This window comes from Mercenaria mercenaria, chromosome 5 (genome assembly GCF_021730395.1).
Source record: "Mercenaria mercenaria strain notata chromosome 5, MADL_Memer_1, whole genome shotgun sequence".
Classification (NCBI taxonomy): domain Eukaryota; kingdom Metazoa; phylum Mollusca; class Bivalvia; order Venerida; family Veneridae; genus Mercenaria; species Mercenaria mercenaria.
This window is the reverse complement of record NC_069365.1, coordinates 5,355,282-5,760,965: the sequence shown is the minus strand read 5'-3', so window position 1 is coordinate 5,760,965 and position 405,684 is coordinate 5,355,282. Positions and strand designations below refer to the sequence as shown.

Here is a 405,684-nt window from a genome sequence, read left to right as displayed (position 1 = left end):
TCAAGGGAGTATAATTTTTTCCTTTCAAAGAAAAGATGATTTTAGCTCCATTTTACAGTTCACAGAGAAAGAATTGTCACAAACACCTACATTTATAAAGTAAAAGAATAAATAAACTAGAATATTTCAAAAACTTGATAGTTATTGCCAAATTCAGAAATACATGAAATATATGAAATTCTGAGATTTCTCAAATGTTTCTTTTTCTTTGATTTTTTTTACAAACAAAACAACAAGTTTTACAATATGTCTGGCCAATGAAATACAAATATTTAAAACCAATGCAGAAATTTGTTGGGTACTTTTATCTGGGGAACACATTTTCTAAAAAAGAAGTTTTAGTGTTTCAGTCAGCGAGGCGCAGAAAGGGAATCAAAATAGTAAAAATAATAATAAACAAATTTAAATGAAAATAATATATAAATTTTAATGATAAACTATGCGATAAAACAGTTATAATATGTAGTGCTCGTGTGTTACCAGGATATATCAGAGCTAGGGGTACATCTCGTTATTTTTCTCTTCACATATCTGTCTCGGCCTACCGGCCTCGACGATATGTGCAGAGAAAAATACCCTCGATGTACCCCTAGCTCTGATATATCCTGGTAACACACTCTCACACATACTATAACTATTACATATTAGAAACTTTAAAATAGAATGAAACCAAAGTATAACTACATGCACATCTTGTTCATTTAAAACATACAAAACAAACAGTAGAAATGGGTATAAAACATGCTTTCCCGGGTTTTGAGTCGGCGGTTTCTAGGCAGTATGTATTTCAAATGTTTGTATGGCAAATGTAGATAATAGCTTGTGTTTGGAATCCTGTAAGGGCCAAGAATGACGGTACAATATGACGTCAGCCATTTTGTACTATGACGCGCGATGCTATATCATAGGACGCGCGACATTTTGCACTAGATCTACCACTAGTATGCGAATACGACGCGACTATATATAGCGGCGGCAGGGTTCGCGTCGTATTTAGGATCACGTATTGTATGGGGCGCCGTTTTACTATTTTCTTTGCATTTTTTGATATCAAGAAATGATTTCTTGATATCAAAAATTCGATTACAAGATATCAAGAATTATTTTTTGATATCAAGAAATGATTTTTGATATCAAGAAATCGAATTTCTGATATCAAGAAATCATTCATCGATTTTTTGATATCAAGAAATGCTGTCTTTTTTTATATCAGGAAATGAATTTTTGATATCAAGAAATCGATTTCTTGATATCAGGAATTCGATTTCTTGATATCAGAAAATCATTCCTGGATATCAAAAAATTAGTTATATTTTTTGATATCAGGAAATCGAATTCTTAATATCAAGACATCATTTCTTGATATCTAGAAATACGGACTATTTTCTGATATCAAGAATTCGATTTCTGGATATCAAAAATCATTTTTTGATATCAAGAATTCTATTTCTTGATATCAAAAATTCGATTTCTTGATATCAAAAAATTGCCAGTATTTCTTGATATAAAAAATTCCCGCCTTTCTGAAAATAGACATGCAATTAGGGATAACCCCGAATTAATTTATTCAGTGCGGGGTATGGAACGCCTAGACTGTCTTGACATAATGATTATCAGTTTGTCATGTGCTTTTTCAAATATATTCGGTACAAATCATAATCTTTCTTGTAGATAAAGCAGTTTGTCATATACATCTACTAGTTTGTCCGGAACATTTCTTAGTTTATGTTGTGCATTCAGTAGTTTGTGCTGTCCATTTAATAGTTCGTTATGCGCTTTTCTCAATATGTTCGGTACAAATCATAATTTGTTATGTAGATAAAACAGTTGGTTATGTACATTTACTAGTTTGTCCGGTACATTTCTTAATTTGTGTTGTGCATTCGCCAGTTTGTGCTGTCCAATTGATTGCATAAAAATATCCGATTTCATGTGAAATTACATAACGTGTACCCTTACAATTTTTGTCTTTACAAGTGGATTCCCATACATACAACAAATAATTATACTACTTATGTTAAATAAATTCTTTTCGGCAATTATCTATTTTCGGAAACTTTTAAAAAGATAATTAATACATATCTGTTTATTAAAACATAACAAACTGCTTTATCTACAAGACAAGTTATGATTTGTACCGAAAATATTGGGAAAGCACATAACGAACTATTGATTGAACAGCACAAACTAGTGAATGCACAACACAAACTAAGAAACTTACCGGACAAACTAGTAAATGTACATAACAAATTGTTTAATCTACAAGACAAATTATATTTTGTACCGAATATATTGGAAAATGAACATGACGAGCTATGGGCGGCGGTTACCGCCAAAATTAGAAAATATACAATCCATTCAAAAACAAGTCAGTCAATGCAATACATTTCAATGTCGTCTAGTTCAAAACTCCATCCCATCCAATATATTTACACTCAATGCATTGTATTTTGAAACCATTTAATACAAAAACTTCATTCCATCCATTTAAACATGGAACGATGCATTGAAAAACTTGTTGCGATGCACCGTAATATGAAATCATCCAACAAAACATGAAACCATGCAGCTAAATGTGAAGCCGTTTAACACAACATGAGTACGCGCAGTGTAAGATGAAATGATTCATTACAACTTGACGCTGTCTTATGCATATTGACACCGCTTTGTGTAATTGAGAGCGGTGTATTAAAACTTGATGTCATGCAGTCCAATGTGAAGACGTTTAACGAAACATGAGTTCGTGCAGTGTAAAGTGAAACGATTCATTAAAGTTTGGCGCCGTCTAATGCATACTGAAACATGTCGTGTGATTTGGAGCGGCGTATCAAAATTTGATGCCATGCAGCCAAATGTGAAACCAGTTTAACGAAACACCAGTACGTGCATTGTAAAAGGTTAATAAGACTATCAGTTCATAGGTTTGACCTTTCATAATTATTGATTCCGGATCAGTTTTACAATACGTTCCTTCTGTTGCCTTAACGTATGTTAGAGTTTCACCTGGCAGCTAGGTATAACATGGGGCTAAGAGTGAGCTAGGTTAGGTGCACTATAAACCGCTTTAAACTCCTTAGTGGTGGTTTTGCCACTAACCGTTCCAAGGCGGTGCCCCACTGTGTTCCTGTATTTGTCCTTGTATGTTTATTTTGTTTGTATATGTGGTGTGGGAGTGTTGTTCGTGTGTGCCTTTGGGGAGGCTGCGTATTTGGAACGTGGTTTTCCCTGTTGGATATTCTTCCTTGTTTTTACATAAAAACATATTGAAATTTATCCTAAAACCGACCTTGTGGTAAAAATCTAACATTTAATTTTAAACATTTCCTGCGATTTATCTGAATATTTAAAGGGACCTTATTTCGTGAAACACCTTTCTTCTCAGTTAAAGCTTTGTAAGAATTATGCTTCGTGAAACAGACTCAGTAAAAGAAAAAATAATGACAAAATTGAGTTAATTTTTATTCCTATGAAATCTATGTTTACATGTTTATGCTTTTAGACAGTATATCAAACTTACATGTACTTCACAATTTTTGTTTGTTTGTTGTTAGCTCACCTGTCACAAAGTGACAAGGTGAGCTTTTGTGATCGCGCAGCGTCCGTCGTGCGTGCGTGCGTCAGTCCGTAAACTTTTGCTTGTGACCACTCTAGAGGTCACATTTTTCAAGGGATCTTTATGAAAGTTTGTCAGAATATTCACCTTGATGATATCTAGGTCAAGTTCGAAACTGGGTCACGTGCCGATAAAAACTAGGTCAGTAGGTCTAAAAATAGAAAAACCTTGTGACCTCTCTAGAGGCCATACTTTTCAATGGATCTTCATGAAAGTTGGTCAGAATGTTCACCTTGATGATATCTAGGTCAAGTTTGAAACTGGGTCAACTGCGTTTAAAAACTAGGTCAGTAGGGCAAATAATAGAAAATCCTTGTGACCTCTCTAGAGGTCATATTTTTTCATGGGATCTTCATGAAAATTAGTCAGATCGTTCATCTTGATGATATCTAGGTCAAGTATGAAACTGGGTTACGTGCCGTCAAAAACTAGGTCAGTAGGTCAAATAAGAGAAAAACCTTGTGACCTCTCTAAAGGCCATATTTTTTCATGGGATCTGTATAAAAATTGGTCTGAATGTTCATCTTGATGATGTCTAGGTCAAGTTCGAAACTGGGTCACGTGCAGTCAAAAACTAGCTCAGTAGGTCTAAAAATAGAAAAACCTTGTGACCTCTCTAGAGGCCATTTATTTCAAAAGATCTTCATGAAAATTGGTCAGAATGTTCACCTTGATGATGTCTAGGTCAAGTTTGAAAGTGGGTCACGTGCCATCAAAAAAAAGGTCAGTAGGTCAAATAATAGAAAAATCTTGTGACCTCTCTAGAGGCCATATTTTTCATGGGATCTGTATGAAAGTTGGTCTGAATGTTCATCTTGATGATATCTAGGTCAAGTTCGAAACAGGGTCATGTACGGTCAAAAACTAGGTCAGTAGGTCCAAAAATAGAAAAATCTTGTGACCTCTCTAGAGGCCATACTTGTGAGTGGATCTCCATAAAAATTGGTCAGAATGTTCATCTTGATGATATCTAGATCAAGTTCGAAAGTGGGTCATGTGTCATCAAAAAGTAGGTCAGTAGGTCAAATAATGAAAAAACGTTGTGACCCCACTAGAGGCCATGTTTTTCATGGGATCTGTATGAAAGTTGGTCTGAATGTTTATCTTGATGATATATAGGTCAAGTTTGAAACTGGGTCAACTGCGATCAAAAACTATGTCAGTAGGTCTTGAAATAGAAAAACCTTGTGACCTCTCTAGAGGCCATACCCTTGAATGGATCTTCATGAAAATTGGTCAGAATGTTCACCTTGATGATATCTAGGTCGAGTTTGAAACTGATTCACGTGCCGTAAAAAACTAGGTCAGTAGGTCAAATAATAGAAAAACCTTGTGACCTCTCTAGAGGCCATACTTTTCATGGGATCTGTATGAAAGTTGGTCTGAATGTTCATCTTGATGATGTCTAGGTCAAGTTTGAAACTGGGTCAACTGCGGTCAAAAACTAGGTCAGTAGGTCTAAAATCAGAAAAATCTTTTGACCTCTCTAGAGGCCATATTTTTCAATGGATCTTCATGAAAATTGATCTGAATGTTCACCTTGATGATATCTAGGTCAGTTTTGAAACTGGGTCACGTGCGGTCAAAAACTAGGCCAGTAGGTATAAAAATAGAAAAATCTTGTGACCTCTCTAGAGGCCATTTTTTTCATGAGATCTTCATGAAAATTAGTGTGAATGTTCACCTTGATGATATCTAGGTAAAGTTCAAAACAGGGTCACGTACCTTCGAAAACTAGCTCAATAGGTCAATAATAGAAAAAACGATGTCATACTCAAAACTAGGTCATGGGTCATATGGGAAGAGGTGAGCGATTCAGGACCATCATGGTCCTCTTGTGTGTTTTTTTTTCGGGGTCGGGATGGGGAGGGGGGTGTTTTTCGTTTAACGCCGTTTTTCAACAGTATTTCAGTTATGTAACGACAGGCAGTTAACCTAACCAGTGTTCTTGGATTCTGTACCAGTACACACCTGTTCTCAGCAGGTAATTGCCAACTTCCCTACATGAATCCAACACCTATTATGTATATTATAGGTCTTTGATGAATCTGAGGACGAATGATGTGAGACACAATGTCTTTTATCAAATCGTCACGGAGAACATAGCCAAGCCCTGGCATCGGACTCGCGACCCCAAGATCCGTACATCTGCGCTCACCCTAATTGAGCTAAGCGAGCAGGTAAGAGGTGGAGAGTGGGAGGGGAGTGGCTCCGGAGAATCGTAAGCCGTTTTTAAACAGTCCTTCATTGAAGTTGGACAGTCAGTTTCCTTGATTTCATACTAGTATTAACTTTATATCCACAAGTATCTGCTACGTTCGCTCGGATCCCAAAACAGGTCGTATGAAATCCAGGAAACTGACTTTCCAACTTAAATGAAATATTGTTTAAAAACGGAAAAGGACCCTGTCCAACCAAAACAACAACAAAAAAAAAAAAAAAAAAGCCTACTTCTGATAAAGCTTCACCTAAGAAGAAAGATGTTTCACGAAAGTAAGGTCCCTTTTAACATTCAGATAAATCGCAGGAACAGTTTAAAATTAAACGTAAGAATAGTACTACAAAGTTGGTTTTAGGACAAATTTCAAGATGTTTTTTTTATAAACTTGACCCATAATCTATAACAGGTCAAACTCGTGATTAAACGGTTTCACATTTGGCTGCATGGCATCAAATTTTGATACGCCGCTCCAAATCACACGACATGGTTTCAGTGTGCATTAGACGGCGCCAAACTTTAATGAATCGTTTCACTTTACACTGCACGAACTAATGTTTCATTAAACGTCTTCACATTGGACTGCATGACATCAAGTTTTAATACACCACTCTCAATCCCATATATACGACGCTATGATTTAGAGACGGAAAATATGGAATCCATTTGGATACAAGTAAATTTATGCAGAAACAAACCATTTTTGCTAAACTTTGCATACAGACCTCCTAACTCTACTCAGACATGGACAGATTTGTATGAGCGCCAGTTCAGTAAAGCAGATCATAATAATTATGAAAGTCATGTACTCGGAGATTTTAACATTAAATATAGTCCTATTAATAAAATAAATAAATTCAGTAAAAAAGGTTGGGAATCATTTATTTCTAAATTTGGACTGACTCAGCTCATTAATACTCCGACAAGGATTGGTAAAAATAGTTCGTCAATCATTGATCACATCTATACCACAAGGAAAGATTTGATTACTGATATAATAGTGCCCGAGTATGCAATCAGCGATCACTACCCAGTGTCGCTTACGAGATCAACTAAAAGTAATCTTTTGAAAAAGAATAGACATGATACAATAATTTATAGATGTTTCAATAAATTTGATATATATTTATTTCAAAAAGATTTGGCAAGCTCACCGCTTGAAACAATTGATACAATTACAGACCCAAATGATGCCTTAGAGTTATTATATCACATATTGAATAACATACTTCTTAAGCATGCACCGATTAAGGAAAAAAGAATTAAGAAAGAAACTCAACCTGACTGATTCACAGATGAAATAAAAGAGGCAATCTATCTAAGAGATTATTTTTACAAAAGTAAAGACCTCGAAAATTACAAGAAAACCAGAAATAGAGTGTCATATTTAAAACGGAAAAGTAAGAAAACATTTTACAATAATGCAGTAAAAAACAACAAAAGCCCAAGTTTCCTATGGAAAAGTCTAAAAGATATATCCAATACGGATAAATCTAATCAGGGAATAATTATTCCAAATACACTTGCAACAGAAAACAATGAAGTAGTAGACGGAGAACTTGATATAATAAATGCCCTAAACGAACATTTTATAAATATTTCAAATATAATTGAAAAAACAAAATTTGTCAGTGACAATTTTTCAAATTTAAAACATTATCTAGATGAAAAATTATCATTTCACAAATTTGAGATTGATTTCATTACTCCTTTGGAAGTAAAAAATATCATATCTAAAATTGATCTTAAAAAAGCTACTGGGATAGACGGAATAAGCCCACAGATTCTACATGACTGCGGAGATTTCATAACTCCAGCCATTACATCTATAATAAATAAAAGCATACACAGTGGTGTTTTTCCCGATAAATTAAAAGATGCTTACGTTATTCCAATTTTTAAAAACGGGAATAAGCAAAATCCAAGTAATTATAGACCTATCTCAATTTTACCTACCATATCTAAGATATTTGAAAGGCATATTGGTTCACAGTTGCAATTGTATTTCAAAAAGACAAATATATTGCACACAAAACAATCGGGTTTTTGTCCTACACATTCATGCCACACTGCTTTAACACTTTTAATTGATACTTGGTTGAAAGATGTTGACAGTGGTAAATATGTAGGGTCCGTATTTCTTGATCTTCGAAAAGCATTCGATCTTGTCGACCATGAAATATTACTGCATAAACTAAAGCTTTATCACTTTACAGATAACTCACTGAAATTATTTGAATCATATCTGTCGAAAACAACTCAGCTAGTTAAAATTAGAAATTTATATTCTAAAAAACTGTTTGTAAAGTCTGGAGTTCCACAAGGCTCGATTTTAGGGCCCTTACTATTTATATTATATATAAATGATATGACACTTATTTCAGACACTATTAATATTGACATGTATGCTAACGATTCCACTGTGCATAAATCCGACACTGACATTTCAGTTATAGAGCAAGAGCTTCAAAGTAATCTTAGCCTCATTAACACATGGTGCAAAATTAATAATATGTCATTACATCCGGAAAAAAACAAATGTATGCTTCTAAGTACAAATTATAAAACGAAACAAGAAAGGAATCTTGAACTGTTTATCAATGGAACGATAATTGAAAATGTAACAAGTCAAAATATTCTTGGAATCTGTATAGATAATAATATAACGTGGCATGCACAAGTTCGCAATGTTGTGAATAAACTTAACGCAAAGGTTGCACTTTTAAAAAGAATTTCGTACTTTTTGACCGATGAAATGAAGATGTTATATTATAATGCATATATTATATCAACCATGGACTATTGCAGTACTGTATGGGGGCTTGCCCGTAAATCAGATACTGATAAAATATATAAAATACAAAAGAGGGCAATTCGTGTAATAACAAAAAATCGTATCGCAGGTAGCTTTTTTAAAACTCTGAATCTGCTCACTTTTGAAAACAGATGCAATTACCACATATGGCTGTACTGGTTTTAAAATGTGACCATAACCTTGTACCAAAATATATGTCTGAATTATTATCTTTTGCTCATAACGATAGATATAATCTTCGTTCCTCGACTCGTAAAGATCTTTCTTTGTTAAAGCCCCGAACAAACTACTTGAAACAAACATTCTCATACAAAGCCACACATTTATGGAATTCCATTCCATCAAACATCAAACTTCAAGATAATCTGTTAACGTTTAAACGAAAAATTAAGGATTATTTATTACAAGAACAACGTTACTAATACTGAGATTTTTATTTATTTATTTATTCATTTTTTTTCTCAAATCTTCATCAATTATCATGCATTTTATGTCGTTTAAGGTAGCTTTTAAACTTTATGATATTGATGGATGAATGAACATGTATGCAAAATGAACTACACTGATTTATTCTCCTGGTAAAATCATTTCAAATCGAGTTTGTTTTTAAAGTGTGTTTGTCGTTAAAATTGTGCTAGTGATACTCTTGTTGTTGTAGATACTGTGTTTTAACATTTATGTAGAAGGCCATATTGGAAATAAATTGTATGTATACTATGTGTTCTTAATATGTCACCTTCTTAAAATAAAGTTATTATTATTATTATTATTATAATTATTATTATTATTACACAAAGCAGTGTCAATATGCATTAAACAGCGTCAAGTTGTAATGAATCATTTCATCTTACACTGCACGTACTCATGTTGCGTTAAACGGGTTCACTTTCATGTTTTGTTGGATGATTTCATATTACGGTGCATTGCAACAAGTTTTTCAATGCATCGTTCCCTGTTTAAATGGATGGAATGAAGTTTTGTATTAAATGGTTTCAAAATACAATGCGTTGAATGTACATATATTGGACGGGATGGAGTTTTAGACTAGACGGTATTGAAATGCTGCACTGACTGACTTGTTTATGGGTGTGTTGTATATTTACTAATTTTGGCGGTAACCGCCGTCCATAATGAGCTATCAGTTGTACAGCACAAACTGGTGAATGCACAACACAAACTAAGAAATGTACCGGACAAACTAGTAAATGTACATAACAACTGTTTTATCTACAAGAAAGATTATAATTTGTATCGAATATATTGGGAAATGCACACGATGAAGTAATAATAGTCTAGGCGTTCCACAGCGGGGATTATACAATTATATATGATCCTGTTCAATCCATCTATATTTAGATCGGGAAGTGCCGAATGTTTTATTTAACAAAATAGGCTTGATTTCTTGATATTAAAAAATTGATTTCTTGATATCAAGAAGTCGATTTTTTGATATCAGAAAATCATTTATTGATATCAAGAATTCGATTTCTTGATATCAAGAAATAACATGATTTTTTATGTCAAAAATTCATTTCCTGATATCAAAAATTCTATTTTTTGATATAAAAAATGGACAGCATTTCTTGATATCAGAAAATGAATTCCTGATATCAAAAATCGAATTTTTGATATCAGAAAATCGATTTCTTGATAGCAGAAAATGAATTCTTGATATCAAGAAATCGATTTTCTGATATCAAAAAATGTGACTGATTTTTTGATATCAAGAAATGATTTTCTGATATCAAGAAATCGAATTTTTGATATCAAGAAATGATTTTTTGATATCAATGCCTATAAAATAGTAAAACGGCGCCTCATAGTATTGTGGTATTTTAATCTATTTATTTACACACCATTGTTATCCGGATAATACGAAATGCTGTGATAATTCCAAAATGCTACAAACTGAAGCAAATGTCAAACTTGGTATGGACATTGTTTTTTTTTAATATTTTCTAGTTACTCATTCTGATTGTTAAAAGTATTATAATTGATTCAACATGGTTTAAAAGCTGTACCATTTGTACTAAACAATTTGCATATGGGACATATTGCTCAGTATGGACAGCCCCAAACAATGTGTACATTTTGCTTTTGAGAATGAGTTTGGCGATTCAAAGCGTTGTCAACCTCATTTAATGGACGTTCGGTAATGAATATTACTTTGTATTATTCAGTTATTATATAAACAATGATATGAACATGTTCAAAAGTTTTTATTTTAGATCAAGTAACCCACATTGACAAATATATAAGCATATGTAGTAGTCGATGGATACTGACCCAAGTGTTCATAGAAGTTTGGAAGATAAAGCCCGAAATGCTATGAAGATAATAGTCAATATTGTAGTTTGAATATTTGCATATACTGTTCTAAAGGTACCGCATGTTGTATATTGAACAAGTATACTCATAAAAGGTGGTAACTAATGACTGTAGCATGCCTAAGGTAATGTTTTATACACATGGTCAGTACCAGATGTTTCTAAAACATTTTATCAAAAGGGTGAATGTCTATATCTTTGTAAAATTCTGTTTTAAAACTCAATTCCTCTGTCAGAAGGTTCTAGAGCTTACACGCCTGTATCTTTTCTGCTAGATTTTGGTAAAGAATTAAACAAGCCAGAACAGGTAAATTTAACACATGAATCTAAATGTGCTGAGATTCCACAGGGGGAGGGAGTACACCCATATTTAGAAATTAAGTAAGCATTTTAAGAGTGTGACAATTATGGCACTTTAACAGGTCAGTTTTGCTGGACTTTGTTGAATACTGCTGTAAGTTCATAACTGATGATAGTTTGATACTGTACTTAATAATTTAGTAGACTTGTTAACTTTTCCATACAAAGTTGTCCCCCTTAGAATGTTTACCCTACCAAAATATCATCTGCAATACAAGACTCGCATACATTTCTATACTGAAATACAAAGAGATGGTCCAAGTGTACAGGAAGATCTACGTTCATTAACTTAATTTTTGTTGAATATCCCCTTCCCTCTTCTTCTGTAAGTTCAATACATTAAGTTGGTGTTATGAATTGTAATTGAGATCATTTTTTTCCTTTGTTCCTTGGGCTATAATAACCATGGTATTTTGACTGCTTTTCAAAATCTGTGATATGTTTTGTGGTGTTGAAAATCCTGGGCATTTTTGAAGACCGTATTATATGTCTCGTAGATCTTCGTAGGTTGAAGATAACCTCCAGCAAAACACCAAAAGTCATTTCTAAAGGAGCCAGACATCTGTATAGGTCAACTACCGGGTACCCCTCCCCCCCCCCCCCCCCCCCCCCCCCCCCCCACAAGTACTGAAACAATCGCCATTATATGGCCATCTCTTTTCGGCATTCTTTATTGGGTCTTTATCCAAAGTCATTATTCGGACTATCTCTGTAATTGTAAGAATTACCTTTCATGGATAGAAAGTGTTAAAATTTCTTTCCCGATAACATGTGAGGCAAAAACTGTTAATCTGCGATGGGTTTCATATGCTCTTTCTGTGCCTGTTACCAGTATAAAAATCATTAAAAGCCAGCTAGGTGCATATCATCATACTGTTACAAACTCATTCACCAAAACATGTCCACACACAAAACTGGTCAATATGTAATGGAATGTAAATGAAGTCAATGGTGGCTACTATCCACTTTCAAAGACAACATATATCCATGGTCATTTTCGGCTATTATCCATTTTTTCACACAAGGAGCAATATAAATGGTTTTGACATAAAAACGGCAAACGTAAACAACTTACACTAAACTGTGTCAGATAGTGAAATGGTAGAGCTGTATATACAGTGAATTACAAGCATAAAAAAACAATTTTAAATATTTCTTATGAATTTTCAAACTAAACTATGTATGTTGTAAACAGTTTAACATATTGTGTATTGTATTCACAAAAATAAAGTAAAATAGTTTGAGTTCCATGGAAACAAATCACCATTCGTTCTTTTTGCGACGTCTCGTGATTAAAATCTCTTATCAAGCCTAAGATACTTACCGAAAAACCTGAAATTTTCAGAATAGTTCATCTTTCATTTTGTAGCATTTTAGAATTATCACAGCATTTCGTATTATCCGGATAACAAGGGTGTTTACAGAACCTATAACATTAAAAGACACCTTATATTTATGCATGTAATTTTGTACTGCCAAGACTATAATAATATTTTGCGAATGACGCAATTTGTGCCGGAAAAAAATGTTTTGTAATAGTTTTATCCGTCCGATTACTAGCACTGACAGCACAGTTACAGTATGCCCCCACCCCACAGTGCTCATGATCTTTATAAACTGCAGAATTTGACAGAAATAAGACATCAAGCGAAATGTTCCTTAAAAAGTAGTTTGCCTCATTGTCTAAAGGAATATCACAGTAGGCCTACTGCATATCTCACGTTCGTTCCGTCTAGAAACATTTTGACATTTTGTCTTCAGAATATAGCCTCAAGAAAAGGAAAGCACTTAAATACATAAATATCAGATAGTAATAATATTATTCCAGATATATGAGACACTTTTATGATAGACACGTTCAAATGGCTTTACAGACAAACGTAGCCAGCCAGGTCTACTTGTACAGACACAGAGCGATTTGATCAGCGGAAGCACCTCACAACATAGAACAGGGAGAAATCTTTTAGACATAGGCATGTCAAGCTAACTTAGAGCCGGCCCACTTAGCTCTATAGGGAGGGCGCAGATCTAAGGATCACGGGCCGTGAGTTCGATCCCTGGGCGAGGCGAATTTTCTCCGTCCGACGATTTAACAAGACATTGTGTCTGAAATCATTCGTCCTTCACCTCTGATTCTTTGACGTGGGGAACTCAGCAGTTACTTGCGGATAATTCTGACCGGGTTTGAACCTGTGTATAAGTAAATATATAATTCATGCTGAGGAGAGGTTGTATAAATCTATAGTCGTAATTATATCATCACTAAATTCATCAGTGTCAATATTTTGTGTAGGATCTCAGACAAATTCTTGATAAAAAAAATCAGTAAAATGATCCATTGGAAGCAAAGAATGCAACCAAGAAGAATAATAGCAGACTCGGTTTGATGGAGTCTGTTCATGAGAGGTAATAAAATGTGCAACACCTCGCCAATAATTCACCACACCTACGTCTTACACTTCTAGCCATTCTGCCTGCTTTACTAACATTGAGCTTTTCAAAGGGAGACCATCTGCTCAGAAGTGTGCCGTTTGCTCTATGCGATTGTTCCCCATGGCAGCAGTGGTATTTGGGACACGGTCTTTGTTCTGTATATCAAATTAACGTAATTAGGCTGCCTCCAAATATCGTTCCCCGGAGAATGTAGCGTCGCATAACGCTCTCACCCTTACAGCGCTCTCCGTGAGCGCTATACGTTGGATGTTGTACCTCCTTACACTCCCAGGGAGCTTAATACGAAAGGGATGTTTGCTCAATAAAGAACGCGGACGCAATGGTTCTGCGGCAACACTGTCTGACTACTAAACTAGGGATCGTAATTTCAGGCCCCCGCTCTTCAAACTAAATTTTCTAACATTGGGATATGAGTCCAATGTACGGGTGCTTTACACCTGACACGCTAAAGAACCAGGGAAGCTTCTGGAATTGGGGATTCTTCTGTATCTTGCACTATCACTAACAGTCTTTTGATGGAGTCGTCGCCCATATGGGATACCGGTGGCGAGTATAAATAAGGTACGTTACAAACCAATTAACATCTGTATAAAGCTCCCCACAACAAAAAATATTTCGATGCTAAGATAATAAACAAAATTATGTAACAAGGAAAACCCAGTCAAATATACTAGCATGATTTTCTTACATAATTCTTTTATAAAGTTCCATCATTAATATGTGACGTAGACATTGAATTAAAACTAGAGCTGCTTTTGAGGAAAGCGCATGTCTTCCACAACTGCCTAATCATCTAGATTGGCATTTCTTCTCCATTATGTATCTGAGTCAACCATGCACCAAGTCCTGTATCACTGGCATCAGTATTTTCAGTAATTCAAGGGTCATAATTCCGAAGTGCCTGGACCGATTTGGCTAGTTATCGAACTTGACCGAGGACTTATTGGCAAACACATTTTGTTCAAGTTTGGTGAGGATCAGATGAGAAATGTTCGACTTAGAGTGCGGGCAAGATCTGTGACAGATGGACACACGCGCGCGCGCGCGCGCACACACACAGGAGTAAATCAATATGTCTCCCGCCGCAGTGGTCTGGGAGACATAATAACGTACTGTGGATAAACCAATCCTTAGAATTCTTTGTTGCATAAACAGTATGTAGAAGTATGAAAAGAATTTAATAGTTTTACAACTTCAGACGCTAAGAAGTATGTAAATGCTGGTAAAGAATAAATATAACTTAGAATCCTAAAACCTCTTATGTGAGGAAAGTACAGGACAATACTGTCATAATTATGCCTGTATGAAATTAAATATTTGTAATGCATGGTATATGTCTTAAAAAGATTATATTACTCGTGCACAAGTTTTATCCTTATCTAATCGGATATGAGTTTTTTAGATTCTTACATGAAACATTCCATGCTTCCATTAAATATACTGCAATAAGAATTAAGTTTTTAAATAAAATGATAGACTGCTTGTTTTAGAAATTTCCTTGTGTAATTCAAAACTGAACTGAACTGAGTTATGTATTCTTGCATACAGTTGGAAATCATGATGATAAGCCAGTGTTCAAACTTGCAAAGCCACATGTCAAATAGTTTTGTACCAATTTTCAAGTCCAAAAAAGGCCATAATTCAGTCAAAATAGTTGACAGAGTTATGTACTCTTGCCTACAAGTAAAGACTGTTATAATGAACAATTCATAAAAGTTTCAAAGCCATATGTCAAACACTTTACACAAAATGTGAACTGGTACGGAAAACTTAACAAAGATTTCTAATTTAAAAAGGGCCATAATTCAACCAAAATCCTTGAAAGTTTCAAAGCTTTATTTCAAAAGACTTTGTCAAAATGTGGACTGGTATGAAAAACCTAACCAAGGTGTGACGCCGACGCCGTGGTGAGTAGGATAGCTCTACTTATTCTTCGAATTGTTGAGCTAAAAATGGGTTGATAATTGAGGAAAGACAACTAAAACATGTTGTGACATAATAAACACGAAATACGCACAGCTGAATATATAAAGTTACGAACAAAATACCATTACGTACAATTTAGTAAGAAGCAGTCTAATGGTCTATATAAAAATGAAAGCAATTCAAATGTTGATAAAAGTGGTAACTTTTTATGAAACTTACTTTGAGTGGGGGGAAATGAACAGTTCACATAAATATTGTGATATGGTGGATTTTGGTACTCGGGGAAAATGGAAAGCTGGAGCCAGCAAAAATGGAAGTGACTGCTGAATTAATTATCAATTTTAGTATACATTACCTGTCCAGAAGGTGAAAGAGCCAACTGACAACAGGCGTCTCCAATGTGGTGTGGACTAGGACTAAGCAGAAATTTCTTACCTAATTTCATCTAAACGATACATTTTTAAGATGTAGGCCTACATGTATTGTCATTAAGTGTCTCAATTTCTGATTCTATATGGGAGTGAATTCCATCAAGTCGCTAAAAAACGATTTAGAATTATAGAATTGTCCTCTTCAAAATCTGTTTTTGAAATGAACAAGCATGTAATCTCTGCTCTTTGGCTCTTTTGCAGATACAGTCAAACCTATATATAAAGACCACCCTTGGGAAAGCCAAAATGTGGTCTTTATTGGGAGGTGGTCTTTATTCACAGGTTAAATTACACTGTAAGTTAAAATGGGGAAACAAAACATGTCTTTAGAGCCATGTGGTCTCTGTTCAGAAGTGGTCTTTAAGACAGGTTTGACCCTAATATTTAGATGCTATGTAGTTTAAGCTCTGGATATCAAATTATTTTTGACAAAACATGGACTTGTACGAAAACTGAAACAATTTCAAGTCCAACAAGAGCTGTCTTCAAGATAGCACGCTTGACTTTTCTCAGTGCTTGACTCTAGAAGATGCTTTTGTAAAAATGCACGTGTCTCCCCCAATGCATAGTCGTATATGCAAGAAGTCAATAGGGGACAAGAGCGAAAGTCAAAGAGACACTGATGGTTGGCTGCAATAGGGACCACCTACTTGGCATGTCCAATCATCCCACTGGGCCTAGTGGTTCTCAAGTTATGAATTGGATACGGTTGTCCATGTTCAGGTCCCTGAGACCTTTAACAGTGATCCCAAATCATTAGGGGTCATCTACTCTGCATATACAATCATCCTATTAAGTTTCAACATTCTGGGTCCAGTGGTTCTCAAGTTATTGATTGGAAGGAGTTTTCTATGTTCAGCCCCCCTGTGACCTTGACCTTTGATAGAGTGACCCCAAAAACAAAAGAGTTCACCTACTCTTTAATTTCTATCTCCCTATAAAGTTTGAAAGTTCTAGGTCAAATGGTTCTCAAGTTATAAACCGGATATGGATTTCCGTTTTCTATCAACTGCGACCTTGACCTTTAATAGAGTGACCCCAAAATCAATAGGGGTCATCTACTCTGCATGTCCGATCATTCTATGAAGGTTCAACATTCTGAGTCAAGTTGTTCTCAAGTTACTGACCAGAAATAGTGTTCCATGTTCAGACCCCTTTGACTTTGACCTTTAACAGGGTGACCCCAAAATCGATAGAGGTCATCCCCTCTGTATGTCTAATCATCCTATGAAGTTTCAACATTCTGGGTCGTGGTTCTCAAGTTACGTACCGGAAATTGTTTTCCATGTTTAGGCCCCTGTGACCTTGACCTTTTATCAAGTGACCTTAAAATCAACGGGGGTCATCTACTCTGCATGTTCAATCATCCTATGAAATTTCAACATTCTGCGTCAATCTCAAGGTCAAAGTTCATTTCGGTATACAAAACTATGCATGTGGTCCAAATTTGAATGCTGTAGCTTGAGAAATGTGAAAGTAGGTCACTAGGTCAAAATCAAATTCAAATTTCATTTCGGAACACAGAACTATGCATGTGGTCCAAATGCGAAGCCTGTACCTTCAAAAATGTGGAAGTAGGTCACTAGGTCAATCTCAAGGTCAAAGTTTATTTCAGTACACAAACCTTTGCATGTGGTCGAAATTTGAAGGCTGTAGCTACAGAAATGTGAAAGTAGGTCACTAGGTCAAAATCAAGGTCAAATTTCATTCCGAAACACAAAACTATGCATGTGATCCAAATTTGAAGCCTGTACCTTCAAAAATGTGAAAGTAGGTCACTAGGCCAATGTCAAGGACAAAGTTTATTTCGGTACACAAACCTATGTATGTGGTCCAAATTTGAAAGTTGTAGCTACAGAAATGTGAAAGTAGGTCATTAGGTCAAATTTCATTTTGGAACACAGAACTATGCATGTGGTCCAAATTTGAAGCCTGTACCTTCAAAAATGTGAAAGTAGGTCACTATGTCAATGTCAAACTCAAATTTTATTTCGGTACACAAACCTATTCATGTTGTCCAAAGGCTGTAGCTACAGAAATGTGAATGTAGGACACTAGGTCAAGACCAAGGTCAAGTCATGTCAAGGTTGAAGCCTGTAGCTTGAGACATGTGAAAGTAGGTCAATCAATAGGGGTCATCTGCTCTGCATGACCAATCACCTTACTAAGTTTCAACATTCTGGGTACAGTGATTCTCAAGTTACTGGCCTAAGTCACTAGGTCAATCTCAAGGTCAAAGTTCATTTCGGTACACAAAACTATGCATGTGATCCAAATTTGAAGCATGTACCTTCAAAAATGTGAAAGTAGGTCACTGTGACCTTGACCTTTGACCTACTGATCTGAAAATCATTAGGGGTTATATGCTGGTTATGATCAACCTCCCTATCAACTTTCATGATCCTAAGCCCAAGCGTTCTCGAGATAACATACGGAAACGGATTGGTCTTCATACCGACAAACTGACCGACCTACCGATCGAAGGGGGGCATAAAAATGTGGCCCCTAGAGTGTAAACAATTTTCGTTTGATTTGACCGGGTGACCTAGTTTTTGACCCCACATGACCCAGATAAAAATTCATACCAGATTTCATAGAGACAAACATTCTGACCAAGTTTCATGCTCATCAGATAAACAAGAGGGTCATGATGGCTCTATATCGCTCAGCTGTATAGAGTTGCTAGCTTGAATAAATAATGTGGCATTGGTCTGCTGATGCGTCAAGTGTGATGTGCTGTGTGTTGTGTGCTTGTCACCTTCCGCTTTCAGCCTCCACCGCTGGCTAGCCTCGTGAACAAGGAGCCGAGTGCGTAAATCTTCACTGCCAGTAAATAGCCTCTCTGCAGACAAGCCCTTTGGCGCCACACGGTAACTGAGCACTTTGCGGTCTCAGGAGAACTACAGGGGACTCGGTGGAGGTCTGCCCCCAGACATGTGGCATGCCAGGCCCACCGGTGTGTGGACACGCCCTGATGCCTATGAACAGACCCCTAGCTATGGGACAAATAGCCCCAGTGTTCCCAGGGCAGGGTATAAACTCGGAACTAAGGGTGAGGTAACCCCGACAGAAACCTAGAAAGTTGAAGACAGAGGTGCTGGGCCATTGACACTCTCTTAACAAACCACAGCACCATGCAATATCGCTATGACTATACAACCATCCGGTATTCAACAATGTGGTGCTGAATCTCTGAGGTCACTCCAGAAGGGTTCAGTGCCGGGCTCTGAGCCTCGACAGAGTCCACCCACAGCTACTGGGGATCCCTCCTTCAATCCACAACATGCAAACAGAAGGAGGAACATACCAAGAAGAAGAACCAATCCGCATCAGCCTTTCAGGTTGATGCATTGGAATGCAGAGGGTGTCTCCAAGAAAGCTGAACTTGAGCATATCCCCATGAGAAATACATCAATGTCTGTTGCATTCAGGAAACTCACCTACAGCCAGAGAAATCCTTCAAAGTCAGAGGATACCAGTGTTTTCGCTGTGACAGAATTGGCAGACCAAGAGGAGGCATCATGACATTGGTCAGGAACAACATCAGCGCTGTCCAGACCAACCCGCATATGGATGACTCCGAGTTCGAAGTTCTGAGCCTCAGAAAGAACGAGTTCAACTTGAAACTTGTGAATATATACTCTCCAAGTGACAAAGCTCTGCCCCTTGACAAAGTTACAACTGGTGAAACCAGGTTCATCATTGTAGGAGACTTTAACAGTCACTCACAAAGCTGGGGATAATTATGACCACCTGGAGAAACGTGGAGAGGAAGTGGAGACCTGGCAAGATGATAACAAGCTAAACCTCATCAACAAGCCAGATGATCCCCCAACTTTTTACTCCAGAAGCTGGCGAACAACATCAACCCCTGATCTTGCTTTATGTACTGATGACATACATGGACATGTCAAGCGAGAAGTCGATGAACTACTAGGAGGTAGCGACCATCGCCCAGTCCAACTTACTATGGACCGTATAACCTCTTCTTCACCTAACATCCCCAGATGGAACTACAAAAAGGCAAGATGGACCTTTTACAAAAGTCTGAGTGATGAGCTCTGTAAAGGCATCAGAGTGGAAGGTAGAGACATCAACCAGGTTTTCAAAGACTTCAACGCCAGTATACTAAAGGCTTCTTATAGCTCCATTCCAAGGGGAGCAAGCAAGGACTATAAGCCCTACTGGAGTGACGAGTTGGAGAATCTACAAGCAAAGTTATCAGAAGCCAGGGAGGAAGCAGAAAACAATCCATCACAAGAAAGTAACCTCTCTCTACAGCGAGCCAATGCCAAATTCCTCAGGAACAAACGGGAAGCACAGAGGAAGAGCTGGAGAAACAAAACAACCTCGCTTAACCTAGAGCGAGATGGCCAAAAGCTGTGGAGATTGACGAGACAGCTGAACGATGAAGATACAGGAAGAGGCTCAGTAACTTTGGAAGAGAATGGTGAACTGTTGACGGGTAAACAAGCGGCAAACACTTTTGCCTCTAACTACAAAGATGTTTCCAACATCCCCATCAACAGGGAACGGCAAAGGGAAGCCCGAAGAGAAAAAAGGTAAAGGCAGACAAGCCAAGTGACACAAGAATGCATGAAGCAGAGTCTTAAACTGCATGAGCTATAGACAGCTCTCAGGCAGTTGAAGACAAAGAAGTCTCCTGGACCAGATGGAGTCACAAATGAAATGCTGACCCATCTGGGCACTGCAGCAATTTGCAAACTCCTGGAAATTTACAACTACAGTTGGCCACAAGGACTGCTTCCACAGATATGGAAAGCCAAAGAAGGCTGCAAGCTATCGCCCAATCAGCCTAACCAGCTGTGTTGGAAAGACCATGGAGAGGATTGTGAATGCACGTCTGAAGTGGTACATGGAGACTAACAACCTATTCGCAATGCAACAAGCTGGCTTCAGACAATTCGGCTCCACTGAGGACCAGACCACTTATCTATCGCAAGAGAAAGAGGACGCCTTCCAAGAGCAGAAAGTCGTTGTTACAGCATGGAATGATCTGCAGAGAGCGTTTGACAAAGTCTGGACTGACTCCTTGTCAATCTGATGAGGAGGTCACATGCTGAGGTGGATTAAGTCATACCTCTACAACAGGAGAGCAAGAGTCAGTTTAGAACATGCCAGCAGTAGGAAGTTCCTGTTGTGTCATTGTGTCCCACAAGGCGGAGTCTTATCTCTTCACTCTTCCTGCTTTTCATCAATGATCTGGTGTCTGAACTACCGAAAGGAGTTAAGGCTTCACTCTCTGCTGACGATTTGATGTTATGGTGTAAGGAAGAACATGCCACTACAGCCACATACAAGATGCAAGAAGCCATCAACAAGCTTTCAGCTTGGGCTGAAGATTGGTGTGTATCGATCAATACAGAGAAATCGTCCACCACACTATTCTCCCTGTCGTCAAAACAAAGGGCGGGTAAAATCAAGATTGGAAATACTTCGCTGATTGAAGCAGATGAGGCAAAATACCTTGGAGTGACCTTTGACAAACGGCTAACCTGGAAGCCCCACATTAGTCAAGCAGAAGCGAAGGCCCGTAGTAAGCTTGCCATGATACGCAAACTTGCAGGAACAACGTGGGGAGCAAATGAGCAAATACTCAGTATGTCAGGGAACAGTGAGACCCCATTTAGAGTATAGCTCAACTGCCTGGTTCACTACTGCAAAAACTAACCAACAGGCTCTAGACAAGGTTCAGAACCAAGCATTGCGGATCATGACAGGTGCTACAAAGTCTAGACCAATCTCCTTCATGGAGAAGCTAACAGGCATACAGCCGTTACAAGACAGGAGACATGCAAAGGTCCTGCTTCAAGCAGAAAAGTTCAGGTCTTTTTAAGACCATCCGATGAAAGCCAAGCTAGATGGCTACACCAAAAATCGGCTCAAACTTAGCAGCAAAGATACTCAACAGAGAGTTCAAAACTGAGCTGAACATACCAACGACTCCCCTAGGTAGTGAATACATTATAAACCCACTAGCAAATGATCTGTCCTCAGTGACTGTGAGACTTGCTGTTCCTCATCTCGACCGCGGGAAGCAAGAGGATGAAGGCATTCGGAAGAGCCTCACACTTGCTACGATCAGACTATCCTCCATAATCATGGACTCATGTTTATACAGACAGATCAGCCACATGCGCCGTCAAAGATGGAGGAGCAGGATTTTTCATTCAATATCCATCTGGCAAGAGAGAAACACTACATGCAGCCACAGGAAAACACTGCAGCAACTACAAGGCAGAGACTGAAGCACTCATGAAGGCTGTCTCATTGGTTGAAGACTCGGCAGAAGAAAGCTCCTCAGACGTCTTTCTCACAGATGCACCGTCTGTCACGGAAGCTCTGATCAACAATAAAGCTCCGCAGCTAGCCAGGAGAATGCAGAGCCTAAGTATAACCTGCAACGTAGCACTTCAGTGGATTCCATCCCATTGTGGACTTGCAAGCAATGAAGAGGCAGACAAACTGGCTAAGCTAGGAGCTCAGTCAGAACAACCAACAAAACCTGCGAGTTACAAGGAGAAAGTCACCATCATCAAGGCACTAACGAGACCAAGGATGGAGGAAGATGCTTTTCATCTCCTTGATCGGTCTGAACAAGTGATGATGGTCAGGCTCCGCTCAGGGCACAACAAGCTCAATGCTCACATGTACAAGAAATACAGACTGGCATCATCGCCAACTTGTCCATGTGGTGACGAAGATCAGACTGTGGAGCATATACTTCAGAGATGTAAAACGCCCGAGTACCATGGCTCAATTTGATGTGATCGTTTCAAACCAGTATCATTAGAAGCTGCTAAGGTGTATTCATTTAGATAAAAAATAAAGGGAGGTAATTTGTTATCAATTCAGTCAATATGTATCTTCACTGATTGTCCAAGTCCATCTGTTGACATGAATGAAATTTCAGATCAGTATCTTCATTAGTTACGGAGATATACCCATTTTAATTTGAAATAAAGGGAGGTAATTTGACATAAAATCAATCCATAGCTATCTACCTTGATTGTCTTAGTTCAACAAATGTCAATAATGAAATTTCAAATAAGTCCTATAAGTACTTACTGATATAAATCCATTTTGATTACAATCAGGGGAGGTAATCAGATATAAACTAGAAAATGCTTTTGTAAAAAAGCGCATGTCTCCTCCAATGCAAAGTCCTATAGGCAAGAAGCCAATAGGGGTCAGGAGCGAAAGTCAAAGAGACACTGATGGTTGGCTGCAATAGGGATCATCTACTTGGCATGTCCAGTTATCCAGCTAAATTTCAACACTCGTGGCCTAGTGGTTCTCAAGTCACTGTTCAGGCTCCTGTGACCGTGACCTTTGATCAAGTGACCTCAAAATAAATAGGGGTCATGTACTCTGCATGTCCAATCATCCTATTAAGTTTGAACATTGTAGGTCAAGTGGTTCTCAAGTTATTTCCAAAAAATGATTTTACATGAACAGGCCACTGTGACCTTGACCTTTAATAGACTGACCCCAAAATCTATAGGGGTCATCTACTCTGCATGTTCAATCATCCTATGAAGTTTCAACTTCTCGGTCAAGTGGTTCTCAAGTTATTGATTGGAACTGGTTATCAATGTTCAGGCCCCTGTGACCTTGACCTTTAATGGAGTGACCCCAAAAACAATAAGGGTCATTTACTCTGCATGAACAATCATCCTATGAAGTTTCAACATTCTGGGTCGAGAGGTTCTCAAGTTATTGATTGGAAAATGGTTTTCCATGTTCAGGCCCCTGTGGCCTTGACCTTTAAACAGAGTGACCCTAAAACCGTTAGGGTTCATCTACTCTGCATGATCAATCATCCTACGAAGTTTCATCATTCTGGTCAAGTGGTTCTCAAGTTACTGACCGGAAAGGTTTTCAATGTGCGGTCCCCTGTGACCTTGACCTATTACAGAGTGACCCCAAAATCGTTAGGGTGTCATCTACTCTTTATGACCAATCATCCTATTAAGTTTCAACATACTGGGTCAAGTGGTTCTCAAGTTACTGACCGGAAATGGTTTTCAATGTTCAGGCCCCTGTGACCTTGACCTTTAATGAGTGACCCCAAAATCGATAGGGGTCATCTACTTTGCATGTACAATCATCCTATGAAGTTTCAACATTCTGGGTCAAGTGGTTCTCTAGTTATTGATCAGAAATGGTTTTCAATGTTCAGGCCCCTGTGACCTTGACCTTTGATGGGGTGATCCCATAATCAATAAGGGTCATCTACTCTTTATGATCAATCATCCTATCAAGTTTCAACATTCTGGGTCAGGTGGTTCTCTAGTTATTGATTGGAAATGGTTTTCAATGTTCAGGCCCCTGTGACCTTGACCTTTGATGGAGTGACCCCAAAATCAATAGGGGTCATCTACTCTTCATGACCAATCATCCTATGAAGTTTCAACATTCTGGGTCAAGTGGTTCTCTAGTTACTGATCGAAAATGGTTTTCAATGTTCAGGCCCCTGTGACCTTGACCTTTGACGGAGTGACCCCAAAATCAATAGGGGTCATCTATTCTTCATGATCAATCATTCTATGAAGTTTCAACATTCTGGGTCAAGTGGTTCTCTAGTTATTGATCGGAAATGGTTTTCAATGTTCAGGCCCCTGTGACCTTGACCTTTGACGGAGTGACCCCAAAATCAATAGGGGTCATCTACTCTTCATGACCAATCATCCTATGAAGTTTCAACATTATGGGTCAAGTGGTTCTCTAGTTATTGATCGGAAATGGTTTTCAATGTTCAGGCCCCTGTGACCTTGACCTTTGACGGAGTGACCCCAAAAACAATAGGGGTCGTCTACTCCAGCAGCCCTACAACCCTATGAAGTTTGAAGGTTCTAGGTCAAATGAGTCTCCAGTTATTGCTCGGAAATGAAGTGTGACGTACGGACGTCCGGACGGACGGACGGACAGGGCAAAAACAATATGTCTCCTGGGGGAGACATAATAACTCTGGAACCTATGATTGGATCTGACAGATTTGTCATGGAATCCAAGATTTATTGTTGTTGAAGATATTTTGGAAGTTTGTATCAAATCAAACCATTAATGAAGTCTTTATATGGCTGCAAAAGCCAAAATAGCAAATTTTGGACCTTTAAGGGGCCATAACTCTGGAACCAATAAGCAGATCTGGCCAGTTCAAAAAAGGAACCAAGATCTTATAGTGATACAAGTTGTGTGCAAGTTTGGTTAAAATCAAATCATAAATAAAGCTGCTATTGTGCAGACAAGGTCAAAATAGCTAAAATAGCTCATTTTGGCCCTTTCAGGGGCCATAGCTCTGGAACCCATAAAGGGATCTGGCCAGTTCAAGAAAGGAACCGAGTTCTTATGGTGACACAAGTTTTGTGTAAGTTTGATTAAATTCAAATCATAAATGAAGCTGCTATTGTGCAGAAAAGGTCAAAATAGCTAATTCTGGCCCTTTCAGGGGGCATAACTCTGGAACCCATAAGTGGATCTGGCCAGTTCAAGAAAGGAACCAAGATCTTATGGTGACCCAAGTTGTGTGCAAGTTTGGTTACAACAGTCATAAATGAAGCTGCTATTGCGCAGACAAGGTCAAAATAGCTAATTCTGGCCCTTTCAGGGGCAATAACTCCGGAACCCATAAGCGGATCTGGCCAGTTTAAGAAAGAAACCGAGATCTTATGGTGATACAAGTTGTGTGCAAGTTTGGTTAAAATAAAATCATAAATGAAACCACTATTGTGCAGACAAGAAATTGTTGACGACGGACGCACACACAGACGACGGGTGATCACAAAAGCTCACGTCACTATGTGACAGGTGAGCTAAAAATTAGTGTGGGTCAAGATTATGCAAATTACTTTTGAAATCTGTAAAAAAAATATTACAGGTGGTCCAAATCCTTTTGCTGTAGCTTAGGAAACAAGAAAGTTGGTCAGTAGGTCATATTGATGGGTCACTGAAAGTCTGTTTAAAGATCGGCATGCAAAACTATATATGTCATCAAAATTTCAAAGCTGTATCTTAAACAAGAGATCACAGAGTGATCTTGGATCAACGTGCAACTAGTCTAAGTGTTTATAGAAATATAAGCAGATAGACTAGTTTCGCATTGAGCCATTTTTGAATGTTCCAAATTTCAAGACTAGCTCAAGGTCAAAGTTAATTTCAGAACACAAAACTGTGCATGTGGTCCAAATTTGAAAGCTGTAGCTTGAGAAGTGTGAAAGTAGGTCACTAGATCAATTTCAATGTCAAAGTTTATTTCTGTACACAAAACTATGAATGCACTTTAAATAAATTTGAAGGCTGTAGCTTAAGAAATGTGAAAATAGGAACTAGGTAAAAATCAATGTCAAATTTCAATTCAGAACACAAAACTATGCATATGGTTCAAAATTAAAGCCTACAGCTTGAGAAATGTGAAAGTAGGTCACTAGGTCAGTCTCAAGATCGAAGTTCATTTCGGTACACAAACTTATGCATGTGGTCCAAATTTGAAGGCTGTAGCTTGAGAAATGTGAAAGTAGGTCACTAGGTCAAAGTATATTTCAGAACACAAAACTATGCATGTGGTCCAAATTTGAAGGCTGTAGCTACAGAAATGTGCACGTAGGTCACTAGGTCAAGATCAAGGTCAAAGTTCATTTCAGTACACAAAACTATGCATGTGGTCCACATTTGAAGACTGTAGCTTGAGCAATGTGAAAGTAGGTCACTAGGTCAAATCAAGCTAAAATTTCATTTCGGAACACAAAACCATATGCATGTGGTCCAAATTTGAAGCCTGTACCTTCAAGAATGTGAAAGTAGGTCACTAGGTCAATGTCAAGGTTAAAGTTTATTTCGGTACACAAACCTATGCATGTGGTCTAAATTTGAAGGTTGTAGCTACAGAAATGTAGAGTAGGTCACTTAATCAATCTCAAGGTCAAGGTTCATTTCGGCACACAAAACTATGCATGTCGTCCAAATTTGAAGGCTGTAGCTTGAGAAACGTGAAAGAAGGTCACTAGATCAATTTCAAGGTCGAAGTTCATTTCTTTTTTTGTTTGTTTTGGATTTAATGTCACACTGACATGATAGGTCATATGGCGACTTTCCAGCTTCCTCACATGAAGAATTCAACGCCCCGAGTGAGGCTCGAACCCACATCGATGAGGGGCAAGTGACTTGAAGTCAGTGACCTTAACCACTCGGCCACGGAGGCCCCCAGTTCATTTCTGTACACTAAACTATGGATGTGCTTCAAACTTGAAGGCTGTAACTTGAGAAATGTGAAAGTAGTTACTAGGTAAAATCAAGGTCAAATTTCAATTCAGAACACAAAACTATGCATATGGTTCAAAATTAAAGCCTACAGCTTAAGAAATGTGAAAGTAGGTAACTAGGTCAATCTCAAGGACAAAGTTCATTTCGGTACCGAAATTATGCACGTGGTCCAAATTTGAAGGCTGTACCTCAAGAACTGTGAAAGTAGGTCACAAGGTCAAATTTCATTTCGGAACACAAAAATATGTACGTGGCCCAAATTTGAAGGATGTACCTTTAAAGGTGGTCAATCACATTTAATGACATTTTTTACTTTTTGTATAATCTGGTAGAGAATTATTTAAGGAACAAAAAGGCCGATTACATAGAGTTAGATTCCTATCTGAAATGTATATTTTATTATTTTTATAAAATTTTGTAATTACTCCCCTTTAATATGAAAGTATATAAAAAGCTGGGTATTTCTTTTTATTTCGATACAATGTCTAGTTTTACATTTGCATTTGATAGACATATCAACTATTGAACAATCTGAACCAAAATGCAAGTTTTAAAGCTGTGTGTAGCTTCTGAATTCATTTATTTCCAATCAACCAAGATAGGCAAAGGGAGGTAATAATAATTTTTCAAACTTGCGTTTCTAATGAATTCCATCTAAATACATAATTTTTAATGCAAATATTTTACAAATATATTACACTATGTCTAATATTTATACATTTCCTTAGGCAAAGTATGTTTATCAAATTTATACTTATGATAAAAATTCTCTATCTTGGATGGGCAACCAGAATAGGAAAATGAAATTTTAAAAATACCTCCAGTGAAAATGTAATTTGTATTAAGTGTTAAGTGAACATAAATGAGTGTAAATGATCAGATGCTAAAGTTCCGAACAAATCCGTTACATGGCCAAATTATCCACCTTTAAAAATGTGAAAATAGGTCACTAGGTCAATGTCAAGGTCAAAGTTCATTTCAGTACACAAACCTATGCATGTAGTCCAAATTTGAAGTCAGTAGCTATAGAAATGTGAAAGTAGGTCAATCTCAAGGTCAAGGTTCATTTCGGAACACAAAACTATGCACATGGTCCAAATTGGAAGGCTGTAGCTCGAGGAATGTGAAAGTAGGTCATTAGGTCAAATTTCATTTCAGAACACATAACTATGCATGTGGTCCAAATTAAATGTGAAGATCAATGTCAACTCATGTCAAGGTTCATCTAGCCACTCAAAACAATACATAAGGTCCAAATTTGAATGTTGTAGGTTAGTTTAAACATATTTTATTGCTTATAATACATGTATTTATATCATTACATCAACATATGGATATTAACAATCGATTGAATTATAGCAATAGGGTCGGACCACAAGTTCCGCCAACATTAGTAAACGGCCCTTCCATCAATGGTGTGCAAAACTGTACATGTCATCCAAATTTCAAGGGTGTATCTTAAAAAACAAGAAAGTAGGTCAGTAGGTCAAGGTTACAGTCAAATGACCCCTTATTACTTGGGGTCATATGGTAATTATAATTAAACAGTCTAGGAAATAACTCATATAAAAACTAGAGGGACTTTTGAGAAAAGCGCATGTCTCCCTCAACTGCCCCTATCAAAAATGTCTAGTTTCTCCGGATAGTCTAGACAAGTGGATCCAATTAGATGGTCTGGACGAGTGGATCCAATCAGTAATTCAAACAAGAGGGCCATGATGGCCCTGTGGCGCTCACCCGAGTACCATTGCTCAAAATGATATGATCGTTTCAAACCAATCTCATTAAATGCTGCTAAGGTGTATTCATTTAGATAAATAATAAAGGAGGTAATTTGTCATAAATTCAGTCAATATGCATCTTCACTGATTGTCCAAGTCCATCTGTTGACATAAATGAAATTTCAGATCAGTATCTTCATTAGTTACGGAGATATACCCATTTTAATTTGAAATAAAGGGAGGTAATTTGATATAAAATCAGTCCATAGTTATCTACCGAGGGGTCTAGCTAGGTCCAACTTTTTGGGAGAAATCACTTCTCCCTCAAGCAGATTTAGGGAGAAGTGGGGAGACTTTAGGGAGAAGTGGGAAGACTTTTCCTACCGCAATGATGTGGAGTGATTCGAAAGGTGGCTGTAATTTTCTTGTTTCTTGATTAAAAGTATTGATGTGACCATTCATTTTCTTAGTTAGATCATTTCCCATACAGTGGTTATTGTTTCGTTTTCAAAATTCTGGAAAAAAATCGTTTTCAAAATTCTAGCCGATTCTGTAAATGTAACCCGCCAAATTTTGTTTATATCTTGTATGAAGTGTTTATTATTAACACCGAGTCATTCACCGAGGAATGTCAGAATCTCACTCGAATGAAACTGAAAGTAAACTGTGTAATCTAGAAATACATATTCAAATAAATTCATCGATGGAAGTCAATTTAAACATTGTTAATACATTACATGTCGTTCTTTTATCATAGATAACAAATAATTGTGTACCAAATTCCAATTAATCGCATGGTTAATCAGTAGTTTCTTAAAAAAAAAAAACACTTTGCTTTTCGCACTCGAACATGTTGACAAAATTAAAAACGAAGTGTCAAAGATGTAAACGCGATGCTAATTGGCTGAACACAATCAACGAGGTGTATCTGATAATTTGATTCGCTTTCACACTTCTCGGGAAAATCTCGCAAGTACCTGAAGTAGGAGGAGCTTAAATTATGCTACCGGCGTGTGTTTGTGTATTCTGCACTCATTATGACACCGTGCAAATTGTCAACAGTCCGGGTAGCACTAATTAGCGAGTGCGGAAATCAAAGAAAATCGGGCGACTTGCATTCCGCTTTGAGGTTAGATTTGAGCGAAGTTTGAAGTTCTAGAGCGCCTATTTCGCTCAAGTCGCCCACTCGCGAGAGCCCTGCTACCCTGATTGTCTCAGTCCAACTAATGACAATAATGAAATTTCAAATAAGTCCTATAAGTACTTACTGATATAAATCCATTTTGATTACAATCAGGGAAGGTAATAAGATATAAAATAACTCTGGAACCTACAATTGGATCTGACAGGTTCGTCATGGAATCCAAGATTTATTGTTGTTGATGATATTTTGGAAGTTTGTATCAAATCAAACCATAAATGAAGTCTCTATATGGCTGCAATGCCAAAATAGCCAATTTTGGACATTTAAGGGGCTATAACTCTTGAACTCATGATGGAATCTGGCCGGTTCAAGAAAGGAACAAAGATCATGTGGTGATACAAGTTGTGTGCAAGTTTGGTTAAAATCAAATCATAAATAAAGCTGCTATTGTGCAGACAAGGTCAAAATAGCTCATTTTGGCCCTTTCAGGGGCCATAACTCTAAACCCCATAATCTGGCCAGTTCAAGAAAGGAACCAAGATCTTATGGTGACACAAGTTTTGTGCAAGTTTGATTAAATTCAAATCATAAACAAGAGCTGTCGGATGACAGTGCGCTCGACTATTCGAAAAATTGATTGAAGAATGGGGTCAAAATATTTCTACAGATATTCAGACAAAAGAAAAAAATACATTAGACAATGTTCCTGTATTTGTGGATTTCGATAAGTCTTGCACTAAATGGCAATGTGTGAACCAATTTCAAAGTCAAAAAAAGGGCCATTATTCTGCCAAAATAGTTGTCAGAGTTATGTACTCTTGCCTACAGATGGAAATCATGATGATAAACAAGTGTTCAAAGTTTAAAAGCCGTATGTCAAATAGTTTTGAAAAAACGTGGACTTGTATGAAATCAGAACCAATTTCCAAGTCCAAAAAGGGCAATAATTCAGCAAAAATATAAGACAGAGTTATGTACTCTTTCCTACAGATAGAGACTATTATACTGAACAAGTGATAAAAGTTTCAAAGCCATACGTCAAACACTCTACACAAAATATGAACTGGTACGAAAAACTTATCCAAGATTTCTAAGTCAAAAGGGGCCATAATTCAGCCAAAATCCTTGATGAAGTTATGTACTCTTGCCTATAACTGGACATGGTGATGGTAAACAGGTGTTGAAAGTTTCAAAGCTTTATCTTCAAAGACTTTGTCAAAATATGAACTGGTACGAAAAACGCAACCCAGATTTCTAAGTCAAAAAGGGCCATAATTCAGCCAAAATCCTTGATGGAGTTATGTGCTCTTGCCTATAACTGGACATGGTGATGGTAAATAAGTGTTGAAAGTTTCAAAGCTTTATCTCAAAATACATTGTCAAAATATGAACTGGTACGAAAAACTTAACCAAGATTTCTAAGTCGAAAGGGGCCATAATTCTGCTGAAATCCTTGACGGAGTTATGCACTCTTGCCTATAACTGGACATGGTGATGGTAAACAAGTGTTGAAAGTTTCAAAGCTTTATCTCAAAAGACTTTGTCAAAATATGAACTGGTACGAAAAACTTAACCATGATTTCTAAGTCAAAAGGGGCCATAATTCAGCCAAAATCCCTGATGGAGTTATGTGTTCTTGCCTATAACTGGCCATGGTGATGGTAAACAAGTGTTGAAAGTTTCAAAGCTTTATCTCAAAAGACTTTGTCAAAATGTGGACTGGTACGAAAAACTTAACCAAGGTGTGACGCCGACGCCGTGGTGAGTAGGATAGCTCTACTTATTCTTCGAAAAGTCGAGCTAATGAAGCTGCTGTTGTGCAGACAAGGTCAAAATAGCTAATTCTGGCCCTTTCAGGGGCCATAACTCTGGAACCCATAAAGGAATCTGGCCAGTTCAAGAAAGGAACCAAGATCTTATGGTGATACAAGTTGTGAGCAAGTTTGGTTAAAATAAAATCATAAATGAAGCTGCTATTGTGCAGACAAGGTCAAAATAGCTAATTATGGCCCTTTCAGGGGCCATAACTCTGGAACCCATAATGGGATCTGGCCAGTTCAAGAAAGGAACCGAGATCTTATGGTGATACAAGTTGTGTGCAAGTTTGGTTAAAATAAGATAAATGAAACCACTATCGTGCAGACAAGAAATTGTTGATGGACGGACGCCGGGTGATCACAAAAGCTCACCTTGTCACTATTTGACAGGTGAGCTAAAAAGGGCCATAATTCAAGTGCCTGGGCGGATCTGGCTAGTTATCAAAATTGGCCGAGGTCTTATGGTCAAACACATTTGGTGAAGTTTGGTGAAGATTGGATGAGAAATGTTCATGAGAAGAAGAGTTTTAAAGATTTTCCTTCCTGTTGCTGTGGCAACCAGAGTTCTGAATGTTTCAATTCTTTGGGCAATTTTGATAGAGGGCCACCCAAGGATCATTTCTGTGAGGTTTAGAGTAAGCCTGCCCAGTGGTTTTGCAGATTTTTGAAATTTACAACATAGCCATATAGGGAAAATAAGCCCCGCCCCATGGCAGCCATGTTTTTTTAACGAAATAGACACATGAAGGACATTGAGCAGAGACAAAAGCTCACCTCGAGCCTTTGGCTCAGGTGAGCTGAAAAGCAAAATAGAGTTGTGGAACCTGTACAATGTAAATCAGTTTACCACAATACATTTGTGAAGGTACAATCCATTCCCAGGAGTGGTTACTGAAACACTAAGTTACATACAATAACTCATCTAAACTGAGACATGAACACAAGTGCACAGGCGAATCCAATAGCTTGTTTTCAGACCATCCGCTGAACTAACAACTTAGCCTGAACCTTTGGTTCGGATGACCTATTAATTAAACAATTTAGCGTCACATGTCTTTACAGCAATCTGCTGCATATCAAGTACTGAAACATTTCTTCTTAAACGTAATGCTTATCAGAAAACATAGCTTGAATTTTATGTTTCTCTACAAATAAACCAATCGCGGGACATGTAAATATAAGAAGGGAAATAATACAGGTCACTGTAAAACTAATTTATTTTACAGAACATTTCAGACATGGACTTCTACTTTACATATACAGATATGTACAGACATTCGCTTTGAGCACTTTCATACAATTAAAACAACATTAACATTTTACAGAGTATCTTATTTTCATACACAAAAATAGTGTCTCCTTTTCACAGTTGGTGGATTAAGTCAGATCAAAATATATAACTTATGACAAAATGCGTAACTAGACATATTTAATAAATAACTTGTATGATAATAAGATGCCGATAAAAGGGTTAAAATATAAACAAATAACATTAAATGAAAATGGGTATTTACAAGATGAACATGGATGAAATAGTGGACGTGTCCATAATCTGTTTTCATTATGCGGGGGGAAAAAGTGGACAAGTAGTTGTTTTAAAAAATCCCTTAGAAAGGAATCATACTGCAATGTTAAGAATGATTTAGAATGGACAAATTTCAGTAAGTCTTCAGCACTAAAATATTATTATGATGGTTTATGGAAGAGTTGAGACAAATATGTTGAAATGAGGCTAATGCAGAATGATGAATATTAAAGCAGTTCTAAATTACCAACATACAGCATCCATCCTTCCATATATATAACAGATAAATGTATACATCAGAGTATATGTATCAATAAGTAATTCTTCAACAAGTTACCTTAATTTGCCATTTAAGCTCTTTTTACAATAAAGTATTTTCAATGCTTTCAGATATTAACTTTTAAACCATTATATCTTCTCAAAAAATACATTCTTTTCTTAACAGAAGTTGACAATTGTCTCAATTGAATTTTACAGGTATCATTTTTCTATCATTTTAACTTGAATTATAAATTCTAAATGAGGCCAGGTATGACTCATTTGTTCATGATTTTACTGAAGTCAACTCTATTCAATCAGTCTACTCGTCATCTTCATCCTCATCTTCCTCTTCCTCCTCATCTTCTTCCTCTTCACTTTCTTCTACCTTCTGTTTCTTCTGTGGTGATCGTCCAGCTGCTTTCTTTGGGCTTCCACCACCACCACCACCAGACCTGTATCTCTCCATCTCCTGCACATAAACAAGTTTCTTTTTTCCAAATAATTCCATACTTAACATTTATCAAAAAGCTGACTGCATAAGTGAAGGTGAGTTACTTTGGACAAATACCTATTAACAGTAAACTTGTATCGGATCCACTGAATACTTAACATGAAGAATTATATGACAAGCTCAAAAAGAATTTAAAAATAAAAGCTGATAGCCTCTGCCGTAAAATACCATGTGACCTAAAAGCCTGTGTGAAAAACATGACTTACTGATCTGCAGTTTTAGTACGAGACACTGTCCAAAACAACCTAGTATACTGCAAACTTCAAATGTGCACCTGAAGCATCAACCAGAAAAAAATATGTGACTAAATGTTTGTAAACACTTACAGCCTCATATCTTTTCTTGTCTTCTGCAGCCAACTTTTCGAACTTGGACCTGTCACTCACAGCCTCCCAACGCTTGCCCAGTTCCTTGGCTACATCTCCCACTGTGTGTCCAGGATGTAACGCACGCACTTTTGGTCTCTCCTCGTTGCAAAATACAAAGAAAGCAGACCTGGAATAAAACAAAATAATGAAGAACAAATTCAGCTACAGTTTCATAATCAACATTACAAAGTTGAAGAAATTTTAAGAACTATATTACATCATTTTGCTTCAATATAAGGTCAAAATATCTTTAACCAAGTGAATTCAAGATGAAATATTTTAACGAGAGGCAAGTGAAAGATATTTCGGTCTTAAACAAATAAACAATTTTTAGCTTGTGCTAATTCTTCCCATTTTACCTGCACAACACCATGCCTAACTTGATTTCACGATGTTAGTTCTGAAAACTTAGTTCTATAATGTTTACACACTTCTTTTCCTATTTTTTAAATTGTGGGTTTTTATTTTTATGTTGTTTGTGATATATATTTTTACTGTTTGATAAGGTCTCATCAAAGTACACAAATTGATATTAAAACATCACAAAATTATAAATATACATGTCATGTACTTTGCCACTCTTTAGTAGAGTTGTAAGACACAATATAATAATGTATATCTTTGTCTTCACTTACGCAAATTTTTCTTATAAGAATTTCAGATCATTTATAATTCATACTATTCTGTGTTTAAGTGTAGTCTTTACCAGTGAAAGACTACACATTACTTTTAGGTAAACCAAGTACTCAGAATCTAATGGCTGTTGCATAACTACAAAAGTGTCAAATGTTATCGGAGTTTCATGGAGGGCTTGGCCCTGTGCTATGCGCTCCAACTCAGTACCCAAAGAACCAGAAGGCTTTCATTATAACAAATACTGCTATACTAACAGTGCTCTTTTAGGAGCATTGGGATCCTTGGCTCTCTTCTTCCCTTTAGCGGGTGGTCCGCCTGCTGGTGGAACATAAGTAGACATTTCCTTTTCATAGCGTGCCTTGTCCTTCTCTGCCATCTCCTCAAAACGCTTCTTCTCTTTTGGTGTCATCTCCTGTAAAATAGTAGCCTAGATTATTACTTTTGGGGTTACTAAGTACTGTACTCAACCATTTTCCAGAAGTATTCTTATGCAATGCAGTTGAAAACATCAGCATTTCTTATTCAACTCCAAGAAGTGTGTTATCTAAGGATAAATTGATTACCTCCAAAATGTATCGAAAGTAGATGGGAAAATTTGAAATGCCATGCATTCATCACACTGTCAAGAGAATATCAACTGGCCTCAATCTGGTATAAAATGACATGCACATTGTGTAAGTGTGAAGGATCTTGTGTGCAGTCTTCTAAAAGATTATATATGACTGAACTTAACTAGTGGTTTACCTGTAAGGAATATGTTGCTGAGTTAAATGTAAAATAGATTTAAAATTCAATTTACCTTCCATTTTGAAGCACATTTCTTAGTGAATTCTGCAAACACAACATTCTCTCCTGGATGTTTCTTCTTGTGTTCTTCACGACAACACTGTACAAAGTATGCATAGGAGGACATACGTCCCTTTGGCTTATCTCCCTTGTTCTTAGGCATGATGAATCAGAAGAATAAGTGTTTAGATGTTCAGAAAGTCTGAAAGAAAAGAACCTTGCTGCTATTAAATCAAAATTAAACTAGAGTTGTCACAGGAGTGACGAATTATACCCCCACAATATGGCCTTGTCACAGATCTAAGCCAATGTCAAAGCTGAACTTACTTGACCTTTGACCTACTGACCTCAAAATCAATAGAGGTCATCTGTTGGTCATGATCAACCTCCCTATGAAGTTTCAAGATCCTCGGCCCAAGTGTTCTCAAGTTATTGTCCGAAAAAGGTTTAAATGTTCCGGGTCACTCTGACCTTTGACCTTTGGAACTCTTAAATCAATACAGGTCATCTACTGGTCATGACCAACCTCCTTATTAAGTTTTGTGATCCTAGTCCCAAGCGTTCTGAAGTTATTGTCCGAAAACAGTTTAAATGTTCCAGGTCTATGTGACCTTGACCTTTGACCTACTGACCTCAAAATAATTAAGGGTCATCTGTTGGTCATAACCAACCTCCCTATCAATTTTCATGATGCTAGGCCCAAGCATTCTCAAGTTATCGCCCCGAAACCGCTTAACTGTTTCATGTTATTCTGACCTTGACCTTTGACCTACTTGCCTTAAAGTCGAACTTGACCTGTATTCAATCATGTTACACCTGTGTACAAAAATTTATGATCCTTGTCCCAAGCGTTCTCAAGTTATCATCTGGATACCATTTGACTGTTCCAAGTCACTGAGACCTTGACCTTTGACCTACTGACCTCAAAGTCGAACTTGACCTGTATTTTATGATATTACACCTGTGAACCAAATTTTATGATCCTAGGCCCAAGCGTTCTCAAGTTACAATCCGGAAACCATTTAACTGTTTCGAGTCACTGTGACCTTTGACCTTCTGACCTCAAAGTCGAACTTGACCTGTATTTTATGATATTACACCTGTGAACCAAATTTTATGATCCTAGGCCCAAGCGTTCTGAAGTTATCATCCGGAAACCATTTAACTGTTCCGAGTCACTGTGACCTTTGACCTACTGACCTCAAAGTCGAACTTGACCTGTATTTTATTATGTTACACCTGTGTACCAAAAATTATTTAAATCGGTCACGCCTTTCATGAGTTATCATCCGGAAACCGTTTTACTGTTCAGGGTCACTGTGACCTTGACCTTTGACCTACTGACCCCAATTTCGAACTTGGCCTGTATTTTCTGATGTTACACCTGTGTACCAAGCCTTTCAACAGTTATCATTCAGAAACCATGAAAACCAACGGACCGACCGACTGCCAAGCTAACTTCTATATACCCCCACCCAAACTTCGTTTTGTGGGGGTATAACTATTGTTGTGCAGAGAGTTTTACCTTAAACAAGAGGGCCATGATGGCCCTATATCGTTCACCTGTTACCTTTGCACTTGAGGACAAGAAGGTCCTCAGAAAAAATATCTAAGTCCAAAGGACAGGAACAACAAAGGGAAGAAATTTAACCAAAAAGAAACAAAAATTCTAACAAGGAATAGATATGTCAAAATACACCTAAAAATTGGAGGTACCATCCATGTTGTACCACAGGAAAGTGGTCTCGATTTTTCCCTACGGCCAATAACAAAAAAGTTACTAAAAATAAGCTATTTATAGTACGTAAAAGGGAAGTAATTAAAAAAAAAAATTGTAAGTGAACAAAAGAAGGATCTGCCAAATAAATCTGTTGACATAAATGAAATTTCAGATCAGTATCTTCATTAGTTATGGAGATATACCTATTTTAATTTGAAATAAAGGGAGGTAATTTGACATAAAATCAGTCCATACTTATCTACCCTGATTGCCTCAGTCCAACTAATAACAATAATGAAATTTCAAATAAGTCCTACAAGAACTTACTGATATAAATCCATTTTGATTACAATCAGGGGAGGTAATCAGATATAAAATAACACTGGAACCTACGATTGGATCTGATTTGTCATGGAATCCAAGATTTATTGTTGTTGAAGATATTTTGGAAGTTTGTATCAAATAAAACCATAAATGAAGTCTCTATATGGCTGCAAAAGCCAAAATAGCCAATTTTGGATCTTTAAGGAGCCATAACTCTGGACCCCATGATGGAATCTGGCCAGTTGAAGAAAGGAAGCAAGATCTTGTGGTGATTCAAGTTGTGTGCAAGTTTGGTTAAAATCAAATCATAAATGAAGCTGCTATTGTGCAGACAAGGTCAAAATAGCTAATTTTGGCCCTTTCAGGGGCCATATCTCTGGAACCTATTAAGGGATCTGGCCGGTTCAAGAAAAGAACCGAGATCTTATGGTGATACAAGTTTTGTGCAAGTTTGATTAAATTCAAATCATAAATGAAGCTGCTATTGTGCAGACAAGGTCAAAATAGCTAATTCTGGCCCTTTCAGGGGCCATCACTCTAGAAGCCATAATGGAATCTCGCTAGTTCAATAAAGGAACCAAGATCTTATGGTGATACAAGTTGTGTGCAAGTTTGGTTAAATAATATCATAAATGAAACCACTATCGTACAGACAAGAAATTGTTGACGCACTGACTGACGACGGACGAAGGGTGATCACAAAAGCTCACCTGGTCACTATGTGACAGGTGAGCTAAAAACAACAATCAAGATTTATTCTTCTATCTCCTCATACAGACCAACTTTAATGTGACTGTGACCATGAGTTATGACAAATTCAGACTTCATTTACTGGAAGCTGGTCACCACACCCAAAAATGGTAATTCAACTTCGTCTTTTTCTAAAATTTTGCAAAATCATGTAAACTCAGGGCTGTGATTGCCCATTTACCAAAAGAAACAAGGAGCTGTGTTCAATAAACGCTTGATGCCCCCTGGTGGCATCCTTGTCATGCAAAGCAACCGAAGTCCAAAACGAGGTCAAGTTCAAGGTCAAACTGAGGTCAGGTGATGTCTGAAGATGAGGAATGGTCACAGGTAACATCTGCATTAGTATCAAGTCATTCTAGTAAGGGGTATTGATGCTAGACGAAACGGTCCCATTTGATTAACCAAGAGATGGCCCATATAAAGCAACCTAAGTCCAAAATGAGGTCAAGGTCAAACTGAGGTCAGGTGATGTCTGAAGATGAGGAATTGTCACAGGTTACATCTGCACTAGTATCAAGTCATCCTAGTTAGGGGTATTGATGCTAGACGAAATGGTCCCATTTGGTTAACCTCGTACGGACGGACAGGACAATCACTATATGCCTCCCGCATCATAAAAAAAGGAAATAAGAGGATACCCTCCCCCCCAACACCTTTCGACAATATTACAGTTTTTGCACTTATCTTGCCAAATCTGACTTTTTTTTCCAAAAAATTTTCTGTTCAAAAAGAGGCAATCAGAATCTCATAAATGTGTAAACTACTGATCATTTATTATACAAAACTGTCACACAGATGGAAACTAAGTTTATAACTTGCTAAGGCACAAGTTGGCCAATTGACATTTAAAAAAAATTCTGTTATTACTTTGCAAATCATTTTGATATGGTTGGGTAGGTTATGATTGTTACCCAACAATCAGTGAGAGTTAAAAATCAATAATCTCTCTATCAAAATATACTTTAATTCTTCTTGGAACTTAAGAAACCTGTAGGCCTAAGTCTACTTCTTTTATAATTAACAGTGGAACAGTCTTTTAACTAAAAGGAAACAAGAGGGCCAAGATGGCCCTAGGTCGCTCACCTAAGAAACACTCCATAACAGTGTAAAACATGTTTGACCTAGTGATTTCATGGAAACAAATATTCTGACCATTTTTCATTAAGATTGGACCAAAAAATTGGTCTCTTGCGATAAAACAAGCATTTTCTTATATATGACCTAGTTTTTGACCCTAGATGACCCATGTTCAAACTCGACCTAGATTTTATCAAGGCAATCATTCTGACCAAAATTCATGAAGATCAACTGAAAAATACAGCCTCTATCACATACAGAAGTTTTTTCTTTGATTTGACCAAGTGACCTAGTTTTTGACCTCAGATGACCCATATTCAAATTCGACCTAGATTTCATTTAGGCAATCAACCTGACCAAATTTCATAAATATCAACTGAAAAAAACAGTCTCTATCTCATACACAAGATTTTTCTTTAATTTGACCTAGTGACCTAGTTTTTGACCTCAGATAACCCATATTCAAAACCGACCTAGTTTTCATCAAGGCAATCACTCTGACCAAATTTCATGAAGATCAATTGAAAAATACATCCTCTATTGCATACACAATGTTTTTCTTCGATTTGACCTAGTGACCTAGTTTTTGACCCCAGATGACCCATTTTCGAAATCAGCCTAGATTTTATCAAGGTAATCATTCTGGCTAAATTTCATGAAGATCAGTTGAAAAATACAGCCTCTATTGCATACACAAGGTTTTTCTTTGATTTGACCTAGTGACCTAGTTTTTGACCCGAGATGACCCATTTCGAACTTGGTCTAAATTTCATCAAGGCAATCATTCTGACCAAAATTCATGAAGATCAATGAAAAATACAGCCTCTATCGCATACACAAGGTTTTTACGTGATATGACCTAGTGACCTAGTTTTTGAACCCAGATGACCCATTTTCGAACTCGGCCTAGATTTTATCAAAATAATCATTCTGACCAAAATTCATGAAGATCAATTGAAAAATACCACCTCTATCGCATACACAAGGTTTTTCTTTGATTTGACCTAGTGACCTAGTTTTTGACCCGAGATGACCCATTTCGAACTCGGCCTAGATTTCATCAAGGCAATCATTCTGACCAAAATTCATGAAGATCAATTGAAAAATACAGCCTCTATCGCATACACAAGGTTTTTCTTTAATTTGACCTAGTGACCTAGTTTTTGATCCGAGATGACCCATTTTCGAACTCGGCCTAGATTTCATCAAGGTTATCATTCTGACCAATATTCATGAAGAAAAATTGAAAAATACAGCCTCTATCGCATACACAAGGTTTTTCTTTGATTTGACCTAGTGACCTAGTTTTTGACCCGAGATGACCCATTTTCGAACTCGGCCTAGATTTCATCAAGGTTATCATTCTGACCAATATTCATGAAGATTAATTGAAAAATACCACCTCTATCGCATACACAAGGTTTTTCTTTGATTTGACCTAGTGACCTAGTTTTTGACCCGAGATGACCCATTTTCGAACTCAGCTTAGATTTCATCAAGGTTATCATTCTGACCAATATTCATGAAGATTAAATGAAAAATACAGCCTCTATCGCATACACAAGGTTTTTCTTTGATTTGACCTAGTGACCTAGTTTTTGACCCGAGATGACCCATTTTCGAACTCGGCCTAGATTTCATCAAGGTTATCATTCTGACCAATATTCATGAAGAAAAATTGAAAAATACAGCCTCTATCGCATACACAAGGTTTTTCTTTGATTTGACCTAGTGACCTAGTTTTTGACCCGAGATGACCCATTTTCGAACTCGGCCTAGATTTCATCAAGGTTATCATTCTGACCAATATTCATGAAGATTAATTGAAAAATACCACCTCTATCGCATACACAAGGTTTTTCTTTGATTTGACCTAGTGACCTAGTTTTTGACCCGAGATGACCCATTTTCGAACTCAGCTTAGATTTCATCAAGGTTATCATTCTGACCAATATTCATGAAGATTAAATGAAAAATACAGCCTCTATCGCATACACAAGGTTTTTCTTTGATTTGACCTAGTGACCTAGTTTTTGACCCGAGATGACCCATTTTCGAACTCGGCCTAGATTTCATCAAGGTTATCATTCTGACCAATATTCATGAAGATTAATTGAAAAATACAGCCTCTATCGCATACACAAGCTAAATGTTGACAGACGCCGGACGACAGACGACAGACGCCGGACGCCGGACATTGAGCGATCAGAAAAACTCACCTGAGCATTGCTCAGGTGAGCTAAAAAGGGACAAATGTTAATTTAATAGTTTTTCTATGTGCAATTTGTAAATTTAAAGACTGAAATTCAGTCAATTTTAATCAGGTCCCAGAAAAATAACAAATCAGCTATATATCTAAATCTACATTGTATGTAACTACCTATAAAACCATTAAAACAATGCAAATTATGTCAAAATCAAATGCAAAATGGCCATAGTCACATCCAATTGGTTTATATGATGAAGGACAACAAATGCAGCAATAGTTTGCGATAAATCATTAAGGAATGTGTCACTTGTGAAAATCATCATTGCCTAGATTCGCTACTATATAAGTGTCCCCCCACAAATCCAATATACAACTCCCATCTTATCTGCTGCTTATCAACTATTATGTAATAGCAACTGATTAGAGGGCAATTAGCTCAGCAGGGACCCCAACTAGACCAAGAAGATGTGTGCAGTGGAGTTGAAATTAATTTTTCTTCAGTAAATGTGGAATTATAATAATTAATATTTTGATATTATGTAGATGATAATAACTATTACTTTAATGTTACAATAATAATGATAATAATAATAATAGAAATAATCATAATAATGTAATTATTATTATTATTATCATTATATTATCATTAGTATATTATTATAATTATTATTATTATTATATTACATATAGGATGATAAAAGATACAGTAATAAAATTGAAAATAATAATGATAATAAAACACAAGTATACTGAAAACTTCCTGAGTTCTTTGTGCTAACAAACAATATTTTTCGATTTGGAAATTGATTTTCATGTATTCATGTAATCAACATTATTTGAATATAAAATTATTGTGTTCCATCTATACTCAATTTTCATTTTCAGTATGTTGCCAAAAAGAACTTTTTTTCATGCTTTGCTTTGTAACTTTGAAATTCACATTCTGTTTTCAATTTAGACAAATGTTATTTACAGTATTCTGCAAGCTTTAGATGCGTGAAAGTCACATTTTTCAGAAATATCACAATTCTCCAGACAGAATGTGAAAAAAGTTTCTGATTATTTTATTATTGTGTTTGATCAACAAATATTTTTCTTTACATAGAAATGCCAAAAAGAAACTGATATAACTTTAAATGTTATCAATTATTCATTAATTTAAAATAAATTACATTGTTTCCCTTTCTCACTAATTGATACACTTGTAAGGTAGACTGACTCTCCAATAAACATTGACCCTTGTTTATTGGAACCATACTGTGATGGTCATTAGCCCCCAACTGTGCTGGTGAAGACAGAAATCCCTTGGCCCACTGCCAAAATCTAGGCCTTTAAGACTAATTTAGCAATGACTTATTGCAGACATTCAAACTGAAACTGCATAGATCTCAGTTTTTGTGATTTAAACATCTGGATGGGATAACAACTGTTTTATATCTGATAGAATCTACTCACATATATTGAATAATTATTATTTTGACAGATGATAAAGTCGACCACCTTTGAATGCTTCGATTTCAATCGGTTATTTATCTAATTGAACACCAAACTAATAGCAATCACTTACAACACCAACTGGTGTAAACAAAAACAAAACTGGTAAATATTCTGTATAAATAAATGACTTACATTTATCTGTTTAAAAAAATATTTATCCAAAATTACTGGGGAAGAGGATGTTTTTTAACATGCTCACTGTCAACACATGAAGGCCTGACATCGGGTCACTTTTCATTACTTGGTCCGGAAATGATTGCATTTTTGGGAAAGTTTCAATATAATATGGAGATAATTTTGTAAATGATAAAGTGGTTGAATTTATCATCTGTCAACGTTCGTACAGTCCCCATTTTACATACCCCTTTCAGGGCCTCACTTCATGAGAGTTTGCTTACTAAATATAAATGATGTCAATTTTTCAGCAAATGTTAAGCTTTATTTTGATACCAACCATTGACAACACTTTCAGAAATAAAAAAGGTTACAAGTAAAAAAACTCATTTTCTGTCCATGTTTATCATCAGTACCAGTATAGCTATATAGCTAATTTTTTACTTTTCTGAGACCTGTTTTATAATTATTACTATTTATTATTTTTGTGAATGTACCACTTTCCCAGCAGTGTAAAAGATCTTCATTTCATTTCTTACATTGAGCTATTTGATTAAAGTGCTTCATTTATAATATCAAAACATGGAAGTTATCTTCATTTTCCAGTGTGACATATTTGATGAAGCACACCCTGATCCCCTAAAATAATCTTGAAATGCATAATTCCCAGTTTTAAGCAACTAAAACTGGTTATGTTAGTTTTATCTTACAAAAAATAAAGAAAAACGGATCTAAAAAGCAGTAATGTTTCTTTATTTACAACATATTTTTTCTAGAAAACTTCCTATACACAATTCTATCTCTGGCCATTTTGAAAAAAAAAAGCTATTTTTTCCTATTTGCTAATTTGCATAATATTTCCTCATGTACAAAAGAACCGCCATTTTTACACTCTATCGACATAATTCAGACAAAGAAAATTCGTTTTCAACCGTTTTATTTCACAACAAACCAGTTTCAAATGATATAAAACTAAACATATACAACCCTGTTTTCCGTGCCACTATATAGCATAGTGTTTATATAGGCTTCTATAGGAAAGCAACAGGGAATAAGACAAATCCGCCATGAAAATTCAGCAAGAAAGAACGACCTCAAAGTTCACTTCAAGATGTCTGATTTACGAGTCATGAATGAAAGTCCCATTAAAAATCATCTCTGCATAATCTTATTGAATAATACATCAATGATTTTCATATTGTAATTTGTTATAGATGAATTTTTTACACATAGCACGTTTCATATGGCGCAAGCCACACTTAAAGTTTTTCAGTATTGGTACATAAGTGGTTTGTATAAAGTGAAACTTTATGCATTCTACATTGAAAACATAGCCCCAAATGCTTTTCACCATATGGCCCGTCTCAAATGATGGATCATAAATCACAAAGATAGTACACAACTTTTTTGAAGCGCTGCATTTTTCGTAAATTTAAATAGGGAAATTAAGAAACTGACATAACGATTGAATGAATGCTTCTTTGCATAAGACCACATCAACATCTACACCCTGTGTTGAAAACAGAACTAAAAATACGCAATTTTCACAAATTCATAAGCACAAATGGCCGCCCGGCTATGCAAAACTATGCAGATACCGGCTTCAGAAAAATGAATATTGCATTATGAAGATCAAATTAATCAAATTAAAAAAGGCATTAGTGAACAAGCATAATCATTTTTCTAATGCGCTGCAACACTTTATTAACAAACAAAATTCCTTTATAGTAGAAAAATTAAATTTACTTACGTTAGTTGACAGCTAAACTTCTACCGCTTTGCAATGAAGGCCCACGCTACGTTACAAGCTGTATTGCAGAATATGAGAAAATAACTTGTTCTGATTGGCCTAGAGTGTCAATTTTACCGATGCGCGATCCAATGAAATTCCAGAACAACAACTGACGTCAATGAATAATAATTAGGAATGCTCACGCAGCGTGCGCTCACATGTGAAATAGTCAATAGAGCGCGAAATGGTAATTACTGAAAATAATATTGCTCAAATGTTTAAAGTAACTGTTGTTCTAAGTACTGAGGCGCAAGTATGAAAGAATAGATCGAACAAAATAACAATTTTTAGGAAGAAATAATATAATTTTGTGATACAAAATATCATTTGAAAAAAAGAAGGCGGGGCAAACACCCATATACGAACTGTTGTAATAACCTTTGACCCTTGTCGCCATTTTGATAAATTTCCGACTAGAAAAGGAAAGTTAAATTGTTTATAAAGCTAAAAATTAGCATTGATTTTAAGTCCGACCTTTATGAGGACAAAGCGGGAACTTGATCTTATGTGTAAGTCTCAATTCTGAAATAGATTTTATTTTAGTTTGATACTTAATTCTGGTTTTATCAAGAAATATTGCAGATTGTTTTGGTTACCTCGCCATTCTTGAAAATGTGGGTGGGGTACGTCCAGTTTCTTCAGATACTTAATTACATTGAGTCTGTCTCATTTTGCTCAAAACAAAATCATTGTAGGAAAGGATAATTTTCACTCTGTTTAATACGCTGTTTTCCTAAAGCATGCTCAGGTTTTCTTCTATTTCCAATTACAGATTAAACTTTTCATTATGAATCCAGTTTATACTTGAAGTAAATTCACTTTGTCTTCCAGATTGTGGTATGAGATGTAACAGAAATGATCTGATTTGATTGTTTTGATATCAGGCCCAACCGCAGAAAACTGACCAAGAGTTTCTATTATTTATCAGGCAACATAGAAGCACAATCAAGCTTTTATATTGACTTATCTGGCTTATATGAATGAATAGAAATTAAAAATTTCATGATTATCTGAAGAAAATATTCGCTGAATTTCTTTGATTTGAAAGTCTTAAATTTCTTCAGCTGTTGTATGCATGTTAGAAACGTCTGCTATTTATCAGAATACAAAATGCACATTTTTGCTCAAGATCGAGGCTTTGTTTCATTCACAGTTCACATGTGAAACAGAAAGTAAAAATCGTAGAATTCTGGCGCAAAAACAGGCAGATTGTAGTTTTCTGATGTTAACTGCTAACATAATGTTATGTTCCAGGACTTTAGAAGTAGTCAATAAAATTGCTCTCAAATTATTAACAAAACTTTAAAGCAATTTCTTTTCATAAATTTAAGCCTAATCAGGCTATAAAAGCTTGATTGGGCTTGTAAGCCTGGCTGGGCAAAGATAGCTTACCCTACCAGAAAAAGAAATAAGGATTTTTTTGAAAATCCATTAAAATGCCAATATTTCATCCATTCGGTTTCAAATCACTTGAATTTTCAGTGTGTCAGTTATGTCCAATACCTGGCTAGAAAATAAGAAAAACTGAGAAAATGAGAAACCTTGTGAATATGAGAAAAGGCAATATATATTTTAGATTTAGACCTTTAATGAATATTTCATCAAGTCACTTTTTTTAAAAGCACAACTTTTGTCCCACAGAATATGGGGAGATGGAATTTTACCATTTTCTGACACAGAATGTGCTACTTATTGTGAATTTCAACTTTCAGTCAAAAGCAGTTCTTTAACTGATCCCAGACAATTTCTTTTTGATATTGTAATCAAATACGAAACTGAAATGGCAGAAATAAGCATGAAACTAAATTCAAAATTATACGAGAAAAGTTACAAACATTTAACAGTATGACTAACTGCTTTGCTAAATTCTCTGATTTTTAGCTCGACTATTCAAAGAATAGTCTAGCTATTCTATTCACCCTGGCGTCGGCGTCGGCGTCAGCGTCACACCTTGGTTAAGTTTTTGCATGCAAGTACATACAGCCATCAATTAAAGGCATATAGCTTTGAAACTTATTTTTCTTTTTCTAGGTCAATTACCAACCTCTCTGGGTCAAGTCCCATAACTCTGACATGTATTTTGAGCAAATTATGCCCCCTTTTGGACTTAGAAAATTTTGGTTAAAGTTTTATATGCAAGTTACTATCTCCAAAACTAATGCAGATATTGATTTGAAACTTCACATGTGTCTTTGGGGTTATAAACTAGTTGATAGCAGCAAGTCCCATAACTCTGACCTTCATTTTGGCCAAATTATGCCCCCTTTTGGACTTAGAAAATTCTGGTTAAAGTTTTGTGTGCAAGTACATACAGCTATTTCTAAAAGGCATATATATTTGAAACTTGTTTTTTCTTTTTCTAGATCAATTACCAACCTCACTGGGTCAAGACCCATAACTCTGACATGTATTTTGAGCAAATTATGCCCCCTTTTAGACTTAGCAAATTCTGGTTAAAGTTTTACATGCAAGTTATTATCTCCAAAACTAATGCAGATATTGATTTGAAACTTCACATGTGTTTTTGGGGTTATAAAACTAGTTGATAGCAGCACATCCCATAACTCTGACCTTCATTTTGGCCAAATTATGCCCCCTTTTGGACTTAGAAAATTCTGGTTAAAGTTTTGTGTTCAAGAGCATACAGCTATTTCTAAAAGGCATATAGATTTGAAACTTGTTTTTTCTTTTTCTAGATCAATTACCAACCTCACTGGGTCAAGACCCATAACTCTGACATGTATTTTGAGCAAATTATGCCCCCTTTTAGACTTAGAAAAGTTTGGTTAAAGTTTTACATGCAAGTTATTATCTCCAAAACTAATGCAGATATTGATTTGAAACTTCACATCATCACATGTGTCTTCGGGGTTATAAAACTAGTTGATAGCAGCAAGTCCCATAACTCTGACCTTCATTTTGGCCAAATTATGCCCCCTTTTGGACTTAGCAAATTCTGGTTAAAGTTTTGCGTGCAAGTACATACAGCTATTACTAAAAGGCATATAGATTTGAAACTTATTTTTTCTTTTTCTAGATCAATAACTAGCCTCACTGGATCAAGTTCCATAACTCTGGCTCGTATTTTGGGCAAATCATATGCCCCCTTTTGGACTTTGAAAATTCTGGTTGAAGTTTTACATGCGAGTTTCTATCTCCAAAGCTAATGCAGATATTGAATTGAAACTTCACATGTGCCTTAGGGGTTATAAAACTAGTTGATAGCAGCAAGTCCCATAACTGATATGCATTTTGGTCAAATTATTCCCCCTTTTGAACTTAAAACTCATTTGATATTTAACCTTTTAAGGTAATATTTTCCTGCCTCTGGGACAATATTTCGAATAGTCGAGCTTGGCTGTCTTACGGACAGCTCTTGTTTAAAATCAGAGTAATGTAAGAAGAAAGACATTCCAATTTAATAAAATAGTTTTATCAAAAACAGAACACATTTATAACAGGTAATAGATTATGAGAGAAAGATTGTAAAGCTCTTTTTTATTGTAAGTGTCAAAACAGGGCATTATAATAGGTGTATCTTGGTATAAAGTACACTAGGCAGTGTTCTGCCGAGGCAGAAATATCGTGGGAATCGCACATAAAAATTTAATATGATTGTTGCAGTTAAATTGGTCTATTTTGTTGTTTGTTTAGGCTTAATGCCACTTTCACTTATGTAACAGCAGGCGGTTACCCTAACCAGTGTTCCTTGATTCTGTACTAGAACATACCAGTCCTGTTTTCTGCAAGTAACTGCCAACTTCCCCACATGAATCGGAGGTGGAGGATCAAACTGGGGACCCCATGATCAATAGATCTTAGCACTCTCAATTGAACTTGGTGGATGGGCTTTAAATTGGTCTACAGGTGTCAGTTGTTGCATTACAAAAATGCTTGGGACAAGTAAGCAGACAGGATGACTGAAACTGAGTACGAATCAGAGCTCCTTCAGCCTCCAAGTAACAAAATTTCGATACACTGTTAACACTTTCCTCACCAGTTTTGATCCATGGCAGAACACTGCTAGGTATACCGAGTTTTTCCGGGGCCGCTTCCAGTATCGTATGAGGATGTGCGGTCATGCAAGTTCGTTGGTTCTGGTACTCATAAGCATATACCTTTAACATATTTATGTTTATTTCATTCATTGGATGCAAGTGCATAATTTCAAGAATGTGATACTGGCCGATACCAGTATATTGAATATATTTGTTAGAACAAAAAATATATATTTAAAGTTCCATGATACACTCAGTGAGTGTAGTGAGTCACTACTTTACAAGAATAGAAGCTGCGTTTGACATTGTAAATGAAATCTATTAAATTAATGTGAAATTTCTTCGAATTTTGCAGTTTTGCTATGAATGGGTTGAGTGCAGAAGAGGAGACAAGAGGTACTGGACATAACCAAATCTGTTGTTTAATAGACGGTGCATACCGCTGTTCAAGACCTGCTGGCAACGCTAGCTACAGTAAACGCATCCAAAAAACAGTTCAGCAGCGTAGATTGCGTCTTATTAGGGACGATAGTGTATGTTTTGATATTCCCTTAATGTTAATTTTGAATACTCTAAGAGTTTAAAAATGTATATTCTGTCAGTTACAAGGGAGATAATCTTGCATGCTAACGGGTCGATGTTAAGGACTGCCTGTTTGCTTGGGGAAGGTTAAAGTCTATTCTAGGCAGACAAAAAAATGTTTTTAGCTAGGCAAATCAAAATTATGTCAGGTCCTTACCGAAATCATCTTATTTCTTGTTGTTAAACATTATACTGTTGTACAAGATTTTATAAACACTTATGATGCCACTTGTTTTGACCTTGTATTCTCATTTCTATGATTTCCATTACCACCTTGTCAGATTTTGATCATTTTATCATTGTGCAACCAGCAACATCTCATTTTGCCAACAGTGGTTTCAGTTGCTTTATTATGCAAACTATATCATAGGCATTAAAGTTGCCTTTTAGCAACAGGAATTAGTGGTTATTGGTTACTGGATCCTGGTTGAATTGCCATATACAAAAGAACCCCTAATAGTTAGGTCAAGACCAGGCTAACCAGCTGATTTGAAAATCATGACAACTGATCAGTTTCAAGATGTTTTAGATCATACAGCATTCTGACTTTCCAGAAATTAAAGGTTATAAATGCTATTATGACATATACTTAGCAATATTCTAACACAGCACATAAAATTGTAAATATCTTTACAACAAGTTAATTTTTGTTAAGAAAAAATGTTGTTTTCAATTTTGTCAGTATTTTAAAGCATAATTTAAGAATACTAATGGTTTCTGTTTTGCATTTTTTTTAAAAATTGTCCAGTGTAATCTCTGTTTATACAAGTTATTATCCATTTACAGGTAAATCACATTTACATTTGTGATCATCACAAGAATATGATACAGAATGCAAGAATGAAGCGTAAAAGAAGAGACAGTGATGATGGTGATGGTTCGCTAGATGCTGATGAGGATATTCCTGAAGTAAGTATTGCTTATAACTTCAGCAACATTGTATCGTATTTCAGTTCAGAAGCTTAATGCAAGTATTGTCTACTCGGGATGTTAATGTTATATGTTCATAAATATATATATCTGTTAAAGCTAAAAAAGACCTCACATTACCGCTAATAAACCCAGGTGCCAGCTCAAGATGAAAAAATGCTCGGAGGGGTGCCTAGAGCCTTCCTCCAGCATCAAAACCTTGAAAGTTGCAATTGGAGTAATTATGTTGGTGTAAGATAAATACAAACAGGGTAAAGAATGGACAGGACAGAGAAGAAAATCTTACGGCAATTCCAGGGAGACTGACACAAATAATTTTATTTGTAATGTTGATAATTGAGTTATTGCCAATTAAGTTGGTTGAATACCTCAGAAATATTGTGATTTCCACACATTATAGTGAATCATCTAAAATACAAAATGTTGTTGATAGTACTACCAACATACAAAACTACATGAAAGATAGGATTTAAAGGCAAACTGTTCCAACATTTATTTGATTAGATCTTGTTGAAGGCAGTGGAAGGATTTCCAAATCAGGTGAAAAATGTGAATCTTGACCATTTCAGTCGAGAACGGTAGCTATAAAATATACTTTGTTTCCAAGGTAATGATAAGCAAAATAGCGTATTTAATGTATTTTTTTAGATGTCTGCTTAAATAGAACGTAGGAAAATGTCTCAGCCCACCCCTTGCTCATTTTATCTGAAGTGGACAAAATTCACCTCTTTCGTATTGTTAAATAAAAAGTTTAAAATTTATATAAAAAAAATCTACATAAGTAGAAAAATAACCGTTCTTAGGTGATAATTGTGAATTTTTGAATGGAATGAATCATAAATGAAAATATGATAAAAAAATAATGTGGGGATTTGTCCCATCTTAGACAAATTGAATGCTTGTCTGCCTAGCTCAATAGGAAGAGTGCAGATCTACGGACAACATGGCTGTGAGTTTGATCCCCAGGTGGGGTATATGTTCTCTGTGACAATTTGATAAAAGACATTGTGTCTCAAATCATTCATCTACCACCTCTGATTAATGCGGGGAAGTTGGCAGTTACTTGAACAGGTTTATACTGGTACATATTTCAAGAACAATGGTTAGGTTAACTGCCTGCCATTACACTTCTGCAATGCTGTTAAAAAACAGTGTTAAACCCAAGACAAACAAAGCACTATAGCCAAGTGAAGGGTGTGGGCATTTTTTTCAGTATTCCTCTAAAATTATATATTGCTACTATTATAGGAACTCTTAAGAAAAAACAATTTTGCCATGAGGAAGTTATCATGCCTTAGAAATGTACATCTGAAACCCAAGAACCTCTCATAGTTGATCTCTTTCAGTGAGTACTTTTCAAATAAATAATTCAGCAGTGTGTTAATGATGTCATGGACATCCCCTGCCCATATTATGGTTTTCAGTAGTGGTCTGATTTTGAAAATTATTTTGGCGTCCTGAATGAACAGATTATGGTTTTGCTGTTACTTCAACTTCCAGCTATGCATCCCTTCCCCCTTATGAGAACACAATATTTTCTGAAGACAGTTCTTGAAACACATGATTTCTTGTTTCAGATTGATTTTTTTCAAATGCCAGTGAACACTCTGCGGCGTTACAAGAGACATTACAAGTTGCCTGCCCGACCTGGCATGAATAAAGCACAGCTGTCTGATGTAAGTGAGAATTTTAGTGTTGTGTTGTTTTTTTTTTCTTCAGAAACATACTTTGAGGAAGAAACTTATTATACACAGGTAGGAAATTTCCAGTTGGTTGTTGGCAGTTGCCATAGTATACTTTTATGTCAAATGTATAATATGATACATGAAGTGCATTTTATGTCTGTGATGTGCATGTCATAATATGTACAAAATACTTATAATGCAAATCTATGCACATCCATTCATGAAATGTCTTAAATATAGAAAACAAGCACATTACAGTCATGTCAGTTTATGTAACTAAAATTTCTCACTGACATCACAGGAAATAGCTCAGAAGTATTCATAGAACATAGAGCCACCATGAACCATGTAGCACTCCAGAACTTAAAAAAGAAAATTGCCTGAACTGCAGTATAGATGGTAAAGTGATGGTGCTCAAATGGAAATGTCATACTTTAGAAGTGACCAAAATGTAACACTGTATATTATGCTGTATGCACTGAACAGGTTTCAAATAAATAAACCTCTGCGATATAGGGTGAATTAACATAAATGTACCGAAACATCAAGAAATTTAGTCTCCTTGTCATGATTATTATTTTATTAAACATTTACAGCAAATTAGGAACTTCCAATGTTTTTCGTTGTAAATGACAACTGGAGATAAGTCAGTTTAATCGAAACCTCCACTTGTGGGTTTTGACTGTTTCATCTGCGCTGGGCCTGTAAGCTTAAAAATTATTTATTCAAAAGAAGGAGCTCTATAATCCTGTAGATGCATTGCTGATCTGTTGTTGCAACAATTGTTCTCTGTCTTACTCTCTCTTGGGTTGTGGGGAAGTTGTAATTGACTAGTGAATAAATGTTTTATTCTTTAGGGCATCCGTAAAATGATTACCATCATTGTAATTCTTCTTACAAAATGGTGAAGAAAAAAAACACAAATCAGCTTTTTCAGCATCATCAGTATGAAAATTGCCAAAATCTGCAAACGTAAAATTGGGGTTGGCCAGAAAAGGTGGACGTTTATTTAGGAGGTTCAGAACAATAGAATACTGTAATTTATGTTTATTTCTTTATGTTTCAGACTGTTGCCAGGCATTTTAAATCCATCCCAGTGGTCGAGAAGGAAGCACTCACCTATTTTATTTATATGGCAAAAAACTTCAAAAGTAGATTTGATCAAAAACATAATATGGATGTATCAAACTGAACAGGTCTCATTGTAAGCAATATTGCATTTTGTTCTGTGATTGGATAAAACGCTATAATCTTGTGAACAATGTTGACACCAAGATGGTAGTACATTAAATGTACTGAAAGAAAACTTGCCACAGAGATGAACATTTCAGTTGAAGGATATTGCATCCAGTTATTCTACAGCGGCAAAAAGAAAAGTATTTTAAATGAATATATTTAATAAGACGGCTTCAAGACCAACCTAAATGATATAAATCAGCTGTGAAACTTGTTACCTGACATTTATTAATGATGACCATATACTGTTCATGTGGTTTATTACCGCCATGTAACTATGAGAATGTGTTGGGGCTTATTTCCCCTATAAATCTACCTCCCGTAAAAGGAGGTAATCCCAATGCAAAAAAGTATGGTTGTTTTCCCAAAGTTGAATTTTAAATTCACAAATGATTATACCTTTTAGGGGTTTTGCTGTTTTAAGATAGTTTTGCTAATTTGTATGTATATTTAGGTAAATTATAATATTGCTGAACAATTACCTAAAAGCAATTCACAAATTCTTTACACAAAAACACATTTATGTAGATTTTGGTAATTTGCAAATTGTCCCAATTAAGACAATTTCTGATAGCATTTTCCCAATTCCATTGGTGTCGGTGGCATTCCCAAATTGATGAAAAAAAAGGCCTGTGTGTATTTGCGTTTTTGTTTCTACTCTTGAAAAACTACAGTGTTCGAATAATTACTCCCTGTGCAGATTTCAATATTTAAGTGACCATTATAATAGGGATATAATTGATTAAAATGTTCATACAGATATATTCATAAAGTAATACGAACAGGTGTATGTATTGTTTCAATAGTATAGAGTACTGTAAAATCTGCTGATCACATATTTCACTAGCACTAGCATTCAAGACTTAATTTGTTAAAATGAAGCAGTTTAGCTTGGAATACCACTGTTCATTGGTTGCATGGCAAAAAGCATGGTGTATTTATATAGTGTGCTATTGAAATAATGGAATCAATCTTTTCAATTTGATAGACATTTACAGGTTTTGCAAAAAATTATTGGATGGAAAATACAGATATTTAGAAAAAAACATTCTTTTGTCTTTCAAATCTGAAGATTTGAAGTAATTATCTTCACTATTTCAAGAGTTACCTTGCTTTTAAGTAAGTCACTGAAGGCATTTAGAGACACAACCTTAAGAATGACATGAAAGCAGTAGGAGGTCGCCATGCATAGCATTTCGTTTTCAAGACATTAAAGCATTAAATTTTGCTTATCACTTACTAAAACGTCATGTGTTTGAATATTTAGGAACAGTTTAAAATGGTTTTACTGGTAAATAACTTAACCATATATTTTTGGTTTCATCATGAGTCACTTATCTACCCACATTCATGATGCATGGGTGCTTTGGAATTTTCATTGCCATGACAACACAAATGACATTTATTTGTAAAGTATGGTCAAATTTGATTTCCCATAGATAACTGTAAAACAATATACTTGTTTCTGGTTTCTGCATTAACATAAATAAATCAATGATTTTTCACTACTTTAAACTACTTATTATGCGATGTTTGTATTATGTCACTAATACAGGTTTTCTCATGGAATGGCCCAAATATTTTCAGTCAATACAGGCCTGGGATTTTTCAGGACTGGTCCTGATAGCAGGCTTTTGGTTGCCAGATTTTCTATATACAACTTTATTAAAAATGGTGATTTCAGGCTTGAGAAAATAGATTTTCAGGCTTTTGATTTCTGACTGAATCCTAATTTTCAAATTTCATAATTCTTAACTCATACATTTGTTTTTCTAAGTCTTCTAAAATGTTGAAAACTAACCCTAAAAGTTAATCAACTGTTAGCTTAATCCCATGTTAAAGTTTCAAACAACTGGGCCCAGGCCTGTCAGTATTCTATCATAACTTGCATTATTTTCTTCCGTAAGAAAAAATATCAAAGACTCACTGATGGCATACCAATTACAGGTGTATATATCTTGTGTGTGGCTCTGCTGCAAAGTTCAATGTCATACTTATCAAACTTTGTATACAATGAAATGCCAAAATCCTTTCTCTTGTATTTTGCAAGTATACAGATTTTAGCAGTATACAGTGCAGTGTATATGTTTTATAGGTAAAGAAACTGACAGAAGTTGTCATTTTGAAGTGCAAGTGAATGTCTTCCTAGCAGTAATAATGTTAAAAGGACTGAAAGAGCTCTGTTGCATACCTGTAGAATAAATTACCAAAGCTTAATTGCTAACATTTCAAACAATGGAGAATGTTAAATGTATTTTTTTTTAAAGAAAAAACTAATTTAGTTTCTGCTTTCAAAACAACTGTATATTTCTGCAGGTGTTTAAAGATTGTTTTTACTAAGGTGTTTGAGAACTTATTTAATGTCTAAAGATCTGCTAACTTATTAATTTCTTTCTGAGTCAGCAGTGTTTCTTGTATGTGTAAATATTGTACATAAATAAAGTAATAAAATGATTGAAAAGAACAATCCTTCTATCTGTCATCTAGTATTGTACATCTTTAATGATATATATGTCCATCAGAATGCACGTGTCTATACGCTGCATATACGAGGGGTGTTCGAAAAATATCTCGAAAAGTTTCATAACATGTATTTATATGGTTATTAGAATGAAAATTCTAAAAGTGATACATTGATATATTTTGTACATAATCCAAATGACAAAATGATACAAATTGCACTCTTGCAAAATCCAGTCACTATGTAACGTTGGGCAGGGCAAACTACTCATGACTGGAATGTGGCATCTGAAAAGCCTGTCTGACACCTCTAAAATTTACATCTTTTCGAAATATTCGCCTTTGCATGATACACATTTCTCCCACCTACAAATCCTCTTGTCAAAGGATGACCTGAAATGCTCCTTTGGAATTTTACGGAGTGTTTCCTGGACAATGGTGGGTAAGTCATCAACATCATCAAACCTACAGCCGCGCAGCTCTGATTTCAAGGATCATTCTTGAAGACGTTGAACTAAACACATATGCTGGTTTTCTTCATTGAATTTTTGCCGCAAGTGTCCATGATCATGGAGAGCGTCTCTGATTTTGTTTTTCCAATTAATACACAAAACTTTATGGAATATCGCTGTTCAAGTGCCATATTGACGGCTTCAGCAAGACGAATGTTCTCTACTTCCATTGTTTATGGAAATGACGTCGGATTTCAGCCCATGACGCTACGCAGGAATTTACAAAAGGGCACCAAAGATGCACGTATATTTTGGGCAGTTTTTTGACGTTGAGAATATGTCCTTATGTGCTCTTTAAATAAAATCTGGAAAGTAGATCCCTTGGAAGCACCAAGAACAAGGCAAACAGTGAAAATTGCAGACTCGTTTTGATTGAGTCTGTTCATGAGCAGTAATGAAAAATGCACTAGCACCAGCTTAAGCAGTATTCAATCTTCAAATCTAAATGAGTTGAAATCAATGATCCCGAAGGACCAGAAAATATAACAACACTGAGATTAAGTCGGGGCAACTTTTTACGGCCGCCCCACAGCACTAAAGACGCATAAACACTGGACATATTTCGCGATTTGCTCCGCTCAATGTCAGCCGACGTTGATATAGTGACAGTAGATTTTGCATAAGTGCAATTTGTATCATATTTTCTTTCGGATTATGTACAAAATATATCAAAGTATCACTTTAAGTTTTGAATTTTTATTCAAATAGCTATATAAGACTTTTCCAGATACTTTTCGAACACCCCACATAAGACTGCCCCATGTGGTTCTGGGATGTTCTGTGTATGAAAAGAATTTGAACCACTGCCTTACCCTTGCATGATCGTAAGAGGCGACTAATAGGGTCTTAACAGTTGGTTTTGCAGTAACTCTGTGATTCCAGCAGGTATGCAAATTTTGATTCCATACCTCATGTTCTTATTATGCCCCCACTTTGAGGGGGGCATATAGATTTGCTCTTGTCCGTCCTTCCGAGAATGTTGTGTCGTGCCTAGCTCCAAAAGTATTTGATGTAGAGTCACATAACTTTACAGGGATGTTGGTCAGCATGTGTAGTTGTGCACCTGGGGTTTTGCTTCCGGATTCATTCAGACCTGTAGGAGTTATGGCACCTGACTTTGTAAAAATTGGTCAGTTTAGTGTTGTGTCGCGCCTAGCTCCAAAAGTATTTGACCTAGAGTCACCAAAGTTTACAGGAATGTTGGTCAGCATGTGTAGTTGTGCACCTGGGGTTTCGCGTCCGGATTCATTCAGTCGTGTAGGAGTTATGGCCCCTGACTTAGTTAAAAATTGGTCATTTTAATGTTGTGTTGCGCGTAGCTCCAAAAGTAGGGGATTCATCCAGTCCTGTAGGAGTAATGGCCCCTGACTTAGTAAAAAATTCGTCATTTTAATGTTGTGTCGCGCATAGCTCCAAAAGTATTTGACCTAGTCACCAAAGTTTACAGGAATGTTGGTCAGCATGTGCAGTTGTGCACCTGGGGTTTCGCGTTCGGATTCATTCAGTGGTGTAGGAGTTATGGCCCCTGACTTAATTAAAAATTGGTCATTTTAATGTTGTGTTGCGCGTAGCTCCAGAAGTATTTGACCTAGAGTCACCAAAGTTTACAGGAATGTTGGTCAGCATGTGCAGTTGTGCACCTGGGGTTTCGCGTCCGGATTCATTCAGTCGTGTAGGAGTTATGGCCCCTGACTTAGTTAAAAATTGGTCATTTTAATATTGTGTTGCGCGTAGCTCCAAAAGTATTTGACCTAGACTCACCAAAGTTTACAGGAATGTTGGTCAGCATGTGCAGTTGTGCACCTGGGGTTTCGCGTCCGGATTAATTCAGTATTGTAGGAGTTATGGCCCGTGACCTAGGAAAAAAATTTCATTTTAATGTTGTAGTGGGAGCATGTACACATTTCTAGTTTCGATGTAAATGAGATGTGGAACCAAAATTTGTAGTCCTGTTTGGCACCATATAACCTATACTGTGTTGGTGCGCCATAAAACCCAAATAAATAAATAAATAAATTATTATTTATTAGACAGCCTATTAAACGTTCACTGGTATTCTGATACAAAATTCTTTATAAAGATATATTCCTTTTAACAAACATTTGCACCAAGAAATAATTTTCAGCCTGTGTTTAAATTTTTCATAATCAGGCTGCATGGGAATAGAGTAATTTGAGAGAAAATGGTCTTGTTGTGCAGTATGTATGAGGTTTTAAGAACCTCCTTAAGCAGGTGTAACCTTTATATATCTCTATGCAAACTGACACTTATTCGAGGAAACCATATTTCATAATGTTGAAGGTAATACAAAATATTTCAACTAGGTTTATCTTATTATATCTAAAAACAGAATACAGTTTATTGTATACATGTTTGTTTACAACTTTGAAGGCTGAAGAGTCACAAAGGGGAAGTAACTGAAAATGGACTTCCTGTGTAAACATGGCACTTGTGCCATTAATTTTCATTCTCCTGTATCATTCCAAGAGTGTGATGTGTGGACTCATTAATGAAACATGTAATGAATATTTCCAACTAAAGCATGTTTTTGGTTACCCTATCACTGATAAATGCCAATCTGACTAAAGTACTTGATCTTCTAAACGAAGATCTGAGAACGACCCATTCACATTCGTCTTCTGTATATTTTGGATTTCCAGTATTGCTATTTTTATTTTATCCAATCAGACGACATGTTCGAATGTCAAAGAGTAAGAAAAATGTGCAGTTATTCCAGGGCTCGAACCCAGGACCCCTCGCTTACAAAGCAAGTGGCCTACCGACTGAGCTAACCGGCTATCTGATACATATGACATAAGAATTGTAAATATCAAAAGTCAAGGCTAGAGGTAGATTTGCAGGATTTTGTAAGTTAGGCTCTGATTGGCTAGCGAAAGGGTCGTCAGAACGAGGCAATGAATAGGTCGTTCTCAGATCCTATGCGTAGCGTAATAGGATATGTACTTTAGTCAGATTGTGATAAATGCTATCCTAACAATCATTGGTATCTATTCAAAAATACAGATGAATGGAGATTTGCAACTCAACAAATGTTAATTTCCACATTTCCTGTTGATGGAGAAAGTCAGAATTATGTTCGGGAAGTAAAGGATGTGCTGTTTTCTGTAGTTTATCCAACATCATTGAAAAACAATCCGAAACTGGCAGCCATTAATGAGGAGGTATTAACAGCTGTGCTGGATTTAGATCCTAGTGTGAAAGATTCTACAAAATTTATGCAGTTTGTGAGTGGGAATATAGTTCTACCTGGTGTAAAACCACTCGCTCACAGGTATACTCATTTTCAGGTCCTCAAATAAACTAAGTCCATTTAGTGTTTCTAATTTCAAACAAGTTGTTTAGTCTACCTTTGACAGGTGTTGTATACATAACAAACAGGTCACCAGTCCAGTGTCAAAATCTAGGACATACATTACCATAAGAGGGATGGAGGATAAATAACTGTTCTGTCAAAATTATTTGTCAAACATACAGATATCATCAGTAACACCAAATTTCTTGACTTTCTATTTAATATCAAGAGGCTCATTTTGTTTAATTAAGATGAAATTAAGTATGATCATCATACAGGAGAGGATTAGAGCTTGTGTTCAATTTACAGAAACTTTGACTTACTCCACTAGTGTGTAGTGTGCTGTCAGGGCGTTTCTATGTCTACACATGAAAAAATTATATCTAATCTTAACATGAAACGAATGGTGACACGGTGTGATATAACTAAGATATTATTGTTTGCCAGAATTGCAAATTATAAATACATTATATGCAGGTATGGTGGTCACCAATTTGGATACTGGGCAGATCAGCTTGGAGATGGACGTGCAGTCATGTTAGGAGAGTATGTGAACCACCTTGGTGAGAGATGGGAACTGCAACTAAAGGGGTCAGGTCTTACTCCATACTCAAGAAGAGGGGATGGAAAGGCAGTGATAAGGTCATCAGTGAGAGAATTCCTGTGTAGCGAAGCTATGCATGCTCTAGGTTTGCCTTTCCTGATCTGTATGTACAAGATATATTGCCTAACAAACCTGTGTAATATACAGAATATCAAGATGTAGTGGTTGTTACAAGCTTCTGTTCCTATAAACATTGCACATCTCTGACAAATTGTAATAAAAGTTTTGTTTGTTTTGGGTTTAACACCATTTTTCAACAGTATTTCAGTTATGTAACGGCGTGCAGTTAACCTTACCAGTGTTCCTGGATTCTGTAGCAGTACAAACCTGTTCCCCGCAAGTATCTGCCAACTTCCCCACATGAAACAGAGGTGGAGGACGAATAATATCAGTCAATGTTGTTTATCAAATTGTCACGAAGAGCATACACCCCACCTGGGGATCGAACACGCGACCCCGGGAACTGCACTCTCCCTATTGAGCTAAGCGGGCGGGCTAAAGCCTTCGAGCTTGTAATAAAAGACTGGTAAATATACTCGAGAATGGGTACAAAAATTTACAAAATTATGAAGAACCCATTCAATATTTGAGGGTAACTTCTACTTTTAAACAGCTTATGCCCAGGCTGCTTTGACAATTGATTGAAAATGGATTTAGCATTGGCCAGGCTTTTGAGCCTTAGCCCTTATGTCAGGAGTCAAAAAACAGCCATAATGGGTACAACTATATACAGGTGCAGGGCCTTGGAGAACTGTCACAGTTAATTGTTCTATTTTTGCTTTACTATTGTTTGCTAATTGACCTTTACAAAGGTATATCATTTTTCTCTTTGTTAATTGACCTTTACAAAATTTATCTTTGTTGTCTTTCATTCAGGTATACCTACAAGCAGAGCTGCAAGTATTGTTGTAAGTGATGACCCGGTTATACGTGATCAGTTTTATAATGGGAACATCAAGAAAGAGCGTGCTGCTGTTGTGCTTCGACTCGCTAAATCATGGTTCAGGATTGGTTCATTGGAAATACTCACTACGGACAAAGAAATTGACTTACTTAAATCTTTGGTGGACTTTATCATTGAAAACTATTTTCCAAGTATTGACTTAAATGATCCTGGCAAATATTTGGCATTTTTCCAAGAAGTGGTACAGCAGACAGCAATCATGATAGCACTGTGGCAAAGTGTCGGGTTTACACATGGGGTTTGCAACACAGACAACTTCAGTATATTATCAATCACCATAGATTATGGTCCTTTTGGATTTTTAGATGGGTATGATCCAAAATTTGTCCCAAATACCTCCGATGATGAAGAGAGATATAGTTATGAAAAGCAGCCAGATGTTGGAAAGTTTAATCTGAATAAACTGTGTCTAGCTATATTACCTTTGTTAAACAAAAGACAGACTAAGGAAGCAAGTATGATACTGAATGGTTATGCATCTATTTATAAAACAAAATTTATGGAACTATTTTTTGATAAGTTAGGATTTGAAAACCATGCAAGTTATGATGAAGATGATGAGCAGTTTATTGCAATACTTCTGAAAGTCATGGAAGACACAAAAGCAGATTTTACAATGACTTTTAGAGAACTTTCAGAAGTTTCACTTGAAACATTATCCAATCAGTTAAAACATCAGAATATTCCGAAAAAGTGGTGGACACTGAATGTTCTACAAAATCATGACTGGTTTAGTAAATGGGTAGAAGTTTATATGAATAAACTATCAGAAGCTGGCATAAGTGACTCTAAAAGACAAGATGTGATGCTCAAAGTAAATCCAAGATATATTCTCAGGAACTGGATAGCACAGACAGCCATAGAGAAAACAGAGCAGAATAATTTTGAGGAAATAAACTTTATTTTGGAAGTTCTAAAGAGGCCCTATACTTATGATGAAAAAGCAGAAGAAAAAGGGTATGCCTCACCACCTCCAAACTGGGCCAGGCAGCTGAAAGTCAGTTGTTCATCTTGATTAACTGAACTGTTTAATTGATGTTTCTTGCCATTATTACTGGTAAACAGTAACAGAAAATGTTTCATTTTCATAAATCATAAAACTATCATTAAAGTGTTCTTTTTATTGTCCAATTTTAACATTACACATGCAAACTTTTATGTCATTTCAGCTTTTTGATGGTATAAGACTCCAGGTGCCCCTCCATACATTATTTCAAGCACAGGCTGGCACCTTGGTGGAATCACAGACATTCAGTAAGCCAACTAGATGGTTTCCTCTCGTGAAAGGCAATGTTTCAAACCCACAGCTATGAGGGCCAAGTGATTCAAGTCAGTGACCTTAACCACTCGACCACAGAAGCCCCCTCCCTCCACCCCTTACACACACACACGCAAGAGAAATATATGTATGTCATTCATCATAGATATCTCGTCTAAGTCACAACATCAGAAATAACACTGAATCCAACAGTAAATCCAAATTCAGTGAGATAGTACTTTGCTTTTGACAAGATATACATACATTTCTTATGATTTTTCTATCTCATTTTTCTATAAACTGATAAGTTTTACCTTTACTATATAACCACAGCAGTATGGAAATATTAAGATGCCAATAAATATTTTAAGAATAACAAAAGCAGTATGTAATACACAATATTATGCCACCTCCCCCTTGGTCAGTCTGAGGTAACTTGGCATGTAGTTTTCAGTCTTGTTTATGCTGTAATCTTTACCTTTAACTAAACAACCCAGAAACATTTGATGTTGCCTACTGACCACAGTGTATCACCCTAGAAATTCGACTTCTGTATGTTTAAGCTCTCCATTTTCAGCCTCCATACCACTGTACCTATGATCTCTGACCTAATGACACTGCGGTCATCTGTTGATCTCAAGGTGTCAACCTTTGCAGTTTGATAACCATATAGGTTAAGTTTCTGCAATCACTGAAACTGTTCTATTAGGCATTATTACCTAGACCTTTGACCCTGGAAAAGAATAAAGGTCATCCACTAAACAAAGGTACCTATCCTATGAATATTGGTGACTGCAGACCCAGAGGTATCCAGTTATTGATTTAAAACAGTTTCACTCGAGGTCAATAGGGTATTCTTTCTACAAGTCACGTCATTGTGATCTTAACCTTTGATGTACTGACTTCCAAAACAATACATGTGGTCTACTGACCACAGTCCTATAAAGCTTTACAGCCACAAACCTATATACTTTATACCATTAGAAAGCAAATGGTCAATCGAAGGACTCGCTAACATAAGCAAACCAATGTTTGTCCTCTTCTCTAAAGAAATGTATAATAAATATCAATAATTACATACTCATTTAAATTCTCTGTCGAGTAATAATGGAACCAGACACATGAAATTTCATAATAATTTCTATATACACTTAGACTAGTTTCGCTCGGAGCCCTTGATATGTGTGTCAGTCTGTTATTTTACGTCAGTTTTGTCAACTGTATTCAGGCTACCGATTACTTACATGTATCTATGTACTAGTTACGTATGTAGTAGAAAGATTATTAGCTTCGCACTGAGAAATGTGCTATACATGTAGTTCTTTTGCAGAATAATCTTTCCACTTTTGCTTCAGCGAGTACATCAGCTTTTTTTTTTGTTCTTGTTTGTCGATAATTCTTACATAGGCCATCTTCCACATAATTAGCCAAAACTGACAACAATCCAGCTTCTGGAAAGGCATAACTGATGATGTGTTTTCCCTTATTTTAATTCAAACATCGAACACAAAGACATCCGAGATTTCAAAAATTTTAATTTCAATCTGTGATTCCATGAGCCTGCATTAGATTTTACATAGTCTATAATAATTCTATGTGTCAAAGACCTCCAAACTTCAGTTTCCATTTTAGCACTTAATAAATATCAATCAGTTAATAAATAGGCTTATTATTGAACAGTTCCCACAAAGGTGAAAGTTCAATATTTCGCTTCCAAAATGGTGTTTATTTCTAACACTAGATATGTGACAATGATTACAAAGTGATGCTGAGTTTCTCGTTGAGTGCAAGCTGTGTTCTGGTGAGATTGGCTAGGTATGTTACCATCAACAAATCCTGCAACACGAAAAAACAAACATGTTTTAATCCAACAAGTGTTCAAATGCTTATTATCAGTTGCAATCAATAAATTAACTTCTGTTCAATCAATAATGATCTAACTGGGTTATATATATAAATACCTAAGTAGGTTTGTTAGTTGGGAAGCCTTGTGTGAAATGTTAAAACCAATAAATGCAATAGTTCACGAGATATTGCTTTGTACACAAAACTTTCAAGGTGTGACAACATCGAGTGAGTAGAATATCTCTCATTGCAGCTAATAAAACTTGACATTTTCATAGAACTTTAAGGTACTTACCTTCATATTAGAGTTAAGCATTTCCTCAAAGTCCTCTGGTTCAATCTGTGGCACTTTCATTACTAAATCCATGAGAAATCTACCAATAACATTGTCTGCAGGTATTCTGTTAGCCTGAAATGTCAGAAACACTATGAACTGTTTTGTTTATCCAGACATTTACTGTATACAACATACTAGAATGCAAACATTCGATAAACATGACGGAAAGATTACAGACCACGTTCTTTCAAGAAGATAAGCTTATATTATTAGATAGTAGGTAATTTCATCTGTACCGGTATATAACATATCACACATAACTTTAAGAGCATTGCTACTATACAGAGATAATGACAGCCTTACCAAAACATCTTCAACATATTCCAGAACCATAGCCAGTTTCTGTTGAAGCATTCCGCATGCACGTTCTACATGTGTGAGATCTTTTACAAGGTTAGCACTTCTTTTTGGGTTGTATTTACCTCCCTGTATTACATCAACTGTCAATTATAAAACACAGCAGAATTAATACATAATATTCTGTCAAAAGTAGTTATAAACTAGAGCTGCTTTTGAGAAAAGCGCATGTTTCCCACCACTGCCTAATCATCTGGATAGTAGTATATGAGTCAACCATGCACCAAGACCACAACTGCCTAATCATCTGACATGATATGGTCTTGGGGCATAAATGACTCCTATACTACTAATGATTAGTAAAATATGAGTCATTTATGTGCCCCTATACTAGAGCGTTTTTCAATAATTCAAGGGCTATAATTCCGCAGTGCCTGGGCCGATTTCTGCCTAATCATCGGAACAGTAGTATATAAGTCAACCATGCACCAAGACCTCATCTGACATGATTAGGTCTTGGGGCATAAATTTGTTTGTTTGTTTTGGGTTTAACGCCGTTTTTCAGTCATGTAATGGCGGGCAGTTAACCAAACCAATGTTCCTGGATTCTGTACCAGTACAAACCTGTTCTTCGCAAGAAACTTCCAACATTCCCACATGAATTATCAGAGGTGGAGGACGAATGATGTCAGACACAATGTCTTTTATCAAATCGTCACGGAGAACATACACCCCGCCCGGGGGTCTAACTCGCGACCCCGCAATCAGTAGACCAATATTCTCCCTACAGAGCTAAGCGGGCTGGACTCCTATACTACTATTATTATCATAAGTAGTATACCAGTCCTTTATGCGCCCCAAGACCTTAGTGTTTGTCAGTATTTCCAGGGCCATAATTCCAAATGCCTAGGCCGATCGTTATCGAACTTGGCAGAGGACATATTGGCAAATACATTTTGTTCAAGTTTGGTGAAGATCGGACGAGAAATGTTCTACTTAGAGAGCGAACAAGATTTGTGACAGACGGACAGACACACAGACAGACAGGAGTAAATCAATATGTCTCCCACCACATAGTGGTGTGGGAGACATAACAACTGTCACTAGACACATTATCTATGAGATTGAAAAAACTACTAAATTAAGTACCATCCTCAACATTCACATGAAAACTTTCCTCGGTCGTTAGAGTGGTTGTAATCTAGGTCTACTTTGTCTGACTATAGCTACCATTGCTGCTGTTGGGATACTGACAGTCTTCGTCATTTCATTTCATAAAACCTTGTCACTTATTAAGCAACTCACACCTAGCACATTTATAACACATATAAATATTTAATGGTGAGGTAATCAATTTACTGTGCTCTACTGAATTATCTGCATTAACAGCTGTTTGTAGCATGGAGGTGAATGCGCAAAAAGATCTGCAACTCCTGGATACATCTCTAATTAGACTTAGCTCTGTTACGTTTTACTACTGCACAAAATTATTTTATCTAGTTTATAGGTTTTTCAAGACTTGATTAGGTTCACAATCATCACTCATGTACACATAAAATGCTTTATAAAAGTAAGAAACAGCAATTGTACTGTATACAGGGCTTCTCAGTGAGAAAATATCAACAAAAATTACCTCCAACTTTTTCTGGTTCATAACTTGTGATTTCCACTTGGACTGGGGCAAACATTGTACCAACAGTTTTCCCAGGAGTTCCTATCTGTGTACTGTAAAATAAAGTTTTATCATGTTCCATATCCATTTGTTTTCAATATTGTAACTGTGAATTCTATATAAGTGGTGGCCCGTAACTAAATATTAATTATTCTATTCTTTTGATTAATATTGTCATGCGATACAAATACACCAGTGTATATCTATGTCTGTCATTCAACAACCAACAAAAAATTGTATAAATTTCTTCCTTTTTGAATGTTTTGATATCTAGGCTATACATTATCCACTTGTCTATATCTATAACACATTGATATTTAAATAAACCATCAACTGCCCTACACAAAACTGTGTTGGATCATTTGTTTTTTGTTGGGTTTTAGGATTACACTATCTATGAGATATGGCAATGAAAGATCCAATATATCCCTCCAGAAATTGTTTTCAGGCATAAGTGGGCACCTTTGTAGATTCAACAGGGTAGCTGGATGGCTTTCTAACGTGAAGAACTCTACGCCCTATGTGCGACTTTCAAATAACATAAGAAAGGAGCATTGCAAATGATTCAAAATCAGCCACCTTAACCACAGAAGCTCAATAGTTCTTATACTAGACAAGTGTAGTAACAAGTATGACCCTTCACCAACTCTCTATTTGATCTCTGACCTCTCACCGGAGTAGTAGTAAACACCAGTACATCAAACTGTCTTGCTGACTGAAAATACACTTTAAGTCTGAAGTAAATCTAACTAATACGCTTGAGATAAAGTGAACTGAATCAAAGATTTAACCAATTTGTGGATGTAAACGCAATGATGACTGAGTAGGATAGGTCTCCATAAATTTTGTTCAGCTGAGCTGTGCTAAAGATGACCTTTCCTGCCTTCTAAATTCATACCTGACAAAAGCTTTAATTCCCATTTTATTTCCTCTAAGAGTTGTATCTACTGTCAAATGCACTGGATTTTTGGCTTCTCTAGAGTAATATTCATGAATTAACAGGGAGTGCTCGGATACATCGGCCCCTGTGGAATACCTGTAAACAAAAATACTGCTTTAAGAACCTTTGATACACAAGTGTATTATCAACAGCAATCAATCTAAAATCTGTATCTAGAATGTTTTAATATATAAATCCTGTATACATAAATCTAAACATTATTTTTCCTAGGGATGAGTACAAAACAATAGTAATGAAAAGTTCATGTTTGCGAAGGCTAACCACTAACTCACTAACTGGAGGTTAGGTCCTCCCATTTAAACCTCTACTTGATGCATGAAAAGTAGCCTGGGCTTAAGACCCTTATAACAGGTGAATATCCTCACCCCAGCCCCTTAATGAAACCCTTACACTAACAGTTTGCCCTGACAGCCAAAAATATTCAACAATACAAACCTTGCCCAGTCTGATCAGTACCCAACTTTAGAGAAGACATTCATTAAATAATGCCATGTAGTATAACTGATAATAGAAACTAATAACAGTAAGCTGAGGGTGTGGCACTTTTCCAATGATACATACCATCCAACTATCACTTCAGAGGGATTCACTTTTTTATGAAGCTCAAACATATTCCTGGCATACTCCAGATCTGCTGCCACCTGAAATGGTTCGTAAATGTTAATATATTAGTATTAAGTAGTTTTAGAACAAAATTAAAATTAAAAACAAGAGGACCATGATGGTCCTGAATCGCTCACCTCTTCCCACATGATCCAGTTTTGAGTATGACGTCGTTTTTTCTATTATTTGACATAGTGACCTAGTTTTTGAACTCATGTGACCCAGTTTTGAACTTGACCTAGATATTATCAAGATAAAAATTCTGACCAATTTTCATGAAGATCCATTGAAAAATATGGTCTCTAGAGAGGTCACAATGTTTTTCTATTATTTGACCTACTGTCCTAGTTTTTTAAGGCACGTGACCCAGTTTCAAACTTGACCTAGATATCATCAAGGTGAACATTCTGACCAATTTTCATGAAGATCCATTCAAGGGTATGGCCTCTAGAGAGGTCACAAGGTTTTTCTATTTCAAGACCTACTGACCTAGTTTTTGATCGCAGTTGACCCAGTTTCAAACTTTATCTAGATATCATCAAGATAAACATTCAGACCAACTTTCATACAGATCCCATGAAAAATATGGCCTCTAGAGAGGTCACAATGTTTTTCTATTATTTGACCTACTGTCCTAGTTTTTGATGGCACGTGACCCACTTTCGAACTTGACCTAGATATCATCAAGATGAACATTCAGACCAACTTTCATACAGATCCCATGGAAAATATGGCCTCTAGAGAGGTCACAAGGTTTTTCTATTATTTGACCTACTGACCTAGTTTTTGATGGCACGTGACCCACTTTTGAACTTGACTTAGATATCATCAAGGTGAACATTCTGACCAATTTTCATGAAGATTTCATGAAATATATGGCCTCTAGAGAGGTCACAAGGTTTTTCTATTTTTAGACCTACTGACCTAGTTTTTGACCACACGTGACCCAGTTTCGAACTTGATCTAGATATCATCAAGATGAACATTCAGACCAACTTTCATACAGATCCCATGAAAATATGGCCTTTAGAGAGGTCACAAGGTTTTTCTATTATTTGACCTACTGACCTAGTTTTTGATGGCACGTGACCCAGTTTCGAACTTGACCTAGATATCATCAAGGTGAACGTTCTGACCAATTTTCATGAAGATCTCATGAAATATATGGCCTCTAGAAAGGTCATAAGGTTTTTCTATTTTTAAACCTACTGACCTAGTTTTTGACCGCACGTGACCCAGTTTTGAACTTGACCTAGATATCATCAAGGTGAACATTCTGACAAATTTTCATGAAGATCTTGTGAAATATATGGCCTCTAGAGAGGTCACAAGGTTTTTCTATTTTTAGACCTCCTGACCTAGTTTTTGATCTCACATGACCCAGTTTCGAACTTGACCTAGATATCATCAAGGTGAACATTCTGACCAATTTTCATGAAGATTTTGTGAAATATATGGCCTCTAGAGAGGTCACAAGGTTTTTCTATTTTTAGATCTACTGACCTAGTTTTTGACCGCACGTGACATAGTTTCGAACTTGACCTAGATATCATCAAGATGAACATTCTGACCAATTTTCATGAAGATCCATTGAAAATTATCGCCTCTAGAGAGGTCACAAGGTTTTTCTATTTTTAGACCTACTGACCTAGTTTTTGACGGCACGTGACCCAGTTTCGAGCTTGACCTAGAATTTACCAAGATGAACATTCTGACCCGTTTTCATAAAGATCCCATGAAAAATGTGACCTCTAGAGATGTCACAAGGAAAAGTTTACGCACGGACGGACAGACGCACGGACGACGGACACTGCGCGATCACAAAAGCTCACCTTGTCACTTTGTGACAGGTGAGCTAACAACAATAGCTGTCAGTTGACAGCGCGCTCGACTATTCTGTGCTTGATAGTGTAATTTAAGCTATGAGTAAAAATTTAACATTACAATAAGCATAGTCTAAGTAGAAAAGGGGCCATAATTCAGTTAAAATGCTTGATAAAGTTGCCTCCTCCTTTTTACAGACTGGGGTCATGATGGTTAACAAGTATGCAAAATATGAAAGCAATATCTCAATGGACTTTGAAAATATTTGGGGTGGTATGCAAACTTTAACATTTATTCTAAGTCAAAAAGGGGCCATAATTCAGTTAAAATGCTTGATAGAGTTGCCTCCTCCTTTTTACAGACTGGGGTCATGATGGTAAACAAGAATGCAAAATATGAAAGCAATATCTCAATGGAATTTGAAAATATTTTGGTTGGTACGCAAACTTTACCATTTATTCTAAGTCGAAAAGGGGCCATAATTCAGTCAAAATACTTGATAGAGTTGCCTCCTCCTTTTTACAGACTGGGGTCATGATGGTAAATAAGTATGCAAAATATGAAAGCAATATCTCAATGGACTTTGAAAATATTTGGGGTGGTACGCAAACTTTAACATTTATTCTAAGTCGAAAAGGGGCCATAATTCAGTCAAAATGCTTGATAGAGTTGCCTCCTCCTTTTTACAGACTGGGGTCATGATGGTAAACAAGTATGCAAAATATGAAAGCAAGATTTCAATCGATTTTGAAAATATTTGGGGTGGTACGCAAACTTTAACATTTATTCTAAGTTGAAAAGGGGCCATAATTCAGTCAAAATGCTTGATAGTGTTGCCTCCTCCTTTTTACAGACTGGGGTCACGATGGTAAACAAGTATGCAAAATATCAAAGCAAAATCTCAATGGAATTTGAAAATAGTGGTACGCAAATTTTAACATTTGTGTGACGCTCACGCTAACACTAACGCCGACGCCGGGGCGAGTAGGATAGCTCCCCTGTTCTTCAAATAGTCGAGCTAAAAATAGCTAGGAAACCTTTCAACAACAGACCTATCAATATATGTGCCATTAATAACTTTTATATGTTTTAACAAATCAATTCTACATACCTCATAACCTGTGAAATGCATGTGTATGCCATACCTATTAAGTGACTTAAGTTGTCTTTTCTTATTCAGTTGTACCCTATTCCCTAATTCATAATTTTCTTGTACAAGTTAACACGGAAAGATTATGCGAAACACATTTTGCACAATCAGCAATGAGATGGCCAACTCCTAGCTTTCAAGTAGTTTCTGAAAGGACTGAAATCAACATATTTAGGACTAACAGCAGGATTTTAGGGCAGATTTACGGACAGGACATAACTGAGCTATAACTGACCTATGTGTTAACCTGAGAAGGAATCAAAAAGGTTATGATACTGTTGAAAGTGTTCTTTTATAACTTCAGGCCCGTGTGATAGTCCCAAATCTGAATGACTGGTCCTGACTTAGACAAACTTTCTTAGCAGTACAAGCAAAATATTTGAGTTAAACTGACTGTAATTTCAGGAAAGAAAACTCTTGTTATATTCTCCCTACACTGCTCTATTTAAATTAAAAACATTTTGGTGGCCTAAAAAGCAGGGTATCAGTACAGAAGAATCCAATGCTACATGTAAATACATTAAAGCTTGTCAATACTGCACTTCTGGAGAATATGATTTTCAAATCTTTTTTATGTACCTCTACCTACAACATAACCCCGTGGTGGTCCTACATCTGATACAAGGAACCTATTCAATAAAGCACTAGTCCATGCTATTAGCAAAATATCCCACTTCTTTTGAAGAAAAAGGACTTTGAAGATTTTACCTTTAAACTAACCTCTAAGGCAGTAATTATATGTAAAAACAAAAAAATGAAGTTAACTTGGCTGCCTGTGACCTTGACCATTGAAACTGGGGTCTTGGTATTGCATTAGACATACTGTCTTGTAAAGGTGAATAATAAAAAAATAAATTTGGATATATATCCATGCATAAAAATGTTACAAATCCATGCATAAAAATGTTACAAACAAAATAACACAAATATTTTGTCTCCAAATGTGACCTTGACCTTGAGCTGGCGGTCTGGATCTTACACGTGATAATGGTGACACTCTGTGCCAAACTAGAAAATGCTTTTGTAAAAAAGCGCATGTCTCCCCCAATGCAAAGTCCTATAGGCAAGAAGTCAATAGGGGTCAGGAGCGAAAGGCAAAGAGACACTGATGGTTGGCTGCAATAGGGATTATCTACTTGGCATGTCCAGTCATCCCGCTAAATTTCAACACTCTTGGCCTAGTGGTTCTCAAGTCACTGTTCAGGCTTCTGTGACCTTGACCTTTGATCAAGTGACCTCAAAATAAATAGGGGTCATCTAATCTGCATGTCCAATCATCCTATTAAGTTTCAACATTGTAGGTCAAGTGGTTCTCAAGTTATTTCCAAAAAATGATTTTACATGTACAGGCCACTGTGACCTTGACCTTTAATAGACTGACCCCAAAATCAAAAGGGGTCATCTACTCTGCATGTTCAATCATCCTATGAAGTTTCAACATTCTGGGTCAAGTGGTTCTCAAGTTATTGATCGGAACTGGTTATCAATGTTCGGGCCCCTGTGACCTTGACCTTTAACGGAGTGACCCCAAAAACAATAAGGGTCATTTACTCTGCATTAACAATCATCCTATGAAGTTTCAACATTCTGGGTTGAGAGGTTTTCAAGTTATTGATTGGAAATGGTTTTCCATGTTCAGGCCCCTGTGGCCTTGACCTTTAACAGAGTGACCCTAAAATCGTTAGGGGTCATCTACTCTGCATGACCAATCATCCTATGAAGTTTCATCATTCTGGGTCAAGTGGTTCTCAAGTTACTGACCAGAAATGGTTTTCAATGTTCAGGCCCCTGTGACCTTGACCTTTCACAGAGTGATCCCAAAATCGTTAGGGGTCATCTACTCTGCATGACCAATCATCCTATTAAGTTTCAACATTCTGGGTCAAGTGGTTCTCAAGTTACTGACCGGAAATGGTTTTCAATGGTCAGGCCCCTGTGACCTTGACCTTTAATGGAGTGACCCCAAAATCGATAGGGGTCATCTACTTTGCATGTACAATCATCCTATGAAGTTTCAACATTCTGGGTCAAGTGGTTCTCTAGTTATTGATTGGAAATGGTTTTCCATGTTCAGGCCCCTGTGACCTTGACCTTTGATGGAGTGACCCCAAAATCAATAGGGGTCATCTACTCTTTATGACCAATCATCCTATGAAGTTTCAACATTCTGGGTCAAGTAGTTCTCTAGCTATCGATCGGAAATGGTTTTCAATGTTCAGGCCCCTGTGACCTTGACCTTTGACAGAGTGACCCCAAAATCAATAGGGGTCATCTACTCTTCATGACAAATCATCCTATGAAGTTTCAACATTCTGGGTCAAGTGGTTCTCTAGTTATTGATCGGAAATGGTTTTCAATGTTCAGGCCCCCGTGACCTTGACCTTTGACGGAGTGACCCCAAAAACAATAGGGGTCGTCTACTCCAGCAGCCCTACAACCCTATGAAGTTTGAAGGTTCTAGGTCAAATGGTTCTCCAGTTATTGCTCGGAAATGAAGTGTGACGTACGGACGGACGGACAGGGCAAAAACAATATGTCTCCTGGGGGAGACATAATTACTTGAATGTCATCCATGCAAAGTAAAGTTACTGACCAGACAAAAAAAGACTTATTATCTTTTACCTCTAAGTGTGACCTTGACCTTTGAGATAGTTGGCCTGAGTCTTGCACACAAGAAAATGTAACATTATGGGGAACATTAAAATTTTTGTTCTAAGTGATTCTGACATCCCTTGATGGATAGTAGTAATGGACTGGACATGGAACAGACCCACTCAACCTCTGATGAAATGTGACTTTGACTTCTATGCCAGGGGTCTTTATGTTGCAAGTCATCCTATTATGAGGAATATTTATGCAAATTAATTTATAAATCCCTTAATAAATGGCAGAGTTATGGACCAGACACAAAACAGACCATGTTAACCTTTGAACTCCAATTTTGAACTTACAAATAGTGGTCTGGATATTACACTGGATACTTTTCTCATTACAGGAAAATTTGTGCCAATTTTTTTTCAAAATCGCTTCATGGATGGTAAGGTTATGGACCAGACACCAAGTGTGAGTACTGACAGACAGTTGGAAGGACGCAGTCCATTTCTGTCCCCCTTTTCTCTTTGAAAAAGGCTGGGCAATAAACATTCGGTGATCAAATTTACTTCTGCAAGTGGGAGTTTTTAAACAGAAACATTCTGTTTAGCTTTCTTTACAATGAAATTAAGGGTCTTTGGAGATATTCAGTTACATAAACTTACCTCATCCTCAGACTCATTGTGTGGCACAGCAAATGCATTTGTAACTTCTACAACACCTTTGTCATGTGTACCTATAACAAAAAAAACAGGCAGGGTATAGAGATGGTACCTACATTTCAACGCTAACAACTAATCAAGTGCAAAACTGAAGCATACATCACTTTTCTCATAACAGCAAGATTTTAACATAGCTCTGCATGGTAAATATGAGGAAATTTTACAGTGACCAGAGCTCCAGATAAGGTTTTGTGCAATTAGTAACGGTACTACCTGATGTTTTGTGCAATTAGTAACGTTACTACCTGATATTTTGTGAAATTAGTAACGGTACTACCTGATAACAGACAAAAATTAGTAACAAGGAAATTTGTTTAGTATCAATACCACTCAACTTACTTTTGAAATAAAATTAGTAAGACTCTTATATACTTGGCTAAAAATGTGTCATATATAGAACCCTGATTTATTTGTTCAGAACATCAACAGAACATCAACATGTATCTGTTTACAAAATAGTTTCCTTATATTATTAATATTACATGTTTATTACTTTCGCCGATGAAAAAACATATGTAAGCAGTGTGTTCTTTTTAATTTCTTTCTCGCACTGTGCGCTGCCATTTTATTTTGACTGGATCGGTAGGTTGGAAAAAAGAAACAAAATAATGCAAGAAAGTGGTAAACCAGTCTATTGCTTTTTGCTATAAATATCAATAAATTAAATATAGTACCAGAAAGATATATTGGGTTACAGACCACCAAATGTGCAACTCAGCACGGACATGCAGTTATGAATATCGCTCAATCTTCCTTTGAAATTCGTAATACTGTTTACATGTCGTACTGATACGACCAGATTTTAAAATAAATTCATATCCGACACCCAACAAATTCATATTTACGAAAATACTGCCCTTATCTGGAGCTCTGTGTGACAGTGGCTAATGAAAGGTGATTTACACTTCCTTTGAACTATAGAATATCTGCATTGCATTAACAGAAGTTTCTGTAACTGCTATTTTGCAAGGTAAATGTGCATCCAAATACCTAGGTCAATATGAAAATTAGTTACACAGGGTTCACGCCATACAAAGTAGAACAACTTCTTTCAGCACAATTTTTGGCATGGTTGTATGGCGGAGACCATCAGGCAGATGATACTCTAGTTTTCCTCTTACATTTTGAGCTCTCAGTTATTTTTAAAAAACTGAATTTTATGAAAATGCTGCGACATGCAATGCCATAAATTCTTGCCTCTGAGAAAAATAACTCTATATTTCCTATGATCGCATCAAATTTGTTGGACTAATATAGTGATATACCAGGAACTTTCCCAACGGATTTCACTGGGGATTGTGACCAGGTAGTGACAGTCAAAAGATACCAGGCTGTTCCGAAACATCCTATTATTTTGGACTTGACCTGGGTATGTTACATCCACATTTGATGTGCACCTGTGGTTAATTATAGGGGATTTAGCCCTGGCACATAGCACAGAAGATGAAAATCCCTGAGACGGTAATGTCCATAATATATAGTTATTTGTCTTTATCTCAATAATAATAGCGAGGCAATTTTTTCGATGTCTTCCGGTTCTGTTTTATGTACAGTCCACAGACTGGTTGTCTTCATGAGTAACAGAGCACCCCAAATCAGTCACAGAAATTTGTAAACCGTGCCAACATGTTTCTTTTATTTCTTTTTCAATTTGAAAATTTATATGCAACTGAAAAATATATTTTAAACAGTAAGGAAGTGTAACTGTAAAGGCCGTCAAGTTTCTGTGCGGAGTGCAAACAAAACAAGAGCTGTCCGTAGACAGCGCGCTCGACTTTTCTCAGTGCTTGACTCTGAATTTGAGCTTTGCCAGTAAAAAAAAAATCCAAGTTAAAAAGGGGCATAACTCTGTTAAAATTCAAATTATAGTTATGAGAATTGTGTCTCCTGGTGTAGACTTTGATAGTAAATAACTATTTTGAGTTTCAAGTCAAAAGCTTTAATAGTAACAGAGATATTTGACTTTATCAAAAACTTTAACTAAAAATTCTAGGTTAAAAAGGGGCATAATTCTGTCAAAATTCAAACCAGAGTTATAGGAATTGTGTCTCCTGGTGTAGATTTTGATAGTAAATAACTATTTTGAGTTTCAAGTCAAAAGCTTTAACCCTTACCCTGCTAAATTTCTATGATGAACTTGTTCATCTTTCAATTTGGACAGTACCATTAACTGTTAAAAGTGGTGCTTATCAAAAAGATACAGACTGAATGGCGAACAGTGCAGATCATGATCAGACTGCACGGATGTGCAGGCTGATCATGATCTACACTGGTCTCAAAAGCAGAATCAATCGTGTCCAGCATGATAAGGGTGAATAATAACAGAGATATTTGACTTTATCAAAAATTTTATCAAAATTTCTAAGTTAAAAAGGGGCATAATTCTGTCAAAATTCAATTCAGTGTTAAGGGGATTGTTTCTCCTGGTGTAGACCTTTGACAGTAAATAAGTATTTTATGTTTCAAGTCAATAGCTTTGATAGTAACAGAGATATTTGACTTTATCAAAAACGTTAACCAAAAATTCTAAGTTAAAAAGGGGCATAATTCTGTCAAAATTCAAATCAGAGTTATGGGGATTGTTTCTACTAGTGTAGACTTTGATAGTAAATAACTATTTTAAGTTTCAAGTCAATAGCTTTGATAGTAACAGAGATATTTGACTTTATCAAAAACTTTAACCAAAAATTCTAAGTTAAAAAGGGGCATAATTCTGTCAAAATTCAAATCAGAGTTATGGGGATTGTTTCTCCTGGTGTAGACTTTGATAGTAAATAACTATTTTAAGTTTCAAGTCAATAGCTTTGATAGTAACAGAGATATTTGACTTTATCAAAAACTTTAACCAAAAATTCTAAGTTAAAAAGGGGCATAATTCTGTCAAAATTCAATCAGAGTTATGGAGATTGTTTCTCCTGGTGTAGACTTTGATAGTAAATAACAATAGTCAAGTCAATAGCTTTGATAGTAACAGAGATATTTGACTTTATCAAAAACTTTAACCAACGGTGACGCCGACGCCGACGCTGGGGCGAGTGCAATAGCTCTACATTTTCTTCGAAAAGTCGAGCTAAAAAGAAAATTCTAAAGCCAGTACAAAAACGCGGCAAATTACGTCACCATGACACCGGCTTCCCATTAAATTTGCAAAGTATGATATTCGCTGTAACAGATGTGATGACACTAAGAGCTTCCTTGGGCGCTTCTTCCTTCTTGTTCTTCTGTGTCCGACCCGAGATAGAATTGCCCTAATGACAAGAAAGAGGCCCAAGAACATAGTTCTCTGGCCAAAATTTCACACCATCTCCTATTCGGTAGGACCACCAGTAATGCGAGAACAATATATGGCAGAATGAGAAGCTATAACTTCAATATCAAAGAAACATCATAGCAATATAAATTTAAGACCAAATAAAACATCATTTGAATTAAAAAATTACACTACTTTTGTAGAAATGTTGGTTTACCCCAGTTGATAATGTAAACAAGCGCCGTAAACAAGGCTGTAAAAGTCCACTTCAGGTTCCCGATAGAGCATTTTACTTGAGCTAAGTGATCCGACTCAACTCAATTCCATCCAGGGAATAAACACCCAAGGACGCCCTAAATGTAAACTTGCTGTTTCAAGTGAATAGGTTCTCGCGAATTTTCACTTTCTTTCCAGTAGTGAGTAGTTTCTTTGTAATAGGCAGGGTTCTGCCGAGGATCAAAAATGGTGGGGACACAAATCATGTCCCCTTGGTATAAAAAATGTGGGAATATTTTCAAAATCTTGGGGACAACAACTTTTGACATTGAAATGTCATTGAAATTAGGCAGTAACATTACTAAAATTGAAGTCTTTATTGTAGTCCAACCAAGAGTGAAAATCATATATCTTTCACATTTCTTGAATGTTTAAGAGATAACTTTCTGGAGCAACCTATCAACCATCCAACCAGATGGGCACAAGAAGAACCAGGAAATATTTTAGATCTGTGTCTAGTTGATAACCTGGATCTTATACGCAACATTGAAATTACCTCTAGATTAGGTAACAGCCATCACTTAAGTATTGAAATGGAGTTAATGCCTGCTATAAATGAACGTACATCTGATTGTCTTAAAAGAAACTACTATAAAGGGGATTACTTAGCTGCTAAGGATAAAATAAGTGATACTGACTGGAGCTGCATGGACCCTATGAACATGGAGGACAGTTGGAAATACTTTTCTGAGAATATAAATAAAATTGTCAGTGAGACGGTTCCTCTATACAAGTCACACAAAAAGAAACCTAAACCTCCCTGGATGGATAATTATTGTCTAAGACTCGTCGAAGACAAATATCGAGCTTGGAAGAAGTACAGCTTCTCTCGAAAGCATGAAGACTACCTAAAATATTGGACTATTAGGAACAGAGTTACACAAAGTGTAAGGTATCATAAAAAACTTTATGAAAGAGGAATTTCTCTAGATGTCAAATCTAATCCAAAGTCATTCTGGAAATTTGTAAAACATAAGACTAATGTAAAATCTGGTGTTAATGATTTGAAAAGCTCTGATGGAGAGTGGATAACTGATGACACTGACAAAGCTGAGGAACTAAACAACTTCTTCATTTCAGTATTTACAAAAGACGAGAGTGTTGAAATGCCAAATTTTTATATAAATATTGACAGCACTATTACTGATATAGTGGTCACTGTAGATAAAGTCAAATCTCTACTGAAAGCTGTAAATGTTTCAAAATCAGAAGGACCAGATAATATGCATCCTAGATTTCTTAAAGAAACAGCAGAAAGTATTGCTCTTCCTGTTACTATACTATTCAACAAATCCATATCAGAAGGATCTGTTCCAAATGAGTGGAAGCTAGCTAATGTTACAAGTATTTTTAAAAGTGGTGATAAGACTCAAGCAAGCAACTATAGACCTATAAGCATAACCAGCATTCTATGCAGACTCTTAGAAGGTATAATAAAGACATCTATAATGTCTCACTGTAATGACAATAACATATTTTAAGACTCTCAGTATGGCTTTAGGAACAGGAGAGGTTGTATACTGCAGCTGCTGAAAGTTTTTGATGACTGGTCTAAATTCATAGATAATGACACTCCCATAGATGTTATTTCCTGGATATAAGAAAAGCCTTTGATTGTGTTCCACATGGTAGACTAATTTTAAAGCTGAAGTCATTGGGTATATCTGGAAAATTTTGTATTAAATTGGATCAGCAACTTCTTGAAAGATAGGAAGCAACGTGTAGTGAAAATGGACATGCATCAGAAGGGTGGCAAAATGCTCGAGATGGTTTCAGGACTCAAACATTGGGCCCTTATATTGTGAATTTGTTTAAATACGGACTTGCAAGAACGTAGGTAATAATACCATACTTTAAAAATATTCTAGTATGATGAAGATCATAAATGGCACTTACACAATCTCCGAGAATTTTTATGAAACACAATTCAAGAAAGATCTATAATTACCATTTTTGAAATGGATCATCAAAAGTGATTAAATGTACTTCAATTACTTTGATCAAATGTAAGGTCATGAAATTTGGAAGAAAACCCCTTTTTATAATCTATGAAATTCAGATCAAATATACGATAAGAAATTTAACAGTTGGGGTTTGACAGTGGAAAGATTTGAAATTCATACAAACTATTTAAAGTTAAAATAATGCCCATTATAAGCCAACGAGTAAATAACGCAGGCAACCCGACATTTTCAGGCATCATTAATCGTTCCCCTTTATTTCACTAGAAATAGAGGAAGCGCCTGAATTACATTCTATACAAATCACATTGTTTATGATATAAATGGACTAGAACAGAATGGTACCTGACTCAAATGGACAAAGATCATCCTTGGCCTGTGATTGAAAATGATTCAGCAAGAAATCACTACAGATTTTAGCTGATTGCACACGACTTCATCTCAGATTTTGAACAATTAGTCTTAAAAGCTTTGTGAAATGTACCACAAATGCTTACAAAAGAAATGAAACCGCATGACATTAAGAAAAGTTTTGCAAAATCATAGAAAATAATGTAAGAACATTCATTGGATTGCAGTGAAAGGTTTGGAATTTCTAGACAATTAAAGTTAATAAAAAGTTGATAAAAACCCAACAGATGTTTGATAAACGTTCGTTTTTTATGATAAAATCTTTATTCGTTACAAATGATATATGGAACCATTTGCCTTGTAACGTTATATAGTATGCCTAATAAATGGATTACAATGTTCAGCGAGATCACAGATTAGAGTTGTACAATCATGTTTATGAAGATTTATAACCAGTAATTAATTTTAATCTACAGAGCAATGAACTCACTGGATTAAAACATTTAATACACAGAAAGTGATAACTATGTATGTTTGGTTTGAGAAAACTCTAACCGAGCAATAAAAAGTGATAAACGAGTTGCAACGGACTCAGAATGTAGTTCGTACAGGATCCAATACAAATTCCATACATATTATACAGTGTAAAATATCATCCTAGAAGTTGGTAGTCACTGTCTTCTGAGGTTCATCCGAATTTTTAATCACCCATTTGTTGTTAAACCTTTCCGAGTACGAATTTTTCAGTTGTGGAGACAAATTAAGATGAGCGAACTTAGTGGCAGATTTAATTAATGGAACCTTATTAAATATCGTGTCGAATTAATACACTCTGCCGAGATAGTGGGTGGAGAATGGTAAACATCTGGTTTGTGTGGTCTATCGGGCTTTTTATGAAGCGACATGCAGTCCCAGGCCATTAATCATTAGACTGAATGTTTTTCTTGTTTACAGATACAGCAACGTAGCTTAAAATTGTTCACTGTTGATCAAAATGACGTTTTTGCGGGAAACTCTTCTATTCGGATATGGAAGAAAATATGAACAATTCATACTCAGTTCCAGTCGTCCCGTACGCACATTCGTCCCCAAAATTTTCGTAACGCGACAACTGACGCTTCTAGACCAATTTTTGTGCAACATTCATTATTTTTATGCGAGATTCTCGCGATATCGCGGCCTTGGCAGAACCCTGAATAGGATATATTAAAGATAAATCCCCATTCTAGACGATGCCTTAATTCTTACTAATACCCATAAGTGGAGCCTAGACAGTATACAGTGCTTTCAGGTATAGCAGATAGCTAACTTATTTTTCGAGTTCTCCAATTCATAGAAATGAAATTTAGAATTTTTTTTGTCTGTATATCGAACAGAAACAGCTATCATTTTCAAAACATTCAGCTTTTAATAGAAATTTATGTGTGTTTTCTCTCCATGCCACTGTTTACATATGCGCCGATTTAGGGTGTACAGGATAGCTTTGGTCATTTTTTCCATTATTAGTTTAAAATCCACATCTAAACAAACTTCCCAATATTTTTTCACTATAAATCAGAATAATAATGTATTACCTTTTCAAAAACATTCAGCTTTTTAAATTTCTATCAAATACTTTTCAATCACTGATGTTTTTTTACATACACACTGATTTAGTCAGTAGAGGATAGCTTCAATTTTCATTTGATGACATATGAAAAATAACACAAAAAGAATGTCTGTTTGCATGCCAGTAAATGAATGATATGAAAATTTATACAATAATTCAAGTTTAAACAAGCAAATTCGATGAATTGGTATCCCCCGCCGAAAGGGTTTGTGGTGAGGAATGGCAAAAAGATATATCCGGCAAAAAGTTAAGGATGTTAATAAGAAGCAAATAATTTCATTAGTCAAAATCAATTTAACAGAAACAAATGTTTAATTAAAGAGTACATAATAAATGTATGATACTTTGATCCTAACTAAAGAATTTATTTTGAATGGAATATGCTTACTGTATTAAGCTTAGCTTTTAAAATTAAATGCAGTTAATTGAAATGTGAGCTTGAAGTTTAACTGGAACGAAATATTGTCTTTGAGTGGTTTGGCACCAGGTGTTGCTGTTTAACAAGTTCATGTACATTTGAACTTAAAAGAACAGATGTCCTTAAGAGAACACAGGTAAGATATCTTGAACATGGCTAAGGACAAGGTTTGTGCAGTCACAACTTAAACATGTTGAAGGTTTGAACATTTAAAAAAAAAAAAAAAAAAAAAAAAAAAAAAGGAATGGAAATATATATTATGTATATATTTATTTTTTTAGGGGGTGGGGGTGCAGGGGAACGTGAGAGGAAACAAAATTTCACATGTTGATTATAAATATTGATTGAAAATTAAAAATGAAAAAAAAAAAAAAAAAAAGGGGTAAAAGGGGGAAGTTGGGGGGGGGGGGGGGGGGGGGGGGGGGGGGGGGGGGGGGCAGAGGATGCATGATCAGTGGTGGGCATGACTGGATGGAGAAGTGAGGGGGGGGGGTGACCAAGGCAAGTGGGTGACCAGGTGTGGGTGCGCAACTTCACATGTTTATAATAAATGTTCACAGAAAAGAATGAAAGAAATTTAATGAAATTCTGCCAAATGGTAAGTTTGTTATGTACAAATATGTGGATTTTTACACAATTAAGGGCAATAACTTTGAAGTTACAAAAGAAATCCGTACAAAATTGTCTGTGCACAACCACATTATAGTGCTCTAAATTCTGTTAAAGTTTCATAGTTCTAGGTCAAATATATCAAAAGTTATGATGCAGAAATTGCCATATCTATAGATCTATAGTACCCTATATAGTTAACACTAGAAACTTCTAAGGGCCATAACTCTGGTGTTACTTGGGCAATCTGTCTGAAACTTGATGGGCCCCATAACCTCATAGTGGTGAACATGTATATGAAGTTTGTTTGAAAAAAAATCTAAAATAAGGAATGATTTCTTTTTTTTTTTTTGTGGGGGGGTTGTCGGGGGGGGGGGGGGGATGTGTGTGATCAAGGTAAGGGGGGTGACCAGGTGTGGGTACACAACTTCACATGTTTACAATAAATGTTCATGGAAAAGAATTTAAGAAATTTAATGAAATTCTACCAAATGGTAAGTTTGTTATGTACAAATATGTGGATTTTTAGACAATTAAGGGCAATAACTCTGAAGTTACAAAAGAAATCCGTACAAAATTGTCTGTGCACAACCACATTATGGTGATCTAAATTCTGTTTAAGTTTCATAGTTCTAGGTCAAATATATCAAAAGTTATGATGCAGAACAGGGCCCTCGTTTGCCGATTTTTGGGGCCGAAATTCGGCCCCAATCCCCCCTCGAAATAGTATGTTTTTTTCCCCCCAAGTGTAGAAAAATTCCCCCTCGAAAGAAAAAAAATCAAGAAAAAAATCAATACCCGACAGTCTTAGGAGCATCTCGTAACTTAATGGGCCTGATAAAGTTTTACTCAGGGGTTCCATTTGACCCGGGAACCCGGGTCCGGGAGATTTTCAAAAGACGCTCAAAGGACCCGGCATGATAATTGCCTGTGCGTCACTCGGGACCCGGAGACATTTTCCTTTGATAATCCTTCCTCTTATCAGTCATTTCCTACAGTAAAACTATGTCCACGACAAACACGTGTATTCAAAATAAACACTCGCTGTCATGCCCTCCTGCCTTTGATCTTCTGCTAAATTCCCGCCCTTTATCCTGTGGACATGCCACGCTGATTTTTTCTTTATCAGCAAGTTACTTCACGGCGAGTGAACATAGGTAATGAGAATCATTGAAGCGTTAACATTAATTGATAAAGCGTTACCCGTATTGAGCCTGCATACTGTCAAAAAAGGCGCCAATTATTATCGTAATTAAGCGACCTGCTGATTACCGAGCATGTGAAAAGTGTCCTGCATGATTTCTTCATGCAAACTTTAAATTTGATCATTGTTTAATGATTGTACCTTAATATCAACGAGAAAATCCACAAGTTTAAATGAATTTGGAAAGTAAAAAAAAGTTTAGAATGTCCGTTCACGATTCTAATTACACCCGATGACATATGCAATTTTTCCAAAATTCACTACAAAAACTTGACTTTCAATGCAATTTTTAATGAAAAGTAGCATCATTATTTGAGGAACTATCTCTGGTTTACCTTAGTGGACCAAGTTAACTGGCAAAAACAACATTTCAGACGACATTCCAAAAGTGTACCAGTATCCGGATAGTACGTTTTTGGATACATTTTTACAGTGTTTTAGCACTTTTCTGTTAAACAAACAAAAATATTGAAGAAAAACCTCATCAAATTAAAATGAATTTTGATAAAAATTTATTTACAATATGAGATTATATGACCTGAAACAGAAATTGTTATTATGCTGTAACATGTTCTTGGTTGTAGTAGCTATTAATAACCTAGTATTACCTTATAAGAAAATATAGTCAATTGTACTGATGTGTTGGGGCAGGACTCTTGTATTCTGAAAAAGGACCCTTCAAAATTTGGACCCAAGGGTCCCGGGACTCTTGGGTTTTCAGGTCTAGTGGAACCCCTGGTTTTACTGATCGTATAATACGCGCGTTTTTCAGTTCCCTGGATGCGTGTATGCAAAGTTACTTCCCTTTGGAAAAAAATGTCGCATAATGCACATCATACCGTAAAAAGATCACGGATGCAACAGGGGCGAAATGCGCAAAAATAGATTTGCTTTTTAAGCAGCATGCTCTCAAAAAAAAAAAAAAATTACTGTCATGGACACTGCTGTTTCATCAGGGCCAGACATGCACAATCAGGTAGATACGATGAAGGGAAGCCCTGCTCCGGCTGCTGCTGAGACAATGTCCGTGGATACTGCTAGTGCTACCGATAATGACAACATGTGAACCTCGATTGGATGTCACATAACTGATTTAATAAAAGAAAATAAAAGTTGCCTGTTTTCAATAGATTATGTTCTGTACAATACTTCAGATATATTCACATTAGTTTGATATCTGTAATACTCAATTGATCTTAATTTAAGGGGTTATGATCAGATGTCATATCTCCAGAATGAATTCCCCCCTCCCTTGAAAACGACGCGAAATTCCCCCCTCCAAGGGCCCCGGCCCCAATCCCCCAAAATTTAGAGAGGGCCCTGCAGAAATTACCATATTTATAGTACCCTATATAGTTAACACTAGAAACTTCTAAGGGCCATAACTCTGGTGTTACTTGGGCAATCTGACTGAAACTTGACGGGCCGCAAGAACTCATAGTGGTGAACATGTATATGAAGTTTTAAATAAATAATCCTAACCATTTCCTAGATATGGCTCCGGACGGACGGACGGATGGAAAGACGGATGGAAGGACGGACAACGCAAAACTATATCCCTCCGACTTTCGTCGGGGGATAATTAGGTATTTCAATAAGCAAATATGGCAGCCGCCGATTGAAAGTAGAAAGTGCCGCTCGCTTGAAAACTTATAAATTCACTCGTGATTTTTTCAGTGGAAAAGACATTTTCTTTAAAACCAAATTCGGGGGTGAAACTTTGCTTTTATCTCGTAACACAGAAAGTTGGAAGTGATTTTCAATTTTCATAAATACAGCAGCAAACAAGAAGAAATTTCTACAGATGATGGATTACCTTGCAAGTATCCTATTTTTGCATAAATAAAATCATTATCAACTGGCATTTACAAGCGATTTGCCCCTAAAACTTCAAATCGAAGAGTGCTCACTGCGCATGCGCACCGGAAGTTATGAAATTCTTTGGGAGAAGCAATAATTCATTTTCTGTTACTATCACCACTAAAGGGGAAGTAACTAAAACACTGCTATTTTAAGGACGGATTACACCAAACCGGAAGTGACTACTCAGTGTTACATGTGAAGTAGTCCAAAATGTAGTTCCATGCTATGGATGAAATCTGGTATAATGAGTGACTTGAGGAGGTGACAGTTAAACTTTTGGCTTATGTTTATTGCTTATTGTATTGAGAATAGATCTCAGGGCTAGACACTAACCATTTTGGGCCACTGGTCCGAAGAGCAGTTTCCACTAAATTTTTAAATGAAACAGTTACTGGTCCTCCAAATATTTCACTGGTCCTTGTTGCTTTTCAATGGCCTCGGACCAGCGGACCAGTGTTAGTGTCGAGCCCTGGATCTAGACCATTTTCATTGTAAATTTCTTGGAATAAGTTTTATTCTTTGCGAAAAATGTCTACCTACGCGTAATTGCTAAACGGCTGTTTTCATGGGGGCATTTTTAGAGGGTGATGTTTCTCAGAACAGATTATTTTTCTTATATACAACATAACATGTCAATATTTTTCTATTTTTGGTAAGAAGACATGTTATACTAAATGACCATAATATTATATGGTTTTCATATCACTGAAATGCTCTAAAGTGCTGAAAATGAGGTCTGAATGTTTTGTTATTAATATGAAATAAATAAGGAATTGAATTGGTAGAATGTAACCTTTAAGGACGGATTACACCAAACCGGAAGTGACTACTCAGTGTTACATGTGAAGTAGTCCAAAATGTAGTTCCATGCTATGGATGAAATCTGGTATAATGAGTGACTTGAGGAGGTGACAGTTAAATTTTTGGCTTATGTTTATTGCTTATTGTATTGAGAATAGATCTAGACCATTTTCATGGTAAATTTCCTGGAATAAGTTTTATTCTTTGCGAAAAATGTCTACCTACGCGTAATTGCTAAGGCCTAAAAAAAAATATGTTTGTTTCCTGTAACATGCTGAAAACAAGAGGGCCATGAAGGCCCTGTATCACTCACCTGACCTATTGACCTAAAGATCAACAAGATTAACATTCTGACCAAGTTTCATTAAGATATGGTCATAAATGTGGCCTCTAAAGTGTTAACTAGCTATTCATTTGATTTGACCCCGTGACCTAGTTTTTGATCCGACATGACCCAGATTCGAACTCGACCTAAAGATCATCAAGATTAACATTCTGACTAAGTTTCATGAAGATACAGTCATAAATGTGGCCTCTAAAGTGTTAACAAGCTTTTCCTTTGATATGACCTAGTGACCTAGTTTTTGACCCCATCTAACCCAGATTTAAACTTGACCTAAAGATCATCAAGATTAACATTCTGACCAAGTTTCATTAAGATATGGTAATAAATGTGGCCTCTACAGTGTTAACTAGCTTTTCCTTTGATTTGACCTGGTGACCTAGTTTTTGACCCGACATGACCCAGATTCAAATTTATCCTAAAGATCATCAAGTTTAACATTCTGACTAAGTTTCGTGAAGATATAATCATAAATATGGCCTCTAGAGTGTTAACAAGCTTTTCCTTTGATTTGACCTGGTGACCTAGTTTTTGACCCCACCTAACCCAGATTTGAACTTGAGCTATAGATCATCAAGATTAACATTTTGACCAAGTTTCATTAAGATAAGGTCATAAATGTGGCCTCTACAGTGTAAACTAGCTTTTCCTTTGATTTGACCTGGTGACCTAGTTTTTTATCCTACATGACCCAGATTCAAATTGGACCTTAAGATCATCAATATTAACATTCTGACCAAGTTTCAAGAAGATACAGTCATAAATGCGGCCTCTACAGTGTTAACAAGCTTTTCCTTTGATTTGACCTGGTGACCTAGTTTTTGACCCCAGATAACCCAATATCGAAAACGTCCAAGATTTTATTAAGGGTAACATTCTGACCAAGTTTCATTAAGATCGGGCCAAAAATGTGACCTCTACAGTGTTAACAAGCTTTTCCTTTGATTTGACCTGGTGACCTAGTTTTTGATCCCAGATGACCCAATATCAAACTCGTCCAAGATTTTATTGAGGGTAACATTCTGACCAAGTTTCATTAAGATTGGGCCAAAATTGTGACCTCTACAGTGTTAACAAGCTTTTCCTTTGATTTGATCCGGTGACCTAGTTTTTGACCCCAGATGACCCAATATCGAACTCATCCAAGATTTTATTGAGGGTAACATTCTGACCAAGTTTCATTAAGATTGGGCCAAAAATGTGACCTCTAGAGTGTTAACAGTCAAATTGTTGACGACTGACAGACGGACGACGACGGACACAGGGAGATCACTAAAGCTCACCTTTGAGCACTTTGTGCTCAGGTGAGCTAAAAATGGGGGTCGGTAGGTAGGAATTTTTTTTTTTTTTTTTTTTTTTAGTAGGTGTCAGAACATTTCAGTGTTTCAGAATGATTACCGATAATTGTTGATGTTTTTTTTTTCACTTTCAACACTGGTCGGGAGGAGGATGATTGTGTCCATATTTTGGGACACTTTTCAAAATAATTATTTTTCGGGATAACAGATTGCTACAGTCTTCCATTTTTAATTATTTTAGAAATAAGTCCTGTTTCTTTGAGTCATATGAAGTTATGACGTCTACAGCATCACAATTTATGAGATAGAATTGGAGGTCCACTAAAGTCTGAGCAGGTCTACTAGATTTTAGCAGTTGGTGAACCTGCTGGCAACTGCTGAAAAAAGTTAAGGTCAAGGCCTGATTAGGCAGTTAATTGGCGATAATAATAAGGTTACTAAACACTGAAATGTTCTGACACCTACTAAAAAAAAAAAATTCCCTACCTACCGACCCCCATTTTTTTCAGCATGTTACAGGAAACAAACATATTTTTTTTTTTAGGCCTAATCAATAGGTGTGATAATCCAATCAAACTCTATCATGTTTATATATGAATATAAAAACGTTTACTGCATTTATTGCCAAAGCACAATTAATGTCCTTTGAATATATGCGGCGTAACAAACACGTGCCTCTGATCATTCCTAATAGAGTTTGATTGGATTATCACACCTATTGATTACATCAGTTAATCAGTATATTTGTAAGCACACACAAGTGACATGTGACAAATAATGTCTAACAAGGTAAGTCAGACAGACAAGCAGATACTTTATTCACCAAGGTAATGAGTATACAAATGAATTATGCTAATATTTTGTTTTATAAAAAGTTTTTTTTTTTTTACAATGTAATATTTTTTCGTAGCAGTCAACAATCTATATAAAAAACTATAAATTGCAGTATACTAAGTGTCAAGGGACTCATAGAATTGTTTCATACTCATTTACATAGTGCAATTACTTGTAATTTTTATTCAAGATTATTCTGATCATTTGATTCATTACACACATATTTATCATAACACATGTATACAGCACTAATAGCAAGTTATTTACTATAATAGGGTAACTATTCTGCGCGGAGTGACGAATGAAATTGTATAGGTCTGTGAATGGGCACATTTAATATGCACGCAAAAACAGAAAAAGGATTTACGTTGCTATTTAGACTGTAGAGTTAAAACAGTAAAAGTAGTGCTGAGATGTCAACATGGATAACTTCTTAGGTAGGCAATGTTCTTTTATAAATACTAGCGTCTACTTTCGGTTGTTGATCGGGTGGTACTTCTTAAAATTAGCTATATTACTTTATAATTTACAAAAGTCAGCTAATTTAGATTCATCGACGGTCTGCATAAATGTCGCAAGAGTGTCATTATCGTGAAATTACAGTTTTTTAAGTAAATATTTCTTACTACTGAAAATCGCACTTAAATAAATATGCTGTTAATATGATAAGCTTATTTAATTAAAGCTACAAATTATGGCGATGTGGTTATTCACGATGCGCAAATTTCTGTGCGCTCAACAATTTTCAGCTTCTTATAAAAACGTTTTGCGCATTTTATTTTCCTTTTGTAATTAATTATTTATTTGAGATATGATTGAATTCTATCATAAACCCTAAAAATACGATTTATTAAAGAAATACCTGTGTACATTTGAGAATTTTAGGACATGGAAATTCCGAATGCACAAATTTCCAGTGCGCATGCCGATTTTCAATCATGTACAAGACGTAACGCACAAAAGTATTTTAATTGCCTTTTGAAAAATAATAATTTATTATACACATGTTTGAATTCAGTCATAAATCACTTCAAAAATACCATTTGTTGAAGAAATACGGGTGTATTTCGGTTATGGCAATTTCCCGCGTGGTCGCCGAATTTCAATCTCTTATAAAATCGTTTTGCGTTAAAGAATTTTATTTATCCTTCTGAAACTTATTATTTATATTATACATGAAAGATTTCTGCAATAAACCCTACAAAAATACCATTTATAAATAAAATAAGGGTGTATTTCGGTAATGGAAATTTCCCGCGCGGTCGCCGAATTTCGATCTCGTATAAAGTCATTTTGCGTGAACGTATTTTATTTTCCTTTCGTCTTTTATTCATTAATGATATATATGATTGAATTATTTCAAAAAACCTTCAAAAATACCTTTAACTTACAAAATACAGGTGCATTCCGGTTATGGAAAATGTATTCCGGTATATCCCGGGTTTTAGGTGGATTCCGGTTTAATGTGTGACCGAAATCGCTTGAGGTTGTTAAAATCATACTTTTAAAATCATACTTTAAATGACGTGTATTTGCTAAAATATTTAATATAGAAAAAAGTAATAATGCTGCCACATTTTCCTTACAGATATGAAATATCATGATATTTTCCCCCCGTTTTTAACAGAACAGTCAGTGATTTTTTTACTTTTTTTGGCAACAGCCCATGCCTTTTCAACTGGGAATTTTTAGCGCGATAAACTTCAAAATTGGGAAAAATTAACAAACCTTAATAAAGAAATCATTTTGAAAAGTTTTATTTTAAGGTAAATTTATTTCATTCAAATATGCACTGAGGTTGAACAGACACGACAGACAGGTTATTTTCTGATGTCACAGGATCTGATGGCTCAGATAGCTTAGGGTCACCATGAGCTTCTGTTGATTTCTGAGGGTCATTTTGTGGCGACTCGGATTTCTTAGACAGATCACTTTGCTTTTCTGACGTTTGATTTGAATTTAATTTCTTTTTAACTTTACCAAAAGATGTTCGAATGTCCGGAGTACCGTTGGCGTGTTTAAGTTTTATTTTCTTATTATAATATTTGGAATTATGCGACGTTTTTTCGATAATTTAGGTAAGTTTCTAACATTTTTTTTCCGACTCATTTTTACGCATGAAAAAGCGTTTAGCGACCGTGATGAAAGTCATACTAAATGCCGTACTATGCCGTGACCCGTTTTATGTAAACAACGCGCTTCGAGTTGGCAACAAAATTCTGCGAATAAACCATAATTAGAGGCAGAATTTTTATGATTATTTGCATCGTTTTAGTTCAACTTTCAAAAGAAATCAACCTCATTGGGAAAAATCATCTCGTTTTGGGGAATTTTTAAGTATTTTTTGGGAATTTTCACCATTTTTGTCAATTGGGAAGATGCCGAATTTCGGAGTCAAATCGGCGCAAAAAAATCACTGACAGTACTCACATATTCTTATATTTTGCAGTAACGGGGATTTCGTGTTTGATATTTTACAACTAGAAGGAATGTCGTTCATAGAAAAGAGCAGTTTGTAAACAACAAAAATCATATTCTGTATTCTGTAAAGCAAATACTTCATGTGTGCGTCAAAATCGCTTACGAAAATAACATTAAATGCGAAAATAAGCAATATGTTGTTTAATTTCCTATTGTTTTCTTTACATTTTCGCCCAAATTAAAGATAATGTTGACACATGTATATAAATATCCGATGTCACAACAATCGCTTAATTGATTGTTAATTGCAATGCACACTGCAGATAAATATACACGTGCTCTATATCAACAAACAATTAATCAAGGTGTGATAATCCAATCAAAAGATCACGTTTTCTGATTATGATTTTAAATATCAATATAATGAAGATGGTGACATCTTTAACTTCTTTGAGTTACATTATAATTATTTCTATTTGGTTGAATCCCATAGAAATGAGGTGCATATATCTTGCACAAAAAAAAAAAAAAAAAAAAAAAAAAAATCAAAATGAAAATAAATAAATAAATAAAGAGGTATTAAAGATGTGACTTTATTGAAGTTATTTTCATAATTAAATTCAGCGAATTCGGACCATCAGGGTTCCCGCTGTCGGTCGCCAATGGCGCCAAATGCGACAAAATGTAAATTCTGGCGCTAATAATCTTCAATTGGCGAATTTCATTGGCGCCTACAAGATAATCGTCGATCTGATCTTCTGATCTTTCTCAATGACGCAATAACGGATTATCCGATATTTAACACTACACGAAGACAAAACACAACGTGTCAATATCAATTTACACCTCGGGGCATAATTTAAAACTTCGCGAGTCAAGAACGATTATCAGTCAATCTGATTTGCCAAATTTAGCCCTGCCTACTTACATGAAAGCAAATGAAATGAAATATTAGCTGCGTGTTTCGTCTAATGCACCACCTTTTTTATGATGTGTTTGTCTAATGCACCACCTTTTTTATGAAGCAAAAAACGCGAGATAAATTTACAGGTTATTTTAATGACAATCCGATTCGCCGAAATAATTGAGACCGAGAAAATGCCGGAAATAATGACACGTCAAAGCGCGATCAAAAGATACACATATTCTCCGATCGTAAATAGATAAATACGCGTTCGTAAATTTCAGTCTCGGTAATATAATTTCAATCGGAGAATTTTTGAGATACAAATGAACTAAAGTTACAAAATAATACAAAACAACACTGTTTTTGATAAATAACCTAAATTAATTTTGAAATAAAAAGTTAAAAGAATAAAGAGATAAATATTCATGTTTTAAAAACATCTATTTAGTGAAAATGACCATTAAAGGGAGATAATTAAAAATGGCAAACTATATAAAGGGATAATTTTATAGATTGAGCAATTACTTTTGTTTAGAAAATGTTCTTGAAAATGATTGAGAAGATTAAAAACTTTTTTTGATTCAATGTGATAATAGGATAAATATTTATGTTTTAAAAACATCTATTTAGTGAAAATGACCCTTAAAGGGAGATAATTAAAAATGGCAAACTATATAAAGGGATAATTTTATAGATTGAGCAATTACTTTTGTTTAGAAAATGTTCTTGAAAATGGTTGAGAAGATTAAAAACTATTTTTGATTTGATGTGATATTAGGATAGACTGGTTCAAGAGCAAATTGCATGGTTACTGTAAAGAATCAAATGAAAAAGAGATTGAAAAAGAAAATGGTATGTCGCCTATCACAGACTATTGGCTCCAACTTGAGAGCCACTGGCGCAAACTTTTCCTGATTGGCGAATTTGTTGGCGCAAAGTGAAATTGATCCAGAGGAAACCCTGGCCCATGATTTAAAAATTTATTTTTTTAATATAGCCGTGTACTAAAATAGTCTTTAAGATGATTTGAAAATATAAATAAACACCAAGTATGAAAATATGTTATAATGGAGGTTATTTTAAGATAGATAATCAGAACGATTTGTTCATAAATTATTTACGTATTAAACGCAGCTGATACATAAATCCCGTTATATTCGTTAATAAAAAAAAAATTATAAATGATGATTATTTCATTATTGTGAGATAAAAATTAGTCATTTTTCAAATGAAGGCAGGTACTAATATAGTCTTTAAGAAATTAAAAAAGAATTTTAGAAAATAAAGAAATTTAGACAAATATGGCTCATTTTCGTAAAAAAATAAATCTTATTTTCGCGAAAATAACCGTATTTTAACATTTTAATTGGTAATTAAGCGTTATTAAATTTTGAAATTGCTCAACTATCTATAGATTAAAGCTTAATTATAACAATGACGGCATTCTTAGATGTTTTCAGGCATATCATTGAATGGGGTCGAAATGTCCAAGGAGTTGGGGTTGAAATGTCTTGGGGTCGAATTGTCTCTTGGGGTTGAAATGTCTTGGGGTCGAAATGTCTTGCTAGCATAAACTCAACTATTTTTTTTATCATATTTAGAAAGATATTGCCTTAAGAAATGAAGTAATATTTTGAAAAATAGGAAATGTATTTTGTATAAAATGTCGTTGAAATAGCTATCTAAATATAAAATTTACCAAGCTATCCTCTATACCCTAAAATCCGCTATACCCTAAAGCACTGTATAACGATAGACAGTGGGGAAGCATAAAAGAGTACAGTGGTAAGGTTAGAAAACAAACGAAAAGTCTTTATAAAATCAGCCGACTCGAGAAATATTGAGTACGAAGTATTTACCGGGTCGCATATTTACAACTATACTAAGAAATCGTTAGGTACTCGTGAATGGGTGTTCAATCAGAATAATAGAATACCTAACAATGTTCCGATCACACGTCTCGCATCTTCATTCCGTCGCTCATATGAATCAACAATTGTAAATAAAACCACCGGATGAATCCGACACACGAGATTGACAGCCATTTTGGAAGTGAAAGGACAAGAGATAATTTATTGGATTAAAATAAAACGTGACTAATTTTCAATTCAGGCAAAAAGAAATTCGGATATACGATTTATTCTCCTAAACAAAGTAAGAAATAAATTTTATATGCTCAGAATATACAGTTTTAATTTTCCGTAATTTCATCTTACCACTTCCGGTTTGGAATTTTCTAAAATTTTGTGTGACATTTTTTCTACAATTTTGCTGTTGTCATCCAACATTTGGACAAATTTGCATGGGGACTTTATCTTGTGCTTGTATTAAAATGCGCTGAAATTCAGAAAAACAGGATTCAAGGGGTAATTTTGCTTTTATTTTAACTAAGCATCAACTTGTAGTACTTTTTCCGGATATGCACACTGTTCAATTTTTATATGTCTCTGCAAAAAGCACCATTGACCATATCAACATTGGCAGTGGCTACGATTACGGTACCGTAATCCTAGCCTCCGGTTCTAGGATTACGGGAGTTCCGTATTCCTAGACAACCCTATGAGGATAGGCTAGGACTACGGAAGTATTTTAAGAGGCATAAAGTATATGTTAGGACACGCATAAATGATGTTGTAAACTTACTTATTTCACTTAATTTTTCATGCCTGCCTTATTATTTCGTGTTTTCTATCCGCCGTTTTGGGTTAGTATAAACTTAATGGCGGCGCGCGGAAATATATTAGAAATATGAGTGTCAAAGTTAGATTTAAAAAAAAATTCTATACTTTGAATTTTATGATTTATAACCATTGTATGTTATTAAAGACCATTTGTGGTGACTTGGTGAAAAAAATGCAGGTATATACGAAACATAGATAATTCTATATTTCCGCCCATCGCCATTAAGATTATACTAACCCAAAACGGCCGATCGATAGCACGAAATATTTAGTGAAATTAAGTGAAATGAGTAAGTTTACAATGTCATTTATGCATGTCCTAACATAAATTTGATGCCTCTTAAATACTTCCGTAATCCAATCCTCATAGGGTTGTCTAGGAATACGGAACTTCCGTAATCCTAGAACCGGAGGCTAGGATTACGGTACCGTAATCGTAGCCACTGCCATCAACATTATAGGATAAATCACGTCTTTTGGTATTTCCGTAAATGGGGTCAGGGGGGCAGGTGAGATTAACCGATATAAAGACCGTTTACAATAATATGAACTTAGGTGCTACCTAGAAGGCAGAGCTCCCTTGAAAAATCACCAGTGCCCCTTGAAAATTAAAGGAGTGCTGATGGAATGACCTGGAATTATGGATCCGTTTTAAAAAGTTTATGTTCTTTAAGATCTATTAAAATTTTTCATGAATTAATGATAATTCCTGATTTCTGAATGAATGTCTTAGAATGCATTAAGATTAAATCTTAAGAGTTACAGTTCTTTTTAGAAAGAAGAATGTGTCCAACTTTAAGGCAAAATACTGCTATGATAGACCTCTGGTATGGGAGAATGAAAATCATTTTCATGTACAAAGCTTGTTTAAAAACCAGAAGACTAGCTTTGTACATGTAAATGATGAGAATTTTACCCAGAGAAAATCACTTTTTTGCCGTAATTCTCGAAAACTTCTGTTTTATTTACTGAACTGCGAAGTTAACATTTTTATGGTTAATCTTTTAGCACAACTGATATAGAATAGGAATGGCAGTTACTAGTAGGAGCCTTTTTGATGTTTATTGATAATTCATAGTCAATAGTTTTTTCCTAGTAATAAACTCTGGTCAGTGATTTTTAAGCTTGTGGATGAAATATATGTTAACAGGGAGAAGAGCATTTTGTGCTTTTCACAGTTCAATGCCTGTAAATTTTGATCCAAAAACCTTTTTTTATAAAAAAGTTTTATCTACTGACTACTGTAGGCTACAGACAGTACTACACTGGAACCTGACATCACTAACAAAACACTTGTTAAATATCATATGAATGACTTTATTTTTTTTTACAATACTTTCAAAACCTATAATAAATAAAATATTAAAAAAATGAAATAAAAAAGAAATTTAAAAAAAGGACAGTTCTGATGAGGATCGAACTCCCGACCTTTGGACTTCAACGCGACCTCGCTAACCACTGCAGCAGTGTGGAAGTATGACGTCATCAACACAAATATAAGTATATACAATAAATTTCAGGTGCGGCGGCGTGACGACAATCGTTTCACATTGAAAATATTGTATTTTACCTTTCTTTCTTTGTAGAAAATGTATTTAGCACTAAATTCTTATTATCAGGCGCTCATTTACATTTTTATTCAACGTTCAAAGCAGTAAGCGAAACGCTTTTCTCAACTGTAAACAGCAAGCGTCTATTGACGTCTTACTGATTAATTACTATGAGCACTGCGTACTGGAAGAAACCCGAACAACACCGATTCCAAAAAATTACCACGAATTTTCAACTCGATAGTAATGTCTGTACACAGTTTTAAATTCATTTTCTTTTTCACACGTCTAACCGTAATGCGACGCTATCGGCGCCGCTTCGCGGCGCCGGTATCTCTGCTATTAGCGATTATTTTTGCCAGAAGATAAGGATTTAGGAAAGATCTTACTTTCTCACAATGAAAATACTATTTTACGACCTCGGCAACAAAATCTTTGCAAAAATAATTGGTTAACCTTGAAAAAGGCGAATAATTTCACACCATCGGTATAGAGCCACGGAAGCGGCAGTGTAGAATAAAAGATAAAATTTCAAAAATTAAGTAAACTTTGAGGATATTTTTGCTACATTTTAATTACTACAATATTTTATAATAATCTTTTTTCTTCATTTTCTTTGTTAAAACCTTGATAAAAGGATAATCTTAAACACTACCGCTGTGCAGCGTAATGGCCGATACCCCCCTCACCGTAAAACTGGGAACGGGCATTTATTGGTGGCAGGGATCGAATTTAGCGGTCGCTAGCTCGCAAAATTCGAGTAAGAACAAAAAATGTGAGTAGAAAATCATGGCACTCGAATATTTTTGCGATCACGTTAGGAAATCGGGGAATTCGCTCAAACTGTCCTTTTCTCTTTTAAAACTCCTTTGGGGCAGTTTATTTACCGATAATCACGTGACTGCTTGTAGACGCTTGTCGCTTTATACAGTAGTAATTATCGGAAATCTAAGTAAGCGCCTAGGCAATATTTGTTTTCATTTTCGGTCAGTAGGCTGAACACCACTAAATCAAGCAGTTCTTTATTTCATATAAAATCCACTTACTTCATAACGGTTTTTTGACATTTTCTAGCATATCAGATTTTCAGAGACTTATATTCCCATAAAGAACTAGATCCCTACTTTAGAAAAACAAAAAGAAAAGTGGGAGTTAACTTTTATATAAGAAAACTACAGTTTGTTAAATACGACCTGCTGAATTTACTTTTCGCTTCTTTCAATTTCTCTTGTCGAGACATTAAATTCTTACGTCGCCATTTTTACCTAGCATGCGATAGGAACATGCCAATTTCAATAGAATGCAAAGTGATACATACTGAAACACGGTAGGGTAAAAGTAAGCACGTTGATGCCGAGAAAATGCACTAGGAAAGGAAAAAATAATTAGTACTATTTATATTTGGACTACTTGTGACTAGGCCTGCGGAGGCTTACATTCTATTTGGTAGTGATCAGCCTGTAATTTGCAAAGTTCTGTGAAATGGAGAGGAAAATAACATGTTTCTTGGTGCAAAAAGGCCCTTGGAGATCTAAAATGCTAGCAAAACTATGGGCAGTGACCTGAGAAAAACTTAAAACTTCAACGTCCAGCCAAAAGTTCAAAGAATCATTGAATACTTTGGTTCGTATCGTACTTTCAAAACCAGAAAGTCCCTGGCCTGTCCGGACTGTGAACTTTTATATGAATCCAAACAATAACAAAACAACTTAATAAATTTAGCACATAAACAGCTTTTAAATAATTGCTAGTGGAACCCATCATTTTGCTAGTGGAAAAATATGGCACTAGCAAAAATTTGCTAAAAAAAAGTTAAATTCGATCCCTGTGGTGGCTAATACCAGAAAACGGGATTTATCCTATAATGTCGATATCGAGAATTGGACTGCTTAAGGTTTGGAACAAAGGGGATGTCAGATTGTTCCATAATACTATAGTCCTGGGAAAAAATGAATATTTGTAATAGTCAGAGATTGCAGAGGTTAAAGCAGCATGCCTCCAGATTTGGCTAAAAAATAATCTTTCTTTCAAATTGAAGTTTGATCATATTATTAATTATTATGAACATTAGAATATGAATTTTTGTTTCTAACATATTTTAAAAGTTCCAAATCAAGAAAAAAGATGATCGTGTCGGGAATCAAACCCCGGACTGCCGCGGCAATAAAGACATTTTCCTGTCGTCGTAACCAATAGCGCTATAGCTGAAGTAGTGAATAATGACTCCAAAATATAGATATTTATAATGAGACAGTTTACCTGGAGTAAAAGCGTGACAAAATATAGGAGATAACACCTACAGCCATCTGTCAGACTCGAGGTTTGTCTGGCATTGCCAGTACTGTGGCCAGGCAAGCTATTCAACCTCATTACTCTAATCGCTTGATTCCTTAAACGACTCCAATCTTTTCTCTCTAGGGATTTTTCTAGACCTCTAAAAAGGGCAGGGTGCTGCTAAAAAGGGGCAGGGTGCATTTTGCGCGTAGCATACCTTTGTCTACGAAAATCATAAGGTAGATTTCCATGGTTTTTGTTGTAATGTCTACATTGTAAGGTACTGCAGAAAGATTTGAAATGAATCTGAATGTCAGGAAAAACATCAATACCTGTTTGTCTATATAACATGCTTATCATTTATAAATGCAGTTTGTTTTATATTTGCATACATTATTTTTTGTCTGGAAAGTTTTCTGGATTAGAAATATACCATAAAGATACTATTGAATAATTTAATAATTCTGGTGCAAATCTGTCATTATACATTCATTATATTACTGAACGTACCGTTGATACTCATGTACATTTTTTTTTTTACCCCGGACACCACCCCCCCACACCCCGAATCGTGGGTGCATATTATACAAAGGTGTAGACAATTTTCCAACTACAAATTTAACAAAATAACTTTGTTTACGATTTTCGCCATTTTGGTAAAGGGAAACTACTCTACGCGCTGACTGTCTACGCTAAATTCTGAGATTGCCGTTACGTTCTGTAAAAGATCGAGCGGTTTATTTTTTTTTAAACAAAATTAATATCATAGAAATTTAATAGTATCTTGATGAAATAAATATAACAAAATCATAGATATTTTGATAGGCAGTGATACTAATTAAAGATCGACTGTTAATCTTCAACCGAGATCAAACTGTGAACAACAAAATTGACACGAGGTGCCACGCTAATTGCCGATAATTACTGGCCATTAATCGGCATTTAATAAGCAGCAGACTTTGTTTTAAGATGTTTTTTCTCCTTTTTAGCTCGACTATTCGAAGAATAAGTAGAGCTATCCTACTCACCACGGCGTCGGTGTTGGCGTCGGCGTCACACCTTGGTTAAGTTTTTCGTACCAGTCCACATTTTGACAAAGTCTTTTGAGATAAAGCTTTGAAACTTTCAACACTTGTTTACCATCACCATGGCCAGTTATAGGCAAGAGTACATAACTCCATCAAGGATTTTGGCTGAATTATGGCCCCTTTCGACTTAGAAATCTTGGTTAAGTTTTTCGTACCAGTTCATATTTTGACAAAGTCTTTTGAGATAAAGCTTTGAAACTTTCAACACTTGTTTACCATCACCATGTCCAGTTATAGGCAAGAGCACATAAGTCCATCAAGGATTTTGGCTGAATTATGGCCCTTTTTGACTTAGAAATCTGGGTTAATATTTCGTACCAGTTCATACTTTGATAAAGTCTTTTGAGATAAAGCTTTGAAACTTTAAACACCTGTTTACCATCACCATATCCAGTTATAGGCAAGAGTACATAACTCCATCAAGGATTTTGGCTGAATTATGGCCCCTTTTGACTTAGAAATCTTGGTTAAGTTTTCCGTACCAGTTCATATTTTTTGTAAAGTGTTTGACATATGGCTTTGAAACTTTTATCACTTGTTAAGTATAATAGTCTCTATCTGTAGGAAAGAGTACATAACTCTGTCATCTATTTTGGCTGAATTATGGCCCTTTCTGGACTTCAAAATTGGTTCTGTTTTCATACAAGTCCACGTTTTGTCAAAACTATTTGACATATGGCTTTTAAACTTTGAACACTTGTTTATCATTATGATTTCCATCTGTAGGCAAGAGTACATAACTATTTTGACTGAATTATGGCCCTTTTTGGACTTTGAAATTGGTTCATACATTGCCATTTAGTGCAAGACTTATCGAAATCAAAGAAATACAGGAACATTGTTTGTCTAATCTATTTATTTCTTTTGTCTGAATATCTGTGGAAATATTTTGACCCCATTCTTCAATCAATTCTTCGAATAGTCGAGTGCGCTGTCATCAGACAGCTCTTGTTTAATCTGTTTTGCTGTCTGCTTTAATTGCTGACCTATCTAATTATTGTTTGTTACGATTCGGTCGGTCGTCGTCGTCTGGCAAATACACAGCACCTGAATATAGTCGGTACGTGTCATAACTTCGTATTGATTGACAATTATCTGGAATGGTATTTTGACAGATGATTGATGGGCAGTTAGTTTAGAAATACTTAATTAATGGTCAAAGGGGCGGTGCTAAAAGGGCAAAGGGGCGCTGAAGAAAGGCAAAAGGGCGGCGATTTCGGGCAGAAGGGCGGCGCTAAAAATGGGCAGGGCGCTGCGCCCTGCTATTCCGCTCTAGAAAAATCCCTACTCTCCTTTGAAATCAAGTGATAGCACAATAAATTCGAGTCACCAATCAGATAGAATATCATAGATCGATGAAGTCACTTCTCAATACCTCAAAATTGTTAGCCCCACCAAAAGCCTCCTCCACCCCTAATACAAAGGTCAAAACCACAACCAAGAAAATGCCAGAACTTAAGAATTTAGTGAAAGACTCACTCTCCTTAACATTAATTGTAAGTCAATAAAAAACAAAATTCAAGACCTACATCAGGTCATCAAATAGGTTATAAAAAATGATAAAAGCTGATAATAAAAGTATTCATGTTTGCAGATCTTTGAAGATGGAAACATCAAAATGGCAGCCAGGCTACCTGCCAAAGACAGGAAAACTAGAGAGGTGTTTGCTTGGATCAGAAGAGATTCAAGTACCTGAGTGCTTCTTAGAACAGGTGAGAAAGCTTTGTGTTATATCAGGTTCCTGAATTCCTAGAACAGGTGAGAAATCTTTTATGTTGTATTAAGTACTTGAACACTTAGCCCCCTTTTATGGGCCACTAGAGCTAAATATAGAAATGCCTTTAAGCAACTTCTCATGAACTGCTTGATGCAGATGAACATTGTAAAAGATAACTGTTATAAAGAGATCTTCCCAAACACCCTCAGCCTGCTCCAATTGTGTGTATTTTTCCACCCAGTTTTAAAGACCTAAGAAGCATATAGTGTTTGAACAGTTTTTAGCTCACCTAAGCCAAAGGCTCATGGTGAGCTTTTGTGACCGCTCAATGTCCGTTGTCAGTCGAGCGTCGTCCGTCCTTCAACATTTTTTAAAAAAGCCTTCTCATAGAAAACCACAAGGCAGAATTACACCAAACTTGACAGAAATGATCCTTGGGTGGCCCCCTTTCAGAATTATTCAAGGAATTGAGTTCCATGCAGAACTCTGGTTGCAATGGCAAATGAAAGGAAAAACTTTAAAAATCTTCTTGTCCAAAACCTCAAGACTTAGAGCCTTGGTATTTGGCATGCGACATCATCATATGGTCCTCTATCAAGATTGTTCAAATTGTGCACCTGGGTTGAAAAGAGGCCACGCCCCGGGGGTCACAAGTTTTACATAGACTAATATATAGGAAAAAACTTTAAAAATCTTCTTGTCTAAAACCGCAAGACCTAGGCCTTTTATATTTTGTAGGTAACATTGAATTGTGGTCCTCTACCAAAATTGTTCAAATTGTACCTCTTGGGTGAAAAGAGGCCCTGCCCCGGGAGTTCTCAAGTTTTACATAGACTATATATAGGAAAAAAATTTAAAAATCTTCTTGCCTGAAACTGCAAGGCCTAGGCTTTTGATATTTGGTATGTTGCCTTTCCTAGTGTTTCTCTACCAAATATGTAATTGTTCATATTGTGTCCCTGTGGTGAAAAGAGACCCTGCCCTGGGGGTACCAAGTTTAACATAGACTTAAATAGGAAAAAAAAGATCTTCTTGTCTGAAAGTTCAAGGTCTACTAGGCGTTTGATATTTAGTATGTAGCATTGCCTAGAGGACCTCTAACAAAAATTTTCAAATTATGCCCCTGGGGTGAAAAGAGGCCCGCTCTGGGGGTCACTTGTTATATGAGTTATACTTCAAAAATTATCAGATCTGATCATACAATGTATTTCCTAGACTGTTGAATTAAAATTACCTGATGACTTCAAGCGATTAGGGATCACTTGATTGTGACCTTGACTTACTGACCTACTTTCTTGTTTTTTAAGATACAGCCTTGAAATTTTGATGATATGTACAGTTTAGCACACTGATCTTAAAACTGACTTTCAGTCACCATGAATGTGACCTACTGACCTACTTTCTTAATATTTTAGCATCAGTTTGACATTTGAAACATGTAGCTCATATTACTCAGGTGAGCGATCAAGGGTCATCATGACCCTCTTGTTTTATCAGTCGTCATATGTTATCAACTAATACTTCCTCTGGAACTTTCAACTCTGGAAATAAATTTTCAAGGTCAGGGAAATTTGAAATTGACAGAGAATTTCTGAGTTTTAGAAAATATCAGGGAAATATCAGGGAATTAATTTTTTCTAGCTGAATGGACTTGCTAAGTTGCTACATGTATATATTTGAAAAAATTAAGGTCTGCGAACAGTATCGGGAAATTCGATTCACAACATCTTTCCATCAGGAAATTTAATAGACGTGTTCTCCTTGCTTTTAATTTTGTATTATGCAAGAAAAAAGTAATTATTTTTTTAAAAATATGCAATAAAATTGTCACAGAAATAGGGAAATGTCAAGGAAAAGTGAATTCAGTGTCTGGTAATTTGTAGGAACCAAAGATATACAGTTCTGTTAAGAAAAGATATAGTCATAATTATATATATATATTTCAGAAGCATATATTCCACAGTGTTATGAGCCAGGAAACATGGAACAAAGTTCTCACAGAATCTCAGAGACAACATCTCATGGTTAGTTAGTAACATTAACCCATATCAGCTGTCTAATTTATATAAAAGTTGAACTACTATCTAAGAGTTCAAATTTCCACTATGATTCTAGTATGGAAGTTTTATGTTTGTTTGGTTTTGTTGGGTTTAATGTCGCACTGGCACAATTATAGGTCATATGGTGTCTTTCCAGTCTTGTTTATTGAAGAAGACCCCAGGTGCCCCTCTGTGCATTATTTCATCATGAGTGGGCACCTGGGTAGAACCATCAACCTTTCATAATCCAGCTGGATAGCTTCCTCACATGAAGAATCCAATGCCCCCAGTGAGGCTTGAACCCACATCAGTGAGGGGCAAGTGATTTGAAGTCGGGGACTTTAACCACTCGGCCACGGAAGCCCCATGGAAGTTTTATGCTTTTCATTTCCTTTAGTTTTTCAGCAATCACAATCCAGTGTCACAAACTGAGTTTTCAGACTAGTCTCCAACAAATGAAGCATTATCAGTTTAACGATTGAGCCGAGAATCAACCAATTAAATGCTGGGATTTTGAGACTGATCTTCAAATATAACACTTACTTTGTAACCCTGTGATGCAGGGTTTTTAGCTCACCTGAGCACGAAGTGCTCAAGGTGAGCTTTTGTGATCGCCCTGTGTCCGTCGTCAGTTGTCAGTCATCCGTACGTCGTCAACAATTTGACTGTTAACACTCTAGAGGTCACAATTTTGGCCTAATCTTAATGAAACTTGGTCAGAATGTTACCCTTATAAAAATCTTGGACAAGTTCGATATTGGTTCATCTGGGGTCAAAAACTAGGTCACCAGGTCAAATCAAAGGAAAAGCTTGTTAACACTCTAGAGGCCACATTTATGATGTATCTTAATGAAACTTCGTCAGAATGTTAACCTTGATGATCTTTAGGTCAAAGTCAGATCTGGGTCAGGTGGGGTCAAAAACTAGGTCCCCAGGTCAGATCAAATGTAAAGCTTGTTAATGCTCTAGAGTCTACATTTATGATGATATCTCTATGAAACTTGGTCAGAATGTTAACCTTGATGATCCTTAGGTCAAGTTCAAATCTGGGTTAGGTGGGATCAGAAACTAGGTCATCAGGTCAAATCAAAGGAAAAGCTAAATAACACTCTAGAGGCCACATTTATGACCGTACCATAATAAAAGAAGAATGTTAATCTTGATGATGTATAGGTCAGATTCAAATCTTGGTCAGGTGGGGTGAAAAACTAGGTCAGTAGGTCAAATCAAAGGAAAAGCTTTTTAACACTCTAGAGGCGACATTTAAGACTGTATCTTTATGAAACTTCGTCATAGTGTTAATCTTGATGATCTTTAGGTCAAGTTAAAGTCTGGGTCATGTGTGGGGTCAAAAACTAGGTCACTAGGTGTACTGGTCAGGAACCCAGGCAATCCTTGCGTGTATCAGTGCTATACACTGGGCACGTTAAAGAACCAGGCTGTCTATTCGAAACCAGCTAGGCTAAGTTAGCCGGATAAGCCTGTATCTGATTTCTGATCTCTCTGTCGTGGGGGCTTTGTCTCACTCTGTCCCTCTGGTCAGATCGCTCTGTGTCTGTACTAGTAGAGGATGAATTATGCGCCCTGTGTGGCTGCATTTGAACTATGTAAAGCGCCTTAGGCGCTATATAAATCTGGTAAAATTTAATGTACAATGCCAGTGAATATACTATGTGTAAAATTAGGCGTTAAATCAAATAAAGCAGTTTCAGTTTCAGTTTCAGTAGGTCAACTCAAAGGAAAAGCTAGTTAACACTCTAGAGGCCACATTTATGACCATATCTTAATGAAAATTGGTCAGAATGTTAACTTTGATGATCTTTAGGTCAAATTCAAATCTGGGTCAGGTGGGGTGAAAAACTAGGTCACTAGGTCAAATCAAAGGAAAAGCTTGTTAACACTCTTGGGGCCACATTTATGACTGTATCTTCATGAAACTTAGTCAGAATGTTAATCTTGATGATATTTAGGTCAAGTTCAAATTGGGGTCATGTGGGGTCTAAAACTAGGTCACCAGGTCAGATCAAAGGAAAAGGTAGTTAACACTTTAGAGGCCACATTTATGACCATATCTTTATGATCTTTAGGTCAATAGGTCAGGTGAGCGATACAGGACCTTCATGGCCCTCATGTTTATATAAGGCTCCTACTTTTCTCCTACTTTTTCATCAAAGGTCACTTGAAAGCCTGTACACTTTAATCTTTTTAATCTTTACCTCTTATTATGTCGTCCCCTCCCCCCCCCCCTCTTGGGGAGACATATTGTTTTTGCCCTGTCCGTATGTCACACTTCATTTCCAATCAATTACTGGAGAACCATTTGACCTAGAACCTTCAAACTTCAAAGGTTGGCAGGACTTATGGAGTAGATGACCCCTATTGTTTTTGGGGTCACTCTGTCAAAGGTCAAGGTCACAGGGGCCTGAACATGGAAAACCCTTTCCGATCAATAACTTGAGAACCACTTGACCCAGAATGTTGAAACTTAATAGGATGATTGGTCATGCAGAATAGATGACCCCTATTGATTTATGGGTCACTGCGTTAAAGGTCAAGGTCACAGGGGCCCGAACAAGGAAAACCATTTCCGGTCAGTAACTTGAGAACCACTTGACCCAGAATGTTGAAACTTCATAGAATGATTGATCATGCAGAGTAGATGACCCCTATTGAATTTGGGGTCACTCTATTAAAGGTCACAGGGGCCTGAACATGAAAAACAATTTCCGATCAAGAACTTGAGAACCACTTGACAAAGAATGTTGAAACTTCATAGGATCATTGGACATGCAGAGTAGATGAACCATATTGATTTTGGGGTCACTCAGTTAAAGTTGAAGGTCACAGGGGTCTGAACATGGAAAACCATTTCCGGTCAGTAACTTGAGAACCACTTGACCCGGAATGTTGAAACTTCATAGGATGATTGGTCATGCAGAGGAGATGACCCCTATTGATTTTTGGGTCACTCCGTTAAAGGTCAAGGTCGCAGCGGATAGAAAATGGAAATCCATTTCCGGTTTATAACTTCAGAACCATTTGCCCTAGAACCTTAAAACTTCATAGGGAGATAGGAATAATAGAGTAGGTGACCCCTATTCTTTTTGGGGGCCACTGCATCAAAGGTCAAGGTCACAGGGGACTGAACATAGAAAACTCTTTCCAATCATTAACTTGAGAACCACTTGTCCCAGAACTTAATAGGATAATTGGACATGAGAGTAGACGACCACAAATGGGGTCACTTGATCAAAGGTCAAGGTCACAGCAGCCTGAACATGGAAAGCCGTATCCAATTCATAACTTGAGAACCACTAGGCCCAGAATGTTGAAACTTAGTGGGATGATTGGACATGCCAAATAGGTGATCCCTATTGCAGCCAACTACATGTATCAGTGTCTCTTTGACTTTCGCTCTTGTCCCAGTTTGACTTCTTGCATATAAGACTACGCAGTGGGGGAGACATGCGCTTTTTTACAAAAGCATCTTCTAGTTAGTTAATATTTTTGACACAGACACAAGCTATTGTGCAATATCTTCATCCACCATTGGAGTTATTAAACACTCCAGTGACAGCTCAAATTTCCTCAGGTGTGCCCAGTTTCACTATCCAGCATCGAAATAGTCGAGCGTGCTGTCTCCTGTGACAGCTCTTGTTATGAATGAGAAGGAACTTATAATAACAGATTGTGAAATCAAAATATAGGAAGACACTACAAGCATTTCACAATGTTGTCATGTTTTCATCTTTGGGCATCTTGAAGTGTTACACTAATTGAAAAGTATTTGTGTTTTCAGACATTTCTACCTAAGTTTCCAGAGAAGGAAAATGAAGAGAGGAGAGATACATTGAGGTAATAGGAGTTATAGTCTAGCAACCTTCCTCCAATTAAAACATAATTTTAGGTGATCTTTGAAAACTTTTAACTTTGCTTACAAAAAAATAATAAAAAAATCATAGACAATGACATAAATTCATTATATGTAAGAAATTTCTTTGCTTTGCCATTGTAGGTAATTACATGTAGGAAATAGTCATCAATGTAATCAGCTCATCTCAGTGGGCTCCATTTAAAATGCTGACTATGTTTTTGGTGATTTAGTTTTGAGCTTAACTATTTGAAGAACAAGATAGGCTTTTGCACTTGTCCCGGGGACAGCATTGGTGTCTGTGTTGTTATACATATTTTATGAAGCTCAGTTAATGTCTTCATCATTACGTAAAATAATCAGTTGAAACTTGCTGTACATGCTCATAGTGGCTTGGTTGAAACTTCACACAGTTGTTTCGTGCAATTAAACAAGATCACAGCTTCAAGACCCATAACTCTTACTTGAATTAGCATGGAGTAGGAATGTGTGTATGTATAAAAAAAAGTACTGTGTAAGATGTAAAATACTACACATTATTACTGTGTAATGCACTATAATAACTGGACGTTTTCTTCAACAAACAGTTGTTACTGGCTCAAAATTGTGATTGCAGCTCTATATACCTAGTAAGTTTATACATTTAGCCGCATGCAATATATTTGAAAATGATTTTCTAAGTTTAAAATGATATCTAAAGCTGAAATATTTATCAGAAGATTGGCATGATATATTTTAAAACATATTTCTAGAAACTGGCAAACCCAGTCCTATAAAAAAAACATAAATTGAACATGTCAAACAACAGTCAGTATGTGGGGTATAGGGATGAGGTATAGTAGTAGTGAACATGTAAAAATGCAAAACTGCCAATAAAATTAAACTTAGCACAAAATTCTTTTTAACTATTTCATCCAGCAAATATCAAAAAACATTAGCTTTCAAAAAATAAATGAAGAAAGATAATCTACTTATTTGGTGTATATTCCTAATCATTCTGGGTTTTAAAATTGTCTTTTTTTTATATTTAGGAAACTTTTCAATGGAGAAAATTTCAAATTTGGAAACCCTCTACAAAAGTTCCAGTACCAGCTGAAAGGTAATGAAAATTCTTGCTCTAGTGTCTCTTGTGTATTCTCTGCATTAAGGTAGTTCTGCATGTTTGATAAACCGGAAGCGATGGCGCAACGTCATTTATTCGGAAAATGTGGAATAAAGCCTGGATTCGACGTATGGAAATGAAAATCATTTTATGAATAAATAGCAACCTATGAGTAGATTTATTACAATGGCACTGTTACTGTCTTTCTAAAGTTAAAATATGATATTAAAACATCTGACACGTTAAAAATTCAAAATAAAGTCTCAAAATTAGCGTGAAAAGTGCGGTTCACTTTATTCATGGTCAAATATCTCAAAATTAAACACACAGACCTGTACATTTTATTTCACCACATTATAGGCCATTTGATTATTTACAGCTGTGAGAAGTTTCATTAATTTCTACATTGTAGAAAAATTCTATTCGCGAAAATGTTTTGAAAGTTACGATTTCCCCATAGACTTCCATTATGAAAAATTGAATGAGGTCTACTTTTTTCAAATCAGTCTAGTAAAAATCAAGCACACGACCCTATCTTTTTATGCCTCCGAAGGGAGGCATATTAGTTTTCAACTGTCCATCCGTTGGTTCGTTAGTCACAAAGTTAACTTTTTGCATGAAGGCACTTTACTTGCAAACCGCTGCACCCAGGACCTTCAAACTTCACTTGCTGATAGTACTTATTGAGTACACGACCCCTACTAACTTTGGAGTCACCATGTCAAAGGTTAAGGTCACAGGGGCCAGTGTTAACTTATGCATGAAGGCACTTTACTCGCGAACTGCTGCACCAAGGACCTTCAAACTTCCCATGCTGATAGTACTTATTGAGTACACGACCCCTACTGACTTTGGGGTCACCAGGTCAAAGGTGAAGGTCACAGGGGCCAACGTTATTTTTTTTTATGAAGGCACTTTACTCGCGAACCACTGCACCCAGGACCTTCAAACTTCACATGCTGATAGTACTTATTGAGTACACGACCCCTACTGACTTTGGGGTCACCAGGTCAAAGGTCAAGGCGCTGCGGGGGCAGCTCTTGTTCATTTGCTGAATTTTCTAGAGATATTCTGAAGTTTTGAAAAATCAGAGTTTAATCAAATTCTACATTGTAGAAAAAAAATGATCTAAACGTGCAGAACAACCTCAACTGCCAACTCTTCTATGCTAAAGATAAACAGTGAAAGAATTACTCAGTCTGTTTATCTGCCAACTCCTTGTCTACTTACTGCTGTCTAGTCTGCTATTTGCTGCTATCACCTTGTATGCTATATGTTTCCAGCTGTTTCATCTATATGCTGCCAATGCATTGTCTACTATTCATTGGCAAGACTGGCAATGCTTTGTCTACTATTTATTGCCAAGGCCTGGCAATGCTTTGTCTACTATTCATTTCCAAGACTGGCAATGCTTTGTCTACTATTCTTTGCCAAGGCCTGGCAATGCTTTGTCTACTATTCATTGCCAAGGCCTGGCAATGCTTTGTCTACTATTCATTGCCAAGGCCTGGCAATGCTTTGTCTACTGTAAATGCAAACATTTTCGCGAGGTCCTTGATATCGTGAAAATTCATCCTTGCAAAAATATTCACCATTAAATATTGATATTACACAAACTTCCTCAACATACTAAATGGAAACGGCCATATTTACAAAAAATCGGATACGTTCTGTTTTTTCTGTAAGTACTTTATAGGATAGTATAATTTTAAGACTAATAGAACAAACCACAACAGAACATAGGAATATTTTGTATTTTTAGCTTGACTATAGTCTAGCTATTCTACCCGCTCCCCACTCCCACCCCGGCATCATCGTCACACCTTGGTTAAAGTTTTGCATGCAAGTACATACAACTATCATTTAAAGGCATATAGCTGTGAAACTTATTTTTTCTTTTTCTAGGTGAATTACCAACCTCACTGAGTCAAGTTCCATAACTCTGACATGTATTTTGAGCAAATTATGCCCCCTTTTGGACTTAGAAAATCCTGGTAAAGGTTTTTTGTGCAAGTACATACAGCTATTACTAAAAGGCATAATATTATAGATTTGAAACTTACATTTTCTTTTTCTAGATCAATTACCAACCTCACTGGGTCAAGTCCCATAACTCTGACATGTATTTTGAGCAAATTATGCTCCCTTTTGGACTTAGAAAATCCTGGTTAAAGTTTTACATGCAAGTTACTATCTCCAAAGCTAATGCAGATATTGAACTGAAACTTCGCATGTGTCTTGGGGTTATAAAACTAGTTGATAGCATCAAGTCCCATAACTCTGACCTTCATTTTAGTCAAATATGCCCCCTTTGGACTTAGAAAATCCTGGTTAAAGTTTTGCATGCAAGTGCATACAGCTATAATTTAAAGGCATATAGATTTGAAACTTATTTTTTCATTTTCTAGATTAATTTCCAACCTCACTGGGTCAAGTCCCATAACTCTGACATGTATTTTTGGCAAATTACTATCTCCAAAACTAATGCAGATATTGAACTGAAACTTCACATGTGTCTTCGGGGTTATAAAACTAGTTGATAGCACCAAGTCCCATAACTCTGACCTTCATTTTGGCCAAATTATGCCCCCTTTGGACTTAGAAAATCCTGGTTAAAGTTTTGCATGCAAGTGCATACAGCTATAATTTAAAGGCATATAGATTTAAAACTTATTTTTTCTTTTTCTAGATCAATTACTAACTTCCCTGGATCAAGTCTCATAACTCTGACATGTATTTTGGGCAAATTATGCCCCCATTTGGACTTAGAAAATTCTGGTTAAAGTTTGCATGCAAGTTACTATCTGCAGGAGAAATGCAGATATTAAGTTGAAACTTCACATGTGCCTTTGGAGTTATAAAACTAGTTGATTGCATGAAGTCCCATTACTCTGACATGAATTTTGGTCAAATTATGTCCCCTTTTGAACTTAAAACTTCTGGTTAAAGTTTAGCAATGCAGGTACTGGATTGAAACTCTTTAGATATTTTAATATTTTGGGTAATATTTTCCTACTTCTGGGACAATATTTCGAATAGTCGAGCATTGGCTGTCTTATGGACAGCTCTTGTTATACTCACATTGGTCTAAAAGTATTATATGTACATATTATACACTACTGAATTATTTTCAATGATTTCGGTTTACTTTGATACAATGCTGCAATTATTAAACGCTTTCACAAACAAACCAGTGTCACTGCTCATCTTATATATTTGCAGTGTGATTAAGAAAACAAACATTGACATTCACGCACCGGGACATAGATTACACATCTAAAGCCATTATTTTACTATCATTATGATATTTGTAACAGGTATAAAACCGTCAAGGTTTACAGGTAATCTATAGTGTTAAAACATCTATACAATTTATAGCAATCGATCGTTACAGTACTAGCATCATAGATCAGTGCACATTTAAAAGTTAAAACATACCTGTCAATAGGTAACCCTTCACGTATGCTTTCTACGTATGGGATGATGATCTTTAGCCTAATACGTTGAACATGGCGATCTTTACAATGTGTAAGTTTTATGGACACCAACATATTAAAAAGCGAAAACAAGCAGGATACCATTTTTACGATTTCGTGAATATAAAACCCCGCGAACATACTCGAAATTTCAATTTCGCGAAATTTAACCCTTGCGAAAATATATGCTTTTACAGTACTATTTGTTGCCAAGGTACGGCATTGCTTTGTCTTCTGTTCATTGCCAAGGCCTGGCAATGCTTTGTCTTCTGTTCATTGCCAAGGCCTGGCAATGCTTTGTCTTCTATTCATTGCCAAGGCCTATTTATTATATGCTGCCAACTCCTTGTTTGCTATATACTGCCAAATAATTATGTCTCCCCCAGGAGACATATTGTTTTTGCCCTGTCCGTCCGTCCGTCCGTACGTCACACTTCATTTCCGAGCAATAACTGGAGAACCATTTGACCTAGAACCTTCAAACTTCATAGGGTTGTAGGGCTGCTGGAGTAGACGACCCCTATTGTTTTTGGGGTCACTCCGTCAAAGGTCAAGGTCACAGGGGCCTGAACATTGAAAACCATTTCCGATCAATAACTAGAGAACCGCTTGACCCAGAATGTTGAAACTTCATAGGATGATTAGCCATGAAGAGTAGATGACCCCTGTTGATTTTGGGGTCACTCCGTCAAAGGTCAAGGTCACAGGGGCCTGAACATTGAAAACCATTTCTGATCAATAACTAGAGAACCACTTGACCCAGAATGTTGAAACTTCATAGGATGATTGTACATGCAAAGTAGATGACCCCTATCGATTTTGGGGTCACTCCATTAAAGGTCAAGGTCACAGGGGCCTGACCATTCAAAACCATTTCCGGTCAGTAACTTGAGAACCACTTGACCCAGAATGTTGAAACTTAATAGGATGATTGATCATGCAGAGTAGATGACCCCTAACGATTTTGGGGTCACTCTATGAAAGGTCAAGGTCACAGGGGCCTGACCATTGAAAACCATTTCCGGTCAGTAACTTGAGAACCACTTGACCCAGAATGATGAAACTTCATAGGATGATTGGTCATGCAGAGTAGATGACCCCTAATGATTTTAGGGTCACTCTGTTAAAGGTCAAGGCCACAGGGGCCTGAACATGGAAAACCATTTCCAATCAATAACTTGAAAACCTCTCGACCCAGAATGTTGAAACTTCATAGGATGATTGTTCATGCAGAGTAAATGACCCCTATTGTTTTTGGGGTCACTCCGTTAAAGGTCAAGGCCACAGGGGCCTGAACATTGATAACCAGTTCCGATCAATAACTTGAGAACCACTTGACCCAGAATGTTGAAACTTCGTAGGATGATTGAACACGCAGAGTAGATGACCCCTATTGATTTTGGGGTCAGTCTATTAAAGGTCAAGGTCACAGTGGCCTGTTCATGTAAAATCATTTTTTGGAAATAACTTGAGAACCACTTGACCTACAATGTTGAAACTTAATAGGATGATTGGACATGCAGAGTAGATGACCCCTATTTATTTTGAGGTCACTTGATCAAAGGTCAAGGTCACAGGAGCCTGAACAGTGACTTGAGAACCACTAGGCCAAGAGTGTTGAAATTTAGCGGGATGACTGGACATGCCAAGTAGATTATCCCTATTGCAGCCAACCATCAGTGTCTCTTTGACTTTCGCTCCTGACCCCTATTGACTTCTTGCCTATAGGACTTTGCACTGGGGGAGACATGCGCTTTTTTACAAAAGCATTTTCTAGTTGTCTCCTGTATGCTGTACCGTTGCTCCTGTTTTGATACAATCTCCATTTTGATATTGATTGTTACTGACATTTAATGGAAAAAAATCAGTTCAGTTCAACAGTGTACTTTTTCCCTTGTTACTTTTTTTGATGTGTGTTTATTTCAGATGGAAGTTTCTCTCCAGATATTGCCAAATACAGCAATATGATCAGACGGATGAAACATCAGGAATACAGAAACAAACAGAAGAGATATTACCACAATTTGCTGAAAGAAATCCTACTTTCTAGACAGGTAAGTGACTCCTTAATATATGGTATGCTGACATGACTCTGTTCCTTTACTTACTTTGTGTTTGCTGTTTTAAAAAGTTATATCTGTACTTGTGGAGGTAAGCAAATTTTATGACACCACTCTTTAGCAAGTTTGGAATTCATGGCTTTTTGTGGAAATTTCTTACATCTATTTTTGAACCTCACAGAAAGTTACCAGATGAGCTCTTAATTTGCCTGACATGTCAAACTGTCAGAGGCAACTTCAGGTAAACCTGCTTGATGTGGTTCATGGGCTGTTTTAAAAAAAATGGCTAGTTTTAGTTTTTTTAGCTCACCTGAGCAATGCTCAGGTGAGTTTTTCTGATCGCTCGATGTCCGGCGTCCGTCGTCCGTCGTCTGTCGTCTGGCGTCTGTCGTCTGTCGTCTGTCGTCCGTCGTCTGTCAACATTTAGCTTGTGTATGCGATAGAGGCTGTATTTTTCAATTAATCTTCATGAATATTGGTCAGAATGATAACCTTGATGAAATCTAGGCTGAGTTCGAAAATGGGTCATCTGGGGTCAAAAACTAGGTCACTAGGTCAAATCAAAGAAAAACCTTGTGAATGCGATAGAGACTGTATTTTTCATTTCTTCTTCATGAATATTGGTCAGAATGATAACTTTGATGAAATCTAGGCCGAGTTCGAAAATGGGTCATCTCGGGTCAAAAACTAGGTCACTAGGTCAAATCAAAGAAAAACCTTGTGTATGCGATAGAGGTGGTATTTTTCAATTAATCTTCATGAATATTGGTCAGAATGATAACCTTGATAAAATCTAAGCCGAGTTCGAAAATGGGTCATCTCGGGTCAAAAACTAGGTCACTAGGTCAAATCAAAGAAAAACCTTGTGTATGCAATAGAGGCTGTATTTTTCAATTCTTCTTCATGAATATTGGTCAGAATGATAACTTTGATGAAATCTAGGCCGAGTTCGAAAATGGGTCATCTCGGGTCAAAAACTAGGTCACTAGGTCAAATCAAAGAAAAACCTTGTGTATGCGATAGAGGCTGTATTTTTCAATTGATCTTCATGAATTTTGGTCAGAATGATTGCCTTGATGAAATCTAGGCCGAGTTCGAAAATGGGTCATCTCGGGTCAAAAACTAGGTCACTAGGTCAAATCAAAGAAAAACCTTGTGTATGCGATAGAGGCAGTATTTTTCAATTGATCTTCATGAATTTTGGTCAGAATGATAACCTTGATGAAATCTAGGCCGAGTTCGAAAATGGGTCATCTGGGTCAAAAACTAGGTCACTAGGTCAAATCACGTAAAAACCTTGTGTATGCGATAGAGGCTGTATTTTTCAATTGATCTTCATGAATTTTGGTCAGAGTGATTGCCTTGATGAAATTTAGACCAAGTTCGAAAATGGGTCATCTGGGGTCAAAAACTAGATCACTAGGTCAAATCAAAGAAAAACCTTGTGTATGCAATAGAGGCTGTATTTTTCAACTGATCTTCATGAAATTTAGCCAGAATGATTACCTTGATAAAATCTAGGCTGATTTCGAAAATGGGTCATCTGGGGTCAAAAACTAGGTCACTAGGTCAAATCGAAGAAAAACATTGTGTATGCAATAGAGGATGTATTTTTCAATTGATCTTCATGAAATTTGGTCAGAGTGATTGCCTTGATGAAAACTAGGTCGGTTTTGAATATGGGTTATCTGAGGTCAAAAACTAGGTCACTAGGTCAAATTAAAGAAAAATCTTGTGTATACGATAGAGACTGTTTTTTTTCAGTTGATATTTATGAAATTTGGTCAGGTTGATTGCCTTAATGAAATCTAGGTCGAATTTGAATATGGATCATCTGAGGTCAAAAACTAGGTCACTTGGTCAAATCAAAGAAAAAACTTCTGTATGTGATAGAGGCTGTATTTTTCATTGATCTTCATGAATTTTGGTCAGAATGATTGCCTTGATAAAATCTAGGTCGAGTTTGAACATGGGTCATCTAGGGTCAAAAACTAGGTCATATCTAAGAAAATGCTTGTTTTATCGCAAGAGACCAATTTTTTGGTCCAATCTTAATGAAAATTGGTCAGAATATTTGTTTCCATGAAATCACTAGGTCAAACATGTTTTACACTGTTATGGAGTGTTTCTTAGGTGAGCGACCTAGGGCCATCTTGGCCCTCTTGTTTAAACAACTATCACATCATGCATTATTAGATGCTGATTTGTTTGTCTAAAAATGCAAACTGGTGTCATAGAGCTGTATGTAAAGTTTGGTCAAGATTGCTTCACAGAAAAAGTTATGTCTGAAAAACATGCCAAAAATGTCAGGAGTGCAACAAAAAAGTGTGACACTTTAAGAAAAGCTTAAAATTCAAAATATTATTTCAATGTCAAAATGTATATGAGAGAGTAAAACATGTATTTTTTATTCAAGTTGAATGTCTTGACTAAAAGATAACATAAATCTATGGATAATATAAGAATGTTTTAAACAAAATACAAGGCTGAAAAGGAATGAGGGTGGTTATGTTAATTTCCATAAAAAAACAGTAAAAATCTATGTAAATGGCTACAAATTTTTGGTTCTAATAGTATTTCATAACCTACACTTACTATTATAGAGTAACACATATAATTGACTTAAAAAAGTAATAATTTAATCATAATATCTCCCAAAACTATTTTTAACACGGTATATCGCAGTGGACCCAAATTTGGTCAGGAGTGAAACATTTGCACTTAATGAGGCACCGTGTTTGAAAATAAAACATACATGTACCCAAATGCAGTTTTCCAAGTAGTGTGTGTAGTGTGGCAATCATAAAAGACAGTCATGAGTGAAGTTTGTGTTTTTGTATGGAGTACGTGGCTCGTATGTATATGTCAGGAGTGAAACATTATTTTCAATTTTGGTGCTATTCTTAAAAGTAGCATATTAAAAAGCAACACTGTTCAGCTGGGCATTTTTAAAAATTCTGGGTGATGGATGGAGGATATCACTACAAACTTGTTAATTTAAGGTAAGTGTTTTACTGCTCTATAAACTGAAATTGATACATTAATATTTTTGCAGTAGAAAATATATCTTATAAATATCTATGTCCACAAAGTAAAACATTTTTATGTATTACTTTTAAGATTTTCCTGTTTATGTTTTATCAAAAGGCATTTACCTATTGCTGAAAATAACAAATTACAGCATATATCTTTTCTTTTTAGCATGCTTTCTTGCATGAGTAAAAATGTTTCACTCCTGACATTAAAATGGTAAAATTGCATACATTCATTTTATAGAGTAAATATGAAGCAGCCAAGATGAGAAAACGTATTGTTAGCCTTCCAGCCATCAGAAAAATCATGAAGAACATAAAGACTGAAACCAATAGAATAACATCCACAGAAAGAGTTTGAAAACTTTTACAAAAGCTGAAAAAGGATGGAAAACTACTTGAAAAGGCGAAACTGAAACAAAAACAGAAACAAGTCAAAAGAGCTGGTCAGAAAAGGAAGAAAATCAAACAAAGTTGTAGATGAAAGAATGAAATCTAAACAGAGAGAATGGATAAAAGAAAAGTAGAAAACAAGCAGTATCATTGTTGAAGGTAATACTAAAAACACTAAGGCTATCACTGAAGCTGATGAATGAATGTACCCTACTCCCCTGCACACAATGACACAGTACATTGCAATTTGATGCACACAAGATTGCATAATTATGTGGAGTGTATGTTTAGTATCAAAAAACAAAGTGCCATAACTCTGCAGAATATTTATCAAACAGAACCTAACATGCACCGTTCACTGAACTAGAGTTTTTACTGATCACTTGCTGAGGTTCCATTAAATTTGTATGCAGGGGTTCTGGATATTAGGAGTGCACAAGATTGCATCTGCAGATTGTATGTATATAGTTTATTAACAAAATACAAAGTCCCATAACTGTGCAGTATTTTTTTCTGAAAGAACCTTATAAGCACCATGCATAACTAGGGTTACTACTGATCACTTGTCTTAAGTTTCATCAAATTGTGTGCATGGGTTCAGGAGATTAGACACGCACAAGAATGCATATGCAGACTATGTATATAGTATAGTAACAAAAAACAAAGTCCCATAACTCTGCATATTTTTTTTTCTGAAAAGAGAATATAACCTGCACCATGTACAACTACAGTTGTTAAATTTCACTTTTGTGAAGTTTGTTTCATCAAATTGTGTCAAGGGGATGAGAAGAGTTGATTTGCACTAGATTGTGTCTATAGGCAGACAAAAGGAAACTAGTATACCCCCTTACAGCTTGAGTTTTTTTGGGGGGTAACAACTGATGAGCACAAGGTTGTTTCTACAGACAGATGGACAGACAGGCAGATGAACAGACTGATAGTCAGACAAACTGAAACCAGTTAACCCACCTTACAGCTTTGATGTTCAGGGGCTTTAATTACGATAGTAGAAACTGACACTTCAAATGATATAAAATAATCAAGTTTATATGTTAAGGTAATAAAATATGACTTATGTAATACTTAGCTCTAATTTCTAAATATAACCTTGCATTTCACGTAATTTTGCAGGTTGAAAAGGTTGATGAACCGGAAATACAGTTGAGGTTCCTCCAGAAGACTCTGAGGCTTTCCGGGAGTTCAAACATAGTCAAACACTGGTGTGTCCTGGCAGTCACTAAATGATACTTAACAAACTCTAACTCAGCCTAACTGTTGCCTTGCAGTGGAATCAAAATGGAGTTCAATATACCAGAGCTTGAATGTTCAGGATGAACTATTCATTCTTAGTGTTTAAGTTGACAAACGTGTCAGGAGTGAAACATTTTGACATTTTTATGTTTTCAGAAGTTATCATGGTTATATTCTATTAATAGCTCATTGTTACTTTGATATGTAACAAATCAGCACTGTGAGGAGTTGTTCTTATAAAACTGTTCGTAAGTTAACTCAAAGTTGAAAATCTGTTGTTGTTTCTTGAATCAAATTCATCGTTGTTGTTCTAAAAATGTAAAAATATCAAAGTTTCAGAATCAAAACTGTTAAAAAGTCGCTTCTTTTCTGCATTGCAATAATAAATTAAGGTGTTATTACACTTGCATTCTGTTTAGATCACAATATTAAGTTAAAGTCAAGTTATGGTAATGTGTATTATGTCAGGAGTGAAACATTTATTGTCAAACTGTTAATCATTCTGTAATATGAAATACTACGTCATGTTTATGTAATACTTGTGTATTTTTTTTTATTCTTTAAATATATGGCAAAGTTGCCTTTTTGTATTAAGAGCACACGTTAATTTAAAAACAACTTTCTTCATTTTAATAGCCATAAAATTGGGCTAATAACGAAAAAATCAATTCATTTAATTTTTGGAGGCATATAGCTAGCTCGGACATTTTTCATTTCTTTAAACCTAAACTAAGAAAGTTAGCATAAAAAGCCACAAAGAATTATACTTTTTGTTTCTGCAGTGACTTTGAAGATGGTATGTTGTTTTCTCTTTTTTGTTGGATCAGTTGAATTAAAGATCAATAAAAAACTTAATATGTGTTGTATTGTTTGCACGCAACCATTTTTGTAGACTGCAATGACGGCTTATTAAAATGAGGTAATAAGAATGCTACTTAGACCCATTTTAATTTTTGATCATTTTTACATGTTTCCTGCCATTTTTTTGTGCCCCCCCATGAGTGGTGGGGGCATATAGATTTGGTCTTGTCCGTGCGTCCGTCCGAAGTTCGTGACACGCCTAGCTCGAAAAGTATTTGATATAGATTCATGAAACCTTGCATGAGTCTTTATCATGATATGAACCTGCGCACCTCCTATTTTTCGTCTGGCTCCGCCCCCTATTTTTAGAGTTATGGCCCCTGAAATAGTCAAAAATGCACATTTATACCTTGTGACACGCCTAGCTCAAAAAGTATTTGATATAGATTCATGAAACCTTGCATGAGTCTTTATCATGATATGAACTTGCGCACCTCCTATTTTTTATCTGGCTCCGCCCCCCATTTTTAGAGTTATGGCCCCTGAAATAGTCAAAAATGCACATTTTCACCTTGTGACATGCCTAGCTCAAAAAGTATTTGATATAGATTCATGAAACCTTGCATGAGTCTTAATCATGATATGAACTTGCGCACCTCCTATTTTTTATCTGGCTCCGCCCCCCCCCCCCCCCATTTTTAGAGTTATGGCCCCTGAAATAGTCAAAAATGCACATTTTCACCTTGTGACATGCCTAGCTCAAAAAGTATTTGATATAGATTCATGAAACCTTGCATGAGTCTCAATCATGATATGAACTTGTGCACCTCCTATTTTTCATTTGGGTCTGTCCCCTATTTTTAGAGTTATGGCCCCTGAAATAGTCAAAAATGTACATTTTCACCTTGTGACGCACCTAGCTCAAAAAGTATTTAATATAAATGGTTGAAAACTTGCATAAGTCATTTTTTGGCTGGTTCCACCCCCTATTTTTGTGCCCCCCCATGAGTGGTGGGGGCATATAGATTTGGTCTTGTCCGTCCGTCCGTCCGTCCATCCGTCCAAAGTTCGTGACACGCCTAGCTCAAAAAGTATTTCATATAAATTCATAAAACCTTGCATGAGTCTTTATCATGATATGAACTTGCGCACCTCCTATTTTTCGTCTGGCTCCTCCCCCTATTTTTAGAGTTATGGCCCCTGAAATAGTCAAAAATGCACATTATCAACTTGTGACACGCCTAGCTCAAAACCTATTTGATATAGATTCATGAAACCTTGCATGTGTATTAATCATGATATGAACTTGCGCACCTCCTATTTTTCATTTTGGTCCGCCCCCTATTTTCAGAGTTAAAGCCCCTGAAATAGTCAAAAATGCACATTTTCACCTTGTGACACGCCTAGCTCAAAAAGTATTTCATATAAATTGATGAAACCTTGCATGAGTCTTTATCATGATATGAACTTGCACACCTCCTATTTTTCATCAGGCTCCGCCCACAATTTTTAGAGTTATGGCCCCTGAAATAGTCAAAAATGCATATTTTCACCTTGTGACACGCCTAGCTCAAAAAGTATTTGATATAGATTCATGAAACCTTGCGTGTATATTAATCATGATATGAACTTGCGCACCTCCTATTTTTCGTTTGGGTCGGCCCCCTATTTTCAGAGTTATGGCCCCTGAAATAGTCAAAAATGCACATTTTCACCTTGTGACACGCCTAGCTCAAAAAGCATTTCATATAAATTGATGAAACCTTGCATGATTCTTTATCATGATATGAACTTGCGCACCTCCTATTTTTCATTTGGCTCCTCCCCCTATTTTTTGAGTTATGGGCCCTGAAATAGTCAAAAATGCACATTTTCACCTTGTGACACGCCTAGCTCAAAAAGTATTTGATATAGATTCATGAAACCTTGCATGTGTTTTAATCATGATAAGAACTTGTGCACCTCCTATTTCTCTTTGGGTCTGCCTCCTATTTTTTGAGTTATGGCCCCTGAAATAGTCAGAATTGCACATTTTCACCTTGTGACACCCCTAGCTAAAAAAGTATTTCATATAAATTGATGAAACCTTGCATGAGTCTATATCAAGATATGAACTTGCGTACCTCCTATTTTTCGTCTGGCTGTGCCCCCTATTTTTAGAGTTATGGCCCTGAAATAGTCAAAAATGCACATTTTCACCTTGTGACGCGCCTAGCTCAAAAAGTATTTAATATAAATGGTTGAAAACTTGCATAAGTCTTTATCATGATATAAACTTGCACACGTCTAATTTTTTGACTGGTTCCACCCCTATTTTTAAAGTTATGGCCCCTGAAATAGTAAAAAAATGCACTTTTTCACCTAATTATGTGCCTAGCTCAAAAAGTATTAGATGTAAATTCAGGAAACCTTGCAGGAGTCTTTATCATGATGTGGCCTTGCACTCTTGGCATTCTTCTTGAGAATCTTACTCTTATTACAGAGTTATGGCCCTTGAAATAGCCAGAATAGTGGATTTTTTGTTTGTGATGCTCATAGCTCAAAAAGTATAGGGCCTAGAATAATGAACCCTTTTCATAAAATGTTTGTTGAGGCTATACCCCATTAAGACTGCAAACATTTGAATTATTGCCCCTTATTTGTGACTAATGTACCGGTGGGGGCACACCCTGTGTCCTACAGACACATTCTAGTTTAAAACAGCCCTCATGTATATCTGGTGTAAGTGCATGTAATTACTTTCTGTTTTCAGAGAGTGTTTGACCAGTTGACAGAACTCCCTCCGGATGAACCAATCAAATTTGAATATGAGCCACCAAAACAACAGAAAGAAAGTCCACTTAAACAGAAAGTACAGAGAAAATATAAAAGGTCAGGTTAAAAGTTTATTTTTCATTTTCAAATTGGCCTACCAATTGAGTTTTAACTGAAGCATAATCATAAACAGTGAAGCACAACTCACTCAGTTATCAATGGCTCAAGCACCAGTTTGTGTGATCTGTGGTCATTTTCCTTATATTTGCTGATCACAAGAAAAACTTGGTTACTGGGGCATCCTGTTCATTCCCTTGTGCCTTCAAGTGATTAGTGTTTTACTATGTTAAATAATTTCTTGAGCTGCCCTTGATCATAAATTGTGAACTCATCTATAATTGTGGGACTTATTAGTTCATCAGCTCACCTGAGCCACCTGAGCACAAAGTACTCATAATGAGCTTGTAGAATCATTGAATGTCCATCATCCATCCACCACAAAGTAAATTCTTATCAAACTTCACAGGATTGTTCCTTAGGTGGGCTCCTTTCAGATTCCTTCAAATCTAGGTCCTTCGTATAGAATTCTGGTTACCGTGGCAACCAAAAGGGAAAAAATCTTCTTAGAAATAGCTGACCCAATTTTGAAATAATTTAGTAGATCTGGCCCCGTGTTAACAAAGCATTTTTCGATCTCAGCTGAGTTTGAGTTTGAAATTTTATTAACAGTTTTACTAAAACTTCAAGACTTAATTCCAATTGAAACCAACCATCAATACTGAAAAGTCATTTGAAAATAGTTATTAACTTAAAATTTAGTTTTAAACATGCTGTTTAGATATAAATGACAAATAAAGTTTCATTATCAAACTCATCTGAGACTGAAAATGTTTTGTGAACCCGGGGCCTGTTCCTTTAGTGACCCTCTATCAAGTCCCTTGATATCATTATGTTTCATAAAATAATATGGCCACCATGGTGGGGCTAGTTTTCCCTTTATGGTTATATGGAAAATTTTGAAAACCCTCGTCATATGAAACTGCAGAACCAATTTCAAAATGATTTCACTGAAATGTTCTTTAGGTGAATTTGTACCATATACAATCAGCTCATATGTTTCAAAATGTTTTTTTTTTTTAAATTATGGCTGCAAGAGGGAAGGGGTGGAGGGAAGGTAAGGTGCTAGTTTTCCCAATGTAGATATATTGAAAACTTTGAAAATCTTCTCTTAAAACCTCTGGTCTGATTTCAAAATAATTTGACACCAATGTTCCTTTGGTGACATTCTATCAAAGTCCTTCAGATGATTTTGTTTTCTTACAGGGGAAACAGCTAGTTTTCACTGCATGGTTCTACAGAAAATTTTAAAAATCTTCTCTTAGACTGCTGGCCCAATTTTAACTGTTGTGATCATTCACCATCCAGCATTCGTCCTGCCTCCGTCCATTCACACTTTTCTTCAAACAACATCTCCCCTGAAACCTTGTGGTTGAAATTGATTAAACTTGACCTGAATGTTCCTTAAGTGGTCTTCTTCCAAAATTCCTCAAACCATTCCACTTGGTTGCATATAGAGGCTGCCAGAGCTAAAAATAAAAAACTCTTCAAACTCTTCTATAGTGCTAGTCCGATTTTGAAATAATCTTACACTAAGTCCTTACTTAACCCTCTTCCAAGATTGTTCAAAATATTCCAGAGACATGGTCACTTTTCCTTATATTTATGTAGTGTAAACTGTAAAAATCTTCTAGTTTGAAACTGCTGGCATGATATTTATCCAATTTTTAGCTCGACTATACAAAGTATATGGAGAATTATCCTACTCACCCCCGCGTCGGCTTCTTTCCGTGTCCCCACCTTGGTTAAAGTTATTTTACACTTTCTCTTTTTTCTTCTTATCTCTGTAGTTACTTGATGGATTTGCTTTAAACTTAAAGTAGTTGTTCCACTTCATCACCAACATCATATGACACAAGATGCATCACTCTTGCACCAATATTTCATAAATTATGCCCCTTTTTTGCTAAGAATAATACTTATTTAATGTTTTGATACACTTTATCTTTATCTCTCTTATTAGTTAATACTTTTGACACAGATTGAAACTATTGTCCAATATCTTCATCGACATTGGAGTCATTAAACACTCCAGTGACAGCTCCAGCTTCCTCAGATATGCCCAGTATCACTATCCAGCATCGAAATAGTCGAGCGTGCTGTCTGTTGTGACAGCTCTTGTTGTGTGACCCTCTGCAAAGATTGTTCAAATTATTCCGATTCATCAAAAACATTGCAGCCAGATTGTGTGGTCACTTTTACATATATGTTTGTAGTAGAAACTTTAAAAATCATATGTAATGAACCTGCTGACCTGATTTTAAATTGATTTAACACAAGTGGTCCTTGAGTGACCCTCTACCTCGCTTGTTAAAATTATTCTGTTTCATAAAAAAAATATGGCCACCAGAGGGCGTGGTCACTTTTTCCTATATGTATTTAGTGGAAATTTTAAAAATATTTTTGTCAGAAACAGCAGGCCTAATTTTAAAATAATTTTACCCAGATGTTTCTTGGGTGACTCTTTATAAAGATAAAAGTTATTCTGTTTTATCCAAAACAGGGTTGCCAGAGGGTGTGGTCTTTTCCCGTGCAAAAAGGGTGTGTCTCTTTAATACCCTCACGTTTATTGAAGATTATTTGCTAGCCAGTAGTCTTGTCTAATATTTCCTCTCATTCTGAAACATTGATATTTTTTCCTTTTTCAGGTATTTAGATGAAGTAAGAAAGGAATGTGGTGCTGATGAGATCTCCTCAGATGAAGATGATGGAAGTAAGTTTACTCTGCAAAGTCATGCACCATGTACATAGAGAAATACAGTGTATCAACATGATTTAATTATATACTAATGTTTTACATGCCTGGGTGAAAGGAGCTCACAGTGAGCTACTGTGATGGCCCTGTATCTGTTAACATTTTACTTTTAATGATGCATCTTTCATCAATTTTCACGCTAACTTCATAGAAATGTTCAAAGTTTTCAAAGCCATTTTTCAGTTGTGCTGGACCAAGGTTAAGATTTTAACTGAGCTTTGGGTTCATGTTCTGGACCATATTTTTTTTTGGTTAGATCCCATTGAAGGGTAATTATGTACCTTGAGTGACTAGAGGACATGCATTGAAACTAAAAATAGTTAACAATACGGCTGGATCAGTATACCAGTACATCGATAAGAATTGAATATTCATGTTTACACTGATATGCCTATCGACTTTCTTCATATATCGATACGGTATATTCAGTGATGCCCCTTTTAACACAAAATAAAATTTGTGCCTTACTTGTTTTTTGTAGAGACTTTGAAATTTTATGAAAAAGAAAATAAAACAATTTGATGTTATATGGTTGTATAATATACTACTGTTTATTAATAGGTCCAGTGGACAGAAGCAAGCAACAGTTATTTAAATCTCTGAATCCAGTTCCCTCTCCTGAACCAGTGACACCTAGTGTTCATTCTACCTATGCTGCCAAACTAGAATATGTAAATGGAGATGTAGGTAAGAATTACGCCTGGATTTCAATTAGAACTAACCCTTAGTCTGCTAAATTTCTTAAATGGACCTGTCCATCAGTCAGTTTTGGCGATACCAATTATTTTTTGAAGGGGTGTTCACTGAAAATTTACTGACTGAATAGCGAAAGTGCAACCATGATCAGCCTACACGGATGTGCAAGCTGATCATGGTCGTAAAGGCAGAATCACTTGCTGCCAGCAGGCTAAAGGTTGAATTATCTCTTGTTTACCAGTAGATGACAGTGTTCTAAAATGATATACTGCATATATTTGTTATCTTTGGTAAACTCATTTGCTACAAATGATTGGTAGAACAGGGCTTTTCTTGAAAAAAGAGCTTTTGTCAAAGTATCAAATGAAAGACAGACCATAATCCTAGGTATGACAGTGCAAGTGAAACCTGGCAGTATAAATAGAAACAACAAAGTATTTTGATAATGATACTATATATTTCAATAATATTATATAAAATTATAAAAAGGTGAATACTGCATTATACAAGAAATGAAAAAAAAAAAAAAAAACATGTATTTACACTTTGAATAATTGCCCCAAAAAGGCTCACTGAACTATATATTTTTGGTTAGGTTAAACTAAGAAATAGAATTTAATGCTTATGTTCAAAATACATAAAAAGATTGAAGAAATAAGATGTAAAGAAATAGTTTCAAAGTCAAGAAAAACAAATTGGTTTGTTTGTTGAATTCAATTCCATGTCATTCCAGGATAGGACTAGATGCATGAACCAACAGGGATAATTTTAATATACAGTTGAAACTAATTTATCAAATTCGTCTATTTGGAAAATCAGTCCGTCTTACAGAAATGTTCAAGTCCCAATAAATGGATTAGATATGTTGTACAGCATCAATGAATGTTTATGTAATGCACAGGAGCATCAGTGTTGTCTGATGACAGTGACATCATTTTCTTCTAAACATGAGTTATTTAAGCATTCTAAGGCTGTAGTTCCTTTTGTCAGTCTTATTTAACCACACTCATTTTGAACTATGAGATCTAATACAGATGTGCATACATTTTCCCATGTTGTTTTCAATATATACTCATCATTTTCAAGTGTCCATAGTATTCTGACATTACTGTTGAAGAGCATTTTCATGGTGGGCATCATCAAGTTTTCATCCACATGTCCTTTCATCATCAGTATGATAGGTTTGTTGAGACGATATGCTTGATCTACTTCATGGTGACAGTCCATGCTAGAGCAGAAACTGTCAGACACCACCATGATGACAGCTGACGCTCTCTCAATACATAGAGCAGTCTCATTGAGCTTCATGTAACCTGGTCGGCCGTACATGTCAACAGTACAGACTAGGTTTCTGTCTAGACCAGTCATTAGTTGCAGATTTTCATTCAAAATATCCAGCAAATAATCTTGTACAAAGTTTATGTCATCACTGTCATAGGATAAAAATGTAACAAATTCATACTGACCTTGACCTTCTTGTAACTTGTTTAATAATGTTTTCCTTTTAGCTATATACCTTGCCCATTTGCGATATTTGTATATTATAGTCGCGGTAACCATAGCAATAAGTGCACTTAGTCCCACTGATGCACATGTAGATATTATAATTGTCTCCTTGTTACAGATGCCCTGTACAAGTTCTAGTGCATGGTGATTGATAGGTTGTGTAGAGCCGTCCTCGGTAATACATCGGAGATTAGCTGTGGGAATATTCACTGATTTGGTACTTGTAAGCCAGTTGATGAACTTCTTTGCTTCACACTTTGAACATGAGATAGGGTTATATTCTAGGTGTATAGTTGCTTTTATATCTTTAAGTTTAGATACCATTGTGTTCATGGGGGCCATGTTTAAATTATTTATAGACATTCCATTTAGAATCTTTATCCTGTTATACTGAAGGTCAAGTACTGCAAGTTTTTCTAGATTTCGCAGGGTAAAGGTAACCTGGTCTAATTCATTATGTGACAGGTCGATAATCTCCAAGTCATGATTCTGAATGAAAATATCTTCTGGTATACTTGTCAGAAAGTTTGTTGATAAGTTAATCATTCTTAGTCGGCGTAGGGAATTAGGTAATTGCTCAAATAACAGATAGTGTTCTTGAAACATTTTATAAAGTTGATTGCTTGAAAGATCCACTTTTTCAAGGTTTGGGAAACATGCAGGTATACTTGGATGTAGGAATTCAAGTCCATTTTGTGCAAGATCAAAACGTTTAATAGTAGGTGCTGCATGGATGTTACACTGTACGTCAACATCTAGATATTTGACATTGTTTTGTCTGAAAGTCACTTCTTGGGTACTCAGTTTAATCGGTCCACTTATATTCAGTGTACTGTTAACTACCCAAAATAAACTAAGGTCTGAAATGAAATCACTAAAATTTAAAATTTTAGGACTAATTATACAGTGCCATTGGTTAGGTAATTTTGATAAAGTCCATGTCATGTTGAAAATTTTTACGGGTGGAAATGAAATAAGTTTTGTATGACTAATATCCAGCAAGTGTGCATGTTCACATTTACAAACATCAATGTTTGGATCTAGACTGAAATCTGATATCTTAGAATAGGATAAATTCACATTTTTTAAGTCAGTCATAGAAATCAGAGCTGTCATATTTATTTCAGAGATTTTTGTTTCACTGAAGTCTAGAGATGTCACATTTTTATCTTCCAATGCTTTTGCAAATTCAGTGTCAATTATCATTGGTGCTTTGTAAAAACTGAGTTTTGACAGCTTCAGATTTTCTAAGCTAGGTAATTTACCTGCACCTTTAAGAGATGGTATCAGATCTTTGAGATAGAGTCGTACACATTGGCTCATGTCTAACAACTTCAGCGTGTCCAGTCCAATAAAGACATCTGGATCAATACGTATTTTTATCTTTATATGTATTTGCAAGTCATGAAGAATTTTTAATCCATGGAAACATTTAGACTTAAAAGTAATTGAGATGTGCAATTCAGATTCACTGGATGTTAACTGGAGTGATTTGATCCTTTCCCAGTTTCCTGTCTCAAAGTGTGAACTGTTCACTTCAAAGCTTTTATGCTGTTTTATAAAATCCACAATACGAACTGAGGAAATTCCATGTGGAACATCTTTGGGAATGTAGTTACATTTCAGTGTTGTTGTGTCCACTCTATCACAGTGTTCATTTAAAGCCATTATAATTATCCAGTTACTCAGTGTTATAAAGGTTTTAGTACAGACGCCATGTTCCTGTTGAAAGTAGGAAGTAAGAAATGAAAGCTGTTTAAATATTTTCATGACACAATCCAAGCTCATGATCTGTCTAGTTTCACATGTTGTAAAGATACTTCCTTCTTGTCTTTTGAGGGATGTTATAGAACTGGAGACCAGACTAATTTTACCTGTACAATGTATGTATAGGTTATAAGTCATGTATTGATCTTGTAATTAAATTAAGTTTTACAGTAACAAAGCCCAGAGAAGTGAAAGCAATAACTTAATTCATTAGAAGGTCAGCATATAATATATGACCTATTTATAGTTTAACATTTACATTTAGCACGTGATTCTGCCTTAGCAACCAGTGCAGACCAAGATCAGCCTGCACCTCTGCCCAAATTAAGTGATGAACTAATCCATTTTAGAAAGCATCATAAAAAGCACTTGTGTTTTTGCCATACATTTCAGCTCACGGAAAATGAAGTGCTCTTGATGAGCTTTCATGATTTTTAGCTCACCTGAGCCAAAGGCGTAGAGCCTTGATATTTTGCATGTGACATCATCTTATGGTCCTCTATCAAGATTGTTCAAATTGTGCCCCTGGGGTGAAAAGAGGCCCCGCCCCAGGGGTCACAAGTTTTACCTAGACTTACAGAGTAAAAAACTTTAAAAATATTCATGTCTAAAACCACATGTCACCTAGACCTTTGATATTTTTTTTTTTTTTTTTTTTCTTTTATTAAAATTATTATTCACATTTACAAAACAACATGTGTACATTTCAACAGTTTCGTTTTACAAATTTACATTGTTTTTCAACATATATCATCCAAAAATATCTAAGTCAGTTCAGGTAGATGTATTAAAAAAAATATATATATATATATATATATATATAATATTAGAATTTCTCTATAAACTTATTTATAAATGTACCTCTTTCTCGTTTATATTTTAAGTACTGTTTAATCATATTCATTTCATACAGAAAGATGTTGACAATGTTTAATTCTTTTGAACGTTGATTACTTAAGAAAAAGGATTTGTATATACAAAAACTTGCTACAGTTAAAATTATATTGAATTCAAAGTAATGGCTGTTGTCAAAGTTGTATCCTAGAACAACACTTTTTAAGTTCTCTATATTTCTATGAATACCAAGTGACTTAATGGCATTCGATACTGTTCCAAAAAGGTCTTATCAAATGACAGTCAACAAAGAAGTGTTCTAAATTGTCTGGTATTTTGCAAAAACTACAATTAGGATTTTCGTTAATTTTCCATTTACACAAGTTTTCACCATTGGCAATAATATTATTAACCAATTTGTATCGAAACTGTCTATATCTATTATCAATAGACATATTCAGTTGTGAGTAAAGTTTGTTCCATGGTATTTTGAGACCAAACTTGCTTTCCCAAAATGAATGCAAATATGGTTTCGAGACTCTTTTCTGCAAAAGTATATTGTATATCGCTTTGTTATTCAAGAATTCTAGTTTTAGTGTTGAAAAAGGAAGAAGTTTTAGATTTACTTTAACGCGGGTGCGTTTTGACTCTTCTGTTTGAATTTTCTTCAACCATAATTTTGATATTGCGTTCTTTAAAGTAGTTATCTCAGATATCCAGTTAGATCGGTTTTTTAATTTGTCTAAAATAGTATTTTCGCTAATTTTGCCATTGTTATCAATGATGTCATTTAAGAAAACTATGTCCGAGTTTATCCAATTTTTAAACAATACAGTTTTATTCTTATATTTAATTAGCTCATTACCCCAAATAATTTCTTGACGTACATCATAAAATGTTTTTGGTAGCTTTTTGTTTATATTTCTGAAAGATATCCAGTTGCTAATAATATTCTTATAAAATTCAGGAATTTTATAAATGTTATTTGGCAGACTTTTTATTGAGTTCAAATTCATATAGAATACTAGAAAATTTTTACCAAAGTTGTCAAAATAATATTTTGGGATTACTTTCCAATTAGCTTTTTCTGATGATAGTAGTGATTTAACCCACTTTATCTGTAACATGACTGTGAAACTTTCTAGATCAATCATGTTAATGCCACCTTCTTCAGTTGAATTAATCAGTATACTTCTTTTGATTTTTTCTCTCTTATTCCCCCATAGGAAGTTAAAAAACAAAGTGTTCAATTTGTTCATTGTAATATTAGGTAAGTATATTGATTGTAGCAAATAAGTAAATTTTGGGAGTAGGATAGATTTTATAACGGTTACTTTACCATAAAACGTTAATTTTCTTTTATTCCATTGGTTGATGAGTTTTTGGCACAATTCTATTTTAGATCCCCAATTTAACTGTTCACATTCATTTTTATCTGTTCCAAAGTATACTCCTAAAGCTTTTACTGTTTTCTTCCATTTAATTTCACCTACAATTTCATTTGAAAGTTTAGATTTGCCTATCCACATTCCTTCAGTTTTATTTATATTTAGTGATAATCCTGAATATTTTCCGAATGTTTTGATGGTAGAAATAGCGTTTTCAATATCTGCCTTGTTTCTTACAAACAAACTAGTGTCATCAGCAAGTTGTGTTAGTTTTAGGTTGAACACTTCATTTTGAACTTTAACAGGAATACCGGAGATGTTAGTATTGTCGCGTATTTTATTTGCTAAGACCTCGGCAACAATGATGAAAAGAAGAGAAGAGATGCTGCAGCCTTGACGAAGGCCCCGTGTAAGCTTCAAGCTCTGAGATAACCAACCATTATTTAATATATATGAAATTATGTTATTGTAAAGCGAGTGTATCCAGTTTATGAACATAGGTTTAAAATGGAATCTCTTTAATGTTTCAAACAAAAATTCATGATTAGTTGTATCAAAAGCTTTGCGAAAATCGAGGAAAAGGATAGCACCATCTATGTCGGTTTCTTCGCAAAAGTCTATAATATCAGATATCTGTCTAATGTTGTTTCCTATAAAACAATTTTTTATGTAACCTTGTTGATCTAAATTTATAATAGAAGGTAAAACTTTTTGTAATCGAAGTGCTAAAACTTTGGTAAGTAGTTTGTAATCGTTATTTAAAAGTGATATAGGGCGGTAGTTTTCTATGTTTGTCGGGTCGCCTTTTTTATATAAAAGCGAAATTATGCCTATTTTTTGAGTTTCTGACAATTCTTTACTTGTATATGTTTCATTTAAACTTTCGACAAGAACGTGTTTTATATTATTCCAAAAAGTGACATAAAATTCAACAGATAACCCATCACATCCGGGACTTTTGTTTCTTTTCATTTCTGAAAGAGCTATTTCACATTCTTCAGGAGTGATTAGACCCTCACATGTATTTGCTTCATTTTCTGTGAGCCTTTTATCAAATCTTACAGTATCGAAATATTCTTCAATATTTTCATACTGGCAATTTTCTGTATACAAATCCCTATAAAATCTTACTTCTTCATTAAGGACATCTTCAAAGTCTGTGATTAATTTACCATTAACATTTAAAGCACATAATAATTTTCGAGATTGTCTAGATTTTTCGAGCGAGTGAAAGTATTTTGTGTTACTTTCTCCTTCGTCAATGACCTGTACTCGGGATCTGACCTTTGCACCGTTAACCTTTATATCATATAATTTATCAATGTCAGTTTCTAGTTCTTTAATTCGTTTTAAAGTAATATTACAGTTATTTTGTTCATATAATATATTTAAGTGTTTTAATTGCTTTTCTAATTCTGATAGGTAATCACGTTGTTGTTTTGCTTTTTTCTTTGAATATGCAATTGATTTCTCTTTAATTTCATATTTTAATATTTCCCAACGTATTCGGCTGTTTATATTTATTAGGCTAGCATCTTTTTCAATATCTTCTATTGTTTTAATTATCATTTTTTGTACCCCCCGACAACAAAGTTGTAAGGGGGGGTATACTGGTTTCAGGTTGTCTGCCTGTCTGTCTGTCTGTCCGTCTGTCCGTAGACGCAATCTTGTGCGCACCATCTCTCCTTATCCCCTTGACAGAATTTAATGAAACTTCACACAAGTGGTCAGTAACAACAGTAGTTGTGCATGAGGCATGTTAGGTTCTTTCAGCGACAAAAATTGCAGAGTTATGGGACTTTGTTTCTTGTTAACATACTATGTACATACAGTCTGCATATGCAATCTTGTGCGTGCCTAATCTACCAAACCCTTGCACACAATTTAATGAAACTTCACACAAGTGATCAGTACCAACAGTAGTTGTGCATGGGGCATGTAAGGTTCTTTTAGAAAAAAAATTTGCAGAGTTATGGGACTTTGTTTTTTCGTTACTATACTATATACATAGACACAATCTTGTGCGCACCATCTCTCCTCATCCCCTTGACACAATTTAATGAAACTTCACACAAGTGATCAGTACCAACAGTAGTTGTGCATGGGGCATGTTAGGTTCTTTTAGAAAAAAAAATTGCAGAGTTATGGGACTTTGTTTTTTTGTTACTATACTATATACATAGACACAATTTTGTGCGCACCATCTCTCCTCATCCCCTTGACACAATTTAATGAAACTTCACACAAGTGATCAGTAACAACAGTAGTAGTGCATGGGGCATGTTAGGTTCTTTCAGAAAAAAAAATTGCAGAGTTATGGTACTTTGTTTTTTTGTTACTATACTATATACATAGACACAATCTTGTGCGCACCATCTCTCCTCATCCTCTTGACACAATTTAATGAAACTTCACACAAGTGATCAGAAACAACAGTAGTTGTGCATGGGGCATGTTAGGTTCTTTCAGCGACAAAAATTGCAGAGTTATGGGACTTTGTTTCTTGTTAACATACTATGTACATACAGTCTGCATATGCAATCTTGTGCGTGCCTAATCTACCAAACCCTTGCACACAATTTAATGAAACAAGTGATCAGTACCAACCCTAGTTGTGCATGGTTCATGTTAGATTCTTTTAGATAAATATTCTGCATAGTTATGGGACTTTGTTTTTTGTTACTATACTGTATACATACAGTCTATATACATAGAGTCCACATAATTATGCAATCTTGTGTGCGTCAAATTGCAATGTACTGTGTCAGTGCATGCGGGGGGTACATTCATCACCTTTAGTGATAGCTCTAGTTTATAATCTATATCATTTAGAAGAGCGTTATTTATTTTCCAGTAACCCGGTCCGCGTTTATTAGGTAGATTAATCTTAAGAGATATAGCTTGATGATCAGTGAATCTTATTTGTGCGGGTCTTATGTCCGTATCTGATACTAAAGTTGAAATGTTATTATCTATAAGCCAAAAGTCAATTCTGCTTTTTTCAAATCCATTTGTGCGTCTCCAGGTAAATTGGTTTTTATTGGGGTTTTTCATTTTCCAAATGTCGCACAAATTATGATTTTTTATACATTTTACAAGATTTTCTGTCGGTTTTATTTTATTCGTGTTACATGATATTCTATCCGACATATTTAATGAGTCATTGAAGTCACCGCCAATGATTTTTAATCCATTACATTCTTGGTCAAGTAATGTGTTAATACTGGCAAAAAATAGGTTTCTATTTCTTTTATTATTTGGTGCATATAAGCAAAGCAACGAAAACATTGTCTCTACTATACGTATGTTTATCAAAATATATCGACCTTCAATATCGGTAGAAGTATCAAATATCTCATGTTCAAGATTAAACGATCTTTTTATTAATATGCTGCAACCTTTACTGTTGCTCGAGCCAAACGAATTGTATATTTTGAAATCTTTGAAGTCGACCGATACGTCATCTAAAATTTCTTGTGTGAAATGCGTTTCAATCAAAAATATTATATCCATTTTTTGCTGTTTAATATATTCTAAAACTCTAAGGCGCTTCTGTGAACCACGCAGACCTTGGGCATTTAAAAACCCAAAATGAATTTTAGACGCTATCATCATAATTCAAAATTATGTGCGTTTTGTACATGGAACCTACAAGTTATAACATATACTGGTAAACAATCGAGGATAAACTTTGATACAGCCGTTTTGAGGTAACTATTGCAAAAAAAACAAAAAAACAAAAGAGTAACACTTATCGAAAATCAAAAATATAAGTGTTGCTACGTTAATATGCATTACCAAAATGTATACTCCTCTCAATGCCAGAATGTGAAAAGTGACTTCCTCTACCGAAGCAACTACATTAATGCAGAGAGTAAGTAAAAATACTGTGCTCAATATAACAATAAAATCTTGAATTTTCAAGTACATGATATCTAGAAAAATGATGTTACATAGTATACATATTGTAATTTCAATATTTGCAAAAATGAAAACATTTAACGCATCATTTAATCATTATTTCGTTAAATGAATGATTAATCTGAAACAAAATATAGTTTCAAATACTTTACACAAAATACCCTATCATTTCATAAATAAAAGCAAACCTGTAGAGCGGCAAAACAAATTCTCGTATTCCACGTGCAACATGATAGATATTGACAATGATTTAAGGCAAGCAATACTTCTCTACAAATGTTTGGTTTTCAATCAACATGTGCAAAATATTCATTATTTACTGAAGTATCTTTAGATCTTTACATATCAACGTTTGTGTATTTATTAGGTTGTGCAAAATGTTTGGTTTCAATCAGTATATACAATATCAATATTAAACTACAAATATATTTTTTTTAGTCTTTACACTTCAACACTTGTGTATTTATTACGTTATACATATAAGTTTTATTGCAATCACTGAAAATCTTTTATTCAAAATGTGCAATAATAATCGTGCAATAATCCATTTACTGCAAGATAATCCATAACGTTTTTGTTTAATGGGTTATTCAGTCTCACATCCATGAAACGTTGCAAAGTATCTGATGTACACCTCATATTAACAAATGAAGACCGAGAAGAGTTACTTCTTCCTATGATGCTTCTTGTTGTCAGTCTGGTCCACTTTATCATGATATTCATCTGGAGGTGTTGGAGGCGAACGTTCATTCACTAGTTTTGGTTTGTCTTTGTTGGGAGTGAAACTGTCTTCCACAGATTTCTGAGTTTCCATGCGAATACTTACACCACGTCCGATGCCTGCACTTGATACTGGTGACGATGGCAAAGATAACGCCCGATAGCCATTTCCTTTATGTGTAGCTCTCGTGTTTGGATGTATCTCATTGGATTCAGCTGTTGCAGAATCAGTTTCTGTGCCCTGTTCTTTTTCAGACTGCTGTGTATCACCGAAAGGACAGTCAAGCATCTTATGCCCAATCTGCGCACATTTTTTACACACCCAGTCATTTGGGCATTGACTAAACACATGGCCGTCTGACAAACACTTAGTACATTGCTTTGGCCTAACACCTTTGTCGCCTTGTTTTGACTGTCCTGAATGGATAACCCGCGCAGAGTAAATCCCAAAATTCATGAATTGAGACAGGGGCTCCTTGAGGGTAGATGATTTGACAGTTAACAACCTATCTCCCGTTTCACAACTCGTTAACTTGTCATTGACACGTAATTTCTCACGAAATAGCGAACGGATTTCAATACCTTTCTCAGTTAATGTACGCCTGATTAATTCATCATCAACTGTCAACGGAATGTTCTTTACTCTTACTCTTGTGACTAACTCACTGTCAAGTCGACCTGGAGCAGTTTTTAAAACACTGACGCGTTTACCCCTAATGAGTACCCCTTGTGTCATAAGCCTGACTTTGTCTCGATATGTGTTACATAAATTGCCATAATCCTCGAATCCTTTGCAGACCCGTGATATGGGAAGCTGGAATTGTATTGCCTATTGCCATGTATAGTTCAGCATGCTCAATCCATTGCTGTGGTTGGCCCTGCTTTCTGGTACCAAAAACCTCGGTCTCTCGCAGGTACAATAAGAAAGTCTCTTGATTCAGACCTTTATCCGAATAATCGGCACTGTCCGAGTTCTCATCAGACATTATTCAGATGAAATTCTGAGTTTTCCACAAATAAAAGCGTACCTCTTATAATATAGTCCGATTTATATACACTATATATTGATCCTTCCACTATAGATTAGTCACTGATAAGTCTATTTTATCAGATTAAACTGTTTTATTTTGCATGTAAAGAAACACCGCTGTGGCAGTATGTCGCTTACACCAAAAAACCTTTGATATTTTGTATGTAGCATTGCCTTGTGGTCTTCTACAAAAAAAATTCAAATTATGCTCCTGGGATGAAAAGAGGCCCCGCCCCGGAGGGTCTCAAGTTTTACATAGACTTATATACATTGTAGGAAAATAAACTTCAAAAATCTTCTTGCCTGAAACTGCAAGGCCTAGGCTTTTGATATTAATATTAAGTATGTTGCCTTTCCTAGTGTTTCTCTACCAAAATTATTCAAATTATATCCCTAGGGTGAAAAGAGGCCCTGCCCTGGGGGGACCAGGTTTAACATAGAATTATATAGGAAAAAAATCGAAGATCTTCTGGTCTGAAAGTTCAAGGCCTAGGCATTTGATATTTGGTGTGTAACATTGCCTGGTGGATCTCTAACAAGTTTTTTTTCAAATTATGCCCCTTGGGTGAAAAGAGCCCCCGCCCCTTGGGTCACTTGTTATAGTTATATAAGAAAAAATACTTCAGAAATTATCAGGTCATATTTCCTAGACTGATTAATTGTAATTACCTGATGACCCAAGTGAATAGGGATCACTTGACTGTGACCTTGACCTACTAACCTACTTTCTTGTTTTTTTTTAAAGATACAGCCTTGAAATTTGGATGACATGTACAGTTTTGCACTACAATCTTAAAACTGTCTTTCAGTGACCATGAATGTGACCTACTGACCTACTTTCTAATATTTTAGCATCAGTTTGTCATTTGAAACATGTGGCTCATATAACTCAAGTGAGCGATTCAGGGTCATCATGACCCTCTTGTTATATATCTTGTCCACAGTTTCTTCAAACAACATCTCCTTCTAAACCACTGTACTAATTTCAACCAAACATCACAGGAATGTTCCTTGGGTGGTCCCCTTCCAGAGTTCTTCAAGTCTAGGCCATCCATGCTGAATTGTGGTTGTCATGGCAACCAAAAGGAAAAACATCAGAAACTTCTTTTCTGAAACCACAGGTCAGATTTAGAAATGAATATGGAGAAAAGTTCTATGCTGACCCTCAACATGATTCCTTCAAATCAATCTTCTCCCTTAAAGTTGTTGACCCATTTCAAAATCACTCCACACAAAGGTTCCTTGGGCAGACCGAGTTGAGCTATCATAGCTGCTATGTGGGCCCTCTTATTATAGTACAGTGCTAAATCGCTTAAAGAGGTAGCTCTAGTTTACTTAAGGTTTGTAATTGTGATGGAATATGGAAGTTTTAAAGCTGATGATGGTTGATGTACAGTGGCAAAGTAAATTACTCCTTTGTTAGCTTGACTTTTCGAAGAAAAAGTAGAGTTGTTGTACTCGCCCTGGCGTCGGAGTCGCCGTTGGTTAAAGTTTTTGATAAAGTCAAATATCTCTGTTACTATCAAAGCTATTGACTTGAAACTTAAAATAGTTATTTACTATCAAAGTCTACACCAGGAGAAACTATCTCCGTAACTCTGATTGAATTTTGACAGAATTATGCCCCTTTTTAACTTAGAATTTTTTGTTAAAATTTTTGATAAAGTCAAATATCTCTGTTACTATCAAAGCTATTGACTTGAAACTCAAAACAATTATTTACTATTAAAGTCTACACCAGGACACATAATTCCCATCACTCTGATTTGAATTTTGACAGAGTTATGTCCCTTTTTAACTTGGATTTTTTTACTGGCAAAGCTCTAATTCAGAGTCAAGCACTGAGAAAAGTCGAGCGCGCTGTCTTACGGACAGCTCTTGTTATTATGTCACAGTGACCCTGAACAGTTAAATGGTTTCTGGATGATAACTCAAGAACGCTTGGGCCTAGGATCATGAAAGTTGATAGGGAGGTTGATCATGACCAGCAGATGACCCCTATTGATTTTGAGGTCAGTATGTCAAAGTTCAAGGTCACAGTGACCTGGAACAGTTAAACAGTTTCCGGAAGATAATTCAAGATTGTTTAGGCCTAGGATCATGAAAGTTGATAGGGAGGTTGGTCATGACCAGCAGATGACCCCCTATTGATTTTGAGGTCAGTAGGTCGAAATTCAAGGTTACAGTGACCAGGAACAGTAAAACGGTTTCTGGGCGATAACTCAAGAACGCTTGGGCCTAGGATCAGGAAAATTAATAGGGAGATTGATCATGACCAGCAGATAACCCCTATTGATTTTGAGGTCATTTGGTCTAAGTTCAAGGGTAGATTGGCCAGGAACAGTTAAAACAGTTTCTGGATGATTACTTGAGAACACTTGGGCCAAGGGTCATGAAAGATGATAGTGAGGTTCATCATGACCAGCAGATGACCCTTATTGATCTCTGTTAATAGACAAATTAAAATTGTACAACTTCAGTGAATCTTCTATAGCATGGTTATCATCATATTTAGAGAACCGTTCCCAAAAAGTTTGTGTAGATGGTCAGCTATTTTCTGCCCAAGTTATTTCTGCTGGTGTACCCCAGGGCTCTGTTCTGGGGCCAGTATTGTTCATACTGTATATCAATGACCTTCCACTACACACAGGTAAATCATCAATTGACATGTTTGCAGATGGTACAACAATATCTACCATGGGTAAATCAATAACGGAAGTACACAATACACTACAGGCTGACATAAACACTATTGAAAATTGGTGCACTGATAACTCAATGCTTCCTAATACATCTAAAACAAAAGCTATGTACATCACTGCCTCATATAACAACAATAAAATAACAAATCACACAACCTGTAATACTATTCAAATGCAGGGTCAAGCACTTTCATACTCATCCACTGAGAAACTTTTAGGAGTGCATGTTGATAAACACCTAAACTGGAAGTATCAGGTTGAACAAACCATGAAAATATGCAATACATATTTATATCTTCTCTTACGAATAAAATCTTTCCTAAACTTACACTCCGGAAAGCTGTGTTTCAATGCCTATATTTTGCCACATCTTGATTATTGCTGCACTATATGGGGAAACTGCAGTGGCAAGCTTCTAGAAACTGTTTTGAAATTCCAAAAACATGCTGCAAGACTTATTCTTGACAAAAAATTTGATGCCCCATCTGCTGAATTATTTACAAAATTGAAATGGATGACTTTTTCTGACCGAATTAAATACAAAAAAGCAATCCTAGTATATAAATCGATTCATGGTCAATGTCCTAATTATCTTACTTCAAAATTTACTCAAAAGCAAACATCCGATCGTGAACTTAGATCTAGAGAAAATGATGAACTAGTAGTACCTATGTCAAAAAAGGAATTTTTTCGCAAATCTTTGCACTATTCTGGAACAGTTATCTGGAATAACATACCTAAATATATACGTTCTTCAGACACCCTGGAGAAATTTAAAAATTCGTACCTTCAGTGGCAATACTCTGACAGTACAATAAGTCATAATTGCAATTAAATGTCAGGAAATACTGTCTCTACCATCTCTCTCCATTTTCATTGTAAATAGTTACTTCAGTTATTAAATGCAGTGTCCTGTATTGTATATAATCTTTCATTCTCATATTATTTTTAGCTCACCTGTCACAAAGTGACAAGGTGAGCTTTTGTGATCGTGCGGTGTCCGTCGTCCGTCCGTCCGTGCGTGCGTCCGTAAACTTTTGCTTGTGACCACTCTAGAGGTCACATTTTTCATGGGATCTTTATGAAAATTGGTCAGAATGTTCATCTTGATGATATCTAGGTCAAGTTCGAAACTGGGTCACGTGCCATCAAAACTAGGTCAGTAGGTTTAAAAATAGAAAAACCTTGTGACCTCTCTAGAGGCCATATATTTCACAAGATCTTCATGAAAATTGGTCAGAATGTTCACCTTGATGATATCTAGGTCAAGTTCGAAACTGGGTCACATGCCATCAAAAACTAGGTCAGTAGGTCTAAAAATAGAAAAACCTTGTGACCTCTCTAGAGGCCATATATTTCACAAGATCTTCATGGAAATTCATCAGAATGTTCACCTTGATGATATCTAGGTCAAGTTCGAAACTGGGTCACGTGCCTTCAAAAACTAGGTCAGTAGGTCTAAAAATAGGAAAACCTTGTGACCTCTCTAGAGGCCATATATTTCACAAGATCTTCATGAAAATTGGTCAGAACGTTCAACTTGATGATATCTAGGTCAAGTTCGAAACTGGGTCACGTGCCGTCAAAAACTAGGTCAGTAGGTCAAATAATAGAAAAACCTTGTGACCTCTCTAAAGGCCATATTTTTCATGGGATCTGTATGAAAGTTGGTCTAAATGTTCATCTTGATGATATCTAGGTCAGGTTTGAAACTGGGTCACATGCGGTCAAAATCTAGGTCAGTAGGTCTAAAAATAGAAAAAAATTGTGACCTCTCTAGAGGCCATATATTTCATGAGATCTTCATGAAATTGGTCAGAATGTTCACCTTGATGATATCTAGGTCAAGTTCGAAAGTGGGTCACGTGCCATCAAAAACTAGGTCAGTAGGTCAAATAATAGAAAAACCTTGTGACCTCTCTAGAGGCCATATTTTTCATGGGATCTGTATGAAAGTTGGTCTGAATGTTTATCTTGATGATATCTAGGTCAAGTTCGAAACTGGGTCACATGCCATCAAAAACTAGGTCAGTAGGTCAAATAATAGAAAAACAATGTGACCTCTCTAAAGGCCATATTTTTCATGGGATCTGTATGAAAATTGGTATGAATGTTCATCTTGATGATATCTAGGTCAAGTTTTAAACAGGGTCATGTGTGGTCAAAAACTAGGTCAGTAGGTCTAAAAATAGAAAAACCTTGTGACCTCTCTAGAGGCCATATTTGTGAATGGATCTCCATAAAAATTGGTCAGAATGTTCACCTTGATGATATCTAGGTCAAGTTTGAAACTGGGTCACGTGCCTTAAAAAACTAGGTCAGTAGGTCAAATAATAAAAAAACCTTATGACCTCTCTAGAGGCCATACTTTTCATGGGATCTGTATGAAAGTTGGTCTGAATGTTCATCATGATGATGTCTAGGTCAGTTTTGAAACTGGGTCAACTGCGGTCAAAAACTAGGTCAGTAGGTCTGAAATTATTAAAATCTTTTGACCTCTCTAGAGGCCATATTTTTCAATGGATCTTCATGAAAATTGATCTGAATGTTCGCCTTGATGATATCTAGGTCAGTTCCGAAACTGGGTCACGTGCAATCAAAAACTAGGCCAGTAGGTATAAAAATAGAAAAACCTTGTGACCTCTCTAGAGGCCATATTTTTCATGAAAATTAGTGAGAATGTTCACCTTGATAATATCTAGGTAAAGTTCAAAACAGGGTCACGTACCTTCGAAAACTAGGTCAATAGGTCAAATAATAGAAAAACCTTGTGACCTCTCTAGAGACCATATTTTTCAATGTCTTCATGAAAATTGGTCAGAATTTTTATCTTGATTATATCTAGGTCAAGTTCAAAACTGGGTCACATGAGCTCAAAAACTAGGTCACTGTGTCAAATAATAGAAAAAACGACGTCATACTCAAAACTGGGTCATGTGGGAAGAGGTGAGCGATTCAGGACCATCATGGTCCTCTTGTTCTGATAACTTATAACTTGTTTTATTTTGTCAGAATTTTATCCATGTTTGTATATAGCCATGTATATGTTGACCATATTGTAAATTGGCTTAGCCAAATATGTTATCCACTATAAATAAAGTCGTTATTATTATTATTATTGATTTTAAGGTCAGTAGGTCAAAGGTCAAGGTTACAGTGACCCGAAACATTTAAACTATTTCCAGACAATAACTTGAGAATGCTTGAACCTAGGATCATGAAACTTGATAGGGAGTTTGGTCATGACCAGTCCTGTAGATGACCCCTATCGATTTTGAGATCTGTAGGCTAAAGGTCAAGGTCACATTGACCCGGAACAGTTAAACCCTTTCCAGACGATACATTGAGAATGCTTGGGCTTAGGATCACTAAACTTGATAAGGAGGTTGATCATTACCAGGAGATGACCCCTGTTGATTTTGAGGTCAAAGGTCAATGTCCCATTGAACCAGAACAGTAGAACTTTTGTTTAAGGTGAGCAAATAATTTCTGTTCCTTGTGCAATAACTGAATGCATCAAGGGGGGCATTATGTGTTCGACGAGCTCTTGTTTGAACAATAGTTATCCAGAAGAGGAATGTATGTTATGTTTTTGCATATAGAGAGATATATTATGTCTAAACCTTTATACTGCTAGATTTCTGGAAGGCTTAAAAAAATTGTTTGTATCTGGTATTGCAACCTACCCTGAATTTTTGGCCTGCCCTAAATGTTTTTATGGCCTTGGAGAATATTTTTTTCCAACTTTTTAACAAAAAAATGCAGAACTTCACTTTTTATGCTTTAAATGGAGTCAGTGGTGTTAGAAATCAACTTACTGATGCTCTAAAGGCATAACCCCCTTATTTGTGATCATTTTTTGACATGAAAATAATTTCCGAAAAGTCTCACAAATCCAACCTACCTACCCTAATTTTATTGAGCATGTTACCAGAAACAAAGATTTTTTTTAGGCCTAATGAACTTGTTCATCTATTAATTTGGACACTGTTAACTGTTTAAAGGGGTGGTTACCAAAAAAATACTGACTGAATAGCTAACAGTGCTGACTGTGATCAGATTGCATGGAGCACATCATGATCTACACAAATTATCAATCCACTCCAGCAAGATCAGGGTTAATAGCTGAACTGAGCACAAAGTGCTAAAGGTCAGCTATTTTGATACTCCTCTGTTGTGCATAATGTTTGTCAACAACAATTTTTCTGTGAACAGAGGTCACAAATATTAATCAGTGATACTGAAACTTGGTCAGATTGTTTCTCTATATAAAATCTGTGATGATGTTGAATCTAGGTGATCTGGTGTTAGAAACACGGTTACTTGGTCAAGTCACAGAAAAACTATTTAAAAGCCCAGGCCACACTATCTGCTCTGTTGTTGATTTTATTTATTTTTCTATCAATATTTTCAGGTGACATTGTACTTGTACAGCTAAACTCACTTTGATGGAAGATCTCTCTTTAGTGTTAAATCAGTTATAAATGAATATAAATATATAGGTACTACTTTATTTTGATAAAAAACAATTAAACACATCAACAATGACTCAAATCACAATTTTCCCAGTCCTGTTCGCTTTACAGTTCATTTATAGCAAACCTCGCTATGGAAATACTGTGTACCTCGGATATAACAAACAGCTTTTTTGTGGCCCCAATGGGTCTTTGTAACCGAGGTTTACTGCACATACTTATACATACTATTTGGCATCGTTCTTTTTTAATTGAAATCTAGCGATAAATATGTGATTAGAGCAAGGTAAGGTGAAGCGAAAAAATTGTGGGGTGGGGAGGGGGAGGGAGTGTGACACTGCCAGTGGGGGTGACCAGACGTGGGTACTCAACTGCACATGTTGATAATAAATGTTCATGAAAATAATGAGAATTTTAATGAAATTCTACCAGTTTTGGTTAGTTTGTTATGTTCAAATATGTGGATTTTTATGCCCCCCCCCCCCCCCCCCTTGAAGAAGGAAGGGTATATTATTTTGCAGATGTCAGTTGGTCTGTATGTAGACCTACCCGTTTCAGGATGATAACTCAAGAATGTTTGGGCCTAGGATCATGGAAGTTGATAGGAGTATGGGGGTTTGTCATGCCCAGCAGATAACCCCTATTGATTTTTTAGGTCAATAGGTTAAAGGTCAAGGTCATAGTGACCAAGAACAGTTAAACAGTTTCCAGATGATAACTCAAGAATGCTTGGGCCAAGGATCATGAAAGTTGATAGGGAGGTTGACCATGATCAGCAGATGACCCCTATTGATTTTGAAAACAGTAGGCTGATGGTCAAGGTCAAAGTGACCATGAACAGTTAAATGGTTTCTGAAAGATAACTTCAGAATGGTTAGGCCTAGGATCACAAGACTAAATAAGCAGGTTGATCATGAACAGCAGGTGATCCCTATCGATTTTGAGGTCAAAAGTCAAGGTCACAGTGACCCAAAACAGTTAAACTGCCCTGAATGGTACCTCAAGAAGCCTTTGGCTTAGGATCACAAAAGTTTACAGGGAGGTTGGTAATGACCAGCAGATGACTCCTATTTATTTTGAGGTAAGTATGTCAAAGGTCAAGGTCACATTGAACCAGAACAGAAGAACTTTGTGTATAGTGACAAATAATTTCTGTCCTTGTGCCTTTTCTGAATGCATCAAGGGGCGTATTTTGTGACAGTCTGCAACTGTTGTTGTGGAAATGAAAAGAGCTAGTCTAACTGTTTATTCTATGTTTGTTTAAGGTTCATGTAAAGTGTTTGAGAGTGCCCCTCGAGTGAATTTTTGTTTCATGTTTTGAGACCTCATAGGCCTTTGTTTTTCATACATTGTATACCAAACTGTTCAGAAAGAGTAGACGTGTCATTCAAGAGAGGTTGTTTTGTTCGGTACAATAATATTTTTCTTATATGACATGTACTTTGCTTGTCCACATTCCGTTTTGTAAAAAATATCAAACTTCTTTTTCAAAAATATTTTGACATTTGGTCTGTACTTATTGTGTGCCTAACATATTTCTCCAGGTACTCCCAGTGTTAAAATTGCTACAATACATCTACATTTCAAAAAGTTGCCAAAATTGCAAAACGAAAGTGAAAGTAGAGCTGTCAAAATGACAAAATACTCCTATATTTCAGAAAATAAGTAAGTTAACTGTATTTCAATCCTAGGAGTACCTAGATATATATGTTACAGACACAAACAAAACGTATTTAAAGAAAAAATACTTTTGAAAAAAAAGTTTGATATTTTCTACAAAATAGAACAGTGACGGTCGAAGTACGTGTAATTTTAGACAAAATACTTATTCTCAAAGAAGCTTACCTTTGTATAATGTATTCCCTACTTCCTCTTAACAATTCAGTGTATTTATAATGAACAGAAATGGTCTTCAAAGAATAAATTTCCAAAATCAAAATTCACCTGAGGGGTGGTCTCCAAACACTTTACATGAACCTTAAGAGTTTGCTTGGAAGCAGTGGTACAGTAGGTCAGAACTACTGGCACGTCCAACCCACCGAAATGAAGGAGGGGGTCATTAAAATTTTCTTTTGTTATTTTCTTTTGTTTTGTTCTTTTTATGCCCCCAGCATCTACTGATGCAGGAGGCATATAGTGATTGTCCTGTCTGTCCGTTCGTCCGTCAGTCCGTACGAGGTTAACCAAATGGGACCGTTTCGTCTAGCATTAATATCCCTTACTAGAATGACTTGATACTAATGCAGATGTAACCTGTGACCATTCCTCATCTTCAGACATCACCTGACCTCAGTTTGACATTGACCTTGACCTCATTTTGGACTTAGGTTGCTTTATATGGGCCATCTCTTGGTTAACCAAATGGGACCGTTTCGTCCAGCAACAATACTCCTTACAAGAATGAACTGATACTAACACAGATGTAAACTATGACCATTACTCATCTTCAAACATCACCTGACCTCAGTTTGACCTTGACCTCGTTTTGGACTTAAGTGAAAAATCTATTGACAAGGGTGCTGGGGGCATCAAGCGTTTATTGAATGCAGCTCCTTGTTTGTTCTCTTTACTGTTAGTTGACTCTCTCTTTGACCCTTTCTTTCATTTAAGTTGCTTGTCAGGATGACACCAGCGTGTTCGTAGAAAGGGAAAGTAATAACAAATTCTGAATAAGTTTGAAAACCAACCAAATTTTTACTTGACTTTTTAAACTAATATTAGAAAAATTCCAAAAATATTGATACAGATGACAAATTAGCTTAATAGAAAAAAAGGAATAAAATTGTTTTAGATTATGCAAAAGGTAAATAATAGTTACTTTAAAACTAATGGATTTAAATGTGTTTTGTGACTCTGTACATGTATGCGATTATGTGCTAAAAGTAACAGCAATCTAAATTTATTACTAATAATTATTAAAGTATTTGTGTACAGAAATGTAAAATAATTGTTTTAATAACAATAGAATTAAAGTCAGGAAAACTTACTAATGTAGAGAAAAGTAACAATGAATTTAGTATGATAATTATTTTAACCTTCACCCTGCTGGCAGCAAGTGATTCTGCCTTTGTGATCAGTGCAGACCAAGTGCAGCCTGATGTTGGTCAGCACAGTTTGCTATTAAGTCAGTAAATTTTCAGTGAACATCACTTTAAATAACAAATGGTATTATCCAAATTGAATGATAGATGAGTCCATTTTAGAAATTAAGCAGGGTAAAGGTTAATATCCTCCAGCAGTGAAGATTACTTATAATGGCATTAAATACACACTGTGCAACAACAGTCTAGTGTTATTTCTAGAGTGGTGCAGCGGGGCGCCCTGCCCTTTTTAACTGCCACCATGCTGTCCTTATAATGTGCCCTCTTGCCTTTGATCTTTTGCTAAATCCCACCCTTTATCCTGTAGACATGCCTCACCAATTTTTTGATCAGCGAATTACCTCACTGTGAGTGCACACAGGTAACCAGAATCAATGAGGTGTTATGATTAATTGATAGCTAGCTAGAGTATTGATTATGTGTACTGTCAAAAAAGCGCCAATTAATAAATTGTCGCTAAGCGGCCAGCTGATTACTGCATGAGCACGTGAAAAGTGCCCTGTAAAATTTCTTTATGCAAACTTTAAGACCAATGTATATAGTATAATAAGTATATATCTTTACAGTCTGATCCTACCTTAATTTCAACTAGAAAATCCACAAATTTTAATGAATTTCAAAAGCAAAAAATAAGTTTAGAATATCCGTTCATGATTCTAATTACACCCGATGTCGTTTGCAAATTTTCCATAATTCCTTCAAAAAAGCTGACTATCAGTGTTATTTTTATGATAAGTATCATCATAATTTGAGGAATTATCTCTGGTTTACCTTAGTGAGTCAAGTAAACTGAGCAAATACCACTTTCACATGACATTCCAAAAGTGTACCAGTATCCAGATAGTACATTTTGGATACATTTTTTTTACAAACTTTTATAGCACTTTTCTGTTAATGAAATATTGATGAAAGACCTAATTAATATTACATGAATTTTGATACATATTAGTTTACAATGTGGCTTGAAACTGACCTTTTTTTTATGTTGTAACATGGTCTTGGCACATCAAGCTTATTATTTACATATAACATACAAAAGCCCTCCCCACTATATCATATTCATATGGATAAGTTGACATCCTTGGTGACAGTTTTTAAGAAAAGGGCTTCCATGAATGATTTGACAAAAAATATAAAGTAATGTAGAACCCTTTGTTAACTCTGTTAATGGTTTTGGGAACATATCTTTTACCACTTTATTCTGTGATTTAAAAGTATGTGCACAATAATCATAGATGTAATGAATACATAACTATAAACATCTAGAAATGTAACTACTGCTGCGGTAACTTTCCAGATCAAATCGGCACTCAGCCCCTTTTTGGCAGCACCCTGCCCTTTTTGAGCTCTAGAAATAACACTACAGTCTGTAGTCAGTAGATGTATATATGACTTCTGCTATATAGTACCAAATCGACACAGACAAAAATTTAAACATTATCAAACATTCATTACAACATATAAATTATTTATAGTGATTTGTACATTTACATATAAACATCCAAGCGTATTAAAATGTAGAGATATGTATTTTATATATATTATACTAGTTTATACAGCACCCTTTTCATGATAAACACGTTCGAAGGAGCTTTGATTAGTGCAAAGGCAGCCTTACAGTGGCGCCAAATTCATCCTCTTCTAGTACAGACACATCTAGATACATCCTCTTCTAGTACAGACACATCTAGATACATCCTCTTCTAGTACAGTTCTAGTACAGACACATCTAGATACATCCTCTTCTAGTACAGACACATCTAGATACATCCTCTTCTAGTACAGACACATCTAGATACATCCTCTTCTAGTACAGACACATCTAGATACATCCTCTTCTAGAATAGACACATCTAGATACATCCTTTTCTAGTACAGACACATCTAGATACATCCTCTTCTAGAACAGACACATCTAGATACATCCTCTTCTAGTACAGACACATCTAGATACATCCTCTTCTAGTACAGACACATCTAGATACATCCTCTTCTAGAACAGACACATCTAGATACATCCCCTTCTAGTACAGACACATCTAGATACATCTTTTGCGATCTGACCATATATACTGTACTAAGAGTAAACAAAGCTAATTTTAAAAGTAAGTACTTCCAAGTCATAATTGGGATACAGTCTTCGGAGATAATGTCTATGAAAGTTAAACTTGCATTTAACATAAAGTCATTAAGGAACAGCTTGCTGAAACGAAATATGTTTTTTTTTCCATTTTACAATATGTAAAATGCAACTTAGCCTTTGCTTCCTAAACAGAAATCAGATATGAAAGTACAAATATTTATAATAAAATGTTAGACTATGAGACAATATTATACCAACCAAAACTATGTTAACCTTATGTTAGAAAATTCCAACTTTACAACATAATCTAATCATGGCTGACAGGGACAGGTCAAATTTTTAAAGGTGTATCTCTATAGTCTCATGTTTTAACTCGGTTTCTTCATCAGCATTTTGAACTTCTTTCTCAGGTGTTATAAGGTCAAGAATTGATGTGCATACATTTTCCCAAGTTGTTTTTAGCACATACTCTCCTTTCTTTATCCCTAAACCCCATAGAATTCTTACATTCTTTTTGAAGAGCATTTTCATCGTGGGCATCATATGTTTTTCATTAACATGTTCCTTCAGCATAAGTATAATTGGCTTATCGAGACTGTATGCCTGATCCAGTTCACTTTGACAGTAACGACTTTCACAGTAGTTGTCAGAAACTACTGCAATCACCACTGCCGATTTCTCTATGCAGTTAATAGTTTCATTCAAAACACTTAAACCTAGACGTAAATATGCATCCCCAGTGCAAACTAGGTTTCTTTTTATATCAGTTGTAGATTTAAGATTATCATTTAGTTGATCATGTACAAACGTTTTTACAAAGTCATCATCTCTGCTACTGTAGGACAAAAATACAGCAAATTCGTACTGATCTTTACCTTTTTGTAACAGCCGCCTAGCGTTTGATCTGTTTGCTTTTAGCATTTTCCTTCTACGAAGTTTGTAAAGTAGACTCAAGGTAACTGAAACAATGATGATAAAAAGTGATGTGCAAACACTTGTAGAAATTATGATGATCTTTCTCTTGCAGATACTCTCTACCATCTGTATTGTATCATGGTCAATGTCCTGTTCAGCACCGTTCTCATTCACACATGTATGTTCTTTGATATCTAGTAGGCGGGTCTTTGTAAGCCAATGAATGAAAGGTTTTGCCTCACATTTGGAACATTGGAGTGGGTTGAATTTCATTGTAACTGTTGCCATGGTTTCATTCTGGTTTGTTGGAATAGGAATGGAGTCCAATTTGGAAAGGGAAATTTCATTAAGTATCTTGAGCTTGTTATGTTGAAGGTTTAGAACTTGTAGCATTGAGAGATGGTTTAGAGTAAATGTTATCTGACTTAACTTATTATATGATAAATCTAATAACTCTAGTTCATGGTTTTTATGAAAGAGGCCACCTGGTATTATTTTCAAGTTATTGTTTGACAGAGTGACCATTTTCAGATGTTGAAGTGAAAGGAATAATTTCTCAAATAAATGACTGTTCTCTTCAACCATTTTAAACATCTGATTGATTGATAGATCTAGTTTCTGAAGATTTGGAAAGCAAGACAGTATACTTGGATGTAAGAACTCCAGTCCATTTTGAGCAACATTTAGTCGTTGTAAAGAAACTCCCTCAAACCCTTTACAATAAACCGTAGCATCGAGTCTTCTAAATTTCGTCTGCTGAACAATAACTTCTTCACTTCTGACTGGGAGATGTCCAGTTATATTTATTGTAATGTTATATGTCCAAAACTCCACATGTTCTCCCATCCAGCCACTTAAATTCACAACTCTTGGTGAAAACAGGGAAATCTTTTCTCCCAACTCTGAAGACTGAAAAACTTGGTTATAAACAGCAAATTTGCCATAATAGTAAATCCAGAATGTTTGAATGTAACTGAAGTCAACAACATCCACGAAGGTTTGATTTTCTAAGTCAGTGCTTGTTGTTGATGAACCTAAGAAATCTCCTGTGATTGAAGCCAGGGATACATTTAACACTTTCAGATGTTTGAAGTCTTCGTACAGTGCAACTATATCCAAATTAGAGATTTTTGAACCACTTAGATCTAGATGAGTTATGTTTTTAGTTTTCAGTGCATTTGTAAATGTTCTGTCTATTGCTGCAGAAGATGAAAGAACGAAATTAATGTTTGCTATTTTCAGTTCTTCCAAAGCAGGTAATTTATCGTTTCCATTTAGACTTGATATCAATGTCTTCAGCCGTAGCCTTACACATCCACTCAGGTCCAGGGATTTCACAGAATCTAGGCCAACAAATGCATTAGGATCCATTTCCACATTGTTAGACAGCATTCTTAACTTCTTGAGACTTTGCAATCCCTTAAAACACTCGCCCTTTAAATCGAGTGGTGCGAAATCATTGCTGATGTTGGCAATAAACTCCAACTGTTCCACCTTGCTCCAGTGGTCAGATTGAAAGAAAGAACTGTTTACTTGTACCTTTTCATTCTTCCCTTTATAATCTAATACCAGAACAGTTAAAATCCCTTCTGGAATGTTTGTGGGAATGAAGTTACATTTCAGTGTTATATTCTCCACAGTTTCACAGTGTTCCTTCAATGCAGCTGCCGCAGGTATACTCACTAACAGAAACCAGATCATGTTCGAAATTAGCATTGTTGTAATTAAACACATTTAAGGCAGTTAGCTGTTTATGTGTTAATGATTACATTAAGTTGTTTGTAGATTTTCATCTTATATATTGATCATGATTTTGATCTTTTGGAGAAGTATCAAAAACAAAATCCCCATGAAAAAAACTTTTAAAATATTACCTGGTAGCTAGGACATGCATAAAAATATGATGTTTATAATATATATATAATTCTTTTTGAAATATTTGTATAAATTATATTATAATGGAATTGATTTAACGAATAACAATCATTATTCAGTTATTTTATGAAATAAATGTAATTGTGCAGGTTACATCTGTGTAGAAATTGATTTAAAATCATAAGAAATAGATTACTTGTGTGAACACAGAGAGGCCACATTAGTTAATAGTATTCAAGAATAGCTGAAAAAAAATGTTTGTCTGCTTGATTTTGGTAAATAGTATATTGTAGGGGCTAAACAGTTTTTTTTTAGCTTGACTTTTCAAAGAAAAAGTAGAGTTCAGGAAAGAGGTTTTAATACATGTTAAGCTTTTAGTTTTTTCCTCAATCCTGTCACATTAGTATATGTTTGTATTAAGTACACCTTTGGAAATAAATATTGTTTAAACCAAAAAACAAAAAGTATTGCACTCACCCTGGCATTGGCATCACTGTTGGTTAAAGTTTTTGCTAATGCCAAATCAAAGCTATTGACTTGAAACTTGAAATAATTATTTACTATCGAAGTCTACACCAGGAGAAACAATCTTCATAACTCTGCTTGAATTTTGACAGAGTTGTGCCCCTTTTTAACTTAAAATTTTTTGGTTAAAGTCTTTGATAAAGACAAATATCTCTGTTACTATCAAAGCTTTTGACTTGAAACTCAAAATAATTATTTACTATCGAAGTCTACACCAGGGGAAACAATCTTCATAACTCTGATTTGAATTTTGACAGAATTATGCCCCTTTTAAACATAGATTTTTTTGGTTTAAGGTTTTAATAAATTCAGATATCTCTTTTTCTATCAAAGCTTTTGATTTGAAACTTAAAATAATAATTATGCCCCCCTTCGAAGAAGGTGGGGTATATTGTTTTGCAGATGTCGGTCGGTCGGTCGGTCGGAATGTAGACCAATCCGTTTCCGGATGATAACTCAAGAACGCTTGGGCCTAGGATCATGAAAGTTGATAGGGAGGTTGGTCATCACAAACAGATGACCCCTATTGATTTTGAGGTCTGTATGTCAAAGGTCAAGGTCACAGTGACCCTGAATAGTAAAACGGTTTCCGGATGATAACTCAAGAACGCTTGGGCCTAGGATCATGATAGTTGATAGGGAGGTTGGTCATGACCAGCAGATGACCGCTATTGATTTTGAGGTCAATATGTTAAAGGTCAAGGTCACAGTGACCCTGAACAGTTAAACGTTTTCCGGATGATAACTCAAGAACGCATAGGCCTAGGGTCACAAAAGTTGATAGGGAGGTTGGTCATGACCAGCAGATGACCCCTATTGATTTTGAGATCAGTATGTCAAAGGTCAAGGTCACATTGACCAGGAACAGTAAAATGGTTTCCGGGCAGTAACTCAAGAACGCTTGGGCCTAGTGTCAGGAAAATTGATAGTTAGGTTTGTCATGATCAGCAGATGACCCCTATTGATTTTGAGGTCATTAGGTCAAAGGTCAAGGTCACATTGGCCAGGAACAGTTAAAACGGTTTCTGATCTTCTTGTCTAAAACCACAGAGCCTAGGGCTTTGATATTTAGTATGAAGCATCATCTAGTGGTCCCCTACCAAGATGATTCAAATTATTGCCCTGGGGTCTAATATGGCCCCAGGGTCACATGGTTTATATAGACTTATATAGGGAAAAACTTTGAAAAACCTCTTGTCCAAAACAACAGGGCCTAGGGCTTTGATATTTTGTATGTGACATCATCTAGTAGGCTTCTACAAAGATTGTTCAAATTATCCCCCTAGGTCAAATATGGCCCTGCCCTGGGGGTCACATGGTTTACATAGACTTATATAGGGAAAAACTTTGAAAATCTTCTTGTTCAAACCAAAAAGACTAGAGCTTTGATATTTGTAATGTAGCATCATCTAGTGATTCTCTACCACGTTTGTTCAAATTATCCCCCTATGGTCAAATATGGCCCCGTTCTGGGGGTCACATGGTTCATATAGACTTATATAGGGAAAAGCTTTTAAAATCTTCTTGTCAATAACCTACAACATTTAAATTTTGACCACATGTATGGTTTTGAGTGGCAAGATGAACCTTGACATGAGTTGACCTTGACCTTGACCTAGTGACCTACTTTCACATTTCTGTAACTACAGCCTTCAAATTTGGACCACATGCATAGTTTTGTGCACCGAAAAAAATTTTGACCTTGGCATCGACCTAGTGACATACTTTCACATTTTTGAAGGTACAGGCTTCAAATTTGGACCACATGCATAGTTTTGTGTTCCAAAATGAAATTTGACCTTGATTTTGACCTAGTGACCTACTTTCACATTTGTCAAGCTACATTCTTCAAATTTGGATCACATGCATAGTTTTGTGTACCAAAAAAAAATTTGACCTTGAAATTGACCTAGTGACCTACTTTTACATTTTTGAAGGTACAGGCTTCAAATTTTGACCGCATGCATAGTTTAATGTACCGAAATGAACTTTGATCTTGAGATTGACCTAGTGACCTACTTTCACATTTCTGATTGTACAGACTTCAGATTTGGACTGCATGCATATTTTTGTGTTCTGAATTGAAATTTGACATAGATTTTTACCTACTACTTACTACTTATTTCTGTCTACCGAAATGAACTTTGACCTTGATATTGATCTAGTGACCTACTTTAACATTTCTCAAGCCACAGCTTTCAAATTTGGACCACATACACATTATTTTGTACCGAAATGAAATTTGACCTTGATTTTGACCTTGAGCTAGTCTTGAAATTTGGAACATTCAAAAATGGCTCAGTGGATGGCACCAAGATCACTTTGTAATCTCTTGTTAGGTTAAAGGTCAAGGTCAGATTAAACCAGAATGGTAGAACTTTTGTTTACAGTGAGCATATAATTTCTGTTCCTTGTGCAATTACTAAATGCATCAAGGGGGGCATTTCGTGTTCGACGAGCTCTTGTTTACTTTCAAAGTCTACACCAGGAGAAAAAGTGTCCCATAACTTTGATTTAGTTAAGCTCCTTTTACTGGTAAAGCTTTAATTCAGAGTCAAGCACTTAGAAAAGTTGAGCGTGACTTTTATGGACAGTTCTTGTATAGGGGTGTAATATTGTTTCAGTTACATATATCAAAGCCTTCCCACTTAGCCCAATAGGGTGAGTCTGATCCTTATGTTTTCAGTCACAATTTGATAAAAGACATTCTGTCTGAAATAGTCTGTCCTCTACCTCTGATTCATGTGAAGAAGTTGGCAGTTACTTATGGAAAACAGGTAGTACATTATCCAGGAATACTGGTCAGACTAACTGCCAGTCGTTACATGGCTGAAATATTGATGAAAAACAACACTAAAGTTTAAACCTGAAACTAACAAATAATTATTTGGGTTCTATCAGGCTACCTTTTAATATTTAACAAATAATAAAATTGTGCATTGTTATTAAGATGAGTAGTTATTTAGCTTCCAATTGAATAGCTGGTTTACAAGGAAGTTTTTTCAACAAGCAACATTAAATGATGTCAATGATAATCAGCAATTGAAATTTTATCTAACGTTACATCATGGGATCATTCAGACATTTTATCTAATGTTAAATCATGCAGACTGTAAGATTTTATCTTAGTAGTTTGTTTGGTAAACATGATCTATTTTTAACTAAACTTTGTACGAAAGATTAACTCAAAGCATGCTGCAACTTTTCATTGGTGCTTCCCCCTTCTCGCCCCCTCCACTCACCAGTCCGATAGATTCAGTTTCTATTTCCTAAGCAATATCAGTAGAGCAACCAAAAAAGAAGTTCAATAAAACGTTCAGTTATCTGTATATCAATAAATCATAAAGTTGCTTTTTGTTATATCTTGACCAGTCTATTTCCAATGAAATGTACCAAAACGAACTTTCAGTCAAAAAAAGTAATCAGTTCATGAGTTAGCTTAATGTTTACTTTTCTGCTTCAGTAGTTGTTGAACTGAAAGGGGAAATTAATTTAATTATAAGACAAATACATGAAATGTTAGCAGTAAACAAGTATGTTAACAATCTCAGTATTGATTAGCCTTTTTTACAGTTTACTTGGTAAAACTCTTTTGTTAAAAATTAGAGAGGTTATACAAATAATAAAGATACAATACGTGAACGTTTTTATGGCCATATTGCAGACATAAGATCAGAAAATCATGTAAAACCAGTCTCCTGCCATTTCACGTTAAACAACCATAGCACAAATGACGTTGACGTCACGATACTATTGACTACACAAAAAAACATCAACATCAGGCTCCGAACGGAAGAAACATTAATAGCGAAATTCAAAACAAAAACTCCAACAGGACTCAGCATTATAAATTAAAATGAGCAACATCAAATTAGAAAAGAAGAAATTACCCGATGACGCATTTACCGAAATCAACAAAACTTTAAGACAATGCAACAGATGCAAAAAATTCATCAAAGGATACCTGGGCAACTTCAGACGACACTACGAAACGCACGAAAAATTTAGAATTAAATATGTATGCATCACTTGTGATAACACGTTCAGCAGGAGGGAACACTTAAAAATACACTCAACAGAACAACATTACACACCATTGACACGTTTCATAACTAAATATGAGGACACTAAACCTAAACCAGCAGTAGAAAAAGTTAAACCATGGACACTGCCATTTGAAGCTACACCAAAATTTAGAACAGTTCCAGGAAGCAAACCTTGGCTGAAGGAAGAATCTACACCCAAAACAACATCAGTTAAAAAAATCCTACACAAAATGAGAAGACCAATGTTACTGTCTCCATTACCAGAATCACCCATCCGATCAACAGACCCCTCACCATTCACCAGCAATACAAGTATAGACACTGTGTGCCAAGATGAAAGAACAACATTACTAGACATTCAAATAAGTGTTTATTCAATATATATGGCATTCTTGAAAAGAACTGTTAATTATCATCTACGATTTCTATAACAATTTTCACTAACACTAAATAACAACTGCTCCCTAAGACAATATTTACAATTCTATTTTTAGACATACATCACGTGACATTTGCTCCCGAATTTTTGTACCTTAGTAGATTTGTTTCTGTTATTTGTTCACCCTGATGAAGACTCGTGAAGAGTCGAAACGTCGGTCATTTTAATAAATCTGTAAATTTTAATCTGTGTTGGTTGTTAGTTCCACTATCTTATCTTACTCTTAGTAAATAATAAAGATATCGATAAAACCAACTAAATCATCGTTTGAGGAGAGGTGTGATTATTGAATATATAATCACGAATTTCACTGTCTTATGTAATGCCCCATGTGGTTCTGGGACGATCTGTTTATGAAAAGAATTGGAACCACTGCCTTACCTTTGCATGATCTTAAGAGGCAACTAATAGGGTCTTAACACTTGGTTTTGCAGTAATTCTGTGATTCCAGTAGGTATGCAAATTTTGATTCCATCATACCTCATGTTTCTATTTCGATGTAAATGAGATGTAGAACCAAAATTTGTAGTCCTGTTTGGCGCCATATAACCTATACTGTGTTGGTGCGAAGTAAAACCCAAATAAATGAATAAATAAATTAAGGATTCAATGGATACCATAGATACCAGTGTATAATGCCCAGATTTTTTACCATCTGCGACCACCCCTGAATCATGGGTGTGCATTATACACAGGTGTAGACAATTTTCCAGCTTCAGAACAAGTTAAACTTTATTTACGTTTTTTTCCCAGGATTTTGGGTGCAAATCGGGGGTGCATATTATACATGGTCATGCATTGTACATGGGTATCTACAAGTTTTTGCCATCTTGAAATTTGAACCATTAAATCATAGAAAGAAAGAGTTATTTTACATGAAAATTGCACAGCTTTTAAAATAAATACATTACTTTAAAAACCGATGGTCAATTTACTGATGGATACTTGATTTCCGGAAAAAGGACCACATTAAGGGGCCACACTTCTGGACAGTTCTGAGTGCCTCTAAAAATTCATCATTTTCAAAGAAATATTATGTATCCTCATTTTGATGCATTGGCAACAATGTCAGAGTGCTGAAATTTCGAATAACTAGATAAAACATTGTTTTTAGAAATTTTGAAAATTGTTTATTTTTATTTTTTTTACAAATGGAATTCTTTTCTAAAGGGGGACAACTTCTTGAGAATATTTGATGTTTGGGACAGTATGGGACAATGTGTATTAGATTTTATAAGCTGTTCAATATTCATGTAAAACAACTCTTTCTTTCAATGACTTGATGATGTTCAAATATTCAAGATGTCAAATATCCATCGAATCCTTAAGCCCTTGGTACATCAGTAAGAACAAATATACATCGGTAAGGACAAATATCTTATATTGCTGGGGTATCTTTCAGTCAAACATAAGAGGAAGTATTACTTGTGCATTTTATTAGAGCCTATTGTTAGCAAAATGCATTTGAATGTTGTTTGTTTTGCTGTAGATATGGGCCTTTGATGTTTTGTGACATGTCCATTGTTAACAATATTTTGATTATCAATGCAGGCGTCATAAGTTTATTCCTAACTGTGAGACATTCATTTTACAATTTATATTAGCTGTTTTTTGATGATTTTGATGATTCATGTTGAATTCATAAAAGGCATTGTATTCATTCCTTTACAATAGGTGTTTCCCTTAGATTTAACTGTCAAGAATCACATAGGGCAGACACAAAACTTCCTTGTTTTCCAATCTTATGTCTTGAACATTTTTACAAATACATAAAAATGTCCATATTTAACAGTTCTAAGATTGTAGTGTCGTATTAAGAACTTAACTGTCTGGAAGTGTGACTCTTTCCTGATTCTGAGGCATAATGTCACTAAAATGACAATTCTTTAGTAGCGTGTACAATGTTTTATTTTCTGTTCAGTTTCCATATAAAGCAGTGATTTCTTTATATGCATATTTTACAGTTCTAAGATTGTAGTGTCGTATTAAGAACTTAACTGTCTGGAAGTGTGACTCTTTCCTGATTCTGAGGCATAATGTCACTAAAATGACAATTCTTTAGTTGCGTGATACAATGTTTTATTTTCTGTTCAGTTTCCGTATAAAGCAGTGATTTCTTTATATGCTTTGGTTTTGTTCATTTAAGATCTGACCTACATTATGATGAAATTGACTTGCAGATTTAAATATTATTATTGAATTGGCGTACAAGGACTGAATGATAAACGTATGTCCATATTGTTTAATATAAATGACTGGATTGACCTGTATAGGATCGCATGATCTGCATATTACCATAATCACATAAATGACTAGATTGATATATTAAAAAAAAAAATTAGATTGACATATATATGACTGCATTGACCTACAAAGGACTGAATGAGCTAAAGATATCCGTATTAACTTAAAAATGACTGGACTGGTCTATAAATGATGTACATATTACTGCATTGACCTACATTGAATTGAATTGACTTCTTTCGGACTGAATGACCTACATATGACCAAAGTGACCTGCTTATGACAGGAATTCTGTTAAATGTTTCTCAAATCTTATCAAAAACTGCTGATATTAAAAGTAGCAGAGTAGCAGTGTTAAAACTCGGTGTTTTCCATTAACTACATATTTTCAGATACGCCAGCTGCTGCATTAAAGAGGCCACGCCCGATATCACCCCCTGAGATAACCGAGGACACCTACAGGGAGATGTTGATCAAACACAGGAGAAGACAACTCTATGATGATTATGATGAAGAGGTAACCTACCTTTTCTTCAGATATTTATGCCCCCCTTTGAAGAAGGAGGGGTAATTGTTTTGCAGATGTCGGTCGGAAGGTTAGTCGGTCGGTCAGTCTGTCGGTAAGTAGACCAATTGATTTCAGGATGATTACTCAAGAACGCTTGAGCGTAGGGTCATGAAACTTGATAGGAAGGTTGGTCATGACCAGCAGATGACCCCTATTGATTTTGAGGTCAGTCAGTCAAAGGTCAAGGTCACAGTGACCTGGAACAGTTGTACAGTTTCCTGGTGATAACTCAAGAACGCTTGGATCATGAAAGTTAATAAGGAGGTTGGTCATGACCAGCAGATGACCCCTATTGATTTTGAGGTCAGTAGGTTAAAGGTCAAGGTCACAATGACATGGAACAGTAAAACGATTTCCGGATGATAACTCAAGAACTCTTGGACCTGGGATAATGAAAGTTGATAGGGAGGTTGGTCAGTAAGTCAAAGGTCAAGGTCAGAATGACCCAGAACAGTGAAACCATTTCAGGACGATAACTTGGGCTTAGGATCACAAAACTTAAAAGGGAGGTTGATCATGACCAGCAGATGACCCCAATTGATTTTGAGGTCAGTAGGTCAAAGTTCAAGGTCACATTGACCCAGAATAGTAGAACTTTTGTGTACATTTACCAAATAATTTCTGTTCCTTTGTGCAATTACTGAATGCATCAAGGGGGGCGCATTTCGTGTTCTACGAGCTCTTGTTTTCTCCTTATTGATGTGAATTAATTCTGTTGTTCAAGTGTACTTGTATGTTAACTTGATACAGGTCTCTTTACTCAGGATCATTTGTAGGGCTTTGATATTAATGTAATAAACTGCAGGACCAAACTTATAGATGTCTGACAATAATTGTGTGTCTTAGCCCCTGGGCCCGCCCGCTTAGCTCAGTAGGGAGAACGTTAAACTACAGATTGCGGGGTCGCGAGTTCGATCCCAGGGCGGGGCGTATGTTCTCTGTGACAATTTGATATCAGACATTGTGTCTGAAATAATTCGTCCTCCACCTCTGTTAATTTATGTGGGGAAGTTAGCAGTTACTTGCGGAGAACAGGTTAGTACTGGTATAGAATCCAGGAACACTGGTTAGGTTAACTGCCCGCCATTACATGACTGAAATACTGTTGAAAAATGGCGTAAAACTCAAAACAAACTAGTTTTGATTCCATACCTCATGTTTTTATTTCGATGTAAATGAGATGTGAAACCAAAATTTGTAGGCCTGTTTGGTGCCATATAATCTATACTGTGTTGGTGCGCCGTAAAACCCAAATAAATAAATAAATAAAATCAAAACAAACAAACAAACAAACTTAGCCCCTGGAAGCATGACCTATATAAACCTATATTAACTTGATTTTGTTGGGTTATTGCACAAACAATATAGTTGGCAGGGAAGTATTAGAAAGTATTCTGAATAAATTGTCAGAGTTTTAAGTTTCCAGCTAAATATTCAGGAAGTTTCATATTGGCAAATGAGTCAGTCACAGTTATTCAAAACTTGATGTCTTTGAATTAAATTGGAAAAATAAATTAAGATACTTTTTAGCTCACCTGTCACATAGTGACAAGGTGAGCTTTTGTGATCACCCTTCGTCCGTCGTCAATCCGTGCGTCCGTGCGTGCGTCCGTCCGTCAACAATTTCTTGTCTGCACGATAGTGGTTTCTTTTATGATTTTATTTTAGCCAAACTTGCACACAACTTGTATCACCATAAGATCTCGGTTCCTTTCTTGAACTGGCCAGATCCCATTATGGGTTCCAGAGTTACGGCCCCTGAAAGGGCCAAAATTAGCTATTTTGACCATGTCTGCACAATAGCAGCTTGATTTATGATTTTATTTTTACCAAACTGGCACACAACTTGTATCACCATAAGATCTTGGTTACTTTCGTGAACTGGCCAGATTCCATTATGGGTTCCAGAGTTATGGCCCCTGAAAGGGCCAGAATTAGCTATTTTGACCTTGTCTGCACAATAGCAACTTCATTTATGATTTTATTTTAACCAAACTTGCACACAACTTGTATCACTATAAGATCTTGGTTCCTTTCTTGAACTGGCGAGATTCCGTTATGGGTTCCAGAGTTATGGCCCCTGAAAGGGCCAGAATTAGCTATTTTGACCTTGTCTGCACAATAGCAGCTTCATTTATGATTTGAATTTAATCAAACTTGCACAAAACTTGTGTCGCCATAAGATCTCAGTTCCTTTGTTGAACTGGCCAGATCCCATAATGGGTTTCAGAGTTACGGCCCCTGAAAGGGCCAAAATTAGCTATTTTGACCTTGTCTGCACAATAGCAGCTTCATTTATGATTTTATTTTAACCAAACTTGCACACAACTTGTACCACCACAAGATCTTGGTTCCTTTATTGAACTAGCCAGATTCCATCATGGGTTCCAGAGTTACGGCCCCCTAAAGGTCCAACATTGGCTATTTTGGCTTTTGCAGCCATATAGAGACTTCATTTATGGTTTTATTTGATACAAACTTCCAAAATATCTTCAACAACAATAAATCTTGGATTCCATGACAAATCAGATCCAATTGTAGGTTCCAGAGTTATTTTATATCTGATTACCTCCCCTGATTGTAATCAAAATGGATTTAGATCAGTAAGTACTTATAGGACTTATTTGAAATTTCATTATTGTCATTAGTTGGACTGAGCCAATCAGGGTAGATAACTATGGACTGATTTTATGTCAAATTACCTCCCTTTATTTCAAATTAAAATGGGTATATCTCCGTAACTAATGAAGATACTGATCTGAAATTTCATTTATGTCAACAGATTTATTTGGCAGATCCTTCTTTTGTTCACTTACAATAATTTTCTTTTTGATTACTTCCCTTTTATGTTACTATAAATAGCTTATTTTTAGTAACTTTTTTATTATTGGCCGTAGGGAAAAACCGAGACCACTTTTCTGTGGTATAACATGGATGGTACCTCCAATTTTTAGGTGTATTTTGACATATCTGTACCTTTTAAGATTTTTTTTTTCTTTTTGGTTAAATTTCTTCCCTTTGTTGTTCCTGTCCTTTGGACTTAGATATTTTTTCTGAGGACCTTGTAGTCCTCAAGTGCAATGATAACAGGTGAGCGATATAGGGCCATCATGGCCCTCTTGTTTAAAATTCAGAGAACACTTTTTATAAGTGCTACTCCAACCTATACACATACACACAGAGTTAGTCGAGCAGTCTTGGCGAATTAGTTTCAAGACTTGTTTATCAATCAGTTAGATGACCAAGGATAGCCTGTCTGACTGAATGGAAACTAGTCTGACCAAAAACATGCCGTAAAGAGTAAACAAAAGACAGAAGATATTACAGATACATGAAAAGTGAACACTCGGGTGCATAAGAAAACTGCATTGTAAAAAACACTTTGGCGGTATTAAAAACTGATCTGCTCCATATCGGACATACAGTCCACTGCCCAGACCCTCTGTGTCAGACCTAGCCATTTTTTTGTCAGACAGGTCCGACTGACCCACGGGGTGTCTCCTTGACTGGTCGGGGGACTTTCTGTAGAAATATAAGTTTCTATCTCCTCCTTTAGAGTTCTGTAAAATGTTACTTAACATCAGTAATACTATCAGACATTTAGAGACGTCAGAGGCAAACATTATGGAATATGTGAATGTTTTGATGTTGTGTATTGCTCTAGTTTGAACTTTTTAAAGAGGAACTTTTTGAAAATTTAAAAGTGTTCTACTTGAGTGCTTTAATAAAGGCTAAACCAAAGAATCATTCTAAACATTTCATTTAATTCAAGTGGACAGCAAGTACAACTAACAAAACCAGTTGTAGTAATGTGTAACATGTAATGATAAATGGAGAGCTTGTACAAGTAACAGCTGTTGTAATTATATATGTAGCATGTAATGAATAGTGTCTGTATTGTAGGAGCACCCAGAATACAACACACAGAATATCAGCCTACAGGATGTGATGGCACGATGTCAGGCCAGTAGGAAAGGAGGAACAGAACCTGATGATGGTTAGTCTTAAATCTCACCTCATTTTTATATGCCTTTCAAATAGCACATACTATGAGATCACCTGCAGTACATCTATGTGTCTAAAAACATCAGGTTTTTTAGCTCACCTGTCACAAAGTGACAAGGTGAGCTTTTGTGATCGCGCAGCGTCCGTCGTCCGTGCGTAAACTTTTGCTTGTGACCACTCTATAGGTCACATTTTTCATGAGGTCTTTATGAAAATTGGTCAGAATGTTTACCTTGATGATATCTAGGTCAAGTTCGAAACTGGGTCACATGCGGTCAAAAACTAGGTCAGTAGGTCTAAAAATAGAAAAACCTTGTGACCTCTCTAGAGGCCATATTATTCAAAAGATCTTCATGAAAATTGGTCAGAATGTTCACCTTGATGATATCTAGGTCAAGTTCGAAACTGGGTTAAGTGCCGTCAAAAACTAGGTCAGTAGGTCAAATAATAGAAAAACCTTGTGACCACTTTAGAGGTCAAATTTTTCATGGGGTCTTTAAGAAAATTGGTCAGAATGTTCACCTTGATGATATCTAGGTCAAGTTCGAAACTGGGTCACGTGCGGTCAAAAACTAGGTCAGTAGGTCTAAAAATAGAAAAACCTTGTGACCTCTCTAGAGGCCATATATTTCACAAGATCTTCATGAAAATTGGTCAGAATGTTCACCTTGATGATATCTAGGTCAGGTTTGAAACTGGGTCACGTGCCATCAAAAACTAGGTCAGTAGGTCAAATACTAGGAAAACCTTGTGACCTCTCTAAAGGCCATATTTTTCATGGGATCTTTATGAAAATTAGTCTGAATGTTCATCTTGATGATATCTAGGTCAAGTTCGAAACTGGGTCACGTGCGGTCAAAAACTAGGTCAGTAGGTCTAAAAATAGAAAAACCTTGTGACCTCTTTAGAGGCCATACTTTTGAATGGGATGTGTATGAAGGTTGGTCTGACTGTTCATCTTGATGATATATAGGTCAAGTTTGAAACTGGGTCAACTGCGGTCAAAAACTAGGTCAGTAGGTCTAAAATTAGAAAAATCTTTTGACCTCTCTAGAGGCCATATTTTTCAATAGATCTTCATGAAAATGTGTCTGAATGTTCACCTTGATGGTATCTAGGTCAGTTTCGAAACTGGGTCACATGCGGTCAAAAACTAGGCCAGTAGGTATAAAAATAGAAAAACCTTGTGAACTCTTTAGAGGCCATATTTTTCATGAGATCTTCATGAAAATTAGTGAGAATGTTCAACTTGATGATATCTAGGTCAAGTTCAAAACAGGGTCACGTACCTTTGAAAACTAGGTCAATAGGTCAAATAATAGAAAAACCTTGTGACCTCTCTAGAGGCCATATTTTTCAATGGATCTTCATGAAAATTGGTCAGAATTTTTATCTTGATTATATCTAGGTCAAATTCAAAACAGGGTCACATGAGGTCAAAAACTAGGTCACTATGTCAAATAATAGAAAAAACGACGTCATACTCAAAACTGGGTCATGTGGGAAGAGGTGAGCGATTCAGGACCACCATCATGGTCCTCTTGTTTTTTTATGCCCCCAGCATCTACTGATGCGGGAGGCATATAGTGATTGTCCTGTCCAATCGTCCATCCATCCGTACGAAGTTAACCAAATGGGACCGTTACGTCTAGCATCAATACCCCTTACTAGAATGACGTGATACTTATGCAGATGTAACCTGTGACCATTCCTCATCTTCAGACATCACCTAACCTCAGTTTGACCTTGACCTTGACCTCATTTTGGACTTAGGTTGCTTTATATGGGCCATCTCTTGGTTAACCAAATTGGACTGTTTCGTCTAGCATCAATACCCCTTACAAGAATGAATTGATACTAATACAGATGTAAACTGTGACCATTCCTCATCTTCAAACATCACCTTACCTCAGTTTGACCTTGACCTCGTTTTGGACTTCGGTTGCAAAATCTATCGACAAGGATGCCACTGGGGGCATCAAGCGTTTATTGAACGCAGCTCCCTGTTCTTGGCTATTTTTATAGCCGTTATTCGGCAATATTCCTAATCCCAAAATGAGTGCAAACATTTCCAATCTACATTCAGAAAAAAATTCATCAAAATTGCTCAAACATCATTGACCAAATTACGGACAATTTTGTAATGGAAGTATGTTAAAGAGGTTGTGCAATGTGAAACAAGTGTATGAGAAGGTGCTTAAACACATCCTTACTATATCCTGTGGGACTAAATAATTCCCAGTTTGGAACATTTAGGCATCAAAATTCCCAATATTTGTGGGTATAGGCTATGTTCCCAAAACAGCAAGAAAAAACCCTGAACATGTCAGCTTTCCAACTTTAACGGTCCTAATTTAATGTTTACCAGACTTGGTCACAGTATTTATGGGCATATATCTCTGCAAGGTACTGCTAGCGGAATCTTCCAAGTCTCTCTGGAGTTATAGTCCTTGAATTACTCTATTTGCAAAAGTTGCCAGTGACTAGTCTTTGAATTAAGCAGTTCTTCTACAGTGTTCACCAAATATGTTCACAGTGTCACTTGTCCCCTATGTATGAAAAAGGTGGGGGACATTCTCAAAATCCTGAGGACAACAAATTTTGACGATATGTTATTAATGTAAATCAGTAATATTACTACAATTGAAGTCTTTATTGTAGTCCAGCCATTGATACTGGTTAAACTAACTATGTTGTTTCACCTCTAAACTGGAAGGATGAAACTAGCATCAAATGTTAACTTAAGTTTGTAAAGATGATGTGTCAGGTGCAAAGGTTCAAGGTCGTCAATATGAGGTTAAAGGTTATGATCACAACATTTCACCTTCCCTTTATAAAAACTGTATTAAAGGTTATTATCACATTCAGTGATAGCTGTAGTAACATCATGAAATTGTATTTAACAACAAATATGTTTGTTTGGTATGTGTTGAATGATATCTTACTAAAGTGCTTATTTATTGCATTTAGAAATTCTTGAACAATTTGATAGTTTTAAACAAAAGCAAATTGAAGACTTTATATAATGTTTGATTTTTGTCAGAATCAATAAAGACTTAGTAGAATGTATATATAGAAGTCAGAAAACAGAACTTTGTTTTTAGTAATAAATGCTAGACAATTCTGTATGTTCTTCAGATGATCTTGACTTTCCGCTAATGTCATCATCTAAAGGGAAAGTAAAAAAGGAGAAGACAGAAAAACGAGTTAGAAAGAAGACAGCAAAGAAAATACGTGACATGGATTTTTCTGCTGCTTCATCAGCTGCTGCTGCTGCAGGAGATGCAGATGATGATGATGATGAAAGTAGAACCAATGTCAGTATTGATATAACAGAAGATGATACTAGCACTGTAGATCAGTTTCCTGTACAGTGAGTGTTTATCTCTTCCTTGAACCTTTTATACCAACTTGCATAAATGTCTTTGCTTACTTTTTTACCCATTTTTCCAAACAGTGAATGTCTGCTTAATTTTATCTCTACTATTCGTAGAATAACGAGGGCTGTTGCACTCACTCCAAAGTCAATGTCTGTGTTTTGTTAAGTTTTTATAAAGTGTAGTATCTTCTTATCTTCTTTGTTACTTAAGATATTCTATTGAAATTTGCTATAATTGCTCAAAGTGACAACATACATTAGTGTGACCGGTTGTGTAACCATACCTACCATGTTTATAGAATTATGACCCTTTTAACTTATAAATAAATATTGGTTAAAGATTTTTTATACAATCCACTATTGTTTTCTTACTTAAGATATTCTTGCTTGCTCATAGTATCGGTGTACGTAAGTGTGACAAGATGTGTCAATATACATGCCTCTTTTAACTTAGAAATTCTGGTTAAAGTTTTTCAAAGAGAACAATATTTAAGAAATAATAAGTTTACAAGCATGGTTTATCGTAGATTAACCTGTGTTTTGAGTTCTTATGTGTTAGAATATGCCACGAAGGCCATAGGCCTAAGTGATATATTGTTTTACATAAGAATGCAAACTTTGGGGTATTCTACGATGGATCACACTTGGGAACTTGTTATTTCGATTCTAACACGACATTCTGGTATCAACAGCGTTCGAAAAAATGGTAACTACTTTTTACTACATAAACTATACTTCATGCTACGCACCTGGATCGTTCTATACATAGATGATAACGTCACTACTTTGCACCCACATTGGTTATCGCAAAGTAACTGTTGATAGATTTTCTCCTATGTGTATATAGGTTATTTGCTGGTCGTGTTAGAATATATTTTTAACCATTGCAGATATTTTGTTAAAACGTCACACTCATCTTTAAGGTAATCAGGTAATAATAAATAGAATTCCACACCAGTTCCCAAAACTCTTACATGATATATTTCAACAAAATTACCCGCCTTCTTTTACATAGAAAATCTAGGTTGAAGTTTTGCATATAAAGTGCACCCTCCAAAGGCAGTGCAAATATTGAATTGAAACTTCACACAAGTTATTTCAGGCGGATAAAAACATGGTGACAAGTTCATGTCCTATAACTCTGAATTGTATTTTGACAAAATTGTGCTTTTTGGATTTGTAAACTGCAGGTTGAAGTCTTTGCATGGAAATTACCTTTTTATCTCCAAAATCAATGCAGATACTTGGTTGAAACATCACATAGATGTTGGGTGCAGCATCATCAAGCCCCATAAATCTTAAATGCATTTTTACAATATACTTATTCATAGATTAGAAATGTACAACCTCTTTGTATTGTTCAAATTAATTGAAACAAGTTTCTGCTATATATTATTTATGAAGTAGATCTATAAATCATTTATTTTTAATTATAGATAAGACTTCTTTAACTTTCCTTATTGTTTTTCAGCCTTTTGAAAGAACAATCAGTGATGGCTATTTTGTTGAATGTCCCACTGCATTATCTTGGGATATGTTTCATTTGTTTATATTTTTACAGAACCAGTAAAACAAAGGATGATTTGAGTCAATGTCCTAGCTTCTTTAGTTTACTGAAAAATATCATAGTGCACTCACCTGATAACAGAATCTCTGCAGTAAAGGTGAGTAGCTAGTTGATTTCTTGCATGCTGGACAGGATTTTCCTGTGCATTCAGGTGCTAGAAAAACTCATCTTACACCCAGGGGTGTAATATGACTCACGTGCTATCATTTATGAATGAATGCGTAAATTCATATGCTACTATAACAAAATAGCACCATAAAGAAAAACCGTTTTTCTTTATATCTTGTACAAATTGAAGAAAAAGGCATGCAAGAAAAACAATCAATTACTGGCAGCGGATAAAAATGGGAATATGCGGCACATTGGTAACTGTTCAGGCGGTAACTCGGAAGGATCCTCGTTACCACCTAAACAGTTACCCTCATGCCGGATATTCCTATCTTTAACCACAGCCAGTGAAAGATTCTTATAGTATTTTCCAAATAAAGACATTGTAAGATCTCCTGTTTAAAAGAAAAGTGTTACAGCTGAAAATGTACAGTGTTTGAACTGCATTTGTATAGGCCTCTTGGATAAAGTACAGGTATCTGACTTTAAGTCACTTGCCCCTGACAGATGCAGGTTTGAAACTTAATTGAGGTGTAGAATATTTCATCTGAAGATGTCATGCAGCTGGCTTGCAGAAGGTAGGTGGTTCTACCCAGGTACCCACCTGGGATTAAATAATGACTTGAAAGGCACCTGAGGTCTTCCTCCACCATCAAAAGCTGGAAAAGTTGCTATCTGACCTAAATTTTGTCTGATTTTAAGCCAAAGAAACAGGAAAAAAATGAACACCATTTGATAAAAAGTAATCATAAAATGTCTTCGATACAGCTGACTGTTTTGTGTTGTATATTTATGGCATTATTTTTTGACATATTATTTTCTACAACTTTGTGTATTATTACAGTTGGAGGAGAGAGTACGAGACTGGCAGGAGTCTCCGTTCAGTGATGAGTGTGCCTGGGTGTCAGCACAGGATGACTGGGTGGACCTTGTAATTTCAGCACTCAAATTTCTTGCTGGGGAAACTATAGGTGTATATTTTGTTTTATTTGTAGACAGAAATGATTTTTGTGTATTAAGATAGTGGCTAGTTGTGTGCACTTAAATGATATCATAGATGTGTTGCTGAAAGCTGTTACATTGCATGTTATGCAGTTTCTCCCATTTATTAATGGAAACATTCAATGATTCTTCATTGATTCAGGCTGTCTGTTTAGAAGGAGCTATGTGGTGTACATGTATCTTAATATTTCTCTTTGTTCTGGGGCGGGGGGCTTTTTCTTGCTCTGTGTTTGTGGTCAGGTGACTACCTGTTCTTGTAGAGGATGAATGTTGTGTCCTTACATGGCTGCATTTGTAAAGCACTCATAATAGTCCAGTCAATTTATATTTTGACCTAAAACTAATTGCAAAAGTAATGCTCACTGTGAAAATACATTAAGTATGCTTCAACATTTACAGAACAAAAAGTCTAGGAAAATCTAATAAGTGGAAAGCAAAAAATAAGACATTTTATTTCACTGAAAATTTTGCACAAATTTTTGACCCGTTCGGCTTGCCATACCATACAAAGCGTTTGACATACACGGATTGATCATGAATGTGCGTCTGTAGTTTATATTGTAAACACGGCCGAAAATCGAAAGATAATCGACATACTTGCTATTGTTAAGGTAAGTAATCAATAAATACTATTATTCATTTAAAAAACTTAAAAAAGACATGCATCCAGGTTTTTAAAATAAACCCTCTTGTACTTGTTTACCTGTTATAATACGTTTTCGCGAAGTATACGGCAGATCAAGAAGGCTGCCAAATAAATGGTCATTAATCAAAACGGTCATAAAATTACATTTTGTTAAATCATTTTTATAAAAGGCTTTATCTTTCTGTATCGTCAAAATGATACACAAGAATTATATACCGCCCCGAGAGTTTGACAATTTTTCAAACTATGGAACGCCGTTTACGCAAAAATTACGTATTTTCTCTGTACATCTATGTTCATGAAAACGGATTACGATTCTGTTTAAATATCAAATATTTACGTTGCTGAGAATTTCAGATGGCAAATTATTTGTCAGATGGTTCACTACTTCCATCCGTTTGTTTATCTGTCCTGTCAGTCTCGAAATCTGAATCTTATTCTGAATGTGAAGTTTACTCAAAACGCATTGGAGCTATGTTTATGAAATCTGGCAGTAAAAGAGAAGTGACATCTGACATTATAATTAAAAGAAAAAACCCTTAGTTAATATCTATTTTCATGAGAAATTTAATTGTATATTAAATAAACAATGATTATCTTAAACTAGAAACTTAAAAAACTTTATTAGAATATTAAAATGTGACATTTTAACAAAGAATTAATTTCAGTATTTTTTTCATTTCAGAATGGATTCAGCAACTGGGCTATGCATAATTTGTAACCACACCCTAGATGACGGCACAAAAACAGTACAACTCACACAAAAGGGATGCGATGGCATAAACACCGCCAGTGAAAAACGCAAAGATTCAATATCTACTATACCTGGTCAATTCGTCCATGTTGAATGTAGAAAAAAGTACTGTAATCCAAATATAATTGCTCGTGATGTCAAAGAACAACAACAAACAAATTATTCAAGATCTTTAAGATCGAAAAATGAGACATTTATATTTAAAGAAAACTGTTTATTTTGTGGTCAGTTTGCCAAGTGTGATGGTAAAAAACGGGGCTATGATGTGTATCCTGTCAGAACATTAGATTTTCAAAAAACAATCTTAGACATTTGTTCTACTAGAGGAGATGCTTGGGCTCAAAAAGTGTCCGCTAGAATAGAATTTGCTGCAGACTTACCCGCAGCAGATGCTGTATACCACCAGACTTGCAATGTCAATTTCAGGACAAATAAAGACGTTCCAAAGTATTTTCAACCTGATGTTGAAAAAACACAGGCACGTGGTAGACCAACAGACCAGGATGCATGCACAGCTTTTATGAATGTAATAGAATACTTAAAGGAAAATGACAATGAACAAATTACCATTACAGATCTGGTGGACAAAATGAAGGAGATGTGTGGAAAAAGGGCTTATAGTGCTTCATACACAAAACAAAAGTTAGTGGAACACTTTGGTGATTCTGTAATAATCACAGAAATAAACGGCAAGCAAAATGTTGTTACTCTTAGACGGACTGCATCTTCTATCTTGCATGACTTTTATTGTCAGTGTAAATCAGACAACCCAGAGAATGAGAAAGTTAAATTAATAAAGACTGCAGCAAAATTGATAAAGAATGATATCAAATCAGTAAATACAAATAAAAACGTATATCCGAATTCACATGACATTTCGTCTGCTGAAGCCAATAAACAGTTTATGCCAGATAGTTTAGTGCAATTTATGCGAGATCTGTTCAATGAAAAAGATGCTGATACTAAAGTGTGCTCCATAGGTCAAGCAATAATGCAGGCCTCACGTCCAAGAATGATAATTGCTCCTTTACAGTTAGGACTTGCAGTACAATTACACCATCACTTCGCCTCAAAATACCTTATTGATGTATTGAACAGCTTAGGATTTTGTGTTTCTTACTCTGAAGTCCAAATGTTTGAATCTTGTGCAGCTGTTTCAAACAGAACAAATATTGAAAATTTTCAGAATGACATGTTCATCCAGTATGTTGCAGATAATGTAGATCATAATCTTCGAACTCTTGATGGGCACAATACATTCCATGGTATGGGCATGATTGCATGTGTAACCCCTGGAAACTTCGGTAATAAACCTATTATGCGGCAAGTTGTTTCTTCAGATGATCTCATCTCTGCTGGAAGAATAGATATTTCATTCTATCGTTGACCAGAAGCTGCAAAGTTGTCAATTAACCTGTCGGATCTAAACAGATTTAATGTGTCAGACAACATCATCAAATTAACTTTCCTTGCTCAGGTGACTTGGCCTCTTAGAAAGCCAGGCCCAGAATGGTCAGGCCTTATGCAGATGGTAAGAAAGGGGGACTACCCTGGAAAATCTTCTGTTGTATTCCTACCCATGATTGATATGGACCCAGGTGATATGTCCTGCATATACACAACTCTTAAATACATTAGTAGCCATGCTTGCCAGTACAGACAAACCGCTATTGTAACATTTGACCAGCCATTGTATTGGAAAGCAGTGACGGTGATTTCAAGTGAAAATGACAATAGTTCAATCAAAGACATAGTGGTGCGCATGGGTGGTTTTCATTGCATTATGAGCTACCTCGGGGTGTATTGGTCAGCTTATGTCAGGCTCAGGATTGAGTGATTTGTTAGAAACAGTTTATGCACCAAATGTAATCCCTCACATAATGGGTGGAAAAGCTGTTGCAAGAGCAGTAAGGGGACATTCACTTGCAACCAATGCTTTAAATATTCTGTTGATGCGTCATTGTTCAGAGACCTCCCCACTTGTTGATGCCAACAATAATGATGAAGTCAAGGAAACAGGAGTTGAATGTGAAAATAGTACAATGAATGGGTTTGTAGATCTGTATTCAAAGTTATCTTCTGGTGAAATTACTGTTGAGGATGTATACAAGAATGATCTTCTTGATGACTTCTATAACTCATGGTTAACTACAAAGCAGAGACTCTTACAATATCCAACTGCAGCATTGTGGATTCAGTATCTAGAAATGATGGATATACTACGCAAGTTTATAACAGCAGAACGAACTGGGGACTGGGAGCTGAGTTTGCAATCGTTGAGTGAAATGCTGCCTTTCTTTGCAGCTGCGGGCCACAACCTGTACCTAAAGTCGGTGTATTTTTATTTGCAATGTATGCAAACCCTTCATGAAAACCACCCTGATGTATATCAAGCATTCATGAAAGGCCATCATGTAGTACGCCGAAGTGACAGATACTGGGCGGGATTATCACCAGACCTTGTCATAGAGCAAGCTTTGATGCGGTCAGTCAAAACTACAGGAGGAATGACTCGTGGAAAGGGACTGTCAGAAAGTCAACGTGCACAATGGTTATTATCGATGCCTTCATGTGTTGAAATTAACAACGCCATGCAATTATTTTGTGGGAAAGAATTTCAGACCAGTCCACAGCATAAAGAACTAGGCAAATCCCGAAATGAAAGAGATTTCAAAGATACCCAGATTTTCTTGTCATTCTTAGAAGAACGGAATCCTTTTCGTGAAGATCCTCTTCTGTTCAACATCGAAACTGGCGTTACAACAGATTCAACGGTGAATGCGCATCAGGCAAAGATGGTTGGAAACCAAGTTGTAGAATCAATGATAGGACAAAATGTTTTTGAAGTTAGTTTCAAAAAAAGTCAGAAAGCAGTCACTTTAGATGCAGCACAACAGCTCAAAGTTGATAATGATACAATAAAAGTTGACCCACAGTTACTTTTTCAAAGACTGTCAGCAGCAGCACAGAGGTTTATAGAAGATATGCCAACTGTGTTTTCTTATGAACTTTGCAGTGTACCGTCCTCTTTGTTTGATACAACAGGACTGATTAGAAAGTCACAGAAGTCACTGCTGGCGGATGCTATATGGGCACTTGGAGATTGTAGTGTTGTTGAAATACTCGAGACGAACAAATACATGTATGTCATTGACGGTGGTTCCCTTCTGCATCATGTTCCATGGAAATCAGGGATGTTGTTTCAAGAAATATGTGATGCTTACATTCACTATATCTCTTCTAAATATCCTAATGCTTTAATTGTATTTGATGGATACCAGTCTGGTCCAACTACTAAGGACACAGCACATGTGAGACGTAACCATGGTGTTACCAGTACAAAAGTTTACTTTACAAAGTCTACACCACTTGCAACAAGGAAAGAGAAGTTTCTAAGTAATGCAGAAAACAAACAAAACTTTATTTTCATGCTAGGAAAAGAACTTGAAGAGAAAGGGTATGGTGTCGTTTATGCAGATAGTGATGCTGATGTTTTGATTGTAAAGTCTGCTATAGATTTAGCTGACACAAGAGATGTTGTAATTATAGGTGAAGATACAGATATTCTTGTGCTTTTGTTGTACAACATAAACTCCGATCACAAACATGTAATATTCAAATCAGCCCTTAGGCAAAAAACATCTAAACCACAACGAGTATGGGATATAAACAAAACCAGATATGTTCTTGGTCTGGCACAGTGTAGAAATGTTGCCTGTTATACATGCATTAACTGGGTGTGATACAACTTCACAGTTGTTTGGAATAGGCAAGGGAACAGCACTGAAGAAATTTAGATCTGATGAGCGACTTGTTGCCCTTGCTGACGTGTTTCTAACACAGTCCAACAAGGAAGATGTAATGATTACATTGTAATCAGTTGTGGAGAGCAAATTCTTGTTGTTCTGTATGGTGGATCGCCGTTGGAAGGTCTAGACGTGTTACGTTTCCGGAAATTTACCACGAAAGTGATGTCAAGTTCTACCCATGTGCAGGTGCAGACATTACCACCCACATCTGCAGCTGCCAAGTATCACAGTTTACGTGTGTATTATCAGGTACGTGAATGGATGGACAGTGAGACCAATCTTTTGCCAATTGAATGGGGCTGGGCACTGACACATAACATGCTCATGCCTTTGAAAACTGATCTTAAAGCTGCACCTGATAATCTGCTTAATATGGTCAGATGTAAATGTAAACAGAACTGTGACTCGAGAAGGTGTACTTGCAGAAAAAACAGACTAGAGTGTTCCTCAGAATGTGCTGAATGTAGGGGTTTAAGTTGCACAAATGTTTCAAAGTTCACAGACTTGGACTCGGACTTGGACAGTGATTAAGTCTTCATGACAAAATATACATGCAACTGAGTTTAGGTAAAACTGTAATATCACGTTACGTATTTAATTGACAAATTGTGATTATTTCATGACATACTTTTAATACACATGGTTACAGTCATTTCCGAAAACAAAATCAAATTATTTTTTTTATTTGAGCAACATTTTTGAGCTTCATCATGCGAAAACCATACTAATTGCGACCAGTATGGATCCATATCAGCCTGCACATCCTAGCAGTCTGATGAGGATCCATACTTTTCTCTGAACATCCCATGATATCTATACTGACTGAATAGCGAACAGTATGGATCCTGATCAGACTGCACAGACATGCAGGCTGATCTGGATCCATACTGGTCGCAATGGGCATAGGGCTGGTTTTTGCATGACGCGGCTCATTTATGGAGCTTTTATAATTGCATACTAATAAGAGATTAATGATCAGCCAGGTGTACTTCTTAGATTTAAGTGAATATGACTGCTTTGAACATTACATTCAATTTATCTAAATTTTCCCATATACGATACGTAATACTGATATTTTTCAATAAATGTGTTGTGTTACCCCACCCACTTTTGCTCTTTTTGTTCTGAAAAACAACATTTATTGCCCTTAAATATCAAAAATATACTTGTTTTGATTAATTTTCTGTTGTAAAACGAAATTACAGTACAGTGCATATTTTAAAATGAAACTATTGGTTGCTTTTATTATACTCGTATGTCAATTTTTTGGAAAATGACTGCCCCAAAATATTTAAATAGTCGCCGGATTCATGTATTTTTTCCGAATTTTCCCCATATTAGATTTTTCTAGACTTTTGATATTTTGTCAAAGACAGTATCTAGATTTCAAATCAGTGATTTTCGATTCTTTTGCAATTAGTTGAAGGTCAAGGGTCATTTTGCTACAGATTGACTGGACTATAAATGTTTTTTTGTCATGAAAAGCATGTTTTTATTTGTTTTGATAATGTTAATTAGAATACATAAAATAGCATAACCTTGGGATATTAGAGGCAGATTGCTGTGTTGTCCAGCCTAACAAAATCCACTCAACATCCCAGATAAAGGTACTGTTGTAATAACCCTATTATGTAATTTTCAGGTTTGAATGTAGATCAGTTTATTCCCTACTTGGACTATAAAGAGCGGGCCCAGCAGTGGCACTGGATTGGTGTTGGACGTGACTCTGATGAGAACCTACTGAAATGGTGCAACCATTGGCTCAAACACAAGGGCGAGGTGTCAGAGCTAATTATTGACCCCATTCAGGGCTCACCACCCCCAGCCAGAATGTAAGATATACATTAATAATACTATAATTTCAAGTGAAGGGCCTTTTTTCAAAGATTAAACATTGAAATCTTATCTACAGATGATTTTATTTACAAAACAGCCGTAGGCCTTTGATCTACTGATCAGTTGTTTTTATACCCCCATCAAACTTGTTTGAGGGGGGTATATAGGAGGCAGTTTTGTCGCGTCCCGTCCCGTCCCGTCCCGTCGCGTCCCGAAATCTATTATCTCAGTTATTACCAAATGGATTTGATTCAAACTTAAAATACATGTTCCACCTTATCACCCATATCATGTGACACAAGGTGCATAACTCTTGACACCAAGTTTTCATGAATTATGTCCCCTTTTACTTAGAATTTAAGGTTAATTTTGTTGTATTTTCACTATATCTCAGTTATTACTAAATGGATTTGATTCAAACTTAAAATAGATGTTCCACCTCATCAACCACATCATGTGACACAAGGTGCATAACTCTGACACCAAGTTTTCATGAATTATGTCCCCTTTTACTTAGAATTTAAGGTTAATTTTGTTATATTTTCACTATATCTCAGTTATTACTAAATGGATTTGATTCAAACTTAAAATAGTTGTTCCACCTCATCACCCAGATGATGTGACATAAGGTGCTTAACTCTGACATAAATTTTTTATGAATTATGTCCCCTTTTACTTTAAATTTAAGGTTGATTTTGATGTATTTTCACTATATCTCAATTATTACAAAATGGATTTGATTCAAACTTAAAATAGATGTTCCACCTCATCACCCACATCATGTGACACAAGGTGCATAACTCTGACACCAATTTTTCATGAATTATGCCCCTTTTTACTTAGAATTTAAGGTTAATTTTTGATGTATTTTCACTATATCTCAGTTACTACTGAATGGATTTGATCCAGACTTAAAATAGATGTTCCACCTCATCACCCACATCATGTGACACAAGGTGCATAACTCTGACACTAATTTTTCTTGAATTGTGTCCCCTTTTACCTAGAATTTAAGGTTAATTTTGATGTATTTTCACTATATCTCATTCTGAATGGCTTAGAGCCAAAGGGAAGTAACCTTTTTTTAACTTTTGTACTGGGGTTCTTCCCCTTAAATTCAAGGAATTAGTCTATTTTTAGATTTTCAGTATTTTAGGTATTTTTCTAACTTTTTTATTATAAGTCCTATGTAAAAAGTAAAAACATTTTTCTGTGGTAACATGGGTCGGTAAGACACTTTTTGTATTCAATTTTAGTGTATCTCTAATATTAGAGATTTAATATATTTACTTGTATTACTATACTAGTATTATACTAGTATTACTTATATGTGGAAGCCCAGGATGAAGTACTCCAAAGTATTTTTAAGATTCCTTATGGTTGCCATTCTTCTGTTACAAGACCGTATGGTGGGGGTATGAGTCACTCCTGTGACAGTTCTAGTTCAGCTCAGAAAATGTTCTATGTGGTATCCTCATTACATTTAATATCAGCTGTTTTACTGCATGTTTTTCATGTTGTATAATAGCCATGGTTCAGTATGGTAGGTTAAGTTTGCCAGAAAAATTAAAACTTTTTTTGATTGAACATACTAAAATCTGATTGTTTAAAAGTGCATTTTAAAGATGACATGTGTAAAAAATTCTTCAAGATATACTAATCTTAACTTTTGACAGCCTCAGTATTTTTGGCAATGTCTTTCGTGATACTAAGAATACTAATAAAAATGGCTGCTAGTTACGATTACGCATAAACTGAAAAAGGAAGCTGGGTTAAGCTATGATGCTAAACGTATCTTCTAATTGAAAAGAATTTCCTTTTAGGTTTCAGAACGCTAAATGTATTACATCAATGAACCACCAAAACTTGTAAATTGATTTAGATTAGATTATCAAATATAAATTTTGGATAATTGCTATTATGAAAGAAGTTGGCATGGCAGTATCAGAAGTTTCGATTTTTGTACATCATTGAAATTGTTTTAGCAAGATTAGTTTTTACTGTTTTATTTCTGCATGATAAAAAAAATTAATGTTGATTAAATCTCAGATCTGCTTCTTAGAAAAAAAGAACAGCACTCGTTTCTAATTTGTTAAGATTGTGGCCAAAATAAGGAAAAGACCAAAGACAAATCAGTTTAGCTTTCTATACCTGGTCTGCTGTACTCCTGTACCTTAACTATGTTATGAACTGAAATTTACCTCATTTAGATTTATGCATATTTTTATGTTATAGAAGAACTGGTTATGTAGTCAAGGCAACATCTGAAGATGAGAAGGCAGATTTTCAGAGACAGGTCTGTAGTCACTTTAAATACTGGACTGAAATATCTAACATTATCTTTGCATGGTGTATTGTAATATTTCCAAAAAATCATAGGCTCAAGGATTTTCTTATATGTTTACTTTATTAGCTTACTGCTCAAAATTTTGCTTTGTACTAAACACACTTTGATATATTCTTTTTACTGACAGTTTTAGGTGCATTTCAGAGAGATCATTTGAAAATTTTAGTTATTATCACAGTTTGGCCTTTTAGGTCTAGAATCAGTTTTAGTGAAAGAAACTGTGAATTCAGTGTCAAGTCAGTGATATATCTGTTGACATAAAAAAGAAGCCATACAGAACAGTATTGTGCCAAAAAATCACTGTTCGTATTTCACAATTATTATGTCAGCATCAGCAGTCATAGCAGTTTGCTGGACAAGAAAATCACACAAAATAGGCAAATACTTGGTGGTTGTTGTCAAAGAATACATAATATTCTATAATATTTTTTCTAAGAAACTCTTGGAATTCCAGGAACAGGAACAGGAAAGAGGGTGGATCAATTCATTCTGTTAATAAGTGGAGCAGATAGTAAGGGAAACAACCATGATTGCATAATTCTAGTTTGTTGAATGAAGGTTACTCCCCCTGCTACAATTATAGTTGTGTTTTCATAAAATCTAATTGGCATTACTGTCATGCAATAAGCCTTATTAGAATGAAAATGGTCAAGATAGGATATCTAAAAACAGTGATTTGCTCTTGGAAAAAATATCATTGTCCTACAGCTGTGCCCTTGTGATATAAATCCTTTGTGTCTGAACACCAAACAGTGATATTGTTCAATGACAAATGGCTGTTTAAAATACATGTTATTACTCGTACAGGAGAAGTTACGTTTTGCTGAGCCTCATAAAGCTTTCACGTACGAGATGCACGGGTATCAGTCAGTGGTGGGACCTGTGAAAGGAGTGTTCAGCAAGAAAAATGATACAAACAGAGCACGGGAGCATGCATTGCTTGTGTCTAGCAGACCTGCATTTATTACTATCCTAACATTAGGTGGGTATTCACTGATAACTTTGTTCTTTTGAATTTTAGAATTTCTGTCATTGTTTTCAAAATGGATGAGATTGTTTGTGTGGTTGATTTGATACAACAGAATCTTGGTAAAATAATTCAGCATAAATATTTTTTTTTTTATTCAGGCCTGGGATTTTTCAGGACTGGTCCTGATTTCAGGCATTTGCTTACCAGAGTTTCCCTATATAACTCTATTGAAAAGGGAGATTTCAGGCTTGAGATAGTAGATTTTCAGGTTTTGGTTTAATGACTGAATCCTAGGCCTGTTTTATTGCAATGTATGCTGGAAAAAGTCTTTCTGTACATTATCTGCAAGAAGAAATGTAAGTTAAGACATTCATGAAAATCTTAAGTCAGTAGTTTAAAAGTTGTGTTATCCTTTATTTTAATTATGCATGTGAAACCAAGCAGCAAGTCAGTATGTGATTGTTTTTGTTGCAGTAAGGGATGCTGTTGCCAGATTACCTAATGGAGAAGGAAATAGAGCAGAGATCTGCGAACTTTTAAAAGATTCACAGTTTCTAGCTCCAGGAATCACTGATGCTCAGGTAGAAAATATAGAAACTTTGTATTTATCAGAAGCATGTACAGAGATAAACCCTGATCAGGAAATGTGACCAGGGCTGCTTTTTTTGTCCTTATAAAGTCATAAAAAAATCAACATGTTTCCTACATTATTATGATCATTATCATAAAATGACTGAAATTTAGCTTTCAAAAGCTTTTATGTTTTGGAGTAGGGGATGTTTAAATACTGTTTTCTTATTATGTACCCTTTATTTTTCTAATATCAAATGGACTTCTTCTGTTGCACAACCCTCTTTCAAAAAAAAAAAAATGAAAACATATTCTTGTGATATTAAAATATAAGTAACTGTGTTGGATATAGTACAAGTAACTGTGTTGGATATAGAAAAAGTAACTGTGTTGGATATAGTACAAGTAACTGTGTTGGATAGAGTACAAGTAACTGTGTTGGATACAGTACAAGTAATTGTGTTGGATAAAGTACAAGTAACTGTGTTGGATACAGTACAAGTAACTGTGTTGGATACAGTACAAGTAATTGTGTTGGATAAAGTACAAGTAACTGTGTTGGATAAAGTACAAGTAACTGTGTTGGATACAGTACAAGTAACTGTGTTGGATAGAGTACAAGTGTGCTGGATAGAGTACAAGTAACTGTGTTGGATACCATACAAGTAACTGTGTTGGATAGAGTACAAGTAAATGTGTTTGATATAGAATAAGTAACTGTGTTGGATATTGCAAAAGTAACTGTGTTGGATAGAGTACAAGTAACTGTGTTGGATACAGTACAAGTAACTGGGTAGTGTTAGGTTTAAGCTTGTGTTAACAGAATTGTAAATTTTTAGTCAGTCTGTAATATGAAATCCTGAATTGCCTCCAATTACATATTTTTAGCTCCCCTGAGCACAAAGTTCAGGGGAGTTATTGTGAATGCTTCCAGTCTGGCATCTGTCCATCCATTAGGATATTGTTCATCCACACTTTTCTGTAAACAGCCATCTCCTCTGACACCATTTGATGGAAGTTCATGAAGCTTGGCCAGGATGTTCCTTGGATGAAACCTTAGAAAATCTCATTGTCAGAAACTGCTGGCCCTTTATAAAAATTGTACTAATATACTTTATCACAATAATTTCACAGGCATTTTCTTTATATAGTTATCTTCCAAAACTGTGCAAGTAAGCAGTGTAACTCAGATGAAAGATCTAGTGCTATCATGTCCCTGAGGTTCAGAATCAACACTCTGTGTAAAAAGTCATTAGACAGTGCTGCATTTTGTATTTTCAGATCAATGTAGTGGTGAGTGGTGCATTGGACAGACTTCATTCAGAGAAGGATCCTTGTGTGAAGTATGATGTAAACAGTAAAGTCTGGATCTATCTGCACAGAAATAGAACTGAGGAAGAATTTGGTACGTTTATACAATAGTCTGTTCCATTCTAGCTAGAAATGAGATATACTGTTCTGGGCCCATTTGCATCCAGGTTCTGGGTCTGAAATATAGATTTACACTAAATTTTCTTCGTGATCTTTCATTGGTAAGTAAGCACAGACTGTAATTTTATTTGTGCTATGTCTTTGGTAAATTTGTGACAGTATTCCTTTCACAAATTCTTTTAGCTCAGTAAAATTTCAACTGTATCAGTGAGTTACAATAAAGTAATGGCAGATAAGAAAAGTTTTGTTTTCCCAAGTCCATTCTAAGTTAAGATACATAATTTTGATGAAATACAAGAATTTTGATAATCTTTTTTTATACAGCTCATGCTCATTAGATATATAATATCTATAGACTGTACTTCCTTCAAAGACATGGTCTTGTTAATTTTTTTTTTATTTTCCAGCCTGTTTGACAAATTTGTTGAATGAAATGAATTTCGATAATTTATCATTACAGAGAAGATCCACCAGGCACAGGCTGCAGCACAGAAAGCTAAGAAATCCCTGGCAAAACAGAAAACTGCTAAAACAACTGCTGTATGTTCTCAAATAGTGTAGCTCTGCTTCAGAAGTAATATTCATTGACAAGTAGAATACTGTAAAAGTCTTTTAATTTCGTGGGCATGAAATTTCGAAGTTTTGGTCAAAACAGCAATCTCATGGGGATATGAATTTGTGGATTTCAACTTTTGAACATAAAATGAATGGGAATTTTATTTGTTCATTGGGATTAAATTTTGTGGATTGACTCAACCGCAAAATCTATGAAAATTAGTCCCCCACGAATATTAATAATGATTTGTTTATACAATATCTTCGTCACTTTTTCATGGCCTGTGTTCGGTCTTTTACTCATAGACCCTGTCTGATCATGTCTCCTAGTACATTTCATGACTGTCAGGTGAGAACAGCACGTACGACATGCAATTTCGCGACATGAAAGTTCGGCATCAACCATGTCAATGGCTTAGTGGCGTTGATCATGCCTTAAACGTGGCATTCTTAGCAAGGATGTTCTGGATGTTTTAACGTATTCCTTTTAGCCTGTCGACTAACGTTCAAGTGCGATGAATGATTTGCGATAGATTTTTTTGTACATGTCGACATTGCTGGAAAAAGTCATTTTGCACGTGCAGCCCGTGCCTCAAATGGAGTTAATCGAATTTGACAAATCTTTACACAAGTGATGTCTCAGTTGCATCAAAAATGTAGCCTTGTTATGCTTTTAACACAGTCCAGTGCGATTTTTAAAATATAAGGGTCATTAGGGTGGTAACTTTTCAGTGACGCTGAGTATAGATTAAATACCTGTGCAGTGTCAAAGTGTCACCTGACAATAATATTTAAATAGATATGAAGTTGCAAGTACTCTGTAATCTTACTCTTAAAAATGGGAAAATATGGAGAAAGTCAATATCATCCCTAGTGTTGGAATCTAGAAAATTGTCATCAATTATTATCTATACCATAAATTTACAGAACTGCAGTGAGAGTAGTTGCATCATTTGAAGATACAGTTTTTGTTCATTTGATAAAATAAAATAAATACTTTCAGCTGAAAGTTTTTGTATGGGGCTCAAGAGGTGTCAAAAATCACTCTTGTTGCATGGTTGTCACAAAGTGTTTTTTATAAAGTAACCATCTGCACAAGAACATATCATTCACTTATTATGCAAGATTGTCTTACAGCGACGAAATTGGTTTGATCAAAATAAACATTGGCTTCAATAAGTTTCAGAATTTCAATTCTGTCTGGCTATTTCTTTTCCAGCCAAAGTTGCGGGATATGGCAGCAGCACCATCAGGCAGTACAAGTTCTCTAAGTTTGGCTCCATCCCTGGGCTCCAGCTCTGAGAGTATCAATGTAGAAGATGTAAGCCCAGGTCAGTTAGGCTCCCAGGCACAGTTACTAGCAGGAACAGCAGCTCCAGCTGTGAAAGTCTCTGCAAGACAGGTAGGGATAGTGAGTTGAACAGAAAAAGTACCGGAGATGGTATATTTTATACATTCTTGCATAAAAACTACTTTTTTCACTGGATCCGCCCATGTATAAACGGGAGAAATATCGTGTGCAAACAAGGCAATTCACGTGCTGTTAATACATGATTTTTATTTTTGAAATGCTTTGCCAGGGACGTATGTATGTATTTCTGCGCAGATAGATATTTGGCATCTGCATCTTGTTTCTTCCATAATAACCTCCTCTTGTAGCATTGAAGATACAATGCAATCCATAGTATGTTTAGCTGTATCAGTTTCCAACTGTTTCGTACTGCCCCCATCAATGTACGCACTAGCTTCTCTTAGAGTTTACTCCCTTTACAAAGCGTCTGTTCAGTTATTGTAAATAACTGTGAACAAATAAGTATCGCGTGTAACTTGTGCTATTGCCCGTTTTTAGGTATTATATTAATGATTTTTGTTAGTATCAGTTGGTTTGTTTTTACCTGATTGTTCGCAGAATTCATATAATAAACCTCGAAAGCTAGTCACTAGCTTCGTACTCATCCGTACTCTATTTGTTCGTACTCAAAATAATTCGAATGTAAAGTTGTTACTCTTAAAATAATTGTGTTCCTGTTTATCAAATTTTTAAGTTATATGCAAAATTATGTGTAATGTAACGTTTGTAATAACTAAAAATAAAAATAAGATGCTCAAAAACCTTCAAATCACGTTTTTAGTAGTGTTGTTGTTATGTGTGCCCCGGTTATGGATATTTAAAACATGTTTACCGTTTCCAAGAACAACAAGAATGGTAAATAAAAAATGTACCGGAATCGTCAAGTCATCACATATGAAAACAATGCATTTAGTCGTTGTGTAATGTTTTTTTATGCAAGAATAGCGACAATACACAAGTCACAAACAATCCCGCGGGCTTCTGCAGACGTTAATACACAAAAAAACGTGTATTATCCCTACAATCATGTATATGTTTGACTTTTCGAAAATGAGTAGAACTGACTATTCGAAGAGTAAGTTGGGCTATTTTACTCAGTCACCCAAGCTATGACATAGGAGTCAAATTGTAGTTGGGTTTAAAGTTTTATGGAAAACTTCTCCATTTCACTATATCTTCTTAACTATTGCCCCACAAAAATTTGTCCACTATGAATACTAATGATTTTACACCAGTCATATTTTAAAGAGTTTGGGTAAAAATAATTAGATTCTGAAATCCATGATAAAAGTCACTAAACACTACAATAATCCAGAAGATGGTGCAGATAAAGCTGCAAAGCCTCTGGATATTTATGTCAGATGTTTTGCACATTTAGAAATGGCTTTTTTTTTAAATTGCAATAAAAAGAACTTTTTATATGCAACAGCACTATATAGTAAACTCTAAAATGCATAAGTCGGGCTAGTGAAAATTGATATAAAATGAAATAATTTAATTGTACTTTGTATCATAAACATCTAAATATCTATTTATGCAATACTGGTTTATTGTTTGTATTCACACATTTTTGAAATATACTGCACTGACTTTATATTCACCCTTTATAGGTGGTTAGTTAGGCAGGCATATGAAATCCTTGTCTGTTCAAAAACTAGAGCTTTATGTATATATATATCTCTAGAGGTCACGATTTTGGCCCAGTCTTAATGAAACTTGGTCAGCATGTTACCCTCAATACAATGTTGGATGAGTTCGATATTGGGTCAGGGTCAAAACCTAGGTCACCAGGTCAAATCAAAGGAAAAGCTTGTTAACACTCTAAAGGTCACAATTTTGGCCCAATCTTAATGAAACTTGGTCAGAATGTTACCCTCAATACAAGGTTGGACGAGTTCTAATTGGGTCATCTGGGATCAAAAACTAGGTCACCAGGTCAAATCAAAGGAAAAGCTTGTTAACACTATAGAGGCCACATTTATGACCATATCTTAATGAAACTTGGTCAGAATGTTAATCTTGAAGATCTTTAGGTCCAGTTTGATATTTGGTTGTCTAAAGTTAAAAACTAGGTCACCAGGTCAAATCAAAGGAAAAGCTAGTTAACACTATAGAGGCCACATTTATGACCATATCTTAATAAAACTTGGTCAGAATGTTATTCTTGATGATCTATAGGCCACATTCAATTCTGGGTCAGGTGAGGTCAAAAACTAGGTCACTAGGTCAAATCAAAGGAAACGCTTGTTAACACTTTAGAGGCCACATTTATGACCGATACAGGGCCTTCATGGCCCTCTTGTTCTCAAAACTAAGCCAAACCTATACAGTCTGTGCAGCTCTTTGAAATATTGGTCAAGTTTGAAAATCAGTCAGTTCAGACCAGGGTGTTAAGAGTTATGGCCCTTGAATCAGTCAGAATTGACCATGTTTGCTTGATAACAAGAGTTAACGGTAATATTTATAGAGTAATATTTCTTGATCTTAAACATAATTATGCATTGCTCTAGTCTACAAAGAAAAAAATCTTTCTGTGAAATAACCTGTATACATGTAAGTGAAAACTACTTCCGTTTTGGTATTTGGGATGGTATATTGAAATGAATGTATCGGTGATTCTTGCTACATGACAGGCATATGTTGTAACAAATATTGGCACTTTTTATATGCCTGTATCTGAAAGAGCGGGGCGTAGTATGTGAACACCCGTGGGTGCGGCGGGTTATCAGTCAGCGTCCAAAGCATGTCTGCTGTCTAAGCCGTACAGTTTTCATCCAATCTTCACCAAACTTGCTGACAATGTTTGTGGGCATAATATCTCAGCCAAGTTCAGTAACCACCCAAATCATCCCTAGCACTCTTGGATTATGGCCCTTGTACAAGTTCGATGATGGGAGTATTTTGTGACACACTGGCACTCTTGTTTATGCCTGGACTTGGAAGACCAGGGGGGCATAGAGTGTTTGTACTTTGCATCATTAAACATTAGAGGATTGTTGTAAAGCCTGTGGAATTATGCTCCAGGTGTTCAGTTTGGGATTTCACACAATGAGACCAGTATCATGGTCCTAGACTTAGTTAAAAATACACATAAAGTGCTTAAAAATTTGTGTTGTATATATCTTAAAAAATATTTCACCTAGAGTCATGAAACCATGTACATTGACAGGAAATAGGGACACCTGTGTCATATGGACACAGTCTAGTTTTAGTTTTTAGTTCTTTGTTTCTTGATATTGTCTCTTAGTGTCATATCATCATCCACTATTGTCTCTTAGTTAGTATCATATCATTATCGACTACCATCATGCCTACACGCGTACCCCATGTTACTTGCCCACATGCCTCCCCAATGTTACCTGCTTGTATTTAGTGATAAGTTAAAAAAATCTTGTCTTGTTTACAAAAACAATCACAGATATTTTTCATGTGTGACCCTCTACGTAACTGTTGAAGCAGTCAAGGGCGTTAATGGTCCTCTTGTTTGGACTTAACAATGTTGCATCTATATACCTCGTATACTCAAATTCTCCTACAGTTTTCGTTCAGTTTAAATGACACATAACATACATCATCGACATGAAGTGAAAGTGTGCATATTTTTTTATCTTCCATGTCTGAATATTTTATCTTGTGTTATGTACCTGTTTTTGACTTTACAGTATTGCTGCTACATTAATGCATTGTGTACTCAACTCCTCGTACAGCTTTCATTCAATTCAAATGAAACTTGGCATACATCATCAGTATCAAGAGGACATTCATGTATTCTTGGGAGTTTTATATCTGATAAAAATTTTTTGCTGAGTTAAAAACAGTTTTTGACTTGAGATACTATTTTGTTGAGCATTATCAGTGGGCATGTGTGATACAATATTTACATCTTTCTTATTGATATCTGATAGCATTTTCAATCTGTTTTAAAAAATGTGAAATATTGATGTTTATTTTTCCTTAATTTAAAACACTACCATTTTGAATATATGAAAACTTCAAGTCTTTTTTCATATTTTATTTATAATATTTAGCATTTTAATCAAAGAAAAGTAGTATTCTTTTAAGATCACAAATTCTTTGTAAATTTGCACATATTCGTAACTTGCAGATATGAAAATGATTGCTTGTAAGTTGCACTACACATTAATCCATTACAAAGAATGTTACTGAGTTTAACATAAAGAACTGGTAATTATATGGGTCTCAGTTATAAGGAGGAAAAAATCATCACTCTCGGCCTGCCTGTCATATCTGAGTCACTACTACAGTTACTTTCCTTGTGAAAAGGGTGTTTCCCTTAGTCAAATAGCCAAACATTTCCATTTATATTCTGAAAAAATTCCCCCTCCCCCATAAAAAATGATAAATAGCTGAGAGTCAGTATCCCCAACTGTCTTATTTCAAAATTCTGGTTATTTTGAATTTCAGGTTATCTCAACATTCTGGTTATTTCAATTGCCTGTTATCTCTAATACCTGTTCAAGTGTCATGAGATCTTTTTTTTAAACTATGTATGTTCACTTGAGTTTAGTCCGATTCAAGATTTTAGAAGTATTGAAGTGAAATTAAATTCTCTCATGCAAGTTCCTGTTTTTACCTCTCAATGTGTTGAATTTATATAAGCATGATAAGCATTGTTTATATGAAAGTGAGCTCGTAAGGTTCAAACATAAAGTTAATAAAACCTAGGAAAGAATACATTTCATATTGCTTGGTGCCATATGTTTACTTGTATACCTGTTTCCAGGCTAAAGCAACACATTTAGCAAAGAACACCTGCATCAAATATCATTTTTGTGCACCTCACATACCCTCCAACAGTTTTCAACTTCAGTAAGTAAGTCTGCATAAAGTAGGAATTCTAATAGAAAATGATTGCATGTTATATTCACAGACAATGGATTTAGTGTTAATATTCTTTATGTATTGGCTGGAGAGATCTCTTCTTTAAGTGATATGACCTCATGATTAACCATTATTTCCTTTTTTTGGCTCATTGGAGAAAGTATGATTTCAAAGATTGTGAATAAAATTATTTAATGCTCATTGTTACTACAATCTTCAAATAAATGTTTGTCATTTTAAATTAGGTTTTCAGCTTTTTTGCTTCAGCTTAAGTGAATTTGATCTGGTAGACCCTGGTTTTGTAGTCTGGCACTAGATAACTAAGTTTGTTAATCTCCCGCCGTGGCGGAGGGATTATAGGAATGGTCTGCGTCCGTCCTTCCGTCCGTAACAAAATCATGTCCGGTCCATTTCTTTTGAACCCATCGACATATTTCCATTATATTAACAACAAATGTTAAACTCACCAAGGCGATGTGCAGAACCCATATTCCAACTGTGCTGGGTCAAGGTCAAGGTCACACTTGGGGTTCAAAGGTCATGAGGTGATATTTCGTGTCCGGTCCATATCTTTTGAACCCCTTTACATATTTCCATTATATTAACAACAAATGTTAAACTCACCAAGGCAATGTGCAGAACCCATGTTCCAACTGTGCTGGGTCAAAGTCAAGGTCACACTTGGGGATCAAAGGTCATGGGGTGATATTTCATGTCCGGTCCATACATAATTTACATAATTCCATTATATTAACACCAAATGTTAAACTCGCCAAGGTGATGTGCAGAACCCATGTTCCAACTGCGCTAGGTCATGGTCCAGGTCACACTTGTGGATCAAAGGTCATGGGATGATATTTTGTGTCTGATCTCTAACTTTTTAACACCTTGAAGGATTTTGAAGATACTTGACACAAATGTTCATCACATCAAGATGACTTGCAGTGCGCATGTTTCGGATGGCCCGCTTCAAGGTCAAGGTCAGAGGTGAAAGGTCATATGTGTATATTGCTCAGCATTGCCATGGTCTTGGTTTTTATTAATCCCCCGCCACAAGTGGTGGGGGGTTATAGGAATGGTCTCTGTCCGTCCTTCTGTCCTTCCGTCCGTCTGTCCGTAACACTTTCGTGTCTGCTCCATATCTCCTAAACCCCTTAAAGGATTTTCATGAAACTTAGGTCAAATGATCATCTCATTAAGACGATGTGCAGAACCTTTGAGTCAGCCTTGTCGGCTCAAGGTCAAGGTCACAACTCAAGGTCAAAGGTTTGAGCCTTCCATTTTGTGTCCACTCTATATCTCCTAAACCCCTTGAAGGAATTTTATAAAACTTGGGTCAAATGATCACCTCATCAAGACGATGTGCAGAACCCATGAGTCAGCCATGCTGGCTCAAGGTCAAGGTCACAACTAAGGGTCAAACGTTTGAGCCTTCCATTTTGTGTCCGCTCTCTATCTCCTAAACCCCTTGAAGGATTTTCATAAAACTTGGGTCCAATGATCACCTCATCAAGACGATGTGCAGAACCTATGAGTTAGTCATGCCGGCTCAAGGTCAAGGTCACAACTTAGGGTCAAAGGTTTGAGCCTTCCATTTTGTGTCCGCTCTATATCTCCTAAACCCCTTGAAGGATTTTCATAAAACTTGGGTCAAATGATCACCTCATCAAGACAATTTGCAGAACCCATGAGTCAGCCTTGTCAGTGCAAGGTCAAGGTCACAACTCAAGGTCAAAGGTTTTAGCCTTCCATTTCGTGTCCGCTCTATATCTCCTAAACCCCTTGAAGGAATTTTATAAAACTTGGGTCAAATGATCACCTCATCAAGACGATGTGCAGAACTCATGAGTCAGCCTTGTCGGCTCAAAGTCAAGGTCACAACTGAAGGTCAAAGGTTTGAGCCTTCCATTTCTTGTCCGCTCTATATCTCCTAAACCCCTTGAAGGAATTTTATAAAACTTGGGTCAAGTGATCACCTCATCAAGAACTCATGAGTCAGCCATGTCAACTCAAGGTCAAGGTCACAACTGAAGGTCAAAGGTTTCAGCTCTGTATCTCCTAAACCCCTTGAAGGATTTTCATGAAACTTGGGTCAAATGATCACCTTATCAAGACGTTGTGCAGAATTTATGAGTCAGCCATGTCAGTTCAAGGTCAAGGTCACAGCTAAAATCAAAGGTTTACCCTTTCACTATCCATATCTGATCCTATTCTGTCGTTCCTTTCGCATGAACACCAAAAAAAAAAATAGTTTCATTTCTTATATTTACATTATATTTCCTTTCCATTTATAAACTATATAACATTACAAATTGCATATAATTCATAGCATTTAACATTAAAAACAGCTTTCCGGCCATTCTGTTCACCAGACAGAACAACTGCTACGTCATCTAAGGAACGTTTTCACTGACTATACGCGGATGTTGTCAGAACAGTGGGAGGTTATCACTAAGCAGTAATGACATAACTTTCTTGCCTTTCCTTTTGCTGTTCATATGAAATGTGGAAGAATAGGGAAATAATGTAAATATTTTGTCTTATCTGTATTGTCTGTTCCACCATTGATAACCATAAGAAGTATTACAGATTGTTATAATTCTGAGTGAAATATGTGATCAGTTTTATGGAGCATCATCATGGCTCTGGTAGGTAGCATGTATTGGAGGTGAACTGCTGGTGAGGGAGTGTTCTCTCTTAAGGTAGTATGCGCCCTTTCTAGAGATTTTTAAAAACATCTTCGGATTCTACTCAAATGTGGATTAAATACATGTCACACAACTGCCGTTGCGAAAATATAGTTTTTATTTTATTTTGACGTCGGTAACATAGCAACATAATGACGTCAAAGCGCCATCTGCCGGCTCTTACTGATATCGGGGTGTTTCTGTTTTTTTTTCGTTGTATCTTTTTTATTAGTGCATCAAAATTTTAAATTAAAACTACACTGTAATCGCAAAGAAAATATTTATGAAAACATTACTATTTATTTGTCGTTAATTCTCCGAGTGTGTGTAAATCAGCATAAATGCAACGTCAAAACGTTATAAACGTTTTTAACGCACTGTTGCATCTTCGACTGCGTATAACGAAAAAACTGCGTGGTAATTTTTTTTATAGAAATTTGCTGTGAATTCCTCTATCATTTCTGCACTAAATGGATTAATAAAAAACATACCTTCTTGATTTAGATTTTTCAGCATTCAGCTCGATATGAAACGCGATGCATTTGTTTGTCTAACGTCAAATATTTATCATGTCACTTTGCAGTGATTCATATCAGTTTAATTTCTTAAAATTTTGATATCTAAACACTAAAACAAATGTTTAAAATGAAAACTTATGAAAACTGTTCAATTGTGTTGGGTATAAACCAATAAAACAACACACATACACTTCAATTTAAGGACATTTCATTGTCGTTATAATATTTAAAAAAACAAAACAAAAGCAATTATCTAATACAACCAGCTATCCAGTTGTTCATTTAGTAGTTGTAATCCATTGGAATAATTTTTTTCACTACTAAAATATGTTTGTTACCATGACAATTTCGACAACGGTCTTTTGTCTTCCTCAGATTTATCATACTACAAATATCGGCTATCTTCGGCCGTGTCCGTCAGTTTCCGTAATATGATTTATCTAAGGAAGACAACAGACCATTGTCAATACTGCGCTGGTAACAAATGTATTTTAGAAGTGAAAAAAGAACTTTATTCCAATAATACCTGCTTTTTCTATTTGTAATTGTTGTAGAGAGTAGAACAGTGCAAGAACTGTAGAACGCCTCTAAATTAGGCGTCCTTTTTGTAAAAATAAAATGCTAGTTAGTAAGTAACTGATTTACTGAAAAAATGATGATACAAGGCATAGGAAACATTTGTCAAAAAAAAAAATCGTCTGGTATCTGGGATACAAGGATAACCAGTTTAGAGGGATAAGTATCGTATATTTATTCAAACATGCGTATAACGATGCACAGTGATATCAGTTTTGAGGGTAACATTGAAATATCACATGCGCGAATTTTATGTGCTACGGCTCACTGATGAAAATAATCTGAATCCCAGTGGTCGCTTGTATGGTGTGCTGGCTGATAACAGAACATGCACAAAGGGTACATAACAATAAAAGAACTATGTCTCCCCCCCCTCTGGGGGAGACATATTGTTTTTGCCCTGTCCGTCCGTCCGTACGTCACACTTCATTTCCGGGCAAGAACTGGAGAACCATTTGACCTAGAACCTTCAAACTTTATAGGGTTGTAGGGCTGCTGGAGTAGACAACCCCTATTGTTTTTGGGGTCACTCCGTCATAGGTCAAGGTCACAGGGGCCTGAACATTGAAAACCATTTCCGATCAATAACTAGAGAACCAGTTGACCCAGAATGTTGAAACTTCATAGGATGATTGGTCATGAAGAGTAGATGACCCCTATTGATTTTGGGGTCACTCCGTCAAAGGTCAAGGTCACAGGGGCCTGAACATTTAAAACCATTTCCGATCAATAACTAGAGAACCACTTGACCCAGAATGTTGAAACTTCATAGGATGATTGGTCATGAAGAATAAATGACCCCTATTGATTTTGAGGTCACTCTGTCAAAGGTCAAGGTCACAGGGGCCTGAACATTGAAAACCATTTCCGATCAATAACTAGAGAACCACTTGACCCAGAATGTTGCAACTTCATAGGATGATTAGCCATGAAGAGTAGATGACCCCTATTGATTTTGGGGTCACTCCATCAAAGGTCAAGGCCACAGGGGCCTGAACATTGAAAACCATTTCCGATCAATAACTAGAGAACCACTTGACCCAGAATGTTGAAACTTAATAGGATGATTGATCATGCAGAGTAGATGACCCCTAACGATTTTGGGGTCACTCTGTTAAAGGTCAAGGTCACAGGGGCCTGAACATTGAAAACCATTTCCGGTCAGTAACTTGAGAACCACTTGACCCAGAATGTTGAAACTTCATAGGATGATTGGTCATGCAGAGTAGATGACCCCTAACGATTTTAGGGCCACTCTGTTAAAGGTCAAGGTCACAGGGGCCCGAAAATTGAAAACCATTTCCGGTCAATAACTTGAGAACCACTTGACCCAGAATGATGAAACTTCATAGGATGATTGGTCATGCAGAGTAGATGACCCCTAACGATTTTAGGGTCACTCTGTTAAAGGTCAAGGTCACAGGGGCCTTAACATGGAAAACCATTTTTAATCAATAACTTGAGAACCTCTCGACCCAGAATGTTGAAACTTCATAGGATGATTGTTCATGCAGAGTAAATGACCCCTATAGTTTTTGAGGTCACTCCGTTTAAGGTCAAGGTCACAGTGGCCTGAACATTGATAACCAGTTCCGATCAATAACTTGAGAACCACTTGACCCAGAATGTTGAAACTTCATAGGATGATTGAACATGCAGAGTAGATGACCCCTATTGATTTTGGGGTCAGTCTATTAAAGGTCAAGGTCACAGTGGCCTGTTCATGTAAAATCATTTTTTGGAAATAACTTGAGAACCACTTGACCTACAATGTTGAAACTTAATAGGATGATTGGACATGCAGAGTAGATGACCCCTATTTATTTTGAGGTCACTTGATCAAAGGTCAAGGTCACAGGAGCCTGAACAGTAACTTGAGAACCACTAGGCCAAGAGTGTTGAAATTTAGCGGGATGACTGGACATGCCAAGTAGATGATCCCTATTGCAGCCAACCATCAGTGTCTCTTTGACTTTCGCTCCTGAACGCTATTGACTTCTTGCCTATAAGACTTTGCATTAGGGGAGACATGTGCTTTTTTACAAAAGCATTTTCTAGCTTTTTCTTTGTTTCATATAAAATTCAGCAACTTCAAAAAAAATTTGATACAATTTCTACATTTTCACCCCGTCGTAGATCTATTTTTTCCACTAGATATCCACACAAGAAAACGAAAAGAAAAAGGGATGTTGAATAGTTTGCAGTGAAATACAAGTCAACTGAATTCATGGTACCCGCATATTGCCGCATTTCAGAAAGCGAACTGTAAAATAAATACCCTGTTTTCATTTTCAAGCAAACAACTCGAAAACATGCATGAAAAGTTTCTTATTCCATGTAAAATTCATTTCATGAATTAAATAATGCGCATTTTGCCCCCGGTTGATGCGAAAATGCACGAAAAATGGGAAAATCAGGATCAGTTTGTTAGTTTATATTTCATTCACAGTAATACATGTACAAATTTAATACAGGCTATATACCAATAAAAGAAATTGTTCTTTGTTTCATATAAAATTCAGCTACTTCAGAACGATTTTGTTACAGTTTCTAGATTTTCACTCCGTCGTAGACCTATTTTCCACTAGATATCCATACATTTGCTTCAAGAAAACGAAAAGAAAAAGGGGTGTTGAATAGTATGCAGTGAAATGCAAGTCAACTGAAGTCAGGTACCCTCATATTGCTGCATTTCAGAAAGTGGTCCACAGAATAAACACCCTACTTTCGTTTTCAAGTAAACAACTCGAAAACATGCGAATATTAGCATGAAAAGTGTCCTATTTTTAGCTCACCTGTCACATAGTGACAAGGTGAGCTTTTGTGATCACCCTTCGTCCGCCGTCCGTCGTCAGTCCGTGCGTGCATGCGTGCTTGCGTCCGTCAACAATTTCTTGTCTGCACGATGGTGGTTTCATTTATGGTTTTATTTTAACCAAACTTGCACACAACTTGTATCACCATAAGATCACGGTTCCTTTGTTGAACTGGCCAGATCCCAATATGGGTTCCAGAGTTATGGCCCCTGAAAGGGCCAAAATTAGCTATTTTGACCTTGTCTGCACAATAGCAGCTTTATTTATGATTTGATTTTTACCAAACTGGCACACAACTTGTATCACCATAAGATCTTTGTTCTTTTCTTGAACTGGCCAGATTCCATTATGGGTTCCAGAGTTATGGCCCCTGAAAAGGCCAGAATTAGCTATTTTAACCTTGTCTGCACAATAGCAGCTTCATTTATGAATTTATTTTAACCAAACTTGCACACAACTTGTATCACCATAAGATCTTGGTTCCAGATTCCATTATGGGTTCCAGAGTGATGGCCCCTGAAAGGGCCAGAATTAGCTATTTTGACCTTGTCTGCACAATAGCAGCTTCATTTATGATTTGAATTTAATCAAACTTGCACAAAACTTGTGTCACCATAAGATCTCAATTCCTTCCTTGAATAGGCTAGATCACATAATGGGTTCCAGAGTTATGGCCCCTGAAAGGGCCAAAATTAGCTATTTTGACCTTGTCTGCACAATAGCAGCTTCATTTATGATTTGATTTTAACCAAAATTGCACACAATTTGTATCACCACAAGATCTTGCTTCCTTTCTTCAGCTGGCCAGATTCCCTCATGGGTTCCAGAGTTATGGCCCCTTAAAGGTCCAAAATTGGCTATTTTGGCTTTTGCAGCCATATAGAGACTTCATATATAGTTTTATTTGATACAAACTTCCAAAATATCTTCAGCAACAATAAATCTTGGATTCCATGACAAATCAGATCCAATCGTAGGTTCCAGAGTTATTTTATATCTGATTACCTCCCCTGATTGTAATCAAAATGGACATATATCAGTTAGTACTTATAGGACTTATTTGAAATTTCATAGTTGTTATTAGTTGGACTGAGACAATCGGGGTAGATAACTATGAACTGATTTTATGTCAAATTACCTCCCTTTATTTCAAATTAAAATTGGTATATCTCCATAACTAATGAAGATTCTGAACTGAAATTTCATTTATGTCAACAGATTTATTTGGCAGATCCTTCTTTTGTTCACTTACAATATTTATTTTTTTTTAATTACTTCCCTTTTACTTTACTATAAATAGCTTATTTTTAGTAACATTTTTATTATTGGCCGTACGGAAAAACCGAGATCACTTTTCTGTGGTACAACATGGATGGTACCTCCGATTTTTAGGTGTATTTTGACATATCTATACCTTGTAAGAATTTTTTTTTCTTTTTGGTTAAATTTCTTCGCTTTGTTGTTCCTGTCCTTTGGACTTAGATATTTTTTCTGAGGACCTTCTTGTCCTCAAGTGCAATGATAACAGGTGAGCGATATAGGGCCATCATGGCCCTCTTGTATGTAAAATTCATTCCACGGGTGAAATAATGCCCATTTGGCCCCCAATTTACGCGCAAATGCGTGGAAAATTGAAAAATTAGGATCTATTTATTAGGGACTTCTATCGACTATGCCACGGAAGCATATTTTTGACCGAATTACTGCATTATGACCTACATACATCATAGTTTGAACAAGGTAAGTAGGAAAAGATAAGAATGAAAGTCACATAGTCTTAAAGAATTTTTCTCTGATTAATCTATTAGAGACTTCTTTCGACCGAATCACGGAAGCACATTTTTCATCCAGTTACTACAATATACCATATAGGTTTTGTTCGTCGCATAATTATTTTATGACGATTTCTGTCGGTATAATAAAATATTGCATTCAAAAGTTAGTGAAATGAAAATCATTCATCCCTCTAAACAAGAATATGAAGCCTTTTGTGAGAAATAAAGGGGGAAAAAATGAAATTTCCTTGAAAATCATTCAGTATACCTGTGCGGGTTTTTTTGTCATTTTTTAGCTCACCTGTCACATAGTGACAGGGTGAGCTTTTGTGATCGCCCGTCGTCCGTCCACAATTTCTTGTCTGCCCGATAGTGGTTTCAATTATGATTTTATTTTAACCAAACTTGCACACAACTTGTATCACCATAAGATCTTGGTTCCTTTCTTGAACTGGCCAGATCCCATCATGGGTTCCAGAGTTATGGCCCCTGAAAAGGCCAAAATTAGCTATTTTGACCTTGTCTGCACAATAGCAACTTTATTTATGATTTGATTTTTACCAAACTTGCACACAACTTGTATCACTATAAGATCTTGGTTCCTTTCTTGAACTGGCCAAATTCCCTTATGAGTTCCAGATTTATGGCCCCTGAAAGGGCCAGAATTAGCTATTTTGACCTTGTCTGCACAATAGCAGCTTCATTTATGATTTGAATTTAATCAATCTTGCACACAACTTGTATCATCATAAGATCTTGGTTCCTTTCTTGAACCAGCCAGATCCCATTATGAGTTCTAGAGTGATGGCCCCTGAAAGGGCCAGAATTAGCTATTTTGACCTTGTCTGCACAATAGCAGCTTCATTTATGATTTGATTTTAACCAAACTTGCACACAACTTGTATCACCATAAGATCTCAATTCCTTTCTTGAATAGGCTAGATCACCTAATGGGTTCCAGAGTTATGGCCCCTGAAAGGGCCAGAATTAGCTATTTTGACCTTGTCTGCATAATAGCAGCTTCATTTATGATTTGATGTTAACCAAACTTGCACACAACTTGTATCACTATAAGATCTTGGTTCCTATCTTGAACTGGCTAGATTCCATCATAGGGTCCAGAGTTATGGCCCCTGAAAGGGCCAGAATTAGCTATTTTGACCTTGTCTGCACAATAGCAGCTTCATTTATGATTTGAATTTAATCAAACTTGCACAAAACTTGTGCTGCCATAAGATCTCAGTTCCTTTGTTGAGCCGGCCAGATCCCATAATGGGTTCCAGAGTTATGGCCCCTGAAAGGGCCAAAATTAGCTATTTTGACCTTGTCTGCACATAGCAACTTCATTTATGATTTGATTTTAACCGAACTTGCACACAACTTGTATGACCACAAGATCTTGATTCCTTTCTTGAACTGGCCAGATTCCATCATGGGTTCCAGAGTTATGGCCCCTTAAAGGTCAAAAATTGGCTATTTTGGCTTTTGCAGCCATATAGAAACTTCATTTATGGTTTTATTTGATACAAACTTCCAAAATATCTTCAGCAACAATAAATCTTGGATTCCATGACAAACAGATCGTAGGTTCCAGAGTTATTTTATATCTGATTACCTCCCCTGATTGTAGTCAAAATGGATTTATATTAGTAAGTACTTATAGGACTTACTTGAAATTTCATTATTGTCATTAGTTGGACTGAGCCAATCAGGGTAGATAACTATGGACTGATTTTATGTCAAATTATCTCCCTTTATTTATTCCCCCCCCCCCCCCCCCCCCCCCCGCCAAAGGCGAAGGGGATATTAGAAATGCTCTCCGTCCGTGCGTGCGTCTGTCCGTCCGCAACAATCTTTGTCCGGAGCATAACTCCAAAAGTACTGGAGGGATTTTCTTCAAACTTCATACACTGATAGAACACATTGGGAGGAAGTGCAGTGTGCAAGAACAATAACTCTACCTTGCCTATTTTTTGAGTTATTCCCCATTATCATATTTTCTTAAAAAAAATTGTCCGGAGCATAACTCCAAAAGTACTGGAGGGATTTTCTTCAAACTTCATACACTGATAGAACACATTGGGAGGAAGTGCAGTGTGCAAGAACAATAACTCTACCTTGCCTATTTTTTGAGTTATTCCCCTTTATCATATTTTCTTAAAACATTTTGTCCGGAGCATAACCCCAACAGTACTGGAGGGATTTTCTTCAAACTTCATACACTGATAGAACACATTGGGAGGAAGTGCAGTGTGCAAGAACAATAACTCTACCTTGCCTATTTTTTGAGTTATTCCCCTTTATCATATTTTCTTAAAACATTTTGTCCGGAGCATAACCCCAAAAGTACTGGAGGGATTTTCTTCAAACTTCATACACTGATAGAACACATTGGGAGGAAGTGCAGTGTGCAAAAACAGTAACTCTATTTTGCCTATTTTTTGAGTTATTTCCCTTTATCATATTTTCTTTTTTTTAGCTCACCTGTCACATAGTGACAAGGTGAGATTTTGTGATCACCCTTCGTCCGTCGTCCGTCATGTGTGCGTCCATGCGTCAACAATTTCTTGTCTGCATGATAGTGGTTTCATTTATGATTTTATTTTAACCAAACTTACACACAACTTGTATCACCATAAGATCTCGGTTCCTTTCTTGAACTGGCCAGATCCCATTATGGGTTCCAGAGTTATGGCCCCTGAAAGGGCCAAAATCAGCTATTTTGACCTTGTCTGCACAATAGCAGCTTTATTTATGATTTGATTTTTACCAAACTGGCACACAACTTGTATCACCATAAGATCTTGGTTCCTTTCTTGAACTGGCCAGATTCCATTATGGGTTCCAGAGTTATGGCCCCTGAAAGGACCAGAATTAGCTATTTTGACCTTGTCTGCACAATAGCAGCTTCATTTATGATTTGAATTTAATCAAACTTGCACAAAACTTGTGTTGCCATAAGATCTCAGTTCCTTTGTTGAACCGGCCAGATCCCCTAATGGGTTCCAGAGTTATGGCCCCTGAAAGGGCCAAAATTAGCTATTTTGACCTTGTCTGCACAATAGCAACCTCATTTATGATTTGATTTTAACCAAACTTGCACACAACTTGTTTCACCACAAGATCTTCGTTCCTTTTTTAAACTGGACAGATTCCATCATGGGTTCCAGAGTTGTGGCCCCTTAAATGTCCAAAATTGGCTATTTTGGCTTTTGCAGCCATATAGAGACTTTATTTATGGTTTTATTTGATACAAACTTCCAAAATATCTTCAACAACAATAAATCTTGGATTCCGTGACAAATCAGATCCATTCGTAGTTTCCAGAGTTATTTTATATCTGATTACCTCCCCTGATTGTAGTCAAAATGGATTTATATCAGTAAGTACTTACAGGACTTATTTGAAATTTCATTATTGTCATTAGTTGGACCGAGCCAATCAGGGTAGGTAACTATGGACTGATTTTATGTCAAATTACCTCCCTTTATTTTTGAAATTAAAATGGGTATATCTCCGTTACTAATGAAGATACTGATCTGAAATTTCATTTATGTTAACAGATTTATTTGGCAGATCCTTCTTTTGTTAACTTACAATAATTTTCTTTTGAATTACTTCCCTTTTACGTTACTATAAATAGCCTATTTTTAGTAACTTTTTTATTATTGCCCGTAGGGAAAAACCGAGACCACTTTTCTATGGTACAACATGGATGGTACCTCCAATATTTAGGTGTATTTTGAAATATCTGTACCTTGTAAGAATTTTGTTTTTCTTTTTGGTTAAATTTCTTTCCTTTGTTGTTCCTGATCTTTGGACTTAGATATTTTTTCTGAGGACCTTCTTGTCCTCAAGTGCAGTGATAACAGGTGAGCGATATAGGGCCATCATGGCCCTCTTGTTTTTTTTGTTTTTTTTTAAAGATTAACTTCCATTAGTTGTTACTATAAATAACTTATATTGTAACATTTTTATAATTGACCCTAGGGAAAAAACAAGACCACTTTTCTGTGGTACAACATAGATGTTACTCTCCAATTTTAGGTGTATTTTATTATATATAAGGTATCTCTACCTGGTAAGGAGTTTTTTTATGGACTTTAAAAAACAAAAGACTTACAATGATTACTAAACAACCACAAAATTAACATTCCATTTGCAAATACAGCTGCTAGAGTAAAGAAATTTGCCATTAGTTTAACTCGAATGATATATCATACCCACCAGTGATTTTATAACTCCTGCACAAAGCCGTTATTTTCAATTTATGCGCATGTGATATGATGCATAATTTCATATCACATGCGCAACTACGCTATTTTGATTTTCTATGCATGTGATATTATTTTTTCGTATCTCCTATTGAGATAATCTATACTTTCGCATTGATAAAAAGACTGAGATGATACATTTTTATACGAAGCGTTTATAGATACTTTAGTATTAAATGACCTTTTCTGGTGTTTGTAGATGTGTAAATCCGGCCGTCATTATGGCGCCTCGGTCGATATTCATATATCTTGAGGTGAACATTTTGCATATCACCCTCTCAGGAATTCCTTTGTTTGTACTTTAAAGTGTATGCGCTTTTTCCGTATTTAACAGTCTTATTTTATGAGCTCATCAAAATGGGTAAGACACGGAGATCAGGACAAACCGCCAACAATAACGTCACACGCATAATGTGCCGCGTTTCAAATTGAGTTGAATTATGCAAAATCTAAATCGAGAAGGTATGCTTTTTATTAGTCCATTTAGTGCAGAAATGATAGAGGAATTCACAGCAAATTTCTAAAAAAAAATTACCGCGCCGTTTTTCGTTATGCGCAGTCAAAGATGCAACAGTGCCTTTAAAACAGGTACGTTTATAACGTTTTGACGTTGCATTTTTACTGACTTACACACACTCGGAGAATTAGCGACAAATATATAATAAGGTTTTCATAGATATTTTCTTCCTGATTTTAGTGTAGTTTGAATTTTAAATTTTGATGCACTAATAAAAGAGATACAACGCAAAAATACAGAAACACCCCGATTTCAGTTAGAGCCGACAGATGGTGCTTTGACGTCATTATGTTGCTATGGTATCGACGTCAGAATAAAACAAAAAGTTCATAAAACCAACGGCAGTTGTATCACGTTTATTTAATCCAAATTTGAAAGGAATCCGACGACTTTTTAAAAATCTCGACAAAGGGCGCATACTACCTTAAACTTTCACAGATGAAAATACTTCTTAAGATGTCTTAAGTTGTCAGTGTAAAGAACATTGTAGACAAACAAAGGGATAAAATCAACATTTATAAAAATTGCTTTTGAAATGGCATGATGTTTCACAATAAAGTGCATAAAAAAAAGACCCATACCCTGTTAAGTTACATGATTTAGTGATATCGGATTTGTTTCTTAATCCTCAATATTAGGTAAATATTACATGATTAAAATTGCATTGTGTGTCATGCTATCAGGAAAATTAACTGGTGACCTTGAAAACATTTGTAACCAGGTTAATGTTGTGATGCATGTTCTAATATTTATTTATTTTTTATTTCAAATATATCTTAGAATCTAAGATGAACAAACTTCCTGCTGAATCAGTCTCAATGTCTTTCTGGAAAATAATTGAGAGCAATGTTAGATGATAAAAAAATTATTTGCAAGTGCAGTTACATGTCATATTCTCCAGTGTAATAAATGAGGGTCATTAAAGATCTAACAACAGATGGAGAGTGCATTTGACCAGAAGTAGCATATAATTTTTTTATGGTAATTTGAAGTTTTTTCAGTCATCAGCGGAAAAGCATGAACAGTGGATAGTGAAATAAGAAAAAAAATGATGAGTTATTGTCATCATTTGATCGGCGTTGGTGTCGGTGTTGGCATTGCCTGCTTAAGTTTTTAGCTCACCTGTCACATAGTGACAAGGTGAGCTTTTGTGATCACCCTTCGTCCGTCGTCAGTCCGTCCATCCGTGCGTCCGTCTGTCCGTCAACAATTTCTTGTCTGCACGATAGTGGTTTCATTTATGATTTTGTTTTAACCAAACTTGCACACAACTTGTATCACCATAAGATCTCGGTTCCTTTCTTGAACTGGCCAGATCCCATTATGGGTTCCAGAGTTATGGCCCCTAAAAGGGCCAAAATTAGCTATTTTGACCTTGTCTGCACAATAGCAGCTTTATTTATGATTTGATTTTTACTAAACTGGTACACAACTTGTATCACCATAAGATCTTGGTTCCTTTCTTGAACTGGCCAGGTTCCATTATGGGTTTCAGAGTTATGGCCCCTGAAAGGGCCAGAATTAGCTATTTTGACCTTATCTGCACAATAGCAGTTTCATTTATGATTTGAATTTAATCAAACTTGCACAAAACTTGTGTCACCATAAGATCTTGGTTCCTTTCTTGAACTGGCAAGATTCCATTATGGGTTCCAGAGTTATGGCCCCTGAAAGGGCCAGAATTAGCTATTTTGACCTTGTCTGCACAATAGCAGTTTCATTTATGATTTGAATTTAATCAAACTTGCACAAAACTTGTGTCACCATAAGATCTTGATTCCTTAGTTGAACCGGCCAGATCCCATAATGGGTTCCAAAGTTACGGCCCCTCAAAGGGCCAAAATTAGCTATTTTGACCTTGTCTGCACAATAGCAGCTTCATTTATGATTTGATTTTAACCAAACTTGCACACAACTTGTATCACCACAAGATCTTGGTTCCTTCCATGAACTGGCCAGATTTCTTCATGGGTTCCAGAGTTATGGCCCCTTAAAGGTCCAAAATTGGCTATTTTGGCTTTTGCAGCCATATAGAGACTTCATTTATGGGTTTAATTGAAACAAACTTCCAAAATAACTTCAACAACTATTATTTTTGGATTCCATGACAAATCAGATCCAAGCGTAGGTTCAGAGTTATTTTATATCTGATTACTTCCCCTGATTGTAATCAAAATGGATTTATATCAGTAAGTACTTATAGGACTTATTTGAAATTTCATTATTGTCATTAGTTGGACTGAGCCAATCAGGGTAGATAACTATGGACTGATTTTATGTCAAATTACCTCCCTTTATTTCAAATTAAAATGGGTATATCTCCGTAACTAATGAAGATACTGATCTGAAATTTCATTTATGTCAACAGATTTATTTGGCAGATCCTTCTTTTGTTCACTTACAATACTTTTTATGCCCCCACTTTGGGGGGGGGGGGACATATAGATTTGCTCTTGTCCGTCCGTCCTTCCGTCCTCCGTCCGTCCGTCCGTCCGAAAATGTTGTGTCGTGCGTAGCTCTGAAAGTATTTGACGTAGAGTCACAAAACTTTACAGGAATGTTGGTCAGCATGTGTTGTTGTGCACCTGGGGTTTCGCGTCCGGATTCATTCAGTCATGTAGAAGTTATGGCCCCTGACTTTGTAAAAATTGGTCATTTTAATGTTGTGTCGCGCCTAGCTCCAAAAGTATATGACCTAGAGTCACAAAACTTTACAGAAATGTTGGTCAGCATGTGTAGTTGTGCACCTGGGGTTTCGCGTCCGGATTCATTCAGTCATGTAGAAGTTATGGCCCCTGACTTTGTAAAAATTGGTCATTTTAATGTTGTGTTGCGCCTAGCTCCAAAAGTATATGACCTAGAGTCACAAAACTTTACAGGAATGTTGGTCAGCATGTGTAGTTGTGCACCTGGGGTTTCAGGTCCGGATTCATCCAGTCATGTAGGAGTTATGGCACCTGACTTAGTAATAAATTGGTCATTTTAATGTTGTGTCGCACATAGCTCCAAAAGTATTTGACCTAGAGTCACCAAAGTTTACAGGAATGTTGGTCAGCATGTGCAGTTGTGCACCTGGGGTTTCGCGTCCAGATTCATCCAGTCATGTAAGAGTTATGGCCCCTGACTTAGTAAAAAATTGGTCATTTTAATGTTGTGTCGCGCATAGCTCCAAAAGTATTTGACCTAGAATCATCAAAGTTTACAGGAATGTTGGTCAGCATATGCAGTTGTGCACCTGGGGTTTCGTGTCCGGATTCATTCAGTCGTGTAGGAGTTATAGCCACTGACTTAGTTAAAAATGGGTCATTTTAATGTTGTGTCGTGCGTAGCTCCAAAAGTATTTGTCCTAGAGTTTTTGGCCCCTGACCTGGGAAAAAATTGTCATTTTAATGTCATGTAGTGGGGGCATCTGTGTCCCATGGACACATTTCTAGTTTTTTAATTACTTCCCTTTTACGTTACTATAAATAGCTTATTTTTAGTAACTTTTTTATTATTGGCCTTAGGGAAAACCGAGACCACTTTTCTGTGGTACAACATGGATGGTACCTCCAATTTTTTGTCTTGTCCTCAAGTGCAATGACAACAGGTGAGCGATATAGGGCCATCATGGCCCTCTTGTATGTTTAGGTCAGCTTTTCTCCTAAACTATTCAAAGCTATTGCTTTGAAACTTGCAACACTTGTTCACCATCATAAGCTGACCCTGAACAGTAAGAAACATAACTCCATCCTGCTTTTTGCAAGATTTATGGCCCCTTTTGTACTAAGAAAATATCAGATTTCTTGGTTAAGTTTTATGTTTAGATCAACCTTTCTCCTAAACTATCAAAGCTGTTGCTTTGAAACTTGCAAAACTTGTTCACCATCATAAGCTGACCCTGTACATCAATAAACATAACTCCATCCTGCTTTTTGCAAGAATTATTGCCCCTTTTGGACTTAGAAAATCAGTTTTCATGGTTAAGTTTTATGTTTAGGTCAGCTTTTCTCCTAAACTATTGAAGCTATTGCTTTAAAACTTGCAACACTTGTTCACTATCATAAGCTGACCATGTACAGCAAGAAACATAACTCCATCCTGCTTTTTGCAAGATTTATTGCCCCTTTTGGACTTAGAAAATCAGTTTTCTTGGTTGAGTATTATGTTTAAGTCAGCTTTTCTCATAAACTTTCAAAGCTTTTGCTTTAAAACTTGCAACAGTTTTTCACCATCATAAGTGGACGCTGTACATCAAGAAACATAACTCTGTCCTGCTTTTTGCATGAATGATGACCCTTTTTAGACTTAGAAAATCATGGGTAGGACAATATTTCTATTATACAAAAAAAATCAGATGAGCATCAGCACCCGCAAGGCGGTGCTCTTGTTGTTTATTTATTTTCTTGTTTTTCATCAGATGCCTGAGAAAAGAAAGCCCTAGTGAAAATAAAGAAATTGTCTCACATCTTGGTGAGATATTTTATGAAAAACAAGCCAGTATAAGCTTGCTTTAAGATTATTTTATAATTATACAAGGGAGATTTTAATGAAATAAGTCAAAAGCATTTTCACCATTTTATTATGTTAGTGTAAAGAAGGAGGAAAAGTTTGTATTTGTAATATCTGTTGAAAACTGATGTTGAACATTAAGAGGCTGTGTTACAATGATTTGTGAAGTGAAATAAATATGTTACTCCAATCCAGTTTTAGTCCTACTTGACCTAGACTGGTAAAGTTGGTATAGACAAGCCTTTAATAGTACTGAAAAGATTGTATGTATATTGAAAGTATCAGACCCATGGAAATAGTGCATCTTAAATAATCTGATATTCAAACTGTTATTTTACCAACTTGAAGATAAAATATAAAAATAATACTGCAGTACTGATTTTGCATATGAACAGTTAGACTGCAATAAAAAAAGCTATATAGATATAGAAAATAACATCTTTTCACATGTTTATAGTACATACTTATGATATTATTAAGTTGAAATAACAGTTTAATCTATTGACGGTCATGAATTTTCTGTAAAACTTGGATTGTATGAAAATTGGCAGCATTATTGGTTGGACGCAGGTTTGTAGATGCTGTGAAGCAGTTTAATGCATCCTCAAGTCTGTCCTCCTGCTCCATACATTGTCCAAGCAGATTCAAGGCTGTTTCTCGGTGTCCCAGGCTTAAGTCTGTGTCTATTGTTCTTCTCAAGTTAGTGAAAGCTCTCTGTTGTTGCTCTAGATCTCCAAGGCAACTGTAGACCTTGTATTGTAAGAAATAAAAGTAAGGAATGGAGTCTACCGCAGCCCATTCCATCCAGTAGTCATGTATTCCCCTGTATGGATGTATGTCAAATTCTGATCTAAACAGTTCATGCTGAAGCTCTTCTGGAATACAGTTGAATTCACAGGGCAAGTATCTCATACAGAGTGCTGTATATTGCATCCAATCTTCATCAGCAAAAGCACTTACAGTTTTGAATGCTTCTTTGATACTTGATCTATGATCATAGCAACTGCAGATTGACTGAATACTTTCTATATTGTACTTTTCTTCTACGATTTCGAGTACATACACTGATTTTGCCAGGTCTCCAGTACAATAGAATATTGATGCAAGTTTCAGTCTAGCAGAAATTTCTGCATCCAAACTTAATGAGAACCAGACTAGAGCTTCATTTGGTATTGTTCTGTTGACAGATATATTGTGTGAAGTCAACACTGATCCTAGAGAAGAACATAAGGGTGTTCTAAGCCATTTGCATGCAGTTTGTTGAAATACATTTCCATGAAGGTATATTTTTTCAAGTTTGTTAACAGCCTGCAACAGAATTTGCACTGTATTTTCAGTGTTGCTATGCGTAAAGTGACAAAGAAAATCTCGGTTGCATGCACTCAAGCACTGTGTTACATCATGCAGCAACATTCCTGAAACATTGAGACAAATATCGACTGCTGATGGCACGTGTATCACAGTCACTACATTATGGTGAATATGGTGGAACTGACCACTGAGCCTCATACCTAACCGGTCAATTTCAATCTCTAACAAGGCTCTGCCATCACTTACTATAAACTGGAGAATTGTATCAATTAACTGTGGTTTCAAATCAGCTGAAATGCGACCTTCCATTAAATTGTTTTCATGTATTATAAAGTGAGGACAGTTTTCAAGTGATACACAGTAGTACAGATCAATTAGACAGATGTTTAAACATGACAATAGATTGTTTTCTTGCCAGAAACATTCCTGTGTGCTCTCAATGCAATGTATCAAAACTGCTTTACAAATGAAAGTTGAAAGTGCATCATCAGAATCAAGGAAAGGGTAAGATTTCAGAATCATTTTCATTAATATGTAACATCTAATTTGAGAAATGTTCAAACTGAACATTAATGTACGTTCTGTTAGAGAGGTAGATATTCTCCATTGAAGTTCTTCATTGTCAGTTCCACGGCGGCCAACTGGAACAAGAAAACACCCATGACTCAAGGCTTGTATTTTCATTTCATTGGAGTGCAAGTTTCCTGTAGGTTCTTTTTGCAACCAAGATAGTGCTTCTAGAGGCCAAGATTTGCAGTGGTAAGCGTAAACCACATCATGGTTAGCAAAGCCTGGTTCCCCTATGTGCATTTGAGAGGGACCGTGTCTTGTGCATCCCTCTGGAATGTTGTCAATAAACCATGAGTTTCTCATAAGAACCCTTCCTGTTCTGTCCCTGACTAAATGCTCATGTGCAGCGTATGGAACTGGAAGAGGGGCATTGGCATACATGATTTGTAACAAACAATATCCAGGTGGTGTGTTTTCATCCCGAACTATCAACAGGTTAGTAATATCTGGTTGCCATTCTTCAGGATCCTGTATGACATTAAAAAAATTGTTACAGACCAGGGTATCAGAGTCTGCGTTAAGTCCTACTGTAGTTGTACCTTCTGTACGACTGCCAAAATGAAACACTGTTACATCCAAATCTTCTAATGTTTTGGTCACTGTCCTCAAAGACTCCTCTGTAAGCACTGCGTTTCTCCTCTTCATCACCATGTTGTCATTTACACCTATTTCATCAAGCACATTGGACAGTCGCAAGGACACGTTCTGTGTATACTCTATTCTGCTAAACATTCTGCAAGAGGAACATTTCTTTAGTTTTATTTTTGAAAAGATTTAAGCAGTCAACCAGTCAGGTCAACAATTGACAAACAGTAAACAGAAGACCTACAACATTGTAATTATGTTTGTTTGTTGTCAAAATATTTGAAGCTGCTCTTTCTAATTTTCAGTTGAACAATTATGATGGATTTATTTCTGCTAACATTTGCAAACAATGCTACTCGCTAATTCAAAATGTTTGTGAATAGTAATCAGCATCATGTCCACACACACAGGCCATGTTTCGTGAATTCTTAATATTGCATACAAGGCTGCTAACCATAAAATTGTTTTGTTACAGGTAAATAAAGACAGTGCGAGAATGACCCAGTTTATGATACATTAATAACATTTTCATATGAAGTTCATATTATGATTATGATATTGACACTTTATTGTCAAAGAGATTATCCTATAATTATGTATATTAAAATTGTCTTGACATTTATAGTACAGCCTTGCAAATTTGCAAAACAAAAACTGAGGAGAATGTTTTAAGAGTGGACATACTAGACCAATACTGGCTGTTTTATCTGTTTGAGCCGCACTATGAGAAAACCAACATAGTGGCTTTGCAACCAGCATGGATCCAGACCAGCTACGCATCTGCGCAGTCTGGTCAGGATCCATAACTGTTTGCTTTCAAAGCCTATTGCAGTTAGAGAAACTGTTTGTGAACAGCATGGATCCTGACCAGACTGTGCAGGCTGGTCTGGATCCATGCTGGTTGCAAAGCCACTATGTTGGTTTTCTCATGGTGCAGCTCATTTTACTAACACTAGACTCTACCAGAGAAAAATCTGATTAAATCTCAAAGAAAATAAAGAAAAGTGCATTTTCTATAAAGAATAACTAAACATGTTTATAATTTCTATTTTGTTAAAATGCATGCTTAAGTATGAAACAAAGACTATGTATATTTTTTCTTCCCATTATTACAATTATACAAAGAAATGTATACTTACGTTTTACTAGTTTAGAGATGTGGATGTTCTCCATCAAAAAATTATCACAGAGGTCTTGTATCTATAATGCAACTGCATCATTCAGGCCCTTAAATGTTATGATGGACAGAAGAATTTTTCTAAGAAATCAGATATATATGATAATGTTCTATTTAAGTTCCTCATACAATAACCTTTGGCCAAATAAAGGAAATTATTAACTTTTTATCACATTTCATGTATTTTAGTTTTGCCTTATTTATGTTACTTGAAGCATCTTTTTAATTGCAATGCAATGAGTCAGATTATTGATAAAAAAGTAGTTCAGCTTCAGTAAGGAGTAAGAATACAAAGTTACAGCATTTGTTTCTGATCTCAGGTGATAGGGGTTGACTGAATTCAATATCTTCCCAGTTTTCCAAAGTGTTCAACTACCTGCCAGAAAAAAAGTCAAAATGAAACAGGGAAACATTAGGCACTGGTCACCTTTTGGTTTCAGTTTCAATAAAGACTGCTGATTCATCAGATTTCACAGTAACTGAAAGGGGGGAAAATATTTTTATTTCTGCTGTATGTAAGAATCATGTAGGAGGGTATAATGATCTGTGCCTGGTCAGTTTTTGCAATATTTTTCTTCCCAGACTTTTCACAGGGAAAAAGGTATCTGTGTTGAAGGTCATCTTGTAACATTTGCAAGAACAAAAAATGAAGAGGCTAATGTTAAGCCCAGTATTCATCTACATTTAAATTCTAAACCTTGGGCTTAAGAATGGCAAATAGTTAATATGAGATTACAGTGTTTACCAAGTATTGCAAACTTATACTGATGAAATGTTGCTGAGCTGTCTGTAACTGTAAAATGCATGTTTATTTAAAGTATAACCCTTATGATGCTGGACAATACTGATTCTGCCATTGCGACCAGCGTAGATCTTGATCAGCCTGCTCATCCGTGCAGTCTTATCATGACCTCACTGTTAGCTATTCTGTCAGTATCTTTTGATAAGCACCCCTTTTAACAGTTAATGGTACTGTCCAGATTGAAAGACAGACAAGTTCATTATAGAAATTTAGCAGAGTAGGTCAAAAGTCAATGTTTCAGAGAATGATTTCCATTTAATAAATGGAGAACAGTTGGGCCTACAGCCATCATACTTCATAAAATAATTGCATTTGGTCAGAAGATGACTCCTATTATTTTGGAAATCAGTAGGTCCAAGGTTAACATCATATTAAGCTCAAGATTGAAATGGGGTCCTGTCTGGAGAACTATGCCTTGGTTAGTAGATTACCCTATAGTCTTGTTGTAGTGGGGTTAGTAGGTAAAAAATCAGTGAGACAGTGACCTTGAGACTTAAACTGGTTGTAGATGAATCTCTGCTTTTGTGGCATTTTGTTAACAGCTGTTGTTTTATTTAAAATTATTATTTTTCAAATTATAAAATGTTTTCCATTTCAGTCTTCTGTGTCAAGTAAAACAGCAGGTGTGACCCAGTCCTTGACCCCTGCCCAGTTACAGCTTCTTCAACAAGCTGCTGCAGCACAAGCGGCCCATGTGAAAGCCCAGGCTGAGGCCCAGGCTGCTAAAGCCCAGGCACAGGCACAGGCACAAGCTACAGGTAAAGGACAAGGAAAAGGACAAGGTAAGTAAGATCTTCCCTAAACTTTCCATTTAAGTCTGTATAGTTTAGCCTGTTGGCGGCAAGTGGCCTTTGGGACCATGCAGACCAAGATAAGGCTGCTTATCTTGGTCAGCACTATTCACTATTCAGTCTGTTAATTTTCATAGAACAGCCATTAGAATAATAAGTGGTGCTGCCCAAATTGAATGATGGACCAGTCCATTTTAGAAATTTACCAGGTTAAAGGTTTATTTTTGACTCGTATTCCAAGAACAATTCAGGGATGTTAAAGGTTTCATTTATTGTCATTGCTGTTTGTGATAAAATACCAAGAACTCCAATGTTGTGAATTATTTTCCTTTAAAGGCACTAACCCACACATTTTACATTAAAGCATTTTTTCATGAAAATTGATAAGTGGCTTCTCTGAAAGTGACTAGTTGTACAAACTTATTGACAGAAGATTTTTGCAAGATATTCTTGTAAATAACTAAAAATATTGTGCAGAAAGTAGTAAACCATTGTAATGCTTTTGAAATAAATTTAAAAAAATTACATTTTTCTTGCATCTTCACCAATATCTTACTTTTATTATCCCCCGACGAAAGTCGGAGGGATATAGTTTTGGCGTTGTCCGTCCTTCCGTCTTTCCGTCCGTCCGTCCGTCCGGAGCCATATCTAGGAAATGGTTGGGAATATTTATTTAAAACTTCATATACATGTTCACCACAATGAGTTCTTGCGGCCCGTCAAGTTTCAGTCAGATTGCCCAAGTAACACAAGAGTTATGGCCCTTAGAAGTTTCTAGTGTTAACTATATAGGGTACTATAAATATGGCAATTTCTGCATCATAACTTTTGATATATTTGACCTAGAACTATGAAACTTAAACAGAATTTAGATCACCATAATGTGGTTGTGTACACACAATTTCATTTGGATTTATTTGTAAATTAAGAGTTATTGCCCTTTAATTGTATAAAAATCCACATATTTGTACATAACAAACTTACCATTTTGTAGAATTTCATTAAATTTCTTTCATTCTTTTCCATGAACATTTATTGTAAACATGTGAAGTTGTGTACCCACACCTGGTCACCCCCTTACCTTGATCACATACCTCCCCCCCATCCCCCCCCCCCCCCCCCCCCCCCTATGAGGTTATGGGGCCCATCAAGTTTCAGACAGATTGCCCAAGTAACACCAGGGTTATGGCCCTTAGAAGTTTCTAGTGTTAACTATATAGGGTACTATAGATATAGATATGCCAATTTCTGCATCATAACTTTTGATATATTTGACCTAGAACTATGAAACTTTAACAGAATTTAGAGCACTATAATGTGGTTGTGCACAGACAATTTTGTACGGATTTCTTTTTGTAACTTCAGAGTTATTGCCCTTTAATTGTCTAAATATCCACATATTTGTACATAACAAACTTACCATTTGGCAGAATTTCATTCATTCTTTTCTGTGAACATTTATTATAAACATGTGAAGTTGCGCACCCACACCTGGTCACCCACTTAGCCTTGGTCACACCCCCTTCCCCCCCCCCCCCCCCCCCCCCTCCCAAATTTTTTTTTTTTTTTTTTCATTTCTTATTTTAGATTTTTTTCAAACCTTCCAAGTTGTACTATTCCCCCACCTCACTTCTCCACCCAGTCATGCCTACCACTGATCATGCATCCTCTGCCGCCCCCCCCCCCCCCCCACTCCAACTTCACCCTTTTACCTTTTTTTTTTTTTCATTTTTAATTTTCTATCAATATTTATAATCAGCATGTGAAATTTTGTTTCCTCTCCCGTTCCCCTGCACCCCCACCCCCTAAAAAAATAAATATATACATATATCTATATATAGATATATATATTTCCATTCCTTTCTTTTTTTTTTAAATGTTCAAACCTTCAACATGTTAAGTTGTGACTGCACAAACCTTGCCCTCAGCCATGTTCAAGATATCTTATCTGTGTTCTCTTAAGGACATCTGATCTTTTAAGTTCAAATGTACATGCAAAACAGCAACACCTGGTGCCAAACCACTCAAAGACAATATTTCATTCCAGTTAAACTTCAAGCTCACATTTCAATTAACTGCATTTAATTTTAAAAGCTAAGCTTATTACAGTAAGCATATCCCATTCAAAATAAATTCTTTAGTCCGGATCAAAGTATCATACATTTATTGTGTACTCTTTAATTAAACATTTGTTTTCTGTTAAATTTATTTTGACTAATGAAATTATTTGCTTCTTATTAACATCCTTAACTTTTTGCCGGATACATCTTTTTGCCATTCCTCACCACAAATCCTTTCGGCGGGGGATACCAATTCATCGAATTTGCTTGTTTTATTATCACCCACTTTATTATTTTTCGCTGTCAAATACTAGTATACATTCTATTGCCAAACTTGATGGAAATGAACATGTTGAAAAATTTCACTAAAACTGTTGGTGAGTAGCATTAAATGTCTGTGTAGTAAAATGGGATTTATTATTTTATGGTAAAATGGGATTTGTTATTTTATGGTAAAATGGTATTTATTATGCTCCCTGAAGGGTGAGCATATAGTTGCTGCTCTGTCCATCCATCACACTTTTGTCTGGAGTATAACTTGAAAAGTATTAATGACATTTGATTGAAACTTCACACAATCATAGAGGCCATTTACCTAGTTTTTGAATTATCAACTTTTATGACAAAAATAAGGTTTGCCCAGAGCATTACTTAAAAGTATTAATGGCATTTCATTGAAACTTCACAAAGTGATAGAGGCCATTGACGGGAAATGCAGTGTCATAGAACCATAACTACTTTACCTAGTTTTTAAATTATTTCCCTTTATTATACAATATAAGGCTTGCTGGGAGCATTACTTGAAAAGTTTTAATGGCATTTCATTGAAACTTCAAGAAATGATAAAAGCCATTGACAGAAGTACAGTGTCAAAGAACTATAACTCTATCTTACCTAGTTTTTGAATTATCTCCCTTTATCCAATTTTCTTCTTTTTATTATCTCCATTTTTGCAGTTGAACTTCAGTGGCTCGAACTTGGATCTTTCGAACACCCAGGATTGCTCGAACTCTTCGCTCGATCCCAAGTTTATTCCTTCTTTATTCTATATAGTTCTACCTCAGATCGCTCGAACTTCGAAATTCAAACTCTCGAACTCATTTGGTGGTCCCCTCGTCTTAATTACAGTGATAGTTACACCTTTTCAGTCAAACAGACAATTTGTCACCGGAATGGCTTGTGTTTACAAAGCTTTTCACACCTCTGTCTGACATTCGCCAAGCTTCCCCTTTAACCGGCATGTGCGTTATTTACACACGCTTATGTAATTAGCGTCGGTATACAACAAACAAATTAAACAAAGTGACTTGCTTTAATGGGCTTTGATTTATACGAATAAAATTATTTAAAATAATTGAGCAATGTCTGTCTTTATTTTTACCGCATAAAAATGGGAGATCCCGTATCAACTTTAATACTGCTTTAGCATGGCTGAACAAATTAGCAAAGAACTCGGAAACCGGGTGATAGCTAAGTCGGCTACTGGAAAGAAATATTTTTGATAATATTTGTACTGGACTATGATTCATAAAGGTTTGCTATTCATGTCTTCCTATTTGATGCTGTCTTCACCAACTTCTTATAATTATATTAGTGTTTTATCTGTGTGGTTTTTTTTTTCGTATCTGTGTCATGTTTGAAAATAAATAATAAAGCATATTTCAGCGTTCATTTTTTATTTATCATCATATCATACACACATTAAGGTACAATATGACAATATATTATGATGTAAGGTTTGTAACACATCATGCCCTCTAATTCCCAAATTCAAAATGGCCACCATTTGGATGGCTCGAACAACGGAAAACTCAAACTAATTTCCTCGGGACCCTCGAGTTTGAGCCATCGAAGTTCGACTGTATATGGTTTCTAATATGTGATTTCCCATATTGGGACAAGCACATGCATCCAGGACCATCATTTGGTTTTACCGATGCCTTGTTATGTTATGTGGATGTCTGTTAGTTGTTTGATTATCTGTCTATTTGTAACATTATTTTACAATGGAAATTTAAGGATGTATTATGCTTCATTGGCATTGCTCTTGTTCCGTCTAACTGAATCCATTTAAGAAAAGAATTGTCTTGATTGCAATATCTTTTAAACTCATCAGTGAAGACATTTATATGCCATCTTAATTTTTAGCTCACCAGAGCACAAAGTGCTCAGGGTGAGCTATTGTGATCGCTCACCGTCCGGCGTCCGTCCGTCCGTCCGTCGCCCGTCCGTCCACACTTTCCTTTAAACAACATCTCCTCCTAAACCAACAGGCCAATTTTGATGAAACTTCACAGGAATGTTCCTTGGATGGTCTTCTCTAAATATTATTCAAAGAATTGAATTCCATGCAGAACTCTGGTTGCCATGGCAACCGAAAGGAAAAACTTTAAAAATCTTCTTATCAAAAACCAGAAGCCCTAGAGCTTAGATATTTGGTGTGAAGCATTGCCTAGTGGACCTCTACCAACTTTGTTCAAATCATGACCCCGGGGTCAAAATTGACCCCGCCCCAGGGGTCACTTGATTTTACATAGAAAAATCTTAAAAAATCTTCTTCTTGAAAACCAGAAGCCCTCGACCTTAGATATTTGACATGTGGCATTGCCTAATGGACCTATACTAATATTGTTCAAATCATGACCCCGGGGTCAAAATTGACCCCGCCCCAGGGGTCACTTGATTTTACATAGGAAAATCTTCAAAAATTTTCTAAAAATAAAGCAGAAGGCCTAGGTATTAGATATTTCACATGTAGCATTGCCTAGTGGACCTCTACAAAATTGTTCAAATCAGACCCCCGGGGTCAAAATTGACCCAGCCCCAGGGGTCACTTGATTTTACATAGGAAAACTTTAAAAAATCTTCTTCTCAAAAAGCAGAAGACCTAGAGCTTAGATATTTAACATGTAGCATTGCCTAGTGGACCTCTACTAAAGTTGTTCAAATCATGACCCCCGGGTCAAAATTGACCCTGCCCTAGTGGTCGCTTTATTTTACATATGAAAATCTTCAAAAATTTTCTTAAAATAAACCAGAAGGCCTAGAGCTTAGATATTTCACATGTAGCATTGCCTAGTGGACCTTTACAACATTTATTCAAATCATGACCCCAGGGTCAAAATTGACCCCGCCCCAGGGGTCACTTGATTTTACATAGGAAAATCTTCAAAAAATTTCTAAAAATAAACCAGAAGGCCTAGGTCTTAGATATTTGACATGTAGCATTGCCTAGTAGACTACAAAATTTCTTCAAATCATGACCCCTGGGGTCAAATTGGCCCCGCCCCATGGGGTTACTTGATTGTATATAGAAAAGCCTTCAATATTTTCTAAAAATAAACCAGAAGGCCTAGAGCTTAGATATTCGACATGTATCATTGCCTAGTGGACCTCTACAAAATTTGTTCAAATCTTGACCCCCCAGGGTCAAATTGACCCAGCCCAAGGGGTTACTTTATTGTACATAGGGAAATCTTCATAAATTTGCTTAAAATAAACCAGAAGGCCTAGATCTTAGATATTCGATATGTAACATTGCCTAGTGGACTTCTACAAACTTTGTTCAAATCATGACCCCCGGGGTAAAATTGGCCCCGCCCTAGGGGTTACTTGATTGTACATTGGAAAATTTTCTAAAAATCATCAGTTTGACATTTGAAACATATTACTCTGGTGAGCGATCCAGGGTCATCATGACCCTCTTGTTTAAAACATGTAAGAAAACTTAGAAATGAAAAGTTAATAATTTAATGGAAAAAAAATTGATTTTAGATTGCGGACAATATTTTACCAAGGAGAAATATAAATTTTTTTAAATCAAAAGTTTTTACTGATGACTTAATTTAATGATACTAGTTTGTGGATTATACTTTGAAACTTTCTATGATGTCATAAGTTGCATCAGTAAAAGAAAATTTATTCCCAGTAAACATATTCAACTCCCCTGGATTAATTTTATCTTTATGATTTGAAAGCTGTGCATTTATTTCTCCATGAAATAGCTATTACAGTCAAACCCAGGAAATTTAATTCCAGAATAATTGATGTATAGGTTACACTCTGGTGATTTTAGCAATATACATGTATTTGTGAGTGAGGACCGAGGAAGTTTGGATAAAAAAGCTTAGAACTAAATCACCAGAAGGTCTTAATTTGCAACAATGACAGATCCAATATATTTCGCTACAAAATTAGAAGATTTAGAAAGGAAAAACAATGACAAGCCAGAATACGTATACCTATGTGAAATCTGTGGAAAAGAATGCACAACTAAACATCAAAAATACAATTTACAAACACAAAAAAACCCATGAAGACCACAACATGAAATACAAATGCTCATGGTGTGAGAAATTATATGTTAGGAGAGACACCCTTAAGCACCATTCCACCAGGATACATGGTTTTGAGGAAAAAGAATTTGTGAAAGTCACAGTGATGAAACATGACAAAGTGGTAACCTTTCCCAGATTACAAAACCCTACTCACAAAACTCTAATGAAGACACCTAAATTTAGGATCATGCTGGGAAAAACTGGAATGCCGTATGTCAAGATGACACCCAAGATGAAACTTAAACGTAGCAGGAAGTCCGAGGAAGAACCACCAATCGGAACACTTACATTCAATATACCATCGCCCTTGTCGCCAATCCAACCAACACCCTGTTCCAGCACGGATACCTTATGCCAGGACAAGTACGGAATGTTCAGTAATGAGAATGAACAATTAATTAGTGTCAACAGAGTTTACGGAATATTTAATTAAGTTAAAATTATTTCTTCTTGTACAAAAACTCTAAAAACAGACTCCTTTTACATTTGGACCGATGCCAACAATTTTTGGACAGTTGCCAGAACCAATCTATTTATAGTAACAATTTGTCATCAAAGTTGTCCACATTTTATATACTTCAGTGTAGAAATTTCTTTATATTTTATCCTGATGAAGGTCATTATATGACCGAAACCGGTAGATCTTATTAAATTTGTTAACCACACCCGGTGTTTGATGTGTTGTTCCTCTTAACTCTCTTTTATTATTAGTTCATTACTTTGTTGAGGAACTCGTATCCCTTTGGGATCCGTCTCCACCGGGCGACCAACCAGTCAATATAATCGGTGTGGGCAGTGTGATAGTTTCCACTTTCTGCCGTGCATCCAGCAACTGGATCCGCTGAAGCAAGCAATACCTGAGCCCTTGGAGAGGGAAACCGCAGTAAATTATAACCGATGTCATTCTCACTGAGTCAACCGGACGATTTTGACGCAGATACACCGAACGCTACACCGTCTGCTTCCATAACAACAGTTATTTCCGGCCAGACTATACCAATAACGAAGAAACGAAAAATCGCAGAAGAACCATCATCGCGCAGAATTGACGAATCAAACGTTTCCAGGTTTAAAGTTTTAAAAAAGCTCATTATACAAAAAACTCGCACACAACATCACATTGATTATTTACAGAGGTGTATCAACACTAAATCTACTCCGAAATCCCTACGCGTGAACCTCACTCCGCAAGTTCCAGTCATTAACTCTTCTTTGCAAATTAAGTGGGAAGAAGCCCATATAGAATTCGGTAATAAACTCTGTGAGATCTTGTTTCAATATTGGAGCAACAGATCGACACAACTACAACAAGAAATCAAAATAATCAACGAGGATTTAAAGAAGAAAACCTCTACTGACCAAGTGGAATTGATTACAGAAATAGTTTCCAAGATTTCATTAAATGTAAAAGAAGAATTGCGTAACAAACGAAAGGATACAGCCAACACCTTACCAAACAATCAACAACCACCGAACTTCAGACAATGACCAGACGTAGATTTAGACCTAGAATCGATTTTGAGAATAATAAACTACTCCACAATAAGAACAAATGGGTTGTTAATCTATCAAAACTAGAATTAACAAGAAGTCAAACTTTAATATTATGTAAAGGTCTATCTTTCTGCCCAACACCGGTTTATCATGACAAAATCCAGTATGAGAGGGATGTACTTCTATTTAATCGCAGACTAAGATTATCACAATTTTTCCAGAATGATAATAATTCAAAAGACCCAATTCACCCATTCAAGCAATCATCGGGTTGGACTCCCCCAGCAGGCAAGTCTATAGAACTTGAAACTTTTATTGCGAGTACTAACTTGAAGCTTTTAAACGAAAAGAATAAACATACTTTCAAATCTAATATTACGGATGAAGAACGCAAAGCTATTTTGTCACTACGCAATAATCCTGATATAATAATTAAACCGGCGGATAAAGGTGGCGCTGTTGTTATTCTAGACAAAACTTCGTATATACAAGAAGGTCTTAGACAACTAAATGATCCGAAATTCTACCAAGCAATCTCGGCCGACCGAACACCGAAAATATCATCTGAAATAAACTCATTTCTAGACTACCTAAAAAAACATAAATTATTACCTACAGAATCGATTAATTTCTTAAAACCGAAGAACTGCAGAACCCCAGTGTTCTGTATGCTCCCAAAAATACACAAAGCTAATAACCCAGGCAGGCCCATAGTCTCGGCATGCGACAGTCCGACGGAAAGACTATCTCAATTCATTGATTATCATATTAAACCCTTAGCACAGTCTGTTAAGTCATACATTAAGGATACAAATGACTTCCTTCTCAAAATTCATAAACTGAGCAACGTCCCTAAAGACTCTCACTTAGTCACAATCGATGTTTCAGCGCTCTATACATCTATCCCTCACCGAGATGGAATAATAGCTCTCAAAGAAGCACTGAATAGACGTCCAACTCAGGAACCTAAAACATGGATCATTTTAAGACTAATGTTGTTTGTTTTACGGAAGACAAGCTTTAAGTTCAATTTAAGATTCTACGAACAGATCTCGGGCACAACTATGGGAACGAAATGTGCACCCAGTTACGCCATTATTTTCATGGGATATCTGGAGTCAAGATTTATACTTACTCAAATGTTGAAACCTTTAGTCTGTTGGAGATTTATTGATGATATCTTTATGATATGGCATCACAGCAGACAGGAATTGTATTCCTTCATGGCCTGCCTTAACAACTTTTGCGACTCAATTAAGTTTACACATGAGATCGACTCAGTTTCTGCAAACTTCTTAGACACACACATTACGAAAGACAGTATGGGCCTACTTCACACAAGCCTATACACAAAACCGACGGATGCTCATATGTACTTACACTACACAAGTTTTCATCCGGAACACTAGAAAAGAAGCATTCCCTACAGCCAGGCGGTACGTATACGTCGCATTTGTAGTGATAATCAGTCATTCAAAACTTGTACTGAATATTTGTTCCAGAACTTAACAGCACGTGGATATCCTGCCAGTCTTGTACAACAAGCTATAAATAAAGCCGGCCAATTAGACCGATATACTTTACTGTCTAAACAGAATAAGATAAGAGATAAAGGGAATGTGATACCTTTCATTACCACATACAGCCCATTTATCCCACCAGCACAACGTATCCTCAACGTACATTTACCGATCCTTAGGGCAAATATTTCTACAACCTTCATCAATAATACAAAAATTTTATCCGTACATCAAAGATCCAGAAACGTAAGAGATATGTTGGTTAGGTCCGACGTAATACATAATAAACTTATACGGGGCAGCTATACATGTGGCAGAAATTGTATAATTTGCAAGCACATGTCTAACTCTACAGATTTCACAAGTACAGTAACTCAAGAAACGTTCAATATTAATGGACATCATACATGCACAACGGTCAGCGTGATCTACTTAATTACATGTAAGCTATGTAAGTTACAGTACGTTGGCCAAACAGGCAATACACTGAGGGAAAGATTCTATGGACATCTCGCCGATATTAGAATGCAGAACGACGTAAAACCGGTTTCCCGCCACTTTAATAGCGCGGGTCATAACGGTAACACAGTCGACGTCATAATCATCCAACAAACAGGACGTGATGTCAATAAACGATTAAGAACCGAGGAAGTTTGGATAAAAAAGCTTAGAACTAAATCACCAGAAGGTCTTAATTTGCAACAATGACAGATCCAATATATTTCGCTACAAAATTAGAAGATTTAGAAAGGAAAAACAATGACAAGCCAGAATACGTATACCTATGTGAAATCTGTGGAAAAGAATGCACAACTAAACATCAAAAATACAAACACAAAAAAACCCATGAAGACCACAACATGAAATACAAATGCTCATGGTGTGAGAAATTATATGTCAGGAGAGACACCCTTAAGCACCATTCCACCAGGATACATGGTTTTGAGGAAAAAGAATTTGTGAAAGTCACAGTGATGAAACATGACAAAGTGGTAACCTTTCCAGATTACAAAACCCTACTCACAAAACTCTAATGAAGACACCTAAATTTAGGATCATGCTGGGAAAAACTGGAATGCCGTATGTCAAGATGACACCCAAGATGAAACTTAAACGTAGCAGGAAGTCCGAGGAAGAACCACCAATCGGAACACTTACATTCAATATACCATCGCCCTTGTCGCCAATCCAACCAACACCCTGTTCCAGCACGGATACCTTATGCCAGGACGAGTACGGAATGTTCAGTAATGAGAATGAACAATTAATTAGTGTCAACAGAGTTTACGGAATATTTAATTAAGTTAAAATTATTTCTTCTTGTACAAAAACTCTAAAAACAGACTCCTTTTACATTTGGACCGATGCCAACAATTTTTGGACAGTTGCCAGAACCAATCTATTTATAGTAACAATTTGTCATCAAAGTCGTCCACATTTTATATACTTCAGTGTAGAAATTTCTTTATATTTTATCCTGATGAAGGTCATTATATGACCGAAACCGGTAGATCTTATTAAATTTGTTAACCACACCCGGTGTTTGATGTGTTGTTCCTCTTAACTCTCTTTTATTATTAGTTCATGTATTTGTGAGGAATATTTTTCCTGTAAAGAGTTTTTGTTACAGGTGCATCCCCAAAATTAGATCTGGCAAACAAAGTACAAAATGTTACTATCAACCAGCAAGGTCAAGTGAAGGTCATCCCTCAGACGACCTCTATAGCCTCTGTTGTCAAGGGAACAGCTCCGCCAAATGTCACTATTCAGACAAAACCAGAATTACAGGTAGTATCACTATATCTAGCAATGTTTTCATAATATTTGTAAATGGTATACCTACTTCAAAGCTTAGTACTGTTTTAGCTTGACTATTTGAAGAAACGTGAGAGCTGTTCTACACACGGCCTGGCATTAGCGTCACACCTTGGTTTTGCATGCAGATTCATATCTTATTTACATTGCATTTATCACATGTTTGATGTCGAGGGAGTGAAATAAAGCCATTTCATATAAATGATAATACACCAGTGTAATAAAGCTTTGACGTCGATATTGTTTAAAGTATAGGAGATGTTGGTTAAATTTTACTTGTTTGTATTGTTGAAGAAAGTATAATTTTTGATGTTTCAGCAGGAAAAGCTAACATGTGATTAAAAAAATATTACATTTTGTGATTTTTATACGTCTCAAGGGACGTATAATGGGACGTATTTTGTTATACCCCCGGTGTTCGTCTGTCCGTCCGTTAGCAATTTCGTGTTTGCTCTGTATCTCTTGAAACCTTTGAAGGATTTCAAAGAAACTTTACACAAACGTTCACCACACCGAGACGACATGCAGAGTGCAAGTTTTGAATGTCTTGCTTCAAGGTCAAGGTCACACTTAGGGGTCAAAGTTCATATCAGTTTGTTTCTTGTCCACTGTGTAACTTTTGAACTGCTCGAAGGATTTCAGAGCAGGGTTGCCAGCAGTCTTGAAAAGTCAGGGAAATTGGTTTCTTTTTCAAGGTCAGGGAATTGTCAGGGAATTTTAAAATTTGGTCAGTGAAAAATGAAAATCCTGGAAAGTCAGGGAAAAGTCAGGGAAAAATGATTTCAAAGGTCGAAGAAGTTAATCATTTTAAACTTTTGTGGCTATGGCAGTCTTCAAGCATTAAATTTAAGTAATTAAAAACAAAGTTTAATGATGTAATACTGTAACATGCATTTCATTTGTTTAAATCCCCCATTTTTCTTTAAACACTGATTTTGCTTGAAGACTGGAAGGCTTTGCAACCCTTGCCTCCAGAGCTAACTAACATTTTTTTGTTATTTTGTAGGAAAGTGACACATGAAGAGAGCCTACAACTAACATTATTCTAATACACTTTTTTTGTTGTAGGTACTCCAGGTGTTTTCTGGACCCTGTATATTAAGAGATCTTGGATTTTGAGAGTGATGCTTTGTCAATATGATTCCAATGGTCTTGCTATTAGTCATGGTGTTTTATTGTTTTTGCCTCTAGGAAACTGTATAATAACAGATCTTGGATTTTTGAGAATGATATTTTGCTAATACTAGCAGGGTTCCAATGGTCTTATTATTAACCATACTTTATTGTTTTTACCATGAGGAAAGTGCACCTTAAAAGATGTTAGATTTTTGATAGTTACATGTCTTGCAAAGATGCTTTTGATATGTATCTCTTAATAATTAGGTTTCACTGACCAATAGTCACAATTATGTTTCATTGACTTGACCACCAAACAGTCATACAAGAAAGAAAACCATGTTTATTATCATTGTGTTTGATGTTTATGTTTAATATATTGGAAAATAAATACAAAACATTTGGAAAAAAAATAATGGGAGGATTGGACGTCTATAGGGGAGGTCAGGAGGCCATTTAAATGTTTGGCGGTTTTGGTCAGTGAAAAACATGAATTGGTCAGGGAAAAGTCAGGGAATTTTATTCACCCAGAGTGCTGGCAAACCTGCAGAGAAACTTGGCACAAATGTTCACCACACCGAGATGACGTGCAGAGCGCATGTTTCGGATGACTCGCTTCAAGGTCAAGGTCACACTTAGAGGTCAAAGGTCATATATGAATTTGCTTTGTTTATATTGCTCTGCATTGCAGTGCTTTTGTTTTTATTCGGCAGATCCCTTTTTTTGTTCACTAACAATAAAAAAAATTGAATTACTTCCCTTTTATATCACTACAAATAGCTTATTTTGAAACGTTTTTATTATTGGCCATAAGGAAAAACCGAGACCACTTTTCTGTGGTACAACATGGATGGTACCTTCAACTTTTAGGTGTATTTTGACATACCTGTACATGGTAAGGATTGTTTTGTGGACTTAGACTTTTTTGGAATTTCTTCCCTATGTTGTTCCTGTCCTTTGGGCTTCAACAGTCAAGTTCTTTAAATTTTGCTCCCATCCTCTGATGTAACCCTTCGGTCGTTTATTGCCCTGCTTAGCAGAGCTCTTGTCCATATTGAATTTATTAAACTTGTTGAATAAAATTGATAAAATGCTCGGCAGAGCCTCACATTTTATTACTTTATTCAACTTGTTTAATAAATTCAATATGAAAATACACTCGTATAATATCCTCTGTGTATTGGATTTAAACTTTAAAAAGGCCTCCTAGTCTTTAAACTTACTGAAATAACCAAGTTAGATAACACTTGGATGAATGCAATTCAAATTCCAACCCATTTTCAACATTTAAATTTGATTAAAATTTTGCATGCAACTAACTGTTAAACTGTATCACAGTAACAACTATAGGTATTGGACTGAAACTTCACTCAAAGCTTTCCAATCAGACCTATTGACATATCCAAGGAAGATAACTCTTGGTTAAATTTAATATAGATTACAACCCTTTTTCAACATGAAAAATTTTGTCAAAGTTTTGCATGCAACAAACTACCAAGCAGTGTCTCAGGAACATCTGTATACATATTGATTGAAATTCACACAATGCATCCCAGTCCACTCACCTACTCAGATAACCAATGCACCCCAGTCCACTCACCTACTCAGATAACCAATGCACCCCAGTCCACTCACCTACTCAGATAACCAATGCATCCCAGTCCACTCACCTACTCAGATAACCAATGCATCCCAGTCCACTGACCTACTCAGGTAACCAATGCATCCCAGTCAACTCACCTACTCAGATAACCAATGCATCCCAGTCCACTCACCTACTCAGATAACCAATGCATCCCAGTCCACTCACCTACTCGGGTAACCAGTGCATCCCAGTCCACCAGTCCACTTACCTACTCAGGTAACCAATGCATCCCAGTCAACTCACCTGCTCAGATAACCAATGCATCCCAGTCCACTCACCAACTCAGGTAACCAATGCATCCCAGTCCACTGACCTACTCAGGTAACCAATGCATCCCAGTCCACTCACCTACTCAGATAACCAATGCATCCCAATCCACTCACCTACTCAGGTAACCAATGCATACCAGTCCACTCACCTACTCAGATAAGCAGTGCATGCCAATCTACTCCACTACTCAGGTAACCAATGCATCCCAGTCCACTGACCTACTCAGGTAACCAATGCATCCCAGTCAACTCGCCTACTCAGATAACCAATGCATCCCAGTCAACTCACCTACTCAGATAACCAATGCATCCCAGTCCACTCACCTACTCAGGTCACCAGTGCATCCTAGTCCACTCACCTACTCAGATAACCAATGCATCCCAGTCCACTCGCCTACTCAGATAACCAATGCATCCCAGTCCACTGACCTTCTCAGATAATCAGTGCATCTCAATCCACTCACCTACTCAGGTAACCAATGCATCCCAGTCCACTCATCTACTCAGATAAGCAATGCATGCCAATCCACTCCCCTACTCAGGTAACCAATGCATCCCAGTCCACTGACCTACTCAGATAACCAATGCATCCCAATGCACTCACCTACTCAGGTAACCAATGCATCCCAGTCCACTGACCTACTCAGATAACCAATGCATCCCAGTCCACTCGCCTACTCAGATAACCAATGCACCCCAGTCCACTCACCTACTCAGATAACCAATGCACCCCAGTCCACTCACCTACTCAGATAACCAATGCATCCCAGTCCACTCACCTACTCAGATAACCGTTCTTGTTGAATTTAATCACAGTTATGGCCTTTTACTTTTATTGAAGTATTGTATGCAAGCTGTTATCATTGCCAAAATAAAATTTTAATTTGTTAAAAATCATAATAAAATAACTCACTTATTGCCAAGTTATGTCCCTTGTTTGACATAACAAGCATTTGAATTGTCAAACACACTGTGTTAACTGACAGCTCTTGGTCATGTTAAACATAAACAGTTACATGAATTTGCTTCCTTGGCATAATATAAGAATTTCATAGCACAGGCATACCTTGAATATTTCATTTACTAGAAGGTAAAATAGCATAAATGCACATGGATTTTCTTTATAGCTCACCTGTCACAAAGTGACAAGGTGAGCTTTTGTGATCGCGCAGCGTCCGTCTTCCATCAGTAAACTTTTGCTTGTGACCACTCTAGAGGTCACATTTTTCATGGGATCTTTATGAAAGTTGGTCAGAATGTTCACCTTGATGATATCTAGGTCAAGTTCAAAACTGGGTGACATGCCATCAAAAACTAAGTCAGTAGGTCAAATAATAAGAAAACCTTGTGACCTCTCTAGAGGCCATATTTTTCACGGGATCTGTATGAAAGTTGTTCTGAATGTTCATCTTGATGATATCTAGGACAATTTTGAAACTGGGTCAACTGCGATCAAAAACTAGGTCAGTAGGTCTAAAAATAGAAAAACCTTGTGACCTCTCTAGAGGCCATACTTTTCAAAGGATCTTCATGAAAATTGGTCAGAATGTTCACCTTGATGATATCTAGGCCATGTTCGAAATTGGGTGACATGCCATCAAAAACTAGGTCAGTAGGTCAAATAAAAAAAACAAACTTGTGACCTCTCTAGAGGCCATATTTTTCATGGGATCTGTATGAAAATTGGTCTGAATGTTCATCTTGATGATATCTAGTTCAAATTTGAAACTGGGTCAACTGTGGTCAAAAACTAGGTCAGTAGGTCTAAAAATAGAAAAACCTTGTGACCTCTCTAGAGGCCATAATTTTGAATGGATCTTCATGAAAATTGGTCAGAATGTTCACCTTGATAATATCTAGGTCAAGTTCGAAACTGGGTCATGTGCCTTCAAAAACTAGGTCAGATGGTCAAATAATAAAAAAAACCTTGTGACCTCTTTAGAGGCCATATTTTTCATGGGATCTGTATGAAAGTTGGTCTGAATGTTCATCTTGATGATATCTAGGTCAAGTTCGAAACTGGGTCAACTGCGGTCAAAAACTAGGTCAGTAGGTATAAAAATAGAAAAACCTTGTGACCTCTCTAGAGGCCATAGTTTTCAATGGATCTTTATTAAGATTGGTCTGAATGCTCACCTTGATGATATCTAGGTCAAGTTCGAAACTGGGTCATGTGCCTTCAAAAACTAGGTCAGAAGGTCAAATAATAAAAAAACCTTGTGACCTCTTTAGAGGCCATATTTTTCATGGGATCTGTATGAAAGTTGGTCTGAATGTTCATCTTGATGATATCTAGGTCAAGTTCGAAACTGGGTCATGTGCGGTTAAAAACTAGGTCAGTAGGTATAAAAATAGAAAAACCTTGTGACCTCTGTAGAGGCCATATTTTTCATGAGATCTTCATAAAAATTGGTGAGAATGTTCACCTTGATGATATCTAGGTCAGCTGCGGTCAAAAACTAGGTCATTAGGTCAAATAATAGAAAAACCTTGTGACCTCTCTAGAGGCCATATTTTTCAATGGATCTTCATGAAAAATGGTCAGAATTTTTATCTTGATGAGATCTAGGTCAAGTTCAAAACTGGATCACATGAGCTCAAAAACTAGGTCACTATGTCAAATAATAGAAAAAACGACGTCATACTCAGTTCAAAACTGGGTCACATCGGGACAGGTGAGCGATTCAGGATCATCATGGTCCTCTTGTTTTATTTAAGATGCATGATGTTTAAATTTACTTTTATTGAAAAACACATTACAGATCATTTGAATAAATAGCAGAATATTTAGTCAACTTGAAGAGCTACTGTCATCAGTTTAAAAAATGAAAATATTTTAAGGCCATATTTAATCAATAAGGAAAAAAATAAGTGAGATAAATTTTCTTTAATTAACTACAGTGTACATTTGCAGACCATACGTCAGACATCTGTGGCCACTGGTCAGACAGAAGGTCCAAGTTCACCAGCAGTTCAGGTCATCACTACAGCAACAAAAACTGTAACTGTGGCAACAAGCTCAGGTGTTGGTAGTCCGGTTACTGTTATTAGTTCCATGCAAGCTGGTACAAACCCTCTGGTTGCAAGGTTGATGCAGCAGATGTCAGGTTAGCAGGACCAGGTTTTACTATCATATCTAGTATTTAAATAATAAATCCAGTTTTTGTGTTATGGTATGAAATACACTGGCATCCTGACAAACTTCATACTGAAATAAAAATTTCAAAGAATGCAATTTGCTTCTTAAATTTACAGCTTAATTTTTTTGCTGTTTGTTTTGATTAAGCCAGTCTTGTGTGAATTTGAAATTATAGATCTGTATAAGGCAGAATTTGTACATTAATGTTGTCAGAATACAAATAGCCATCTATGGTGACATCACTCTGGAACTCACTACACTTTATTTTAGCAATGCTCTAAATAAATCATAGGTAACATGTGTCTGTATGTAATGTAAACAATGCAATTGCATTTGGATCTAAAATATATTGGGATGTGCTGTATATTAAGTATCTCTTTCACTTGTCCAGAGCAAAATATTTTTATTGGACTAGATTGTGGACATTTTCTGTTGTCATGCATACAATCCTGGTCACAAGTAAATTAACTTGTAAATAGATTTAATAACGCACATCTGGTATACACTGGAATTTTCTGTCAGGACCTTTACACAGTGTAAATGCTTCGTGCTTAAGGTTGAATTCTGTATGTTCTATTTATAGCTGGAGGTCAGATGGTGTCAGTCAGCAGTCTTCTTGCTGCTCAGAGATCTCTACAGCAGGGGAACCAGCCTAGAGGAACAGCCGCCTTCAAGATACAAGGTACAAATCTTTGTTGCTACTAAACAGTATAATTAAAGTCTGACAATATACTGTCAAAAAGGTGAAGACATAGCTGTTTGTAGATAAAGGTAATATGGCTAGGAATTAAAGCAAATATTAGCAATGGGTCTTGAGGGGGAAGGGGGTATAGGAAAATGGGGTAAAAAAAGGTAATCACACAATTTCGGATTTAAATAGTTCTCTGTTTTTGTTTTTTTTTGCTCTGTAGAGCTAAACACTTTATTTTCACGGCAAGTTTTTATTGAAATCATATAACAGATCTATGCTTTACATTTAGGTAGCATTTTCATAACGAAATAAAAACCTTATAGAATTTGTCAGGGAAAATTTCTTTGATTTCTATAGGCGAGATTGTGTTTGTATACAATCCGTTGTATTTTCTATTCTTAGAACTGATAAGACAGTGATCGGGTGGGCAAACACCTGAACGTCCATGTTTTTTGTAAACAGTGATGTTTTTCTTGCGGCCTAAACATTTTTAAAACACAAATTATATCAATGATTTTTTGATCAATGGAAAGGTTATAAAACAAGAAGTTTATTAATTACTTTTAATTAGTATTTCGAAATAAATTGGGTTAATTATGAAATCTTAACTTACAGTGTCTTTCTAAAAGTTTTAAACATCACTATGCCGCTATTAAAATCATATAATGTCATTTAAAATGGTTAGTCATTTGAAAAAGATATCTAAGTATGAAAATATGAAAATTGTAAGTATTTCAAAACTTTTTGAATTTTGAAAATCTATAAATGAGCGAAAAAGTTATTAAAATTTAAAATTCTTATCCCATACACAAACGATGTAAAAATATTTGTTTCGCCCACCACCAGATAAACAGATGTTAATGCGTGACGTCACAGCAATCTCTCCTATTCAGCATTGACAATATTCAAGAAGATATAAGTTACAGACATATAAAGTGGGTCCTGATGTGTGCTGTATCCATTGGAAGTTTCTCAATTTTATATAGAATAAAAAAAGACCAGCTATTTAGTGTGTTCATCTCATAAGTGGGTGTTGAAATAATGGATCCATAAAAATGCTAATACTTGTACCTTTGGCAAACATGCCTTTTGTACAAATTTATTTACAAACAACATTTTGCAAAATATTCATTAAAAGTATTAACACAGTACTTTGTAATTGTGTGAACAAATCAACACTTCATGAGTTCTTACAAATATTTAATACCTGTTGTTTAAGTATTTCTTAGTGTACTATTTGAAGCCTGTTTCTTGTTATTTTCTTGTTTCTACAGTTTGTTTACACTTGCTGCAAAAAAGTATGCTTTTAAGCCAATAAATTTCTTATATGTGGAACAATTTCTACAGCTATTTATTGTAAATGTTAAATGTGGACATGTAGGGTATAGCAACATATTTGGAAGCAGATATTTCAATTATTTTCATTGCAATTAATTTTTCTTTCCTGCAAACAGATGTTTTTGCTATTTTCTATCAAATCGATAAACCTGTACTGCATTAAAAGGATTTGAGCTGGGATTTAAAATAACAAATTGTTTTTTACTTATTTACAGGTGGAAATGTATTACAGCAAGTCTCCCCTGGAAAACCAGTTCAGTTAGCAGGAAAACCATTGGCTCATGCCAAAGGTCAGCTGGTACAACTAGGGGGCAAAGGTCAGCAGGCCCTGGGAGTTATACAGACACCACAGGGAACTATAAATATCATACCTCAGGGTGCAGCCCAAGGGGGTGTAGTCACAATATCACAGCCTAAAACTGCAGGTTTGTACAATGCCAGAAAGGTTTAAGATATTAGAACGTACCATCCAGTGTGAGTATTCTGTACAAATCAAAACTTATAATGCCTCTGGATATTTTTGGCAATATCTTTCATAATTCTTGAAATACATTTATCAACTTATTTATTGAAATTAAGTTGAAACTGACAATTGTCAGGGAGTATAAGAGATGTCATTTAGCTCAGAACAACAAAGTAAAATACAGTGAAGTTACTCCAATATAGAACTGATTCACTATCATCGTACATAGTTATTATGGTAGGACTTCTAATTGCTAGAACTTTAGTTTGTGTTGCTGCTAGTAAATAAGCAATGCATTCTTCTAGGAACATTGGAGACAAAGCAGTCTGGTTCCCCTGTGCTGACAACTATCAGCCAGTCAGCTGCTACCCAGGGTGCATTAGGACAGATTCTTGGCCAATCAAAATCATCAACAACAAATCCAGGAGGAGTGATGGTAACTCAGCTTACATCTGGAGGAAGTATAACACTGAGACCTACAGGTCAGACATCTTAACACTTGTATTTATGTCTATCCCCCCCCCCCCCCCCCCCCCCCACACACACACACACATCTTTACCCTCTGTGGGAGACATATTGTTTTTGCCCTGTCCATCCGCCAGACAGGCAGTCTGACCGTCTGTCACACTTCATTTCCAATCAATAACTGGAGAACCATTTGACCTAGAACCAAACTTCATAGGGTGGCAGGGCTTATGGACTAGAAGACCCCTACTGTTTTTGGGGTCACTCCATCACATGTCAAGGTCACAGGGGCCTGAACATGGAAAACCATTTCTGATCAATAACTTGAGAACCACTTGATCCAGAATGTTGACACTTCATAGGACGATTGGACATGCAGAGTAGATGACGCCTATAGTTTTTAGGGTCATTATTAAAGGTCAAGGTCAAAAGGGCTAGAACATGGAAATCCAAATCCGATCAGGAACTTGAGAACCATTTGACTTAGAACCTTCACACTTCATAGGGTGATAGGACTTACAGAGTAAAATACCCCTATTGTTTTTGGGGCCACTCCATCAAAGGTCAAGGTCACAGGGGCCATCCATCTGTCATATTTCATTTTTCAATCAATAGCTAGAGAACCATTTGACCTAGAATTTTCAATTTTCATACGATAGGGCTTACAGAGTAGATGGCCACTAATGTTTTTAGGGTTACTAGATCAAAGGCAAAGGTCACAGGGGCCTAAACATGGAAAAACGTTTCTGATCAATAACTTGAGAAAGACTTGACCCAGAATGTTGAAACTTGATAGAATGATTGTACATGTAGAATAAATGATCCCTATTGATTATTTGGGCACTTGAACCTTCAAACTTCATAGGATCAAACTTAAAATAATTGTAGCACATCATCACCCACATTATATGACACAAAGGTCATAACTCTGGCACCAATATTTCATGAATTATGCCCCCTTTTTACTTAGAATTTCAGGTTAGTGTTGGTGCACCTTCACTTTGTCTGTGTTATTACTTTATAAATTTAATTCAAACTTAAAATAGTTCTTCCACATTATCATCATCATCGTATGACACAAGGTCTGTAATTCTGGCACAAATATTTAGTGACTTATGTCCCTTTTTAATCCCCCGCCGTGGCGGAGGGATTATAGGAATGGTCTGCGTCCGTCCGTCCTTCCGTCCCTAACAAAATCGTGTCCGGTCCATATCTCCTAAACCCCTTGAAGGATTTTCATGAAACTTGGGTCAAATGATCACCTCATCAAGACAATGTGCAGAACCCATGAATCAGCCTTGTCGTTTCAAGGTCAAGGTCACAACTCAAGGTCAAAGGTTTGAGCCTGCCATTTTGTGTCCGCTCTATATCTCATAAACCCCTTGAAGGAATTTTATAAAACTTGGGTCAAATGATCACCTCATCAAGACGATGTGCAGAACCCATGAGTCAGCCATGCCAGCTCAAGGTCAAGGTCACAACTTAGGGTCAAAGGTTTTGAGCCTTCCATTTTGTGTCCGCTCTATATCTTCTAACTCCTTGAAGGATTTTCATGAAACTTGGGTCAAATGATCACCTCATCAAGACGATGTGCAGAACCCATGGGTCAGCCTTGTCGGCTCAAGGTCAAGGTCACAACTCAAGGTCAAAGGTTTGAGCCTTCTATTTTGTGTCCGCTCTATATCTCCTAAACCCCTTGAAGGAATTTTATCAAACTTGGGTCAAATGATTACCTCATCAAGACGATGTGCAGAACCCATGAGTCAGTCATGCCAGCTCAAGGTCAAGGTCACAACTTAGGGTCAAAGGTTTTGAGCCTTCCATTTTGTGTCCGCTCTATATCTCCTAAACTCCTTGAAGGATTTTCGTCAAACTTGGGTCAAATGATCACCTCATCAAGGCGATGTGCAGAACTTATGAGTCAGCCATGTAGGCTCAAGGTCAAGGTCACAACTGAAGGTCAAAGGTTTGAGCCTTCCATTTCGTGTCCGCTCTATATCTCCTAAACCCCTTGAAGGAATTTTATAAAACTTGGGTAAAATGATTACCTCATCAAGACGATGTGCAGAAATTATGAGTCAACCATGCCAGCTCAAGGTCAAGGTCACAACTAAGGGTCGAAGGTTTGAACCTTCCATTTTGTGTCCACACTGTATCTCCTAAACCCCTTGAAGGATTTTCATCAAACTTGGGTCAAATGATCACCTCATCAAGAACTCATGAGTCAGCCATGTTAACTCAAGGTCAAGGTCACAACTGAAGGTCAAAGGTTTCAGCTCTGTATCTCCTAAACCCCTTGAAGGATTTTCATGAAACTTGGGTCAAATGATCATCTCATCAAGACGTTGTGCAGAATTCATGAGTCAGCCATGTCAGTTCAAGGTCAAGGTCACAGCTAAAATCAAAGGTTTACCCTTTCACTATCCATAGCAGTGGCGGGGGATTTAGCTGTCTTTCAGACTGCCTTGTTTACTTAGAATTTCAGTTTAATTTTGATGCTTTTTCACTATATCCTGTTGTTACTAAATGGATTTTATTCAAACTTAAAACGGTGGATCCGCATGGTCACCAAAATCATATGATACAACGTTCATGATGCTGGCACCAAAATGCTATGAGTTATACCCCTTTTTACTAGAATTTCAGGTTTAAGTTATGATGCACTTCTGTTCTGTCTCACTTATTTGATCAAAACTTCAAATAGTTGCTCCACATTATTAGCCATATGATTTGACACATTGTCATGGTGCATTACTTTTGTAGAAATTTCTGTGAATTATGTCCCTTTTATACTTATTTAATGTTTTGATACTTTTCTCTATCCCTGTTAAACACGGACTGTTACATTTAATATTTTCATCCACGTTTGAGTAATTAAACACTTCAGTGACAGCTCCAGCTTACTCACACGTGGCCAGTTTCACTATCCAGCATTGAAATAGTCGAGTGCGCTGTCTCCTGTGACAGCTCTTGCTGTTTTTGTTGTCGACATGTTACGGTTGCATACAACTTAATATCTAATAATGGTAATTGCCCTTTCTTTTGCCCAGTCTATCCTTATAAACAACTAACAACCGTATTGTGCAGTCTCTAAACAAATGCCTTTGTGCCATAGCAAGATAATGTATATGTTATCACCCTTCCATTTAAATTAGTGGTATGATTGTCCTTTTGTCACTCTTAAGATTATGATGGTGAAGAGTTTGGTAGAACAAATATGTAAGTATGTTACAGGTACTGGAAGTCATGGTAAAGTTATTACACAAGGCCAGCCAGGACTGGTTCCTGCACAGCTAATTTTACAGCCGCCGACAGGAAGTCTGAAAACAGTAGAGGCACAGTCTGGCGCTGACACTACTGGTGAGTTGAAATAAATTCTTACAATAGTTGAGAGATACCAGAAGTCTGGGACTGGCTATTTATCCTTCATATGTAGATTAAAGTAACTAAATGAATGATGATTATTGTGTGGATCTTGGTAAATTTTCCTCATGCATTTATATGTTATTTTTCTCAGAGAGTAAAGCACATAATGATTAAGGTTTAGACTGATTGAAGAAGGAATTTGCAATCATCCCTAAAAATTTTATCACAACACAGTTAATACTCACCACATACCACTATAGGAACACCTTGGGTGTTGCATTTTTGGAAAAGAGGTCGTTTACTGTGAAATCATCTAATTTTGTGAGCGTGAGATTTCATCGTTTGGGCTAAAACAGCCATTTCATGTGGATGTGAATTATTGATTTCAAGTTTCCAAGTTAAAACAAATTGGAATTTTACTTCTTTATGATTTAATTTTCTGGATTGACTACCCCACAAAATCCTCAAAAATCAGAAAATTTTGCAGTATTTGGGCCCATTTTTCTCCAAATTTTATTTAAAAACTTAATACCAGTACGGGGCTGCTTGTTCATTAGAAGTTTGATTGATAAATACTGCACTGATATAATATAATGAAATGAACTTGTCTTTGAAGTAGAGAACTTTTGTCAGGAGATACATGTATGTAAGTTATATAGTTACTGGAACAACTGATACGGGGACTGGAAACCGGCATTTATCTTATCTTATGCTGTCGTCCAATCGAAGCGTATGCCGTAGGTTATTCTGCTATTACTCACACACTTACGCCTTACAGTTTAACTCGTCCTTTCAGTGAAAATCTGGGAAAGCATTTGTTGAATTTTTTGTTGAAAACAAAAGTTCTGCCATGAAATTATTGCCTGCATCTGTTTTCAAATGGAAAATATCTACATTAATGTTACTTTTCGCCCTGTGAAAATGGCTAGATCTAGACTTGTCTTACCCAGAGAGAAAGATGTCGTTTTTTACATGATATTTGCCTTGTTGATTCAAAGTACTTAGAAGAAAAAAACTAGGACATATTTTAATGAAAATAGCAAGTCAAAACTGTAAACTGTTGCCTGAAAATATTTGTTTATGATATTGCTCTGTTCTTCACCATTTAAATGCGTGTTAAACCTAGATGATTTTCTGCAGTTTTATCTAAAAGTTCGGAATACTAAATGTAACTTCGTTGTCGGCCTTTTTTAAAAAAATATTGTTATTTTAATTTAAATACATTGTATTTTTCACACATCAGTTTTAAGATTAAATTTATTAAACTAATTTTTGGAGTTTAAACAACAATTTCGTTTGAAACATTCCCTACGTTCAAGAAGAATGTTTGTTTCTGTATGTAGAAATCTGACATTATAAACAATAATTATAATTATGGCTCTACAAGATTAAGAAAAGTGTCAGCTTTCTGTTATTTTCCTTCTTTTTTTATTCAAATCCAACGAAAATTGGCCCTTTGATAAAGGTTTGAAGTTACGTGGTAAAATATTTCTTCAGGGAAGTGAGCTCGAGTTAATTCATAATAATTAAGCATATCACCACATGCAGTCACATGCTGTTTTTGCTTCAGAATCCCTTTAGATCAATCTCTGATCATCTAATTATCGCCACTTAACATGTGACTGGTAAACCCTTTGAACAATAAGTGATATAGCTCCATGATTAACATGAGGTAATATGCTAATTACACGCTAATCGATAGTGGCGAAAACAAAATATCGATCGCTAACGACTGGTCGATATTTACAGGTATGGACGACAGCATAATACAGATAAACGTATTGATTTATACGGAGTTTCTACTCCCCGTATTAGACCTTCCTGATAGTTAGGGGTGTTCATATCAAGGTTATAGTATTTATGTTGAGTAGATATTTGATAATATGTCAAATTATCATAATATTATTATAAAACTTTTGTTAGTTTCAGGCTCAGGTGTAACTCCTCAGAGTCCAAGTCTTCAAATGGTGAGAACAGTTCTATCTCAGCAAGCTGGACTCAAAGCAGGTCAAGCAACCATCTTGATTTCCCAGCCTGCTTTACAGCAAGGACAGGTGCTGCCACCTGGACATTTAGTTCAACATACAAGGTCTCAGGGAAAGACAACTCAACAAGGGAAGCCAGTTTTTGCCAGGATTATCAACCCAGGATCTGTAAAGTTGGCTGCTGGAGTGCAAGGATTTCCCACTCAGGGGCCATTGATCCACACAGTAGGTCCCACAGGGCAGACAATTTCTGTGCAAAGTGATGCTGCATTGAGACAGACTTTAAGTAAACTTGTTACTGGTGCCAGTCCTGGGAGCCCAGCAAATGTAATTTTGACAACAGTGGGGTCGTCAGGGACTAGTGCAAGTCCAGGAAGCCCTGCAAATGTTATTCTTGGATCTTCAGGGACATCTATCACATCAAGTCAACAAATTCTAGCTGCTGCTGCAGCTGGTAAGGCAGCTCAGATCAAAGAAATGGAGAAAGAAAAGAAATCGTGAACTGCCTGAATGATGTGTCTTGTGTTATTTGTTATGTGACATGTTCTGTGGTTAATTCAGTTAATTCAAAGGATTATGGTACAACATGTTTCACAAGTACTTAAAAAGAGAAAGAATTTTCAAAATTAATTCTCCAGAATTGTTTGTTTAGTTGTCTTTTCATATCAGTTTTATTTAATGAAAAAAGTAACTGTCCATACAGTGTTATTCTGTTATTCTTTCATATAAACAAAATCAGCTACCGCTCAAAAATTCTAAAATATCGAAGAGAACCACCTAAAAAATCAAGGTGGACTTAAAAATATCTACCCAGCATTTTGAAATTGTACCCTTATTATAATTGTTTTCTTATGGTACTAGTGAAAATTCTGATTTTTAGGCCCTGCAAGACAGTTTTACTTGCAAAGTTCATGTAATTATGCTAATATTTCATGTTACTGCTTTCTTTTGCAAATGAAGACCAGCTATGGTCACAACATTGCATTGGATATTAAATTTCTATTATTGAAACAGCTTATACATATGACTTCAGATTTTATATTTATTTTACTTTGATGATGAAACAAGTTTTTAGCTTGACTATACAAAGTATGGAGAGCTGTCCATACTCCACCCGGCGTCGGCATCCTTCCGCATCTGCACTTTGGTTAAAGTTTTGATGCACTTCACTTTATCTCTGTAAATACTTGATGGCTTTGTTTCAGACTTAAAATAGTTATTCCTCATCATCACCTACATCGTATGGCGTAAGGGCTAAAACTCTCATACCAATATTTCATGAATTATACCCCCTTTTTACTTAGAATTTCGGGTTAGAGTTTTGAGGCACTTTCACTCTATCTCAGTTATTACTAAATGGATTTCATTCAAACTTAAAATAGTTGTTCCACCTTATCACCTACATCATATGACACAAGTTCCATAACTCTGGTACCAATATTTCATGAATTATGCCCCTTTTTCTTAGAATTTCAGGTTAAAGTTTTCATGCACTTGCACTCTTATCTCAGTTATTACTATATGGATTTGATTCAAACTTAAAATAGTTATTAAACATCATCACTCACATCATATGACACAAGGGCCATAACTCTTGCACCAATATTTCATGAATTATCCCCCCTTTTTTCTTAGAATTTCAGGTTAAAATTGATGCACTTTCACTCTATCTCAGTTATTACTAAATGGATTTGATTCAAACTTAAAATAGTTGTTCCGTCTTATCAACCACATCATATGACACAAGGTCCATAACTCTGATGCCAATATTTGATGAATTATGCCCCCTTTTACTTAGACTTTCAGGTTAATTTTGATGCATTTTCACTATATCTCAGTTATAATTAAATGCATTTGATTCAAACTTGAAGTTGTTATTCCACATCATTACCTACATCATATGACACAAGGTGCAAAAATCACTTGTGCGCCAATATTTCATGAATTATCCTCCGTTTTGCTTAGAATTATACTTACTTGATGTTCTTTATCTCTCATATTACTTTTGACACAGACTCAAGCTATTATCCAAGATCTTCATTCTTATTTGAGTCATTAAATACTAGTGACAGCTCCAGCTTCCTCAGATGTGCCCAGTTTCACTATCCAGCATCAAAATAGTCAACATGCTGTCTCCTGTTACAGCTCTTGTTAGCTCATCTGAGCACAAAGTGCCCAAGCAGAGCTCCTATGTTCATCCTGTGTTTGTTATTGTGCATCATGTATCACCAACAATTTGGCTGTTAACACTCTAAAGGTCACAATTTTAGACCAACCTTACTGAATCTTTGTCAGAACATTACCTTCATCAAAACTTCTGACGAGTTCACTGAAGGGTCATCTGGGATCAGAAACAAGGCCACTAGGTCAATTAATAGGAAAACCTTGTTAACACTGTAGAGGCCACATTTTCTTCTTCACCTTTTTGAAACTTTGTCAGAATGCTTGATTCTATCAAATATAGGACAAGTGCAAAACAGGGTTACCTGAAGTGAAAAAGCTAGGTCATTAGGTCAAATCATGGAAAATGCTTGTTTACACTCTAGAGGTGTATGTTATACCCCCGGTGTCCGTCTTTTTGTCTGTCTGTTAGCAATTTAGTGCCCACTCTGTAACTCTTGAACCCCTTGAAGGATTCCAAAGAAACTGGACACAAATGTTCACCATACCGAGACAACATGCAGAGCGCATGTTTTGAATGTCTCGCTTCAAGGTCAAGGTCACACTTAGGGGTCAAAGGTCATATCAGTTTGTTTCGTGACCGCTCTGTAACTCTTGAACTGCTTGAAGGATTTCAAAGAAACTTGGCACAAATGTTCACCACACCAAGACGACATGCAGAGCGCATGTTTCGGCTGACTCGCGTCAAGGTCACACTTAAGGGTCAAAGGTCATAGATGACTTTGCTTTGTGTATATTGCTCTGCATTACAGTACTCTTGTTTTTATTTGGCAGATCCCTTTTTTGTTCACTTACAATAAAAAAAATTGAATTACTTCCCTTTTATATTACTATAAATAGCTTATTTTGAAACTTTTATTATTGGCTGTAGGGAAAAACCAATACCACTTTTCTATGGTACAATATGGATGGTACCTCCAATTTTCAGGTGTGTTTTGACTTTTTTGTGGACTTAGAATTTTTTTTGGAATTTCTTGCCTTTGTTGTTCCTGTCCTTTAAACTTCAACAGTCAAGTTCTTTAAATTTTGCTCCCATCCTCTGATGTATTCTTTTTGGTGTATATTGCCACGTTTTGCAGAGCTCTTGTTTGTTTAATCTTCTCAAAACTTTATAATCTTGAGTGTTTGCCTTTGGAATCTAGGTCAAGTTTAAAAGTGGGTTACCGTGTAATCCATGAAGGAATTTTAATAGTATTTGGCAAAAAGTTTCCCCATAATCAGATGATGTGTCATGTGAAACACCAAGACCCCTAGGTCAAAAGTCAAAGTCACACTTAAAGATCAAAGATCAGTTGTGCTTTTAGGTCACCTGTCACCAGGTCAAAATCAAAGGAAAAGCTTGTTAACACCCTAGAGGCCACATTTATGACCCTATCTTCATGAAACTTGATCAGAATGTTTATCTTGATGATTCCTAGGCCAAGTTCAAAACTAGGTCATATGGGTCAAAAACTGGGTCAGTTAACACTTGAGGCCATACGTATGACCCGTTCTTCATGAAACTTGGTCAGAAAGTTTATCATGATGATTCCTAGGCTAGTTTGAAACTGGGTCACTTAGGACAACCGCTTAAATCAAAGGAAAAACTTGTTAATAGATTTCAGTAGTTATTGTGAATAATCTTTACCATGACCTACTCACCTAGTTTTTGTTTTTGAAGCTTTAGAAAATTGATTTGTTCAGGCAAGCAACTTAACTCAGGTGAGTGATATAGGGACATCATGGCCCTCTTCTTTCCTGTACAGTCATCACTGTCATCCTTGAACGGATTTTGATGTAAATGTATCCAATAATTAGATGGCAAATCATGCATTACACCCAGATCCCTATCCCAATGGTCAAGAATACATTCAGCAGTCTTAGGAAATAGTGTTGTTGTTTTATTTCTGGTCCATAACTCTGTCATTGTTGAAGTGATTTTAATATTACTTTGCACAAATGTATCCAATAATGAGACAATGTGTTATGGGAAACACCTAGACCTCTAGTTCAGAGGTAAGGCCAAACTACAAGGTCAGATGTCAGTAGTGGTTTTCCTAGAGGTCAGTTGTCAATATGTTTTTTTTTCTGTATGGCCCATAACTCTGCCATCCATTAATTGATTTTAACATGTTTGGCAAAAATGTTTCCCAGAATGAGACAACACCCAGACCCCTAACCCGAGGATCAAGGTCACAATTTGAGGTCAAAGGTCTGGTCTGTTCTATAACATATAGGTTATAAATATTTGACCAAACATTTACCCAGATATTACATATCAGAGACCAGTTCCATTCAGTTGAAGCCATATATCTAAAGTAGTTTCTTTTGTATGATTGTAACAAAATCGCTGTACGAGTTTACCTATTATATACTGTTACTTGCATTCATGAACAGTCTGTGTTACATTCTTTGTTTTTTGTTGTTGGGTTCAACGACACAATTATAGGTCATATGGCAACTTTCCAGCTCTTGATGGTGGACTTCCATGCATTATTTCATCAAGGGCAGACACCTGGGTAGCACCACTAACTTGTAAGCCAGCTAGATGACTTACTCGCATGAAGATGAGGAATTCAACACCCTGAGCGAGGACTGAACCAACAACAGTACTGTAAGGGGCAAGTGATTTGAAGTCAGCGGCCTTAACCACTCTGCAATAAAGGCCCCTTTAGGCGAATTTCTGTTCTAACAAAAATAGAAAATATGAAAATGTAATTATATCACTACTAGTGTTGCGTCCAAGAGCTCGTTATGCTGTAAAGAAAACATATTGAACGTGTGGATTTATCATGCTTGAATTTATACCTTTAATGTCGTATGAATGAATTGTTTTATTAAAAAATCTTGTTTTAACTTTAATTACCTATGTTATAACATTGAATCTATGGATGACACGATACAATGTACATTAAAAGAGCTATACTATACATGAAGATGAATATAACAACAATTCTACTTTCAAAGAAACGTCCTTGCTGGTTCATATTGACTAAAAGTCGGTTATAACAATGTCGGTGTCTTTACACGACAGTTGTATGATCTTCCTAGCTGTCTTGCTTCTCGTAATTAGTCTCTGAAACGTGTAGTAATGCGTTCAATGATGGTACCGGTAAATTAAACACTGGAGAGGGAGAGCTTGTAGCTTCCTACTCGATCCTCTATGTTGGTATATTTGTAAAACTGTAACAATTGTAACTATATCAATAAATACTGTGTAAACCAAACACATGTCACTAGTCAGACAGGTAAGTCATGTCCGATCAGCAAGATGCATGCATTTACTTGTAAGTTACTTACAAAGAACAACCAAGCACAGGTTAGGGATTATTGACTGCCAGTCATAACTGAAAATACATTTGAAAACAAAGTCATTAAATGGATAGAAAATTCCCAGAAAGTGAAGCGTTCTACATGCTAATAAAGAATTTACATATTATTTTTGGTGGCGTTTGATAAACCTTTCAAGGTCAATATGCAAGATACGGACGGATTAAGTTAACCAAAATTGTTAACCCTTCTTCGTTGGTTCTTTAACATGCTTGGTGTTTCAAAATTTGGGCGCGATTTGCAAGCGTTTCGCTTTGCTGTCTTGAAAGATTACACACAAAACACAAACGTTTGTTAATATGAAAAGGAAAGGATAAAACTTGTTTTTTATAAACACGGTTGAATAAGGTTTGGGAAGTACGGAGAATACGGAAGGTGTTAAAAAGACAAATGAACACGTCAATAAAAATCTAAAATGTGATGCTTGCGAAGTAGACGGGATACAAAAACCTGCAACCGCGTTCTGCGTTGATTGTCAGGACTATCTGTGTTTTGACTGTTCCAGTTACCGCCGTGACCCAAAGCCGACGAAACATCACAAAGTATTATTACAGCATGAGATGCCAGGAAGAAAAGCTTTAACCTCCCTCTCAGAAGATTGTGCAAAACAAAAAGGTGAGACGATAAAATTTTACTGTAAATATCACCAGGCTTTTGGCTGTCCTACCTGCATCGCAGCCATGCATCGCACGTGTGTTTCTTTGCAAGCAGTTACAGATTTTACGAAAGATATAGATAAAGCTCCATTATATAATGAAGTAAAAAAGGAACTGAAAGATATGGAGCAATTGTTTAAAACACAGAAAAAGAGAATCCAAGAAAAAGACCAGTTAAGCAGACGCTGCAATGCAACCACCCTGCAACAGGTGAGGCAACGTAGGAAGATTATAAACAAACTGGGACAAAACATTGAGAAAGAATCGACAAACATTTTAATGGAAGATACTTTAAAAAAAAACACAGCTGAATGACTCATGCACTGCTAAACTTGATGCAATTAAAGAGATAAAGTCAGACTTTGACCTTCTTGAAGAGACGAAGCAACAAAAACAATTATTCATAGCAACAGTGAAGACTGCTGTGAAGATAAGAGAAATGAAATCAGCTTTTCTGACAATAAAGGCAGATACGAAAATAAGACAATTTCAGCTGTTTCCGAATACGCTATCAAATTCTCTTGCGGTCAGGGAAGACTCTTTGGGCCAACTGGAGTTTTGCGAATTTGAGAACGAAATGCAGGGCGACTCAGAAAGCAGTTATGAACAAGTCGGCTATTCAACACTCATAGAAATGCAATCCACAAGTCATTGCGGCCGATTATCAACGGTATCTGGTAGTCCTCTTTGACTGTAACTTCACTAAAAAAGGACAGCTAACATTTTCTACGGGCCCATGGGATATGACGAGAACCAGCGAGAATATCGTGGGAGTCACACTGCCACACGAGAAGAAAATTAAGTTTCTGTTTATTTATATTGACAACAGGATTCAAGACGTCGGTCAGATATCAGCACCAGGCAACTGCAGGGGTATAGCAGCAGTTAATGATAAGTTAGTGGTGACATTCTCAAATCCTGCAGGTATAAAAATTATAAGTGGTGTCGGAGAAGTGATCAAAGATATTCTTCTGAATACAACATTTGTGCAGCTTAAGGAACCCACTTATGTCGCAAATTTAAAAAAAAGCTTTCAAATGTCTCCAACCTATGGTGGCCGAGTTTTACCATTTCGTTCTAGTTCTAGTGTGTTGGCATGTTTGAAGATCACCAATACATAAAAAAATAACACAAAAAATAGCGCACCAATACAACAAAGACCATTTCTGTTGTATCGGCGGACTAATTTGTGGTACGTTTGAAGTGCGCTAACATGTCAGAACAACCATGATCAACAATTAGGTAAAATTTGTCGTCTTATCGGTAAAATTATCCCCCTTGAAATCACCAGGCAGTGCGATATCGATTTTTATCTGGTTGATATTTTCCAATATAAACAAAGAAGGAAAAAAAGTTTGAACAAATATTGTTTTAATTAGAATGAACACACAATATTTATTATCCTATTGAAGTGTTCGTCATTCTTTTCTCTTTACAGAGATATAAAAAATATTTATCTAAAATGAAGAATTAATGCTTCCCTTGGCGATTAAAAACATCACTATCAGTCTCTGTTTACGGCATATAGTTACTGAATAAAATAATCAAAAACCTGTGATACGTATCTTATTCTTTTCCCTGTAGCCACTTTATTCATATTTTGAGAATATTTATTATCCTATTGAAGTATTCTACAGATAATAAACTTTTTATATATGTTTTTATTTTGAAATTATTTTTATGTCTTCTTGCTTCCCTAGACGTTTAAAAGTTGGTGATTTTTGTATTATTTCTTTATTTGCCGTGTCCGTGGTATTTCCGGACGCGCGCGCGGAAACGCACGCATATGGGAAAATTAGACCCATCGATTTTTCACACATTCAAGTGAAAATATTTTATATAGCGCGAAGAAGGAGCCCTTTACTTTATTTAAATTCATGGAAAAAGTATTATAGGTATTTTAGCTTTGCAAACGATGTGATAATATATTCAATGCATTGTCTTTCTTATGAATGTTTTTTTTTTTTAAAATGAATTTAAAAGAAAATGGTATTTTTTGCGTATACCTTATGTCTGTCTATCTACAATTAGAAACATAGTAAAATATGGATAATTTGCTGAAATTTCTTCTGTTTAACAAAGAATAATAGATTCCTATGTGCGCTTAAAGACCTTTGCAAACGACTTAGTAATCTATTTTCATTTAGCTATTGTTTCATACTAATTTCAGTTTTCTAGATGCAGAAGAAAATGGTCTTTTTTAAAGCATTTTGCAGATGAGTATAGTTTTTTTTTCCTTATCGGAAAAACTCGAACATTCTCGTATGTTTCCGTCAATTCTTACGGAATTTAAGCTCCTTAACGGTAAAGACTGATATCTTCTCATCTGCTTAACAGCACACATGTACGGATTTATAAATTAGTGGACGCTCCATAATATGATTTGTTTACAGCCAATAGTCAATTTTAAACAGATTGAGGATCGAAATTCAAAATTAAAAAAAAGAAACGTTGAAATTTGAGGCGGCATATTTTGGGCAAGTTAGAAGTAGAAAATCAAAATTCAGATTTTGAAAGGATGATGTTGAATTTCGCTTACATTGAATTTCGCGCAGACTCGGAAATCGAAATTAAAATAAAAAGAATTCGTCGAATTTCGAGGCAGAATTGAAATAAGATCCAGGAGGATGACCGAAACTCCAATATTTTGAGGGGAGCGGTCGTCCAGTGGATAATGTGTCGGCCGCTCAACCCAGGGATCGTGGGTTCAAGCACCAAAGGGGTCACGATCATGACTTCTCATATGACACCAGTACTGGTTTTTCCAGGAAGCTGGCTGTTTAAAAGATAGTTTCACATTCAATACCAGTTTTAAATTCGATTGCTTTGACAATTCGAGCAGACTTGAAATATAATACCGGGAATAATATATTTAGATTTTTAACAAGGAACTGTGTTCAATAAACGCCTGATGCCCCCGGTGGCATTTTCTCGATACAAAGCAACCTAAGTCCAAAACGAGGTCAAGTTCAAGTTCAAGGTCAAACTAGATCAGGTGATGTCTAAAGATGAGGAATGGTCACAGGTTACATCTGCATTACTATCAAGTCATTGTAGTAAGGGGTGTTGATGCTAGATGAAACGGTCACATTTGGTTAACCTCGTACGTACGGTAGGACGAACGAACGAACGGACGGACGAACAAACGGACGGGCAGGACATCAGTAGATGCCGGGGGGGGGGGGGGGGGGGGGGGAGGGCATAAACACTTGAATTTCGATATATCCGATCTTGCACGATTTTATTATACCGAAATTCAGCTTTTCAAAATTTGAAGAACGATTTTCGAGATGGCTCGACACTAATTGCATGCTCGATATTTGACTTTTTCATTTCAATATCAATATTTGATTACATAAAAAACTACTTAAAATCTTTATTTCATAACCATGAACATCAAAGAAAGTATTATAAAAGCGAGTTCCATCTGATTGTAAGAAAATAGAAATTACTTTTGGAAAGTCATTGTTTGGTTTTATAATAATGTGTTTGTTGAGAATACCGTTATAAATGGTATTCTGATTAAACCACCAACTACCATTTACGTTTCTATTTTCTAATCTATCTTTGCAATCACTGTAAATTAGACTTAACAATATCCCTAAATCCATATTATTATTATAGTATTAATGTAACGGTACATTGGCGGAGAAGGGTTAGACATCGGCCTGAAATACGGAATAGGCCGAAAACTAGCGAACAGTCTCGACAGCCGATTTACCCGGCCATTTTGTGGTGATTTTCGCGATGGGTCTAATTTTCCCATATGAACTCGCCCGAAGTTTAGCTGCCGATGATACAGAAAATGATTGTTACAACATAGTATTAAGTGATAATAACAGTGCGGGAATAATTTCAGTTATATTAAGGCGGACCATAGTTTGAAATAAGCCTGCTTATAGACATTAATTTTATTTATCATAATAGTGTTTTTGTCATGTTAAAGGGAGCAAACACACCAAAACAACAAAACAGCACCCAAATACGATACTAGTAGATTACATATTGATGTAGGCAGATAGATTGGTGCGCTTATTTGTATTTCTTTCCTTCTAATGCGCAAACATGCCAAAAAATCAAAACAGCAAATTAATACGCCGTTACAACAAATAAAGTATTTGTTGTACTGACGTTCCGGTTTGTCATTATGGTATGTTGGCGCTCTTCCAAGAGATAACCTATAAAAATGTTATCATGATAATAAAAAAAGTATATAATTTAGCCTAGATTTCATACAAACAGTATGACCAGGTTTTATGTAAATCTGGTAGATCATTATCAAAGTTTTTCAATGATTTGACTGAGTGACATAGATTCTGACCTCAGGTACTCTACTTTTTAACTTGACCTAGATATCATACAGACAAGCACTCAAACAAAGATTTATGATGACCAAGTTGAAAAAGTTGCCTCTAAAGTGTTAACAAAGATTTGTGTATGATCTGGACTAATGACCTAGCTTTTTCCCATGTGACCGAGTTACAAATTTATCCAACATTTAAAAAGGACAAACATTTCCGATCAAGACTCAAGAAAATGTGGCCTTTTTGAATCTGACCTAGATTTCAAAGAGACAAAGTTCTGACAAGATTTTTGAAGATCAAGTAAAACATATGGCCTCTAGAGTGTTAACAAGGTTTCTGTAAGATCTGACCTAGTGACCTACTTTAAGATCTCAGGTAAACCAGTTTTAAACTTGACCTATATTTCATGGAGACAAACATTCTGACATTTTTATGAAGATCAAATGGAAAATGTGGTCTATAGAGTGTTAACATGTTTTTTTTATAATTTGACCTAATTACCTAGTCTTTGACCCAAGGTAGAGAATTTTGAACTTCCTCTAGATCTAACGGAGACGGGCATTCTGACAAAGTGTTTTAGAAGGTCAAATGAAAATTGTTGTCTCTAGAGTGTTAACAACTTTTTCTATGATTTGACCTAGTTTAAGACATCCAAGTTTTTAATTCAGCCTTAATTTCATAAAGACAAACATTCTGACAAAGTTTTATGAAGATCAAGTAGAAAATGTGGCCTCTAGAATGTTAACAAGGTTTTCCTATGATTAAACTAGTGACCTAGTTTAAAAACTCAGAACTAAGTTTCAAAACTGACCTAGATTTCATAAAGACAAACATTCTGACAAAATTTTAATGATTGAAGATGAAATAGAAAATGTTGGCTAGAGGGTTAACAAGGTTTTCCTATCAACTGACCTAGTGACCATGTTTAGCATCCAAATGACCCAGTTACGAACTCATATGAGGTTTTATTGAGGGTAACATTCGGTGAAAGTTCCATTGAGGTAAATCATGTCAGATCAGCCCGATGCGTGCATTTACTTGTAAGTTACATGCAAAGAACAACTAATTAGCGCTATTTGTGTAGTTTACATGTTGGCGCCATACATTCTCCCGCGTTTTTACACAAGAGACATAGACTACTAGAATCAAAACAATATATATTTAATAACATTAATTCGATTATTCGCCTCAGTAGAATAATATGTCAAATTATTTTGCAGGCGTATAACCTCTGTCGTGTTTAAATATAACATGGTTCTTCTATAAATATGTCTGCGCCTGACTTCCGGATAGCGAATACATGAAAAGGGAGGAGACATGAAGACTTAACAATAACAGTGCGATGACGCAACGTTTTCTACCACTGACATGAAAGTTTGCGATCTGGATATTTTGTGTGATCCTAAAATATTTCGTTTCTTTGGACAGCACGCAAAGAAAATCAGTAGTTTTTTCTTCCTTCCCATTTCCCTTAATGTGAAGACATAATGGCCAACATACTTTCTAGCTTATCAGAAATTACAAGTACTCATATAAGGATTTAAATATATACATGTAATTTGTCGTGGAGAGTGACGCGAAAGCAAATGGCGTCTTAAACGATTGCAAATGGCGTCAGCTGCAAGTGAACGGTTTTAGTTGTTTTGTTTAATCATTTCGCACTCCTTCTTTATAACAACTTATTGCGGCTCATGTATCACTCATGGGAGCACACTACAACACGAATTGAAATAATGCTGAAAAGTCGTCATAGCAAGTTTGGCAGCTCGAAACTATAATGTGTAATCAATATTCCTCCATTTTGTTAAATAATTGCTTGTATTCCACCGATCGTTATTTGACGTTATTAATGTGAACTTGTCATTTGTTTTGAGACACAATCAAAATAATCTTTGTGTAATACAAAATGATTGAACATCAACGTGCACCTGTCGTACTGATACTGATACTCTGGACTTCGAACTTAAAACCATTTTAGAAAGTGAACACCTACGCTACCGGTGCCAGAATCGCTACCTCGATCCAAAGATGAAAGAATGATATCACGCTATACTGTGTATGAAACTATTGAAAATGGTGTCACTGGCAGAGTGAAGCAAGTCTGTGACAGTTAATATAATTCTTATATTAGAAGTCAGAGCACTAAGAGCCTAACTTTGAAGGGCACGACTATGCAAATCCACTCCTTATTTTATTTTTTTAGGATTCAGGAGAAAAATCGAAAATATCATGGACTAACAGCACCATCATCGGATAGGAAATAATGAGTGTACAATGGTCGCGATTTTCCCAAGATATCCTTCTACACATATTTTACAAATACATGTGTTTTATTAAAATAACCATTACGTTTTAATAAACTAAATGCATTTGAAAGAAAACATAAAGAAAACATAAATACTTTAAAAATCATGTATAGTTAGTGGTGTGACATTCCCAGATGGCCTGCTGGTCCAAAGAACTATAAAATACATAAATTTATTTTTATAGCTCTTTGGTTTGTCGTACGATAATACACAGAACAGCGTTTATCCTATAAATTAATTATTAGATACAAATCGTTCATTGTACCAAATCTAGCCTATGAAAGACAATATAATTGTCATTAATTCCAATACAATACAAATTTTATCTGCTGTCGGTATTGCATAACAAATCATGCGGTCAGGTGATGCGTGGGCTGTTCAGTGTGCTTCCATTGGCTTTTTTTTCCAAATCACTTGCCCCTCCTCAATGTGGGTTCAAGCCTCACTTGGATACAAGATACAGAAATCTTTATTTTATGTCGGATATATAGTATGACAAAAAAAAACAACATTAGCTCATGAGCTATTTCCGAATACTTTTTCATGTGAGGTAGCCATCCAACATTAGGCACAAAAATAATTAAAAACTAGGAACTTTTGCTATGACTGTATTTAAAAAACAACATGAATAAATGATGTATAGTGGGGTCACATTCCTTTTCAGATATCCCGTGGGCTGTTCAGTATATCCTCCGAACCGCTTTCTCCTGTGGAGCTACTTTAGGTAAACAATTATTCCTTAAACCCAGACCAACAGCTAGTTATTTAATTGGGATCTAGATGCATTTGAAAAAAGTCATGTCTAGTAAGAGGTACGTGTTACATTCCTTGTTGGCTGTTCAATATGCTAAAATTGATGCACACCTTGGCTACAAAATAATTCGTAATACCCAATTATAGGCCTAAGTTTACGATGAATAAGGACTAAATACATTTGATAGACATCGTTCTTCTAGACTTCTCTTGAACAATGCAAAGTAAGAGATTTTATATTCGCTTTCAATGGCACACAATTTTAATTTTTTGTGTGTTATAGGCTGATCACTACCAAATAGAATGTAAGCCTCCGCTGGTAACAAGTAGTCCAAATATAAATAGTACTAATCCTTTTTCCTTCCCTAGTGCATTTTCTCGAAAGCAACGTGCTTACTTTTACCCTACCGCGTTTCAGTATGTATCACTTTGCATTCTGTTGAAATCGGCATGTTCCTATTGCATGCTAGGTAAAAATGGCGGCGTAAGAATTTAACCTAATGTCCCGAAAAGGGAAATAGTAGTAAATTCAGCGGGTTGTATTTAACGAACTGTAGTTTTCTAATATAAAAGTTAACACTCCATTTTGTTTTTGTAAAGTAGCGATCTAGTTCTTTATGGGAATATAAGTCTCTGAAAATCTGATATGCTAGAAAATGTCGAAAAACCGTTATGAAGTAAGTGGATTTTATATAAAATAAAGAACAGCTGGATTTAGTGGTGTTCAGCCTTACACGTTTTAGTTAAATGCGGGACCGCATATCGTATTCTTGTGTCGACAAGGTTTACCGTGCGTTTGTTACTGTGCGCCAGGCAACCGTGAGCTGTCTTGTGAGAATGAGTTGTTCAGGAAGCTAGGCTACATGTATATAAATGTCAGAAGTTTTATTGGTAAGAAAGTGAAAGAAGATTTTTGTTTCTTTCAACATACTCTGGATATTATTGATTTAGTTGATACTGCGCCAGGGGCGGCAACAGTGTGTTGGGGAGGGTACTGTAGCAAGAGTTTTCCTGTTAAATTTATTAAGCTAACAGGGGGTGTATACCACAGATTTTCTTCCTCCTTTAAAGGTGGTCAATCACATTTGAGCAATATTTTATGGCATTTTTCAGTTTTAGAATATTCCTATAAGGAATATGAAATTAACAAAAAGGTCAATTGTATAGAGTTGGATACCTAAAGTAATATTGATTTATGTATATACATCTACAGGTAGTAATTTAAATACCAGTGACAGTCTCTACCTGCAGTGCACCAAGGATCAAACCTCGTGATCTGTAAGTGGACACTCTCAACCACATCAATAAAGGGTTAACCATACAGAAAGGCCTGAGGCATCAACTAAACTTCCTATCAGTTTCTAGCCCAAGGCATCAACTGAACTGCCTATCAGTTTCTAGCTGGAGGCATCAACTGAACCTCCGATCAGTTTCTAGCCCGAAGCATCAACTGAACCTCCTATCTGTTTCTAGCCCTAGGCATCAACTGAAACAAGCTCGAGGCATCAACTGAACTGCCTATCAGTTTCTAGCCAGAGGCATCAACTGAAACTAGCCCAAGGCATAACTGAACCGCCTATCAGTTTCTAGCCCGAAACATCTACTGAACCTCCTATCAGTTTCTAGCCTGAGTGAGGCATCAACTGAACCACCTATCAGTTTCTAGCACGAGGCATCGACTGAACCACCTATCAGTTTCTAGCCCAGGGCATCAACTGAACCTCCTATCAGTTTCTAGCCCAAGGCATCAACTGAACTGCCTATCAGTTTATAGCCCAAGGCATCAACTGAACTGCCTATCAGTTTCTAGCCCGAGGCATCAACTGACCTGCCTATAAGTTTCTAGCCCGAGGCATCAACTGAACCACCTATCAGTTTCTAGCCCGAGACCTCAACTGAACCGCCTCTCAGTTTCTAGCCTGAGGCATCAACTGAAACTAGCCTGAGGCATCAACTGAACCCCTATCAGTTTCTATCCCAAGGCATCAACTGAACCGCCTATCAGTTTCTAGCCTGAGGCATCAACTCAAACTAGCCCGAGGCATCAGCTGATCTGCCTATCAGTTTCTAGCCCGAGACATCAACTGAACCGCCTATCAGTTTCTAGTCCGGGGCATCAACTGAACCGCCTATCAGTTTCTAGCCCGAGACATCAACTGAACTAATCCTGAGGCATCAACTGAACTGCCTGTCAGTTTCTAGCTGGAGGCATCAACTGAAGCACCTATCAGTTTCTAGCCCGAGGCATCAACTGAAACTAGGCCAAGGCATCAACTGAACCTCCTATCAGTTTCTAGCCCGAGGCATCAACTGAAAGTAGCTGAGGCATCAGTTGAACTGCCAATCAGTTTCTAGCCCGCGGCATCAACTGAAGCGCCTATCAGTTTCTAGCCCAAGGCATCAACTGAAATTAGCCCGAGGCTTCATCTGAACTGCCCATCAGTTTCTAGCCCGAGGCATCAACTGAACCACCTATCAGTTTCTAGCCCGAGGCATCAACTGAACCGCCTATACTGCTTATTGTACGATTCCATTCAGAACAATGATCAAGGTAATGCTTTCATGATGTACAGTTTAGTTCTAGTTTTAAAAGTGTGAACCATTTTTGAAAGCTGATTTGAGGGAGTTCAAACATTCATTTATATTATTTTGTGGATTGTTAAAGTGTAAATTGAATTAAGTACAGACAGTATGTTTTATTGAAAAGGTTCTTTATAATTTCAGAATATGTTGAAGATGTATTTGGCTTTGTTGCTGTGCTTTATCATCTCTGTGTCAGCACAAGTTCCTCCTGTAAGTTTGTAATGTTTGTATATAACCTAAGATATTAACCATAGTTGATATAATACTGGGATTATTTGTGAGTCAGTGGTGGATTTCCTGATTGTATTATAGATAATGAAATGAGCCGTGCCATGAGAAAACCAACATAGTGGGTTTGCGACCAGCATGGATCCAGACCAGCCTGCGCATCCGCGCAGTCTGGTCAGGATCCATGCTGTTCGCTTTTAAAGTCTATTGGAAGTGGAGAAACTGTTAGCGAACAGCATTGATCCTGACCGGATGCGCAGTCTGGTCTGGATCCATGCTGGTCGCAAAGCCACTATGTTGATTTTCTCATGGCACGGCTCATATTAATAAAATCCCAACAGAAAATTCATATCCTCACAGAAAATCACTACATAAAACATTAGTTGGTAGTAGGTAAACACGTTGTTAACAGAGGTTGTGGGTTAAAGCAAGTTATTAAGAATATAAATTGCACAAATAATAAAGTGCTGACATTTGTTTAAGGTAGGTATTTCTTGTTTGTAATGTTTTGTTAAATCATTTTTAGCTCAAAGATTAAAAGGTAAGGCTGTCAACAAAGGGTCAGCATCTGTGTCTGCACTGTTGTTCCAATTTCATTATTAAGTTTCGTATCATGTAAGATGGTATCTCAGTAACCACTTGTGGGAATAAATTGAAACTTTACAAACTTACTCACTGTGATGAACTGATGTGTATTGCACATGTTCCATAACTCTGCTGAATAAGAATTAATGCTTTTTTTTTCTACTAGGCAATTTTTGGTTCAGTTTTTGTATGTAAGCTGGAATCTGGATTATAGTGAATTTCATATCCATCAGAATCTGATGTCATTGGAAGCAAATTATACTTTACTGGTATTTTGACAGAAACCATTATGCCCACAAAAGGCAGTATACAACTGTGTTAGAGTCCTAGTTAACGTGAGTTTTTGGTTGTTTTTAACTGTCTAACTTGTACATATGTACATAACTGTTTTTTCTCTGCAGTATACTGAGACCTGTGTACATGGAACATATCCTCCCAAGCCAGAGTAAGTATATATGTCTTCTCAAGACGCGTTTGTAGTTTTAAAATTTACTAAACTCTAACTTTATGAAAGTGCTCAAAAGATTGATGGATTTTTTGAGTATCTGCACTTTGGTAACCCCCATTAACTGCCTGATTAGAGATCTAAGGTTTTTACTAATTACCAGGATGAAATAAACATTTTATTCAAAACTTTAGTAATTTTTTAGAGGAAATCAGGTAGTTTTGAGACATAACAATTGTACTGCACTATTTTTTCAGTCGCAGAGTGCCAGAGTATATAATCAACCTTGACCTTCCACCTTCACAAAGATGGAACCAGTTGGCATTTGATAAAAGAAATGAGGTACAAATATTGTATTTAACTGATAGTGTGGTTGTTTCCTGGGCTCCTTTGTTTACAACATTATTGAAGTATGAGCAGATAAGTTTTTGTGCAGATATGCAATGAATGAGTGGGGAATTGGTAAATTTTTCAGTCAAAGAATGAGTGGGGAATTGGTAAATTTTTCAGTCAAAAAGTTTTCACTTTCATTTGCTGTTTCATTTCTTAAGTCATTGACATAACACTCGGAATGGATTTTGTTCAAAAGAATTTTGTTTGTATACACATTATAATCAGTGTCAGTGTGGGTATATAGGAGTATTGACTTAAGACAGATGTGTCTATAACCATATAATTATGGTCTTTGTTCTGTTTTAGATTAGGAGCATCATTGGTGCTTTCAAAGGTTTCCTTGATGACTTTGGACTTTTACCTAAAGAAGTGATTTACCTTTTAGATTTACTAGGAGTAAGTACAGTTTTCTTATTTTATGTGAAGGGAGATAAACAGATGCTGCTGAATATTAATAATTTTGATGTGACATCGGTCATTGTATGTGCCTTCAAATATACCATCCACTAGATGCAGGCATATGTCCAGATTACTTTCAGGTTTTGTAAAAAAGGTGTTTCTTTTTTTATGAATTGTAAATAAGAAGATAAATGAAGCGAATGATTAAGTTAGTTTTAAAGTTTGTTTTTATAAAACCATTTGCACGTTAAATGTATGGAAAAGTTACACAGTCAGACCTGTTAAGCAGTCAGCCAAGTAAGCGACTCAGTCTCACTGCTTATGGCAGGTGACTGCTCAAGTCAAGAAGTCAGTTTGAGAAGTGAGCAGACTGGCTGCTTGGAGCAAGGGGCTCCTTAATACAGGTGATTGCTAAGACAGGTTTAACTGTACTCAGCATTTAGACATGCAGTAAAAGTGTTATATTTTAGTATTTAAGGTCCAACTGTCCTCCTCATACGAAGTTTTTTATGCCCCCGGCATCTACTGATGCGGGAGGCATAATTATAGTGATTGTCCTGTCCATCCGTTCATTCGTCCGTTCGTTCGTTCGTCCGTACGAGATTAACCAAATGGGACCGTTTCATCTAGCATCAATACCCCTTACTAGAATGACTTGATACTAATGCAGATGTAACCTGTGACCATTCTTTATCTTCAGACATCACCTGACCTCGGTTTGATCTTGACCTTGACCGCATTTTGGACTTAGGTTGCTTTATATGGGCCATCTCTTGGTTAACCAAATGGGACCGTTTCGTCTAGCATCAATACCCCTTACTAGAATGACTTGATACTAATACAGATGTAACCTGTTACCATTCCTCATCTTCAAACATCACCTGACCTCAGTTTGACCTTGACCGCATTTTGGACTTAGGTTATTTATATGGGGCATCTCTTGGTTAACCAAATGGGACCGTTTCGTCTAGCATCAATACCCCTTACTAGAATGACTTGATACTAATGCAGATGTAACCTGTGACCATTCATCATCTATAGACATCACCTGACCTCAGTTTGACCTTGACCTTGACCTCATTTTGGACTTAGGTTGCTTTATATGGGCCATCTCTTGGTTAACCAAATGGGACCATTTCGTCTAGCATCAATACCGCTTACAAGAATGAATTGATACTAATACAGATGTAACCTGTGACCATTCCTCATCTTCAAACATCACCTGACCTCAGTTTGACCTTGACCTCGTTTTGGACTTAGGTTGCTTTGTATCGACAAGGATGCCACCAGGGGCATCAAGCGTTTATTGAACGCAGCTCCTTGTTTACCATGCACACAGCCACTACATACTAACCAGGGCACTCGTTTGGCCATTTTTGGGGCCGAATATGGGTACCATTCCCCTCCTAAAATAATATGTTTTTTTCCCCTTTCTCAGAAGAAAATTCCCCTGATGATAGGTTGTTTGACACAAATAAATATTAACTCTTTCTTTTAATATTATATAGTGCCTCTAAGGAAGATTACTGTTGCAATATAGTCAAATCAGTTAGAAATGATTGTAAACAGTATTAATAAGTGTGAAAAGTAGTTACATATACATGACTTAAACTTCCCCTTTTCGTCTTAAAATGTCGAAAAATTCCCCTTCCTGAGGGTATGGGTACCTGTCCCCAAAAGTTGTCTAGTGCCCTGCTAACTCCTAATGGGAAATTTCAAAAAACTTGTTATTACAATGCAATTTCACCACTGGAAATGTTAATTGTACAAATTGTTGTTACTACAGAGTAACGTCTCTTAGAGCAAACACCACTGGAAATCTTTCTGATACAAATTGCCGCAATGGTGAATTTATTAAAAATGTTATTTAGATGGAAAGAAAGTGTCTTACATTTGTAGGTTGGTATTCTGTTCTCAGAAGTTAACAGAACTTCTGAGAAGTTTCACTGCTTAGTCTGTACAAGTTTTATACAATGAAAGATTTCTGCCAGTCTGACGTTTTCATGGCAAAAACAAATACAAATATTTATAAATAGATACTAGTACAATGTATTTTCCCTTTAAAGGACTCCGCTAGTAATAATACCACAGCCAAAAACAATAATGACATGTTACCTGCTATCTGTGTGCATAAGGAAGCATATTTGAAAAGTAAATTGTTCATTTATAGATTTTAGTGAAACACTGGTCTCACTACAATTCTTCATACTGTTCTATTACAGCCAGCGCTTGTTGACACTTTACCACAGCCATTCCGGGATGAAATCAGAGGGATATCAAATGCTACTGGCATTGAAATAGGTAAATATTCCAGGTTTATCTTTTTAACCCTTACCCTGCTAAATATCTATAATGACCTTGTCCATCTTCCAATTTGGACAGTACCATTAACTGTAAAAAGAGGCATTACCAAAAAGATACTGGCTGAATATTGAACAGTGCAGATCATGAATAGAACAACAGGGATGTGCAGGCTGATCATGATCTACACTGATCACAAATGCAGAACCAATCATGTCCAGCATGATAAGGGTTAATGAGAGGTCATATTGCTAATAACATTCATGTAGTCCAAGATAAAATGATAAAATAATGCATCTGACTGTGGAAAATATTTTTGCTGTAGGTAGTTTTGCACATTTATAAACCAGAAATCAATGCATAACAGCATTTATCTGGATGATTCAGAATAAATCTTGGACCTAACATTTGGAATATAAGATTCTTTCACTGGTTGTAGGTACAGATAGGAATATCCAGCCTCAAGGGTAACAGTTAAAAGGCAGTAAAGAGGCTCAGCCGAAAATTTCCCATCTACACATACAGCCAGTGATAGAATCTTTCTCTTGCATATGTTTAGTTTCGGTTTTGTTTTATCACTTGCAGCGTAACGTTACGTATTTTTAATAAACTTATGTTTTTTTGAAACGAGAAATGTACTATAAAGAACAAAGAGGAAATATCAAGGTATTGGATATTTATTCCATTTCTTGAAATAAACTTTAAATTACTACATAAATCTTCTACATATTTGTAGTTTGCAGTAAGTCAGTTACATCATAAGTCATCTTACACTCTGGGTGTATTACGGAGTTTTCCAGCACGAATGAAAATATCAGAAATCCAGGTCTGGTATACAAGACAGGAAAATCATCCTGCATATAAATATCATCCTTAGTGTACATTTATGAATCAGCCACATTAATTTCTTACTGAAAAAAGATAACACATATGTTGGTGCATAAAATTGTTCCAAATAATGCCTTCAGATTGCTTTGAACTGGCAGATCTTAAAACATCTAACCATGACCGAAAATCTAAAAAAATTAGCATATGTACCTATTCATTTAAAAGTTACTTGAAAAAAACACATGAGTATATTAGTGAAATAAAGTTGTTTTTAGCTCACCTGTCACAAAATGACAAGGTGAGCTTTTGTGATCGCGCGGTGTCCGTCGTCCGTCGTCCGTCCGTGCGTCCGTAAACTTTTGCTTGTGACCACTCTAGAGGTCACATTTTTCATGGGATCTTTATGAAAGTTGGTCAGAATGTTCATCTTGATGATATCTAGGTCAAGTTCGAAACTGGGTCACGTGCCATCAAAAACTAGGTCAGTAGGTCTAAAAATAGAAAAACCTTGTGACCTCTCTAGAGGCCATATATTTCACAAGATCTTCATGAAAATTGGTCAGAATGTTCACCTTGATGATATCTAGGTCAAGTTCGAAACTGGGTCACGTGGGGTCAAAAACTAGGTCAGTAGGTCTAAAAATAGAAAAACCTTGTGACCTCTCTAGAGGCCATATTTTTCATGAGATCTTCATGAATATTGGTCAGAATGTTTATCTTGATGATATCTAGGTCAAGTTCGAAACTGGGTCACGTAGGGTCAAAAACTAGGTCATTAGGTCTAAAAATAGAAAAACCTTGTGACCTCTCTAGAGGCCATATTTCTCAGTGCATCTTCATGAAAATTGGTCAGAATGTTCATCTTGATGATATCTAGGTCAAGTTCGAAACTGGGTCACGTGGGGTTAAAAACTAGGTCAGTAGATCTAAAAATAGAAAAACCTTGTGACCTCTCTAGAGGCCATATTTTTCATGAGATCTTCATGAATATTGGTCAGAATGTTCACCTTGATGATATCTAGGTCAAGTTCGAAACTGGGTCATGTGGGGTCAAAAACTAGGTCAGTAGATCTAAAAATAGAAAAACCTTGTGACCTCTCTAGTGGCCATATTTCTCAATGGATCTTCATGAAAATTGGTCAGAATGTTCACCTTGATGATATCTAGGTCAAGTTCGAAACTGGGTCCTGTGCTGTCAAAAACTAGGTTAGTAGGTCTAAAAATAGAAAAACCTTGTGACCTCTCTAGAGGCGATATTTTTCAATGGATCTTCATGAAAATTGGTCAGAATATTTACCTTGAAGATATCTAGGTCAAGTTCGAAACTGGGTCACGTGGGGTTAAAAACTAGGTCAGTAGATCTAAAAATAGAAAAACCTTGTAACCTCTCAAGAGGCCATATTTTTCATGAGATCTTCATGAATATTGGTCAGAATGTTCATCTTGATGATATCTAAATCAGATTCGAAACTTGGTCACGTGGGGTCAAAAACTAGGTCAGTAGGTCTAAAAATAGAAAAAACCTTATGACCTCTCTAGAGGCCATATTTCTCAATGGATCTTCATGAAAATTGGTGAGAATGTTCAGCTTGATAATATCTAGGTCAGGTTCATAACTGGGTCATGTGCGGCCAAAAACTAGGTCAGTAGGTCGAAAAATAGAAAAACCTTGTGACCTCTCTAGAGGCCATATTTTTCACGAGATCTTCATGAAAATTGGTGAGAATGTTCACCTTGATGATATCTAGGTCAAGTTTAAAAGTGGGTCACGTGCCTTCAAAAACTAGGTCATTAGGTCAAATAATAGAAAAACCTTGTGACCTCTCTAGAGGCCATATTTTTCAATGGATCTTCATGAAAATTGGTCAGAATTTTTTATCTTGATGATATCTAGGTCACATGTGCTCAAAAACTAGGTCACTATGTCAAATAATAGAAATAACGATGTCATACTCAGTTGAACACTGGGTCATGTGGAGATAGGTGAGCGATTCAGGACCATCATGGTCCTCTTGTTTGTTTTCAGGGGAAATTACTCTGTACAATATATTTTATGAACTATTTACTGTGTGCACATCTGTGATCGCTGAAAGTCCAACTGGAAAACTCTACCATGCTAGAAATCTGGACTTCGGGCTTTTTATGGGGTAATATATTTATTCAATTTGTTATCCTGATATACTGATATACTGACAAACAAGTTCAGCTTTTCATAAACTGTTGAATATTTAAAGGCTACTTTAAAGGGTTAAGACAGTGCTTTGGCTTAATTTACAATATACATTAAAACTGTCAAGATATATTCAAGTTTTGGTATGGGTTGAATTGTTTATGGCTGGCAGGATGTCTGAGTTAATCTTCCTTGGTGTATGTGTGCCAAATATCTGCACTTTTACTGGCATTAAAGCTGGAAAATTAGACACCACACAAACAGGACAGGCATCTCTGTGGAAGCTGACTTTCAGTTGTTAGCCCCCTCAGTTCTGTGGGTTTCAAGCTTTCCTAAGGGTGTAGAATTGTTTGATGTGAGGAAGCCCTCCAGTTGGTTTACAAAAGGGTGATGGTTCTACCCAGGTACCAGTCCATGTCTCAAGTAATGCCGACAGGGATGCATAGGATCTTCCTCCATTTTGAAAACTGGAAAGTTATTATATGCCCTTAATTATGTTGTTGTGGCATGAAATCTAACAGAAAATGAACAAAAAAAAATTCATATGTTGCATGGTTGATGCAACAGATTTTATGTTAAAAGGAATATAAACATTAAATAAGTATCACTACATTTTTAGCTCGTCGGATTTTTGAAAAAATCTACGCGGTATTGTCGTCACTTGATCATCGGCGTAGGTTAAATTTTTTTCAGGTCCGCCTTTTTTAACTATAAAAGCTACAGCTTTGAAACTTTGCACATTCGTATATCATCATTAGGTGACTTTGAAGGCTAAGAATCAGAACTCTGATATGCATTTTGTCAAAATTATGGCCCTTTTTGTACTTGGAAAATTTGATCTTGCTTAAAGTTTTGTTTAGATTCACTTTTTCCCAAAAACTGTGAGATCTACAGCTTTGAAACTTTGTACACTTGTTTATCATACTTAGATGCATAAGTAAACCAAGAACCATAACTCTAACCTGCATTTTGTCAGAATTACGGTCCTTTCTGAATTTAGAAAATTTGGATTTCTGGGGTAAATTTTTGTTTGGGTCTACTTTACTTGAATACTGTAAGAACACTAGCTTTGAAACTTTGCAGACTTGTATCATCATTATTGTCCAGCATCTGCAGATGAGCGATGATGCTCTTGTTTCTTGTTTGTTATCAGTTTTCACTAAAAGTCTTTGAGATATCATTGATAATATGTGTGTTCTGTAATTTGTATTTGTTTCAGATGGGATATTAAGAACAGGACCTGGTATATCACAGAGAAGTTACGACCTGCTATTGTGAACCTGAACTGGCAGAGGGGAGGTAAAACCGTGTTCAAGTCTGTTAACTATGCTGGATATTTGGGTATATTGACAGGAGTTTCGCCTGTAAGTGTTTCATCCAGACATATGCAAAAGAAAGAGATTGTGGGATTTTTAGATGTCCACCATATACTGTGAAATGATTTTATTTCTTTGGCACAAAATTTCATGGTTTTGGCAAAAACTGTTATCTTTTGGGGATATGAATTGGTTGATTACAAATTTTGAACATGATAGACGTTTCATTTATGATTTTATTTTAATCAAACTTGCACAAAACTTGTGTCACCATAAGATCTCGGTTCCTTTCTTGAACTGCAGGTCCCATTATGGGTTCCAGAGTTATGGCCCCTGAAAGGGCCAAAATTAGCTGTTTTGACCTTGTCTGCACAATAGCAGCTTCATTTATGATTTGATTTTAACCAAACTTGCACACAACTTGTATCACCACAAGATCTTGGTTCCTTTTTTTGAACTGGCCAGATTCCATCATGGGTTCCAGAGTTATGGTCCCTTAAAGGTCCAAAATTTGCTATTTTGGCTTTTGCAGTCATATAGAGACTTCATTTATGGTTTGATTTGATACAAACTTCCAAAATATCTTCAACAACAATAAATCTTGGATTCCATGACGAATCTGTCAGATCGAATTGTAGGTTCCAGAGTTATTTTATATCTGATTACCTCCCCTGATTGTAATCAAAATGGATTTATATCAGTAAGTACTTTTAGGACTTATTTGAAATTTCATTATTGTCATTAGTTGGACTGAGACAAACAGGGTTGATAACTTTGGACTGATTTTGTATCAAATTACCTCCCTTTATTTCAAATTAAAGTGGGTATATCTCCATAAATAATGAAGATACTGATCTGAAATTTCATTTATGTCAACAGATGGACTTGGACGATCAGTGAAGATACATATTGACTGAATTTATGACAAATTACCTCCCTTTATTTTTTATCTAAATGAATACAGCTTAGCAGCTTCTAATGAGATGGGTTTGAAAGGTTATTTACATGTATGTCTTCCATGGTAAAAAATAGTCATATTAGATAACTCTTGATTGAACATTTATCCATATGAATACTTTACTAATATATTGTTGTATAAGCTTGTACTCTGTATCTTGTACATGCATATACCGATGCATGATTACCTCCCCTGATTTTAATAAAAATGGATTTATCTCAGTAAATATTTATAGAACTCATTTGAAATTTCATTATTGTCTTTAGTTGGACTGAGGCAATCAGGGTAGGTAGCTATGGACTGATTTTATGTCAAATTACCTCCCTTTGTTTCAAATTAAAATGGGTGTATCTCAGTACTGATTTGAAATGTCATTTGTGCCATCAGATGAAATCGGACAATCAGGGTAGATAACTTTTGACAGGATTTATGACAAATTACCTGGAAAATTGGCCCTGACTAAGTCAAAAGGGACTGTTACAAGAAAATATTTATCCTGATGATATTTTATGTGTATGCCTATGTGTTTTATGGCAAAACTTGATCATATCATTTTGAGCAAAGATACTCAGTTGAGCGATACAGGGCCATCATGGCCCTCTTGTTTGTTTTAGGATTAAAATTTCTGGATTGACACTACCAAGAAATCCAAGAAAATTTCACCCCAATGAATATAATTAAAAAATTTCTCAGTACATATATGTATAGGGGACTGTAGATTGACTCAGTATGTTTTTCTGCCTGTCTGCCACAAAATCTGGATCCTGCAATAACATGAAAAGTGTGCAAGGTATTTTAATGAAACTTGTAAGTTGGTATGGTGATAGAGACCTTAAGGAGAGTACACCTGTTCAATTTTTAGCTCACCTGTCACAAAGTGACAAGGTGAGCTTTTGTGATCTCGTGGTGTCCGTTGTCCGTCCGTCCGTGCATGCGTGCGTCAGTCCGTATACTTTTGCTTGTGACCACTCTAGAGGTCACATTTTTCATGGGATCTTTATGAAAGTTGGTCAGAATGTTCACCTTAATGATATCTAGGTCAAGTTCGAAACTGGGTCACGTGCCATCAAAAACTAGGTCAGTAGGCCAAAAAATAGAAAAACCTTGTGACCTCTCTAGAGGCCATATATTTCACAAGATCTTCATGAAAATTGGTCAGAACGTTCACCTTGATGATATCTAGGTCAAGTTTGAAACTGGGTCACGTGCCTTCAAAAACTAGGTCAGTAGGTCAAATAATAGAAAAACCTTGTGACCTCTCTAAAGGCCATATTTTTCACGGGATCTGTATGAAAGTTGGTCTGAATGTTCATCTTGATGATATCTTGGTCAACTTTGAAAGTGGGTAACGTGGGATCAAAAACTAGGTCAGTAGATCTAAAAATAGAAAAACCTTGTGACCTCTCTAGAGGCCATATATATTTCATGAGATCTTCATGAAAATTTGTCAGAATGTTCACCTTGATGATATCTAGGTCAAGTTCGAAAGTGGGTCACGTGCCTTCAAAAATTAGGTCAGTAGGTCAAATAATAGAAAAACCTTGTGACCTCTCTAGAGGCCATATTTTTCACGGGATCTGTATGAAAGTTGGTCTGAATGTTCATCTTGATGATATCTAGGTCAGCTTTGAAAGTGGGTCACTTGCCTTCAAATACTAGGTCAGTAGGTAAAATAAAAGAAAAACCTTGTGGCCTCTCTAAATGTCATATTTTTCATTGAATCTGTATGAAAGTTGGTCTGAATGTTCCTCTAGATGATATCTAGTTCAAGTTCGAAACAGGGTCATGTGTGGTCAAAAACTAGGTCAGTAGGTCTAAAAATAGAAAAACCTTGTGACCTCTCTAGAGGCCATACTTGTGAATGGATCTCCATAAAAATTGGTCAGAATGTTCATCTTGATGATATCTAGGTCAAGTTCGAAACTGGGTCATGTGCGGTTAAAAACTAGGTCAGTAGGTATAAAAATAGAAAACCTTGTGACCTCTCTAGAGGCCATATATATTTCATGAGATCTTCATGAAAATTTGTCAGAATGTTCACCTTGATGATATCTAGGTCAAGTTCGAAAGTGGGTCACGTGCCTTCAAAAATTAGGTCAGTAGGTCAAATAATAGAAAAACCTTGTGACCTCTCTAGAGGCCATATTTTTCACGGGATCTGTATGAAAGTTGGTCTGAATGTTCATCTTGATGATATCTAGGTCAGCTTTGAAAGTGGGTCAATTGCCTTCAAATACTAGGTCAGTAGGTAAAATAAAAGAAAAACCTTGTGGCCTCTCTAAATGTCATATTTTTCATGGAATCTGTATGAAAGTTGGTCTGAATGTTCATCTAGATGATATCTAGTTCAAGTTCGAAACAGGGTCATGGTTGGTCAAAAACTAGGTCAGTAGGTCTAAAAATAGAAAAACCTTGTGACCTCTCTAGAGGCCATACTTGTGAATGGATCTCCATAAAAATTGGTCAGAATGTTCATCTTGATGATATCTAGGTCAAGTTCGAAAGTGGGTCATGTGCATTCAAAAAGTAGGTCAGTAGGTCAAATAATAGAAAAACCTTGTGACCTCTCTAAAGGCCATATTTTTCTTGGGATCTGTATGAAAGTTGGTCTGAATGTTTATCTTGATGATATATAGGTCAGTTTCAAAACTGGGTCACGTGCCATCAAAAACTAGGTCAGTAGATCTAAAAATAGAAAAACCTTGTGACCTCTCTAGAGGCCATATATTTCATGAGATCTTCATGAAAATTTGTCAGAATGTTCACCTTGATGATATCTAGGTCAAGTTTGAAAGTGGGTCACGTGCCTTCAAAAATTAGGTCAGTAGGTCAAATAATAGAAAAACCTTGTGACCTCTCTAGAGGCCATATTTTTCACGGGATCTGTATGAAAGTTGGTCTGAATGTTCATCTTGATGATATCTAGGTCAAGTTCGAAACTTGGTCACATGCCTTCAAAAACTAGGTCAGTAGGTCAAATAATAGAAAAACCTTGTGACCTCTCTAAAGGCCATATTTTTCGTGGGATCTGTATGAAAGTTGGTGTGAATGTTCATCTTGATGATATCTAATTCAAGTTAGAAGCTGGGTCATGTGTGATCAAAAAGTAGGTCAGTAGGTCTAAAAATAGAAAAACCTTTTGACCTCTCTAGAGGCCATACTTGTGAATGGATCTCCATAAAAATTGGTCAGAATGTTCATCTTGATGATATCTAGGTCAAGTTCGAAAGTGGGTCATGTGCGTTCAAAAAGTAGGTCAGTAGGTCAAATAATGAAAAAATGTTATGACCTCTCTAGAGGCCATATTTTTCATGGGATCTGTATGAAAGTTGGTCTAAATGTTTATCTTGATGATATATAGGTCAAGTTTGAAACTGGGTCAACTGCGATCAAAAACTAGGTCAGTAGGTCTTGAAATAGAAAAACCTTGTGACCTCTCTAGAGGCCATATTTTTCATGAGATCTTCATGAAAATTAGTGAGAATGTTCACCTTGATGATATCTAGGTAAATTTTAAAACAGGGTCACGTACCTTTGAAAACTAGGTCAATAGGTCAAATAATAGAAAAAGCCTTGTGACCTCTCTAGAGACTATATTTTTCAGTGGATCTTCATGAAAATTGGTCAGAATTTTTATCTTGATAATATCTAGATCAAGTTCAAAACTGGGTCACATGAGCTCAAAAACTAGGTCACTATGTCAAATAATTGAAAAAACGATGTCATACTCAAAACTGGGTCATGTGGAAAGAGGTGAGCGATTCAGGACCATCATGGTCCTCTTGTTTAAGTAGAACAAAAGTACTTTGTGCTGTAGAAACATACAAGGTGAAGTAAAGATTGTATTGATCCTTAACTCCCTGAGGCCGATATCATAATATACATGCTGCGGCGAGATAAGAATTACCACCTGACGTCGAAGAACATCATCTGATCTTATCATAATCACATTCGCATGCAGTCAATTGAAATCATGCATGGAAATATTATTAACATGGGTGTAAATCAAACTTTACTTATAAAATCTTTAAAGTTTTAACAAGTATTAATATATATCCACTTTCGTCCGTAACTTATATCCAAATAAAATTATAATTTCACTTCGAAACATTCACCATTTTTACACATCTATTGCGTTTTAATAAATATTTGAATATTTCTGATTTTATTTTTTTTTTTCAAATGTAAACACATTAAATTTCAATAGATATAAATACATTATTAACACAGAGTATTTACATTAACATTACTAAAAATTAACACCCATTTTTCAGTGAATATCGATGTTTTGTTTTGATGTATAATTAATTTCTAAACGTACACAAACGTTGTGTGACACGCACTGAGACAGTTAAGTTGTAATATTTACACCCATCTTTGAAGAATTATAAAATTTACAAAAAGCATTTATTTACACACATTGTTGTGTATGAAACATTCTTTGCTGTGTTATTTTATCCATTTTAATTTAATGCGATGTAAGTGTACCAATATTTCAGCTTTCTAAAACTTAATATTTTTCGAGCATTCATTTCTCTGATAATGAAATTTCATTGTCATAATCATCATCCGATGGAACTGATACGTCAAAATCAGCATGATAATAAATATTTTCTTCAATGTAAGAAAAATCTCGGCTAATTATTTTAATCTTTTGAAATACTGTATGAACGAAACAAAGCGGAGTTCGTCTTTTTTATTTCCTTTACCGCATATTTACAAACACTTTTTAGCTCACCTGTCACAAAGTGACAAGGTGAGCTTTTGTGATCACGCAGTGTCCGTCGTCCGTTGTCCGTCCGTGCGTCCGTAAACTTTTTGCTTGTGACCACTCTAGAGGTCACATTTTTCATGGGATCTTTATGAAAATTGGTCAGAATGTTCATCTTGATGATATCTAGGTCAAGTTCGAAACTGGGTCACGTGCAGTCAAAAACTAGGTCAGTAGGTCTAAAAATAGAAAAACCTTGTGACCACTCTAGAGGTCACATTTTTCATGGGATCTTCATGAAAGTTGGTCAGAATGTTCATCTTGATGATATCTAGGTCAAGTTCGAAACTGGGTCACGTGCGGTCAAAAACTAGGTCAGTAGGTCTAAAAATAGAAAAACCTTGTGACCACTCTAGAGGTCACATTTTTCATGGGATCTTCATGAAAGTTGGTCAGAATGTTCATCTTGATTATATCTAGGTCAAGTTCGAAACTGGGTCACGTGCCTTCAAAAACTAGGTCAGTCGGTCTAAAAATAGAAAAACCTTGTGACCTCTCTAGAGGCCATATATTTCAAAAGATATTCATGAAAATTGGTCAGAACGTTCACCTTGATGATATCTAGGTCAAGTTCGAAACTTGGTCACGTGCCATCAAAAACTAGGTCAGTAGGTCAAATAATAGAAAAACCTTGTGACCTCTCTAAAGGCCATATTTTTCATGGGATCTATATGAAAGTTGGTCTGAATGTTCATCTTGATGATATCTAGGCCAAGTTCGAAACTGGGTCACATGCGGTCAAAAACTAGGTCAGTAGGTCTAAAAATAGAAAAACCTTGTGACCTCTCTAGAGGCCATATATTTCATGACATCTTCATGAAAATTGGTCAGAACGTTCACCTTGATGATATCTAGGTCAAGTTCAAAAGTGGGTCACGTGCCATCAAAAACTAGGTCAGTAGGTCAAATAATAGAAAAACCTTGTGACCACTCTAGAGACCATATTTTTCATGGGATCTGTATGAAAGTTAATCTGAATGTTCATCTTGATGATATCTAGATCAAGTTCGAAAGTGGGTCACATGCCATCAAAAACTAGGTCAGTAGGTCAGATAATAGAAAAACCTTGTGACCTCTCTAGAGGCCATATTTTTCATTGGATCTGTATGAAAATTGGTCTGAATGTTCATCTTGATAATACCTAGGTCAAGTTCGAAACAGGATCATGTGCGGTCAAAAACTAGGTTAGTAGGTCTAAAAATAGAAAAACCTTGTGACCTCTCTAGAGGCCATACTTATGAATGGATCTCCATAAAAATTGGTCAGAATGTTCACCTTGATGTTATCTAGTTCAAGTTTGAAACTGGGTCACGTGCCATAAAAAACTAGGTCAGTAGGTCAAAAATAAAAAACCTTGTGACCTCTCTAGAGGCCATACTTTTCATGGGATCTGTATGAAAGTTGGTCTGAATGTTCATCTTGATGATATCTAGCAAGTCAAGTTTGAAAGTGAATCAACTGCGGTCAAAAACTAGGTCAGTAGGTCTAAAATTATTAAAATCTTTTGACCTCTCTAGAGGCCATATTTTTCAATGGATCTTCATGAAAATTGATCTGAATGTTCACCTTGATGATATCTAAGTCAGTTTCGAAACTGGGTCATGTGCGGTCAAAAACTAGGCCAGTAGGTATAAAAATAGAAAAACCTTGTGACCTCTCTAGAGGCCATATTTTTCATGAGATCTTCATGAAAATTAGTGAGAATGTTCACCTTGATGATATCTAGGTAAAGTTCAAAACAGGGTCACGTACCTTCGAAAACTAGGTCAATAGGTGAAATAATAGAAAAACCTAGAGACCGTATTTTTCAGTGGATCTTCATGAAAATTGGTCAGAATTTTTATCTTGATAATATCTAGGTCAAGTTCAAAACTGGGTCACATGAGCTCAAAAACTAGGTCACTATGTCAAATAATAGAAAAAACGATGTCATACTCAAAACTGGGTCATGTGGGAAGAGGTGAGCGATTCAGGACCATCATGGTCCTCTTGTTTTAACAAGGAAACTAATTATTAGCATAATTAATAATTATAACATCTAAGAAATAATAGACGGTATGCAAAATAATTTTGCTTTTATCAGGATTATCAAAAGATAAGTACGTGACGCAATCAGCATGATCTCGTCAGTCGCCGTCCTGGGGAGTCCTGATAACGCGCCTATAGTCGGATATCGACGCTACAGGGGTAGAAAATATAGCGCCTTTAGTCGCATTTTGGCCCCAAGGAGTTAATACCTTGTGCATACATGAAGAATGTATATGGTTGTGTTTGTTTTTATTCAGAAAGAGAAATAGACTTGTTACTCCTGGCAACAAACAGGTTCAAGAATGAAATATATGTGAAGATAGTTTCAACAATGAAAGACAGAAATATTATTACAGAAACATGAAATGATGATAGAAATCTATATGGAGGTTATGTTTATGATTCATCATTCTGTCTGCTCATCTGTTACCCATACTTCTGTCTGTTGTACTTAATGTTATTAAAAGAATTGGCTAAACCCAACAAAACAAATAGATTCTGTTTAAGTGATTAAGGTATGTTGTGTTACTGAAATATATTATGACTCTGTCAATCATTAACAATTATTTATATTACAGGGAAAGTTTACTCTATCAATGAATGAAAGGTTCAAGTTGGATGGAGGCTATATAGGTTAGTATTGATACACATGCTTCATGTAAAACTTGATATAAAACACTTGATGCATATTACCTGGTTAGAACTACTGCTTACAAAATCATATGTGTAATATTTTGCATTTAATTTTAAAATGTTGTTAAATTAGAGATGTGTTATTTTTAATGTTTAATTACAAGCTTATAGCTTACACCCCAATCTAATATATGTTTTTATCACATGTTTGACATTGCGGGGATGTAATATAGCCATTACATAAAAATGATAATACACAACTGTAATAAAGTTTTGACGTCAACGGTGTGTAAAGTATAGGAGACGTTGGTCAAATTGACTTGTTTATATAGTAAAAAAGGTAGAACAGGAAAATCTAACATGTGATAAAAAGAATATTACATAATTGACTTTCCACAATGATTTCATTAAACTTGTTGAATAAAATTGATCAAATGCTTAGCAGAGCCTCGCGTTTTATTAATTTATTGTACCCCCCGACAACAAAGTTGTAAGGGGGGGTATACTGGTTTCAGGTTGTCTGTCTGTCTGTCTGTCTGTCCGTCTGTCTGTCCGTAGACGCAAACTTGTGCGCACCATCTCTCCTTATCCCCTTGACAGAATTTAATGAAACTTCACACAAGTGATCAGTACCAACAGTAGTTGTGCATGGGGCATGTTAGGTTCTTTTAGAAAAAAAAATTGCAGAGTTATGGGACTTTGTTTTTTTGTTACTATACTATATACATAGACAAAATCTTGTGCGCACCATCTCTCCTCATCCCCTTGACACAATTTAATGAAACTTCACACAAGTGATCAGTAACAACAGTAGTTGTGGATGGGGCATGTTGGGTTCTTTCAGAAAAAAAATTTGCAGAGTTATGGGACTTTGTTTTTTTGTTACTATACAATATACATAGACACAATCTTGTGCGCACCATCTCTCCTCATCCTCTTGACACAATTTAATGAAACTTCACACAAGTGATCAGTAACAACAGTAGTTGTGCATGGGGCATGTTAGGTTCTTTCAGCGACAAAAATTGCAGAGTTATGGGACTTTGTTTCTTGTTAACATACTGTGTACATACAGTCTGCATATGCAGTCTTGTGCGTGCCTAATCTACCAAACCCTTGCACACAATTTAATGAAACTTCACACAAGTGATCAGTACCAACCCTAGTTGTGCATGGTCATGTTACATTCTTTTAGATAAATATTCTGCATAGTTACGGGAGTTTGTTTTTTGTTACTATACTGTATACATACAGTCTATATACATACAGTCCACATAATTATGCAATCTTGTGTGCGTCAAATTGCAATGTACTGTGTCAGTGCATGAGGGGGGGTACATTCATCACCTTTAGTGATAGCTCTAGTTAAATTTGTTTAATAAATTCAATATGTAAAGACACTTGTGTAATATCCTCTATGTATGTAATGCATATTTGGAAATAAATACTGTGCAAAACACAATATGCAAAACTCTTGATGTACTGGTACTGATGATAAACCTGAACAGAAAATGAGGTTTTTTACCTGTAACTTTTTTATTTCTGCAAATTTTAATCAATGGTCGGTATCAAAATAAAGCTTAACATTTGCTGAAAACTTTACATAATTCAAATTTATATTTAGTAAGCAAACTCACACGAAATGAGGCCCTGAAAGGGGTTTGTAAAATGGGGACTGTAAGCAGGTTGACTGATGATAAATTCGAACATTTACATTTACAAAATTTTCTTCGTAGTATTATATTAAAACTTTCCCCAAAAGGCTGCAACAGTCATTCCTGATCAAGTAATGAAAAGTGACCAAATGTCCGACCTTCATGTGTCAACAGTGAGCATGTGCAAAAAACACACTCTTTCCCCGTAATTTTGGATAAATATTTATTATACAGATAAATATAAGTCATTTATTTATACAGAATATTTACCAATTTTGTTTTTGTTTACACCAGTTGGTGTTGTAAGTGAAAACTATTAGATGGTGTGTTCACTTTTATAAATAACCGATTGCAATCGAATAATTCCAAGGTGGTCGACTTTATCATCTGTCCGGGTTTATCATCAGTACCAGTAAAGCCGTTGCAGGACATATTGCATGTACCTAATATAGATGGAAAGTAGAAAGCTGTCATATCATTATAAGGATAAATGGACAGATTTTTAGCTGGACTTAAAAAAGTATATGGAGGGCTATCCTGGTCACAACAGAATCTACATCCATGTCCACATACACTACTTATTTAAAGTTTGGGTGCACTTTTGCATTATCTGTATAGTTACTTCTTGATAAATTGCCTTCAAACTGAAAATAGTTGTTTGTCATCATCACATGCATCATATGATGCAAGAGTCGTAACTGCTGCACCAGTTTACATGAATTATCCCCCTTTTGAATTTCAGATTAAGTTTTGTTGCACTTTCACTCTATCTTTATTTTCACTAAATGGATTTGAATTGGACTGTTGTTTTATATTGGAGTCACGCATCTGTAAGAATGTTGGCTGGTCTATCCATCAATCATGTCCACACCGTATCTTCTTAACAACTTGGAAGATCTTCATAAAACTGGCATCGTTTGTTAAACTCACCTCTCAACCAAGGTCACTACGTCCACGATTAAGGTCATACCTGGAAGTCAAAGACAACATGCAGAGTGCAAATCAAAGTCACTATGTTCAAGATCAAGGTCACATTTAGAACTCATAGATCAGCTAGCTTAACTTTTTGCCTTCTCCTATCATCTTAACCTTGGAAGATAAAGATAGCATCATTGTTTAGTTCACCAAGACGACATGCAGAGTGCACAAACCAGGTCACATTTAACTTTGTGTCTCTTCCATGTTGTCTAAACTGCATGTTAGACTTTCATAAAACTAACATCAAAACTGTCTGCAGAGCTCATGACTCAGGTCATTAAGTTCAAGGTCAAGGTCACACTTACAGGTCAGATATCGAAAAGCTTAAAATTGTATCCACCTCATATCTTCTGAACTTCCAATAAAAAGAATTTCATAAAATGAGCACCAGTGATTAACCTTATCAAGATGACATGCAGTGCATAACCCAGGTTGTTAAGTCCAGAGTCATAGGTCACACTTAAAGGTCAAAAATCAAATAATGTTATTTTGGTCCATGTTTTCTTATCTGCTGGAAGAATTTTCATAAAACTAGGATCAGCATTTAACTTTATCAAAACGACTGCAGAGTGCACAACTTAGGTCACTAGGTCCAACGTTTAAGGTCACACTTGAAGGTCAAATGTTGTTTTACTTTTCCTGTATTAAGGTAACATCTAGGGTGCAGTGTGGGTATTAATCGCCTAAAGTGATTACTCTAGTTTCCTCAGATATGCCCAGTTTTAACTTTAACTATCAAGCATCAAAGCAGTCGAGCACTCTGTCTCCTCTGACAGCTCTTATAGTTATATACTTTCCTACTGGAACAAATCTGGAAAGTAAAAATTTCAAATATGGGGGGAAAGCTTAGTTTTGTCATGTAGACACAGAATCTTTAGGATTCAAGGTTAGCTATTATGATCACATGCACCTGTAGTTGGTCCGTAGTTGTCAACAGGTCAACAGTTTGACTGTTAACACATAAAGTTCACTGTCTGTTTTGGCCCAACCTTTATGGAACTTAGAATGTAGCATCAGTAAAATTTTGGAGGAGTTTAATAATGGATCATCTTTAAAACTTGGTCACAAGGTCAATTAATAGAAAAACCATGTAAACATTATAGAGACAACATGTTCAATTTGATCTTCATATAACTTTGTCAGAATATTTGTCTTGAAAAATATGACTGCCAGGGCTTTGACTAGTTTTCTCAACATGCTCAGTATGGCTATAATTATGGAAAATTTTGAAAATCGTCTCCTAAGAAGCCCCTGGCCTGATTTTTAAGTAATTTCACAGAAATGTTCTATAGGTGACCCTCTACCAAGATTATTCAGTCCAGCTTTTAACCTTGGGTGAGTGATCTAGGACCATGATCATAGCCCTCTTAATTCTGTAGATGAATACCATTGCTGTACTTGTAATCCATTTTCAGCAGCTCAGTATTAAAGTGTTGTTATCTGTTTTCTTTTCACTCACTTTTTATTATGTTATTTCTAGGAATTATAGACCTTATACTTACTGGTAAAGGGACGTGGATGGGGTTCCTCACACGGAACACGATGGAGACAGCACAAAGTTTCAGTGAAGCCAAGAACATGTTGACATCTAAACAGATGATTGCCCCTGCTTACTTCATACTTGGAGGAAATCAGTCTCAAGAGGTAGGACTATTTTGTGGAATATTGTCATTGAAAACTTGTCACCCCACCTAATTGCTTTACAACTGAGCCATTCCATGTTGAAGTCAGTGGCAAAAGGTCAAAATTGAGATAACAAAATATATATGGAAGAAAATTCTTTTATTTTTCAAATCTAATAATGTCAAGAAATTACGTTCTCTGTGTCAAAATTTACAATGCTTTTAAGTAAGTCATGGAATAGATTTAGAGATGTGATGTCGGGAAAGAATTATGATGTTTTTGTGCATGACATTGATATTTTATGACTTTTATGTGACAGATTATGTATATCACTTACCGAACATCATACATTTGAATATTTAGATTCAGTATGAAGTGATTTTACTTAAAAAATGTTAACCTTGTATTTTTAGCTCACCATTAGCACTTAGTGATCACGCTGTGTCTGTCAACCGTCTGTTGTCAACAATTGTGTTGAAACTTCCTCCTCCAAAACCCCTGAATGGATTTTGATGAAACTTGGCATGGATGCTCCTTGGATGGTCTTCTACCAAAGTTGTTCAAATGGTTCCGCTAAGTTGCACAAAGGGGCCGCCAGAGCTAAAAATAGAAAGTTCTTCAAACAACATCTCCCCCTAAACTGATGGTCTGATTTTGAAATAATTTTACACAAATGGTCCTTGTGGCACCCTCTACAAAGATGTTTCAATTTATACTGATTAGTCAAAAAGCGGCGTTGGTGTTGCCTGGTTAAGTTTTATGTTTAGGTCAGCTTTTCTCCTAACCTATCAAAGCTATTGCTTTTAAACTTGCAACACTTGTTCACCATCAATAGCTGACTCTGTACAGCAAGAAACTTAACTCCATCCTGCTTTTTGCAAGAATTGTGGCCCCTTTTGGACTTAGAAAATATCAGATTTCTTGGTTAAGTTTTATGTTTCGGTCAACTTTTCTCCTAAGCTATCAAAGCTATTGCTTTAAAACTTGAAGCAGTTATTTGCCATTAAAAGCTGACTCTGCACAGCAAGTAGTGTAACTCTAAATTGCTTTTTGCAAGAATTATGGCCCCTTTTGGACTTAGAAAATATCATAAAAACACTCGGGTAGGACAATATTTCTGTTATACAGAGACAAAAAAATCAGATGAGCATCTGCACCTGCAAGGTGGTGCACTTGTTCTAAAATATTTTAATTATATAGGCTATTCAGTTAATCTGACGAGTGTTTTTGGATGAACACTGACACTTCTCCACATGAATTGGAGATGGAGGAAATCTGACAATTTCTCCACATGAATCATAGTTTGACACTAAATGACAACTGAATGCGTTCATGAATCCAAACAGATTTTTTTATAAGTCATTTGTTTCCCAATTTGTTGCAGGCATGTGTTATAACACGTAACAGAGAGTTGAATGGTACAGATATCTGGCAGATGGCAGATGCAGGTGGCTGGTATATTTTAGAAACAAACTACGATCATTGGGCGGCACCGCTATTTGTAGATGATAGAAGAACACCAGCAAATAAGTGTATGAGAAATATGAAACAGAAGGTGAGTGGAATAATTCCATATTTGAGAAAAATGGCAATGGTGAATGTTTGTTCTTATAAATATACATGCACAGAAAGCTTGGCAATATTCTACATTTTTCAAGTGTAAGGTTTCATTATAAAGTTGACCTGCGTGCTGGATTTTGACAGTTTTGTAGAGAGGATTTTTGTTTAGCAGTGTTTGCCATCTAACAGTGAGTTTACTCTGTGCAGTTTATTAGTATATAGGCAGAGTTACACTGAGATAAAGGAAAGTATTAGAAGGTAGTATTCTTTGACTATCATGGAATGATTAAACTGTACATTTAAATTCTGGGAAATTCTTGGATGTTTATGAATATTGTGTAGTTAAGTATGCCGCCACACATTTATGTGGGGGGCATATAGCATTGCTGCTGCCCGTCCGTGTGTCTGTCCATACGTATGTCCCGAAATCTTGTGTGTCTGATTCCTCCCACACTATTAGCCTGATTTGCTTCAAACTTTCACAGATGGACAGCCTTAATATGCAGATGACCATAAAGGAAGGATTTTTTTCTGTGATATATTTTTACTGCAGTTATGGCCCTTTAGTGGTTTTTGCTATATAGAGGATGGCACAGTATGTGGGGTCACCCCTGTCCTATGGGCACAATTCTAGTTTCATCATGTTATACTGCTGTCTTTCAGGGAGCAGGTATAGCTGGATTATTTGATGTTCTGTCTTCTAAACCAGTTCTGAACAAGGTAGGTTGTTGTTGAAATTATTGAAGAAATCTGTTACTATTTCCCTCCAAAGAAAGTATATTTCTCTCCTAAAAAAAGGTAGGTTATTGTTAAAATTATGGAAGTAATCCATGATATTTCACTGTTTCCCTCTTAAGTTGTCACTTGCAGATAATATTAGTTAATTTTAGAAATCCTTGAATACTAATATTGCACAGGTAGCCATCCAGCTAGCTTAAGGAAGGTCTGTGGTGCTACGCATGTAGCCTCACATGCCTTCACATGAAACGATGCCTGAAGGGGCCCATAGGGTCTTCCTCCATCGATCAATAACAGAAATAAATGGCACCATATGACATAAATCATGTCAGTGTTTCTTTATACCCAGGAAAAAAGTAAAAATAAAACAGACTAATACTGAAATGTTAGCTGACTACAGAGACATGACTAGAATTGTTAAAAAATGGTCACTTGAATGTCAGAACAGATGAGCAGACTTGAGTGTTCGTAGCTGGGATTGGTACAATGACCAGCAGATAAAATATTCTTTTTCTTAATGAAGGACTCTGAGCTTGAGTAAGGCTCTAATAAGAGTTTTCCCAACCTGAAGGACAGTGCTAAAGGAAAATGGAATGCTCGCAGAGCTTTCTTCCAGTGATATTTCAATTATTGGTGAAAACACCTGAATTACACTTCAAACAGATATGTTAGATTAATTTTTCTGCCAAACATTCAACTCATTGCAACATTTTTAAAGAAACTATCAAGTATAAATTTATGCATACAACTTTATATGATGTTATAATATGATGTCCCAATGCACACATGTGGCTGGTCTTTTCCCCAAGGGAAATGATAATTTGATCTCCCTCCCAGATAGTCTTAGGTAGGCCAGAATACATTGTCAGTGAACATCTTGTATGTCAGTCTCCTTCATGTGAACTAAGTCTTAACTTCCATAGATGATAATCTATGATATTAAGATTTACAGTAAGATGGGAAATTTTGAAGATACTATAATTCCTGGAGTAATGATTGTATATAAATCTGTATAAACAGGATAACTAGGTACATGTTGGAGATATTTCTAGTTTAGGAATGTTTGGCTGTTGAACATCATTACAATGTGATATTGTAGTTCCAGTATTTGTGTTTATTTCAGCTGACTACATACACAGCCTTAATGCAGGTGAATTCTGGACATCTTGAGACATGGTTACAATATTGCGAGGATCCGTGTGTACCCTGGTAACAATGGAAACCATCTGTGGTCATGGAAACAACACTGATTATATATGCATTTGTATTTCTGTAGCAGTAATGCCATATGTATTCTCAGGGTAAAATTCACTCATTAAATGACTGAGAGTTTTCCCCCTTAATATCTTACTTTTGAATCTCATTTAAGCAATAGTGAATACCAGTATAACTGGATCTTTAACCGTTGCTAATGATTACATTACTGGGATATTATTACTACTGTCATTCCAGCCCATTATTATACCAGCATGAACATTGTTTTACATGTCTGTAATGACCAGGCAGGATGGAAGTTACTCAGATTTTGCTGGTATTTTTAGGTCTAATACAATTAGGTTATTATAATAGTAGCTTGATCTGGGATGCTGTATTCGGTTCAAGTGGATTTTGCCAGATCGGATCTCAGAGGCCTGCAAGTGCAGAGTGTGATCTGCCCTTGCAAAGTCCTCGAGATCTGAATGTAATATCCCATATCTAGCTACTATTTAAGGACCCTTTTAACATATACCTCCTGGCCACCTTTTTGTTTTGAGTTTTGTTATCGAACGAAATCTTCAGTGTTTGTCGATGTTAAAAGAGAAATGTGTGAAGTTTTTGTGTGCGCTTTGTTGGGTCATGCATATTAAATGAAAGTAGTCCAGCAACATACAATACAAAAGGTACAATACAGATTTTTTTACTGCCTGTTCATATAGGCTTGTGAAATATAAGCAGTATTTTTGACAGAATTTATATAGGTATATAATAAAGTGTTTTTTGCGGCAGTCACAAAATGTCTATACAAAGACTGAGTGTATATTTCCAGAAAATGAGATTACTTCATCGAGATGTATTTGATTACAAACATTTTAAAGTGATCATGTAATAATAAGTCGTGGCAAACTTTTCACAGTAGCTTTGTAATAACTGCTCGATCTTTTGTCAGTCTGCTGTCACCCCCTAGTAATATGAAAGTTATTGAATGTATAAAACACATGCCTATTAACAGGATATTAATATTATCTGATAAGAGTTATTTGTCTTGGATATTTTCATTGTGATGCAATTTATAAAGTTGATATTCTTTTGAATAGACTTTGATCAGTATATCATATGCATTTTAAATTTACTATTCTCATGCTTTGATATAATAAATTTGTACTAACCTATCATGGTTTCTAAAGTAGCTTATCTTTTTATGGCCCCTGTAGGTGGGCATATTAAAATCACACTGTCCATCTGTGCGTCCATCCGCCCATATGTACATCGGTGTAAATTCTTGTCCAAGCTGTAACTCTGCCATCCATGAAGGGATTTTAAATTAACATGGCATAAATGTTTACCATAATGAGACGATATGTCGTGGGCAATACCAGACCCCTAGCTCTAAGGTCAAGACATAGAAGTCAAAGGTTAACAGGGTCTGTTTTGTGTCCGGTTCAAAACTCTGCTACCGATGAAGAGGTCTTAAAATTACTTGGCATAAATGCTTGGGGCATTTATCACTAATAGTGACAGCTCGTGTTTTGTAAAAGATGGCTGCCTCAATACTATGATATTTTATTCTACTTTTACATGTTGTACGCAATGTGGCAGTGTATATATACTATGCATTAGAACAAAGGGAACAGTTTTTGTCAGTATTTCAGTAAGTCGATGCAATCGCAATACCTGTTTATGTAGTTACAGATGTTACTATGGAATTGTACATAAAGTGCATGATCTCATTGCTTCTTTTCTGACCTATATGCACTCTGTGTAATTTTGTCAAATGATATATCACATGTGTATGGGCCGGTGGCCTTAATGTTCAATAAACTATTGAATTGAAATGAATTGAATTTATATATTATTGTTAGAAATGATGATGTACATGGAAGTAAAGGCAGTTGTTTGCTTTTTTGCTTTAGCGTATGTTTTCACTGACTCTTATATGAAATATTGTTAAGTTAGATTGTCAATCCAAAAATCTCATTTCTTCTGAGATAATTATACTAACTTAGATTATCTGTCAATTTGCTATCCTAATTTCACCAGTGCTTGACTTCCACATTTTTTATTTTTGCTAAATGTGTTTATAACAGAAGTTCTTGGCTGTGTGGTTTAAGACTACTAAATGTTTCCAGACAAGTGGTTTGAGACTGCTAAATGTTTCCATAAAAGATGTCCATTGCTGAATGGTTAGTGTCATCTCTTTGTCACCAAAGTCTGGGTGAATCTATTTAAGAGTAAAATTGTTTTGTAATAGAAATGTATCCAGCTTGTACACATTCAAAAATATGTTTGTTTTGTCATTTACAACCAGTAAAGATGTCAATTTATGTCCTCACCAGTTAGATTTACAGAAAATTAAGGTCAGAAATAAATGTTTTGTGGAATTAGGTAGTCTTATGATATTTTTATATGTAAAGCCATTGTTAACAACAACATCCCAGATGTGATCACAAGGGTTATTAATAGGGTCTGAATGCTTGGTTTTCCTATATCTCTGTGATTCAAGCAGGTATAAAAGTAAATTACAGTTGATTCACTCGTTGTATTTGTTAAAACATATTATTGTTCATGAATTGTGGAAATATACTTCGTGTCATTGAAAAGTTACCACTTAATATATACCTCTTTACCTGTTTATACAATATCAACGTCACTTTTTCATGGCCTGTGCGCGGTCTATTACTCATAGACCCTGTCTGATCATGTCTCCTAACCCATTTCATGACTGTCGGGTGAGAACAGCAGCAAGTGCGATGAATGATTTGCGATAGAATTTTTGTACATGTCGACATCGCTGGAAAAGTCATTTTGCACGTGCAGCCCGTGCCTCAAATGGAGATTATCGAATTTGACAAATCTTTACACCAGTGACGTCTCAGTTGCGTCAAAAATGTAGTCGTGTTATGCTTTTAACACAGTCCAGTGCGATTTTGAAAATATAAGGGTCATTAGGGTGGTAACTTTTCAGTGACGCTGAGTTATTTCTTTTACAAACGTCACCAGCGGTAGAAGTAACTTAGTGCGTGCTGTAGATATGTTATGAAGGTTTTTCCATGTAAACGTGTTGATATTTATGGAGAACTACTTTTCATTGATTCCAAAGTTTTGTCACTTTAGTTAATTAATTCTGACTTCCTGGAAGTCCACTTGAAATGTTTCATAGTATCAGAACAAGACCGGAGGAGTGAAAATGCAAGAGGTCTAGTAATTCTTTATCTACATTTATTAAAACCTCTTTCACATTTTGTTCACTCTCAGAGGAAACTGGTAGATCTATTGCATAATTATATAATAAATGATGTTTGTTAATAGTTTCAGAAGCATCTCAGACTAACCTTGTTCAAATTTACATAACTAGGATACTCTGCAAAATCATATGTCAGTATGTAATGTCTCGGTGAAAATATTATATGTCTGTTCAAGGCAGTGTTCATATTTGTTGTACTGCATTTGTTACAAGCTTTTCTTTAATATCTGTTAATGCTTTCTTTTATATGACTATTTATATAAATAAAATTTCTATTTTTGTTACTGTGCGAGTTGTCTTTTAGTGGTCTGGCATGTGGAAGCTGCTTTTGCATTAGATATATATAACTTCAGATGGGTTCACATTTGTTACATGCATTTTAGCTTACCACGGCTGTAAGTAGACAAGTGCATTGTTACCCATCATCAAATTTCAAAATAAGCTTTGTTTCAATTATTCTGGTATTAATTAAAGAAGACCCTAAGCGTACATGCCTGTGGTGTTTTCGAGCTCGGATTTCATATTGGTACGTCTACCAGTCTGCTAGATGGCTTCCTGAAAGACTTCTACATTCAAACCAGAAACGTTGAGGGATGAGTGTCTTGAAGTCAACGTCCTGAACAGCTTCCCAGATGAGTTATAATAGTAACGTCTTTGGCAGGTGACTTGATACATTCAAATCAGAATCAAAGTGAATTTTTGGCAAAGGTTTTACATATATTCATTATGTCTGCATATATTTGCTACCTTCGCATAAGATTCTAAAGCTAAGCTGTTCAGACTGACCCTGTATTTGTCACCGTGAATTGTGCAGCTTTTTCAGTAATTCTAGCAAAACCACTTTAGACGTAACGGTTTTACCCGCAATGTATCTCTCCAGATAAACTATGTTAAATCATATGAAAAAGATTGTTTAAGTTAATGAGATCAAATTTTCTTGAATACAGATCAGAATCTTATTTGACCGTTATGAAATGTAGGTCAAGGTTGAAGCTGGGTCAAATTCTTAATGGCCAAATTTTCAACGTGATGTAATTAAATATCTTGGTAAAGTTTGAAACTATGTGATGTGGGGTAACACATAGGTCAAAATTTACGTCCTATCGACGTCAATTTGTCCTTTCTATGTCAGTTTACGTCCTATCAACGCCAATTTACGTCCTATCTATGTTAAGGACCCTATCTACGACAGTGTACGACCCATCGTCAATTTACGTATATATACGTCAATTTACGTCATATCTATGTTAATTTACGTCCTATCTACATCAATTTACGTCCTATCTATGTCAAGTTACGTTCTGTCTATGTCAATTTACGTCCTGTCTATGTTAATTTACGTCCTATCGACGTCAATTTACGTCATATCTATGTTAATTTATGTCATATCTACGTCAATTTTCGTCGTATCTACGTCAATTTATGTCCTTGATGGAAATCAAATCACATCACTACTAGCCTAGGTACTGGTTTTAAGGTTGATTTTTGGCGGAGTTATGCGCCTTTGAAAGGTCACTTCTAGTCTAAGTACTGGTTTTACAGTTGATTTTTGGCGGAGTTATACGCCTTTGAAAGATATGTTCCTAAAACATTATTATCTGAACTTCTCTGAAAATACAACTTGAATCTCAACCAAACTTTTTAGTAAGGTTAAGTTCCAGTAGATTTTATATGACTTCTATTTTTCTGGTAAGTAAAAGTTTGCCGGACTACCCTTAATTGTGTAAACAACAAACGAACTTCGCATAATAAAGCACAAAATACCATCTTAACTCAATAGTTGTGCCTCACGTTTCACGGTCTTGTCGGTTGAAACATAACAGATATTTGAAATTGAAAAAAAAAATCTGTCCTATCCGGAAAAAATGCATGGTAGGAACACAGGTTAAGCAAGTGACACAGAAGACTAGTGGCTTTTTATTGTTTTTGTCCCTAAACATGACCCATTTTGATTCGGACAATAAGGATGCTGATAACGGTTATCTAAGCTATCTTAACATACTATTGTTAATTCTGTCTTGTCTTTATCACATTATATAGGCCCCTACTGTTCATAACTTGATAATAAGCTTTGTTGTTTATTATTTCAGTACTGGGACTTGTCGCATTCACTTTAAAAATTGAAGGTAAAATATTCATTTTTGTATCTTTTGGAAGGTAAAAGGCTTCTTGTCATGACTTTTTTCTTCTGTTTTTGTTGATTCTCGTAAGTGGTTTGGTAGTGTAATTTTAGACAGCGAATATGTCCTGTCGCCCTTTGACCCCTGTATTGCTACACATTTCGACATATGAAAATTAATGGTCCAGGCACTGGACATTTCTGAGATGCTATTGAGTATCTCGCACCTAACCGAGAGGCCCGCGGAAAAGACCGGCTAAGTTAGCCGGACAGGCCTGTATCTATAAAGGATTTCTCTATCTCTTCTGGGGGCTTTATCTCACTCTGTCCCACTGTGTCTTTAGTAGTAGATGATGAATTTTGCGTCCTGTGTGGCTGCGTTTGCTATATGTAAAGCGCCTTTAAACGTGTTTATCATGAAAAGGGTGCTATATAAATCTGGTATAATAATGATACAAAACCATGTAATAGTACAAGTGAAGAATGAACACAATGATATACGGTTAGTTCCTATTGAAAGTTGAACTGGTAACCAAGCGGATTTTCAAAGTTTGATGTGCGGTAGATATTTAAACTGATCTGACAGTTTTTGAAACTAATAACTATAATCATAATGATAGATAATGATGATTTTTTACACGAATTGTCTGATTTCAGAACCATGATTTTGCGAGCTGTCGGGGCATGTCTCCTATTCGTGTGTGTGATGGCACAGGACCCCGGGGTAAATATATATTCGTCATATTGTTAGAATTAGCATTTTGTTATAAAGCAATTCTATAAAAAGTTGGTGAACTTTGAAAGCATTAAATGTATTATAGACGAGAATCAATTATCTGAAAAGACTCCAACGTGAAGAAAGTGTTCCAAGTTGGTGAATTGGGAAAAGTTCAAACAGTTCATAATTACGTATTTTTTTAACGTAGTCACTAAATAGATGTTTTTCATAGATTTATTGGAATATTAGAATGAAATATGTCTGGTCATTTTGCAGAAAAGATATAGTCAAACTATTGAAAAATTAATAAAATAAAAATAAAATTTATTTGATTTATATCTTTGCTTGTTAATGCCAGGTCTTACATTATCACTCGCGAATATGCCACTCGTGAAAATTTTGCTTCTTGTATTTACTCGATAAGATATACGCTTGTTGGAACACGAGATCAGTAGAAATAGTGGGTATACGTTTCACAACATGGTATACTATGATATGTATAATGTTAGTTGATTTTTTCTTAATTTTATTTTTTCAGTTCAATGACACGTGTGTAGAAGGAAAATACCCACCTCCTGCTCAGTAAGTTGTTGTTTCTATAATAAATCGTGTAGGTTATTTGTCAATGAATTTTGAGAATCACAGCTCATTTTTACAAGCTTTGACAGTTGAGTATTTTAAACTGTGACTATTAAAAGGTACGTGCCCAGACTGTACAAAAACTGAATTTTGTTCGTTGACTGAACATTTCGTATCGTTAAACCCTTCTTCTCTGCCATGTTAAATATGTTAATACTATAATGCTATCGCAGACGACAGGTGAAGGAATATGTTATCAACCTAGACCTTCCTCCAGAACAAAGATGGCAGAAACTGGCTAGCGAGAAACGACACGAGGTATGCTTTGTTCTGTTTTCGGGGACAATTCTATAACTATCATATTTGTTGGTGTAAATCAAATTATGACACAGGTAATAATTAAACGAATGAACTGTCAGTTACAGACCATCAAACAAAGCGTAAAACAAATCTCTAAATGCTGCACGAAAACAAAAAACATTAGGTTGCCAATATTAGAACAAACAGTGACTGACCAAGTCCAATGTTAGAAAAGGTTCAGATCTAGTTTGATGTTTTCAGATTGTTGCTCTGATACTGGAGTTTAAGAAGTTCCTGATGGAATGGGCATCCGGTGAAATCATAACTATCGTGGACTTCTTAGGGGTATGCTTACTTATATGTAACCAGATGTATTTTGTTTATTTGTAAGCTTATTCATAGTTGCCACCGGTAACCCATAAGAGCGACTTCTCCAGAAGACCATTAATAATTGTACAAGGTACAGAAGATGCTTCAATTCAAAAAGCATTCCTGGGTCTTCAGCGCGCCAGGTGTAAAGCACCCATACACGTGACTCTTATCACAATGTTAGTATATTTTAGTTGGAGGAGACGGTGCTTGAACTAACAACCCCTGGTTTGTAGTCAGACACCATTGCGTACGCTCTTTTACTTTTATGCCACTTTACTTATATCCTACTACACCGACACACAAGTATACCTATACACCGCGATAACTATTATTCCAGTATGATTATATACCAGGTGGTAATTTTCCAGTATAATTTTACTTGCTCGATCGTGCCTGATATTGTGCCCATAGGTGCATCTTGAGTTTTCCTCTATAATCAAAACCGTGAAAAAAAAATATGTCGATATTACTTACAACCAAAAAGCAATGTAAGCTATTGATTAATCTCAGATTGTTCATTAGGTAGTCTACATGAAGCTAATACGAAAGAATGTTATACTTTTTGTCCTTACTTTTCAACAACTGAACATATCTAAATCCATTGATACGCACTGTTGTTTTTTTTTTTTCAGATAAAATGTAGTTATTTTACCTCTTCCTTCGTAGAACCGGTCCTCAGTAAAATGAGTTTTTCTGATTGCAGGAAAACATAGATGACACCTTACCCAATCCTTACAGAGATGAAATCAAAGGGATGGCAAATGCTACCGGGATATTCGTTGGTAAATAATGTTGTTTATCACATTTTAGCACAGTAAATGTAAGTTGTTCTTGTGTTTAAGTATTTTTGAATGCTGTATTGACATCAAAACAGTGCAACTGAAGATTTTATCATGTCAATTATTAATTTACAACCCTGTGAACTAGGAAGATCAAACAACAGTTGCGTGAAGGTTCCAGTGTATAGCTGGCGTGTCTTTAACATTGTCCGGCTCTGCTAAAAACGACATCAGTTTTGCAACTACAAACCTGTACTTCATACTTGTTACAGGGGAGTTGTTTGTTTACAACATATTCTACGAGCTGTTTACGGTTTGTACGTCAATAGTGGCACAGGACCCCGCAGGAAAGATGTACCATGCCAGGAACCTCGACTTCGGGCTCTTTCTTGGGTTTGTAATACTGTTTTTAGTTCACATGAGCACGAAGTGCTCAAAGGTGAGCTTTAGTGATCGCCCTGTGTCCGTCGTCCGTCGTCGTCCGTCCGTCGTCAACAATTTGACTGTTAACACCCTAGAGGTCACATTTTTGGCCCAATCTTAATGAAACTTGGTCAGAATGTTACCCTCAATAAAATCTTGGAAGAGTTCGATATTGGGTCATCTGGGGTCAAAATCTAGGTCACCAGGTCAAATCAAAGGAAAAGCTTGTTAACACTCCAGAGGTCACATTTTTAACCCAATCTTAATGAAACTTGGTCAGAATGTTACCCTTAATAAAATCTTGGACGAGTTTGATATTGGGTCATCTGGGATCAAAAACTAGGTCACCAGGTCAAATTAAAGGAAAAGCTTGTTAACACTGTAGAGGCCGCATTTATGACTGTATCTTCATGAAACTTGGTCAGATTGTTAATACATATTGATGATCTTAAGGTCCAGTTTGAATCTGGGTCATGTAGGATCAAAAACTAGGTCACCCGGTCAAATCAAAGGAAAAGCTGGTTTACGCTGTAGAGGCCACATTTATGATAATATTTTAATGAAACTTGGTCAAACTGTTAATCTTGATGATCTATTGCTCTAGTTCGAATCTGGGTTAGGTGGAGTCAAAAACTAGGTCACCGGTCAAATCAAAGGAAAAGCTTGTTAACACTCTAGAGGCCATATTTATGACTGTATCTTCATGAAACTAATCAGATTGTTAAACTTGATGATCTTTAGGACAAGTTCAATCTGGGTCATGTCGGGTCAAAAACTAAGTCACCAGGTCAAATCAAAGGAAAAGCTAGTTAACACTTAGAGGCCACATTTATTACCATATCTTAATGAAACTTGGTCAGAATGTTAATCTTGATGATCTTTAGGTCAAGTTTAAATCTGGGTCAGGTGGGGTCAAAAACTAGGTCACTAAGTCATATCAAAGGAAAAGCTTGTTAACACTCTAGAGGCCACATTTATGATTGTATCTTCTGAAACTTAGTGAGAATGTTAAACTTGATGATCTTTAGGTCAAATTCGAATCTGGGTCATGTCGGATCAAAAACTAGGTCACGGGGTAAAATCAAAGGAATAGCTAGTTAACACTTTAGAGGCCACATTTATGACCATATCATAATGAAACTTGGTCCGAATGTTAATCTTGATGATCTTTATGTCAATAGGTCAGGTGAGCGATACAGGGCCTTCATGGCCCTCTTGTTTTTTCTACGTTTTCCTAGAATAATACAACTTCGACCTGAATAGATTCTATGCCTTTACCTTTTCTTCACCATATGTGGTGAGTACAGTATTATTGCGTTTATTTTCCGGGAAATATTCAAGAAATTTTAAATTAGAATTCTTTGAATTTTATGTCGTAGACTATTTTACTTAATGTTATAAATGTATGATTTATTTGTATGTGACGGAAGCATTGTCGTTAAATGAAAACCTGTTAAACTACATTATCTAGATGGGATCCTAAGAATCGTACATGGCAGTTGACTGATGTTTTACGGCCAGCCATTGTAAACCTGGACTGGCAGAGAGGCGGTAAAACCGTATTCAAGTCCGTAAACTACGCTGGATATGTAGGTGTGCTGACCGCAATTAAACAAGTAAGTACCAGGAAACTAAATTTTTTTTTCAATACAAGTTGTATTTCATATGTGTTTGCCTGTGGCGATTTCTAAAGATGGCCAGAATATCCCAGACAATTATCATCTAACTGTTCTGTACTCTTGAGTTATCATTTTCAGAGATGATAGATTTATCCGCAGAAAAAATAAAATTGCTTATTAAAAGAGTACATTGTACTGTAGTTGTTCTATAGATAGAGTTATCATTTTCGGTGTCGAAGTTAAAGTCAAATGGTGTTAAGAGTATGTAGTCGAATATTTGTTCTATCAAGAAAGTGTTTGTAATGTACGTTTGTTTCATTAATGTGTTTCTTTAAAACCATCAAAATGCTACAAAAATGTAATCTAGCTTTAATAAATGTACATACGAGTCTTGTTATGTATCTTATAAATACTGATATTCGTAGTTAGACATCATCTTTTCCAGAACAAGTTTACGTTCAGTATGGATGAGAGATTCGGTATAGATGGAGGATATCTTGGTGTGTTTTTGTCTTACTTCTTCCGTTATTCAATATATGTATAACATGGAAATTTTGTTCTACAGAAATAAAATATGTCAACAGTTTAAATACTGCACAATTATATTATATGTTAATTAAATTACGAGTTTGTAACCATGTGTTGATAAACTATCATCTATCTATCTTATCTGTTCTAACTGGCGCACTGTTCACCCTTTTCTTTTGAGAAAATAAACAACACAGGTCTCAGGAAAGTGAATGAAGAAAAAACGAATAGTACTGGTCTGCTACTGTTATAATATTAATCTCTGTTATTCTGTTCTGGTTTATAAAAAGTATTTCCACTGTTCAGGTATACTTGAATGGATACGAGACAAGAAGGGCAGTTGGATGAGTTTCTTGAGTCGAGAGACAATGGAATACGCCCCTGATTTCGCTGCTGCACGTGACAAACTAGCCAACACCCAGCTTATTGCACCAGCATACTTCATACTTGGCGGAACCAAACCTGGAGAGGTGATTTACTGAATAAATGATTTATAAAAATTGTCAGCTATTTATTGAAAAGTAACTCATCAACAAATGCGTGTTGTTTGATTTTTTACACTTCCCAGCTTTATGGCCTGTCTGAAACGGGCTTTATGTTAGATAGGTGCCGATACATGTTCCTATACCAATTTTAACCAAGCGGCAAAATGCACTTCGTGTCCTGTCACGAGTATTACCGGCATCTTTACATTTTTGACGATTATCCACAAAAATGATAATACTCTGGGGCCAAAAACAGCTTGTCTCAATTATTTTTTTATCCAGGGTGCGGTTATTACAAGAAACAGAGAGGTAAATGGTACGGACGTTTGGATGATGACGGACAAAACGGCTGGTGGTTGGTATGTTCTAGAAACTAATTATGACCATTGGAAGAAACCTCTGTTTCTGGACGACAGAAGAGATCCTGCCAATAAATGTATGCAGAAAATGAGTATTAAGGTAAAAGAAGTATCTGCTAAAGTTTTGAAACATGTCTTTTTTATCAAGAGCGCATCACGACTTAAGTCTTTAAATAAGACAATTTTAGGTCTTCTAAACCATTAGTTCATGCCAAATTATATTTCAGTAATAGTTTATGTTTTGTGCAAGTATCTTAGATCCGAAACGAATTACATATCATACACAGAAAAAGTATTCTGTGAGACAAAGTAATGGAATTTTATTTTAATTTCTAAACATTGAGAAAATTGACAGTATTAAAACAATATCATTCACAGGTAACACTTCATACTAACTCGACTGGTCAGTTTTCCCATTAATTCTTTCACATCTGACCTACATACAATGATTTTTTTCTAAGGACAAAATCACTATTTGAGATATATCATCAGACAATATTAATCTATACAGTACTATACTGGAGTTAGTTTTGTATCTTTGCTTCATTTTGATAAGTATGTTGTTCCATCTTTTGTACAGAACACTGGTTTTGCTGGGCTGTTCAACGTGCTGTCATCTAAACCAGTTCTAAATAAGGTAGGTAAAAGATAAAATAAAGATCAAGTTACATGTTATCTCATCTGCTATGTTTTTACAGTTTCTTATAGGTGGTGCTGTCTTCTGCATGTTTGTATCGACAATGTGGTTGTTTATCTGCACTATTCACCGCTTTTTCATTATTCATATCTTTTATTATTTATAATTCTTGCTTACTCATACTCCCTATACTCTGTAAACGTATGACTGCAGTCAAATTCACATGAATAGCTTATAAAAGTAGACTATAGTTTCTATAATTGTCACTTTGCCTTATATCACTTTGTATCAATCCTTTATTTATGGCCAATTCTATCTGATTATTTCAAAGGAACATTTTATTACCTTAAGTACTATTTTGAAACCTCTGCAGATCTATATCTATAAATCATGTAGTTACAAATATATATCCGACATAATTTTATTACACTTTATAGCGACTGTTTGCTTTAGTGTTTTGAAGAGGCCCGTAAGCTTTCTTATGTAAACTTGCATTATGTCCTTAATAAATATACAAGGAGTTTTTTATTCAGGTTTTTTTTTTATCTAACTGACATAAGTTTTTAGTGAACATAAAATGTAAATATTGATCTACACGAACGTTATAGAATACGAAAATAAAGCTTTACACCGAACCCAATATACTCCATACTGTGGTGTTAGCTCACCAAGGCGAGCTATAGTGATTTCCCTGTCGTCTTTCCTCGTGTGTCGTGCGTCGTCCATCGTCAATAATTATACTGCTAAGACTGTAAGGGCTCATTGTTTGCTAAATTTTAATGAAACTCGGTTAATAAAATAGAATTACGTTTTCAGGCTATGACTGGCCCTATTGTTCCAAATTTAGCGAGAAACTTTGATTTGTGTGTACATCAGAATGGTTCACATGTTACTTAAATATTTTATCCCTGACACCAAACAAAATAAAACTAAACAAAACAAAAACAACAACAAGAAATTGCAGTAAGGTTAAAAATATACAGTCGGTCATAATCTTTTGAAAACTTCGACGTCCATGCTTATTGCGATTTCCAGAATACAGTACGAGTCAATCTACAAGTTTGGCGGCACTTTGTCGTTTTATATTCAATTACCAGTTTTATACTTTCAGTTAACAACATACAGTGCACTGATGCAGGTTGACTCTGGGACGCTCGAGACGTGGCTGCAATATTGTCCCGACCCATGTGAACCTTGGTAGTCATAGAAACAGCTTCATTACCATTTGAAATTCTCTATATCGAATTTAATCATCAAATTGATTACATATAAAATGAAAGTAATATAAAGATAAAATCTTCTGTAAAGGTCTGTGGTAACAGTAATTTTCGCTATGTTTTTGCTCTGCACATAGAATTACATTTACAAGAACTGAAGAATATGGTAAAAGATGGTCGCTGCTTGACAGTCGTTACCGTGCAGATCTTTATTTCAAATGTATTTACAACACTTTTCATTTAGAAGAACATAGCAGTTGAGTAGTTTGATATGAACAAGTTATTTTTCTAAAAAAATGAGCGAAAAAGACTTGACAATGTTAAGAAAAATAGCCTAATTGTATTTATTGAGTTTATCTGATATTGTAAATAAATTTAATGATCTTTTGTATTCAAGCGGAAAATGTTGTCTGAAAAAATCAAAAACTAAAACAACGTCTCAACCACAATGGTTTGATAACGTATGTAGGGAGCTTAAATATTTTAAGTATAAGTATCTTCGCATTTTTAGACGCTCCAGAAATGAGGAAAACCGAAATGCTTATATATCGGCCAGGAACGAGTTTAAAACATATTGTGATTCAAAACGTACAGAGTATTTTAATAAGCAATTAAATGAGCTAATTGACTATGCTAGCAGTCCGAAATCATTCTGGAGGAAACTCAAATACATGTGTTCGAAAACAATGCCGAACTCGAATTCGATATCTCGGGGTGAATGGAGGATATATTTTGAAAACCTTTTTGATTTGAACACTGAAGAGGATTTAAATGACCCAGTCTTACATGCAGGAAATTCGGAAAATGAAATCGAGGAATATATTTTCAATTCTGAAATTACAGACGACGAAATACTTAGAGCAGTTAATGGTCTTAAAGCTGGTACTAGCAGCGAAGAAGATAACATTATTCCAGATTTTTTTATACACGGAATCGATATCTTAATGCCTTTAATTAATAAGCTTTTTAATAGACTGTATGATACTGGGACTTTCCCAGAACAGTGGAGCAAAGCAGTTATAGTTACCTTGTTTAAAAAAGGTGATATAAACCTACCTGAAAATTATAGAGGTATATCTCTTCTAGACATATGTGGTAAAATATATACTAGTATATTGACAAGGAGGCTGACATTCTTTGTTAATATTTCTCACAATTTACACGAAGCGCAAGCGGGATTTCGCGAGGGCTACTCAACTACTGACAATGTACAGTCAAACTTGTGCTAGCGACCACCCGTGAATAGTGACCACCTGTCGACAACGACCGGTCTCTGGTCCCCCCGTAGAAAAATGCTCATAAAAGGCTGTGAATAGCGACCACCTGGCGACCGCGACCAGCGACCGGCCTAATTCATTCCCAAGGGTCATATTTGCCTCCCTATAACGACCAAGCTGGACAGTTCCGGCATGAGAATATTTGAAATCCGCCGAATTTTTACGAATTTCGCCTTATAGCAAATATAATAATTACTGCTTGATTGAAAATTTGCAAGTTTGCACCGGCCGAATTAATACATAGAACATAAAGAAAGCAAGAACCTGTAAAAATACTTTTATCAGCATGATAATGGCTAACTGAGAAGTGACCCTACCCCACGAATAAAGACCACCTGTGAACAAAGACCACTTTTGCTTGTTCCGAAGAGTGGTCTTTGTTCACAGGTTTGACTGTATTTATTTTAGAAGCAATTATTAACAAACATTTATCAAAACCAGGCGGTAAAGTTTATGTAGCTTTTATAGATTTTATGAAATGCTTTGATATGATAAATAGAAACAAATTATGGAATGCGTTAAGACTAAAGGGTATCAAAGGGAAATTATATACAGCAGTTATTGGTATGTATAAGATTGTACAAGCTTGCGTTAGAACAAGTGAGGGTCTTACTGAAAATTTTAACTGCCCGGTAGGCTTTAAACAGGGTTGTTTGGCTTCACCGATTTTATTTTTAAATATATAAAAGAAAGCGGTGTAAGAGGCATTCAACTATTCCCCGATATAACTGAAATATTAGAATTTGTTTGCCGACGATTTTGCACTTACGGCAGATACAGTCATAGGCCTTCAAAGATTGTTAAATGTATTACATAAATTTTGTAACGAAAAGGGTGTTAAAATCAACACAAAAAATTAAAAATAATGGTATTTTAAAAAGGAGGGATATTATCGAAATATGAAAAATGGACTTATGATGGGGAAGTTATTGAAACAGTTAACAATTTCTTCTATGTAGCGGGTGTTACGTTTACATGACAACTCTCGCATGCTAGAATGGCGAGTGATCAGGCTTAAACGAGTCCTTGCATCAGTATTATCGAAATTATACGAGTACGGTCAGTTACCACGAAATGTCTTTTTCAATATTTTCGATACAAAAATAAGCCCTATATTACTATACGGGTCGGAAATTTGGGGTATACAGAGGCAAAACTCAACGGAACTTATTCATAATTACGCTTGTAAACGTTATATGTGTGTAAGTCAAAATGCTGTAAATGCTGTTTTAGGTGATTGTGGAAGATTCCCATTGTATATAAACGCGGCTAAAAGAAGCATTAAATATTGGTGTAAAATTTTGAAAATGAATGAAGATAGGCTCGTTAAAAAAAATTATTTGATGATGAAAAATTTGGATAACTGTGGTCAAATCAACTGGGTTTCAGGTGTAAGAAAATTATTATGTAATAATGGTTTTGGTTATATTTGGTTTAATCAATGTATAAATCAAGAAAATGTATTTATGACAAAATTTGTACAACGTTTAAAGGATCAGTATTATCAAGAATGGTTAGGGACAATTACAGAAAGCTCCAAATTGTACTCGTATTGTCAGTATAAGTTTCGCTTTATTCACGAGCCATATTTGAATTATGTTAATATAAGAAAATTTAGACATTCTCTTACTAAACTAAGGTCTTTTTCTCACAATCTTGAAATAGAGAGAAGCAGATATCACAATACCCCGAAAGAAGACAGAATTTGTAAATTATGTAACTCTGGTATAGAGACCGAGTACCACTTTATTTTAGTGTGTCAAACGCTGCAATATATTAGAGAAAAGTATATACCTAAGAAATATTTTGAAATTGCAAATGTGCATAAGTTTAATATGTTAATTAATGTGCTGCAACTCTGAAAATGTGGTAACAAATTTAGCTGTATGCATATTATGCTTTTCAAGAACGCAAGGTAATTTTGGAGACTCAGCAGAATGTTTGAGTTATATTTTTTAGATAAGCTTTGAACAAATACAAAAGGCTCAACTTAAATTTGATATGTATGTATATGTTTATTATCACAGGAACCAGTCTATGTGTTTATTGTGAAATTGTAAATTAATCTTGTTATGGGCCGGTGGCCATTAGCAAATAAATACATTGTCATTGTCATTGTCATTGACAAATCATAAATCATCATTTCACCATTAATTATAAATAATAAACGTGTTTATATATCTGTCATCTCAACTGTCCCACTTTCTGAAATTACAAGGACCTTCATTTTGTCAATAAAATGACCCACAATTCAGCAAATCTGCTGTCATTTGTATGCATACTTTGACATTATGCATGCACATCGATACAAAGTTACCAGTGATTGGCACATTTAGTGTGGAATCTACATGTATGTGGTAAAAGCAAATAAACAGAGTCAAATAAAATAATTTATTTTACATAATATCACAGCTTTAATAATACTCTAAGTACAAATCACACTGATTAGAAAAAAAGGTAATACCGGACCCTTTATCATCCTAGCCAAATAACTTATAAAATTGTTAATGTTACAACTCAGTTTAACCTCATAAAAAGTTAGGAGCCAAATCTGTTGGCATATTCTCGTAACTGACAGGTCAGATCATTCAATAAAACCTTCTTGTACATTATCCAGTCTTCTTTGATCTGTAATGAAGAAAATAAAATTTTAATTTACTTGTCACATGTTATTTTTTTTCTTTGATCGAGTCTCTCTAAAGTATCAGACTGAAGCAGCGAAAAGTTGTCATTATCACCTTTCGGGTGTATCAATACTAATATATAATTTGTATTTGTGAATCGTACTATACATCAGGTATCAAAGTGTATCCTCATGAAGGCAACGTTCGCCAGATACTTAGGCGTTTTCTGGAATTTTGGAGAAAAGCGCGTGTCTCCCACAACTGCCTAATCATCTGAATAGTAGTATATAAGTCAACCATGCACCCTAATCATATGACATGATTAGATCTTGGGGCATAACTAATTTACTCCTTTAGGGTCACACGAGCGTAAACCCTGCTCCCTATATATTCTTAATTCCCAATCAGACTTTCAGTGCTTTGATTATTAAAAAACAATGTTATTCCCAATCAGACATTCAGTGCTTTGATTACCAAAACAATGTTTCAAGGGCCATAATTCCAAAATGCCTGGTCCGATTTGGCTAGTTATCGAACTTGGCCGAGAACTCATTAGCAAACACATTTTGTTCAAGTTTAGTGAAGATCAGATGAGAAATGTTCGACTTAAGAGTGCGGACAAGAAATGGTATTCCCAATCAGACTTTCAGTGCTTTGATTATCAAAAACAATGTTTCAAGGGTCATAATTCCGAAGTGCCTGGGCCGATTTGGCTAGTTATCGAACTTGGCCGAAGACTTATTGGCAACACACATTTTGTTAAAGTTTGGTAAATGTTTGACTTAGAGCGAGGACAAAAGATTTGTGACAGACGGACGGACAAACAGGAGTAAATCAATATATCTCCCACCACAGTGGTGTGGGAGACATACTGAATTCGAACAATACATAGCATTAAACAAATTATTTAGTCCGAGTTTCGGGATTTTTTTATGAATACGTGCCCTGATCCTTGTTGCAAAGAGTTCTTGACAAATGTACAGGGTATATAAAAATCAAAACTAACTATACCACAGAAAATCTTACCTGTAGATTTTCCTGGAAAACGTCCTCTGCTGGATATGCTCGAACAGATTCCCTCACTCGTTTCTTCACGGCCTCGTTTGCGTGTTTGGCATAGAATGCCTTGGACAACATGATACATTCGGCGCCACGACTCACCTGAAAATGTGTAATGAACTGATGTACGATACTTTTAGTACACCAAATGCTCGACACTTTTTGATAAATGAAAACACTCCTAGACATTACATTTTAACTGACAAGTCTCTTTCATTTCAATCGAAAGACTATTTGTAGAAATCCAACTAGAAACACAAACGTAAAAACATTATAAATACATGGTATACTGTTTTCAAACTAATGATAACACGAAGTTTCCAACCGGGATGATTACCCATGGTGCTTAATTTCTTGATTTCTTTCTCTTTTTTTTTTTCAAAACGAATTATTTACAACGAATACCGTTAAAACTTAGGCAAAAATTTTAAGCAAATAAGGCATTTTGCTAAAGTTAGGGCAAAGTAGCAAGCACAGTCAAGGGCCATATGTTCCAACCGTAGGTTCAGCTTCATTTACAGAGTTTATGGTCAGTTTTTGTTGTGTTCAACAACTTTGCCCCTGCTGAAACTTCAGTAAAAACATTCACAACACATTCTTCATTTGTTTCGACTTGTAGGTCTTCATCAGAAATAACAACGTACAATACAAACGATGTCACGTGTAAAAACATCGGTAAGGAATACTTGCAATACCCGTAAAGCTACCACTTTTTTTAAAGAAAAAAAAAACAAACTTATGTCTGAATTTTTCCAGTAATAAATAGCAGAATACTAGTATTGCCTGCACTATGACAAAACTATAGAAACGAAATCCCCATTTTGAAAAAAAAACAAACTCAGTTTTATGCAATTTTGGGGGCTAAAGTTAACGTTCTTTACGCGTATCATTGAAAACTTACCAGACTAACTTCTGTATGTGAACGTTGAATATCGTCCTCAAACTGAATTGAATCGAGACCCTAAAATAAAAGAGAAATGAGCATCTAAACACTGAAAATACATTTTGTCAGCTTTACAAAACAAATGAAGAGATGAAAACACTAAGAATTAATACTGAAACACTAACGTGTAGCTAGGTAACTAAACACGACATATAGCTAGACCCCACGCTTTGCTACTTTAACAACCTTTGGCAAGGCGTATACTAGTATTAGTGATCCCAAAAGAAGCGTTATAAGCCATGACCAGTGAACATCTGTCTCTGTAAATCTGAATACAACACTGGTACGTCGTTTCCTTTGTCAAATTTTCCGATTACTTATATACTGGGCTCATGGGCACATAATTGTCTAGGTTAGATTGCTCGCACATGTCTGTAAGAACGGACATTGTCGACAGGAAGAGATCGTCGCAAGACTGTCTAAAAGCAGGAAGTGAGAACGATGATACTGCTTCTAAAGCAGCAGATAGACCTTTTTTGCAATCATCGCCAAAATGCTGCTCTAACAGCCGTCGTAATTAATAAGGAAACTTGTTGTGAACCGTCTTAGTATTTTTCATCGGAGTATGAAACACTTATACATGAAAACACTACAAAACTGTCATCCGTTCCTTAATTGCAAAGACAATGTAAACTTTTCTCTCTTATCAGTCATAATAAAGATTCAAATGTATGACCCAGACATTAAAATACTCACAAAGACGTCCCTTGGTTTCATGATGGAGACTTGTACAAACACTGGCCCAGGCTTGGTTTCAGCGGGCGTTGGCTCCGGTGTAGCTTCCCGTTTCTTCGGAACACATTTGGAAGGCGGTTCGTAACGTTTCCTTTTATCAAAACTGCTCTTTGTTGACTGCAGACAGAAAATCACAAGCGATATACTGAAGCCCTACAAGTTGATTATGTTATTAATGATTTCAACTGAAGCAAAGCAACCTTGAACCAAGAGAACTATGGTGATAGAAAATACAGTTTTAAGGAATAAAATGCATTTACAACGGTTATATAGTGGAATGATATATCTAAAAAATCTCAGATCTAATATCTCACACAAAACTCTTTGATACGAAATATATACCTGCATAAAACAGATATGTTCAAACTTACGAAGTGAGCTTTCTTTGTTTGAGGTTGCTGACTGTACTTTTCTTTGGTGAATTTTGTATCATCAGCATCCTCTTTAGTCTCTTCCGCCGTATTTTCTTTTGCTTTCTGCAAATCATATTAAAGGAGTTATTAGACCAGGCTGAATAAAATTACCAGATGATCAGATATCCCGGTACTTTATAATGGTAAGCATAAAAATACACTCGTGCATGCAGGTATCATTATTAAAACTTTTACAAAGATGTACTAATCAAAATTATAAATCAGCCATAATATGTATACCCTGCATTCTACGTAGATCTATGTTGTTTTGTTTTTACCTTAAACTCACATATAAAAATTAACATACTGTAATGAACCTATTATTAGAAAGAATAAAAGATCTTTTTTATGCTCTTTGGACGGCAGTGTCAGACCGCAAAACGTTCCTTTGCTGCGGACAACGCTGCCCACAGAAAATGTTCCCTGCGTATAACGCTCCATGCAGATAATCCACAGGTGTTTGAAGCTCTGTCAATGAAATATATGTGCAGGTTAGATCTCTTGAAGATATCGTTACTTTTTCATAGTATATTAGGTGGGTGGGATATGGTAATGCATATATTCATTGACAGAGCTTCAAGCGCCTGTGGATAATCTCTGCTGCGGATAACGCTCCCTGCGGACAACGCTCACTGCGGATAACGCTCCCTGCGGACAACGCTCATTGCGGATAACCCTCCCTGCGGGCAACGCTCACTGCGTATAAGCTTTATGCAGATAATACGGAAAACGCTCCCTGCAGATAACGCTTCCTACGGATAACAAGGAAAATGATCCCTGCGGATAACCTTTCCAACTCGATAGCGATCAACATCGTTTGAAAAAAAAAACAACCTCACGCAAGGTGTAAAAGGGGCGCGATTGTCTAGTGGTTAAGGTGTCCCGGGTTGTCGTGGATTCCGGGCTAGAGTGGTTGAAATAAGTTTGATGTTCTCATCACAATGGAGCTCAATAAATTAGAATAAACTAAACTGAATTATAATCATCACAGTCGTCCTCAACTTCATTACAGTCATTTTCTCACCACATTTTAAACAGCAACATAAATGTTTTCATATAGTGGACACCACGTCTGATCTGACCTGCCAGGGATCATTGAAAAATGAAGAGCATGTATCTATAATCCTTTTACCTAGAAAAACACGGTCGCGTATTCGATAAACTTATTATCAATAGCAATTAGCAATTTATGTACAGTAATGGAAGCTTTTATCAAAATGGTATTTTTCTCTGGACTGAACGACTTATGCTTCTCTTTATTATTTTAGACTTGGACTGAGCTCGAAATTGACTTCTTAAGTAAACTTAAGGTGTCAAACGGAAACTGTTATACAATATGTCTCCAACCCGAGTGAGAGCTATTTACAAAAATATGTTACAAAAATATGTAATAACGACAACTAATCATAGTTTTTCTTCAGTACTTTTTAACATTATACGTCGGTAACACAGTACGTAATAGAACATGTATATTGATTACCGAACCTGTAGACTCCGGGTCTTGAGGTCCGTTTACTGAAGCCCTATAGCCACTTCCATTTTGAATCATACCACCGCGCGTCATATCGTACCGTAGCTCATCTCGTTCCGTCAGTTTTATTAAAAAATATAACATTCAAATCTTACATTAAATTGTACGAAATTAATCTATCATTTGCCGATCACCTTACAGGATCTCATTTAAAAGGTATTAAACTGAATCATACACAGGATCGAACCCGACTGTTCAGAACATAGAACATTTTACTGTCATGATGGTTTTCGGTCTAGCCTGAGCCCCTATGACTGGGACATATACCCATACTACACATTGACCTGTGGTGGCTATAGACAATGCAGACGAAAACTGTGGGGGAAAACGGTGAATTTGATCATGATGATGATCATCATCATCATTTCATTTATGTCTTGTCTAGTCTAGGAATCGGTCGTGGCACAAACAGGCTTATTATTATAATTTATGTCTCGTTTTTTTTTTCAAGCTGGGTACTATATCCCCTCCATATACAACTTGCCGTACGAGGTTCGTTATTCGGAGTTATACGACCTTACATGACAGATCTATTCTTGTCAAATTTTGATATAATGTTATTTTTCAGTCTTAATTCAACAGCTTCAGGCGGTTGACTTACTAAAACTAAGTTGTACATACTTCCTTATCATTATCATCGGCAGGTTTCCTTTTCCTCAGTCCAGAGTCAACTTTTGGTGCTGAATAAAAAAACAACAATCAAAATTATTTATCAAGGTAGTAAACCTTTAATTGCAGTTGCCAATTTCCATGTGGATACATATTACCGTTACGTATTCGGACATTTTCGGGCGAAAATATAGCCCAACTCGCTAACAGTTGTCCGGAAGTGCCGAAATTACGGGTCCCCTACCTTAATGTAAACATTTTTAGTTTAAAAGTGACGTGTTTTGTCTGGAGACTACTACATAAGTATCAAAATGTTCTAGATATTTAGCACGTAGTTTACGCGTATTCATTTTAACTTTAATTAAACTAAAAGATTTTTAATAATCTTTCAAATAAAACGCTTTCACTTACCGAAAATTACTGCTTTCATTTTTGCTGGCGAAATATTGTTGTCATTGGCTTTTGGTTTTGCCATGTAGGCACTTGCTGTAACACCTTTTAGTTTCTTTAAAACAACGCATGAACCCTGAAAATAGTAACAATTAACACCTGACTTAACGCAAGTTTCAACTATAGCACCGCAATGCGGAGCAATATACGCCCGAAGGTATAACCTTTGACCGCTAAGTGTGACCTTGATCTTGAAGCAAGCTTTCCGAAAAAAAGTCATATGGCCTTCGACCCCTAAGCGGGACCTTGACTTTGAAGCGAGCCATCCTAAACATGCGCTCTGCACGTCGTCTCGATGTGATAAATATTTGTGTCAAGTTACTTTGAAATCCTTCAAGGGGTTCAAGAGTTACAGAGCGGACACGGAATTGCTGATGGGCGGACGGACGGACAGACGGACACCGGCGTCATAACATAATACGCCCCTTCGGGCGTATAAAATTGAATAAAGTTAACGTATTTATAAATATTTACGTATTTAACAAGCTTAAAGCAGATATATTTCATTGCCCAAAAACCTGTTTATGTAAAATTCAGTGTTGAACAAGTATGACGAAAGACAACAACATAAAACAGATTATTTCTGAAACTTCTACAAGATTTAAAACTAATTGTTCAAACTAAAAAACAATTTACTCACTGATTTCACAATGTACATCCACTCTGAATTATTACTGTTTGCAACAATTGAGGTATTTCTTCTGCAAAAAACAACATCAGTTTATTTTGAAATAATTGCTGCTAAAAATTAAGCTAGTTAGGCCTACACTGACGCATTTATACGCATAGAGTAAAAATCGACATATCATTTCTGACAAAGCAAGGCACCCTAGTAGAACCGCAGACCTTCCGCGAGTTAACTGTATTGCATCCCATTATAAAAAAGAACTCCACACCCTTAAACACTGGAGAAGAGAAAATGGTAGCTTGATAGATTTGCAAGATAAAATTGCTGGTAAATAAATTTGCTAGATAAATTAAATGAAAGACAAAATACGGGGTGTCATTAAAGTTTCTTTTACAAAGATGCTATCTATGGAAGATATGTAAAAATGACAATATCGTTAAAGTCAAATGGCCAGACTAAGTGAAATCAACTTCTCAATACAAGAAATAGAGAAGAAATGTAGACAATACAATATCAATGGACGCTTCCAAAAAGGCAAAAGCGTATTAAAGAAGTGACAGAGACATTAGTTGTCTCCCTTAAAGAAGCTGATATGACAAAAAAGTTAGCAAATTATTGAAAAACCACTATCCACTTTTCTGTTATATTTCGCCCTACATTAGATGACGCGGAGGAAAATGCGAGCAGATGGAGATGGACTCACTTGAAGAAATGAAGAAGACAATGTTCCGGGTGTTCAGCAAGCTTTTCTATCGGCCAGTCTTTCATAAAATCAAGATTACTGAAAGCAAATTGTAAACGACATCTAATAAACAAGGTAACTGTCACAATGATAAGCCAAAAAATACAGTTGTTTCATATACACACGAGACTAATCAGAAGACTGGGGACAGCAAAAACTCCAGACAACTATTAGGAAGAAATCATTGAACCCAGAGATTTCTGTCCTTTGTTCACCCTTTGGTATATTGGGAGTTAAAGGGTCATAATGGCTTTATCTATAATGTTGCCGCAACTTTTTCTAAATATATAAAGCCAAATAATTTCTTGCGAAATCCTATTTTAAATAATTGTTTTTCAATTTATCATAAGCTTGAATATTTCATCAATATTGTAGAAACAATTACTGACTCCATTGTTTTTGTAGCTCAAGCTTTATTGATGTATGTGCAATACATTTAATAGCGAGCTCGAAGAGCAGGCCCGAAGGGCCTGCTCGAGAATCGAGCTTTACGGTAACGCAAGTATACTTTCACACTTGGTGATGGATTTGAAAAGTTTCGTCGGAAGTTTTAAAAAAGCGCACCCTAGCGGACTGGTGCTCACAGGAAGTACTTCTTTCCGGAGTGAATACAGAACTTCATTCAGTTGCTAAAAATTATTCATCACTCAACAATAATGAAAGAATGATTTCCAGTTGTTTGAAAAAAAATATTATTTGCATTTAAAAGATCAAGCATCGGCCAGAAAATGAAAAAAATGTCATTAATAAGCAGAAAGAAACGGGAACGCGGTAATGACGTCACCGTGACACCGGCTCCCATAAATTTTGCAACGTATGATATTCACTGTTATAGGCATGGTGACACTAAATGTAGACTTTTTTCAAGCGAATAGGTTCTCCTGAATTCTTGTGACTAGTGAATAGTTTCTTTGTGACAAATAAATGATGCATAATATTTTTAGATAAATCCGATTTCTTTGAGCTCGCTTTGAGGCTTTGCCTTAGTTCATATTAGTTTGTATAGAATTAAAGCGTAATGGAACGTTAACATTTTGGATGAACTATCACACTTTGTCCAGTCCAACGTCTTCTTCTAAGTTGTTGACTGGCACAGAAGTGTTATAAAGGGAGGTAACCTTGCAGGAGTTGAAACAAAGTTATCCTACCTGATGAACTTTATATGGTCTGGTAAATCACCTTCTTCTCCAGACATAAAAATATCAAAGAAATCCTCTCTACCAATAGACAAGAGCTGTACTGTATCCTGACTGGTTACCGTGGCGGTACGTTTCGAGTGGTGGAGAAGGGCTAATTCCCCAAAACTCATTCCTTTCTTCATTACCGTCGCCGTTTTAACAAATGATGCGCCCGTTTTTGGATCTTTGAGCAAAATGGTTACCACCGCTGCAATTAAAACAAAGACATTAATCACTGATATCAACATTTAGTCAACTATAAGCGATATTTTGCTGCTTTAAGTCGTATAGTATTTCATATTAAATGTATCGACGCAAGTCAGAAATAAGTTTTCCACGAGGAAATCATTGCGCATAAAGTTTATAAAAACAACAGAAGTATATTCTCTGTGACAGATTAATATCATTCCTTTGCTTTATTTATTTATTCACATCAAAACAATCTTTAAAAAAGTATCTGTAGTGTTAAATGTTTGACCAAAGACAAAGTGTGTAACTTACCGTGTCCAGAGAGTATAAAGTAAAAATTCTCAGCAAAATGTCCCTGCCGAATAATGATACTTTTTGGTGCAACGCTGAAAATAAAAAAAATAAATAATACGTTATGGCACAACCATGCAGATATAATATAGTAATATTATATATTGTTTACGTATATTAGATATGAAAGCTAAGCAAAAGTCTACGACAACATGATAATAATTCTATGATGATGCTAATAATAATTATTATGATTATTGTTATGGCAATAATCTCGGGAGCGGGAGGTCGAAGGTTCGAAACCTACTTTAGACACGTTTCGACATGGCCGGTTGGTAAGCCGACAGTTAGATAAATAAAGGTTACTAACCGCCTTCCTCTCTGCCGTCTGGCATTTCATTCAATGGGTATACGTGTACAAAGCAAAGATGTCTCATAAGTGAAAAGGGACAGCACTTTTGTTAACAAACACTTGTTTCAAGTACTCAAATGTCTGCCAGGGTGATACAATGTATAAAGTTTTGAAAAGTAAATGTGAATCATTGATGAAATTATGCTGAAAAATATCTAAACAATCTACATGGATTTACAAGTTTTGTAAAAAAAAGTCCGGTTACTCACATTTCGTACCAAGCGACCTTTGCAAGTTTTTCTTGCATGTGCAGAGGGTATTCAGCATATGACCGTAAACACTGCAGACCGAACATTGCCTGGTGATACAAAAACATGACCGCTATTTATTGAGAATGTTTTAAGTGAACATCAACAAATTAAGTGAGTAAAATATAAATTATGCACGTGTTATTGTTACTGAATCAGCACTCCAGTGAGATATTTAAGTAAGGAATTTTGAAAGCAGACGAAGTGGTTCAGTCGTAAAATTGCCTGAATTTGAAACCGCACGTGCTGCTTTCGAGTCTTTGGTCTTTAAACCTTTAAACTAATGTTACTAACATTGGGATAAGAGTTCCGTGTATGAGTGGCTTACAACTGGCACGCAAGAACCGAGGGAGATTCTGGAATCGAGATGTCTTCTGTATCTTGCAATCCAGATAACACCATTTTCCAACAAAATATTACTAGACTCGCCCAGATGGGTTTCAAGTGTCGACTTCAAATAAGCTAACAAACAAAGTACATGGTATTTCATTTGAATTTTTGAATACTAGTTATACCGTTTGAACTTGTTCCTGTGTTCGGTCCTCGGACGCTGTAGTGAGTATCGCCTTTGTTTCTGAACTAAGTGAAATCTGTAATAAACCATGTTCTTTGTAGAAAATTGCAAGAAAAGAAAAAATAAAGAGAAAAAGAAAAGTGACTCGTAAATATATTTTTTTGCAAAATAGAATTTAGAATCAGGAATGTTTCTCATACGGTTGTAATTTATCCTAGGCATGTAAACAGCTCGTAGGGAGCCTATATTGAAAACCACCACCACCAGCAAGGAAACGACATTCTGAACCACTTGTATCCTTAGATTATTATAGTGTTAGCCAGGGCTTTAACTGTTTGCCTGTTCAAATGACATTATGTGGTATACTTGACAAGACATTAATAAACTTAGCAAATGAACTGTGCCTAAGATTGGTTCTAATATGCAAAAAGTTTGCTAATTAAGGTGCAGAAAATGTCCTATACGGCTAAGTGATTATCCAGTTGACCAGTTGACCAGTTTGGCATCAGAACCATGTATACATACTGCTAGCAGGAAGATTCATCTGTAATATTTTCGCATTTTTGTTTATGATGAGAAAACAATAAATTACCTCCTTTTTAGCCTTAAAATAGCTGGGGTCAAACGAGAGACCCGCGTTTTTCATATTTTCCTCAGTAGTAGTCTCCTCGCTGGCAATGTCCATAAATGTTCTCATACTGGTCATGTTACTGGAAGCTTGTCTTTTTCAAGTATAGAAACAAATCATGCATTGTTAATTTGTTAAAAACATAATTTTTATGATGACATTGTTAAATTTAACTTTCCTAAAATTAGTTCATTAAAAATAATGACCATCAGTGGATTAAATGAAAAAGTATTTTGTTGCAGAAACGAACGTTTGAATGAAAATATTGTCAAAGTCCTATGTATATTTCAGCTTTATGCACAATATACATGTACAGTCTAATAGGAAACGCCACATGCATCATACGCTAATCTACAACAGAACACTACTTCTTTCTGTAGACTCTGACTGCACGGCATTTGGCTGTTGGTGTCGTTGCTTCACTGCCTCTAGTCCTGCCGCACCCGCCAAAACGACAGAAAGAGAAGTAACAGACTAAATGAATATACCATAATGGCGTACTAAAACTACCGTTTTGTTCTGTAGGAGAGTGGAGGCGGAGGAGCGGGTACGTAAATGGGGATGGGTGGGAGGGTGTTGGTGTTTGGGCGGCGTAAGACAGCAGGGGTGCGAAAGAACTATATTTGATGTTTTGTCTTGTTCTAAGACTAAACTACCAGAAAACATTCTTTATATCGCCGTTTTCGGCATTTCATAGTGACGGTCTTTTATTCCGACGAGATAACGGGAAAAAACTCAGTTGAGTTTTTTTTCTGCAGTCTCTAATCGTGGGTGGGGAGGTTGGGAGGGGTTGGAGACGAGGAGATATAAGGACACAAAGAAAACGACTTAATATCGTTTTGTCGTTGTGGCGGGTCAACAGAACAACAGGAGGAAACTTTCAGACAACAGTCCCCCTACCCGTCATATAGAACTGGCCTGATTGTCACGTTAAGACATTACACAGTATTGTTGGCATTTTCTACATGCATAGAAAGAAGACAGCTTCTGTTGTTAAGTGTGAACGTTACTACATTAGAAATATACATGTTTTTAAAAGAAAGAACAAAAATAATACTAAAAGAAGATGAACTGTGCTATGTATCAATCAAACTGGCTAAAACGCTACAAACACAATTATGTTTTTCATTGATATGTCACGCTACTATCGTGATGGAACGAGGAAAAGAACGCCATGAATCAGGAAGAAATGTACACTATTTTGTCTACCAGTTCACTAACACGCACTACCATTAAACGAGCAAAGAAAGATTATTTATTTGCTTCGCATGCTTCGTGTGTTACCGTTTCATACTCTCCGCCCTGAAGTTATTACGAACAATAAAAGCACAAACAATTTGTTACGTAATTAAGATAAAAAACAGATACATTTTCATAATTTACAACACTGCAGAATATTGTCAATACAAAGAGTCAAAGTCTCAGAAATGTAAGATAAAAACTAAACAAAATCTAAGAAACATGTTGATTTAAACTTGATTTATATCTGATAATTCAGCACGGTGAAAAAATGAGCTAAAAATACATATTAACGATTTTTGGGTTTAGCAATGTTTTTCAACAATATTTCAGTTATGTAACCTAACCAGTGTTCCTGGATTCTGTCCACTACGGTCGGCATTAATTCTCCCGCATTATGTGTACGCACGCACTAGATGATCCTAACATTTAGCCGGTATATTGTACACTCAATACGTGCGTACATCCAATAGGGACGGCTTAATGTTGGCGGCACCATTACTTACCTGTTCTCCACAAGTAACTACCAACTTCTCTACATCAGAATCAGATGTGGAGAACGAAATGACTTCTGACACAAATGTCTTATATGAAACCGCCACGGAGAACATCTATGGCCTCACCCGGGTATCGAACTCATAACCCCACGACCCATAGATCTGTGCTCTCGCCGTTGAGCTAAGCTGGCAGGCTTTATATTCAAGGTGGTCAATAACATTTCGGAGTCACTGTATGACATTTTTCTTCTTTTTTATTCTATCAGATATTTAATTAAGGGGAAAAAAGAACCCGCATTAAATATAGTTAGATCTCTATTAGAAATTTGTATTATATTTTTCATAAAGTTTTGTACTTTACCCTCCCTACTTTTAATATGAAAGTATTTAAAAAGCTGACTATTTATTTTATTTCATTATCATTTCATTTGCTAGATATATGTATATTTTAACAATCTATATGACAAAAGGCAAGTTTTGAAACTGTGTATAGCTTCAAATTAATTTATCCCCAGTCTATCTAGGTTGCGCATCTAATGAATTTCGGTGAAATATATATTTGTTAATTCAACTCTTTCACGAATATAATACAATAGTAACAACATTCCCTTGGCTAAGTATATTTATCAAATTAGCGATTTTGCGGATATTAAAATCAAATTTGAAAATACATTCAGCGAAACTTTAACATGAATAAAAACACTCAGTGAACATAAATTAGTGCAACTGCCTAGATGTCCTCCTTTAAAGCCAATAAGCAGAATTTATCAGTGAATACCAGGTATACATTTGATATTATTTATGAGCCGTATTTAAATACTATACTGAAAGTTTAAAAAGGTCAAAACAAAAAGCTTCAAACGAAAACCTGACTGTTTACTTTCGTCGTTCAAGTGATGATCAGCTCCTGTTCTTCTTTGCTTAAAGAGTCGCAATTTAGTTTAATATCAGTTCGCCTAACAGCTCCAAAAAGTAAATCTGGCTTTAAAGTTTTCGTTTTGAACTTCATAACAGTGAGAAAATGAAAACATTGTAGATTGCATAATAATTATGGTATGAAAAACATTTTATTAAAGTTAATTACTCACTTTCCTTTGGCTGACGCTGACAACCTGACTATCGCCTTAATTACTTTCACACAGCTGACAAATTTCTCTTTGAGCTGAAACATATAACACAATATAGAAATATGAAACACCTGAAAAAAGTTATAAAATGATTTGATTATGAAATGGTTAAATTAATACAAGAGATTGCACTTAAGTTATGTAAGTGTCCTGTTGTATACGTTCCACAAACCTAGAGGCAAAAGCAATTTTTGCAAAGAAATCTAAGACCACTCCTATACAAAAATACAAGGATCAGTGTTTTGTTTGCCTACCTGTTTAGCCCTGATTTCCTTCGCAGCCTTGTCCATCTGCAATCTTTGTAAAGCGGTTGACTGCCGGGCGGTGGGACTGGCTAATACCGCTTGACTCCTTTTCTTACTGCCGAGCGGGGTAAAAGTTCCTGAATCCGGGGTCATCCGCTCATCTGTCATGCCGCTATGGACAGCTCCAACAGACTTTTCAGGGGACATAGATGCTCTACTCTTTGCGCCAAGGCCAGCCTCTTTTCGATCTAATACGACAACGAATATAAAGTTACTTTTCATATTACATGGCTCGCCGGTCCATAGCTTGTGATATGTGACCGGCCAGTAACATAACTGAATCATGTTTTTAGGGCTGAAGTCAATTTAAAAGAAAATTCTTGCATAAAAACTACTTTTTTCACTGGATCCGCCCATGTATTAACGGGAGAAAAATCGTATGCAAACAAGGCAATTCACGTGCTGTTAATACATGATTTTTATTTTTGAAATGCTTTCCCAGGGACGTATCTCAGGTATATCTGCGCAGATTGACATCTGCTATCTGTTTCTTTTTTCCATAAAAACCTTTTCTTGTAGCATAAAAGTTGCAATCTAATCCATAGTATGTTTTGCTGTACCAGTACCAACGTCAAACGCACTGCCCCCAACAATGTTCGTACTCGCTTCTCCCTTTGTTTACACCCCTTTTTGTAGTCGGAGTCGATTCATTTTTATGTATAAGAATTGCATTAACTTGAGTGATTGTTTGTTTTTTAGGAATCATTTTAATGATTTTGGTAAGTATAAGTCGAAATGTTTTTATCTAATTTCGCGAAGAATTTAGATAAAAAAATTTAAAGCTTGTCACTACGTTCGTATTCATCCGTAATCTAAATGTGTTCATACTCAAAATATTAATTCGAATGTAAAGTTATTACTTTTGAAATTATGTTCCTGTTTACCAAATTCTTAAGTGATATGCAAAAATATGGTTAATTTCATGTTTGTAACGACAATACACGTTTGTTTTGTGTATTAACGTCTGCAGAAGCCCTTGGGATCTGTTTGTGACATCGACCTTCGATCTCGGTCACAAACATTCCCATGTTAATACACAAAAACGTGTATTATCCCTACATTCTATAGAACATTTTTTCCGATGTCGTGTTCTCCAACGGGTGAGGAGTATTGAATAGTTGTTTGCAAACCGTTTAGTATGAGAGAGCATAGCCCTTTGCATCACCGAACAGTATGAACCCAGCAAAAACAACACATTGCTAACTATATATATACACACACTTTTATAGGGTCCAGTTTTACATTTTATTCACTATACAGTGATATCCTAAATTCATTTATGGATAGTACGATTCATTCATAGCTAGCCGTAATTTATCTATGGATGTCATTTTTTCGTTTGCATTACGGATATCACAAATTCATGTTATGATATCATTAGTTTTTGGATATCATTAAATGCATTTACAGATATCACAAAATGATATAAGGATGCCTTTCATTTGATTAATTGGATGTCCGAAAATGAACTGAGGATATCACTGAATTAAACTAAGGACATAGAAAAGTATTCATAATTAGAGATATCCAGTATTCTATTTTGGGATACCTTTAAGTCATTGTTCAAAATATCACAAAATACATCTAATGGCATCATAAATGAATTCAGAATATCATAAATTGAATTTAGGGTATAACAAAATTGTGAATATATAGTAAAACGGCACCCCATACACCTAACATTTCTGGGACCGGCTGCAAACAGTACTTGAAACTGAATGCTCTAGGAAACGATAGATTCTGTTTCTGTGTTACTCTGTTGTAGGGTTACTATGATGTCAAGAATACCAATGTCACGGTGTGCTGTTAAACATAGGCGCAATGTAATGGCAAGAAATACTAATGGCATGGAGTGTTGTACAACGTACGGTCAATATAATGACAAGAAATACCAATGGGACGAAGTGTTGTACGACGTAGGGACAATATAATGACAAAAAATAGCGATGACATGGAGTGTTGTACAACGTAAGGTCAATAGGATTGCAAGAAATACCAATCGCATGGAGTGTTGTTCAAGGTACGGTAATTAGAATAGCAATTAACACCAATGACGTGGAGTGGTGTACAGCGTAGGGTCAATAGAATGGCAAGAAATACCAATCGCATGGAGTGTTGTATAAAGTACGGTCATTAGAATAGCAATTAATACCAAAAGCAAGGACTGTTGTACAACTTAGTGTCATCAGAATGGCTAGTAATACAAAGGGCATGGAGTGATGTACAACGTAGGGTCGATAGAATGGCAAAAAATACCAATCGCATGGAGTGATGTACAACGCACGTTCATCAGAATGACAATTAATAATACTAATGACAGGGAGTGTTGTACAACGTACGGTCAACAGAATGACAATTAATACCAATGACAGGGAGTGATGTACAACGTACGGTCAATAGAATGGCAATTAATTCCAATGACATGGAATGTTGTACAACTTAGTGTCAATAGAATGACTATTAATACTAATGGTATGGAGTGATGTACAACGTAGGGTCAATAGAATGGCAAAAAATCGCATGCAGTATTGTAAAGCATACGGTATATATATATATATATAATGGTAATTAATATCAATGCTACGAAGTGTTGTACAACGTAGGGTCGATATAATGGCTATCAGTACCAATAGCATGGAGCGATGTACAACGTATGGTCAATAGAACGGCAAGAAATCGCATGGAGTATTGTAAAGCATACGGTCTATATTTATATAAAGTATATTTATATAAAGTATATATATATAGAATGGTAATTAATATCAATGCTACGGAGTGTTGTACAACGTAGAGTCAATATAATGGCTATCAGTACAATGGCATGGAGCGATGTACAACGTATGGTCAATAGAATGGCAAGAAATCACATTGAGTATTGTAAAACGTACGGTCTATAGAAAGGTTATTAATATCAATGCTACGTGTTGTATAACGTAGGTTTAATAGAATGGCAAGAAATACCATTCGTAGGAAGTGTTGTACAGCACACTGTCAGTAGAATGGTAATTAATACCAATGATATGGAGAGATGTACAACGATATACTAGGGACTATATCTGGTTCCGCAATACAACTCGAACGTTAGTGGTCCTATATAGTGCCCAACTCTAAGATTGCATGTTACATATATACTTTGTAAAGCGCATTAGAAACTTTTTAGGCATATTTTGCTCTATATAAGAGTTATTTGTACTGTACTGTACTGTACTGTACTGTACTGTACTGTACTGTATATGCAACAAAGGAGGCAGGACTAGACTTTTAAGACCCATTAATATGTAGGCAAGCAAGGGCATACCTACAAAAAGATCAAAAATTGACCTGGGAAGAGTAAAGGCAGATTTTATTTATTGACGCTTTCTTAAAAAATAAACAGTCGTTGCAAAAAGCTCACTAGAGCTTATGTTACTTGTTATCATCTCCGACTTTGTAAATAAGTATTACTTGACTTGACTTGACTAACAGCCAATGAACAAAAGTTCTGTAGAGCATTTGAGCGAACAGTTAAACCAATTTGACCTTATACCCGAGCAATTAGCTGATACCCATTTACAGCTGGAATGACTGAGGCGGTCTCAATAAAGTGCCTTGTCTAAGGACACACCACAATGGCGGTAGCCAGGAATCGAACCCGAAGCCTACACCTCTACAGGAAAGCGTCTTAGCCTTTCCGACCAAATGCAGTGAACATTCAATTATCACTATAGTATATGATTTTGGTCTTGTAATGTTAAGACTGTTAAAGTATAAAGTATTCAATAAAAAGTAAAGTTTAAGAATTTATAAGATTATAAAATAATCAAAGAAAACGAACATGTGTTCATAACAGATCTCAGTGCCCATGTAAACTATATAAAATATTTCTCGATTCTCGTACACTAACCTGCATCATCGCCTTCTTCAGTTATCGTCTTCAAAATGTCGGCTGCTGGAGTTTTCCCGCCAGACTTCCTGGCATCCTTTCCCTTTATGTCTACTTCCTCTTCCTCTTCCTCCGAACTTTCTTCAGTTTCTAGGTCCACTATATCGTCCAGAAATATAACATCTTTAAGAATGTGTTTATAGCGGTTGAAAAAATAGTACTTCGCATCTTTCACAACACGTTTCTTCTCGTTTTGTAGATTATTCCTTTCCTCTTTGTTTTTATCAACGACAAACCGTTGAAACGCTTGTAGACTTGAACCTGTGTAGTTCTCCGGTTTAGAGTAATAGTCCAAATCCGTCGCCGCCGGATCGTTTTTACTACCGGAAACCGAATGCGACTTCATCGAGTCCTCGAAATTGCTCATCCCGACCTATTAAAACTACTATTTTTCATCATTTTTATTATTTTTAACAATACGTTCCATCCTTCGTAACCGCTCAACCAAGACGTCGTTACTAATAGAATAACATTTGACGTACACATATTGACGTCATGGCGTCGCGAACGTTATTTTTCAAAGCAAGAATCATTGCTTTGAAAAGATCATCCGTAATATTTGTGTTGTAGCTACCTTCTAATGAAAAGATTGATTAAAGGTAATTAAAAAGTCAGTACTGATACAGAAATAGAATTCAATAATTCCTTTGTACCACTTTGTGCTGGCACTGCTGTGAAAGACTGGAGTGTGAGAAGCGATTCATGCCAGACATCAATAAGTCCCTGCAATACGTTTAATCAGCTGCGATCTCTCTGTGATATTACACCATGAAAGTGCTAAATCCATCAAATGTGTGTCACAATGATCCGTGTGTCTTACTTTTACTGCCGATCGCATCCCCGAGTAACAAGCTATGATGGTTTTATCTTTTTCATTTGTTAGGAGATTTATTTATCTCAATGTTCTTAAATCCTTCACGAAACCTTTGTTAAAACTATTTCACTTATCTTTTTATATAAAAACAGCTACTGAACAATAGTATACAGTCATTCATTGAATGAAAACAGTCCAAACTGTACACTGAACATTATTTTTAATCAAATTTTGGAAAAAATCTCACGAAAATTTTCTTTACATTCGTAAGAAACGGAAATTGAATGTTTATCTTCATTTTCAACGTTTAAAGGCTTGTTAACCATATAACCCTTTGTGTTAAAACGTCAAATAATAGCCCCATAAATAAAAATAAACACGGGTATTTCAAATGTTTAAACAACTAAAATCGAGAGGCTGTCTTTAATGATAAAAAGGCAATTGAAAATTTTATAGTATTTTATATAACAATAAATATAGGATATAATGAGTTTATGCACATAAATTTTAAGGTGATTTAAAGAGGCCCGGTAAGTGGTTCGATTAGAATAAACTTATTTCACACTCCCTAAATTTGTTTTTAAATGCTGTTTGTTTTCTACATATTCCGGAACATTGTTATTTTTAATATTTTGATTAACTCTTGAATGTACTAAATGTATTTTTGTCCTTTACATGCAGGATTAAACCTTTTATTTTATCTGTCTCTCTTGGTACGTGTACAGGCCTCAATGTTGAAATCTATGTAAAATTCAAATTAAAAAGACGGAAGAGGAAAGGAATTATTCAGCTTTTTATTTGGACTGTAGAAGAAACGTTGCCTGTTTTACGATTCAAGGAATGACTAGTGCTTGATTAAAAAAAAAAGAATATTAACTTTTTTTCTGTTAAGTTTGTTTGTTTGTTTTGGGTTTAACGCCATTTTTCAACAGTATTTCAGTCATGTAACGGCGGGCAGTTAACCTAACCAGTGTTCTTGGATTTTGTACCAGTACAAACCTGTTCTCCGCAAGTAACTGCCAACTTCCCCACATGAATTATCAGAGGTGGAGGACTAATGATTTCAGACACAATGTCGTTTATCAAATAGTCACGTAGAACATACGCCCCGCCCGAGGATCGAACTCGCGACCCCGCTCTTACCTACTGAGCTAAGCGGGCGGGCACTTTTTCTGTTAAGGGTGTATGAAATGTTAAACGTATCACATTTAATAAATGCGTCTATTTCTGCATGGTAACAAACCCTGTTGGCACTTCTGTGCTTTCCACCATTGTTTTATTTAATCAGACTTTTTTTGTAACATAAAGGATGGTTCCATGATATTCAAATTAAAATTCCAGTTTGATATGTAATAACACAATTTCCTAAATAATTATGTTAAAAGAATTTCGTTTTTATTTTTATTCTCTTTTTTTTAACCATTGCGGCCGAACCTCAAGACCTTTTTGGTCAATATTTGACATTCTTTAATGTAACACATTTCTCACTTAGGTAACGTAAGAAAAGCGGCGGGTTTATTTTCCACACCGATAAACTCTTCAGTGAAGGAGGGGAGATTTATCGGTCGTCTGTTTACCCAAATACTTGAAACTGATATCTTAAAATGACAACCGTTTTGTTTCGTTGGTCATCGATCCATGATATCAGATACTATTATACGAACCTGTAACAACAAATCACCCCCTACTTATTGATGTACATAATTTTAGCATATATTTTTAAAACATGTGTTGTCTCTAAGTTGTAACTTTTAGTAAGAAGTAGTGACCGACTTCAAAAGAGAACATTTTTAATATATTTCAGATGCTTTAAGAGTTTCGTAAATCGCTTCGATAACTTAGTGGTAGAACGTCCACATCGAGTGCGGGAGGTCGTGGGTTCGAGCCCCGGCTGCGTCATACCAAAGACGTGAAAAATGATACCAGCAGCTCACTTAGTTGGCGCTCAACATTAAAAGGGAAATTTGCTTCTCTTCTTTTATGCCCTAATGACGATGGATTCCATCAGAAATAAGGTATTTAGGGTGAAAAGTATAAGTCACAATCGACCTAAAATGAATTAGTATGAATAGACTGTCTAAGGTTCGTATATGTTTTATTATGTATAAAAATTACAGAAATCTACGCAAAGTGGATAGGTCCTTTTAATCCCTAAACAGATAAAACAAAATCTACCATATTCTTAACGATTACAAAAGCAATACAGTCGGGTCTCTAAACGGCATACAATGTCTTACACAACATAATATTATATTTTTGACCAAGTTTACAGCTAGGTGTAACCGCGTATACCCCATTTATATAGTAGTCACTGCTAACTAGAGGGAACATTGCCACAGTGCTAACTAGAGGGAACATTGTCACAGAATTTCACGATATTGTCTTGAAATTAATTTCATACCTTTATATGTGCAGTTTCAGGAGTTGTTACACTAGATCTACCTAAAGTCACAACAGACAAATTCATAATATTAAAGGGAACAAATGAATAAACTTTATGAAACACTTTGAATATCCTTATTTAATATAGTGTTACCTATTTACACTAACACGTACAGGGAAATTAACATTAAGTTTTAGATGTTATGTTGACAGACAAACATCATACTGTTTGTAATTCGTTATAGCACGATAAGCTCGATACACATCCTCCAATTATATGCTGGCCCAGTTTTATTAATTAGTTTATTTATGAACAATTGCATCGTTATAAGTGACAAAACGAGTTTAAAGAGTGAAATAAACGCCCTTTCTCGATTGTTTTCTATTTAATTACTCCGTTCTATAAACGGCGATAGACATTTTACAGTACGAGGTCACAGGCACCAGTATCGGACCTGGGACAAAGAATATGGCTTTGTTTTTCATCCTAAATGAGTTCAAAATGAAAAATATATAATGAAATATGAGCCCCCTACAAAATATACATACGTCTACTGAAGGCCAGAATCTCGAGAATCGAGCCTGCGAGCAATGGGTTCACTTCCTGGGCCGTTGTGAAATAAATTCTCTAGACATTTGAACAAACTACCTATCACTATTTCACATGTACATTTAGCTACAAAATGAGACCGACCCCAAGTCTCTAGCCCTTCCCGTTCATGAAATATCTATCAGGAAACGAGTGATTTCCTGCTGAAAGTCCCTGGTAGATAAAAATGCGGCACAAAAAATCGGTACGTAAACATAGGCTAAAGTATGGTTGTCCGCCGAGAACGGCTCAAATTCGATAAAAAATACTAAATAGTATAAATAAATACATAAACTAGGTCCACTCACAATCGTCAGTTGCATCTCAAACACGCGATATTGGCGTTTCAAATTTTTCCACGGTCTTTCAATTGAATGCTACGCCATTGAACAGAATTCATTAGGTATTTTTAAACGCAATTTCTGATTGGCCAATAGCGACACACCTCCCACAGAATCGCAACGTTTCGTATATTATCGTATTGGTTTCAATGGCGGAGAATACAATTGAAAGACCGACGGAAAAATAAAAAAGTAAATATCACGTATAGTAGATGCTACTGACGGTGGTGAATGGCCATGATTTACATATTTAGTAATACTTGTTATTAATGGCAAATGAATTTGAACCTTGCTAGGCTGACAAACATCTTTTAGTCCGTGATTTCGTACCGTTTCGTTGTGCCACATTTCTATCTACCTGGAACTTGCAGCAGAAAGTCACTCGTTTTCTGATAGATATTTCATGAACGGGGAGGGCTAGAGACTTCGGGTCGGTCTCATTTTGTAGCTAAATGTACATGTGAAATAGTGATAGGTAGTTTGTTCAAATGTCTAGAGAATTTATTTCACATCGACCCGGGAAGTGAACCCATTGCTCGCAGGCTCGATTCTCGAGATTCTGGCCTTCAGTAGACGTATGTCTATTTTGTAGGGGGCTCATATTTCATTACATATTTTTCATTTTGAACTCATTTAGGATGAAAAACAAAGCCATATTCTTTGTCCCAGGTCCGATACTGGTGCCTGTGTACGAGGTTACGTTTGGACGCTATTTACATAGTAGTGCGTAGTGTAGACAGTGACCCCGCACACAATACCATGTTGCATGGTCACTGATTCGGTCTAGCAATGTCTTCTTTTTTACATAACACTTCTAAGCATGACCATATTCCGATATATTTCAATTCCTTCCTTAACGTAAAGAAATTGAAAGAGAAACCAATGTTTGTTAGAATCTATAAGATGTTTACAACCATGCAGCTCATTCTGTTCTGGTGATCGTAGACACCCGATATGTTTGAAATAACGTTCGGGATATTGTGTGCATGTTCCTTTTCATAAAAACTTATACATTGATATTGTAAATAAGTGAAGAGCAAATAAGACCTTATCAATCACCAAACAGTAAAATCTCTCGTGTAAGGAAGGTACGGGAGCGAATAAAAAAAAAGCAGTAGATTCTAATATTGTCTTTATGTCAGCTTGAAATTAAATTCATTTAATAACAGAATTAGATAAAAGAAAACATAACAATTCATCATTAAAAATGTGAAGACTGCAAGACAGTCACACTATATAAAGGGAATAAAGAGAGAAAAAATAAAAAATAAAACAAAAATATATTGAATTCATGAATTATAAACAATTAAATAGATCTAGAATAAGAGGAGAATAAAACGAAAGTTATGCAACTATGTTCAATTTAATGAGAAACAATCAAAAGAAAATCAGTAGAATCTATATAATGATAATGAATTAGGAAATACTGTATTGAAAACGATTTTGTTATGTTATTTCAATTCTAACATGATCTTAATGTTGGCCTAAAGCAAAAGATAAAATATTGCAGCGTTCTTTCTTGGTCGCAACAAAAATATTGACGTCATCACACATTAACGTGACGTCATTATAGCGTAAGCGTGTTTTAACAGAAACAAACATATTAGAATATACCTCCTGAAATTTTGATGAAAGTGATAACTTTTCACGGAACTTACAATATCTGAGAACTCATAAATGGAGAAAAACGAACAGTAGGCCTATACACCCAATGATATTGCGTATTGCGGATGGTGGTGGTCAGAGAAATGGGAAGCACAAATCAGGAAATATGGAAACAAATAGCCATAACAGCACCCTTCTCTTGAGGCTGTCTTACCACTATTGCCGGATAAAATACTTTTGCTTAAAGCTCTACATGGTACGCCAAGACAGGTCCACCCCCCGCCCCCCGCCCCTCGTCTTCTCTATAGTAATATCCTGACAGGTCCAGTGCATTCAGCGATTATAATCATAGTTAGGGTAAAATGGGGTAACTGGGACACTTAAAGAAACACTGTTGAGTAATATTTTAGAAAGACAAAATATAAACTTGATTTATTGATATTTCAGTATGCGCAAACTATATAATATATGACGAATATAAACTTTTACAAATACCTGATAACCAGTGATTAAATATAAATTAATTAAACATTGGTCAAATGTCCCAAGTTACCCCACCCAGTTGGGGCAACTTGGGACATTTTAGTTTTATTAGAATTTATGTATATTACAGTCGCATTTATGACAAATGAAACCATTCATGTCCACAGATAAAAAAATAATTCTAAACTGAAAATATAGCTCAGTATTAATTACAATTTATGTCTGTTTTGTAAAACAAGGATGCATAAAGAAATCAATATGTCCAATTTTTGCCTAAACTATGTCATTATTTGTTTCAATATATGCTTGTTATATAAATCATTTAAAATAAAAAAATGTTATAAGTGTAAATAACTATGAATGAATTAAACATAAACTTGACATAATTCATTATGTACTTATATGTGTGATTTTTAAACTTGAAACTGATCAAAATTTTAAACAATCTTAAAACATAGATTTTATCAAATATTAACGTGACAATTAAAATGTGTGTCTTTTTTCACAAAGAAATAAGGACATTAACTAGCTGTTTGCATACAGGAAAACTCGGAGGGGATGAAATGTGTGGGGAATGAAGGCAGGGTTAAGGAGATCTAGAGGGACACATGGGCATACGCTCTCGGAAACTATTGGCAACTGTACCTAAAATGTGTTGTCTGGCCAACATTTGGTGTTTGCTTTAGCCTGAATATTTGACACAACGTCATATTTTAAAGGAGTAATTAACTAAAAGAACTACCATGTTGGCTTGACTGTCAGTTGGTTCCTGCGCTTCACCTAGTATAAATACTACTTATTAATATAAGATTTGCCGACAGTTTCTTTAAACATGAAAGAAATATCAGTATTAGCCTATTAGACTATCAAAAAATCTAAACTCACCAGATTTTACGCGGAATGAGTGGGAGGGGTTCACGGAACGATCTCCCTTTAAATAAACTTATGTGACTAAACAGTGACTTAGATCATGTAAACTTGGTATCGGGTAGAAAATTCAGTAGTTGCACCAGAGTTAAGCTAATATATATTATGACCATGCCTGTGAACTAGTGGTATACTTACAAAATATCAGAGTTTCGTCATTACTAGACTTTCTTTCCTGTTTTCATTTCATTTGTGGAAAAAGATTAAAAGTTGACAATTTATAGTGGTTATGTCCAGTTATGTACAACATTTTATGTACTGTCAATTGGAGTATATCCCCTTTTTCTTTCAGCATCCAGTTTGTTCAAAAATAAAATCACGGAGAACTTTGTTCTTAACGACAGTGTCCCACTTTCCCCAATACAGTAGGGTAAGTGGGACACTTTTGAAAAGGAACGTTCAAAAATAAAGTATGTTGTAATTTCTCAAAAACAAATATCATTGTATGAAATAGTAATGTGATACCTACAGTTTTGCAACTCTTCCAATAACTGGAGGTATCAACACATACCAATATAAATATTTTGGACATGCCATATTTCACAAACAAGCACCTGTTTTATAACGTCGTTGTCTGACGTCAACGCAACGGTTCATGACAGGCCACTTTATTATTCAAAATGAAAGTCAAAAAAAAAAAAAAAAAAAAAAAAAATCATTATACTTTTTTTATAGAATTTTAAAAAAAATAATGCCATGTCCTTGATTTGCAATGATACATAATACGCTTCAATATTTCAAACAAGTTAAATGCGATATTACATGTATACGAGAACCAGCTTCTTGCGTCAAAATTGACGTCACATTTATGATCAAGACGTTACGGTACCGAAATTAAATATCTTTAAGATCTTATTGATATACCGACCACATATAAGCAAATTTATCTAGAAAGTCAAACGACTATTTCCATTGTGCGTTTCACTAGACAGGAACATGACGAGAATATTTTAAAGCACCATCTGAAAAAAATAGGCATAATTATTTACAGCGTGTAATTTTATGTTTTCTTATTTTTATTTAATTAGTAATACTCTCAACATATGTCTAAGAAAATCGATTCTTAAAATATTTTCCAATCCATCGGCAGAAAATGTTTTGTCATAATAGGCTTTAACACTGAATGTTCTTTTTCAACATATGATCTTATTTAGGGAACGTAATCAATATTTACCCCACTTTACTAAAGTGTAAAGTGTCCCAGTTTCCCCACTGTCCCAGATACCCCATTTTACCCTACTGCATTTTCACGTTGACATGTTGCTTCCACGCATCTTCGCAAGAGAAATGTCTTTCGTATTTCTCATTATTTTCACAATATACCATATTATATAATCATAGTATGCCAAAATTTTCATTTAAAAGTCATAATAGAGTCATACCGGAAGTTGAAACTTTAGCGAAAAAACTGGAGTTATTTCTTAAAATTGCTGGTCTACTTGTGATATTCAGTGAATTGAAGCTTTTCAATTTAAATGCGACCTGAATTGTACGATGTTAATAGAAAATAGGAATAAGTCCGTGAAATTTATTCAAATGGAAATTGATATCATAACTTTTAGTTCTATAATAATGTTATAGATAAACACTCTTTTAAAGAGGCACCACACAAAAACTGTATTCTTTTGTGTTTCCGTGATAGTAATTATACATGCTTTGCATGAAGAAAATGAGAAATAACAAGTATCTAGTTAAAAACTGACAGTGACATATTTTAGGCCAAGACGATGTGTGTAATGTCTTAACATTTTATTTAATTACTGTAGCAATATGTACAGAAATCAGTGCATTAAGTTATATTTCAATCACATTTTGTTTTACATTGTATTATGGTTATTTATCTATACTTTTGAAACTTTGTTGTAGCAGATTGACTGAATAACTTTGCAGATGAAGTTGTCAAAACACATTTATTCAGGAAAGGCCTAAATTGTTCACCTGAAAACTTGTAGTATAGCTGTATATTACCTGTATTTTAAGAATGATTTTCATGAAGTTTTCATGAGTGAAAAAAGTAGGTTACTAGGTCGTGGTGGGTCTTTAAGGAATAAAGAAATATAAAAAGTTTAGTTAATGAATAATGACAACATAGAATTATTATGATAACTCTGAATGTTTGTTTCAACACCATTGTCACATTATTGTGTACGTAATCAGATAAAACATGAGTCGGAAATAAATATTTAAGAATACAATGGTCGTCAATAGACATCCGGCTATTTTAAGTACCTTAACCCTGATCTACTAACAAACTACGCAAGTTTAGTTTCCATTTCTTCAAAACATAGTACATGCTAGAGCGGATCGTGATGTGTGTGTGGTTTGGAGGATGGAGGTGGCAGGAGAAAGCAAGATCCGAGAGAACGAATTCTTTTGTTTGTTTTGTGGGTTTAACGTCACATCGCCACAAGTTCAGGCCATGATGACTTGACAACGGGATATATGGTTATAAACCCGAGATGATATATCCTACCAACATCTTTTTTGATGCTGAATTCCAACCTAATCAAAATAGTTTGAAAAATTAAAAAGTTCCCATTACCACTCTTAGAGTTCTTTGTATTATCAATGGTTTTGTATCATATTAAAACAGATATCAAGGGGAAAAGGCGGATCAAACAGAAGGTACAGAATAAGATTGTTATAAAATTTCAAATATACTAATAAAATCAAGGACCTTTGGAAGCATAGGAAGCAACCAAGGATCTTCGCACTTATGAGTCTTCAGACTATTGAGCCGTCGGACGAGCCTTTGGGCTAACGAGCTTACGAGCTTTCGGACAAACGAACCTTCTCGGACAGACGAGCCTTCTGACTAACGCAGACTAACGCAGACTAACGAATCTTCTGACTATCTAGCCTTCAGACAAACGATACTTCCTTCAGGCTAACAAACATTTGGAGAGACGTGCCTTTGTACAAACGAGCCTTCAGGCTGACAAACCTTCAAACTATCAAACATTCGGACTGACAAGCCTTCAGACTAACGAGCAAACCAACCGACACGCATTCGGATTTACTAGCTCTCGGACCGAAAAGCCATCAGATTAATGAGGCTTCAGAACGATAAACATTAGTACTAACGTTTCTTTTAATCGACAAACATTTAGAATAACAAGCATTCGGACCTACAAACATTCGGCCTAACGAACATTTGGACGCACAAGCAGTCGGAGTGACAAGACTTCAGAATTACGAGTATTTGGACCGACAAGCATTCGGACTAACTAGCATTTAGACTCACAAGCCTTCAGACTAACGAACATTTAGACTGACAAGCCTTCAGACTAACGAGCATTCGGACTGACAAGCCTTCAGACTAACGAGCATTCGGACTGACAAGCCTTCAGACTAACGAGCATTCGGACTGACAAGCCTTCGGTTTATACTGGAATTAACAGAAGAAGTAACACTGTAAGTACATATTGATAAATGAGCCGCGCCATGAGAAAACCAACATAGTGGGTGTGCGACCAGCATGGATCCAGACCAGCCTGCGCATCCGCGCAGTCTGGTCAGGCTCTATGCTGTTCGCTTTTAAAGTCTATTGGAATTGGAGAAACTGTTAGTGAACAGCATGGATCCTGACCAGACTGCGCGGATGCGCAGGCTGGTCTGGATCCTTGCTGGTCGCATACCCACTATGTTGGTTTTCTCATGGCGCGGCTCAAATATGAATTTAGACACAAACGTTTTGTTCAAATTTGTTCTACTGATAGGTGTAAGCCTACATGTTGAAGCTACATCGATATACCAATATCATTTGTAGTCCGATTTCTTAATCAACAGTGTTACGTCAACGTGTTGAATTACGTCATTTTGCAACTAACTTTTTTGAACTCTTTTGATATATCTGATGCCTTCAACAACGGTAATCTGTCCATCACATATCATAAGAAGAAATAAATCTGGATGTACATGTATGAGGTAACCTTTCATTTTGCACAAAACATATTACACTATAAGTCCAGGATGAGCATGACGGTTTCTAATGTCATTGGGTACAATTATGACGTGTCCACGTATGTAGTTATTATTACATGTATATCATGAAAAATCAGTGACGGATTATGAACACAAATTAAGGGGCTTGATAAGCAGGACATGTCATTGTGTTAGTAACTAAGTACTTGACTTTTTTGTCCAACAGTATCGAGCTGAAATGTCAGGCCAAGCATTTTATTGTTATGCAATTGTCCTGCTCGCATTCACGTATCACAGACCCGTTGTGACTTTCTGGCGGCATATTACTGGTCGCCGGAAAAGCCGAATCTGGTGCTGGAGTTGACCGAGGGCATGGCTGGAAACATGAAAAAACAACAACAAAAAACAAAACACACACACACACGAAAGAATAAAAGAAAAAGAAAAAGAAAAACAAAACGTTAGAACGTTGGAAACGTGAGAAATTAACACTGCACAGAGTAAAAAAAACTGTTGTGGGTTTCAAAATATCGTGTCATACGCTATAACAAATATGAAATTGTTCATCTTGTTTTAATATATTAATATAATATAATTTAATAGATCATTTTATATCGTTGCATAATTACAAAATGTTCGGGAAAATCAAAGATAATTAAATGTGTTCATTTTGTTGTAATATATTGGGTCATTCAGTTTTATTGCATAATTATACAATGTACTAGGAAATCATTGAATGCCTTGCGTTCATGCAGAAACTAGAAACCAAACTATTGAAATTTAGTAACCCAATATAAAATAAGTTTTACGATATTTAACAAACAATTTTTGTGCTTTCGTGGCAGCCGAAGTTCCTAAACACACTCGTACACCGTGAGGGTACTTTGAGGTTTTCGGCTAAAACGTGTGATGAAGCCACCTTATTTTTTATTAAAGTGTTTACAAACTATCTCTAAACACTCAAATAATTGCATAATTTGTTGCATAAATTACACGAAAAATACACGCCATGCACGACGAAATCATATTGCTCTCACGACGTTTGACGACCCCACATCTTTGCGTTGACGGTAAACAGTTTATATGCTAAATGTTTCATTTCGCATCCAGTTTTTCGTCACATTTAAACAATAAAATATTTACTTGTAGTTCATAAAAGGAATGGATATAACTACTGCCTACTTTAAATCTATTTTCTGATAATTATATTCTTTTCCATCAAAGCTAAGATGAACTGGAATGAACGCATAGAAGCAAAAATAATTTATTCATGTTTAGAGTAAAAATATGGCTTAGACTTTGTCAGCAATTAAGTCATATTCATAGTTAACACTAAGATTAAAACTCCCACCGTTTTTATCAGTATGTGTATTTTTTTTCAAATTTTAATAACGTGAACATTATAGCTTTATATAGCTTCTGAATCTCAGACTGTTCTTCATGTCTATATTGATATCTTAATTTTGACTTCTTTTGTGACTAAAGTAGGTTTTGTTAGGGAACGGACGGCCACTATGCATTGAATATACGGAATTAGGGTCCTCATGCGACTCGGGTCATATGTAGATCACGCAGATCATGTTTAAGAAAGGGTTGGGCCAAATATTTAAAAAAGAATGTGTATTAAGTTAAAGTTTTACAATAATCATACCATATGATTCATTGTTACACCGTAGGTATTTAATTGATAAGTAGTTACATAAACTCGTTTTAAATGTTATGTAGTGTAGTCGTATGTTTTATTTAGTTTTAAATGTTATGGTATGCTGTCAAAGAATGGCCCATTATATTCATATTGTATTTAGGTTGTGTGAGAGTGGACGCTGTGATTTAGTAGTAACACATAAGGAGGATTGTGAGTTCGAGGCCCTGCTACTCTAACTATATATTACAAGAGCGTCACGTGCATGGGTGCTTTACACCTGGCACACTAAAGAAGAAGAGAAACTCCTGGAATTGAAACATCTTCTGTATCTTTCACAAACCTCCTACTACCGTTATTAACAGTTTTCTGGAAAAGTCGTTCATGTGGGTTATTGGATAAGTAAATACGCTAAGAAAAACGTTTTTTTTTTGTCACTGAAACCAGACATCTAAATATCCTCTGCCTTTTAAGTGCATTTTCCGGTATCGATTGATCAGGAAGTTTTTAAGGGTGTTATTTCTTGTTTCATTTCGATTTGGACGTTCGAAGGACAACGATGGAAAATAAAGGTAAAATATCTTTATAAAATATTAACGATAAAAATAACAAAAACGATTTTAAAATGTGTTTGAACATTTCAATTTAAATTCCGTGATATTTAAAAACTTCCTCTTTGTTTTTCCGCAAGAAACATTTAAGAATTTGATATCAGAATTTACTTTTCAGTCTTATTTATGAACCTTTGAATTATTAACAAAGTAAATATGTTTTGAATATAGAACGGTCTAATAGCACGCACTATGGGCCAGTGTTGAATTGTAAATTTCACAGAAACGAATTTATCACACATGTGAAGATTTCGCGCGAATTCCTCACACACGGCCGAAAAGAGTCACAAAACAGAAATGTGACATATACGTTTATGCTGTAATAAGGTGCAGATGCAAAACGTAAATTTCACAAATTTGTAACATAATTAAACGATATTTATGAAATATTCGCACGCATGCCGTGAATTCCCAGTCAAAATTACCACTTTAGATTTTCGCAGTAGAGAACTGTGGCAAGTCTATACCTGCATGTAGTTTTCGTGTGGCTATCGGTGTGTAACATTAACGTATTGCATTGACCGTTAATTGTAGGCTCTAGCATTTATTTTTATCCATCGGTATTTACACTGTTAACAAGTTAGAAGAGTTAAAGACCCACGAATACCTAGTGGTCTACTTTTCCTCCCACATGAACTTTGTGCAAATAATTCTGGTGATACTGGTATCATACAACTATTCTACAAGAGGATAGGTGGACAAGCTCAGTCCGGTTTTCATAACTTCATCTGCAAACTTACTCAGTCATTCTCTTCTCAGTATAGTTTTATAAAAAATAGAATAATAACTATCTTACACTGTATATAGAAACAAAGTGTGATCTAAACTCACCTTAATACATGAAGTACCGTGCATACTACTACATTAATTGAATAATATATTTAGTAATACATTGTCTTAGCCTTATATCTGTTACTGTCAAACTGTAATTAGACACTTGTTATTTCTCATTTCTCCATACAAAAATGTATAATTACAATTATGGGACAATCTGACTGAAGTACTTGATCTTCTAAACGAATATCCGAGAAGGACCCATTCTTAATCGTGTTCTGTATATTTTTGATTTCCAGAATTGCTATTTTTATTTTCGCAATTCTATTTCCTTTTTTATTTTAACCAATCAGACGACTTGTTCGAATGTCAAAGATTAAGAAAAATGTGTAGGCTGTCAGGGACTCGAATTCGGGACCAGTCGCTTACAGAGCAAGTGCTCTACCGACAGAGCTAACGCTTTACCGACAGAGCTAACCGGCTGACACTTTACGTCATAAAAATGTAACTATCAAAAACCCAGTCTAAATATAGATTTTTTATTCTTACAAAATGTTGTAAGTAAGTAAAAATGTGTAGGCAGTCAGGGACTCGAATTCGGGACCAGTCGCTTACAGATTTTTTATTCTTACAAAATGTTGTAAGTAAGCCTTCTGCCTGGCTAACGGAATGGTCGTCAGAACGAGGCTATCAATAGCACGTCTTCAGATCCTAAGTATAGCGTAATAGGAGATGTACTTTAGTCAGACAGCATTATGGAAATACAAAAGGTTACAGTTAGTTAGTGGTGTGTCTTTAAGGTAACTTGACAATAGCCACTACCGACCTTGACATTTTAAAGGGATAAGTACAAATATATATAACTCTCAAAGTTAGAATTAAAGCTCAAACAAGAAATGGCACTATTTGTGACAAACGCCCCCGAGGTTTGTCCAAGAATGCTACAGTTCGATGCGCAAAATATGCCAGAATAGTTAAGTTATGACTAATTTTTCGACAAGAGAAAAAATTTCTCCGAAGGTAACCTTGACCTTAGAGCTAGGGTCTGGGTCTTGAACATGACACACTAACTCATCATAGGGAAAATTGTGACAAGTAATGATTGATGATGGCAGAGTTATTGACTGGACAAGAAACATAAATGTTAGCTTTTTAATCTAAGTTTGACTTTGACTTTGAAACTAGAGATTTTGGACTTGCGTCTGACACGTCATTTTGATATAGGAAACATTTATGCTATGTAATTTTAAAATGTCTTCACCGACGGAACAGGTATGGAACTGACAAGAAACACACCATGTAAACCGTTAACCTCTAAATGTGACAGCGATCGTGGAGCTAGTGGTCTGGTTGTTATGCACGACACGTTTTTCTCGTTATCGGGGAATATTTTTAATGTTTTCATTTTCATTCCCATATTTTTGTTTCTTTCTTTGATGGTTTGTATTTGTATGTATGCCTTTATATAAAACAACAGTATGTTTATTATTTGCATGGCTTAAATGCATGCATTTAGTCAATATCATCTTTGATATAATGGTAAACTTTTCTGATCTGCCATATCGGCTTATGATACTTCTCTGTTGTGTTGTCACATAGTTCATGAAGGAATCTTAATGTTTACGATAAAAAAAAAATAATGTCGATGGTGAGTTTCGAACCCACACGGTAAAAGATCTATTTAACATGGACTGTATGCTTTACCACTGAGCTAATTTGCAATTGGTACAAAATCATAAAATATTTAGATTGTAACATGTTTAATGACAGAGTTACGAATCGGATATGAAACAGACCCTCTTAACCTTTCACTTTACTTCTAAGTGTAAACTTGATCTTGGAGCTAGGGGTCTGGGACTTGCGCGTAACACATTGCCTCCTTATGGTAAACATTTATGCCAAGTTGTTTCAAAACCCACTCATGGATAACAGAGTTATATATCGGACACGTAAAGATCTATTATGATATGACTTCTAAATATGACACTGACCTTGGAGCAAGGGATCTGGGTCTTGCGCGTGACACATTGTCTGATTATAGTTACCATTTATGCCAAGATATTTCAAAATTTCTCTATGAATAGCAGAAATATGGATCGGACACAAAAATAACCCTGTTAACACCTTGACCTTGGAGTAGGGTTCTCATTTTGATAAACATTTATGCTAAGTACTTTTAAAACCTCTTGATGAATGGCAAAGTTACGATCCGGACACAAAACAGACTGTTTGACTTCTAAGTGTGACCTTGACATTGTAGAAAGGGGTCTGAGTGTTACACATGAAACGTCGTCTCATTAAGGTTAATATATTTATGCCAAACTATTTCAAAATTCCTTCATGGATGACAAAGTTACGATCGGCATTAAAATCAAAGAACATACTGTAATGTAAATAAAAAGGTTATTTGCTGAAACATCTTTAAATGATGTAAGGATGTTATCATTAAATAAAATCCTAAAATTAAAATCTGAAAAATAGATCCCTCAGAAGCAATGAGGACAAAACAAATAGTAAATATTGCAGACTCGATTTGACTGATAGTTGGTTTAATTTGTACGCAAGTCAGCAGTGTACAGTCATGTATTTAGATAATTTACAACCATGCTTTGCACGGAATGAATTTGCAACCATGCTTTGCACGGAATGTCATGGATCAGAGGGATAGACTGGCTATATTCATCACCAAAACCCGGCAAACTGTATGAAATCTAAAGTGGTAGGATATTCATGGCATGAATTCTTAACACATGTCTCATCTTGAGGGTCGTTTATGCCGTTATTTTAAAATCTTTCAATTTAAGAGGACGCTGGATACCGAACAAACTTTGTCCGAATCAAGTCCAAGTATGACATTGACCTTTCACCTTATGATGTAGGTTTTGCCTCATCATGGCTATTATACAGGGTACGATAGCAACATCTATTGCACATTTGCGTACTATCATGTTTCGCAATCGCATGATCAAACTTCATAACGCAATTTTCTCGTGGAATTCCGGCCTTTAGTTAGTGCACAAAATAGCGAGTATTGTCTTTAAACTTGGCACATAGGTAGTATTTAGACGATGAAGAGCATAGGAGTCAAGTATGTGGGTCAATGGCCAAGGCCACACATCGAAATTTTCCTTTCTGGTCCGTGTCCGGAGCACAAGTAAATGATAATTTAAGGTATTGACTAGAATGGCCCCTAGGCTATGATATATATATATTTTTTACATTTTTATGATTAAATATAGTGAACTGAGCCAGTCTATATCCTATGTCCAATATCATAATATGATAATTTCAACATCATTCCTCTGTAAAAATCTCTAAAATAGACTGGCTTTTGTCTCTATGAAATTGAATTCATCAAAAAAAAAAGGAAAACATGTAGAAATATATTTATTATCAGTCTAGTGGCTAGTCTAGGTATTGACTTCAATTTTGGCATTTATTTTACTGCTGATGGTAGAACCTATTATGAACCGCAGGCAGCATGTCCAATAATGGAGGCGTAGCGAAATCATGCACATGCTCACGCAAAATAATATAAAATTACGTCACGAGTTGGACTACATTTACACATACTAGTAACTTTTGTGTGAATAATTTTTAATGTCCTGACTTATGCCGCATGAGACGTTCTTTGAACATACACGTATCCGTACAAGTCCAAAATCGCAACCTCTCAGTTACAAAAAATATACAGCCAAACCTGTGTTAAGCAGCCCACAAAGTAAGGAACGCATGCGGCTGCCAAAGTCAGGCGACGTTGAGGACAAAATACTTTTTTAATATTACGCCTACCGTGACTGCTTGATGCAAGTAGGTTACAACCAAGGTAGAATATGAGATTTTATGAGGTTCAGTATCTGTGTCAGTACAAATCGCGGGCTGAACGCGAAACTATTGCATCTTGTTCTTTATTTATATACCGTTACAATAGTCTCTCGCTCAGCCCAAGAAATATTCTAAAACTATTCTTACAGTCTAGTGGTAGAGCGTCCACTTCGAGTGCGGGAGGTCGTTGGTTCGATCCCCGGCCTCGTCATACCAAAGACGTGAAAAGTGGTACCAGTAGCTCCCTTGCTTGACGAGCAGCATGCTTCTCTTCTCTCATAACCTCGTGGCGGTGGACTCCATCAGGAATGAGGTGTGGAAAGTGATTAATATAAATTGTAGAACTTGCTTCATAATCGGACTAAAATAAATAACAGCTAACACAAAGAGCTAGATGGAAAGTGGCCGCGGCTCTATTTCATTAATATTATATAAATTTTTAAATTTACAGAAATGAATATGAACAGAAGAAATTGCATAGCGACTTACTGGCAAAGCAAAGAGGCAGACTCCCATGTTATAAACTGATAACGAAGAAACTAGCAAACTACAGAGATTTCTTCGTTTACAGTTGATGGGAAAGTGAGGCGAATTGTTCATCACTATCCCATAAAATAATATGAACTACAACTTAAAGACTATAAGAAGATATCACGTAATTACCGCCTTTACGTGTTATGGTTTATGATAGAATCAGCAAAGTAATAATTTCCATTTCTTAACGATTTAACGGGCATTTAAACTGCACTAGTGATATGAGATATGGCAGATGCAACACCAACATAAGACATGGTCAATATTTTCGGCAGATACTCTTGACCAAGCTAGAATTGTGAGCGTTTTTGTTTAATTTGTTTGATTCAGCCGGTGTCTCGTAATACCAGGAAAGGCTTTATCAAAATAGGTGTGAATCAGTTATAAAAATAGTTACTCGCAGCCTAGAACGGGCAATATTTTACTGTAATAAGCAAAGTTAAAAACTACCATTTGCATTCAGTCCTACACTAGGAATGTTCGTTGCTTTACATAAGTCGCGACAGATTTATTTGTAATCCGCGCACCAAAACCCTTAAAAATATGGGAAAGCGTTGGATTATATCTAAAAAGCGATAATAGTGTTATTATATCTGCATAAATTTAAATACAAGTAATAACAGGAATAATACGAATGCTCTTGAGTGGCTCCCACCTAACTAAGAGGCCTGTACTGGTTCTACCCAGGAAAGACGACTTCGCGTGTATCGGTGCTATACATTGGGCTCGTAAAAGAACCAGACTGTCTATTCGCAAAGAGGTAGGCTAAGTTAGCCGGACAGGCCTTATCTAAAAAGGATTTATCTCCATTTGTTCTGGGGGCTTTATCTCACTCTGTCCCTCTGGTCAGATCGCTGTGTGTCTGTACTAGTAGAGGATGAATTTCGCGCCCTGTGTAGTTTCATTTGCTATATGTAAAGCGCCTTTAAATGTGTTTATCAGGAAAAGGGGGCTATAATAATAATAATAATAATAATAATAATAATAATAATAATATAATTACGAATTAAACCGTAAAACGGAATCTCTTACAACATGAAAAATAGTGCACATCTGTCACCAAAAATAGCATAATTTATTTCTGCAAGAGAACATAAATGCATATAAGTATGTGGCAATGAAACAATATGCACGTCTCTGCAGGTCAAATTTCAAGGGAACTGCAAGGCCAAATCTGTCCGTCCAGAGCATAACATAATAATTATTTTTACATATCTAAAGTAAAGGATACTTAATGGAAGATTAAGAACTGGCATTACCAATTATTTTACAGGATATGACCAGCAAGGTCCTCCGCCGGCCTATAATCAGCCCCCGGCAGGGGCTTACCAAGGGCAACCTGCCGGCTACCAAGGACAACCTGCCGGCTACCCAGGACAACCGGGATATGGCCAACCTCCCCAGACAGTCGTAAGTAGTCCAAACGTGTCCATATTGTTCTGAATTTCAGGACAACAATTAAATCTTGATACATCATTTTCAGTACTTGATATGAAAGCCATATAGTGAGGTACAATAACATGCTTTCCTACTTTTCAGGTAACTTACAAGCAAATAATCTATTTAAAAAAAAAAAAAAAAAAAAAAAAAAAAAGGCCACCTTTCAAGATTGTCCAGTGAACACTGCTGATGAGCAATAACACGTATTTACACTTATTTCATGCATAAAATTAAAAGCTGAAAGAGCACAAACAACAATGAAAGTGATCTTAATCTTTTTTTTTTACAACAAACACCAATTAAACTATATCAAAAATATAACTGTCGCATTCTTATATAACTCAATAAACCATATTTCGTTTAAAATGTGGACCTTTTATCTTGGACTACTTAACAAGTAACATTGAGTAGTCATTTCCTGTTTTAGTAAACAGTTTTACATTACGTGAAATTGTATGCGTGCGTATTGATCACAGGCAGTCCTGAGTTTAAGTGAATTACTAGTATTAGTATTATGACAGAGTTCTTACAGGCGTTAATTTTTTCCATCGTTAGAGCTCGTGGATGTTTTTGTAGGTTAGAAAATCAAATAACAACTTTTTGACTTTTGCCAACCGTCATATTCGAGTCGTTGTCCGTCTTGTTTACTAATCAGACAACTTGCATCAGCGCAATATATGTTTATCGTACTATCATCAAGTAGATCAGCTGTTGACTAAGTACTGCTTCCTTGACAGCATCTATATCGTAAACATTGACTTTAATATAGTACACACAACAGACTTCTAATAAACAATGCACAAATAAATATATAATTATGCACACAATGTAAAATGATTAAATAATTTCGATTAATTTTTATTTTATATTTCAGGTAGTGACCCAGCCAGTGATAGCTACTGGTCCGGTAGTTTCGCGGCCTCCTGACTATCTCATACCGTCAATATTTGCCTGTTTCTGCTGTTTTTGGCCAACTGGACTGTTCGCCATATACTATTCCCTGAGGGTAAATAATTATACATTATTTCACTGGACTGTTTGCCATATACTGTTCCCTGAGGGTAAATCATTATACATTATTTCACTGGACTGTTTGCCATACACTATTCCCTGAGGGTAAATCATTATACATTATTTCACTGGACTGTTTGCCATATATACATTATTTCACTGGACTTTGTGCCAAAGACTGTTCCCTGAGGGTAAATCATTATACATTATTTCACTGGACTGTTTGCCATATACTATTCCCTGAGGGTAAATCATTATACATTATTTCACTGGACTGTTTGTCATACACAGTTCCCTTAGGGTAAATCATTATACATGATTTTACTGAACTGTTTGCCATACACTATTCCCTGAGGGTAAATCATTATACATTATTTCACTGGACTGTTTGCCATACACTCTTCCCTGAGGGTAAATCATTCTACATTATTTCACTGGACTTTGTGCTAAAGACTGTTTTCTGAGGGTATTTAATCATTACACATTATTTAACTGGACTGTTTGCCATACACTGTTCCCTGAGGGTAGATCATTCAACATTATTTTACTGGACTTTGTGCCAAAGACTGTTTTCTGAGGGTTAATCATTGTACATTATTTCACTGGACTTTGTGCCATATACTATTCCCTGAGGGTAAATCATTATACATTATTTTACTGGACTGTTTGCCATACACTATTCCCTGAGGGTAAATCATTATACATTATTTCACTGGACTGTTTGCCATATACTATTTCCTGAGGGAAAATCATTATATATTATTTCACTGGACTGTTTGCCATACACTATTCCCTGAGGGTAAATCATTATACATTATTTCACTCGACTGTTTGCCATACATTGTTCCCTGAGTGTAAATCATTATACATTATTTCACTGGACTGTTTGCCATATACTATTCCCTGAGGGTAAATCATTATACATGATTTCACTGAACGTTTGGCCATATACTACTACCGGACGGTAAATCATTATACATTATTTCACTGGACTTTTTGCCATATACTATGCCGTAAAAGTACAAATGTATGTTGTTTCATCAGACTTTATGCCACACACTACGCCTAGACTACACCTGGAGGGAAAAAATGATCCTTTATTTCCATATGCTATGACACGAGGGTAAATAATCGGTCATATCATACTTTGTTTTAGAGGTGTTTGTGCCATATGCTGATCTTTATTTCTCTGCACTGACTTATGAAACTACAGCATAGCCAATGTCGCTTGATTGGCCTACTATTCTTTAGTATAGCTATTGTCGCTTGATTGACCTACCGTACTTCAGTATAGGTAATGTGGATTGACTGGCCTACCATACTTTAGTAAAGCTAATGTCGATTGATTGGCCTACCATACTTCAGTATAGATAAAGTCGCTTGATTGGCCTACCATACTTTAGTAAAGCTAATGGCGCTTGACTGGCCTACCATACTACAGTATAGCTAATGTCGCTTGATTGGCCTACCATACTTTAGTATATCTAATGTCGCTTGATTGGCCTACCATACTATACAGCATAGCCAATGTCTCTTGATTGGCCTGCCACACCACATGATAGATGATAGTTATTTTCGAAGTGATAGTTGATTTTATATGTGTCTAGGTAATTTAGTCACTTTTTGTTCTCATATAAAATGGTACATGTAAACAATAATTATTCCTAAGCATACATGAAAACACATGCATACGTTATATTTACAGGCTAGCTCCCTCGCCGGACAGGGGGACATGTCTGGCGCCCAGGCTGCATCCAATACGGCTCGAACTCTCATGATAGTCAGCATAGTTATCGGTGTGGTCTGGGTAGGAATCGTCATCATCCTGTCAGCCACAGGATCACTGGCAACAACTTCCTACAGAACGTACTAGGGACAACGGCTTTATAAACTTTTGACTGGTTATTAAATATTCATATTGTTGGAGCACCTCTTGGTATCTCTGTCACTGCATAAATTATAATTGTTGTGTGTTTTTGTCTCGTTTAAGATATATTAATTTATTAGCTGTTCTTAACTTTTTTTATTTGTAAATTTATAAAAATCGCCAAAGTTCTCTAACTCAAAGAATCATATTCATAAGTGTCGGGAGGAGACGATGTATTACCTTGACTTACTCCTGCACAGTTTAACCCTTACCATGCAGGACACGATTGATTCTGACTTTGTTACCAGTGTAGATCATGATCAGCTTGCACATCCGTGCAATTTGATTAAGATCTACACTGTTCACCATTCAGTCAGTATCTTTTTGCTAAGCACCCCTTTTAACACTTAATGGTACTATACTGTATAAAATTGAAAGATGGACAAATTCATTATAGAAATTTAGCAGGGTAAAGGTAAAGTGCTCTATGGAGGTCGAACTGAGTTTCTAATATGTTTTATGCCAGAATGTGAACATAACTATAGCTAAATTGGTAGGCAAACTGATAAAATTTATAAATCATTAATTTGTGATTCAACAAGGTCGTTAAGAATGATATTCGACATGCAAAATTTGAAATGTCGCTTTTCATTCTATCATGTCAATTTACATTAAAACAATGCAAAATATATCTTTATTGACGATATTCTAAACCATTACAAAAAGTTCAGTTCGTTACATGCGTTTAAATGTTACAGTTTTGTCTTTACGTTTTAGTATACTAGTAGGCCTTTTGTTAGTAAAAATGTTGTTAAGGCTTACACATCCTATTGTTTGTTTATCTGCACATGTCCACAGACATTAAATCTGCATGTTTTATTGATAAGCTGAATAATTTTAAGTGCATGTATGAATGTGTCCGAAAACTGAACTTACAAGAGCGGAAACCCTACTTTCTTTATGTCGGTTAAATCCCCCTTTTCATGAGTATATTGTTACCTTGTGTCCACACGTATAAGGAATATTGTTGAATTACCTTTTACCAGTTATATCTCTGTACATTTAATGATTGATCATATTATTCAGTTAAATGTGTTAAATGTATGTAATATTAAACTTAAACTAAAACAGACACTGGTATTTTTAAATTAAATAATATATACATATATAGATGTTTTGTAGTTAATGTTATGATTACATGCATGGCATCTCTTATATTTACACGTCATGTTTTGGAAATAGAGTTTAGTTTTGCGACATTCGTGATTAGATTACTATACATCTGAACTCAAAACCGTGTTTTATTTGCCAACAAAGCACGCAAAACTAAAATCTATTTCCATTCTAACACGTTCGAATTACACTAGGAAGGGATACTAATCTGGAATCCATTTTAGGCGGAAAAGCAAAAAGTATGTCATATTGCAAAACACGTTTTAATCGACAAGACAATAAGCTTTAACAGTCCTTCTGTATTTATATTTAAGAAAATCTTAAAAGTATTAGAATTAACAAAAACACAGTTTTCTCCACTAAACAAACGAAAAAGAAACAGCAGCTTCAACATACCCATTCACCATGAGGATACCTAAACAAACGCATTCACCATGAGGATATCTAAACATATCCATTCACCATGAGGATACCTAAACATATCCATTCACCATGAGGATACCTAAACATATCCATTCACCATGAGGATACCTAAACATATCCATTCACCACGAGGATACCTAAACATACCCATTCACCATGAGGATATCTAAACATATCCATTCACCATGAGGATACCTAAACATACCCATTCACCATGAGGATACCTAAACATACCCATTCACCATGAGGATACCTAAACATATCCATTCACCATGAGGATACCTAAACATATCCATTCACCATGAGGATACCTAAACATATCCATTCACCATGAGGGTACCTAGACATACCCATTCACCATGAGGGTACCTAGACATACCCATTCACCATGAGGATACCTAAACATATCCATTCACCCTGAGGATACCTAAACATACCCATTCACCATGAGGGTACCTAGACATACCCATTCACCATGAGGATACCTAAACATATCCATTCACCATGAGGATACCTAAACATATCCATTCACCACGAGGATACCTAAACATATCCATTCACCACGAGGATACCTAAACATATCCATTCACCATGAGGATACCTAAACATACCCATTCACCATGAGGATACCTAAACATACCCATTCACCACGAGGATACCTAAACATACCCATTCACCATGAGGATACCTAAACATATCCATTCACCCTGAGGATACCTAGACATATCCATTCACCCTGAGGATACCTAGACATACCCATTCACCCTGAGGATACCTAAACATACCCATTCACCATGAGGATACCTAAACATACCCATTCACCATGAGGATACCTAAACATACCCATTCACCATGAGGATACCTAAACATACCCATTCACCATGAGGATACCTAAACATATCCATTCACCCTGAGGATACCTAGACATACCCATTCACCATGAGAATACCTTGAGGTTTTCAACTAAATTTAAATGCCTGTGATGAAGCCACTCTTTTGAGTCTAGATATTCTTTGTTACACAGTTTGAATTTAATTGAAAAATAGTTAACTAAAATCGTTTTAAGACGTTTGTCATATGTAGTTTTAACCTGGTAAATGAAAATGTTTAAGTACGCATATTCTTTTCTACAAGTGAGCAAACTGTAAAAAATGGCCTAGTATATTCATATTGAATTTAGTTTGTCTTAGAGCGAACACTGGTCTAACGGTAACATGGCAGGAGGATTTCTCAGGACCCCGCTATTCCAAATAAAAATTACAACATTGGGATAAGAGTCACGTGTATGTGTACTTTACACCTGGCACACTAAAGAAAAGAAGACTGTCCTGGAATTGAAGCATCTCTTATATCTTTCACTATACAATATGTTAGTAAATAAGCCTAGAAAAACATAAAATTTGTTGTCACTGAAACATCCTCTGCCTTTTAAGTACATTTTCCGATATCGATTGACAAGGAAGTTTTTAAGGGTGTTATTTCTTATTTCATTTAGATTTGGACGTTCGAAAGACCACGATGGAAAATAAAGGTAAAATATCTTTATAAAACATTAACGATAAAAATAACAAAATTGTTTTTTTTTTTTTTAGTTTTTTTTTTTTAAACTTCGTTTTTTTTTTCTGCGCGGAACATTTAAGAATTCGACATCAGAAATTATCATTTAGTCTTTTTTTTGACATTTTGACCTATTATCCCAGTAAAATGTGTAGAACGGTCTTACAGCATACTAAGGGCCGGAGATTTTAATATTAAGAAGTCGTGTAATAAAACTTGATATTTTTGCCTTTATTATTTGATAAATAAAATAGAATCCCGCAAATAAGGCCACCTAAAGTTCCTTTAAAAATTTGCGTTATACCAAAGTAATCTGATTACTATTGTGGATTCATTCAAAATTTACAAAAAAGTAAATCATTATCTACGGTTTAGGACTAAGTAGTACATCATTAAGTATTGGTTTGTTTTGGCCAAAAGGGACGTATTATATGATGGCATGTTCGTTTATCCGTCTGTTCGACTATCTGTTCGTCATACTAGTATTTCATGTCTGCAACTTAGCTCAATAACTATTTAAAGTATTGTCTTTAAACTTGGCACAAAGGTAGTGATTAGTGCAGAGTACATGAGTCAGGTCTGTGGGTCAATAGCCAAGGTTACAAATCAAAATTGTCCTTCTATTCCGTGTACGGAACATAAGTAAATAATCATTCAAGGTATTGACTATGATTTCGGCATTTTTATAAACAGAAAGGAGTTTGCTTGGTAACAGAGAGGAAGCAGTATCATGCATGTGCGCTTATGACTAGGAACTAGATAGAAAGACATCACGTAATTACCGCTTTTACGTGTTATGGTTTATGACAGAATCAGCAAAGTAATAATTTCCATTTCGTAACTATTAACGAATATTTAAACAGAGATGGATGGCGACAAAAATGTCGGCGTAAAGTTATAACAGAATATCCAAGCAATGACTGCACTATTGATATGTTATAAAAGAAGCAGGAAGATTTGTTTGTTTGTTTGTTTTGGGTTTAACGCCGTTTTTCAACAGTATTTCAGTCATGTAACGGCGGGCAAATAACCTAACCAGTGTTTCTGGATTCTGTACCAGTATAGACCTGTTCTTCGCAAGTAACTGCCAACTTCACCACATGAATTATCAGAGGTGGAGAACGAATTATTTCAGACACAACGCCTTTTATCAAATCGTCACGGAGAGCATACGCCCCGCCCGGGGATCGAACTCGCAACCCCGCGATCCATAGACCAACGCTCTCCCTACTGAGCTAAGCGGGCGGACCAGGAGCAGAGCAGGAAGAGTTAACAAATATGTCAGATGGTTTAAATATAACCAAACCTATTTTGTTAGAGATATGCAGCAAAGGTTGTTGTTTTTTCCGGTCTCGCCATTATATTTAACCTAAACCCTGCTAAATTAAAAAATACAACAACAGCCATTGCGAAGACATTTGAGCCGTGCCATGAGAAAACCAACATAGTGGGTTTGCGACCAGCATGGATCCAGACCAGCCTGCGCATCCGCGCAGTCTGGTCAGGATCCATGCTGTTCGCTAACAGTTTCTCTAATTCCAATAGGCTTTGAAAGCGAACAGCATGGATCCTGACCAGACTGCGCGGATGCGCAGGCTGGTCTGGATCCATGCTGGTCGCAAACCCACTATGTTGGTTTTCCCATGGCACGGCTCATTTGTGAATGATCGACCATTTCTGGTTAAGGTCACCTCTAACAAAGGTTCGAAGAGGTTCAATTCGGACTTGAATGCCAGGGAAGAATGGCGTCAGAACGCGATAGTGTAAAGATATCATCTAAGCTGAAGGGTGTTCTATAGCAAACGGACCTATGGTAGCACATAACTACGGAGCAACAGACGAAATAAGGGGCTGGTTTACAAGCACTTCCAGTTAGTAGAGGGGGTCAAGTTAAATATACCAGACCCACTATATTTGTTAGAGGTATGTGGCAAAGTTGATCAACACAAAAAATATTAAGATATGTACGCGATGGCATGCCTAGTACTACGTAAATTTATATATCAGTCTGGATGTGAAAAACAAACTTGAAAAAGAGCAGAAAAATATACATAAGTCATTAAGGAAAGAGTGAAAGGAATGTTTCTATCGATGTTGTCTGGACGATTACAGCTAGCAAACTGGTTCGAGGGCGTGACAAATATATGAACGGACTTCTCGTAATTTTTGCCGCTAAGGTTTGTAAAATTACAAATTAAACCGTAAAGGGAAGTCAACTGATGTATATCAGCGGACAAGTCATCTCTTACAACATGAAAATTAGGTCACATTTGTCACCAAAAATAATAATTTATTTCTACAAGACAACGTAAATGCATATGTGTATGTGGCAATGTGACGATGTTCACGTCTGCATGTAAACATATGTGTATATGGCAATATGTGGCAATGGGACATTGTGCACGTCCTCAGACCAAACGTCAAGGAAACAACAATGTCAAATCTGTCCGTCCAGAGCATAACATAATAAACATTATTTTTACATATATTTGACAGGAAATCTAAAGAAAAGTGTTTTGTTTGTTTTGGGTTTAACGCCGTTTTTCAACAATAAAAGTAAAGGATACTTAATGGAAGATTAAGAATTGGTATTGCCAATTATTTTACAGGATATGATCAGCAAGGTCCTCCGCCGGCCTATAATCAGCCCCCGGCAGTGGCTTACCAAGGGCAACCTGCCGGCTACCAAGGACAACCGGCAGAAGGGTATCAACCACAGGGATATGGCCAACCTCCCCAGACAGTTGTAAGTATTCCAAACGTGTCCATATCAAACTGATTCATTCAATGACAACAATTAAATCTTGATACATCATTTTCAGTTCTTTAGAGTATTTCAGTGATATGAAAGCCATATAGCGAAGTACAATATCATGCTTTTTTACCAAAAATAAAAACCATATTGAGATTTCAAATAACATACAAGCAAATAATCTATTTGAGAAAAAACAACAACAACAACAACAAACAACAACAACAACAAAAGAAAAAAGAACAACAAAACAACAACAACAACAAAAAAAAAATAATAACAACAACAACAACAAACAAACAACAAAAACACCAAGCAACCTTTAAAGATATTCCCATGACATTAACAACAATCACCAATAAAACTAAATAAAAAATATAATTGTCACATCCTATATTGCTCAATAAACCATATTTCATTTTAAGAATATGGAGCTTTATTTTGGATTACTCCATAAGTAACATTGAGTAGACACTTCCTGTTTGTGTAAACAGCTTTACTTTAAGTGGAATTGCGTGCGATCGCCGTGTTGACCACAGACGAATTTATGACATCAGTCCAGAGTTTGACAGAGATCCTACAAGCGTTAACTTTTTGTAGGTTAGAAAATCAAATAACAGCTTTTTGACTATTGACAACCGTCCTATTCGATTTTATTTGTTAAAACACACATGTGGTGTTTCTATAGTGTATGCAAGTGGCTGCCTGCAGACAACTTGCATCAGCGCAATGTATGTCTATCGTACTATTATCAAGTAGATCAGCTGTTGACTAAGTACTGTTTCCTTGACAGCATCTGTATCGTAAACGTTGACCTATATATAGTAAACACAACAGACTACTAAAAAATGTACAAAAACTTACAGTAATGCACACATTGTCAAATAATAAAAGGAATTAAGATTAATTTTTATTTTTATATTTCAGGTAGTCACCCAGACTGGTCCAATTGTACCGCGGCCGCCTGACTATCTCATACCGTCTATAGTTGCCTGTTTTTGTTTCTGGCCAACTGGACTGTTTGCCCTAAAATATGCTCTGAGGGTAAATCATTTTACTTTATTTCACTGGACTTGTATTCATGGCGTTAAACCTTTAATTGCGTTTATTTTCGATTTTCATTTTTTTTAGCCCATGGATGCTTATGCTTTTTTACTTGAAATAATTGTGTTAATAATTGTTTTCATGTATATATATTATTAGACACATGTTGCTCATGTATATACGTTATGCTCTCCACTATTGGAGGAAATAAAGAATCTATCTATCTATCCATACGGCTAAAAAATATACTTTACTTCATCGGACTCTATGCCATAAATTCAGCCATATGGGTAAATATTTTAATTCATTTCTATATATTAAGACATTTACTGGGCTTTGTTCTATGATCTAAGTCGTAACATACTGTCTTTGAGAGTGTTTGTCATATAAGGATCTGTTGCACTTTCTCATGAAATAAAATTGACTGGAATCATCTTACTAAATGCAATGTAAGTAAATAATTCAAACTTCACTGGTCTTTGTTCAGTTATATTAGTTCATAACATTTTATTTCACTGTACTTAGTTCCATACGGAAAATATTTTATTGTCCTACACTCCAGGTGTAACTGTACTTTAATTCGCTCGACATAATTGTGTCCATGCCATGAGGGTGAAAAAACTTCTGTACAAAACCAATAGTGGTCATACTGTCAAAACATCACATTTATGGGTCGAAAATTAAATAAAAACTTCACGTTTAATCTGTCAGGCAAAACTTTGCTGAACTGTAAACTCATTATTCTTGTTTCACAAAGAAAGATTCTAAATGTTTATAGTCTTGTATATACTTCACTTCCTATTGATTTATTTTACAGTAACTATGACCTTATTGTTAAACTATGTTTATTGTAATATGTATATATGTATGACGAGAAACTGTGTACAGTTTAAGTCATAAAATATTCTTCTTCTTCTTCTCCTAAGTGATTTGGTAGCAGCTTTCTGTTCGTCTTGCATCTATTTACATCTGTTTAGATTAACACGGACTTACACGTACACAATTAGCAATGACTGACCTCCAATACTAATTGCTTGATTAGCCTTTCTTGCTGTAGGACAGCTGTTGTCTATTGGAAGGCTTTAGCCTGTCATGCTACACGACAGCTGTTGTTGCTTCGGTAGGTTTAGCCTGCCATGCTACACGACAGCTGTTGTCGCTTGGCTAGGTTTAGCCTGTCGTGCTACACGACAGCTGTTGTCGCTTGGCTAGGTTTAACCTGTCACGCTACACGACAGCTGTTGTCGCTTGGCTAGGTTTAGCCTACCATGCTACACGGCAGCTGTTGTCACTTGGCTTAGGGCTAGGTTTAGCCTGCCATGCTACACGACAGCTATTGTTGCTTGGCTAGGTTTAGCCTGCCATGCTACACGACAACTTTTGTCGCTTGCCTGGCCTGCAATACTATACGAATGTGACTGTTGCATGGTTGGCCTGACATACTTATTCACTCATGTCAATTAGTAATAAAACAATGCAAAATACATCCTTATTGACGATGTTCTAAGACATTATAATAAAAGTTAAAGGTTTGTTTTCTAAGTTTAAGTATGGGCCTAATTTGACTGCTTACTACACATTATTTATTGTCGCTTGGTCGTCCTGTCATACTACAGGGTAGATATTGTCCCTTGACGGGTCTGCCATACAGCAGGGCAGCTATTGTCCCTTGACTGGCCTGCCATACAGCAGGGCAGCTATTGTCCCTCGACTGGCCTGCCATACAGCAGGGCATCTATTGTCCCTCGACGGGCCTGCCATACAGCAGGGCATCTATTGTCCCTCGACGGGCCTGCCATACAGCAGGGCATTTATTGTCCCTCGACGGGCCTGCCATACAGCAGGGTAGCTATTGTCCCTTGACTGGCCTGCCATTCAGCAGGGTATCTATTGTCCCTTGACTGGCCTGCCATACAAGGTAGTATTGTCTCGTCTCTTGACTGGCTTACCATACAACATGGTATCTATTGTCGCTTGACTAGCCTACCACTACAGTATACTATAGTAGCTATTATTACGCCACTCTTTTGTCTACAGAGATAAAATCCCATTTCCCGAGAAAGAGATATTTTGACTATCAAAAACATTTTCAACCTTTTTGACACGTGATTAAGCGAAATTGACAGCCAGGTCATGTGATCGCGCTGATATTTTGAATGCCATGAAAGGGCAATTAACTGCTTCAAGTTTTTAGCCATATGATTGCCTCCCTTGTGCACATATATTGTAGTGACGTCACTATTCAATGTGTACACAGGCGATTACCGCGCTAAAGATGAAACTGTTAAATGAATTGTCATAGGACGCAAATAATATAATCTACATGAAACATGTCTCAAATACCATTATTTACCTATTTTATACTTTCAGGAACGTATTGTAAAAGAATCTATTTTTTGTCACGTAGTTAGCAGTCAGTAGTAGTCAATATTCATTTCGTAAGCCGTAACATTACTATCGTAGGTCGTATCACTTGCACTAATCCAGAGTTATACTAATTATCTCCCTTGGCCCTTCCCATGAACCCTTTGAAAAGTCCGTTTTATTTGACCTGGCGGTGCGGAGTTAATTTCTGACATATGCAAATAATGTTAATCTCAAAAAACGAGCAAAATAGGTAGAGCAATATAATTGTTTCATTCCGTAATCTTTGGTAAACCAACGACTAAAATTCAACGCTGCATTGGTTACATGTACTACATACCCTGCACAAAAATGTAGTGGACCGTCGCGAAACAACGCCCCGCCAGGTCAAATAAAATGCACTATATGTCATCTGCCATTATTGTTATTGTATGAACAATAAACATACATTGTCTAAAATTATTATATATATTTACAGGTATGTTCTGATGTCCTAATATATATTGTTAGTTACATAAATATGTGTTCTAAATAACTTAGGCTTTTGAATGTAACTGATATGTTGTTTTAAAGTACATTTGATGACATTTATTGAACACCGATTGACAAATGAACCTTTTGTTATGTCATCTGCCATTATTGTTATTGTATGAACAATAAACATACATTGTCTAAATATATCATTATATGTATTTACAGCGCCCGTCTCATATGTACAAAAACCCGCATAAAACAAGTGCCCCGTGACAGAATTAAAAGTATTTTTAAACATTTTATATACAAAATTGTGTTCGGTATAATAAAATAAATATCATATGGCAGCGTGTGTGACATTGATATTGTCAGCCCTCGAAACGGAATGTCACCACTCGGCTTTCGCCTCGGGTGACATTCTGCCCTCGGGTTGACAATATCAATGTCACTTACGCTGCCATATGATATTTATATAATATCGCTTGACTAGCCTACCATACTACAGTATACTAGTAGCTAATATCGCTTGATTGGCCTGCCGTTATATGATTGGCCTGCCGTTCTATGATTGTCCTGCCGTTCTATGATTGGCCTACCGTTCTTTGATTGGCCTGCCACGCTACACGTTATTTTGTAGTGATAACTGACTTTATATGTACTCAGATAGTTTAGTCTCATTGTTCTCATTTAAAATGATACATGTAAACGATATTTTTACCTCAAAATACATGCATACGTTATATTTACAGGCTAACTCCCTTGTCGGACAAGGGGACATGCCCGGCGCCCAGGCTGCATCCAATACGGCTCGAACTCTCATGATAGTCAGTATAGTCGTTGGTGTTGTCTGGGTAGGAATCGTCATCATCCTGTCAGCCACAGGGACTCTGGAAACATATTCCTACAGGACACATGCATACAGAACGTACTAAGGACAACGGCTTTATAAAATTTTGACTGGTTATTAGATATTCGTGTTGTTTCAACACTTCCTGGTATCTCTGTCACTGCATAAATTATAAATATTGTGTGTTTTTGTCTCAATTTATTAGCTCTTCTTAAATTGTTTTATTTGTAAATTTATAAAAATCGCCAAAATTCTCTAATTGAAAGGTGTCGGGAGGAAACGATGTATAATCTTGACTTATTCTTGTACGTTTTAAGTCTTATCATGCTAGACACTATGGATTCTGACTTCGCGACCAGTGTAGATCATAATCAGCCTGCATATCCGTGCAGTCTGATCAAGAAAACTTAACTTCTAAGAGCGGAGACCCTACTTTCTTGATGTCGGTTAAGCCCCCTTTTTACGGGTATATTGATACCTCCTGTCCACCAACACGTATAAGGAATATTGTTGAATTGCCTTTGCCTTTTACAAGTTTAGTAATATCGTTAAATTTATGTAATGTTAAACTAAAACAGACACCGGTATTTTTAAATCAAATAAAATATGAAAATATGAAAATGTTTTTCAGTTCATGTTATGGTTCTGTGAATGGCATCGCTTGTAATTACACGTCATGTTTAACAATAACGCAGTGATCTTCACTAAACAAACGAAACAACAGCAACTTCAGCATCAGTCATTACAACAACAACAACAACAACAACAACAACAACAACAAAAACAACACTTATGTCCTTTACAAAATAAATCAAGTGTTGGGAAATATGTTTTCTCGTAAGCTTTATTGATAGTGAGAAAGAATATTATGCATTGGCATCGCGGGTAACACTTAATTTTAAGCGCATCTGACAGCTAATTGTGAAAATACTAGTATACTAGTATGTACTGGACAAAATTATTCACCGCATCTAGTTAGCAGATATATTTTCCTTGATAGGTAAGGTAAGGGAAGTAACCCTGTTACATAGATATATAGACTATATACCAATAAAAGAAATTGTTCTTTGTTTCATATAATATTCAGCTACTTCAGATCAATTTTGATACAGTTTCTAGATTTTCACTCCGTCGTAGACCTATTTTCTACAAGATATCAAGAAAACGAAAAGGAAAAGGGGTGTTGAATAGTATGCAGTGCATGTCAACTGAAGTTAGGTACCCTCATATTGCCGCATTTCAGAAAGCGGTCCGTAGAATAAACACCCTACATTCGTTTTCATGTAAACAACTCGAAAACATGCGAATATAAGCATGAAAAGTGTCTTATTTTATGTAGAATTTATTCCACCAGTGAAATAATGCCAAATTGGGCCCCCGGGGTTTACGCGCAAATGTGCGAAAAATGGAAAAATTAGGATCTATTTATTAGGGACTTATTTCGATACACCACGGAAGCACATTTTTGACCGAATTACTGCTATATAACCTATATTTCTGACATTGTTACTCCCCCGCTTTTCAAATAAGATGGGGATAAGCATACACAATGATACATGCATTAAAAGAGAAAGGAGTAAAACAAATTAAAATTAGTAATTGACAGTCTGACAAACTGTAACCCGAGAGCTATATATTTCCATTCGCACCGATAGAATCTTTTTCTTGTTTGTCTTATTATTCAATTAATAGAAAAATAAGTTAAAACGAACGCTTTTCTGTTAAGCACTATTTTATTATGGAAGCATATGAATTTAAGCTTTCATTCATAAATTTCAGCACGTGAGTTATCTTACACCGAGTTTTTCCAGCACCGACAAAAGCACGGGGGAAAACATACATACTGAACAATTCTTCCAATACAAAGAGACACCAAATTCTTAAAAAGTGTGGACAGCACAACTTTGATTTGCTTAATCCATGTTTGATAAACATCCATATTCTACAGCGGAGAGCGGAGCTCAATAGAGTTTAAAACATTAATGGTGTGGGCCGTTGCTTGGTCCTTGACATTGTTATAATTTTTGTGACGGCAGACTGCTGTTGCTCTTTTATCAAAATTTCTATCAACATTTCTTAATTTTGTTTTTCTCTTGCTCCACCTGCACTTGTTATTGTAAATACTTATTTAAATCTAAATACATTTAAATTTCTAAATATATATATGATTTCAGTTGCCTATATACTATAGGTGCTATTGACCATACGAACAATCGTCTTAATGGCAACTGTTCATCACTAGTGAGATTTGGAAGGATAAACAGCTGTTTCTGTAACAACTTTAAATTCCCAAGCATTATTTCATAATTCGCTACGCTCAAACAAAAATAAATTATCTATCCCGTAATCAAAGAGAATCAACGGGAGAAAAAAAAAAAAAACACATGAGGGGCGTTCAATAATAATGTTACTCCGTGTGTAGCTCCGTAACCGGTGTTTATTTTTGAATGCGGTTTTTAGCATATTATAGAGAAATTTATTGGGAACAAAATGCCATATGAATGAAAAAAAAAAAAACAACATAAAAACTGTAGATTCAAAGTAAAGATATAATCATTTGAGAGAGGTGTACTCAGGTATACTGGACCATAGCACAAATGATTATAACTTAGCTTTGTCCTGGGCATCCAGGGTCTCAGAAAAATAGAATAACTTGTAAAATCACAAAATTCTATTTTTCTACGAAATACCGCTAGTGGTGATGAGTTTTGAGTTTGTTTTTAACTACTTATTGCGTTTTTCATTTTACAAAACAGCTAAACTATCTAAACTCGAGGTTGATTTCATCTGGAATGAGTCTCGAGATAGATTAATTGAAGTTGTAAGAACTTGTTTCGCAATCGAGAATTAAGAAATTAGTATCAACATAAAATACAAGAATTTTTTTCAGCGATGAACATCACGCCTGACAAAATTGAAGAGGCTTATTGTACTTAACTCCGTCGTGGAAGGGGGTAGTATAAAGAAACAAAGTTTCAACACCAGCCACCTTCTTCTGATGCCCTGACACCCATTTCCCCAAATTTATTGCCAAAAAAATACATCAATCAAAATTATTTAACGCACGAAATAATTATACATCCTACACCTCAATACCTTTTCAAATACGGTAATACCTCGATTTCTTTAAACCTAGGATATACTTATATAATAAATTCTTATAACCAGCAAATATTTTATTACTAATGTCGTCTACACATTTACTTTATCAGCGTTTCGTGAATTTAGCATCTGTCACAAGACTTTTGTCTTTGTATCATTATTTACTTGACTGTTTCCAGGAATGTAGAGATACATTTCACGGAAGTTGGAAGTTTTGAAACGACATGTTCATGGCAAGGACGATTGTGATATTACAAAACATAAAACAGATGGCAAACAGTAATTTTTAGTAATTAACTTGGTCTAGAAATCAATATAATGCTTACAACATTTTCCTATAACTGCAATATTTAAAAGAGAATTTACCGTAAATGTACTTGATGAATGAAAATTAATAAGAGTCTATTGAATAGCTTCATCATTTTGTCGGTTTTGAAATTTTGCATAAGTCAAAGTTTGTCCTCAGCAGTCTGATCAGTTCCTAGGCAGTTTAGAGTATTTACTGCAAGGTGATTTGCATATACTCCGTTGTACCACGTATGTAACACGTGTTACAAATGAGATCGCATACGTAACAGAAATCAAGCACATATGTAACAATTTTTGTGACGAATGTGATCGATGCCGATTTTTGATGTGACGTCTGATCACATTTGTCACATGTCATTTTCAATCGGAAAAATGAACAAAAAAGTGCATTTTTACATCTGAAACACATTTGTAACATGTTTTAGCTCACTTGTACGAAGTGGCAAAGTACTGGTTGGTTATCTGGCAATTAAACTTGGCAAGAATACCGAACGGTTATGTTCATAGTACTTCATGTGAATGTCACTTATAAATTTCCTATATAGGTTTTGGTTTGTAAGATTTCATTTTTATTAAAGGCATGAATACATGTTTTCTTGCCAGGCTTGGTGTCTGCATTCGTATGGAAACACTCTTATTTTGTATCTCTATAGGAGCGGCACGAGTAACTCCATCGGTGAGGCTGGTGCAGTGGATAGTTTTGCATATTACGAAACCGGCGGAGCGGGTTGAATTCCTAGTCAGGGCCGGAATTTCTAGAGATATTGTGTCTCTCATCCACCCAGTTAATACCTTACGTGTATCGGTGCGTTTAACCAGACCCGTAAACGAACATATGAGTGTAAACTCGTATATGAGCCAGGGTATAATTTCAATTGAAATTAATGGGAAGAACTTACCATCGACTAGAGTGTCGAGGGACACACGTTCGAGACCGGGTGAAAACTACTCGTATCTGTTGCTATTTTCGCCACTCAGTGCTGTTTCAAGCTGGGACGTTGTCGGTTACTAATATAAAGATACTGTTGTACTGATTTTAATATTACTGACATTTTTATCATCATTATCATCATCATCATAATAATAATCATCATCATCTTGGACTGGTCCATTCTAGGATCAATGGTAAGATTAACTGCCCGAAACTGTATTACCTAAATACTGTTGAAAACAGGCGCTCTGAATCCAACAAACAAAGATAATATTCATCAAAATCATTCTACAGGGTCCAAAATTTGAGACGTTTGCAGTAATAGGTGTAATATGATCACTACAGATTTTCAATAAATGGTGGTTATTTGTACCAAAGTATTTGGAAATCTGTCTAAAGCGGGTTATGATCCGGGCACAAACATATACTGTAAACCTAGAAATGTTCGCGGATACTATGTTTCGCGTTTTTCTAAACGTGGACATTTTCGCGGATACAAATATTCGCGAAACCATATCCATCGCGAATCCCGCGAAAATGAAGTCGCAAGTGAACATATTTAGTATACTAGGGTAAGTGTCACGGCATAGTTGCATTGATAGTATTCTCAAAAACGTTCAGGTTTTGTACCCTTTAATTATAAATGTACCCCCAAGCATTTTCATCCATATCAACGGTTATTATTATACCAGATTTATATAGCGCCCTTTTCATGATAAACACGTTCAAAGGCGCTTTACAAATAGGAAACGTAGCCAAAAATCATGACACAGAGCGATCTGACCAGAGGTACAGCGTGAGATAAAGCCCCCAGAACAGATAGAGCGAAATTCTTTTTAGATACGGACTTTTTCACACACCCGATTATTTACAGTCAGTAAATTGCTGTTGTTACACTGTCATTTGTTTGCCATTTAAAGGCTATAAAGCAGTATCATTTGTTAGGCGATTAAACCACTCCGAGCAGAAATAGACACATTTTACTTAGCAGAAATAGACACATTTTACTTACAAATAATATATCGCATTGACTGCCGACTACAAATTACATATGTCGTTCGACAGATGTTTCTGTTTTTATCCCCTGTTTGCCTGATGGATCGATATTGAAAAGGTTGTTACATCTACAGAAATAACTTGTCAATAAATTGAGTTAATGTGGACTTGTGCACTCGTTTTATACAGTTATGGCACTGGAATAGTGATCTATTTAAGCTGAAGCTAGAATATTTCGCGTTTTTGTTAGATCAGAGTTTTTCGCGGCTATTTAATTTCACGGAAATATACTATCCGCGAAAGGCGCTAATTTAAAAAGCGCGAAAACATTTCTAGGTTTACAGGATATTACAACAAAATAACAAAACAAATCTAAGTTCAAAGTTGTGAACTTGATCTTGGATATATACATGTAGCAACAAGGATCATGATCTCAACACACCTTCTATCCATGCTGATCATTTGTACCAAATAATTTGAAAATCTGACTTTGAATGGGCAAGTTATACCAAGGACATGAACTTATATATAACTGCACGAACGCACAGCCTCCTCTATTTCCCGGCGGGATTATAATAAAAGAAGACCTATTATATGTACCTCACAGACGGACTCAGTGGGGAGAGGGTAATTAGAAAATAAGGTGTATTTTCTTAAAATCCCATAGACATTAGTTCGCAGCACAAGGTCGGGCCCTCCTAGACTTAAGGCTAACGACTCCGTCCATGACAAGTTGTATATAATTTGTCCCTTGACATAGCAACTTCCTGTTTGTCAACCAACTTGAAACAGCTCTGGATGAAGAAAGACAGCTACAAATGTATGTCGCCACCGGGTTCGAACCAGTGACCTGGGCATGTGGGTCTACATTTCAGCAAGTCGAGGCAACAGTAGAAGTAGCTGAAGTTGTAATCATATTAAAGAGGTAGTGGCAGTGGATGCAGAAATGATTATAAAAATTGAGCCACGTCACGGCATTCGGACATTTTCGTCAATTTCCGGAAAGTCTATATTTAGGCTGACCTGTGCATTTATGCATCTGAATCAGGGTCAGAAAATTTCATATTCAGGTAGAATAAGCCTTCTTTGAAATAACAGCAAACGGTGTGGGCCATGATCAGACTGCGCGGATGCGCAGGCTGATCTGGGCCCACACTGGTTGCAAAGCCTCGAAGATTCCCGAAGGCCTATTTTCTCACGATGCGGCTCTGTAGGACCACATACGTAACAGATCGCATTTTTAACAGGTGTTACAAATGCGATCGCATATGTAACACGTGTTACAAATGAGATCGCATACGTAACAGAAATCAAGCACATATGTAACAATTTTAGTGACGAATGTGATCGATGCCGATTTTTGATGTGACATCTGATCACATTCGTCACATGTCATTTTCAATCGGAAAAATGAACAAAAAAGTGCATTTTTACATCTGAAACACATTTGTAACATGTTTAAGCTCACTTGTACGAAGGTACAAAGTAAGCTAAGGACCACATTTGTAACAGATCGCATTTGTAACAGATTTCGTACGTATGCGATCGCATTCGTAACAGGTCAAATGTGCTACGAATGTGTTTGTCCAACATGGGGGTTGACATGAGAAGCACATATGTATCATGTTGAGTTTTATACTGCAAAATGTTCAATGAGTTGGTTGTCATCGCAACATCATTAAATGACTGCCATAAGCATATCACAAGTTAGCGTCGTCGTCGTCGAGGTCAATGACATCATAAAATTATTTGAGCCGCATCATGAGAAAATGGGCCTTCGGGAATCTTCGAGGCTTTGCAACCAGTGTGGGCCCAGATCAGCCTGCGCATCCGCGCAGTCTGATCATGGCCCACACCGTTCGCTGTTATTTCAAAGAAGGCTTACTCTACCTGAATATGAAATTTTCTGACCCTGATTCAGATGCATAAATGCACAGGTCAGCCTAAATATAGACTTTTCGGAAATTCACGAAAATGTCCGAATGCCAATTTTTCCGTGACGTGGCTCATTTTTATAATCATTTCTGCATCCACAGCCACTACCACTTTAATATGAGTACCACTTCAGCTACTTCTACTGTTACCTCGACTTGCTGAAATGTAGACCCACATGCCCAGGTCACTGGTTCGAACAAGGTGGCGACATACATTTGTAGCTGTCTTTCGTCATCCAGAGCTGTTTCAAGTTGGTTGACAAACAGGAAGCTGCTATGTCACGGTACAAATTATATACAACATGTGCTGCGAACTAATGTCTATGGGATTTTAAGAAAATACACCTTATTTTCTAATTAACCTCACCCCACTGAGTCCGTCTGTGAGATACATGTAATAGGCCTTCTTTTATAATAGAGGAGGCTGTGCGTTCGTGCAGTGATATAAATAAGTTCATGTCCTTGGTATAACTTGACCATTCAGTCAGATTTTCAAATTGTTTGGTACAAATGATCAGCATGGATAGGTGTGTTGAGATCATGATCCTTGTTGCTGCATGTATATATCCAAGATGAAGTTTACAGCTTTGAACTCAGATTTGTTTTGTTATTTTGTTGTAATACATGTATATATGTTTGTGCCCGGATCATAACCCGCTTTAGTCAGATTTCATAAATACCTTGGTACAAATAACCACCATTTATTGACAATCTGTAGTGATCATATTACACCTATTACTGCAAACGTCACAAATTTTGGGACCCTGTAGAATGGTTTTGATGAATATTATCTTTGTTTGTTGGATTCAGAGCGCCTGTTTTCAACAGTATTTAGTTTCGGGCAGTTAATCTTACCATTGATCCTAGAACGGACCAGTCCAAGATGATGATGATGATTATTATTATGATGATGATGATAATGCTGATAAAAATGTCAGTAATATTAAAATGAGTACAGCAGTATCTTTATATTAGTAACCGACAACGTCCCAGCTTGAAACAGCACTGAGTGGCAAAAATAGCAACAGATACGAGTAGTTTTCACCCTGTCTCGAACGTGTGTCCCTCGACACTCTAGTCGATGGTTAGTTCTTCCCATTAATTTCAATTGAAATTATACCCTGGCTCATATACGAGTTTACACTCATATGATCGTTTACAGGTCTGGTAAAATGCACTTATACACGTACTTGGTATTAACTGGGTGGATGAGAGACACAATATCTCTGGAAATTCCGGCTCTGACTAGGAATTCAACCCGCTCCGCCGGTTTCGTAATCTGCAAAACTATCCACTGCACCAGCTTCGCCGATGGAGTTACTCGTACCGTTCCTATAGAGATACAAAATAAGAGTGTTTCCATGCGAATGTAGACACCAGGCCTGGTAAGAAAACTCTCATAGTGAATATAATCCAATAAAGTTCACGTCAGGATTTTAAGTTGGACATATTTCATTTGTCGTCAGTTTAAGTTTTTTATGTTTAAAGTAATGCGAATTGACAAAGATAAACAAAACGAAAACGTAAAACCTATCTTGCAGCGAACCCGCGGACACCGACGACATCAGGATCAGAACAATAGCCATTAGCAGTCCTCGAATAGTCAAGCTATAGTCACTATATTTAAGTATACGTAGATGTATATATATCCAGTGTTCAGCTTTAACAAGACTTTCTATGCTAGCTGAGACTGCCTTGATCTTGATTTTCGAGTGCACTTTATTTGTTGCTGAAGCGATACAAGCAGCGAAAGTTGAACAGGGATTGCATGTGGTGTATCTTCCCCTTTAATCATACATATTCATATACATATATTCATGCATTTAATAAGAATGAAATCTTACAAACCAAAACCTATATGGGAAATATATAAGTGACATGTACATGAAGTACTATGAACAGACCAGTCATGATAACCGTTCGGTATTCTTGCCAAGTTTAATTGCCAGATAACCAACCAGTACCAATATATTAACCTAACCGGAAAATCCCTCTATCAACAAGAGGGTCGTCATGGCCCACTATTGCTCACATGAGTAATACTACACTATACATGTTATTAAATCTGCGATCTTGCCATTTTAGGGGTCATAATTCTTAAGACAAATAGCGTGATATGGATACTCTTCGAGGAAAAAAGATATATAGCTCCTACAAAACTTGCACAGAACTTAATATAGATCTATATCTCGGTTCCTTTCGAAAACCAGCCATATCACCTTATTCGTCTAGGAGTTATGACCCCTGGAATGGCAATAATTACTGATTTTAGCCTTGTGAACCCGATTAAGACCACATGTTTTGTTATTTTAACTCAATATGCATACAACTGGTATATCTATAAGATCCCGGTTCCTTTCAAAGACAACCGTATTGCACCATTTATTTGACTTCGAGTTACGGCCCCTGATTTGGTAAAAAATGCTGCTTGTGAACACAGTGGAGACTACATTTATTATTTGATTTTCATTAAACTTATATAGAATCTCACTTCCTTGAACACAATAGAGGCCATATTTATTATTTCATTTTGACCAACTTGTAGAGAAGTTATATATCTATAACATCTCGGTTCCTTACGAAAACCAGCTATATAGCAACATTTTTGCTGGAGTTATGGTCCCTTAAATGACAAAATTGCTGATTTTAGCATTGTGAACATGACAGAGATCACATTTATGATTTGTTTATGACCAAGCTTGCCTAGAAATTATATATCGTAGGAATTATATATCTTTTTTCCTCGAATAGTAGCCATATCACGCTATTTGTCTTAAGAATTATGACCCCTAAAATGGCAAAATCGCAGATTTAATAACATGTATAGTGTAGCATTACTCATGTGAGCGATAGTGGGCCATGACGACCATCTTGTTGATAGAGGGATTTCCCGGTTAGGTTAATATATTGGTACTGGTTGGTTATCTGGCAATTAAACTTGTATCGCTTCAACAACAAATAAAGTGCACTCGAAAATCAAGATCAAGGCAGTCTCAGCTAGCATAGAAAGTCTTGTTAAAGCTGAACACTGGGTATATATACATCTACGTATACTTAAAATAGTGACTAGCTTGACTATTCGAGGACTGCTAATGGATATTGTTCTGATCCTGATGTCGTCGGTGTCCGCGGGTTCGCTGCAAGATAGGTTTTTCGTTTTCGTTTTGTTTATCTTTGTCAATTTGCATTACTTTAAACATAAAAAACTTAAACTGACGACAAATGAAATATGTCCAACTTAAAACCCTGACGTGAACTTTATTGGATTATATTTACTATGAGAGTTTTCTTGCCAGGCTTGGTGTCTGCATTCGTATGGAAACACTCTTATTTTGTATCTCTATAGGAACGGCACGAGTAACTCCATCGGTGAAGCTGGTGCAGTGGATAGTTTTGCAGATTACGAAACCGGCGGAGCGGGTTGAATTCCTAGTCAGAGCCGGAATTTCTAGAGATATTGTGTCTCTCATCCACCCAGTTAATACCTTACGTGTATAGGTGCGTTTTACCAGACCTGTAAACGAACATATGAGTGTAAACTCGTATATGAGCCAGGGTATAATTTCAATCAAAATTAATGGGAAGAACTAACCATCGACTAGAGTGTCGATGGACACACGTTCGAGACCGGGTGAAAACTACTCGTATCTGTTTCTATTTTCGCCACTCAGTGCTGTTTCAAGCCGGGACGTTGTCGGTTTCTAATATAAAGATACTGTTGTACTGATTTTAATATTACTGACATTTTTATTAGCATTATCAGCATCATCATAATAATCATCATCATCATCATCTTGGTCTGGTCCGTTCTAGGATCAATGGTAAGATTAACTGCCCGAAACTGTATTACCTAAATACTGTTGAAAACAGGCGCTCTCAATCCAACAAACAAAGATAATATTCATCAAAACCATTCTACAGGGTCCCAAAATTTGAGACTTTTGCAGTAATAGGTGTAATATGATCACTACAGATTTTCGATAAATGGTGGTTATTTGTACCAAAGTATTTGGAAATCTGACTAAAGCGGGTTATGATCCGGGCACAAACATATATATTACAACAAAATAACAAAACAAATCTAAGTTCAAAGCTGTAAACTTGATCTTGGATATATACATGTAGCAACAAGGATCATGATCTCAACACACCTTCTATCCATGCTGATCATTTGTACCAAATAATTTGAAAATCTGACTTTGAATGGGCAAGTTATACCAAGGACATGCACTTTAACTGCACGAACGAACAGCCTCCACTATTTCCCGGCGGGATTATAATAAAAGAAGGCCTATTATATTTACCTCACAGACGGACTCAGTAGGGTGAGGGTAATTAGAAAATAATGTGTATTTTCTTAAAATCCCATAGACATTAGTTCGCAGCACAAGGTCGGGCCCTCCTAGACTTAAGGCTAACGACTCCGTCCATGACAAGTTGTATATAATTGTCCCATGACATAGCAACTTCCTGTTTGTCAACCAACTTGAAACAGCTCTGGATGACGAAAGACAGCTACAAATGTATGTCGCCACCGGGTTCGAACCAGTGACCTGGGCATGTGGATCTACATTTCAGCAAGTCGAAGTAACAGTAGAAGTAGCTGAAGTTGTAATCATATTAAAGTGGTAGTGGCTGTGGATGCAGACATGATTATAAAAATTGAGCCACGTCACGGAAAAATTGGCATTCGGACATTTTCGTGAATTTCCGAAAAGTCTATATTTAGGCTGACCTGTGCATTTATGCATCTGAATCAGGGTCAGAAAATTTCATATTCAGGTAGAATAAGCCTTCTTTGAAATAACAGCGAACGGTGTGGGCCATGATCAGACTGCGCGGATGCGCAGGCTGAACTGGGCCCACACTGGTTGCAAAGCCTCGAAGTTTCCCGAAGGCCCATTTTCTATTGATGCGGCTCAAATAATTTTATGATGTCATTGACCTCGATGACGACGACGCTAACTTGTGATATGCTTATGGCAGTCATTTATTGATGTTGCGATGACAACCAACTCATTGAACATTTGCAGTATAAAACTCAACATGATACATATGTGCTTCTCATGTCAACCCCCATGTTAGATAAACACATTCGTAACACATTTTACCTGTCACGAATGCGATCGCATACGTACGAAATCTGTTACAAATGCGATCTGTTACAAATGTGGTCCTACACGGCTCAAATAATTTTATGATGTCATTGACCTCGACGACGACGACGCTAACTTGTGATGGTGCGGCAGTCATTTAAAAATGTTGCGATGACAACAAACTCACTGAACATTTGCAGTATAAAACTCACCATGATATTTTAACTCCAGTGATAATTTATACAGTCGTGTCGATTCAACTGTGATCTTTGACGTCAGAAAAAAATTAGTTAAAGCTATAATTAAATGTTCTTTTTGAAAGTTTTGGCGTCCATTTTTGAAAGAATTTTTGGAACGGGGCCATTTTGTTCATGTTTTTGGTGAAGGACGTCAGATTACGCGTGCAATCTCACGGAAAAGGACGTCTGCAATATTGTTTATTCGAAACTTGACGCTTTTGTCTTTCCATATAAAATGTATAGTGAATGCAAATTTTGTATTCAACAAAATTTAATAAGTTTGGAAATAGAGCTCATGTTGCTTAAATTATGAATAACAAATTTCTTCCTGTATAAATAGACAGCCTAGTCCAAGTACTTCCAAAATGCCAGCCCCCATCCCTCTCCCCGACCCCGATTTGTTACGTTCATCAACTTATATAGACATTTCTTAAATTAGTTTCTTTACATTCCGAGCCGTTTGTGAATATTTTGTTCAAAACTGAAGAAGCATAGTTTTGGTTAGAAAAGTCATCAGAAGCCACCCTTTCTATTTGTTTGCTCTAAAATTTCCACAAGGTAGGCTCCCCGGACCCCGCCGAAGGAGGGGATTCCTCTCCCCCACACTTTCCCTTTGAGTAACATCTAAATTGACCACACTACGCCCCTGATATATGTTGCTTCCTTTGGCAAATAGCAATCAAATATTTTCTTATTGCTCTGTGATGAACAGCAGAAATACAGAAAAAAGATCTTATGTCCCAAATAGCTGTACCATATTAAATAACAGGAATTACATATGAATTATACAATTTAGTGTTAATATCGTGAGGCAGAACACCATAACTTTTGCATTTAGCAACGAGGAGCCCAAAGGCACGTCCTGCACTCTGTACCGCCATTCTTGCAGTGATATTATAATCAAGATATTCTGTTAGCACAATACCAAGATACAGATATTTGCCTGCATATGTTACCATAGATACCTAAATCACATTGTTTTTTTCCCTATGATTTCCGAAAAGTCTACAAAAGTACGAAACGTAGACTTTCTTGTGTTAATAATATTACTTTATGTTAAAACATGGTCTCTGGTACTACTGATTTTTGGAAGCCAATTTGTTCGTCCAAAATGATATTACTATTCTTTGTCAATTCTGACAGACGGTCATTTAAGATAGAACAATAGATCTTATACATTGTACAAGACTATAAGAGAGTGGATCTCTCGGATCTAATAACATAGAGTTTGGAGGAGACTAATAATAATTTTGACCCAGTCAGATAGAAAAATTCCTGTTGTGCAGTGTATGTTTTGCTTTACGGCGAGTATAGAGACATATAAAAACCGGTAGTCATCGTTCCGCATAATATTACAGTTGTTAGCGACAAAATACGTTGCAAGGGTACATATGATGTGTTAAGTTACGCACAAACGAAAGAGACAAAAGGAGGGAATGTCTCCTTTAAAAATGGTAGGGCAGCAGGTTTGTTGGGGGTGGGGGGTGGGGGGGGGGGGGGGGGGGGGGGGGGGTCGGAGTTTCCCTCCCGGTATATAGTTTTCGTATAAAAACAAAATGTAGATTCCTGAGCGTGTGAGAGGGGCCTCAAACGACGCTTCCTATGCAATAACGTTAACATTGTATTGTTTTGTTGGTTTAATGTGCTAGTGTTGTCGGAGGGATAGGCTACCGAGATTTTTTAAAGCAGGAAAATGTTGAATTCTATTAAACGAACTATAACTGTGAGGATGGCACGTGGGTCATCCACCTAGCTATTTTTTAAAACATCCCACATAAACATAAACGGTGAATTCTGTGCGTGTTTTAGGGGTCTTAGATAAATATTTCCGGCAAAAAATATATTTTCTCTTTAAAGGTGAGGGGTTTCGAGTGTCCACCACATACATCTTTGAAACACAACGTAAAAGAATTTCAAAAAGCCTATACTTACTTAAGGGCGTTTGTGAACCCTGTCCCAGGGTCATGCGAACGACGCATCAAATGATTGTGGTGGACAGTTGTGCCAAGTTCCTTCAGTATCTCTCGATGTATGTCGAAGTTAGAGTTCCACTGACCTCTCTCAAGTGTGTTCCAATGGTCCTGCTTGACAGAATCTAGGGCCGTTATATTTCAATGTCCAAAGGTCAAGGTCGGATGTGCGACTAAGTGCCATCATGACTCTCTTTGAAATAATATTGTCCATTCGTCAGAAAATATTCTTTTTGTAAATCATGAGATTATTATGAATACCGTTTTGCGTGGATGTGTACTCCAATCATCATTTTGGTACTAGATTTTTGTAAACTATCAAATTCCGTTGAGTGTAACGCATTTTGGTAGTGACTACCAATACTCGGCCGAACTTTGGTAGTGACTACCAAAATGCGTTGCTACCATTTTGAGGTGCAACATTGCCGTCATCATTTTGCAGAATCTATCGACTTATTTAAAGACTGATATAATCTTCTTTCCGTTTGTGCAACACAGTGTTAATCTCCTTTCATAAAACGTCATTATAACTACTTCCATGGGAATAGATTTATGCTTTGACTGGGAAATACCAACTTAACCTACAGTCTTCCAAGCTCCTTGTTGATTATCATTAAGGACTGAAGGAATTTCTTTCTGCAGATTTAACCCTATCAAAATATTGATTTTTAACGGAGCCAAAGCCTATCAGCTTTGCAAAACCTATTCCATAGATTATATAGATGGTTTACCAACCTTCCTTATAATTGCTAATCCATTTGAAATATTTACCGATCGATAGTTTTCTTCTTTTAAAATACTAGACAGATCTTTGTTTAGCTGTATGTTTATTGTGTTTAACCATATTCATCATATAGATATTAAATGACAGATTTCAATCAAACTTAGGATTTAGTTTTGTTTAATACCATCATAAAGTGAGTTTACCAGGGAGCTTGCATAAATACATTTATTTGCTGTGGAGAACTTCCATCTGTTCCACTCGCCTATTCTGCAGTCCGTTTCAACACAGAATGGTCTGGAATAGACGTTGGAGATAAACTCATTATAATATTAACATTTGTTAGAAGTTCTGATGAAGTCTGATTAAATTTTTTTTTCAAGATGTTCATGCTGAACAAAAAAATCTGCTTCTACACAACCTTTAGAAGATACTGAAGTGCAGCCATTTTTGCAAGCATCGCCACCATTTAGTACGTGTAAATTGCTATCTATCAAAATTTCATATTACCGGTATAAAAATCACCTTAAGTATTAGAGGTAAAATTAATAACATCTCTTTCCGGAAGTAAATCCATTCCCAAAATAAAATCTTAAATATTTGCAACACCGGTATTTAACTCACCACATATCAATAATAAACCATTATTTTGGTAAGTATATGATAGACTACATGTACTAGTTCAAAGCTTGTCATAAAACCCTTGAATATCTACTTTCCTGGATGAATTTTATAGAAAGCAGGCGCACAAATGTGTAAAACATAGTATTTAACAAATAAAGAGTGACTGTTAATCCACAAAAGTCGCTTTCCAGTCATAATAACCGATTCACTGACTGGCTACAGGATAGATGTAGAGCAATAAAACGGCTATTTCGAGTGCCGCGAGATGATTATGAGAAATTAAGAGGTAGTACTTCCTTACCTAGAGGGAATTTATTTCATATATATGATTTTGTTTCATTCTGTATGCGTTTAAGCTTGGCTAGATAGTCTTGTGAAGTTTGAATTTAACTGAATGTGACTAAGATTCTGAAAACGAAAAATGGATTGAAAACATGCGCGTGTGTTTTTAACTAAAATACATTTTTATCTATTTTGTAATTTTGTAAATATTCTAGACAAGATATAAGAACATAAAGCTAAAAGTTGTTAACAAAGTGACCTATAACTGGTTAAACAGGCCAAGCGACCGTTTTCGTAACTAGAGCCGTTTATACGAAAGTTAGTAAAATGGTATATCATTTTCATTTCATTTACCCAAAATCATGAATCATGCACGTAATAAGCGCCTGCATCAAACTATTCATAGGTTCACTAAAACACGATTTTTTCGTTAAGTATGGTGCCTGGTTTCTGTCCATGTCAAGTTAGTGTGTCGTAGGGCGAAGGCAATCACGACAACTCGACAAATAATATTACTGTCGAGTTGTCAAATTGCCTCGTCTTCGCCACCGCTATTACGACAACTCGATATAATGCACACGGCATAAAGACATATGAAGGTCGCTAATTCAGCATATTTTATTTGCTAAATAATTGTTGCAGTACTTGACATTGAAAGAAAAATGTAACGGTGTCGGTTGTTGTTGGGAGTGGGGGAAGTAGAGAGAGGGCTTGATGTTTTACCATGACCGTCATTCTGTAAGAAACAATATGGTTCTAGCGGATTATTTCTCATCGTCATTACCATCATCATCATCATCATATTTATTATTAATATTTTCATCATCATCATCATCATCATCATCATCATTATTATTATTATTATTATTATTATAATAATAACTTTATTTAAAGGACTATAGCCGCTCTAACATATAGTCCTCAAATATAATACATGTAATGTAAATCCATCCTATATATGTAACATAGACAGTGAAGTGAAAGACATAAATTGAAATAACGTATTTCGAACAAATAAATTCTTAGTAGCACAAACAGTATGTAGTACAATGAAAACTGTTTAAAATCTTGGCAATATCAGAAGAAAAAATGTGTACAAGAGATTAAAGAATAAATATCATTTGCAAACCGCGCACCACTTACGTGAGAAAAGTACGGGAAAGCGTTGGATTACATTTAAAAAAGAATAATATTGTTTTTATGTCTGCACGAAATAGTCATAACATAAATAGACTAAAGAAAACATAAAACACATCATATAAAATGTTGACACTATAAGACCATTACACTTTGTGATAAGACATCAGGAGAGAAAAAAATAAATTAGTGAGAAAAGAGAAAACAGAAAGAAAGAAAAACAAAAAAAAAAGAAAGAAAAATATGTTGTCAAAGAATTGTTATATGAATCATTAGCTATGTCTTGTCCTTATTCAGTACTGAGAGATTTTTGCTGATTAAGTAAACATCCACTTCGTTTAAATTCCCTCTTACATTTAGAACATAAGTATTTTTAAATGGTAAGAAATGAAAGGTTATAGCCAAAAGGCAGAAAATAACACATGTCCCAACATCATCTTAGATCTTACAAAATGTTCAACGTTGTGCTATTAGTTATCATGGCGATCAGAAAACTTAAAAATGCCCTTGGTAATTTGTAATTAGTGAATGATATTATCAGTTCAAATATTTCATTTCTAGTGTATCTTGTTACCGTCTGAATCATCATCACACTCAGGATGTATTTAGTCAGATGGTTCTCTTGAATGCACAGGTACATACTGGATACAATGTCACTATGAAAAGGTTAGTCGCTCAAACATGAGATTTTAAACGCTTGTTAATAATTTCATTTACGACATGCTGAATCAAATGAGCTCTTTTCATATTGAAAATATTAAAGTCGTACAATACTTTCATTCAGCGAGAATAATAAAGTTAGATATGATATTCATGAAAGGAGGATATTTCCATCTTATATGTCAAACAAACAAAACTTAACAGCATATGACACAAGGCCCATAACTCTGACACCAGTATTTTATGAATTATAACTTTTTTTAAACTTAGAATTATAGGTTAACGTTGTGGTGCACTTTCGCTCTATCTTATGTATTACTAAATGGATTTGATTCAAACCAGAAACAATTTTCACACATTATTAGGTACATGATATGACACATTGTGCATTACTCTATGAATTATGTCCCTTTTACTCTTACTTAATGTTTTGATACATTTTCCTTCTATCTCTTTTATTACTAAATATACTTGAATCAATCCTAAATTGTTGTCTAACATAATCATTCGCAATGGAATCGTCAAACACAACAGTGATAGCTCCAGCTTCATCAAAAGTACCCTATATTACAAACCAGTATCAAAATAGTGGAGCACGTTGTCTTCTGTGATAGCTCTTGTTTCAAGAACCTGTTATTTCCATGGAAATAACGCGCACAAATATAATGCTTTGTTTATATATACAAGTTAACACAAATTAGGTAAACTATGAAAACAAAAATCAGCAGCAAAAACTATCTCCATACAGCTTCGTGGTTTTTTCAATATTTATTTTTGTACTTTAAAAATCTTTTACAGATAGTATATTTTAATTTAAGCTCCGTCAAGTTGATAAGAGTAATTAATAATTCATTTGCAGTTACAGACAAATTTTAACACCTGCGGCATTGAACCTTTTGTTTTGTAACCCAGATCAATTTCATAACGTTTTCATGTTTATTAGTTTATTAAAGTCTCATCCACATTTACATGATATGTACATATTCACAAAATTTCAATCTAATAATTTATGTGGTCATTCTAAAAAGAATTACAAGAGACTATAAAATGTTCTACACATATAGCATTATATTCTAGAAACATTATTACTAAAAAATAAGCTATGTTTGCTGATCATGACACATTAATTTATTAATGCATGTAAAACCTGACTAAAAAACTGATAATAGAAAAGTGCTGTCCGTAAGACAGCAAACCAGCACGCTCGACTTTCCTCAGTGCCTGAACCTGAACTAAAGCTTTTCCAGTAACACCTTTTAACTGGTGCGAGTATATTGAAAAGGCTACAACATAATATTAAATGTGAAGACGTAGCTTTTTTTTCGTAAAAATTACTTGATTTTTGAACTACAATTTAATTTCAATTTTGCATGAGCTTATAATTTGTTATTATTTTATATTGAAAGCATACCAGTAAACACGTGACGACTTACCAATAATCGGATGTCAACTAGTAAGCAGCACAGATACTCCAAGGCGGACATTCTAGGCACACAAGTGGCATTGATGAATACTGTGTGAAAATGGAATCGGAAAGTAAAAGATGTATAACAATCAAAAGGATCCTGGTTTTATTGATACTTTCTGTACTGTTCTTTTCAGAATTTTGGAATATCCCAAAAGGTAAGTGATGTATTTCTCATTAACTCATTAAAAACTGCAGACAAATAATTTCTCCGGAAAACGTAGAATAATGCCTGGATTCGGCGTACGGAAACGAAAATCAGTTTATGTATTAATGGCAACCAGTGAGTAAATTTATTAAAATGGCACTGTTACTATCTTTCTAATGTTAAAATATAATATTAAAACATATGACACATAAAATAATTCAAAATAATGTCTTAAAATTAGCTTGAAATAGGCGGTTCACTTTAATCATAGCCAAGTATCTCAAAAATAAGCACACGGACCTATACATTTTATTTCACCATATCATATGCCATATATTTATTTACGACTGTGATAAGTTTCATTAAAATCTACCGTGTAAAAAAATTTTATTCGCGAAAATGTTATGAAAGTTGTGATTTTCCCATAGACCACACGACCCTATCTTTTTTATTTGCTGAATTTTCTTATTATATTCCGATGTTTTGAAAAATCAGACTTTAATCAAATTCTACATTGTAGAAAAAATTTCGATCCTATCGTGCAGAACTACCTTAACTCGCTAAAATCAATACACCGATCACCATCATCATATTAATTTACAAAACATAGGGAAAGTACTGGAGTTCCAGATAATTACATAGTCTTTGACATTACTGCCCTTAACTTACAGTATTGTTACACCGGTTAAGATAATTCCACAGTATTTGACTTACACTGATTTGTAGCACTGGTTCAAGATAATTCCACAGTATTTGACTTACACTGATTTGTAACACCGGTAAAGATAATTCCACAGTATTTGACGTACACTGATCTGTAACACTGGTTCAAGATAATTCCACAGTATTGGACTTACACTGATTTGTAACACTGGTGCAAGATAATTCCACAGTATTTGACTTACACTGATTTGTAACACTGGTTCAAGATAATTCCAAAGTATTTGACTTGCACTGATTTGTAACACATGTTCAAGATAATTCCACAGAATTTGACTTACACTGATTTGTAACACCAGTAAAGATAATTCCACAGTATTTGACTTACACTGATTTGTAACACTGGTTCAAGATAATTCCACAGTATTTGACTTGCACTGATTTGTAACACTGGTTCAAGATAATTCCACAGTATTTGACTTACACTGATTTGTAACACCAGTAAAGATAATTCCACAGTATTTGACCTACACTGATTTGTAACACTGGTTCAAGATAATTCCACAGTATTTGACTTACACTGATTTGTAACACCGGTAAAGATAATTCCACAGTATTTGACTTGCACTGATTTGTAACACTGGTTCAAGATTATTCCACAGTATTTGACTTGCACTGATTTGTAACACTGGTTCAAGATAATTCCACAGTATTTGACTTGCACTGATTTGTAACACCGGTTCAAGATAATTCCACAGTATTTGACTTGCACTGATTTGTAACACCGGTTCAAAATAATTTCACAATCTTTGACTGACGAGATTATAACATTTCAGCTTCAGAGATATTGATATACTGTAACATATCACCTCGTACTGAAACCTAACCACGAATCGGCCATGGTATATGCTTTTATCAATTCAAATACTCATATTTGCTTCAAGACATCTTTGTTCTATTTTATTTTAATCTCACATAAAATAGACCATGCAACATAATTTAAGATGAGTTACACACATGACTTTCAAATGGGTACCGTTGTCTGCAATATTTTGTCCACCATTGCAGTTGGCTCGTACATTTTGCCTCATTTCGACTCATTTTGTGTAATTTGGAGAAACTGTGGTGTTGTCTTAGAAGATAAATTAATCCGTTTTCAAAAGGGGGCTACTATTCTCGATAAACGGTTTTATGTTACACTGTTTTCAGAACTAAATTGGAAGAGTTAAATTTCAAAAAGCAGTTGTTATGTACAAACCATATATGGCATGGCTCCTCAGTATCTCAAAGATTCACTCATATTTGCTTCTGACATTCATTCTAGAACAGGGACCTTCATGGCCGAGGGGTTAAGGTCGCTGCCTTCAAATCACTTGTGCCTCAAGGATGTGGGTTCTAGTCACATTAGCGGCGTTGAATTCTTCATATGAGGAAGCTATCCAGCAGGTAGGTGGTTCTACCCAGGTGCCCGTGATGGAATAATGCTCGGAGGGGCACCTGGGGGTCTTCCTCCACCATCAAAGCTGAAAAGTCACCATATCACCTATAAACAAAACACAAAACATTTTGGAACAATAACGTCATCTCATCTCCAACTGCCCAAACCAAAAAGTGAATCTTTCAGATACATTTTTCTGTATTCTGGTTCAGCTATTTGAAATGGTTTCCCACAGAACATACAAAAAGCAACTTCAGAAAAAACTTAAATCCTTATATTTACAATGTAATAAATTTCCCAGAAGCTACATATAGCAGCTCTTCAGTATTTAATTGCTTATGATTACTATGATTTTGTATCATGGTTTTTGTAACAGTATTATGTAATATATTTTTTTGATTGAAGTCTTTTAAATGCAAAGGAAATTAGAAGTATTAAAATTTTATTATGTTTTATTTCTTAATTAATTATAATAAAAATGATATTAAGAATATTTTATGATATTATTATTAATGGACATTAAAGGTTAAAAGGATATTATGAACGTTATTAAACAAATTTTATGCTAGTTTAGATTTCTTGATAATAATAATTTATAATCTAAAGGATATAAACAGATTGTATATACTATAAAGTTTTCGAGTAAGGCCATACAAGGTCTATATCAAACATAAATAAACGTTTTTAATTTCATAATTAAGATTTTACTTTAAATTTCGTCATTGCTATTTTTTTTTTTATAATCAAAAATGCATTCAGGCACATAGCTTTTAGATTATGTGTATTTTGAACAATGATATCTCTTTATTGCTGGATTTTATTATACATAAAAGAATCGTTATTTAGACAACACAAGGGGAATTATGCATTTTTAATATATAAAATCGTTCTGTCCATATTCCATTTTATCTACTAAAAAGTGCAACTGAACGCTTCTTTAATTTCTAATAAAATCCAGCTATTATCATTTTTATCATTTTTTTCTGGTTTTATTTTGTTACTTTTAATTTTTAAGATCATAATCATTGAATAAACAAACTTTTAATTTCTTTTATTAAGTTTTAAGTAATTCTTTAATGGTAAAGGAGTGAGAATTGCTTTGCTATAAGAGTTATTACTAAATTGGCTGGGTCATTACTCAACATCAATTAAAATAATTTTGTGTACATTCTAAAAAAACAACAAAAAAAAAAAAAAAAAAAAAAACAGCATTCCAATCAGTAAAATGCAAAACACAGGAAATAACCAATTTATCTGTAGGCAATAAAATTTATGATTCTCTGACAATAATTAGGCTACATGTCAAGTCTACAGGGGTTTTATGGACCCTTATCAGATTGGACCAGACAGGATCTTGTATATTGGGGATTAAAAAGTCTGGTATTTGGGGGGGGGGGGGGGGGGGTCACTTATATAGGAGATTTTCTTTGCCTTTAACTACGTCCCACGAACCTTGCCTGACGTCATCTGTTTCTTATGTGAGTTAATGCGCATTGTTGCGGTTCGCACATGTTAGGTAAACAAATGGTGCAGGTCATGTCGTAATTGACTCGATGGACAGAAAAAAATATAAGAAATATCGTTAGTAAAGTTAGGGCATCCAGAACTACATAATACACCGTCTTTGATTCACAGGTATTTAACACTGATGGCAATTTGTTATATGCATTTGTTCATTTAAAACAAAGACACACAAAAAATACATCTGCTTCGATGATTTAAAAAAATGGTAACAATAAAATCAGATATTTTTCTCGACCACAATCTGACTTTAAATGTATATATACAGACTGGTGTACTTTTGTTAACTGATAAATATGAGATAAATATCTGATAAGTACTGCCTGCGGCTAGAGCTGTCGTGTTTTGGTATTACACGTGTATCACTTAAATAGACAGTAGGGTTATAGTGTCCATGTAAAGAAGAATTTACTTTCCCCGTTAATTCTCGGTAAGCCCAATGTTCTTCCAGTTCAGAGAGCATTTGATGTCATTCGTCTTCGACCGTTGATTCATATGTAGAATAATAGTTGTGACGAATCCAATAATATTGTTTAGGTTTCAGCGCCATATATAACTGAAATATTTATTGAAAGAACAAAACAAACATTTTGTTACTTTTCGATCTGTATACCTTTCATTACTGATCGATTTATTACGTCATTTTACTTTGACGGAAACAGATGTCCAAGAATTATCAAAACTGTCGTAATACAAATTTAATGTTGGAGTATTATGTCACACGTTAAACATTGTTGTCACAAGCAAGTATACTTTGTTGTTCTAAGGTTGTTTAAGTATCTCAATACATGACAAAAGCTGAAGCGGTCAATTTTGTTGAATAAAGGGTATTTTCCCCATAAAGGGAGGTAATTGACACTATTTAGGGAAGATAAAAAATACGAGGAGAAGTCGTTATTTTTTTTTCATTTGTATTTCTAGCTATGTCAATCCCTTAGTGCAACCAAGAAGAACCATTTCAACAACGAATATAAGAAATAAAACTATGCATTCGACCAAGGTTGGAGAATGATCATTAACCGATTCGTGAACGGTTTTTTGGACCCGCCCGCGTAGCTCAGTAGGGAGAGCGTTGGTCTACAGATCGCGGGGTCGCGAGTTCGATCAAAGGGCGTTCTCCGTGACGATTTGATAAAAGACATTGTGTCTGAAATCATTCGTCCTCCACCACTGATAATTCACCTGGGGAAGTTGACATTTACTTGCGGAGAACAGGTTTGTACTGGTACAGAATCCAGGAACACTGGTTAGGTTAACTGCCCGTCGTTACATGACTGAAATACTGTTGAAAAACGGCGCTAAACCCAAAACAAAAACAAATGTTTCTTGGTGTTCCATTACAAGCCATTATCGCTCACCTGACAACCTTTTATTGACACTGCTTTTGTCAAACTTTTGATGAACATCCATCAAGCAGTTCACGAGCAGGTGCTTTAATGCTCTTCCAGTTTCAGCTATTGTTAGCACAGAGCAATATTCAATACCTGGTAGGGGAACGCTTATATAAAAAAGTGACATAAAAGCACATGATTTCCTAGTTAAAATACGTTTTCTCAACCTTTTAAAACGATTCGATATCCCGCTATCACTCAAAATCGGAAATTATAGGGCTGTTAAACGAGGGGCTAAACATCCCAGAACTTGTCGGAAAAAGACAAAAAAAAACAACAACAAAAAAAAAACCGAACAAACAACAACAACAAAAAACAACAACAAAAAACAACAAAAAACAACAACAACAACAATACCATACTTCTGTGTTTTTTTTTCTGAGCTTATAAAGCATTCTCTATAACAACTAACAGAGTTAGGCGTATTAATGAAAGCAGTGTAGGCGCCGGTTGGATACGAAATCGGATTTACATTTTGTGCAATACGGATTTCAATTTCTAGGATTTTTAAGTACATTTACGCTAATTTGCCTTTTTCAGATGCAGTATCTGACTTCTTTCCTCCGGTCCCAAGCTTACTAAAACGAAAACATGCCTCAACATTAGACAGCGCAATCTTTAACAGGAGCCGGAAGTCACATACATCAAACCGGAAGATTGTTATAATACTGGCCTACATGCACACTGGGTCAACGTATATTGGCAGTATTTTTCAACACCACAAAGAATCATTTTACGAGTTTGAGAACCTACGAAGTCTTATGTATTCAACAAGGGCAGGAAAAGTTATACATTTTCTAAATGGAACAAGTCAGTAAGTAAATCACATTTATCCAGAGGAGAATGCGTGATTCAAACAAAACTTTCCTATGCACCTGATTTTGGAGAGTATTTCAGAAAGTTAATGATGGTTTATAATATTAAGTTATTCGGTACGCCGGTTTTGTATATACCTCGCCACAAATAGTAACAAATTTACGTAAAAGTTACGCAATTGCCTAGTGAAGTTCTAAGGTGATGCTAGATGAAGTGTTAATTGTACACTACTAATACCAAGTAGAACGTTTTGACGTTTACGTCAGATAACGTTAGCAATAAAAAGGTCAACAAATGGCTAGGATGCACTTTTTGCCAATGGTGGGTACTCAAAGATTCACAGTAACCCTTCATCATTATATATGTTACCATATTATTACTGTACTAGTTGTACCATCATGACCAGAAGGCACACAACAGTCGCATATTAGCCTGCAGTTGTTTCGGCAAAGCATTCATGATTAGCCAATATGCGAATCTAGTATGATGTTCAAGGATGGGTATGACTCCAAGTTATCATACCATATTGTACAGGAAATCTGAATATATAAAAAAGAAATTCCATATTGATAATATTTTAATAGAAATTATATTGAGCTATCACAGTAGCACTCAAAAGTAATCCCACGTGACCCTATCTGTATTACTGTTTGAATTGATGATGCTTTTGGAACTCAGGGTGTAATTAATGATACAATACAATACAATATTTTATTTAAGTCTCACTTTTCATGACACTACATATACATCCATAGTCATAAAATATTCATGAAAACCTTTCTAAAAGAAATATGAGAGACTATATATTATAAAACAAACACATATGGACAAAAAAAAATAAAACATAAAATATTTACGTATTAAATGGCACTGTAAGATTAGTATTCAAGGCTATACTTTTCTAAAATCAAATTGATGACCATTTCATATAAGATGCTTAAATGGTTTTATGTGACCTACACAAAATATAATCAACAATCAGTATCTGAATACTTCCAATTCTTACATTATTAAGAATAAAATTCCATATACGTTATACTTTAAACTAGAGCTGCTTTTGAGAAAAGCGCGTATCTCCAACAACTGCCTAATCATCTAACTAGTAAGTCAGTCCTTATATATTGTCCACTCACTACAAACACACTTTGAAGATTACAAGGCTGATTTAGGGTAATTCAAGGGCCATAATTCTGAAGTGCCTGTGGTGATTTGGCTAGCTAATGAATTTGGCCGAGGAGTTATGGTCAAAAACATTTGGTAAAGATCGGTTGAGAACTGTTCGACTTGGAGCGCAGACAAGAGTTAAAAAGCCGAGTTTCGGTCATTGAAGGGCCGCAACTCCGAAGTGCCTGGGCCGATCTGGCTAGTTATCGAATTTGCGGAAGACTTATGGTCAAGGACGCCCTGTTCAGGCCCTTTGAAGATTTGACTTGGAGTGCGGACAAGAGTAACAAGAAATATCTTTAAAAATGATGGTCGGCGAATTGTAATAAGGAAAGAAGTTTATGAATTTTTCATTTAACATTCATCTAACACTTTTTAAACTGCAAAACTAAACACCGCATTTTAACAATTTAAATGGTTCTCTTTTAATTTTTCGCAATGGTTTCGTAGGGTTGCAATTTTGTTTCGTTTATCCTTAGACGAATAATTACAGCAGTAGATTGATTCATGAAGCGGTTCATGAGAAGAGGTCATTAAACGTGTTTATATTTTTAGCTAAATTGGTCCCTATCCCCATTTGTAACAAAATAGCAGGAGACCTTACGATATTGTTACACATCGAGTTTGATAAAAATCCATTACATTTTAGTGGTTAATGCGAAGAAAGGCATATCTACTTTTAGTATAGTGGTCCCTAATAGGGCCCAAGTTCCTATATAAATAAATTTGGAAGAGAACCTTATAATGATGCTCCAGACCAAGTATGACAAAGATCCACCAAGCTGTTCATGAGACGCTGTATAAAAGCATTTCAAGTTTTAGCTCTAGCAGCCCCTAAAAGGGGTTAAATGTCCCAGCTGAACAAAGTTGGCTGCGGGCCTAATAAAGATGCTACAAATCAAGTTTGATTAGAATACATGAGAAAAAATCAATTAAAGGATTTTTTTATTTATTATTTTTATTTATTTCTAAAATAGGTCAACTGATCCCGCTTTAACAAATGCATATTTAAGAAATAATAAATCTGTTCCTATATTTTATCAGTTAATAAAATATGGGCATGAGTTTGGATGCGTAATAATTAAATCACGAGTTCGTAGCACGAGTGATTTAATCATTCGCATCCAAACGACTGCCCATGTTTTATTAATTGATAAAATTATTGGAACATATTTATTATTTCGATTCTAACAACGCAAATAATTCGCATTTTACAGTACTACATTTTCAGCGTAATACGTCATTCGGGTCATATGCTGTTACAGTTTACCCCCTATGGTTAGAAAGTGTTGCATAGCCAATGGAACGTATAGATATTTGTTTCTTTTTTTATCAGAATTTTGAGAGTATTTATAAATTAGTAATCTAACAGCTCGCACACTAATTATGAACAGAATCATCAAATTAGACGAGTTGACCCTGTGTTACGAGTGACGAACTTAACTTTTATATGACGTCACATCATTATGACGTCATACTTTATGTCATACATTTATGACGTCACCGCTGAATCATAATTGAGCTAATTGAATTCGCTCGTAGAGATAAGAACGTGTCACGTAAAGTTTACGGAGCTACACATAAGTCAGTATGACTTATTAAATTTATGTTTTTGAAATGCTGTTTTCAACCGTTTGGCCCTGAAATAATTCGTATGTAATGGAACTGAGGTAGAATCTCTTATGTTACAATCATAGGGGGTGAAATGTAACAGCCAACCATATTTTATCGTAGATTCATGTATAGGCGATTTCGCTATATGTTTATATAGCAGTTGCTGCAGATCGTGTTAGAATCGCTATTCATGAATCTTTGGACAATGACGTCACACCAATAAAAATGTGAAGGTGAAGCAAAACTTACAATTGTAATTATTTCAATATTTCTGTTTCATAAGTATAGTTTGACCGTAGTCATATCACATAGATAAACTGTATGCAGCGTACCTTCATTTCAGTGTAATGAGATTCAGTCATTATATAGCATATATATAATAAAACAGATTTCAACTGAGTTCAATATTTGCATACCATACTAAAGAAAAATATTCATATATAATAAATCAGTTAAATAATTTATAACAAATATATCAGAGCAAACAAGTACTCATTTTAATATGCAATCTGAATAAGTCAAAAAAAGCAAGAAACCTTTTCATATACAGACGACAATTGTAAGAAAGAAAATCTTTTAAAAAGCACTTCTCTACATAAAAGACTCTTATCACACCCTTATCCATGTGATACGCAGACCGTATTCAGCTCTTTCTTTAATTTGATATATGTTGGTATTTGAACAGGTTTTTATCATATTTATTAAACTTACTTATCATTTTGAGATATATCAATATTCTTGCTAAATATACTGAGCCAAAGTTAGCTTTAAAACTGTGAACAGCGTCGTTTAGGACAAACGCTTTGTCTACATTTCACTCAGCGTAGCACAATCCACAGAGTGAAAGAAATTGACAGTCTCGTCCAATCAGGCAGAGTGTTGCATAAATCTTCCATTTTGATAAATTATCTATAATGCGTTATCAAGTAGTTTGATTTGCAAACTGAAGTCACGTGGCATAGGTAACGAAAACGAATTTAGACGGCGTCGCCGAAAAAGGCCGACCTTCGGTAACCGAAGAGTCGTAATTCCGATATGCTTGGATTGACTAGTTATCGAACTTGGCCGAGGACTTTAGTCAAATAGTTGGAGTTGAAGTCTGGTGATGATAGGATGAGAAATGTCTGACTTAAGAGCGCGGACAGGATTTGTGACTGACAGACAGACTGACACAGACAGACAGACAGACAGACAGACAGAGGAATAAATCAATATCTTCCCTTCACCACTATGTGATGGGATACATAATTGATCTACAAGTGTCTCTGGGTAACAAAATGAACCAATTTCGTTCTAATCTAATGATTTTAAAATAATTTGTTCTAAACGTGCTTATATTTGTTAACTAAATGCTTATATTTCGTTTCGATAAGCTTTTAAAACTTAACAAATTCGCAGATATTACGAATCGTTTGATGCAATTATTATTCCTCACATATGTATACAGGTTTCTGTTACTACTATATGTAGATATAATATACATATGTGTTCGCATCTCAGTTATAATTGGAATTGATATCCAATATTCATCTTAATATGCAATTGTGATTTGTACATTGAACTTATATTGTACCTATTGTTTTGTAATTATGCTTTGTAAATTGAAATGTTATATTATAATATGTACTCTTCAATCTTTGGAGGCAATAAAGATATATATCTATCTAGTCAAGTGTTCAGACGAGGCGAAAGGGTGCTATATATGATTTACTATTAATACGCATCAAAAACGAGAAAAACTGATTTTACCCAACCACGAAAAATGCATGTTTTGTGTCGTCTTCCTTTTTAACACGTCATGTCGTTAATACTGTGACGCACTCGAGGTACGTTCATCGCATATTCTAATATGAAAATAATATATATTTTTTCAATATAACATGTTAATGTTGACGTTATGTCAAATATCATTTTGCGCCGTACAGTCGGGAAAGAGTGCTATAATATACGATCTACTTTTGTAAGTAAAAGACGTCCAATTCAAAATTATATAACAGGATCGTGTTACACTTTACTGGCACACTCTTGCGAAAAATAATTCAAAAGACGTCTACGCACTCCTGAATATTTCGCGGGAATTGTAGGTCCCGTCGTTCTTTAATATTATTCAATCAGGGTAACTACTAACGTCATACCGACCTATTATTTGGTGTCATACATTGCAAGTCAATGGTATTTCCCCCAGTTCGTCAACTTTTCTATATAAAGGACAAATCAGAATCGAAATAATAAATAGCAATACCATGTTTTAATATAATTATGTAAACACTTCGAACGGATTATGCGTCATGTGGAATAATTCGCATGGGCTACGCCATCGTGAAATTGTTCTGAAGGCGTAAAACTCTTCGTCATGTCTAAATATATTAAGACATGGTTCTGCCATATGTTATTTCATAAATAACGTCAGTCTTTCAGTCTTCCTTTTTATTAGAAAATCAAATCGGGTCGTGTTCGAATTTACATTATCGAATAATTCTTAAATATCGACGTATCTCTATTTAAGGTATCCGATCCACAAATAGGTAAATTTCGATGCCTGGTGACCCCATGATTTTTTGGTATCATTTGAAAGAGTTGTGTCTGCTGAACAAGAATTAATAAATAAGATGACCATAAATAATATGCAAGAATAATTACAGTCCTGTTTTATGACCACAAAATGATAAATCTTACACTGTTGAAGTATCATTGAAGACTATAAAGTAAAAAATAAAAATTCTATAACATATTTTTATCATGTAATTTATATTTTCTTTTTCAGTAGATGATATACTTTCAAATGATACCAAAATTATATGAGGTTACCAGGCATCAATATTTGATATATTTATATAGCGCTGTTATATAGAACTTGCTTATTTGTGGATCGGATACCTTAAATGTTACATAATTATCTCAATCTTTCTTTACAGAAGGCTACAGCCACACCCCGATGTGTTGAATGTTCATCATAACGTACATCCTGTGGTAGGAGCAGAGGCTGTGAGGAAAATGATCACGTGTAACCATCAGGACCTAGACCTTGCTACATTAGCCAATCATTACTTTCCAATTAGAAACCCTGTTAACAGACATCTTGCGCCGTTCTTGAATTGTCAGGAAAAGTTGTACGGAAAAAGAACAGTGCTATATGCGGTTAGTGCTCTTAAATATGTTGATAACAAAATGCTGAAGAATACGACACGTGCTATGGAAATTGTTCGGACATGTTTGCCGTTACTCACTAATAGATGTAAACAATCAAAAATTGTCGTTGAAAAATTTATACGAATGACAATGGAGATGGTAAAACATTTGTTTCAAAGTTTTAGAAATTTGAAAATAATTCATTTATTTAGAGATCCTCGGGCGATGTTAGACTCCCAGGTGAGGAAAGGTGACAGTAAGGCACACATTTTATCAACTTTTAAAGGCCGTGTCAAATATATGTGCCAACAGATGTCTAAAGATCGCACAATTGCGAAAGAACTCGATCTAATGTATCCAGGACAAATTTATACACTACGATATGAAGACATGGTAGATTTACCTTTAGATACGATTCGAAAGGTGTTTAACTTTATTGACGTACCTTTCACGAAAACAGATGAACTGTTTGTTAAATCTCTTAGTAGGAAGAAAAATACTGCTGATTTACGCAAACCTCCTCCCCTTAGTGCGTGGAGAAAACATATTACGGCACAATCTTTAAGTGTAACAGACGAATACTGCAGTTCGTTGTACAAAGAATTCGGCTATATCAAGTTGAAAAATTTAACTGCTGTGAAAGATCCATGGCAAATAGACCATTTTTGAAAGCTGTACAATTTTTGGATGTCATATCGCTATACAAAAGCGACGAATGTCTAATTAAAGATGCAAGTCATGATGGAAACACAGTGTTTGAAAACTAATAAGAACAAAGCACGCAACAAATAATACCAAAATCAAAGCATTGAGATGATGACTGGGGCGAGTTTTTCAATAATGTCAATGTTTACGAGCCTTTCTTTGACTGTCAGGGATTAAGCAAGGAAAAGCTTGTCTGATAAGGGATACCATGTAACTTACAATTTCTTTAACTCTTACATAGGACTAGGCAGTAATAAGGCAAAAATAATAAAAAGAAAAGACGGATGACCTAAAAACTTAGCTAAATATGTGTGCATATGTAAGAGGTCTTTGATGAAGATTTTTTAACGAGAAAAGAGTAATTGCTCAATACTTTCCATTTAAAGAAAACATCGCGTGTGTACGAAACTGAAACTGAATAATTTGATTGAACGCCTATTTTTATACAATGACATATTCAATGGCGTTGTACATAATAATAATAATAATAATAATAATAATAATAATAATACCAAGACGACAACAATAATAATAGTCTTATCTTAACAGTCATGACCGCACCCCTCCCCTTGAGGTCATTTGACCCCTATTGCGAATACCAGTGCTTAAAGCAAGACTCGGTAAGCCCAGACGGGCTGCGTGTAGAGGTCCAAGGCCCCCGATTAATCGCGCTATCATATACTATTTAAGGTAGAAATACTACACACTCACCTACTGAAGTCAGAAAATAAAATCATGCTTATTAGATAAGCCAGATATATTAAGGAAACATTGACAATAAGAAAAAAAAAATAGTTCATCCTCATAATATTCGGATATGGAAGTTTTTATTTTTTGTGATAAGTTATCCCTGAATTATCTATTACCACTATTATTTACAAATAGATTTACCTAGAACGATACCTTGTGTCGAAAATTTTCGTTATTGTTAATTAGGTATAAGTGACAATATATGTGTAGTATGTGTGTTACATTTTCTTTATTTAATGATAATGTATGTACATACAAGTCATAAATAAAATATAATTATGTTCTGTTCTGTTCTGTTCACACATGCTTCGTTAACAGTGTTTACAACGGAAATCTTGTTTACTGGTACTTTGAATGAGAAAAAGATGAAAACAATAATCACAAATGGCTGTCCAACATAATCATCCTCAGTGGAGTCGTTAATCACTCCAGTGGCGGCTTCAGCTTCAGCGAGAGGACAACCGTAAGCTGATATAGCTTTCTGTCCAATTCCTTAATTAATGTTTTGTAAATGTTTCATGTATTACTGAAATAAAATATGTTTAAACTAAGTGTTCTATATTACAAGCCAGCATCAAAATAGTGAAACACTTTGTATTCTGTCATAGCTTTTGTTTCAAGAACCCCTTGTTTCCATAGAAATAACGTACATAAATATAATGCCTTGTCTACGCATTTTTCACAAGTGCGTTCCCTGCATTTTTTTCAGTAATTGTTGATCTCCGACCAAATATAAAAATATGGTGTAGCTTTTTTTTACCTCCACAGGGTCAAATGTGTGATAATCAGTTTGTAGCCCAGCAAGTAAGCACTAAGTAGGTAGGCCTTGACTTTGAAAACTAACATCAGCTGCAAAACTAGCTCCATACAGCTTCGTTTTTTATATTCATTTTTTGTACAATAAAAATCGATTTCAGAAGCATATTTCATTTTAAACTTGATAAGTTGATAAATTAATTAATTCATTCATTTGCAGTTACAGAAAAATGTCAGCACTTACATAATGGAACTATTTTGTTGTAACTTTTGGGGGAATATTTTACCTTCATTTTATATAAAACCATTTGGATTATTTAATTTACTTATTTTTATTAAAATTGAAACTTTACTGGGTAGAAATTGTACACCTGTCAAATTCACCAAAAAGTTCGCTAGCCAAAGGGGTTTTCAATGATTTTATCTTTCAAATAATATAAACTAGTAACTTGTACGTCAGGAACAGGAAATGGCTGATAAATAATACATCTTTACAGGCCCGAGAGGTATTTTGTACACAAATCATGTTAAGGTAACTAATTTTAGGGGCTTAGGCATTATACTTTCGGACTGTATTTCAAAATCTGGTCAAAATTAAATAAGTTGTATTTTCGTGAAAAAATCATATTTGTGATACGTGATAGAAAAATCAATTTGAAATTAAAGACTAACAATTGAACCTTGAGAAAGTGTCTGTTGTTGGATTATTGGTATTTTCCCGTTACTTTACGATAGGCTACAAGATAATACTAAATGTGTAGACGTAGTGTTTTGTAAAAATAACTTATTTTGAACTACATTTTAATTTCAACTTTGCACGAGATTACAATGTATGATATGAACTTTGTTATTATTCTATATTGAAAGAGTGACGTTAGAAATAACCATTTGTCAACTAGTTAACAGCACAGATACTCCAAAAGCCACCACAGGACGGACATTCTAGAAAAGTGACATTTATTAATATTGTGTGAAAATGGAATCGGAAAGTAAAGGATATATAACAGTCAAAAGGATTCTAGCTTTATTGATACTGTCTCTACTGTTCTTTGCAGAATATCGAAATATCCCAAAAGGTAAGTTTTAACTCGTTAAAAAGCTGCTGACAAATTATTTATATATCATTGGCAAAAATAATGATAATCGGACATAACGGAGAAAGAATTTCACTAGTCTCAACTTAATGTTTTCGTCGTTTATAAATCACACCAAAAACCAACAGTTATGCAACAAACAAGACAAATAAACAGAAAAACACATTCAAGCACAGATTTGACTACGTACATACATAACAGATGACGCGGTAATGCTGCATAAACAGTCACTATTGTGTACATTGACCATACATTTAAAATTGCTTTTGTAGCAATACCCCCGACCGCCATCAACATATCAGGGAAAGTACTTAAGTTCCTGATAATTACATAATCTCTTTGAATTATAGGAGAGATCGTGTTTGTATACAAATTCTATTTTTAGAACTGATAAGACAGTGATCGGGTGGGCAGAAGCCGACCGTCCATGTTTTTTGTAAACAGTGATGTTTTTCTAACGGTCTAAACTTTCTTAAAACACAAATTACATAAATAATTTTTTGATCAATGGAAAGGTTATAAAACAAGCAATTTATTGATTACTTTTAATTGTTATTTCGAAATAAAATGGATTAATTATGAACGCTTAACTTACACTGTTTTTCTAAAGGTTGTGAAAATCACTACGCCGCTTTTAAAATTATATGTCATTTAAAACGGTTATTCATTGAAAAAAGATATTTGGATACAAAAATATGAAGATTGTTAGTATTTCAAATCTTTTTGAATTTTGAAAATCCATAAATGAGCAAAAAAGTTATTAAAAATTAAAAATTCTGATTCAATACGCAAACGGTGTTAAAATCATTTGTTTTGCCAACCACCAGATAAACAGATGTTAACGCGTGACGTCACGGCGATCTCTCCTATAGGTCCGCAGTATTGCTGTCTTTAACTTACGGGTTTGTAACACCGGTTCAAGATAATTACACAGTCTTTGACTTACACAGAATTGTGTAACTTGTTCAAGGAAAACTTACACAGATTTGTAACACCGGTTCAAAATAATTACACAGTCTTTTACAGGTTTATAACAGAACAGAACAGAAAGTTTATTAACATTTTGGATTTAAACATAGTTTATCATCCATACACAGAGTACATATATATAGATCTGTATATCTGTATCATGTCAAACATTTTATCATACAAAAAAAAAAAAAAAACTGAAATCAAAATAATATGAATACTAAAAGGAAAATACACAATTTAATGAGGGTAGATGTACAACTACAATAATAAAATTGGCAAATATCAGATACAGAATTAATAAAACTTCATCCAGATTCTCGTAAAATATTTTCTCGTATTTTCATATTTTCAATGCTCAACTTATACACAACATTATTTTTGAAACTATAACCTGGTCGCTAAGCTAAGTTTAAACAATATTTATTTATTTATTTATTTAGGTTTTACGGCGCCAAACAGGACTACAAATTTTGGTTCCACATCTCATTTACATCGAAATAAAAACATGAGGTATGGAATCAAAATTTGCATACCTGCTGGAATCACAGAGTTATTGCAAAACCAAGTGTTAAGACCCTATTTGTCGCCTCTTACGATCATGCAAGGGTAAGGCAGTGGTTCCAATTCTTTTCATACACAGATCGTCTTAGAGCCACATGGGGCAAGTTTGAACAAAGTCAGCAGTTTAAACATGTTCGAAAGACATATGTAAAACTCAGGAATGTAACGTTTGCTTACAGCCTTATATTTGTTACATGTTAACATGAAGTGGTATTCATCTTCCACTTCACCATTTCCACAAATCTGACATAACCGTTCAGATCTTTCTCGTTTATCGTTACCATAACGCGCATTCTCTATACGAAGGCTATGAGAAGATACTCGCATACGTACGTGTTACATAAAATCTTTGTGACCGACTCAAAATATTTAAACAGTTTTCATATGCAAGATTATCTTTCACGTGTTTATACAGTGTCAGTTTATCGTTACTATCTATATCACGTCTCCATTCTTGCATAAACAGTCATTCTTGCATAAACTAGGTTAAGCACCGCTTTTAAAAATTAACATTTATTTCTTTACAAATGGCATTATTTTAAAGGGGAACAACTCCTGTAGAATATTTTAAATATCCAATTTTACAGGACAGAACAGTAAAAGATATATTGAACAGATAAATTGTTTGTCAAGATGTCGACACAAACATGCATTTTATTACATAATAGATACGTCATACATATATCTTAATTAAAAAGGAAGAAGTCGTATTTTACTATTACATGTATATCACTAAAAATAGACAGAAGGGTTTTAGTGTCAATAAAAAGAAAGCACTTCCCCTCGAACCGGTATAAGCCAAATATTCTTTCAGCCAAGAAAGCGTGTATTCTTACCGCATAACTGCATGGAGATAAATTCACCTAATGCCGCTCGCCAGTTAAATTATTATAGCCAGAACTAGATTATACACCGTATACATATACCTCATAACTGGAAATAGATTCACCTAATATCATCTTCAACAGTGGATCATGTGGGCAAGTTGCAAGTACGTCTTAGAGTATATTTTGAATATTCTTTGTAAATAAGAAAGTTCCAGTCGGTCGCTATGCTCCCTCCTTTCAGCTTTCCTATTTATGAAGAATATTTAATATGCTCTAACCGACTTAGTGCAGGCTCCGCCCATTTACAGTGACATAATTTTGCCAATGTTTTCTCCTTTCCGTTGCTAAATCGTTGCTAACGTATGTGAGCCTCATTAATCATTGCTCCGTATAATTGTTACATCATCTATGTTTCTACACTTTGCCGCAGCTATATGTGGCAGACGTGTTTTATTTGCTCTTGAATCTTACCATAATAACTCTCTTATTTGTGTTGAGATTGTGCTGAAAATTGGATATAATGCATATGAACGTACTTTGCATCTGTGTGTGCTTCTATGTTGCAGTAGCTTCAGTGATTCAGTGGATTGCATCCAGTGAAATTTTTGATAATTTTCTTCATGAATTTACATCAGACATTACCTGTCGTTCACCTGTAAAATATACATACACTAGAGATCAATTATTGGATATTGGATCTACGGTATCGAACAATAGCGGATAAGGAAAACTAGACCCTGCGGCATATAGGATTATAAACTTACACAATTTATCCTGTAAAAAGAAAACGCATAGAGAAGTAAACGAGGTGATAAAAGTAAGATAATTCCTAATCAAAATGGTGTCAACTTTGAAAATTTGATATACCCTAAGAAATACAATCAGTATAAAAATATACGCGAACATGTATCTTGCATTACACTGAACTGTAGATCTGTTGTGAACAAAGATGATTGTGTGGGCCAATACCTCAGGGATGAGAGAATAGATTTAGCTTTTCTGACTGAAACTTGGTACTCGGACGAGAAACAGCATCAGTTTGAAACTTCCGACTTGAACCAGAATGGATATAAATTAAGCGTAACTAATCGAAAAAATCAAAAAAGGCTGGGGTGTTGCGATCACATGTAGAAACACAATCAATATGCGAAGGTAACTCACGGCACTGTTCGAAGCTTTGAATATGGTTTTTGGAAGCTCGTTTTCAAAAATTTAACCATACACGTAGTGGGTGTGTATAGACCCCCGGTTCTATCGACTGGAAACCAGTTCGTTGCTGAATTTGTTTTATTTCATCGAAAATGTTTTACCACATTATGACAATTTACTTATAATGGGAGATTTCAACTTGCATATAAACGATGACAACAGTTCTATTACAAACTTCAAGGACTCCCTAGTAACAATGGGCCTAAAACAATACGTTGATTTCAGTACTCATACAGGAGGACATAGCTTGGATCTAGTCATAGCTGAGTCTTTTAATGGTGTTTATAGAGAAATGTGAGCCTGGATCATTTTTATCTGTTCACTGTGTTTTTAAGGTTCTCTTAGATGTTAAAAAAGAGACTATTACTAGTAGGAGCGTGATATTTAGAAACTTTAAAAATTTGAACGAATCAGAATTTTCCAACGACCTAAGAACAATAAACGTTGATTCACAGAATATAGACAAGTTTGTGAAAGAGTTTGAATCGGAAATAGAGGATGTCCTGAATAAGCACACTCCCCGAAAAAAAACAAACTATAATTCAGAGAGCACCCAAACCTTGGTTCAATAAAAAACTGCAACATCTAAAGCAGCAAGTTAGAAAGTCTGAGCGTACATGGAGGCGCTATGGTAAAACAGATCAGTTTGAGTCGTATAAAAAAGTAAGAAATGAATACAATTTTGAAATCAAACGTTAAAAGAGCAACACACTCAGTGAAAGATAGACAACGCTAAAGGTGATTCTAAGACTCTGTATGAATTGGTATCTGAGCTAACTGGTACCAAATATGAAAACACACTGCCTCAAGGAGAGTCTAATATTTCATTGGCCGAAAAATTTGCTGACTTTTTCATGGCAAAAATCTCAAAAATACGTCAATTCCTAAGTGAATACCAAAACTTTGAACCTCAAGTAAAGGATAAACAAAGTTTAAACAAGTTTACTGAATTGACTCAAGATGAAGTGAAAAATCTCATCAATGAACTGAATACTACGTCTTCAGAGTTAGATATTTTGCCAACACGTATTCTGAAATCACATGTAGATGAACTTCTCTCTAGTATCACTAAATTGGTGAATCTCTCATTACAATAAGGTGTTTTCCCTGTGAAATACAAACAAGCAGTTGTTAGACCTCTGCTAAAAAAAGCCGGTCTTGAACTAGAGATTTCCAATTATCGTCCTGTGAGTTATTTATCATTTCTATCAAAACTTATTGAGAAAGCTGTTCTTTACAGATTTAACAAACACGTAAATCAAAACAGTCTTTTGCCTAAGAACTAGTCTGCATACAGGAAATACCATTCCTGTGAATCTGCGCTACTTCGGTTAGTCAATGATCTTCTAAGTGGTATGGAGAAAAAGGAAGTCTCTGCCCTTATTGCGATTGACTTAAGTGCAGAATTTGACACTGTCGACCCAACGACATTCTTCTAGATGTCATAAACGCACAATATGGCGTCTGTGATACAGCTCTTTAATGGGTAGACTCCTATTTAAGGCTTCGTACTTGTAAGATTAATATCAACAATGTATATTCATCAGACCGCCATCTTGAATGCAGTGTGCCCCAGGGCAGTTGCCTTGGTCCTTGGCTGTATCTCACCTATGCTGGAACTCTTTTTGATGTCATTCCAAAATCCGTATCAGTCTACGGTTTTGCTGATGATCATATAGCAAATAAAAGCTTTCGTCCTATATCTGTTTCCGTAGAATCACAAGCGATCGGAGATCTTGAAAGGTGCGCAGTTATAATCAATGACCGGATGATAGAAACAAACTGAAAATGAACACTTCCAGAACTGAATTTATTATGTTTGGCAGCAGACCTCAATTGAACAAATGTTTTACAAATTCCATTAACATTGCTAGTGATGATGCCAAACGTGAAAGTACAGTTAGATATCGCTGTGCATTTCTTGACGAAAAGAACATCCGAAAATACTTAACAAAAGCAGCCACTGAAATTTTAGTTTTGTCTCTAGTTATTTCACATCTGGATTATTGCAAAGCGTAAGATGCAACGTATTCAAAACATGTGCGCAAACCTTATCTTTAACAGGAGGAAATTTAACAGTTCTAAACAAGCATTGTACCACTTACATTGGTTGCCGGTGAAAGAAGAATTGAGTCCAAGATACTCTCTTTCATGTATAGCTGTCACACCGGCAGAGCACCTCTGTATTTAACAGAATTGCTAACAGAGTATATTCCTAGTAGACAAGGTTATAGATCGTCTGAAAATTCTGAATGTCGTTATATTGCTGCATACAACAAGTGCAAAACATTCAATGATAGAAGTTTCTGTACTATTGGTCCAAAACTTTGGAATGAACTGCCGTTAGAACTACGCAAAAGTAAATCACTTGACACATTAAAAAAAATCTAAGACACTGTATTTCAGAGATTTCGCGACATTGTTTTAAATTTTTGAAAACTGTTTATCATGCGAAAACAGCAGGTGATAGTTCTTAAATTTTTGTAAAAAGGTTTTACATTTCAACATTTATATCTGCAAGGTTTGTTGAATAAACGCATTTGTTGGTAAGGCTCTATGGGAAGGGAAGTGTGTAGTATTTCTTTCTTAAATAGTATATGATGGCATCATTAACCGGGGTGTGTGTGTGTGTGTGGGGAGGGGGAGGGGGTTGAACCTCTATATGCAGCCCGTCTGGGCGTACCAGATGCCTTAAGCATTGATATTGGTAATAGGGATAAAATGACCTGATGGGGAGGGGTGCGATCAGGAATGTTTATTACAATAAGGCTGTAATTGTTATTATTGTCATCATTAATATTGTTATAATAACTCTTATTATCATCATTATGTACAACGCCATTGAATATATTATTGTATAAAAATAGGCGTTTAATAAAATTATTCAGTTTCAGTTTCAGTAAGCAATTATTGTTCAAGGGCAAGGAACGCTCACAGTAAGTTAATTTCATATGAAAGCCATTCTCAAGTCATTCATAACACTGAAAGAATTTTAAAAATCGGACCATTATTTAAAAAGATTTGGCAATTTGAAATTTAGCAAAATATCATGGAGGCAGCCATTTGTGTGTGTTTATGACGTCATCTACACACTGCTGAATACTTTATTTAGCAAATAACCTTTTAGATAGATTAATTTCATATGTTTCTTGAGTGTTAGATTTAGAACATGGTAATTTCTTTGATCATAGCTGGAAAAGTAGAGAAATTATTCTACAGAAATAAGTAAATTCATTTGAAGTATGTATCTAGAAATTAAATAAATCCGCCATTTTGTTTTTGTTGCCATTGAAACAAAATGGCCGCTATTTTGATTAAATATTCAAATGCTCATAATTTTCTCATTTTTAAGCCGATTTTCAAAATTCTTTCACTTCTTTAAATGGGTTAAGAAATCTAAGAAAAAGGAATAAGGAATTAACACGAGAACAACATTGTCTTTTCTTTAAAGACGGACGCAAAATTGCTATGGATATCTAACAGTAAATTTGTGTTCATAAAAATTTGTATGCGAAGTACTTAAAATTTATGCGCGAATTCATCCATGCTTTTAAAGAGGTAAACCATTTCAGATTCTGTGTATTTTATTTCTGTATGCATTGTTTACACGCTAATGGTAATACGACATGAATATTACTTATTTAGGCGGTGAGTAATGCGCTTGCGCAATGCAGTAATAATTTCTTGCCGAAGAAAATGCTCCATTTGAAGAGCGCTTAATTGATTTTCTATCAAAATAAAAGACAAAATTTAAAAAATCCTTGCAGCTGATTGGATAAAAAACTTAAGGATGCACTAAGTAGAATAAAAGTTGTGACGAATCCAATACTGTTGGCTGGGTTTCAAGAAATTGAAAGAACATAAGACAACGATCTGTATTCTTGTTATGCACTGACGGAAACAGATGTAAAATATCAAAGCTGTCGTATTACAAAAATAATGTTGAAGTTAAATGTCACACGTTCAACTTTATTTTCACAAACAAGTCCTTTGTTGTTCTAGGCTGTTCCAGTAAACTAGAAATCTAAAGCAGTAAATTCCATTGAGTAAAATTATTGTCCCCATAAAGGGAGGTTATTATGCATTTTTATGATCTTGAACTCGCTTTACAACAACAACAAAAATACAAGATCATGCTTCCGTGATTTTTTACTGAACTTATAAAACCTCATCTAAAACAATGAACTCCTTATTAACCGAGTTAGGCATACTAAAGGTAGGATACGGTACATTTTGTGCAATACGAATTTTAATTTCCAGGACTTTTAAGTACAAGAATAGATACCTAGTTTACGCTGGTTAGCTTTTTTTCAGGTGACGTATCTGATAACTATCCCCCAGCTCCAAGCTTACAAAAACGAAAAGATGCCAAAACATTAGACAGCGCAAGCTTTAACGGGAGCCGGAAGTCACCTACATCAAACCGGAAGATGGTTATAATACTAGCCTACATGCACACTGGATCAACGTATATTGGCAGTATTTTTCAACACCACAAAGGTTCATTTTACGAGTTTGAGAACCTACGAAGTCATATGTATTCAACAAGGGCAGGAAAAGTTATACATTTTCTAAACGGAACAAGTCAGTAAGTAAATTACATTTATCCAGAGGAGAATACGTGATTCAAACAAACTTTTCAGAAAGGTTAGGAAACTGACGTTGGTCCAAGTTTTAGATTATTCTGTGCGCCTGTTCCGTATATAGCTCATTATAAAAAGCAACAAATTTATGTCAAAGGTACGCCATTGCCAAGAGAAGTCCTATTATGGTGGTACTAAATAACAAGTTACCTGCGCACTTCTTATACCAGGTATAACGTTTTGACGTCTACGTCATTTATAACGTTGCAATAAAAGGGTACAAAAATATGCGCTTTTTTTGGCCATGGAGGGTACTCAGAGTTTCGCAGTAACCATTCATTATCAAATATATTACTCTATTTAAATAATAAAATGTTTTGCATATACCAATTGCAGCCATACAAACTAAAACAATATGTTATGTAAGATTCTAACACGATCTGATCCATTTTCCTATTAAACAAAGAAGGCTGAAAACAGTGAATTATTATACAACAATTCACTATTCTAACGTCACACTCATTACGTCATGTCGTCAAGCGGCATAGCGGCGCGCTGGAAAAGAAACCGATTGAAAACGGGCAAATATTTAATGAATGCCGTCAAGGATGTACTTTAATTTCGCTGGTAACGTGTTAGAATCGAAATAATGTATCTCATTTAGTGATTTGCTTTTGAATAAAATCATTGTTTGTCGTTCAGATGCGTATTATTATATCACTCGGGCTGCGCCCTCGTGATATAATTCCCTCGCATCTGAACTCCAAACAATGATTTATTCAGCGACAAATCACTAGATGAGATATATAATTTCTTAAATAATATATCCAAAACAGTATTTTTACGTTGACAAAAATCATTGTTTGGAGTTCAGATGCGGAGGAGTTCAGACGATGCGAAAGGGCGAAGATCTTTGTATAATAATACCTAGGAAAAATGCCTGTTTTGTGCCGTCTTCAAAATTATATGACCATTATATGTAATACTTAATTGGCACACTCTAAATCAATTATCAGTGCGCAAAATAATTAAAAGATGTCTATGCACTCCTGTATATTCCGCAGGACCTGTAGCCCCTCGCCTAACATTAATATTATTAAAACACAGTAACATATAAAGTCACGTCGACTAACTATTTGGTAGTCGGAAGTTTTTCCCAAGTTCGTCAACTTTTCTATGTAAAAGACATATTAAAATCAAAATAATATATAGCAAAACCTTGTTTTCAATATATGTGTTTTATATTTTTTTTTATTTAACATCGCACCGACACATGATAGGCCATATGGCGACTTTCCAGCTTTAATGGTGGAGGAAGACCCCAGGTGCCCCTCCGTGCATTATTTCATCACGAGCGGGCACCTGGGTTGAACCACCGACCTTCCGTAAGCCAGCTGGATGGCTTCCTCACATGAAGAATTCAACGCCCCAAGTGAGGAAGCGACGTTAAATAATGATAAAAAAAATATATCATATATTGAAAACAAGGTTTTGCTATATATTATTTTGATTCTAACATGTCTTTTATATAGAAAAGTTGACGAAGTTGGGAAAAACTTCCGACTACCAAATAGTTAGTAACACTCAGAACCTTTTATGCGTCAAGAAGAAAAATTCACATGGGCTACGCCACGTGAAATTATTCTGAAGGCATATAAACTTTTCGTCGTGTTTGAACATATGAGGACATTGTTCTACTACATATAATTTTTTAAAACCCGTCAGTCTTTCAGTCTTCCTTTTTTTTATCAAAAACAAACTGGATCATGTTTGTATTAACATAATACAACGATAGACCTTTTTTACATGCTACATTATCATTTGAATCTTTATTTGCAGAAGGCTACAACCACATCCAGATGTGTTGAATGTTCATCATAACGTACATCCTGTGGTAGGAGCAGAGGCTGTGAGGAAAATGATCACGTGTAACCATCAGGACCTTGACCTTGCTACATTAGCTAATCATTACTTTCCAATCAGACACCCTGTTAACAGACATCTTGTGCCGTTCTTGACTTGTCAGGAAAAGTTGTACGGAAAAAGAACTGCGCTATATTCGGTTAGTGCTCTCAAATATGTTGACAATAAAATGCTGAAGAATACGCCACATGCTATGGAAATTGTTCGGACATGTTTGCCGTTACTCACTAATAGATGTAAACGATCAAAAATAGTCGTTGAAAAATTTATACGAATGACAATGGAGATGGTAAAAGATTTATTCCAAAGCTTTAGAAATTTAAAAATAATTCATTTATTTAGAGATCCTCGGGCTATGTTAGATTCCCAGGCGAGGAACGGCGACAGTAATGCCAATGTCTTATCAACTTTTAAAGGACGTGCCAAATATATCTGTCAGCAAATGTCTACAGATCGTACAATAGCAAAAGAACTCGATATAATGTATCCAGGACAAATTTATACACTTCGATATGAAGACATGGTAGATTTACCTTTAGATACGATTCGAAAGGTGTTTAACTTTATTGACGTACCTTTCACGAAAACAGATGAACTGTTTGTTAAATCTCTTAGTAGGAAGAAACCTGCTCCGCTTAGTGCATGGAGGAAACATATGACGGCACAATCTCTAAGTATTATAGACGAATACTGTAGTTCGTTGTACAAAGAATTAGGCTATATTGAGTTTAAAAATTTAACTGCTGTGAAAGATCCGCGGCAAAAAGACCATTTTTGAAAGCTATACAATTATTAGATTCACAAATCATGATACAAGAACAAAGAATGCCTGATTAAACATGTAAGTCATGACAAAAAACGCGAAACAAATAATACCAAAATCAAAGCATTGAGAGGACGACTGGGGCGTTTTCTATGTGAATGTGTACGTGCCTTTACTTACACTTTGACTGTCAGGGATAAAGCCAGGAGAAACAGCTTGTCTGCTATGGAATGCTATGCAACGTATAATTTATTTAAACCTTACACAAGACACTTTTTATATAGAGAAGAAAATTGGGTGAAAAAGTTCAAAGCAGTAAACATGCAAAATAATAAGAAAAAGAAAAGACAGATGGTCTGAAAATTGACCTAAATATTTGTGCATATGTGAGAGGTTTGTGATGGTGCTATTTTTTCGAAGGATGAGTATTTGTTTAGTCTTTTCTATTGAAATAAAACATCGAATGTGAACAAAACGATACATATTGTTAAAGACGACATGTATGAAAAACATCCACCCAACTGCCTGCAATGTGATATGGGTGGCTACAGAAAATGATGATTTTCTGAAATATCATAGAAGTTAATATGTCCGATTATATACATACAAGAGCTAAAGCAACGTTAACCTTTATGAAGTGTTCTCTGAGTAGTATTTAATGTTTAATCATTTTCTTTTTCAAATTTAACTGCATTTTTGAGAGTGCGATTTTTCTTCTGCTACTTTCGCAAAAGCGGAAATGCTATCATTAAATGCCTGCATCCAGGTGGCAGTGTGCTTTGGTGATTTGGTACCGGTGAAAATTGAAGAAAAACACTGATCTCTGTACGTGGCGATATTTTCATCCTTATTGTGCTCCCATGTATATAACAAATCCCTCGCTTTTATTGCGTCCGGACTAAAACCCGTATCCTCACTTAAATCTTTGATAAATTCAGTCTGGAAATCTATGTCGTCATGGCAATTCTTCAGTTTGGAGCATTCCTTGACCCATTTTTCTGCACTTTCTTTCATTTCTTTCAATGATTTGGACTCATTTGGAATCTTACCGAGAATGTATCTGAAGAAAAAGAAAACAAGAGTTTGAATTATATATAATACATACAATACCAAGAAACCGGCCTATTTAAGACCCCTAACCTGGTGGTTCAAGATTCGATCCACGAGATACCATGTTCTCCATCGTCTCTTTCTATTGTGAGACTTCAGACAAAAATAAAATACCATAAACACAATCTTCAAACATAAATTTTAAGAATTGTCTTTGCAACTCATGTATAATGGATATGCTATAAGGCAATATATCAATCATAGAATTTCTGTTGAAAATACTGCTTGTATTTCACAAGTAAATATGAACAGGCAGAAAAAAGTCCGTATTGTCCCTTTTGTATTGAATGCTGCTTGACTATTTTCATTTAAAATGCATGACCTTACACAGTTCTATAAATAGCGCATACAAACTATTTAAGAATATAATTATCCAGATTTAGATTGTCTGTGCATTGCCTGAAAATTGAGTGTGGAAGATTTATAAATGTCGCTAGAAATGATCGTAATTGTAAGATCTGTATGAAAAAAATGTCGAATCGGAGTACCATTTTGCATTATGTTTTCCTTTTTATAGTAATCTACGCCAGACGTATTGTATTGATACTTCATTTCCTTAAGTTGATAAGTTTGCAAAATTGATATCATCCAGAAATGTTAGAACTATTAGAAATGTAGCCAAGTATGTCTTTAATGCTATAAATACATAAAGAAAAACTTGATACTGCTTCTTCTTAATTTAATTTAATGTGAAATAATTTCATATTAAATGTCCATCTAATTTAGTCGCTTATGTGATATAATTACTCTGTATATTGTGCTATATTGATATGTTGCATTATATACTGTTGATGTCATGAATATGTATTTTATTTTATGTATGTCTTGCCCATCTAAGATATTGTTTTAAAAATGACTAAAGGCATGTTTATGCCGATTTGCCGGATAAAATTTCATAAACTCGTAGTATTTGTTAATAAATTATTTGATACTTAAACTGCAGTTAATGGTAAGGTATGTGACATGCCAACACCTGGTTATTTGCACATGGTACATGATTCTGTCCTGTAAACTTTTGTTACTACCCTTAGTAAGGTATGCATTAATAAATGCTGGACCCAAGAGTTGTGCTATTGAAGCAATGCCTGAATATGTTGTAGCGTATTAAATGAATTACACACCTGAAAGAAAAACAACAACGACAAAACTTATACACACACAAACATGTTTTGACAATCTGGTTTCTGCAGAGCATATCGTACAGAGGGTATTGAGAAGTTCATAATGTCATTTCGTTTTTCATTTTAAGATCTGTCAACAAAATTAACTTTGAACGTGGCCTAAACAAAAATGCCGTTAAACAGATTGCAAGCATTTACTATCGTTTCGCTTCAGATTAGAATATCGAATATTCAAATCGACCCGAGAAGAAAGCTGTTTGCCAAGATGTTGCATTTAGTTGTCTGATACATTGTGTATTACATGGTAATACTATTTTCGGTCAGAGTTAACTTAGAATTCTGTCTTAAAATCAAGCGGTATACATACTTGCAGATCCACAATGCTTGTACATCAAACATGGTGAAGGTGTAGTACTGGTCCTGGGTGCCCATATAGAACAGCTTGTTGTTGCCACCACCAAGCCAAACGCTTCCCTTGTATAGGTTGGCCGGGAACATTGACAATGATGACTTTAGACGCAGTCCATCTTCCATAAACGGAAATGAGTACAAATATCCTGTGCATAATATGACAACGTCTATCTCCTCGGTCGTTCCATCTTTGAAGTGCGCTTTCTTCCCTGTAAATTTCTGTATCAATGGTTTTTCTTCTATTCCTTTCGGCCATTTGAACCCCATTGGTTTTGTTCTCCACGTGCATATGACACTTGAAGCTCCGTATTTCAAACACTGTAGAGCAAGATCTTCTGCGGAATAGCTCACGCAAATAATCAATAGACGCTGACCCTTAAATTCGACAGCGTCACGAAAATTATGGGCATGCAATTTTCTTCCTTCAAATGTCTCAATGCCTAGAAACCCCGGGATATGGGGTGTGTTGAAGATACCCACAGCAACGATGACGTAATCAAATTTTTCCGTAGAGGACGTGTTGGCCGCAAGGTTGGTGCTTTCTAATGTAAAAGTGTCGCCTGCTTCGTTATATTGAACATGTCGCACTACAGTGTTGAACTTTATGCATTTGCTGAGCCCTTCTTTGAGTTTCCAGTGACCTAGAAGTAAAGACCTACACACCAGTCTTTAACGAAGTTTTGTACATTCGGACATTTTACTACCATATACAGTCTGACCAAACAACTGATTTTTTAAAGCATCATTGATACTTCAGGCAATTCAGGCAATAAAAATAATACGAAGCCTGGAAGTGACATGGTTGACATGACTTTCTGAATGAAAATAAACTCCGTAAATTAAGTTATGGCCAAATTTAAGAAAAAACACTTCGGATACCATGTCTTTCCCTCAAGTTAGTAAAATTAAACTCATTCCGGAAAAAATATCAATCATGTCATTTCCAATCTTCCGTAAAATAATGTGAGTTGTTTGATTCTTTATTGACATATTTAAAGGATCCCCAAGCATCTTTTCTGAAGGAGAGTATATAGGAGTTCCGCGGATTTCATGATATTTTCGCGTACAAAAGGAATAATACATATACAATACTTTTTTTGTTTCAGAGTAAGATTATAAGATTCTTATATCCTTCGTGGCATCTTTTACGTTCCCGTATGTCGGAATTAAATGTTTCTTTCAGGTTATCCGGACAACGAGTCGGGCTTTAATTGATAAAAAAATGTCTGAACGGTTGGTTTGATAGTAGAAGTCTCAAGAACTGAGGAAATTATTAAATACAAGATGTTACCGTCTTTCCAAAGTGCAGGAAGAGTTATCTACCATATTAAAACATGCAGGGTTTCGGAAAAATATGCAAAATGGTTCCATTGAAATAAAACTATTAAACAATTTAAAAAGTATATCTATTTTTGCGTAACCCTGCACTAATAGTTCGTTGTTGACACACTGAAAGAACTGAAATAAAATCAATTATTCAAAATTAATTACGGTAAAAAAGTATCCATACAGCCGTAAGTTCAATCAAGTGAAATGCTTTACCAAGACAGATGCGGAAGTGTAAAGAGAAATTTAGATTCCAGGAATTTACAGTTTCTCTGCTAATTTTTGATAAATGAAACTTATGTGCTAAATGTAATGACATGAACACTAGAAAAAAAGAAATGCATCGATATAAACAGGATTTACCTTCAAGATAGTCCAGTAAAACAGGTCTAGGAGAAAATAAGGGGATGGCTTTCCCAAGATGTTTCTGAAATGTGTAATCCGGGAACTCAATGCACTCCTTAGGTCCATTTGACCATAGGTGCTTATACATGCCGGCTTGACATGGTTCGCCATATTCATCAGTACCTACAAGCAAATATAGAAATGCGTTATATTAAAGTCTAGAAATTTATTTGAAATCCTTCAAATACAAAAATACATACGTGAATTTTAAAAAACATTTATTTATATCAGTGTTTTCTACAACTCCTGGTTAACGGTGTAAATATGTATCAGGTATTTACAAGCTTTGATCTTCCCTTGCGCTTTCGCAATAGATTTAGAGAAGAACTGGTTTAGAAACAAAATAATGTTTTTGTTCATAATAAGGACAATATTACTATATTTAAGACATATTTTATATAAAAATTAATTTCTTGATATCAAAAATTATTTTCTGATAAAAATATTAGTATGATAAATATGGGCACTCGTCTAATCCCCCTCCCCATTTATTATACTGACCCAACTTATTTCCGTGAAGTGTCACTAACAAACCTTATACATGTAATCAATAATTGGACAGCTGTGCAATTTCTTGACACTAAAACATAATAGTTTGATACTTGATATCAAGAAATGACTTTTAATATCAAGAATTCGATTTTCAAGACATTGTTAGTATCTCTATATAAAAAACAGAACAAACCAGACAACACGCTACTGAAATATTACAATTACCTGTTCTCCAAGAATAGTTCCATAGTCCACCCCATGTGCTTTGCCTTTCGTAGCAGGTGACATCAACTTCATTACCGCCGTCGATGTCTGCAAAATTCCATAAAGCAGACATTCCACATGGACCTGCAACTACCACACACATCCTCTTCTTTGTTGCAGCAATATTTTATAGATTTAGCTGAAAAGAGATTTTGCAGTTGTCATTATTAAGGAACACTCCGTATTTAAACGAAAATAAAAAACACCATTTATTTGATTAAAACTGACATTACCCTTATATAAGTTTATCCGTCAGCAAGTTTTAGATTTTTTCGGTGCATCGATCGGCATTGAAGGTCAGGCCGGATGTCTCGGTGTTAGAAAAAGCATAATAGCGCAAGATACTGTCCAGCGGTCTGTTGTAATGAATCAAAATTATTTGAAGGAATTTGGTATAGGGTCACGCAAGAGACATTTGTGTATAATGATTTTGGAAACGGACCAGCAGTTTCTGACAAAAAGATTTTCAAAGTTTTATATAGGCATATAGGGAAAATAAGCAAAACCCCTTGGGGCCATGTTTTTCGCTGAATCAATATTATTTGAAGGAATATAGTAGAGGGTCACCCAAGGAACACTAGTCTCGTGTAAAATTGTTTTGAAATCAGTTTTCTATATAGCCATAAGTCCAAAGGACAGGAACAACAAAGGGAAGAAATTTAACCAAAAAGAAAAAAAATTCTTACAAGGTACAGATATGTCAAAATACACCTAAATATTGGAGATACCATCCATGTTGTACCACAGAAAAGTGGTCTCGGTTTTTCCCTACGGCCAATAATAAAAAAGTTACTAAATAAGCTATTTATAGTTACATAAAAGGGTAGTAATTAAAAAAAGTATTGTAAATGAACAAAAGAAGGATCAGCCAAATAAAAACTAGAGCAATGAAATGCAACGCAATTGCAGAGCAATATACACACAAAACAAAGTCATATGAATTTTGACCCCTAAGTGTGACTTTGACCTTGAAGTGAGCCGTCCGAAACATGCGCTCTGCACGTCGTTTCGATGAGGTGAACATTTGTGTCGGGTTTCTTTGAAATCCTTCAAGGGGTTCAAGAGTTACAGAGCGGAAAGGAAATTGCTAACCAACAGACAGACAGACAGACGGACACCGAGGCGATAACATAATACGTCCCTCCAGGCGTATAAAAAGGAATCGAGATCTTATGGTCAAAATATGGTAAAAATGTTACTTTCGATTTCAGCGACACAACATCCATAATTCGGATACGTCCGTAACTACGCTAAAGGAAGTGGCTAATCGTACGGTCCCGTATTAATAAGGAAATAACCCGCAGGTAGCTATTCGTACAGCAGTTGTTGTATTACATTGTACTGAAGTCATTCAACTGATATATTTTCAACCGATTTCTTTACTTTTATTTAATATTCAGTCGCAAATAAACAGGAAGTGATTTCGAATAATGAAAAAAGGCTAATTTTATGTCTGTGTGCAATATTATTGTCATCGTATGATATATATATGCAATAAATCAATGATTGTTAGTGTTAATAATAAAAATGTCATCTATAGAAGTTCACATCATGGTTTGAATATCATGTAATATGCTTACTTTTTCCTTCGTATTTCGGTTGATAAGACTGGAACTAATTATTGACAATATTTAGAAAGTGTCTGTCTGTATGTCTGTCCATCTGTCTATCTATATATGCATCTTATGTATTATCGTACTTCATTATTCATGCGGTAGAGCCGTATTCACTATCCATATATCATTACAGCGTATCTGTATCTTATGTATGGAGTTCAATCTGGGTAAGTGTGAGATTGAGGATTACTCAAAAGAAAAAAAAACCTATCATCTACAATTATACACTCCATAATATAGCACTAGAAACTAGAGACGCTGCTAAATACATGGGCCTCACACTAAGTAAAGATTTCAAAACACATTGATAACATGACATCAAAAGCAAATAATCCACTTAGGAATGTCAAAAAAAAACAACAAAAAAAAACAACAGAAAAGTAAAAGAAACAGCTTACCACACCAATGTCCGCCTACAGCTTAAATAATGTAAAATTTACATGTCTTCAGTTGGTACTGGCAGTGTTCCACAAGACTGGAGGATGGCTATCGTTGCCCCTGTATACAAAAAGGGCTCACGAAGCAATGCCAGCAATCACAGACCTATTCTCTTACTTGCATTGCTTCCAACTGACGAAGCATGTTTTAGTATCAAATATTATGAATCATCTAGATAATAAAATTTGCTTAATTCCTTCCAACATGACTTCCGCTTAAACACAGTTGTGAATCTCAGTTAATTAAGTTTTTGATAACCTTAAAGCTAGTAAATAGACAGACCTAATAGTAATGGATTTTAGCAAAGCGTTTGACAAAGTCGATCACAATCTTTTGGTCTACAAGCTATTTGCATTAGGTATAGACAGAAAACCATCCATGTGGATTAAATCTTTCTTTAAAAAACGGACACAAAAGGCCACCAATCAGATATACTACCTGTGGTGTCAGGGGTACCCCAAGGGTATGTCTTTAGGCCTTGCCTTTTCCTAACATTACAAATGTCTTCGCCCTACAGATCGACCTGCATACATAAGAAGTTTAGCCAATTCTGAGTGGAATAAGATTGTCCCTTTTTTTAAATAAGGACTTAAATTTGTTATAGAAAGTAAAAAATTAACTCACCCTCTGTCTTTGTTTACATTTCTCGTATAGTTCTTGTCATTAGCGCCGTCTCGGAAGTATCACTGGCTCTTTTTTCAACTCACCTCCATAAAGAATGGGATTCAGTGTATACAGCCCGTGAATCAGTCATTGTTGTTTTCGACGTATTTAAATTTTTGTCACGTGATACTGTCTTCGTTGATTTACGGAAGTCGGCGAATCCTGGCGTGTTAATTAGGCATCCGCGGGTCATTAAATATTTTATGATTTTATATCCATTCGTATCTCAACAATATTTGGCCATCCAAGTCTAACTAACGGGCGAATTTGTTCATTAGACTATTTTCTACAAATCTACAAAGTTATTTGCTTTCTTTTAACGGTGATTTTGAACAGGATTATAAATTTAACTGTTTGATAAATGGCTTTGAAACTTTTAACACTTGCTCACCATCATGGTCACGCATTGCAATATAGTGCAAGACTTATCCAAATCCACAAATACAGAAAAAAGTGTCTGTCTTATACATTTGTATATATATATATTAAATAAAATCTCTGGTTATAGTTTGACCCCATACTTCCATCAATTCTTCGAATAGTCGAGCGCGCTGTCAACAGACAGCTCTTGTTTATGTATTCTTCTTGATGGGACAGTAATAGTGAGACGGTTTGTTGACTACTGGATATAGGATATATGCTGCCAAGGAAATCCATATCATGCAAGAGCGAAAGTCCGCTATATCACTAATTTAGATGATTACATCTTAAAAATGAAGCAAATGTATACAGGATATGTTTCTCTGTAATGTCTTCGCAAAGTTTGATATCAAGTCATATCTGTTTTAGTATATATAGACTTAAGGCGCTTTAAATAAAATCTACCACTGTATTATTTTGTCACACTTTATGGAAACAAAATGCGGTTATCTTGTTTGCTCTTTTGATCCTGATGTCAAGGACAGAACAAGTCAAATAATACAGATGAGTGCAAGGAGAGAAGATGAAACATTCAATTGTTGCATTCACCCAACAGTTAGAATCAGCAGTAAGGCTGCAGGTATTACCAACATTACTTACTGAAATAAGCAAATGTTTCACAGAGAAGATCTAGTAGAGTTTTTCTATAAGAGAAGCTTTAAAAAAGTTCATGAACTTCCTACCAGAAAGTGAAAACAATATCCTTATAGGTCACAATATTCAGTCTTTCGATTGTCATGTTTTAACATATGCTTTAAAGTCTACAAATTTAATTCAGAAGTTCAGTGAAAATGTGTATGGGTTTATCGACTCTTTAAAGTTGTAGAAACAAATTTTTAAAGAAGGGTCTCATAAGCAAGAATGTCTTGCAGTACGTATTTTAGGTAAATAATTTTTATTAGAAGCTCACAATGCTGTAGCTGATGTATGAGTATTACAACAAATGTTTAAGCAATGTCCTGGTTCATTACAGGAAATGTCTAGGTCGTCATTTGCAATGCAGTATATACAAAATGTTCAGGCTAAAAAGAAAAAAATAATGTTTATGAATGAGACACTGTAAATTTTAAATACTAAATAAAACGTTCTGTTATGTTCGGTTCTTTTCTGTATTTTTTCTTTTCTGAAAAAATACTTTTCTTTCATGTGATGATTTCTTACATTATTTATCATACCTGACATGAAATGTTATCATAATTGAGATTGAAACTTTTTATATTTTTAGACGTTAAGAGCAACAACTATAGCTTTTTGTATATGCAAAATTTTATCCAAACGTTGTGTTATAACATTATATAATAATATTACAATATTTGTTATACATCATTGACAGATGTCATACCACTGTATGGTAACTACAACGGTAGCCGTGTGTTTGGATTTGTCCAATATGACCGCTCAAAGCAAAAAACAACGGAAGGCCATGTAATGTCATACATATATTTAATAAGTCTTGCTACGTTTCATTACCAAATTCTGTTCAGTAACCCTGGTAATGTCCAAAGAAGTAATCACCGGACTGACATGACGATCGGAATCATATTTAGCATAAATATATCTTATAAACTCGTGGAGATTGTTCAAATTCGCGTCAGATGTTCCAAAATTTCATTTTTATTATCTATAAAATCAAACTATTTGGACTAAATGGATGTAAATATACTATATGATAATCTGTAGTATAAGTAAGCATAAACTGTGATGTGTACATAGCACCTAAGCTTCAAAAGGACACGAAACGTATAGTGTCGTGAACATATGAATGTAACAAGTGTACACCAGTTTGGATGACTTAATCTCTTTGGATGTTTACGGTTTGGACTAACACTTTTAATTGCTGATTTTAAAATGATACTTGTTTTTAATTGTTTCTTGTTTTGGACCGTTTCCTTCAATCTGATTGGCTAACAGAATTTTTTACAAGTGTGTACAACAGATTTATTCGGATTACTTTTGTGCTGCTCCTGATGTTGGATTACTTTTTCACTTTTTATTTATACTGCCAGTACAGAGATTTGAAATAATTTGTAGATCTACATTTGTAAGAATGACTATAAAAAGAAACAAAAGTAATAAATGCCGTTATCGGATATGTGTACTTCGGTTGTGGGGTTTACAAGTGTGTAAAACAAAAAAAATATGACATTCATTCCTTTAGTAATGCTTTTATATTTTACAATGGTGCATGTTCAAAATATGTCTTCTGGCAAACCAAGCATGGCCATCAAGCATTTATGTTAGATTATTTTAAATGTATATGCTTATAAAATATGGGTGTATATTTTAAAGAAATATACTTATATGTTGATCAATATGAACGCTAATTAGCTCACCTGCGCACGAAGTGCTCAAAGGTGAGCTTTTGTGATCGCCCTGTGTCCGTCGTCCGTCGTCCGTCGTCGTCCGTCCGTCCGTCCGTCGTCGGCGTCTTCAACAATTTGACTGTACACTCTAGAGGTCACAAGTTTGGCTCAATCTTAATGAAACTTGTATAGAATGTTACTCTCAATAAAATCTTGGACGAGTTCGATATTGGGTCATCTGAGGTCAAAAGCTAGGTCACCAGGTCAAATCAAAGGAAAAGTCTTTTAACACTCTAGAGGTCACAAGTTTGACCTAATCTTAATGAAACTTGGTCAGAATGTTATCCTCAATAAAATCTTGAAAAAGTTTGATAATGGGTCATCTGGGATCAAAAACTAGGTCACCAGGTCAGATCAAAGGAAAAGCTTGTTAACACTCTAGACGTTACAATTTTGGCCTAATCTTAATGAAACTTAGTCAGAATGCTACCTCAATAAAGTCTTGGACGAGTTTGATATTGGGTCATCGAGGGTCAAAAAGTAGGTCACCAGGTCAAATCAAAGGAAAAGTCTGTTAACACTGTAGAGGCCACATTTATGACTGTATCTTTATGAAACTTGGTCAGAATGTTAATCTTGATGATCTCAAGGTCCCGTTTAAATCTGGTTTATGTAGAATCAAAAATTAGGTCATTAGGTCAAATCAAAGGAAAAGCTTGTTAACACTATAGAGACCACAATTATGACTACCGTATATCTTCATGAATCTTAGTCAGAATGTTAATCTTGTTGATCTTTTGGTCAAGTTCGGATCTGGGTCATGTGGGGTCAAAAACTAGGTCACCGGGTCAGATCAAAGGAAAAGCTAGTTAACACTTTAGAGGCCACAATTATGTCCATATCTTAATGAAACTTGGTCAGAATGTTAATCTTGTTGATCTTTAGGTCAATAGGTCAGGTGAGCGATACAGGGCCTTCATGGCCCTCTTGTTTTTCTAGTGTGTTTAATCAGGCTGATGTTACTACTAACAATTTTGAAACCTGACTTTTCATTCAAGAATTTAGCAATTGCCCAAATGAACATCCTCGTGGAAGGCATAGCTTCATGATCTGCCGGAAATACACTAAGCGACAGGATAGTGTTTGCTATACAGGTCTAACACACGACTGGTACATATTATCACCTTTCAGTATGTACTAACAGGTTTATACCCCAGTGGTAGCTTTGCTATTGACAGTGCCAAGGCAACGCCCAGATGTTACTTTGTTTCTTTCTTCTACGTTAAATATACGTTATAATATGTCTATGTATTTTGAGTATAGTCAAATAATTTTCACATCTATGCATACATTGCTATAGGCTTTCACGTTTTTCTCCTGTTGGATATGTTTCCCTTTTTAGTTTTTATAATTTCTTTTCTCAAGCGTACCAGTGAATTTTTCCAGTATAAAA

The 405,684-nt window shown here is 35.8% G+C and overlaps 15 protein-coding genes across 21 annotated transcripts; 10 read left to right on the top strand and 5 right to left on the bottom strand.

Annotated features, from left to right (window-relative positions):
• Nucleotides 1-33,308: 33,308 nt before the first annotated feature.
• On the bottom strand, nucleotides 33,309-45,767 carry LOC123556335 (high mobility group protein B2-like). The gene is made up of 5 exons (XM_045346960.2): nucleotides 45,638-45,767; nucleotides 36,210-36,398; nucleotides 35,665-35,822; nucleotides 34,733-34,901; nucleotides 33,309-34,364 (listed from the first exon to the last, which is right to left on the bottom strand). The coding sequence occupies exons 2-5, from the start codon at nucleotides 36,357-36,359 to the stop codon at nucleotides 34,215-34,217; spliced, it is 627 nt and encodes a 208-aa protein (XP_045202895.2). The 5' UTR covers nucleotides 36,360-36,398; nucleotides 45,638-45,767; the 3' UTR covers nucleotides 33,309-34,214.
• An 80-nt stretch (nucleotides 45,768-45,847) lies between these two features.
• On the top strand, nucleotides 45,848-56,577 carry LOC123556336 (histone deacetylase complex subunit SAP30L-like). Of its 2 annotated transcripts, none has more exons than XM_045346962.2 (5): nucleotides 45,848-45,866; nucleotides 50,033-50,210; nucleotides 51,046-51,168; nucleotides 52,767-52,865; nucleotides 53,941-56,577. In XM_045346962.2, the coding sequence occupies exons 2-5, from the start codon at nucleotides 50,040-50,042 to the stop codon at nucleotides 54,064-54,066; spliced, it is 519 nt and encodes a 172-aa protein (XP_045202897.1). In that variant the 5' UTR covers nucleotides 45,848-45,866; nucleotides 50,033-50,039; the 3' UTR covers nucleotides 54,067-56,577. The 2 variants fall into 2 exon arrangements, with proteins under 2 accessions (XP_045202897.1, XP_045202896.1); XM_045346961.2 differs by lacking the exon at nucleotides 45,848-45,866 and adding an exon at nucleotides 46,031-46,188.
• Nucleotides 56,578-57,845: 1,268 nt separating this feature from the next.
• On the top strand, nucleotides 57,846-63,086 carry LOC123556334 (protein adenylyltransferase SelO-like). Of its 2 annotated transcripts, XM_053542561.1 has the most exons (4): nucleotides 57,846-59,656; nucleotides 60,070-60,374; nucleotides 60,873-61,102; nucleotides 61,876-63,086. In XM_053542561.1, exons 1-4 carry the CDS (start codon nucleotides 59,525-59,527, stop codon nucleotides 62,976-62,978), a joined length of 1,770 nt encoding a protein of 589 aa, XP_053398536.1. In that variant the 5' UTR covers nucleotides 57,846-59,524; the 3' UTR covers nucleotides 62,979-63,086. The 2 variants fall into 2 exon arrangements, with proteins under 2 accessions (XP_053398536.1, XP_053398537.1); XM_053542562.1 differs by lacking the exon at nucleotides 57,846-59,656 and having other exon boundaries at nucleotides 60,127-60,264.
• A 1,653-nt stretch (nucleotides 63,087-64,739) lies between these two features.
• Nucleotides 64,740-95,459, bottom strand: LOC123556333 (eukaryotic translation initiation factor 3 subunit F-like). Its single transcript, XM_045346958.2, has 8 exons — nucleotides 95,306-95,459; nucleotides 75,168-75,238; nucleotides 68,895-68,974; nucleotides 68,271-68,408; nucleotides 67,334-67,425; nucleotides 65,707-65,843; nucleotides 65,362-65,475; nucleotides 64,740-65,057 (listed from the first exon to the last, which is right to left on the bottom strand). Exons 1-8 carry the CDS (start codon nucleotides 95,412-95,414, stop codon nucleotides 64,977-64,979), a joined length of 822 nt encoding a protein of 273 aa, XP_045202893.1. The 5' UTR covers nucleotides 95,415-95,459; the 3' UTR covers nucleotides 64,740-64,976.
• A 123-nt stretch (nucleotides 95,460-95,582) lies between these two features.
• LOC123556329 (nuclear factor related to kappa-B-binding protein-like) lies at nucleotides 95,583-239,951 on the top strand. 4 transcript variants are annotated; one of them, XM_053542559.1, is made up of 29 exons: nucleotides 95,583-95,735; nucleotides 102,557-102,674; nucleotides 104,626-104,703; nucleotides 108,518-108,573; nucleotides 109,621-109,688; nucleotides 115,094-115,221; nucleotides 123,457-123,575; nucleotides 126,224-126,288; nucleotides 126,892-127,017; nucleotides 160,990-161,114; nucleotides 165,069-165,162; nucleotides 168,309-168,543; nucleotides 170,111-170,213; nucleotides 171,069-171,195; nucleotides 178,078-178,267; nucleotides 180,507-180,567; nucleotides 181,426-181,600; nucleotides 182,063-182,169; nucleotides 183,440-183,563; nucleotides 184,050-184,129; nucleotides 185,364-185,546; nucleotides 213,035-213,218; nucleotides 224,269-224,426; nucleotides 230,398-230,590; nucleotides 231,206-231,304; nucleotides 232,867-233,076; nucleotides 233,420-233,597; nucleotides 236,822-236,940; nucleotides 238,876-239,951. In XM_053542559.1, exons 2-29 carry the CDS (start codon nucleotides 102,567-102,569, stop codon nucleotides 239,430-239,432), a joined length of 4,050 nt encoding a protein of 1,349 aa, XP_053398534.1. In that variant the 5' UTR covers nucleotides 95,583-95,735; nucleotides 102,557-102,566; the 3' UTR covers nucleotides 239,433-239,951. The 4 variants fall into 4 exon arrangements, with proteins under 4 accessions (XP_053398534.1, XP_053398533.1, XP_053398531.1 ...); XM_053542558.1 differs by having other exon boundaries at nucleotides 95,584-95,735; nucleotides 233,420-233,596; nucleotides 236,815-236,940; XM_053542556.1 differs by having other exon boundaries at nucleotides 95,584-95,735; nucleotides 233,420-233,596; nucleotides 236,815-236,940; nucleotides 238,870-239,951.
• Nucleotides 127,501-130,331, bottom strand: LOC123556331 (toll-like receptor 4). 2 transcript variants are annotated; one of them, XM_045346955.2, is made up of 2 exons: nucleotides 129,798-130,331; nucleotides 127,501-129,392 (listed from the first exon to the last, which is right to left on the bottom strand). In XM_045346955.2, exons 1-2 carry the CDS (start codon nucleotides 130,318-130,320, stop codon nucleotides 128,023-128,025), a joined length of 1,893 nt encoding a protein of 630 aa, XP_045202890.2. In that variant the 5' UTR covers nucleotides 130,321-130,331; the 3' UTR covers nucleotides 127,501-128,022. The 2 variants fall into 2 exon arrangements, with proteins under 2 accessions (XP_045202890.2, XP_045202891.2); XM_045346956.2 differs by having other exon boundaries at nucleotides 129,804-130,331.
• LOC123550611 (uncharacterized) lies at nucleotides 171,598-174,647 on the top strand. The gene is made up of 2 exons (XM_053542563.1): nucleotides 171,598-171,837; nucleotides 172,558-174,647. Exon 2 carries the CDS (start codon nucleotides 172,559-172,561, stop codon nucleotides 174,011-174,013), a length of 1,455 nt encoding a protein of 484 aa, XP_053398538.1. The 5' UTR covers nucleotides 171,598-171,837; nucleotide 172,558; the 3' UTR covers nucleotides 174,014-174,647.
• A 13,249-nt stretch (nucleotides 239,952-253,200) lies between the features above and the next one.
• On the top strand, nucleotides 253,201-283,357 carry LOC123556328 (acid ceramidase-like). Its single transcript, XM_053542564.1, has 13 exons — nucleotides 253,201-253,331; nucleotides 255,165-255,233; nucleotides 256,238-256,281; nucleotides 256,539-256,623; nucleotides 256,981-257,070; nucleotides 259,296-259,374; nucleotides 262,229-262,349; nucleotides 263,592-263,736; nucleotides 272,024-272,078; nucleotides 276,192-276,355; nucleotides 277,719-277,889; nucleotides 278,558-278,614; nucleotides 279,756-283,357. The coding sequence occupies exons 1-13, from the start codon at nucleotides 253,314-253,316 to the stop codon at nucleotides 279,843-279,845; spliced, it is 1,188 nt and encodes a 395-aa protein (XP_053398539.1). The 5' UTR covers nucleotides 253,201-253,313; the 3' UTR covers nucleotides 279,846-283,357.
• A 1,696-nt stretch (nucleotides 283,358-285,053) lies between these two features.
• On the top strand, nucleotides 285,054-293,599 carry LOC123556325 (acid ceramidase-like). Its single transcript, XM_045346947.2, has 13 exons — nucleotides 285,054-285,199; nucleotides 285,850-285,916; nucleotides 286,449-286,492; nucleotides 286,723-286,807; nucleotides 287,051-287,134; nucleotides 287,865-287,943; nucleotides 288,213-288,333; nucleotides 289,835-289,979; nucleotides 290,428-290,482; nucleotides 290,817-290,980; nucleotides 291,278-291,454; nucleotides 291,935-291,991; nucleotides 293,103-293,599. The coding sequence occupies exons 2-13, from the start codon at nucleotides 285,854-285,856 to the stop codon at nucleotides 293,190-293,192; spliced, it is 1,164 nt and encodes a 387-aa protein (XP_045202882.2). The 5' UTR covers nucleotides 285,054-285,199; nucleotides 285,850-285,853; the 3' UTR covers nucleotides 293,193-293,599.
• Nucleotides 293,600-296,862: 3,263 nt separating this feature from the next.
• Nucleotides 296,863-315,851, bottom strand: LOC123556327 (cyclic nucleotide-binding domain-containing protein 2-like). Its single transcript, XM_053542560.1, has 17 exons — nucleotides 314,731-315,851; nucleotides 310,797-311,035; nucleotides 310,504-310,577; nucleotides 307,644-307,773; nucleotides 307,053-307,127; nucleotides 306,499-306,587; nucleotides 305,899-305,972; nucleotides 305,368-305,605; nucleotides 304,181-304,258; nucleotides 303,490-303,550; nucleotides 302,811-302,925; nucleotides 302,412-302,470; nucleotides 300,218-300,322; nucleotides 299,808-299,963; nucleotides 299,070-299,129; nucleotides 298,136-298,270; nucleotides 296,863-297,113 (listed from the first exon to the last, which is right to left on the bottom strand). The coding sequence occupies exons 1-17, from the start codon at nucleotides 315,134-315,136 to the stop codon at nucleotides 297,024-297,026; spliced, it is 2,184 nt and encodes a 727-aa protein (XP_053398535.1). The 5' UTR covers nucleotides 315,137-315,851; the 3' UTR covers nucleotides 296,863-297,023.
• A 12,040-nt stretch (nucleotides 315,852-327,891) lies between these two features.
• LOC123556324 (dispanin subfamily A member 2b-like) lies at nucleotides 327,892-338,706 on the top strand. The gene is made up of 4 exons (XM_045346946.2): nucleotides 327,892-328,048; nucleotides 334,494-334,630; nucleotides 335,535-335,666; nucleotides 337,377-338,706. Exons 1-4 carry the CDS (start codon nucleotides 328,036-328,038, stop codon nucleotides 337,542-337,544), a joined length of 450 nt encoding a protein of 149 aa, XP_045202881.1. The 5' UTR covers nucleotides 327,892-328,035; the 3' UTR covers nucleotides 337,545-338,706.
• Nucleotides 338,707-340,509: 1,803 nt separating this feature from the next.
• LOC123556323 (proline-rich transmembrane protein 2-like) lies at nucleotides 340,510-348,353 on the top strand. The gene is made up of 4 exons (XM_045346945.2): nucleotides 340,510-340,665; nucleotides 343,301-343,437; nucleotides 344,371-344,487; nucleotides 348,075-348,353. The coding sequence occupies exons 1-4, from the start codon at nucleotides 340,653-340,655 to the stop codon at nucleotides 348,255-348,257; spliced, it is 450 nt and encodes a 149-aa protein (XP_045202880.1). The 5' UTR covers nucleotides 340,510-340,652; the 3' UTR covers nucleotides 348,258-348,353.
• A 19,234-nt stretch (nucleotides 348,354-367,587) lies between these two features.
• LOC123558756 (carbohydrate sulfotransferase 3-like) lies at nucleotides 367,588-381,087 on the top strand. The gene is made up of 3 exons (XM_045350625.2): nucleotides 367,588-367,796; nucleotides 373,337-373,610; nucleotides 379,306-381,087. Exons 1-3 carry the CDS (start codon nucleotides 367,697-367,699, stop codon nucleotides 380,186-380,188), a joined length of 1,257 nt encoding a protein of 418 aa, XP_045206560.2. The 5' UTR covers nucleotides 367,588-367,696; the 3' UTR covers nucleotides 380,189-381,087.
• A 1,619-nt stretch (nucleotides 381,088-382,706) lies between these two features.
• LOC128557238 (carbohydrate sulfotransferase 3-like) lies at nucleotides 382,707-393,677 on the top strand. Its single transcript, XM_053544415.1, has 3 exons — nucleotides 382,707-382,806; nucleotides 390,708-390,981; nucleotides 392,816-393,677. The coding sequence occupies exons 1-3, from the start codon at nucleotides 382,707-382,709 to the stop codon at nucleotides 393,675-393,677; spliced, it is 1,236 nt and encodes a 411-aa protein (XP_053400390.1).
• LOC123558755 (dimethylaniline monooxygenase [N-oxide-forming] 2-like) lies at nucleotides 393,470-400,165 on the bottom strand. Its single transcript, XM_045350624.2, has 5 exons — nucleotides 399,991-400,165; nucleotides 398,753-398,930; nucleotides 397,994-398,158; nucleotides 396,261-396,945; nucleotides 393,470-394,722 (listed from the first exon to the last, which is right to left on the bottom strand). The coding sequence occupies exons 2-5, from the start codon at nucleotides 398,892-398,894 to the stop codon at nucleotides 394,347-394,349; spliced, it is 1,368 nt and encodes a 455-aa protein (XP_045206559.2). The 5' UTR covers nucleotides 398,895-398,930; nucleotides 399,991-400,165; the 3' UTR covers nucleotides 393,470-394,346.
• Between the last annotated feature and the right edge of the window lie 5,519 nt (nucleotides 400,166-405,684).

Bases quoted from the DNA above. Each gene is read 5' to 3' on its own strand.
- LOC123556334 (XM_053542561.1), top strand. From the start codon at position 59,525: ATGGCACTTGTGCCATTAATTTTCATTCTCCTGTATCATTCCAAGAGT. The intron at 59,657-60,069 runs CAATCTGACTAA...TGTGATAAATGC, and splicing joins ACCCTATCACTGATAAATGC to TATCCTAACAATCATTGGTA. The intron at 61,103-61,875 runs GTATGTACAAGA...TCTTTCATTCAG, and splicing joins AGGTTTGCCTTTCCTGATCT to GTATACCTACAAGCAGAGCT.
- LOC123558755 (XM_045350624.2), bottom strand. From the start codon at position 398,894: ATGTGTGTGGTAGTTGCAGGTCCATGTGGAATGTCTGCTTTATGGAAT. The intron at 396,946-397,993 runs GTAAATCCTGTT...CTTTACTTCTAG, and splicing joins TTTACTGGACTATCTTGAAG to GTCACTGGAAACTCAAAGAA. The intron at 394,723-396,260 runs GTATGTATACCG...CTTTTTCTTCAG, and splicing joins CAAGCATTGTGGATCTGCAA to ATACATTCTCGGTAAGATTC.
- LOC123556329 (XM_053542556.1), top strand. From the start codon at position 102,567: ATGGAAACATCAAAATGGCAGCCAGGCTACCTGCCAAAGACAGGAAAA. The intron at 168,544-170,110 runs GTGAGTGTTTAT...ATATTTTTACAG, and splicing joins GTAGATCAGTTTCCTGTACA to AACCAGTAAAACAAAGGATG. The intron at 184,130-185,363 runs GTATGTTCTCAA...TTTCTTTTCCAG, and splicing joins AAACTGCTAAAACAACTGCT to CCAAAGTTGCGGGATATGGC.
- LOC123556327 (XM_053542560.1), bottom strand. From the start codon at position 315,136: ATGAGCAATTTCGAGGACTCGATGAAGTCGCATTCGGTTTCCGGTAGT. The intron at 305,606-305,898 runs GTAAGTTACACA...TTTTAATTGCAG, and splicing joins CTTTATACTCTCTGGACACG to CGGTGGTAACCATTTTGCTC. The intron at 299,964-300,217 runs GTAAGTTTGAAC...TTCTGTCTGCAG, and splicing joins AAACAAAGAAAGCTCACTTC to TCAACAAAGAGCAGTTTTGA.
- LOC123556323 (XM_045346945.2), top strand. The intron at 343,438-344,370 runs GTAAGTATTCCA...TTTATATTTCAG, and splicing joins GCCAACCTCCCCAGACAGTT to GTAGTCACCCAGACTGGTCC. The intron at 344,488-348,074 runs GTAAATCATTTT...TTATATTTACAG, and splicing joins CCCTAAAATATGCTCTGAGG to GCTAACTCCCTTGTCGGACA.
- LOC123550611 (XM_053542563.1), top strand. From the start codon at position 172,559: ATGGATTCAGCAACTGGGCTATGCATAATTTGTAACCACACCCTAGAT.
- LOC123558756 (XM_045350625.2), top strand. From the start codon at position 367,697: ATGGAATCGGAAAGTAAAAGATGTATAACAATCAAAAGGATCCTGGTT. The intron at 367,797-373,336 runs GTAAGTGATGTA...TGCCTTTTTCAG, and splicing joins ATTTTGGAATATCCCAAAAG to ATGCAGTATCTGACTTCTTT. The intron at 373,611-379,305 runs GTAAGTAAATCA...CTTTCTTTACAG, and splicing joins TTTCTAAATGGAACAAGTCA to AAGGCTACAGCCACACCCCG.
- LOC123556336 (XM_045346962.2), top strand. From the start codon at position 50,040: ATGAATGGGTTGAGTGCAGAAGAGGAGACAAGAGGTACTGGACATAAC. The intron at 51,169-52,766 runs GTAAGTATTGCT...TTCTTGTTTCAG, and splicing joins CTGATGAGGATATTCCTGAA to ATTGATTTTTTTCAAATGCC. The intron at 52,866-53,940 runs GTAAGTGAGAAT...TTTATGTTTCAG, and splicing joins ATAAAGCACAGCTGTCTGAT to ACTGTTGCCAGGCATTTTAA.
- LOC123556324 (XM_045346946.2), top strand. The intron at 334,631-335,534 runs GTAAGTAGTCCA...TTTATATTTCAG, and splicing joins GCCAACCTCCCCAGACAGTC to GTAGTGACCCAGCCAGTGAT. The intron at 335,667-337,376 runs GTAAATAATTAT...TTATATTTACAG, and splicing joins CCATATACTATTCCCTGAGG to GCTAGCTCCCTCGCCGGACA.
- LOC123556335 (XM_045346960.2), bottom strand. From the start codon at position 36,359: ATGCCTAAGAACAAGGGAGATAAGCCAAAGGGACGTATGTCCTCCTAT. The intron at 34,902-35,664 runs GTTAGTATAGCA...GTTTTATTCCAG, and splicing joins AATGCTCCTAAAAGAGCACT to GTCTGCTTTCTTTGTATTTT. The intron at 34,365-34,732 runs GTAAGTGTTTAC...GTTTATGTGCAG, and splicing joins ACAAGAAAAGATATGAGGCT to GAGATGGAGAGATACAGGTC.
- LOC123556333 (XM_045346958.2), bottom strand. From the start codon at position 95,414: ATGGCTGTCAATCTCGTGTGTCGGATTCATCCGGTGGTTTTATTTACA. The intron at 75,239-95,305 runs GTATTCTATTAT...TTTTTGTTATAG, and splicing joins TGTGATCGGAACATTGTTAG to GTACACATGACAAAGGTGTT. The intron at 65,476-65,706 runs GTAAGGCTGTCA...CTGACATTTCAG, and splicing joins AATATGTTGAAGATGTTTTG to GCTAACAGAATACCTGCAGA.
- LOC123556328 (XM_053542564.1), top strand. The intron at 256,282-256,538 runs GTAAGTATATAT...CTATTTTTTCAG, and splicing joins ACATATCCTCCCAAGCCAGA to TCGCAGAGTGCCAGAGTATA. The intron at 277,890-278,557 runs GTGAGTGGAATA...GCTGTCTTTCAG, and splicing joins TGAGAAATATGAAACAGAAG to GGAGCAGGTATAGCTGGATT.
- LOC128557238 (XM_053544415.1), top strand. From the start codon at position 382,707: ATGGAATCGGAAAGTAAAGGATATATAACAGTCAAAAGGATTCTAGCT. The intron at 382,807-390,707 runs GTAAGTTTTAAC...GCTTTTTTTCAG, and splicing joins ATATCGAAATATCCCAAAAG to GTGACGTATCTGATAACTAT. The intron at 390,982-392,815 runs GTAAGTAAATTA...CTTTATTTGCAG, and splicing joins TTTCTAAACGGAACAAGTCA to AAGGCTACAACCACATCCAG.
- LOC123556325 (XM_045346947.2), top strand. From the start codon at position 285,854: ATGATTTTGCGAGCTGTCGGGGCATGTCTCCTATTCGTGTGTGTGATG. The intron at 290,981-291,277 runs GTGATTTACTGA...TTTTTTATCCAG, and splicing joins GCGGAACCAAACCTGGAGAG to GGTGCGGTTATTACAAGAAA. The intron at 291,455-291,934 runs GTAAAAGAAGTA...TCTTTTGTACAG, and splicing joins TGCAGAAAATGAGTATTAAG to AACACTGGTTTTGCTGGGCT.
- LOC123556331 (XM_045346955.2), bottom strand. From the start codon at position 130,320: ATGAGCTTGGATTGTGTCATGAAAATATTTAAACAGCTTTCATTTCTT. The intron at 129,393-129,797 runs GTAAATTACCTA...ATTTCATTTCAG, and splicing joins ACCATCTCTTAAAGGTGCAG to ACCTTAGTTTATTTTGGGTA.